Source organism: Rhinolophus sinicus, linkage group LG12 (assembly GCF_036562045.2).
Source record: "Rhinolophus sinicus isolate RSC01 linkage group LG12, ASM3656204v1, whole genome shotgun sequence".
Classification (NCBI taxonomy): Eukaryota; Metazoa; Chordata; class Mammalia; order Chiroptera; family Rhinolophidae; genus Rhinolophus; species Rhinolophus sinicus.
In genome coordinates this window covers 22,447,468-22,910,978 of record NC_133761.1, presented here as the reverse complement: position 1 = coordinate 22,910,978, position 463,511 = coordinate 22,447,468, and the positions used below count along the sequence as shown (strand labels likewise).

The 463,511-nt window shown below is 37.0% G+C and overlaps 3 protein-coding genes and 2 long non-coding RNA genes across 35 annotated transcripts; 3 read left to right on the top strand and 2 right to left on the bottom strand.

Moving 5' to 3' along the window:
• Positions 1 to 7,252: 7,252 nt before the first annotated feature.
• EBAG9 (estrogen receptor binding site associated antigen 9) lies at positions 7,253 to 26,967 on the top strand. Its single transcript, XM_019750645.2, has 7 exons — positions 7,253 to 7,479; positions 13,817 to 13,914; positions 17,228 to 17,306; positions 18,084 to 18,242; positions 19,374 to 19,481; positions 23,285 to 23,376; positions 26,430 to 26,967. Exons 2-7 carry the CDS (start codon positions 13,832 to 13,834, stop codon positions 26,548 to 26,550), a joined length of 642 nt encoding a protein of 213 aa, XP_019606204.1. The 5' UTR covers positions 7,253 to 7,479; positions 13,817 to 13,831; the 3' UTR covers positions 26,551 to 26,967.
• A 10,013-nt stretch (positions 26,968 to 36,980) lies between these two features.
• On the bottom strand, positions 36,981 to 145,214 carry SYBU (syntabulin). 30 transcript variants are annotated; one of them, XM_019750574.2, is made up of 8 exons: positions 145,081 to 145,214; positions 105,837 to 105,923; positions 103,824 to 104,028; positions 81,802 to 81,999; positions 48,903 to 49,005; positions 42,393 to 42,596; positions 40,775 to 40,924; positions 36,981 to 38,816 (listed from the first exon to the last, which is right to left on the bottom strand). In XM_019750574.2, exons 2-8 carry the CDS (start codon positions 105,858 to 105,860, stop codon positions 37,712 to 37,714), a joined length of 1,989 nt encoding a protein of 662 aa, XP_019606133.2. In that variant the 5' UTR covers positions 105,861 to 105,923; positions 145,081 to 145,214; the 3' UTR covers positions 36,981 to 37,711. The 30 variants fall into 30 exon arrangements, with proteins under 30 accessions (XP_019606133.2, XP_019606135.2, XP_074172833.1 ...); XM_019750576.2 differs by having other exon boundaries at positions 103,824 to 104,025; XM_074316732.1 differs by having other exon boundaries at positions 103,824 to 104,019.
• On the top strand, positions 49,268 to 54,915 carry LOC141567872 (uncharacterized). Its single transcript, XR_012490811.1, has 3 exons — positions 49,268 to 49,777; positions 50,251 to 50,438; positions 53,127 to 54,915. It is a non-coding gene; the product is annotated as an uncharacterized LOC141567872 (long non-coding RNA).
• LOC109457602 (uncharacterized) lies at positions 144,218 to 323,846 on the top strand. The gene is made up of 7 exons (XR_012490887.1): positions 144,218 to 144,360; positions 144,718 to 145,388; positions 146,101 to 146,203; positions 230,940 to 231,021; positions 305,304 to 305,394; positions 319,332 to 319,490; positions 319,651 to 323,846. It is a non-coding gene; the product is annotated as an uncharacterized LOC109457602 (long non-coding RNA).
• Positions 323,847 to 323,988: 142 nt separating this feature from the next.
• Positions 323,989 to 331,583, bottom strand: KCNV1 (potassium voltage-gated channel modifier subfamily V member 1). Of its 2 annotated transcripts, XM_074316750.1 has the most exons (5): positions 330,875 to 331,583; positions 329,227 to 330,465; positions 327,870 to 328,399; positions 325,849 to 325,896; positions 323,989 to 324,580 (listed from the first exon to the last, which is right to left on the bottom strand). In XM_074316750.1, the coding sequence occupies exons 2-5, from the start codon at positions 329,745 to 329,747 to the stop codon at positions 324,069 to 324,071; spliced, it is 1,611 nt and encodes a 536-aa protein (XP_074172851.1). In that variant the 5' UTR covers positions 329,748 to 330,465; positions 330,875 to 331,583; the 3' UTR covers positions 323,989 to 324,068. The 2 variants fall into 2 exon arrangements, with proteins under 2 accessions (XP_074172851.1, XP_019606147.2); XM_019750588.2 differs by lacking the exon at positions 325,849 to 325,896 and having other exon boundaries at positions 330,875 to 331,575.
• Between the last annotated feature and the right edge of the window lie 131,928 nt (positions 331,584 to 463,511).

Genomic DNA, 463,511 nt, shown 5'->3' with positions numbered 1-463,511 from the left:
TTTTAAGATGCCTGAATTGTTAGGAATCCATGGGCAATAGAGCTTAACATAGCCTTCATTCACAAGCTGGCTGCTTAAAAAAAAAAAAAAAAAAATCATGTTTCTCTGAATAATGCTTTCTTATAAATTCATGTCTAGATTTTTAAAAACACTTTTTAATATAAAGTGGTTATTGAACAGGTCATAAAAATACTTTGGGTGTTAGTACTGTTCTATCCAGGATCTGAAAAATTCGTAAAGTAAATATAATGTTTCCATTTTGGTCAATGTCAGGGACACAGAAAAAGGAAGTAATGTTTTCCTGTATTTCTGATAAGTAAAACGTTTGTATCTTGTACTACTGTCTCTACTCTTTTCAAAGTTCTATCACCTTCTCATCATTGCAATGACTTTCTTTTCCAAGAGATTAGAAAAATTGTATTAATCATCACAAATTGGATTACATATTACAAATTCTGATCAAAAGTAATATTAAAGTGTTTTTAGTAGTACTACAAACTATCATATGTACTTGAAGATAAAACCTAATAGTAAACTGGTAAGCATACACTAAAATTTACTGTTTAAAACAACACTGTTTAGAAAATTCACATCATGTTTTTCTGGGTATGAAGTGAAAGGGACATACAAATAGCTACATATCATTCTCATTTAACAAACACATTAAATATTCCCCAGGCTTTGAATGAGTCATCCATCAGAAGGCTACCAAATCTTATACTATTTTTAAAAAGTGATGCAGGAGACAGTATAATTGCTTTATAGAACAAAATACAGTGGTCCATCTACTTTTACCTCTTCTCTATTTTATCCCAGAGTGCTATCTAAACAACAACTACTACTTGCTACTACTACTACTAGTAGTAACAATAAAATAAGATACAGATTTACCACATGCTTACTAAGTGTCAGACACTATGCTGAGTGTTCTATGTGGATTCTTTTCTTACAATAACGCAATGAACTTATCCCTTTTTCCAAATGAGTAAACTTGAAACCTAGAGAGATTAAATAAAATGCTCTAGTTCACAGAGTTTCTAATGGTAAATCTGGGATTCAAACCCAATCTAACTCCAGAGCCCAAGCTCCATTTTATTGCCTCCCACTTTCCTCAAGCATGGAAAAATTGTTTCATCATGAAGAGAGCTTTTAGTAAAACATATGTATATCCACATTCCTATTCAAATGCTAGGTTTGTACTTTACCACCTCTATGCCCTCAGGCAAGTTCATAGTTTCTCTTATTCTCAGTTCCTTCACCTATAAAACGTGGGAAGTATCTACCATGCAGTGTGGTATTTGAGGACCGATGTAGCATATACCCAGCACCTTACACAGTGCCTAACAGGTAGGTGGCAGGCTCTCAGTAAATGGCGGCCACTCCCACTATTTTTATGACCATAAGTTTGCCCATGTTACATCAGTCACTGGTCCAATAAACCACCGAACTTCTTATTGCACCAGAACAACGCCTAGCGTATAACAAACACTATGTGAGTGTTAATTATTAGCATCTTCGGCTGGGCACAGAGCCACTTAGAAGAGAAGACTATTTCCCAGCTTCTCTTGCAGTGAGGAGTGACTAACTTCTATGCAGTGAGTTACGGGGGAAAAAACAAACAAAAAACAACAACCAAAAAACAGATACTCTTGAGGCATATTCTAGGAACTTTCTGTACAAGATGGCTATCATGCACCCCTTTGTCCTTTCTTCAGCCTTTCCTGTTTTTCTGCTGCATGGAGCAAGATGCCTCCTTGGACCAGGACAAAGGCCAGCACCTGTGGGGATGGTGCAGAGAGCTCGGCTGAAAGGAATTTGGGTCTCTGACAATGTCGTGTACTGTACCAGCCCTTGCTCTTCCAGGGTTTCAGTGTTACTTGGTGGGGATCCTAATTGATAATTCTCCCACTTTCATCAGATGTCTGAGCTGGCAAAATTATTCCTTCCTATAGCTGGAGGTGGGCAGGGACAATGCCAGGGTAAGAAAAGAGTTTAAAAGACCACATCCTTTGAAGTCATTACCTGTATCCTCCAAAACAGAAATGCTTAAACATTGACCTGAATCCATTATGTATTTGGTTTGGGAAATCGGTGTGAAACAGTTGGAATGTCACACTTCCATGCTCATCATTGGGCATTTTCAGCTTCCTCAGTCTGGTACCAGCTGGCAAGAAAAGTCCAGTCTCCAGTGACAGAAACATTAAGATGCATTCCCTAACTCACCTTCCCAGAAAGTAGTTGCAGACACACTGTATAAGACCAAAAAAGAAAGGGGCCTACCCTATAGGGGTTACAGTAGGTATTTACGGCAGTCAGACCAACTACAAACCTCTCGCCACCTTATGTGCAGGCCCTAATACATTATTCTAGTTACTATGATCAGACGATTCTAAAATTGGAAAGCTTCTTATGAGAACATGTTCTTCCATTAAATCTGTTTACCCATGACATGCTGGGTTATTAGAGAAGTTCCTTTAGGTTAGGGATGTGTGTTCTTTTGACTTCTTTAACATGCTTAGCACACACTGTGCCCATGGCAAGTGTTGAATAAATTGTCTAAATAAACAAATAGACAGCATGATGAAACTTTTCCTCTACTAGATTTCTGAGATAAAGAAATCCTTCCAAAATATTACAGAATTGCACCGTATCCTGATTTACTGACTTAACATTTCAAATAACAGTGTACTATGTAATTCATACCCAGTTATAGACCAACTAGTTATGGTTGCTATGGTAATGGGCTCAGTGCCTATAAACAGAAAAAATGATTCCTTTTGGGCAAGGTATTTATGAGTGTGTATGGCTACATAGCAAGAGTATTTTCCTTTGGTTGTTATATAGAGTAATTTATGTAGTTATGCAGATGATCCTTTATACATACAAGTTCTCCCTAGGAAGAGAGAAAATGACATATTTTTATGCTGAAAATTTCTAGTATAATTATAACATCGATTTAATTCTCACTTAGAAAGGATTTAATTTCAAATAAAAACACAGTAAGAAGTATATATTTCATGAGGAGGAGGTGAGTTAATTCTCACTGTATGAAATGTACAGTGTACACAAACACCTTTAATAAGAATTGCTGGTATCGCTGATATTTTAAAGGGCCAGAGGTGGTCAGAGGGGGGTCCAGGAGCAGCAGTTCGAAATGATGAGTTTAAAAACCAACAATGAAGACATGTATCCTCCCAAGTAAGTTTGAATTGACGGACAATGGCAAATCTCTATTTTAAACGGGACTGTTTCCATGAAGAAATCTGTGATTTAAAAATATTTATATTAATCATACAGCAAAGGACCAAGCTGATTTAGAGAGAGGGGGAAAAAATACAAAATACTAGTTAGGACATCGTTATGATAATCCCAGTGTGCTAAAATGATGGCCACACAGAAGAAAGAATGGATGAAACTTGACAACAGATACTGCTGAGAAAAATATCCCACGAGTAGTGAGAAAAAGCATGGAGAGGGAGGGATAGGGTTGTACGAGCTTTCCTTCTAACAGCTGCTTTTCCCCTTATGTCTTTAAAGCAAAGGGGGGGTCAAAAGAGGTGGTGGATGTACTCAGAGTTTAGCTTCAAAGCTTAGTGTTCCCTCCTCTTTTCCCTTTTATAATGTGTTACTAACAAATACGTCTATTTCTGATTGCTGATGAGAGAAAATTCACCTGTTTTCCATGGAAGCACTAGCCCCAGTTGTAGCTAAAAGAAGATTCTGGACTTGAAGGTGATAAACTTGTACAGCTGAAAGCTTTCAGTGATTCTACTGCTTTGTTTCCAAGATATTTCCACATGCATTATGCCACTTACTCTGTAAAACAAATCCCTAAGGCCAGAATTATTAACCAAATTTTGCAGATGAGAAAACTGAGACTCAGATTTGTTCAAGGTAAAAACCACAATGGCCGCCATGCTGTAGCTGAATGGATCAGGCTTCCATTGCTGGTTCAGTGTTGTTTTACTTTACTTTTAAGTTTTCAACACACATAACAAGATAGATCGTGTCATAAGCTGTTGTTTTATACTTGCTGTATGAATCTCAACACACTTATCCTTAGAAATAATAAATGGCCTTAGATTGCCAGACCTGCTCACATCATTTACTTAACTCATAACATAGCTGAAATATATTAGAGCTCTAATAACAATGTGGACATTAGCCAAAAAATATGACATTGCTGGACCTCAGGACTGGAACATAGAAGTGAAGAGTTTACTCCTTTTTTCATTTGAATTCATTTCTAGTAAAAGACACATTCCTCCATTCCTATCCAGGCCTCTTCCAAAGGGACTTGGTTAACTCTAAATTGTTCTAATCTTGGGTCTTCCTGTATTTAGCAATAAAATTTACTACTAATTAAAGACATGTTGTAGTAATAATGATGATGAAAAATATTTAAATGCTTTATGGAAAGTTAATTTTCTTTTAATAGAAAATAAATGAAAAAGTTGCTTCAGAATTTTTGGTATCTCCATTAAACAATTGACCCTAACTATTAAATGGTGATTATGAATATTAAAAAGAAATAACTTTCCAGAATATTAAAATACATTATATTGAAAGCAAGCAAAATTCTCTGGAATTAAAAAGACCAATAAAGCAAGCCACTAAAATTATCATCAGATAATCCTTTGTCCTTTGTTTTCAAATGTATCTGTTCAAAACTGTCACTCAATGAGCTGCAAGGCTTTGTTTTGCTTGATCAAGAACTATGACTTTATGCTCTGTATTCAACTGTGAACAGCTGCTCATTAATAAAAAGCCTTTAATGTCCTTTAATGTCAGAACAGCAGGTCTAAAATTGTGACTGAGATAAAAACCCTCCCTTAAGTGAAAAGCCAGGGAACTGGGTTGGGGGAGATCTGGAAGCACTAGGCTGTGTTTGCAAGGTCAGCCCTACCTCCAGGGAAGGGATGGGATGTCAGTTGACAGATAGTTAGTATTCAGACCCAGCTGGAGAACTCAGAACAAGGAGGCCTATACGGGCTTTGAACTGGGAAAGTGAGTGGTGGGTTGGCAGCTGATAGAATGAATAAATCGAGACTGAATAAATCAAGCTGGCAGTTGGGGATTGGGTGGAGGCAAGTCAGATTCCTTAAAGTGGGCAACATAGTCTTCACACAGAGCAGACAGAATCAACTATACTCCTTGAGGTAGAGGCGAACCAGAAAGAAATTTTTCATATATTAAGTTCTATCCCTTATGCTCCTCCCGCTTGACATTTGGTAGTCCCCCACCCTCACCCCACCAAGCCTTGGGCAGAGGATTGCAAATTGCAGAGGACAACCACCAAAGAGGTGGTCCCCAGGCAAGATCCCATATTATTGGCACCTATGATTCCCCCAATTAGGGGATTACTACTCAACAACTAGATAAAGATGATTTTAAAATACAGTGGTACTTCGGTTTTCGAACGTAATCCATTCCAGAAGTCCGTTGGAGTTCTGAAATGTTTGAAAACCGAGGTGTGGTTTCCCCATAGAAAGTAATGTAAAATGGATTACTCCGTTCCAGACCTTTAAAATCAACCCCTAAAACTACAAATTTAGCATGAATTTTACTATCTAATGATACCATAGATCCATAAAATCTACGGCATTCATAAACTGAAATGTTCGTCAATGGAGACGTTCAAAAACCAAGGTACCTCTGTATTCTTTTATGGGTATTTTAAAACTAAACTTTAAGTGTACAATCTTTAGCACGTGTTCTCTTTGTTTTGTTATTGTGTTGGGAAACAAGTTGTTTTTGGAAAAGTACATACCTTTTGTTTTATTTCACTTTGAGTTGGCACATTAAATAAAACTGAAGAATAAAAAAACTGTATCATAGAGGTATAATAAATAATTTGAAGCAAAGATACAAGTCTCTAAGGAAAAACATGTTTAATGTTAGGATGTAGGCTATTTTGTATTATTGGATTCATTTTGGAAATTCATTTTGAATATTTGGAATTTAGGCAGTAGAAGAGATTAAAGTTAGTGTGTTTAAGGGGCTGCAAACGGTTTAGTGGACTCAGGAAGGTGTAGTAACTGGGAATGCTACTGTAATATGAGGTAGTGTTAGTAGAAGAGGCGGTAACAGCTCTTATCTGTGAATGTTTGCTCTGTGCTAGGCTCTGCCCTGAGAGCTTAGCAAGCCTTAGCTATTCCGTGAAGCAGGAACTATTATGGCCATTTTACTGATAAGGAAACTGAAGTTTAGAGATAAAATAACTTATCCAAAGTTATACAGAACATTTCAGACCAAGAGTCATAAACATTCCCCTTTTTTCCCCTCTCTTGGGGATAAACAAGCTAAATTATGAACAGAAATGGTACAGACTGGAGCGGGATAAGGATGCGGGTTCTAGAAAGTTAAATGGGTAGGTGGGTGCTATTCAGGGTGACAGAACAAAGGTAGTTAAAAAAAAAAAGTACAAAAGGAAAAAGTCTGGTTGGGGAACATTTGGAAGATCTGCTTTTAGTCCATGACCATAAAAACTTTTGACTTCCCTCAACAGTTGCTTTGTCAACAGCGGAGCAGATAGTCTTCTGAGGGCTCCTAGCTCACAATACCAAAGGACCCTAGTCTTTTAATAGCACACAAGGATAAAAAAGAAAAAAAGAATCAGGCTTCAAAGAGAACCATAGAAAAAAAGAACACCTTAGTTTGGGAGACCGGCTAACTCAGGCTGCAGGCTAAGAACAAATGCAGGGACACGGTGAAGTGCCACTTTTTAACTTTCCGTTAAAGCCAATTCAATAAAAAATTAATTGGAGGAGATTAAGTCCTAAATTAAACTCTGTGTTTCTCACCCCTTAGGTGGCAGAATGATTGAGATCGGGCCTACCCACATTCAAATCATCCCGAGACGGCGGGGGCTCCCTCATTTTTTGCAATCTAAACACTGCTTTCCCTTGGTCCCAAGTGGTAGGGGGATTCTGTGGGTGGAGCGTTAAGTGGCATGGTTGGAGCGAAGGCGCTCTTTATAGAAAGCTGGGCCACACGGAACCAACCCACGTGCTCCCCGACCGAACAGTCCTTACTGCCAGCAACAGTCACAAAACACCCACCCGAGACCAAGTCTCCGCCGCAGCCGCGCCAGGCGCTGCTCGCCCCGCCCCCCAGCTCTCATTGGCTCTCAGCCCGTACGCCCGACCCGAAGTCTCTCGCCTATTGGGCCAGGCAGGACATGGGGCGGGGTGCGGAAGTGAGGGCCTGGAGACAACCGAGAGCCGCGTTCAAGTAGGCCGAAGGGGGAGGAGCGGGGGCAGGGTTTCCAGAAGAGGGGGAGGCCATGGCAGCTGCGCGGCGGCAACGGCGGCTGCGACGGAGCGCGCGCCCGGCTTTGAATGAGCGGGGCTGGGACTGAACGGGCCGAGCGCGAGCTCGAAGAAGCCACCGGCAGCGCGCGTGCGCGCGCCTCGTGTGCGCGCGTGGTCCGCAGCAGCTTGGAGCCTCAGTCCGGCTGGCGGGGAGGGGGAGGGGCAGGTGAGTGTGTGCGGCTCGCGCGCGCCCGCGATGGGCTTCCCTCCCCCACCCCTACCCTGATCCCAACCCCGGCCTTGGGGTGTCATCTACCCTCCTCTGGTCAGCCCTCGTCTTCGCCCTGCACTTCCCGCCCTCTCACCTTCCTTTCTGCCCCTCCAGATGATTTTCCCCCCATGGTCGACTGCCATTCTGGGATACTGTTTCCGGGTCAGGGTGACCTCGGGGGTGAGGGAGTGGTGATTGGGAGGGGGACCCCGGCGTGCTGCCCTCACCGTGGTGTGCTCACCCGTGGGAGATCGGCCCGCGGGCCGCTGGCCGGAAAAACCCTGAAACCCCATATGCGCCCTCCGCAGGGAAATTAGCCCGACCTTTCTGCCTTTCCTCTACGGACCTTGCTCCTTCCCAGACAGATTTTTCCAAAACCCAAATCCCAGCCCACGCAGCACACACTTCCAGTAATTTAGAGCGTTTCACAAAACGCCGTGCTCATAGCATCGGATTGGGTAACCTGAAAACCCTCTTGTTGTTTTTCTCATCTGTACAGTGGGTATGATCTTGTTTTTCATCAGCGAATTTCAGATGGGTAATCTTACGTTGTAAAGCATTTTAGCAATGAAACTCCTTCCTTTTGAGTCGTTCTGGAGACTACTCTGCCTTTGCGAGAGTCTTAGTGGTGTCACACATTTGAGGGCCTGACTTGGAGTTGCCAGAATGGTACAGTGTTCGACACAGAATCGCTATCACGTTCTACCGCTAGTCCCCCTTCTCTTACTACTGCCGAACTTTGGTTTTTGAAATTTGAGTGAGGGTACGTAAATTTTATTTTGGAATCTTGTAATAGTCCTTATTTTACTCCAGAGAGTTTTTCGAATTTTGGTATATAAAAAATTCGAAATGTAGAGAAATACAGAAATTGATGACTTTTTTACTCCAGTGTGTACTAGCACAGATTTTGGCTTGGCTTGTTTAACAAATTGTAATACAGTGGTTCTACTGAAAGGATCTCCCCAGAAGTTTACATGGAATTACTGGGAGGAAAGATAACATTTACTCTTTCAGTTTCTAATGTAGAATTCTTTTTTAAAATTGAAGGTGAATCTCTTTCGCTTGGCATAGCTGAGGTGTTATTCCTATTGATTTCCTAGAGATGTCATTTCTCCAAAAGCCCTGAAGATTGGTTGCTTCAAGGTTCTGAAACTTATTCTGCTGTATTTTAAGCTTTTGTGTTTTCCTAGTAATTTTTAAGGACATTTTAATTAGGTTATGTGAGCATTTCTCAGTTCTAGAAAGTAGAAGCAACCAAAGTACAAATTAGCCTAAGATACATGCTTATCAAGTTGATGATCTGAGGGCATTTTAAAAATCACAGAAGCAATGAGTATAAAATTAAAGGTTTTTCAAATGGGATGTGATGTGGGGAGAGACTGAGCTTAGGGGTCAATCTCTAAATCCTGGGTGAGTGAATCTGAGCTTCACTGTCAGCCTCATCTGTTAAAAGGGAATAGTGAAACTTACCTCCTTGGTTTGTTCTTAAGATTCCAATGAGTCCATAGAACATACATTGTGTTGAATTATGTCTTGAACATATTGAATGCTCAAGGGATGTTAATTTCCCTTCATTCAACAGATATTTGAATCACCTACTACTGTGTGCTTGGCATTAGCTAAGACCTAGAAATTCTAAACTGAGCAAGACTGATGGGAGCCCTGTCTCCATCATCCCTTGCCTGTCACTAGCTGGTGACAATTGAGCAGTGAACACGGTTTCTCTGTACTTGGTCAGTAGTGTTTCCTATCATCCATAGTAGAATCTGTTACATAGTAGGTGCTAAATAAACATACATACATACACATACATATACTGGGGGTACCAAAAAAATGTATACACATGACATATTCCTGTTTAACAGTATATATTATTACAATTTTATTAGTCTTTTTCTTTCTTAAAATGTGTATACTTTTTTTGGCACCCTCTGTATACACACACACACACATACACACACACATATGTATATATTCATTGAATTAAATTGGAACATTAAATAATAAATATGGGTCCGAAAGAATATTCCTGCCTGCAAATCAGTGTAATTGATAAAACCAAGTGTTGCTTGCTAGGTAACTTGACTGCATTTACCCCATTTCAGTGCCACTGGTTGAAAAATTAATCTTGGAAATTATAATGTCATCACTGAATTACTAAGAATATTATTAGTGAGGTATTCTTGGCTTTTGAAGTAAACAGACCTAGGTTTGAATCTAAGTCATTGGGTGTGGGAACATGGAAATGTGCTTACTCTCTGCTTCAATTCTTTGAAATGAGAACAATAATATTTGTCTCATAAGATGGTTTTATGTATTGAGTGAGATAATATTTAGATAATGCGTGGCACACAATAGCCGGGCAGTGAATATTGGTTCCTCTCATAAAAGCAAATTTTCCTTAAAGTGAGAAAATTCGTAATTGCTAGGGAGAGAATTCTATTCTGTTGTCAATAATAGTTCTACTTCTGTTTTTCTGATAGAACATTTTGTCTCCAGTTATCATTGAGTCATTCAAGTTAGAAAAAGTGATCATGGTTGCCAAGACTGTATATGAAATTTATTCTCCACTCTTCATTCATGTACAGCAGTCCCCCCTTATCCACAGGGGATACTTTTCAAGACCCATAATGGGATTCCTAAAACCATGCGATAGTACTGAACTCTATATATACAATGCTTTTTCCTGTATGTAAATACATATGGTAAAGTTTAATTTATAAATTAGACACAGTAGAAATTAATAATGACTAATAACAAAATAGAAGTTATAACAATATACTGTAATAAAAGTTAAGTGAATGTGGCAGTATTAAGTCAAATAAGGGCTTCTTGAACAAAAGCACTTCCATACCAGAACAGTCGATCTGATAACCAAGATGGCTACTAAATGACTAACAGGCAGTGGTATAGCATATACAGTGTGGATACGCTAGAAAAGAGGATGATTCATGTCCAGGGTGGGATGGAATGAGGGGCACAAAGATTTCATTATGCTACTCACAACGGTGTGCAATTCCAAACTTATGAGTTATTTTTCTCTGTAATTTTCCATTTAATATTGGTAATATCAGTTACTGTGGGTAACTGAAACTGGAAAGTAAAGCCATAGATAAGGGGAGACTACTGTATATCCTGAGACCCAGTCTTCTCTCCAGTCCTTAAATATTAATGGAAGTTGGCTTTTCAGAAAGAGTTACATATAATCAATACAAGATGATGGTATTAATGACTTCTTTTAAGATTCTATTTAGAATCTGAAAACTTTCCTAAGTGATATAATATTGCTTTAAAATGTCTTACTGGTAGCATAGGTTGTTTTAAATAGATTTTTGAGCTATACTGATGTATGATAAACTGCACATATTTAAAATGTACAATCTGCTCAGTTTTGATGAAGACGTACATACCTATGTACCATCACCATAAACAAAATAGCAAGTGTATCCATTAGTTCCAAAAATTCACTCATGCCTCTTGTAATCCCCACCTTTCCCTACCCCATTCCCAAGGCACCACTGACTACTATCTGTCAGTATAGATTTGTTTGTATTTTGTAGAGCTTTTAAAAATGTATGGACTCATACAGTATACTTTTTTGTCTAACTTCTTTCATTTGGCATAATTTGAAATACAGCCATGCTATTGCTTACTGTAGTAGTTCAAGTCCTTTTTATTGCTGAGTAGTAGTCTGCTGTCTGTTTATACCTGTTCATGTATATTTGGGTTGTTTCCAGTGTGGAGCTATTAAAAATAAAGCTGTTCAAGTATAACAAGTTTTGTATGGGTATATGTTTACATTTATCTAAGGTAAATTCCTAGGAGTAAAATGGCTGGGTCATACTGTACATGTTTGTTTAACTTAGTAAGAAACCACCGTTTTCCAAAATGGCTATACCATTTCACGTCCCCACTACCGGTGTTTGGAAGTTATAGTTGCTCTACATCCTCACTGGTACTTAGTATGGTCATTATCTTTAATTTGAACCATTCTAGTAGGTGTGTAATGGTTTTTAACTGTGGTTTTAATTTGCATTTCTCTGATTAATGATGTTGACCATCATTTTATGTATTTCTTTACCATTGTACAGAGGGTGCCAAAAAAATGTATACACATTTTAAGAAAGGGAAAAACTATTAAAATTATAATACTCAATATATACAGATAACAAAAGATGAATACAAGTCATGTGTATACATTTTTTTGGCACCCTCAGTATATCTTCTTTGGTGAAGTGTCTGTTCAGATCCTTTGCCCATTTTTAATTAGGTTATTTTCTTACTGAGTTTTGAGAGATTCTTACGTATTCTGGATACAAGTCATTTATCAGTTATATGCTTTGCAAAAATTTTCTCTAAATCTGTGGCTTGTCTTTTCTTTTAACTGTTTTTGAGTTGTAGAAGTTTTTAATTTTGATGAAGCTTAATTTATCAGTTTTTCTTTTACGGATTGTGCTTCTGGTATTTTTAGGTATTGTCATACCTAAAAAACTCTTTGCCTAACCCAGGTTCACAAAGATTTTGTCCTTTTTTTTTTTTCCTAGAAGTTTTATAGTTTTAGGTTTTTCATTTAGGTCTCTGATCCATTTTGAGTCTTTTTTGTAAGTGGTATGAGATACGGATTAAAGTTTTTCTTTTTTTGCATATGGATATCTAATTTTTCCAGCGCTATTTGTCAAAAAGACTGTCCTTTCTCCACTGAACTGCCTTCACATCTTTGTCAAGTTTCAACTGCCTGTATGTATGTAGGTCTATTTCTGTACTACCATTGATTTATTTGTCAATCTTACCTCCAGTACTATGCCATTTTGATCACCACAGCTTTATAACAAGTCTTGAACTGAGATAGTATTAGCCCTTCTATTTTGTTCTTTTTCAACGTTAGTTTGTCTGTTACAGGTCTTTTGAATTTCCATATAAATTTTAGAATTAGCTTGTCAAGTTTTAGAGGGAAAAAGCCTACTGAGATTTTGATTGAGATTGCATTGAATCTATCGTTCAATTTAGGGAGACTTGATATTGTAACAATATTGAGTTGTTGAGCCCTGAAAGATCTCTTTAAATTAATTCAGGTCTTTTAAATTTCAGCAGTGTTTTATAGTTTTCAGTATACAAGGCTTTCATCAGATCTGTCTCTAAGTATATCATTATTTTTTTGTGCTCTTATAAATGTTTCTTTAAATTTCAATTTATGATTGTTGCTAACATATAAAAATACAGTTGATTGTAGAGTACATTGAATTTTCAACGTAAACAAACAGTTTTACTTCCTTTCTGATCTGCATGCCTTTGATTTCCTTTTCTTGATTACACTGCCCAGAATCTCCACTAACTACAATATTGAATAGAAGGGTCAAAGCAGACATGCTTGTGTTGTTCATAATCTTAGGTGGGAAATGTCCTGTTTTTCACCATTAAGTCTTGTGTTACTATAGGTTTTTCATAGATGTTCTTGATCAGATTGAGAAAGTTCCCTACTATTCCTAGTTGGTTGTGAGTTTTATCAGGGATAGATTTGGGGTTTTGTCAAGTCCTTTTTCTGTCTCTACTAAGATGAGTATAGGGTTTTTCTTTTTTTTGACTTGTTAATATAGTGGATTACATTTGGTAAAGTCTTTAGGGTTTTCTATATGTAATATCATGTCGTCTGTAAATAACGTGAGTTTTACTTTTTCCTTTCTGATTTAGATGAGTTTTATTTCTTTTGTCTGATTACTATGGCTAGGGCTTTGAATACTACCGTGTTTCTCCAAAAATAAGACCTAGCTGGACCATCAGCTCTAATGCATCTTCTGGAGCAAAAATTAATATCAGACCTGGTATTATATTATACCCAGTATTATATTATATTATATTATATTATATTATATTATATTATATTATATTATACCTGGTCTTATATTAAAAAAAGACCGGGTCTTATATTAATTTTTGCTCCAAAAGATGCATTAGAACTGATGGTCCGGCTGTGTCTTATTTTCGGGGAAACACAATATGTTCATTCAGCCCTCAGTTGTCTTTGCAGGAGTAATTGTTGTCTATATACATGTATATTTGAGTGTGCTTATGGGAGAGGGTGAGTTCAGTGTCCTCCTACGCCCCTGCCATGTTGGACCTCCATGATTTACATTTTAATTTTAAGTTTACTGTTATATTTGTGATTTATAAAGAAAAGCAAAAAAAAAATGTCTGATTTTCACAGCTTATCGTAGGACTTTTCAACTTGACTTCAGAACAGGAGTATAGCTTGTGAAATCAACTTAATGTATTTATTTTTATGTTTTTTCCACAGGTGTTGATTCCCACCATGGCTATCACACAGTTTCGGTTATTTAAAGTTTGTACCTGTTTAGCAACAATATTCTCATTCCTAAAGAAATTAATATGCAGGTAAACAAATTTTATGTTCACACTGACATGTTTGTCTTCGTTTTAGTTTTGGATACCTTCATAACTATAAAACAGCAGGACAGACTATATTTAAACTAAATATCTTGATTGCACTATTCATTCGCTAGCCTCTAGTATTTTTTAAATATTTTTTTCTCTACTTCAGACCTAGAAAGTAGAGATTCAGTTCTATTTGTTCTTTCAAATTCTTACATCTTCCATTAAAATAACATTTTTGGTAATATAGAATTTCAGAAATAAACCAACTTTCATTATTATAATCATTAGAGAGTTTTTATGTGCATAATTGTTTCATTATCAGAATGTTTTAAGATGGTTAAGCGGAATTAGGCATAGATATTTCTTTATAGACTACAATACGAATGTTATTTTTATATTTTGAAAAAATTTAACAGAGAAACCCCAAACAAAATAATTTTTCATTTTTTTTATTTTTATTTTTTAATCTCTTAAATAATATTCCAGAATGCCAGGTAGCCCAGGGCAAATAGGTCATTCTACTTCAGTAAGTCACCTAGAGACTGAAATTCCTTCTTTTTTGTCACACTTCCATACCCGAGAGTTCTACTGTTCCTAAACTGTGGGAAGGCACTTCAGGGCTTTGTATTAAACTCACAGGAGTGCTATAGGATATTTTTAATTTTCCAGCAAAACGCAGTGAATGTGATAGTCAACGTCTTATAAATGCTGCTCGAGGTAGTTCACATTTGCATCAGATCCGGCAGTATTACTTTTGATGATGTTCTTGAATGTTTGAGATAAGTTTTAGTTTACTCCTGTTTTTGGGTGGCCTGTCTTTGCAAAGGCTAGGATTTTAGTTTGCAATTAAAAGCAAGTACTAAACTAAAATTAATATGGAACAGAAAATGAGGGTAGTGGTATCCAATCTGATTGGAGGGCTTGAGAAGCTGTACAGTCTCCAACAGCATGCATATTCCATTAGTAACTAATTGGGGTTACTTAAGAATGAAAAAAAACACATTTTTTCTTTAAATCTATATGTATTATTTTTTCACATGACTACTAACCAGTTAGGACATGCATAGTATGACATTGTTTGGGCCTAACTTCCTAATGGAACTGTTGAGTATTACTTTTGACCTAGGAGTTCTGTGAAAAAAGTACTGAAACATTACCTGTAGGGCGAAGTAAAAGAGGAATTTGAGGGCAGTCAGCTCTCTTTTTAGTGGACGTGATTTAGAAGTTGCCCAGAACAATTCTGGTCTCAGCTTACTGTCCGTAGCTTAGTCATATATGGCCATCTAGCTGCAAGGGAGGCTAGGAAATGTATTCTATGGCAAAATGGCCATTTTACAGCTACTAAAACTCACAGGATTAAATGGCATTTAATTTATTGATAGAAATAGAGTGGTCTGGAATTTAAAAAAGGCAGTCCAGGATATGGCAATGAGAATGAGTGGAGATTGCGGGGGAAGGAGAGGTCAAGAAAGAAATGGAAAATTTAGGTGATTGTTGAAATCATCCAATAAGACAGGATTTGGGAAATAGGAACAAAGTGAACTAAGTGCTCAAAATCATTCAGAGCATGAGGACAATGCCCAGAAATTCACTAGGTAAAACAGGATAAGAATGGATATTATTGCCAGAAGGCCAGAGGTTAAAAGTTGTTGTGAGCACACAATGTGATATATAGATGATGTATTATAAAAATATACGCTTGAAACCTATGTACTTTTACTAGCCATTGTAACTTAAAAATTTTTTAATGTTAATTACAGGTTTTTTTCTCTCTCTTTTTTTTAAACTGGGGAATAATGGGGAACACTGTGTTTCTCCAGGGCCCATCAGCTCCAAGTCGTCGTCCTCCAATCTAGTTATGGAGGGCGCAGCTCATCTCCACGTCCAGTCTCTGTTTTCAATCTTTAGTTGCAGGGGCACAGCCCACCATCCCATGCAGGAATTGAACCGGCAACCTTGTTGTTGAGAGCTCGTGCTCTAACCAGGTGAGCCATGTGGCCACCCCTCCGGAAGCTCAGCGGCAGCTCATTGTCTTCAATCTAGTTGTGGAGAGCTCAGCTCACTGGCCCATGTGGGAATAGAACCAGCAACCCTGTTGTTCAGAGCTCGCGCTCTAACCAACTGACCCATCCGGCTGCCCTGTTTTTCTCTTTGAATCTGTATTTTCTAAAACTTCTATTGAATATAGATTTCTTTTAGTATAAAAAATTGCATTTGACTTTAAAAATATTAAGGACGTTTGTGTTGTCACATGAATTTCTATTGTTAATTTAAATATATTTAGGGTTAATTGTACAAATTCAGTTATTAAGAAAATTGAACCTGTTTTTAGAATAAGCTTTTCTTAAATGTCAGAAGGAACACAGATCAAGTATTCTAAAATACCAGGATTATATTGTGAATTTAGTAGTTGACTATTACTTTTCTATCTGTTGTTTAAGCAAATAAAGTATGATTTCTAATCTTGTAATAAAAATAGCTGACTTTACCAATTAGCTCTAAGTAGATGCTTTATAGATTATTTGTAGTTAAGCAAGTGACTGATCATTTATAATAGCTACTCTTTTTTAATGTCTTGTTATATAGCATGCACTAATGTCTAGCTGTTTTACACATGTCACTTAATTAAATCCTTACAACAAACTTACAAAAGTAGGTTTGAGTACTCACTTTTTAGAGATAAGGATATTGAGGTTGAGAGGTTAGGTAATCCCAATTAGACTCATAATTAATAGAAATAACATTGAAAACGATGGTTTACGCAGGTTCCATAGCCCATGCTTTTAACAACAGAGTTATAATACCTATCTTGTTTAAAAGAACACTTTTCTTACTAATCCTTAAAACTTTTACCAGTTATTGTTTAGTTCAGTACAATGATTTTCAAACTTTTTATTAGTTTAATAGGTAATCTTACCAAGAAACCAAATATATAGAACAAACAAAAGCAAAGCCACCCTAACAGCATAGGTGTCCCAAACCTTCACCTACAGAACTCACAGTCCTCTAAGAAGCATTGTTTGAAACCATTTTGCATTTTTGTTTTTGACTTTATATTACTCCTGAGTTTCTCTGATTTTGAGTATGAAGCCAAAAAGCAGGTATATTGTCTGTTCCAAGATTCGAAAAACATTTAAAAGATAACCTGATACGTGCCTGTTCATTTCTTATCTAATGAGCAACTGTTAATTATTAAAATAAATAATTCTAAAGTTGATAAGGATCTTCTTTCATAAGCCTTAAGTTACTGTCCATAGTGCTTTTTTGCTTCTTTTGGTAGTTCTTAAAATAAACTATTTCATTTTTCTTTCAGATCTGGCAGAGGACGGAAGTTAAGTGGAGACCAAATAACTTTGCCAACCACAGTAGATTATTCGTCAGTTCCTAAACAGGTGATTTTTTAAAAAAAGTTTGAATACGTATTCTAGAACCATATTTTTCAAACAGGATTTCAGATCATTGACGTGTCACAAAATTAATTTGGTAGTCAAGGTCTGAACTTTTATTCTTACATAATTTTATTCTAAAATTTTTATTTGGTTCTCTATTTTATTTTCTGTTTTTTTGCTGAAGTTTTCTTTTTCCTTTTGGTTTCCAGAGTATTTGCTGCTGCTTGTTGGAACACTTTTATAATAATTATTTTAAAATCTTTGTCAGATAGTGCCAACATTTTTGTCACTTTGGGGTTGGCGTCTACTGATGGACTTTTTCCATTTGAGTTGAGATTTCTTGATTCTTTGTGAGCTAATAATTTCAGAGACATTTTGAAGATGTTTGAGACCCTCATCTTATTTAAATCCTATTAAGATTGTTGATATTCTTTATTTTATCAGGCAATCAACCTGGTTAGGCTTAGGTTGCAAGTTCCAAACCTGCTTCTGTGAGCTGTAGTTCTAAAGTCAGTTCAATTTTCAAAGCATTTATTTTGTTCTGTTTTTTTTTTTTTTTTTAATGGATAGAGCAGAATGTCTAAATCATAGTAAAAGTATTTTTTTAAACCTTTGATCCAGTTTTGTGATCCATTATGTGATATAAAATTGGTATTTTCCTATTGGTCAAAAAAGTTTGAAAACTAATGTTTTAGACAGCTCGTTTTTCTAATAAATGGTGAATGAGATGTTAATGAGGTTCTACCTTTATGACTGACAATATTGATCGATTAAATTTAGACAGATGTTGAAGAGTGGACTTCCTGGGATGAAGATGCACCAACAAGTGTAAAGATTGAAGGAGGGAATGGGAATGTGGCAGCACAACAAGATGCTTTGGAACAACTGGAACCTGACTATTTTAAGGACATGACACCAACTATAAGGAAAACTCAGAAAGTATGTTCGAGATTTGTGCTGTTAGAGATTAAACTATTAAAATGATTTTCCTATGGCTGTAGTTAAAATTAGTATAAAATTAGTATAATTAGTATTTATAAGAAAGCCTATTTCTAATGATTAGTTTGTTGTGTCTGTCATGTTAAAATTGAAGTTAATGTGTTCAAGTGACCTAGACATACATCTAGTAATTTGTACCCCTTTTAAAATTATATCTAAGCATTTATTGAAATTCTATATGTCAGAGTCTAGACTCCAGTGTCTGCTGTGGAGACTAAGCTGAATAAGATACAGTTTTAAACTTCACAGAGTTCACAGTTCAGTGATGTCTACAAACTGATAAGTGCATTCCATTGTTTGTAACCATTATAACTGATGCAAGTCTCATTATAAAATGAGGCCATTATTGTTCCACACTTCTCTAATAGGGTTTCTCAGCCTCTTCTACCTTTCACCCAGTTGCAGCTGTACATTTAGTTTTACATTAAGGCTAATAACATTTGCATTCTGTAATCATAATTGTTTTTGTTGAGTTGTCCAAAAGTCCCAATGCCGAAAAGCATTAAATTGTGTACTTTTTAAGGAGTTTAACTGAGTTTCTTAGTAGACGAATACCTTTTATTGTAGAAATATATTGCTGTTCTTAATAGGACTCAGTAAGTTATGATAGTACCTTAATAATTAATTAGAATGAAAATGCTTTTAAGCTACAAAAGTAACACTACCGGCTTGAAAGAGTTAATATATTGATAGATATCCACATGCTTGGGAGCTGGTTATACTTTTTGTTGGACATGGTACACGTTCTTATTTAATACTGTGACTAAAAGCGCCTAATTACATTTTGGGGGTCTAGGGAAAGTAGGGGGAAAGGAAGGAGGAAGAGGAAAATTTATTAGTTTTTTAAAAGTGAAATTCAGTTTGCTTGGTACAAAACTGATTTGTGTGACAATTGCTTGGGAATTTTGGTACTTTTTACGGCCCCCCAAAAAATTTATATTTGTAAATTTTAAAAGAATCGTAGAGCATATTTTAAATAATTATAAAATGCTTCAGTCAGTTAATTATTTTGTCTATTTTTATAGTGATGTGTAAAATATTTGTACAATTCTATTTCATTTACTCTTGCAGATCATTATTAAGAAGAGAGAACCATTAAATTTTGGCATCCCAGATGGTAGCACAGGTTTCTCTAGTAGATTAGCAGCTACACAAGATATGCCTTTTATTCATCAATCGGTAAGTATGTTAATGATATCTAGGCAAGGGCTTGATTTTTTTCTGTTTTCTTTAAAGAAGAAAAAAAATCAAAGTTGAACATAGTATTTGTATTTTTGTGACTTTGAAGTAGGTTTAATACATTGAGAGATTGTAAATTACATCAGACACTAACATCAGAGTCCCATTGTACACGTGAAAGAGACAAAATGTTATTTAAAAATATGACCACTAAAATTTAACCTTGGTTTCCTACTAGATATATTTACAATTTAAGTGTGATTTGACTTAAAATCGGTTTGACTTAAATGATACACCTTTAAAGATAAAAGTAGTGAGAAAAGTATGTAACTGGTTCTCCACCTTGGAAGTAATCAGAATCACCTTTGAACTTTTTAAAACACCAGTGTCCAGACTCCTCTCCAGACCTGTGCTTAAACATGCTTTGATTGATTAATTATTGATTAATTGATTACATGAGTCATCTATTGTTGTATAACCTCATAGTTGGTGGCTTAAAATAATAAACATTTTTTATCTCATACTGTTGCTGTGAATCAGAAATCCAGGGGTGAGTTAAACTGGGTGGTTCTGGCTCAGGGTTTCTAATGAGTTTCCAGACGAGTCATCAGGCTGTTGTCATCTGAAAGCTTGACTGGAATTGGAGGATTCATTTCAAAGGGGGCCACTCACCTTACTGGCAAATTAATGCCTGTTTGTGTGAAGCCTCATTTTGTTGCCACAGACTTCTCCATAGGGCTGTTTGAGCTTCCTTATAACAACAATAACTGCTGACTTTCCCAGAACTAGTGATTCCTGAGAAAAAGAACATGCCAGGAGGAAGTCACAATGCTTATTTATGACTTAATCTTATAAGTGACACACTGTCGCCTCCACATTATTTTATTCATTGTAAGCTAGTCATTAAATCCAGCCAATATGCAAGGGGAGAGGAAGTAAGCTCCAACTCTGCAAGGAAGGCAAAGAATTTGCAGACATAGTTTTAAACCACTACATCTGTCTATTTGTCTATTATATTTGTTTGTTTAAACTGCACAGGTGCTCCTGAGGCCCCCTCTCTAAGGCACCCATGTTTATACACGTTTTTAATTCATTGATCAAAAACTATTCCTACTAATGCCAGACTCTGCTTTGCTGGGTGCTAGTAATGTAGTGGAAAGGAAGCAGGGTCCTGGCCTCAGAAGAACACACTCTTGTGTGGGAGGCACAATATTAAACAAATGACCATACAGATGAATATTATAAAATTTGATAACTCCTTTGCGGTTACATGGTGTTCTGAAAGCATAACAACACTATAGATATTTCTCTAAAAGAGCATAGCATCAGAATGCATAATTTTTTATTTCTAAATTCTAAACATTTCATATATGTATGCTCCATATTGGTAGTCATTCAGACCTCCTCACTGAATTAGTACATGTATTTTGCCTAACTGTAATTATGTTATTATAGCACTAATATACCTAATTATGAAATTGTAAATATATAACCATTTACAGAGTTGGGAAGGGGTAAATAGGGTATGTGGAGAATGTCTCCACTGCTTTTTCCACATATTTTCCTCCCAAGCAGACAAAAGAAAGGGGCATTGCCTAGGAGAGAAGGGCAACCTACTGTATCTACTTTGTTCTCTCCAAAAATATCTTACCACCCATTCCACAAATTAGGTTCTTCTTTTAAATTGCACATACTATATTTTTTCCCCCTGGAATTTATAATTTTTATTGTTGTGATAATTCTCTGCACTAAGGATGTTAACTTTTTTCTGTCATCTTTTATTATTTTTGGTTTGTTGTTGGCATTTATAATTTGGTTTGGATGTTTTTGAAGGGCAGATGTATTTGTTTTTTATGTAGCAAATCTATCAATCTTATCCTTTACAACTTCCTCTTTTTTTTTTTGGCAAAGAATTTTGATTTTATTTTAATGACAATGGGAAGCTAGTTAATGGCCTTTAACATTTTTTTTACATTTTATTTTGAAATAATTTTAGCTTAACAGAAGAGTCGCAAAGATAGCACAGACAGTTCCTGTATACCCTTCATCCAGCTTCCTCTTCCATTAACATCTTATATTACCATGGTGTATTTGTCAAAACTAGGAAATAAATACTGGTGTCATATTATTAACTAAACTATAAACTGAATAAATGAGCCAAGTAACTAGAAATAGTCTCAGAGATGTAGAGGAAAAACTGATGTTTGCTAGATGGGAGAGTGGTAAGGATGAGGGAGAAGGGGAGGGGACTAGAAAGCACAAATTGGTATCTACAGTATTGCCACGCAGATATGAAAAATAGTTTGGGGAATATAATCAATAATGTAAAAATTTTGTAGAGTGTCAGATGGGCACATGTCTTATTAGGGAAACCACTTCATAGACAGTGTAGCTATTTGACCACTGCGCTGTATACCTGAAGCTGAAGGTGAATAATATTGTATGTCAACTATAATTTAACACATATATAGTCATGGGATACAACTTCCTCTTTTTTACTTAGAAGCCATCTCTACTAAAGGATCAGATATCATTCCTTTTTGTGGTCTTCAGTAGTTTCACCTTTTTATATCTAAATGTTTATACAGTGAAAGTCAAACACCTCAGTGGAAAAATGGTTAAATACGAAATAGATATAATCTGCTAACATGAAAAAAAGTTTGACCTTGTTAGCTCTCAAATTCAAAGTAAAATAACAAGATACCATTTTTAAATCTTAACAAATTAGCAAAGATCGAAAAGAAGGCTGTTACCAGTTTTGTCAAAGGTACAAGGAAACAAGACTTCCACCTATGGTCGGGAGGAAAGTTGGTACAATTTTTCAAGACAGTCACTTGTATTTTGTTTCAGTGGCTTTAAAAATCTTTCTTTTCTTTGACTTAGCAAGTCTACTTTTTAGAAATTATATTAAAGGGATAATTAGAAATACTTAAAAAAATTTTTTTTTAACAGCATGGTATCACATTTATGGTTAGGAGAGGAAAATTCAACACATTTCATTTTTAGGTATAAGTGTTCAAAAAATGTATAATAAATCTATTCCCAGATTGGTGCCAGTTATTTTATTCACACAATCATGCCCATGTCTAATTAAACATTCCAAAATGAGCATTTTCACTGGTTTGCGGAAGAAAAAAAGGAAACTTTTAGAGGTTTGGCCTGGGAAATAGTGGAAGGTAGTGGCCTGTCTGATGGTATCAGGTAGGTAGGACAAGCGAAAGAAGCACAATATAGAAGTGCTTTGATAAAGAGTGAAATTTGCCTGATTTATCATTTTTGCTTGGGACCCAGACAGTATGTGCCACTGAAAAATCTATAAATTATGCTGAAATGAAGATGACTGTGCTAGTGTGGAAACTTCAGTCCTTCCATTCATCTCCAGCAGAGAGTAGTCCAGTCAGGTATCTCTAATTCAGTCTTCTCTTTCCCCCAGCCCTGCCTGCTACTGAAAAGAGGGAGAAATAGAAAAAAGAAATGTTCTATTCTTGGCCATTCCAAACTAAAGTGGGAAAAAGGAAGAACAGTTGATATAAAAGGAGTGTTCTTTAAAACATAAAATAGGAAGAAAGCTAGATTGCCAAGGACTGTTGAGTACCTAAAGGCATGCCTCACGGGAAGCCTCTCAGTTCTAGGCACTCCAGGTGCCAAATCGTTTGGGCCTTCTATAAGACGTGGTGAGGAAGAGGAGACACACAGTGGGGCCAAGGGCTGAGTTACGTTTTAAAAAATGCTCTTCCTGACTACTGAGTGGTAGAGAAAGGATGGCTCTTTATTATTGTCACTTTTTTTTTTTTTAATTGTAGTCTGAATTAGGTGACTTAGATACCTGGCAGGAAAATACCAATGCATGGGAAGAAGAAGAAGATGCGGCCTGGCAAGCAGAAGAAGTCCTCAGGTATTTGAGTGATATTCATATTGCAACCTGAGTAGAAGAGCTAGATTTGTGGCGTTTAAGGTCAAGAAAGTTATTCTGCGAAATGTTATATTTCTCTTGATTCTCATTTGAACTTTAGATAATATAGATAACTATTTTTGTATTTCAGACTACATGTGCCCTTTAATATGATTAACACGTCACAGAAACCAGTAATGTAAAGCATTATAGAAACAAAAGAATGATAATTTTATTAAAGGCAAATGAGATCTTTTACATATGTATATTGCACTATATGCTCTATATGCTTTTCATTCTCTGTGAAATGTTCTTATGTCTTGAAGTGTCTTACTATGAATGTGAGCCACCCCTATGTATTCCTATAGGTCAGAAATTATATCTTTATTCTCGTTTTCCCATGGTCCAGCATAGTGCCCAGCCCTGCAAATTTGAATGAAAATAACTTATATAGCATTCTACATTTACATGTGTATCTCAGTTGATGCACTTGAAAGCCCTATGGAGTAGATAACGTAAGTTAGATACTACCCATTCTACAGAAAAGAAAGTATTGTCCCGGGGTTTTCAAGTTTGTTTTCCTTGGTTGTTATGGTCTTATTTCTTGGTTTTTTGAGCAATAAACTTAATTCTTGCTACTGCTGAATTAGGTCAAAGAGTAAAAAGAAAATTTACTTTAACCAAATTTGTGACACTATCATCATTAATTAAAACTCAGGTATTTAAATGTATCTAAATTACTTTTGCATTTTTACATGCTGCTTTTTTAAAGACAATACAAATAGCCTACTTTTGCATTTTTAAATATGAAATAGCAAAATACAGCTATACAAATTTTTTGTATTTTAAAAGATTGTTTTTATAATAGGGATAGAAAATGAATTACCATTTATCTGACTATCTTACCAAAACAACTGATTTCATTTTCGTATTTCCCTTTCCTCTCTGTCAATAAATTACGATACCTTGAAAAACCAGCAGAGGGTGCAGTTAAATAACTGGGAGTCATGGCTAACTTTCTATTTTGGTCTTGTCCTTCCTTTCTCTAGCACTTTTTTTTTTTTTTTCTTAAAATAGGATGGGGTCATATTTTAAAAGTCAGTAAAATTGTGAGATTTAAAATATTTAATTCCCATTTAATTATTATTCAGTATAAAGGAAATATTTTAAAAATTCTAAATGACAACATTTCTGTTGGATAAATCATCAAAAAGATAAGTCGTCTATTTTTTTTACTCTATATTTTGATAAATCAGGTATTGAAGTCTGAGTATTTTAGATCATTTTGGGGCTTCTAGTAATAATGATTGTGTCATTAACCACAAGGATAAAGAAAAGTGCTGTTCATTTTGAATCTATCAGCCTTAACGATAGCGGTTTAGAGTATATGAGTTCACAAGTATCTGAACATTCACCATGCAAAACCTTCTCTTTTCCATCATATCCTCTTATATGCTGAACAAAATAAGACCAACAACCCAAACTGAAGTGTTTTACAGGATACGACAGCTTGGGAGAGGGAGGCGAGCCTATTAGTAATAGACATGCTTCATGTCACAGATTGCAAAAGCAGAGCCAGAGACATGGAGTTTCCATACATTATTACTGCCCCAGAAGAACACTGAGAAATTAAAATGTGTATCCATACTCCATGTCCTCTCACTCAGCCTGCTTCCCGTCTTAATCCTACCACTTCTATGATCAGTATTGTTAAGGAAGATTTTGGTACGTTAGGAATTCCAGGCATGTATCTGGGCAGGGACAATACATTTTCTCTAAATAATCTCTAAGTTTCCTCTTGTGCCAGCAACATTAATTGTTGATGTTTATATTTCAGCTAGTAACCAGATCAAAGCCTAATTACCTTATTTGTTTGTAACCTACCCAGCCTTTTGTAATTCTTTTCCCATCCCCCTTTAGGCTGGCATTTTGACTTGACTAGAGCAGATGATCAGTTTTGCTTACAAGTCAGCAGAGCTAGTGAAAAGTAGATTTTTAAAAACTATACTTTTGAAATTTTAGTTAATTGGTGGTGATGGTCAAAATGTTGCCTAAAATAAGTCTCTACTTTCTGGAACTTTGGTCGTTCATGACTGCTTACATACTCCCATTTATAAGTATGGTTGAGATTTGTATATACATTTCTCTCACTGTAGTCAGTTGTCCCATATATAGGTAATCCACACTAGATTTTCCTGTATATAATCTAGTGGTGCCTATGCCATGCCTAGCTGTGATCTACAGCTTCCTTCCTCAACCTTGCATGCTTCGTAACTTACTTTCTCATGCCCTATACCTTCAGATCCAGGACCAACTTCTGTTTCTGTCCTTGGTCCTATTTCATCACCCTGCACCTACTCCCACTCCCCACACAAATCAATCGATAAAGACCAAGAGCTTTAGTGATTCTAGGGCAGTGGAGTTAGGGAGGGGCTAGGGAGCAGGTAAGTATTTCATAATGTGTATGTACTTAGTAAACACCCACCATTCTGCCCCTCATCAGGATTGCTGCTCAAAGGTCATTCCTTAGATTTCTAGCTTCTAGTTGGAAGGCATGTCTTAAATTTCCTGTTTTTGTTTTTTTTTTTGCAATTTGTTCTTCACATCCTTAGCTGACTATTTTTTAATTATTATAATAAAAGGAGATTTGATCCTCAATATCAGGCTTTTCTGAGAGAAATCAAAAGGAAGCTGTGGTCCAATGGAAGTAGTGTTTTAGTAGAAATAATCTGAAGAAGAGGGAGCAGGTAATGTGGCTTCTTATCCTTGTACTTCATCTTGACTTTGGACAAGTCACTTAACCTTTGTGCCTCATTTTACTTATTTGTAAAATAGAGATAATACCTCTTTTATCTTTGCAAGTCATGTTCTAAGGATTAAAAGAAATACTGTTTTTGAAAATCTTTGAAGTTTTCAAAGCAGTGAAAAGAGTGAAGACTTTTTATTTACCTTAGATGATGGTGAAAAAGCACTGCTGTTTCTTTCTGAAATGTATTTGATATTTTACTTGTGTGATATTTTCTAAAAGTAAAAATAACATGTACATTTCTTTTTAGGCAGCAGAAGATAGCTGACAGAGAAAAGAGAGCAGCAGAACAACAAAGAAAGAAAATGGAAAAGGAAGCTCAGCGACTAATGAAGAAGGAACAAAACAAAATTGGTGTGAAACTTTCATAACAAGTGTTCTTCAAATGTCATAGTGCCAGTAGGAGAAATACGAGCTCCACACCCAAGCAACATTTGTATGGATCTCAAGAGTATTTTCACAGAATGCAAACACACTGCTTGATTTTAATGCATTCTTCAGGCCTTTCAGGACACCAGGATTCTGTCAAAGTACCTTGAACTTTTAGGGATTGAGACTCAAAAGAACAAAAAAGACTTAGGAGACAATATTTTCTTCAACATGCTCCAACATAAGATAATTGTTTGCTGTAGAGAAATTATTACAAATGGACTATACCGGTACCTCTTCAAGCTATTGTTTCTAGCTAAATAAATGGATATAAATAATTTTATGGTGGGAAAGAACTCTGCTGTCTATAATGCTTTCTTTCAATGTTCATGATGATACAATAAATAATTTTGAATATTTGTTTGTTTCCATGATTACCTGACCTAAATCAGACAAACTTAAACTTGCAGGGCTTTAACTTCTTTATTTTTGTTGTCAGAAGCTGGTGTTGGCATACATTTCCTCTGACTTGAACTAGTATTATTTATGTTCAGTACAACATTAAGGAATTCGATCATTTGAGTTTTCAAGAAAATGACATCAAATGCAATAATTTTATTTATCATAAAGATTTTTGTACATCTGTTTTCTTTTAGATGGTGATGTAATGTTATAAATATTTGTAATTTATATTGCATGTATAAACATACTGAAAATCAGATAAAATGGCAAATTTGTTTTACATTATTACAACTTGTGAGTTTTAAAAACTAGTGTCAGTAATTTTTCCCTTTTTTTGTGGATTTTAAAACATTATGGTCTCTTTAAGTACCTTCATTCCTCCTCCCCAAAAGCCATTAATTTACAAATGCAGAATGCCTTCAGTTCTAATATTTTAAAGCTTTTAGATGATTTCTATATCAGTTTTAAATATCTGACATAATGCAGGTTACCTGTGTTGTGGGTTAAGATAACATTATCGATTTATTTAATTATAAACCAAGATAGGAATAATAATATTTTTACTTTTCGGTGTTGACTAGCTCCAAAATAGTTTTAAGGAAATAAAATACATACTGTGTTCATAGGGGAAAAAAATGTACATTTAATAGTTTAAAATCCCATTAATTTTTTCCTTGACAAAATACATCCAGCCTGGTTTTCTGTAGCTTTAGAATTTTTAAAGGTTTTTACTTTCTTAAAAGTTATTGCCCCAAATTAACATTTTGTGGATTTTAAAATGTCATGGATACTCTACAGGCCCAAAATTGCTCATATATTTGAATTAAAGGAGTATTTCATATTTAAAATGACAAACTATACAAGGAGAGCTCCCTAAATTTAGCCTAAGCTTTCAGACTCAATGTGATTGTGGAATCAGTTGAAATTTAACTTTAGTAGAAAGCTTTTTATAGCCCCAAACCACACTTTCAGTTATGTTTATTAGAGAGTTTTTGCCAATAAAGTCCCACTTAAATAGAATTAGACTCAAAATTTTAATAATATATAAATGTAATTCTCTTCCCTCATTTGTATTTATTCATTTTTAGTTATGGAAATGCTACATGATTTTCTAAATTTGGTTCATAAAGGATAACCTCCACCTTAGTACATACAATAAATTTTACTGTTTTTCCCTAACAGTTGACGAGTATTGAAGTCTGCTTTGGTCATCATTTTTATGTATGTGAGATTTTGTTTTTTGTTTGCTTTTTGTTTATTTGTTTATTAGACTGGTTAGAAATTATAGTTTGTATGATTAATTAGGAAGAGATTTTTCTCATGGAAAGAATAGATAACATTTCTGAATTTTTTTTTTAACCTCCGTGGTTTGTAAACTAAATTCCTGTATTAAATTGGGTATATTGTCCCAAAAGAAGTCATGGAGTTAAATACATATGGTAAACATTTCATGGGAGCAAACTGGCTCTTCAGCTTCTAAATTTATGGCTTCTGTTTTCTTCTTAATTTTAATAAAGAATTATCAGTTTTAAAAGCACATTAGAAGTAAAGAAGAAATACAGACAAGCATACATAGAATAAGTGAAGTCCTATTCATTATCTGAATTGTATTTCATGTACTGAGATAAGTAAGCAAAGACGTGTGAAAGGTACTTTGTGTTTTTATATATACATTTACGGTTTCCAGCTGTCCTCTTACTAAACTTTAGGGAGGATATCCTCTAGTTGCTTCTTGGCTCTTTTTGAGTAGCATGTTGAATTGAGTGGACATGTTAGAAATGACAGTTAAAATTCAACATCTGAATTCCTCAATTTTGACGTGAACTTGCCTCTGGCCAAGGCAGTGACTACTCCTGAGTGAAGATTGGTTGTTGAGAAGAAGATGGTAACTATGGAAACTGGCATCTCGGTGGAGCTTCCAACACCACAAACTAGCAGTAGAGTGTAAATCTAACCAGAGCCAATGTTACAAAAAGCCTAAATTTTGTCAATAATAACATATTTACTAAAGGGATGGTCTGGGCCTGATAGAGCTAACGTACACATTTTGTTTAATCCTATGTAGTTTAGCTTGTGTTTTACCATTTACATAGACTTAAAATTGGAGGTGCTGTCTCATAGCAAAGACTTCTTTTTTTCTTGATGTAATTTACTTCATTCACATTCCTTTAACACAACCAAGGCTATTCCAAGGTTACAGTAATAGCTAGTTACTGACTCGTTTTGTAGTCAAAAAATTTTTTTTTTTAACTTTGCTTCCTACCTTTTATCTTCAGTGCCCCTCATGGCCAGTCATAGCCACTGGGCACTCTCAGTAACCAGAATAAGTTTTGAGAGTAAGGTGTTTTATCACCAGAAGCCTCAATCTAGGGCTGGAAAGAGACATATTCTGGGAGCCCCCTCTTAACCTATCTCATACAACAGATTTCTACCCTTGCAGAGCTGTTGCTGACACTTCTAATCCTTGCAGAGAAACAGTCACTGAAGTCGGTGGCCGACCCAAGTCATCTCAGCCTTCTTTTTCAGGGAATTTTCCTGGCTATATATGCAGGTACTCTGCTTGTAGACTAATCTGATCATACCAATTTTGAGAGCTCAAGAGGTCTCAGAACTGCTGCAGAGATGGTGCGGTATTAAACTGAGTTTGCAAATCTTTTAGATGGAGATGGTTTTAAGGATTAACAGACTTTGTAAGTGTTCAGTATAGTGCCTGGCATTATTTGTAAGTGCTCAACAAATGGATGTTGTTATGAGGCCCTGTACACACTTCCTTATGTGATCTTGTACACACTTTTCCCGTGTCTCATTGTGTACTGATACTGGCAGGCCCTTTTCTGTGGAGAGTGGGAGAAGGTGACTGATCTTGCAATAGTAATTTTTACACACCTTTAAGTTGAACTGCAAGTTTAATAAGAGCATTAACATGTATTATGAGCTCATCACTGTCTATGTGTCTGTATCAATGACTCCTCACAATCCAGTGAGGTAGACATTATCCCCATTTCACTTAAAAGGAACCCAAAGCTTAGAAAGGTGATTATGTGTTAGATTAACGGAAAGGAAAATAACAAGCAGGTTATATTAGTGGTTAATCAGCATTCTAGGTGGACTATAGTTTCTAAGGCCCCTCTTTACTTGAAACTATGAGCTGCCAAAGAGTTAACCTTTAGAATTTCTTCTCTAGTTCTGGTTCGATGAAGACGATGTTACAAATTATAGTCGATAATACCCATTTGTGTTTCCTAAGAAATTAATGAATATGAAGGAAACTAGCTTGACTTTTATTTTCATGTAAATAACAACTGTAGTTGAGTGTCAATGTCATGTAATGATGTATTCCCAGTTTACTTGGGTCAGATTTAATCAAGACAAAATGAAATGTGGCTTATATTCATACATTTGCATAGGCCAATTTGCTCACTTGATTGGGTCATAGTTCTAATGAGGCCAAAGTCACAGGTTTCATGCTGCATGTGCAGCCGAGTACTGTACCCAGAGACCTTCCTGCCACAAACTGTACTTGACCTTGTCCAGTTAACTCGTGTCTTTAGGATCTGGTTTGAGAGTGATTGACACAGGAAAAATAACGATCTCCATGCATAGGAAATTCAAAGGACGTACACTGAGTTGGTGGTATGTCGAGAGAAATTGTTATGTTTTCTTAGTCTTAGGTCAATTTTGGCTCATTATAAGATACTAACTTCTTGGGAGGCTGGTTAGCTCAGTTGGTTAGAGCGCAGTGCTCTTAACAAGGTTGCCGGTTTGATCCCCACATGGTCCAGTGAGCTGCGCCGTCCACAACTAGATTGAAACAATTATTTGACTTGGAGCTGATGGGTCCTGGAAAAACACATTTAAATAAATAAAAGTTAAAAAAAAAAGATATACTAACTTCTTCCCATAGTTGGTTTCATTTATTAAAATATTCAAACCTTAATTGGAATGCTTAATTTACACAGCATTGCAATTTCCAAACCTGCTGACTATCCCTGAATAAAATGGGTGCTTACCTATTTTACGGAGAAAAATGACATCATCATTAGATATAGTGGCCCCTGGAATGAATTTTTTTTTTTAAATTTGACCCCATACTTTATTGTAGCAATAAGTAAAATAAGATGTGCGTAAGAATATGGATATATTTTATTTGCCTCATGTAAGTTTAAAGTACACAAGTGCTTTTCATTCCTTTTTGACGGTCTGCCATGTATTGGAGCCTCATTATTCCCTGTCACGATTAAAAGGATCCCTTGTGGAGTCAGGTAATACAAGGGTGATCATTTAAAAAAAAACTTTTTCCATATACTGCATTCAGTGAGAGATGTGAAAATTATTAAGCCTGCTTTTGTTTTTCATTTTCTCTATGCTACCAACAAGCCAGAAATAATGTGCTGGTTCAGAAGAATTAAAGGTCAGTTTAAAATGTCAGCACCTATTGTTTACTGTGGAAAGTGAGGCTGCCAAACCATTTCAAACACTGTGAGCTATTTGATTGCAAGGAAGGGAGGGAGGTTCTTATTGTACCATCAAATTAGAGAAATATTGCCGTTGTTAATAGTTTTCATATTTCAGTCCATAACAGCTCTAGTCTGGCAAACATTTAATTTTTCAACTTTATTCAAATAGCTTTGATCAGAAATGACACTTTCAGGGAAGAAGAGTGACGATACCCCTGAAGGCTGGTCAGATAAGACCACCATCGAGAAGAACGCTAGAGCCTCGGGAGCAGAAGCTGTGACCTCTGCTTTTCATCGCTTTCACTATGGGAGCCCGGACTGCAGGCTTTCCGTCATCATTTTACTTCACTATAACCCCAGATACTACATGGCCTCTGTACTTGAAGTGAGAGATCCTCTTCAAGGTCAAACCAATAGCACTGGCAAACACAGTTTTGTGATTTGTGTTAAAAGGTTAGAAAACATCTCCATTATCATTTCCCAGAGCACTGCCTATTCCAGTGAACTGAGAGTTACCACTCAGGAGATCTTACATGAACTGGCCGTTTTCAAAGAACCTGGTGTATGGCGAACTGGTTTTCAAGTTGTTCTCAGAGGAGATACTGGAACCACTACAGGGGATGCGAGGAAGACAAAAGGCAGGGCCTGCAGGCCTGGTGCCTCTGTTCCAAAAAAACTTCACTTTCATGTGTTTTGTGTATTGTTCTTGTTTGTTTGTTTGTTTCTAATGTAGAAAAAGTTTTTGAAAGAGATACACCTTTTACAAAACTTAGATGTTACTGTAATATTCCAGTCTTTTCACACAAACTCTTCTGCCTAGCGTTTGAATCTTTTCTGAATTTTAAAGTTCTGTGGAATTATCAAAATATAATTAATGGAATATAACCATTAGTTATCATAATCATTGTGACTGTGGGAGAATCAGTAGTCACAGCAGAGCATATCTTCCACTGGTTTAAAAATAATTACCTGATACAAATATGTTTTATTCTATTTGGACTTTGTAACTGTTTTTGTTCGGGACAATTGGGAGTTTGCCCACATTCTTTCAAGATTTGCTTGCTGTACACTACTATGTTTAATTACCCAGATTACTGCTTCCTTGTGCACATGTTGCCTGGTAAGACAGGGAATAAGTGAATTTTGTAAAAGTGCTCATAGAGCCAAAATGGGAGTCAGAAACTACCCCAAGACTTGTAAAATGAAAAAATCCTCAAGAGAAAAACGTATCAGGGGGCTGGCCCGGTGGCTCAGGTTGTTGCAGCCCCGAGCTCCTAATGCCCAGGTCACAGGTTTGATTACCACACTGGCCAGTGAGCTGCACCCTCGATAGCAAAGATTGTGAACAAGAGCTCTCCCTGGAGCTGGGCTGCCTTGAGCAGCCGGAGGTTGGTGTGAGCTCCCGCTGGCTGCTGTGCAAGGCTCACAATACCAGCATGGACCAGAGAGCTGTGTCCTACACAACTAGACTGAGGAACAACGGCTTGAACCGGAGGGGTGGGGGAAGGCGAAAGAAAGGGGGAAAAAAAGAAAAAAACATATCAGACCCAACCACTACTAAGGCAGGGCCTATGATAAATACAAATCACAGACTTCCTTTTTCTGTCACAAATGTCAGAAACGCTTGGCATCTGAGTGCATTGCATTTTTTTCCCCTCATTTCTGAACAGCTCAACTTGGAAAGGTCAGTGTATTCCTTTGGGAAAAATCTTTTCTTATAAATTGGAATGTTTGCACACACAACTGTAGGAAATGTTTAATATTTGCTTTGATGCGACAGCAGTTTCTTGAGTCGAGTAGAATTGTTCTTATTTTTCCATTTTCCTGCCTGTTTGTACATTATAGGCTCCCACATTACGGAAAGCAACTTTGAGATGCTTCTTTCTATGGGATCAGATCATCCTGTCCAAAACCAGCCAACGCCTTGGGCTTCCGAAAAGCAAGCTATGCTCCATCTCTTTTATGAGGCAAGACTCATTTGTGAGAGACTTTGTTCTGAATAAAAGCAGTAACTTTCCACAGACTGTACACTGAAACCCTGGAGAAGGGGGTGGGGGAAGTAAAACACAGTAACTGCTCCAGGATCTCCTCTTTTACCTCTGCACAAATTTGTTTCAGTGTGGAAAGGATATGTGGTGTCCAGTATCTCAAATGAGTTAACTTTGAATTATTCCGTTTAAAGGATACAGGTTGTTAAGACAACAAAGCAATTTGCTATTTGTTATCAGCTGCGTTCAATTTGATAATCAACATGAATATTTGTGGTTCCTGGAGAATTCTTTTTTACCAGAGCCCATCTTTCCATCCATCTTGATTTGATGAAGAACAGGGCTGAGATGGTGTGGTTATATTCGTTTCTGTAGCAATAAGTGGAGACCAAAAATATGTTTATGGTGGGTGCTGGACTAATTGGGGGGAGCACTTCATAAATTATATAAATGACTAAACCGCTACGCTGGACACCTGAAACTAATCTACTATTGAATGTCAATTCTTAAAGTAAAAATGTGTTAATTTAGCAACAAAAATAAACACAACGAGGGACAGTGAGGAAGATAGCATCTAGGTTGGTTTGGGCTGGACTACAGGAAGGGACCTGAGTCATCAAGGCTCATTATTTTGAGACACTTCCGGTTATTCACCTCCAGGAATAGTTCCCTTTCCATTTCAGCCAAATCCCTCTACTGCTGTGTGCTGTGTGACTGCCCATGTGTGTGCCACGTGTATTCCAGTAGAAGCAATGGCCTGTTAGAGACAAACCACTGCTCTCCACATGTACACCTCTTGCCGTACAGCCTAGCCCTTCTCATCTGCTCAAGGCTTCCCTTCTTCAGTTCATCTTCTCTCTCCTACATCTTCCATTTCCTTCTCTCCTTTGGCTCAACCACAAAGCATATAAGCTTGCTCTAGCTCCTCTCGATATTGAAAAATAAAACAAACCCCTGTCATTCGCTTCTCCTTGTAACTACCACCTGCCTCCCTGCTCCCCTTCAAGGTAAAACTTTTTAAAAAGATTAGCTGCACACGTCAGTTTCTACTTTCTCTCTCCTAGTCACTCTCCAAACCACTCCCATCTGGCTTCCATCCCCCTTTCTCCAAAGAAATGATCTTGACAGTCACTAAGACTTTGTTGTTAAAGCCACTGGACATGTATCTGTTCTCATGTTACTCAGCTTCTTGGTAGGGTTTCAACACAGTTGACTACTCCACTCTTGAGTCACTCCCTTCTTGGTTTCATAATGCTACGTTCACCTAGTTTTCCTCCTTTAGGCAGCCTCTTCTCAGGCTGTTTTATTCATTCTGCACCCTCTACCTCTATCTAAAGGTGGAAGTGCCCCAGGACTCAATCTTTGCCCTTCTTTTCTTCTTTACATTCACCCTGGATGATTTCGTCCATCTCATGGTTTTAAATAGCATGTAAATGCTGAAGAAGCTGAATTTTATAAAGAACTGTAGCCCTGACAACTCTTATGATTTTTCATATCCATGTATGCAATTACTCACTTGACATTTCCACACAGATACTCAATAGACATCGCAAATATATTTTCCCAAATTTCTTTCTCTTGACCTCCTTATATTCTCAGTAAATGGCACCACCACTGACACCTCCGTAGCTCAAGCTGAAAACCTGAAAATCACCCTTGATTTCTTTTTTCCTTAAACCCTACATCACCCCGCTCCCCACCTCTAATTTATCAGCAAATCACAGCAGTCCTGTCTTCAAGCTGTATCTTCAGTTATTCAACTTAATCTCTATATCCACTTTCACCTCCAGATTGTCCTAACTACTCATTGGACTATTTACTATAGAGCCCTAAATGGTCTCGCTTCTTCCACTGCTGCCTGTTTACAATGCATTCTGCATTATAGCAACCAGACTGATTGTCGTAGTGATGGTTTGGGGGTAGGGGCAGAAGGAAACCAGATTATATCATTGTCCTGTTAATAAGCCCATTAGTATTTCTCCTTGCACAGGCAATGAATTTAAACCAACTCCACCATGCTTTGCATGGCCCATATGGGCTAGCTTGCCCACTTCTCCAAACCTCCCTCCCCCCTCACTCCAAGGCTCTAGCCATGCTGGTCTCCTTGATGCACCTATAACATATTGAGCCCTTTTCTGCCTCCCAGCTTTTGCATTTGTTCTTTTTACAACATTTTATTCCCCATATTTTCATGTGACCAGCTCTTTTTCATCCACTAGCACTGCTATTTCTTCAGGGACGTATTCCTTACCTTCTCCTTGTCACTCTCAGTTAAAACACCTAAATTATTTCCTTGGAAGCACTTATCGCCATCTAAAATGGTCTTGGTCATTTGTTGGTATATTCTTTGTCTTTCACAGGCAGAATGGCTCCCCGAGGGCAGAAACCTTGTCTGTCTCCTTCACAATTGATGACTGACCCAGTAAAGTGCCTAGCATGTGAACAACCACCCACCCATGTGGGATAATTCCTTTAACAGCTATTGTTAGAAACCCTACTATGTGCCACATCGTGTTCTAAGTTCTTGACATAATCTGTGAACAAAGCAGAACAGATCCCTGCCCTCAGAGAGCTAATATTTTCGTGGGGAATGAGTAATAAGTAGGTAAAATATCCATATATTTAAAGGTGGTAAGTGATATGGAAGAAGAGTTTCTGGATGAGAACTTTGGATATTCTCCAGGTCTCTGCCCTTTGTGTGTGAAGTGGAAAAGGCATTTGCTTTGTAGACACTTGAAATCCTGGCTTCCAGAGATGAACTATGACATCCTGAGCAATTCACCTCTTTGAGTAAGATAGAATAATACCCACATCATAAGGTTGGACAGAAGAATAACTGAATATGGATAAAAAACTATCTCATCCCTTTCCAGTCACCCAACCTCACCCTATTATTCCAAAGAGAGGAGGGCATATAGTACTAGCATATTCTCCCTCTCTGCACCTTTAACATGCTTGAAAAAAAATTGACCCAATTTTCCTGAAAACACTCAACATATCCTTATTGTATAAATATATAGATAGATAAGTGCATGGGTAATTTAAAAGCTAACAAACAAAGCTATTTTTTATTCAGAAACAATGCTTTTTACAAGACAGAGTAGAAAATTCCTACCTTTAATAATTATTTTCCCTCTTCCTAATTTCTTTTTCTTTCTTTTTTTTTTTAAAAATAATATTCCTAAAACCAAACAGGTAACATTTTTACTTTTTTCTTTATTTTTTTTTATTGGGGAATATTGGGGAACAGTGTGTTTTTCCAGGACCCATCAGTTCCAAGTCAAGTTGTTGTCCTTCACTCTAGTTGTGGAAGGTGCAGCTCACTGGCCCATGTGGGAATCGAACTGGCAAACCTGTTGTTAAGAGCTTGCGCTCTAATGAACTGAGCCATCCGGCCACCCTGCCCTCTTTCTAATTTCTTAAGTTAATTCTATTTTTACAGACCACTATTGATGACTATAGAAGGATCTACTATCCCTGTAATCTTTCTTATCGTATATAGAAGTAAAACCACAGAGAAAATTATTTTATAGGAGGATAAAACATTTATTTAACTGGAAACACTAATCTTTATTTTCATCATGCTGAAGTGTGTGGTTACAAACAATTTCCAATAAAACACTATATATAATAAGCAAAAAATAAGTTAATACATTGTAAACTTACATACAGTTTCATCAATTAACAGGTTTAAGAACAAACAAGCCATTTTAAGACTTCGGAGCTACATTTAGTAAAAAACTGCAAACACTCAAACCTTATCAACCCCAAGTAAGACACTAAAGAACTAGTCAAGACTTCTCCGAACCAATTACACAAATACATGTTTATTTTTGGTTACAGTCCCCTGCTATGCACAAGACCATTGGAATGCTGGAACAATCACACATTTTAAAACGGCACAAAGCAAAGCAAGGAGATAACATGCCAGCCTTACAGAAGCTGTCTTGAAAGTGCAAACTTTGTATTTTCTCTTCCTGAACCACTAGGCTAAGAACGGGCACCTCAGACGATACGGCAGGGTCATGAGCATGCTTTCTATACCACACTGGTGGGACATTGATTTGAATCAGGTCTCCATGCCTTTGAAGATACCTCCAGTTCTCAACAGTGAACAGGCTTCAACTAACTATAGTGCAAATCAAATACGGAGGGCAACACGACAGAACAGACACCGTCCCAGGTCGACCTGCTGTTTCTCCACCTGGCACAACGCCACACGGGACTGAATGGCACACGGGAACAATCACTTCTACCTAGGTTTTGATATGAAAGGCGGTGCGGCGGAGAGAATGCAGGGCAACCACACAGCAGCCCCGGAGCAAGGCTGCGATGTTGTAGACGGGATCCGTCCCCCCTCTCTGAGTACTGAATGCCCACAGGACGGTGGGGACCATGGGGGCAGCCACGGCCAGGAGATCCACCAGGAAACTGCTGCTCCAGTACTGCTTCCCCACGGCCCCCTGGGCCAGCGGGATGATGCTGTCCCATCTTTCTTCTGTGGAGCTTGCAAAATCCAGCTCTCTCATGAGGCGGTTCGCATGAGCTTCCATGCCCACCACGGTGTGTGGGGTCTCCACGGGAGACAAAAGGATGGCTGAGTTTGGATTCCTTGGAGTTAAATCAACCAGGAATGCAGAGATGGACTCTGGGAAGCTTTCTGTTGAGTCCGCCGCAGACTCCTCCGGGGATGCTGAGCTCGAGGAACAGGCGTCTTGGAGTTTGAGCACGTACTGAATGAGCTCCGAGACTGCAGGGCTGTAGGGCACCACGTCAGTCTGCACGGCTTGCTCCACCACCACACTGCCCTCCTCCTGGCCCACCGTCACGGGGTCGGTCTCAAGGACCTTTGGCCCAGAGGTGGAATGAAGAAGCTCCAGGTCGCCAGCCTCTGTGGTGGTGGCTGTCACCATCTCATCAAACAAATCGGTGCCATCGACCATGCTTTCTCCTACCAGCAGCTCGCTGTCGGTCCCCTCCTCTGTGACCTGCTCTTCCAGAGACAGCCCCTCTGCCACCTTACCGAAAGGAGTATTTCGGGTGAAGCTTTTCTCTGGGGAATCACACGGAAAATCCAGACACAGTTCATCCCTCAGAGAGCCATTGTGCGCCATCTCCATGCTCTGAAGTAGTGACTCCAACTTCTTGTTTTGAATGTTTATGTCCACAAAGTATTTCTGAATGCCTTTATCCTTATCAGCCAAGCTGCTCCTCATAGTTTCGATCACCTGCTTGAGCTGTTTAATCTCCTTCCTGGCTTCCTTGAGGGCCAGCTGGGCCTCCACCCGGTGGCACTCTTCTTCAATCCAGTCTTCTCTCATGCGGGCCAGCTGCGACTTAAGCTCCACAATTTCCGTTTCCCTAGAGTGAGAAGATAAGCAAGGTAAGAAAAATGTCCACTTTGAACTAGGCAGCAAATGATTTTGACACACAGAAGGGAGAGCCCATTCTTTTCCACTTGAAATACAGAGGTTACATCAGTTTTGAACTGCCCCCCCATCATAAAATAGCGAAAATAATAGTGAGTAGAACCAGAATAAAATTCGCTATTATTGTTTTTATTCTTTTTTGAGTGCTCAGTATATATCAGACATTGCATTAAGTATTTTATAAGCATTATCTTCTATTCAATACTCAATATATGAAATGTTATTATTAGAACACAGCAGAGTCTCTTAGTCTGCTCTATAGCTTCCCCTTTTATGTCTACAGTTTGTGAAAGGAAAGTCCATTTTTGTTTTAATTACCTGTGTAAGACAGAAGGCAGACTAAGTTTTAGCATTGCAAAATTGCTCTGATGTCAGTCCCCTTCTCTTCCAGAGACAGCCCTTCTGCCACCTTGCCAAGAGGGGTACTCCGGGTGAAGCTTAATCATATTCCGATGATAATTAAATTTTTTTTTAAAAAATTATAGAATGCTACATGTTGCAAAGGCTTTGTGAAAAGTTTATTATTCCATCTCAGGTAAGATGATACTGAATCCATCTTACACTGAAGAAAACCTATCCTACTTCCTTAGATCCTTCACAGGACGCTATCTGAAGATCTCTGTTGAAACATCCTTCCTTACGTATAAGTTCTTCATAGTCAATGTAAATATATGTCCTCATATCTCAGTAGATTTGAAGACCAGGTAGTCAGGATCCTGATATATTATGAGATGTTGTTAGTGTTGCTGCTGTAAGTTTACGCTTGAATATTCTCCAGTTTCACTGCCTTCAAACCTCCCTCCCATGATGACTTGCACCATCCCATGGTTTCCTCAAATCATAAACCAAAGAGCTCCAGAAAGTAGGGTCTGACACACGGCATCATTACCCTGGGTTCATAGCTACCCTGTCAAGAGCTTTGCTCGGGCATCCTAAAGTGTTCAGGGGAAAACCATCAAGCAAAGAATGTGGCCTCCTCCAAGAGGTCAAAAGTCGTTTCTCTCCGAGGTAAGATCTCTTAAGCATGGACTTTTTTTTTTTTTTTTTTTAAACCTGTTTCTGTACAGTACATGACAATTTTCAGACACTGATTTAGACTGGTGGCTAGGATTGACCATTATCAATGGGCCTCAGTCTCACTATTTGTTTCTTAGTAGAGTACATATATCACCAGTAGTTACTCGGTGCTAGAGTAAATTCTTGTTTGAAAGTATTTTAACTGTTGTAAAAAGTAACTTACACAAACCTAACTGGCTTGCCATCTTTGAGTAGGGACTTGTAGCTAAACATGAAAAGAGGAAGCAAAATTGTGCCCAATAACGCAGTATTTAAATTTTGTGTCATAAGCCATGCTTGGAATGGCTGTTTTAATACCTTCTGAAATTTAAACATTGCAGCCAAATAAAAGACAAAGATTCCAAAAAAAAACAAAAAAAAAAACCTTAACACTTGGCCAAGAATAACTAACCTCTTCCTTCAGCACAGAAATAGCTTGCAGGAATCACAATGCACACAGCCATCCACTCTCTCACAGAGATAAACAGAGCTTAATACGGGCTCACTGTGTGTGACCCATTCTGCTGGAAGGATGGATTGTTCCTGCAAGTGTTCCTACCACTTATAAATAGTCAGGCACACACCCAACTCCTCCTGTCAAAGCTGTACACACCCAGAAAAAGCCGACGGTCCCCTCTAACCCTGAATTCCTGAAACAGCCAAATCATGCAAGATTATGAAATGGCTCTTTTGAGAGACTGATTTAAGAAATGTGATAAAAATGAAATGCTATCACATTTCTTCTTTCCTGTGTTTCTCTAGTGTGGGTTCCTATTTCATTTTATAGAAAAAGAAACTGTCCTAAACCACCGTGGGCAAGGCATGCGGATTCACCTCTCGTGGAGTCGGCGCTCAGATTCCTTCAGCTTGCTCTTCAGGTGTCTCACTGTTACCTCCTTCTGCTGCAGAGGAGTCAAATACTGCTCTGGATTTGGGGGTTTGATACCATGATTTTCACCACAGGACAAGTACCGTCCAGACCGCCTGAAATAACCCAAGTAACAAAGTGTTACTGTTTGCCCTATTTCCTTTCGTATAAAAAGAAAAGTTAAGGTACAGCCAACAGCTTGAGAAGGAATGGCAGCTGTATGTTGGGGTCTTTCTAAACCTCTGTAATGTGACCTCAGTGTGGAAGGGGACTGTATTACACTTGCCAATCTCAGGATGTTCATTACGTGGAAGTTTGGTGGTGGTGGTGGTGGTGGTGGTGGGGGATGTGTGTGGAGGGGGTGGGGACAGAGGAGAGAGAATTTTTTATGGCTTTAGAATGATCTCAAACAAAATAATACACAATTGTCCATGGGCCTGCCTGTCAGTTCAGAGTAACATGCTGTTATATTAAAGGACAATGAGTGAGGGCAGGCGGGAGGGAAGGAAGGGAGCGAGATGACCTAACTTTCCACACAATGTGCCCCTAAGATTCTGATTGTTATTAGCTGAATTCAAATTGTTCTGAAATCAGTCCCTGGCGTGAGTGTGCGGATTTGGTGGAAGGTTTCCTTCTTTTGACGGGAACAAGGCTACTCCACTCTCACCAGAGTGTGTTTTGTAAGAATGCCCAGTGTTCTACAAAACATCCCCAGCCAGAACCTTGGCCCCTCTCAGTCCTGGCCCGGAGCTGAGCATCCCTGCTGTAAGAGAGCTGACTAATGAGAACAGGACGCCCAGAGGAAGAAGACTGAAGGAGGAGGGCTGGCAGCTTCTTCCTTGACTCTGGACCTGGCCCAAGCCACTGCACTCGCCCTGCTCCCCGGTGCCTACACTCCATCCAAGGTGGCCCGAGTCCAGTTCCTAACCTGCCACCAGTCATGGCCCATTTGGATATGCAGTTCCTTCTTTTTGCCTCCCCACCACCACCGCCCCCCACCCAAGAACTAACTAATTCCTTGTTTGACCTTCAGAACTCATTTCAATTTCGCTTTCTCAGAGAGCCCTCCAGACTGAGCTGGACCCCTTCCCCACGTTTTACATATACATGTACTTGCAGAATAATCTTAACGTTTTTGTCATTAGATGGGTAATGTCTTTCTTCTCCTCGGGGCGGTAGGTACATGGACTGTCTCTGTTGTTCACTGCTCTGTTCCCAGCACTTCACACAGTACCTAGCACAACGGAGCTCAAGACACATTTCGTACTTGAATGAATGAACACAGGAGTGACTCTTCCCTGTTCTAATGGAAATGTGCAGGGCCCTCCTACTGCCACTGTGCCATTTTGTCTCCCTACCCAGTCACTACTTGGACCGCTGAACCTTCTTAGAGATTGTGGCTTACGTTCTTTCTGCAGCAACCCTAGAAGGATTAGCTGACTGTGAGAAAGGAAAGAGAAGTGTCTGACTGTAGAAAAAGGCAGCAGATCAAGAGCTATGTCATTTTTATTTGATTTTATTTTTTTTAAAGAAAACTGCCAAGTAGAACAAACTCAGAACCACGGATTGATGACCAGCACTCACCTCATGATCGGGCTGCAGTCGCTTCCTTTGTAGGAGCCGGAGTTGCTGCTACTCGGGGACGAAGGCGCATAATTGGGATGAGTGGTGACAGGGCTCAGCTGATTCCTGCACAGCATGGACAGAAGGTCCTTTTCCCGTGGGGATGGCGGGCTGTTGCCAGACATGTGCGATGAAGCTCCATTACTTCGCCCATGGGGACCTCGACTAGGGGAAAAGCATGAAAACATGTTAAAACCCTTGGGGCTGCCAGTGCCTACAGCGAATACTTTACTCCTTAAAGCCAGTTACTACTAAGGAAATTCAATTTACAGAGTTGAAAGGGGCAATATAATCGTCAGTGCAAAGTGTCCTTACAAGCAACCTTCCTCCCCCACCCGCCTGGATTTCCTTTTCTGTGTCATCGGCCCAGGCACCGTCTCCCTTTGCTGTTCTTTCAAGCTCTTTCTGACCACAAAGCTTGTTTTGGATTAAGCCAAACTGCCTGCTAGGAATACCAACCATGTAAAATATTGATTTGGTTTAGGTTCATTTGGAAGCTGTTTAGAAGATGTGGTTTTTTTTTTTTGTTTCAGTACACCTGTTTCAGCTTAGACATATTTGGATTGGGTTCAGGTTAGAGTAAGAAAATTAGGGTGGTTCATCTGGGGGATGGGAGAAAAGGGGGTGGCCCATAAAGAGGGAGGAGAAAATAGGACAGATAAACATAACCCACATAAACGTTAAATGTATCAAGTCTATTTTAACGGACTACGTTTTTCCTTTTCTTTCCATCCCCAATGACTTAGCACAACCCTCACTGTTTAACTGCTGAAATGTTGTTAATAGCCCCTTCTTCATTCCCTGGCCTCTTGTCTTGGCCCCTCCAGCAAGAAGGTGGACTCTGTGGCTGAGTCGCCTTTCTAAAATGGAATTTGAATATCACTGCCCTCCTCAAAGCCCTTCAATGGCTCCCCACTGCCTCCAGAATAAAGGCCAGACTCTTTAGTACGGCTCACAAGGTCCAGTCCCACCACCCTGTCCTACCCACCATCTGCTACGCCTCCCTCGTCCCTCGATCCCAGCGTTCCAAACGACTTACAGTTTCTTGACGATCCATGCTCTCCAGCATCTCTGTATTTTAGAACTTAACAATTTTCTCTGCCTACCATGTTCTCCTACTCCCTACCCTAAGCCTCTGGATACCTCCTAGTTTGAAACCAATGGGAACCTACTCCGAGCAGCCTTCTTGGGATTCTTCTTTCCCTAGGCTGGTGTGGCTGCTACTCCGTGGTGCTCCCTCATATTCTGGGCAAACTTCCACTGTGAAACTTCTCACACTGCATCACAACTGCGTACTTGCTTGTCTGTCCTGCTAAGGCATCCGAGGACGGGAGCACAGCCTGTTCTTTCACATCCCCACTGTTGTGTGGAACATGCTAGGTGCTCCGTAAATGGCTGCTAAGTGAAGAAACTGGGTTTGAGTCCCGGCACTACCACTTGCTAGGAACTTAGGCAAGTAAGCCACATGCTATGTGAGGGTATATAGTAGTAACCTATCCTGTCTTCCTCATAGAGTGGTGTGAAAATCAAAGAATGCACGAGAGTGCATTTCATAAGCTGTCAAGGGCAATTTAACTGGAGGGTATTATTAGAGAATAAACGTGTTTGGACTTCCCGGTTAATCTAGTTTCAGAGATGTAACGCCCACTAGTTTAAGGAAACATCTTGAAAATGTTGAAATTACTTAACTGGGATAACAGTTCTGTGTCAGGAATAGCTCTTGATGACTTTACAAGAAAACAATAGGGAACAATATACCTCTCATAGAGCAGTACGTACTGCTTTTTGACAATTCCCTCTTTGCAATTTTAACTGCAGCAGTATCCAACTATCACATCTCAGTGAGAACATGTGTAAATGTGAATGTGAGTGTGTGTGTGGGTATACTTGGCTCCAAAACTACAATTACTTATTTAAAATCAAATACAATTTCAACTAGCTATCAATCCAGTAAATCACACATAAATGAAACATGACTACATTCCAAAGTTAAAATTTCTTTCCTTTCTAAATCATCTGAATGGACTCTGCCTCCTTTTCATGAAAAGGGGACACTTTATATAGAACAGATGGGCTGATGGGTTTGTGACAAACCCACTTCAGCAGCTCAGTGGTGGGCAGGCCTTCAGGAGTAGCTGAAAAGACCAGGTACTCTGTTTTGAATTTGCTTCTCCAGGTTTCACTCCTAGTTCTGATACCAATCGGCTTCGTTCTTAACGTGGCAATGAGAAATCTGGAGGATTACCCATTACAAGGTAGGAGAGAAAGCATAGAACTATCACTAATTTTGACCTGGGGAATTACTCTGAATTAACCTTCACCAAGGACCTTCCTGACCCTGCCCCTGTTCCAGATGCCTACGAGCACCATTTCATTTATTTCTGACCATCATGCTTTAAAGCTGGTAGAGCTATTATCTCCCTTTTGTGTTATGGGAAGTACTCAGTGAAGCACTCAGTTAAGTAACTGAAACTCAGGGGGAAAAAAAGTTCCAAGAACATGCACCTGAACTGGGAATTAAACCAGGTATTTTAACGCTATAGAAATGTCTCCTATTTTACACAAATGTAACATATTGTTTTGGGCTTGCAAACAGGTATATTAGGTACTGGCTAGGTATGTAGTTATTACCTGAAGAATTCACCACTGACTACTTTAGTGTGGTACATGTACTAAGATACAAATTGAATTTGATGAGGATTTTTGTAAGAACTCATCTGCTATACAGAATAAAGCAAAAACTCTTATGCTATTAAACATTACTAAGGTACAATAGAGTCTTCACATATTTTCAGGAAATGAATTATTAGACTCTTTGTAAGAACTAAATTAAAAAAAAACACACAAAACTACATGCGCAAAAGTGTCAGTTCTGGTCCTTCCATTTAGTTTAGCTCAAATACTATCATAAATGGGTACAAAGTCATCGTGGATGATGATAAAACATTTTCAAAAGAGAAGCGGGGATTCCATGTTGGTCATGGCTGTGAACAGACAACCACAATGCTACTGTCCTCAGCCCACCCTGTATCCCTTGGTCTGGTGGACAAGAAGAACGCAGTCCACAAAGGGGAGACAGAACTCTGCTGACCCCACCCCCTTCCTGAAAAACCTGAATACAACCAACAGAAAGTGAGAGAAAGGGTGAAGTGAAGAAGGAAACCTCACAAGGGGCCCAGCCATGGATCTTTACTCCAGGTAACATTACTATCCTCCACCATCATCATCATCATCACACGATCATTGTTATGGGCCGAATCATGTCCCCCACATTCATAGGTCGGAGCCCTAACCCCTAGTACCTAAGAATGTGACCATATCAGGAAAAAGGGCTTTAAAAAATGTAATTAACTCTTACACTGCATTAACTGATTTCAAGTTTTTTCCCCCAAAATGTATCAGAAATCCACAAAAAACAAAAAGTTCATATTTTGACTATTGCATGCATTTAATAATAACAATTTGAGCTGCTTTGTATATAAATGACATTATTTTTATATATAAAACTTTCGAATATATTCATTTGGATATAAATGAACATCGCAGCAAAAGGGTTAAGTTCAAATGAGGCCGTCAGGGTGGGCCCTCATCCAATGCGACTAGTGTCCTTATAAGAAGAGGAAGTTAGTTTGGACACAGGCAGGCACACAGAAAAGACTTTGTGAAGAAACAGGGACAAGCCAAGGAGAGAGGCCTCAGAAGAAGCCAAGCCACCGACACCTTGATTGCATACTCACAGCCTCCAAAATTGTGAGAAAGTAAGTTTCTGTTGTTTAAGCCACCTAGTCTGTGGTATTTTGTTATGGCGGCCCGCGCAAGTTAATATGGTCCTCATCACCACAATCATCACCCACTAATACCACCATCAACAGTGGCAGCAGCTTCATGGCCATGAATATTTTTGCTACTACTAACTAAAACAACCATTTATTGACGCTTTTAGTAAGTTCTGGATGCTGTGTTAAATGTATGTATGTATTCAGCTCATTTAACTCACTGAAGTAGATGCCATTATTACCCCATTTTCCAGAACAGAAAAATGAGGCTTGGGGCTCTGGGTCGTGCATCTAATAAACAAATGAGGCTAAACTCAACGTCCAGGTCTGTCTGACTCCAATTTTTTTTTTTTCCTTCTCACGTCTGACTGCCTCTGATCAGATTAGGGTCTTAGTTTAAGAAAAGAAAATTCCTCAGAAATATCAGCAGAGTTGGCCTTCTCTAAGAAGGGATCATTGGTAAATCATTCAAGTTTTGTTTTTAAAATCCCATCAAAAATATTCTCATCAATTCCACCTGTCCCTCACTTCTCCCACCCCTTTACCAAATGTCCCTACCATTCTTCCTCCCAGGAACTAATTCTCCACACACAAAAAAATGCATTTATTATAGGAAGAAAGAGCCAGTTAAAAGGATCACAAGCTATTACAGAGTCAGGTATGGGTACCCGGCCCCCACCTACAGGAGGTGTCCTCTATGCCGGTCCTGCAGAACATGGAGATTATGTGAAATGCCTGAGATATTCCACAGAAATCTACTGATGCTGCTCTGTGCCTGGGTCAGATAATAAAGGTGAGGATAATGGGTAGAACATTCCCAATTTCGATTTCCATCTATTTAGCATATATCTGATTTGCACATAATTATACTTAGCTATTTTATGTTTAACACATCCATTTTTAATCACGGAGAGGAATCATGGGTTCCAGACTAGAATATTTTCTCAGAGTCACTCTGTTACTGACATTACCTTGGAATTTAACCACAAACACAAATTCCTTTGAAATGCTTAATAAAATTGGTTTCTTCTTTCAGGACCTTTGTTTTATTTTGCTTCTCTGTTTTTTCATGGGTATGTGCTAATTTCTTGAATGGGTTAGATAAATGATTTATTCTCAGAGCAAGCCCCATCTGATTTATACAGAGAATGTTTATATTCATGTCCTGTGATCTCAGAGGCACTTTATTTCCAAAATAGATGGTGTTTGGGAATAGAACAATTGTGTTTTTTGTGTGTGGACTTCACTCCTTTGTTACAGGTTTGTCTGCCTGCAGCTTTGTTTTTAACAAACTGTATGCTGTGGGTCTCAGGTCTCTTTGTAAACACCAGCCAGAGCTTCTGCTCACCCAAGAGAAATGGGAAATATTTGCTTGCTGACGCCTGGAAATGCAAGCTTTCAGAAACTAAACAGTTTTCCTACAGCAAGGGGCCTTACAAAATCACGTAGTCCAATCTCTTGTTTACACATTTGGACACTGTGGGCCAGGACAGTCAAGTGACTTGCCCACAGTCTAAAGACAAATCATCCCCAAGTGTCCATCGTTTGGTTCAGGTCCTTGCTCAGAGGTTACGTCATCTCAGAGGTCTCCAGAGCCAACCTCTGTACAGTATTCCACACAACCAATTACTCTCTCTATCTTTCTCTGCATGTTTTAAAAATCATCATTTATGTATTTATTGTCTTTCTTTCCCTACTAGAATAACTATAATTTTCATGGAGTTTTGTTTACTGTCATATATCCAGAATCTGTCTCATAGCAGATGTTCCATAAATCATTGCTGAATGACTAAATAAGGCCATTGATGGTAGCAGAGAATCCTGGAGCTTACAACCTGTCCCACCAGATGTGACCAGTGGCTCCCTTTTCTTCACAGTCCTGTCTCCCCCAATCCAAACAGCGTCTATGGTGAACCTTTGTTGACGCTTACTATGCTCCAAGCACTGCTCCCACAATTTACCTGTGGTAATCAATTTAATCCTAACAATAAAATCTACAAGGTGGGTATGAATATAGTCCTATTTTACAGATGAGGCAACTGAGGCATAGAGAAGTTAAGCATCTTGCTCAGGGTCACACAGCCTGTAGGTGGCAGAACTGGCATGTAAACCAAGGTAGCTGGGCTCAGAGCCCGCACACCCAGCTGTCAGCTCTCTTGCCTCTTGAAGTGGTGGCCACCCATGACTGAGAACTTCATACTTCCTTCACCCTGTCCCCAAGTGAATATTGGGTTGGCTAGGAGGTCACTATGCTTCTTTCACAAGGATTAAAAAAAGGAAGCTCAGCTCAAGGAAAGAAAGGGTGACGTCAGAGTCTTCACAGCTCAGAGACCATAGATTCATGAAGGGGAGGCAGGGTGGGAGGAGGGCGACTAGCTTGATAGCCAGGTGAGTACACAAGTGAGTGAGGGAAACAGAGAAGGGAAGGGAGGAGGAGCGGGTGCAGAGCCAAGGACTGGATGAGAGAGAGCTGTGGGTGGACAAACACAGGCCATGCCATGTGACCGCAGTAGGTAAGGCAGGGAAAAGTACCAACTTCCAATCACTGCCGAAAGCAAACAAACAAGCGCCACTCACTGAAAAATAATAAAATATGAATGGACAGTAACCCAGGTGGTTCTACAGAAAGATAAAGTGCAGGTAAGTCACCTGTGTGAAGCATCTTAGTAATTACAGAGCAGGAGACAGTGCCTACTTGCGTGAAAAAGAGGACCGCTTGCTTCCCGCAGCAGACATATGGACCTCAGGAGCGGAAATGCTGCCAGTGCTGCTGGAGGAGCTAAAATCAGCTTCACTACCTGAAAAACAACAGGGGAGAGAGAAGCGTGAAGGGAAGGAAACCTGAGAACACGCTGCCCAGTTCTCTGCCTTCCAAGGCCCCTGGCTCCCTGCGTTTGCACTCGAACTCAGCAAGTGGCAAGACTCCAGAGTTCCCGGGCTCTCAGCGTTTGTCTCAGAACAGACAAGAGAAGGCACAAGTACAAGGACATCATTTCATAAACACAGTAAGAGGCACAGGAAGGCTGGTTTCATAAAGAGGCCAGTCTTTCCGAAGACTATCAACAGTGACCCAAGTGGGGGCAGAAATGTGTGCCACCCTGTGACTCAGTCAAATGCTCCCTCAACAATAACATGCTGGCAAAAACTTTAAGCAAAACGAAAAGCATACTCGTCAGTCCAAAAGTAGTTTTGTTTTGTTTTCCCAAGAGAGTTTAGCTTTGGGCTTCTGTAGTCAGCTAGCCATACTTGAATTTGGCACGTTAGCGTCTGCAGATAATCAACCAGTTAGAAGCAGTCAGGAAGAAAGCCTGGGCTCCAGATAACTGCTTCAACCCCGACACTATCTGATTATTGACTTTCTCTGACTGCAGCTGTACTTTTTCTGTCAGAACAGAACCTTAATGAAAAGCAGGAACTGAACATTTCCAAACAGAACGAAAATGTTCACAGTGACAGTGGTGGAACTTCTGAGTTATACTGAAATTTGAAATTTTAGTTTTTTGGAGGGTGGAGGGATTGTTCATTAGTCTACAAAGATCACATTATATTTTGACTACAGACTAGAGTTTGGTAAGTAATTAGAAACATGCTGTGTGGTCAAATAATTAATATAAATTTACTTCTAACAAAAAAGCATGTAGTTCTGAAATAGTAATAGTAATGGAAATATTCCGTGGATTGCCTGGGAAAGTGAAAGGATGTGGAAGAGGCAAGAGAGAACAAGAGGGAAAAAGAAAGAGGATTAAACAAAAACCCCAAAATGAAAATCCACATTCTTTTGGAAAACAAATCTAGGTGTACAATTTTATTTGACCCTGTCTCTCAGCTTCTCCAACACAATTTCTGACTCTTCTGGTCTAGAACCCAGAGCCAGCTCACATTTCTAAGTTGAGGAAAATATGAATATTTTAAATCCCTCGAGTTTCTAACACGCATTGGACAATAATTATCACAATCAAAACTATTTATTGAGCACCTAGTAGGTTCCAAATCTATTGAGATGCTTTCCATTCTTTATACTTTTTGACAACTTTGTACGGCAGGTATTAATTTCACTATTGAGGAGACCAAAGCTGATGTGTCCAAGATGTGTGGATGACAGACGAATCCTGTCCAGGACCAAATCCCAGTATTACTTCTAAGAACTGTGCTGCGTCCTCAGGAAGACGGTGGGAAAAGCAGGACCAAAGCGAGGTTCTTGAATAAATATACACGACCACCTTCCTAACTGGTAAGATGAGCTCTACATGCAAGTGCACGATGTGGCCAGTCTGGCCCACTGGTGAACAGATCCCCTCACTGATGGGCTGTATTAGTTTTGCTAGAGGAGAAGGTAAGCAACAGCAAGGCAGAGAGAGAGAGAAATCACTTCCCCAGCTTCCAGGACCTCTCAGGAAGTTCAGCCTCTTCTAGGAAAGACATCAAGAATGACGTCCAAGCACAAATGACAGTAGTGAATTTCGGCTCCCAACAGAATTCTGGGAGGATTAGGGTAGCAATTTATCAGGATGGGGACGGGCTATTCCTTCTGGATTTCAGAGACTTTGTTTAGTGATATAATGAACTCTAGAAGCTCCTCGAATTTAATTAGTTGGCTCTGAGAAATGCACTGGCTAAAAAAAAAAAAAAAAGAAAAACAAAAGAAGAAACGAAATGCACTGGCTAAATTGTAGTATTTGACAGTCTCAGGGATTCATAATTGGTAGTAGTATCCAGGAACAGAGTAGTCCTGACAGCCTAATTCAACCAGCCTTGTCTGCTAGTAAATGATCAGGTTGGTTATCAAATGATAAAGATGGATGATTTTCAAAAATAGATACTGGGGTTGCTGTCATCAGGTTTAAGATACTATTTTCTAATGTAAAATTATTACTCTGAGACATCCCATGTTCATCTTTAAAAGATACACACAAAGCCATCAATTGTAATTTAGCGGCCTGCATAAAAATGGAAATTATGGAACAGAAACAGGTAATTGCTGAAAATCCACTGTTACCTCATGATGCCTTTGGTCTCTGGTAATTATGTACTCTGAACTGAAGGGACAACTTTGTTCTACACATTATTGCTTCTGGAACTAAATATGTTGACTTTTATGTATTTGCAGGGCCTGAGATCACGTTGTTCTGTACTTTTCTAACTTATCTTCTGCCCATATGAAAAAGATTAGAAGACTCATTCAGGGTACCCAGCAGCTGCATTCAGGACTATCTGAGTAAAATGACAGGGAAAAATGCATATGCTACTTCTCAGCTATTTCAGTTTATGATTTGAAAAAAAGAGAAACTATTTCCAGTTTGATTAATATAATGCAAAGACAACATATTCTTTTTAAGGCATACACAGAAAAGTCCATTTTACTTCATCAACTGACATACTCTCTCCATTTGCTATGCAAGATAACTAAGAGGTAGGCTGGAGACCTGAAAACTCTCCGTTTATCTATTGGCACCAAAGATACAAGGGAAGAGAGGCAGTCTTTATTCATTTCATTTAAACAGTGTATGCAACCAGGTTACTGTTGTGGGTGCTGTAGTTCAATATTCTTTTAGGTTACTGAAATCTTACAAATCTTCACATTAAAAATATAGGCCCCAAGTCAGGCAGCCTGAGTTCAAATCCCACCTCCACTGCTTACTAGATGGAGGACTTTAGGCACGTTACTTCAGCTTTCTGTGCCTTAGTTTCTTAATCTGTGAAATGGAGGTGATAATTATAGCACCTGCCTCATAGAGTTATTGTAAGCAATGAATATATACATATATGTATACACACACACAGAGTATATAAATAAACTTGATCAACATTGTAAACTCTCAATAAATGTTAGCTGTTGTTATTATTTTGAAGAGGTTAAAAGACAACTTTTATTATATAATACACTTCCTTTGTAGAAAACTTGAAAAATAGCAATGATACAGAGGGGAAAATGTAGTCTATAATTCCAACACCAAAAGTATAACAACAGGTAACCTTTTGATATACATCTATTCAGCATTCATACTTAATACAGTATCATGTAACCTAATTGTTCTTTTAATATGTGAATATCTTGAAAACATACCACATTTTGTTTTATTAAATCAATGAATATGTAGGTTATGTCTGATTTTCCAATTATTAGTAACAAACACTATGTGCCAAAAATTATCCTAAGTATCTTTTACATAGCAAGTCACTTATTTCTCATGATAGTACAGGGACATGTACTATGAGGTAGGGACAATTATCAGGCCCTTTTACAGATAAGGCAGAGGAGTTGAGTGACTCAACCAATAAGAAGTTGAGCCGGGGGCGGCCGGTTAGCTCTGTTAGTTAGAACACGGTGCTCTGAACAACAAGGTTGCTGGTTCGATCCCTACACGGGCCACTGTGAGCTGTGCCCTCCACAACTAGACTGAAACAACTACTTGACTTGGAGCTGATGGGTCCTGGAAAAACACACTTAAATAAATAAAAGTTAAAAAAAAAAAGTTGTGCCAAGATTGGAACCCATGTCGCCTGACCCCAGGGTCTACGTTCTTAAACATAGACTTAATGTTCAATGGATATCCTTGTGCATGCAAATTTATATCCTTGCCTGCTTATTTCTTTAGAATACATTCCTAAAATTAGAAATCTTAAGCCAAAGAATATGTTCAATTTAAAGACTTTTAATATATATTCCATAGGGATTTTTTTGGATGACATCAGCCTAAAGCAGTTTTGTGGTCAAGAGTGTTTGTCCCCATCTATCTGTGTGTAGACACCCAACTGGTAAATCTCTGAGGTCAGAGGGAAACAATAGTGTGGGAAACACTGACAAAGTACGGGAAACAATATTTGGCTGTTGAAGAGTTGTGCTTGCAAAGCTGGAGGGAATTTAAAATATATGCATAGCCAAGTCATCCTCAATATAGTCTTTGTTCCTTATCAATAGTGTCTTCAATCAGCTGCTGCGGTTGGTGGAGCAGGACTCCAGGACTGAACGTGGAAGATATCGTGATGACCTTACAGATATCTTGTGGTGCCAGTCGTGGTGATTGACCATCCTGCAGCAGAAGGCATTTTCCAACTATCAGAATTTCCATGCAGAAATCCTGGTGGTTTTCTGTTTGCTAGAATTGCTAGATTCTCTTGAGAGCTATTACTTTAACTCGTAATGTTAGGGGAACAAGCATTCTGCACACGGGATGGTGAGGCCAGGAATTAGAGAAAGAAGGAAACGTGGAAACAAAACAGAATATGTGCAAAAACTGATAACTAGACTTATTTTTTTAAAAATCACTGCCTGTGATCTGGTCTCTTAGGACGTTATTATTTTTTCCTGCTTTCAGGATACTGTGGAGGCCTCATATATCAGGGCGTCACAGGCCTCTCAGAACAGAGCAATCCTGATGTCCACAAAGCTGTATTAAGCCATTCTAAACCAGGGATCGAAGCAAGCCCAAACCCTCCTTTAACCTTAAGGTGTAATCACAGAGCTATTAAATTAATTCAGTTGGCCACCTATATCCCCATCTCGAATAGAGGCAGCAAATTAAAAAAGAAAAACAAAAACACACAACAAACCAACCAATCCCTCATCCCTTCATCTTCTCATCCCCCATCCCCACACACAGATACACAGATCTTTTATTTAAAGGTCTCTGGGGAGGAGAGATGAGCCATTTTCACTGAAGCCAAGCAGAGCTATTAGGGAGCAGCTGGGGCAGTGGACAGATGTAATTATAGAAGACACTATAAAAGCTACTCTAAAGTAGACTCAGTAGGATTGACTCTTTCTTAGCTGCAAAGCTTTGGGGGGCCTAGTTAGGGAGTCAAAAAAATGCTTCACAGACTAAAGAGGACTTTTGTTTCAGTTTTTGCAAACTATTCCGGAACCCACTATAGATGTTTATCTCAGAAAACGAACATTTCGTCAAAAGGGTCAATGAATTGAAAATATATAGAAAGGTTTTCTTGCATTTCAGAACAGAAGTTTTCCTCAAAAATTGCAAACATCATTTCGATTTAAATCGTAATTTCAGAAAAGATTTATCTTCACTCTAATTTATGCGCAATGGATGGTGCTGTGATAAACTTAACAGCACATGTGTACACATTTAAAAACAAAAAGGAAGTTCACATTTAAAGTATTTATTAGTGAATAGTTTTGTATTAATACATCTACATAAAAATAAAACTGTTTATGGGAAAATAGCAGCCAAAAAGAATACATTTAAAGAAATTATTTACAACATGTGATAGATAAAGGGTTAATGGCCATAATTTACCAAAAGCTTATACAAATTTGAAAAAGAAAACCTAACAGTAAAATGGGCAAAGGACATGAACAGGCAGATGACCAAAAAAATGAAGAAAAACAAACGACCAGTATACGTGAAAAGCCATCCAATTTCACTTACAACATTAAAAATGTAAATGAAAACAAGGAGATTGTCTTCATCAGATTAGCAAAAAATTAAAAGTCAAAGTTTGCTAATACTGGTTCTGTTAAGAGTGTGAGGAAACAGGCACTCTTATAAGAGTTAGCGAGAGTGAAACAATGCAACATGCATAAAAAGAAAACTGTACTGCTAGGAATTTATCTGAAAAGACAACCTAATTGTTTATCAACTAGGACTCTGTAATCATGAAAAGGAGTGACATGAACCTGTGTGTGCTGAGAAGATCTGGAAAACTGGTTGTTGGATGAGAAAATCAAGATGAAAAATAGTGGGTGTCTTTTGTGTAAAACCTTTAAATAAAATATAACCTGCTATTTGCATAGAACCCTTTTCTGGAGGAACTAAAAAAGATCTGTTAACAGTGGTTTCCCTTGGGAATGGGACTGTGGGGCTATAAAGAGATTCTTATTTTTATATTATCTTTCTGAGCCATTTAGCTTTTCTAATCATGTGCATATTACTCATTATAAAAAATATGAATAGGGGTACAATGCAATTATGGACAATTAGTTTTTCTTTAAAAAAATTCAAATTTTTTAACAGAAAATTATTTTATAATAAAAGTAATTACACATATAATGTAGTGGGCTTTGGAGTCAAGCTACATGGGTTCAAATCATGGCTCTTTGTGGATCCTTGAACAAGTTATTTACTCTCTCTCTGCCTTAGTTTCCTCATCTGTAAAATGGTGATGATGCTATTAATAGTAAGTATTGTTAAGGGATTGTGGGAACTAGATAAAACATGAAAAAAAATTAGAACAGTGCCTGGCACATAGCAAACACGCAGTATATGTTAGCTTTTATTATTTCTAGTTAGAACTACGTGGGGTGGGGTGGTGGTGGTGCAGTGGCTAAAGGGCCAGAAGAGGGATTTCAAACACCTTTCCCTTAAAAAGCCTCACAATAGGAAATGCCTTATTTCACTTATGTCATACATTTTTATAAACACCCTTTACAATAGGTAGCTTTTCCTTAGCCATTCTTCAGTGGAGAGCATTTTTCTATTTCTTACTGTGTGTGTGTGTGTGTGTGTGTGTGAGAGAGAGAGAGAGAGAGAGAGAGAGAGAACAAAACAGAGTATGTCTACAGATCTATGATCCCAAACAAACTCCACAAGGCCTCCTCCAAAAACCTCTAGAGTTGCTCCTGGGTTAGAACCCTGCCTTCAGAAAGCTCCAGGGAAATCACATAGGATCACAACAGCTCAATCTTCGCAGAGGTCAGTCCCCGGAGTCAGGTAGCTTTGAAGGTCTGAGAAAGGGAGGGAGCGAGCGTGGGAGAGGGGGCCCAGCAGGGTCAAGAACAACTCCACCTATTTCAGTCCTTTTGTCTTGAGTTGGCTCAGCTACCTGTCCTGGCAGAAATACAGGCAATCCACCTACCGACCAAGAAAGTAAATGAAAGAAATGATAAAGGGTATAAAGGGACTGGACTGCATGAAGTGAGGAAGTGAAAATTTCTAACCAGGGCAAAAGGTTTGTTAATTGCCCACAGGGACCCAGGATACATCTAGTTTCACTCTCCTTGCTTTGGGGAAGGAGAATGGTGCTGTTTGGCTTTGTGAATGATCACGCAACCTCCCTGGGCCTGTTCTCTTCATTAGTAATAAATAAATATGTGGCCCTGTCAATTTACCAGAGATGGCCAAGAGAACGCTGGAGAAGAGATAAATCAGTTCAACCAGAGGTCAAGCAGATGCCTCTAGCATTTTCCAGTGCCCCTGCCATGCACTACCCAGCATCACCAGACGGAGGCACCCACCTGCAAATTCATACACCAATAAGCTAAACCTAAAGAAGGCGCTGTAAAGTTTGGCTCCATCTCTCACTAGTTATGTGTTCTTGGCCAAATAAAATCTCTAAGCCTTTATTTATTGATGTGTGTGTGTGTGTGTGTGTGTGTGTGTGTGTATAATAAATTAACCTTTAAAATATATCTATAAAAGGTTAATTCATTTGACAAAAATTTACTATGCATCTGCCACGTGTCATGTGTCAGGCCCTGCTCTGGGTGGATTAATATTCCTGCCTCGTAGGGTTGTGAAATTGAAATGAATAAAAGTGAAACGCATGGGGAGTGTGTGACATGCTCATAAACATTAATCTCACAACTATTATTAAAAATGCAATGATTCCTAAACCTTACTATGTATAAGGATCACCTGGGAAGTTGAATAATAGTGCAGAATCTGGGCAACATGCATAGAAATTCCAGGTCTGAAGGTTTGGGGGAACCTAGGAATCTGCATTTTTAATAATTCCTCTAGATGGTTGTGCAGTACGTGATCGTGGGCCATGTTGTGAGGAAGAGAGCGCCAAAGATAAGAGCCTCTGGACTCTCTTTCCAGGTGCACTCAAATTACAAGGCTTTCCTTAGTGAGAAGTGGAAGGCGAGTGAGCAGAAGTCAAGGCAGATAGGCAACCAAAAAGGAGAGTTAATTCACAGGCAAAGTACACAGGAGAGAAGAGTTTAGTTTACCGAGTGACCTGTCTTCTTATAGCTTTCCAGAAACACTTTCCTGAGCTAAATGCATGTTTACAGGATTGGAGGGGAAACAGGGACATGGAGAAGGCACAGGTTGTTCAAAATTGGGCATTTCCAGCCAAACTCATGCACACAAATGTTGGTTTGCTTAGCAATTGAGCCATAGTTTGAAGTCCTCATAATCCTGTTTTAAAGAGGAAGCGTCAACCAATTTGGAGTTGGGGGTGTCAAACACCATTCGGCAGAAGGAAACACCTCACAATCCAGCATGTTCTCCATTTGGGTTATTCCATCAGCCCTAACCTGCTGCAAATGGCCGATGCATCCATGGCTGACTTACTGAATGCCACCAAAGGACCCATACAGGCAGGCATCGTCACCCACAGTGAATCAGCATTGGGCACGAGCCCTGCGGTAGGTTGGCTAGAGGGGCAGACCTCTCCCCCGCTGCCTTTCACTGAGCAGGTCTGGGAAGGGTTTCATCCAGGGGCCATGAACTTCATCCATATGGATTATCTTAGGGTCCTGGTAATAACAAGAGCAAAACCTCCTTGAAGAGTTGTACAGACTCAAACATGTTCCTTATCTTTGATTTCTTGCCAAATGTACTGAACTGAACTAAATTTCTGCCCCTTTGAAAAGCTAGCTGGAGAGCCTACTGTTTCTATTTAAGGAGACGTGTTTATCCAGTGTTTACCAAAATGAGGTGCCAGCCCTCCATGTCTGGCAGGAAAACCTAAATCAGGGAAAAGCAGCACTCGAGGTGCTGGTGGTGGGTGCAGAGCAGGGCTGTCTTTGTGGGGGGAGTTAACAGATCAGGAAGGAGGTGATGAAGGGGTGGGAGAGAGAGATGGAGACTGAGATGCCACCAACACTAAAAAGTGTTGGGCAGGGCTAGGCGAGGATTGTCTGCGACTTTAAGTCTAGAATATAAAGGAGAAGGACAGGATGGGTCTCTTTTGAAATCACCTCGTTTTCCACTCTTCTCAGTAAGGTGGTGCTGTGTGCAAGCAGTTAGAGACCATGAATGGAACAAAACACCCACTTGCTGGGAAAAAGATGACAACATTTACAACTTGCTGCAGAGACACGCAACAAGGATGCTAAAGCAACATTTTTTTCTGTTTTTAACCTTGCTTCAGTCCTTTAAGTAATTATATATATATATATATATATATATATATATATATATATATATATATTTTTTTTTTTTTTTAATTGACTCTAAGACCTAATAGCCTTCAGTGCCTCCCCTCATCCTCGTCACCACTGTCACCACCATGTGACAGCCTCCAGGGTACCCCATACATATATGCTCTCCACAGACAGGTTCCTTTCCACCCTGGGCAGCAGCACCAGGTGTGTCACGACCCACAATCTACACTGAAGTCGGGTCTCACACCTGGATCACCCCCTTGACTTTCTCAGCAGCACTGACCACCTTCACTCCATTTCACAGTCTTCCAGAGAATGATATCACTGGATCTCTCAGCACTCCTGACGTCCTTTCATCACCCATCACAAAAACTAGAATATTGACACTAGCTTACGTCTACCTCCCTCATCCTTTTCCCTGTTCACAAATCCCTCACTTTCATTTTTTACAAAGAATTGTCACATGTTTATGTATTCCTAACAAGTAGACTTATTTTGTTTTCTATAACAGGTTTATATATATATATATATATATATATATATATATATATATATATATAATCGTTTGAGATAATTTTCAAAATTATATTGCTGAAATTATCCATATAGTTGTAGTGCCCACATTTGACTGCTATATAATATTCCGTTTGTATGACTTATACCGTAATTTATTTATTCAGCCTCCGAATGATGAAAAAAATGAGTTATGTTACTCATCTAGCTAGATTTTCCATTCTGATAAACATCTATTTGTATTTCCAGAGACACAAGTCTCGCTAAGAAATAAATTAAAAGAGTAAATCCACTTTTATGTAACGTTTTCCCTAGGCAAAAAGAAATGCTCTGTGTATCATTTTTTCTTACACCCCTTCCTTCTCATTGTTCTGGAGAATCAAGAGTTAAAAGTAAAAACAGAATCTCTGCATTCCCCTTCCCCCATTTTAGCATCCAACATGCCTTAAGGTGACCCGTCCTATCCTACTATCCTACGTCCTATCCTACTATCCTATCCTACTATCCTACGGTTGTTCTGACCCTGAGTAGCCCTAAAAGATCAGGAATTACCTGATGTCCTGTTGAGTCTGGCTTAGGTCACTCCATGACCTTTCCCCTTAGCCTTGGCAATGAGACCAGCCCATGAATGTGAGAAACTGACCCAGAGTTACCTAATTATGCCTATAACCTCCCTGAGGGAAGAAACCCTGTCCTAAGGCGGGGAAGAAAAGGACAGGGGGTGCACCCTCGTGAGTATGTGCTACTGTGTTCCCTCCAAAATAAGACCTTACCAGAAAATAAACTCTAGCATGATTTTTCAGGATGACATCCCCTGAACATAAGCCCTAATGTGTATTTTGGAGCAAAAACTAATATAAGACCCAGTCTTCTTTTGGGGGAAACATGGTAGTGCTTAACGAAGCCCAGAATTTGGTAAAGTCCCTCGTTCTAAAGCTAACCTCTGTGCTTGAGTCATGAGTAAGGGAAATATCTGTTTTAAACTAGTCCCCACTATTTCAGAGAAGGGGAAGCAACTGTGTAATTGTCTATATTTGAAAGCCACTGCTCTGCTTCAGAAACGTGAAAGCCAAAGTAAAGATTTCTGTCTTCCGATTTGCATCTATGCATCTACCTTTTAGATCCAACGTTTGTTGCTTCAAAACGCCCCGTGAATTTAAAAAACTAGGTCTGTGGAGCCAATTAGGCAATTATAGGGTAGATTTTAAACCATCCTTTGCTCCTAAATTCACCAATCATCTTCTCATTCCTTATGGCAATGGTCCTCAAAGTATGGTCCCAAACAGCAGTACAAGGCTTCACCTGGGAACTCATTAGAAATGCAGCTTCTCAGACCCCACCCCAGACCTGTGGAGTCAGTCATTCAGGGGGCAGGGTTGGGGCTCAGTAATCTGGGTTTTAACAAACCTTTCGGGTACCTACAGTTTGAGAAGCACTGCTCTAAGACACCCTCTGACTGAGACTACCTCATGTGACATCTTCCCGGATGGCTGCCTCTGTGAAACAGGACAGCCGGCTTGACTGGGATTTAAAATATAGCTGCACACCAAAGTATACATTTTGGGAGTCGTTTTTACACATTTCACATTCAAAATGAGTCCATTTCTTAATTTACTTGGCATAATACTGAGTGTCACTAAACCATGCTTCATCTAACTGACAATACATATTTAACAGCTGTGGTTAAAAAGCAGATTCTAGCATTGGAGGGTTCCAAGTTCTGACATCTGATGTGTAATGGCGTCAGACGACAGTGTGACCTCAGGCAATTGCTTCATCTCTCTATGCCTCAGTTCACTCACTCTAAAAAGAGATCACATGGGATCACTGAGAATTAAATGACCTAATTGGGACTACTGTAAGTGCACAATAAATATTCATCATTTATAGGCCTACTTATCCATGTGTTTGGTATGTGTTGGTAAACACTAAATTTCTCTAAGAATTCTTGCATATGAGTACCACAATGTGTATTAATTTTTAAGTACTGTGACTTAAGAAGGTGAAGTGTTTATTGCATGATTAAATTCTAACACAAGTGATAAATTTATTATAGGTGAGCTGGCTTCCCTCAGCACTGGTCAGAAATGGTCTATGATATTCACACACTATTCAATGTGCTTTACGTATATTCTCATTTAATTCTCACATCAAGCTTATTAGACAAGTACAATTTTATTCCCATTTTACAGATGAGAGAACGGGTGCCTTGCTGAAGGTTACACAGTTCTCACAGTGATGCTGGGATTAGAAGGTGGGCATTTAGGCTTGAGAAATGCCACAATAACAAACACATCAACATATACCTTAAACACTAAGAACGCACACCTGCATGGAACTTCAAGAGTTGGGGAAAATTTGTTTCCCCCGTAAGTATTTGCTTGTTCATGCAAAGGGCTTGCTGAAGCCTTTAAAAACGTGTTTATAAAGCCTGCAGCGGGGGTTTTAACAAGATTATCACTGCTCTGCTCTGCACCACTCACCAGACGGTGCAGCACTGGTGAACACCAACTACACTAGCAAGGAGAGTGCTCTTTTTTATAGCACGTTCACCCTTGGGGCTGAGCCCATTCACCTATTTTCAACAGAGATCATAGGACTGACTCTTCATTCTTAAATGAAAAGTTAACATATTGTGAATACACTTGAAAGAAGTATTGCAATTTAAAAACATCTGACAGAAAGGAGATTTTCATGGTGCTGTCTGAGGACCACCTCCATCAGTGTCGCCTGTACTATTTGCTGATAATCCAGATTCCGGACTCATACCTCAGATCTGCTGACTGAAATTTCCTCAAGTCATTTCCATAATCCACATTTTTACAAAAATGTTCAGGTGATCTTTTAGGCACACTAACGTTTGAGAACTACTAAAAATCACTAATTTCAATATTCAATTGCAGCCACCTGCTCCAATCTATGTGTTTACCGTGTTTCCCCCAAAATAAGACCGGGTTTTATATTAGTTTTTGCTCCAAAAGACGCATTAGGGCTTATTCAGGGGGTGTCATCCTGAAAAATCATGTAGGGCTTATTTTCCAGTTAGGTCTTATTTTCGGGGAAACACAGTAGTAACTTCATGATCAGTCTGCTTCTTCCCATCCCGAATGCTCCACCCCAAGCCATCATCATTTCTCACCTGGAATTATGAAACAGTCATACACTGTGTCCCAGCTGCTCCTGTGGTCCCGAGTGCTCTATCTTCCTCCCTGCTCCGGAGCATAAATCTCATTAGGTGATTCCCCCGGTGAAACCCTTCCATGGCACCCCATGTCCTTAAGATAAAGCCTGAACTCCACAGCATGATTTAAAAGCCCTTCATCATCTCTTCTGCCTGCCACTCCTGCATCCCCAGCCAGTGGAACCATTTCCTGAAAGCAGCACAATACTCTCTAAGGACCCAATATTTACACATGCTCCTCCCTCTACCTGGATTATTTCCCTGTCCCTCTGGGCCTGGCTAACTACTACCTGTTCTTCAGGTCTCAGGTTAGCCTCCATCTTCAATTCCTTCAGGAAGGGATGAGGTGTCCCTCCTTGAAGCTCTCCCCTCACTGAGAATTTAACAAGCATGTATCACACTTCACTGTAATGTCTGTTTTCAATTTCCCAGCACGTTGTCAGCTCCTTGAGGGCTGGCTCATCATTGTATTCCAGGGTCTAACGCAGCATGTAGCACATAGTAGGTGCTATCACCTAGAAAGATTTCAAAGTATTAAAGTTTCCTCCACTCTTGGCATTCAGCAATGGCTCCTAGAAAGGCTTTCTATTGAGTTACCTTCCTTTTTCTCTCCCTTTAGGCTGGGTTGACAGCCTAGTGACGTTTATAATTAGGATAAATATTCCCTCTACTCTCACCTTCATTTCATAGGCCAAGTCTCTTAAAACTCAAGTTTTTAGCCCAAACCTTAGCATGCAAAAAGCATGCAGCCTGGGAAGACCTCTGTCTTGTTTTCCACTGTGTCCCCAAAGCCACGCACAGTGCCTGGCATATAGGAGACTCAGATTTACTGAGTGAGGAAAGAAAAGTACTGAAAGCAATTACAGATACATTTGTGGAAACAGCACCACTAATTTTTGAGATATCACAAAGGAAGGAGGTTGGAGATGGACAGAAAGCATACAGGTTATCAAAGCAGAGAAAAAAAATAAATTCTGGAGATTATAAAGTGTTAAGTTTGGTACTGATGTCCAGTAAAATTGTAGAAAATTTCCCTTAGTAAGGCAAATAGGAACAGCGAGAGTTCACTGAGAATCAGACAGGAAAAACAATTCTCACTTCCTTTTCTGATGGAGTTATGATTGTGGGCTGCCACATAAATTACACACGTGGGATTCAGCAGGAACTTAGTGAAAACACTTAGGAGAGTCTTACAAACATGGCTGGCATGTGCACTGGGTGACAACACAGTTCAGTACCCAAAGGAGGTCGACCAATGGATTGTTTGTCAACCTCCAGGGAAATCTCTAGGAATGTGTCACCTGGCTCAGTCCTTGTCCTTTTCCTACTTAACATACTTCATTAATGACAGGAATGAAAACACAGCAGGCATGGTGTTGACAGCAGACTACATATTACACAAGCCTGGAAGGGATAACTAATACAATGAATGACAGAGTCAGATACTAATGTTACTAGCCGCTGTGTACTAACAGTCAAAGCTGTCAAGAACTCTGCATCTGCTCTTTTTCCTTCAATCCTTCCTCTCAAAGACATACAGGTTATAGACGAGGAAACAGGCGCTGACTGGTAGTGAGATTTGCCTCCAGTCCCAGAGCTACTCAACAGCAGAGCTGGCTTTCCTCTTTACCCATTCTGCTTGGCATCTCATGAGCAGAATTCACAAAGATCTAAGAACTGGAAACCAAGATGGTCTTCAGATTATTCAGCTCAGTCTATTTCAAGTGTGTATCGAACCTTGCACATGCTAAGGCACTGAGTGCGGGGTGGGAGTCATCAAGAAGTACAGCTCTGGTGCTCACAGATCCTTTCAGGAGAAGAGCTTCACAGACAAACAACTAAGATATGAGGCAGGACATGATGAGTGCAATACAGAGAGAGGGCACGAAGGGCACACAGAGGAAGAAGTGCTCTCAGCTAGGGTGAGGGGAGAAGGGCAGGGATATACTGGGGAAAAGATGACACCTGAGATGGGCTTTGAGAACCAGGAAGAATATGAACAAGCGTTGGGGGTGAGGAATGAGCAGACCTTAGGTGAAAGGGAATGCCATCAACAGAAATATGGAGGAAAACACCACAGGGAATATTTAGGACATACTGAATCCCTTGTTTGTCTGGAATATAGTGACCAGATGAGAAAAGGCAGCCAGGAAGGTAAGTTGTACCCAGAGCTGAAGAACAAGAATGCTATGCTAACGTGACTACATGAAAGGTACTATGTCAAGGGCATTGACTCTGAAAGCAAGAAGGAGCCATGATGAGTTTTGAACAGGGTGGACATACGAACAGAGTAGTGCTTTATGGAGAGGCTGAGGCAGCAATATCTGGAGGAGGGATGGAGGCTGGAAGGCAAGGCAGGTCACTGTCATAGTTAGGAAATGGGCTGTATAGTAGCGGGGAGAACTCAGATCATGGAGTGCCTTTCCACATAGCTCTTAGGTTCACAAAATTAACTGCATAAGTTCAAAATCACTTAAAACCCCAGGTGAATGAAAAGACTTAAGAGTAAAAGCATAAAGTAATTTAAACATTAAGAAACACCTCATCTTGATTGCAGTGCTAAGGGCATAAAAGAACAACTGAAAGAAGGTAGCATGTATATTTTCTGTACAACCAAAAAGCAGAAAAACAAACAAAAGAGGAATTATGTCCACCAAATGAAAGGAAAAAATGTCTCTCATATTGCCTGAGGACTATGTGAAAACTTGAATAATCTAGTCACAATGGATTGAGGTACTCCAAGATCAATGCTAAATTTACCACTGTTGAATCAATCGTTAATGCAAATATTTATTTGCAAGCACAAACGTCAATAAAATAAAACAAATAAGCTGGGTAAATTCTGGCAATTTCTTGCATCTCTATAGAGTGTTAGAACAAAAGTAAATGGAGAAATGGAAAGCCTAGTGTGGTTTGTTTTAATTCAGACATATGTTCAAGGAACTAACTTAAGAATCGGGGAGGAAGGGGGATGAAGTCACATGAAAATGTTTCCAGGAGAAGGCCTGGCAACACAACAGAGAGAATTCTGGATCAGGGGGATGGGCTTGGAGGAAAACAGGTGCAAGGCAGGTGGAACAGCTTCTGCCCTCCTGCCCTGGGACACCTGTTCAAGGCCCTGGGAACCTAGCGCCTGTCCAGGGAGGGGACTTCACCTTGGACACTGCACTCCTACTGTGGCCTTCGGGAGCTGGGTACCCGGTGGGGACAGACAAGGCATTCTGCAAGCCAGCTGAGCTTCCAGCAGCAAGCTTTAGCACTTCACCTCACACCATTGTTTATCAATTGGAAACTATTTGAACTCCCAAGCTGCTGAACAAAATGTTTCTGAATGTCCCCCTGAACAAATTCTCTACTGATTCTGCTTGTGTGGTTTAGAGCATTTGAAAAGAATGAAGCATACCCACGATTAGATTATGTTAGATTATGCTCCACACACCAATTATGCTCTGCATTTCCATGGACTTGTTTAATGGAACCTTCCCCAGGATCTCAACTCAATGTGACATCTGGCACAGATCAGACATTCCCAGGCCAACCCTTTGCTTGCCCAGCGACTCTGCCCCACCCCACCCACAAGCTGACTTTTAAATTCAAGTGTACTCAATGTTCTCTATTCCCTCCACCCCTCAATGTTCTATGAAAAACCAAACTGGAATGGAACAGCAAAGCAGACCACGACAAAACTATTAAGGCCACTCTCTTTAGGATCACTGGAGAGGGGAACGCAGTCAAATGGAGACAATAAGTAGGAAGTAGTAGTTTGGAAATATCTCTACACAACTAAATAGTATGTGACTAATTCTGTAACCTATAGCGATAAGTACCCCGCAAAAGACAAAACTAACCAGGCTTAAAAAGAACAAACTCACTAAAGTTAAATTCCAATATCGCCTTGACATATAGACTCATAAACATACCTTCTAGGCTCTGGGGCATATCCATCCATTCATAAACACCTGGTGTGCACCTACTAAGTTCTAGGCAGTGTGCCAAGTATGGAAAACACAGAGGCAAAGAAAACATGGCTCTGTGTTTAAATTTTGCCATTGCGTTCCAACATATTTCTTAGGGACGCAGACCTCAGGTGATAAAACGATTTTTAAAGATCAAAGAAATGATAAGATACACATTTCAATACAGTGGTTACTTCTGGGGGGACACAGAGAATGAGATCTGGGAGAGCCCGCCGGCAGTTTTGGTGGTGGTGGTAATTCTCAAAGTGAAAAGCAGGGTCACAGTGCTTCATTATTATATCGCATGGTTTACATACATGACATACATTCTTTTTCTGCATCACGTTATATATAATATTTAAAAAGAAATGAAAGAGGCAGCAAAAATGAACTTAAAAGATAATAAAAGGATAAAGAAAGAGAGAGTGAGAACAAACACATGAGCCGTGTCCTATTGAGGCTCCCATTCTAGCTGAGAAGAATCATTTAAAAAAAAATCATTAAATACAACATGGTAACCATAACAATAGAATTTGAAACAAACAAACAAACAAACAAACTCCAATTACACAGTATTTAAGTTAACTGCAATGGCATGCAAAGTTCAGATCCTCAAGTGTCTTTGCATTTAAACCTGGTTTTACCCTTTAGAAGTGTCAATACAACACTATGTTCCCTGGGTGGCATCCTGGACCCCCAAAGTCTGGGTTCCATGGTCCTCCTCAATGGTGCACTCATGGGACCCTGTGCTTCCCCCAAGAACACATCACACAGGAGCCCCTCCCCCTGCTTTACTGTTGCACCCCAGTGTCTGGCTCACTGCCAGGTGCATAATAGATATTTGTTGAAAAAAATAAATGAGTAGTGTTACTAGGTCCAGTTTTGTTAAATGGTGCCTGAGACTGGAGAGACAACGCAGGGTGGAAATGCTAAGTTGGCAAATCCCATGCAAAACTCAAGAATGCTCTGGCTTTGCACAGACAAAACCCCTTCACTGTCCCTTGTAAGCTGGGCTTGGCAGGATACCAGACGACAGCACCGCCTGCAGACCCTAACCCACTGTTCTGTGTGCGCCAGCGCTTCTCAGCCTGTGGCTTAGATGCTTCACTTCTTCCACCAACTACTAGGGGAAAAGCATTAGGTATCAGGCAGTAACAGTATCAGGTTCAGGCACAGCCTCTCGACAACAGTCAAGCCCGCCAGTAGTCTCAGCAGAAATCAGATCTTCCTGGCAGAGGCTTGCAGGGCCTGCCTATCTCAGCCACGGGGGTCAGGACCAGAAGCCAAGGACTCGGGAAGATGCAGTTTCTCTGAACAATGTTGCCACCACACAAGACAAGGGGCACCCCTCCCTCTGAAACCACCATGAACTCCCTTCTGATGAGAAAGAACTCGGCAAACAGAAAGGTTAACCGAGACCTCAGAAGGATATGGCTCACAATTTGTGACAGCAGCAGCAAGGACCTAACGGACACTTGACACATTGTGCACCATCAGAGCATGTGCCTGTAGGACAGACAACAGTGGAACAGGAAGTGGGGCATTACTGTGGTCACAGACCCACATAGATAAAAGGTCACCATGGCAGTGGGGATGGTGCTAAGAATTTAATTTTTGCCTTGAAACAAGGCTTATTCTAGGTAGATTAGCTGAGGGACATTGCATCTGAAACAATGTTTAGCAAAATAGATTTAGCATTTATGGACATACATGGATTGCAAGTTCCCAGCCTCTAGATATCTCATTTTAAATCACATCTTACAAAGGTCCTCCCCTTTTCCCATTCAAGTGAGGTGGTATAGTCCCTGTTGCACATGCCATGTACTTTCCAAGGCAAACAGATGGAAGAGAATATGCCAGAAAGAAGAAACGGAAAATGAAAATGACATTGAAATAAAAATAAAGCTGCAAAATATAATCTGGGTCAACTCTTCATGCGTTTGAAAGTCAGCACCAGCAAGCTCTGCACATATGGCATTGGTTTTATATTTTTCTTGGCTCAGATGTCACACAGGATTAGTGCAAAAGGAAAAATCCCAGCATGGGGTCTATTTTTATACAGATTAATCAATCATTTCTCATCTCTTCCTCTCCCATCATTCCCCAGACTTTCAACTTCATGAAATTACTCTCTTTATAAAATATGTCATTCAAGGCACTCTGAACGGAAATCCTTTCAGGAAAGGAAGAAAGCTTAAAATTTGAACCTAGATTTTTAATTGTCACATTTTTAATTTGTTATAAATATTAACCGACTTAATGCTACGGCCTTGCCCCTTTTATCTTACATATCCATTGTGTTAGTGGCAGCAAAATTAATTGGCAAACATTTTATTACATACGTGTGGAGCGATTTAGCAAAATCATACAGCCACAGATTTGAAAACAGAAAACTATGTATCTCTCATATTTTGTTAGCTACATTTTCATATACATGGAATGCCATAATCTCCATTGGAATGCCAAGCACATAGTTAGGTTTGTAGTAAATATTTGATAGGAAATTTGATAGACTGAATGGAACCAAACCAAAGAATGGTTCAAGATGATAACTACAGCCTCCCTTGACTATTAATACAAGGCATTGTAAAAATGATGCTTATAGTAATCAAAATACAATAGCAGGTAATACTTATTGTATGCTATCTGCCATTGATGATGTCATTGAATTTTCAAGGCAACCTTGTCATAGGTACTATTATTCCACTATACAGATGAGAAAACAACATTGGAGAGGAGATTCAGATATTTTGAGGTTGGAAAAAATCCCATACTATGCTGCTTTTCAGAAATGGGCATGAAAATTAATCACAGACACATAGAAAAAGAGAAATGAGACCTTATTATTACTAATGAGGTAAAAAACTTTAGGGAAAGTGTCATCAACATTGTTTCCAGATCTCCAAAACCATCACCTCTACAGGTTCCTCATGCACTCTTGTTTATTGGCTGCTCCTCTCATGAATGAAAATTATATATTTAAAATATTAAGACAATGACCTAAAGCTTGATCCCAGTGACAAAGTCAGAACCAGAGTAATCACCATCACAGTCACATGCACAAAGGATGGTACCTTTTCACCATTTTGGGGCAATTAAAATTGAGCCATGACTAACAGTTGGAAAAGATGACGACGTCTCAACAATTGTCTTTCACCTGAATGGTCATGAGTACAGAAAATAAAATAAATTTACAATCTAGCCTAATACTCTGTACTCACTCTTTTATGTGATTAAAATGAATCTCTCTTATACCAATATAATACATGTTTCGCTTTTTGTTTAGAGCTCCACCTGTCTACTGTGGACAGTCTAAATTTTACACAATTTTAAAGTTACTGAACTAGAGTTGGGGTTACCGTATGTGTAGTATTTCTTTTGTTTCTACTAATTAATTTTAACACCACAGGCATTAATCATTTGCTCAGCAGATGAAAATCATTTTAAGATGACTCATGTGTTTTACAACATTGCAAACCCAACCCCTTAGGCTTTGGGAATGTACAGTAAAGAGGAAGTGTTAGATCAAATCAATTAATAAAAAGAAAACCTCCACATCCCAGCTCCATGGGCATGAAGAGTTTCAGACTTCTACTGGCTGCCACATGAGAAAAGTAAATTAAAACTGGTCAGAGCGACGTGCTGGGAATAATTTCCATGGTGAACCGGCAGACATAACCACATGAGCAGGCTCTCTCTTGATAATAAATACATCATGTCTCGGTCTACACAGAGGCCCATTGCAAACTCTGTGCAGTGCCAATTAGCACTAACCGTGGCTGTGCTCATGTATTCCCATAGCACAGTACTGGGGAAGGCCAGGCTTTGTATTTACAAATGCAGCATGCAATGCTCAGAGTTCAAAGAGCATTCTGAAATGTAAGCGTTCATGGTCATTCTTTTTCATTTTGCACAGGCTCACCTATGACAAGGGGTGTTTAAAACAATATATGTGTGTATTTTTAAAAGTGTCATTATAGACCTGTATTCAGAATACTTGAAAGGCAGAGTTGAAAATTCATTGTTAGACTGCATTTTCAGCCTACTACAGCTAACTCAATACACACACATACCCAAAGAGCATACATATCCTCTGCGATCCAATATAATAATTTACTTACTGTGACTAATACTACTTACTTAGGAGGTAAGCTCCGTAGACTTTCATGGCAAACACTGCCTCTGCAAACAGCCTCCCACCACAGGCTGGGGTATGTCTTGTGCAGAAATACAGTGTGTGCAGCTCATCTCTTGGTGGAGTACACTCTCAGAGTGGGGTATCCATGGAGACCGAGCCTCCTACATGTGCAGGGCAAGGAAGTTACTCTGCTGGGCACCATAGCAACAGGAGGCAGAGGGAAGGCCAGCCTATCAGAGACGAGCACAGGAGCTTCTCCCTGGCAACTGCAGCATTTCAAATGAAACCACTGCCCTCATGAATGGACACAAAGCATTTAAAGATATACCAAATTGTCAAATAGAATTAATGCCTACACAATAGTCAAGGCTAATCCTTTGACAGTGTTGGAGCAAAACACGTAAGAGTCTTTCTACAATGATTACATCCCAATGGACAAGGAAGAAATTACATCAAAACCCCACACACTCCTAAATTGATGGCAAGCATGTGATGCTTTGAGAAAAAGGCTTGGTGTTCTCCGTGAATTCTAGCTATTTAAATATGCAAGGCCCTTCACAGAGCTGCCCAGGAGAGAGGAACAGGATAGATCCGTTGTTCCGAAGGGAAAAAACGGACTCGAGGGCTCTCTGGGGTGACTGCCAGCATATTCCTTCCAAATAGGTGGGCTTACAGTTAAACACATTTATTAAGCTCCCACCAAAGCCCTCCGTTCTGTCAGAATAATTCTTACTAATGAGGCATCCGCAGTAAAATAGGACCAAAGCAAATGAGATGGTGAGTGAACATTCGAATGCTTTCAAGTTGTGCTATTTATAAACTTTCCTCATTTCTCATAACAGTAATGACAGTGATCATTTATTGAACACATACTGTATACCACTACAAACACAGCTTCCTGCCAATTGCTGACACTGATTTTTGCAAAAATACAGGATGTGCATGTTTACCTCTTACTGCTGGGCAGTATTTATGTGATGCATAGTCTGTCATATATCTATTTTATGATTAGCACAGCAACCTGAAACGGTTAAGTATTAATTATTCCTCCTTGTTAAACAGAAAACAAAATGTCCTTACATTACAAAAGAAATCCTTCTGCCCACTAAGTCCCCTTCCCTCCACTGCTCTGTTGGTGACCTGGTCCACCCTATTTAATGCCTAAATATAAGGTGCCACAATTATCTCCCAGAAAAGAAATCCCCTTATATTAGAATCTTCCCAAAGTTTCTTATTATAGAGCTCTCTCTTATAATTACTTTCTTTGAACAAAAAGTGCCATTTGAAAAAGACACATCAGTCTGAATTGACCTCAATCACTGCTAGCTTGGGCTGCCTTCAGAGGTCAATGGCTGGGACTGCTTAAAATCAAAGAGGCAAGAAATTGAAAAACAGAGTTTTAATTATTCCTGTGGTATGATGCCACCAGCCTTTTAGAGATCACTTTAAATAGCAATATAGTCAATAGTTAAGTTGTAGAGATCACAAACACCCATATCCCTCGCTAATTGAACTCAGGAACTGAGTAGCTTTGCAGTGAAGGATACTCATATACATGTACAGGAAAACAGAAAAGCCAGCTGTCCCCATGCTACCGTGGATGTTGTCACAACCTGCTAGTTATCCTCCAATGTCCACCTCCATTCTCCCCTCCTTCCATAATAACAGGTTCTCACTTGATTAAGACGTCCTGCAATATAATTGGAAATGACATGTGCCACTTCTGTGTCCTGACTTTAAAATGACTGGCTGAGTGTCCCCTGGTCTCTTTCCCCTTCCTTCTGCCTGGTAGATGACAGACAACCTGACATAGCTGCTTGTCAGCCTGAATCACCCAAATACCTATGTGCTATTTTGCAAGAGACAAACGTCTGCCTAGTTTTCATGTCTGTATTTTGGGTCTCTTTTTACAGAAACTTAATTCATACCCTCACAGTATTTGTCTGGAAAAAAACGTCCACTGAGAGCACCAGACAAGGATTCAAAACTGCTTTCTATCAAACAGGTTGGGTGGAAGTGAAGATGATTTGCTCTGGAAAAGACAGATGAGTTGAAAAATTACTCTAGGGATGAGAAAGACTGAATGAAATGTTTTATATTAACTATGAACAACAGAACTGATGTTTCTAAACTACTTATAGAATATAAATAAGTATGTTTAATTAAAATAACAAAAACCCATCAAATATTGACTATTTCATTCAGATATCTAGAGATTTACTTGAAATAGCAAATAAAACAAAACATTATATTCTGTCATATGCACTGTATCCATATATTTTTTCCTTTTTTTCACTATCCCCTTCCTAGGCGAAGCAATCTAAATTTAGTCTACCTGCTTCCAGTTTCATCTCTTTTTCTTTTTATTAAATTTATTCTAGTGACAATGGTTAGTAAAATTATATAGGTTTCAAGTGTACATTTCTATAACACATCACCTATATATCACATTGTGTGCTCACCACCCAGAGTCAGTTCTCCTTCCACCACCATATATTTGATCCCCTTTCCCCACTTCTACCGCCTACTGATAATCTGAGCTCCAGATAGCCAAAAGGATCCCAGATATATAAATTAAATTATGTCTCTCTTCCTAAACCCTCCGATGGCTTTCCATTACTCTAATAATACAGACCTCACCTGCTACAACTCTTCCCTTCCTAACTTACTGCCCTACACCCTCGCCCCAAACACAACCAACCCATAGTGTGAACAAGTACGGCTAAGTTCTCAGCTTAAAGGTCATCTCGCCAGACACGCCCCTGCCCCATCCCCAGTCACTGTCTACACAGCATTAGCTTGGGCTACTTGTCACTATCTGAACTTACCTTGTTTGTCTGCTTGTGTATCAGTCATTTCGCCGTGTTAAAGGCAGCGTCCATGAGAACACTTGTCTGTTGTTTCACTCCTCTACCCTTAATGCCTGGAACATCGATGCCAGCACAGAGTAAATGCTTAGTAAATATTTGTTGAATGAATGAAGGGAAACTAATCAATGTACAGCTGGGGTTCAAACCTAGGTTTAGTAGAAACCCTGCATGTGGTGAATGAGAGCTCCCTTCCTCTAGACTCTTACATAGCTATCGCCTTCCTTTCAATGAAACAAACATTCTAGACTGTGCATCTTGGAATGTAAATCCACTGAAGCCCGGTTCCTGCAGCGTTACCTCACTTAACCACAACCTGTATTCACACAGCTTCCTGCTTTCCCTTGGCTGCTTTCAGACACAGGCTTAGGAGGTGAAAGACTTTAACCCACTGAATGACCAAAATGAACAGACCGTGTTGTTCAACACGTAGCTTTTTGTCAATAAGCCTGCAGTACACCAAAATGCCACACAACAAATTATACGGACAAGGCACACAGAGAGGTCAGGGTATTTATCCCTCTGGCTCCTTTCTTCTTAGGGAAAGGGCCCAGTTTCTTCACATAACCTGGGAGTTCTCTCCGTCTGGATTCTGGGTAACTTGACCCTTCATGGTGTGGAAATGGATCCAAGCTGTTGCCAGCACCAAGTATTTCAGCACACCTTGTTGGGTCTCCTTAACTATGCCCATACCTTTCCATGCAGACAGTCTCTTCAATAAACATTCCTTCTCAATCAGGAAAAAAAAAATCACGTATCTGCTTTATTGACAGTTCTTGGTTTATAAGTCTGTGTGTAAAAGAAGTTTCCAGGCTTATTTGTCTTATGCTGGCAGTCAATAAACATGTCCAACAGTGGGTGTGTGGTCTGCTGGAGCATCTGCAATGTGTGAGAGACCTATAGTGCTTCGTTCTCAACTCATTAGAGAATATAGCAAGCATTTGGCAGGCTCCCAAACCAGTGGCTACAACACTGTACACGCACTAAATCCTAGTGGACCTGGGATTCAGATGGCAGTCACCTTTGGGGAGATGAGTATTATAATTCACTCATTCTAAGGGAAAAACCATTAGCAGACCATTTGACAGCATTACATTGACTGAGTGTATCATGTAAAGCACAGGCAGGAGAAAGGCATGAGAGTAAATATGTAACTCTGCCATCAAGATAAACACTTGTGTCCACTCATCGCAGTTAAACTTTATTTTCCTGGTCGGATCTCTGCTGGGGAGATGTGACAGATGATGCAATCATCTACCACAAAACATCCTCTGCTGTATCCGGGGTGAGCATTCTTTCTCTCAGGGTGAAAGAAAGTTTCAGAGATCCATTTCAGTATTAATGCAAAAGCTCTGGTTTATGTTGACACAGTCTAATGATCTCTGTTTGCGAAAGTATTCATGATATACAGGGCAGCACATAAAATATTGTGACAATTAGAGAAAGGACCAGTTCACGATGAAGTGGAAAACACTGATGAGCCTAATGTTCCTTTGATGTTCACATCCTCATGGCTTATTTCATTAATCTGCATCCAAACAGCCGTATGTGTTCAACTTTCTGTATTTCACTGAAGTTACCCTGAGGTTTATGGATTTTGTTATCAGCAACAGCCAGCATAATCTACATATGGACGGTATCAGCTAATTTATAAAAATTAGTAAAAAATGTTTAGATTCTACAAACATTGAAGAAAAATAATCCTTGTCTTATATCAACACATCTTTCTCAATTGTCATACTCCTGTACTGCAATTGAAATCAATCCTTTGAAGGCGCAAGACTACCCTGTTTAAAATCCATTTACAAGCTGTGTGACCTTGGATTAGTTACTTAACCTCTCTGTGCCTCAGTTACCCCATCTGTAAAACGGGGAAAAATATCCCTTTCTAGCACTGATGTTAGCATAAAATGAGTAAAGTCCTTGAATTTTTGCCTAGGACAGTCAGTGCTCAATAAATATTAGCTAAAATATTTTTAAATCCAATTTCAGAATGTTAACAAAGCCCACAACTACATCTAATATAACCTTCCAGATATTTTCATAAGGCTTTCAGTCTCTAAAATAGGTTACAGCCTTTATTTGAGGATGGGCCTTGCGGCTGCAACACCTTTGATTGTAACTATAAGCTATTAGAAAAATAACGCCTTGCCAAAAATGCAAAAAGTTTCCATATAACTAAAATCTTCTCTTTTGGCACTACAGTTTTAATTTTTTTCCACGCTATGAAAATATTTCTAAAATGCTTAAGACATTTTTCTGCTCTCATACACATCATTTTCTGCCAACTCCCCCATAACAATGACTCAATCTGTTTCTAGAACATTAATTACTGCACTAAATACTACAAAGCATTTAAATACATATGCTTTTGAATGCTCTTTTGTCTGCTCTTTCGTATTTTCCCATCTCTTTCCTCACTGTGAATCCATCAGCTGTCAATCTGTACTCTGGTGAGTGTCTTCCTACAGTAAACATTCCTGTTCTATAGAAACCAGGATAACATGACATGTTATTATAGAATTTTGTTACAAATAAACCTAAGTTCTGTGTGAGAGTTTTAAGGGTCTTCTTGTAAATATAGTGCATGGAGTTTGTGACATATCTATTTTAAGAGCTACAAATGACCATTATAAACATTTACTGAGGAATTACTTTGTGCCAGGTCCAACGTTAGGCCCTTTACATTCATTAGTCTATTAAATCTTCACCAGAACCCATTTTACAGATGCTAACCACAAACTTTCAAGACGAAAACAAGTAGCTGAAGAGGACACAGTTATAAAGTGGTGGTATAAAGATTTGAATCTAGTATGCTAGACTTGAGAGTCCAGTTGTTAGAAAGTGTCCCTGCCTCCATCCCACCCCCCACACACTTTTTTCCCCAGGATAGGACAAGTTAGGTAATCTGGGGAGAAGCTGTGTTAAATCTAATCTTTTAACTCTCCTCTAGGTAGCTCAAGTTATTATAAGAATGGCTTCCCCAGGTAAGTTGTGTAGCTCTCGTTTCAGAGAACTTTGAAGTGAAAGCGATGCTTGTGATAAGTACAGGAACATCTATAGGCGATGGGCTGTGTGCAGAGAACCTCTATCTATTAAAGAACCAGTGTTGATTAGTCACTAACCTAGTTGGTGCCTTCTGGGTTTTCTAGCAAATGCCTGTGAATGTGGGATTTTTTTATTTTTTTTAAGTAACCAATCCTCTGTTATTGTTGTGAGGTTATTATAGTTCACCTGGCCAGGTCTCCAATTTCAATCGCCTGGGTGGTATCTGATGACAGGGAATACTAACTTAGTTTGAATGCTGATGGAATGAGGTGACATCTTTCAAATGCAGATTTCAACATTTCAGTTTCTAAATGTGGATTTCTTTGAAATGATTCTGACCCCAGCCATTTGCTCTTAACCTGTCTTCTAATCTCAGGTGTTTGGTTTGTTTCACTTTCACATTTTCTAATTATTAAATTGTATAATTGTTTCCTCAGTTCTCCAACAAGCCTTGTGGAGAAAGGATTTAGTACTTGTATTTGTAAAACAATGACACTGGGTCTCTTTCTTCCTTGGTTTAAGATACAGTATTCCCCAAGTAGTAAATCAAGCATTAAAGGAGGTCCAGGAATGTCATTTGATGTACTAACAGTAATCCCACTAGGCCTTTCCTTGTTGGGAAAACAAAAAACAAAAAAACAAAAATGCAACCAACCTCATCAGGAAAACTGACTACAAAATAAATATAGGAGGAGCACCTGGGAGAAGGAAGGTTCCGAGCAGATCCCTCAACAAGTTCCTAGTTGGAATACCTTCATTGCTTTCCTTTTGATCTGTACTGTGGGCCAGATTTACCATACAGTGTTCTCCCTTAAAAGATAAGCTCCCGAAGAGCAGGGTGACATTGAGGTAATCTTTGCCACATCTTGCCAATGCTGCCTCCAATACTAAACACAATTCCTTGCACAAAGTGTACAGCTTATTTCTCAGTTAAGTATTTATTGGACTGCCACTTTGTGACTGGCCCCACATTAGGCTCTGGGGATTCAGTTTCAATGTTTGCTGAACTGACTTGTAGATAAAAGGAAAAGATGAAAACGTAAAGCCATTATCCAACAGGACTGTAGGGATGTTTTCTTTTTGCTCTTTGGTGGCAATTTTTAATTAATTGTGTATGGGCATTAAATGACAGAAGCCAACATGACAGAAGGCTCACTGCCTCTGAAAAGTTCCAGAAAGAATCCTGCCTGGAGAAAGGAAGGGCTTTCATGCTGCGCGTGCCACGGTGCCCTGTTGGAAAGGGCCAGGCTTTCCTAGCTCACCTTTCCAAGCCCTTCCTGGCAGCCTGTGACATATTTCCCTTCTCCTTCTGCATCAGATGCTCAGTCAACATTATTAGCACATGATCAAGGGGTATTTCAATAACTCCTTTCTGAGGTGAATAGGTTTCCAGAATCTAGAACAAAGGACCTAAAATTAAATGGGCTTAGATTATTTAATGTTCAAGGGCCCCCAAGCATCTGTCTAAGAGACACTAATTGCCTGCTATTTTAATACAGTAGTATTGGTTCTAATGAGTCAATTTATTTAAAAAAAAAAAAAAGTAGAGCGTGCGCTAGGAGCTGAAGATCAGTGTGGCCTGAGGAGAGATGGCCACTTGGGGCTATGGAGAAGGTGGAACATTTTAAACTGACAGCAGTGTCTTCTTGTGGTTTAACGGGTTATGTCTCTGCATTTCATAAATTTTGGAGCCATCCAAGGGACTCATTTCCAGGATTTCCTCTCTTCATATTTATGAGACTGACAGGTTTGTTCTGCTGAAAGGTCAGAGAGCTATAGGTCACGGTGCAGATTTTTCTAACTACAAAGAGCTTACTGCACAGAATTGAGTCCCATTCAAAAGCTCGAGCAACGTTTTCAATGATGACATTAGGAATTTTAGGCAACTAAGAAATAAACTTGAGGGATCCCTTGACCTTGGTTAAATGCAAACAAATAAAAAGATCTTGAGGTAAGGACCACTTAGGTGATATGTATGTCTATGGAACGGTTCAATCAGAATAAGTTGACAAAAGTGGTGTTTCAGGCTCTGCCTCTGGGCAAGGGTCATGAATCCAGGATTCATAATCCTGCTAAAGGAGACCCATGGAGTCTCAGAAACAGTACGCAATATTTTGTGCATAGGGGATTTTTGTGGGATATGGGTCCATGGCCTTCGTGATTCTCAAAGGATCCAAGAATCAAAACAGCATTGAGAACAACTGTTCTTTCTTCCTTCTTTCCTTCCTTCTTTCCTTTTTTCTTCGTGAAGAAAAAGCAGACAAAAAAGGAAAAAAGGGAAGGAGGAAGGAAGGAAAGAAGGAAGACCTAAGGGCTTAAACATTCTCAGCAAGACACGTGGCTGATCTTTAGCAAGTGCGTACCTTCTGTAGGATCAGGGATGGGCTAGGTGTGAATTCTGTGCATACACATAAAGTTTTAAGTCTTATGTTAACAAAATTATTCTCATTATGATTTGTGAAACAAGGAAGGACAATGATAATCTTAACTCCCTTTTAAACTTAGTTAGCTCTTTCGGTACCACACTTGTCTCTTGTTTCACTGTTTTCTTTTGTTGTCACCACTGTATAATGGTTTTGGAATGAGGCAGGGGGCTGGGTAACAAAAATGAAATAATTTCAGGTTGCATAAAATCCTACAATACCTTCACAATGAAATCCATTTTTCTTTGTAATCCATGAAACTGACTTTCTTTCCAGCTCCATTTTATGCTCTCAATCCCATAGTCTACCTTTGCTGTTGAGGTCGACAAGTGTTGACTGAGCCCCCGATATATACTGACCCTGTGTGCTAGGAGTACAGGGATCCTACTCTTAAACTTATATCTCATACTTTAGAGAAGCACATTCTATTGGTTATTACTCCTAGGTTAAAAGAAAATTGAGAACGTTTCTTTAAAGAAGATGTACAAATGGCCAATGAGCACATGAAAAGACTCATCATCACTAGTCATTAGGGAAATGTAAATCAAAAGCACAATGAAATACCACTTCAGACTCTCTAGAATGGCTACAATCAAAAAGATAAACAATAACAACTGTTAACAAGGATGAATGTGGAGAAATCAGAACCCTCATACATTGCTGGTGGGTATGTGAAATGGTAACATCCATTTTGGAAAACAGTTTGGCAGTTCCTCAAAGAGTTAAACATAGAGTTACCATACAACTCAGCAATTTCTTTCCTAGGTATGTACCCAAGAGAACTGAAAGCATGTTCACACAAAATCCCGCACATGAATGTTCACACACCATTATACATAATAGCCCCAAAGTAGAAACAACCCAAACACCCATCAACTGTGAATAGATAAACAAAATGTGGTATATCACCGAACCAAGGCAAGATGTTAAGAACAGGAGAAGCTGGAAGCAGCAGTGGTGAGAGGGTACATGGGAACTCCGTATTCACCACTCAGTTTTCCTGTAACCTAAAACTGCTCAAAAAAAAAAACCACACCAAAAAAGAAAAAACAGAAAAAGTCTACTTAAAAATGTGATATATCAATACAATGGGATATTACTGAGTGATAAAAAAGAATGAAGTACTAATACATGCTACGTTGATGAACCTTGAAATCATTACGCTAAGTGAAAGAAGCCAAACACAAAAGACTGCATATTGTATGATTCCATTTATATGAGGTGTCCAGAATAGGCAGAGCCATAGAGACAGAGACTAGGTTAGTGGCTGCAGGGGCTACATAAAAAGGGAGAGTGCAGTGAATGCTAAGGGGTATGGGGTTTCTTTTTGGGGGTGATAAAAAAGTTCTGGAATTAGACAGTGGTGACATTTGCAGAATCTTTTGAATACATTAAAAACCCCTGAATATACTAAAAACACTTTGAAAGTGTGCATGTTTTGGTATGTGAATTATATCTCAATTTTTTATAAAGGACAATTGACTTGGGGGAGGGAGGGAAGCAGTTCTTGTCCCTGGATACTAAAGGGAAGCAGAGCTTTGACACCCAAAAATACGCCTTTTGGGATAGTGATTATTTTAAGCTGGATTTTTTTTTAAGAAATGAAAGACTCAAGAAAAGACGCTTACCTCCCCTTCATCTGTCTAAAGGAATTCAGATAGAAAATCCTGCTTAAAGGAAGGGAGCTAACATCTTAATGTAAGAAACTAAATGTGATAGACTGGGAGGAACCTGCAAAGTGTGTTTGTTTGATTTCCCTCTGTGTTTCGTGGTTTCCAGGTGGCCCAGCAAGAATTTGTTAACCAAATGTTTGCTCTTTCTCATCTACTTGTGAATTGCCTACTTTCCCTTTGAAGTCCCAGACCCCTGCCTCTCTCTCCTTAGTCCAGAAGGGAATATAATACAAGCCTCAACTGCCCCCATTTGTACAGAGATCCTATATTCTTAGTGAACCCACATTTGTACACATGTGATAAATTTGGTCATTTTCTCCTGTTAATCTGTGTCATGTCAATTTGATTATTAGACTAGCCAGAAGAACTTAGAAGGGCAGAAGGGACATTATTTTTCCTCCTATGCAGTATACAAAGCAATGGTTTTATTTCTTGTCAATAATTACATGACGCTCTCTACCTCATTGTCTCTGTCTTAAGTATTGAAGGGACCCAGCATCCTTTTTACAATATCCTCCTTTCTTTTTCACATGCTGTCTTCCCCACTGTGTATCATTCCCTTTCTTTTACATATGATTCCAAAGCACAGGACTATTAACAAATTCATCATCACTAACATTTATCAGGCACCTAGGAAAGAAGGGATTTCTCTTTCCCACAGTTTAAGTTTTGCTCTGAGACTACATGACATTCTCTTTGGTTGACTAAAAGCAAAATGAAGAACAATCCATTAGGATATGCTGTGTACATCAATTATTCAGGAAGAACAAAAGTGGACAGAGATGGAACAGGACACAGGATCTTCCAATGGAAAAGGCATAGGACCAAGCCTTGGCTCCATCAAAATAAAGCTGTCTAAAGCTCCTTGACCAATAATGGCACCACCAAACAAAAATTAGAAGACAAATGTAAGGAATGAGGATACATGCAAGCCATTACTCTGTCTTTTTACTCATAAATATGTATAGTATAACTATGGATGTTAAAGAAAATCATGTAATATAGAGGTTGTCTCACAATGCCAATGCTCATGTCTTTTTATGTTAAGGTTATAACTTCAGTGTTAGTAAAACTCTCTTTACTCATTACTGTATATATTTCTGAGATACAAAATATTTATTTATATATTGGAAATTCTGAGAATTGACCTTCACTGATGCTCATGTTTATGGCATCTCATCCATTGCAATAATGATCTTCGTTTCATCTCATAGCTTTTAATATTTTATAATTATTAAAGATTTATATGTATATATACATACGATGTCATATTCATGTTTCAATCTTTAAAAACAAACAAAACAACTAGGTTAGCAAGTATGCCTAGTCCTATAGATTTGCATCAATATAACTTGCTCATTTCATAATTTGTGAGCACTTTAGATGGTACTAAGTAATTTCCTAATATAATTTATGCTAGAATTTGTGATAGAATTTAAATATCTGTTAGACAATCTAGTCTACATTTTTAAGCTTTGCTCCTTTTTCTATGTCTTTATAATGTGCACATGTCACTATACTTACTCAATTGTTAACAACCAGTACAGAAAATATTCTACTTTTTGCCCCATGTCCTTAAAAAAAAAAAAAAAGAAAGAAAGAAAAGATGTTTCTGGGAACTGGGTCCAATAGTGTTCCCTGTCTCGATATACAGCTGCTTCATTTCAAATGGGAAATGACTCCCATCATATTACTCTGATAAAAACATGAATATAATGCATTTACCTGGCTTTACAAAGCCTGCCTTTGGTTCCTTCTTATATCGAGCTGACTGGATGCTTCCCTCACCAACCATTCCAATCGTGCCTTTCTTTCTAGTAAAGTCTTCATCACTCCCAGGGCGAAAGCCAACAGGACTGTTTCCAGAATCTGAGGGCGTCTTCACAGGAGATACTGACTGGCTACTAGGACAGCCTGTGTCATCTGGAAGACAGGAATCAATAAGCGTTTAATGAGGAGGAGGAAATCAATGACGGCCAAGAGAAGCGTGCAGGAAGCTATACATACGTGTGCTCACACACATGTACTCTGCTTATGAAGCCCCAAGTTAACGTCTGTGAATGACTCTTATTTTCCATATCTGGTCGATCATTTTAACAAATAAAATATCATTTTAACAAAGAAAATATCAACAATCAGAAAACATATTTTAAGGCAACACCTTACAAGCTTTTTGGGTCACAAATATTTCTGTAACATTCATGTTGTCAAAACGTACAGGCTTGTTGTCTGTTTTAACACTTCAGATAGTCAACTTTTGGGTCATAGCTGTCCATAGATTTTTGATGGGGTTAGTAATAGGAAGTTCACCACAGCAACTCAGGATCATTAGTGGGAACATTTCAGAGTTGTTTGTGTTAGGGAAAAAAGTTACTTGAATATTATTGGCTATACCCAGTGTTTGGTCACTTGGCCCATGACTGGGTTAACAGAGTGATAGGTAAGAGATCTGACTTTAGGAGTTCAAGGAATCAGAAAGAAATGATCTTGTTTTATTATCATACACACCCAACCAAAAATATATCAAATCAGATATATTGCTGTCTGGAGTAAACTGGTAAAATGAAAATGATATTCAAATTAGAAACATTCCCTTAATTTTTAAGTTATAGATTATTACCATCATTAGTATAAATTAATGTGCGAGATATAAATTGAACCGTGTAGATGCTTATTAAGCAAATGGAAAAATGGAAAAGTCGCACCGTTACTCCTATAAGTGCTTTCCATATTTATTAAATATTTATGATAGTTGGTTAATCCATTTATACTTTGATGAATATTGTATGGGAATTGAATGCAAATCAGTACTAAATATTTCCTTGTTATACAAAAATATTTTGATGCCAGTAGCTAATTAGACAAGAAATGAATAGACATTTAGTCCAAAAAACTTTTAGAACTATTACATTTTTATGACTATTAAAGGAACTGAAATAATTTGCCATCTATGAAAGGCTATCTTCAAACTCCATAGCTTGACTAAAGATAGAAATAGAACTAGGCCTGAATAAAACATACTGATTGCCTGAATTAAGATGAGTAGAATCCATCTAAAAAAAGAATTGCTGTTGCTTCATTTTTGGCCTTTACTTCAATTTTTATTATGAAATATCCCAGTTCCTAGAACAAAGTGAATTTGGCAATGGTAGAATGATTTATTTCTCCTAATATTCTTTTTTGACATTTGGACATACCGTGTTTCCCCGAAAATAAGACATAGCCGAATTAATTTTTGCCCCAAAAGACGCATTAGAGCTGATTGTCCAGCTAGGTCTTATTTTCGGGGAAACGGTATTAATATACATAGGACTTCAAGAGTCCATTTCTGGAAATGAAAGGTGTTTAGTGCATTGTTCATGCCTGCTCTCTTTGCTGCTCTTTAAAATGTGCAGTATTCTTCCTGAACTCCTGAAGACACTGGCCCTGAATTACGGAGTGATGAGAACCCTTCATGGCCACTACTTCTATTGTCCCTGCCTTTCTGTTACATTTGCATGTCCCATGCTTCAACCCCAAAGAAATCCAAGCTCCTCTCTGAAGGGGCAAAGCTGCTAGTTACTCAGGCAGATTCCACCAAGTTGTCAAGGCTTAATAGGTCTGACACCGCCTCAGAAGAGCCTCTCTTTCTTGATTCCTATCCCAAAGCAGATAAACCCAAAGGAATAAGATCTAACCATTCAAAATTACCTATTGCCTTTAAAATTATTTCCTAATGAGTCAGTTCCATAAAGTGCTTCTTTTGAAAGAGAAGACCCAAATAAATAAAAATCCATGCTTCGGATTCTCTACCCTAAAACATAACGTTTCTCAAAGGGCCAACATTAAACAACATTAAAGCAATGTGTTCTGTTTGGTGCTTATATTATCATGTTGCTAGAGTTAAATAAGAAAAAATATGTACATACCATGCCTTCAGTACTAGTAATTTCAAGGATTAAAGTGCCAGGGTCTTATTAAAAATTGGGAACTGAAATTATTTAGAGTGGTACCAGTAGCAGTTTAGGAAAGGCAGTAGCAATTTTTCATCTGGAGTGTGTGCCTCACCTGTCATCAATATTTACAGCCAGTATCTCCAGGGGCAAGACTGAGAAGATGAATACCGAAATAAATTTTTAACTTTAGTTACCTCATACAGCATTTGAATCACTGCATAAACTCATGTTCACCCAGCATCTCTTAACTGTCTAGTATTGTGCTTCATATTGAGGGGGAAACAATACAAATATAAAGCATGGTCTTTCATTAGCTAAACAAATATGTATCAAGCCTTGGCACTGAAACGGCCCAGAAGCATTATACCCAGTACCCACACTGATGGAGCTCATAAATAAGCCAAAAGAAGTAGGATAAATATCACTTACAACACACAGTTCCTGTAAACTGCCAAGCCTATTAAGGCAAATCCATATCCAAGAAAATCTGTGAGTTATCAGAGGAGCCTGGGACATTTGCCTGTTTTGTCTATGGGGTCCAACACAAACAAAGGCATTGAGTTACGGAAAGGGCAGGGCCATCAATTTTCCTACTACAGAGAGCACACACTTCAAGTTATGCAAAGCAAGACTGAAGCAAAGGCAACAGAGTTTCATATACCAGAATCATCTGGTCACCTGTGGCACCTGAGGTATTTCCTCTGTGCAGCACTGAAGAAGAGGTTATTTTTCAACAAGTCTTGTTTATGGCCCTTTCTCCCCTCTCTCCCATCCCTCCTCTTCTTCTTCCTCCTCATTTTTAACTTCATGGTCACAGTTGGAAGCAGACTACCAGTCTAGATGAAGATAAATACTTCTTTCCAAAATTCTATGTAAAATATTCTTCGTTCACATTTACTCCAAGATTCTGAGAATAGTGAAGACAAGTTAATGTTCTTTGGTTGTTCCTGTCTAAACTACACTTGGATCAAGCACATATTAAAGAGATTTATTTCTTAAACCCTCTTCAGTTAAACCCTTTGAGTGTGCCTTCTGTTTCCTGCTGCTACCTTAACTCCCGAATTTGTCTTGTGGATCCACAGATTTATAAACACAATATTTATAATTATAGCTTTTATTAGTCATGTTAGTATAAGGAGATTATCAATGACTAAAGTTGCTAACATGACACCATGAGGAAACTTTCTGGGTAGGAAATGGTAGAAATTCTGAATGACATTCCCAAAAAGTTTGGGATGTTTTAAATTTCCAGAAGAATGCCTGAGAAAAGTAAGACCATTTCAGCCTGTTTTTGGCATAAGGGAAATTTTGTTCCATGGCTTTAGGGAGAGGGTGTACAAGACTGTCAGTCTATGGGAGAAAAAGGAGTTTTTCTTTCAAAACACATGCGCACACTCACACACACACCCCAGTTCTTACATAGGTGAGTTTTCACACTTCTTTCTCTATTATTTATCCTAAGTACAGCTTAATTAAACACACACACACACACACACACACACACACACACACACACACCCAACAGGACCATGTTCTATGTTTTACCCAGTGTGCGATCCATTTGAAAACACAGGATGATTTTTTTCTGGATAAACAATTTTAAATCCCACTTGCATAGGCCCAGGATCACCCCTGGTGAAACTGAGGTAAAAGTGACCCTCATTAAGGCCGAATCTAAATGATCATCCCCTACAGTGAAGGAAATTAATTTACATGTAGTAAATTATTTATAGTAAGGAATAGTTTCTTTTGTTGTTTTTCTTCTTTTTAATTTGTTTTGAATCTGTCAATTTGCAGGATTAAGGACAGTAGAAAGAATACTCACAGATCCAGGAACTTCTAGAAGTTGAGGCCTAACTAAAGTGCTATAAGAAATATACCTACTAACTGGTTTCCAAATTGTTATTAAAGAAAACAGATTTTAAGGTCTATAAAGACAGATAGGAAAAAGAGCATCTATTATAATTTTGTAGCCTCGAGGTTGTTCAAAAAATTAAATTTTTAAATCTATTTTTCCTCTTTCTTTACATTATAAGATCTTTGAAAATATGAGAGATAGTTAATAATTGTACAATTATTCCACTTACAGTTCTGAAAAGGTGTGTCTAAGTATCTTTTAAAATAATTTGAATCTTATTTTAAATGCACTAAAGGAACTTGCTAATAAAGGAAATCTGTTGGGGTTGTTAAAATCTTGACTTAATTTTTTATAAAAGTAATAATTCTCATTGTGGAAAATCTGGAGTGCAGGACAGTACAAAGCAGTAAAGAAAAAATAAAGGGATAGTATTTTCCTATAGTTGTATTATCCAGAAAAACCAATATAATAATTTGGTATATTTCTTATTGATCTTTTCTTAAATGCATATGGTAGACCTGCTTGCTGTTTGTTAAAATTTCAACCTATATTATAGACAGCTTCATACTCTTTTACTGAAAATTTCTCCCTGGCACTTGTTAGGCTAGAAAAGAAGGTAAAGACTACGTATCAGGAGCCAACTCAGAGGGACCCCCATTGGCCAAAGATGGAATAATACAAACATAAAAAAAAAAAAAAAAAAAAAAGCTACTGATGATAACCATTGGAAAGCTAAAAAATCTGTGAATTCATAGTCATCATACAAAAAAACAAAACTGAAGTGAGAACAAAAGACCCCTTTCACCCAAAAGAATCCTAACCCACTGGAAATCACTGGAAGTGACCCAGGGACCAATGCTTTATATTGAAATGTGACAAGTAAATGGAAAGAAGACTTAGCATATAGTCTGATTGTAAAAACTGTTCCTATACAAACTATAGTTCAATATAATTGAAATCACTCATTAGTATTGAAAGTTCTTTCTTACAGAAGCATTCTGGTTGATGAAAGTAGATGGAATAACAGAAAGTTACTATTCTGTAATTATTTCTAATGAAGTAACTGATTGCGGCACCAAATAAAATCAATGAAACCATTAGACAAAAGGCTGGTAGGGAGTTTACAGTGGGGGGATCAGGCCTTACCCACCAGTACTTCGTACTCACTAAGTACTCAGCGCCATCAACAGTAGGGCAACAGACAATAGGTACCTTCTGGTGGGATGCCATATGAAGCTCAGCACTCCTCATGAAGTATTCTTGCCACAAAAAATTACCCCTGAATCTATTCAATCCTTAAAGCTAACGTCCACCTCATAAAGTATATGGAGAACAGAGTAATGAGTTAAATTAGGAGTTGGCACATTACAGCCTGCAGGCCAAACTTGTTCTCTGCCTGCTTTTGTAAATAAAATGTTATTGGAACAAAGCCATGCCCAATCCTTTACATACCGTCTATTGTGGTTTTCAAGCTACAGTGACAGAGTTGAATAATTGTGACAGAGATCATCTGGCATCCCACCAGCAAAGGAGAAAATATTTACTATCTGGTCCTTCACAGAAAAACTGTGTTGGCCTCTGGGTTAAATGATACCATGAGGAAGCAAACACACACTTTTTAGACCATGGGGCTATTTCAATGTTCTCTGTCATACCAAGGAATTACGGTAATTGCATTAGCAATGAAAGCGACACTATGATTATGTAAGAAAATGTCCATTTTTCTTTAAAGAAATACATGCTGAGGTATGTAGGTAGACATAAAATGACATGATGTCTGAAGATTTGCTTTAAAATGCTTCTACAAAGTAAAAAAGAAAAGGAAAAAGATAATAGGATAATATCTTGCTATTGCTTAATCTGGATAAAGTGAATAAGCAGCATATTGGGGTTCATTGCAATATTCCCTCTGCTTTTGAGATGTTTTACAGAGTTTCAAAATATTTTATTTACTACCTCAAAAACATTAAGTTAAATGAGTAACTATTTAAAATAAATATAAACAGAGCATTTAAAAAAATAAACTCCTTCTTGTAGGATATTTTAGGTTGTTGCTAACTTTCTCACTATTATTAAATTGCTTTAATAACATTTTTACTGATAAGTTTTTGGTCAAATTTTTTATTATCTCATAGAATGTGTCTCTAAAAGTGGAATTACTAAGTCTTCCAAGAAGTTTAGGACAACTGACATTCCTATTACAATTGTATGGGAATATCCCACTTATTAAATTCTTGCCAGTATTGAATATTATTTGCTTGCAGTTTTGCCAATAATGAAAAATATATTTTGATGTTTTAGTTTGCATGTATTTAATTGTTAGTGAGGCTTACTGTCTGTCTTTCATTGGCCCTTTTAACTTATTCTATGCACTGCTCATGTCCTTTCACAATTTTTCTATTAAAGTGTTAAGGATTTCTTATTGAGCTATAAGAAATCCTTGTGCATGAAAGGCATTAATCCTCTGTCATATCTCGTCCAGTTTGTTGCTTGCTTTTAACTTTATAATGTCTTTGACTTTCAAATGTTTCCTATTTCTACTTGTCAAATATCACCATATTTTCCTTTGTGACTTCTTCTAAGGTTTAGAATGTCTCTTTTTACTCCAAGATCAACTAAATATTTACCTGTACTTTATTGTAGATTTTTATAGCTTCACTTTCCATTTAAATTAAGTCCTTTTGGAATTCATTTTAAAATGTAGCATGAGATTAGATGGTAACATTTTTTTTTAATTTTTAGGAAATTTATCCTTTCCATTTACTGTGCAATGTTTTTCCAATGAAATTTGAAAGCAATAAATATGTTTTGTTTGAATATAAGTATATATGTTATATATATTATATACAGATGGTGCAAAAAATGTATACACATTTTAAGATAACATCTTTAAGATAAGAGATGCTACCTTAAAATATGTATACATTTTTTGGGCATGCTCGGTATATATGAAGTGTGATCAAACAATATGGTGAACATTTAAATTAAAAAATAATTACTACAGTAAAGGACACATTGCCTTTATTCCCCTTCAAAATATTCCCCCTCCCTTCGAACATACTTATCCCATTGTTCTTGCCACTTTCTGAAGCAGTTCTGGAAGTCCTGTTTTGTGAGTGTCTTTAGTTGCGCTGTCATGGCTGCCTCGATGTCCTGAATCATTTTGACTTTGGGGAAGAGCCAGAAGTCACATGGTGCCAGGTCCATTGAATAAGGTGGATGAGGACACACTGTAATATTTTTATTTGATAGAAATTGCCATATACCAGAAGCGATGTGTGACACAGAGCATTGTCATGATGGAGGATGATTTACCACACACTTTAAAACACACCTTCTCTCAACCGTAGCTCACACCTGACTGACTGCACTGAACAGGTTGAAACTTGTCACACACTGTCACTAAGGTTCAACGCGCCACTTCCCATATTGAAGATCCCTGCTTTTCCTTTGGATGGCACTCAGAAGGAACATTCACCGTATTTTGTGATCACAACAGAAAGTCTCTGTGTTACACATCGCTTCTGGTACGGCAATTTCTGTCAAATAAAAACACGCTGTATGTCCTCATCCACCTTATTCAGCAAATCTGGCACTGTGTGACTTCTGCTTCTTCCCCAAAGTCAAAATGACCATGAAAGGAAAATGTTTTGAATTGATTCAGAACATGGAGGCAGCCACGACAGCGCAACTAAAGACACTCACGAAAGAGGACTTCCAGAACTGCTTCAGAAAGTGACAAGAATGATGGGATACGTGTGTTGGAAGCGAGGGGGAGTATTTTGAGGGGGATTAATGGCAATGTGTCTTTTACTGTAATAATTTTTTTTAATTTAAACATTTACCATATTTGGTGATCATACCTCCCATATCTATATATGTCTATATTTATATATCTATATCTATATTTGAATCTACATTTAAAATATTAGAATTGCCCAAAGTGTGTGTGTTTGTTATATAATTTCTTAATATTTAACTAAAGTGCCTAACAACCAGTACCATAGAACACATTTGGTGGCAATTATGATGACCAAGTCCCTAGTTTACTCCCCTTGCACCAATTAATTACATATAGAATAAAACACTAGGTTCAAAAGATTACAAATAAAACATTTCTTTAAAATCCAAGAAACATCTCTAAAACTTTTGGTTCATTTTTGAATTTAGATCTCAAAACTCATTGTTGAACTAAACAATTCCAGAAGACATACTCGTACGTAAAAATAACATCAAGTGGAAGAAAATGTGGTTCTGTGCCATAATGTCTTGAAACATTCAGTTATGGTTTGATGCTGTTCAATGTGCAGTTGCATAATTTGGAGGAAAAAATCATTGTATTTTAAGGAAACATTACTTAAACTATATGGAAATTTAGTTGATTCTCATGAATGACAGAAGCATTTGCAGACTGCTTATTCAGCCATTTGACAAATATTTATTGAGTATCTACTATGTGCCAGAGACTGCTATAGGTGTTACTATTTTCACTGTTTTAGATACTGACATTTTTGAAGATAGTCTGATCAAGACAGATAAAATGTCATAGCTTAAACTCATTGTCAGTCTGAACCCTGTGAAATACCACAGACCATTCAAATGCACTGAAAAGAGGCAAGGTAAGGAAAGTATTCAAATGCACTGAATGTAGGTAAGGTAAGAAAAGTAACATTTATTAAGTAGTTATCATGCGGCAAGAACACTGATTTTTATCATATATATTTAAGAATATCTTATTTTATCAGTGGGAAAACAGAGGCTCAGAGAGGTTAAGAATTTCAGTCCTACCTCTGCTAAGTAACTGACTCAAGATTCAAACTCAAGTTTGTCTGATTCTATAAAGTTCTTGTTTTTCTAACTACTACAAACTAGCTGTTTTCTCCATTTTTCTACGTATGTTTGTTCTGAGAGGAAACAACAGCAATTCTGGGAATTCTCAAATTAAAAACAGACAAAGGAAGCTGTTAAAAAGGAGCCATCCCATAATAAGCAGACCACAAAAATTTGAGGCAAGGAACTCTTTCTAGTTGTTTCCAGTTTTCCAATATTCTTGCTTTAACACAGTAACCATATAACGCTTGCCATTTATATAATTTTGCGTTCTAGGTTTTCAATAGCAACATTTGAACTTCTATTCCTTCATCTAATTTTAGCATCCTTTTGGAGTGAGAATTTACAAGTCTATAAGACTCTACACTAATTTTGCTTCCATATTATATAGTGGGATACTACCTAATCACCAGTGTCGAAGTGTGAGGATCCTATCGATCCCATCCACCCATCCATCCATCCATCCATCCATCCATCCATCCATCCATCCATCCATCCATCCATCCTTTCCACAAATAATTACTGATTTCCTATTGTGTTCTAGGTAGTCTTCTAGATATTAGGGATGTAATGATGATCAAGACTCTAAAATGCTTGTCCTCAAGAAGTTCACATTCTGGTGGGGAGAGAGACCATTAAAAAACAAGTGAAAAATAACATAGACAAGATATTTTGATTGTGATGTACAGTTAATGAAACAAACTGGGTGATATTACATAGACTAGCTAGGTGGGAGGTGGGAAGGTACTTCATCAGACAGGTTGTCATGGAAGGTACTGTAGAGGTAATTTGAACTAAGACCAAAAAATGAGAAGGCACCCATTATAGGAAAGACAAGGAGAAGAACTCCAGGCAGAGAGGTAAACAAGGAGTTTGGGACATTGAGGAAACGGAATGGAGGCCAGGAAGGCTAAAGTGGGGAGAAGGACCAATGATGAGGCTGAAAGGAGGTAGGAGCCTGAGCGTGTTCAGGATTGTGGGCCAAGAATCCTAAGTGCATCTTAAGTGCAATGGAAGCCATAGCATGTGTTAAGCAGGAGATGACAACAATTTGGTTTGTGGAGAACAGACTGTATTAGTGATAATATATCTAGCTCATATTTACTGGGTGCCCACTAACTACCAGGTGGGTTCTACACACTTACCACAAGTCTTAATTAACTCAATCCAATCTCTCCTTGAGATAGGCATTAATATCATTCTGCTTTGCAGAGGGCATGCAAAACTATCACTAGTGTTTAAGCCTCCTGCGAGGTCACAGTCAGTAGTAAGTGGTAGAACCACAGCAGGAATCCAAACAGGCGAACTCCAGAGGCTCCTTCTTAATCTCTATGTTGTGTGCCCTTTGGGACTGAAAATGCAGAAGCAAATAAACTCACGCGGAGGCTTCCATCATAGTAGAAATGAAAGATGACAGTGGTTTGACTAGGGTAGTAGTAGTGAAAGTTGGGAAAAGTAGATGGATTTGGCATATCTTTTAGAAAAATAATTGAAAGCATTACTTTATGATAATGAAAAATAGGAAGGGATCAAGAGTGTCTTCTAGATTCTTTGTTTAAATAGGGAACATGGTGGTCATTTCTGAGTTGGAGAAAAATGGGTTTAAGAGTAGGGAGAGGGTGAAATCAAGACTTCTGCTTTTGATATGTTAAATCTGCAGCACTAATTAACCACAACCCTGGAGATAGCAAGTAGGCAGTTGGATATGTGAGCCTGACGCTCAGGGGAGAAGTTAGGGAGCATTACCACCCTACAGGTGAAGGATTTAAAGAGGTAAGCCCTTGGGGAGAGCAGACAGAGAAAAGGGCTGAGGATTGAGACCTGGAACACAGTGACATTGTGGGGATAGGAAGGGGTGGAACCACAGGAGCCAAGGAGGAAAATCTTTCCCAAGCAAAGGGCTTGTTCAATTGTGTTGACTGCTGCTGAGAAGTCAAGCAAAATGAAGGCAAACGAGAGAATGTTAGATTTGCCAACGTGCTCACTCACGTGCTTGACAACGGCAAATTATGGAGACAGGCTTTTGGAGAAGTTTTGCTGTGAGGAGGAGCGGAGAAATAAGATGTCAGTTACAAGCTGCTGAGGGTCAAAGGGAGTTCTCTGAAAGATGCATATACCCGAGCATATGTGTATGTTGATGGAAATGAGTTTGTAAAAGTAATTCAAATGAAGCACCTCCACTGAGACATGCAACCGACATCTATAAAAATACAGTGGAGAGTGGAGTAATTATTTAATGAACGTCTCCCTGGTTTCTTGGAGACAAAATAATCATCTCGCATATAAACATTCTTGGGATTTCTGAGCTATTTTGGAGCCTCAAGTGCTCTCATAAATGTCATTCTGGTGCAGCCTTGGGCAGTAAAGGAGGAAGTGAAATGAGATGAAGTGAGGCAAGTCTCCACTTCTTTCTAGAACTCTTGCTCTCTCTAAAAACAAGGGCCTCTACTTGGTTTTTCCATCAAGCATCAGTCAAGTTGTTTGATTTGCGTTAGCCGCCAGAGAAGAAGGAATTTGGAGGGGAACATATCTTGGTTCAAATATGTAATGTAGTGTGAGTAAGGAATCTATATAGGAGTCTTGGTGAGGAAGTTGCTGATGCCAAAATTGGGAAACAGGGTGGCTCTATTATTGCCAGAAGACAGGTGAGCCCGGCAAGGGGCGGGTGTAAGCTTTTATTTTTCTTGCTCTTTTGAAGGGTTATGATCTTTCCAATATAAGCATGTCAGTAATACTTCTGACCGTCTCTCTCTTTAGCAATATGAGTTTATTCGCAGTTTCTAAGCCATGCCTTTTCAAAGACTCAATTTTTTTTTAAAGGTTCCTTGGTAGGGGAAGGTGGGAGGGGGAGATGAGGAGAGGGAGGGAGAAGAACTGGAAGGAAAGAAAAAAGAGAAACAGAGACAGACACCAAGAAGCTATCTCTTACTCTCCTGGAAACCTTATAACAAGGAAACTCCAAACCACTCTAAGGACACCTGAATTACAGTTGGCTCTCTTGTAGCAATGTAAATATTTCCCCTTCTCCCTTCTGTTTTGTCTCACACTGAGACTCTGAAGATAGCGATGGTCAAGATGGACTAAGGGATAAAAATGGAGCACATTAAGGAAAAAACAATGCTCACTATGCAGTTTGTGTAACTGCTATATTTGGGCTTTTCTATCTGGAAAAAAATATGAATTGTTTTAGATAATATACATGTATCGTGGTATTTACTTTGTTTTTTAGAAAGGAACAAAGAAAGAAAAGAGAGAGAAAAAGAAGCAATATGCTCATAAACTGTGTAATTCCGGTGACATTCATAAAATAAAATTCTGAATTTTGAAAGTTAGCCTCACAGGCGAAATGCCCACTCACAGAAGAATGGCTGAATAAATGATAGCCTTTTGTATAGTGGAACACATGCTGTCATTACAATTGACGAGGGGACTTCCGTCACTGGGAAGTAATAACAGGTACAAGTACTGCCTGAAATGCACATTCCTGGACAGGAGTCCTGGCAGTATCGCTCATTGCTCTAGTTCACCTCCTAGGGTTAGTCTCTTGCCCACACTAGGTGTTCAATAAATACTGGGGGAGCCACAAAAACGTGTACATTTTAAGAGCTGTTATCTATGTATTACTTTTCGAAGTTGAATTGGTTACGGTAGGTATGACATTCGCTCAAAAGATGGCGTTAATCAAAGGAATGTTAGCGTCATTCATTGTATTACAATTGTAATATAGTGTTTTCCTTTCTTACAATGTGTGTACATGTTTTTTTTGACACCCTCTGTATTTATTTAACAAATGAACAGAAAGGATCACAGATGAATGCAGCACAATCTCACTTTGGCAAAAAGCAAAACAAAATAAATCCTGTACATGTGATGACCTCCACTCTCACATATGTGTTTCCACATTTCTATTACTTTTAAATTAAAAAAAATATATAATAACAAGCATCAAAGAACATATAATCCTCAGAAACACCGCAGAATAAATAGAAGGGTAGGTTAGGGTCCACGTGTTCTCAAGATTTCTGAGGGTTAGGCAAGTGTCTAAAACGAATCCTATCTGCACCAGCACCCACCCCAAAGGACAGAAAATAAAGACTGAGCCAGCCAGGAAAGAGGAGGAACCCTAGGAAAATTCAACTGCGGGGAGAAGTTGAAGGATGTGTTTCTACAGATGGGGGTGAGTGCTGGACGAGCCCACCTGAGGAGTACAGGTATGCATTGGGAAGCTTGTTTTGGGTTCCCAAAAAGAGAGAGCAGTAGGCCCCAAATAACTGGCCTCCTTCTGGAGCCAGAGGAGTGTAACTCAGGCAGCAGAGCCCCTGGATATGACAATGGCTACGCAGCAGTGTGAGAAGCAGCTGGGTCCAGGAGTCTCTCTCTGTTCTGGCAGAGGAGCTGGATTGTGTCTCCAACGCAAGAGATGGCCAAGCCAGTTACTGGGCCCAGGAGCCAGCAAAACCACTTCACACCTGAAGCTCACTGAGTCTCCCTGGGGTCAGCGGGAGGAGATTGGTGTTTTCTCAGACTGAAAAGCACCTGGGGTGTAGGGTGGGGTTATGGTCAGTGTCAAGTTGGAGTCCTGGGAAAGTGGGTATGTGGCTTTGTACTAAATGCCTTCTTGACTCTGAAACTGGGCTGCTGATTTTTCTTATGGTTTGCGAGTGCCAACTCTCAAGTGGAGCAGTTTCTGACTTTCTTGGCAAGAGACGTCTCTTCCAGCTACCCACAACACTGGGGGGCATGGGTCTATTACAGAGATTATTTTTTATTGCCTGACAGGGGAGCTCCTCAGGACAGGAAGGTTTCCTTCATTTAACAAACCAATTAAAGTGAGTAATGGGTATGGTTCTAGTTGTTTTATTTCCCCAGTTATTAAGATAGTATTCTGCTCTCAATGGATTTTTTTCCCCCTTCTTCCACCTCTTCCCCCCCACCCCACTCCGGTTCAAGCCATGGTTTCTCAGTCTAGTTGTGTAGGATCGGGCACTCACAGCAGCTCAGGGCAGCTCTCCCCGGCTGCCGGCCACTCATGATGGATACCGGCCACTCATGGCAGCACACGGTAGCCCACGACAGCGCACAGTAGCCCACGGCAGCTCACAGTAGCCCAGGGCAGCTCACGCCAACCTCCGGCTGCTCACAGCAGCCCAGCTCCAGGGAGAGCCATTGTTCACAATCTTAGCTATAGAGGGCGCAGCTCACTGGCCCATGTGGGAATCGAACTGGCGACCTTGGCGTTAGAAGCACGGCGCTCCAACCACCTGAGCCACCGGGCTGACCCTCAATAGATTTTATTAAATGAATGAAAATATACCACTTGTCCTGTTCTCATAATTATGCCTTTTACCAAATTCCAACAAATACTTATTAAGCAACTCGGTGTCAGGTATGGTGCAGGGAACTATATCGTTCCTGCCTTTATGTAGCTTAGTCTACAGGGGAGTCAGGTAACTAAGAGAGAATAAAGAAATTTTCAAACGAGGTCTTGTGATATGATAGAGGAAGCATAAAGAGGGGCACCTAACCCAGGCTTTGAAATGCATCCTTCAGCTACCTACCCTCACCTATAAATACACTTACCTATACAGTTAACCCTTAACATGGGTTTGAACTGCATGGGTCCATTTACATGTGGACTTTTTTTCGACATACAGTTGGCCCTCCATTATCCCTGGGATTCCCATCCATGGATTCAACCAATCTTGGATCAAAAGCAGTATTTTGGATCTATGGTTGGGAATCCGCAGATGCAGAGGGTTTACTACATGCATTGTTCTGTGCCATTTTAAATAAGGAACTTGAGTATCGGTGGAGTTTGGTATCTGCGGGGGTCTTGGAAACAAGACCCTGCGGATACTGAGGGATGACTGTAGTTATGGTTTTGGGAAGTTACAAGTTATATGTAGATTTCCAGCTGCATGAAGGTTGGTATCTCTAACCCCTGTGTTGGTCAAGGGCCAACTGCATTCATTTCTTGCCTTTCTTTTCTTCCTTATATGTGTCTTTTTTGGTCTACCCTCAGTCTCATTACAAAGTTATCACTTCTCTACTATTTTCAATATCTCTCTCTCTTTCTCTCTCTCGTTTCCTTCTTTCTCTTCATTGTGTATTCCCTTCAACCTAAAAACCTTATCAAAATACCTGTCACTTGATAAACACCTTATCTTTACGATGAATGCAACACTTGTTTTTATTCTATTTTCTTTTTCTTATCCCACTGAGCCTTTTTCAAAAAGCTGTCTACGTTCTATTTATCACCAACCATTCACATCTCAGCCTTATGCAATTTGAATTCCATGCCCCCAATTTTCTGCGATTGTTTCTACCTAAGATCACTGATAACATAGTGGTGTCCTCCCTAAGTATCTTTTAGTGCACACCTTACTTAACCCTGCTGTGACCGCCAAACCTGTTGGCTATTTTTTCTTGAAAGTCTCCCTTTGGGATCATAGTCATTCCTGGCTCTCCCCTTTCCTCTTTGAGTGCTTGTTCTCAGGTGCCTTGGTTTCTTTATTCTGCCTGCCCTTGCTTTATCTCAGAGTTCTAGCCTTGGTCCTCTAATCATTTTCCTCCATGCACTCTCCTCAGATAGTATCATCAATTCCCTTGACTTCAGCTACCAATGTCTCTGACTTCTCTTCACTCTAGACCTTTACCTTTATCTCAAATGCAACAAAGCCCAATCTGAGCGCATCCACCTGACTCATTGTTCTTCTCCCCAGTCCTGCTACTCTGTCTGCACTCATCCAGTGGACACTTAGACACAATCCTTTCCTGCCCCTTCCACTTGCAATTAATGACTAAGGCCCATAGGCTCTCACCCCCCATCCTCACACGTATCATTTTATCGGCTTTCCCTTAGACAGCCACAGTGGTCTTCAAACCAGGTAGGCTCCTCACCATCATTGCCTGCCCCTCCCACCCACTTTCCATCACATAATCAGAAAGATATTTCTAAATTATAAATCTGCTCATAACTCTTCCCTGCTGAAAACCCTTCAATGGCTGGGCAAGATCCTTAGGAATTGCACAATGGTGACCCAGGAGCCCTATTCTGTTATTTATGCATGCTACGTGGCCCACAAAACAAAAAAAGCTAAGTTTTTAAAATTCTGAATACTGTTAGAAGGGGAACACCGTGTGCAGTTCTAAAATCCCATCTATTGTCATCTATCCAGGCAGCCTCACTCTTTACATCCCGGGTCTAGTTCCTTATGGATCCTCGATCTCCTGGATCAAGTTCTGACCGCAGCATACAAAGCCTTTCCTGATCTGACCCCGCCTGCCTTGCTAATCTCATTTCACGCTTTTAACTCAGGTTCCCTGATGCCAAAGCTCATGTTTATCTACGACACCACACTAATTAATGTTACTCCTTTGAATCTCTGGGCTTATGAAATGTGAGAAGTAAATGTGATGATAAATGGAGCAACACACTCAAATTACAAGGAAGGAGTGTGTGTGGAGTCGGTGTGGGTAAAAGGAACAGGGAAGCAATACAAGTGAGTAGAAACAGTCACGTAGGCATCACATTCTAAGATTTGCTGTCCATTTATTTTGGTGCCAGGGTTAAGGCTGTAAAATAATGGATTTTTCTAATCACTGTGGTTTATTCATCTTTGTAGCCTTAGCGTGATTCCTGATCCTTAGCAGGTATTTAATAAATGTTATTGGAGAATACATTTTTGTGGAAACTTGCAAAAAGCTGAATGTCCTGCTATTCCCAGGCCACAGTTTCTCGTTTTTCATTTCTTTCAGTGTACCGACTGGCTGTTCAGAGTACACTCCTGGTGTACCCAGCATACCTACTTTCAGTGTACCCCAACTCATCCTAATATGAAAGAAAGAAAATACAAAAGAATAAAGAGCATGAATAGAAATAGTAAATCCAGAGATAGAGAGGATTATATAGGAAAATAAAGGAAGGAAATGTTTTCTCCTCCCCTCTACTTTTCTACCATTTGAGCACAAGTTAAATCCATATATAGATATAACAAATATTACTGCTAAGACGAATGACATGGGAATTGTAAATAAAGAGTGAGAAGCTATAATTGCCAAGGAATGCAGAGGCATTTTCCTTGTCCCCTGCTGGGGATTTAAACAGCTTATCTGGCCATCATCTCTATCATCTCCATCCTTGCTCACCTTTTGATGCCACTTCAGGCACACCACTTGAGTTTCTCATACAAAGACCCCAAACACATACAGACCCCAAAGCAGTGAGGCTGACCTCAGTAGGCATAAGAGTCACCTGGAAAACCTGTAAAATACAGATTCGTAGGTTCACCCACTCAGAGATGATAGGTTACAGTGGGGCCAAGGCATCTCCATTTCAAACACGTTTTCCTGAGGATTCTAAAGTAGATAAACATTATACTCTGAAATTGAGAAATATTGTCATAAAGATGAGTATCTTAGAACATAAAAGATTTTCACTTTGAGTGCCATAATTTGCTTTCAGGCATAATCCAGTTCTATTGCGAAGTATTATTATTATTATTATTAAATGTTAAGAAAAGTTTGCTCCTGTCTTCCTAATTGTAGTTACCACATCTTCAAAGAAATAGTGCCTATGTACTTTTCATTTGTAACCTATTTCATTCGGTACTTATTTCTGCAGCTGAGGCAGCTAAGCACTTGAAATATAGATTATGCAACAGTGCCATCCTCATTAAAATGATAGTAAAGTCTTAGACTCTTTGTTTTTTTCCCCCTTCCCAGCAGGTTGGCAGTCATTCAATTACACTGTAATTCTGTATTGCAACTCACTTCTCTAAGCAGTTCATCTCAATTCTAATCATTATGTTCAAATGCTTACTCTAGCCACATGCCAAGTTTCCTCCATTGGACAAAAGCACAGCAGAAATATTTCTGTTTGGAAAGGACTGGCAGATTTTTTGAGGCATTGTCATGCCATGGCAGAATACTAGTCAGGTTGTAATTTGCTTTAATTTTCTTCCCACAAACAGCAACAACGATTACCTCTAGGTCTTGAAACTCAAAGGATTTCTTCATAGCTACTGTCAAAAAACCAAAATACTTTCTGTAAACACCCTGACTCAGGATTAGACGGCAAAGCATCTTGAATTCTGATCATTTAGTGTATTGATTTGGTATGTGTTAAAGTCACAAACTTGCCTATGTGTCTGTGTGTGCAGATTAGAAACATGGAAATAACTCAGAGAAATCATGGGTCTTCCATAAAACAACCAGTGTTCTCTATACGCATAATTTGTTCCACCTGCCATGTTTACAAGGCACCCCAAGGAGAACTAGCTTAAAACCCAGCAATCCATCTGCCTCCCAGTTCTAAGGGGCAATTATTGCCTCAACTAAGCAAAGAGGAAGGCACAGCAGGCTGCTAACCATGTCAGGTGACTGATGTATGTGACTGAGTTACTCAGGTCATCAGCTTTTCTCATAGTGGCTGGAGTCCTGGGACGATGACACAGACAGTTAACTACCAACAAAAAAAGGAAGAAAAACGGCCAGCGACCTAGATTCAGTGGGCCACATCCAGGACACAAATCATAAATATGGGTTTTATCACTTCTCATGGGCATGTTAAACCAAGAAATACGGCACAGGGGCTTTGGGGAAAAAAGAGGAAAAAAAGGAAACTTTATGCCAAAACGTTGATTTAAAAAACAGAAAAAATGATTAAAAATAAAAGACGGGACATGAAATCAGATGTTTTGTTACTATTAACTGTACTTCCTTATGTATTTCTTTTTTAAAGGAAACATTAGTTAATATTTACTAAAAATATACAATGTTTTATTTGCTATGTACACAAAATAGTGCCTGGCCTCCAATATATACAATATAAACTTAACTATGCCCAATTAAGGCCACAGTGAGTAAGACTGAATACAAACTGTAAGGAATAAGACTATTTTAACAGGAGAATGATGTTGGAGTACACTGCAAAAAACCAAAAACCAAAAAACACACGCATATCTTCAAAGAAATTCTGCTAATAAGAAGCTATTAAAAGAAGAGCTCTTTGGGGACACACCCAAATGAATTGCAAAAGGTCACACACAACTCCTTCCCTCTGAAATGAGATAGATACAACATACAAATTAGCATATAGAATATCATGTCATTAGATGTTCCTCATCAAGGCTCCCATGGGAAGGAAGAGGGGAAGGCAGTGGTATGCAGGAAGGAATAGAGAAAGCAGGTAAAAATGGACAGGTCACTTTGAAAACAGTTCCCAGTCTTTTAATTTCACAGATTGGTAAAATTCAAAGAAAAACATGAGGGTGGGTGTGAGGAACCCATCAACTATCATGATCTTTTTTGTTATAATACAAATGAAAGGAAAGCCATGCTCTCAAAGGATAATCCTTTATATTAATATTAAGTAAATTTAACTTCATGTAAACTCACGACATTATCCTTCTTTAAAAACCGAGTATCTTAGAACATATGCGCTTTACAATTAATGCCTTTGGTACAGATTTGGGGAAAGCGTCTCTGGTTTGCTGTTCTGAAAAATGTAATTTTCAAATTAAATTGCATTGTGTTTGAGTAACATCTTCCTCTACCATTTCACTACCAGATTGTAAGAATTCCCCTAACTCTGCATGTCTCCTTTCACATTAGTGAATGTGATGATTTATAAAGAAGACAAGCTAATGCAGAATGATCACTGTAAGGTTATAAAGCTATGGTGGTAACAGACAGCTCTAAATAAGTTTAGTTTCATTCTAGCAGAGGATGGAATCTGTAATGTTTGTATGTACTCTGGTCTCTGACTTAACTGCCATGATTAAGCAACCAACACATACTCTGGCCTTAGTGTCAACGTAGCTGGATTTAAACCAGCTATTTCCCCCTGCTGGTTGGACTGTTTTACATTCTCTACCTCACTGCCTGCAGCTTTAATGCTCCCCACAGTACCAAACCCATTTATTTCTCATCCACAGACTGACCTCCTATAGCATCATTAACACGCCCCCCAAAGGCCTTGCTCCTGTCAATTTTAGTCAGCGCAGCACTCAAAGCAGTCATGGGGTTTGTCAGGGTTCTGTAGGAAAAGAAAGCAAAGAAGGAAAAGGCACCAACCCAAAGCTTGGGGAATCACCAACACAGGAGGGTGAGGCCCAGGAATGGAGGGAATCCTAGTAAGAGATAGGATGTAAAGCTAAAGATGGAAAGGTAGGTTTTAGGCACTCATAATTAGTTGTTTCTGCCACTCAATTCTCAGCCAGTTAATGGCAGATGGATCAATATCTACTTTTCGATTTTCATGTATAGCATTATGGTCTCAGTGGGAGACAGGTCTCCTAGGAAGGAAGGATGATCCAGGAAATGGGTCTTGGAGAGAGTGATTCATGACCAAAATTAATAATTTTATTGGTTTGTCAAGTATATTTTCTAAAATATATTTGGAGTTTTTGTTTTGATTTGACTTTTTTTTTTTTTTGATAACACTATCCATCCTGAAGTCAGTTAGAGAGAAAATGATTATGTGGAGAGGAGATCAGGATAAATGTGGACTTGAGTTATATAAACAAGCCATGTCAGTTTGAAATGATATCCCCGGGGTTCAGCCATACTTGACCAGAGTGATTCCTGAGCTCCAAATGGAGTGAAAGTAAACAGCATTACACTCTGCAAATATGACTTCAGTTTCTGAGGATCTAAACTGCTCCAGTTTGTCAGTTTTCCTTTTGTTTTTTTCTTTATCAAGCAAGCCATCAGTGGGTTTCCATTTTAAACTAGACTCATATTATTCCAACAGCAATAAATAAGTTTTAAAATATAATATTTTGATAGAATATTTTTTCAGAACCACATAGATCATCTGAGGCTTTACAGAGAAAAAAATTTAAAAAGCAGAATATTTCTAGTATGTAACTTACGGATGGAATTCTTTTGCAAAAGTATGTAAATCCAAAGATGCATGTTAAAAATCCCTGAACAATGTAGTTACCACTACTAAATATAATGAAATATTGTATTCTGTTAAATGAGAGCATTAATCATAGCATCTTGATTCACATGTCCCTTCTCATACATGGGTTAATCTTCGAATTACGTTTTCCTAAATAAGTTAAAAAACTTATCCACTATGAAACATTCTTCATTAATCATAAGGCAGTCACTCCTTTAAACGTTACCCAAATTCCTCATACTTCTCAAAGGATTCAAGTCCTTCTCAGTCATGTGCTTCAATGTGTATAACAGGCTCTGCCAAGTGATATGGTGGTACCTTCAGGAGCTATGAAGAGATTTGTGCTTTTACCCAATATGCTCAGACCTTTAAGGAAACTTCCTACTCATGTGCCAAAACTGATATCCCTACTTCATCTTATTAAGAACCATCATTTATATAAATGATAAACGTCTAACTTTTGCTTTGTCTTGTGCACCTGAAACTAATTGAAAAAAAAAAAAAAGAACCATCATTTATTATGCACCTCTATAATAAGGCAGGCACTGATCTAGGAGTCCATTTAGGTACGTGCTCTCATTCAACCTCACAGTAACCATACAAGGTAGGTATGATCCTTCCATTTTATGGGTGTAACAACTGAGGCTTAAGGAGATTAAGCAACTTGCCCAAGGTCACACAGCTTGTAAATGGTGGAAAGACCAGGGAATCAGCTAAGGCCTGGAGGATTACAAAGTCTGTGCTCTTCTCCTTTCTCTAAACTACAAGGCCAGTCCTGGGATATAAACCTCCTTGATCTTGATGTTTTGGAGTTGCTTTACCTTTGGGGGATCCATAAATAGAAGTCCACAGGCTTATAAAGGTTGCTAGTAAAAAATGCAAGCTTATGCGTTTTCCAGATTTAACAAAGGAACACATTTTTTAAACAGTCCATGTATATAACAGGAATACATGTTTTCAAACAAGAAGTTAGATTTTACATTGTAAATTATAAACTAGAGTCACATAAAAACAGGTATGAAGTTCCACTGGGTTGAGTCATATGAAACTGCTATATTTGTAGGTCAGAACAACCCAAAAGGTGCAACTACAGACAATTCACCCCAATAATAGAAGTCTAGTTCTAGGCTCTACGGGGCCCGATATAGGCCCATTCACAGCACACCTGCAGTGTACACACTTCATGCCTGTATGTGGCCTCTCGTAGATACTGTACCTGAGCAGAAGCTGTTGCTGCTAATGGTCCTTGCTGAGCGCCCAGAGCTGCTGGGGTTGAACTCTCTGCTCTCTTCCTCCGAGAAGGGAGACTCTGAGGCTGGGGACACTTTGTGCTGTTGCTGGGGCAGATGGGGCCGAAGAATCAAACGGGGAATTCGGCTTCGGGAAATCTCCTTCTCATGATGCTGCCCTCTCTGCTCCTTCTCAAAATTGGACAGCAAAAGAGAAAACAAAAAAAGAAACTTGTTTCCCTCTCCGAACTTCTCTGCTCCTTCTGGGCTCAGTTTCTAAGAAATCACATGTCTGAACATTGAATCTTCACAGAGTAGTTCTTATCTCAGTGGCTGAAATGAGCTCCAACACTCTTCTATAGAGCTAACCCTTCTCATCTACTGAAGAGCACACACTGGAGCAAGGATGAAAATGGACAAACACACACACACACACACACACACACACACACACGAGCCCATACACTTCCACCGCTGGCAGAAAGGCCATCCCACTCTTCTATGCCATTCCTGACTCACCTTCCTGCTCTAGTTTTCTCATTCCCATTCAAGCTTTCGGCTCTCTCAAAAGCTTTTTATTACTCATAGCACACTACTTGATTTCCTCTAGACTTCCATTTTGCTGTCCCTGAATTAGCTGCAACAATTTGACTTCTGTTTTCCCATCTCCTCACAAAGTAGACCCCTGTACCTGGAACAATTCTTTCCCGATAGATCATGCAGCCTTATCTTTCAAATCCCTCCTCTTCCGGCCAGGATCTTAATTATTCATTAATATCCTGGTACACAAGGCTTGTTGCCAACAGAAAAGCAAACAAAAATCCAATACCCGGTAAGATGGCTCCACCTTTTACATCATGTTTAGCTTTTGTTTTCCTTACAGGACACCCACGAGAATAGATTTTTTTCCCTCTCTCCTTAAAACCACAGCATTAAATATAGAGGGCCGTGACTTGGTTTAAAAAAAAATGCATAAAAGTAATATTTTGGCAGTGTTTTTCCATTTTTAAAGTGCTTTCCCAACCATTATCTCATTTGATCCTTATAACCCAGGCCACCGAGAGGACACTAATTTGTGTCCCTATTTACAGATGAGGAAACTGAGGCTAAAAGAGGTGAAGATGCTTAGCCAACACAGCATGTCATCTAGACGTAGAACAGGCCTGAACTCCAGTGCTTTTCCAGGTTACCATCACCCTGCCTTATTAAAATGGTTTCCTAGGAGGATCTCTTTACAAAAAACCCCACTGCTCCCTCCAACCTCTGCAATTGAAAATGGGCTTTGGATTAGGTAACAAACACTATTTTGAAACATGACCTCCTGCTCCTTTCCATGCTGCTTACCAGGAAGGGTCGCTGCCAAAGTAAACATCTCTAGGAGGCCCACACAGTGCAGGAATTGAAGGGAAAGCCCAGCCGCGAAGAACTCCTGAGGTTGCTCAGGCATCCAGCCTATCCAGGGGCGAGAGCCGCACCCAGTGTCTGGATTTGTTCTGCACATCAGTCACCCAGCAGGTATCACACGTCTGCCACTGGGCTTGGCATACTGCATACCCTGAACCAATACTGTCTGGGTCGCTGACATGCTGGAGTCCTGATTTCTCAGTCACCAATACATGAAAACGTTTTCATTCACATCACACACACACACACACACACACACACACACACACACACACGACATCGATTGAGAGCTAGATCCCAAATTCCCAATATCAGGAGATGGGATTAGCCCTCCAAAGGCAATGTTTAAAATCCTTGTGTCAACCCCCCAAATCTTGTCCTACCCAAGCACCTACCCATCTCCCGGCTCTCATCACTTGAGCAAATGTCCCTCGCTTCCCATCCTCCCCACCACCTTCTTGTCCCCGTTTACCCCACTCTAAACGCCACCCCTCCAGCTCGCACCTGGCCCTTCTCGCCCCGCAGTGGTTACCTTCCCTCTCCCTCCAGCGCTCGCGCACACTGCCACCCGCGTCCACACTACGTGCCTTCCTTACCTTGCTCTCTCGTAGGGGTCCCATCGCGCTGCTGCCCTCCGGCTCCCCGCGCCGCCGCTGTCGCCGTCCAGGAGGCACCTGCTTGCACTGGGGCGAGAAGACTGCGGTGAGCTGGCGCGGGGTGCAGGAGGTGGCTGCTGCGGGTCCGACGAGCCGCCGCCACTGCCACGGTTCGCGCTCCGCTGCGAGGGCGCACCCGTCCGCCCCGCCCCGGCCGGACACGTGGTGCCGCCGCCTCCCGCTGCTGCCCCTGGGGCGCCGCCCCGTTCCCCCGGACCTCCCTCACCTGCCGGCCCCCGAACCACCAGTCCGTGCCTTCGTTCACCCCGCCCGCCCGATTTCGCCGCTGGCACTTCCCCCAGGTGCCAGGCGCCCCTCCCTCTCTGCCGATCCTGACCCAAAGGGGGCAGGCGAGGCTCCGAGCATCTGCAGCCGGGAGGTTCCCGACACCCTCTTTTTGGCACCTGGTATCCGGTTGGAAGGCGGTGCACGTCGGTTGGAAGAGCAGAGAAAATCTGCGACATCACTGAGAGCCAAAATGGAGAAAGGGAAAGTTTTTCCCTCACGGCCCCTCCCTGCCCTCTCGGTTTTAAGTCAGCGCACGGCTCCCCACAATTACCTCCCCCGAGAGAGACAGGGCGGGTCCCCCTCCACCCGGACCCCAGCCAAGCCAGTGCTGCAGGACTGACACAGCATCTGGGTTCCGGGATCTCAAAGGCTGCTATTCCCCTTGGGTGGTTTGCATCAGAAGGGCCTTGGGTTGGAAGCGCAGCGCCCCGGGCTAAGAACGAGGAGGCGGTTCCCGCGGGCTTGCGGAGCCAAGCTGTTTAGGGCGAGAGCAGCCTTTTCTCCAATTCTGCCCAACAGCCGCCAGAGAGAGAGCCCTAGGCACCCAGCTACAGGAAGGACGCTGCACTTGAATTTATGAAGCCGGGTTCGGGGCGCCACTTCACTCCTTTCAAGCTGAGTATCTTTGTGCCTAAAGTTCTCGACCTCTCTGAACTTGACCTCTCTGAAATTCATTTTCATTCTCGTAAAATTCAATAATAATAATAATAATAATAATAATAATAATATCTACCTCAAAGGGTAGCTGTGAGGATTAGATGAGGAAAACAAAAGAGCTGTACCCAGCAGAAGGAATAGAAATTTCCAAAGGGCAGTTAAGCCACCTTCAGGCTGAGGCTTCTTACATGACACGCAGAAAAAGTAATTGTGAGACAGACAAATTTGTTCAAAAAAGCTCCAAAACCTGTCCCACTGAGGACTTAGAGTAGGAACAATCAGCTGGATCATGGACCTTGATTTATTATTATGCTTGGTGTACTGAAATCTTACCTGGTGATGGAATTCAACATGTATAATAACTTAGATGCCATGTATTCAGAATTGGAGAGCATTCTAAGTAGCAATATGAGTGGGGAACAGTCTGATCCTCACACCCAAGTGTCCTGCATGATCCTTAAAAATCATATTTGAACCTCCAACAGCCCCATTTTTCTGCTCTCCAAATAGCATTTGTCTCAGTCTTCAATTCTCAAAGTCTACAAATGCACAGTATGAGTCTAGAGAGAGCCTGAAGTCAGGAGTAGTGGAATCAATTTGTCTTTTTCCTACATTTCCAAAGGAATTTTACTCCATACATCTTCATACCTTTTCAATCTACTGAGCTCTCTTAAGCAGTGGGGTTGGTGATCCTAGGATTTTTTATTTGGGAGGAAAGCATGATTAATTTATACTTTCTATATCCATAGCTGTCCTCAGATATGGATGTCAGGAAAATGATGGTCCAGGATGACTTCTATAATTTATTATTACATTGATGCAAACGTTAATTGAAGTTTTTGCAATTATTTTTAATGCTTTAAACCACAATTACTTTTGCACCAACCTCATATTTCCAAAATTATGAGCCCGGGAACATATACTGTGAGATGGGAATGAACTGTTAAGGTCAAAAGGTGCTTCTGAGTTCCCTACTGAGAACTGAGAATTGAGGCTTGGGGCCTGATGTCAGAAACATCCTTCACTGACCTATCCAATCAGGACCTCGGAGTCATTCTTGGCTTCTCCCTCCCGTGACCCCCACATAGCAGCCATCAACAAGTGATCTCCACACTACCCTAATAATAATGTCTTGAATCTGATTACTTCTGTCTACTGATCAACTGCATGATCTTCATTTAGAGTATCAACCACAAACATCCTGGATTATTGCAATAGTGATCTAACTCAAGTTGTCTTGCTTCCAATCTTGCCTCATTCCTTTCTCACCAGTTTTTCAAATTTTCCCCACAAGGCCTTTCTGAAAGGCCAAGTCATGTCATACTTCTTCATTAAAACCCACTAATGACTTCCTGGTTATCCTCTAAATAATATTCAAACTCCTTAATGTGGCACAAAGGCCTTTCATGATTTGTCCTTATTTACCACTCCGATCTCATTTCTTGCCACTCTTCTCTCTCTAACCTGCACCCCCTGCCTTCACTACCCACCGGTCCTCTGCAAATGGATACCTCTCAAACTAGAATTTTCAATTCTCTGGAGGTATGTTCTTTCTTCCTCTAGACTGTTGCACACGATGGTCCTTTTGTTTAGAACACTTCTTGCATCCCACCCACCCATCCTCCTCAACTCCTTAGGTTACATTAAGTTTCATTTTAGAGATAGCTTCTTCCAGGAAACCTCCCCAAGAAGGGTCAGGTGCTCCCTTTACATACTTCCAGGACACCTCGTATTTAATTTATCCCAGTAGAGCTGTTATGCTCTTGTATCAGAATTCCCTATTTATTTGTCTGTCTTCACCAGGGATTATCGGCAATGTCTGGTACAGGTCCTGTCACATGAATAGTCAAATGAATGAATACATGAATGAATGAATTCTATAACACCATAAGGGGCCCATCAGGATAAAGGAAACAGACACAACTTCTGCTCTGAAAATGACTCAGGAAAAGCTGCCTCATTATGTCTTTGTATTTGATGATGGGGTGTGTGCCTAAAAAATCCAACATGTGTTCAATGAAAGCTTTTACTGAAGAAGTGCAGGCAGTGAGAGGCTGTGCCGTAGCCCTGTTGTCACCATAGCAACGCTGCTGAAGGAAAGGCTGATGATTTAGTGTTCAAATGCTTCTTAGCTCTGTACTTTTGGAACCCAAGCCTGTTTTTTTCACTGTTCTAAAAGGCAAGTTTTACAAATGATAATATCTATGTTGCCTTTAATTTCATTCAAGTGTTTCTCATGTCATCAAGAGAAATGTCTTACAATGTTTGGATTATATCATCAAAGAGATATAATCTAATACAGTATATTATATTCATCTTCATCTGCTTTACAACATTCTCATGCGTCATTTTCAGTGTCTACTTACATACTCATTGTCTGGTTTTGTAGTTTTGTGGCTTTTCCTTTAGAAATGAAAGTAATGCTGGTTTTTAGAAGGTTTGAGTTGCTTCTGAAGGCTAGAACTCTTCAAGATTATAAATAAGATCCCTGCCCAGGCCTGGGGAGGAACAGGGGAGATAGGGTATTGCGGATTGGGAGAAAAGAAATGTGTCTATGCCCCCAAATCTGGTATAAATTATTTGATTCTTTATCTGAAATTGGTAATTAAATGATTCATACCTTTCATTTGCACACAACTTTATATTTTAAGATCTCTTTCACATATATAATCTTCTTTGAACCTCACAAAAATCCTGTGAGGTGCATGTGGCCAATTCCTGAAACCAGATAAATGATAAAGGGCAGGTTTTTATGTACCGGAGCCCCCCCACCACCACCCTGACTGCAAACTTCACAGAAAGACAATACAAATGCACTGCCAAAGAGAAAACATCTGTACCATACAACCGAGACAGCGTGGTCCCCACATCCACTCTTCCTCACAGCTCACCTGAGTATACTGGGGGCTTTCTGGGACTCAGTCAGGGCTGACAAAGCACCATCTCCTAATCCTATAAGCTGTGCGAGCAAGCGCTGCTGTCTCTCTCAGTGACCCGATGTTGTATGATCTGCACAGCAACAAGAAGCAGCTGACGTGCTTTACAACACGTCATGAAGAAAAGAAACTGCACTCTGGGGCATCCTGGGATTTCTTTTTTTCCTTTTTTTTTTTTTTTTGTGGTAGGGTGCAGACCTATGTTTTTCTTACCAGGGAAAGTGCTGTCCGTTTTCCCATAAAAACATGTGTGAGTGGTCAACCCTCCTCTTATTGTATGTGTTGTTACTATATGGTTAGAGGATCTTGATGTTGTAAAACTGTCGTGAGTAGAATTCTGCAACATCACTCCCCGACGAGGGGTAGAGAGGGGAGTGGGTACCGTGAGGCAAGGCTGACTTTAACATCCATTGGGTTCAGCGTGTGTCAATTATCTCTGCTCTGCAAATGAGTTTTCAGTCAGAGGCATCTCCCAGATGAAGAACAGGAGTTAATGGCAAGTCCAGGTGAGAAGGCAGAGGTTGGGCCTTTGAAGATTATTGGTAAGGATACAGTCTTCTGCTTGCCTGATGAGGAAGCAGGCATGAGGTAACCCTCCAAAAATGCTGTCTGCTGTTTATGGCCTTTTGTCCATTTGTGCGGATAGGAAAGATACTAGCCAAAGATATAGGTATGGTGATTGTATTGAACAAACTGAAGACACATGGTTGGATAAGCAGGTGTAGACTTATTGGGACAGATTATAATGATTGAAATTAAGACACCCTGGAAAGTATGAATGTAACAGTTTCCATCCAGATAGCAGAAACTGAATCTTGACATTTACCTAATGAAATGCTTCAAATGACTGGACAAGACAGGGAGATGTGTGGGTCTTACCGACTCACAAAAAGGGCCAAGAAAGTTATCTGTAAGGTAGGCATAAGAAGACCTAAACCAGAGGCTGAATTCTGAGCCTGAGAGAAAAGCACTTTCCTTTCCCAAGAGACCAGAAGTATGAATGAGATGGACAGGGCAGTTGAAAACTACCTGAACCCAGCAAGGGACAGCAAGGGACCTAGACAGATGAGAAATGAAGGCCAAGATTCTTCTCAGATGTGGCAGGGGCAGAGCAGGTAGCCAAGGTTAGAGGCTCTGAGGGATTCATTCAGCGTCCACGGTAGTCTAGGCTTAAACAAGGAATTCATAATCTGGGTTCCCAGAAAGCAGATCTGTGGCTAGATTTGAGTTACATTAAGGTAAAAGAAACTGTTCTCCATTATATCATTTATTTCCATGATTTAGTACTTGTTTTCCCTTCAACTTCTTGGTAAACATACTTTTCAATTAAAAACAAAACAAAACACCAAAACAATTCTGCCTTTATTTCTGCTAAAAGATGGGGAGGGAGAAAGAGGATTTTGAGATCCTCTACTCAAAGGGCAAGAGCAGTACATATTGGGAAATGAACACAGCGCCCCTAGAGGCCATATACTATAATGGCAGCTACTGGAGCCCAGGGGAAGCATCGCGCTCCTCTAGACGACCTGATGATGGGGTGAAGGGTGAGGGGGGCGTTACCTCTGCAGTCGTGGAGCTGAGAGCAGTTTTGATTGCTACTTTATTTCTACCTCATAGGCCATCCCTGTGATCCATTTTCCCTCGTCCCCTGAAGTCTTGTGACTTAGTGAGTAAATACAGCCCTTGTTATGTGGTTGTAGCTCCTCTCCAATTCACTGCAGAAAAATCTGTAGGAAAATAAATCCACAATTTGGGAATCTGGCCTATGTTGTTTCATCTGTTCATGCGTCCTCTCTAGCTATTTATAGAATGCCGATTAGTCAAATGGGAAAATAATATTAGGTTAGTGCAAAAGTAATTGTGGTTTTTGCAATATTTTTTACCTTTTAAGCTGCAATTACTTTTGCACCAACCTAATACTAAAAAAAGTTAATTTTAATATTTTATTTTTTAAAGTACTAAAACCACGTCATCAAGATTTTGGAAAGTAAAAGATTTTACTCATCATCTCATTGCCCTAACATCAATTATCCATAGTCTTTCTTTTAACATTTTTGTGTATTTGTTTTCAGGATTATCTACTGTGCAACTAAAACAGCACTATTAAAAACGAGAATAAAATTCTAAGGGACAAGGCAAGTGGGTCTTTTGACGCCATCACATCTGGCTGTTTCTGGATGGCTTTGGTAGGCTCCCATGCCTATTTTTTCCCCAGAAGTTACCACCTCTATTTATCCTCTGATTGGGCACTAGTCTGGGATATGAGCCTCTCTGTCCTCTTTCTACTGCTGACAAACTGCTGGGGCTGCTGCTGGAAGCTCAGAAGCTGAAGGACAGCTTCCCAGGTCCCTGGCCCTGGTGGCATCTGGACCAGCCAAAAGTTTCAGGAAGACCTGTCAGTGGTATGGTGGAGAATTAGCAAATTCAAGGCTGGAGAAACGATCTCAACTCAAAGGCTGGTAGAAAAACACCTGTGTCCCTTTCTATTGGAAGCCCAGCTACTGGCTTGCATAATATGATGCTGATTTAAGGGAGAGGAGTAATGTGAAATGAGTTTCCCAAAGTCTGCAAAGAGATCTGTGATGAAAAAAATGTAGTTTAATAAAGGACATGGATTCTCAAGTCCCATAGGCCTGGTGAGTCCTTCTTGCCGCTTTCTGACCGCAACCTTAGGCAAGTTGTTTAACTCCTCTAGGACCCAGCATGTGATATGTACTTGTTAGTTAAAGAAAGGAAGAAAGGAAAGGAGGAGGGAGAGATGGAGGGAATGAGGGAAGGGAGGAGGGAGGGAGGGAGGGAGGGAGGAAGAAAGGAAGCAGAGGGAGCGAAGAGGGAAGAAACATCAGTTTGCACCAGTTAATGTCTGTGGGCAAATTATCTTCTCTGATCCTCCTTTTCTCACCTACAAAATGGGCTTAATAATAGTAATTAGTTCATAATACTGACGTAAGGATTAGATAAGAATACACGCAAAACCTACCAATTACATCTGGCGCATGGTTAGAGCTTAATAGATACCCTTTCTCCCTCAGGACCAACCACCATTGCTGACTCCTGCTTGCTTATTTCACATTCTCCTCTTCCTAAAGATTTTCATTTTAACTTTTCTTAAAGGTAAACAAGTTTTTTCTCATATGACTTATGAGGTAGAAAGAAACTGAATTTATTATTAGAAAAGATATTGACAGGACTTTTCTTCCCAAAGGTAGATTAAAAAGGTAGAAGACATGATAAATGGCATGATACCTATCATTATTTTTTCATCAATTCTGAGCCAGGCACTGGGTCAGGCTCTGGTTCCAGAGTATTCAAAGATGAACAGTGTTTCCTCAAGTATCTCAGAATCTAATAAAGACATGGGAATGGTCGTCAGCCCTTATATTACTCATTGTGTTAGTACCATGACAGATGAATGTCCTGAGGGCTTGCCAGCATCTGAATTAAACTGGGGTCTGAGGCTTCCAGGGGTGGGTTTTGAGATGAATTTTGAAGGATAAATAGGTCATATTATAATTTTGGCTCCTTCATAATTCCTTCCTTTATCTCTCCTTTCTCCTCTTCTCCCTTTCTTCCCCTCCCCTCCCCTTCCTTTCCCTCCTCCCCCCAAATCTAAATCTTCTTTCCACTTCCAGAGATTTCAGCTGCTCTACATACCAGTCCACAATAGATACCGGTAGATGCAGAGAGATGATTCAGGTTTCCCTGGAAGCTTTATTATCTGACTGTAACCTTCTGGAAGAAAGACATTTTTTGCCTCAGAGTTGTGATTACCTAGCACAGCACCTAGTGCCTCATTCAATATTTTGTTAATTATTTAAAATATTTGTTAATTATTTTAAATTTCAAGAACACTATGTTGTACTGCCACCTGTTGGTTCATTAGTGAAATTTTCTTCTGACAGGGAAAGTCTCGGTTTGCAACCAAGTCAGTCTTCATAACAAACCGTAGTAGTAGTGCTTTTATTCAAACTTTCAACACTTTTAGAAAACGTTATAAGTTTAAGGCTACACATCACTGAATATCAATAAACAGAATCAATATTCATAGGTTATGGGATAATGAGAAGGTGCTTTGTGGTATGATGGCCAATGGTTCCAAATTACTTTTCTCTTTACCTGCTGAGCCGCTGTAGACAAACAAGGTAAATCACATGTGTGAGTCATATGGTAAGCCATATCCAGATAGTCCCTACCTTATCTATTCCCAGGTCTATTTTTCTGAATTAACAGACTTTGTGGGGGCCGTTTTAGGTATACAGAAAAAAATAAACAGGAAAGTACAGAGAGTTCCCATAATACATATATCCCTTCACCAAGATCTATTTTTTTTATCTTTGGACACAATCCATTCATTCCCTGTCTACCAGACTTATTAGATAATATTATACCCTGCTTCTCAAGAAGGTACAAATATGTACCTATCAAATGGATCTACAGCCCTACCCCATCCCAATCCTCCCTCACTGTCCCTGCCTGTTTGATTTGCTTCCAAGGTCTTCTAAGTGTCCATGATGGACTTAAAGCCAAGACTTCTGGATCTTTCTTGGATAGATCTTTTTCCTCTGACCTGAGGTTGAAAAATGGGGAAAGCCCACAACCCTGTGGGTGAAGGACACTGCTCGAACTTGTTCTCTAACTGCTGTGGGGCCTCAGTGCTGCCTGGTCATCAATTTATGCTCCTGAGTCAGTGTTCTTTCCTATTCGGCAGGGTCTATTTGAAACCTCCACCTTTCAAACCTACCAACCTACTATCTCTACCCTCATACTTTGTAGATGCCCTTATCTCCTGATTGGCAGACAAAATAGAAGCTATTAAGAGAAAGCTCTCAATCTCCAGCCCCTGAACCTATACACTCTCCTGCCTCCACCCCATGCTCTCCACCTTTGGTCCTTTCGAAGGGAAGTTGTCCCTCTCCCATACAAGGGTAAGTCCTTTACCTGGGCTTTGGATCCCATCCTTTCCTAGTTCTTAAGGGAAGTTATTCCATCAGTTAGTCCTTCTAACTCTCCATGTTGCTATATCCTTATCTGTACAATGGAATAATTGCAATACCTACCTCAGAGGGTTGTTGTGAGCGTCAGAGGAGTTAGCACACGTGAAGAACTTGGAAGAGTGCCTAGTATATATCAAGCACTGAGTGTTAGCTGTTATTATTAGCTATTATGTCTTTTTTGATCATTGTAATCTACTTTTCTATCAGACACTTCACATCATCGGCATTTAAACATGCTGAAACATTTCCCAACGAAACAAATGACTCTCTTAAATTCTCATAGTTTTCAAGTCCTACCCAGTTGCTTCTCCACCATTCGTCATCAAACTTCTGAAAAAGAGTCTATATTCACATGTTTCACACTCTCCCTGCCCTTTCACCCAACCACGCCACTCATGTACATATACCCACCATTCTACTAAACAGCTCTTGCCCAAAGTCACCAATTACCTCGATGTGGTTTAATGTAATGGCTAGTTATTATCCTAATCTTGACTTCTCAAGAGCCTTTGGCATAAACGCTCCCACAGTTTTGAAAACCGCTTTCCTTCTGTAACACAACTTTCCTGTTTCCCCCCCACCACTTCTCAGTATCCTTTCAGGCCATTCCTTGAATGTTGATGTCCCTCAATTTCTAGCCCCAACCCTCTTACATTTTCATCCTACCTTCCCTCCCTAACTAATATCTTTCTTTCCAATTGCTTCAATTACTATTTATAGGCAGATCTTCCATAAATTTTATAAATCCTCATCCCTATTCCATCATTATCCAACTGGATATCTTGACTTTTACATCCCACAGTGTCCACAAACTCACTATGTTCCAAATTGAATTCATCATACTTCTAAAAGCTGACCTTCTGTGTTCTTTAAGTGAATAAATGCTATGATCATGCAGACCCTGGAATCTGGGTGACATTCCTAACTCTTCTCTCCACCTCACCTTTACAACTAACTGGAACCTAAGTCCTATCTGTTCTCCCTCTTATTTATCTTTAAAATGTGCTCATTTCTATACCATCTCTTCCTGCCTGGATTTCTAACCTGGCCTATATATAGAGTTGCCCCCTTCAGTACATTTTAAAACAGTAGCCAGAATGATCTCTTTAAAATACAAATCTGATCATCCCCTACCCCACTCTGCATCCCCTGGTTCCAGCTGAAACCCTTCAATGCTCACCATTGCTTCAAGATGAAGTTCATACACTAACATATGGCTTACAAGACCCCTCATGATCCAATCCTGCATTCTCCTCCCTTTGACCTTCACAAATGTCGTTTCTCCTACACAGAACACCCTTTCCAATATCAAACCATCTCCCAGCACCACCATCCAGGCCCTCCAGAAGTAGCCACTGAAAAATGTGATTTATTCGAGTCATGGCATTTACTCTGGTCTTAAGTGTGCAATAGGAGAGAATGATTTCTGGCTTTGAAAATGCTTTCTGCTGGAACTCTATAGGTGTATAATATAATGAAAAGATAAAGCCATATTAAGGATATAATGAACATGGAAGCAGTGTTAGCTTTGGGGTTTGTAACATGAGTTGAAGAGCAATTCAAAAGAATTTTTTAGTGATCAAGTGAAATGACTTCCAAATTGGTATAACTTGAAAAGCTTCGGCCAGAGAAAACACATATATTTCATCCTACTTACTACAAAATATTAGTCTTAGTTTCATTATTTTAAAGGATTGACTTCTCTTGGGTGAGAATTCAAAGAATTCTCTTTGAAAAAGCATTCCCATGATTCCTTGTTATAGTTTTTCCTCCTGTTTTGTCCTATCACTTATTTGACTTTTAGTATTAAAATAGAAAACAATTATAGATGAGGATTTATTTTTTTAAAAAGACACTGGTAGTTATATTCTTAAATATTCATATGGTTACATTGTTTATTGTTATAATAAACTCAGGAAAATGCAACTTTTTCAAACGTATATATGGTTTAAGTAGATCTATTTTGAAACTTGGAAAGATTTGTAATGAATAGATATTTGGACAAAAGAACATTACAACCCACCCTACAAAATCTTTTTAAATACATGTGAGAGCAGCCGATTTCCTGATGCTTGAGATACTAAGTATAGAAGTGTGAGTTTGTTAAAACCAATGCGCTTATATGTCCCATAATAAACACCTGTACTTTCTGCATATAAATTATGTACTCAATTTTTTTCTGCCTGCAGCTGATGTCAGTAGTCCTCTCCACAGAGTTCTAAATTCAGAAACACCTCTTTAGAAAAGGACTGTGAAATCACATGGTTCTCTGCTTTTTCTGACTTATTTCGCTCAGCATTACTCTCTCAAGATCCATCCATGTTGTCACAAATGTTCCTATATCATCTTTTCTTACCGCCGAATAGTATTCCATTGTGTATATATACCACAACTTCTTTATCCATTCATCTATCGAAGGACATTTTGGTTGTTTCCATGTCTTGGCCACCGTAAACAAAGCTGCAATGAACATTGGAGCACACGTGTCTTTATCTCTGAATGTTTTCAGATTTTTTGGGTAGATACCCAGGAGAGGGATTGCTGAAATCTATGTAATTTTACTAACAATTGTCACCCCAATAAATTTAATAAAATAAAATTAAAAAAAAAAAAAAAAAAAAGGACTGTGAAGCACGGCCAATGGGGGATAAACATAGAATTAAGAATCTTGTATTTTTCATTTTTGGCTTTTAATTAGGTAATAGTGGATATCTGAAAAATATTGTTTTAAAATATGGAGTTTATTCATCACTAAACGCAGTGGAGCTAAAGCAGATAATAATTAGGCAGATAATGCTCACCTAAGAACTGCCTTACAGAGTTATACTTTTTTTTGTTGTTGTTGTTGAAGGAAGGCGCAGCTCACAGTGGTCTGTGTGGGGATCGAACCAGCAACCTTGGTGTTATTAGCACAACGCTCTAACCAACTGAGCTAACCGGCCACCCCCAGAGTTATACTTTTACTGCTGCAAATTTTATTCCATGCATTTCAGACTTTTTATAAATAAGTGATTTTATTTATTCAACAAATATTAATTGAGCTTTTCCTTGCTATGTAGCAAGAACTCTGGTAAAAATTGGGAGAAATTTCAGTAGTTTGCATTGGTAGTAGGAATAGTGTGATTTAAAAAAAATTTTACTCTGTGCCCTTCCTTGCACAGTTCCCTAAGCAGTATTTGGACTATTTTATGACTATGGAGCATAATGGCAGAATGATGGACTCCACACGAATATTAAGCCATGTTGCATCCTTCTGGGCAATTAAAAAAAAAAAAAAAAAAAAAAAAATATATATATATATAATTTTGACACTGATAGGATAATGACATGACTCACTTAATAATAACACTTTAATTCCTAGCTTTTAAGATAAATCAAGAATAAAACAGAAATAAACATTACAAAAGAATCATATTTATTAATATGGAATAAATGCTGTATTTTTTTTCTTTATAATCAAGAGATGTGGTCAAGTGAAAATCAAACGAGTCTTTTCCCCCTTGGATGAATCCCTTGAATTCCTTTTCCACAGAGCACTGCTGTTTCTATAAACATTAAAAACTAAACAGACACACAACAACCCCTTAATGGTAGGAAATATACTCCCTCCTTCATTTTATTTTGCCATAACAGCTCTATTATTACACTTTACAACAAACTGGTGTCACTTCTCCATAATTTATAAATATAGCCAGAGATCATGGTGATTTATGCAGGGGGTTCAAGCAAAAAATTCTGCTTATTTTTTATCAGAAGGAATATGGTTCTCCTTCAAAACAGGTTTTCTGGTGGTCTTTTGCCAAAAGGTAATTTATTTGTTCTGGTGAGCGTTAATAAGAAAAGGTTGACAGCAGGTCTGTCGTTGTGTATTCTTGGCTTTGGGCCTCCCTTAAAAATGTGCATTAGATATTCAAGCCCTTTCTTAGCATTCTATTCCTGTAACTTGATTTCATCCTTTCCTTTCCACTGTTGCCATTGAAATTGGAAATGACTGCAGAATGCAAATCATTTGATACATGTTTGGGAATTTGTCTTTGTAGTTCTTCAGCACCTCTGCCAAATTTCTTGCCTAGAGAGCTGTGTGAGGCTTTTCAACCCGAAACCTTTGTGCAATCCCATTCTCCAGCCAACTGGGGAGCATCCACATGATTTAATTGTAGCAGCCCTTCAAAGGGATTAACAAACATTTCAAGTTCTCTGGCTCCATATTCTTTTAAGGCTTATTTGTTGGCCATATATTTATATGCAATAATTTTAAACACCGGGAAGCATCATCTTTATGAAGACCCCCATAAAGTGATGCATGCAGTTTTGAATTGCATTAGTATAAATGAGGACTCTTGCCCTAAAATTTTGAATCAATGCTAGAGCCTGATCCTGCTGAAAGATGCTGCCTTTGGGTTTCTTTCTGCAATCACCAGTAAATCACTGAATGCATCATGCAAGGTCCCTTTCCTGATCCTCTTGAGGGTACAGTGGCACTTCTCAAGAAGTGATGTGACAGAGAGCCAATCTCACTATCCTTCTGGAAGACAATGCCTTTTGGAGAGTAGGTAGGTCTAATATCTCAGTGATGAATAGGAAGATGAAGGACACATTTCAGGCTTATTAATATCCTCAGATAGCTCTGCATTCTGATATGTAGGCCTGCACTTGTGATTTTCTCACTGACCATGCTTTTATACCAAGGGAATATATGAAGGAGGGCTATGTGTGTTCTGTTTTTATGCTAATAACCAGTGTGTTCCATCTGCTTTCTTTAGTGTTGTTAAACGGTCTTTCACAAACTTGGCTGTTTTTAATTCAGAAAGACAAAATTCACAAAAAAAAGAGGAGTGTTTGATATAAGTGATGAAGAGAAGTGTGGTAAAAATGTCAACAAAGCCAGTGTTTTAAATGTGTCGGTAGCTGTTAACTCTCTAAATGGTGACTAAAACAAGGTAGTGAAATTAAGGAGATTTCCTGTTTGAAGTAGCAACTTCTCTCTTCATTTGGAGATTAGAGCTAACAAGGTCACCCATTAAACCAGTATACTTGTTATTTACATCCACTTCAAGCTCCCAGACTGTTAAGAACTGTATTCTTCAACCTTCTGCATTCACCTGTCTGGCCTCTTTTAAACTCAATGATTTAACATCTGGCAAAACTGTCTTACCCATATATAACATACGCATCACTTTGTGTCATTTGCACTTGTGTTTCAGATCCATTAATATGGATGGAAAAGTACTGAGCTTGCTGAACAGGGATCATAGATCATGTCTGACGACTTTTCCAGTGATGTGGGTGAGCTCTGTACAAGGTCTGCAATAGAGTTTGCGAACTTGTTCCAATGATGTTGCTAATCTTTTTTTGATATCAGAGGGATTATTCATTATGAATTTGTACCAACTGTATCAACTTCCAAATTTACTATTTGGAAGTGCTGAAAAGGCTGCGTGAAAAGTTAGATGAAACCACCTGAACTTTTCACCAACACTTCATGGCTCTTGCATCACGACCATGCACCAGCTCACACGGCACTGTCTCTCAGGGCATTTTTAGCCAGTAAACAAATAACTGTATTGGAACACCCTACCTACTCACTGATCTGGGACCCAATGACTTCTTTCTTTACCCAAAGATAAAGGAAATATTGAAAGGAAGACATTTTGATGACATTCAGGACGTCAAGGGTAATACAACGACAGCTCTGATGGCCATTCCAAAAAAAGATTTCCAAAATTGCTTTGAAGAGTGGACCAGGCATTGGCATCAGTGCATAGCTTTCCAAGGGGAGTACTTTGAAGGTGACGTAGTGATAATTAGCAATGAGGGATGTAGCACTTGTTCTAGGATGAGTTTGCAAACTTAATTTTCCAACCTCGCATTTACTTTCAGAAAGGTGGTCCTGCCCCAAGTCTGCACCACGATGAACATCGAGTTGGGCAATGAGGGAAAATTAGCCCAGGGAATTTCCAGTTTGGCCATTGCTTAGGGAATAACAAACAACTCGGTATCAGCTGACTCTTGTTTTCCCCAGCTCCTACAAGACTTCTGTTCATGATTGCCAAACCGAAGTTCTCCAGTGTGACAGGGGAAGGGACTTTTCAAAGCTTATATATAGCTCTTTGTTGCATTTCCCTGCCTAAGTATTTATTTACATTGTTCTCTTTCAATGAAGAGCCCATGATGTCATTGATAAAAGTACTATATTCCACAGTGGCCCAATATGATTTTTTTCTTTTGTACACAGAGAACAACACATTTTAGCAACCACAGCTTTATCACCAGATTCGTAGGAGCCCTTCAGCTCTGCCTGTCATTTTCTTTCTTTCTTTTTTATTTTTTTAAAGTAGTGAAAAAGTTTATTAGAAGGAAAGCACACTTCAAAGAGGTAGAAGTGGGCCCAAGCAGAAAGCAGTGGCTCACGGCCTTTATTAGAAGAGAAAGTACACTCCTAAGGGTTTGGAGCGGTCCGAGCAAAGGCAAGGCTCAAGACAGGGGCCTGCCTGTCATTTTCTTAACTCTCCCCACACTAAGAGCCATTCTGTTCTTCCCTTTTACTCCTGTTTTTCACTTAATTTTTCTTCCTCTTGCAAAGCATATCGTTCTTTTGCAGTTAGTTCCTTGTATAGGTGCAATCTAGTGAACTGTCAGTATGAGAAGGGGAAAATATACATTTACTATTATTAGTTTTAGACATAGAGATTGGTGTTTTTATAAAAAAGTTTCTCAAGTCAGTTTTCAAAAAACTATATTGATAAGATCCTAAGTACATTCGTTATGTGGAAATAGGAATGATGCATGGAAAAAGGACAAAAAAAATAATTTTCCTTCTGTAACAGCCTGAATGTTTATGAATCAAGCAGCCAATTAGCCAACTAGCCAGACAGCTCTGATGAAATGACTCTAAAATATACTTAATTCTGAGTCATTTTCTGGCAGTAATTGTTTGGCTTTATTTTAGCAAGAAATATATGGAATGACATCTTTCCACATTGAGATCAAATTTAAAATAAAACTAGCACCATATTTTTTATTTACAAATCAAAAAGTAAAAGCCCTTTTTCTTATTAGGCAAGAAAGGAAATTGGTCCACAGTTATTTACAAATTATTTAGTTATTTTTCCCCTTTCTAGTTTTAATAAATGGCTTCCATCAACACTATGGTAGAAGTTACAAGTTATTTTAACATCTATTTCATTATTACATATATTGGAAAGATGAGTACATCACAAACTTTCTGGACTGTGTACTTAACTATATCAGTATTGTGTCTTATCTCAAATAATCCAGTTGGGGTTTCCAGCTGTTGTCTGGTGTCTTAATATTGACATTCACCCTTTTTCAACGCTAAGGTTTATTTTCTATGGCTCAAATGAGGATATATTTTCAAGTGCAATGTGATCAGCCTGTCTGTCTGTAAGACTATCTACCAAGCATAGGAAAACTTTTAATTCAAGGCTAAAGAAAACAATAAGTGACTAACAAGAAAAAAATGGGAAGTAAAAATAAGTTAAAAGCAATAGTCTAAATAAAAATAAGACACATTGATAATATTTTCTACTTGCTTAACAAAGATTAATAAATATTTTTGACATTACCATTTGACTCTAATCTCCAAATTATATCTCACTAAGCAAATGTTTGTTTATATTCTGAGCATATATTCTGACGCAGACAGTACTTTTACTTCTGACAAATAAAAGGGAGGTACTCATTCATTCCATAGTGAGTGGAGCTGGAAAAGACATGAATTTCTGGGTATTATCGAAGGAAATCCTGGAAATATACAGTGAACATAGATCTGTCCACATACAAATTTATAGTAGCATACTCTGGAAATACTATAAAATTCCCTATAACATATCCTAAGACCTATAAAATAAAACAAAAGGTTGAAGCTATAGGGTTTAAAAGGATAAGGGGAAACTAAAATGGTAAAAAAAAAAAGTAATGATGTTGCATGAGGAGAATAAAACTACAAGGACTCTAATCTGGAAAGGAAAAGGCTGAGTAAGCTTTGGACAGAGGTGTGTACACCATACGGTGTATAGATAGAGTGATCTCAGTCTTGTCTATTCAGCAAATGCTGGAATATGAGTATTGAGCAAGCACCTTCTGACCCTAGACAAAGTCACTGGTTTCCAAAATGCAGAGTTCTCTGGCTGGGGTGGAGGACAGCTACAGAAATTATTGGGTGTGGAAAGGAAATGCCAGAGTGGCAATTTGCAAATAAAACATTATGATACTTAACATATGGAATGAAACCAGTGCCATAATTTCACTCCTAAATCAGATGTCTGGCACCACCTCTGTGAATGCAATGAGAATGAGAGATCCATAATGCAGGCTTCGACAGTGGTGTCCTTTCGTGTATAGTAGATTGTTAACAGAGCGCAGTTTCCTTGTGCCTGGATAATATAGAATAGTTTTAACTCAACAAAACGAAGAAATGGCTTTAAAAAGTGCCCTCAAAAGAACTGCAGCTTGAAGTTCATGTTCACAGTGCAAAGAGGAGCAAACCAGAAAATGACAGAGCTGCCTCTGCTCCCAATATGAACACTTATTTAGCTACATTACTAAGTGAAAATAGTGGAGAGTAAGTTACATATACTAAGGGTGTATGCTCAAAAATTGTGTTATAATTGAAGTGTGTAATCAGAGAAGTTTGTAGAGCACTGGTCAGGGGTCACAGAACCTGAAACACCAATGTGCCGGCTTCTCAAATATGTACACTACCTCCAAGAAGTAGTAGTTGTAAAAAACTTGCTATTACAGAATTGTATATGTGAAACCTATGTAATTTTACTAACTATTGTCACCCCAATAACTTTTAATTAAAAAACTAGACAGTTATAGAATATTGCACCCAGCAACTGAAAACAGACAAACAAACAAAGATCTCATTTATAACAGCATCAAAAATATCAAATACCTAGGAATAAATCTGAGGAAAGATGTACAATAACACTACATAGAAAACGACAAAACATTACTGTGAGAAATTTTAAAAGATCTAAATACATGGAGCGAAAATGATGTTTATGACTTGGAAAACTCAATATTATTTAAATGTTAATTAGCCTCCAAATTTATTGATAGATTCCATTAATTCCAATAAAAGTATCAAAAAAAAAAGAAAACTTGCAATCTTTGACGTCTCTGCTATGTTCTCATCACTTGAGAACTTTTGATCTCTCTGTGATGCTTACTGTTAAATTTAGATCTCCAGCTTGTTCAAACTGAGATCTTTTATCTCGAAATCTCACCTGGACATGTCTACTTGGAAATACTATTGTCCCAAATCCAAACATTATTTCACATATAAATTATTACTGTGTTTCCCCGAAAATAAGACCTAGCCGGACAATCAGCTCTAATGCATCTTTTGGAGCAAAAATTAATATAAGACCCAGTCTTATTTTACTACACTATAAGACTGGGTCTTATCTCATCTAATCTCTTCTAATCTAATCTCTTCTAATCTAATCTAATCTAATCTAATCTAATCTCTAAACTAATCTAATCTAATATCGGGTCTCATATTAATTTTTGCTCCAAAAGACACATTAGAGCTGATTGTCCAGTTAGATCTTATTTTCAGGGAAACATGGTATTACTTATTCTTCCCAATTAGTTCCTCAACCCAAAATATTCAAGTCACCCTCATTTCTTTAGGACATGAGAGAGAACAGCATGGAAGCTAAGTGCATGGCATTTGGATCTAGGCTGCCTGGATTAAAATTTCTGTTCAGCTGTCATTTTGGACAACTTATATTTCCTCTATGAACTTGTTTCCTCATCTATAAAATGGGAAAATACTACTACTTACATCAATAAACACATCTTGAAACTAAGGAAATTCACAAAAAGCACACAAAACACTACTTGGCACACAGCAAATGCTCAAGAACATTAGCTATTATTATTATTATATTTGTCTGTGCTCAAAACCCTGGGCTCATTTTAACCATCTCACTCACATCTTTTAATTTCCTGTTTCCAGTCAGACACTGAGTTCTGTCTGTTCTCCTCTCAAAAGCTGCTCCTGGTCTAGTGCCATGGCCATTGCCCTAGAGAGACAGGCATCTTTCCAACCTAGGCTAAAGCTAACCATCTCGGGCACAGTGTTCCTCACACAGGCTCTCACCAACTCTAATCAATTTCCAGATTGGGCTCTATGAGTCGAATCTTACCATAGGAGTCATCTTGTGGGCCCTCTCCTCAAAAATCTCCATGGGCTCTCTGATATCTTCCGAACATAATGTAAACCATGCCTCTGGCTTTAATAGCCTTCAGAGTTGGGCTTTACTTTGCAAACATGCTCGGGTATTCCAGCCCACTTTCAATTCCTGTTTCTGAACTGGAGTATATGTTCCACAGAATTGGGCACTCACTCTCCATTTGTTTTCTAATTATCTGTTTGTTTTTTCTTCTCAACCAAGAAGGCAAAGGATGTATTTTACTTTCTCTTTATCTTCCCAAAGCACCTGTCCCCAGTATGTACTAATATATATGATTTGTTCATATAAGAATATTTAAATGAAACAGGGAATGAGGCAGAGATAGGGCTGACTTTCATAGGAACAGTAAAGGATAGAATGGGATAGGATAGTCTCTGGGTCAGACCTAACATGACATTTCCTAGGTATCATCTGTCATGTTTCATTCTTACAACAGGCTTAAATACAGATGCACCTTAACTTATGTCCCAATAAACCCACTGTAAGTTGAAAATAATATCTTAAGTTAAAAATGGATTTAATACATCTAACCTACTGAACATCACAACTTAGCCTGGCCTACCTTAAACGTGCTCAGAACACAACATCCAAATGATGCTGGTAACACAGTACATACACTCTGTAGAGTATTGGTCATTTTATCCTTCTAATCATGTGCCTGGCTGGGAGCTTTCACTTGCTGCCACTGCCCAGCATCACAAGAGAGTAATGTACAGCATATCATTTGCCTAAGAAAAGATAAAAATTCAAGGTACAGTTTCCATGGAATGTGTATCGCTTTTGTGCTATTGTACAGTAGAAAAATCGTTAAGTTGAACCATCTTAAGTTGAAACATTGTAAATTGGGCACCATCTGTATTCTAATTTTGATTAGTCAGTGCATGTGGGTATAATATATAGTAATGAATCAATTAGGTTTTTGAATTTGGTCACTGAGTGCATATTTTTGGGAAAAAAAAGTTAGAGTTAAGATATGACCAACCAATATTTGATGGATGTGCTTCAGAAAAAGAAACAGTATCATTTATCACAATTAAAATATTTCTGGTGACACTTTATTATTCATCCCTGTCCTTCTCCTTTGTACACTTTTTACTTTAAGTTCTTTTTTGCTCTCATTTTTTAGTTTTCTATTTGATCCTCATCTTATATTTTCCAGTGACTTTACTCCTTTTGCCCACAAAGAAACACCAGAGGTATTTATTGGCTTGGTTTAGTGTTGCTGATACTATTCCATGCTGAATAGGTTGCAGGTTGCCCTGTACTTCTATCACTAATTAGTTTAAATTTGAAAGTATTCTGTAGTCGTAAGAACTATAGGGCTTAGCTTGCTTTAAAGTTCAATTAGAGTTGCTATTATCATTAACAGGGCTAATACACATGTAGTTTGATCACTTAATATATTAAGCGAAATCCACAGGTAATTAGTAATTTTGCACAGTGCCAACCAAGATGATTTCTGGCTTAAAAAGTTACATACAGTATACGTTAGGAAATAAGAAATAAAAATGTGAATATTTAAGTAGAGGTATAAGATTTATAAATGGCTCAAATCAATAGAAAAAAAGCCATGAAAGAATATGTGTTGATTAATGGTATATGTATTATTTTTCAAAGAAAGTTGCTAGTAACTCAATCCTGTGAAATGTGAGGGGAAAAGAAATGTATTCCATTGTCAGAAAGGACTGGAAAATGCTGGATACCAAATGGCTATTTAGGCCAAGACATAGAAACAACCAAAGCGTACTTCGATAGATGATTGTATAAAGAAGATGTGGAACATCTATTTATACAATGGAATATTACTTGGCCATAAAAAAGATAAAATACTGCCATTTGTGACAACATGGATGGATCTTGAGATTATTCTGCTGAGCGAAATAAGTCAGACAGAAAAAGTCGAGAACCATATGATTTCACTCATTTGTGGGATATAAAACCGAAAGCAACAAACGAACAAGATAAACAAAGAAACAAAAACTCACAGACACAGACAACAGTTTAGTGGTTACCAGAGGGTAATGGGGGTGGTGGTGGTAGAAGAGGATAAACGGGGTCAAATATATGGTGATGGAAGGAGAACTGACTCTGGGTGGTGAGCATACAATGTGACATATAGATGATGTATTATAAAAATGTACACTTGAAACCTATATCACCTTAATAAATTAAATTAAAAAAATTTAAAGGCAATTTGCAAAAAAAAAAAGAAAAAAAAGTTCTCAATCCAGACTAAGCTATTCAGGGCCCTAAGAAATCTTGCATGGAAGAGACCAATTTGACTGCGTTTAACTCACAATTTCCCTAATGTAACTCTCACAGTTCCAGTGTTAGAAGAAACACACTTAGAGAAAGGCTGGTACAGAAGAAGTGCTAAGGAGTTAAAAAATGGGAGAGACCACTTGCTATTAGGGAAAACCATTATGAAAAAGGATTATGTTGAGTTAGATCTGGAAGACCTAGGTAGGTGGAGATAAGGCAGGGCAGACATCCCAGACAAAGGGAACATTGTGAGTGGAAAAACCCAGAGGAGAGAGCTTTAGGTTTGTTTCAGAAAAGCTTCGAAGAACCTGTTTGGAGGAAGCAGAAGGTTCCTGTAGGGCAGAAGGGGGAAATGGGGAAATGATAACATTATGTAAATGATGCTATGTAGTAAAATGATTAGGAAACCATGTCTCTTTATGTGTTTTCCTCATTATCGTAATTTCTTAAATGCTTATTTGATCATGAAAGTGATTATTTAATTAAAATTTGAATGGTCCAGGCCAGTGCTGTCCAATAAAAGTAACGAACTACAAATGTACTTTAAAAATTTTCTATCAGCAACATTAAAAAAAGTAAAAAGAAACAGATTGACTTAACAATACATTTTATTCAACCCAACGTAAGCAAAACAGTATCATATCAACATGTAATCAATATAAAAATTATCAATGAGATTTTTTTTTTTTTTTTGCTAAACTTTCAAAATCTGGTTTGTATTTTACGCTTAGAACACATCTAACACTACCCTATTGGACATAAATTAGTTGGATAAAACAGTCAATTTGGATAGTTTTTTAGTAATGTTAAATATGGTTGAAAGTTTTAAACTCTTTAAATGGCTAAGACATTTGCTTTATTGTTTTTTGAAATGTATATTTTATTTTTAGCTGGATTTTAAATAGGCAAATTAAGTACAATTATAGAGTAAAAGTGAAAAGCTCCATTTTCCCTCCAAATCAGCTAATTAATGTAAGTGAATTACCTTCTTGCTCTCTTTTGGCTCTCTTTTAACTATTAATAAGTTAAGAAAAGTCTGTGGCTTTGTGACAATTAAACACGAGGGCTTTACTACATATACCAGCTGATCTGTAACCATATACGTGCTCTATGAATTTCTCGGGTTTTTTAAATGTTAAATGATTCATCCTGCTGGTGCAGTTTCTTCACACTTCATCACATTTCTAAATAAGTGATCATGTAACTGAAGATTTCATGTCCTGAAGGCATTATACCAATGCTTTCAAATGCTTCTACTTAAAATACACAGCAATTTTATTCACACTTCCCATTTTTGAATCCACTAAGGGCCATATTGGGGGAGAACAAGCTAGAAAACTGCTCTTCTGTTTTCTACAAATTCTCTTGTCTGAGAGCTTGTAAATTCTTGTGAAGTTTCCAAAGCACATTTAATACCCATCAGAAACTGAGGGAACATGGCACATTCTTTAAGTGAAAGCTCTGGAAAATCTGCTGCTTTAAAAATGGAAGATGAATGCCAAGGCAACTGCTGTGCCTCTTTCTGAGTAGAGAGCTCTAATCTACATGACCCATGTGGGAACATAATAGGAATGGAAAATAGCCAACAACTTTCTCTGAAAGTTCATGGCTTTATTCCAGGGTTTCTGAACATCAGTACTATTAACATGTTGGGCCTGGAATCCTTGGCTGTCGGGGGCTGTCCTTTGCATTGTGTGACGTTTCACAGCATCTCTAGCCTTACTCACTAGATGCCAATAGCACCTCCACCCCCCAGCCCCACCCAGGTCTTAACAAATCAAAAATACCTCCAGACATTGCCAAATGTTCCCTGAGGAACAAAACTGTCCCACGTTGAGAACCATTGCTCTATTGAAAGTCTGAAAATTATACGTACGAATATAGTATGAGTTCTAGTTTCAGAGTACAAACCCATTAATATTCTTTCCATCTGCTTTTCCGAAGAGCTTGCAGCCTTTGGAAATGGATTAGGTTCATATCATAGCTTCTTGGGTGCCATATTCTAAATTTCAATGATCTTTTTTTGCTTGCCATCCAATTTAAATACCACGCCTCATTTTTACCTGGAATTGGTATACGATAATGATAATGTCAACTTTCATACACAATCACTACATGCAACAGAGAGCAAGAAGAGGTAGCAGCCTGAAATCCCTTAGATATATTTCACGGGTGTTCATTGAAATTGTTTTAACGATGACCTGTACTTCCTGATAACAAGAAGTGCACTAAAACTTCACTGTGATCGATCTGGTATCTTTCAACAATACCACAAAGAAGATGCAGTAATTCATGTTTTAAATAGTACCTAAACCCTTGTCGGCCACATCAAATACGATGTATGAGTACAACTCTTCTAAGCAAAATTTATATTTCTTTGTCTTCACCTTGAAAACAGTTTGGAAATAAGGCGTCTCATACGTAGGATAGCCTATTCCTTGTCATACATGAAATTTGGAGAATTTAAGACTAGTAAATGCATATTGCACGTGTTTAAGCTTATACGTATATTTTGAAGTGACAGAACAGGCAGACAGATGTTATTATGGGGACAAGAACGTGGTAATTTCAGAGGCAGCACCTCTACTACCATCTGGTGGTTTGTATAAAAAACGTTACCAGTTTTTTTAAAAAACACCTTAACCTTTACTCTAATCACTGATAATATTAATAGCTCCCACTGAGTGGCAAACACTACAGTAGGCTTAAAGAAAATTCTCTCATGTAACCCTTAACAGTTGCTTGAGATGGGTACATCTGATAATTAAGGAAACTGAAGCTCAAAGTGTTGAAGCAATTGATCTACTGGTAGAAATGGCATTCAAATTCACAATTTTTTATGTCAAAGCTCAAGTTCATTGTGAGTCTTAGTGTTTCCTGGACAATTCTTAATGAGAGCTGGCCTGACACCACGAGCCCTGTAATTTGAGGAGGTTAACGGATTTTTTGGCAAAACAGTGAAGACATGTCATATTCTTATTTAAATTAATCGGATTCAACTATTCAATTTGAGAGAAAGAAAGAGACAGGGAGATTTTTAATAGTGTAGGCACTTTCCAGCTTAGGCCTGGAATTAAGTAAAACGGGAGATGTGAATCTTCTCTTTCTTTAGTTCTCACATCTAACTGAACCATATGTGTTTCTAGTGTTTAAAGACACAAATATTTTTATACAAGGGTTCTAATTATCAACCAACACGTTCATCTCTGGTATTTAATTAACACAAAGTAACCTGTCCTGATGTTAGAAGAAAACTGGCTAAACATTGAATTTATGACCAATTTAAAGAATTTTCAAAAATTATTTGAACTTCGTTATTACTATTGTTTGCATGCTTTCTTTAAAACCTCAACCGAGCACACAATGGGATTCTATCACCTTTGTAACTGTGTATATGTGCTAGGAAAACAGGGTGTTAAGAGTTAATTTTAAGAGGGATGTCACTCCACAATTTCCAATAAGAAAAATGAAGCCAAAAAACCATATTCTTCATGGTATCTCTTAAAATAGCAAAAGAGTATCCTGTTCTTTCAGACCACTGATGGCAAAGATGAATATATATTTTAGAGGTTCTCAAGATGACTGCAATTCTGACTGAACCAGGCAACACTGAATGGTAAATGTATGATTTTCAAATTGGATACTCCTTGAAAAGAGTCCCAGTGAAAAAGATTATGCTGCTAACGCAAGCTCAATAATTTATCACTTGAAATCCACTGAATTTTTATTATGTGTATTTTGTGAAAAATAATAAACATGTGTATTCCATTCTATTAGATTTTAGGAACAAATGGACTGAAATTCATCTACGTGTCAAGTATCTATAAAAGAGAGCAAAAATAAGCCTGGAAATGCAGGCTTATTTTCCTGGTTTATTTAATTATTCTATGAAGCAACTGATCTATGAGACTGAAGATATTTATTGGCCCTAGCATACATACCTGTAGAATCTGATTGAGCAAATTACATTTATGCAATATTAGTATATAAAACATATTAATGTGCTGAATTTCAAGTGGAAAACATCTTATTGTCATTTCTGATTTAATATCATGTAAGGTTTTATTCAAACACCATATGTTTTCATATGTTTTAATTTCTGGAGTCTGAGTTTGCAATTCTACCAATGAAAAGCTTCTTTGGGTCGATTCTTTCCTCTTCCTACTTCTCTTCCCATCCAAGAAAATGCAAGGTGGCTAGCCAGGGGCCTATTATACATACCTATGATTTCATAGTTTCCAGATGAAGGATATTTATTTATTAGCTTAAATAAGTGCTCATGCCTGATTATAACTGTCTTTGTGTAAGGACCATCGACTAAGCCAGGATCCTAGCTCTATTTGTAAAATGTGCTTATGGGGTCTTCAATGTACTTATGTACTTCAATCCTTCAATAAATGATGAATGCTCATCATAGGTACATTTATTTTCAGTATAAATATAGAGGATTAGTGGACTTAGACCAAAGATTAGTGATAGTAACAGAATTATGAACAGAACTCTAATAAATAAATAAATAAACCTCCATGATGTACAAATTAGCTTCTGTTATTGGCTATTACCAACATATGTTTGCATCACTATACCAATAATCTAAACACTAAGAAGATAAAATTCTACTCTAAGGAAGTTTTTAAAAACAGACTTTTCATATTCACAGAAGAAAATTCCAGAAAATACAAGTTAAATATTACCCTATATGTCTTAGTTTTACAAATCATTTTCATGTATACTAGCTCATTTTATTTCAAAATTCCTCTTGACCCTTTCTATAACTATTTTTAATGAGCTTATTGTGTATTTATATTTTGGTTTGTGAGTACTACTGAATGAAGATATAAATGGTGGTTCACTTCTATTATCAGGGTTTCAATATAATATCTTTAAATTTTTAAAGAATATTTGCCTTATCTCTGCCAGGATATCAGTTTTTACCAAACAAGCCTGATTCCTCCCTTTTATCTCTTTCCCTCCCTCACTCCCTTTCTTCTATATAAGGTATCATTCTGGTTATAACATAAATATTTTCTTTGTATTTTTTTTCTAAAGAAAAGAGAGAGGATAGGAGGGAGGGAGGGAGAGAGGGAACGGGGGGGGGGGAAGAGAGAGAGAGAGAGAGAGAGAGAGAGAGAGATTTCTTCACTTTATGTAGGTATCAAAGGCGATCTTAATATAGAATTTCTCCTCCTTGTACTCTAAGTGATAAAAGAATCTACATGTTCTTTTTAAAGAACTGATTGACATAATACCTGTCAAGTTATAAATCTTTTAGATGAAGCTACCTGCTCTTTGCAATTTATAGGATAGTAAGTAGGTATGAAAATCCTGACTTCAAATGTGTAATATTGGTTTTTCTTCCTACAATAATTCTTTTTTGATAGAGTGAACTCAAATTTATGTGCAGAATACCATTCTTTATGATGAAGTCATATTAAGTTCAAGACAAATTTTATTTCAGAGTTCTCAGGTTTTCTCCTTATTATGGGTGTGGCATAGTGTTTTCTGAAAAAGAGAGGAAGGCTATGTGAGTGCATATTTCATAAGCTTCTTATTCATTATTCATACCATTAGAGATAGAAGAAATATATACACATGGAACATTCTCTCAGATGTGTCCTCTGAGAAGTACACTCAGCCTAAACCTCAAAGGGTCTCTTCAGTGGGGGCTGGAGGGAAGCTCAGTGAAGATGGCAGACAGCCTTCCGCAGATAGATTAGAATAGCAATGCTCCAGTGGGTACCAAGTTCCACTGGAATTTAATTCTTGGCCACATGAATTAAGCCAATAGCATTGTATCCTACATAATTTGAGTGACTATAGCATTTGAAAAATTTCAAACTAGTTTTGTTTTGTGTTTCAGAAATATTATTTTCTCAAATATGAAAATACAACAATCTCTAATTCAATTTTGTGAGGGCTCATGCCACTTATTTATTTACTTATATAAATTGGAGTCATGCTTTGTATAAGAATGAATGGCTGATTTAGGCCTATGAGTTAATTAATATGCATTGAAGATGCTGAGGGTAGTTAATGAATATTTAATTATAAAAACGAGGATAGCATGTTTCTCCCCTACTTGAATTAAAAAGGAGTTATTAGTGTAAACCTTTTTGACAAACTGTTTTATGAAGTCAAAATGAACTAATAAATTGGGTGCTAAAATGTACTATGTAATTTAAGAATATGAATGAAAACATTTTTCCTTAATTTCAGATTATATTTTTCCCTGAACCATCTATATAATTTCAGTAATGAATAAAATGTTAAAAAGAAAACACCTCTTCCCACACCTCACTTCTGCATGTCTGAGATAGATCCATAGTTGTTATCTCAGGAAAACATTTACTGACATTAATAAATTAAGTCCCCATGTAGTCAGCTATCATTAAGAGAAAGACTGTAGCAAACGCTGGTAATTTTAAGGTTGCTGAGCATTTAACAAGCTGTAGTTGAGCAACTTAGATTCTGGGGTCTCAATATCAATAGCAGTTTTTTAACTCCAATTTCACAATATAGCATGTTATTTTACACACAAAATATAAACGAGAATTCAACTGAAATAGAAAAAGCATAAGTAATTTCCATATTGACATTTATAGCTTGATGTCCAGAAGCTGTAAAATTATTAATAAATAATGACTCAAATATTTTCTTAATAAATTGAGCTGTGTACATGGCATTCAAGAGGGAATGGGATTTTTCATATAATTAAGAGGGTGTTAGCTTGGCATTTAGGGGATTGTTTTGGCAGCAATCAGTTGTTATCAACATTTAAATTGGCTAAGATCTCGGAGTCTACATTGTGGAAGAATCTCTCTCTCGCTCTCACTCTCTTGCTTTGCCTCCCTTTCTCCCTCCTTTTCTCCCTTAAGGAAGATAAAGAAAAAAAAAAAGAGCTAGAAATACGTATTTGGTTGGATAAGTGTTATACATATGAGATAGGATTTGAGTTGGAAAACTTTTAAAGAACTTGTGTCAATAAATGACAATGGCTGTTCACAAAACTAAAAGAATTTAAGACACTTTAAAAATAATATATGCAAACTCATCCCTGGTAACTCTTCAATTAAAAAATATGAGAGACCTCAAATAATTTAAAATGTTTTCTGTAGTACGCTTGCCATCATTACCAATATAAGAATGCATTTCAGTCATTTCCTTATTTTAACAACATTTAGGCAAATTAATAAACCTTGTATTTTCTGCACGATTCCTTAGTTACTTGGAATTCCTTTAATTATTTTGAAATGAATTACTAAGAAATACACATCATACTCCAAGCAAAGCTTTGATTTAATCCACTTAAAAAAAACAAGAGATGATTCCACATAATATATGAGACATGATAGTTTTTCCATACCCATTGCCTGAAGGTTAACCTGGAGTGTTTTAATGTTAAAATTAATAAGCTGAAGGAAGAGGAGAACTAACTTAGATTAAGCACCAGTTGTGTGTCAGACCCCAAGCTAAACATTTTAACATGCATTATCCCATTAACCCTTCAATACCCTCTAAGTAAAGTAATAAATGTAGCCATTTGTTTTCTAGGAGGAAAATGGCTTGGGTGTTTCCCAAACTGTAGGCTGAGATGAGCCTCAGGGACTGGAGAAAGGTAGTAAGTGTTGCTAAATAATTCAATCATTTCTTTTTGTATTTAGTTATAGATATATTGAAATACGGAAAAGTAAAATTAAACACCCTTTTAAATTTTACTTCTCCAACCTGACTCCAAATACATCAGCATTTAGATAAAGCATGTTCCTTTATATTCTTAAAGCTAAATACATTTGCACCCCTATGAATTTTATTTTATTCATTATGCCATGTGACTCAAGGGTGTTAGATCAACATTGATACCTCCCTATGTGCCTCAAAAGTAGATAAATCACTTTAGTATACAATATTGCTGCCTGGGGTGGAGACAGCAGTTGCAAAACATTCTTAAAAATTATGCAGGAAGATAATTCTTTCTGAGGCAGTGGTTCTCAACCTTGACTAAATCTTAAAATTACCTAGAAAACTGAAAAACATTGATTCCAATGTGCAGCTAAGGTTGGAAAACATGGTTCTTAGGTTCCATCCACAACAAGGGCACTATTCTTTTGGCACCCACATAATCTCAAATAAGATGAGCTTTGGGGTGCCAGGTGGGTGTGAGGAATTGGGGACAGCACAGGAATGACAGCTCTCTATGTAATTAGCACAGAGATAACTCGTATAGTCACAATAATCACCATCACTTTGGGATAGATTTCTGCACTTCTGCAGAAACTTACTGGAGAGAAAGCTGCCTTAGGGCAGCAGCAACAACCGTTTCCCCCCTTGCTGAGGTGGGAGTTTAATTGGCATCCACTTAATCCCAACAGGGATTGGAGCCTATAGGAAAACAGCTATATTTAAATCCTGTTTACCTGCAAGAGGCTTCATCAAGTTGTACACTAGACTCAAACTCATGGTAGCTATTTTTGAAAATCTACATACTAGAGAGGTCAGCAATAAAGAATACAGCACTTTTACTTAACAACAGACAAAACACTTTAATCCTAATTTGTGACAGCTCTCAAACAGGAGAGCACGTATATATAAATGCTTATAGGCTACGGAAGCATTCATTTTATACAACTGCAAAACAACTAACATCACACTTAAATTAATTTAATTAAAATGCTTCTTGATCAAAATAATTTTTTTTTGTTACATTCTAAAGCAAAGCCTGCAGTCTGGAATAAACTGTGGATAGAAACTCATTAAAACTCAATCCCTCACTCAACTGCTAGCTAGCTGGCAGGTACAGGAATGGCTACATGCCACTGTAGTTAGTTAGCAGTTCTCCGCTTGTCACCCAGATCAGAGATGCTCATAGTGAAGAACCCAGGAAATAGTTTTGTATGACTTGATAAAAGGAAAGTTACATTTTACCAAAATGAAAAATTAGGATTACTTTTTATAGTACGTGATTCGTATTTTTTTTTTTGCAGGAATCATAAATCAGGCAGAGCAAATTTTTTGCTCTTGAAATGTTCACTTGGAAACTTTAATTTTCTTCAGATCCCTTCCAGCTGCCCAAATTAGGCTCTCTGGAAAAATCAGCAACATTTTACAAAATGTGGTTTAGATAACCACATCTTCCTTAATACTTTTATGACAAATCTTTGACAAAAATATAACCCCAGCAGCAAAACAAATATTCCTCCCTCATCTCCACAAGCAAACTTACCTACTGGGAAGAAGAAATAATCAAAAATCATTGGCTCAGGGACAATATAAAGAGCTATATGAGGCTTCAGTTCTGGAGCCAAGCGTTCATTTAAATGAACCCAAGAGTCAGATAGCTGTGGCTATCCTCTAAAGCAGGGGTGTCCAAACTTTTTTCAACGTTTTTTACCAAGGGCTATATGCGGTAAAATACAGAAACAGCCGGCTCACTCACTCGAGGTGAAGTGCGTATTGCCTCAACTGGTTTATTTAAGTAAACTAAATATATTCTTGGAATTTGCTGCAGGCCAATTAACAATGGATTGCAGGCCGCAGTTGGCCCGCAGGCCGCAGTTTTGACACCCCTGCTCTAAAGGGAAACCGGAAGATTCTGCACTGGTGTGTAGTGCTTCCAGCCACCTCTCTTTGTTCTAAGTAGGATGCTAATGCTAAAACTGTAGTTTGTATTCCTGCTTGCTCAGGGAACACTGATGTGGTCTGACAAAGCTCCCAGCTTAAATATCCCGGTGGGGGAAAAAATAAGTCCCAGAAATGGAACCTCCCTTGTGTACTAGTAAAACAAGCCACAGGATGAATGTATAAATCTGAACAGATGGAAATTTGTGGTCACATTAGTGTTACCTCATCTCCTTTGAAAGATATATTAGAGACATTGAGAAAAGAAATTTTCCACTTCTTGTGAAAGTCCATTAAGGAAGTCATGTGTGTCTTTGAATTTTTTTCATCTCTTTTTTTCCTCCCTGGTGTGCAAAATTTTTATTGGCAGATAAAAGCAAGCATTGTAAAAATAGGAAGAAATTCCTTAAGGCAGTGAAATACTCGTAGATCAAGGCATAGCATAATGAAATGAAAAAACGCTATGAAAAAGTTAAGGCCATGAGAGAAAAAGAAAAAAAACTAAGAGTGTAATTTATCCATGTGTTAACAAGATATGCTTTAAAATAAAGAAAAGTTTAACTTCAAACCATTTTTTAATGCTGTTTTTCGTTGTACTGGAGGAATATAAAGCAAGTCAAAGAGAAAAAGTATTATTATGGGCCTAAGAAAATCCAAAATGAAGTGTGTTGAGAAATCAAATAGAAACTGACAACTGTTGAATATTATTGCTGTTGATATACCATAATGAGTAAAGGAAGTGTAGGAGCAAAATGATGAAAATTCCCAAACAGTAGTTCAAAAAATTAAAAACAAATATTTGCCAATTCAGCCTCCATGTTGCACATTATTCAAACATACAAACTTGAAATGTATGCAAATTTTCTTGCTATGCTGATTATAAAGTTGAACAATACATTCATTTCTAAGTCAATATTTGTATTCTTGTAAGTCATTAACTGAAAGAAATTATCAATCCTTCCCCTCCCCCATCGGACCCTGTAGTGGGGCCACAGAGGAAGAGCCAGTTTCAGCACCATGGACAAAGCACTTACTCTTGGGGACTACAAGAAATGTCCTTCTTAGATTAAAATGTAAGAAATAACTTTATAGTATCCATCTGCCATTTTAATATGTTTTAAGGACCAAGTGAATACTAAAAAATGTTCAGGTGGATAATAAAAAGTTTACACTTTCAAACCCCTTCTATCATATGGAAAAGCATAATGGCCCTTTTAAAAGACATGCTTCACTGTGATAAATGCATTCAAGTGTCATTAGGTTTAATGGCTCCTACTCAGACTCTTACACCATACCTTTTAAAGTTAATTTAATGTGTATTAATGGTATGAAATTGACGAAATTATGAATTGAGCTTCCCTGGGCACAAGTTAAACCAAGGAAGAAGGGAGAGGACAGGTTAATATTACCTTCCACCCCATTCTTCATTTGTACTACAAAATATGTCAGCCCTGCTCCTGGGAAAGAAATGCTCATGGTTAGTAAGTTGAACTTAAATTGATTTTTATGGTTTTAAACTCAGGTAACTGTCTTTGGTTGGGTCACCAAAGGTTAGAAGTTTTCTTCAGGGAATAAGAAAATGTGTGCACTTCTGAGATGAAATTGATATTTTTATTCCAGAGTTTCAGAGACATCAATAACTTGTCACTTCCTTACCTTTCATTCATCTTATAGATTCAACTTAGAGGGTCTTTCAGGATATTCTTAGTTTGTAATCCCTCCCTCACATCATCACCATGTGTTACACAAAACAGGGTGCTTAATTAATTTAAAATGAGCTAAATTTTATAATAAGTACTGTAACCATTAGTGTGAAAAATTGAAAAATCCAAAGTTCTGGTCCCAGGAACACTTGGAGAAAGAAAAGTATAAACTCTCTATTTGTTACCATTCATTTAATGTTGATGTAGGACTAAGAGAAAACAACTTTGTAGCTATTCTTTTGCTTCTCTATCAAGCAAAATGTTCTCCAAACTAAAAAGGTTAGCTAAGCCAGGGACAAATATGAACTTCTTTTAAGGCATTTAGTTCACTTGACAGACAAATTATGTCCAGGCTTTAAAATCTCACCTTTATAAATAGGATTATGATAACACTGTTAATGTCTCTGAAGAACCCTGGAGATAAGGAGAGATGCCAAGAGATCAGAAATCTAGTAACGAAGCATATATTCTGAGTTTCAAAAATCAGAGAGCAGAGTTTCTAAAACACTGGTAAGACTGAAATGAAATATTAGGCAATATTCTGGCAAAAATTGAATAAAAAGATGATTTCTGAGCACTTAGAAAAGCAAAAAGTGATACTTAGAGATCAGCCTGAGCTCTGAAGAATAACTTGGGAAAACCTAGGTTTTTTTGTTTTGTTTTGTTTTGTTAGTTTATTCAGATAGGTTGAACACTAGTAAATGTGAGAAACAGTTAGGACAAAGAAGTCACAATTCTAGAAGCTTACTTTCAGTCCAGGTGATTAACACACATGAGTTAAGTGGCCCAGGGCACTATCAAATGGAACAATAAAGGGCACTGTGAATGGAAGGGTTTGTGCTCAGCTACCACTACTCAACTCTAACGTTATAATTTATTTTCCCAGGCCAGTTGGAAATCTGGGATTTTTATGAGAATCTTCTTGATTAAAATGTTTTTTAACTGCAATGTTTTATTAATGAATGTTCCCCTGGTTTTTAAAAGAAAACAAATTAGGTCTGTAGACTGAGTCTGGCCTATAGGCTGCCAGCATGGGACACGTGGAGAAGCACATGGATCTTGGTGAGGCATCTGCCAAAGTTTCACATGTCATTATTGAGATTTTCTGGGTTGGGTAGCAATAGAGATGTTACAATTGGGTAAGTTCAAATTTGATCTCAATATAAGGATAACTGGATCTTTCCAATGATGAAATGGACTGCTCTTACACTAGAAATATTCACCTTAACCCCAATTTGGCAATTCACAAGATCAAATGGAAAAAAATCCTGGGCGGAATTTTGCATTTAATGTTAATATTTTTTCCTAAGTGTGAATATACTTATATGTATATATATACATGTCTTCTTTTATTCACTCATTTTTTTGAAAATATTTATTAAAAACCTACGATTGCCAAGCACAAAGTGCTAAAAATACAATAGGAACAAAAATCTCTGCTCTTATGGAGTTTAAATTCTCTATTTGCCTCAGTTTGGACATTAAATTATATGGGTACTCCCATCTGATGTGTCTCTTTGTGTATGGACTTCATTCTGGAATTTTTCTATGCATTCAGCACTGGACATGAAATTACATTGGGTGAAAAGCACACGACAGTGTGACCATTGGGTGTTGTTATCCATTCACTTAAGTTTTCTTTCTAAAATATTTATTATACACCTGCCATTCTGCTGGGGCAAAAAGCTAAACCAGATGGGATTTAGGGTCAAGAGGTATGACCTGGGATCTATGGGCACACTCTACATGCACCAACATACTGAATACTTTGGCGACTCAGCAAATGTCCTACATTTTCTTTGATTAGCCTTTCATAAACTTAAATAAATTAGCAAGGATGATGAAATCATCTGTCATTTGACAGTGGATGTTCCAACATCAGTATTACTTTCACTAAAGAAAAACACCTTGTCTTTGTTTTTAGATCCCTTCATGGTATGGCAGACTGTAATTCAAACTGAGGTAACAAACATAGTAAAACCTAGCAATAGACGATGAATGAGTCTATTCTAATCCAATTTCTTGCTTTTCTATCTGCATTGGTGATGGGATAAAAAAAATATTTTAAAAAATTACCATGTATTCAAAATAATCCCATCTGATTTTGTAAATCATTTAGGTTTTTAAACACAAAGGGTCAGAAATAACTGGAGGATTTAAGTTGTGATGGAGTTTATTTCTCCTATATCGATTCAGTCTTAGTTAAAGAATTAACATCCTTTCCTCTCAAATCTGGATTTTGCTGGTAGGTAAAGTCTAAGATATTTTTCAATTGTCCAAGAGGCATGCCAATGTTTCTTGAGAACCAAAGTTAAAAACGAAGCAACAGATCATGTTAATGCTTGAAAACAGATTAAATAGGAAAGAATCATGGCCCTGAAGAATGCCTTTGCAAACCACATGTTGTAAAAGGAAAACTTTTTTTCCCCTTTCTGATGAGTAAACATTTTCACTGAAGTCTGATGGTCATAAAAGTTCATTTTGGAATCAGCAGAAGCACAAGAATTCAAGTTCCTTGAAAGTATTTTAAGGAATGCTGTTATGGTCCTTCCATACTCATCTATCTATCTTTTCTCATACAGCTTTTTAAAAAAATTTCCTTTGAGAATGCAAGGCTTTTCTCATGAACGCATTTTTTTCAAAGGGATTTCTACACCAAACCAAACACCATACACAGTAGTCCTCCTTATCCGTGGTTTTGCTTTCCATGCTTTCAGTTATCCACGGTCAACCACGGTAGGAAAATACTAAATTTCCCTAACCATTGACATCATTTGCTCCTGACGTCCAACCATTGACATTATCATGGCTTGATCCAGAATCAGCTGAAGGAGAAGATCTACCTTCTTTCTGCCAGAAGGTCAGTAGTAGCCTAATACTACGTCACAATGCCTTCGTCACTCACCTCACTTCGTCTCATCACACAGGTATTTCATCATTTCACGTCATCATAAGAAAGGGGAATACAGTAAAATAAGGTATTTTGAAAGAGGGAGACAATATTCACATAACTTTTATTACAGTATATTGCTATAATTGCTCTATTTTATTAGTAGTTATTGTTCTTAATCTCTTACTGTGCCTAATTTATAAATTCAATTTTATCACAGGTATATACATATAGGAAAAAAACATCGTATATATATAGTTGGGTACTACCCCAAACTTCAGGCATCCACTGGGGATCTTGGATTATACCCCCATGGATAATAGGGGACTGTTGTAGTTTAAGCAAACTTGAGTTAACATACTGAGAAGAGAGACTGAAAAAGCCCACATACAGACAACCTGGTGATTAAACCTGGGAGACAACTTGAATAATCATTGCCATAAATTATAGAAATTAAAACCAAATACAGCTTCCAGCTTCTACAGAGCTAAGTTTACTGGCTGAAATGCTCTACTCTGATAAGGACTCAAGTAATTTTAGGAATATTTTATAACTTAAAAAGCTTAATGAAAATTATTTTTTTCTAGAAGGAATAATAGGTCATTTCTCAAATGGCTACTAGGATGAGGGGGAACCTAGTTCTCTCTCCTGTGACACCACTGATCAGGAGCTGCTCTGTGGGGCTGAACTTCCTCCCTCCACGGGGTCTGGGGCACCTCCCAAAGCCTTGCCATTGGACATCATTCCTGATGTGCTGGCTGTACTACTGGTACCTCATGGGATGCTTCTTGGTGGTTTATAGATGTGTCTTTTAAAGTTGTATATTTATTCTTACATATTTGAAGAAATGTAACTGGCATACGAAACCTGGTATGTCATGGATATTATTCCTTATATGAAGGCTAAATAGAAAATAGTGTGTCAATTTAAATAATAATATTAAGTAAAAGTAGCATAATTTGTTATTTGGATGGTAAAAATTGTGATGCGTATTAAAGTAACTGAAGTTCTGGAAATAGTGTCTTCTCCATTGGAGAAGGATGTTTATTTAGTCAGAAGTGTGCATACAAGAACCTTCCTTTTCTTTGCCAGGACCTGTATGGACCTCAGTCAACAGGACCACCGGAACTTTAGTTTTCTACCTCAAGGAATACATTTAGGTGTTTGGGGTTTCTGCCATGGCTGGCCAATCCCAAAGAGGAAACACCCTGGAGTTGGTGAGGGTAGCTCTAAAAATCCACAACAGACTTTTGAGATACTTAATAACTTAAGTTACACTCCTGATTTCTATCAAAGAGAGAAGTCTTTATGAATATCAGTTTCTTTCTACGGGAAGCCTGTCTCCTCTCGTCACTTCTGGCCAGTGATATCTACCCTTTTAATCACCTGAAGCACAGAAAACACCCTGCTAAGTAAAGGAGGAATGACTTTAGTATTTTCTTGCAGATTAAAAAAAAGAAAAAAAACCCCACAATAACTAGTGAAAGGAGATATTTCCTCTCTGTTTTCCAAAATTGTAATAACCTTCAATTAATATCTATTGCTAAAATGCTATTTAGTATCTCCAGGATATACTGATACCCTAGCACAAGAAGTACTATCTTAGATGTGCACACGGTCTTTTAAAATATCAAATAAGCATGCAGGAAGGTATTGGTTTTGTACCACACACTTAAAATAGTATAAATAGCAAAACAAGGTATTTTGTATACATTCAGATTAAGCAAAATAGTCAATGTTGGAGTTTGACGTATTAGTAAAGCAACTTTTTTAAAAAAGCTTCTTCTTTTAAAATAATGATAGATTCATAAAAAGTTGCAAAGGTAGTTCAGAGAAGCCCCATATAACTTCCCCCAGTTTCCCGCAATGATTATATCTATGTAACTATAGTATAATATCAAAACTAGGAAACTGACATTAGTGTAATGTGTCTACAGCTCTGTGACATTTTATCACATACGTAGATTTGTATAACCATCATCACAATTGAGCAATCAAGATACACAGCATTCCATCATCACCAAGATCTCCCTTATGTTACACATCCCTTCACCCCATGTCTAAGCCCTGCCAATCACTAGTGTGAAAAATTACTCCTTTATGCTTATCTTTTACATATTTTAACTAAAATACGAGAAAACCACAGGACTAGGTGTTAGGAAATGGCTGATGCTAAGTCTACTAAGGGCTAATTCATGCCTCTGGACAACTCACTCTCTGCCAGTCTCAGGAACTCATTCATAAAAATAAAGGTTTAAACTCAGTTTTTAGTGTATAAGAACTTATGATGACTTAGTCTCAATTATAATACCACTTTAAAAACTATTAAATGCAAACCAACTTATAAAATGATTTAAATATGTGAAGATCACCCAGGATTGAATCCTATTTTCAATGTATTCTGTGTTCAAAGTGTCATTTTCAAATAACTTAAGTAACCAAAAGCTAAAATTATAATAATATATTCGTGCCCTAAAATCTGAAGCGAGTGAATATCACATCTTACTTGCACCCATCTCTCAAGGGGACAGGTGCTACCATTCTCCCAAATGTACAGGTGGAGAAAACTAGGCACGGCGATTACCTAACTTCCTTTGCCCCCAAGGGCACCCTTTGGGAAAGAAGCAGCCAACATCCCTAAAATGTGTCTGACCAAGTATCTGAGCTTGCAATGGTGCAGCAGAAACTTTTTAAGTTTAAGATTCTGAACTGTGGGGTACACATTTGGCCCTTTTCTGAGAAGGAAGATGCAGACATTGGGGCTGTTCCTTAGTGAGGACCAGAGGACCTGCAAGGAACCGAGTAGCGAAGTTTCCGCTTTCCTTGCTGTCACTACTCTGCTTGAGGACACCGGAGAACAAAATAAAAACAGGAAAGCAGTTTCCCCTAAGTGACTTCTTCCACTTAAAGCTTTAAGAATCTCTTCCCACGCACCAAATTTAAGCTTACAGATTTAAGCTTCAAATTTAAGCTTCATTTCTACAATTAACTCTTATTTTCAATTCAAACCTGTTGAGGCCACCCAGCATCGAGATTACTGAGCTCATCAAATGAGTCCTTCAACACCACATTGATGAAAAATGGGTCCTCCCTCCTCAGCTCAAATAATCGTATGAAAATCCCGAAGGAAGCAAAATATTGAAAAGGGTCCTCTGCGGACTTTGGACCAGCCATGCCTTTGGGGAGATCTACCAAGGTTTTCTCTTTGGAGACCATCAATTTTTTACTGACCATTCTTTATCAAAAGGCACCATTTTGAAGCCCCACTCCCGAAGACAAGCAGTAAAGGGAGATCCAAAACCCAGGGCCCAGTCAACCGTACCCGTTGCCACAGGGAATCCAGCCCAACCATCTCAATAGCCAATCAACTAGGGACACGGTCCCCTAGGCTTCCTTGGTTGAAGGTCCTCATTTTCCAGGACCTCCTGCAACGTGACCCTGGAGCACACTGGATTACCCCTCTCCCGCACGGGAAGGGGCAGTCCCGGGGCCCGCAGGGTCCGTTTCCACCCTCATTGAACTGCAGTGAATCAGTCACCCTGCGGTGCCCGCGGGCAGTGACAGCAGCGCCTTCCCAGAAGGCTTACCCTGGTCTTCTCAGAGGGCTTACCCTTTCTCTCCCAGAAGGTCTCCATCGTACGGTCCAGGAGGAGGCACCTCCGCGTGCCCGGGGGACCGCGGCCCGGCTGGGCCAGGTGCGAGTGCGGACGCGACCCGACTCCACAGCTGGTGCGCGTTCAGGCTCGCGGAGCGGGGCCCGGCCCGCTCCGCTCGCGCCAACCCTGGCCGGACACGTGGTGCCTTCGCCGCCCGCGCGCTTGGGTCCGGGAGGCCCCTCGGCCTCTGCAGCCACCCAGCCGCGGCTCGGGCTGCAAACCAAGTGGGGAGAAAGGCGGGGGACCAAAGATGCCCGCGCGGGTAGGTGACGCGCAGAGACGCGGGCGCGGTAAGGGCTGCACGGGGTGGTCACCCGGGTCCTGCCCAGGAAAGACCTCCCTTCTGCGGACCTGGAGGATCGGTCTCTGTCCGCAGGGCCCCCACCGCCTGAGCCGCAGGCTCTGCTTCCCGAAGCCACTCGGGGCGGGGCGGGGCGGCGCACTGCAGAAGCCCCGGTTCCCGCCGTAGAGGAAACACCCAAAGGCGGGAGCGTCTGCGTCGCACGACCCACTTCTCGCGCATCCAGGATCCCGGGGCCGCTGCAGGCCTGAGGCCAGAGTCTGCCTGGCGGTGTTCATTCACTCCAGGTAATGACTACACTGTCCCCGCTCTGGAGATGTAAACTACTGAAAACCACAGCGTGGACCTCAGGTGCCCTTTAGGCCAGTTGCTGCGTTGGAAAATTCCTTTCGCTCCCACAGCCTGTCTTTGGGCAGCTAAGGCAACACCGGCCCCAAACTGGAAAGAACACAGCTATAGCCACACGTTTTTCCAACTTCATCCGTGGCTTTGGGTGCCTGGTCTAAATAAGGAGTCTCTATCCAAATTTCCTGATTCTGGTAATAAACATGGCCATTCACTTTCTATAATAGCCCTCAGGAGATAATAGGGATTGGGGTTTTAAAACTAAATGAAATACTCCTGACATCTTTAACAGCAAGTGCAATATAAATATAATTTGTATTAACTTTAGGTAAGGCTGAAGGAAACCTCAGGACTGGGAGGAAAACGGTTCTAACTTGTGAGTCCAAATACAAAACGAATTCATCAGCCCCACTACTGGCTTTTCTGGCAAGGTAGGTTTTTAAGAGATTGAGGGGAAAGTCCTTTCTTCCCTCAGAATTGCCAAAGCCCTTAGGTAGTCCCATTCAGAACATTCAGCTTAACTAAAGAGCTTCAGGATAAAACTGGTTGCATCCTGGCCTACCATAGCTAAGGGTCAAAGAGCTGCCATCACAGTCAGGCTAAAGGCTCTTCCAGGTGAGTTTCTTGTTATGTTATTTGCTTACTCTTTAATTAGTCTTCATTTTTACCCCTAAAGAGAACTTTCTGTACAGAGACTGCTTCTAGAGAATAGCATCCCTGTCCTGACACAGATGGTGACTCCCTTCTCCTTCGTTGGCTCCCCTTCTGACCTAGTCACCAGAGTTTAGCACACACAGTCAGCTTAAAGAAGCAGGCTTTATGTGTGGGGGAAGTCTGCGGTGCAAAGTTTATACAATTGAAAAGTACGGGTCTCACATTACCTAACTGGGCACATGTGAAATGCATGAAACATTGTATTCTGTTTCCCAGTTTATTTTCCTCTGGTCTTTCCTTCTACTTCACTCTCACCATAAGGCTCAGCCTCTAAGATTCCTTCTCTCTGGTGTTTTCTAAGTCTTGGAAACCCCTTCTTTCATTAAAAATGCAGATTCATAATATAATGGAACCTCATCACAACCAAAATTCATTTGCCAAATCTTGACATTTACTAGCTCTTAGTACATAATTTACCCTGCTGCGCTCCCCCTCCATTCAAGAGCCAACCAGTGAGTTTTAGCTTCCCTTGACCTTCAACAGAGATAAATCAATCCCTTTGGCTTTTGAAACTGTTGTCCGTACCAGCATTTCCTTCACCAGCTTGGCTCACGGTCTCTAGGGGCTGTGTCATAGCAATTTGGTTTTCTCTCTTCTCTCCATAATCCAGGCTTTCAGTCCCTCTGCATGACGTATTCCTGGATTATTTCCTTTGAATCCCTCCTAGTTTTTAATAAGATTGTCGTGAAGCTGAAAAAGAAAGTGCATGAAAAGTGCCATGGAAATGTAAGTCTATTGGGTTAATGATTATCAGTCTCCTGCCTTTGTAAGTTTTCGGCTTCCTTTAAAACAGAGATTCCCACTTTTTTGGAAGGAAATGTCATTAGATTTTTATCAGGAAGACTTCAGAGGACAGGGAGTGTGTGCGTGTGTGTGTGTGTGTGTGTGTGTGGGATGGGGTGGGATGGGGTTGGTAGAGGGATGGTAACCTGGGGAAGAGGGAAAGGTGATATGGTACTAATGTGGAGTTCCTGAGTGGGAAGTGTCAAGTGGACCAGAAGATGGGAAGAGGAGAGGGAAAATTCCTGTTAGGAATGGTTTTCATCCAAATGGGCACAGTACTGGCTGCTGTGAACAAAAGGAGTTGCTTGTCCACAGGAGCTTAGTTTCTTGTTACTCATTGTTAATATACATTGTGGGGACAGAGTCCCAGAGAGCAGTTTCCAGGCTCTCGGCCTCACGTGGAAAGGTGCTGGCTCAGTTATTAGATGGCCATCAGCTGTAATCAGATGGCCATCCGCTGTGGCTGGGTGGCCATCAGCGGTTAGCCAGTAGCCACTAATATAGCTATGCTAGGGGGTTGGTTGGTTGGTGGAGAAGTGGACTGCAGATTGTGGATCATGTGGATCCTACTTCCTGTGTCTTGCCCGGCCGCCAGTGAGACTGGGGTGCAGGAAGACCCCTTGTTGGGGTACTGGTGAATGTTTGCTTTTGTGTCTCGACCAGCTGCCATCAAGAGTATAGTGGTGTGACTCCCTTATCCAAGGCTTCGTTGCTGTTCCTTTTTGGCCTCACCATGTCCTGCGTTCTTGTGTGGGGAACGGGAGCTGAGACCCTACATGACAGACGTCCTCCACAATGTATTTTCTATAAGAGGGATGAAATTAAGAATACAATAAATATCTCTAGATGACTATCAAAGCACAAACCACTGAATTCAAACTTTCCTGGACATATTCCAAGAATACAGTGTACCTGTAGAAACTGTTGTAGAATACATTTGAGAAGGAAGGTTTAAGCCAGGAGACTTATAAAATCTTAGAGATTGAAAGGACTTTAAAAGATTATCTGATCCAGCCTTTGAGATGTCACATTAATCCCACTTCCTCAGTTCTTAGGCTCTCTGTTTCTTCTGTCTGGCAACCAACTCCTTCTCAAAACCTGTGTTTCCAAGCCAGGCCTCCTTCCTCATGGCTGCCCCTTACTTGTTTATTCCTAGAATCTAGATTTGAATTAGACTACTGAAAATTCTCTTTTGATTTCTCTAGACTTGAGAATGATGCTAAATAACCAGCTCACAAGTGGGATGGTTCCAGTGGTGCTCAAATCCACATAGTCCTATAAGAAACTCCAAGTTAAAGGAAAACAAATTCAGTTAAAGTGATTGCAATGAAATGCCAGTCATTCTCTCTGGGACTGAATTGTAATTGTTTTGTGCTGAGAGTATTGGAAGTGTAGTTCTTCAATGCTTTTATCAAAATATGTATAGTTAGTGCCTGTCTGTAATTAATTTTTTCATTCAGCCACATTTATTATATTTCAGACCTATGTTGTTTTTCCTTTTCCTCCTTCCATCTCCTTAGGGCTTGTTTGTTAAAGTGTGATTGATTAGATTGATATATTACTTCTCTAAATTACCAGGATGGGGAAGAGCTCACATTTGCTGAGTGTGTACTATATACCAGGCACCGATTTACATTGTTTAATTTAATTATTACATTTTTTTAAAAGAATTAGTTATTCTTAGTACATTTGACTGATGAAGAAAAAGCAGCCTATGATTTGTTTACAGTCACAAAGCTAACAAATGCTGGAGTCGGGATGTGAACCCAAATATTTCTGATTTTTCTTTATTCCTATTCACTGCAGGGTCTTTCTGGAAGCAATGCCTTTACTCAAAAGAATAAGTCAAATGTGAAAATATGAGATGCTACTGTAGGATGGACACAGAGTAAATTTGGACATCTTTTGTCTGGTCAACTCAAACATGCCAAAGGCTTTCTCTCTTTTTATAAAAAGTGCTGGGCTAGAGTCTAATCAAAACCCTTGGGAAGACTGGAAAACTGTGGTACAGTCTCTTAAACCACACATATGATAATGAATATTTATTGAAGAAGTATTTTGGTGAAGGATTATTTTTTATAATCCATGGGTCTATACCACAACTCTAGAAATATTTAAAGTATTAGTCAAGCCAACAATTTATTCATAGCAGATTGGTTTAGTGAAATGATATGCATGGTGAATTTGAGTAACTCATATACCCTCTCTAAGCCTGTAGTTCTTTTTCTGTAAAACAGAAGTAATAAGTATAATCCTCCAGGAGCTTGAGGTATCAAAGGAAATGATGGAAACAAAAGTGCGTTGAAAACTATAACTACATATGCATTATTGTATATGACAATAAGAAAAGAGCTAACTGGAAATCACAGTGAATTGAGTGGAAAAAGAATATTTTATAATTCGTGTAAGTTTTGATCAGTCATGTTTTTGTATAAATGGAACATTTATGGATTATTTAGTTCCCCCCATTTTACAAATGAAGAAACAAATACCCAGAGAAAGTAAATTGTCTTCATTCACATCACATCCATAGGAATACTGTTGAAAATTCTAAAATAAGAAAGTGGTACCATGGAAATAGGCAGAGTCAGTTAATGAATATTTATTGAATGGCAACTATATATCAGGTGTTGTTTAGATGCTGGGAATATAGTGCTGAACAAAACAGACAGTATTCCTGCTCTCCAAGATCTGATATTCTGTGTATGGATTCTGTACATATATGGATTGGTGTATATATGGATGTACCTATTACATGTGAGATAATGAGTATGACTGTGTGTGTGTGTGTGTGTGAGAGAGAGAGAGAGAGAGAGAGAGAGAGAGAGAGAGAGAGAGAGAGAAACAGAAACCAAGAGGATATTAAGGTCATATTTTTAGGCTAGGCCTTCACTATAAAATATTCTGAAAGGAGTTGAAACAAAAGGTCCGGGCACCAGACCCAGAGTTTCTATTTTATTGCTTGGGAGACCCCAGGTGTAGTCTTACCTCTTTATGAGCCTGAAAGATTTTTAGATAATTTAGATTTACAATGAACTGGGTGTGACAATTAAATGAGATCTTAATTTAGTTCCTTTGTGCTGGAAATATCAATAGTCTTTTAGAATGGTGTCTCAGCCATATTCTTTAGCATGTTACACGAGTATTTAATGTCCTAAATGAATTCATCCCCTTCAAAAAACTGATACACTTTTAGAGCATCTACTAATATGCCAGCCAGTGTTAGATGCTAGATATAAAAAGTCTCTGATCTCCCAAACCTTATGCTTCAATCGGAGATATAGGCAATTATAGTACAACGTGATAGGTATTTTTGATAATGGAAATGAAAAGCGCCATGGGAGCATGTAAGAGAAATATTTGATTAAATGTGGATGAAATGTTTGGTTAAGTGTTTCTTTTATGTCCTCCCATAACACTTCTAGTTTGCACTCTAAAAATACCTATCCCATTATGCTATAGCTGCCTGTATCCTTGACTGAAGTATAGACTCCTGTAGGACAAGGCTGATTCGCTGTTGCTTCTCTATTGGTTAAACCAGGGGTTGGCAAACTTTTCTGCAAAGGGACAGATAGTAAACACTTTAGGGTCTGCAGACCTTTTTTTTTTTTTGTCTCAACTACTCAGCTCACCATTTTAGTGCAAAAGCAGCCATAGACAATATGAAAATGAATGGGTGTGACTGTGTTCTTATAAAACTTTATTTACAAAAACAGGAGGAGTGTTGAAATTTGCTCACTATTGCTTGGTAGATGGTGAGGGCTCAAATGATTTTTATTCATAGTAATGGGATGTTAATTTTGTTGGATAGTGAATGGAAGCCTAGGGAAACGTAGTATTTGCATTCGTGGATCATACATTCTAGCAGAGATTAAAATAATATCAGCACAGTATGAAAAATCCTGCAATGGGCCATGTGCAGTTATTATGGAAGCCCAGAGAATAGGCATCCTTATGAAACTGGGGAAGAGGATTAGACAAGGTTTCCTGGAAGAGGTAGCTTCTGAATTCTGTTTTGAAGAAAAAAATAGAAGTAATATGCAGACGATGAGAGAGAGGAGAAAGAGCATTCCAGGCTAAGGGAATAACATCAGTACAAAGGCTTAGAGGAATGGAAGTCTATGACACATTTGGAGAGCTGTAGGTAGTTTGTTATGGGAATTTTAACTTTGGAAGATGGTGTTGCAGTTGAGTTCCTCCACCTGTGCTCTAACCTCCTTGTCTGTTTTACTTTGGAACCAGCTCCGTCCTTTTCTCTTTCTCTCTCTCTTATGGTTCTTCGACCATAGTGGATAAACATGCTCAAGTGTTTTCTGTAGTTAAAACTACTATTTCCATTGTACTATCACCACTACCACCACCATCGCTTACACTACCACCTCTACTGCCACCAGCAACTTCACCACCACCTTAGCTACCTCTGCTACCTCTCCCATATTCATCACCACCACCGTCATCACCTCCAAGACCACCACTGCTTGCTTCACCTCTACCATCTTCACCATCACCTCTGCTACCTCCTCCATTACCTCTGCCACCAGCACCACCATTGCCATATCCATAGTAAAACGTTCCTTTAAGCCTCCATCCTTCCAAATCAATCATGACATCTCCTTATTCCACAGACAACCTTCTTGAAAGAGTAGTATAGATGCACTTGCTTTTTCCTCCAACCTACTTTGTATTCTCATCACTTCATTGAAATGATTTGAAACAAAGTCACTATTTACTATGATCACCATATTGCCACATTCAGTGGACCCTTTGGCACTTAACATACTTGACTTCTTGGTAGAATTTGATTCTGTTTTTCATTTCCTCTTTAAATTAATTCTTTTTGGATTTTGTGGTACTAAAACCAATGGAGGCCTCCTAATTTTACTTCCTCCCCTTTTCAGTCTCCTCTAAGGTCCCACCATCATCCAGATATGCATTCAATGTACATGTTTTCCTTGGCTGTCCACTGATCTCACAATTTTTAGTCAGCTCTGTATGTAATCTCTCATGCTCAGTCCCTACACCCAGTGAGTAACAGCAAGGCAATTTGCTGTGACTAAGTAAAAAGCATTGGGCAGAGAGGTGAACATTTGGCATAGCTGTTGAGAGAAATGAGAAAGGCAGCTGACTAAGACATGCCGGTCAGGGCATGGAGCCCAGCTGAAGTTGCAGACCTTAAATTTGTGGTGTCTTGAAACCACTCAGCTGTAGATTTTTTCCAGCATTCTAAGAATACAAAAAATATATACATATATTATACAAAATATAATATAAAAATTATATTATTTTTTATAATATAAAAGTATATATTAAATGAAAAATATAAATTAAAAAATACATATATATATATAGTAACTATGTGGCTAGAAAAGGGGATAAAGTCCCTAAATAAATGTCCTTATAGTCTTCACTGGGACTGTTCCCTAAATTGACATCTTATTTTCAAATAGTTGAGAGGGTATATTTATCAAAAAACAGTGACCTCTAACCATTTATAGTTAAATCAACACATCCTTCTTATTTGATGTGATAAGTCTTTATTCTACCCATCCTTGATTTTAAAAGATACTTTAAAGTTTATATTAATTTTTAAAAATTAATATAGACTAAAGTTAGATTTGTCTAGAGCCCTTGATGTGATCTTTGAATACTCTTTTAAGATGATTTTTTAATACCAAATTCTGGAATAGACAAAATAAATTTGATATAAACATTTGGAGTTGTATCTGTTTCCCCCCAAAAAGGGATTCCCCTGTATTTTCAAGACCGGGTCTAAACCAGTTTAACTAGAATCCTTATTTGACCATGCTGGATAATTGCATGGCTGAATTCATATGTGTTATTTAGTTTTCTATTTCAGCTTGCAAAAATCTGTTGCAGATCTTTGTATATATTACTTAAAATTGTTTAAAGTCAGAGACAATTACATTCTGGATAAAATTCAAACATTTTAGCATAGCCTTTCATTAGAGGTCCACTCTCTATCTTTCCAGCTTCAACTTTCCATTTTTCCTAACCTCATATCATATGCTCCAACCAAGTTGAATTACTTCCAAATCCTCAAACCAGGTCCTCTCTCACCATCTTATTCTTGAGCATGTGCTGTTCACTCACTGTTGATTACACTCTCCCCTAATTCCTGTGAATTCTTCAAAACTTCACGTTGGAAATTCTTCCCTAACACCCTAATGTTAACTGTATCATAGGACTTAATGCATTGTATTGTAATGATTTCATCTTTATTGGTCCGGCTAGACAATAAGATCCTTGGAGACTCTGTTTTCATTCCAATATAACTAGTGTCTAGCACAGGGCTTGACAATTGAAGGCCTTCAATAAGTGTTATTTGGTTGAATGAATGAATGAATGAATGAAATTGCTCTTTATGTTCCATATTTCTTTTTAAATCACGTTATTCTGACATGTTTTCAGTTATGTCTCATAGTTTCTTGACTATAAAGTCATGGTTTCCTAATATTTAATGTTATTATTTCTCAGTGGTTTTGCTTCTTTGTAGTTGTCTAGCATTATTCACCAGTGATCTTATGCTATCCCTGCTTCCATAAGCTTCACCTCTCCCAATTTCATGCATTTGCTTGCTTCCACCTGTACGCCTAGATTCCTACTGTAGTTGGAAGCACATGGAAGCTTCCTGCCAGGGACTGAAGATTGCCTTGGAATCAAGCTCTCCGTTTTGCTGGTATCTGATATCTGTTCTGCTCATCTTTCTTGTAGATCACCTGGTTCCTAGTGACCTGCCTGGGCTTTTGACCATCTGCTGTGCCTTCCAGGCTTGGGAATCTTCAGTTCACCTATGCCTTCTTGTCTCTCATTCACCTGCTGTTTGCTCTGACCTTCCATGCAGGCACTGAATTTTCCTTTTCTTTTTAGTCTCTGACTGACGGCAACACCTTAACCACTGACTCATTTGTGTGTTTGAATTATGGACGAACCAATATGGGTACTGTTCCATCACCTCACCTAGATCCCTTACTCTGAATGTGTCTTAGTTTTCCTGGTTTTAGATGCATGCACTATTATTACCTTTAGCTACAGGCCTGGTTCTGTCATCTTATTTCTTTTGAACAACAGTGCTATTCGTGGTTCTGTAAGCTCCTAGAAACCAAGTGCCATGTCTTCTCAGCCTTTGATTTGCTTGCATCACCTAGCACAGTCCTTTGCACGAGATATACTAAATTTTGATGAATAAATGCATGAATCAATGAATTAGAGATAGAATTGAATGGGACAACATGTGTGAAAGTAGCTTGTAAATTATAAAATGCTGTCCAAGTAATAAGGGATTACCATTGTTTTTATTGTTAAGAGTAATTTCTTTTAATGTTTTTTGAAGTATGACTACATTTAGAAAGGTGCAATCAGAAGTGTGAATTTCCAAAAGGTGAACAAGCCCATGTAACGAGCCCCAGAATAAAAAAACAAAATATTGCCAACATTCCAGAAGCCCCTTTTCTGCACCCCCCCAGTCATGGTCTCCCCCAGATGTAACCAAGGTCCTCATTTCTGACACTATAGATGTGTTTTGCCTGTTTTTGAATTTCATAAAGTTCAATCATACTGAATGTATTCTTTTGTGTCTTACTTCTGCTCAGCATTTAGTTTGAGAGATTCACTTGTATTTTTAGATGTAGCAATAGTTTGTTCATTCTCGTTGCTGTACAATACCCCTTGTATGAATATATTTCAGTTTATTTATCCTCTCTACTACCGAGAGATTTTGGGTTGTTTTCAGTTTGGGGCTATTACAAATAGTTCAATAATATTCTTCTACATGTTGCATGGTGAAGATATGCACATATTTCTGATATATATATATATATATATATATATATATATATATATATATATATATATTTCCAGAGGTGAAAGTGCTCCAGGTTATAGATTTATTCAACTTTAGCTGATGCTACCAAATAATCTGCTGAGGAATTACATCAGCAGCATATGAGAGTTCCAGTTGCTCTTCATTAAAGACAAGATTTGTTGTCTGGTTTTTTTCATCGTAGCCATTCTGACGGGTATGTAGTAGTATTACAACACTGTGTTTAATTTGCATTCCTATGATGACTAAAGAAAATGTGGACATCTGGCTAGTCTCTTTTATGAAGGGTTTTTGCACAGGATTTTGCACATTGTTTCATGGGGCTTCTTTCTTTGTAAAAATTCTGTACGAGTTCCTCATATATATATATATACTGGATATGAGTTCTTTGTCAGATATTGGTATTGCAAATATCTTCTGTGAACAATTTTAACCCACAGTTCCTTCAGAGTGAAGCCACTCCAGAAGCACCAACTACCAGTGGTGTCAACCTGGTGTACAATAGAATCCCTGTGTAGATTTTACAAGATACCAGGGCTAGGGCCTCCTTCCTGAACAACTGAGACTGAATCTCCAAGGTTGGGGACTGGCTCTATGTTTTATCCATCACTGCATCCCCAGTGCCTAATAAGCAGTATTCTTCACGTGGAAACAGATATTTAAATTGTAATCTTTAGTTGAAGATTCATTCTTTCACCAAACTATCTACAATTTAACTCAAATACATTTTCTCATACGATTAAAATAAATTACGCACTTTAGAGGACTTGATAAATAAAAACAAACATTTATCTTTGCACGGTTCCTCTGTATTCATGATCTAATACACTTTCTAATAGAACGTTTGATAATATTCCCATGTAAAAATGAGAGTCATTTAAAATTACTTTTCATCTTATCCCTCATAAAATGATGATGTGATTTGAAACATTTTTTAAGGAGAATTATCTGATTTTTAAATTTTAGCAAAACAGGTTTATGGTTCACAATCAGTTGGGAATCTTGCTTTGGAGGGGCAGATGGGTAGACATGACAAGGCTGCAGGTTGTGGCTCATGATTACGAACGTGTACTGAGAGGTGGCCAACAACTCAGGAACCTTTCAGGAGGCATGAAGGTCCCATTATGAAGGGTAATCAATGTGTGGTTTGAACTTCCATTTGGATGGAAATTTCCACAGTGGCTCAGATGCATGACCTCTAACAGGGCCTTTTGGCTGTACAGTCTCTGTTTTTGCAATGTAAGACCCTGATACAGTGCAACCCGGCCTCCCCCTGGAGGTGAAATCCTCCCAACCGCATTCCTCTTCATATTCTTGCCCTGGATGCAGAGGCACACAGCAACGGGTTTCGGAAGTCACCTTTCAAAGGAGTTTTTTTCCAAAAAGATTCCTTCCTGACCTTGATTTAGCAGAGGTTCTTATTAAACTTCCGTCTTCCTGTTGGATTTATTCTTGCTCTGTATTTTTAGGAACCCCTCCCTCCCTCAGCTAGATTCAAGATGTTCTGTGAAATGGAAACGGAGTGGAGTGGAAAGCAAGATTGACAGTGAGACTCCTCAATCTGCCATTTACAAAAGATAATTTGTTCAGCATTAAATATAAAAAGCTCTGCCTGATGGTTGCATTATAACCAGTGGGGTGTCTTGTCAACCGACTTGCTGGGAAACAGGTTTCTAGAACTCACTTCTTTCAGTAATTATTGCCTTTAAGTGAGAGCATCCGAGCATGTTAAATGAGCCTTAGTTCATAATTGTCAGATAGTAGTAAAATGGATTCAGCTAAAAGGATTTTAGACATTTGGGCCAATTTGGCCCTCTGTTCTAGGAGTTGCATGTAGCATGGTATGACTCTGCCCGTTGAAATTGGGGAGAGGACGATAGAAATGCCTGGATGCCTGGCTTTCGTTATTTACACTTCCTGATTCTTCTGCCACCCTGAAGAGTGTGCAGCGCTCAGGACTGGCCTACCTCTAACAAACAAAAAGATTTGCAGGACGTTATTGACTCCAGGATGCACGAAATCTGGAGCTTGATGCTCAGGCTGAAAACCCACATCAAGAATATTTTCACTTAGCTTCTTGTTAGCTCGCATTTCCAAGTGTTGTCTGAGATTTGTTAGGAAGTTTCTAGTCTTCTGTTAGGAAGTGAGCGGTGCCTGAATTCCCAGGATATGTTCTGAGCTGTTGAGCATATCGTACCAGTCCTAGGCTTGTAGGAGTTTTGATGTGAAGAAACATGGCATGTCCAGTCTCTAATTCACCCGTGTAGAGTGTGTACCCACAACAGGGAAATCACACCAATTCTGGTAGTGACTCCATCAGGATGTCAAGGTTGGACCTAAATTTTCACACCTTAAAATTTAGGGAAGGTCAGCATGTTATATAGAATTAGGAACCATTTGACGAGCTCTTTTAATATTGCCTCCGGAACATGTGTGGGATGCCAGGGGAAACATAATTATTTTGATTAATAGCCAAGACACGTGATCTGACCTTGCCTCAGAGAACCAATGGATGGGACAGAACCCTCCCTGGTGTGAATATTCATTTAAAAATTCCCCTGCGTATAATCGTGTCTGAGAATCCTGGAGTCTATGATAAAATTTTATTCCACAGCCATGCTCATATCCAGTCATGGACTAGGCACATTAAAAAAAAAATCCTTTAAAAAGTACTTATTAGTTTATATAGGTAATATATGAATACATTCTTGTGGGAATATTTCAAGCGGTGAAGGAACTATATTCAGGATTAAAGAGTTAGTCTCCCCTCACTCCTGGCTTTAATGCACTCCAGCTGACCTCATCCTAAAAGTACTCACCACTCATAGCGGAATATATTTTTCTGATCTTTTTCTTGCATTTACATTCAAATATATGCATACATACAAATAGATAGTTTAGCAAATATGAAAGGAATCATAGAGTATGCATTTTGTGCTAAGTGCTTTTTCATTTAAAAATATAAATCAATTCTGTTTAAACCAGGAACCATCAGGATTTGGGAAGACGTTTGCAAATGCAGCATCGAGGTTTTCCAAAGGCCTCCCTCCCCTGTGGCCCGGACCGTACTATTTCATTTCATACCCCACGCCCATTGCCTTTCCCATTGTCTTACAGTCCACTTGCAACAAGAGGAAAAACATTCTATTCAGTGCAACAATTTAGAAAGCCTTGTTTGTGTCTTCAGGTGAAAGGATACACAAGAGTTTTGAACCACCAGGGTGAGAAAATGGAAACACTAACGGGTATTTCAATTAAGAGCTAAACATGCATGGATAGATGGGCTATTAAGGCAGCGAGGGACTATTTCTCATAGCCTCGGAGATAGAAATGGGATAATTGCTAAGAAAAATGGGTCCATCTGACCCATTATCCCTTATTTCTACCAGCTTCCCTAACCCTTCCTTTGTGACCCCTTGACAACCAAGCAGAAGGCAGAGTCCTTCCTTGCAATAGCTGAGCTTGATTGCTTACAATCTTCCACCCCCAGGGGTCCTCACTCCCCCCCCCCCATTAGGAGAAATTGCCCCCTGCTCATCCTGTCAAGACTCCCAGTTTGCACAGTGAATGGGGGAGAAATCTCATTTTGGAGACAAGCCATTTTGTGTGAACTCTATTAAGCAACAAAGCAGCCAGGCTTTCATGGGGGTCACATTTCCAGGATATAATCACCAACTTCTTGGGTACAATATAAGGCCCCTGCCGGAGTCCACTCTTTTCCATGTTCGTCAATGTGATTATTTCACGATAACAGCTTTCTCGAGGGAGTCAGAGATGCTTTCTGCACATTTTAATGAGGCTGTCATCCTGCCTCAATTTTTTTCTCTTCGTCTTTATTTTCTTTCATGTTATGAGCCGCATGTATTTGGAAGACCAAGAGGACACAGAGATTTTAAATGCCATCCAACATAGATGAAAATCCATTTTATTCTGTTGAAATATAGGAATATTGCATTTTCTTGATTTAACAGGGTTAAAAATATTCTAATTCTGTATTCTGAGGGGGAAAATTGTATAATTAGGCACAGAACTTCAGTATATTCCTAGATAAAGAACAATCTTATTTTTCGTGAAGAATTGAACATTAAATACAGCTGTAAGAAAGAACATTGTAACAAACATCCCTATGTAATAAAAGATTTCAGAATCCTATCTAATGACCCAGCAAATTCAAATGTCCATAATTCTGTTTTTACTAGAATTTGCTAAAAGAGACTATATATATAGAAACATTGGTTCTAACAGGTAACATTTTTGTTTTTAGGTGTTAATTTAACAGCAAATACTGAATTTGAGATTCATAAAATATGGTTTTTGTGTTTAAGAATAGGAGAAAAAATTGATACAGGTATTGTTGAAATATTTGATGTCATTTCTGTTATTCATGCCATTGCACAATTGCTAAATTTATACTTTATTTTCAATATTTAAAAATTTTTTCTCACATTCGAGTTGAATTTTTATAACTAAATTTGTCCTAGGATTTACTATAAAAGGACACTAGGATAGGCTTTGATTTTATAAATAAATTTACCTTGGGATTTACAATGTAAGGACTGTAGATTAGGGATATTGTAATGAATTTCAACTACTCATTGATGATTTTGTATTCTAATCTTTTTCAGATGGCTTTTGTTAATGAATGATGTCTGTGACTAATGCTCCCTGTAGCTTCACCTCTTTAAATTAATCTGGCTCTTTATCCTTTGTAAACATATGTATGATCTGCTTCAATCAGATTTTCTGAAAACAAAGGAAAGTGGGCCTCATCTTTTCCCAGGAGATTTACAAATGATATGCATTGAACTAATCCAATTGGACGAATGTGATTATTTGTGTGTGTGTGCGAAAGGGCATAGATTGCTCAATAACATTTGAGGAAAGGGACATGATGACTCTCCTCCCAGCTTCTTTGCATCTGAATCCAGGGGAGAAGGTGTCCATGATATAAGAATCCACGCAGCTGCCAACTCCAAGACTTTCCTTAGGAACAATTGGTGCTCTTTCTTCCTCTGGAAATGAGGATCCATTCTCTAAGTCAGACAAAGAGGATACATTGGCTCACCTTCACTCACAGCTCTTTTTCTAGCAGTGATGAGGGGCTTGTAGGGACAGGTTCCCACTTGGCCACCAGGGTGGTAGAACCAAGGCCTGGGTATCCAGGCCAGCTGGCTGAGGGAAGGACGTGCCCTCTGTCTGGGCCTGGGTGTGGGTCCATGAGGTGTCCCCTCACACAGCTCCTTGGTTTGTGTTTCAGCTTGTGGGCCTGCTGTGACAGAATACTATAGACTGGGTGGCTTATAACCAACAGAAATTCATTTCTCACAGTTGCGGGGGTTGGGAAGTCCAAGATCAAGGTGCCAGAATGGTTGCGTTCTAGTGAGAGTCCTCTTCCTGGTCACAGCAGACACTTTCTTGCTGTGTCCTCCAATGGCAGAAGAGGCTAGGGATCTGTATGGGGACTCTTATAAGAATGCTAGTGCCGTTCATGAATGCTCCACTCTCGTGACCTAATCACATGCCAGAGACCCCCCTGCCTAATACCATCACCTTTGGGGTTAGGATTCAACATACGAGTTTGGGGCAGACACAAACATTCAGGCCATAGCAGTGTGCTTCATCTACCTTCCCTTTACTGGCTGGTGTTCCCAAAGCTCCTTCCTCAGTTCCCCTCTCTTTTCAAGCTACATAAACTTCCTGGTAATTTCACCAAGGCCATGGTTTTCGACATCTCCTGATGATTCTAAACACTATTATCAGCCCAGACCCCTCTCCCAACATCCTGACGCAGGTATTCAATACTCGATTGGATATTTTCATTGGAATATACCATTGTTCCTCAAAACCATCAAGTCCCAAGATGAACTAATTATATTGATTTTCAGACATGCCTTCTTGTGTGTTTCTTATCTGAGGGAGTGATACCATCGAATTGACCAAAACGGAACCATAATGGGTCTTCCCTCTTGTCACCTTCCATATTACAGGTCAGTATGACTGTAATAAATTTGCAATATGACAAATAAATTTGTAATATGACCTATAAATTTTTATCTCTTAAATATATCTCAGAGTCCTCTCTGTTTTCTATGACCACTTCCAGTATATTAGACAAATTAGTGAATTTCCTTATTATTTTGTGGAGGAGGGAAGTGAGTGAGTTGGGAGATAAATGTTTTTCATAGATATAGTACACACTCTTTGTAGGCTGGGTTAGACACTGAACATATTAATACCTTCGTTTTCCTTCTTCCATAACTTTCATGAATATGATTTTAAAAGATGAAATTAGAATTTAAAGACAAGCCATTTACCTGTTGATGGTATGTTCTTTGCATCAATATATTGTCCCACTAACATTATATGAAGGTGTCCTTTAATGCGTACTCTTGTCAACTCTAAATAGTATCAGTTTTTAACAGTCCGACGGGCAACAGGCTGTACTTTATTCCTTTAATGTCAGATTTTGATAATCATCAATAACTTCTAGCATTTTCATACATTTTATTCCTTTTTTCTTTTTTATTATGTGACTTCCTATTCTCATGATTTTTTCATGACAATGTAATAAAATTAAAATAGATTTCCATTGAGTTGGAGGAGCTCTTTATTATTAAGCATACTTGTAAGAACCTTTTCTGGGAATGTGGTGTGTGTGTAGTTAACTTTTTCCTTTCACTCTGCCACTTGCCTTTTAATTATGTTTCTGTTACCCTCTGCCTTTCAAAAATAACTTACATGTAGTTTTTATGTAGTCTCCTGGTCTTTTCCTTTGTGTCTCCACAACACTGACTGACTAGTCTCTCTCCCATAGTCTCCTTGGCCTTCTTTCTGGACTCTTAAGTTCCCCAGAGTTATTTTCTCCCAGCACAAAGCAGCCCTGTTACTTTTTGCTTTAAAATCCTACAGTGGTTTCCCACTATCTACAGAGAAAGGCTCACATTGAGTTTGGCACAGCGAAGGTCTTTTGTGAGCTGGGACCGTGCTGCCTCTCTGACTCATAGTCTGTCACTCACCCCTACCAGCCACATTAACCCACCAGCACTCCCGTATGTGTGCAGCTCAAATCAGAGTCTATGTACACAGTCCCCTTTGTCTGGATTGCCTTTCCACTTTCCTTGTCCTCATAGGCAATTCCTACGTATCACTCCAGCTATTATTCCTTTCTTTATGCCATCATGCAGTGTACGAGGTTGGACAATTAAGTTCGCGAAATCATCCTAGAAAAAGTGCTACATACCTCATTGCTGAGTATCACTATGGTCACCTTCGAAGGACTCCCCTTGGGAAGCTATGCACTGATGCCAATACCTAGTCCATCCTTCAAAGCATTTTGGAACTCTTTTTCTGGAATGGCCATCAGAGCTGTCGTCGTGTTACCCTTGATGTCCTGAATGTCATCAAAATGTCTTCCTTTCAATATTTCCTTTATCTCAGAGTAAAGAAAGAAGTCACTGGGGGCCAGATCAGGTGAGTAGGGAGGGTGTTCCAATGTAGTTATTTGTTTACTGGCTAAAAACTCCCTCACAGACAGTGCCGTGTGAGCTAGTGTATTGTTGTGATGCAAGAACCATGAATTGTTGGTGAAAAGTTCAGGTCATTTTCGTCTAACTTTCTCACGCAGCCTTTTCAGCACTTCCAAATAGTAAACTTGGTTAACTGTCTACTTGGTGCAAATTTGTAATGAATAATCCCTCTGATATCAAAAAAGGTTAGCAACATCGTTGAAACCAGTTCTCAAACTTAATTGTCAGATCTCATATATTCCTCCTTTACACTGTTTTCCCAATTTTTGCTGTAACAATGTACCTATAGTCCTATTTACTTAGGTTTCTTTAATACATACCCATTCTTAATTTAAATAAAACTATTCAAAAAGGAAATTTTATATCTCTACTATAAACAGAGATGCAGTGTTACTTGGAATAGATATGACCATAAAATAGATAAGACTATAAAATAAAAACATTACTGCAAAAATCTAACTGTTCCCCTACATAAAAATCATCTTTACTACCTTTTGGAAAGTACCACTCAGTTGTATCATTTATCAAATTATCCAAAGGTAGACTTTTAAAGAGAGATTTTTCTGGAGAAGATTTACAGACCATCATACAATCATAAGAAAGGAGGTGGGGGGTGGGAGATGAAGGTAAGGGGGATCAAATATATGGTGATGGAAGGAGAACTGACTCTGGGTGGTGAACACCCAATGGGATTTATAGATGATGTATTACAGAATTGAACACCTGAAATCTATGTAATTTTACTAACAATTGTCACCCCAATAAATTTAAAAAAAAGATAAAAAAGATGAAAATTTATGAATGAGTTTAAACAGATCTTTAAATAATCACATATATTTCTATTTGTTGTCACAGTAAAAAGGTGTTAATCTTGCACAAATGAAGCAAGTCTTAATTGATTATACACTAACAGAATTCTAAACAGTGTGATGGAAAGCTTTAAAGTGTTTCTCAGCCCATTTTTTCCTATGGCTTTTGTCTTAATTCAGAAGGGAAAGTGTTAAACACAGATAAAAGGAAATGAGATCAGTAGGGCAATGAAAATGGGGTGTGATGCCTCAGGAGACAGATGTTGTTTCAGAAAACTCTGTCAGGCTAAATTTGTTTGATTATATGGTAGGATGAATATGAACTTAGAATAAAATGCAGTATTATATTTAGATTTTGGAATGGTCAAGGAATATTGCTAGACTAGACTTAATTACATGCGTCATTCGACTGTGGCACTCTATATTTACATATATCTCAAAGGGATCCATTATATCTTAAAAGTTTAAATATACAATTCCCATTACTTTTCATTCTCTCTCTTTCATCTCTTGGTGCTGATGTGTACATTTAATAGATAATGCAGTAGAAACAGTCTACATCCAAATGCTTTTATCATTTAATTTGTTAAGAATGAGTCAACATAGAAGTTGAATGGTTAATAACTGGAGAGGTAGAAACAAAGAAAATTATTATTTAAAACTTTTCAAGTTTGTTACCCTTCTCATCTCAAGATTACAAATTTCTACTAAATGCATAAAAGTGCTGCCAATCCTAGAAATTTCAGAAAGAATAATAAGCATTAACTAGTAGTATAAAAATAGAACTTTGTGACCAGTAATGAAAGGGTATTTATTTCCTACATTACTCTGAAATGTGTAATTTTAGTTGTTCCTTTTCAAATTACAACCAGATACAAAATCCTCTTTTTATTCAGAAAGGATGTTATTAAGTTTTCTTTAAAAAAAAAAAAAAAAAAGAGCAGCTGTGTGCAGGCAGGTCTCAAATATGGACCCAAAGATGAATGTAATAGCTTATTAATATGATTCTCTATATTTTAATAAGATGAAATAATACTGTTTAATTTTTTATCTTTCATGCTGACTTCATAACCATTAACCATTTGTGGTCTTAGGTTGTAAGAAAGGCATTTAGTTTTAGACAAAAATGAAACTGCATTTGAGTCTATGAGCTTTGGGGTTGATAATGGTTGTCTTTTTGTTCTTTTATCCCATCTGTGATTTCAGACTTTTTTTAGACCTTTAGCAGAAATTGGAGATCACATGCCAGTGAGATTCCCTTTAGTGAAAACCCTCTGACATTCCCAACAGCTGACAGTAGAGTTTTGTTGAGTTTTACGTGATACGTAGGGATTTTGTTGAGTCTCATGTGATAAACAGGAATTTGGTGAGTTTTATGTGACTGCTCTTGCAGAGGTCAATAGGGAAGCTTCAGGGTACCATCATTTCAGTCCCCCAAATTATACACAACAATGTGTTTGTTTCCCCCTAGAGAGGCCTTCCATAGCCTCCAGAAGATTCTTCAAGGGTCCATTCATTGAAAAAAACATTGAAAACTGCTCTGGTAATGCCTCATTTTGTTGTAATTTGTAGTCCTAGAGAAACTGCCTCCACATTATATAGACTTTAAATCTTTTTATGGTGAGATTGATAAGCTCTCTTTTTTATATTATGGTACCATACACACAGTATAATATTTACCTTTTTAACCATTTGTAAGTGCATAATTTAGTGGCATTAAATACATTCACAATGTTGTATAACTATTAATATCATCACTCTCTATACCCAAAACATTCATCTTCCCCAACAAAAACTCTGTACCCCATTAAATAATAAGTCCCTCTACTCTCTTCCCCCCTAGCTCCTGTTAACCTCTATTCTACTTTCTGTCTATGTATTTGCCTGTTCTAGATACCTCATAGATGTGATATCATACAAAATTTGTCTTTCTGTGTCTGGCTTATTTCACTAAGCGTAGTATTTTCAAGGCCCATCTATATTGTACCATATATCAAAATTTCATTCCTTTTATGGCTGAATAATAGTGTATTCTGTGTATATATCACATTTTGTAATCCATTCATCTGTTGATGAACACTTGGGTTGTTTCCACCTTTTGGCTACTGGGAATAATGCTGCTCTGAACATTATTCAAAACATCTGAGTCCCTGCTCTCAATTATTTTGGATTTATACCTAGGAGTGGAATTTCTGGGTAGATCTCTTTTTATTATATTAAAAATATAAAGTTAGTTTCTTCTTTTCACCATCACAAAGAGTTTTTGTCACAGAACTATTCAAAGTCAGTTGTTATTCCCTAGTCAGTTTGCTCTGTGTAACTCCTCTGATATGAATCCCCTTGGGTGGTCTCCATGACCACCTCATTTTCAAATGACAAGTATAGGTTGGTGCAAAAGTAATTGTGGTTTAAAAGGTTAAAAATAATTGCAAAAACCGCAGTTACTTTTGCACCAACCTAATACTTGTCTCATGGTCTTGCCTGTGAAACACTTGGAAACAAAATCCGTCAAAGAAGATAGTTTATTTTCTATTTATCCTGAGTATAGATCCCAGAGATCCTGTTCTTTTCCACACTCATGACACATACAGAATTTTTTACTTCATGAAAAAAATATCCTAGGCATTGTTTTTATGCAATTTTCAGAATTTATTTTGCAAATTACTTGAAAGGGCACCTGCCACTAATGAACAGGGATGAAAAGTAGGACGTGTCATTCCCCTTGTGGAAGTGATTATTCCAGACACGGCACTAATTTGCCAACCCTGAAAAAGTCAGTTCTGTTTATAAAGAACTTGACATCTCCACAGAATTGAGAATTTTAAGTAAATATCATGAGCTTGTGTGTGCTGTCCCTGGGGTGATTGCTTAATACAAGTTCCTCCAGAGCTCTTTACCCTCAGAAATCATACTACAACGATGGCATTATCAAAATGCTGGAGGATGGGAGACAAAAACAAATGCAGATGGATTTATAGTGGGAGCTCAGACTGAGGGGTTCATTTTCATAGAGATATTTTGTCATTTCTCTTAAACTCGTTCTTAAGTCCATCAGAGAGGCAGGAGAGAGTAGACTTACTGTACTCCTTCCAGACTCATAGTTAATTATCCTAAATTATGTGATAGGTGCTGCTAATCAATGGGGATGGAAACCAAGTCATCTCAGGGACCTGCAGTGCCCACGTGCTCTCTTTCACTCCCTGCTGTCAGATTTGCTCTGGATTAGCTCTGGTTCTGTAGGTTTGCCCCCTATTCTGGAGAACAATGGATACACACAATCGAAGGTTTTGAACGTGTTTGTACTCATGTGTCTGAATTCCATCAGCATCTCTGCCAAGTGTATTTCTCGTGTTGACTGGCAAAAATAACTCTCCCGATAAATCCACAAGAAGAACAGTTTATTCAGCAAAAAAGGAAAAAGAAACAAAAACCCACCACCACAGTGTGGGAATGCACACCTCCAACCCGGGGCTCCAACCGGCTCCCAGGTGAAGAAGGAAAATAATGGCCCGGTTCCAAGATGGCTATTCTATGTATTAGCATCCCTCCCGCTGACATTACCACAAAGTTCAACAGGAAGTCAGGGCGAGAGAGTCAGAGGAGGGGGCAGCTCCACCCACAGTCCTCCCAGGTCCATGGTTGAGCATCCCAAGATGTCAGTTCACTTTTGTCACTGGAGTCCAAATGAATTGTACAGAGACAGTGAGCAGTGTGTTCGGAGATAGTGAGTGATGGATCAGAGGCCCCCAGTTTGGGAGTCAGGGCAATTTGGATCTGACATTAGAGCTGTGAGTCTTTAGATAAATCACTTAAACATCCTCAGCCTCAGTGTGAAGATCTGTAATACGTTTTTAATAACACCTCACATGATATGAGAACTAAATAGACTAAGGTTTGTATACTTCTATCATTATTTCATGGCTGCTCTGTTCTCATCCCAATAGTAAGTGCTCTACATACATACATGTTATTTCTAGTTGGAACAATAAAAGGGTCAGCTAAGTGTTGCCTGTATCTTGAGTTATTCAGACACATTACTCCAAGTTTCTTAACAGCATCAAATCTCACCCCACCCCACCTTCAATTCTTCCTCGAAAATCCGATGTGGTAATCACTAAATGGAAGTTTGATAGTATTATTTCCCTACTCGAAATACATATCATCTTATCACCATAAGGACTATGTTTAGACTTGTTAGTATGGCATTCTAGCGAGATTTGACTTCTGCCAACTTTTAACCATTTTTCTGGCTCTTCCCATGTATTTGCACTCAGGTACAATTAAATGTATGAAGTTTCACACATGCCCTATTCTCTTTCACAACCCCTCCCCTTCTTTTCCAGGATAACACATTCTCTGGCCCATTGGCCAGACTCAAACCTCCCTTCCTTTGGAAGTCTTCCTTGATACCTTCACATAATGTCACTGTGAGTTTACTTGGCTGCAGTGGACACAGAGCTCTGGCTCCCAGGAATCAAGAGCTCTTTCAATTTCTGTATAAAAATTCTGAGCATCATTCCTGGATTTGAGTAGTTCTCACCTAATATTGACTGAATTGATGAATAAATGCATGTCAGTCCTTTGAAAGTCATTAGCATGTCTCCTCACGCCTCGTGCTGTGAACATTTTCCTCTCTACACTAGTGCAGACACAAAACTAGTTACCCTTAGGAATGTACTGAAGTGGACTCAGTTGCCCACAGGGCAAGTCCAAGTTTGGCTTAGGATTCAGGTGGTAAATTGAACACATGGGTTTACCTCGCCTTCTTATCAAACATCCACTGAAAGGACAGCAGAAACGTACAACGGGTAATTCAGTCTCATGAGTACAGAGAACGGGAGTAGGGGAATCAGCACACCAAAAATGTTAGCCAATGTCTGGGATGCTGAAAGTGGATAGGCTCCCATTGCTGGTGAAGCAGAAAGGAGGGGTTCATGACTCAGTGTATGCAGGATGAAACTGGAGTGGAAGCTGAACCCATTTTTTTCATGATACACCTGTCAGATTGAGCATTGGGAGGAAGAGCAGAATACAGGTGACTGACGTAGGCCACTAAGAGCTGATGCTCAGCCATGGGTTTATTCTACTCCCTTCCTCCCACTGCTGTTGTGTGCCATGTTGACATTTGCCCACAGATCAAAGCCAAATAGAACACTTCCTGGGAAGAACAAGGCCTGTCAGTTGGGGATTAGCATTCCTGATTAGGACCCTCTTTCTCTTGGCATTGGGGAGCAGTCTGCCTTCTTGCTCCTCCCCCGTGTACCCCAACTGAAGCCTGTACATCAATCTCACCTACATAGAGGCTCTTATCTGTCTGCTCTTTCATCCACAGTGTAGGCATGTGTATCCTACACAGTGGCAGGTCCATGTGTCAGCCAACCATCATTCACAACAATGAATAGGTAACCAAAACTCACTGCCTATTGAGGTCGTCCACCAAGGGGAAAAAAGAAACATTGATCTCTAAGGAAACAGATAATTTATAGTAGGAGAGACATATTTTAAAGAAATTTTCAGTTTGAGAGATAATCAGACCTATAAAATGAGAACAGACTATTATGAAAAGGAGTGGGGAACAAGCATAAGAGTTCATAGAAATATAATAAACATTTTTTTTTGAAGGACTGGAATAAACAGTCAAGGAGCTTCCCAGAATGTAGAACAAAAGGACAAAGACACTGAAAATTATAAGAGAAAAATTTAAAAATCATAGAGTGTCTATACAGAAGAGCCCACATCTGAATAATAATTCTCAAAAGGGAATACAGAAAATGACAAAGTAGAAATAATTCAAGAAACATACTCAAACAAATAAACACCAAATCAAAACAAAATTAAAATCAGCTTCCCAGTGCTGAAGTGAGATGAAAATACTCAGATTGAAGAAGATAATAACTGAGTTCTGGGCAGAATAATGTAAGTAGACCTTTCTTTAAACATGCCTCCCTGGTGTTTAGAACACAATGATTAAATTGAAGATCTTAAAAATCAGAGAGAAAACAGGTTATCTACCTAGGACCATGTAACAGGATGGCATAAAGGGAAACAGATGGAAGATGGAGGGGGAAAGACGGGAAAATGTATGGGGGGGATATGTTCTTAATTTTGTATCTAGCTCACCTATTTTTACAAGCCAGGTGACTGCGATAGATTTCTATCAAAAGATGATGAACACAGATGGTGTCTTCTCTCACGGAGCTTAAATTCATCATGTACAGGAGGTGGCCTACAGATACTGCCTAAAGTTAATGGGTCAAGAAAAAGAGATTTAAGCATATTATAAATAGCATAAACATAAACAAAAAAATACTGAAATGTGCTTCATGGAGGTTGGGAGGGGGGAGAGGAGGGAGCAAGCGCAGTGTTAGCTTTTACATCTGTCATAGTGAGGCATCCGTAAGTAATGATTGAGAAACGGAAATGCATGTGTATTATTTGGGGTCCAGGGTAGCCATCAGAAGGATGGCAATCAGAAATGGTAGTGGGGACCAGGACATGGGAGGTGAGTTTTGTTTTGTTTCGTTTTAATCTGTATCTATCTGAATAGTTTGACTATGTATGCATTACTCATTAAAAAAAAAAAAAAAAAAAAAAGGCTAAAAAGGAAAACAAATGCCTTTGCAGGGCCTGTAAATCCTTTGATTATCTTATCCTTAACTTTTTTTCAGTTTCATCTCCTGCTGTTCCCCTCAGTCATCCAGAAACATTTGCTGTTTGAATGCTGTTTTGTCCTTGTGTCTTTCCCAAACTATTTCTCTGCCTTAATGGTTTTCCCAGATTCTCCCCAATCTACTCCTTTCTTGAAGACACCATTCCCACATCTTCTTGTGAGGTCTTCTCTTACTCCGGGGGAGGTAGGAAATCCATGGCCCCTTGGAAATCCCTCTATTAGAATGCTTCAATCGTGCTGTATCACTGTTTCTGCGGCCATTATCCTTGTGGCTAGAAGCCTCGTGATGGTAGGAACCATCTCTTATTCACATTTGTATCTTAGTGCCTGGTCCTGGGCCTGCACTTGTGTAGGTCTGCACTAAATGTTGGGTGAAAGAATGAACGAGTGACCGTGATGTCGTTTTGTGCTTCATTGCTGTTCTGGCCTCTGCAGATTCTGCTACAGTTGGTTTATAGATTTTCCAGATAGTCCGAGGATATGTAGGGTTAGGCAGGGAGTGAGCAAATTACCCCATGGGAATTCTTTACTTTAAAATGTATTTAAATAATAATACTACCACCAACAATATAGTTTATTGATTATTATGTGATTGTCACTGCTATAAACTTTGTGTAGATAATCAAGACTTCTCACAGCCACTCCACAAGAAGCTGTTACGTTGCTCTTTGCTGTATTAGTTTCCTATGGTTGCTGTAACAACGTATCACAACTTGACAGCTTGAAACAGTAGAAATGTATTCTCTCAAAGTCCTGGAGGGCATAAGTCCACAGTGAGGATCACTGGGCTGCAATCAAGGTGTCAGGAGAGCTAACAGCGCTCTTCTGGAGACTCCAGGGTAGAATCCATGCTTTGCCTCTTCCCGTTTCTGGTGGCTGCTGGCATTCCTGGACTTGTGGTTACCTTACCCCAAGCTCTACCTTTGTGGTCACAGTGCGTCTTCCTCTTCTGTGTCAAATCTCCCTCTGCTTCCCTTGAATAAGGATATATGTGATTGCATTTCAGACCCACCTATAACTTCCCCATCTCAAAATCCTTAACTTAATCGTATCTGCAAAGACTGCCAGATAAAGAACAATCATAGGTCCAGGCATTGGGACATAGATATATTTGGGTGGGTGGGTGGGGGAGTGGTGGTGGCTATTTATCTGCCCACCATACCACACTTTACATATATGGAAATAAAGGGATAAATAAAATCACCTGCCCAAGGACACACAGGCCTTAAGCAGCAAAGGCTAGATTTGAACCTGTGGCTATTTGATCCTGGAGTCTGTCTGTCTGTCCCTTCTCTCCCTCTGTCCCTAAATAATAAGTAAGACATTTGTATTACTGTTTTATTTTTATTCTGCGTCAAGATTAAATGTGAAACCCTTAGGTTCAGGATTCACAGGGTAGGCCATACTGAGAGAAGTTATGGATGACACACACACACTCGAGTTTAGTGCTACACTTGGTTAATTTCCTTCATGGTTGATGCAGGCAGCGAGGCCCTGAGGAAAGAACACAGATGGGTACATGCTCCTCATGGGGAAGAGTCAGTGTCTCATTCCCTTGGCTGCTGTTGGCATCAACTGGTATGTCAGGACCCTATGCTAGTAAGATCTCCTTCTTCCCAGGAGGATGGAATTGCTTCCTAGTTTGCAAAATACCCCCCAATCCAGCATCCTCCTTTGGAGATGCAGGAAGGTGGGTGCTCAGGTACAGGGTGAGATGGTGACTGAGCTTTTATGCTAGAATTTCTACTAGGGGACTGAGCACTCCGGCAGCAAGGAGTATTAGGTCCACTGGCTTTTATGTAAACCCAAACAACTCTTTTACATTACTAGCTTTACAGAGATAAACATATGTCCCCCTTTTAAAAAATGTCTCTCAAAAATAAGTTTCATATAAACACAAGTATAATATTTCTCATGTTTAACAAAGTGGGGTTAAAATACTCTGCCAAAACAAGTTCACTTGAGGGGAGTGCTGAAGCTCCGAAAAATCCTTAAATCACACAAGTCCCATTTGTACACAAACAGAACAATGCAGACAGGGCATTCCTCCCTTAGCGGTCATTACTGAATGGTGAATAATTTGGGGTGCATCCTTCTACTCTTCTGTTTGTGCTTTTTATCAAACATGTCTAATATATTTATTTTCAGTAAATGAGATCATATTTTGATTACTTGCTTTTTAACATTAACAGCGAACCCTCGAGGTGTTTGCAGGTCAGAACCTACAAAAAGTTTTATAGCACCCCCAAATATGGATGTATAATACCATAATTTATTCACTCCCTACTGGACATTTAAATGTTGCTATTTTATTATTAAAACAATGCTGTAAGGGGCATGTAGCTTGAGTATTTGTGTCACTATAAATTTGGGAGTTTATTTTTTTAAATGGCATATTCAATCTAGAATAAATTAATGTGATATTCTTTACTTTTTCACTTGATGTAAGTATCTTAATACTTTGCTACCTAACTTCTAAACATTCATTTAAAAGAGCTGTAATGTATCCCAGCAGTTTTATATACTTTCTATCTAATTTATCTATCAATCATCTATCTACATCTGCAGTGCTAGACATTTAGATTTTTTCCACTTATAAAAGCTAATGTAGAAAATGTTACAAGGACCATTTTCTTGTATATTGCTTTTTATTTCTTTAGGGCACCTTCTTTATGGAAGCATTTCAATATGATGAACATTTTTATGATTCTTGCAAAAGGAACCATGCAATTTTGTGGAAAAGTTTTTACCAATTGCACTGCAGCTGTGTTTCCTTTTAATATATTCAAAAGAAAGAGGGGAGGAAGGAAGGAAAGAAGGAATGAATGAAGGAAGGAAGGGAGGCAAGGGAAGAAAAAGATAGGGAGGAGAAGGAAAGGGAAGGGAAAGGAGAAAGGAAAGGAGAAAGGGAGGAAGGAAAAAGGTGAGGTATCCAGGATTGGATTAACCCTGCCCTCTTGTGGTAAATCTTAAAATTGCAGGACATTTTTTTTTTTTTTTTTTGTCCTTTCTCTCAAGGTCTTATTTTGATGGCATAATGCTATTCTCATTGGCTTTTCAAATAGAATGTATGGACCTCAGTATTAGTTGCACAGATGCAAAGACTAGTAATGATTTGGGCTTGAAGTTCACAATATTAACAAAGAAATCACAACAAATGTATCCATATAGAAATAGGCAAATTCTTGTTCTCTTGACTAGGGAATTGTTGGTATTGACGGGGAGACATACTTCTGAAGGAAATAGTCTTTCAGTGATTATTTAAAGGAAGGAAGAAGAATGTGTGGTGGAAGACTGAGGGTTTTTGTTTTTGTTTTTGATCTAGAGGAAACAATGAAGATCCTCTAACCCAATTATTTTATTTCACTCCTGAGGATGGGGGAGATTAAGTGGCTTTCCCAAATAAAAAAGGCAGTAAATTGCACAAAGCCTGTGGCCAGCCCTAACTCTCACTACTGTACTCCGTGGCCTGTTCATTGGGGTTCTTCTTAGTGAGTTCTGAGCCTCAGATGAGAAATATGCAGTACAGACACAAGAAAGTGGAAGTATGAGGTGACGTAGCAGAGAGGCAGTGTGACTTAAATCCATGGCATAAATTAGTCTGCTTAAAAATCAGTGCAATGATGGAACTCAAAAGGTTCTTTAAAAAATCCAGTTCATTTGACTTGATTTATTGGTGGAATAAATGCATTTGAACTAATGCACAGGAAGTGCTTAGCACAGTGCTGGGACGTGGCCATGGTCTGAAACTGTTAACTAATAATCATTACATTATATGCTTGGCTCTGTCCTGTGGTTTACATATATTAACTCCTTCAGTGCTCCTACCAATCCTATGAAGTTGGGCCCATTTTTAATCCCATTTTGTAGATGAGGAACCTGAGGTCAAAAGAGGCTAAGTAACCTGCTGTGGTCACACAGTTGTAAGATGTAGATCCTGGATTTGACTGCAGGCAGCCTGGCTCTGTCATCTGAGTCCTTACCGTGTCCCTAAACCACCCTGAAGGGATCATCAGTGCCCAGGCTAAATGCCCGTTTTCTATCTATTACACAACACATAGTATCTTTTCTGTTATGTCCTCTCTCACACTAGGAAACAGGAGAATGTCTCCCAGATCTTTTAGACAAGTAACAATGTAGCTTATTGAGAGTCTATATGTTATCAAAACAAAGTAAATGTTGCAACAGATGAATAAATATTTATTTTCTACTTAGTCATAGTAGTGGAGAAAAAGATAGTCCAGTGATCTTTATCTTCTCAATAGCAGAAGAAGGACAATGTAGAGACTCCTTTTTCCTTCAAGAGTCAATATATTTTACTGTCTTTTTAGCAGAAGGGCTGAGTTTACCTTGATGAACAACGTAGATGGGGTCCCTGCCCTCAAGGTGCTTACGTTCTTAAGGAGGAAATGAGTATTTCCCAATTGATCACGAGGGCAAATATGACAATTGCTATTAAAAATGAGAAGGATATATGAGAGTACAACAGTATGATCCATGTTAATAATGAAAGTTGGACAAAGCTTTCTGAGGAAGTATTATTTTAGGAGGAAGAGCATTTCGGAGGCAATACTGTGTGCAAAGATTGTCATAGGAGGGAACGTGACCCCACTGAGAAGCTGACAGATGACTGTGGCTTGAGCACTAGAGAAGAGAAGGGTATAGAGTAAGAAGAAGTGTAAGTGGTGGACAGATCTTACAAAGCTCTCTCTCTGTCTCTCTCTCTCTGTCTCTCTGTCTCTGTCTCTCTGTCTCTCTCTCTCTCTCTCTCTCTCTCTCTCTCTCTCTCTCTCTCTTTGTGAGTGGCTTTGGTTTTTCTCCCAAGGCCTCTGGGGAATGATTGCAGGGCTTTAACCTGGTGTGGTGTGTGCGCGCGCGCGCGTGTGTGTGTGTGTGTGTGTGTGTGTGTGTTTCAACCTGGCTGTAGTCTGAAGAATAGCATAGAAAGCAGCATGGGTGAGAGTGTGGCTAAGAGGTAGCCTTCCAGTACCGGATGGAGAGATAATGTTTGGGGTCAAAGTAGAGACAAGGCAAGGAAGTAGATTTAATAGACACTTAGGCGGTAAACTGGACAAGACTTGGTAAAGGATCAGATATATTAGATGAAAGGAGATTGCCAAGGAAGACTTCAGGTCTTTTGGAATGCAGCCCAAGGGGTGGTTCATTGAAATAAGGAATATTGGAAGGGTTTAGAGGGTGGGGTGGCAGAGTTCCTTTTTGGAATTCAAGTAGTAAATCCAAGGAGGTAATTGCGTTTGTGAAACTGGAGCTTTTAGAGAGAGCAGGAGATAAAAACTTTAGAGTCATTGAAGTACAAATGTTCTCATACCGATGAGATTGCCTAGGGAGAGAATATATAGTAAGAAGAGGGTCTTGATGAATCTGAAAGAACCCTAACATTTAATGGCCAGATAAATGTTTGCAAAAGAAATGAAGAAGGAGTTGAAAGGTAGAGAAAACCTTAGGAGTGGTGTCACAGAGGCTGCAAAAGGAACGTTTTCAAAAAAAGGGAGTAATCAAATATGCTAAAAGGTAATGAAAGGTAATGCTGAAAATGTCCATTGGATTTAGCTCTGTGGAGATCTTAGATGATCTTAGCAAGAAAGTTTTAGTGGAGTAGGGGTGATGGAAGCCATATTAGATGGTGTTAAAGAGAGAAGGCAGGGAATGGAGATGGGAGACTGGAAAGGTTGCTGAATTAATCAAGGTTCTTCAGAGAAACAGAACCAATTGTTTGCTTGTTTGTTTATAAGAATTGGGTCATGCCACTGTGGAGGCTGAGATATCCGGAGATCTGCAGGGTGAGTCAGCAAGCTGGAGATCCAGGAGAGCCCATGGTATAATTCCAGTAAAAACGCTGGCAGAGCTGACCCAGGAAAAGCTGATATTTCAGTTAGAGTCCAAGGTAGGAAAAAGCTAATTTCCCGGTTCAAAGATAGACAGGAGGAATTCTCTCTTGCTTAGGGCAGGATCAGTCTTTTTGGTTCTATACTGGCCTTCAACTGATTGGATGTGGCCCACCCACATTAGGGAGGGCAATGTGCTTTATTGGATTTAAATGCTATTCTCATCCCAAAACAACAATAACAGACAAACCCAGAGTAATATTTGACCAAATATCTGGGCAGCCCATGACCCAATCATGTTGACACATAAACTTAACCATCACAATTGCTGCTATCAGGTCAAATAAGAGGAGACTGAAAAACATCCACCAGACTAGTTGACATGGTAGAAGGATGGCGACAGAAGTCATTCTGGAGATGACTGAAGAGTGAATGTGAGGTGCTGACCTACAGATGTTTCATTTGTGAAGTTTTGCTGTAAAGGAGAGGAAAGTGAGAATGTCAGAGTTAGACAGAAGTGAGCTTGAAAGATTCTCTTCTCTCTCTCTCTCTCTCTCTAGGTCTTAATGGCAGAGAATTAAAAAATAAAAATATTTTGAAGGGAAGGAACAACCAAAAATAAAAGGGATAATAAATATTATAAAGTTCTTGAAAAGGTAGGAGGGGATGAGATCCTTGCCTTTCCTTCATCTTCCTATCAAATCTCAATTCATAACCCTAAGTGGGAACATTTAGGTCTCTTACTCTACAAAACATTACTTTCATTATTTTCAGGATTTTCATCACCATCATCATTAGCATCATCAAGAGCATTTATAAATTTCCAAATGGCAGCTGATGCTCATTTTGTCCCTATCTGTTCTACTTCAAACACTGGCTGGAAAGAATGGTTCAGCCTGGTCTGCCTTAGACAACTTGCATACATGGCGTATCAGGTGTGCAGAGATTTTGGCTTATCTGGGAAAATTGCTGTTTTCATTTTACTGACTAAAGCTGATACCATGTTCAGGAATGATAAAGACAAAAATTCATTCTGAAGATGTTACCATTTAAAATATGAAGAATTGAACTACTAAGGGTTTATGAATCTTTGTGCTTAATACAAAAAGTATGTATCAATAGTAAAAAATTGCCTTCATTTTGTTTAGTCTCTTTGCTTTCAACATTTTTTGAAGTGTTTATGAAGCATTGTGCCTCGCCCTAGGAATAGAATGGTGAATAAAACTCTTTTTGCTTTCAAAGGATTTACAGTTTGGTGTGACTAAGATAAATATAGATAAGTAAAGACGTCACTTGCATGGAGTCACTTGCTATATGTAGAAAAGGCTCCTGTCTGTGACGGCTTCTCAAGATAGAGTTTGGAAGTTGAGACTGAAAAGGATTAGAATCCAGGTGAAGGAAGCAGGGAGAGGAAAGAGAATTTTTACAGAGGAAACGACCTAGGTGACAGGCTATGGGGGAAATGAAACTAGGTGCATTCAGGGTCACCTCAAGTTGTTTTTTATGCCTGTAGCATAGAGTGCAGTAGGGACATGGAAAGAGATGAGGTTGAAGCAAGCAGGGGATGATAGTTCCAGAAGGGTGAGGCGATAACAGCATCATGTTTCCCTGAAAATAAGACCTAACTGGACCATCAGCACTAATGAGGCTTTTGGAGCAAAAATTAATATAAGACCCGGTCCTATTTTACTATAATTTTTGCTCCAAAAGATGCCTTAGAGCTGATTGTCCGGCTAGGTCTTATTTTCGGGACAACATGGTAGCAAATGAGTCTTTAGTGTTAAACTGAGCCAGGCTTTATGCATAATAATGCATTTAATCCTTATAAAAGCTCTGAGACAGGGAATAGCATTGTCTCCACAAAGTAGATGAGGAAATACAGTGGGATGCCCCAGATCACTCGTAACTAGTTAGGCTAGTTTTTACTCTCATTAAACTGTGACAGTTTTAAAGACTATGTACACGCTTGAAGAAAAACTATAGACTAGAATAATTTAAATATGTCTGCTCTGTTCTTCCAAGGAAACTCTCACTTCCTCCACTGGAATAATTATCAACCTTTTATTGTTATTGCTTAAGTTACCCAAGTGTGTGCCTATCACATTTCAAGGATTCTGTTCCTCTTGTATATATGACCCACATTAGCTCTGGGGCCCCCCACCTCTCTGCTTTACCCACTGCCAGGCCGTGGGCAGCCTCATGCCAGCCCCTGCCTCCTGCTCCCTTCTTTTCCCAAGCGCTGCAGATCCAAGGAAGGCAGTATAATGCGCAGGACCGGCCGTGAAAGTTTAGGAGTAGAAGATCCCAATACCACAGAAGAGAAACCAACTTCAAACAGCCGATGAGAAAAGGGGTTCTGTGGAAAGTCAGCTCACAGGGTGATCTAATCCTAAATTCCTAACTGGACAGGTCATGGTGGGGAGTCACGGGCCTATAACATCTTTACTAAAAGGCTTATCTTTGCCTATTCCAGCCCTGTCCACTGTTCCTGCGCACCTAGTTCACACACCTTTGCAATGCCCTCCCATTCAGACCTCTCTTTCTGAGGCTGTGACCACCCTCAGGAGATCGTAGAACCTTAACTGGACTATAATCCAATCCCTGCCTTGCTTTCTCCCACCCTCAGTAATCTTCCCTAAAGTCCCTCCTTAATTTCAAATGTGTAAGAGAAACTGCAAAACTGCTATTCTCTGGAGCATTTGAGATCTTGCTCCCCAGCAATTGTCGTCAGTTTGGCTCAAATAAACTCATAAAAATTCTCTACAGGTTTGGACGTTTCTTAAGGTGTACAAAATGTGAAGTGGGCGTAGGAGTTCTCCACATGTAGCTGCCATTTCCTATTTCCACAGGGCATTCCTCCCAAGTGCCATCCGTCTCAGGTGCCTATCGCCCCCCTCAACAATGCACTGCTGTTTCTGTCACCCCCAATTCCTGTGGCATTTTTATTCAGAACGGTAGCAGTTTAGCTCCCTCCTCCAACTCAGTAAAGCTCTAGATCTATCTGTATAGACACAAAGAGGTATTAATGGGCCGACCTACTCAAAGGGACTTCAATATTAAGTTATTTTTCCTAGTTTTATTGAGATATAATTGACATATAATACTGTGTGCCTTTAGGATATAAAATGTAATGATTTGATGTATATATATATATATATACACACACACACACATATATATATAGCTAAAATGTTGCCACAATAAGATTAAATAAAACCTCCATCATCTCACATAATTTCCATTTTGTGTGCGTCTGTGTGTGTTTTGAGAATATTCAAGATCTAGTCTCTTACCAACTTCCAAGTCAGGTATATAATACCCTATTGTTAACTATATTAGGTTGGTGCAAACGTAATTGTGGTTTTTGCAATTATGTTCAACCTTTTAAACCGCAATTACTTTTGCACCAACCTCATAGCGTGCTAGATCCTAGAACTTTTTCATCTTATAACTGGAAGTTTGTCCCCTTTGACCAAAATCTCCCCATTCTCCCCACACCCAAACCCCTGACAACCACCATTCTAGTCTCTATTTCTACTAGTTTGGTTATTTTAGGTTCTATATATAACTAAGATCACACAGTATCTGTCTTTCTTTGTCTGACTTATTTCACTTAACATAATGTCCTCAAGTTCTATCCATGTTGTCACAAATGGCAGGATATTTCCTTCTTTTTAGGAGGTGAATAACATTCGTGTGTGTGTGTGTGTGTGTGTGTGTGTGTGTGTGTAATCACATTTTTTTATCCATTCACTGTAGATGGACTTAGGGTTTTCCCATATCTCAGCTTTTGTGAATACTCCTGCCCTGAGTGGCAATGCAGATGTCTCTTTGAGATTCTGTTTCATTTCCTTTGGATATATACCGAGGAGTGGACTTGCTGGCTCATAAGGTAGTTCCGTTTTTAATTTTTTTCGAGGAGCCTCCATACTGATTTCCATAGCGGCTGCACCAGTCTACATTCCCACCAGCAGTGCACAGGGTCCCCTTGTCTCCACAGCCTCGCCAACACTTGTTCTTTGTTGTCTTTGTGATCAGAGCCATTCTAACAGGTGTGACATGATATCTTATTGAGGTTTTGGTTTGCATTTTCCTGAGGATTATTGATGCTGAGCACCTTTTCAGGAATTTGTCTTCTTTGGAAAAATGCCTCTACAGGTCCTCTGCCCATTCTGTAATCAGATTTTTTAGTTATTTATTTTTGCTATCAAGTTAATTGCTGATAATTGCTAAAACTATTCAATCCCATCTGCTGCTCAAATCCAAAGCCCACCCCTAGAGCAATCATGCAGTTAGATGAGTCACCTCATGACAGGGAAACAACAGTGTTTCTAAATAGCACACAAAAGGCATGTGTCAGTCTCCTGGACTCACAGTTAATTCTTCAAGTCCGGTTTAAGGTACAGAACACTGAGGTAAATCAAGTCATCCTCATTTAGTAGATTGGCAGGTGGAGGGAAAAGAGGTTCAGTCTGTGTCATACAGAAAATGAACAACAAAGATAATATTAGGATTTTGCTCATTTTGTGGTAAATTATTTAATTCTGTTGCATACTCTTCGTAATTAATTTTCTGTGCCCTTAATTGCTTTTGGTCTAAGAACAAAGTTATCTATGAATAACAACTACAGAATGCAGCTGGTGAATAATAAAGCGAGAGGGTTCATTTTCCAGTTGTTTTCTTTAATTGCTTTTCAGCTTACACGAGACAAGGGATCAGGGACTTCCCATTAATTGTGATAGAGCATATTGAATAACGCAGGTCAGCGGTTGCATTACTCATGGAGAAACACTTTCACTGAATCCTCTCTAAAGTAGATGTTAAACAATGTCCCCAAGGATGTACCTCCAGATTTTAAACATGTGCATTCAATACTGCTATTTGGGGGGAATTTTAAATTTTTTCATTGTCATTCATGGTTAGCTACATAAATGATTTTCACTGATGGTTCAACCTGTGAGTATATCTCATCTACCCACAAGCCTGATACACTAAAATATGAATGTAGCAATGGAAAACTGGTGCAAGAAGTTTGGGACTGACGGAGGCTACTCTGAAGACTTTTTTTTTTAAATTGTTGGGGCTGAGGACATGGTTCACAGCCATTGCTTTCAAAGTCCTCAGGAATACCGCACCACTTGTTTTCTTTCTCCTTCAGCGTTTTTGGAACTGTTCCTGGGCTTCATTACATCTGCCAAGAGGCAGGCAGGAGGGCTGAAACTCTTCTGTAAAGGCTAGTTTTATTCCTGGTAAGAATATCTTACATTCCTTCCACAACTAGCATGTGAAAAATAACATTCTGACTTTGTGTTACAATAATGAGGGAAGGGATTAAATCTATTTCCACGAAGGTGAATAGAGACAGTTAAAAATGAGTTTTCTATTTTATGGCTTGGCCTCTTGTAGTTGAGAATTCTGCTATTTGAAGAGATTTCATATTTGAGAAGTAAAAGCCCTGTTTTCTCACTATTTCATAGGGGTTGCTGTCACTTAAAATGGACTTTTTTTATACCTTAGCTTCTCTTTCCAGGCCAAGATTTAGGTTGCAGATAGGGAATCAATAGTTTTAGAGGCATTTTGGTTATTTAGGTGTCATCTCTCTAGGCTTTGTATTATTCAGACAGATTATCCAGATTCTTGCTTTATTCTTCTTCCACTTTGTTTTATTTCATTTTTACCTCACAGACTAATATACTTGATTTAATGACTCCCCCCAAAGTAGGCAATTACTGCAGTAGAGTAGGATAACAATATATTAAAACTTTTGATCAGATCAGGTCTTTCCTCAAGTTCCCTCAGCCTTATCCCCTACATCTTTTAAAGAAATTTTTTTTTACCCAAGAGGTTCCTTTCTCTTCCTCGGTGTTTGAATATGTGTTCTGGCCAGCTGTCTGACTATGACCTTGGACAAGACACTCAGCGTTGTAAGGCAAATTTTCCTCATCTATAAAATGAGCACATGGTTTGCTATCTGCTAGGAGACTTTGAGGCTTAAGTGAGGCAGCATAGGTGGAGATTTCTGTTAACTGTGAAGATGCCTTTTGTAGATGCCTATGAAGGATTAATGAACTGTCTGTTCTACTCTCTAATGTATAACCTTCACTACCAATTTTGATGTCCCACAATCTACTATCTCAGCTAGATTTCCATGATGTCTTTGCTAATGAACAACCAAACATTTGTCCGTGGCTTGCCAGTTAGGCTGCCTTCCTCCTGACTTCCTGGAAAGGGGATCTCATGAATCTGTTGCTTCCTGAAGGCTATGAGGGTGAACAGAGTTTTGTGACCCCAAAATATGCCTTTTGGGGATATTATTTGAAGCTGTTATTTTTAAGAAATGAAAGACCGAAGAAGACTTTACCTCCCCCTTACCTGCTTAAAGGAAGGGAACAAACACCTTAGTGTAACAGAAACTAAATGTGACAGACAGGGAGGAACCTGCCAAGTCTCTTCCTTAGACTCCCCTCTGTGATCTGTGGTGTCCAGGTGGCCCAGCAAGAATTTGTCTATCAAATGTTTGCTCTTTCTCATCTACCTGTGAATTCCTTACTTTTCCTTTGAAGCCCCAGACCCTTGCCTCCCTCTCTTAGTTCAGAACTGGCATATAAGCCTTAACTCTCCGATTTATGCATACCGGGGTCCCATAATCTTATGGAACTCCCATATGTTCGTATGTGACAAATTTGGTTATTTTCTCCTGTTACTCTGTCTCATGGCACTTTGATTATTAGACCAGGCAGAAGTCCTTAGAAGGGTAGAAGGAGAATTATTTTTCCTTCCCTACAATGGAGAAAGCTTGTCTTTGGGGGGGAAAAAAAAAAAAGTTTTAAAGCAAGTTCTTCAAAAAGACAACTTTAAAAAAATTAAAAATTGAGACTATATCATGTATAATTGAGTTTCTCTTTACATCAAGCATGAAAAAGGCAGGGGATGTTTTTGATTATTGAATCAGTATTCGGAGACTATAGTTCTGTTACAAGGACCCCAATATTTGAGTCCAGTGTCTGTGCACACTGACCAAAGACACTCAGGAGCAGGATTCTGCAATACGGAAAGTAAGGTTTATTAGTGAATTGGCCAATCCGAAGTACAGGCAAGCTAATGCTCTGAAAGACCCAACTTCTGGACAGTGTGTGGGTTATAGCCGAAATCACAATGCCCTGTGGGTTAGGGGATTTACAGTTGTGCTGAGAGCTGATTGGTGGGAGATGACATAAGGGTAATAAATCATCTCTTCAGGTCTTGAGGACAGCTCTAAGGTATGCTGTGGCATCTCTCTGTCTGGTTTCATGGGAAAGTAGCCAGGGGGTCATTCTACTTTAGGGCTCAGGAGCTGAAATGCAACTTAGGTCAAGATATTATCTTTACCCTGATATGTAGGTCCTGATAGAGTGACAATTAGTCAGGTCCAGGCCTACTGTCTTCTGCTGCCTTGGGAATGCTGATTGTCCGGCAGAAAGGCTAGGTCTCTGAGGGATATATGTATATGTATATGTATATGTATATGTATATGTATATCTATAGCTATAGCTATAGCTATATCTATATCTATACCTATACTATATCTATACCTAAATCTATATATATGGAAAGAGAGAGAAATGGTTTTTTAAAGCTAGGGTTTAAAGCTAGTTTTAATCAAGGTCATAAGGACCCTTGGTTTTAGTTCTATTTTTTTTAGTTTATTTAACTCTCAGGTTTAATAGTATCTTGCAAGAAGCAGAGTTATATTGGGTCATTCAATATTTAGGAAAGGGAACTTGTTGAAATGCTAGATTCCATAATGTTAACGGGTTTTTTGGAACTTGCCCAATATGGGACATCGAACACTTGAATGGAAATCATGGAGCTTCTTAGAATTCATTCCATATGTGGAATTGAAATGCTGTGGAAATTAACAGATGCAGAACATTTAAAATCATGTCTAAACCAGAGAGAAAGGGATGGAACTCGTCACAGAGGTAAACAGTCCGGGTGACTGATTTATCACATTTTTATTTAAACAGTTCTGTTTTGGGATTTCAGATCCGACTTAAGCATTACTACATGATAACCACTAGATGGCAGGCGTGAACAACATAAAAAATTCAACATGGCTTCTAATAGGAGAAAACGTTTTTATGTAGCTCACCTTTCTCCCTATCACTTTTTATAAGCTCTTGTCTTCTCTCATTATTCCACTTTTCCTCTCTGTTCCTCACTGTGTTTGTATTTATAATTTTAAATAACTGATTCTCAAGAATCACATAAGTGATTTTAAAGACTCCGATCTGAAAACTGGTCAATCACACGTACTTTTTTTTTTTTAAAGATGTCTTTTTTTTTTTTTAATTTTTTATTGGGGAATGTTGGGGAACAGTGTGTTTCTCCAGGGCCCATCAGCTCTAAGTCGTTGTCCTTCAATCTAGTTGTGGAGGGCGCAGCTCAGCTCCAAGTCCAGTTGCCGTTTTGAGTCTTTAGTTGCAGGGGGTGAAGCCCACCATCCCATGTGGGAATCGAACTGCCAACCTTGTGGTTGAGAGCTGTCGCTCTAACCAACTGAGCCATCTGGCTGTCCCGCAATCACACATACTTTTAACTTGGAAAATAAAACACAAATTATATCCTCTAATTGAAGAAGTCTTTTATAATTGCTTTTGCTTGAGCTGGGGATAAAGCTTCAGAAGCTTTTGAGGCTCACAAAACCTCATATTTCTGTCCCATCCTTGTGTGTAGTTGAGCAGGACTGAACTGAAGAAAAGGAAGAAGAACAAGGACAGCCCTTTGGAGCTCTGTGTAAACCTATAAGCCTTATTTTTTCTCTGTGATCACTGTCAGAAGGGTGGTTTGATAATGATCAAGGTGCTGTGCTGAAGTTAGTACTAAGAAAATACGAAAAACAAAAATCAACCCAAACTCCAAAATACAACACAGCTCGCCCATAGGCAGCAGTTGAGAAATGAGCTACCGTTTTCCTAATCCAGTCATTGGAGGAGAATTCATCAGTTTGAATAACAGCCATGCAGTTGAGCCCCATGTTTGAGAAGTGTGATTTAGGCTCTCTTCTCTCTGGGACTCATTGTTCTCTGCTCAGTAAATCTTCCTTTCACTTTTAAATTTATTTTTCTAATCTCAAAGGCTTCTCTTTTTGAAGACTAGTGTTCTGGTTTCTTAAGCACAAAATTTAAATTTTGTCCCTCAGTCGCTCAGAGGCAGGCTTCAGGCTTCAGAGAGCTTCCTGGAGGTTAACAATGGCTCCTTGACCACCGTTGGTAAGCCAGGGGTTTTGCAAGGTCCAGAGGTTAAATTTTTTCAGACTCTGGGAATTAAGGAATTGAGGAAAAGCCAACTGTCCCCCTCTCTCTCTGTCTCTCTGTCTCTTTCACACACACACACACACACACACACACACACACACACACACACGAGAGAGAAGGAAACACACTTATTCTAGTTTAAAATTAAACTTGGCTCAAATAAATGAGATTATGAAAACTCCTTTTGTCATCATCATCATTCTGTAGATTCAGTTTTCCCCAGTAGTAGACGTTAAATAGTTCTGTTTTGGGTAATAAAGACACTGCAGGACTTGATAAGAGGTTAAGAGAGAGGAATGGACTACAAAGTGATGTAATTTCTGTGATCATTGGAACTCACTGAAAGGAGCTACATCAGTTCCAAGAAAACTCATAGAATTCGGGGTATAACTGTTCTATGTCTGAACTGCGAAGCAGCACATGTACAATTAATATGATAGTTTTATCCGTTACGGATATAATAATCTGTAACTTCCTGGAGAGTTTTGAAGGATGAGTAGGATTTGCAGATGTGGGGCCTGGGATGGCCAAATATAAAGTATGTCCTAAAGTAACACATGCTACAGAGAAAAATGACAGGGAAGGAGCAGAGGGTGTGCTGGGGTGGGATATAATTTTTAATAGGTTGGGTAGGGAATGCCTCACTGAGAAGTCCTCACAGGAGAAGGGGGTGTGAGCAAAAGAGATGAAGGAGTGAGCCATGTGAATATCTGGGGGAGAGAGAGGGTTTTCCAGGCTGAGGGGACTCCAGGTACAGAGGTCCTGAAGCAGGTGCATGCTTGGAATGTTCCACAAATAGTAAGGAGGCCAGTGTGGCTGGAGAGGAGACAGCACGAGGAAAGGAAAAGCAGATGAGGCTGGAGAGGTAGCATTGTGAGGTTGATGGTTGAGTGGGCAGGTCATGGAGGGCCTTATGGGCCATTTTAAAGTCTTTGGCTTAATTTTGAGTGAGATGGGAAATCACTGAGGAATTTGAACTGAGGAATGGCAAGACCTGACTTCTGTTTACAAAGGATTGGCTAGCTCCTGTTTTGTGAAATAGGCTGTGGGGAGCCAAGGGCAGAAGCAGAGAAATCATTTAGGAGAAATTTGCAACAATACAGGTGAGAGTTCATGGTGTCTTGAGCCAAAAGATCAGAAGTGTGAAGTGGCTAGAGTTTGGTATTCTGGATATATTTTGAAATAGCAGGAAGAATCACAAAAACAATGATCCCATGAGGTATTTTAGAGATGGTTACCCTTTGAACCCTTTGGTTTAGATATTTTACATTTTAGTGATGAAGAGCAAAGTTGTAGGTTTCAAATTCTCTTTCCTTTACCTGTATAACATGTCCCGGTTTGATCCCTCACTTTCACCCTCCATTTTGGTCCTTTCCTATATGAGTATATCCATTCCTCATCTTTCCATCCATCTATCCATGCATCCCTCTACCCTTTGAGAACCCATGGTGTGCTATGTGTAGGAACTAGTGCTGGTGACTGAGAGATGAATATATCTCATGACCCAGCCAATAAAAAGCTCATAGTCTAATAATGGGGACAAGCAGGTAAACAAGAAAAAGTGAAACATTTTGACAGGAACTGTGTTAGAGAGATTGAAAACATGATGGTGCACAAAGATGTTAACTACTATCTGCATCTCAGAAAAGTCTTCACAGTGAGGTTTTCCCGCCCCCTTAAATGTAAGCATTCACTAATATTCTGTCCTTCAGCCTTTGTTCTCTCTCTCCTTTTGAGGTCTTGTTCATTCCCACAACTTTATTTATTACCGCTATATGTATGTCTTTAAAAAATTCCAGATCTTCACCTTTAGCCCTGACTGTTCTTTGAATGCCTTCAATTAAGTTTCAAATGTTATCTTCCTGGAATATCTGCCCCCTCACCCTGATAGCCACTGTTCTGCTAGTGCACCAGTTATAAACATCAGTCTCATTTGACCCTTTTGTGTTTGACCCCACAAGCAACTACCAGATTATGTAAACTCTATCTCTTCAGTGTCTTTATTACCCATTTTCTCTTGCTCTATCCCTGTTGCCACCAATACATTGCTTCTTGGTTCCACTACTGTCATAGCCACACATGATGGCTATGGCTCTTCTCACCAGTCTACTCTATACTTTGCTACCAGAGTCGTCTATATAAAAGGTCACCTTTTAGTATATCACTCTACTTAACAGCTGCCCACTGCCTGTGTGAATATGAACTCTGGTAAAACATGGCACCCAATCAAACTTATTTTCCCCTGATATACCTCCCTCTGCTCCCACCAAACTTAGTGTCATTTGCTGTCTTGCATCTATGCCATTTGTTATGTTTTTCTGAACATATGGAATTCTATCTTTCCGCATCTCTGCCTTTTAAAAATCTTACCTGTACTTCAAAGCCCAGTTATCCTCTACAGTCTTCTTTTTTCTGTTTCTCTCAACAATATACATATACTTATATATATAATTACATAATATATGAATCCATCATACAGCTGTAATGTAAATTCAGCGAGCATGTAACTACTATGTGTTAAGGAGTATCCTAGGTTGGCGATACTGAATATAATATATAAGTTAAAGACATACTTGTTTTCTTCAAGAAGTTTATAATTCAGTGAGTTAGATGGTCAAGTAAACAGTCATACTATGGTACCGGTAAGTGTTATGATACTGGTGGGCACGTGCTATTAACTGACTAAGCCTCTGGCGCTATGGGAGCACATAGGAAGGACCCTTAACCCACCCTGGGTGGAGATTGGAAGAACCAGAGAAGGTTTCCCAGAGTCGAGGAAGAGTGGGCCCCTAGGGCTCTTTTCTTCTCTAGTTTTGGGAGCCCAGATTGGGTGAAATCAGATTTGGGTGATGCCAGCTTCTTATAGTTCTCCAGTGTCATGTTCTTGTAAAAGTTATTCCCTCTTGAATGAAGTCCCAGTCACATCGTAGAAATTTGCTGTGATGAAACTGGCAGCAATTCCCTTTTTCTTTGTGCTTCTGGGAATGTACATTTCCCACAAACGGCAATTGCTGCTGCTGATGGGTATGTGCATGTGTGAACTCTTATAGAACTGTCTATATCACTCGAATCTTTCAGATTTTATCTGCTGTATGGATTTACCTTATCACCTCTAGCATAAAGAGCACGCATGAGCTGGGCTCAACGTATTTAAAATTCCCATTTTTTAACGTATTGTGATGTTATGTGAGGTCCTGTTTGCGAAGAACTCAGCACAGTGCCTGGTCCCCAGTTGGCATGCATTGTGACATCACCCATTTGTCTCCTGGGTTTTCATTCCCCCAGTGTTGTAAGCTTCTTGAGGGCCTGACATCCCTCTTATCACTTAGCGCAGATTAAGGTGCTTAGTAGAGGCTCAATAACTATTTTTTAATCAGAAATTCTTTACCTTTTGTAAAATCAAATTGAAATACAAATTTATTGGTTCTCAAATTTGTTGTTCATAAGAATTATCAAAGAAAGTTTATCAAAAATTCAGATTTATGGGGGCTACTCTACAGATATTCTAATTCAGTAAGTCAGGGATGGAGCCCATAAATATTCATTTTTGATAAGCACTGTAGGTGATTCTGTTGTAGGTGGTCTGAAACTGAAAAAAAAACACCAAAAAAACACCTGAAGATATGAGATGATTTGCCTAAGCTTACCTAACACAGCCAGAAATCAAGCTTACCGTGTTTCCCTGAAAATAAGACCTAGTGGGACAATCAGCTCTAATGCGTCTTCTGGAGCAAAAATTAATATAAGACCCAGTCTTATTTTACTATAAGGCTTATAGTAAAATAAGACCGGATATAACATAACATAACATAACATAACATAACATAACATAACATAACATAACATAACATAACATAACATAACATAACATAACACCGGGTCTTATATAATATAAGACCGGGTCTTATATTAAGTTTTGCTCCAAAAGACACATTAGAGCTGATTGTCCGGCTAGGTCTTATTTTCGGGAGACACGGTAGCTGCACTGACATGTTTATTGCAATGGTATTCACAATAGCAGAGATATGGAAACAACTTAAGTGTCCATTAATGGATGAATGGATAAAGAATATGTTCATATATATAATGAATTATTATTCAGCCATGAGATGCTTAATAGCATTATTTATAAACTGACTGACCAGGATCAAGTTCAAATCTGTGATGTGCCATCTGTGTAAAGGAATTGGCTTCAAGTTGATTTAACAGGTATTTTTCAGATCTTATTTACTCCTTGGCTGCTGTTTAGCTAAGGATAAAAGAACTCAGACAGTTGAGAAGAGAAGAACTAAAAGAGAGAGGGGAAAGCATCAAATCCTGTAGACACATCTAATTGGCTAACTTCCAGAAATATCCTCATGCTTCCTCACGCTTTCATGAAGCATTAAGATCTTGTTTTCAGGGACTGAATGTCTTTCCAATGGGTGATACATCCTCTTGCCAGCATTAGGAAAAGGGAATAGAGTGAACCATCTTAGCTTACTACTGTCATGATTTCATTTTATTTGAACAGCAATCAACAGTGAAGAGGGCTCAGGCTTCTAAAAAGAAGGGGGAAAATGCTTCTTTATTACTCACCAGTGTTTGGGCTCTGTCAGCAACGTGGAGAACATTTGCCAACTAAAATGATTTAGCAGGTGGAAAGTTGTTTATAACTGCAGTTTCCATCCCTTTCTCCATGAAAGTAGGTGAATACTCAGACACCAGCAGTATCTCAGAGTGTATATCAGATTCTCTGGGTATTTCTTCTTGGCTTGTTTGTTGACATAAGATGGAGCCCAGTGTGGCCTTAGCTGGGTTTTTTGGGATGCTTCAAAATGTGTAAAAAGGGCATGGATGAATGCCAGGCACATAGTAGGTGCTCAGATAGCTCTAATGGAAGGCTACAGTATGTATTCTTCATTCACATCCCTTTAGGCTCTCTTCTCAACCAAAAGAGCAAAGGTGACATTTAAAACAAAAAAAAGATGTTTTGAAAATGAAGCAAAACTAATCACAGGGGATCTCAGTAGTTAAGAATGCAACTTTGTAAAATAAGTCATGTGAAATATTTGTGGAGTGTAAAAATATAATTAATACTTTCCCTCCCATCTTCTTAGTTCTTTTAGGTGGGCTAATAATCAAATTACCAGAGACAGATTAACAGGAGAAAATCAAAATTTTAATACATACATATGTGTTTCAAAATTGTATGCCCTTTCTGATTGTTAATGTTTACTTATGATTTTAATTCCTTAGACATATTTTTTTAGCCTGGACTACTTTTCAGTTTCATCTTTAAAGTTTAAAAAAAATTGCGCATTAATAAAAGAGAGAATATAAGATCATAAGACTAAAAATGACCTTCAGATGTTGTTTATCCCAATTTTATTTATCCCAAAGGATCATGTAATTGGGTATGTAGGTTATATAGCTCTTCAGCAGTGTGTAGAGTATTCTGACTTTCTAATTATAATTAAACTAAAGTCATGATTCCTGTTTCTAAAAAGCAAAACAAGGACATGTAATGATATCTACTTTATAGGGGCTCTTTCATGCCTTGATATGAAACTCCCATGGCCAGAATAGCTAATTATTTCTACAGATATTACATTACACATATGAATCTTAAATTAGATTTCAGCGTTTTCATTCCCCTCAAATTTTAGTAGACAGAAAGATTATCCAAGGGCACTTTAAAAAAGCAAATTGTAGTACTTTATCCATAGAGATTTTGATATTGCAGGTTTGGGGTGGGGCTCTGGAGTGTGCATTTTTCTTTGCTTTTTTCAGGGGATACTCACGCTGCCCTTTGAAAAACACTGTCGGAGCTTTCAAACCTACTTTTAAGGCCAATCTCAGTCAAATCTTCACTGTTTCAAAATGTCTGTTACTTCTCGTACTATTCACTCCTCTGTACAAACATAAACTTAATCAAGTTATAGTCTTGTTAAAAAATAAAGTGATTTATTTTTGTGGTTTTCATGTTGTTATATAATTCTTTGTGAATTTAGGAATAGCCTTAATGACTTTAATTTCTTGGTTTAAAATTTGCATATGAGTGAAGAAATTTCTCAGGGATAATTCCACATTTCAATGAAATGGTAAATAATCAGTGTTTTCTGATTATTTCTAAATAACAGTGTTATTTAGAAACGAAGGAAGAATCTACAGGGTTTCTTCAGGAAAGAAGAGTTTTTGGAATAATCTAGAATTTATGCTGAACCATTTTAGGTTGTTCAAAAATGTTGCTCATTGAAGCAAATCAGTAATGTGACTCTATTATTTTTTGGTCTTTCAAAGTGGCATCTATCCTTACTTAAATGAAGGTCAATGGGAAGTTGAAAAATGAAGAAAAATGTTGAAAGGAGCTCCTTTTTGCCAAAGAATTTATGGGGTGTTTGTAGTTGATATACTCCCTGCTATATTTTATAATTTGAGAGAATTATAAAACTGAACTCCCTCAAAGTTTTTAGAAGAAGTATCTACATGATTTATAGAATATTGTCGACTGGTGCTATTCAATAGGTCTTTATGCAATGACAAAACTATTCTATGGCTATACTGTCCAAAATGGTAGCCACTAACCACCCTTGTACTTGAAATCGCTAGTGCAATAGAGGCACTGAATTTTAAATTTTATTAAATTTTAACTATTTATATTTAAATAGGTACATTGGCTAGTGGCTACCATTGGACAGCACAATAGTATATTAGATCATATATTCAGAATTCATCTGTAGCCGTATACTTAGAAATGATATTATACCATACAAAATTCCAAGTCCTTAAAAACATAACTAGAATTGTGGGTATTAAATTAACCAGTCAAAGGGGAGATACTCAACCTTTAGGCCTTTATTTTCCCCAGTGAAATAAAGAGGAGTTTGGCCCAAAAAGGTTTCCCCAATTTCAATACTTTTTTCAATTTCTATCTAGATTGTGTCTAGGTACTTCGAGTGAAGAACAGAAAGAAATCAAAAATACATTTTTCTTGCCTTGGTACTGTTTTCTCTGCAGGTTTTTATCTTTGTGGGCTTTTTCACTTTCATAATTTCAGTTATCATCTCCATGGAGATACATCTCAGCTCTAAATCTCTGCGTATGACCTCTTACATATATTATTGTTTTACAATTACCATATCCAAAAAGAGATGATTTAAGGTCATCTCTTTTTGGATATTCTACTCTTCAACTCAGTGTAAACGTATATGTTATGTACTGAATTGGTTCCCTCCTTTCATTTATATGTTGAAATCCTAATGCCTTAGAATGTGACCATATTTGGGGATAGAGTCTTTCCAAAGGTAATTAAGTTAAGATGAAATTATTAGAGTTGTCTCTAATGCAATATGGCTGGTGTCCTCATAAGAAGAGGAAATTAGGACACAGACACACACCAAAGGAGGTCCATGTGAAGACACAGGGAGAAGATGGCCTTCTATAAACCAGAGAGGTCTCAGAAGGAACCAACACTGGCATCCTCGTCTTGGACTTCTAGCCTCTAAAACTGTGAGAAAATAAATGTCTATTGGTAAAGTCATCTAGTCTGTGGTACTTTGTTATGGCAACCCGAGCAAACTAATATAATATCTAATATTTTTCATCAGATTTGCACATTATCTCTACCTTCTCTACTTTATGTTTTCCTTAAAGGGTACAGGCATTTTACCCATTCCACATGAAGGAAATAAACAAATATTTGAATAACGTGTCACAGTTTTTAAAACTCTGACCATTGGCATTTCTATTACTTATTAATTCCCCCCTGTTTTTGACAAATCTTGTTTTTATTTGATTTGTTGTTGAGACTCCATCCTTTTAAATCTGTTTCCCTTTTATGTTTGTTCTAATTCTAAGTAACTTCTAAGACCTGGTTGAAGTGGTGTCTGAATTCAGGGTGGACAAGCAATGTTCTACACTTCCACTACGTTTCATGTAGGACTCCACATAGCCTCCTTTCCTGAGGACAGGGTCCCTGTTTTATTGATTAAAAAAAAAAAAAAAGTGTTTTTTTTCAGTTTCCCAGCACTATGGGAGCCCCTGGTATTTAGTAGGTATTCCAGAAACAGTTTTGGAAATAAACATGTAATAGTCTTGACTCCTTAGATCATAAATTCTTTGATAGTTCATCTTTCTCATGTTTCTTCAAATATTCAGTGTTCGTTGAGCATTTACGATGTGCAAGATACTGTAATTATCAACCTTTCACTTCACTTGGGCTGTATACAAAACTTCAGTCAAATTGCCTTTCCTTTTTGCTGGATTGTTTTGTTGTGTAACCATTCAAGCATAAGAAGCATTTGCGTGATTGTGGCATGTTATTTAATACAGATTTGAACTGATCTACTTGTGTAAAAAGTGGATAACTCTGATAGTTAGATTTGTATTGAAATAATGTACTGCTAAATGTATCTTAGCTCTTAAATACATCTATGTTTTTAAATGTATCTTTCCTCTGATTGTTCATTCTTGAAATAAGATAATGCAATAGTGGATTAAATTCAATGAAGTCCAAAATCAGTTTGAAAAATCAGAAATTATTATCACTTTCAGGCAGCCTGAGTTCAGTCTATTAAAGTTGTATTTTATTTTAATTGTGAATGACCATTTTGACCTTATCATGCATACATAAGGTCTCTGAGCTAAATGTTCTAAGAAATTTAATTGAAGAAATATTGAGGGATATATGCAGTTGTGGTCTCCTATTTCATAATGTAGTTCTTTTTTTTTTTCTTCTTTGACTTAAGTACATTTCTGAATAGAGGAGTTCAAAGTGAGAATGAAGGCCGGCTTGAGAAGTAATGATCCCTCAGTCTGCAGCTTCTGTCAATTGAAAAGCATATAGGAATTTCACCCGGAATTAAGATAAAATAGAAAATTGGAAACAATAAAAAAGAAGAGCTGAACTTCATCTGTCTGTTCAGTTCATATCGGACACATGGCCGTAGACCCCATGTGCTTAAAATTCTGTTGATTTGGTAAGTAATTTGTAAATCCTGAGGTGTATCTGTGCCTGACTATAGTCTCTGCATCCTCCCTCAACAGAAGTTACAGAATAGTACTGATGGATTCAGAGTTAGGATCGGGGTGGGAATGGGGAGCTAGTTGAATTTATTATCCATTTCTGTCTTTAGCATCACACTGAATCATTAAGACATAACAGACTTACGAGGACTTCTAGTTCAGTTCTCCTAAACAGATCAGAGAAAAGAGGCCCAAAGGAGTTAAGATGTGCCACAAAACCAGATGTTTTCTAATTCACTCTCATGTGTCATTTTTGCCATTTAGAAAATGATTAACACTGATTTGAACTGAGCTACTGTTATGTGAAAAGTCGATGACTGCGGTTTCTAAATATGTAGGTACATTTCTTGCAAGGTCATAGGAATTAGATATTAAAAATCATAGTAAAGAGGTTGATTGGGTTGGGCAATGAAAGGGTTAATGGAAACAAAAAAGTCAAATTTAATAAGGGAAATGTTAATCTCTGAAACTTTCTTTACTAAAAATTCAACTCTAGAATTGCAACGTATTGCAGATCTGGCATTATAGTGTGGTCATTAAGATCGTGGTGGAGGCTGCCAGACCTGAGTTCAAATTCTGACCAAATCTTTACCAGTTATTTAATCTGATCAAATTAATTAACCTCACCTATCTCAGCATCCTTGTCTTAAAAGGGGAAAAGTAACTCCCTTATGGGAATATATTCATGCACATGAAATAATACTTGGGACTGTGTGATTGACAGTTTTTGAGGTGTCCCCCAGTGGCCCTACTTACTGCTATTCATGCCTTTATGTAAACTCCTCCCCTTGCCTGTGGGCTGGGCCTTGTGACTCGTCTCTATTCAAAGAATATAGAAAAGGTGAAGGGATGTTATTTCCATGATTAGGTTACAAAATATTGTGACTTCCCTCTTGCTAGCAGACTTTCTCCCTTTCTGGTTTTGATGGAACAAGCAGCAAGTTGCAAGGTCCATGTGGCAAGAAAGTGAGGCCCTCAATGAGTTGAATTCTGCCAACAATTACTGAGTGGGTTTGGAAGTGGATCCTTCCCCAGTTGAGGCTTGATTACAGCCTTGTGAGAGGCCCTGAAGCTGAGGACCCATCTCAGCCATACCTGGACTCCTGACCCACAGAAACTATGAGATAATTAATGTGTGTTGTACTAAGCCACTAAATTTTGGGATAACTTGTTAAGCAGCAATAGATAGCTAATACAAACAGTGCCTAACACAAAGTAATGAGGCAAATGGTACAGGTAGGTGCTATTTAAAAAGAGTTTCAAAATACAGGGATGAAAAGGAGGGCATTGAGGCCCTTCCTGGGAGCCATGAAAAGACTATTATAAACAGAGGGAATGGGTGTAAGTATAGGTCCTGAGGTTAATCTCTGAGTAAATGGGTAAAAAAAGGAAGGATATCAGAATGGCTGGAGGGATGGTGGTCGTAGGTTTGGGGGCAAGGTAGTGTAATGTCTTATGAGCCATGGAAGGAATTAAGATTTAAAAAATATATATGATGGGAAGTGGAATAATCTGGTTAGTATTTTGTCTGCTGTGTGGAGAATTGAATGTACTCCTATGTGTGTTTTTGATGGTGGTGCAGGGATGTTAGCAGAGAGACTTGTTCCAGGCAAAAGAGAATGTGTCTTGGATTCCGGTGGTTAGCAGTGATGATGAGAAATGGTGAAGGATATATTTTGAAGGTTTCAGCAAAAATGTGCTAAAGGGCTGGTTGTAAATTGTTATAAAAAGAAAGGAGTCAAGGATGACTCCAAGGTTTTTCATCTGAGAAACCTGGTAAACACAGTGTCCATTTATCAAAATGGGGAAGGCATAATGGGAGTCACAGTTTTATGGGGAAGAGTAAAAGTTCAGCAGATTCCTAGTAGGCATCCAAGTAGAAAAACTGAGAAGGCAGATTAATAGGAGTCTGGAGTTCCGAGAGTTGGGATTGGAGACATAAATGTGGGTGCCATCGTAGAATGTATACATGGGTGTATATATTAATTGGATGTATACATAGGTGTATATAGAATGTATACATGGGCCTAGAGTGACCGTAGACAGAGAAGAAACCTGAAGCATGAACCCAGAGGCACTCCCACATGTGCAAGAGGAAGAGGATTCAGTGGGGACACTTGGAAAGAGCAGACACTCAGGTCATTGGAAAACCAAGAAGTATCTTTTTCCAGAGGCCAAGTTAAGACAGCTGTTCTATTGCTCTCAGTTTTTTAGATCAATAGTTCTCAAACTTGAGTGTACATCACAATTATCTATGGGGCGTTTTAAAACACAGGTTTTTAGGCTCCAGAGTTTCTGACTTAGTAGGTCTTGAGTTTGGCCCAAGAATTGGCATTTGGAACAAGCTCTCAGGCCATGCTCCCAGGGAGCACAATTTGAGAACCGCTGTTATTAATCAGAGGTTATCTAACTATGGCCCACAGAATATTTGGGAGCGTCTTGTACATTTTCTTCATTTTTATCTGTTCAATGATTTACTGATTTCTTAGAATGTTACAGGTATTGTTCTTGGCACTAGGAATACAAAAGAATTCAGTGAGTAGAGGACTCGCATATAAACATATTATTTACAGTGCAAAGTGGTACATACAATAGGAGGGGTGCAAACAAGGCAGAATGGCAATATGGTGGGGGATGAGGGGACAGTGGAGGTTTTGAATGGGGACTTTTGAGGAGCAGGTGATGTTTTAACTTAGTCATGAGTAAGGGTTCTTTAGGTGCTCGTAAGGGGGAAATGCACTCTGGGGATTAGTGTACACAGACATGAAGGGGTGAATAGACATGGTGTGTTCGTTAGATTCAGGACATTGCAAGAGTTACAGGGTTTGAAAGGGCGGCGGAAAGGGATGAGGCTGGACATAGGCAGATGCATATCATTTGTATTTGCACCATTGTTTAGCTTCTCAATATCCCATTAAATTTAGAGTTTGTAGATATGAATAGTGATACTTATTTGAAAACCAATGTGGATTAAACCACTAGGGCTGTCCCAGAGATTTTAATGACTCAAGCAATTAAAGTGGTTTCCTTCAGAAGTGATATAAAAAGCAACATAAACATATTATCTGATTTCAATTATATAAAATATCCAGAATAGGTAAATCCAGGGAGACAGAAAGCGATTAGTGGTTGCCAGGGGCTGGGTGGTGGTGGTGGTGAAATAGAGAGTAACTGCTTAATGGGTATGGGATCCCCTTTGGGGATTATAAAAGTATTTGGGAACTAGATAGAGGTATTGGTTGTACACTTTAAGAATATACTAATGTTACCCAATGTGCATTTTAAAATGGTTTAATTTTTATGTTACATGAATTTAATCTCAGTTAAAAGTATATTGGCACGATAACACATATATTAACTATAATATTCTAAAATAAACATTGCATGTGCTGTCAACAATGCAGATTGGGACAGTTCTAATTTTCACGTATATCCAGAGAGAAATGTCAGGCAATTTGATCTTACAATATAAAGGTTGTTTATCATTAATCTGGTTGAACACTAGAAAAGGACATTTTGATGAATAAAACAAAACAATTGACACACAAGATTCAGAAAGTTAGATAATTTAAATGAAGATAAATTTTCTCTTTTTTTGATGATAGTTACTGATTGGAAGGTCTGTATTGTTATCGGAAGGATTAATGTTATAAAGTGCGATTGCACTGTTGAAGGTACTGTTTTTCATGTGATTCATAACTGAAAAACATCAGTTCAATACTGCAAATGTATAAATGTCAGGTTATCTCAACATATAAATTACTTCTTGGAGGAAAGCATTCATCTTTTTCTTAAATATTTTTAAATTATGGGAAAACACACCATAAGTTTATTCTGTATTAACACAACTATTATTGTTTTGTGTATTTCCTTACAGATTTTTAAACGGTGTTCTATGAAAAAGAATAATTTTAGCTCTCAGAGGCAAAGAATTGAGTTTATCATACTCTGTCATAGCAGGGTATATCAGTGGTCTATACAAGGCTTTTCTTATTTCATTTTATTTTTCTCCTTCATTTTCATCTCCACTCTAATTTCACGCCCCCATTAGTTAGTCACTCTTCTTTAATCCATGTTCATTGAGATGTGTGCACATACATATTCTGGAAAGATATATAGTGCTGTTTTGTTTATATGTGCTTTGATTTTATATAAATGGTATCATATAGGACTCACACACACACACACACACACACACACACACACACACAGGGTGCCAAGAAAATGGATACACATTGTAAGAAAGGAAAAAACTGTATTAAAATTGTAATACTCAATATGTACCGATAACAAAAGATGAATACAAGTCATGTGTATATATTTTTTTGGCACCCCCGGTATATTCCATTTCCTATATCCATATATCTGTTGATAGACAGTTGGGTTGTTTCATATCTTGGCTGTTGTGAATAATACTTTAAGGAATATGAGAGTGCAGATGTGTCTTTGAGATAGTGATTTTATTTCTTTTGGATATACACCCAAAGTGGGATTGCTGGATTATATGGTAGTTCTATTTTTGAGAAACCTCCATACTATTTTCCATAATGGCTGTACCAATGTAGCAATTTACATTCCCACCAACAGTGCACATGGGTTCTCTTTTCTCCACATCCTTGCCAACTGTTGTTCTTTTTGTTAATAGTCATTCTAACAAGTGTGAGTTGGTATCTTGTGGTTTTAATTGGCATTTCCCTCATATATGAGTACCTATTGGCAATTTTTATGTTTTCTTTGGGAAAATGTCTATTCAGGGTCCTTTGCACATTAAATTTTTTTTTTCATGTTGAGTTCTATTAGTTTCTTATATATTTTGGATATTAGCTCCTCATCAGATCTATGGTTTGTAAATATTTTCTACCATTCTGTAGGCTGCCTTTTCATTTTGTTGATTGTTTATTTGCTGTTACACAAGATTTTTAGTTTGATGTAGTCCCACTTTTTCATTTTTGCTTTTGTTGCCTGTGCTTTTGGTATTGAATCCAAAAAAAGAATTGCTAAGATCAATGCAAAGGAGCTTATTCCTTATGTTTTTTTCTAGGAGTTTTATAGTATCAGATGTTACGTTTAAGTCTTTAATCCATTTTGAGTTGGTTTTCATGTACAGTGTAAAGTAAGATCCAATTTTATTATTTTGCATTTGGATATACAGTTTTCCCAACACAATTTATTGAAGAAACTATCCTTTCCCCATTTAAAATTCTTGGTGCTTTTGTCAAAAATTATTTGATTGTATATGCATTGGTTTATTTCTGGAATCTATTCTGTTCCATTGACTTAAATATATGTTTTTATGGCAGTACCATACTGGTTTGAATACTATAGCTTTGCAGTATAGTTTAAAGTCAGGAAGTGTGATGTGTCTGGTTTTATTCTTCTTGCTGAAGAGTGTTCTATTTGTTTGGGGTCTTTTGTGGTTCTATACAAATTTTAGGATTGCTTTTACTATTTCTATGAAAAATCTCCTTGGACTTATGGTATGGATATTGCATTGAAACTGTAGATCATTTTGGGTAGAATGGACATTTTAGCAATATTAAATATTTCTCATTCATGAACATGGAATATCTTTTCATTTATTTGTGTATCTTCTTCAGATTCATCAATGTTTTATAATTTTCAGTGTACAAATCTTTCACCTCCTTGGTTAAATTCATTTCTAAGTATTGTATTCATTTCTTGTTATTGTAAATGGGATTGTGTCCTAATTTTTTTCCAGGTACTTTGTTGTTAGTATGTAGAAAACAACTGATTTTTCTATGTTGGTTTTGTATCCTGAACTTTACTGAATTCATTTATTAATTTTAGCACGTTTTTGTTAGTCTTTAGGGTTTATTGTATAAGATCACATGTCATCTTCACAGTTTTATGTTCTGACATCCACCAATCTCTTTTTCATTTATGAGGCTTCTCTAAGGTCAAACACAGGGCCAGAAATAGCATCCCATGGTAGTTTGCCATCTTGCCTGGCCTCCTAGTGTTTTTACATAGTTTTTTTTTTTTTTTTTTAAACATAGCACACACACAGTTTTGTAATGTTTTGTTGCCTATTTAGCACCTGTCACTGCTATATTAAGATTCATAATTATGACACATAATGAATATAATGATTATAGGATACTGTGATACAGAACTCCAATAAACTATAATTTCATTATCCCCTACTGTGGGATATTTGGGATGCTTTCCATTGTCCCAGCTTTCATAGTAGCATTAAGTGTATTAAGTTTTTTTACCTACAAAAGTATTTTTAGATACTTTCCTTTTTTTTGTTGTTGTTTCCCAGTGTTCTGAAAGAGTTAAGACAGCTTTCAGAAGTGCTTTAAATTCTGGGAGAATCTGACTCTTTGTCTGATTCATTTCCTGAGTGGGTGGTATACTGCTCTAACCTTGTCACTGACAGGAAAGTTCAGATTTTATATTGTAAAGGGAGAAGCCTGTCCTTGTAGTTCACTTTGACTGAAGTGTTTGCCTCCAGACAATGATTGTATTATACATACTCTGCCATCAACACACAGGTACTTGCTAGTGTCAATTCTTCTTTGAATTGCAATTGCAATTTCTTTGTTCATCTGGGCTATTTTAAAATTATGGCAGTTCTTATTTAAAAGCACAGGTTGTGTTCCAGATTAATCCTGTTCAAATTTGGTAATGATGGTTATACCATTGAATGCAATCAAAATAATCAATTGAAGGAAAAGTACTTCTTTCTTAACTTATTTGTCCAAAATGAATGTTCAGATAACATGACTTTAGTTTTTCTATAAACCCATAGCATTTTCTATAAACCATAGCAACATCTGAAAATAGGTTAATGAATCATCATGGGTAGAAACTTGAGAATCTTTGCTTTAAAAAAAGGACATTAGCAGTCATTTAAGTAGACCTATCACACAAAAGCAAAACTCATTTACAATGTGCCTGATGGTCCGTTAGTTTTTGATTGAACCCCTTCCATGGCTGGAAGATTATTATCTAATCAAATAACCCATTTATTCTTGGACAGCTTTAGTGAAAAGTTCTCTGACTTTTTCTTGAATTGCAACCTGTCCTTTTAACAATGACTTCCCTTTGGAGCCATATAGGAAAAGGTGTATTTCTCCTTATCGAACTTTGAGTATTTGAAGACATTCAAATGGTTTCCTTAGTCTTCTCTTTTCTTTTCTTTAAGGTAAATATACTTAAGCCATATAGGATTTTTTTTTTTAATTTTAAGATGACATGTATTAATGATCTCAAACACTTTCCCGGATATTTTCTTGATTTGTCCGTGTTCTTAAAAGAAGGGTTATAGAGTGGAAAATAGTGGCTCACAGACACAGTGGGACCACTTTACATTGCTGTGATCTTCACTTGACATATTTTGCTTTACAAATATCTGAGAGATTTCTTCCAAATTGTATTATTATGTAGGATTTCCCTGTGATATACCTATAGGTACTTGTTATTTCCAACAGTCTTAGCCTAGAACATAGCTGCTGAGAGATGGTACCTTACTTACTAGAGTTAGGCGTAAAATGTGTAATTACTAAGCTCTTTTATGAGGACTATGTCATAAAGCCACAGTGCTTTCAATAGGGAATATAATTTATAGTAGTAGATAAAAACATTGTCATTTACACCTGCGAGCTAATCTTTAATTGCAACTTGAATTTCATAGACCATAATGGGAGAAAATAAAATCAAAACAGGAATTAATCTACACACTACAACTAAGAATAGGCAATGTTGTGTGCCTAGAAAAATGTGTTCTAATTATTTGTAAAGCATATCAGACTTAGACTAAAAGGGATCTTATATATCATACCCTCCCAATTGTACAGGTGACTGACCATTCCTAATTTATCTCAAGTACCTAGGAAATATTTGTGCGTTGAAAGATTATTTGAGAGGTGATTCTACTTTTTACTTTTCTTTATTTTTTGCTAGTTTCTGCTCTACACAGAAAATTGTTTTGATCATTTCCAACATCTTGATTGGATTTCTTCAATCTGTCTATTTAATGAAAACAAAATCAGTTAATGTTTAATGACATTTATTGTTCAAGTTAGCTATAGGGGTCATTCTAGCAATCCCCTAAAGATACAATAATAAAAATCTGTGGTATACTTAGTGGTTTGTCTTTTTTACATGATGAATTCTATATTAAGATTTTTTAAATTGTGACATTTACATACAAGAATAATATGTTGTTTGTATCTCCCATATAACCCAGCTGATGAACTAGACATTATTAGTGCCAGAAACACCTACAAGCTCCACTTTCCCCTGCTGTACACACCTCCTGATTCAGTCCTCTCCCAAGAACTGTCACGTCTAAAGCACAATCCTAGCTTTTGTGATAATCACTTACTTCCTTTTTTCTTTCTTTCTGGTTTTACTACCTGAGTACATATCTATGGGAAACACATTGCTTAGTTTTGCTTATTTTGGGCCTTAGTATAAATACCAGAATACTTTATATATTTTTCTTTGGCTTACTGCTTTTGTTAAACACTATATTTGTATAACACTTATATACATACGAGGTCAGACAATTACATTTGTGAACTCGTCCTAGAAAAAGTGCTACATACCATACATACCACATTGTTGAATACCACTATGGTCACCTTCCAAGTACTCCCCTAGGGAAGCTATGCACTGATGCCAGTGCCTAGTCCACCCTTCAAAACAATGTTGGAACTCTTTTTCTGGAGTGGCCATCAGAGCTGTCGTTGTATTACCCTTGATGTCATGAATGTCATCAAAATGTCTTGCTTTCAATATTTCCTTTATCTTTGGGTAAAGAAAGGAGTCATTGGGGGCCAGATCAGGTGAGTTGAGAGGGTGTTCCAATATAGTTACTTATTTATTGGTTAAAAACTCCCTCACAGACCGTGCTGTGTGAGCTGATGCATAGTCATGATGCAAGAGCCATGCATTGTTGGCAAAAAGTTCAGGTCATCTAACTTTTTCATGCAGCCTTTTCAGCACTTCCAAATAGTAAACTTGGTTAACTGTTTGTCCATTTGGTACAAATTCATAATGACTAATCCCTCTGATATCAGAAAAGGTTAACAACAGCATTGCAATAAGTTTGTGAACTTAAGTGTCAGACCTTGGTACATACTTGGATATGTAGTGTGTTTCATTTATTTTTGCTGCTGTATGGATATATTACAATTTATTTTATTCATCTTACTGTTGATACATAATTAGGTTATTTCTAGTTTTTGCTGTGTTTGTTTTTACCTGTTAAAGACAATGTTGCTAGGAATACTTTTTGTATGTTAAATGGTGCACAGGTATAAGAGAGTTCCCGTTTTTCATTTTATGTTTACCCTTTGTAGTTTCTTTGTAAGAATTTCGTTTCTATTATATTATGCAGTGTATTTCTCTTCTCCTTCCATCCTTAGTGTCTAAAGGGAAACTCTACTCAGAGGTCAGGAATTTTATAATTTTTGTATAAATATCATTTTAATATATTTATATTATAAGTATTTAAATATATTTATACTGTACATATTTTAAACTAGAGTCTCAGTTGAATTCTCCAAAAAAATCCACAACTTTGATTAAATTTAAATGTTACTATGGGAATTTTTTTATTCCTTTTGTATTGCAGTTAATGGAGAGTACATTAAATTTTATTTCATTTTTAGACATGTATCTTAAATAGTAAAATGGAGTGCTTTTACACATTGTCATCATTGAATTAAAAGTGATATGTAAGGAACTGACTTTTGAAGTGAACTTCATGCAATTATTATTTACTAAGCATCTGTTTGAACTAGATATTGTTAGCTACTAGAGACTAACTGGTGAACTGAATCCAGCCTTGCTCTCAGAGAAGACTGTGGTCTGGTTTGGGAGAAAGAATGATAGGTAATCACAAGAGATGTGCTCAGGTAGGAGAAACACAATCAAGGAAAATCCACAACCATTTGAGTTCCAGAAATCCAAAGGAGGCCAGCATAGTGTGAAGGGGAGCCATCTAATCTGAATTTGGGAGTTAGATTTAGCTTCCTGGAAGAAATGATGTTTAAATTGAGATCGGAAATATGAGCAGGAGATGCCTGCTTCATATAAGATGGCCTTATACACCCCTACTCTTTTGTTTAGTTATTATTATTGTTATTCTTTTTGGTCTCTATAGGTGAGGACAAATAGCAAGTTTTTGTCTTTTCTAAGAAGGCACACATAAGCATCATGGGAAAAGTGTCCAGCCCCATGGAGAGCAGTCAGGCAGAAGCCCCGAAGGCCAAACTCCTCTACCAGGACGTTTGCTTGGCAGCTCAGCATCTTGACCTTCTCTTCAAAAAGAAAATACCCACAAAGTGGAACTTGAGATTAGCATGCCAAGCAAAATAGGTCAGGCAGCAAAAGTTGAGACCAATATGATTTCACTGATATGTGGGATGTAAAACTGAAAGCAACAAAGGAGCAAGACAAATACACAAAGAAACGAAAACTCATAGACATAAACAATAGTTTAGTGGTAGATGAGGCTAAAAGGGAACAAATGTATGGTGATGGAAGGAGAACTGACTCTGGGTGGTGAACACACAATGTGATGTAGGTGACGTATTACAGAATTGTACACCTGAAACCTATGTAACTTTACTAACCATTGTTACCCCAATAAACTTTAATAAAATAATAAATAAATTAAAAAAAAAAGAGGTTTGCAAGCCTCATATCCTGGCCCTCAGGGATATGGTTCAACAAGTTTGCATTAAACTCATGTTTCTGCACCCAGTGTATTATGGAATGAAAGCAGAAGAACTGTTATGGGGAAAATGTACTCTGATGTTGCTACGCTGCTAACGAAGACCAACAGAAAACACATGGACATCTTCAAACACTGGGAAGGCCTGTTGTAGGCTCATCTGAAGGGCAGCCTCATGTTCTGTGAACGTTTTTTCAGGGTCACTATGAGCTGAGGTTACAGGACTACATTGATTGGCCTCACAGTGCAATCCACTTAATTGGTTGCAAGAAGGTAGGCCTCACATCAGAGGAAGAGGTGGCCTGGGCACGAATGGCCTGCCATCACTGCCTGCTGTTCCCGGGTGACTTGTTCTGCTATAGAACGAGTTTCTGGCCCTGGCCACCAAGGACATGACAGAGACATGTTATTACAGAGCCCTGTCAATGGCCAGACACATAGGAATGCCCTTCAAACAGTTGGGAGCTCTCACAGGGAGTAAGTACTATGGTGTCGAAGCCATGTACTTCCTCCAGCACTGCCTCCACTCAGAAGTGCTTTTTAAAGGGACGTCTTGAAACCTCAAATGACTCTTTCATCATGCAGGGTAAGTATATAGCCATCTGAAAAGGTCCCAGGGAAAGAAGCTGTCTCCTAGCCAGAGGCAGTGTTGAGATAACAAAGGCTGCTGTTTCGCTTTCTCTAACTTCAGAGCCTCTGGCAACCTCAGAGGAAATTCAGAGTGACCAGGTTGATGCCCTTCTAGTCGGTTCTGGAGGACTTTCATCTCTGCCTTTCCCATGGGCCATGCCCATCGTACCTGAGCCAGGCCTTCACAGAGGGAAAGCCCCCAAGAGGCTATTTTTTTCTCCCAGAACTCCTCATCTCCCACATGGTGGTTCTTTGCCTCATCCGTGTGCACAGCCTGAGGAAAACAGGCTCAAAACAGCACAGCCTGCAGCCACCTTCACCTTGACCCTTTTCTCTCATCTAATTCTACATGTGAATACACGAATCCAGGCTGAGCTCCAGAAAGGGAAGCTGACTCCAGAGGTGGCCATCACCAGTGATAATAAAAGACCAACAGAAGAGACTGAGAAGTGGCAAAAAGACTCTCCAGGCGCCTGTCCTGGGCCCCAGCACAGCAAATCTCAGAAAAGCCACAGGTCATCTTATGTTTCCAATGAGAGTTACGACTCAGAAGCCAGTTTTCATTCTTTCTGTGACTCAGATGATACAGACGAAGATGAAAACACATCTTTATGCTCACAGGTCCACTCAGAAACAAGTAGTGAAACTTCTTATTTCAGAGACAACCAAAGAAGAAGAGGGCAGCTCCCTGAATCCAGAGCAATGCCAGGAAGTGGGGTCAAACCCAGATGTAGAGTTGTCCATCCCAGAGATAAACTGAAGGCATGCAAACCTCCTAATAGGCTCCTTGAACTCTTGAAAATACCTATTTCCGCTAACCTGGTAGCCCCGTTGAGCCAAAAGCTCCAAGTAAAACATGGCTGGCACTTGGCTCCTGCCTTCAGTCACAGTATCCTGATGCTGCCAGCTGAGCCCTGCCTTCAGCAATGCACCCGGTACGGAGGGCGATATGAGCAGATTTCCTGAGATAAAGCTGCTCTCTCTCTCCTACTTGGGGCAGAATGCCTCCACCCACCAGCCTTGCAACAATCTCCAGATCATTAAACAGGAATTGCAGATCCTCTGCAGAGGGATTGCTGGCCACCATCAAGGTGATCCCGGGCTGGCTCTGCACCAACCACAGCCTCTCCACCTCATTTGGCAGAGTCCAGCTAGCCTGTGAGATCACCTGTCCATGCTGCTGAACCAGCTGTCCTCAGTGGGAGACCTTCAAAAACCTAGCCTGGCCCTGTCCCAGCATTTCCATGATTTGCTGCAGAACCATAAGGGCCCAAATACCCCTAGGTTCCTGCAACTCCCCATGTTGCCCTGGGCCAGCACTCTCTACTGCAAGCTTCCCAGAAGAGGGTGGGCTTGGAGCAGGACCCACCTCCACTTGGCCCCCACGACGAAGCTGCTGTGTGCACCTGATTCCTCAGAAGCTTTGGCCACTTTGCAAGCACACTCCCTGGATGGTTCCTGAGTTTCATCTCTAAATTGGGGGTCTTTGTGAGCACGGTGTTGAAAGGACCAGAAAACCTGTCTCAGCAGTTTCTAGAGAGAACTTCAAGGATCAGGTTTTCCAAAGACAGTTCAGCTCTGGCTTCAACGTGAAGTGGTGCAACTGGAGAAGGCCCTCAGAGGCCTCCAGATTCAGTCAGCTCTGACTTCTTACCTGTTGGCCGACCCTCGGGCCCTCTGTGAGCATCTTCCAGTCACCAGCTTGCTACCAGTATTAAGATTTTCCTCATCATTGTGGCTGACATATTCTATGTCCTGAGGTGGGAAGAGCATGGACCTTCAGCAGCCATCACCTTCCTAGAGGGTGAGCTGAAGAAAGGGAACCTGTTCATTCTGTGCCAGTCCTGTGTGTCTAAGAGGTTTATGAGACCCAAGATGACCAGGCCAGACTCTGATGCCTGAGACCTCTAGAACATTCTTGACTTCTGCAAAGGTCTGTTGGATGTGTCCAGGCCAGGGACACCCAGTTTCAGCAGCAAGTTCACTATTATCACAGGCATTTGTTTCGACAACCCTCATAATTTCTCATACGCCCTGCAGTTGGTGCTGGGGACCGCAGGTGAAGCGGGCGTGGAAATCCAGAACATCTGGCACTTCCACAGGGCGTGGATGGTGAGCAGTCAGCTGGCATGGTCACATCTCCTTTCTTCCTCCTGCAACACCTGTCGATCAAACTCAGTATGGTCACCTTTCTTTGTTAGCACCTAATGTTAAAGGTAAACATTGTGTTAAACGTATATTTATATCTACCTATAGGTTGAGGTTTAGTGTATCAGCTTCCAGAGCCCTTTATGTTTCCTTCTTTGTCATCTTGGTTGGACATTCATGTTTTCTATCTGGAAAAAACAAAATCTCAAGATGAAACTAATTCAGTGCTTGGAGTTCTTATGGTAAAGCAGCAAGTGAAGGAAGCCCTTCCAAGTCCAGGTCATGTCAATGGAACTGTAATTTGCTTAGCTCTGTTTTGTATCATAAAACTTTTACTTTTAATGCTGTTTCATTTTGATGGGACCATGCCTATTATCTAAGGTAGGCCTTTGCCATCTGTGAAAACTTCATAAATATAAAGCTCAAATTTGTGATTGGGGTAAAGGATTTTATTGCAATTCCTGGTTATGTCTTTACCTTATTTTATGCTTTGTTCAGGTTTCCATTGTTGGCTAGGACTGGGTGGGTAACCTGGACCACTATTGTATGATTTTATTTGCTCCCTCTAATGAAGCATGCTAACTGTTGTCCCAAGGATTGGCAGATTTGGTTCTTCTTTTCATCATTTGGCAATCGGTATTTCATGGGACACCATTTGTATTTTTTTTTCCTACATCTGCTCAAGTTTTCTAATGTTGGCTACCATGACATTGTCTTTTGATTTTTTTTTCTGGCTCCCACATGTCTTGGATTCTCTGGTCAATTTCCTACTTGGTGTGTACTCCAGGGATAGCTCTTTCCCTGATATTAGCAGACCTCCAATGTGCATCCCATAAATACTGAAAACAAGTAAAGATCCATAACTTCACTCAGATTGGCATTAACATGTTAAAAGTATTAACATCAGTCGCCTCCCCTCTACCCATCCCCAAAGTTCTCCCTTGGTAAACCATCACATTTCAAGGCCAAACTTAATACTCTTTCAGGTCCCAAGTTCTTGAGGCATTGGTGTCCTCTGTTCAAATACACTCCTCACCAACTCAGCCTCAAATCTTAGTTACTCCTCTCAGAAGCATAGAAATTCCATTCTGAGTTTCATCCTCACTCCTGGGTTCTAATTTCTCAGTTGTCCTAAGCTGAACCTTTGTATGTCAATTAAATTTCCTGTTGCTTCCCCTCTTCCATGCTTTTAAAGCATTTTGTTACATTTATTAGAAAAGTTTGACAAATTAAAGAAAAATAGGAAAAAAAGACAAATCCACAATTGTTTCTCCCTAACATTACCATTTTTGTTGTTTTGAGTTATTTATAACTTTTGCGCTTCTTCTCCATGCATGTTTTTCATAATTATAATAATATTCTATAAACATCTTTTCAGCCTGCTTTTCTTTAAATTACAAATAATTTTATATTATTGCATTATTGCATAAATTACAAATAATTTCATATTCATTGCCCCTTTAAGAGCTGCTTTCTATCATACTTTGTTTCAGCATTCATCTTTCTTTATAATATTTTCAGGATTAGATTTTTAATAATTATGTGATAAAGATCTTTGTATCTGTTAGGGTACATGACCAGGATACATGAGTATCAGCTCAGGATAGATGACCAGAAATTGATTAGCTAAGTTAAAACGTATAAGTGTATATGTTCATATATTTTACATTACATTACATATATATGCATATATATGTATATCTACCTATGTACATAAATATAACTTTTTACAGGACATTGACAAATGGCTTTCCAGGAAAGGAATTTATTTCCAAAAAGAGAATAAACATTTTATCTAATTTTATAGCCTATATATTTTCAGCAAGTATATTATCATTTTGTTACATATTTACTTTTTAAAGATGATTTTAAAAAGTGATCATCATATGGGTATACCATAATTTACTTAGCCATTGTCTTATTGTTAGACATTTGTTCTACATTTTTCCTTGTATAAATAATGTAAATAAGTTTTTGTACGTGTCTTTGATTATTAGAATAAATTCCTAGAAGTAGAATTATTGAGGCAAAGGATCAGAATACATTAAAGGCTCTTAATGATACTAAAAGTGATAGTAAAAATGATACTAAATAATAATCATGATGATTGTGCTAAATTGGTTTCTGAAAGTTTGTAAGAATTTGTACTCCCAAGAAGATGAGTGTGCATATTTCACTACATTCAATTCAGAGAATTTTTACTTCTTTTCTGGATAATTTGATAAGTGAAATTCTCATTGCATCATTGACAGTAGATTAAAATTAATGGCTTAGTGGCCCTGTTATAAATTTTAATTGTTTTGCTCATGTCCTTTTTCACTTTAAAATAGGGTCTTTTTTCCCCCTTATTTCTTATTGTTTTAATCTGAACCAACCCAAAGCATATGCGAGTGCAAATTTAATTGCACTCTAAATGCAATTGCCTAAATCAGATACCTCTCTGCCCCTGTGTCTTTGTGTTCCTTGTTGCAACTTACCAGATACAGTGTTATATTCATACGAAGGAACCAATAATACTGATGGCTTGAGAGGGGGCATAAATTAACTCAAACATGTAGTAGAGCAAAAAAGAATAAGAGAACAAGAATAAACTATATTTAAAAATGCAAGCAATTTTTTTTTTTCTGATAAGAGATGTTTGGTTGTTTTCACCTATGAAAATAAATGGGCATTCGTCACTACAGAAGATCCTCCTAGAAGCTTGGATGAGTGGTTCCAAATTGCATTTGGGAGCTTCTAGTCTAAATAGTATGAATGGAGTGAGAGCAAGGAAAGCTGGGACAGTGCTTACTAACTGCCAACACAGTAGACAACACAACGGGTTTTGGCTCTTTCAAGCCCAGGACCAGTCCCGTTCTTATTTGTACTGCTAAAATGCGTCATTTCAAAATGCCTCAGCAGCTATGGACCCTGATGCAGGGCATGCTCTCAGAAAGCAGCGGGGGTAGCAGCAGTTAAACCACCATAGTTCTGCTCATTTAAAAAAACACTTTTTTTTTTTTACATTGTCAATATAAGAATGTCCAAACCTGTAGAAAATTTTTGTAAGAGTTAATTTGAGCCAAACAAAGGATACACCTGGAAGCAAGGTATTAGTGGTTTGAGAAAAATGCTTCCCAGAATGACAGTCTGCAGTTTCTTTTGTACCTTTGGAACTGAGGAGAGAACTAAGGAAGAATTACATGAACATGGGAGGGAAGTGAGGCAGGAAATCTCTATGATTGGATCACTGGACAGTTAACAAGATTATGTGACCTCTTGAAGATGGTTATGCTTCTGAGGGGTCTGAAAAAGAGGCATATCAATGGCATGTTAAACAGATGCACAGAAACAATGGACAGGGCTTGCTTAAGACAAAGATGAGCCTTTTACTAAAGAAGTTATATGCCTGGAGTGTGACTATCTACCACGACCTTCCTAGTTAGGAATTTAAGACCAGATCAATCTGCGATGTTACTTTCAGTCAGATTTATTACAGAGCCCCTTTTTTTGCCCACCATATACAGGAATCATGCCCCTGAGAAAGCCTCCTGTTGTGATATTTCCTTGTTTCCCCTTCTAGGAGGTTTGTAGATTACATATTGTCTGTATCATCCCCAAAGTATTTGTCTTCTAAAAGTACAGTGTTTTGGCCTTGGCCAGTGGGATTGTGGACAAAATTTTGTACACTAGGAGACTTGCATTTCTCTTCTTATAGTTTTATTTTCTCTTCATTGTGTGTAGGAATGTATAGAGGAATGATATACAAAGCAACAGGTAAAATTTCAAACAGTATAGTGCCTAACTCTTAGTATGTGTATAGAAGTTTAACTGAGGAAAATAACTCTTAGAAGTTTCATGATCACCTGAGATTCTGATGAGGAGAGCACTGTCTGTTTAATGCATACAGTTCATACATACATTTCATTATCTAGGTGTGGCTGTTGCTTCAGTGGCTCTGGTGGGAAGTGGACTTTCTGGGAATAATTACTTTCTAATTTTCTTATTTCCTTATAATGTAGGAAACAATCCTGTTTTATTGTAGATGAGTCAGGTAAATTCAGTTAAGGTAAGTAGCTTTTCCAAAGACCTACAGCTTCTGAGTGACTTATCTGAGATTCATTCCAGAGGTATTTGGCTCCAAATCTGTCTCAAGTAGATCAGGTCTCACTTATAAGGACACAAAGCCATAGAGTGTCCAGTAACTAGGCAGGAAGAGGACATTTCAATGAAGGTCAGTGTGAACCTGGAGAGCAGCTTGTGGGACACAGAAACAACCCTCCCCCCGCCCCCATCTGACTGCCCTGGGGATATGCAAATTTTCACCTTCATCCAAAGGCTCTGAGGGGAGTAAAAGTCAGTGGAGGGGAGAAACAGCCCTGACAGGGAGTTTCAACTCTGACTTGAGAGGATTATTTGCCCAAGAAGAAACTGCTTTAAATGGGAAGACACGGAGTTATTTTACTAGGCAAGTTTTACATTTTGAGTGGAATAGGTTAGAAAGTAATTTATGTTCAATCACTAGAGCTAGGTGTTTCTTTTTTATATATGAGTTATAGTGTGTAAATTCCAACCTTACTATATATGTGTATTATGTGCTTTCTAGACAGCCAGAAACTTTATTTATTCTGGTTGAGTAATATATTTTGACTGTAATAATTTCTCTTATGGATATAAGACTCCTATTTCCATCTGCCTCTTCTACAAGTCTGCTGGAATTTTCCATATACAGTATCTGAAATTTAGCATGTCTAGAAGTAGTCATTATTTCTACCTGAACTAGCCTTTTCCCTTGTAGTCTTTATCTTGATAAGAAGCATTTAGCTAAATTTGAAACATTGGTTCCATTCTTTTTTTTAACTCTCCCTTTACCCAAACTTTTAATTATAAGTATGCACACACACACACACACACACACACACACACACACACACAGATATTCATTTCAAGGAACTGGCTTAGCAGTTGTGGGGCTGTCAAGTCTGAAATTTGTAGGGCAGGCTGGAAACTCTTGGTCAGGACTTGATGCTGCCATCTTGTGGCAGAAATTCTTCTTCCTCAGGAAAATTAGTTTTTCTCTTAAGGCCTTTGTGATCCACCGATTGGGTGAAGCCCACCTCATTTTTGAGATAATCTATTTTACTTTAGTTGATTAAAGTCAACTGATTGTAAATGCTTACTAACTCTACAAAATACCTCTACAGCAAAACTAGGCTAGAGTTCCGTTCCATAACTAGGTACGATAGTTTAACCAAATTGATAGGCTAAAGTAACCATTATACATATGCCATTTCTCAACAATTTTCTGAACATATCAGTACGCATTCATCAACAACTGACTGAGTTCTTGTTAGTTCCAGATATTATGTTTGCTGCTGTAAACACATGAAAAGTAAGACATATTTCCTGTCCTTGAAGAAATCATGGTTCTAGAAATAGAAACTGACAACTATTCAAATACATGATAATCATTGTAGTATGAGCAACGTGTGATGACACTGGAGAGGTGATAGGGACAATGTCACCTAGGGAGTTTACAAGTTATTTCTATTCAAAGTATCTCTAAACTTACTGTTTCAATCTATTGTCACTACTGTAATACAAGTCCGAGTAGGGAAATTATTATAGTCTCCTAACTGATGTTTTCACTGACATTTTTGGTCCTGTCCTACTTCTACCTCGCCACCAGAATTATTGTGCTCTTATGTACCTGATTATGTCTTTGTTGGTTAAAATGCAATGGCTCTTCATTGCATAAGGAGTTCAAATTCCTTAGCATGGTATAAAAAATTCAGGACAACCACTTCTTCCTCTCTGGCTTGGCTTGAGTTGTTAGTGTAATCACTCGTCTACCCTAACACTCAATTTTTGGATCTCTACCTTAAAAAATAATAACATTCAGAGTAAGACTTTTGTTCAAAACCCTGCCCCAAATGGAATGATCCTTCTTGTATTTGATTGACCGGAAATTGTGAGGAGCAGACAGACGTAGTGAATATTATTTCTCTTCTTTATGCAGAATCGTGTGCGCTGTCTCCATAAGGAAGTCTCCGTACTGATGACAAACACCTTGCACATACATTTGTTCCATGGGTCCGACCCTAATTTCGTTTTCTTTTCTGGGTCTATAACACCTGTTTTCCACCTGGGGTGTCTATTCATTGTGTGTGTTCTTTTTACTTCTGAGTCTCCCAGGCAAGTTTAATCAAGCAGCAAATGCTAAAATGGGTTTCCCCAAAGTTTAAACACACTAATGGTTCATAGCATCTGTCTAACTTGGTGGAGCAATTTTTTTTTCATTCTAGCTGAGCAGATTCCAAGGAGTCTTCTTATAGTTTTCAGTTTGATTTCTCTGTTGTGATTTGCCTTAGCTATTTCCATTTGTTATTCTTTAAAGGAGGAAGGGATGTCAATTCAATAGTGAAAACTGTGAGCAGCATTCTGTAGGAGATACAGAAAGTCACAGAAAAGTCAAAATGATGAGTTGAAAACTGGATGTCACAAACTTAAAGAGTAAGTTTAAGTAGGGATAGAATGAAAATATGTTTTAGCCAATTTTTTTTTTAATTGGGGAATATTAGGGAACAGTGTGTTTTTCCAGGATGTCAAGTTGTTGATTTTTAATCTGGTTGTAGGTGTCGCAGCTCAGCTCCAAGTCAAGTTTTTTTTTCTTTTCTTTTTTAAATCTAGTTGTGGAGGGAGTAGCTCACTGGCCCATGTGGGACTCGAACCGGTGACCTTGGTGTTATGAGCATCGCACTCTAACCACTGAGCCAACCAGCTACTCAGGTCCAAGTCAAGTCATTGTTTTCAATCTAGTTGTGGAGGGCACAGCTCACTGGTCCATGTGGGAATCGAACCGGCAACCTTGTTGTTAAGAGCTCGTGCTCTAACCAACTGAGCCATCCAGCTGCCCCGTTTTAGTCAGTTTTATAATCTAGAAATCAATGAAAGGATCTCTCGAACTATGAGGATAATAAATGTCAGATTTTTGAGAGAAAGATGCCTTTAGGAATTTTTTTTTACAATGTTCTATTCCAGCAGGAATTAGCGTCTGCCCATCTTGATGGACGGCCTCCAACCTTTCTCCAGGCTTCTCCTGTAGCAGGAACTGTGGGTCTGAGATGAGATCAGATTTTTAAGTTGCTACTAAGTGAACATCATTTAGCATTTCCATTCTTCTAAAAGAGCTCATCAAGTAATTGCCTTCTAATAGCAGGCAAGCAGGATGACAAGCAGAATGAGGCACGATGAAGCTAATGAAAATTTAAAGTAAGTCCCCATTTTCTTTGGCTTGGAAAAAGCTTATGAAAGCAACGACACCACAGAAAGTGACAGTCCTCTTGAAATCTTTGGACAAAGACATGCAGAAGGCAAGATAAATCTTCTAGTTCCCTAAACCATAGCCTTTTCTCAAATTCATGGTACTAGTTCCTGGAATACTTTTTGTTTTTCTTTGTGCTAAGTGGCCTAAACCTGACAGATCCAAAGGCAAAAAGTCAGACATAAAGAGCCCTATATCTGCTTAAAATTGATTTTGTTTATAAGTAGGCATCTAATCCAAAGGTGCCTATGAAATTTTCCCAAAATCTATCTGCTTTTAGGTACTATATTAGTCCTGCATATTTCTGAACCTGTCTCAAGAGATTTTCTTCAGCTCTAAAAAAATTACTCACATTTATTAAGGGATGAAAGACATTTTCCTAGTTTGGGTTTACCCCAAATCAGATGGTGAAGCAGGGAAATAACTGTCTATTTTATTTGGGAGGTGCTTCCATAAAGCACGTGAGAAGATGTGGGGAAATTGAAGAGAAATGAAAAAAGCCAATGAAATGAGAATGACTGAGTAGGTTACTGTTGTGAGCGCCTGGAAGGGCCGTCATCACATTTCAGTCTCTTCCTGAAAGTCAAGGGGACATTAACCCCTCTGCAGGGGCCTACGTCCCTGCGTGGTACTCGTGATGCCAGTGGGGAACAAAGTCCTGACACACAGGTTCAGGTAGAGTGAGCAACACAGCTGTATTTGGGAGCCAATGTCCCTCCAGAGGCCAATGCTCTGGTAAGCACAGAAGGTTTTACAGAACAGAATAGAATTTAATAACAAACCAAGCCCCAGAGTCAATTCAGGTGGAGAAGCTCCCTGGTCCGGGAGAGGTGACTGGGCCCACGACAGGTCTGAAGCGAGCTGGTCTTGCGAGGAAGAATTTCAGAGAGTCCCCAGAGTATTGCCACTTGCACCTCACAGAGGACTCTGTCCGATCGTCCAGATGAACGCCTGGGAGGATCGTTCTGGAGTGTCGCGCTCAGAGCCTCGCAGAGGGTCTTAGCCGAGTGCCCAGTCGGACCACTCATAGCATGGCTCTGGAGTTCTGTTTTTATCCTCTTTTCCTTGGATTTGTTTACTTCTTAAGTGATAACCAGAAGTTGTTTGCCAGGAGTTGTTTACCTCTTAGGTGATAACCAGAAGTTGTTTTGCTGAACGTGTTTATCATTCAGTTTTGTTATGCTCAGTTTCACACAAAAACATGTTTTTTACTTCATGTATATACTCTAAACATAAACATGTTTACTTTCATTTTACTCTTATCAGTCTCACACATGTGCAGCGATAGTCCTGTCCCTACTAGTAAACAACTTGTTTTGCAAACCACAATCCAACATATATAATATATTTTATATGCTCTGTACCATTACCAGTGTGGACAATTGGTGCTCACTTTCTCTGGGGATCTTTTGAGAAACTATGTTGAGTGTACTTCAGTATTATCTCACCAATGTAATAGGAAACTGGGTTATTTATCCATCAACTCTCATCCCTCATTGGTGCAATTACTTGGCATTTTTGGTATACTTAGCATCTGAAATGAATAAGCTCATATGACATTGGAGAAAGCCCCCATTACAGAAACACTAAGAATTGAGATGTGTGAGCTCCATCTAATCTCCTAATCATCTCCCAAAGGCCCACCTCCAAATTCCATCACATTTGGGATTGAGTTTCAGCATATGAATTTTTGGAGGCACACAACCATTCAACCGATAGCATTCTGCCCCTAGCCTCCCAAAATGTATGTTCTTCTTACATACAAAATACATTAATTTCATCCCAACAAGCCCAAAGTCTTAACTTGTTCCAGCATCAACTCTAAAATCTAATGTCCAAAGTCTCATTTTAAATAACATTTAAATCAGAGACTTGAAGTATGATTTATCCTGAGGAAACATTCCTTTCCAGCTATGAATCTGTGAAACCAAACAAGTTATGTGCTTCCAAAATATACTGATGGGATAGATAGAGGATGGACATTCCCATTCCAAAAGAGAGAAATCGGAAAGACATGTTAAATCAAAACCTAAGGACAACCAATCACAAAAGGCTGTTATAAAGCAAAAGTCAACTGAGCAAATTTGATATTTGGCTTTATTAAGTGATTTATGAATTGAGCAGCATCCCATCTAGCAAATAAAAAGGGCGCTCTGAGGGGTTATATTAATATGAAATGGAAGGTTTTTACAGGTAGAAGGGTGGGGCAAGGGAACTATTAACAAAAGAAAAGAAAATATTATTTTTAGGCCTTGACATTTTTTGGGGGGGGCAAGGGGAAGGGTACAGCAAGGGCTTGTCATGCAGATTGCCTCTTCTTCCTATGGAGTGAGGGAAAAGGACCACATGACAGAATATGTCATTGAGCAGAAAATTCCAGACTGGTTGATTAAGATTATGTTTCTGGGAGAGGTTGAAACTACAGTTGGATCAGATACTAAATCTAGGTTTCGTATTGTGGGCTTTATAGCCTGAGTGACATCATTTTGGGCCTGTGATTTTCTCTTTAACAAAACCAAGTAGGCTTGCCCAAAGAAGGCAACTGCTTAAGCTGTAGCCAATCAAATAATATCCTTGCTCTGCTTCTGAATCTTCTGTATAAACTTTTCCCTCTAGACCCTGTCGATGGAGTGAGTCTAACTACCTCTGGTTTGGTGCTGCCTGATTCAAAATGATTTTATTCAAAGGAACTCTTAAAAATTTTAATATGACTCAGTTTATCTTTTAACAGAAGAAAGGAGTGACAAGTCCCCAAGAAAGTTGAAAACTGAATGGGGCAAATTCCAGTAGACCATACGTTTCAAGAATAATCCTCTCGACTCAATGTTCTGCCTTCCAGACCTTCAGAGAATGACAATGGCAACCCCACAGCTTGGCAGGGGCCCAACCCATGTCATGGCTCTCTGCTGGGGCCATGGCTCTCCCAGGTTGGGCTCCCATGCCCATGGCTCTGCCAGGTAGTCTCATCCTTTGAAACCAAGGTGAAGGTGGCCATTCCACCAAGCCTGTGCACTCTGGGCCTTTGATGGGCGTGGAGTGCTGGTGATCTTTGAATAGCTCTCAGGGTCTTTCGTTTATTGTTTTGAATAGAGCCTGGTTTCTGTAGAGATGGCTGATCCATACCAATCTGATCAAAAGGTCAGTTTGTCACACTCTTAGTGTTCATACGTTTTACAATATGGATAGATAGTCTGAGAATTTCCCAAATCTTTAAATTCTGCTTCCTTTTTGATCAACAATTCCACCTTTAAGTAATTTTTTCCCTTCTCATATTTTATTATAAGCAGTCGGGAGGAGCCAAGTCACACCTTCAATACTTGGTTTAGAAATCTCTTCAGCTAAATATGCTACTGTGTTTCCCTGAAAATAAGACCTAGCCAGATAATCAGCTCTAATGCATCTTTTGGAGCAAAAATTAATATAAGACCTGGTCATATAATATAATATAATATAATATAATATAATATAATATAATATAATATAATATAATATAATATAATACCGGATTTTATATTAATTTTTGCTCCAAAAGACGCATTAGAGCTGATTATCTGGCTAGGTCTTATTTTTGGGGAAACATGGTATTGTGCAGCTTGCAAGTTTTCCCTTGTACAAAACACGAGAACATGAACACAGTTCAGCCAAGTTCTTTGCCATTTACATAGCAAGGATTACCTTTCCTCCAATTTCCAATAATATGTTCCTCATTTCCATCTGAAACCTCATTAGTATGGCCTTTATGATACATGTATTTCTATCAACATTCAGTTAAGGATGAGTTAGGTATTCTCTAAGATTAAGTCTTTCTCTAGAGCTCTCCTATTTTTTTCTGAGCTCTCACCAGAATCGCCCTTAATGTTTTGTCTATTTATGACAATGTAAAACTGTTCTAGCATGAACTTGAAAATTCTTCTAGCATCAACCCATTACCCAGTTCCAAAGCTGCTCCCACATTTTTAGATATTTGTTAAAGCAACACCTCATTTCCTGGTACTAATTTCTGTCTTAGTTTGTTCAGGCTGCTATAACAGAATGCCAAGTACTGAGTGGCTTGTAAACATTTCTCACAGTTCTGGAGACTGAGAAGGCCAAGGTCAAGGCACCAGCATGGTCATGTTCTGGTGAGGACACTTTTCCTGGTTCATAGTCAGCATCTTCTTACTGTGTTCTCACATGGGGAAAGAGGCTAGGGATCTCTGTTATAATAATGTTAATTCCATTAATGATGGTTCCACCCACATGAACTAATCACTTTCCAAAGGCCCCAACTCCTAATACCATCAGCTTTGAGATTTAAGATTTGAACTTTGGGGGTCACAAACATTCAGACCATAAAGTATGCTTCCTTCTACTGCCCTTCCTTTACTCCCTGATATTATCAAATCTTCTTCCTCAGTTCTTCTCTCTTTTCATGCCACAAGACTCCCTGGTAATTTCATCAAAGCCATGATTTTCATTATCTCCTGATTTCTCTGAGAAATATATCATTAGCCCCGATGTTCCTCTGAGATCCAGACTCAAATATTCTGCACTTTATTGGATATTTTTATTTTAATATATCATTGGTTCTCCAAAACCATCAAGTCCAAAGATGAATTATCTTTATTCTCAAAAATGCCTTCTTTTGTGTTTCTTATCTGAGGGAGTGATCTCATCCAATTGCCAAAAATGGAACCATAATGGATTCTTCCTTCTTGTCACCTCCCACATTCCCAGTCAATAAAGTCTATGAATTTCATCTCAGTGGACTTGGTATCCCCTCACTAGTACATTCCTTATTGCTTTAATAAAGGGAATGTCATTTAGGCTATGTTCCTCCCAGGGAAAATAGTTGGCTTGTGGTTCTCTGAGTCCATTCTGACTTGCTCACCATTCTGAGCCTTCTGACCTTTTCCCCATTACCTGGCTGAGGTAGTTCTGTGTGTCATCCTCAGTGACTGCAAGCCATCATCATATCCAAGCTCTAAGGCACCCCAATGCCAAAGGAGAATAATCTTACATCAATAAACTTTCACTTCTCCAATCCAATACCCTAACTATTCCAACCCATGCTCCCATTTCCTGCATTATCCAGGGTGCTACAGCTTTTTTGTTGAATAAGCCATTTCTTCACATAAGACTATACTTCCCTGCTTAGGCTATGCTCATTATTGGTGTAGCTCATACATTCTAAACAGAGTAAAGTGGATTTTGAGGTACAGAGAAAACTTAGATATTACAGTTATTTGTGACCCTTTAAGAGACTAGAAAACATAAACATATATAGAGTACATCTGTGGTACTAAAATTTCATTGGGGTGAGTTTGATTAGGAGAGAAAATGTCTAAGAAGGTCCTTAGGTAGGTGATAATGAAAAAAGATTGAGAAACATTGGTCTAGATGCTATAGCATGGTTTCTCAACCCAAATACTATTGACATTTTGGGCTGGATAATCTTTATTGTGGGGGGCTGTCCTGTGCATTATAAGATGTTTAACAGGATCTCTGGTCTCTAGTCATTAGATGCTCATGGCATTTTCCTCCTGCCTCTCCGACTGTAACAACCCAAAAGGTCTCCAAACATTGCGGGGGTTCTAAAACTTTAGCACACATCAGAATTGCGTGAAGGCCTCGTTCAAACACAGATATCTGGGTTCTACTCCCCAATGCACCCTGAGAATTTGCTTTTCTAAATAATTTAAGTATGGGTGATTTTTTAGTGCTTATCCTATAGGATTGTTGTAAGGACTAAATGAAATAAAACTGAGAACAGCAAGTATAAAAGCCTTGAAGTTGGTGTTTGCATATTTGGTCAGGGAACAGAAGGGAGGCCAGTGGCTGAAGCAGAGTGAAACAGGGGGGAAGTAGAAGCAGATGAATTAAGGGCAGCAGTGAGGTGCCAATAGTGTAGCATACTGACCACAGTGAGACTTTAAATTTAATTCAGATTAATCAAGAGCCACTGGAGTGTTTTGACCTGATGAGTAACATAATCTAACTTACATTAGAAGGTTTCCCCTGTTTGTCAGTGTGGAGTGTACACTGAATGGAAGCATAGTAGAAGCAAGAAGACTACGTAAGAGGTTATTGCAACTCAGGAAGAGATGTTGGGGTTTGGGTTTATTGTGGAATTGGGGAGAAGTAGTCACCTCACGAAAATATCGCCAAATAACAGTTGGCAGGATATGGTGATGAACTGCATATGAGGAGAAAGAGAAGCATCAAGGGTCAAGAATGACCCCAAGGATTTTGGCTTGAACTGGAATATAAAATTACCATTTACTGAATCAGAGAATAATGATGAAAGAGGAGGTTTTTTGGGAGAAGATCAGGAGTTTAGTTTTAGACCTATTAAGTTGGAGGTATCTCAAATAATGATGTTGAGTAGGTGATTGGATATATGAATCTAGAGTTTAGGAGAGGGTCTGGACTAGAAATCTAAATACCCAGTTATATCCCCACAGATGATATTTAAATATCCGAGGCTGGAAGAGATTGCTTAAGAATGAGCACAGATAAAAAATGATCAGATCTGGGGGCTGAACCCTGTTGTACCAAAACTTTTTAGTGTAATTGGGAGCTAAGGTTATTATTAATAAAATGGATTATGAAGAATTGTTTAGCAAAATGATTAAAAAATACTCTAGTCAAATGTTCCCTGGTAAGATAATTGGGGCCAAAGCCAAAGAAAGTTATTATCCTCCGGCTTTGGAATTCACAGGGCTGCAGGGTAGAATTAGTGAAAAATTGAATTTGCATGTATATCCATAAGCTATAATAACTACCTCGGAAAACCAGTTATAGGAATTAGAAAACATCTAAGTCTGTTATTATTTTATTTGAAGAGGAGTTGAAATTTGTTTTATGCTGTACAAAGAACTAATCTGATGTATATTTCATGAGCCATGGTTTAGAGGGAACATTTCGTATTGGAATATATGAAAGCTTCTAATCAAACATTTATGTCAGCAAGAGTTTTCTTTTGTGGAAGAAAGTTAATGTGATCAAAAAGTGAAAAGGGCATAATAATGCCCTGACTATACTAATCCATTTTGAACAAGATAGACAGCAGGGAGCAGCCCCAGTAATGGAGAAATCTAGATAACTGGATTGAAGTCAAGAGCCTGGGCCATAGACATAGCCTTTGACCATGGCTTTCACGATGGACTGTTACTTCCATTCTCATAGTGAACTCTGAGCCTATCTGTTACACCTGCTTTGTAACACAGCACTTGTGAGTGGTTGCCTTTAAATATCTTCAGACACTTGTATATTCGAAACAATGGAGAAAACAGTGAAGTTTAGTTTAAATAATGTAGGATCTAAGACGACCAATTTCTGAAGGGGAGATAGGTACTTTAAAATGTATCCATTCACTTGGTATAACATATTTATTGTCAGCCTCTGTCTTTTTCAGCTATTCCAAGCTGATAACACTGACAGCTTCTGGCTATGGACTCATGTTCTCCCTGGAATGTGAATTAATTTTCACAGGACCTGTGCATGACTTTAAAACCTTCATCAAGGTTCTCCTTTCTCTGTCCTCTTCCATCTTCCACATGGCCCACTGGAGATTGGAATAATCTAACATTCTCATGACTACTGGGCTCTTGATTTCAACTTCTTTATCGCTGTACCACGATCCCTTCTCTGCTCCACTATGCTCTTTTCTGCTTATAGACTTGGGATCTGGGGCACAAAGTGTGAACTCTAGGTGTCTAAGTAGCTCAGGAGACTAAACATCTTCACCTCTTTTCCTCTTCCCACTTTTTTGGTCCAGTCCCCATGTCTGAGTATGGACCTAGGGTCCCTTCTCATTCAGTCTAAGCCCCCCTCCTCTCTAGACCTTGATCTTAATGTGTATCATTTGATTAGCTGGACCGGTTCCCCTGAGATTGGATCAGCCTTCTGCTTGGGAGATCTTAGCTTATATTTATAGATTTCATGTAAATCAACCATTTCTTGCTTGACAATCAAGTGTCTGATCCTACCTTCTTGATTGAAGACCGGGGGTTAATCAGTTCTAGAACCTCTATCGTGAGAGCTGGGTCCTACAGTGCTGTGTCTTGACCGCATGGGCATCCTCTCTGGAACAATCTGGGAATCTGTTCCCCAGACTTCTCCTTCTTGTTTGGAGCTCAGCGTTGTCCTTAATCCACCTCCTTCCCTCTCTCTCCACCTCCCATCTGGCACATTGCAGGTTTTCAATCATCTAGATATTAATGAGTTTACTGCATATGCTTTATGGAGTTAATAAAGTATAAAAACACTAACATTTGTTTATTATAAAAATCTGATTTTAACTAACACCAAAGTTTTACTTCCAGACTTAAGTTGAACACATCGTGGCTCAGGTTTACTTTCACTGATGTTGTGTCAATTTCATGAGCCGTTCTGAAGTCAGACACTTCTTTGTTTTCTTTTCCTTTGTCCTTTATTTAATTTATCTTTAGTGAGAATATTCCCACCCAGAGAGATAAGATATATGTTTACTTATAGTTCCTTCTGTTTGTTTAATTGCAGTAACATTGGTTTATAACATTATATAAGCTTCAGGCGTACATTATAATTCGATATCTGTAGACATTATAGCACGCTTACCACCAAAAGTCTAGTCTCAGTGTTGATTTAAGAATTATGATAAATCTTACAAGTATCCTCCACAAGGATGGATCAATGCACCTTTCCCCGCACTTCCTTCCAATCAAAAGTGAGCAGTTTTTATCTCATTCCCCCCAACCCCCCTTTAGCTTAGGTTTAAAACTGATTTTTATTGGTAAATTTAATTTTATATAACCTTGGTTCTATTACTGGCTCTCTGATCTGATTACTTTTAAAAGAGAATTGAGGCTACTCTGAAGACAGCCTGTCTGAATCAAACCACATTTGACCATTACACGATATATTTTAAGAGTGATAACATAATTTCTTTATAGCCTACTCCCAAAGTTATGTACTTCAGAAATACAGATACTTTGATATTCCTGGAAGTGAGAAAGCTCTGAGAATAGTTTGCCTATACTCTGACTCCCAGAGCCTTTAACATAATAATGATGCTTGCATTTATGTATTAATTTATTCATTACAAAATACTTCCATATATGTGTTTGTGTTTTTTCTGGCAGTCTAGAAAAATAAAAGAGCATGAACTTTGTAGTTAGACTTAACTCCTGATTAGCACCCTACCATTCGTGGAACTTGGTCAAGTTTCTTAATACTCGTATACCTGAGCTCATTTTCTCAATTCAAAAACGGGGAAGGGGTGTTACGTATTTAGAGAAGTTGGGAGGATTTAATCATGTAATGTATATACTACTCTTGGAACATGGTTGGCTCTCAAGTACATCCTGGCTTGATAGTACTCTTGGAAGAGCAAGAGGATTGGAATATAATCAGCATAAATAACTTGCAAGGGCCTTTTATATGTGTAATGGATAAGTATTTCCTCTTCACACAGTAGTACAAGAAATGTTATTTTGGTTCAGTTTTCTAGGTCAAATAAAATCTATCCCTTACTCTCTAAGGAGGTAAGAAATTAAATCTCACTCATGTGTTTCAGTGTCTTTGGTGGATTCCAAGTTTGGAGGGGGAAAGGAAATACGTGTGTATGTACTGAAAGATGTGGAAGGTTAATGGCCTTTGCTGTTCTTATAGCTCCTTTATTCTGGAAATCTACCTTCCATTTTTCCCTCTACCACCTGCCAAGCACTGATGCTCTCTGCAAGCTCAGAGTGTGTTCCCTGAAGATCCTGTTCATCGACCATAGGCATGGTGCCTGAAGAATTTGCTGATCATTTCTTGGCCTCCATGGGTGTCCCATGAGGGATTGCTATCAGGAACAATACCTGCACTCATGGTATCTCCCCAAACCCCTAGACTCTACTGTGCCTGGGGAAACATCTCTTTCACTGGTCTCCTTTCCCAGCATGAGTTTTTATCTTTATTTACTCCAAGAGTCTACCTCAAATTGAACCTATGGGGGAATTATCGTTCATACACAGCAGATTTTACTTTCAATTCTCAAATTGTTTGAGGTAGTGGAGTTCAGAAGCTGAGTACCAAGTTTGCTTACTGTTGAGGGAAAGAAAAGAGAACAATAACACTCATTCTTCTGAGCATCCTGCTTTAGCAAGAATAGTATATACATTAATGCAACATAATTCATCTTGCAATTATTTAGTTGTCCCATAACTCCTATGATGTAAGTTTTTCAGTGACCACTAAAAAAAAAGAGAGGTCCTGGCCTCCTACTCCATTAGGATCTCTTCCTTCCTAGATTGCAATACTGCTTCACTGTTGAGAGAGAAGAGGTTTCTCAGTGATTGGTAGTTCTGATCAAAGTCCACTGAGAAGGTATTCACTCGTCCCTTGATCTCAAAACATCCAGCATAAACATGCCTGATATCTCCTTAGACCTTCTCAGGACTGATTCCTATTACGACTCACATCCCTCTTCTTATTAGTCACCATCAGAAATTCAACTGCCCATGTCATCCATCGCTAGGACTCTTATAACTATACTGCTCCAACATTCTTCTTCATCTGCCTCCATTGTCTAACTCAATTTTCCTGTCCTTGCAGGCTTCCCAAACCCTTTCACTTTTGCCTTCTGCCATTGGAAAAAAATCCCTTTATCCTCATCCTATTTTTGCCCATTCCTATTCCCTTCATCTTTTTCTAGTAGAAACCTGGCCTTCCCTTCATGCCACTTACTCTCATTCGATCCTTTTAAGTGGAGGATGTGTTTTCTTTTTAGCATTCTTACCTCAGGACCTAGAAATGGGATAAATGTATTTCTCTTTACTCCCTCTCCCCCTTTTTTCTATTGATTCCAATAAAATAAAGTCTAGAAAATGTCATCTAATTTTAAGATGCCACCTGCCCTTCATCATTCCAGTCCAGGGGTCATGGGAACAATGATACTACCATACAAGAAGTCCTTAGCACTTATTTCAATGACAGGAAAAGAAAAAATATTTGCACTTAGATTGTCATAGGAGCTGAGCCTAAATTTAGATCAAGAATGTGTATGTCAATACAATATTTGGCAACCAAAATGATTTTTGAGTACAAAATGAACCACTTCTATTTCCATGAGCCTTTCCATCCCCTTTGGAACCAGCTTCTTGAACACTTCGATAAAAAAATATTAAATTGTCATTAAATTTACTCTGTTAACTACAGAACTTTGTTTATAGATGAACAAAGCAAACAAAAAGAACAAAGGAACAAAGCAGAAGAAGATTGTAAACAAGGGAAACAAATGATATTCTATATGTCCCATATTAAATATAGGGCCATGGGGAGGTCTGGTATTGAAATGTATATTATCATGAGTAATTTCTATCTGTTGAGAATATAGTTTGCTAAATATTGTCTAAGCACAAATCAACATATCCTTTTAAAAAATTGACTTTACTCTCTGAAGAGCAAAAATAATAATTTATAAAATACAATTGCCGTAGTGGTTCTGTTCTCTCAGTTGAAAATTAGAACATTAAAAAAAATTTTTTTGGTTATCGTTTGGTGTTTTGGTTGACTACAAATAATTTTTTTTTTTCACCTTGTCTTGTTCTGAGGGCTCATCGTTTTGTGGATTGATTATTTTCAAGACAGTTCCCCAGTAGACACTGGTTAAGATCTCAGCTTGGGTGAAATGAACAAGAAGCACGTTTTGCCACCAGCTGGAAGCCTGCGGTAATCAGCAAAGTCAGGTTCCTGTCACCGGGCACACGTCACCCAGATAATGAAAGCCACTTTTGTACACTGTGCACCATTTCCAGAAAGCATTAGCTAAAATTGACTAATCTTTGCTTTGCACATATTCTCTCAACCTGATGTTATTTTCTTGGGGAAAGATAAGGTGGTAGGATCAAAATGTTAGACTCAAAATGAGACGTTTTTCATAGTCAAAATCCTTAGGTCATTGCCATATTCAGAATTAAAGCATTTAAAAAGCCCGTTTTCATTCTGAGCTGCTCAATTTTAGTAACTGTTGCATGTTTCTTATCCCTGAACCAGCTGCCTACAGGAAATACAGGAACTTAATTATTGACAGACCAAATATTTGCATCCTGTGGAAACTAGAATATTCCATAATTAGCAAATATTTGTCCTAAAGCCAGATTTTACACTTAGTTGTAAATTGTATTTGAAAATAACAGTATAACTTTTTCAAACTATAATTGGGATCTTTTATTTTTTGAGGTCTGACCATACATTATTAGCTCTTTTTCCTTTTTAAACTGGTTATTCATTGCTGTCTTTTGCCATTTCTTCTCTCATATGCTATAAAATAACAGATTACAAACTGGTCAGGCACTATGTATTATTTTTCTTTTCATATATTCGTAATTTCTGTGCTATGTATTTATAAAAGGCCTCCAATTAACGTTATTCTGTGCACGAGGATCTTGTTTGAGAGTGTTCATGATCAGATTTTATTTTCTCTGGCTTAATCTGCCATTCTCTGCAAAAGGTAAACTTGCGTAGCATCTCATTTGGTGTAAGCAAGTTGATTTGCTTTACAGGAGCAGATTTCTCTAGGGAACTACAAACTATCATATGCCAGTGCTTTGAGAAATGTAAAATGCCATGAAAACAAAAAAAAACATTATTGATATATTTTCTGATAGCGTGACTCGAATTTTAAGAAATACTTCTGAGAAGTTCTTCCAAGACATTAGTATCATGGAAACAACTCTGCTTGATTGAAACTTTTCGTTATGGTTCTGATATATCAAAGCAAGGCTGTTGAAGATGGTTCCTATACCTGAGAGTGATAGAGGCTGGAGCCTTCTGTGCTTTCCCAGTGGTCAGTCCATTTCATAGCAGTGTTGTGAATAGGAATGGGATTGGTGGAAAGTACATGAGATTAAGAAACAAGTCAGTCACCAATTTATGCTGTCTAATCCCTTCCCCTTCTTTCTCATCCCCACTCCCCTCCCTTCTAGCCACCCTCAGTTTTTCCCTGTATCTCTGAGACCATTTCTGGTTACTAGGCTCATTTATTCAGACCTTTAGATTCCACATATCAGTGAGATCATATGGTATTTGTCTTTCTCCAACTGACCTATTTAACTTAGTATAATGTCCTCTAGGTCCATCCATGTTGTTGCAAATGGTAAGATTCCATTCTTTATAGCCAAGGAATAATGCGTTGTATAAATGTACCACAGTTTCTTAATCCAGTCATTTACTGATGGGCATTTTGGTTGTTTCCAAGTTTTGGCTATTGTGAATAGTGCTGCACTAAACATAGGGGTGCATATATTTTTTTGAATTAGCATCTTGGATTTCTCTGGATAGATACTTAAGAGTGAAATTGCTGGGTCATAAGGTAGTTCCATTTCCAGTTTTTTGAGAAAACTCCGTACTGATTTCCATAGTGGCTGCACCAATCTACATAAATTGATAACTACAATATTGCTACAGGGATATGAAAGACAGTTTGGGGAGTGTAATCAGTAATGTTGTAAAGATTTTGTAAGGTGTCAGATGGGAAGGAACATGGATTATTAGGGAGACCACTCCATGGACGATGTAGATGCCTGACCACTGCACTGTACACCTGAAGCTGAAGCTGAATAATATTGTGTGTCAACTATAATTTAATATATATAGTCACGGGATATGGAGTACAGCATAGGGAACGGAGTCAATGGAATTCTAATAGATATACACGATGTCAGAGGGGCAATAGATTGGGGGAGAGGGGTTATCACTTTGTGAGGGGTGAAATGTCTAACTATTGCATTGTTTCGTACACCTGAAATGAATAAAAAATGAAAAAAAAAAAAGATAAAACAATAAAGCTTCTTAAAAAAAAAAAGAAACAAGTCAGAGGTCAGTCCCTGCTCTGTTACCTTTCTCTTACATAACTGGGTAAATCATTGAGCCTGTTTGAAATGCAGTTTCCATATCTGTAAAATGAGGATGAATATATTTGCTTCACCCAGCTTTTGGAATGAACAATAATCATGAATTTTAAAATGCTACACAAAGTTGGTTATTACTAAGATTTATTCATTGATGTATTGTTTCTGATCAGAGAGACATGCATCCAAACTGCACTGTTTTACAATTATTTTCACTAAGCTGCATTTGGTTTTATTCCATTAGAAAAATTTGAAGGATATTATAAGAAAATCAAAACTATTTTCTATTTGCTTTACTATAAAAAAGTTATTGAGGAAATTGTTTATATCTCACATAGTATCTTTTTTTATGAAGACCTAGAGATGTGACACACATTTCTCAAAATATCTGGGTTTCTTTTAAACAGTTTTCTATTTTTATTTTTTTTAAGTCATATAACTGTATTTTGCTCTTCACACCAGCTTCTAGGCAGCTCTGTGTTACATCCATGGCTTATTTCTAACAAAATATATACGACTTTATGATATGTATTTTAATTTCACCACTATCTTTAACTTATTTCTAACTATAGTTTCCTTTTCTTCATAATTTCCTCAGTCTTCCCTCTTAATGTGCTATATGTATTTTGAAAGGTGCATGAATTTTGGAATGAGGTGATATATAAATATAAAAAAAAAACAATTTCTTTTACAAGATAAGACATTTGAAATAGATAATAATAATTGGTAGCATATATTGAACAGTTACTATAGGCTATGCCCTATGATAAGCAATATGTAAATAATATCTAATTTATTCTTCACCATGGAAAAGGTGTTGTTTCTTATATTTTTACAAATGAAGAAACAGGCTTAGAGACTTTAATTGGCTTTTCTAGTGGTTCTCCACTGATAAATGGAGGGGGCTGAATTCCAACATAGATTTAGCTGACTCCAAAATTCATGCTGATTAGTCATGACACTCTACTGACTTTTAATGTTAATTATAAATATGTAACAAATGACAATTATTCTTGTAAAATTTCAGAGGTTTTTGATGTAGTAGAGCATTTAAGTTTTACCAAGAGTGTACACAATTTAAAAAATGTTAGGTTTTAAAAAATTCTATTATTCACATCTTCGCTTGAAAATTTGATAGAGCAAATATTTTGCTACATCTTGCCTTTACTGCCATGAATGATATGAAGGTCTGTCTCCATATGTGACTTTGTATAATGCCCAAGAGAAATTCATACCTCTTAATGGAGAAACATGTCCAACAATCCTTTTATAGAATGTAGCAAATACTTTCCAGCAATCTTCTGTTGTGCTTTGTTCCTTCAAGCTGTACTGTAAATGCCTTTGCTCTTTCTTTTCATGACGTTCAAATGTCATTACTTACTGCCATATCTTTCAGATTTGTTTTAAAGATTCTGTTTAGTCCCCTTTCCTTTTGGCATATGGTAACTGCCCTTAAACAGTCTGTTTCTTTCCAATTTCATAGACATGGTTGTAAAAAAGGTTGAGGAAATGTAGGCCATGAGGAAAGGTAGTTGATAAAAAATGGTTAACAGCCAGCTCTTGGCTGAAGTAGTGGGAACATGATATTTGATACAGAATAAGGAAAGCTTTATGGAGTTAATAACTTCTGAACTGGGTTCTCATTGAGGGGAGTAGGCATTGTGAGAGTGGGGTGCTTATCCTGGAAGACTTTTTTCTCTCCTGCAAAGCTCTATGAAACCCCACTACAGCCACAGAACAGGTTTTTCTCACAACAGAGAAAAACAGTGTCCAGAAAACCTGGAAAATGCAGTCCAGTTAGAGAAGTCATTTCCAGAAAAATTGGTAACTGAGGCAGTTGTTTTTAAGGGAATTAAAGGAGACAAGATCTCCATCACTTTAGTTTTTTTAAAAGATCTATGTAGTAAATAATAGGATTGCGAACAGCTGGAACTATAAACACATAATTCTTAAAAACTCTTACAGTTATGATTTTGAGCATTATACGCAGGAAGAATGAAATGCCTTTGCAACGGTGTTATCATTCCAGTGTAGACATGCGTGGGACAAGAATCAAGATAGAACACAAAAGAGGATCTTCCAAGGATGCCAAATCAGACCATGAAAAAAAGGTGATGAGAAGGGAAACCAGCAGGGTAATTTATAAACCCTTATTGAAGTACATTTGGAAGTGAATCTCACAATTATGTCTTTTATTTGTTATAATTTGTTTTTGGTCAGGGCCATTTTAGCCATTATGTAATATAGGAACAATTCCTATGGCTATAAACATTCAGAAGGTCTACAAATATATTTGCAATCTGAAAAATGACTTATTAGTTCAGGAATATGAGAAAAACCCTTCAAATAAAAAAGAATTAATACTTAATGAAATGTCAACAAAGCATTATATTACTCAGCTGCAACTTGACTCAATTATTATATCTTAGGATAGAGGTTAAATAACAAGGAAAAATATTTGTTCCAAAATAGACAAAATAATGAAAATACTTTCTAAAACTTTTAGAGTAAAACTATTCTTAATGTGTGATGTGAATGTTTACAAATATGCTTGATATGGTATGCAGGGAGATCTTTAAAATAACGAAGGTTAAAATGAGGAAGGTTGCATTAAAACCATTCAGACTAAATTTATGTACATGTATGTTTAAATTTTCTATTGCTATGTAATATATAATAAATTGCCACATGTTTAGCAGATTAAAGCAAGACCCATTTATTATTTCACAGTTTCCCTATGTTAGGACTCAGAGCATGGGATAGTTGGGTCCTTTGTTAAGGGTGTAACCAGGTTGAAATCAAGTTGTTGGTTGGGTCTGTGATCTTATCTGGAGAGTTAATTAATTCAGTTGGCTAAGTTGGAGTCATCATGGAAGTGACATCCATCATCTTTATCATATTATGTAATCTAGTTAAGAGAATGGCATCCCATTACCTTTGCTACATTCTGTTGGTAAGAAGCAAGTCACACATCCTGCCCACACACAAGGTGGAGGGATTATGCAAGTGCGGAGTGGACCTTTCACCCTAAAGTGACTTACCGGGGTCACCTTAGGATGTGTCTGCCACGATGTTTAAATTTAACTTTTTCTTTTTCAAGATTTTGTTCTCTAGTATGGGTTCAGTTATTGCCAATTATTTCTTTAGTTGTTTTTATAAAGTTCTGAAATAAACAACTCTCCTACCTATGTTAACGGTGGGTATTAGAGCAAGTTTGGCGCATATTAGGTGTAGAATTAATGAACTGCAGAGAAGATTCTTTTGAATAGAGGAGACAAAAGAGATACAAAACTGAGTTCAGAGAAAGATGTCTTCCTGTTGGATGTGTCTCTTGTTCCCCAAGCACTCATGCTCCATGTGTTCCAAGAAAATTCTTGGTAAACTTTAATTGGGAGTTTTGCCTGAAGTCATATAGCAGGTTCAAAGGGTTAAGCTAAGAGTCAAGAAGACTAAGAAAAAGGCATCAGTTGGACTGAAAGTGATATTACATATTGGTTTTAAGCTTATTCTGGTAAGCTTGGTCACCAGAAATATCTATCTTCCTTCTACTCATGTCTTCTCTATTCCTGTTTTTTTTTTTTTTTTAATTAATTAAATTTATTTCATTTATTTTATCTCCTCAAGTCCCTATCTCTTCCACTTTTTGTCTTTCTTACTCATAACCTTTCTAAAGTTTGGCATTCATTTTATCATTTTAACTCTTTCTCATACTTTGTGTCTTAATCTGTCAAGGCTGCTATAACAAAATACCATAAAGTGAGAGGCTTATAAACAACAAGCATTAATTTTACAAACTTCTAGTGTTTGGGAAGCCCAATATCAAGACATCAGTAGGTTCGATGTGTGGTGAAAGACTATTTTCTGGTTCATAGGTGGATGGGGCCATCTTCTCACTTTGTCCTCACATGGTGAAAGGGGTGAGGGATCTCCCTGGGGCTTCTTCAATGAGGGTATTAATCCCATTTATGGTTCCACCCTCATGACCTAATATCCTCCCAAAGGCCCCACTTCCAAACATCATATTGAGGATTAGGTCTCAACATATGAATTTTGAAATGATACAAATATTCCCTTCACAGCATTGTATTATCTCATCTTTTCAAGATTATTGCTTTCTTACATCAATAGTGAGTGAGAGTGAGTACATGTGTGCATATGTGTGTGTATGCATGCCTGTGTAAATGCATGCTTCCATGTCTGTGCATAAACTTGGTGTGTTACAAGTAGATGTCCTTATATTTGCATGGTTGAGCTTATATGTCTGCTTTCACTCTGAGATGGAGGAGTCGGGGTCACCTGACTCATGGTTGGAACAAGTCATTCTTGGTACCTACCTGCCTTTGAAAAGAGTCTTACAACTGGATCCGGGGCTTCATTGGAGAGGCCTTGCTTATAGTTAGGAATTCACATAATTCCTAACTATAGAACAGGATTCCTGAGGATGAAGTGAAATTTGGTGAGTCTCAGAAACAATGGGAAGGTGGTTTCCTTGGATGAGATTCTTGAAAGACACAGGTTTTGCGGGGCAGAACAGCATAACAAAACTTTAAATTGATGGTGAGAACAGCTAGATGGTAGGGTCTGTGGGTGATATTATTAGTTTGAACCTATCACTTTTGGACTCAAGCTATGAAGCAATCCTTTATGATAGTTAGTTCTATTTACTGGCACCATAAAACATTGAAATGACTATATATGTTCATGGCTTCCAGTTAAAATTCCTACTCTGAAGAAATAAGCTATGTATATTTAGAAAATAGCTGCTTCTCTGTAGGAGTGCTTTATACCACAACCATGTGAAGAAATTTAAAATTCAGTATATTTTGGTGTCAGAGCAAATAAAGCCACATTTTTAATGCGTGAAAATTTCTAGTCTTCTCCATTTTTATTTTCTACCAATTATTGCAGATGCTTGAGCAAGCCTCCTCAGCTGAAAATTGGTGGATAGAGAACTAGCCACATGGAGTGTTCATATGATTTTTTGCCATCTGTCTTTAAATATAACACTCTAACATGTGTTTCTAAGAAGCATAACAAAAAAATATCCACCTGAAATCATTAATCAAGCTTATGTCTACATTCTCCAAGCATGCAGATTATGGAAAGATCAAGAACTAACGAGGGAAGAAGCTGGTTTACATGAGGAAAAGATATGAATATTATAAAAGAAAAAGAAAAGTAAAAGAGAGTAGGTAATTAATTGAATAGCAGGAAGGAGATGGACAATTTCCAAGAACAATATATTCCTCCCACTCTAAAGCTGGAGAGCTTAATTTCCTCTTTCATAATTACTGGGAGAAACTTTTCAGAGCTAATAAATTGTATTAGTTCAGTTAAAAAAAATCATTATACTGGACTTACATAAATCTAATGATAGTTTTAACCCTTTATTATTATTTCATATTTCATAACCCTTTATTAAATTTCATATTCTTAGGTGCTATATAAATTAAATTATACTATATTTTAAATAAACCTTCACAAATAGATTAGAATTGCTCTACTTTTGTTGCTAAATTTGGAGTGAATTAGAAGAACTTTAGAATGCATTAAAATTGACATTATACATATAGAATCACCTTTTGCATATATTTAAAAATTGATTTAATCAAATTTGAGCTAAAGGAGACTCTATGAACTGATTTGAGAAAAGCAGTTCCATCCTGGACCATCAAAAAGTAAGCAGGATTCAAAATTAATTAAGCTCCACTCTTACTTGTAGGGAGATATCTAATTAGTAGTCTCTTCTTAGAGAGTGTAATATTGTGTCATCAAATTTCAGTTCCTTCTTAATATGTTTTGGATATAGACATTCAATTAAGGAAATCCATGTCCAAAATCTTCATTTAAGAGAGTAGATTTGTATCTCTCAAACTAAGTGTGATTTTGGAAACTCCCCAATCCCGTTTCAGTTTCTAAGGGAACATTACAATTAAGCAATTTACAGGCTAGATAACACTTTTTTTAAGGCAGAAAGTGCTTCCTCTATACCAATACTTTACTTTTTCAAGACTCATTAGAGGACATAAATGGTAAATCTGCATATTATTACCTAGACAGAAGTTGGTATAGAGAACAAAGGTATTATCTTATTTGAGTTGTCTTCATATTTTAGAACATTTTATCTGTGACTAGAGAATAAATGCAGAAGCTTAGCTTAGCTTAGACATTTTTATTATTATTATTATTATTAGTTTCAGGTGTACAAAACCATGTAATAGTTAGACATTTACACCCCTCACAAAGTGATAACCCCCTCTGCCAATCTACTACCCTTCTGACATCGTATATAGCTGTTACAATTCCATTGACTCTATTCCCTATGCTGTAGTCCACATCCTGTGTGTGTGTGTGTGTGTGTGTGTGTGTGTGTGTGTGTGTATAGTTACATTTAACAGTTCATGGACTGTGTAGATGTCTGACCACTGCGCTTGACTCAGACATTTACGATGGCATGAGAGGATATGTAAAACTAAGTGTAATAGCAATACTATCACTGTTGTTGAAAGGAGAAAACCACACACATAAAGCCATTAGAATTTGAAACTGAAGATAAATCGAGTTTATCGATTTATCTTGCAAGACTGTTAAGTTGGAAGACTGATGATCTATCAAGACTCGAAGTCAACTATTCAATGACTAGGTGTCACTGAGAGAAATACTTCTAGCCCGAGAAAATATACGGGGAAAGATATTTTATATAAAAACTCTATATAACACCAAAAAATAAGTCATAAATTGAGTCAGGAGCAAATGGAAAATTGTGATGAGTTTCTTCACTAAATTAAACTGACTTTAAAAAAAAAATGAATTAACTTCCTAATATTAAAGTAGCCTTCAAATTGATAAACTGGGAAACATTAGAATACTGGTTGGGAAAATATCTGAAATTATCCCAGATTAGACAGAACCAATTTAAATAAACTCTGTAAATCCTCTTATTGGGCCTTTTCAAAATTTAGACTATTACTATAGTTTTTATGTTTGCTATGAAAACAGCTAAGTCCAGTTTTCTGTTTCTTGGAGTGTTTTTAATTGATGCCACAAAGATGAGGGGTAGACTTCTTCCATTTATAAAAGTTATGAATGGGAATATGCTTTTCAATTTTTGATTCAATATGGAAGAAGGAGGGAGAAATAATTTTAAGTAAATGACAGTAATTATTATCTTGCTTAAATGAGACAGTATTATGAAGGAGAAATAATAATGATTTTTGGGGTGAGATTAAATTAGCTATGTGGATTTACAAGTTGAACTCTGTGCTTCTCAATTTCTTTATTGTAAAATAAGGATAATAACACTTAATTGGATAGGTTGGTGTGATGTGACTAGAGTTTGCAAAAATCATCATGTGAAAATGATATTGATTGTTTTTGTTATTGAGATATATGATTTTCTGGAGTTTATTGGAGAAAATTAAAGGTGATTCTTCTGGATACCTTGGAAATTATAGACAAAGAAAATCCACAATTGGGTCTTATTCTTTGTCTGAATAAAGATGAATGGTTAAAATTTACAGTGAGCAATGGAGTTTGGTACACTTTGTTTTATGGGCATCTTGTTATTTGGGCCATTCTGTCATGTGGTTCACATTATATTGCCCTGTCTGTTAATGTGGTGTAGCAGCAAGGGGCTATGTTGTAAGTGGCCACAGAATCTGGGTGTCGAATACGCATTCACCATGCAAACTGAGATGGAGTTGAGGCAGCAAAACACTATTTATTAAGTGAGGCAATACGTAAGATAGACAGAATAAAGCAAAGTAAGACAAAGAGCAACAGTGAGTTGTCACCACCCGAAGAGTGTTTCCAAGGCGCTGGGGAACCCAGACAGCGTCTTGGCTTCAGGTGTGTCCGGCGAGCATCCCCACAGGAGAGTTCCGACTAGGGCTCCCCGAGGAAACTAATTAAATAGGGTTTTTTTCCAATAGATTACCAGTCGGGAAAGAATGCTAGGCTATAACGATTACAATCAGCAAGCATGGGGACAATGAATCACAAGTTTCAGGATAATTATCTAGGGTAGAAGGCAGGGGGACATGATTCCAGCAGTTTAACAATGTACAGGAGGTACTATGGCCATAGGGCAACTTACATGATCCTATTCATGTGTTCCACTGGCGGGTCAGCTATTGTTCAACCCAGGGGGCTGGCGAGGCCTTCCCGAGTTTACTCCTGCTGACGTGGGAGTCAATGTCCGGGTGCCACCTGGACAGAGCGTTCCCCTGAGGCAACAAGTGGAAGGCACAAAGGCGCACCTAAGTCATATTATATTTACTTTACACGTGGTTGGGAAACTTAGCTAAGACTTTTTCTAGCAGGCAGGTAGAGTATGAGGTAAATCTCCACATTTATAGCATAACCTTGGGACAAATTTAATAGAATTATTCTATCATGGCACATATTGGAAGCTTCTGGTATAATGTAAAAAAGATACAAATATTGAAAGATGGTACTTCCCATTTTATTTGTCACAGTGGATACATAGAGGGATAGTAGCATAAGAAGGAAATCTAATATGCCATGCCATCAAATGAGAAGATCTAAGACGTTGGTGTGACTTTAGGGAAAAAAGATGAAGGAGGCTGTTTAGCCTGGTTCAATTTCCAGCAGTGGTTGTTTTTCTAGGTATGGCAAAGTAGTTCCCTTTGTGGTTCAGCTAGTACATTAGGGAACTAAATTAGAGTTTGGAATCAACCCCCACCTAATAAGTAAAGTATTTCTCTCCCTCATCTTGTTCTTTCTGCATACACGTCACTAGGGATATTTTATGGAGGGATGCCTGGTTAAAAATAGATTGTGGGTTTGAGATCTTAGGTTCCTTATGTCTCTGTCTACATATTTATATAGATACATTACTTATCCATAAAATAGGGTTTATAATGTCTATTTAACTTCTTTTCTTACCTTACCTAATTGAGTGAGACTTGTATGTTGAAGGGGTTTTGAAATAATTGATTATTCAATACAAGCCTAAAGTCACTAGCAAGAACTTTTGTGAAAATGCTATAAAGAATAAGATAGAAAGAAGCCCTCTTTCACCATTCCCTAGCCCTTTGTTTATTCCTTTTTGCTTTTCTTTTAAAATAAGAGGAATAGGAAATGAATTTATATTAAATATGTTTGTCTTTTTAAAGCTTGCTTTCCTTGTGGCTTCAGTGACAACAATTCAACTGAAGAGTTGCAAGACAATATGTGCAATGGATAAGAGCAGGGATTCTGGAGCCAGGCTGTTGAATTTGAGCCTTGCCTCTGCCATTTACTCTGACCCTTGACAAATCATATAGCATCTCTGCTCCACAGTTTCCTTTATACCAAATGGGGATGATTCCATAGAGTTCTTGTTGAGGATTAACTGAATTATTTCATGTGTAGCACTAAGAATAGTGCCTGACACTTTCTAAATTCTCAGAAATTATCAGCTATTTTTTCTTCTTTTTAATCTTATTACTAGAAAGGTAGCCGTTTCTTTTCCCAGGAAATTTAAGACAACCCCTAACTGATTTTTGTACTTGTAGGGAGAATGTGGAAGGATATTTGATAGTTGCTTAATATATGAGGTACCAGTGCCTTCTTCTCCAGAATTACTGCATTTTGACTCAATAAATTAAGATTTTTCTCCACATTTGTATTGCATCTGATGATGAGTTCAGCTTTGGTGGGAGGTTTAAAGGTTATGTTAGAATTTGTTCTATGTGACAAACTAAAATCAATTTAATCAAAGGAGCCTGTCATAGCAAGAGATTGCAACAGCTAGTGTGGTATTGGATGCGGAACATGAATAAGGAGTACATAATTCCATGATACTTTTTCTCCTCCTGGTGCCTAAGTATATTGTGTAATGACTATGAATTATTCTCTGTAACAAAGAATTGAGGTTATTAAACATTCTTCCCTTCAGCTGGAAAGTCACAGCTTTAGGTTCCTTATTGATATGGTGCCTGGCAGAAAGAATTAAAGCTTTAAAATTAAGCAAATCAGTTACACTTTTGACTGACAGATTGCACCTTGGGTGAGAAATTCTCCTGTACCTCTCCTTTTGTTTTCCCTACCTTCCCTCTTATGGCTTATGTGCCTCACAAATTATGCACATAATTTAAAGACAATAAATACTCAATAAATAAGAAATTTGTATTACTTTACTTTGCTTATAGAATTAAAACAATATTGTTATTCATTTATTTCACCAATAAATATTTATTGTGGTCATTCTTGTAACCATTAGAATATAGTGGTGAACAAGAACAAGGCTTCCTTACAAGGAAGTGAGATTGAAGACATACATATAAAGAATGATAATTTCAGAAAGCGATCAATTTTGTGAAAGAAGTTAAACAGGACAATGTGATAAAGAAAATAGGATGGGGCAAGAGAGAAACAGATAGGCTGGATATTGTCTTCAAAGAAAACTCCAATAATACCAAAAGATAGAACATGTACAGGCTATATTCTTTGACTACTGAAAGTTAATGATTACAACAAACTGCAAATTAAAATTAAGGAAAAAAAAATTTCTCTTAAGTCATGAAAATAACTGTAAGGATAAATAGGAAAATCAAAATTGTGATTACAGAATGCATAGAAAGTAATGAAAATAACAAGCCCACTTATAAGATGCTGCCAAAACTATATTCAGAGGTATATTCATGGCCTTTAAAACTTAACTACTTAAAAGGAAGGAGGAAAATTGCACAAGAAAAATGAAAAAGATACTAAGGTAATTGAATGGGAAAAAGGATGGTTTTGCAACAAAAGTAATGGATTAAAAAAAAAAATCCTCAATTCACATTTTGTTCTATACCTAAAAAAATAACTTGAAGTGGATCATAGGCCAAAAATTTAAAAACCTAAAGCCACAAAACTTCTGAAAAAAGTCGAATAGCTCCATAGACATATACATAAACAAAAATGTATCAAATTGTAAAACTAAAATACGTGCAGTTTATTCTATCTCAATTTTACCCCCAACAAAGCTGTAAGAAAACACTTTAGAGTAGAAAAACGGAAAAAGAAAGAAGATATTATACAAAAATATTCTAAAGTGTATTGTGTATAAAAGTATTATATTTTATATATATTTATTAGAATTAGAAAATTAATACCCAAGTGAAACCTGGCTTAAATTTTCTGAAATGGCCAAAAGTAGAAAAAATAGAAAACTGATCCTGAAAGGAAAATAAATAACTCAAAGAGGGCTGAAACTTCTTAATCTATACTTCAATGTAAACTAGATGAATCTTTATTAGACTAAGTTAATAATGTTAATTCCATTCCTCTTGGCTTTTTCTTCTAAGATTTTTATTAAAATATAGCTAACATAGAATATTACATTAATTTCAGGTGTACACAATAGTTATTCAACATTTATACACCTGAAGAAGTGATCACCGTAAGTCCAGCAACCATCTAACACCATACTGTACTGTCACAATATAATTGATTATATTTCACATGCTATACATTACATCCATGACTTACTTGTTTTATACCTGGAGATTTGAACATCTTATTCCCCTTCACATTTTCCCTCCTTTGAAAATTTTTTTCAATTACAGTTGACATTCAATATTATTTTGTATTAATTTCAGGTGTACAGCATCGTGGTTAGACATTTGTATAATTTAAGAAGTGATCCCTCATACTATTCTAGTACCTACCTAGCACTATACATAGTTATTATCATATCATTGACTACATTCCCTATGCTTAATTTTACATACCCATGACTATTTTGTAACTACCAGTTTGTACTTCTTAATGCCTTCACCTTTTTCACCCTGTTTTCCAACCCACTCCCATCTATCACCCCAATAAATCTAGTACCCATCTGACAGCATACATAGTTATTACAGTATTATTGACTATATTACTTAAATGCTATACCCTACACCCCCAAGACTACTTTGTAACAACAAATTTCTACTTCTTAGTCCTAGCCCCTTTTTCACCCATTCCCAACCCCATACCATTGGCAACTGTCAAAATGTTCTCTATATCTATGAGTTTATTTCTGTTTTGTTTGCTTGTTTATTTTGTTCTTTAGATTCCACATATAAGTGAAATCACACTGCATCTTATTTCATTGTCTGACATACTTCACTCAGCACAATACCTTTTAGGTCTATCCATGCCACCGTAGATGGCAAGAACCCATTCCCTTCCATGACCAAGCAATATTCCATTGTATATATGTACCACTATTCTTTATCCATTAGTTCATTTACAGACACCCAGGTTACCTCCACATCTTGGCTATTGTAAACAATGCTGCAATGAACATATGTATGCACACATCCCTTCAAAGTCGTGTTTTGGGTTTCTTTGTGTAAATACCAGGAATGTGATTACTGGATCCTTCTTTGTCAGTTGTTATAGCCTTTGTTTTAAAATTTATTTTGTGGTATAAGTATTGCCACCACAGCTTTGTGTGTGTGTCTGTGTTTCCATTTTCATGAAATATCATTTTTCCATCCCTTTACTTTCAGTCTGTGTGTATCTTTTGATCTGAAGTGTGTCTCTTGTAGGCAGCATAGGGTTTTGTTTTCTTATTCATTCAGACCCCCATCTTTTGATTGGAGCATTTAATCCATTTACATTTAAAGTAATTGTGATAGATATGTAGTTATTGCCATTTTATTATATATTACGTAATATATATTATATATCTATATAGATGTAGATAGATATATATTATCATATATATAATATCATATATATATATACATATACACACACACACACACATATATATATATATATATATATATATATATATATATATATATATATATATATATATCTTAAAGAAGTCCCTCTGAGATTTCTTGTAATATTGGTTTAGTGATGATGAATTCCTTTGGCTTTTTCTTGTCTGGGAATCTCTTTATCTGTCCTTAGATTCAAAATGATAACTTTGTTGGATAGAATAATCTTGGTTGTAGGTCCTTGCTCTTCATCACTTTGAATATTTCCTGACAGACCCTTCTGGCCTGAAAAGCTTCTGTTGAGAAATCAGCTGACAGTCTTATGGGAGCTCTCTTGTAAGTAACTAACTGCTTTTCTCTTGCTGCTCTGTAAGAGTCTCTCTTTGTCTTTAACCTCTGGCATTTTAATTATGATGTGTCGTGATTTGGGCCTCTTTAGGTTCATCTTGTTTGGGACTCTGTGCTTTCTGGACTTGTATGTCCATTTCCTTTGCCAGGCTAGGAAGGTTTTCAGTCATTATTTCTTCAAATAGGTTCTCAATCCCTTGCTTTCTCTCTTTTCCTTCTCGTACCCCTATGATGCAAATACTGGCAGGCTTGATATTGTCCCAGAGGCCCCTTAAACTGCCTTAATTTTTTGGAGTCTTTTCTTTTTGCTGTTCTGCTTAGGTGTTTTCTACTACCTTATTTTCTAAATCACTGATTTGATCCTCTGCTTCATCTAATCTACTGTCAATTCCCTTTAATGTATTCTTCATTTCAGTTATTGTATTCTTTATTTCTAACTGGTTCTTTTTTTATGTTTCTATCTCCCTTTTTATGTTTCTTATGTCTTTGCCGAAGTTCTCCCTAAGAACTTGAGCAGCCTTATAACAAGTATTTTGAACTTTGTGTCTGGTAGATTGCTTGTCTCCAGTTAGTTTAGTTGTTGTTGTTGTTGTTGTTGTTTTCCTGGAGCTTTGTTCCGTTCTTTTATTTGGGATATGTTTCTTTGTCTCCCCATTTTGGCTGCCTCCCTGTTTTGTTTCTATGTAGGGCTGCTGTGCCTCCTAGTCTTAGTAGAGTGGCCTTATGTAGTAGGTGTCCTGTGGAACCCAGTGGTGCAATCTCCCTGGTCACCAGAGTCGGATGCTCCAGGTGTGTCCCTTGTGTGGGTTCTGTGTACCTGCCTATTGTAGTTGATTACTGGTTGCTGTTTACATGTCAATGGGAGGGATTGACCTCATGCTAATTAGTTGTGAGGACTGACCTTTGGGCTGATTTGTTGCGAGGACAGGCCCTGACTATAGTGGAAGAGCTGTTGTGCAGGGGCTGACCCTACAGAGCAGTGTTCACTTTAGTGGGGCTGTGTTGCCTGACCAGTCTGTCCTTTGGGTGTGTCATCCTTGGAGATGGCCGGATAAATCTCCAGCCCAGTCTGAAGCTGGCCATTAGGTCTGCCAGTCGTGGGCCTCCTGGGAGGGGACCTGCTGCAGGTCAAGTTCAGCAGTAGTCTGTGCCCTGCCCAGGGCCACCTGGCATGAGCCACAAAGCAATCCATAGATGGCCACCATCTGCTCTGTGCTCAGAGATTACTTGAGAGCCCAAGCCATGAGCCAAAACTGGCTGTCACTAGTGCGGAGCTTAGGGATGCTCAGCCACAGGTACGGGACATGCAGAAGCCACATGCTGCTTGTTTGGATTGTGTAAACCTTTGCATAATTTAGGAAAGTCCACAGCTTGAGCCAAGGCAGGCTGTTTATATGAAAAAGCCACTGGAAGAAGCTTGGGTATGCCCCAAATTTGGGTGGGGCATGGTCTCAGGGAATCGCTATGGTGGGGCAGATGAAACATGGAAGCCAGTTGGATGGAGACTCAGATATAGCATTTGCCTGCATCTTCACACAGGGAGGGAGGGCTCAACAAAGAAACAATGGCTTCTGCCTGCTCCTCTGTCGGGGAGAAAGCTGCCCCGTCAGCTCTCGTCAGACAATTCAGTTCCTCCCTATATGTCCTTGGCACCTTTTGAGTTGCTGCCCCAGTGCTGGAACTCAGAGTGAGTGAGTCCCTCAGTGAGTAAGTCTGTGCTCAGAACCTTTAAGAGGACTGCCTGGGAGTGCAGCTACCCTCCGTCTCACTCAGCTATAATCTCTGCCTCTTTCCACAGCCAGAAGTTAGGAGACTTCTTTCCCTGGCACTGAAACCTTGGTCTGCAGAGGGGCTGGGACACCTCGCTTGTTGTGGGGGGAGCCCCCATAGTCAAGATATCCCTCCTGATTTTTAATCGTCACATGTGTGTGTGGGACTGGCCCATTACACCTCTCTGCCCCTCCTACTAGTCTTGCGGTGGCTTCTTCTGTATGTCTACAGTTGTATGGCTTTGGTTCAGCTAGACTACAGGTGATTCTCAATGATGGTTGTTCCGTGGTTTAGTTGTAATTGATGGAGTCCTGAGAGGAGGTAAGCACAGCATTTAGCTGCTCTGCCATCTTCACTGGAAATCCCATTCCTGTTTGCTCTTAATTGACTTAGGAATAATAATCAAATAACACAATAGTTAGTCATTAGACTTGGAAGAATATCTATTGAGAGGTTCTGGAAAAATTTTCCTCTCTTTTTACAAAGGGATGAAAGGAAGAGACATTCTCTTCTCTTGCCTTTGGGCTATGTTGTGTGAGGATGTAATGTTTGGAGCTGATACAGCCATCTCGCAACTATGAGCCATCTTGAAACTATGACTAGTTTCAAGGCCAAAGTCAATGTATTGAGAGTAACCAACCTGAGAGAATGAAAGAACCTGGGTCTTTAATGGTACTGATGAGCCTTGAAATAAACAATCTCGAAAGGAGCCTTCTTCCGTTTTCTTATTATGTGAACTAAATATTTAGTTACGCCATTTTGAATCAGCCAAAAGCATCCTGATTGATTAGAAATTACTATGCTGTCCCTGAACTAAACAGGGTATATATTCCCAACCTAGCCTTGACCTATATTTCTAGTTTGATTTCCTTCCCTATCCACACACTCATTCTCTTTAAGTAGCAGTCAACTGAATTTTTAACCAGCTACTGAAGTTAAATACTCTATACTCGAAAAATATTTCTGTCTTTCTTCACTTGGCAAAGTTCTTCTCATTGTTATTTATCAAACTCAGCCATCATCTTCTCTGTGCAGATTTCCCCAACTCCCTTAGGAAGAATCCTATTTTCCTCTCTCTTTTTGCTGCTACAGAACATTAGAATCTTTTCTAGTGCAGGAGTTTTCCTCTCATACTATATCTGTATTTGCATTTCTATTTACCTGAGCTCCTTCATGGCAGAGAAATTGTTTTATTTAGAATCATATTCTCCTCACTGTATTGGTATGATGTAAATACTAATCACGTATGGTATAAATGTGAAAAATGAGGTGCTGGATATAGGGTTGATTTCTTTTCAGTGTTATTAAGTTCTTATGCAATAGACTCTGCAGCCAGATTACAAATGACAGACAGCCATCTGAAGGCTGTGAAAGTTTCAGTTTTCCTGGGCTCCAATGAGAAGAAGAACGATTAGTGACAACTCAGACAGAAGAAACAATGACTAAGACTGACTGATTTTCGTTTATAATCATCATTTTCTGCTTATATATACAAGAGAGAAATAACAGTAGTCTTGTTTAGTGCAACTCTCCTGTGTACTGTCTCTTTGGAAAAATTCAAAAGCATTTTATTTTCTGAGTTGATTTCTTCTTCCAACACAGCCAGCACTTCTTTATGTGTCAAATATCCATGATAACACAGCCTGCACTTCTTTATGTGTCAAAACTGTTCACAGTTAATTTTAAAAGCAGATACTGCAGCTCTGCATTGAATATAGGTTATTAGGAAATGTGCCTGAGTATCATAATTTTATGAAACAAAACTAAACATTTCCTGCCATCTTTGCTGATCTCTTTTATGAGTGGAGATAGATCCAATTTGTTAAAGACGGTGGGAGGAAATAAAAATTCATAAGTTTTAAAACTACAGGAGAGAGAAAGCAGGGAGGTAACAGTTGGCTATTGTTTGATCATTAAATGCTCTTTCGATTTTTGTCATCTTGGGAAGAAACATCAGTTCAAGTCTGTGAATATCAGATTCAGTTTCCTTACATCTGAAATGAGGAGAATTATACAGATGACTTCTAAGACGTTTCAGGATCTGACCTTCTAAGACGGGAGATTCACGTTTCCTCTCTTTTAATCTTGCATTTGAGCCTTTTCATCTTGATCCTAATCAAATATTGTTAATAAAAATAAGAAAAATGAAAAATTATCTTTTGCTTCATTATTACAGTTAGTTTTAGTAAGTGGTATTAAGATCAAGTTTAAATCGAACAGAGTGTAGGTAGTGAAATATAAATCTGTAATGTTCATTCTCAACAGTTTTTCATCTTATGGCTCTAAGAAATTTCAGGATTGTACATAAGGTGTCAAAGTTATGTATAGTACAGTGACTCTGGGAATTCTGAATGATCAGTGTACTGCTAAAAAGTATTTCTGCTCTTGTGGACTTTTCTCATTAAAACAAATGCTTTCCCACGGTGATATATTTTACATTTGGAATAAACCGCACATTCAGAAGTTAGAGAATTACTAATGGGCTTCAGATGCCTTTTGTTACTGCAGTTAAAATGTTGTATTAAACAGTAAATCTTGTAAGAGAGTAATAGAGTGATGTTTGTGTTTGGAAGACAAATGATCTTGGTGTGAGTTCCTCTTCTGGCATTTTCTCCAGAGTTAATAGTTTTTCACTTTCCTAGATCACCTCAGAAAACTGAACACATGGGAAATGGAATTGAGTTCTAATTTTCACCCTTAACATTAATAACCTGGGATGAGATTTGCATTTTAGGGTAAGGATCAAAACTGTCTTAGCCATAAATTGTTTTCTCACAGTGTTCGTAGTGAGTAAAAGATTTTCATAGCATTTCAACTGCAAGTTAGAGAAGGTCAAGATGATTGCAGTATTATTAAAATTCAGCAATGATTAAAAACAATAAATGGCATTTTTTATTCAGTAGGTCAGGTAACTTACAAAAAGAGACCTCCTGAGGCAACATGGAAAAACCATTATCTAGGAGTTAAAAAGCCTGAGTTTGTCTATAGACCTGGCCGTTATTTCAATAACTAAGGAACTCTGGGAAGTCTGCATGCCTGCTTTTGGCACTGGCACCTCATCTGTGAAGTGAGCTGATGGAATTTCGACGTAGTTCAAGTCCAGTCTCTTCCAGTATTAATAACTCTCATTTTCCTTCTTGGGAACCATTTTGCATTTGACTCAGAGGGAATAAAGGTTGATAGCTTATTGTTGTTAAAAAATAATTTCAACATCAGGAAATTAAATTATCTTAAACGATTATTCCATGCCTACTGTGTCCAGCTACTGTTCTAGGTGTTGGGAATACATTCCTCTTCTTGCTTCCTATTCTTAGTTGGTACTGAGACAGTAAAGGGACTGCATTGGAAGTTTGTTTCAAGTCAACCTTTTTTTTTAGGGTAGGAAAGCAATGCAAAAATCAGGAAATTAGTGATGTAGGTATTAACTTCAGGAAAGATGGGGTAGACATATTTTATTTTGGGAGTGGCAAGGAGGCTAAACCAGAGGGGCATTAAAAATTTAGAAAAAGGAAATTCCTGTAGCTGCTTCACATTCCAAGTCCTGAATTCTTCCTGCTCTGATCATGTTACTATGTTGTGTCTCAGACCAGAGTTTCCCAAGGATCTAAAAGTCTCACTCCAAATAAAAAAAGAGAGACTGGCTCTCTCTCTCTCTCTCTGCCATGTGAAGACACAGCAAGAAGGCAACTGTCTGCCAGGCAGAGAGAGAGAACTACCAGGAATAGAATTGGCCTGCACCTTGATCTTAGACTTACCAGGCTCCACAATTGTGAGAAAATACATTTCTGTTGTGTAGACTGCACAATCTGTGGTATTTTTTGTTATGGCAGCACTAGCAGACAAATAGTCATTTTAAATCTCTTATCCTTTTTTTCTTTTGTTTTTCTTATTGGTTCTCTCTGTAATCTGTGGAATACTTGATTATTGATCAGCATTTCAAATATCTTCTCCAATTCCATGGCTTATCTTTTCACTCTCTTATGGTAATTTTGATGAACAAAAAGTAATAATTGAAATGTCATTTATATATCTTTCTGTTATGATTCGTTATTTTGGAGTCTGATTTAAGAAGTGTCGCTCTAAGGTCATTGTGATATTTTCCATGTTACAAACTATTGTGCTGTCCAATATGGCAGCCACTAGTTATGTCATTACTGATTGCTTGAAATGTGGCTCATCTGAATTGAGATGTACTATAAGTAGAAAATACACTTTTCAAAGACAGTATGAGAAATGACTATGACATCTCTCATTCATAATATTTTATATTGATTATAAATAGAAATAATATTTTGGATATATACACGTAACACTACACACACACACACACACACACACACACACACGATATGATGTGTTATGTGTATATAAGCCTACAGGTGAATTTATCTGCAATGATTTGCATTTCTTCCCACTCAGTTTTTTCTACAGTTTGATTTTTTTCTAAGACTATTACTTGTAAGTTTCTCATGTAATTTAAAATAAAGTATGGTCCATATGTAACGCTCATGGGATTATTCAAATAAAATTATGTGCTATGTTAGGTCAGTTTCCCCAGATGCAGCCTGTGATGGGCAAGTGATTTATTGAGGGAGACTTGGAGCATGAATTGCATCTCAGAGATTGTCCTGCTGTGAGGACAGCCAATTGTTGTTTGTGGGTTTTCCATAGGAGCGGGAGGTGGGACAGCAGTATGTCACTCTCTGGGTGATTCTGCTGTCATTGGTTGAGGACAAGTTCCCAGAGGAGGAAACGACTATAAACTATTAACAGAACACTTGCAGATGCTGTGGATGGGCAAAGGGCTCAGGTGGGCACCAACAGTGTTTTCTGCATGTGCAATAGCTCCAAGGGTCAAGCAAAAACGAAGATGTAGTTTCTCTTTATATTTCTGATAATTTGATCTTAAATAATGCCTACTTTGCAGTTATGAATAAGTAAGTGAGCATCTAAGTTTACAGAAGACTGTTCTATTTGAAAGAAGACACCTAACAAAATAAAAATCTTCAATAGCTGGTCTTCCCATGGCATGAGTTAATTTTATGTTTAGCAGAAAACAAGTACTAAACATACAACCTGTACTTAGTATCAAAAATATAACTTCTTCCCAAAGTAATATAATATGCTAATTATCCACCAGAGTCCTTTTATATTCAAATCCCCCAAAACCTGAGCTGTAATGGAGGTTGTCAATCTAGAAACAGAAGCCAATTAAAAAAGCATTAATAGGAAAAACAACAGCTGTTATAAATAGTGCTTCATAAGTCCATTTTAAACATGGGATAAGCTGCTCCTGAGATTGAAAGGAATTGGGAATATATGAAAATTTAGTAACACATCCATTAAAAATTCAAATACAAATTTCAGCTTGATTCAGTTGTGCAGCAGTATATCAGTTATCAGTGGTCATTACTGATCTGGGTTTGGGGGAGGACCACTATAAAGAAAGCCCTCATTCAATCTTGCAGACTTCTACCATTGTCATAAAATCAATGTAACAAATTACCTTTTTGTTTTAGAGGGTTTCTGTTTTCTTATAACATATCCCGAGTCTTAACATGTATAATAAATATCCACTTATGGTTAAACTGTGTTTAACTTCCATAGTTCAAAACATAATCATGATAAAATGTGCTCAGAGGCTAGAAAAATTATTGCCATAAAACCCAGATATTTTGTTCTTGTGAAGAGATGCAAGGTTATACTTTAAGGTCTAACGACCGAAGAGTCCCGTCTTAAAATGAGGAGTTGATTAAAGAGACTTGGTTACTATTTTTTAAACGAGGAATCATAAATTTTTTTTATAGATTGTTGTAGAGTAGAATTATAGATGTGGCAGTCATGAATATTTATCACTCGATCTCCAGCTGCAATTTGCATAATGCACTGATGGCTTCATGTACCGCCCCAACAGATCAACACTGCACTTGTGCTAAGGCCACACTTGTCATGCGCTGCCGTTAGCCAGTGACTGAGCATGGTGAAATGTACTGCAGCAAATCCATTCTTTCAAGATGCCAGACTGCTCCTATATGTTTGTGAATGCAGAACTCCCCATTGGCTTGGCTCCACTTTCTTGGAACTGTGCTGCTATCTGTCCTCTTTACTTCCCTACCTTCTTCCATAGGAGTCATGGTCTAAAGGCTCCTCTACCTTCTCCTGATTTCTGTCCCAATAAACCTCTTACATATGGAGTGGTCTCATATTGGTATGAGCTTCTCCAGTATGTTCTCCTCAGTGGACCTAATAAACTAACACAGGGGTTATAAGTGTGATCCAAGAAAACAGGTGGTAAGATGAGGATGTGGGACTAGCTCATTAAGCACTTAGTAGGCAAAGAAAATACCACCCTGAGCAGACCATCCCTGGCACAATTTGGTGTTCCAGTTGTTAAATAGTCTACCAGTGGTAACCTGGTAAAACATACCAGTGCAAGGAAATGCCTTTGCAGAGTTGTGATGATTCAGATATTTAAGATATGGGGGTGAGGACAATGTTTATGATGATGACAGCATTGGCTTGTTACTACTAAGTTGTACTGCCATCTGCAGAGGGATAATGAGAAACTGTGAGCTGTTAAAAGCTAAGTGTGACAACCAGGTGGCCTGTTTAGTAGCTTACGAAGAGTCATCTATCTTCTGAGCAGAAGAGCAGAGACAGCTGCACAACAAAATGAAGATTTGATCGTCAGAGAGCTCCAGAGACATTTTAATGCCCATCATCTACTATAGGTCAGTTATGCTAAGTTCAGCATTCTGAATTGGAAACCTGGAACCCTGAAACATAAGATGGGGCATTGGGTTGATATCCCTAAAGAGGTTGGCTCTTTAGATCTTCGGGTATCCTCAGAGGTTGAAAAATTAGTCCACTGTTTCCTAGAAGGCCTCATCCACGTAAGGTAACAGGTATCCCTCTCAGGAACTGTTCCTAGCTCCTTTCCAGGATATTTAAGGTTAAATTGGGATCCCAGCTGCTGAGACTGATAAGGGAGAGACTATACAGTGAAGGCATCATAAAACTTAGGTTATAAAGTACTGAACAGGTGTCAGGGGAATATGCCTGAGATTGGATTTCCAGGGTGGTTTATCAAAGAGCTGAAATGTCAGATAGAACAAGCAGGAATGCATTTATGTGGTAGTACTTTTTCTGGGCAAGGAATTTAAATGCCTGACAAGGACCACAGGAGATGAGACAAACTCACTGCTTGGGTAGCTCTTAGAAGCTTAGAAGACTTGAGGGTCAATGTTGAGCTCCTAATATGACATGATTATAAAAGAAGACCTACAGGTCATTTGGTGGCAATCAACTACATTAGGCCCCTCTGTCCTGGAATGGCCAGCAGTTTGCCTTTATAGGGATAAATATACAGAGGGTGCCAAAAGAATGTATACAGATCTTAAGAAAGGAAAAAACTGTATTAATATATACTGACAACAAAAGATGAATACAAGTCACATTTGACTTCTGCAATTACAAGAGGTGCTCAAAGTGGTTACCATCAGCATCCAGACCCTTCCGATTATGGTGTACTACTACTACTTGAGCAATGTTGACCAAAGTGTTAACATCTCTTAAAATGTGTATACATTTTTTTGGCACCCCGGTATCTATCATAAGTATGAATTTGCCTTTCTTGTCTGCAGAGCCTCAGCCAGCACTACTCCCTTGGGGTTATGGAATGACTCATAGGCATTGGATCCCACACAACATAGCGTCTGACCAGGGGACCCACTTCCTAGTGAAGCAGTGGAGGAATATGTCCATAGGATACACAGGTTGTATTGCATATTGCACCACGCTGAAGCAGCTGTCATCACAGAATGCTGGAGCACCCTTCCAAAGGCACAGTTTCAGAAGCAGCACTCAGAGAATATGCACCGCCTTTTGGGATACAATACATGCATCAAACTGATGCTGTGTCCCCAGTAAAAATACATGGGTCCTGGAACAAAGGAGTTGAAGCAAGAGTGGCTCTATATGTCACTATTTTGAATGGCCCACTGTGGGGGAAGGACTTTGTGCTTCCTGTTCCTGCAATTCCACACTCTACAATGTTGAAGGTCTTGGTCCCAAAAGGAGGCTTACTCTTACCAGGGGATACAGCGGGGGTCTCATTGAACCACAAGCTTCATCCGCTGTCAGGGCACTTTGCACTCAGTGCCCAGGGTTCAGAGGCAAGGAGTCACCCTCAGGGCAACGGTTACCGACTCTGACCACAGGGAGGATATAGGGTGCTTTTATACAATCAAACAGGAAAAAATTTATGTGGTGCTTGGACGGTCCTTGGGTGCCTCCTGGGACTCCCTTGGCTCATTGGAACCATGAATGGACACGTTGAGAAAAAGTGTGATCTGAGAAAAGTATGATTGCTGAGGTTTCACACCCCTCAGGAAGGAGATCTTGGGTCACACTCCCAGGCAAGCCACCCAAAGCTGCTGAGATAAAAGATGAAGGTACAGGGAATTTAGAATGGAAAGTGGAGGAGGGGGATGATGAGTGCCAGTTGTGACCTTGTGATGAACTACAGTGATGAAGTTCTAGTTCATTCCATGAATCTTCCTTTTTTAAGTTTCTCCTCTGGGAAAGGGACCCGTGGAACTGTGGGGGAGCTGTTCCTGAAACCTTCATAGGGAAATAGATCTGTAAGGTTCAGAGATGGACTGTGGTAGCTGTAGAAATATACTGCTGAGATCTCTGCTGCAGGAGGCCCAACTGACTGATGGCCCGTGCCGCTGTCCCTACCACTGTGTTTGTGGTGGGACCATGCTGGCTGCTCCAACTTAGTGACTGTGCATGGCAGGGGTTCTAGGGCAGGCTTATTCTAATGAGGTGTGGGATAACTGGTGTGGGTGACATATGACATATTTAAGTATTTTATATATGCGTATATATACACATACTTATACACATATATTCTAAGTATGAATTTGCCTTTCTTGCCTGCAGAGTCTTAGCCAGCTCTACTCCCTTGGGGTTATGGAATAACCAATGACATGTATATGTATATGAAAGAAACAGCTTTGTTTCTATTATTTCTTTAATAAGAGTGTTTAAATAGCAAGAAATATTAGTTTCTAGGTTTAGTGATTGTGGTCATCATTTCACAATATATACAAATATCAAATCATTATGTTATGCCATTATGTTACCATTATGTATTGAATCACCTGAAGCTATAATGATGTTATATGTCAATTATATCTCATGAAAAAGAAACCTCAGGAATGTCACAATTAAAAATAAGCAGAAGATATGAACATTTAGAGATACAAATATCCAATAAATATATGAAACATCTCCCATAATCAAAGGAATTTTAAAGGACTACAATCAAAAGAATAATAAAAACAATGAGATATCATTTCCTTACCTTTAAAATATTCAAAAATTGGTTGAGTTAACCCAATGTTTGAGAATGTTAGGATGAAAGTAAGCTCACATGCTATTTTGGGGAGATAATTGACATTTGTTAATTGTTGAAAGTTATGGGGAGGACAATTGCTACTATTTGTCCAAATTTTAAATGACATTTTCTTGACCCAGTAATCCTATGGCTAGTAAGTGTTCATAGCTGCATAAATACAAGGACATTGAAGTACACCATTATTTATAATAGTAAAAACTTTCTGGGGGCTAATACTACTGAGTGCTTACTTTGTGTCACTGCTCTAAGTGTTGCATGCAATGCAACACTTTACATGCAATAGCTTATTTAATTCCCACAACAATCTTATGAGGTAGGTAGTTTGTTATTCCATTTTACTGATGAGAAAACTAAGGCATAGAGAGGTTAAGTCACCACCGAAGTTCTGGTTAATAGTGGAGATGGAGTTGAAACCAGACAGTCTGACTCCAGTATCCATGCTGCTAACCACTGTCCATATCACTTCTCGGCAACGTGTAGCACAGATTCACAACTGCATGGCCACAATTTTGAAATTCGGCTCTGATAACTGAAAGCTCTGATAACTGAAAGCTCTGATTGCAGCACACTTGATGGAAAATTTGAACTAACTGAATTCAAATGGCAGCGAAACCTGGAACAAACTGACATGGAGCTATTTATAGTTACTTATTATTTATCTCAGTTAGTGACATATTAATTACTATTTCAGTGTAGAAATATTAATGTATTTGATTGCAGGGTGATGTTCTATGTCTTGCTGGAGGTGTTTAACACTGTCTGTGGAAGGATACTTAGGAGATAAAATCAATAGTGATGGAAAATCAAGAAGGGGTGAAGGAGAGGGAGGCTTTAAAGAGGGACTCATGGATTAATAAACCTATATGGATTGTGGGGTTTCAGAACAAATCCCCAATATCCCAAGATGTGCCTATGTGTTAGGTGGATTGTTTTGAGCTAAAGGCAAGTTTAGCTGTGGGCTCAAGAGAAACTTTTCTCCTCCCTTAACTGCCTAGAAGTTGAATGATGGGCCTTCCCCATAGTAAGAGATTATCAGAGATGACCTTTTTTGACCTACCTATATGGCAGGGCAAACTGCTAATTACTGAACATATGTTCTCCCTGCAATGACTGTCTGAAACCTCAAGGTACATTACCTCATCCTTAGCTCGGAATGTCTTATATACCCATCTTCCGTTTCTGTCTGAATCTCTCATGCATGTGGAGTCTCTGACTCTGTCATGTATGTGGAGTGCCCATATGTAGGTATATAATTAAATTTGGTTATTTTTTCTTGTGAATTTGTTTCATGTCTATTTGATTATTAGATCCGCTGAAGGAACCTTGAGGGTAGAGGAAAGTTTCTTCCTCCCCCACAGGATCATTGAACCATTCACCGAAATAGAGGACATTGCAATGAGATGGCCCTGTAGGAAGCATGAGGTCAGTTTGATGTGCTTTTAAGACATCAGCAGGCTATCAAGGAGGCAGCTTGGTGTGTTGATATGAATGTCAAGAAGAGTTCTCTACTGGAGTTTGAAATTTTAAAGTTTTAGAAGTAGGGTGTATGAAGTGCTGATGACGTATCAAATAAGGCAGAACTTGATTTAGCCATTTATAGATTATTGGTAACTTTCGTCTAAGCTGCTTCCATGGAATGCTACTGGTGGAATCTGGGCTGAGAAGTGAGTGGTAGGTGGAAATGGAAATAAAAAACAACAAAAAACACACATAAGACATACTTTCAAGAAATTTGGCCCTTAAGGGTGGAGAGAAAAAAAGTGGTAATTGGAGGAAGCTGTGAGGATACAGGCAAGATTGTTGAGACTCGAGCATGCTGAAGAGCACACGATGGAAAAGGCATATTAATGTGTAGGTTGTCTGAGAAAATGGAGGTGGCACAGGCTCCAGAATGCTAGTGGAGGGATGGGCCTTAGACAGGAGGGGGAGCAGGCGCTCACTTGTTTTAGGTGGGAAGGAGGATTGCCAGTGTAATTCTATGTACACAGCCTCAGTGTTTGGAATCAAGGAGATGAAGAGATTCCATCAGATGGTTTCAAATTAGTGCCTCATCTTACGGGGCCTGGGCATGGGACGCACATGTAAGTTTCATGGGAGGAGAAGAGATTTTTAATTGTGGCAGATCATTAAAAAGACCAGCAGAAGGCTGCCATGCAGTTTTGAGAGTGTATCTTCGGGCCAAACTGCACCATTTTTTCCAGCAAGTCTTTCTCCTTATAAGACTGTTAGAATACAGGGGTAGAAACATTCTCTGCAAAAAGGGCTATGCCCTTTCAGCGGACCCCTCCCTGTTTAAGGAAAAATTGGCTCCTGCCTACTCCCCCCAAAAAAGAGTATAGTTGCCATTTCTAAATAATTACTACAACCAAAGTACTAAAATGAAAAATGATAGCGTGAAGTTTAAGCTAAGTTTGAGCTCAGAGTCAAGTGGTCTTGACTCGGATCCCGGCTCTGCATTTCCTTACCTGGGTTTCCTTGGGCAAATTGTTTTACCGTCCTGTGCCTCAACTGTCTCATCTCTTAAAATGGGTTGATTAATGGACAACTTAGAATATTGCTTGCACGTAAGAAGTGCTCAAAAGATATGAGACCCTGCCCAAGCTCTAATGGATAGTTCGTGAAGGAGTCAGTAAACCAGGCAGTCAGGCTTCAGAGTCTGGGCTCTTAAATAGTGTTCAAGACTTCTCAGGAAGCTCACATGTTAGCTGCCATTTTTTCAAAATTTATAAATACCATCCAAAGAAATGTGACTTTTTGAAGTATGCGTTTATGTTTTCAGTTTGTCCACTAAAGGTCAATGAAGAATAAGTACTTCATAACATATGCTCTGTAAGACTTCTGGGTGATTTAGTGGATTGACATTTCTGTAATAATATGTGACATCTGGATTCCACTCAATGTAGTGGCAGAGAGAGAGAGAGAGAGAGAGAGAGAGAGAGAGAGAGAGAGAGAGAGAGAGAGGAGTTGGGGGTGGGGGTGGAGGAAAACAAGCTCTCTGTGGTGTCTGTCTTTCCTTATAAGAGCACTAATCCCATTCATGAGGGCTCCACTCTCTTGACCTAATTACCTCCCAAAGGCTTCACCTCCTCACACTATCATATTGGGGGTTAGGATTTCAACATGTGAATTTGGGGGAAGACAAACATTTAGTCCATGAAACTCCTGAATACTATTGTGAATTTCAAAATTTGTTAAATGAATCGCTTATTTAATGGGAAATAGAAAGTACCGAGAATAGTCTTGTATCAGGGTTACCTGCATTCTTTATTCCATGTGGCCTTCAGCATTAATGTTGATTGAGTGATTTCTTGGTTTCACTTAGATTTTTTTCTATATAGGTATTGTTGTAGCATTGTCTCTTCTTTTGCTTCATTACTTCCCCCAAAGAGTGCTTCCTGACATTTCTTCTCTGCCTCCAACTCACCCGCCCAACCAGTTCTCAGTATTTATGCATATTGTTAGTTAATTCTTGGACCTTTTAAACCTGATTTATGGAGATCTATGTTTCCCTACTAAGATAATTGCCTACTTTTCAAATGGTGACACTGAATGATAAAACCTTGGTTTCCCAGAATACTCAGGGAAGAGTCACTCTGTTCTGCTTATAAGAGTCTTCTATGGGCATCTAGTAAACACTCTGGGTATTCCATATTCTGTGTTTGAATCATTTTTGAACAAAATATTGCATTAGTTTTCTTTACTTGTAAAAGCATTCTTTCAGTTTGCCATAGAGACAATATCTGCTCTACCAATATTACAAAGATTATGATTATTTCTTGATAATTTGTTACATTAATACAATTTTCCAAGTGAATTATTTAAATTTCTTTTTTGAAAATGGTGATACATTCATCTTTTGAAAGAAATTCATTCTTTGACTTGGGATAAACACCATAAATTTTATTTTCCTCTCACTTTTATTTTATTCCATAATTCATAACCCAGGTTTATTTTATATATCCAAAAAAGTGTTTCTTTAGGATGTGATGCTCTATTTTGTTGTGTATCAGAAACAGTAATTTAAAATGTACCTTTGGTGCCTCAGGAGTAGTAGTATTATTCATTTAATATCAATGATTTGAAACTAATGAAAACGCATTCAATTTAAAACCATTTTTCTTTTAGACTTTGCTTCTTTGTGCTTGATTTCAATCATGTCTCCCCTGACTCACTCCCTTCTTCCCCCAAAAAAGACTAGGATTAGAACCATGGTTTGTTTTAAAAGCTGCTGAGGAACAGTGTTTCATCTTAACGTTTGGTGCCATGCCCAGTACGTGGCAAGACTGTACAGATCATGAAAATCAACATTATCATTAATGTCTCAACACCAATAATTTGAAGGAAGAACAACCCTTAATTAAAAATAAAAATGAATCAGCATGGAAAGTGTTGCTACTGCCAGCATTCTCATACATTAGAATATTTTCAACATAATATTTTTAAACTATGAGTTATGGAAAATTGTATTCAGAAGAAATGATAAAGAAACAAAAAAAGAGCATTTGTGAAGTTATTATAAGGTAAACATGGGTGGAGTTTGAGTATTTTGCCATTTCAAAGTTGCTATGGCCTTAATGAAAAGGATATACTTTTATTATCTATACTTACTATTATGGACAGAATTGAAATTGTTTTCTGGTGACTATCTTAATCACCATAAAAGTAATTTACCGAGTTTCCATTGCATTTAGTGCTCTTCTAAGTGTTATACTTAGAGAAGTATGTGGGTTTTAATTATTATAGAAAACATATTTATATATTCATTCCATGCTGGGAGATTATACCTTTTCTAATACAATGATAATAAATATCCATTGTTTAGAGTAGTGTAAAATACAGCACTACATACATAGGTTTGTACTTCAGAAAACTTTATCTCAAGAATGAAGAATGAATCTAAGTAGTTTTACTAACTCTCCTTTCTAATTTTCACAACTTTGTTTGATACCATTATTCACCTCCTCATTCTGGAAGCCTGACAGTTTCATGATTTTTATTACAATGACCTTCATATTTCTCTTTTTATGTCCTTTTATATGGTGGCTCTTCCTTTTATGCCTTAAATACAGCTCCTCCCAGGAATACCCTTTGGTTTTCTTTTCTTTCTTTATTTTTTTTGCACATTTATTCTCAGTGATTGTTATAGCGTGAATTCCATAGCTTTAAGCTGTACTCAACTACATAAAATGCATGTTATAGATTCTTGAATGTTTTAAAATAAAAAATTAGAAAGAATTTCTATGTCTCTGTGGTAGGGGATGGGGAAATAACGATGAGAAAGATACAGTTCCCGCTTATTATTATCTCAGAATCTAGAGAGAAAGATGGACATGGAAATAAACATTCTCTTATGATTTTGTTATAAGGACTAAATTAGGAATAAGTGCCGTAGTGGAACAGAAGAGTGAGTCAGTAATTCCACTTTATAGGAAAGGGACCTTGAATCAGAAGTGCACCAGCAGCCAGCTTCCTATCAAGGCAAGCATTTCCAACATCCTGCTGGCTACTTGTACCCAGGAGTTCCAAACAAATGCATATTTTACTTTATACCCACTTGCAGCTATGTCTTCCTGATGTCCCAATCTGAACCAAGAATCATGAAAGATACCAAATTTAAAAATTATAATGACTTGAAAAAGATCATAGTCTTGACATTTTTCTAACTCAGCACTTGCCCTTTTCACAATCAAGACAACCTCAGGGACTCAAAAACACATGACAAAGGAATTTGTTATTATGAACGTGTTTGTTATTGTGTGTGTGTGAGAGAGCATGCACACACAGTAGGTGGGGAAGAATTGGTGTTTCAAATGCAAATGTGGACAGATGGTGAGCTTGCCTGGACTTAAATAGGAAATCTGAGTATTAGAATGGGTTGTGAGCCAAATGAGAAAGAAAACTGAAGCAAAAGATCTGGGCTGTTAAATGCTCCAGGGGATTCTTGAAGAGTTTAAGAAATTTCTCCCTGTGGGCAAACTTCAAACTAGTTTCCCCTCCCCCAACTTTCTATTTTTCTGTTTTTGCCTTTTTATTCTCTCTCACTCACTCTTTTTTAGAAAGATTTTTATTAAAAGAAAGCTAGCATACAATATTATGTTTCAGGTGTACACATTTTCATGAAATACCTTTTTCCCATCCCTTTACTTTTAGTCTGTGTGTCTCTTTCAATCTGAAGTGAGTCTCTTGTCGGCAGTGTATATAAGTTTATTTTTTATTCATTCAGCCACTCTATCTTTTGATTGGAGCATTCAATCAATTTACATTCAAAGTAATTGTTGATAGATATTGCCATTTTGCTATTCATATTCTTGATTTTTTTTTTTCTTTTCATCTTAAAGAAGTCCCTCCAAGATTCCTTGCAATACTGTTTTGGTGGTGATGAGCTCCTCTAACTCTGAGCCTTGTCTGGGAAGCTCTTTATCTATCCTTTGATTATAAATGATAGCTTTGCTGGGTAGAGCAATTTTGATTGTAGGTCCTTGCTTTTCATACTTTGAATATTCTGTGCAAATCCCCCATGTCCTGCAGAATCTCTGCTGAAAAATCAGCTGACAGTCTTACAGGAGCTCCCTTGCAGGTAACTAACTGCTTTTCTTTTGCTGCTTTTAAGATTCTTTCTTGTCTTTAACCTTAGGCATTTTAATTATGATGTGTCTTGGTGTGGGCCTGTTTAGGTTCATATTGTTTGGGACTTCCTGTGCTTCATGAGCTTGTCTGACTACAACCCTCACTGGATTAGGGAAGCTTTCCATCATTATTTCTTCAAATAAATTTTCAATTCCTTGCTCTCTCTCATATTCTTTTGGTACCCCCACCATGTTGGTACACTTGATGTAGTTCCAGGGGTACCCCAAACTATCCTCATTTTTTCTCTTTGATTCTTTCCCCTTTTTGCTGTCCTGTTTGGGTGTTTTCTGCCGCCTTATCTTCTAAATTGCTGATACTATCCTCTGCTTCATCTAATCCACTGTCGAGTCCCTTGAATGCATTCTTCATTTCAGTTATTGTATTCTTTATTTCTGACTGATTCTTTTTTATGTTTCCTATCTCCATTTTTGTGTTTCCCATCTTTTTACTGAAGTTCTCCCTGAGTTTACTGGGCATCTTTATAAACAGTGTTTTGAATTCTGCATCTGGTAGACCGCCTGTCTCCATTTTGTTCAGTTCCTCTTCTGGAGCTTTGTTCTGTTCTATTACCTGGGACATGTTTCTTTGTCTTCCCATTTTGGCTGCCTCCCTGTGTTTGTTTCTGTGTATTAGGTAGGGCTGCTGTGCCTCTCAGTCTTAGTAGAGTGGTCTTACATAGTAGGTGTCCTGTGGGGCCCAGTGGCATAGTCTCCCTGGTCTACTGAGCCGAGTGCTCCAGGTGTGTCCCTTGTGGGGATAATGTGTGCCCTTCTGTTGTAGTTGAGCCCTGGTTGCTGTTTTACTGTCAGTAGGAGGGATTCGCCCTCAGGCTGATTGGTTGTGAAGATGAGTTGTGACTATAGTAGAGGAGCTGCTGTGCAGGGGCTGACTCTGTGGAGCAGGATTTGCTTTAACAGAGCTCTGGTGCCTGCCCAATCTGCCCTTTGGGTTTGTTGTCCCCAGAGGCAGCCAGGTGATGCTCTGGCTGGGTACAAAACTGGCCACTGGGATTGCCAGTCCCAAGGCCTCCTGGGAAGGGATCAGCTGAAGGCCAAGTTCAGCCAGTGCCTGTGCCCTGCCCAGGGCCACCTGGTATGAGCCACAAAGCAATCCACAGATGGCGGCCACCTGCACTGGGCTTGGATGTGCCTCAAGAGGCCAATCCACAAACTGAGGCCAGCTGTCACTGGTGCCGGGCTTAGAGCTCTTCATCCAGAGGTAAGGGACATGCTGAAGTCAGATGCTGCTTGTTTAGGTTCTGTAAAACTTTGAGAGATTTTAGGAAATTCTGCAGCATGAACCAAGGCAGGCCATTTATATGGAAATGCCACTAGAAGTGTCTTGGGTATGCCCCAAAGTTGAGTGGGGCCTGGTCTCAGGAATCAAGGCAAATGAATGTTGTTAGCAAGGTTGATGGAGACACAGATATGGTGGCTGCATGTGTCTGCACATGGGAGAGGGGAGGGCTCAACAAAGAAACAATGGCTTCCACCAGCTCCTCTGTCTGGGAGAAAGCTGATGTTCCAGCCCTCACCCTGAATCCAGGCCGTTCACTTCCTTCCTGTGTGTCACTGGCGCCCTTCAAGTTGCTGCACCAGCGCTGGAGCTCAGAGTGAGTGAGTCCATCAACAAGTAAGCTCGTGTGCAGGCCCTTTAGGAGGAGCTCCTGGCACTGTAGTTGCCCTAGTCTCACTCAGCCATAATCTTTGCTGGTTTTCACAGCCAGAAGTTATGTAGACTTCTCTCCCCAGTACTAAAACCCCTGGATGGGGAGCCTGGTGTGGGGTTGGGACCCCTTGCTCCTCCAGGGAAAGCTCCACAGCTGTGATATTCCTCTTGATTTTTAACCACCACACGTGGGTGTTGGACCATACGCGAAGTGGCTTCTTCTGTATGTCCTTAGTTGTAGAGCTTTGGTTCAGCTAGACTTCAGGTGATTCTCAGTGATGGTTGTTCTGTAGTTTAGTTATTATTTTGATATAGTCATGAGAGGATATAATAACATAATTTCCCTACTCTGCCATCTTGACCAATCTCTATTTTTTTCTTTGCTTTTTTATTCTTTAATTAATCTTACCACCCCTTAATTTTCATATTATTTTGGTTGTGTTATATAATGGTTTCCTTTTAAAAAAATATAATTTTGACAACTCCAGTAGTTTCTTTAAAAAAATTAATGATTATTATTCATTTTAATCAATATTTTTTAATTGATTTTATGTAACTTCTGAATGCATATTTCATATTCTGTTTTATGGGTGCTATTCCTTGATTTTCTTTGTGAGAATCTGAGAACAAAACTTCTTTTTCTCTATTCTTCCATTATTTTCACTTTACCTGGGTAAAATTCTTCTTCTCTATATAGGTTACCTGTGGACACACACACACACACACACACACACACACAATAGCACCATGAATTAGTGGGAAATGGATGTATTATAAAGAAACTGTCCAACTCTATGTAAAAAAAAAAAAGAAACTTCACTTCTACCAAGGGGCATCTCTATTTGGGTTAAATCCAATTGTGAAAGGTAAAGCAATAATAGTTAATAGAAAAAAAAATAGTACCCTACATTATAAAGAAAAACGTCTTCTATTTTCAAAACATAAACCACTAGGCAAAAAAATTGGTGAATTGAAATTACATCCAAATAAAAATATTTCTGTTAAAAAAGGAATACCATAGACAAAGTTAATAGATAGATAACACAATGGGAGAAGAGATTTGCAATGTTTAAACCTACCAGGGTTTTAAGATGTCTTAGTCTTTTAAAATATCCTGTTTTAAAAATGTTCTGTGTATTTTACCAAATCTTTTAAAACTTAATTTTCTTCTCTTACTACATGTATGTATTATTATTTTAAAAATGATTATTGTAGTTAGAGTGTATTAATGTATAATAATGGAGAAAATACACATCGTGTTAAGACGTAATTCAAGAATTATCTCTATCAGAACCTGTTTAATTGGTTTGAAATGCAGATTCCTAGTCCTATACCAGCCCTATTTAAACACATTCTGGGTTGGGTGATTCTTTTCCATGCTGTAGGAAGTGAGAATAGTTCTTTCTCCTAGTTACCTCTGTAGCTATCTATGTTGTGAGGAAGCAGGATTAGTTTCTTTCCCGCAATCTCCATAGGGATAATTCCTCTAAAGGTTGATTCTCAATTTGTTCTCCAGAAATTCCTACCACCCTTTGGCTACTGACACTTATTTACATGGTAATTTAATTGTAATTCTCTCTGTATAGGAGGTACAAATGGTTTAATGGAATTGTGTTTCCTTTGAATAAGTTGAATTGTTTAATTTTTATGTGAGTACCTGTATGTTTTTAAATGTATATTCTGAACAAATTGCCTCTTTTCTCACAAGATGACTTACCATAAGTGGTAAGGCTGGTGGAAAGATGAGCAAAAACGTGAATAAAGTCAGCAGGAAAAAATTAGGAATTTGGGGGAATAAAGATGGTCATTTTCCCACAATGAAGCTTCAGATCTTGGAGGTTCTGAGTTTCCACTTAAGACAGATACCTTGTATCTATGTTCAAATTTGAAGATTGAAAAAAGCCTTAGAATTCAAGAAAAGAGCAATTGGTGCATTGCCAAAATTTTGCTACCATCTTGGTAGCTACTTTAATGATCACAAATGATGGTGATCAATGTTCATTTTATGATTAGTGAAGATTAGAGGTAGTCAAACTTTTTTCTGTAAAGGGCCAGAAGATAAATATTTTAAATTTTGTGGGGCATATGCTCTCTGTCACAGCTAATCAACTCTACCTTTGTGGTGTAAAAGCAGCCTCAGACAGTACACTAACAATAAGCATGCTGTGTTCCAATAAAACTTTATTTACACAAACAGATTTAAGGTTTCTCTCACAAGCAGTAGTTTCCAGACCTCTGGGTTAGATATAAAGCACACTGGCTTATATTTGGTTGTGGTGGGTAACCAAGATTGGTTATTGTCCCTTAAGATCAAGAGTCAGCAGCTCGGCAAAGGGACTTATTTGGGTTGCAAAAAATTAAATGTCTTGGGATAGAAACTAATCGACACAAATAAAGTCATAGTTTATTGAATGGAAATGTGTTGACAGTGACAAATTAATGTCCTCCCAGCATTTAAAAAAGATAAACTAGTGGGTTTCCATTTCCATGGAGATTTTATGTAACACAATGGCCTTTTCACTATGCCCTTTTAAGTAATTACCATTAGCACTGAGGTTCTTAATTCGGTATAATCAAACATTGTAAAGGTCAGCTAGCATTACACAGTATCCATCACTAAAATTTACCTATATTTTCCCACATTTTATAATTGAGTTTTTTTGTCAGACTTTTCAATATTATTTGGAGATTTGGCTGTTCCTACCAAAATAAAATGAGATTATTAACAAGAAATAGTCAGCATTCATTCACATTAAAAATTCCATTTACTTCATTTTTCCTGTTACATTAAGCAGAAGAGGGATTCATTTATTTTCACTGTACCCTTGCTTGGTATGGGTGAATAGAAGGGACATCATTTATTGATTTCAGTCAGATTTAATGAGCAGCAGTTACCTGTTAGCTCGTGTCCTTTTGTTGCCTTTCTTCTTATCTTGCCCAGTGACCCAAACAACCATTAAAATGGACTTGCTTTGTACATTTATCATGCCCTTAACTGATTCAGCTGTGTTTAAAAGTCAGGCATTTTGAGCTTGCAACGCTTACTTGCACATGTCACACTCTCTTATATACGAGCATTTAATGTTATGTTTAAAACATGATCACTTTATCATTCTCTAGTTCCTTAACAAGTGAAGTAAAATTGGAAATTATATTCCTCATGTAATATATAGCACTGAACAGTAAACAAATTAAGAACTTAATAGGGAAAATACTTTAAAAATTGTTAAGAGCATAGACTTATTATAAAGTCCCAAATTTAAAAGAGTTTTCTAGAAGTCTCAGTTTGTCTCCCTAAAGTCTATGTTTAAGGCATCCCGGAAAAATAGGTACTATTTTTATGGAATTTCTTGGGAAGCAAGTGCTACAGTCTTTCTGGATTTTATCATGTCACTGTTCTTTGAGGAGTAGTATACATAGTGTGTCACAGTATACTGACAGTAAAGTGTGTGATATTTTTCCCACGGTCATTCTAGCACCTACAGGACATGTGATAACACAAGCTTACCTATCCCACTTCACAGTCCTTATAAAATTCTACCATTCACTTCACAATGCCTACTCCCTCTTTTAATTCTGTTTTTTCCCCTTCTCCATTTTCATTGCTGGCGTTTAATCATTCATTATCTATCTTGTTATCTCCTGGCTGGCTATTATGAGTCTTGACTTCCATAATTCTTCCTTCACACTGTTTTCAAAATGACTTTGTTACTTGCAAAAATAATTATGTAATTTTTCTGTTCAAAATTCTTTAAGGAGTCCCAATTGTTTACAGGAAGGAAATTTGGAATCCCAAGCACTCTACCTTAGTCCAGGCTCACTGGAAAACTGAGCCTATGACAAAGACCTTCATGTGCGTGGTTAATTTGGGAAGTGATTCCAGGGAGCCTGAAACTTCTCTGAGCAGATGTAATCTCTGTTGTTTGTTGGCAGAAGCCTAATTAATGAGTTCGTGTTTCTCCCATGTTCCCTTCTCCCTGCCGTGGTAACTGGCGACCTATCAAGTGATAGCCTGATAGAACAGAAACTTCACTGGCCACTGAGTTTGTGAAGTTGTTTGTTATTGCTGCGTATCTAGCTGATGAATATCCTTACTGACACAGGTGTCATAAAAGACACAAGCTTTATCTTTTTCCATTTTGCCATCTCTTTTTATCCTTGTGCTTGTCACCTCGTGTTCTCAAGATGGTTGCTGTAACTTCAGGGACCATTTCAACATTCAAAGCAGGAAAAAGCAGTAAAGAGGAGTGGTATCAGGTGCATCATTCCTTTATTTTGAGAATTCAAAAGATCTTCTGAGAAGCTTTTCAGATTTCCTCTTATGTCTTCATGGTCAAGAAGACTGGGTTAAATGGCCTCCGCTCGCTATGAGGGAAGTTGTGGAAGTGGGCACAGTGCCACCCAATAGAATTTGTGAAGAAGTGGAGAAGTAATGTTGAGCAGGCAGCTGACAGTGCATGCCACCAGGGCACAACCACCATGGGAAAGTTCCTTTTTCCAAATTTAGAAGAAAACATTCAATACCTTAGCTAGGTCAAACCCAGTGGGGCTAACTCAAAATCTCCATTTCAAGTCAATAATGAGCTACAGAAAACTGAATAATGAACTACAGAATTACTTTGGACTAATTCTCTGCACCATTCTGTATGCCAACCGCAGATTTTATGAGTTAAATCCCATTTCCCGGATTGTTATTATACCGTTATATGGGCTTTACTTTAAACAAACAAACAAAAAATGCTGGCTGTGGCAAGATGTATCGGTCTGTCACTTTTTCTCATATACAAGAGACTTCATTTTTGTAAGAGAATTAGATCATCTGCTCATGATAATCTTCCACAAAAAAATGTATTAAGGGGACTTAATATATTTCTTTGAAGACTTAAGTAATTATGACTTTATTATACAAGCCTTATTGATCTTTTGGAAACTTAAAAGTGACTGATGGTATGGATATGTTCCAATATTTTACTTGATATTAGGGTTGCTGAGATTTATACCCACATTACTATACTTTCACTTTCTTTCGTAGTTTTCATTTTTGGAAATCACACATACTGCCCTTGTCCTCCTTCTTCTTTTTAAAATAAATGTCTTTAAAATGGCATGCCCTTTTTTAGAGGAGCTCCATTTTTTATTTTGATTTCTTGATGTACATTATACAAAATCAGTGTTGCTTTTTATATTTTAAAATCCTCCGTTGATGGTATAATGTGTTCAGCATATGTATGGGGGTGGTGGCTGAGAAGATAGGCATTTCAGCAACAATTTTCCCTAAACTTGAGGGCTGTCCTTTGATTTGGTTTCAAAATCTAGTCCCTAGTCATTTTTGAAGTTCCTTGAACATCTTAAATAATACTGCAATGTCCTGAGCCTGCTAATGTTTGCAGCTCTTTTTTTTTTTCCCTTGGGGACTAACTGATAATGCAAATACTCTCCCCTGACTTGATATATGGAAGGTTGGGCAGCAACTGCTGTTTCCTTGCTGTGCTTGACATAAAGGTTAGGACATTGAAAGGCATGTTTATGGTTCATGCTGAAATGGCTTCACTTCAACAAGGTATCCGGGTGAGGCTTCTGGCATTCTTTCCAGCTTCTCCTTTGCTCTGCTGGCTTATCATAGAGGCTTGAAAGGCATTGGTCACTTAGACAATATGACCAGAGACTGGGTCTACCAGTATCCATGAAGCTCATGACTCTGGGACCGGAAATCAGCCTTGCAAATGTGTGAAACTCTTTGGACAGCCACGTGAGGTTTTTAAAAGAAATTTGATGTAAAACGTTTTTGTAGTGATTACATTACAATCGACATTAAAAGTAATAAGAGTGTCTTTTGAAACACTTAAAACTTAAAGACGCGTCAAGTTGCTTAATGCTATGAGCAACATGAAATTTAACCAATAAAATACTTTTAAAAAAGGGTTATAGGTGTGACACTAGCTCACTGGCTCATTTGCATATTGAGCAGTAAAAGATTAACCTTGCCCAAAAAACGGTTTAGTCCTTGACTGGTTTCTAAGAGATAACCTGTAAGCCTTTGGAGTATCCACCTGATAAAAGTGTCTTTGTTTACCAGAGAGTCTTGGGCCATACCAGATACTTGGCACTAGCAATGTGAGTTATGGTTGTGGCCTTAGGCCAGGCAGAATCAGCTTGAAGTTCTGGAGATTAAGGTCAGACACGTCAATGGGACAGGCTTCCAATACCAAGGACACCAAGGTTGGGTGAGTTTCCCTGCTCGGCAATACTACACATCATTGCTGGGAGAAATAAGTGCCATCTGCATGGCTGTGCTAGGAGAAGACAACTGGAAGCTTTACACCTGGTCTCTCCAGAACCCTGCTCTGTGTGCTTCTTTTTGCTAATTTGAATCTGTGTCTTCTTTCACTGTATTAAACTGCAATTGTATAACGGCTTACTGAGCTCTGTGTGTCCTCCTAGTGAGTCATTGGACCGTGTAGGTGATTTTCGGGACTTCCTGAATTACTCTCAGATTGGCATCCTTTGCGACAGGAAACTTGCTTTAGGTCTAAAAATATTTTCAAACAATTCCCACCTCTTCCTGTCCCAGCCTCGGTTTACAGGGAAGTCTCCTTCTATGTTCGGCTCAGAAATGCCACAGTTGGACAATTTAAATCACTGCTCCTGCCACCTCGAGGGGAGGTGGTGGCTGGTTTCCGATGCAAGTGCTTCTTTCATCCATTACTAGGAAATGCGACACTCACGCTTTCTATCTTTCATTGCTGCTTCTGTAATCGGTACTAGGCAGAATTAGGAAAAACATTTAAAATATTTCTATCCAGCTCCTCTCCTCCTTCCATCCTAACATCTTATTGTCTGAGCGTCTGTTTTCCTAAATTATTGAGCTGTATTCAAATTACTATTAACTAAAACCTGCTGGTATTAGCTAAAAATGGCTTAGGACTCTTCTTTATGGAGCATTTTCTTTACGATGTGGGATACATGACGTTGGGTTTCTGAAGGACAGACAATAGAGGAAGGATTTAGGGACAGATAATTTTTCAATGACTGTGTACAGTGGCCCCATTAGGTCACGGGGAAGTAAGAAAGGTGTCCTCTCTGGTACAACCCAATATTTCTCCTGAAAGGAGAGTGTTCAATTGAATTGGGAATAACCTCTCTTCATTTGTCCATTTCCAATCGTTCTCTTTCAGGCTATATTGATGTACATAGGGCTTTTGCCCTACCCAGAGGAGAGCCCTGAAGCACTTTATGCTATGTCCTTGAGTAGAAATTTTGGAGCCCCTGGGAATCTCACCAGAACCCCCTCCCTGAGCTTCTTGCACCATCTGCTATCAGTTAGGGTCTTTGCTTTGCCCTAGGTTTTTGCCTCTTTATCTAGGTCTTTGAAGTAGGTAATTTGATTCTCCCTTTAGTTATAGAGTCAACTTTTTTTCACCTTGGATTTTGTCTTGACTTCACGTACTTCTCTGTAGCTCTCATTACCTGTGTTGCATTACATCTTGTCCCCTCTGGGGTGAAAGACTTGTGTCTCTAGGTTTCATCCTTGCATTCCCAGCATGTGGCATAGTTCCTGAAATATAGTAGCTACTCAACAATCATTTGTTGAATTAATGAATGAATGAGAGCAATACCCACTTGATTTTCATGCTTAGAACTGTCTCTAGGAATGTCAGTTTAGATTAGAGACTTGGCATTTTCAGTTTCCTAGACTGAGCATTTTGCAAATTTAAAGGATATGATAAAATGGCATTTTTTTAGCTTGATAAATAAGAACATTAATTAAAGGGTTTGTTGTTGTTTTTCATTTGTTTTTGTTTTTGTTTTCCCCAAACAAGAAGATGGCATATAGTCAACAAATCCTATAAAATATTTATTTAAAAATATCAATACTTAACAGGAAGATTGGAGATTGAGCAATTGCTTGCTACATACAATATAATGTAAAAATTGGGCCACTAGAGGAGGGGAGAGGGAAACAGAGAACCTTCTTACAAGTTGTCATTCTTACGTTAAAGATGACATTCTATTTTGGTTGTGTCTCCGCTGAGAGTGTACCCACAGTTTTTAATACTAGTTCAGTCTCAGCTGTCAGGAACATTTGTGTTAATTCTTCCTGTTCAGCACACATTGGAAGTGCTGTGCTTGTTGTTTGCAGATACCAAAGTTGGCTTGCTAATAATGTGACTGAAAATGTCCATCAAATATAGCTGTAAAAATTCCCTTCTGTTTCCTGAAAACCTGGGGATGTTATAAGATTCATCGACTGGTATAACAAATCATATTAAAAATTAAATTTAACAGCATACCTATTTAGAGATCAGATGAGTATTTCTTTTTTTTACATTAGTAGATGCTGAAAATGAAGGGAGGATACCCCATGATTATCTTTTTAGGCCTCATGATTATTAGTTTCATGGAGGGGGAAATTTGTATGTCCTTCTGACAACATTAACTACATGTGGATGAAAGGTATAGTAAGAATTGACTTTTCTCCATGGTGGTTTGTTCATTTTGTATTGCTCCCACAACAAATTAGGACCAATTTAGCAGCAAATGGTATTCAAACAATACCCATTTGTGGCCTCACAGTTTTGCAGGTCAGAAGTCCAAGTGCAATGTGGCCCAGCTAGTTCTCCGATGTGGGTTCCCAAGGCCAAAGTCAAGGTATTGGCAAGGTATATTCTTTCCTGTGGGCTCTAGGTATGACTCAGCTTCCAAGCTCACTGTGATTGTTGGAAGTGTTTAGTTCCATGGTGGTATAGAACTGAGGTTCCGTTTCTTTTTCAGTTGTTGGCTGGGAGTTCTCAGCTTCTGGAGGCTACCAGCATTCTCTGGTTTGTAGCCCTCATTTCTTTATCTTTCCTGCAAGTGGTAGAGGGTCAAGTCCTTTTTATGCTTTGAATCTTCCTGAGCTCCCCTTCTGCTGCCTCTCTTCTCTTCTTTCCTCTTCTGCTGAATCTCTTTTGTGATTCAAGCAGGAGAAATTTCTCTTCTTTAAAGGGCTCAAGTGATAGTGTGGGGACCACTTGGATAATTCAAGATAATCTCCTTTTACAGTCCATAACCTGATAACACCTGCATAGTTCTTTCACAGCAGGTACTAGGTTAGTCTTGGAGGGAACATCTTTAGAATTGTACCTTATGCGAGGGTGGTAAGTAGAGCCCAGTGTGGACGGACAATGGATGCAGCTTCACTGCTGACCACATGTGGGATAGTGCATGAGTTAAATAACCCCAATAACCACTGTGAACTGAGATCAGGCTAGGAGGCACTATACACATGTGACCTACTCTTCAAAACAACCCTGAAAATGGGTGTGGTATTTTAGTGGTGAGAGATGCAGATCTAAAGATAACGACATTAGGAACCTTCCCCACAATTAGACAATTTTCAGGTTGTAGAGCCACCTTTTGAGCCCAGATCTGATTGGCTTCGTCTAATTGTCTTGTGGCTTAAAAGAAACAATGTATGCATTGCATCCAGCAGAGGGCTTGACCTATATTTTATAATAGCTGAGTGGTAATTAATGGGTTCTTTACTATTCTGATTTCTTTTATTCCCACCATTTGCCCCTATCCCTCCCAACCTTGCCCCATCATCCTCTTCTCACTACTGACTCACTACTGTCACTACTGTAAAGATATATGAAGTGCAATACTAACCCATAAAAAGGAAAAAAGGGAGGTAGGAAATGCCAAGTATTAAGAACCTACTATATGTCAAGTACGATGTTAGATAGTTTTCATTCTTCACTCATTTATGTGCATCACATTGGAGGATGTCTATAAGATAATGAAAATAGTATTTAAAGAAGATGGAATGGTGTGTGGCGGAGGAAATAATATTTATTCAATGCCCTTCAGGTACTGTGCAAGCATGTTAATAATTTTGTCATTTAATCTTCTGAATAATCCTGAAAATTAATTTTTATTATTTCCATTTTAGAAAACAGACACTGGAAGGGGAAGCTACTTGATCAAGGATACAGTTATAAGAAGGAAATTGATAACTCTGTTAAATTCTAACCACTTACAGAACTTAGACAAAGTTTCCCATCAAAGTAGACATCTTAGGACTATGAACTCAAGCTATCAATAACGCCATCATTAGATATTGTGTTAATGGTTTTAAAAAATACATTCATAACTGTATGAAATTAACTAACTTCTTAATTCAATAAACTTTTATTATTTAAGTGCCTACTATATGCCATGTCCTGTACTAGGGATGCAGTGATGAATGATGCATCTTCTGTCAGAAAGTTTATTCTCTATTTGGGGAGAGAAATCTAAGCAAGTAATTGGCAACAGATGTCTGCAAAATTCTGAGAGAAAAAAAAGAAGAGAACTGTGCCTAAAATTGGAAAAGACTTCACAGAATAAGATGGAATGTGAGCTGGACTGTAAAGATAATTGGGAATTTAAGAAGCCAAGTAGATGGATGGGAGGGGTCCTTTAGGCAACAGGAACAGCATGTACAGAGACATCAAGGCAAGAAAGTATGTTTTTCATAGTGTGTGTGTGTGTGTGTGTGTGTGTGTGTGTGTGTACTCACTGAAGTTAAAACATGGGAGATTTTTATTTTTCAATAAATATTCCCAACTCTGTGAAATATTTTCCCTATTGAGTAGCTGGTTTGTTAATATCTCAGATCCAATTCTTTAACTTTTGGATCACTTTTAGTTATTTAAAAGTCAGTCCCAATAATATCTTAACTCATACTTGATTCACAGATCCTCCTCTACCGCCTGTCCAGGGCAGTAAAGACTAGTGGCAGGTGTTGTGTCCCTTCCTCCTTTCTTCCTATTTGTTCCGACAGGTCACCCTCCCCAGGAAATGTTTAGGTTGTGGAGAACTCTATTTCTTGGTCTATTCCTTTAGTTATCTTCATCGTTTGGACACAAGAGTCATCTACAGCTAATTTTGTAAATAATTGGTTCAGTGAATATTCCTGGTTATATTCCTGGTTTGTTAATACCTCAGATCCATAATAAGGGGTATTATCCTTATTCCCCAGCTCAGACTCCATCTTATTCTGTGAAGTCTGTCTTTCTTCCGGCACAGTTGTCTTCTTTTTTCTCTCAGAATCTGTTGCCAATTACTTGCTTAGATTTCTCTCCCCAAATAAAGAATAAACTTTCTGACAGAAGATGCATCATTCATCACTGTATCCCTAGTATAGAACTTGGCATATAGTAGGCATTTAAATAATAAATATCTATTTAACTGAGTAATCAATTAATTGAATACAATTATGAATGTATTTTTTAAAACCGTTAGTACAGTATTTAACAATGGTGGTATCAATAGCTTGAGTCCATTGTCCTGAGATGCTTAACTTGACGGGAAACTTTGTTTTGGATTGGAGCTTAGAATTTAACAAAGTGGGTCAAATCCCTTATTGCTGCTGTTACCTTGGCAGTAAACACTTGTAACATATTGCTGTAAGAGGGAGAATAGTTCTCACGTATGTCTCATCAATTGACTTTGAAGGAATTTCTGAAGACTATTTTGAGCAATGGCAGCACCAGTACGATAAATGTGTGAATTTCTATGGTGAATTACTTTGAATAAAAACAGCAATTTAAATGTTTGCTAAAAATGAAGTTACATGAATATATTGTCATAAACTCTCTTCTGTTTCCCTCTTTCTGGGCGGACTGTGTGAATGTGTGACCTATGCAACAAGGAACTGCTCTCAGATGCCCTCCTTCCCCACTCCTTGATTTAACGCTCTGCTGTCTCTATCTTGAAATTCTTAATAATTTTATCTTTGAACTTATATTTTGTAGCTGAAGTTTGATGGCACAATGGAGCCTGGGCACCCACGCCCACACTCAGGCTCATGGCAGGCTGAGTTGTGGGCCTGGTTGCTGGACACAGGAATAGTTCTAGGTGGTGGGTGGGGACAAGCATGAGGCTCTAATGGGGAGGGGGTGGCTGGCCAGGACCCAGGCCCAGAATTGCAGCCGCAATGGCGCAGTAGTTGCAGAAGCAGCCACAGCTCCAGGAGGGAGGTGGGGCTCCACGAAGAGGCAGTGTCGACTTGGCCATCCATCCCCAGACCCCAGATCATATCCCAGTGGCAGCTACACTCGTATTAACTCTCTGGCATTAGCACCAGGACAGAAATTGCTGGTGCTCAGGCAGGAAACTCTGTCAATAAATTATTGCAAAATAAAAGTGTACGTTTGGACACTGCAATAAGTAATACTGTATATCAGAGTTATTAGAATACTTCAGAGTTTAGAATCTCTGGTTTTAAAAAGTGCTGCAGCATCAAAAAATAAATATTCACAAGCTTACAAATAGAAATTAAATGTAAAGATTGTGGCATTTGATTAAAAATAATATTTGTATATGAAGCTTCAAATAAACTCTTAAGGAGGAAGACAGCTTTACCATTATTTTTGTCATTGTTACTGAAGGTACATCAGTAGAATGCATAGAGTGTTGTGAATTCTACACAAGTCATGAAAGCATTTTTGTTTTCTTGCACACCCTCCACAAATTGCAAAAATCATGTCAGGAGACATGAAAATGGTGTTGTAAACATTTACTTTTAGAATTAAATTCAGAATTATGTGAAATTTAAGATTTAAATATTTTTCTAAAAGTATGCCACAAAAGACATCATCTCTAGATGTACCAAAACTTATATTTTAAATAATTTATTAGAAATTTAAACCAAATTGTCACAGCCTGTAAAATACTCTCAACAACTTCAGTAATAGTTGCATCAGCAGAAAGATTCTTTTCAAAACTAGAAGTTTTTTTTAAAATTTACAATCTTGCATTTTCTAAGAGTGACTGATGTCACTTTTGATTTCATTGATTGAAAACGAAATTACTAAGAACATAAATTATGATGACCAAATAAAATACATTTGCAGAAAAGAGAGTTAGAAAGCTCAAATTCACAAGCAGGATATCATATTAATAAATTATTTTTTGTTACATTGTATAGAATCATGACCCAAAGAATATGTAGTTTTTGCAATTTGTAAGTTTAGGTTATTACACATGTATCATTATTACTCCTATTACATTTTCCAAGTAATAAAATATTTTAAAGAGAAAAGATTCACGCTTTAGTACCTTTAATTGCACTCTTCCTGTGCTTTTATAACAAGGGGACTTACATTTTTTATTTTGTATTGGGCCTTGTAGATTATGTAGCTGGTCTTGCTTTCCTTTATCTAACTTTTAGATTCCCAACCACCCTCGCCCCCATATTTTGTGCAGCACTTTTTATCCCTTTATAGATTTTGATTTTTAAAGCCAGCTCGTAAGACATTCTTTATGATACACAATTGGTCTATAACTGCGGGCAGCTAGTAGACAGTCGTGATAGCTTCCGTATTGAACAGCTGAGCTTGTGATGATGATGTCAGACTTTTTATTTTTACTCAAGTATACTTTAAAGATATATGTTACATTTTTAAAAAGTCAGAAAGAATAAATATGCATCAGAGTATTAACAAAACATTTCTTGTCTTTCAATTTACCTTCTTATTCAAGGAACAAAACTCCTGACTTTTTGTTTGTTTGTTTCACTTTCTACTTGTAAACTTCTGAAACATTCTGTAACTATGCTGACGGATCAGTAAGAACGCCTATGACTGGCTTCAGCTCAGCCCAGGAAAATTCCTCAGATTGTCCTGTGTGCCTTTATTCATAAGTCTTTGCGTTCTTCTTTTTTGTTAGAAAAATTTAGCTATAGACATATGCTATTCCACATGAGGAGTGTGCTTCGATCTTAGTATACAACCTGTGAAGTTACTCTGAAATTTAAATTTCATATTATTACTTAAAAGATACTCTTGAATCAGACAACTGACTTCCAATACTAACTATACTAAATGTTAGCTATAGGACTTTGGACAAGCTACTCAATTCTCTACAATTGGAACTATGCCTATCTACTTCATAGGATTTCAAGACCAAAAGATCATTAGACTCTTCATAAGTATTCATTTTCTGCCCACCACTCTCACTGTAAAGGCTAAAGAATTTGGTGGCTTCCAGTTTGTTGGGTGTGTGGTAATTAGGTTAGGGCTAGAGTCATTTTTGTGTCCTCATGTTGGAAATTGTTTGTTTCAAGAAAGTAATTTAATTGTCCTTTGGTTAGTTTTATAACTTTAACCAAATATATGCCTTCATAATAAATACCTTTAGTAAGAAAATGGGGCCAAAGAATGAATCATTGGTTTTATATTACCACTTCTCTCATGAAAATAATGCTGGATTTACAATATAATTTCTTAGATGTTTTTGGGGTAATTTCAGCACTACTTTTTTTCTGTTCATTGGTATGTTTGTCTTGAAAACCACTTAGTTTTAATTATATGTCTTTATACCTTGTGATGCTAACATCATTTAATATCCTTTTTCAGATTTTCAGTAGCTATTCTTGTTTATTTACTGTGTATATATGAAATTTCATAATCATCTGGTTCCAAAAACATTTTGCTATTATTTTAGTTGGAATTTAGTTAAGTTTACAGATTATTTTAATGAAAAGTAACATCTTTATAATGTTGTGTTCTTATCTAATAAAAGGACATTCTTTTCTCATTTGATCAAGGCTTCTTTTATATTTTTCAGCAACTCTGAAGGTTTTTTGTATGGGTCTTGGATATTTTTGGTCAACTTTATTCTAGGAAGTTAATCTTTTGGGTAGCTGTTATAAATTGTGTCTTTGCTCCCATCACACCCTTTTATGGGGTGCCTTTTGAATTTATGGAAGTTCAGAAAAGGTCTTAAGTCCAGTACCTTATGATCTATGGAAAAGCAAGAATACTAAAGAATAATAATAGACGACCTTACAACAAAACAGCTGTCAAAAAACTATCCTCCGTCATATATCCAGAATTGTCATTTTTTTTTTATGACACTGGAAGGAATTCCCTAAAGAAAATTTACACTGTAACCCCTTGTACTAACCACATTTGTTCTGAAGCATGTTTCTCAGTTGACCCAAATGATGGGTCCTGGTCATGCTCTATCACTTGCTGTCAAACTAACATTGAACACGTGCTTTCTGGGGTTTATTTATTATTTATTTATTTATCACTCTGGAGTTGGAAAGTAATGAAATCACTGCATGACTAATTCATACTTAGGGCAGAATGTTTATTTTATGCTGCTCAAAGCAGATTCACCTCTTGCATATCATTCTGCCCTCATTCACGAAATGATTCTATTTCAATTAGATTATTAGATTAGTAAAAAGAGGCCTTAAAAATATCACATACCTAATCAAATCAAATACTTCAGTTTAGATTTTAGTCAAGTTTTATTTGATAGATTATTTTTTTGAGCCAACTTACTTTAAAAAAAAAAGAAAAATGTCAGCTATGTATGGTTTGCAAGCTGCTGAAAGGTCTAGATGAAGCCTTTGGGAAACATTACCAAGTCAAAACACAAGGAGCAACCAGCACAATATGGGGCATCTGTGCTCATTTTTTGCATTCATGCATATGCATGGAATGTGATTAGTTGCTTTTCAATATACATATAGACCCCTTGGTCTAAAATAGATATGGACATGGGCATACACAGAACAAATGGCCACTAAGGCCTGAGTTACACATGATGCTTTGGCCAAATACAAGGCTTCTGCCTAACATAGATGCAATGAACTGAATGTTTATGTCCTCCCCAAATTCATATTTAATGGGTTAAATCCATTCCCCAGCTTGATGGTATTAGGAGGTGGGGCCTATGGGAGGTGATTAGGTCATGAGGGTGAAGCCCTCATGAATGGGATTAGTGCCCTTATAAAAGGGACCCCAGAGAGACCCCTTGCCCCTTTCACCATATGAAGTTACAGCGAAAGAGGGCAGTGTAGGAAGTGGGTCTTCACGAGACACCAAACAGTCCAGGACCATGATCTTGGACTTTCCAGCTTCGAGAACTGTGAGAAATAAATATTTGCTATTTATAAGCCACCCAGTCTGTGGAATTTTGTTACAGCGGCCCAAAAAGACAAAGACAGCAGACTTATAAAATAAAAGCTTTGTCTATTTCTTTCTTTTTTCTTTCCATGAGAATTTATGGAGAGGATTAGGTAAAGAAAGGAAGATATTACAAAGAATATAATAATAACAATACAAGCATCACTTACTGAGCATTTGCCATGTTTCAGGGGAGTTTCATTATGCATCTTCTCTCGAGTTTTTACGAATTAGAATAAATTTGGGGGTAACAAAAATTGTTATACAGAAAATTAACTCAGAATAATGGCTATTAAAGTTTGTACAAAAATTAGACCCGAACTATAGCTACTTCTACATACAGTATGCTAAGCACCCTACAGGTTATTGTGGACTGGTGAAGGCATTCATGACAATAGCTTAGCTGAGGGACAGAGAGCTTGAGGATGCTTAGTCTGAGCTAAACTAACGCAGAGAAGCAAGATTCAATGCCAGAATTAGAACTGATAGTTTTTACTCTTGTTTTATTTTCATCGATAGATATTTTTTTCCAACTCTTAATCTACAGTCTGATTCTTTTGCCAAATTCATTCTTTCTATATATGTTAACAAAACTGTTAGCACTTAAAGTATGATACTGATTATTATTTGACTGACACACAATATTGATATCATTATCTTACAGGGAAATAAGAATTTGGACATTTTCATTGAAGTGTATAAAATACTTTTATAAAAGTAAGTTTTTCCCAATGTAGCACAGCTGCCTTTGTATCTGAAGAAATTATAAATGAGATTTTTATTTTTCTGTGCCTCAGTAAATATGAAAGCCATTATTACTTCCAGATGAAAGTGTTATTAGATACATAATTTGAGGATAAAAATACTAGCAGTATTCTTATTTCAAATATGAAATTTTAAAATTAACTTGGCATCGGTATGTCGGCTGTAATATTTGCTATAACAGCTTTATTGTTACTGGTTTGTGGAAAGATTCTAATCAAGTGTGTCTCTGAAAGACCATGGGCAATGATTGACAGCCATGTGAATAGTAATGGAACTGAAATTTTCAACAAGGTTTTGCAATATATTATTCTGTATAAAAACAAGATAAGGTTTCTTATTGAAAATTCTTGTAAGTATGAGACTAACATTTTGCCAGTTTGTTGGAGATACATTTCTTTCTGAAGGGCTGCCTGAGAATATGTCATCTGGTTGATTCAATGATGTTTGATTGGGGTCCATTTGAGTAGTAAAATTTTTAATTAGTTAGGTGGCTTTAAATAGTCCCCAAGTCTCAACCAAGTTAGATTAGGCAAAAGTTTGAAATTCACATTCAAAATAGAGATAATGTTTTCCCACTACTCTATGGAAGGGATGGCTACATGATTCTGCTTTTTCTTTTATCTACAGGACAAGTTGGTATTTTTTATTAATGTGAACATGCCATAGGAATTAAATGACATTTACATATAAAATCTCAGTAGCTAGTTGAACTGTAAAAAAATTAAAAATTTCTTTATGAGTTGTTTTTAACTACACTGGCAATTCACTAGACAAATATTTTTCTCCACTGAATTCACATTAAAAAGAAATCTTTTTAATAAAGCAAATAAGCTACATTCTGGGAATATAGCACTTTATGATGCTCATTAATTCTTATACAATTGAGCTTTCCTTTGGCATCACAGGGTTGAATATCTATTATGGATTGTAACTAAAAGTAAAAATATAAGTACTCTCATAGTTCGACAACACTTAAGCATTGCACTTCCTAAACATAGCTGTAGAGTATATTGGGGTGTGTGTGTGTGTGTGTGTGTGTGTGTGTGTGTGTGTGTGTGTGTGTGTTGGGAGGGTAGGGGTAAAGGAGAATGAGGGCATTAAGAGGGAATTTAGGACTAAAAATGAGCATGAGGAATGCTCAGAATCTCTACATGCAGTTAAGAAATGGAAGAAATGGTTAAGTGGAAGAAAGGGAGAAGGTGTAGTTAAGAGCAGAATCAATTACTTAAATAGGTCATTAGAAAATAGCTTCATTCAGAAGCAAACCACTACATGGTAAGAAACACCGCCAACAATAACAAACAACCACATTAATTTAGTCAGAATTTTATAGATTTGATCTGTTGAATATTTCACCAACATTTGCCCTCCTCTTTATCCTTTCTGCCTCTGGCCTGACCTGTTATGGGACTTCCAATTTTCTTGTCTGGAAGTCAGCTCCTTGCCTTAGTGAGCCAAATTCCACCCTCATAACAGAGTTGGACGTTTAAAACACAAACTTGATTCGTCTCATCTATCTCTCTAAAGCCTTCGGTGGCTCCCCGTGGCCCTGTGACAGGGACTGGGCCACTTACAGTCCTGAACTCTGAATTCTTTCCTATCCAACGTGTTATTAAACATCAGGTTCTGAGTGTCTTCTGTTGCAGGGGCACATGGTGGACATTCCTTTAACACTTTGGGTTCTTTATTGTCTTTGACCTTTTAATTTGCTGGTCACTTTATTTAAAGTGTTCTTCTCTCCCTTTACCACCTTTAGAAATTTTACCAGTCTTTTAAGACCTTGCTCATAATTCCCCATATTCTCTAGTCAGAGCCAGTTACTCCCTCCTCCATGTTTCCACTGTGTTCAGTTAGTACCTTTGTATTTCATTAATTATATTGCATTGCAATTATTTGTTTATGTGTCTCTTTGCCCTACAAGACAATGACTTAAATGCAGTCATCATCTTAGCCTTCCCTGACCTCTGCAGTGTCTACACCTTGTCTGTCAGATGCTTACGTTCACAGTGGTTACAAATGTCCAAAGAGATTTGCATAGATCCAGGTTTGTACAGGTGCCTCAGAAATTATGCTCAGGTGATCAAGACGAAACTTGTAGGACCAAAGGATATGGAGAGCTGAAAATTAGTTGATAAGCATCACTAGAGACATATAGGTTAAATGAAACCATACAAATTAATTTATGATAATTTCTTTTGGTGTTTCTAAAAAGTTACTTACACTGCCAAGTTTTCCCTTACTTTTTTCTGTGGGAATATTCTGCCTGCTAAAAATATTCCATAGTCAAAATGAATAAAATAGCAGTTTTTTTATATTCATATCTCAAAATAATTCCACAGATGGTCTTCAAACTTTCCAAGAAAATCAACTTTGGAAAGAAATCAAATATAAGATTTTTCAACCTAAAAATGTACCCCTCAACCCCAACAAAGTTATGGGCGTGAGGTAACTAGAGATGACCTGACTTTGAATATCACTTTTGGTGCTACTAATGTTGTCATTTACTGGAGAAAGATAGCATTAAATCCATGATTTTTAAAAATATACACTTGAGTTAATGCAATTAGTCACACATGTTCAAGATTTGAACTTTTATTTCATTATCAGCATTAAATGAGATTCCTCATGATCCATGATTATGGCAAGCAATTCTCTCAATTATAGAGGAAGCACTATTAGTCAAGTACTTAACTAGTTGTTCTTCATATTTTCCTCATTTTATCGTTAGACACCCATAAAGGGAGAACGCCAGATACTGGAGGGGGCTCACGTAATAGCTGTCCCCTTTTTCCTTACCTTTGTATATTATAGTGGTTAGAGAGTGAAATATTAGAATTACCAACCTCTCCTATAACTAGTTGTGCCCACTTGATACAATTCTGACCAATGACATATAGGTGGAAACCTCTGAGAGAGAATCTAGTCCCAAAACTTTTCAAGGTGCTTTTTACCCTTCACCCTTCCCATGTTTACCTAAAACCTGCCCTGATACCTAGAAGTGCAGCAGATACATGAAAACGTGAGGAACAAAGGAAGGTAAGGATAAACAAGAAGAATCACCTGGAACATTAGATAGGTTATTAGGAAATCGCATCATCCAGAAGCAAAGCAAACCACTTCTGTGGTAAACATAAAAACAATGAAACAAGTTAATGTAATCAGAATTCTCTGGATTTGATCTCTTGAATATTTTTGAGACCTTTGCCTTTTTCTCCTTCCCTGTTGGCCCTGACCTGACCTTTTACAGGCCTTCCCATTTCTCTTCTCAAAGTCAGCTTCCTCCTTGAACTGACTTCATGAAACTACAGCTTCACACTCAGATTGTCAACCTCTCTGTTGGACAAGGGCTTTCTGTTTCTTACATGAGTTTTTAGTCATGTAAGAAACAGAAAGCCCTTATTTAGTTAGCCTGCTGTGGTTGTGTTTCCTTACACAACTCAACACAAGCACAATTGATTCACATTGATTCTTCCTATTTTATAGATGATGAAAATGGAAGATCAGGGAGGTTTTGTAACTTGCCCAAAGTTGCACATGTTGGAAGTATTTTTAGCAAGATTCAAATTCTGTGCATCAGAATCTGGAGCTGATCTTTCTTTACATTATAGAATTTTATATATATATATATATATATGTATATATACATACATATATACATATATATATATACATATACATATATAATTCTATAATATGTGTGTGTGTATATATATATACACATACATATATATATATATATATATATATATATATATATATATATATATATATTAGGCTGAACCAGTTAGAATTGTCAGTGGCAATTTCATGTGAGTCCTCCTCATTGCTAAGTAATATAATAACTTATATACATACACACACACCCACTCACCAGAATTTTTAAATTGCATCTCCATGTTTCTTGGTCAGTTCATAAAATTTAGATTTGATTATTCAGTTGATGAATAAAGAAATACTATAATGATCAAATTACTATTTCCAAAGCCATTATTTTTTTATCACATAACTTTAATGTTAGAATACCTGGCACTGTGCCTAACACTGACAGGGGCTCCAAAAATATTCATTGAATAAAAAACATTTTGAAATCAGTAACCTTCTTTGCAGGTGACTATTTAAAAACACACACACATACATTTTGAAGGAGAAAAGTTATTGCCTATAACATAGTTGCTGGTCTGATGTTCAGTTATGTCATTCCTTAGAAACAAATTACTAGTTTTACCAGGGATATTTTTTCCAGCTTAATCTGATGCACTCTTATTCTTATTTTAAAACATTAGCTCAGATCATCAGCATTGTGAAGACTTCCTAACATCCACCTTAGTTTTACTCTGTACTTTGTACATACATCTGTCATCACATTAATTACAATCTCATGTTAATATCCCCTACTAATTTGTGAGCTATTAAAAGCAAGAGCCTTTTCTTTCTTCTTCATCTTTATATTCCAAGGACTTAGATGGCTCTTAATAAATATTTGATGAATGAAATTTATTACCATGATTCATATGTATTTAATGCCAACTGTATATTTTATAAAGACAAATTTATCTGAAAACATATGCTTTAAACTTTTCAAATGAGAGTTTATGACAATTTGGGGGGAAAATGAAAAAGGATTCATTTGAAAGAAAAAGAAAGTGAGTTAAAGTTGAATTTAGAAGGGATATTTGAACATTTGGGGACATATGAAATAATTCAAAAGAGGAAAAAATGGAGAAGTGGGTGGTAGCAGATGTTTTTGGCTAAAAAGGATATCCAGGCAAAGCACATCTGTGATTTCAATGACACTGCGTCACTTGTTATGTGAAAGTGATGAGATCTGTATAAGAGCCAGCAAGGTAGCAAGAATAAAGGGAAGAGCCTGGTGGTTGTGAATATGGTGAAGTTTTAATCTGTTTTAGAATGTTCTGCTTTGTTGCAATGATTTTTTTGGTATGAAGTCATCATTAATGGAATCAAGATACAGGTCTAAGATCCTGTAACTCTCTGTGTGATAGAAATGTTAGAGTTGTGCTCTTGGGTGAGGCAATCAGCTATAGGCCCTGGGCATCTCTCAAAATTCTTGCTGAATATTTTAGAACTTAGGGCTTATGCATCTTATAATGAACCATTTTTGTCCCTAGTAATACAAATAGCAAAATAGGTCAAGGTCACCAGCATGGCTTCTGTGTAACTAGTTACTCCTCCAGGAGTGGGGGTTGACTTGTTTGCTGATTGCATTACAATATCTGCCACTCTCTAAAAAGGTGTTGAGGCCCTGGCCTCTCTCTCCTGTGATACAACCCATGGTGTGTGGAGATAGCATCTGGCCCTTCACATTACCTTTTGGGAACTGGGGCAAGTGTGCTGAGGCTCATGCTGCTTGCTGAGCTGTGATTAATAAAGTCCTTTGTTTTTGCCCCGGGACTCCCCTCCATGTCTTCTGTCAGCATGGCACTTCTTGTCACATGACACCATGGCAGGCTAAATTGTTAGCTTGCAAGTGGAGTAAAACCTCAGATCCTTCCCAGTGACTGAAAGTTGATGTTTTTTTCATAAAAACTGTGCTTAGTGGATAAATAACATTTTACATCAAGGTTGAATGGTATCTAAGGAATCGAATCTAGTGATATAATTACTGGTCTACAAAAATGGAAGCTATCATAGAGAATATTGTGACATCTTCAGTTAAAGTGATTCATATTTTGATCAATTTGTAAATTTATTTATTTATTTTTTTGCCATATCGAATGAACATATTCTTATACCTATGTTAAACAGGTTTTTGAACCAGTAGGTCATTTAAAACACTGGATGTCAAGGTATGACTTGCTGAATGTAATAGAAAGACTGAATGGTTACTGGAGCATTCAGGAAATTTCCCTCATACATGCATAAAAATCAGTAAATAGTTTTATTCAAAAAGTAACAGTGTGTTGAAAGACGGACGACCAAGTGGGTACTGCAATAAAAGTAAGATGCTCTTATAGACACTGGGTAATACAGTTATACATATAAAGGAGATAGTAAATAGTTCTGTTCAAGTACGAACACTATTCAAGGGCAGTCAAGTGAATGATGAAATAAGAGTAAGATGTTTTTATGGTGCTGTGAGACGTGGTTCATTGTAATAGTCATTATATTGTAATCATTGCTGACTTGTGAGTTTTTCAGTCTCTTCAACTGTTGCATCAAATATTCTAGTATAAAAAAATGTGCATGAACAAATACAAATTTTTTGGGAATTGCTAACAAAAAACCAGAACTGGGAATGAGGGAGCAAGGGAAATGATTTAAGCTTGCTAGCATGTATGAAAAAAGCATGCCATAAAAAAGTGTTCATTAATTCAGAAACTTGCACGATTGTTGAGAAGAGAGATTCCAAAGCAGGCAGATCTACTTATAAACATTTAACAATCTAGAAGCAATAACTGCCCAGGGAGGTAGAATTTTAATTAAATGCCTAAAGGCAATGCAAAATGATGTGAGTTTAAAATTAAAAAGCAAGTAATTGGTTATAATTACAAATATAGTTATAGTAATTTAACTGAATTTCTGTAGTGATATAATTAAATGAATAGCATGTCCTTTGGTCTCTGGTTCATTTGTTCAATAATTGAGCTGCTCCAATATACCATCTACCGTTCCTGTCATTAAGTAGTTCATATTCTAGTGGGGAACAAAATATATAAATGACTGCCTTCAATGTGCCAGATTTAATTAACTACTCTAATAAACAGACAAAGATGTTTTGAGACTAATTTCTGTCTAAAGCAATCACGGAGGGCTTCATGGAAGAAGTAGCATTACTTCTTCTTAAGACTTGACAATTCAATAGAACTTGTATAGACAAAGGAATTGGAAAGGGCTTGATTCAAGGCAGGAAGGTGTGAAACTGCTAAGCATATTCAGGGAAGGCTGAGTGGTGTGGAATGTCAGTGGAATATTGGATTTTGTTTTATTAGTCCATCTTAAAATCTTTTCTATTCGTCCTTAAAAGATGAGTTAGGCCAAACATGAGACTTGCAGTAGAGACATTTTGGCTATTTTATTATGAATGGCTCCATCCAAGAGAATGGGAAGCTAATGCTCATAAGCCTGAACTCCCCGATGGCATGTAGGATACAGATTCTATAGAGCAAAATCATAAGACACTGTGCATTAGGGGTTTGGTGTCATGCTGGGAGTTGATCGGGGGGAGGTGAGGTGAGGGTGATAAATCATTTCTTCAGGTCTTGAGGACAGCTCTGAGGTCTACTCTGGCGTCCCTCTGTCTGGTTTCATGGGAAAGTAGCCAGGGGGTTGTTCCATCTTAGGGCTTAGGAGCTGCAATATAACTTGGTTCAAGAGGTTACCTTTAACTTAACAGATACCCCCGTATCTCATGACCCTTAGTCAAGTCATGGCTATTTCCTGGCTGCCATAGGGGGCACATGACTAGTAAGGGAAAGGACTAAGACTTATCGGGCATGCTGTGAAGAAGCTGAATAGGGTGCTGGGGCTACTTATTGAATCAAAATCATGCATTAATGCAGAGCTCTCAGTTTTAGTAATTACTTTTGTACTAATATCTTTATATAATATCCTATTCTCTTTCTTACCCTCCCTCTAGCCTAGGTTTCTCTCCCTTACTATTATCTAATGGTTACTTACTATGAGCAATGCTGAAATTATCTACGGTAGTAAACTCTTTCTTTCCTCTACTTTCTTGCCCCTTTCTATCTTATTTGAGGTAATATTCTTTTACTCCCAGGTAATAGTCTTTTAATACTCAAATTAATACCGAATTCTCAGCTAATATTTAAGCAATCAGTGGGTTTATTTTATTTTTTAATATATTCCTCATTCTTGCCCTGTCACTCATTTTTGGGTAGTTGTAACATATCTATATTTTCAAAGGATATAGACATTATATATTATAAATGCCTTTAGCAATCATCATTTAGTAAAATTCTAAAGGTAAGTATGTTTTTAACGTTCTTCACCAGTCTTTTTTATTGTCAGAAATTTCTCTTATAGATTCCTTAGGAACAGTTCATGGGAACATTATTTCCCAAGTTGTTTTACTTGCTAACACTCTGTTTGCAGCCTTTATATTTGAAGGTTAGTTTGACCAGATATAAAATCTTGGCTTTTATGTACGGTGGCCAAGATGTGGAAACAACCAAAATTTCCTTCATTAGATGAATGGATAAAGAAGTTGTGGTATATATACACAATGGGATACTATTTAGCGGTAAGAAAAGATGAAATAGGACCATTTGTGACAACATGAATGGATCTTGAGATTCTAATGCTAAGCAAAATGAGTCAGACAGAGAAAACACAGAACCATATGATTTCACTGACATGTTTTTTATAAACCAAAAACAACAAAAGAACAAGACAACAAATGAGAAACAAAAACTTATAGACACAGACAATAGTTTAGTGGTTACCAGAGGGTAAGGAGGGAGGGGGTGAAAAATGAGAGTAAAGGGGATCAAATATATGGTGATGGAAGGAAAACTGACTCTGGGTGGTGAACACACAATGGGATTTATAGATGATGTAATACAGAATTGTACACCTGAAATCTATGTAACTTTGCTAACAATTGTCACCCGAATAAACTTTAATTAAAAAAAATCTTGGCTTATATTTTCATTTCTTTAATACCGTAAATATGTTTGTATATTCTTTTTTAGCCTAAAAATTTGCTGTTGAAAAGTTTAATGATAAATTAAATTTTCTTTCTTTCCAAAATTCAACATTTTTCCTAGAACAGGAATTTTAAGTATACTGGTCTCAGGAATTTCTTACCATTTTAAAAATTATTGGGGTGGCCAGTTAGCTCACTTGGTGAGAGCACAGTGCTCTTAACAACAAGATTGCCGGTTTGATCTCCACATGTGCCACTGTGAGCTGCACCCTCCACAACTAGATTGAAACGACTACTTAACTTGGAGCTGATGGGTCCTGGAAAAACACACTTAAAATAAATAAAAAGTTTTAAAACAAATAATTGGTGAGAACTTCCCAAACTTGTACAAAGAACTAGATCCTCGAATCCACGAAGTAAATAGAACACCTAATTACCTCAATCTCAATAGGCCTTCTCCAAGACGCATTGTATTGAAGCTGTCAAAAATTAAGGACAAAGAAAAATTCCTCAAGGAAGCCAGGGAAAAGAAGATGGTAACCTAGAAAGGAAAGCCCATAGATTATAATCAGACTTTTCAGCAGAAACTCTACAAGCCAGGAGGGAGTGGTTCAAATATTCAAACTATTGAAAGAGAGAAATTACGAGCCAAGAATGATATATCCAGCAAAGATATCCTTTAGATACGAAGGAAGAATAAAGACATTTCCAGGCAGAAGCTGACGGAATTTTCTAACACATGACCTGCACTGCAAGAAATACTGAAGGAGGCTATTCGGCCTGAAACAAAAAAGGAAAAGAATACAAAACTATAAGTAGCATTACGAACAGACGAAAACAGGAAATAGCAACCCCTACACCAAATAGGACACTGTACACTTAACCATAACATACAGTGTAAAGAAGAAAAAAAAATTATTGAGGATCCCAATGACCTTTTATTTATGTGGATTATATTTAATGAATTTACCTTGTTAAAAATTGAAACTGAGAAATTTAAAAAGTTATTAATTCATTTAAAATAAAAATAATGTACTCATTATATTAACAAAAATAATGCATGTTAAATAAAAATCACATATTTTCCTAAATAAACAAAATAGTGAGAATAACTTGTCAGAAAAGAATGGGTAGTTGAAATCTAGTGTGGTAGGATTAGTAGATGGCACTGTGGCAGTCTTGGGCAGTTACAGGCTCCAGAAAAGTCTCTTTGTGCCAAAAGTCTTGATAGTTCCGTTTTCACAAAAGGGCATGAAGGGGAGCAGAATTGGCCACCCCAAAATATACCTCTTTGACATAAGGTTTATTTTGGCTGGTTGAGAAACTGCAGACATAGGAGAAGCAGTGAAAACCCAGTAGAAGTTACCCTTTTATAAGTGACATTTACGTTTATAAGGGAAATCTCCATTTGTAGCAATGTCTCCCTCTCTGTACCACAAAGAGGTGGATGCCTAAATCTCTAGAAATTTATCAATGGAGAAATCAGTGACTCAAATCTGCATAACAACCTTACCCTTGTTTTCTGTGATTCTTCCCCCTCCATAGCCTCCTGTAACTGGCTACCCCACCATCCAAAATCTTCTTTTGTCTTTTGTTGGAGATGGTATTTAAGGCGGTGGCTTGGGCCATTTTGGGAAGTTACTCAGCTTTCCTGGAAATCTCCCATGTATACAGGAGGTATGTATGTTATTAAACTTCGGTTTGCTTTTTTCCTGTTAATCTGTCTTTGTCACAGGGGAGCTCAGCCAAGAACCTAGAAGGTTAGAGAAAAATTATTTTTCCTCCCTACAGGCATAAAATAAAACCTCAGACTCATCAGGAAAGACAGAATTGGCACCCTTAATAAATATGAGTATGTCTGGAAAAGCTGAGCCATCTCTGGAGAAGAGGACCTCAAAAACTTCCATCCACCACCTTGGAGAGCATAAAACTTATTTATCCTGATACTGTGTATGGGGGAAGAAATGAAAGTTTTCTGTAAAAAAGAAAAACTCCAAGTCAGCACTGAGCAAGGGACTACATCAGAATTTATAATATATACAGGTGGTGAGGAAATCTCTAACCTGAAACATTAACATAAAACTGATTCTAGCTTGGTCTTCTCTGGGTTCCAAAGCAGTAGCAAACAGAGACCTCTCTAGAGGAACATTCTAGAAGTAAAGGCCACACAGGATTCTTATTAAGAAAAAAAAAAATCTCGCTTTCTTTCTCTCTCTCTCTCTCTCTGTCTCTCTCTCTGTCTCTCTCTCTCTCTCTCTCTCTCTCTCTCTCTCTATGCATACAAACATTGCAAAACGATACAATGATATAACTCAACTTCAAGAGTGAAAACTTGACTGGAAGGAGAAGGAGAAGACCATTGAAGTCATTACTGTTGCAGAAGTTGACAATGCAGAAAAAGTGGGTGATAAAAGAGTCATTTCAGGCAAAATATCAGGTTAAGAGGATTAGTTATGAATATCATTTTGGTGTTGTTATGGTGACTCCTGAACAAGAAGGCTTTGAAAAGTCTTCATGAAAGGTGACAGGATCAATGCTGTAGGATAACATCTCTTATAAACTAGAGTTCAGCTCACATGCCCATTTTTTATGTTGGTAAATATTAGACTTGTCCTAGTGCCAGCAATATCTAAGACATTGACACTCATCATGATTTTTCAAAATATCTAACTTTGATTTTTAACATGTTTCTAGTTATATTTGGACCATAGCATGAGACGTTTCTTCAAATGTCATTTTGTTAAAAAATGTATTCAGTTTTAGAAAATATAAAAATTTCCTATATAGACTTTAGCCAGAAAACATTGCATTGAGACATATGTATATTCCATAAATTTTTAATTTAGGTTTTCAAACCGTAATAGATATTACCAAGAAAATGTTGGCCAGGGAGGTTTCTGTGGAGGTACGTCTATATGTGTAAAATAATTAAATATATAAAAGGAATATAACTCATAAGGGAAGAATACAGTATCTAAAACAAAACAAAGCAAAACAGAATGAAATTAAAAAGACTATAAGAGAAGGAACAAATTAAAACTTGTAGAAGTAAAATATAAAGCATTGAAGTAAACACTTTAATGGATGGGTTAAATCAAATATTAGAACTAGAAGAGAGAACTAGTGAATGGAAAGTTACATCTTATGAACTTATCAAAATGCATGAGCTAAAGAGTTAATTAGATGAAAAATATTTGAAGAAAGGAACCCGAAGTTTCAAGGTAGGAATTCTAGAAAAGGAGAATTGAGAGAATCAAGAAGGCAATACTCAAATGTATTGGCTGACTATTTGGTGTACTGGCTGACAGTTTCTCGGAATTAATAAATGATGTGAACCACCTGATATGGAGAAAACAAAATGGAATAATGACATTGCTAAGAGAGTCACTTAAAATGGAGCTGGGAGGCCATTGAGGAAGTGAGGCCTATGCTAGTCTCTTGTCTCAGCTCTTGGGACTATTAAGTTGCTGCCCTGTAGCTAAACTCAGCTCAAGGCTAAAGTGTAAACATCCTGGACCAATGATTTCTAATTATAGGAACATGTATGGACGTTACTTCCTGCTCATCATGGTGACCAGACCATCGGCATTCATCACTTTGAAAGGAATGCGGAGTCCATTTCAATAACCGGCGTCCTCCATTTACATGTGGGCCTGCCCAATCTCAGCGGACCTAGCCAACATCTTCATTTACTCAGAGGACCTAAATGAAAACAGCTTTTGTGCTTTTGCCTTTATAAACCCCGCCTTTCTTTGTTCCTTTCAAAGCACAATTCAGGTTTCTGCCTGAATTTGTACCTTCTGGATTGCAACACCTCTTTTCCTCAGATAAATATCTTTCATTCTTTAGTACAGCTTAAACCTTTTTGGGAGGATGGGGGTTAACACGCCAGTTTTGAAAAGACCCACATCTCAATTCTGATTAACATTAAGTCCTCACGTAGATGTATCATTAACTCACTGCAAAACATCAAAAGGACACAGAAAAACCTTAAAATCTTTCAAAAATTAAGATAATTAATTTACAAAGAATAACCATTATACTATCATCAAACTTTAAAGAAGAGATCAGGTAATAATAAAGTATTATTTTCGAAAAGTTGAGAGAAAACAGCTATCAAATTAGAGTTCTTTACTAGCTAAACAAAAATTCAAGAGTGATGGTAAAATAGAGTTTTTATCCAAGACTGAAGAAATAGCTGCTTTATGAATAAGGGAACTAAACCTAGAAAATAAAGTGGTAAGGAGGGAATTTGGTAAACACTCAGGTAATTTAACATAATTTTCTATAAAAAACTATAAAACTGATTTTTGAATAATAAGAACAAAATATATTAAAGTGCTGTGAAAATTAAACAAGAGAATATATTAGGTTGGTGCAAATGTAATTGCGGTTCAAAAGGTTAGAAATAACTGCAAAAACCGCAATTACGTTTGCATCAACCTAATATAGGACACCAAATACTTAGCAGTAGGTGCTAAATAAATACTAGTGCACTTTACCCTTTCTTTGTGTTCCTATAACAATTTCTATTTACTTAATGATGATTATTTAATTCATTAACACTCTGCATTTGCTGTACTGAGTAGGTCTAACTACACCAGTTTTGGATGCTGTTTGTATAAATAACAAGTTATTTAGTAGTGTTTATATTAATATAATTATATGAAATAAATGGCTATCTGGTAGAATTTTTACTCTTGACAAATTGTTGTTTATGGTTATATGTATGCTACATTTATAGTTGCTGCAGCAGCAACTTCTTTCATTTCAATGTTTTTAGGTGTTTTTTTTTGTTGTTGTTGTTTTTTAAGTGTGTTTTTCCAGGACCCAAAAGCTCCAAGTCAAGTAGTTGTTTCAATCTAGTTGTGGAGGGCGCAGCTCAACAATGGCCCATGTGGGGAATCGAACTGGCAACCTTGTGGTTAAGAGCACCATGCTCTAACCAACTGAGCTAACTGGTCACCCCCAATATTTTTAGGTTTTAACAACAGAGGATCATCACTAATTCTTTCATCAATGTGATTTTCATGTTTTCACTGGGAACCGCTGAAAGATAGAGCTGTTTCTTTTAATGAGGAACTCAGACTACCCTAAGATAAGCCATGTTCTGTCACAATAAACTTATTGCCTATATTTTCTGCCCAAGTTGATAGTGTTGTATCATTATCACTTTCAATCTTAGACTTCTGAATAGTTCTTTAATGGTGCCAAGTTTCCTCATAACTATGTGTAGCCATCATTTTTGTGTGTATTATTTCATTTCCCTAGCCTCTAAGGGCAGCATTGGGTTTTGAATTCATTTAACTAAATTACAGCCTAAGACTCTGACTAGCAAAAGATTTCTAATATGACAAAACAAAAAAGAAATTATATATCCCGCTCAGAAAGAACCAATGTTTACTAACTCTTTTATATTTTCACTGAAATGTTGCACATAAAAATGAAACTGACTCCGGGAACCACAAAGGGCTAAGATCAGAATGTTTAAAAGTTTTTATGTTAAGTTGAATTTAAGCTTTATAGTTTTAGATGATTGGGTGAGGATATTGGTGTTGCACATTTCAACTTTAAAAAAATGAGACGGGTATTTGAGAGTAGCACTGATGACTCTACAAACCACATTTTTGCTTTGCTGCTGGCTGTCTGCCAGGTACCACCAATCAGAGCTGCTAGAGGGATATCGCAAAGCTCAAAGAGGAAGAAAGTGAGCTATAAGACAATGTAAAGTAGTAAGGCAGGTTGGCAAAATGAAAGGTACATGCCATAATTAAGGGCCTTCATTGTTTATTTTATTCTTTTGTTTGAGCACTGGCCACACTAAATATCTTTACAGGGCTTACCTGGCCCAACACCTCAAATCTGTGATCCTTGTTAAAGGAAAGAATTGTGTTACTAGGTCTCCTAAAGCCCTTTCTGGGAGACCTCTTTAAAAGAGCTGACAATGAGATGAGGACAAACCTCCTTATGGCTCAGAGAGGGAGAAGAGCAGTGTCCAGAGACAGGTCAGCTGTCCAGAGAAAATCCTCAGGGGCTTGGGCCACAGATCAACTGGGTCAACAGGGCAGAAGGACGGTAAAAACAGTTGGCACTAGAGCTATAGAGATAGCTCTCACAGCTCTAATTATAGATAAGAATTATCTCTTTCCATCTCCATCCCCCACAGAACATGAAGAGAAAAATTAGAATGACTCTGAGAAAATATTAGATTTCCTTCTAATCAACCACAAGCCTTGTGAAAGCACTGAAAATTCCGATATTGTAAATACGGCAGAGCAGAACTCATCACTGGGTGAGGATCCATAGTTTTAAGCACTTTTTGTTTAACATAAAATGAAAGCCATAATATTAATAAATGCATATATCCCACCATCCAGTTAATGGATATTTTTGAAAATGTTAAATTTTCTTATAAGGCTAATTGCTACTCTACTAAATATGGGAGAAAAATGTCTAGCAAATTTGTAGATGACATTACAAAGGGACATATGTACATAAACAGTAATTTTAGTATATGCATTTATTGCAATGTCTACTGAAAATTATTATTACGAGTACTGTTAGGAATAGTTGATGACATATGGATGATATAAAAGAGAGGGAAAGTAGTTAAAGTCAATAATCAACAGACTAATCATACATATGGAGAAAATATGCAAATCGCCATCAGGAAATCTTAATTAAGATCAGGGTTAATGAACCTGTTGGATGTGTGTCTGGTGATAACACATATATTTAAGATGTCTGAATAAAATTTTACACAAAAGGACCATATGTGATTTTATAAAATAAAAATTCTAAGTCTTAATTTTGTATCCCAAACTTAATTATCATTTTATTAACTTGAATTATGTGACAAGCTGTCAAAGCTACCCATTTAAATTAGATTGAATACAATAGATCTTTGAGATATCCGTCTATTAATTTATTTTAATGTATAATGCTAAAATGCGTTGATGCAGCTCTGGGAGAATCAATTAACCTATTAAACTTTTAAAACTTGTGTTAGGAAGGAGTTGTTGGAGAGTTGGGAGGGTAGAGTGAGAGATGGAGCATCTAGAAATAAAAGAGATAAGCACACACAGACACACACACAAAGATAGACATGGCAGAGAATAAATGCAATGCAGAAATACTTTGGTGATAAAAAATTGACAAATGTAATTTTAAATATTTTACATTTTTTGGAGATGGGAATGAACAAAGAAAATAAATATTTTGTGACATTTTGTTATCCTTTCAGTGACATTTCAATTTTAGAATATTTGTAAGATTTTTGAATAAATTCCATTTTAAACACTTATCCCTTAAGGTTAAATGTAGATGGTTATTATTTTGTGAAGTATTTTAGTGATGCATTCTAGCTTTAATATTCAGATTGGATTTAATTTTTTTCTCTTTAGCAACATAATCATCTCATCATACCAACCACTGGGAATTTTTTTTCTCTCCAGTTTTCATTTGCAAATTTCATTATAGCACGATATGGTTACCATCTGGTGTGTCTTATATAACATTACACTCAGGCTTTTCAGCTTTTAAATAATAATAATATTTCAAAGCAAGTGGAAATCCTTTCTCAGAATATGATTTCATGTAACACATTTATAAAACATAAAATGTAATTTAAGATTGTGCTTATTATACAGATTAGAAATATGCAGATGTCATATTCATACGAATTTTAAAACCACATTAGGTTTTTAATAGTTTATTATGCAACTTATCAAGTTCTTCAGGTTAGCTTTTTTGCTTAATATTGCATTATCATTTTAGTTATCTTAAAGCCTTGAAAGTCCTATAATCTTTTTAAAATAAATGGATTAAAAATTTGTCATTGCACAAGGATTCTTGAAGCATCTCTACTGAATAATTATTTTGTAAATTTGTGAAGTAGGTTTTCTGAATGAATAAGCATGTTAGTTTGCCCTCCCTCTCTTCTCTTTATCCCTTCCTTCCTTCCTTCCTTCCTTCCTTCCTTCCTTCCTTCCTTCCTTCCTTCCTTCCTCTCTCTCTCTCTCTCTCTCTCTCTCTCTCTCCATATATATATATATGGATTTTACTATATATATATATATAGTAAAATAGTCTTTGAATTTTACTATAATCTTGGTAATAAATTTTTGCTTTTAAAATTAAAGTTGTGGATATGTTTCAGTTATAAATATTGTTTATTGATCTGGCAGAAGGAATATACATATAAAGGAATTAATTTGTATTTAATTCATTCTTAAGGCAACTTGGGTCCAGTGGCAAACACAATGCTGGGCCCATGGTTGGTGTCAATAAATGTTTGTTCAACTGTAGTCAATCAGCATCGTTTGTTTTACAGGCTTACTTAGCATTGCTGCTCTACATATGTAGTAAATTTCCATCTTCAAAATGGTCTGAACATCTAGAAATGGTTTTATATAAATTTAGTCAGTTGTATTTTTGGTGTATGACTGACATGTTGACTTCTTCAACAATCATTTACTGTTTGACAGTCACTCAAAAACACAATCCCTGTACTTTAATAGTTAAATGTAGAAGATACATACATAAACAATTGAGTATATGTAGTAGCCAGACTCCAGAGATAATTTCCTAGACCATGTAGCATGGTCTCCCTATGAACTGTTCCTCCCAGTATTCATGCCCTTATAGTTCAACCTCCCTTTGAATTAGGAATGGCCTTTAATTCACTTGTAACCAGTAGAATATGGCAGAAGTGATGCTGTATAACCTACGAGGCTAGGTCAGAAGAAGCCTTGCGACTCTGCCTTAGTCTTTTGAACCCTTACTTGCTCTGAAGGAGCAGCTGTCAAGTAAGAAATGCAAACACTCTGAGATTACCATTTTGTGAGGATGTCCAAGCTAGCTACCTAGCGAGACTGTGTGGAGAGATAAAAGGCCAAAAAGACCCCAGTTGTTCTAGCAGTCCTAACTAGATACCATGTTTCCCCGAAAATAAGACCAGATCTTATTTTAAGGTTTGCTCCAAAAGATGCATTAGGGCTTATGTTCAGGTGATGTCATCCTGAAAAATCACCCTAGGGCTATTTTCCGGTTAGGTCTTATTTTCAGGGAAACACGGTATGTGACTCAAAAAGCCAAAAGATGACTTTTAACTTCAATCGTCGTCTGACTCAACCATGTAAAGCGGCCCATGAAAGAACTGCCCAGATGAGACACTAAGCTTTGGGGCTGTCTGTTAATGCAGCTACAGACGGTATAATAATGGGATCAGGATAGAATGGGAGTTCCTGTCTGAGGTGGGGCAGGGTGGTGATGGTGGAGAGAGAGTAGAAGGAAGTAAAGCATGGAGAATATAGACAGTTTGCAAAACCTAGTAGTAAGGCAATAAATGATGCTTCTTTTATGTAAGAAATATTTTTGATCAGCAAAGTTGTTTTCTAATCACCACGTCTCTGAAAGATAGGCCTAGAAACATTTTTAGGGAGCCTAAAAGTAGAAGTTCACTCATTCATTCATTTACTTGAGGAAGTTTTGCTAGAACCAATGCTCTGGGTTAGATGTGACCAATAGGTGAGGACACTGAGCCAGGAGTGCCATTTACTTTTCAATGAGAATGGTAGTAAACGGAAGGAGAAAAATGAGGTGGTAACTGAGGTAGAGGCAAAGTGGCGGAGAGATGTTTTTAAAGTGGAAGAAAACAGAACAGATTTGTAAGGAAGGAGAAAGGTGATTGTATAAAGGTAGTTAAAGGGTAAAGTATGGAAAATAAAGATCAGAGGCATAGATGGCATCCATTGTCCCAGTTGAACAGAGGGCGAACTAATTTGCTGAATTAAATGATTTTTGTGCTTCAATGGAGGACCAGCTGAGGTTGGAAATCATAAATTTGTGTTGCAGCCAATCACCATGGTAATATAAGTTTCTCCTACAATATAGTTCCCAAAGCAGAAGGAATGAAATTGGATGGCTGAGTCTAGGTTAAAAAAATAAATTTGAGATATATTTTCAACACTTATTTTAGCAAGTATTATTGAGTTTGAAAAACTCAATATGAAAATATTAAGTATTATGTATATTATGAAATAATATACACAATCTTGGGTTTGAATTCTGACTCTATAAATCCCTGGAAGACTTGGGAAAATCATCTAGCCACTTAACACGTTTGTTCACACATAAAATGGGAATATTTACCTACCAGATTTCGTATGAGGCTAAAATGAGAAAATTTAAGTAAAGCGGTTTATATTCTTAAATGTATGGTTTTACTGTATGATATTTACGCTGAGACACAAAAACACAAAAGTGGCGAAAACTGGTATCTTAGTGGGAATCAAGGCAGTGCTGCACTCTGTTCTGCACTTTTACGCACTTCTACAAAATAAAAAAAATTCCACTTAAGGGTGTTCTTGATGAAGCAGTAAAATGTATTAATTTTATTAAGTCTTTGAGTGACAAAATGGGAAGCGTGAATAAAGCAAATTTGCAGTATATTCAGGGACAGTGGTTGTCTTGAGGAAAAACACTTATGCAATTGTTGGAGCCGCGAACTAAATTAGCTGCTTTTTTCATCAAACACCATTTTTACTTGACAGAAAGACTGAGAGGTGAAGGTGGATATTCAGACTTAGGTTTTTTTGCAGATATGCTTTTGAAATGAACAAAATAGGACCATTATTTCATGAAATACAGCTGGTAGCATTTGATTAATGCCAATGATGAAAATTGTACTTTGGAATGAAAATTAAAATTTTTGATAACTGGCATCAGCTATACTTTCCTAATGAGATTAGTAATGATACTAATATATAAGGTTTTAAAAAAATGTAATAGGATGTGTCAACTTGTGGATTATCTGTAAAGTTTAATGAAACAATATTTTCTAAATAACTAACAATGTTACAAAATCATACATGAGTAAAAGAACCATTTGAAATGCAGGACATATCAATGGATTTAAAGTAACAGAGTATGAAAAGTTATTCATTTGGTGTCAGATTTTATATTGCTGCAAATGTTTTAAGAAACTACTTCTAATTAAATTCTGGTGTAGTTTCAAGGAAGAATATTCAAAATTATCTGAAAAGTCTACTAAAATGCTGCTCCTTTTTCTACCTATGTATGTATGTGATGGCAGATTTTCTGAATATACTTCAATCGAAACAATCAGTGAGAACAGACTGTATGAAAAAGCAGATATGAGGTCTTCTTTTAAACCAGACATTAAAGAGACTGGTAAAAATGTGAAATAATACGTCTCCACTTGCTATTTTTTCGTTTGTTTTGGAAAATAGTTAATTTTCATAAAAAAAGATGTTATTTATTTTAATAGGCAATGGATATAATACAGTTTTCTTAGTTTCAATTTCTCATTTGGTAAATTACCAATAGATATAACCTACAGAAACAAAAAACTCTTTGGGATACTCAATACTTTTTAAGATTGTAAAGGAATCCAGAGACCAAACAGTTTAAGTACTTTTACTCTAAGCCATTCTCTCAAATGCCAGTTTTTACAGGGGCCAATCAGAGAATGGGAAGGCTTAGCAGGCAGGTTGTCAGCCAGAGGTAGTAGAGACTGAGGCAAACCAGAAAGCTCAGATTGAGTATGAAGGAAGCAACCTCCACTCAGCTCCTGAGGGTTTCTGTCCTGTAGGAATGCAGATCCCCGGTGACCAGATCTGATGCTTTGTCTGAGGAAGTGGAAAATCCAGAATGTTATGAGAAATATCCCACTTTTTCAATGTCGGCAATGAATTCCACTACAAACATGAAAAATCAAATACCGTGCAGGTCAAATAAGACACCTGTGGAGGCAGTTTCGGTCTATGGGCCACTAATTTGCCAACACTTTCACAGGATCAGCATGGGCTGCGGTCCATTCACTAAGGTGACACTGCCGCTGAGACTGTTGGCAGTGAGCCTCCCTGAGTGACTGCATCCTCTACCTCATTGTCACAATCAAACCACAAGAGATTGCTTTAGAATTATATTATCTGTGGGGCCTGATATTTACTGCATTAGGATCAACGTAAAGGAGCATCATTTATTCACAAAGAGTCTGAATCGTTATCCCAACCATCACTAAGAATTCCACTGCATGGGCTGGTGTAATAGGCCTTCAACTCCACCTTGGCCAATGTCAATATGTCATTGTAAAACTTCTCTTGCTTTCTTTGCGGTATTCCGAACAATTCATACTTGGTGTAATAAATTACGTCTATAGATAATGACATAGGCTGTGACCCTACCAATTGTCTTATCTATATACTGAAGAATTAGTTGGGACCAGAACATAGATCTCAAAGCGAGAATAGAAAAAAAAAATCACGACAAATATCAATTATCCTTATAGCAAAAATTAGTAGGCCAATAGTGATTTCATATTATAAATCTTACCACAACCTAGATTTTGATATAAAATATCATTTTTCCTAGTCTATTTCCTGACTGAATTCTTATTTCTATAAGTCTACTATTTAAGCAAAGGCCATTGGTATAAATTATAACCTATTTTGTATAGGGCTATACAGTTTGCACTAGCAACTATTAAAAATGATTTCACATGCTCTTTCAAATGAATTTGATCTCAAGAGGTAATTCACCAAGCTGGTTGCTATGGTCTGACTGTTTGTGTCCTCCTGAAATTCGTCTGTTGAAATCCTAACCCCCAAAGATAATAATAATAGGAAGTGGGGCCTTTGGAAGGTGCTTAGGTCATGAGAACAGAACCCTCATGAATGGGATCAGTGTGAGAGCTCTCTAACTCTTTCTATCAGGTGAGCACACTGTGAAAAGGTACTGGAAGAGGACCCTCACATTACTATGTTGGAGACTTGATCTTGGACTTTCCAGCCTCCAGAACTATGAGAAATGAATTTCTGCTGTTTATATGCTACCCAGTCTGTGGTATTTTGTTATAGCAGCCCAAACACACTAACACACTGGCTAATAATAAAATACCAGGATAGGGCCAGCAGAAAGTACTATGCCTATCCATATAGTATATAAGACAAAATAATGGAAGGAGAGAAGATGATAAAGAGATCTTTCTTTTTTTGTTTTCCTATTTTCTCCATCATGTGCATTACAGGATGGTGTGGTAGGTATTTTCTGTGTGGAAAGTAACCCACATTCTTAGAAAACTGAAGCAGAATTAGACAGAACAGAGGATAAAGGGAGCATGGAACAGCTATTTAGGATTGGCTTGGCTTTGCTCTAGATTTTAATGGAAAATGCTAAAGGCTATTAACTGGGTTCTATAGTGTTTACGTCATTCAACTAAATCTACTGAGAGACAAGACATAATAGCACATAGAACAGAAACCTGAGGAGGAATGGGGTATTGTACAGTGCTGTAAAGGCATATCTCACAGTTGAATTAGTTGCTAACTTGTAAGAACTAAAAGATTTCACATAAAAATTCAAATTTCTGCTTCCCTTCAAAGAAAGAGACAGTCTAGCAACTCTTGGCAGTAAGTTCCTCATGAGAAGTAACTGGTGACAGTGAAGAGCTTCTGCCTCCTTTATTTTAGACACACGCTCTCTGGTTATCCACAGTCCTCCCTTGGCCCACGGCACTCAGCTGATTTATATGCCTGGTCTTTGTAAACATTTAAATGTGTAATTTCTGCTTGAAAATTCCAGCATCCAAACTTTTCATTACGAGAACAGCATTTTAGTATTAAAGTATTTCACAAACTTCCCATGGGACAATAGTTGCATTTTTAGTTATTTGGTTCACAGGAAATTCAAGGAGGACATACAGATTTCCAGACTATTTGTAATAACATTTTAGTGCTTCCGTGGTCCTCATTCATAGAATAAATATTTATTGGGCACTTACTATGTGCCAGGTGTTATTCTAAGAACTGGGGCAACATATGTGACAAAAACTGACAAAAAACCCTGCCCTTTGGCACCTCTAGTGTAGTGGTAGGACACAGATCGTTAGCAAGACAAATGAATAAAATATATTATCACAAATTACAATAAGTGCTAAGAAGAATAACGAAGCAAGGAATGGAGGTAATGAGTGCTGAGGTGTGTGTGGGGAGGAGGGGAAAGGGAGAGAGGACACTTTTAGACAGTGAAGCCAGAGAAGGCTTCATGGAGGAGAGGATCTTTGAGCGAGGGCCAGGAGAGTGTTTCAGACCTAGGACACACCATGTACAAAGGCCACGAGGTGGGAATAAGCCGGGTGCACTCAGGAAACATACAGGAGATCAAATGGTCTAGGGAAGGGTTAAAACGGAATTTTCAGGCCCCAGTGGGAAATAAACTAAGTAAGGAGATAAGTTTATCTTCAGGCCTCAGAAGTCATTTTATCAAAGACTTTTTAGTTTGGGAGAGGATGGAAATGTCAGAGTAAATAAAATAAAAAAGTGTTAGGAGTACAGAAGAGGGAGCAGTCACCTCTTTAATTACGAGGAGAGGGTAGCAAAGGAGATTGATATTTTGGAACCATTATTTGCATGTAAATTGCTTTTCTTCATGAAAATATGAGTCTTAATTTGTCATGTTGTAGAGAGATAAGGTTATAACATTCTCTCAAGCAAGTAGAAGAATGTGGCTAACATAATTATAATATTAATTTTCAGAGTTTTAGAAGATAAAGAAGCATTTTAGTTATTTTTCCATCTTTAATTCTGTTCTCAAAAGGAGTTTCCTTTTCCTTCCCAATTTCTCCCCTAAAGCTCTCAAAAACATAGAAATTTTGAGAGCTTTTTCATAGGAATTTTGAGAGCACTTTGTTATAAAACACCAAAAACAGACATTATGGAAATGTGTTTGTTAAGGGCATATTCAATAAAAAAGAAGTAAAATTATTTTTATATGTTTTTTTATATGACCAGGGCCTTTTCATTTTCAAAGGTATATTCAAATACCCCAGTCATATGTATTCATAGCTGAGTTACAGCAAGGGTCTCCCGCACCCAAAGCAAGCTGGTAGTAACAGCAATTTGTACCAATCCAAAGCAGAATGTCAGCATTCCTCTGGGAAAGTTAATTCAGCTATTTTGCCCTAGTTTTTTATAATGATGAAATTCTCATAGGTAATTTCCATAGATCACTGCATCAGTCTGTCAAATATAATGCTAACCATTGTATTAAAATATTTTTTCTTTTGTCTCTATGAAAAGCATTCGGAACATCAAATGAAGATGAATAATGGTGTAAAATATAGGCTATGAGGATAAAAAAACAAATGACAAAGGAATAACTGGAACTTAGCATACCTTGCAGGAATAAAGTATATTTTTTTAAAGTAGGGTTCTTCATTAAATCAGAGCACTAAGTTAATCAAACCTGTTACTGCTTAGATTGTTTATACTCGAGGACTGCTTTGAACATCGTAAGTGTATTAACTGGAAGTTGGTGCAATTACAGTCCTTTCAAGATCTAATCTGGAGGGTGGCTTATAAGAATGTGGAACATAGAAAAACTTGTCCCCAAAGCTACTAATCAAATGCATTCCTGATTAGTTGGGTTTAGTTTTTGATTGTTTAAAACTTCCCTGTTTTATTCTAGAATACAGTAACCTTCCTTTAAAATTTGGCTATTTGATACTAAATGATATAGATAGAAAAAAATAAGTAAAACACAGTAAGAACCATATATAATTGTTCAAAATACAACTTCACAATGGTAATTTTTTTAAAAAGTAAGGAAAATGACTGTGTAATAAGATAAAAATTATTTTTTTTGTAAAAGGAATGTAAATGTATGATCTATTATTGAATAGCATTTAGAACATCGATTTTAATAAAGCTATATGGAAAAACTTTGCTCTCCTTCTAAGAGTTATTTTTTTCCACTCAACATTTTGTTCAAGATAAATATGTGTGGAGATATCACAGAAATATATGAAGACAAGGCTCTTATTACCTCCATTCTAAAATGCACTTTCAGTAAGACTGCTTAAAGTATATTGTTAAATTTTTAAAATGTTAAAAAACATGATTCTCATGAAAATAAAAAAATGAACATGTACAAGGTTTCATTTAACTTATTTATTCAAAGGAGAATTTGAAGCATATTTACATAGTCTTCAAGAATGCTATCTATCTATCTATCTATCTATCTATCTATCTATCTATCTATCATCTATCTACCTATCTATCTACCTACCTACACATCTGGCTGGTTAATATTAGCCTATAGAGCAATAAAATATATTGCTTTTCTAGTGGGATGGGAATCAATTGCATATCCACCAGAAAAAAATGCATTTGAATTGCTACAGACGTGAATCATTTGCGTTACTACCAGTTTTCTGCAATTTAACTCTGTCTCTAGAGAGTTCCAGAATTGCCTTGTCAATAGAAAGACAATCAAAGGAGAACACTCGATGCAACCAGATAATTCCTGGAGGGACCACAAGACAAGCTTTCATAGAAGCATTTCATTGAAAACACACCCAGTAATCTCCTTTGCCCACCTCCTAGTTACGAACAGTTTTTTTCCCTCCTAACCACACCAATCAGACAATGGCATATGGTGTTTGTACACAATAAATTTTTATCATCTTTTCTAATGTGTTACCTGGGATCTTTCTGTGCTTTACGACTGATATAAAATAAATTGAAATTACCCAAGGTTTTTGTGAATTACTGTAAAGTGTTTTTTGTTTTGTTTTGTTTTGTTTTACCTATTCAGGGTTACCAATGGGTTTCAACTCTTGCTTCCACTGAATTCATTCAACGAGTGGATTGCCTCACATCCTTAGAGTTCTCATCCAAGGCACACTGTTCCTTAGATTAAACAAAGCATCTTACATGATTTCTGCAACTTCCTCCAATATTTCTGAATTAAAAATAACTTCAAATTGAACACCAACATTGCAGGTTATTAAAAGACATTTTGACATGTCACACTAATGTATCTTCGATGGCCACTTTATCCTACATAAATCTTAAAAACTGAGCATCCCTGTAGATACCTAGGAAACTTTCAGGTGATTTGGGACTAGAATTCCTAAATTGTATCTCTCTACATATCTTAGATCTTTGATTTGCTATTACAACCCTTGTCTCCAAGAAGTGAAATTCAACACCTCACTATAAGTTAACAATATGGTTCTATATAAAGTGACAATGGGATCTTAACAAAAGGACTCTCTTGGAAGGAAGATGAACGATTTGGTCTAGTCTAGACAATGGTACTTTTGGGATCCATACTTGATTGCATACTAAACTACAAAAACCATTCTTCCTTAACATGCAAATAAAAATATTATGGATTAATGTTAGAATAACTTTAGAATTAACTTTGTATTAATTACAGTAGGGTCTGTTAAATTTGTTTTAACAATGGTTGATGCATTTTGTGGGAACAATATGAGGGCTATCCAGGTTCATTGTCAAAATGTTGGACAGGGTTGGAGTCATCTGACAGCTTAAGGGGGTCTGGAGGACCCACATCCAAGACGATTTACTCATACGGCTGAAAAATTGATGGTGGCTATTGGCAAGAGGTCTCAGAGGCATTAACCTCTTCACAGGGTTGTTTGAGTCTCCTTACAATATAGTGGTTGGCATCCCCCAAAGTGGCTGACATAGGAGAGAGCAAGAGGAAGAATCAATGTCTTTCTGACTTACCCCTGAAAGTCACACACCATCAATTTCTGAATATCTTATTGGTTACCTAAGTCACTCTTATTCAACGTGGGTGGGTGTGTCAGCCTTATTCAAAAATGTGAATACCCAGGAGATGAGGACCATTGGTGGCCATCTAGAAAGCTGGCTCCACAGACACGCAGCCTAATCTGGCCTGAGAAAGAATGGTTTAAAAACTTAGTCTTGAGAGTGAGATTCAGGTCACAGAAGATGAAAAACATTAGGAAAAGTAACCAATTTTATGACTTCAGTTATTTTAATAAGCCTACTTGGATTGATTTTATTTATATCTCTATGTATTCTGGAATATCGTAATTGAAATGACCCAAAATCTTTGCTTAGAAACAGTCGACTGAATGCTGTACAGAGAAATGTTATGTTTTCTAAATCACAATGCCTAGCAACTATGAAGTTATCAATATCAAAATATTCAAGAGAACTGTCAACAACTTTTTTACTTGTTGACTTCCAGTTATAACAAATGTGAATTAATTCTGTGTTATTTATTCTTTCATTTTTTTTACAAAAAAGATGTGTTCCACCCCTTTCCCTTCATATTCTACCCACCATATTTTCTTCAGATTAATTTCCTTTTACGTTGTCAGAGCAGTGGAGGCTTTTTAATAATGGTTTTGAACTATTGTATTTTTTTTTAAAAATAAAGAAATTACCTTGTACCTACCTGAATTCGCACCATTATAAACATTATTTCCAATTTAACTGAAAATCTATGTCAAAATAAAAGTAATAAAGCTTTTAGAAAAAAAATGATCATGTTCTATTGTGAGTGACAGAAATTCAACTCAAGTGAATCTAAGCAATTGGTCTTTTATTGGCTAATGTAATTGGAAAATCTTATTATGAGCCTCGAATATCCTCTGCACTGTGTGTCTCGCCATCTCTGCTCTGCTAGCTCATGCTTGGTTTCATTTTATTCATAGGCTCTCTCTTCCAGATGGACAAGATGGCTTCCAACTATGCCAGTCTCATCTCCTCTGATGCTGGCAATTCCATGGGAGACGGTCTTTTCAGGTACCAACTGCTGGCTTGTTTTGTATATCCATAGTGAATACAGCACGAGGTCCATGAGAAGAGGTCCTTGATAGGCTCAGCCTAAACTATGTTCCCTCTGCTGAGATAGGACTTGTGATTGACTGCTCCACAAGGATGACCTAAAGGGAGAGGGTAGTAGGTTTTCTTTTTTTAGGATGCAATGATGACCAAGTTTAAAAGAGAACTAGCAAAAATGAATTTTAAGTCAAAACTTATAAATTACATATCATAATAATGTAACAAAATCATAACAATCACTGAAATGTTTCATGTACTTTTAAAAAATACTGCATATTTCTATTTCATCAATATAATGAAATATATTGTGTATTGAACGTCTAATATGTGCTCTGCTTTTTATATACATTATCCCTACTCTCCACAACAACTCTAAGTGGTCCTATCTTTATTCTTATGCTAAACGGAGGAAAAATTTCATCATGGCAAAATTGTGATTAGAATCCAGATTTATCTTGACTCTGAAGACTGTAATTTTTTCAATATAGCAAGTTGCATCTCAATAGAAGATTTGCTGGCTCAAATAAAGTGTTAATAACTATCATAATCAGCAAAGTTCACTACGTAGCTTCTTGTGGAATAAAATTGGACATATATTTGAAAAAAAAGCTTTATATATAATTTTTAATTCAAAGAGGACAATTTTCCCATATTAAAGTCAGAGTTGCCCATAAATGAGCACATAAACGAGCTATGACAAAGGGTAAAGGCAGAAATATTTGAAAAAGCATACATTTTGTTCCCTGTGACTAACACAATATTATTTACAGGTTTGGTTGCTGTGGTGATGGTCTCATATGTTCATCTTCATCCAGAAACCCAACAGAGGTTTGCTTGCAGTAGAAATAAATTCCAAATTAAACATTTCATTTGCAGATGTTTAATTTTCATGAATACAGAGAACATTCAATTATATATAATTTTATTACATCACTACTCCATCATTGTAGTAAATTAAAATATGTATTTAAATTTGTAGACTTCAAAGATTATGTTTCTAAGAAAGGATTCTATTTTCCCCCTAATATTCATTTGGCTTTGCATAGTCCTAAAATAAAATGGCTTTATTCCCTTAAGGCTGATAGATTTGTAAGCTTTCACAGATCTGAGAGCACAGTTGCAACCAGGAACTTCTCAGTTTGTATTTTTAGTACAGTCCAAATATAAAGAAATTTATTGGGAAGGTAAGATCTCAGAAAGGCAGCCAATATAGAAAAAAAAAATGAGCAAAACTTTAAGTTAAATAAATTATGGCTAAGATAAGTCTCCTCTCTGTACAAAATATTCAGTCATTTGGAGGAATAGTCTTTTTCTGCATGTCGAGTTTTCATCCTTGCAGGAACCTACTTCCTGTTCCCATTACACATGGATATTTGATGTAGAACCTTCTTGCTATTGAAACTTCTTGGTATTTAAAATTCCAAGGCTGCTGTCAGTTATGTAACTTCTCTTCCTTTGTCACTATCATAATTTCCTTGCTTTGATTTTAAGAGCTAGATCATTTAAATGTGCCATCTGTGTCCAACTGAATGAGTGATTGACGATCTTTGTTTCTTTTTGTTTCTGGATGTTCAGATTAATCTATACACCATATTCATTTATTTTGGCAGATGGTAAATCATTTTTCTTTGTTTTTCCCCCCATGTCAACTACTTATTTGCCATTACCCTAGTCAGAGATTAAAATTTTCATGTCCAAATTGTAATCAGTATCTGAAAATGTTGAATTGATCAGGTTATATAACAAATTAACACTTCATTATCCAGTAACAGATTATCTAGTAATGACTTCCAAATGTTATGATGGATGGTTTAATTAATGAAAGTGTGAAATACGTCTAAAAGTGTGTGAACATAAGGTGAATTACAATAGCAGTAGTCAACTTAATGTCATCATAAGTAATAATATCCACAAAATTGCAGCATTTGTGGTGATGATGTTTTTATAATACACATTAAAATAAATAATCATTAAAATTACAAAGTTGGCATATTCAACATAAATTTTCTGTGTAACATGATTGCATGTTGGGACACACTGGCTTAAAATATGATGCCCAGACTCCCAGATTCCAAGATATATTCGACTCTTTATATTCTCATCCATCCCAGCTAATTTCTGGTCTTATCTTTAGTTTTTTCCTATTATACAAATATTTTCCATGATTTTCTTTATTTTGTTTATTCTAAAAAGAGGCTCTTCCCTTCAACTTCTTCACTTAGAACACTCTCATACCATTTTCTACACGCTTTTCTTGCAGCAATTATTACATTACATTTTATATACTTGGTTGTTGATATGTGTTACTTCTCATAGACATTGTTTCTTAAAGAATATGAGGTCTGACAATTAAGTTTTCCAACTCATCCTAGAAAAAGTGCTACATATCTAATTTCTGAATATCACTAAGGTCACCTTCAAAGTACTCCGCTTGGGAAGGTATTCACTGATGTCAGTGCCTAGTCCACCTTTCAAAGCTATTTTGGAACTCTTTTGCTGGAATGGCCATCAGAGCTGTAGTCATATTACACTTGATGTCCTGAATGTCATGAAAATGTCTCCCTTTCAATATTTCCTTTATCTTTGGGTAGAGAAAGAAGTCATTGGGGGCCAGATCAGGTGAGTAGGGAGGGTGTTCCAATACAGTTATTTGTTTACTGGTTAAAAATTCCCTCACAGACAGTGCCATGTGAGCTCATGCATTGTCATGATGCAGTAGCCATGAATTGTTGGTGAAAAGTTCAGGTCATTTTCATCTTTTTCATGCAGAATTTTCAGCATTTCCAAATAGAAACTTGGTTTACTGTTTGTCCAGTTGTTACAAATTCATAACCTTTATGCTGAAAACTTACTGAGATGGAGAACTGATGTTATCACATCTAGAATCACTTCCCAAGCAGGTTGTGGGAAGGAATATAGCCACAGAGGCAGAAGCTCTCCTTAGACGGGGGAAGACGGGGGTTTATGCCCACCTCTATCAACCCCGTGAATTCTCCTGGTGGTCTCCACATGACTGTGCCTGTTTTAGGTCCTTCCTCTCTTGAGGAATCTTACCTATCATTGGCTAGCCAGCCATCCTTTGGGGCCAAACAAGGAGATGGCATAAAGGTGAAGCAATGTCCCTGAAAGGAATAGTCTCACAGACTCTTCTTTATTTTTAGGGGTAGGCATGAGGGGACAGATGGGCAGGCAGCTGCATGACAACAGATGAGGGTATGCAGGGTCAAATATATGGTTTGGAAGGAGAAATGACTATGGCTGGTGAACACACAGTGTGATATATAGATGATATATTACAGAAATGTACACTTGAAACCTACATAATTTTAATAATTATTGTTATCCCAATAAATTTTAATTAAAAGATAATTAACTGAATTATCATATGACCCAGCAATCCCTCTTCTGGAACCCTCTTCTGCTTTCAACCCCAAAAGATCTGAAAACATTTATCTGTAAAGATATATGTACCCCCTTTTTCATTGTAGCATATTCACGGTGTAAGACATGGGAACAACAGACGTGTCCTTTGACAGATGACTGCATAAAGAATATATGGTACATATATACAATGGAATATTACTCAGCCATAAAAATGATGGAATATTGTCATTTGCTACAACATGGATGGATCTTGAGATTATCATGCTAAGTGAAATAAGTCCAACAGAAAAAGTCAGAACCATATGACTTCACTATAAAACTGAAAGCAACGAAGGAATGAAACAAGCAAACAAGCGAAAACTCATAGACACAGACAACAGTTTAGTGGTTACCAGAGAGTGAGGGAGGGAGGAAGGGAGGTAGAAGAGGGTAAAGGGGGTCAAATATAAGGTAATGGAAGGACAACTGACTTTGGATGGTTAACACACAATGCAATATATGGATGATGTATTATAGAATTGTAACTTGAAACCTATATAATTTTATTAACCAATATCACTGCAATAAATTTAATAAAAAATAAAAATTTTAAGAGTAAAGACCATGTAAAACACCCCAGAGTTCAAGTTGTAGTTCTACCACTTATTCCATGGTAACTAACACAATGGCAGACACACAGGAGGTGCTAAAAAAAAAAAAAAAAGAAAGAAAGAAAGAAAGAAAGAAAGAAAGAAAGAAAGAAAGAAAGAAAAAGAAGACAGTTCACTTTGAACATTTATCTTCTTCTATTTAAGCTGTAGATGCAGTTGACTTTTCCAATCTTCCAAAGCCCCCAGTTCCTGGACTCTGTCAATATCTATAGTCAGTAGTCAGAAAGCTCCTCTTAGCAGAGCTGCTCTATATCTGCTTGCAAACTGGTTAATTCTTGTTTAGTTTCATTCCATCCCTCCAGTACCTTGCAAAAATAAGGAACAATAAGTAGCCAATATAAACAAATTCTCTGAAATTTTCTAACAACTTTTCCTAGATCTTAAGACTCAGGAAACACATTACCAGCTTTCCAAATTTCTATGGATGACCATTATACCGCATGTTTTGCGATAGCATGATAAAGTTCTTCATCTCTTCAGTGTACAGTAGCTGTTCCCTCATTGTCTGTTGTCCAGTTCTCACATGAGTGCTGCATATTTCAGGTGTTGTTATTGTTGTATTCCACTTCCAGGTACCGATTTCATTATTAGTTAGGCTGTAACTAGGTACAGAGGCTCAAATGAGAGAAAAGCTTGTTTCACCCTCATATCATGTGGAGGTAGGTCTAGCTGGGTGGATAGATGGCTCTGTACCACAAAATCATTAAAAGGCCCAGGTTCTTCCTGTGCTATTGCTTTGCCATCCCCTATTTTATTTAAAGTGCCTGTGGAATCCAAGGGATATAACAGTGGGCAATTGCAAATGCTAATGGTTCCCATTCTGGGTAATGACAGACAGAATCAAACACTAACTACACCTGCATATTGTAATTTATTATGTATATAACTAGGCCTGTTGTATTAATCACTTAGCAAATTTTGTGTTGATCATTCAGCTGGTTGACATATCTAGTTATTCTCAACTAGTCTTTGCTTTCTGTAGAAGGAATTAACTTCACATTTGACAGGTTAAATAACAATACTGTAGTTAAATAAGAATACTCCTGGGTACTAGGGTCTGTTCAGAATTTTTCTCTGCTTATAATCTCTGGGGTTCCCGTGGAGGATGATGGCATGTGTAAAGGGAAAAGCAAAGTCAGTGGGAAAACAGTGGAAAAGGAAAAAAAAATGGAAAAAAAAAGAACTGGAGAGGAAATCAGTAAAAATCTAGTACAGATGTTTGTTTGTTCACTTTTTGTGTTTTGTTTTTCTCTCCAAATGCCTCTCCATGGTATCCTCAATCTGTTAAGATTATTCAGGTAGAAAATTTTATTTAAATAAAAGATGCAAAGCAAAAGATTAGTAATGGCATAATGAAACTGCATTCTATTTGTGCGGCATTAAACGATTTCCACCTTGCCTAAGAAAATGAAACCTAAGCTTTGACAGAAAGGCATGGAAAAAAGCAGCTTAAAAGTGATAGGTCCTGAAAGATAATTGTTTTTCAGATATGCAAGTGCTTCCTATAGGAACCACATATTAATCCTTCAATTTTGCACTGCCAACAAGAAGACAAAACTTCTACCCTTTTTCTGAAGGAAAATAGATGAGAATCTTTATTGATCTGGATCAGAGAGATTACAATGGTGTTGCATAAGCAGCACAATAAGAATATCCTCTTAGATGCAAAGGCCACACTAAATTGATGTATGTTTAGCCATGTAACTATTTTGTGAGCTTCTTTGGAAGAGATGCATCTCTTTTAATAGAAGTAAAGAAATAGCTAGTGCCCTTTGTAATTAGGCTGATATAAAGAGAGACCAAGTAAGTCTGAGAGAGAAAACAATCCATCTAGAACCAAACTATTAATCAAATGATGTAGAATTTGATTAAAAATTTAAATGAGCATTTTATTTTTAATAATTAAAATGTAATTCAGAAGGAAATTTTAGATAACCCTCATCTTTCATTGAAGTTGTAACTTTCCCATCTCTGCGTTTCAAAAGGCTGCATCATTAAACATTACAGTCATATCTTGGTCACCTTCAGTACCAAGTGATTTATTTAGAGAAGTAATCTGAGACTATCAGTGAATCATGTATGTCCTTTGGGTGACTTGAATTTTTTTCTATGTAATAGAAATAACACACATTTTGATACAAAGGTTATTGTTCAAGACAGAAACAAATTAATGTATATTTCAAATCACTTCATTTTTAAAATGGAGATACTTTTTTAAGAGCAGTTTTTGATTTACAGAAATAATGAGAATATAGTACAGAGTGTTCCCATACACAGCTTCACAAAGGGTCTCTTATTATTAACATCTTGCATGAGTATGGAACATTGCTACAGGTAATGAACTGATATTGAGGCAGTATTGTTAATCAGAGTTCATAGTTTATTCACATGTCCTTAGCTTTTACCTACTATCCTTTTCTGTTCCAGGATACCACATTACATTTAGTTGTTATGACTCTTTAGGTTCTTCTTGGTTGTGAGAGTTTCTCACACTTTCCCTTGGTTTTGTTGTCCTTGACATTTTTGAAGGTTGATCAGGCATATTGCAGGATGCCCTTCTCTTGGAATTTGTCTGATATTGTTCTCCTGATTAGACTGGGGTTGTGGGTTTGAGGGAGGAAGATCGCAGTGGTGAAGCTCCATTTGCATCATATTATACCAAGGGTACACACTATCAACATGACTTATGACTGTTGATGTTGATCTCGATTACCTGGCAGCATTTGTCAAGCTTCTCCACTGTAAATCTTGTGTTGCCCCTTGTCTCTGTTGTGATCTTTCAAAGAAAGTGTATGCACAGCCAATACTTAGTGAGTGTGGAATTATACTCCCTGTTCTTTAAGATGGAGAGCCTACCTAAGTTATTAATTTAATCATTTATTTATATCAGTATGGACCCACGGATATTTATTTTATACTTTGGGTTATAATACAATACTACTCGATTTATTTTGTTGCTCAGCTTGTTCTAGCTTTGACCACTGGGGACTTAGAGTTGGTTCCTATGCCCTTTGACATAGCCCCACAACATGTGTTTGCTTTGCCTTCTTACTTTCTGGCACTATAAAATGTTCCAGGCTCATCCTGTGTATTTCCTGCCTCAGGCCTAGAATCAGCTATTTCTTCAAGGATCCCTGTTTTTTTTAAATTGGAGAATAGTATTAGAAACCAGAATGTGAACACTAAGTGTCCTCATTGCTACTGTGGTGTTATTTTTTTTAGCCTTGTCAGTGACAGAACAAAGAAATATATGTGCGCGTATGCCAACTCATTTATGTACACATATGTTAAATACTACTATATGTAACCATCTTTAACTATATTCAGCAAAACATGAGTTCATACTGATATGTCCAACTCTGATCTTTACCTGATTATTATTTTAACCTCCGTCCCTTACTTATCTTAATTTCCACTCCACCAATGAGGAAACTGGCTTCCACCAACTGACATCTATTTACTTAATTATTCTATTCCAATATAGATGTATAGCAGTATTAAAATTGTAAATGCATATACCACCTTGGGGAACAGCTTTATCCACTACAGTATAGCCCTTAAGTGCAGTTCCTTTTGCCTTTAGTCTTACAGAAGCCATTCATTTCCAAAGTCACTTAGGTCAGTATGACATATTGTTTATATATATGTGTGTGTGTATATATATATATATATATATATATATATATATATATATATATATATATATACACTCACACACATATAACATATTGGTTCTCTGGAGTACCCTGACCAATGATTTGATTATATCAGTGTTTTCAAATATTAAAGAAACTGCAGTAAGAAATACATTTTATACAGTGAGCAAGTAAACATCCCCCCAACATACATACACACACATACATGTAAGATAAAGTTTACTTTTTCTATAAACCAATTTTATGTTAAATATCATTTTATTAATATTTAATAACTCATGAGAAAGATCCTCAAGCCATCTCCCTGAAAATTAGAAAATATTTAACTAAATGTGATTGATAGTGTGTCTGGCTGTCCAGAACACACAAAGATACACCGATGTATACCATTTATGCCTGGTTGAGTTTTTTCCCTTCCATTCCACCATCTCAGTCAAGGAAAAAATTTCAAATTCTGGTTTCATTAAGTAAGCTTTGAATAGTAACAATTTCCTCTATCTGTGTAACAATACAAAATATTCTTTAATCTTAATCCAAAATCGCAATAAATGTAACATCTGACAATTATCTTTCAGTGTAAATGAAGAACCAAATTGTAACAATCTGTAATGATGAATGAGTTGTAATAATTTATTCCCTTTAGGCATGAAGTTTGACTCAGTTATTGATACAGGGATTTGAATAGCAAATAGACTTTCTAAAAGTTTTTCTACTTTCTTTAATAAAGTAATGATTAAAAACTTAAACAGAAATAAAATATAAATATATTTCTAATTTTATTTCATTCAAACTCTTTTTGTTATTAATTTCCTATTTGATGTAATGCAACATATTTTAGAAACATGTGGGAGATAAGGTGATGACTTTGAGTTTTGTTTGCAATAATAATAATAATAATAATAATAATAATAATAATAATAATAATACTTTTGGCAGCCTTCACATATGTTTGGCATGTTGACAGTTTTGCTAATTTTCTCCCCTAAAGTTTAGCTCATAAGGAATGCTTAAGAAGCCAGATAAATACTGCACCATTTTTATTACCAAAATACAACATAGAAAATGTCTGCCAACTGTGGTTACTTTACATTTAGAAAACCATAAAATTAACTTTTGAGTTCAGAATCTGTCAGGCACTGTGAGGTGTCTGAGATTTTGCCTTTCTTGTAAGCTAATGTGTTAGTCTGCCATGGTTTCAAAAGACAAGAGACTCCTGGGTCAGAGATAAAGGACTTTATCACTCATGGCAAACAAGGCAGCATGAGCTTCCTTTTTCTCTTGCTTCCCAAGACCCATAGGAGTGACATGGAGTTTGGTCAGTGCTGCACATTCAGTGGATATGTGTCACAGGTGAGAAACTCAAGTGTAGAAAAAACTAATTTTTTAAAAGGCTTCAAGGAAACCTATCCAACATGACTCAAAGGGAGATATTATCTTTATTATCCCGGGCATCACACAAATCTACATTTGTTTCAGGGGAGATACTATCTCTATTTTCCAACATTTCATGATATATAGACACCCTTGAAATGAAAATCTGGAACAAATTTACCAGTGCTTCTGTTTACAAAATATGGTGAAATGCAAGAGACACGTGGCAAAATGTGTCCCAACATAATCTCTCTTAGAATTTTCCTGGGACAACCAATATATTTCAGGATGATATAATAAATTTAATTAATTTTAGACAAAAATACCAGACATTGTGTTATCACTAAGAAATATAGTTTGGAATTTTCAGCTGTATATCATTTAAAACATCAGACATTCCATTTCCATACATACTTTCGGAATGATTCTTTGGAAAGTTGTGTGAGCCACTTTATTTTTTTCTTTTGTCCCAAATTATGAAGTAAGTAAAGTAAAAGTCTTCTTTTCTTAGCAGCTATAGAAAATTAGAAAATGGCATAGAAAAAATAATGTTTTTTCTTTGAAAATATTTTGGGGGACATAGCAACAAGTCAGTTTGCTACCGTGTTTCCCTGAAAATAAGACCTAACCAGAAAATGAGCCCTAGCATGATTTTTCAGGATGACATCCCCTGAACATAAGCCCTAATGCGTCTTTTGGAGCAAAAATTGATATAAGATCTGGCCTTATTTTCGGGGAAACATGGCATATTTCCAATTTTTTATTTTAATTTTTTAAATTACAGTTGACATTCAACATTATATTAGCTTCGGGTATACAGCAGAGTGGATAGACTTTTATATAACTTATAAAGTGATCCCCCTGGCCAGTCTAGTACCCATCTGACACTATACATAGTTTTTACAATATTATTGGCTATATTCTCCATACTAGATTTTATATCCCCATGATTATTTCATAACTACCAATTTGTACCAATTGTTTTTTCAGTTTTGAAGCTGTAAATCTTTCTTTTGCAGGAATATCATTCAAATTAACATGTTGGGATTTGTTATTTTTATTGAGGTTTGTACATTTTATAAAATTATATTCTAATTCTGTCATCAAGTGTTGTGTTTTTTTCCATATGTATTTCAAATAAAGTAGAAGTTCTCTGATTACAGAGATCCTTTGTTTCAAATATTGTCACTACTTACACTTTTTAGTATATGTGCTGCCGAAGCAAGCACACTACTTACACTTTAAGTTCCAGCAATAGGTCTTAAATATATCCTGTAATTTTTACATTATCATTTTCTAACATAATAAAGCAATTCATTTTATGGGTGATTTGTTTCAATTCAATTAAAATATTACTGTTATCATCAACTAAGAGACTGTTATAACACTGATAATCTTTCAAAAAAATACATAGAAAGTTAACTAAATCAATGGTTAGTAAATGGTTTTTATATTAAAAACCTCCTTGAAATACACAGTTTGGCCAATAGTAGGTTAAATATACTTGTCCTGGCTCACAACCCACTGTGAATTATGTTGATTAAAATTGAATTGTGAAATATTAATGCCCCAGTTATGACAGACAAAAATCAGGAAATAAGAAATTTGAGGTCTGACAATTATGTTCACGAACTTGTTACAATGATGTTGCTAACTTTGACATCAAAGGGATTAGTTATTATGAATTTGTACCAACTGGACAAGCAGTTAACCAAGTTTACAATTTGGAAGTGCTGAAATGGCTGCATGAAAAAGATGAAAACGACCTGAACTTTTCACAATTTATGGTTCTTGCGTCACTACAATGCACCAGCTCACACTGCACTGTCTATGAGGGAGTTTTTAGCCAGTAAACAAATAACTGTTGGAACACCCTCCCTACTCACCTGATCTGGCCCCCAATGACTTCTTTCTTTACTCAAAGATCAAGGAAATATTGAAAGGAAGACATTTTGATGACATTCAGGACATCAAGGGTAATATGACGATAGCTCTGATGGCCACTCCAGAAAAAGAGTTCCAGCGTTGCTTTTAAGGATGGACTAGACACTGGCATCAGTGCATAGCTTCCCAAGGGGAGTACTTCAAAGGTGGCCATAGTGATATTCAGCAATGAGGTATGTAGCACTTTTTGTACGATGAGTTCGCGAACTTAATTGTCAGACCTCGTAAGACCAAGATCCTTTTCTAGCTAAAGCGTGCTTCCACCACATCCCTTACATGTCCCTTTTCCAATGCTCTTACAATCTGCTTCAGTATTTCTTTGCGATGCGTGCCGTTCTTGCTTAGGACTTGTGAGGTGTACTTTAATATGTTACATGCTACGGTATACTATGCTATGCTGTCTTATCATTTTCCACTCCATCCCAATTCTATTCTGCCCTGACATTCCATTTTAGTCCATCCACTTCATTAAAAAAATAGTAGTCAAAGCTCAGTCAGTTTATTTCATTATCCTTTAATGGTTTTTGCTCTGCAGTGTGCTAAAATAATTTAAATTGTTTCCAAATATGAGAGTAAAAGCCACGTAATTACTTCTAATATAGACCTTGTTTTTATATTAAAATGATAACACAGAGGAATACTATACAGGTATCAAAAATGACTCCAGTGTTTGTTTCATAAAAAATGACTTTTATACCAATATGTGTGCTTTGCTTTATCACACATTTTTTGATCCACAAATCTACCAGTCTTTGAAATTTGAAAGAGGGTAGCAAAATGCTGTTATTATACTGCTCTTGCAAATTCTGATACGAATTGGACAAATTGTGCTACAATATATTTTTGTTTCTAGATCATAAATTATCCTGTTCATGTAAATGCCAGTTAACTAGCCCCTCTCTGTTCATATTTACAATATCCTTGAAAGGATGTTATATGAAATTAAATGAAAAAACTCTTGCTCTGTTCTCTGAAAAATATTTCTAGAAAATAGATGTCAGAGAAAGATGGTTTTGCTAATTGAATTATCAAATATATCTGCTAAAATTTCTCTGAAGATTTATTTATAAGGCAATATGATGAATTCCAAGTGGAGAGATAGACTATATTTGTCCATGCATTTAGAATTTTGGAATCAAACAAATTGGTTTCTGTGAGTGATTTCTTTAGCATATTTTATTAGTCTCTGTGAAAAATAGTATAGAATAATTAAACAAAAGGGAAAGAGTACTAAGAATTTGTCAAACGTCCATTGATTACACATTTCTTAAAATTATTATTACAAACTTAAATATTTTTATTTTTTATTTTTTTAGTTAAAATTTATTGGGGTGACAATGGTTAGTAAAATTACATAGGTTTGTAATTTTGTAATTCTGTAATACATCATCTATATATCACATTGTGTGTTCTATCTTTAAAGTTAAAAAAGAGATTTTAGTTTTCACTGTTACGCATAGAGATTTCTTCAGGGAGCAGTTATTTTCCTTTGTTTGAAATCTTAAGGATAATTAGCTCATGTGAGGAAATAAACTATGAGTAAAGGTTGAAGAATGGCTTTTATTTTTACATTTTCATTCATTTATCCTTCCTTCCCTTCCTTCCTTCCTTCCTTCCTTCCTTCTTTCCCTCCTTCCTTCCTTCCTTTCTTTCTCTTGTCCTGATGGCTTGTGATCAAGGTGGTACTATTGGATGTGAAGGGTTTTTGTTTGTTTGTTTTTTTAACTTTAGGAGCAAGTCCTGTTGAAAGGAGTTTCCTACAAAGTATAGTTACCATAGCAACTGTAACTTTCTTTTATTTTGACAAGTACCATTAAGTATTAGTTGAGGATAATAATTATAGACTAGTTTAAGATAAAACATTTGCTGTACAGCAAAGACTTGTGTAAAGACATGGTTTGGGGAAAATTGTCCTGGTTTAGAGAAATAGAAATTATTCTTTAAGGAAGATTTGATTTTCTTCCTTAAATAGATGATTGAAATTCTGTCTATATATCCCAGTGAGGTATTTAGGTGATTAGTGATGCGTGTCAAGAAAGATTTCCCTCTCATAATTTCAAAATCAATTTGTTATGCCAAATTTCTCCCCACATATACACTTTCTCTGTATGTGTGTGTGTATATTTGCATATGCATATGCTAAACTTGTAGAAACTGCTTTAGTTCAATTATTATTTCTTTGGAAAAAAATTGGTGGAACAATAGAATAATATAGACAATATACTCATTACCATTACCTTCTTTTACTTATTAAACCTCTTAGACTATGGGTTTCATATAATTGGAAGAACTGTCACTTGAGTTAAAACATGAAAAGGAAATCCAAAAATTAGATTCCCTGTTACTTCAGATTTAGGTGCATTGTGTTGTAGAAAGCTAAATGTATGTATCTACAGTGGTTTTACATAAGTTAATAGGTAATCATGAAAGCATTTTTTAGAGTCATTGGATTATTAACCATTACCTTTAAAATAGTATCATACTAAGTGTGATGTTACCAGTTCAGAAATGAATACAATTGTGGTTTAAATTGTTTTGAAATGCCCCTTAGCAATACCATTTTATTAATGCCATTTTTGTTGTTTAAGAATAGAAATAGCGTGGCAATGACAATTCTGTGCAGCATGACTAATGATGGTGCACTTCAGCAGGCGATAATCAAAACAGTGTTTTCTAGGATACAAAATTTTCTCTGAGGCTAACATGAGCAGACAGAATTATCTTTCTAACTCTTTTGGATGTCAGAGTATCATAAGGGAAATAATGTGCCGAGGTGAGGTGCTGTGGATGGTAGAGGAGGGAGAGCATGACTCTTAGCTGCTGTCCTGAGACCAACTACCGCAATGAGTGCTCTAGTTCATCCACCAACTCCTTTTTTTAACTTTTCCCTCAGAAAGAGGGGCCCATGAGACCCCAGGAGGGGCTACCTCTGAACATGTATGGAGAAGGAGACATGTGCAGTTCCAGGGCTTGACTGTGGTGGCCATGAAAATGCACTGCTCAGATTTCCAGAGAAGAGCATGGTTACCGACAGCCTGTTACCAGTCCCCAGGTATTAATGCTGTCCCATTTCTAAAAGAGGTGGAGCTCTGCCATGGGTGGCTTTTGCTCAGAACTCTCCATCAACCTGGCTGACATTTTCTTAGAACTGAGCTGCAATCAGAGACTTTCTTTTTTCTCACCTGATCTTCCTCTTTCCCTGTTCTTCACAGGTGTCAGATCTGCATCATGGCCTGAAAGTTCTTCCCACCTTCTCCACATATCTCCTCAGGTTTTTGCCTCCAGTAAATGCTTTGCACATAACTGATATCACAATAACTGCCTGTCTCGGCCCCTGCACCTCAGAAGACTGCAACTAACATAGAGTTTGAGAGAATATCGATAATGTGGTATTGGACGTGCTCATCATGCAATGTGTGTGAATATCTGTAAATATTGAATAGGCAGTTAGATATACAAGTCTGAAGATGCAGGACATGAGAAGAGAGGTCTGGTCTGAAGACTGAGAGGTCTAGTCTGAAGAGTAGACCAAGCATCACTGGTATTCAAACCATTAAACAGGATGACTTTACTGAAGGATCAATGTAAGTAGAGACAAGAAGAGCACTGAGGATTAAGCACCGATTGGCCACTTCAACCAGAAAATATGCATAAACAGTAGCATGCGAGGCAATCGGGAGAGTGTGATGGGCTAGAAGTCAAGTGAAGGAAGTATTTCAAGGAAGTCTGTAAGTAACCTTGTAAATGCCGCCAGTGGATCAAGGAATATGAAGTCTGAGAATTGATGATTAGGTTTAGCAATGATGGAGTAACTGCTGATCTGGAGAAGAACAGTTGTAGAGGAGATACAGGGGTGGGAGACGGATTTGAGTGGCTTTTCAAGAAAGAATTTTTAAAAACTGAGTATAAAAATTGAGAGTGAGTATAGAAAATGCTGTCAAGGAGTTTTGTCATAAAGGCGTTTAGGGAATTGGGTGTCACCGAGAGGATGAAGTAGATTCAAAGAGTTTTTTTTTATCTGTCTGCTTTTATTTTTAAGATGGGAAAAAATAAATCATGTTTTTATTCTGATAAGATTGATCCAGTAGGAAAAGTGATTGTAGTGTAAGGAGAGGGCAAAAACTTTCTGAAGCAATATTCTAGAGTTGGAGAGGAGAGGACAGTTCAACCCTTATAATAAGAGAAAAGGCAGAATGAATAGGCACAGATGGAGGTAGGTGGATAAATGTGGGTGCTGGACCTTGTAGAAAACCTCTTCTAGCTGATTCTATTTTCTGAGTAAACGTGGAATCACAGGAAGGTGTTAGAGGTTTATATTTATCTAAGGAGAGTGAATAGATTCAGTAATTGCAGTATGACTGCCTAGCAGCATTCAGAACCCATTTGGGGGGCAGGCATGAATGTAAAATGGGAGCAGTCAGCATGCGTTGGTTTTTTTGTGTAACCATGATCAGCTCTTCAGGTAGAGGAACAAGTAGGCACTGGATTGGACCGAATTAGGGTTTCAGTTTTGTCGATTGTAGAGCAGGAAGGAACAGTGGGGTACTGGCATTGAAGGGATAAATAAGGGAGTGATTTTAATATAAGGCAAATGAAAACATGAAAAGATTGTTACTAGGTTACCTCATTACCCCTGAAGACATACCATGGAAGCAATCGCCAGTGCAGTTGATGAGTAATGCTCTCCTTATGTGACATTTTTTTTATTCCGTACATCAGAATGGCTGGGAGAGAGGTTTGAGAGTTGTGGATGGGTGCTTTGCAAAAAAAATCAACAAGGGAAGCACTGTAACATATAATTTGTTAACTGATATCTTTTTGGACCTGAACTGAAGGTTTTATAAGACAGAAATATTAATGGCTAATATTTTGAAAGAGCAGGTTCATCATGTTAACAAAATGTATCAGTGGAAATATTTGTCAAAGCAGTAAGCTCACTGATGATACTGTTTTGCTTAGATAACTTGGGTCAGCATATATATTTTCTGCAAGAGCTAGGCAGAAGATTTTAATGACAGTAAGAATTCCACATTGAAACACAGCTCTGAGATTTCTCCCTCAGTTAACTTCTTTGTGCATCTAATACATTGTACTTAATACTAACTTGCATTAAATGATAAATGCAAAACTTCCTTGTATATATAGAAAAAAACAAGAAAAGCACCATCTTGAAAGCACCATTTCACCTCTGAAAATAAGCTGATATTTTTCTTAAGGCATATTAAATCTCTCCGTCCACAAGAAATTGGCTTGTCTGCTACGATGTGAATCTCTACACATAGGTTGTATGGGAATAATGGAATCTGTAATGTGACTTTTAGGAGTATCATTTTCAGGGTCCAGCAGATTGGAATTCATTCCTGACTCTGTCATCTATGTATGGGCTGTGTGAATGTGGGTAAGTTACTTCATCTTTTTATGCCTCAGTTTTGTAATCTGTATTCCCCCGTCACACCCTTGAATAGAATATTAAATATAAGAGAATAAGACTTGATCTGGTTTAACAAAAAATCTCTAGTGCCCAGCACACAGCTAGGTCCTGAACAAATACTTGTTGAATGAATAAATATATAAACTATATACTTAGAAGAGTACAAGAATAGTAATTATATAATAAAGTTATTTTGAGGATAAGTGACATAATACATGAGGCATACAAAGCACAGTCCTGGATCAGAGTAGCTTCTTACTGGGGAGAGTTCTAGAGAAGCCAGGGTAAGTTTGCCTTCTGTGTCTAACCTCTGTTTGCCCTTCAGACGCGGAATGAGGTTTAGCTAGACCTAGTGGACCTATGTCACGTCCTAGCATCATGAATTGTGTAACAGGGGAAATAGTTATTTTTTTACTATTTCATAATATTTGGGAGAAGTGGAAACAAGCCAAGTGGATAAAACTATTTTAGCATATAATCTAGAACTCATGCCATCAATAAAAATGTTTTCAGAGCTTAAGCATGCATACCAGAAAACTAGAGGTGGCATATATTTCATTGATTTTAAGATGCATATATAAAATTTTTACATATCCCAAATCTGGATGCACTTTACATTCAATGGCATCTTATAATTAATTGATTGGCTTCTCTTTTAATCACTCTCTCTCTTTTCCCTTCCTTCCTTCCTTCCTCTCTCTCTCTCTTCCCCCCTTTTACCTCTGTCTCCCTCTCTTTCTCTCTCTCTCTCTCTCTCTTTCTTTTGTGTAGTTCATAATATAACAAGGTGTCTTCAGTAGCATTGATAAAATATTGTATAGCCATTTATTATAGCAGTATTTCTCCATGTTTATTTCATATTACCACCCAATCCTTGCAAGAAACCTCTTAGGCATTTTTTTCTCATTTCATACCCCATGAAATTTTAGTACCGTATATATACTCTACATCTGTTTTTTGTATGTGTACATGTGTTTTATGAATAAAAAGAGTTATTTTTGCCCACTAAGAACCAATTTTCTTCCCCTTGGGAACACTATATTACACCCATTGAGAATGCAGGTATTAAAGTGATACTCTGTTTCATTCTTAGTTTTTAAAATCTGATTTACTAGAATATTGGGAAGCATAAACTAATTATTAGATTAAGAGCTTTTGGCTTTAATTATATAACCAAATGTCTAGGAGTTTTATTATCATGAATGATTGTCAAATGCTGTCAAAAATACGTGCGAGGTTTGAACATTTGTTATTTGCCCCAATAGTCAGAAAATTATCCATAACATTTTTTAACAAATAAAAGATCTTCAAGTTCATCCAGTGGTATCATTCAAATGTTCTCATTTTATGAAATAAGACTCTTTCATATATTTAGGATATTCAGTACTTCACCTTTGCATATTCATGATTTTAAAGACATCAATTGAACACTACATAGTAAAGAGATTTTTAAAGCCCATCTAATTTCCATGGAGTGCTATAAGGTATCTGCTTCATACTCCACATAGAGCCCTCAGTGGGGAGGATGAAGTGTGCAGTTCTCAGAGCCTGTTTGCAGCAGTTTTCTCCTGCAGTTTAAGCAGTTTGGGGATTCCCACCTCCAGTAGTAATGATGGGATACAGACCTCAGTCCATTTGTGACCAGTGGTTTGCACCAGAGGGAAGATAGGGACACCATCTGTGATCAACAACTCAGGATTTTCTCTTGTGTAAAGCTAACTGTTGTATTCAACAGCTTCAACTGATGGAGAAAGGGGTGGTTTATTTTACTTGGGGAAATATCTTTAAATAGCAAAGTTGTTCAGTGTGTTCTTAAATGTTCACTTGTCTTTTCTCAGGCTTTTGCAGTTTAACTTTTTTTTTTTTAATTAGTGGTACAAAAAGCTTTTAACATTAGCGATGCACAAAATTTTTAACTTTGTTGAATGTATTGCAATATTATTTTATATTTGGCTATTCAGACATGTATATATTGGCCTAGTTGTATTGGGTTGTGTTAAATGGCTATTTTTGAGATTCAAATGTATCAAAACAATGTGCAGTTATTTGGGATGATATTCTAGTAGACCAAGCAATGTATCAGCAAAAATTCACACAAGTAGTACTCCAAAGAGACTCCTTAGCAGTACACAACCATATCAAGACTTTATCGATCACGTTCGTTTTACACAAGCTTTTATAAACAAAGTGCACGTGAATTCAAAACCAGAAATCATCTCCTCCACTGCTCCTGGTACTTGCTCTTTCTCTGCCTTTTAGTCGCAGCATCTCCATGATGCTCCGGGCGTAGATATCTCTCAAGTTAACGCTGATGTATGAGTCAGTGGCTATATTCTTGGTGAGCTTCTTCAGCGCTTCACGCTGTCTAACAGCTGCTTCCTTGAGCTTTAAGGTGAAATAGCAAGCAGAGAAGCGGTCGTTGATGATAGCAATAGGCAAGGCCAGGACGAGGATTCCCGATAATATGCACATGAAGGCCACGATTTTGCCTGCGGTGGTGTCTGGTCGAATGTCCCCATAGCCCACCGTCGTCATGGATGTTGTGGCCCACCACCATGCACAAGGGACACTTGTGAAGGTTGTGTCAGGAATGCTTTGCTCAGCAAAATATTCCACAGTTGAGAATATAGAAATTCCCACAGACAGAAATAGGAGCAGTAGGCCGACTTCTTCATAACACTGGGTGATTGTCATCCCAAGTGAGCGTAACCCTAGAATAGAACAACTGCTGTCAGTCACTGGCACCCCTCCCCTCCTCCTCCCTCCTTTTCTCTTTCCCTGCTATCCACCCACAAACATGCATTTCACATCTAATATGTCTCCAGCTTTAGGCAATGTTCTGGGGATGCAGCGATGACTAATCAATCTTTGTCTTCAGGAAGCTTATAGTCTCGTGGATGAAGCCGGATTGAGAAGGATAGAAAGAAATATAGTTAGATTCATTCACTCACTTATGTATTTATTAAACACCTACTACTTATACAAAAAAAATGATGAAGGATGAAATTAAAAAGCAGGCAGGGGATATGTGATAGGAATTTGTACTTGAGACTATACAATAGGAGGTCTTTGCAGTGTTCCCTGGGAAGTGCTCACTTGGTCAGACCTGCATTTCAATGCATCACTTCAGTGCACTTTTCTAGTGCCAATTTTATGCTATCTCCTTACATTTGATGCATCTGTTTTTCTCACCCTCCCAATAAAGTTTAACACGATGAGGGTATCATTATCTGAATGCCAGAGGTAGTATTGAACGTATACCATGAGACTGAGGGGAGCAGCAGAAGCAAGTTAGGCATCAGTAACAAAATTGACATGAGAACCTCATATGTACATTCAGGGGACATTCTGAGGGGTCTATCAGGAGGGGTTCCTGAACTCCCATGACACCCATTGAAATTCTCGTCCTTAATGCCAAAGCTATAGAGGAATATCTTCCTTGAGTACCTAGAATCTCTGCCTTCTTGTAAGGAGGTAGACCTGAATACAGAATCTTCCTCCATGGATGGGAATGGAGGACTGGAGTCACTGGGAAACTCCTGGTGAGGCACTGGTGGGTTCCCCATTGCTGTTCTGAGGATACCCACTAGAGTCCATTCCAATATCTGAAGAGATGAAGTCCTAGGGAGAGTAAGATGTGTCCATAATGGGTCTGTGATTTGGTAAGGTATCTTCTCTAACACTAGAGGGATACTACTTAATGTGTGTCCACATTTTGAAGTCATATCAACCTGATGTCGCAACGATACTGTCTCTGAAATCCAAAGCAATACCACTTAGAATCATTTAAAAGTTTTTATTCACTCACAAGAGACTCCTGGAAATGCATTCAAATATTATTTGTACTCTCATTACGTTGAATTCTGTTCTTAAAATTTTGAGATGTTCTTGAATTATTTACCAGTGATTTTTACAGATCGATAAATATAAATTTTGAGGTTTAACTTCAAAAAGAAAATTTGGAATATCTTTAGAATACCTTTTAGGAAACTGACCTTGATGTGTCTGTCTGTAGTGAGTTGCATTTCTGAAATAAATTGACAGCATATGAGGAAAAGCATATTGTTTGGGGAGACTGTACATTTCAAGATGAGATCTTGTCAACAGTTTTGTAAAGAGACAAAGGTCTGAATTTCTGCCTGTTACATCTATTAACTCCGATCATCCTCAAAAACAATGAGATGATGTTGTAATTACTATTCCTCTATAGATGAGGTGTAGCATCTCTAGTACAAAGCTACAGAGCCAGGATTGAAACCTAAGCTGCTTGGATCACCATTGTCCCTGTGTTATTGTATAATACCTCTCAACTTATAGTTATTAGATGGGGAAATATGTCATCTGTTATGTTTTGCTAAGTGTAATGCTTGAGATAAAATTGTCAAATATTTGTGCATGTTCATAGCTTTCCAATAAATTAAGGCTTTATTAATACTGTGTACTGACTGCTTTAGAAAGGAAAAACCCTTTGAAGAGGTGACATTGTGGAAATTACTGTTATTTTCTTTTTCCTTTCTTTTGGGAAAAAAATGTAGTCTTCACTGGGTGTTTTTAAATTGAATGCTGTGAAGAGTTTATAAATACTAGAAGAAAGCATCCTATTATGAGTGTCAGAAAACAAAGAGTACTTGTAAAAGTTGTTGGAAACCCCATTATCAAATCCCTGGTATGTGAGACTAACAAGGCAAATATGTGGCCAAAATTATATTAGGATAAGTTCTAATTATCTAAGAGATGTGGGGGGGAAATCTGAGGACAATTTCTCCCTATATTTATAAGGAGAGACAGCTACCATTAACTTCTTTTAGGTGACCAAGTAGGCACATATCTAGGGAAATAAGGTAGGGATAGGACTCACTAGCCAAATTATTTTTATTCATATGTATTGCATTAATATGTATGATTTTAATATGGTACCCTACACCACTGTTTTTCCAAGTGTGGTCCCAGAACTACCTACATCACAATCACTCACTTCTGAGCTTGTTGAAATGTATGCTCCTGGATCCAACCCCAAATACTAAAATCTGCCTCTTTATGGATTGGGGCTCAGAATTTGCATTTTAACAAGATTTTCACGGGATTCCTCTTGTCATTAAAGTCTAACATAAGGTAACACATAGGTACTCCAGAATATGCAACAGCTGCAGGGCCGGCCACTGAAAATCACTGCCCTCGGAGAGGCAAGGGTCATCTTTAATGGATTTCCCCTGACGTTGACTCAAATTTTATGCACAGTTGTGCTGTGTGGAGATTTTTCTAAGGAGAGTGTTCATTAGATTATCAAGGCTTTATGATATACACGAAAAGCTAAGGGATTCTTGTTACCAATTCTCTCATGCATCCCCGACCAGGAACAAGAAAATTCTCAGATACTAAAGCATTTAATTAGTGTCTTCTGCTTTCTTCCAGAGAAAATATTTCCACTGTTTCTTCAAAAATGATGGGAAAGCCACTAGTGCTGGGTCGTCTCTCTTTCTACATAATAGCTAGAGAAGCCTCTGGAGGACTGATTTTCTCTTCTGCCAAGGAACATGTGTGGTAAGCACTTTCTTGGACACAGAAGAGAAACTGGCTCATGTCCCTATATATCATATATAATTGATGAATATCTTTTTTATGTGCTGTTTATGCATATTTTATCTGGAAACGTCTAGAGGCAGAGTGCCTTTATGCATATTTTATCTGAAACCTTCTAGAGGCAGAGTGACTTTAATTTTTGTACACATTCTGGGCCCGGGGTTAAACAAGTTGAGGTTAACAAATGGTCAAATTAATTCTCAAATGCCTAATGGAGACAAAGTGTGAGAAGCATGGTCTCCTCTATATCTGTAATAACAACTTTAATACACTTTTTGGAGTTCGTGGTTGGGTAAAATATGGGAGTTGGTAATTCTGAGTATCAATCCAGAGTTGTCCTTGGGTTGTGGTCAAAGCACTAATGTTTACAAGCAATGGCAAAGTCAAAGAAAATGAGATAGCAAAATGAGATCTGAATACCTGTGGAATGTCTGCCGAGCTTTAGCATGCGCAGAGCCCTGAGCAGCCTCAGAACCTGGACGATACGCCCCACGTTTTCCAGCTCTTGTGTAGACTCTCTCCCACTCAGGCTCTCTACCAGTAGAGTGATGTAGAAGGGCAAGATGGCAAGCAGGTCTATGATGTTCGGCACCTTCCTCAGGAAGCGGCACCTGTCCCGCACGCACAAGAAGCGCAGGACAAACTCCCCGGTGAACCAGCTAATGCATATGTACTCCAGGATTTCCAGCAGCTGCAAGTCCAGCCAGCTTAACTCAGCTGACATCAGGGCCATGTTGATGATGGACACCACCACGAAGATGATGGAGATGACCCCAAAGATTCGGGCAGCTGTGGAAGACCCCGGTTTCTCCAGGATGTCCCAGAGCTTCTGGCGGACCGTGGGACAAGGTCCTTGGGAGAAGTCCTGCTCACTCTCGTGTTGACTTTCCTGGTCTTCTGTGTCCTTCTTAAAGTCTAAAGTTTCACTCAGCTCCTTTCTTCTGAAGTATCTTTTAGGAAAGACAACTTGGTGATTAGTTTTTTTTTTAATAAATACAGAAGTAAACAGAGAATTAAACTTGGCAGTGAGGTCATGCTTTTTATTTCAGTCAAATGCAGAAAATGTCCATTCCCATTTTACTCTTGGTCACAGTGTTCTAAATTTCTCATTTAAGCTCATTATTTTTAAAATGACACTTCCGTGGTAGAAGTTTATACAAAAAGATTTATACATAACAAAGCTACTTTAGATTAATGTATTTTATTATCCATTTTCTTGTAGCAAGAAGTTTGTCATATAGAATTGTGTGTGTGTGTGTGTGTGTGTGTGTGTGATGGAAAGGTATTCATGAAGAATTGGTAGTAACAGAAAGATAATAGCACAGTCATTATCAAAGTCAAGGAATCAAGTTTCTCTCTTCTGTATTTAAAGCACTGTCCATCCAACTTTTTAATATGAGTGTCCTAGGTTTGATAAATGATAATGCTCCAACTCTGAAACCTTCATCCCTATACCTACCAGTCCATCTTTTGGAGCATAGCTTTTCTGACTCATTTATTCAATCACCGACTATTTATTGCAGGCCTGATCTCGCTTGCCTTATAAATGAACTGGCTGATGTACAGTCACTCAAAAAAGGATTACGTTCAAAACTTTCCAATCACAAGTTGGCTTTGACGCGTTCCACCCCCATCCCACCCCACCTTCCAAAAGTGGCCACAGGGATTCTTAGGCCCGGGTTCTGGAGACCTGTGCAAAGACCCAAATCTTTCCCTTTGTCGCCCTCTCTGCACTGAGACCGCCTCCCCGCCCAGCCACCGCGCGCCTCGCCTGTACCTGTCCCTGCAGCAGGAGTCGATGCTGAGCTCGTCGATGCCCCAGTACTGGATCTCCTGAAGGAAAGAGAGAGCGCACAGCTGTTCCATGACATGCAAGCGGCCGGTGCGGTAGTAATGCAGGACGTATCGGAATGCTTGCGAGCTGCGGTCGAAGAAGTATTCGTTGTCCACGGGATTGGCATCGTCGCAGAGCTCCAGGGGGCTGGGTGCGGCGGCCAGGGCTCCGGGGCGCCGGTACGAAGCCACTACCACCGCCAGCTTGCCAAGGCGCGTGTGCGGGAAGCAAGACAGCACCTGCTGCGAAAGCACGAAGCGGCTGCCGCCCACATTGACCGTGAAGCAGTCCCCGATCGCCAGGGGCTCCCCTTCGCCCTCGCTGCAGAAGACGCTGGAGTCCAGCGAGGTCAAAGAGCCGCTGTCCAGCGGCGAGTCCAGCAGCGCCCGGCCGCGGGGAAGCAGCTCCATCCCAGAGGCTGCTGCGTGGGGGCGCCAGAAAGTTGGGGGCGCACCAGAAGCCATACCGCGAGGTCGGTGGCACGGTCCCAGGTGGCGGCCGGGATTTCCCGGGCTCCCGAGGGGAGTGCCTCCCACCCGCGCACCACTATTCTCTCCACCCCTGTGCTCGCGCCTCCTCCCGCCGCGAGGGAGCTGCGAGTGAGCGGAAGCAGCGTCCAAGTGCGGGAGAGCGGAGGGTGGGATGACAAGGGGGGGTCGCGCGCAGGGAAACGCTCAGGTGCGGTCCAAGCCGAGGACTACACAGGGCACACTGCTGGTTGCCGTAGCCCAGCCCGGACCTACACACCCCTCTCCCAACTTTGTAATGGAGATCTCCAGCCTGGGAGGTGTAAGGATTGAAAGCCTGGCTACTTGGGAGATGGAGCGGGTGGGGAGGGGGTAGGGAGGTCTAGAGCGGAGGAGGAGGACTCCTGGCTGAATGCAAGCGAGAGGATGACAAACTCACTCCTGCACGTAGGAGGCCAAAACGGAAAGTTCAGAAAGCAGAGGAAGTGGTAACCGGGTCTGAGTCCCTTCCAACTTGAAGATATATATCCCTTTCTCTTCTTTTACTGCAGTGGCTTCATCGGCCTCCCCGGGACGGTTCGCTGGGGGTATGAGCACGTGGGGGAGGGTGCTCCGAGGGAAGGGACAGCGTCATTCGCTCCCATTCACTTTCATCCTATTCTGATTGTCGTTCACGCTCCATTTTCTTCTCTCTCCTCCGTTAGGATTTGACCTCCTGGTTGTAAAATAGGGATAATTAATGATGACTTTTACTTAAAGTCTCAGTGAATCACGGAGAACTAGGGGTGACCATTGCCAGCTCCCGCCGCGTGTCAAGGCACTTTGCGCCTTTCGGTTTAGCCATTTCTGTCCCTGCAAGTTTCCCGAGGAGCAGATATTCTGAGCGCGCTCACCGGCACACAGTGGAGCTGTCATTTCAGGAGAGGGGAAAGCAACAAAAAGACAAGGAATAGAACAGGCGTGGGCTGGGCCAGGAGTTTAAATAGTAATGACGCCTCAGTAAAGGAGAAACCGAGCACAGCGCCCAGGTGAGACGAGAAATGTACCCATGGGCCCCTGGGAGCGGCGCTTCGACCAACCTGTTGGATACCCGAGGGTGTGGGGTGGAGGGTAGGGTGACTCACCTGAGGCTTAGGTCACATCTGGACTCCGCTCAGTGGGCGCAGGTGGTTACGTAGCCTTTGTTTGATTCTCCTGGTCTACACGTGAGGTCTGACTTGACAGGTCCTGGAGGAAAACTGCTCGCAGCTGAGCTCTTCGCTGGCGCTAGTTCCCTCGCCTCGCCTCGTCTCCACCCTCCAACCCGCTCCGTCCCCTTGGCTACAGCCGAGAGTGGCCGCCCCCGCCTGCGCTCGCGGCGAGCCATTCCGGGTCTCCAGCACCAGCTGTGAGGAATGCAGGGAGCAGGGAGAGGTGAGATGGGAGGAGGAAGTGAGGTTTTGGGTAACTGAATATTATATTCATCCTGAAGACACTTTAAGAATTATTGTATTAGATTCCTGTTTCCCTGAATCCATGTGCTCCCAAATTCAGGGAACAAAAATAACAAAATTTTCAAGTTGCATAAGTCTGCTAAACTCAGGCAGTTATATTAACTGCTTTGTGTGGTGTGGTTCAATGTTTTCTCATTGCTTCCAGCAAGCATCTGGGAATTCTACGTTTTTCAGAAGTCTTTGCAAGAGAGAGTGACCTGCACTCATCTCTTTTTCCCCCTGGTAAGTTGTTTTAGAAAGTACATATAAAGAGATGAGCAGGTAGCTTGATACAGTCAATAGGGAGAACTTTTTCATAGATTCCCTTGAAATGTTCTGGCACTGCCAACTGGCCTGTGCGACCTCCAGTTGTCATTTACTTCATGGGCCTCAATGCCTTCCTTCGTAAAATTTCAGGTTTTAATTAAAAAAACCCAACATTTATTGGGTGCTTATTTTATGTCAGGAAGTTTTAGGCCATTCACTCATTCAGTACCTTATTTGATCCTAATAACAATACTATGAGTAATAGTAGACCCATTTTACAGAAAGGGAAACCGAGGCACAGAGAAATTAAGTGATTTACAGTGTGTCACAGTCTAAATTCAAACCCTGGACTAATTGTCAGAGGCTGCCCTCATAAACACAATGCTTGGAACATATCACTTTTGTGTGATTTTAAAATAAAGCAAAGTACGGTTGCTTTTATTTATGTATTTATTTATTATTGCAAGTTTCTAAAGAAGGGCAGGAGTTTAATAGTGTATTTTCCCTGATCTTTCAACAAATGTTTATCGAGTGTCCATTTTCTACAAGGCACTATTCTTGGTTCTTGGATCTAGGTGCTATATCCGTGAAGAAAATAGAGACAATCCCTGTCCTTGTGAATCTAACATTTTTCCTGTAAAAATATAAGAGCCACTACAGTGAAATTTGAAAAAAAAGTATAGTATTTATAGGTTATAAGTCTTTTGACTTATTTGGTTACCTCTTACCTCTATAAAGAATTGTTCCATACAGAACACATAGAAGAGTTAAAGTTATCCTGGTAAATAGTTCATCGTTATGTTTAGGGACTGTATTATTAAATTGTTTTAAGGTAGCAGAGCTGTCCCTTAAACAGAGAGAACAATTCCCCCAATATCTTAATTATAGATTACATGGGCATTAAAAAAGGCAAGAGTCCACAGTTCTGTTAAGCCTTATTCATACCTTAGTGTGAATAACTTTAATTAAATGATTAGCAATAAATTCTACCTGAGGTTTACACATTGTGCTGAAGAAGGAGGAAAACTTGCAGAGGAGAGTGACAGCTTTGGGTGAGAAGGGAGATCTCAGACAGGTAACCAGAGGTAAAGAAAGGTGACTGAGGCTTGCCGGTCTCCTGTACTGCCACTTCCGTTGTAATTAGTGGTGTCCTGTAGAAGTCATTATACTAATAACCACCCTTTAAGTATGAGGCCCAAGCTAAGCAATTGATCGCATCACAAGGATCCCATCAAGTAAGTATTGTTTGTCATCCTTAGTTACACATCTCAACTCAGAGGCTCACAGGCGCTAAGTAACTTTCCCAGTTACACAGTGAACAGGTGAAGGGGTATATGAAGCAATGAAACTCAAGTCTTTCTGACTCCACATTTCATTTCAATGGCTAGGAGCCTAAAATTTTCAGTTGGGCTTCACTTATGATTAAAACAATTTTTCCACTAATTATAATAATCCTAACTAGAGAAATGGTGACAACTTAGCTGTATATAAATACAAATGACCCATTTTATAATACGGAATCTCTTGGTTAATAAAAATCCCTACCTTCTAACCTGTCCAATTCCTTTAATCTACTGTCTCTCCTCATTCATTAATTGGCCAGATTTGAGTCAGAGAGCCTAATACAGAGGAGATGGTAAATCAGAGGGGAAATAAGTCCATTCAAAGGCTATCCTTCCTGGTCCCTGATCTTGACCTGAGATATACCCTGAAGTATGCCAAGAAGTGAAAGGAGACTGATGCTAAGTAGTTGGGAGTGGTGAGGTGTTGCTTTTGATTTCATTCCTACATAGCATGGGAGGAATGTGATTAACATGTAGGAGGTAGCACAGTACTGAAATGTGAAAACTCGACAATCTGATGGTTTTGGGTATATTTCCCTAGTCATCAAATATTATATTCAGGTGATTTTCCATGAACAATCTTGTTATGAAATGCTCTACTGGTATTTTGCTTTATCTAGCAAGTCTTCCAAATATCAAATTGACTAGTCTCTAGGTGCAACTAGTGTTTTTAATTCTTCCAATTTTTATGAATATTTCTAAATTCATTAATGAACAGCATGCATTCCTTTCTTCCACTGTCTTTTTTCTTTTCTTTTTTTTAAAATAAATTTCAGGTGTACAAAACAACATAGGGATTAGACATTTACCGCACAAAGTGATAACCCCAGCAAGTCTACTGCCCATCTGACACTATACGTAGCTATTACAATACCACTGACTATATTCCCTATGCTTTCGTATGTTACATCCCATGACTATATATTTTTAAAATTATAGTTGACATTTAATATGATTTTATATTAGTTTCAGGTGTATAGTGCAGTGGTTAGGCATCTATATAATTTATGAAGTGATCCCTCTAAGTCTAGTACCCATCTGACACTATACACAGTTTTTACAATATATTGACTATATGCCTCATACTGTACTTCATATCCCCATGATTATATTGTAATTACCAATTTGTGCTTCTTAATCTCTTTACCTTTATCACCCATCCTCCAACCCCCTCCCATCCAGCAACTGTCAGTTTACTCTCTGTATTTATAAGTCTATTTCAGTTTTGTTTGTTCATTTATTCTGTTCTTTAGATTCCACATATAAGTGAGATCATATGGTATTTGTTTTTCTCAGTTTGACTTAGTTCACTTATCATAATATCCTCTAGGTCCATCCATGTTGTTGCAAATAGTAAGATTTTATTCTTTTTTATAACAGAATAATACTCCATTGTGTATATGTACCAAAATATTTTTCTCCAGTTGTCTACTGGGGGACTTTTCGGTTGTTTCTATATATTGGCTATTGTGAATAGCACTTCAGTAAACATAGAGGTGCATATATCTTTTAGAATTAGTGTTTTGGATTTCTTTGGATAAATACCCAGGAGTGGAATTGCTGGGTCATAAGGTAGTTCTATTTTTAATTTTTTGAGGAGCTTCCGTATTGTTTTCCATAGTGGCTGCACCAATTCATAATCCCACCAGCAGTGCACAAACATTCCCTTTTCTCCACATCCTCATCAAGACTTGTTTGTTGATTTATTTATGATAGCCATTCTAACAGGTATGAGGTGATATCTCAATGTAGCTTTTATTTGTATTTCTCTGATGATTGGTGACATTGAGCATCTTTTCATATGCCTGCTGCCCATGTGTATGTCCCCTGGAGAAATGTCTATTCAGGTCCTTTTCACATTTTTCAGTTTGATTGTTTTTATTTGGTGTTGTCATATGAAATTTTATAAATTTTGTATATTAACCCCTTATCAGATGCAAATATCTTCTCCCATTTAGGAGGATATCTTTTCCTTCTGTTGATAGTTTCCTTTGCTTTGCAAAGCCTTTTTAGTTTGATGTAGTGCCATTTGTTTATTTTTTCTTTTGTTTTCCTTGACTGAGGAGATATGTCAGTAAAAATATTACTAAGAGTAATGTCTGAAAGTTTACTTCCTATATTTTCTTCTAGGAGTTTTATGGTTTGGGGTCTTACATTTAAGTCTTAATTCATTTTTAGTTTATTCTTGTATATGGTGTAAGAAGGTGGTCCAGTTTCTTTTATTTATTTATTTTTGGGGGCATGCGTCTGTCCAGTTTTCCCAGCACCATTTATTGATTAGACTTTCTTTACCCCAATGTATATTCTTGCTTCTGTTGTCATAGATTAAATAACCATATAGGCATGGATTTATTTCTGAACTCTCTATTGTTCTATTGATCTATGTGTCTGTTTTTATGTCAATACCATGCTGTTTTAATTACTATGGCCTTGTAGTATAATTTGATATCAGTTAGCATGGTACCTCTAGCTTTGTTCTTCTTTCTCAGTATTGCCATGGGTATTCAGGGTCTTCTATGATTCCACATAAATTTTAAGCTTATATTTTTCTAGTTCTGTGAAAAATGCCATTGGTATTTTGATAGCGATTGCATTGAATCTATACATTGCTTTGGGTAATATGCACATTTTAACTGTATTAATTCATCCTGTCCATGAACATGGTATATGTTTCCATTTATTTGTATCTTCTTTAATTTATCTCTTCAATAATTTATAATTTTCTGTGTACAGGTCTTTTACTTCCCTGGTTAAATTTATTCCCAGGTATTTGATTTTACCGATGCAATTGTAAATGGGATTTTTAAAAAAATTTCTCTTCCTGATAGTTCATTATTGGTGTGTGAAAATGCAACCTATTTCTGAATATTAATATTGTATCCTGCTGATAAATTCATTTATAAATTCAAAAAGTTTTTTGGTGGAATCTTTGGGGTTCTCTATATCTATTATCATGTCATCTGCAAATAATGAGAGTTTTCCTCCTTCCTTTCCAATTTAGATACCTTTTATTTGTTTTTCTTGTCTGATTTCTGTGGCTACGATTTCCTGTACTATGTTGAATAAAAGTGGTAAAAGTGGACATCCTTGTTTTGTTCATGATCTTAAGGAGAATATATTTAGCTTTTTCCCATTGTGTATAACATTAGCTGTGGGTTTATCATATATGATCTTTATTATATTGAGATATGTTCCTTTTATTCCTACTTTGCTGAGAGTTTTTATCATAAATGGATACTGGATTTTGTCAAACACTTTTTCTGCATCTATTGATGTGACTGTGTGATTTTTATTTTTCATTTTGTTTATGTGGTGTATCACATTAATTGATTTGCAGATATTGAAGCAACCTTGCATTCCTGGAGTGACTTCCATTTGATCATGGTGTATGGTTATTTCCGTGTATTGCTGAATTCAGTTTGTTAATGTTTTGTTGAGGACTTTTGCATCTATGTTCATTAGGGATATCAGCCTATAGTGTTTTTTTGTTGTTGTTGTTGTTTTTTGTTTTTGTTTTTGTTTTTTGTAATGTCTTTGCCTGGTTTTGAAATCATGGTAATGGTGGCCTCATAAAATGAAATTGGGAGCCTTCCCTCTTGTTGAATGTTTGGGAGAAGTTTGAGAAGATTGGGAGGTAATTCATTTTTGAATGTTTGGTAAAATTCATCTGTGAAGCCACCTGGTACAAGACTTTTGTTTTTTGGGATCTTGTAGATTACTGATTCAGTTTCATTGGTGTTAATTGTTCAGTTCAGATTTTCCGTTTCTTCTTGATTCAGCCTTGGAAGATTATATACTTCTAGCAATTTATCCATTTCTTTCATATGGTCCAATTTGTTGCCATATTGTTGCTCACAGTATTTTGTTACTTAGTTTTATTTATTTTTTAATATTTCTTTGGTGTCAATGCAGTCGTTTTTAAATTGGATTAAAACAAAATCACAGCATTCTTTAAATGTCTCTCTTTATGACAATTATGAAATAAAAGTTAAAAGTCATTTGAGTGCATTAGAAATTCCTATTAAAAATCTAGAGCATTTTATTTAGGTTTTTGAAAAAAATGAGAATATTTATATTAATAGTATATTCTGCTTTTCTGTGATTTACTTAAATATGTTATGATGTTTCTATGAAATTATTGTAATCTTTTATATGAACATTTAAAAATGATTATGCATACCGGGGTACATAATTATGAATCATTGAAATATTTTTAGGAAAATGTACATACCTTATTTACTTATATCTAAAAATACTACAACTTTACATTTATTAAAAACATTAAATAGGGGAAATATAGTAAGTGAATAATTTTGAATAAAGGGCTTTATAGAATTCAACTTGATTGAGCACTACCCTTTCATTTTCAGTCTTCTTGCTGTAGACTCATATGTTTATGCTCAAGTCCCTTTAATTTTTATCGTTCATTAACAATGGGGACCATATTTCATGTGAAGTGTGAATGCCTATCATTGACTCCATGTTTGATTCCATAGAGGCTGATGACTGGGTCAGCTAATTGTAATGATGTTTAAAAATGCCTTTAGGTATGAACAAAATGACTTTGTTCCCTTTCCCTTCATTGTGTTTGGATATGTTTAAAGGTAAAGGAAAACCTAAAAAATTCTATCTATTCATCTTTTATGTGCCTTCTAGGTGCTTGGAATAAATCCTCACAACTTTATAACAGCCCACTCTAATGCAGAATTTAGCTTAATGTAGGCTTGTTCTGGATTCTTTCCAAGGGGAGGCAATTATCTTTGGAAGTACCTAAAAACTCATTTTTATAGCCTAGTTTGCTAAAGAGATCATGGGATGGGTTGATGTTGCTGATGATGAGGATAAGAATATGATAATAATAGCTGCTACTTTTACCTATTCAACCTCTGCTCTGTCTTTTATTAGCTGTGTGACATTAACAAGTTCCTTTAGCCCTTAAGTTTCATTTTCCTTATCTATAAAATAGGGGTAACAACAGTACTTACCTTATGTTATTACTTTAAAATTAAATGAGATAATCTATGTAAATTTTTAGTGCAGTGTCATTATTCTTGTTGTCCTTTTATTATAATTACATTTCAGGGATGTTTTTCTGACACCTCGCTTACTGAGCACTCACTATGTGATAGGTACTGTGTTAGGAACTTATCTCATTTCATTTATAATTTACATTACTCTACTAGGAGACTATTATTATTATTATTATTATTATTATTTTTTTTTTTTATAGTTGAGAAAGCAGGACCACAGTGTTTAAATAACTTCTCAAATGTCATCTGATAGTTGATAAAGAATAGAACGTGTTTGACTCAAAGCCTTTGAAGGTCATTAGTATGAAAATAATGTGATGATGAGTGATCATCATTAGAAATGTTCTTCTCCACTTTAAAAATCCTTTTATAAAGAGAAAATTTCTATTCTATTCTGCAAATAATTGAGATCTCTATAACTCATAGGTCATGACCAGTACATTGCCTGTGATTTCGCATTTTAATAAATTAAATCTTTCTTCTAACCATGGTAAAGGAGATAGTTGATTGGATCGGTCATTAAATGATTCTCACTATGGCATTATGATTTGCAAAAGACATAGTCGAACTTTTCCTGAGTTACCAAGAAAATGTGTAGAATCAGGCTCTTATTGTTCACTAGATTAACTCCTACAATTACACTGAAATCCAACATTTATAAACAAGATTAGAAGCAGTGGAGCAAAAGCAGGGCAAGTGCTCTGCTCATCATGTTCTGTAAGCTGTTAAGTTAACCCAAGACTGAATTTGAAAATACCAATTAAATCTTTTTTACCCAGCTCTGTTGAATTTCCTTCTGTTGATAGAGAGGTTGAGTCATACGGAACCATGAAAAACGGCTTCACATCAAGTATATGTGATTTATTAATATGAGGAGTAAAATTGCACTTAGACTCATCTTTATTCTATTCAAGTGCTTTCTTTCGTTATCAAGGAATTCAGTAAACTTGAATTTCATCCTGTAACTGGAAGACAGGTAATCTTTGCACTCCACGTGTGTTAAAAGGGTTTTTATGTTGCATTTCCATGATCTTCCTGGAATCAACTCAAAATTGGAAAGTTTTTCAATTAGTAAATATTTATAGAAATGTAACTTGTAAGCTTTGGGTGGTAGATATATATATATATATATATATATATATATATATATATATATATATATATATATATATATATATACATATACATACATACACATATACATATATATACACAGACACATATACATTATGTCATACATATGAATATAGACATAACATACATGAAAAACTAACAATGTAGTAAAATTTACAATAAATTCTATGTCAATGGATCACGTTTTTATTACCTTATGCAAGAAAACTAGTAAGCAATCAGAAGCAATATAAGGAAAATATTATTTTGTTAACTGGATTGTGAACCTGTATAGAAGAACATTTGTCATTCTAATCTCAGTTTAAGCACATCGAACAACATTTATTTAAATAAATAGTTTATATATTAATCCACTGCACACAAATGGGATTAAACCCAATTCTTTTTCAGTTCAAAATCACTGCTTTTACCCTTAACTATATGTTCCACTTGTACTGTTTACACTGGTTTGAAAGAATGGAAAAACGGGTTTTCTGTTAGTACACATTAATTTGGTTGATTTGGAAAAAGAGCCTTGGATCAGTGCATGTATTCTAGAGTATATTTCCTCTATACAGTACAATTATATTGGTGGGAACTGAACATAAAAGTTTGTCATTTTTTTCAACATGAAAAACAGCAGTGAACCATATGGCTTCTCGTTTACAGCATTGCGTCTGATTGACAGCTCAGTTAGAGACCCAGACTCCCAATTCTCCCACAAACAGATTTCTTAGAAATCTAAACCAAATGGGAATCCAGAGGGAAGTAAAAGCATTTGTCCTGCTTTTTTGAAAAAAAAATTTTACTATAAGGTCAAACTTATTCATTTTAGTACCTGGGAATATTTTATTTTTATGACAGCAGCGGGAAATAGCTAGTTCAGCACCACTTATGATATTTTAAATGAAAATAAGTCTCAAATAATTTGTGGAAGGAGAGAAATAAAATAAATAGGGATTTTAAAATGAATTTAGGAAATCATTGACTTAGTAATAATTCAGAATTTTACAATGACTCTAGGCCATGTGTGTTTTACTTTTGATAGCAGAAGCTTATGAAAAATCAAAAGAATTACTGACTGTGTGAAAGTTTGGAGACTAGCAAGCAGTTTTATGGATAAATATGGGTTGATATGTATGTACAGAGTAGGTATGCTAATTTGAGTTTCTCAAAAAGTAAGCCAAAAATATACTAGAATTGTTTCCTCCTTTGATATTGCTCAATAAATAGGGAAATATCACAGATATTTTTCAACTAAATTTCAAAAAGACTATGCTCAGTCTTTTAGATTTTTGTCAGCCTCTATGCCTCACTCAGACGGGTAGGGTATGGCCCTGGCAGATCGGTTTCTCCTGTGTAGTTCAAGTGATAACCGTTGATTCATCACTGGCTAGTAGGAGGCTTTCTGGACTAATGATGTCGGTGTGATTGGCTAGAGGCCATTCTTGGGCCATTGCCTTCTGTTTCTCTAAGCTGTGCCTCATTTTTCTTTTTCCCTTTGCCAAGTTATAAATGGATATTCTGGCCTCTCTAGCCCTTCATCTCTGTCTCTTTGCAGTGCATGAAACCAATTCTGGTTTATCTGTCCTAGGTTTATCTGTCTATAACCTTCTACTGTTGCTTCCACATAATCACATCTATTTTAAGGTAGAAGAAGCTGGGTAAGGGGTCCCCCTTAGAAAGCTTGCGGCTTTTCACTAAAACAAATGATGTCATGTTCCTGGGCTCTCTCATACCTCCTGAAAGTTTCTCCAAGTCCTTCCCGAACCTACTGGGAATATAGGTTCCCAGTATTTATGTGGGATATAGAAATCCCAAAGCTGATCCATTTGACGTTCCTATCTATCCGTGTAGTACTTCCTCTTGAAAGAGAATTTTGGAAATGAGGTCACGGTGGTGGTGGAAGGAGGGGGTTTGCTTTTACCTGTCATAGTGGTTGGAGAATATTATTGACAATTACACCCTAGGAGCCAGACATGCTAACTATCCTTTTACATGTGGGCAGTAAAAAAAATTGCTATTCCAAATTGCTAGTAGTGCTCCCATGAGAAACACTGCTCTAGGGTACAGATTCCTCAGATTCTAGGGAAGGAGGCTTCACAGCCTCGCCATGGTCTGGAATAACAGATACAATACCATGCTAATTATCTAAATCTTCCCACACCCTGGGTGCTTTGGGCTGAATACAAAAAATGTCATGGACCCAAAATACAAAAAAATACTATTCTCATTTTATGAAATACGTATGTACACTAGACTTTTTAATTTGTGATCATTTTTATACTACCATTGCAAAGTGATGACACGTGAAACAGAACAACTAATATATAAATATAAATATAAATATACATTTTAAATTTTCATAATTCTGTTGACTATTGGTGTTCATTTACTTTCACCTTGATATTGATTTAGGAGAGTGGGGGTGAAGATGCGTTTGTGGTTCACATACCAATACCCATGTAGAGTGATAACCATGTAAAGTGGTTGGTTTTTAGCGTAATCTGGAATTGTAACAAACAGTTTTTTCATTGGTGATGCCGAGCTGGAAACTCTTAGCATACTTGTTCTCCAGCCCTTGTCCAGTAATCTGCTAGAGGCACTGTGTAGATAGTTGAATCACAAAAGTCTTTAAAAACCAACCAAAGAAGGCAATGATTATCTGGCAAAGTTTTTGTGTATTCACAGGAAGACAACAACCAAATTAAATGGGCAGCTGAAATGGTTAAAAGATGGACCATTAGATGGGATGGCATGATTTGATGACTACCAAACAGCTTTTGCATACTTCAACTAAGTATCCACCTATGGAACAGATGGGATAGTAGAAGCATTTTCCCTAAGACAGGTGGAAAGGAAAAAGCAAAGCGATGACCCCTGTCAATTGGGACACCCAATCTTTTTTCTTTCTTTTTTTTTTTTTTTTTTTTTTTTTGGTGGCAAAAGCTTCATATGTTTATGAGGATTGGAACATTTAGGATTAAGTGAGATCATATGTAAAATATTTTAAAAGTCATAAAAGCTTTACCATTATTTTTCTTTTCCAGGTATAAAACACAAAGGTGTCACTAATATTCACTGACTGCTATTCATATGTTTGACTGAAAAAAAAAATGAAGTAGTAAATTCTCAGTAGTCATTTTCCCCTGGAGTGTATTATAGACACAAAACAGTCATTTTCTTCATGATTCAGCCACTGTTACAGAGTCTATCTTCCTTTAAAATCGATTCTTAGACACAAAAAGAGCCAGTTGGTTTCTGATTACTGCACACCTGGCATGATCAACTGCTGTTTCGTCTAAGCATCCAGCCAATCTTATTTATTGCTTGAAACGGTGCTTAAGCACACCCTTAATAATATTTGTTCTCTTTTTCTTGCTTTACCTTTTGATGGCTCTGCTTTAGCTCACCATAGATCTTAGATGTCTGGGTATCCTTACCTTACCTATCCTTTCCATATTTTTAACCCAGTGGGGTTTGAAGTTACATCAGTGCTGCTTAGCTTCTCATTTTAGCAGTACACCATTTATTATTGATAAGTGTGTGAAGTGTGTTTGCAAGGACAGTTCTTCCTGCTTGCTTTTGATGGTCAAGGATATGAATGTAAGGATAGGAGCCATTTCTGTTAACATTTATCAAGTCTTCTAGAACCTTTCAGACTGTTAAGAGGTGTTTTATGGAAAAAATTTCTCTTTTATCAAATACATTGCATTTTTTAAAAATTAAAGAGCTCTGTTTTCTCTCGAAAACATTTTTCAAATCCATTCACTCCTCCACTTTTTCACTGTTATTCTAGTCTGAGCTTTCAACTCTTGGTATCCAATAAAATGCTTCTTTGTTCCACTCTTGATGTCTAACAAATTCCTATATCACGACATACAACAAATTTAAATCATATAATCTGGTTCCCTAATTAAAAGCCTTTATTTCCTTTTCATTGCACATAGCATGAAGTTTAAATTCCTGTCCATGACTTTCAAAGCTTCTGACCTCTCCAACCACTCACTTATAATCATGACAGTTTGACAGGCTGGACAGTTTGACAGGCTGGACAGTTTGATCGGCTGTTGCCTTTCTCCTACGTCTTATTTAACGTTAGTTACAAGGTAGGGGGAAGAAAAGAGGCTTTTTAATACCTAACCTCATTTCTCTCCAACATAGCTGTGTAATCCTCAGGAGGGTAGTGGTTTTGTCTGTATTGTTCACCACTGTATTCTCAGGGTTTAATACAGGTCCTGTCTTGTCACATAATTGGTGTTAATAAATACAGATTGTGTAGACAATGCCTTATCAGAAACTTTAATATGCTACTGCGCAATGTAGCCATTCTCAAAACTCTAGCTGGGAAATATTTGTGTGTGTATATATATATATATATATTTATTTTTTCAGTTTCCAGAGCCAGAGCTGAGGATATTACCTTTTTATAGATAGACTGGTTTTGAGACTTGTTTAATGTTCCCTCTTAGAATATTGTGAAGAGATGTCACATCTTCCTGGAAATGCTTCTCTTTTCTCCTGTTTTCGATAATCTCCAGGAACCTTTAAAACATTGGGTTATAACAGAGTGTATGCTCAAGTGCAATGTTCTTGAATACCCTTCAAATACTTTGAAATGTTGAGAAAATATTTATGGAGATTTGCCTGAAAAAGATCCAGTCCAATATTCTAGATACTCTACATTTTATTTGTTGATTTAGTCAGATCATTATCATGGAATTCATTGGGATCGTGCCAAATTTGTCTAATGCAGATTTTTTTTTTTAACTGAGTTACATTTTAGTGTATATTTGCTAGTCTATGTTGATGGACCTTAAAGCAGCTCATCTTTAGTTTTCTGTAAAGATGTTGAGGGTTATAGCCATTTCATTGTACAGTATGTTTTCTAGGAGTGTCTCCACGATAACATTCTCTTCTTTCTAAGGTAGACAAATAGCTGTTGTCAATTGAATTGTTCTGCTTATGGACATTGGAGCATGGACATTGGAGTATTATTCTTATTTTACAGATGAAGAAACTGAAGCACAGAGAGGATCAATAATTGTCCGAAGTTACACAACTAGAAAATGTTGTAACCCAATGTAAACACAGACTAACTTAAGTAGGTTGCCTCTCACAGAGATCTAGCTTATTTTCCCACACTTAATTTTTTCTTTTTTCTTAATTTTCATCTGCTTACACAATCATTGTGGGAAAATGTGAAGTATAATGCAATGGAAAATTTAGATACCAAGCTATATTTCTTTATGAGCATTATCTCATATCACAAAGCTCAAATAAATTTATAGGTAGGAAATCAAGTAGAAAGTACTAGATAGTGCATCTCTATTATAGTAAGCTGTTTATAAAATATTATTCTCTTCTAGATGCTTTATTCAACCCTGACTGTGTTGGAAATTAACTTCCATTTTTCTTGGATTACTTTTTCAAACTAAACATAGGCAAGCTAACTTGTGTTATGTTACTAAAGATTAACTGTGCCTTTTAGTATTATATTTCATAAATTATGATGAATGCTTAGTATTTCTATAGACTTTATCGAAGTAACAATGGCTAACAAGATATACAAGAAATATTACTGAGCTACTTATCTTTTCAATTTATATTCATGATAAGGGCTTGCGTACAACATTCAAGACTTCTTGTTACTCAGTTTGACAAGTCATAGATTTTAATTATATGCTTCATATATACAATTCAGCCTTAAACCATTTTGGATTATGAAAATATTGCATTAAATACGTAAATGAATATAGTTCAAATTACCCACATTACTGCTAGAAAGCTTCCCTAATTTATCAATAAGACATTTGCTATTTAAAAGTTTAGAATGTTTATATGCACAAAAATTCCACTAAAAATTCTCACTAGCTACAGTGTATTGAATATTCACCATTAATGATTAAAAATGCCTAATCAAACATCCGTTAATTATGTGCAACATTTGACTAGATTAACAATAATAAATTAATAAAAGGTATAATAAATTTCTCTTTATCCTAGTGCCTACTGCCATCTTGGTTTAAGCTACCACTATGTTTCTCATGGATTATTATAAAGGTCTCTTCATTGAACTCCCTGCCTAAAGTTTCACTCTTCGCCAGTTTCCAACATATGCTCCAGCTAACATTCAGGGTGGTTTTTCTAAATGATACATGAACTTATGTCATTCCCCTGCTTAAAACCTTTCAAGGGCTCAGGACACTTTCTCAATTCCTTATCAAGGCTCACAAAGTGGTTTAGGATCCAGAGATCTCTTTAGTCTCATATCACCCTTTTTCTGTTGCCATCCTAAAGTACCCTGACCTCTGAGAATGAGTCCTGTTCTCTCTTGCGTCTAGGCCTTCTTACTCTCTGTGTAGAACAACTTCCCTCTTCCATTTTCATCTGCCTGACTCTTAGATTTCAGCCTAAGCATTTCCTCTGCTGAGTGTAGATTAGATGCCACCCCCCTTTGTTGCCCTACAGCTTTCTGGGTTTATCCCACCAGAGCTGTTGCCTATTTACCCATCTCTCCTTTTCCATGGGAGACTGAAACCCACTTTGAAGAGAAGGGGTGGGTGTTTCTAGGTCACCATCTTGTTCTCCTCCCTTACTCTTAATAGGCTCACACTTAATAGGCCCACAATATTTTTTTTTCCAGTAAATGAATGGGTTTTTTAGATACACTGAGTATCATTTCTATGTTATCTTTAAGTATTTTATTTAAATTGATCAGGTTATTGGTATGACTCCCAATTGTCTGTCTTAACATGAGTTCAAATCCCAGTTCCCCTAATTGATAGTTGTGTGTCTTTGATCAAATTAAGAAAAGTCTTAGTGTCCTCATTTTAAAAACATAAAATAGTTAACATAGTACTTGGAGCACAGTAAGTGCTTCATCTCATGTCGGGTTTGTTTGTTTTTGGTAGCACTAATGTTAGTAACTGTGGCTTTGGGGTTCAAATCCTGGCTTGGCTTATTATTAGATAGAATAAGAAACCAAGCACTTTGAGAGTGAGTGTAAAATGGAAATAATAGGAGTGTCCACCTTAACGGGTTGCTGGGAGGTTTAAGAAAGGTAATGTAAATAAAACACTTAGCGTATTACCTGCACGCAGTGGAGACATAATAAATGTTAGATATTATTAACAAATCTACTTCACTCACTAGTTCATCAGTTCACTGAATTCAGATTTTTGTTTCATTCTTCTTTGAATTCCTAGCATTGGTACCTTGCATATAACAATGTATTTACATGTAAAATAAAAGTAACCTTGAAAAGAGTAAAATACTGAACTATTATTGTCCACTTACAACTTAGTGTGACTTAGTGCATCAGCCAGCTGAAATTGGGGTACCTAGAGGTAGATGCCAGTTGTGGGGGTGTCATTTTGGAATGTGACATTTTCGAATGAAGATAAGCTTATCTGATGACACTATCTTTAGAGAAAGAAATGCAGCAAGGTTAATTGGGAAAATGTCAAAAAAATTGAACCTATTCTCAAGTTTAGCTATGATTAGCCTTGGAGGTAGTTTCAGTGCTAACTCAAGGAAACACGAAAAAGGAATTTTGTATGTAGACCAGTTTTACATGGTATTATTGTTCGATAACAAGGAATTCCATAGAATAAGATAATTTGGTAAATAGGCCCAGTATGTTTTTTAGAGCTGAAGTTTATTTGAATAGACTAGACAATATGCCCAGGGGGGATATGCATTAATTAGTAAGCTATTAGTGTTAAATTGCTGCTAATTGGGTCTTGTAATTGAAAGGAGCTAGAAGATCACAAAATGGTGTTGACAGCACTTGGGACAGAAGGAAATTGGAAACAGGTCTATTATATCTCATCTTTCAATGATAAAAGACAAGGTTTGTTTCACTTGAGTAAATTAAGTGTTTTTTGAACTTCTTGTCTCCCTTTAAAATTATAATTACGTATGGTGTAAGAATATGTGAGTTTTCTTCAAAGTTCAGTTTTGACTATACCACAGATTGATATGTAAGAATACTAAATATTTTCAAAAATTGCTGTCAAAAGCTGAAGTTTTTGTCAGTTTAACATTACTCATATAAAAATACTTCTTAATACTAATTGTGAGTTTACAGAGGGGTAAGGAACAATAATTCAATATGAATTTACAATTTAACTATCACCCCTCTAGTTATAATTCTTGACATATAGTAAAACTGAAGGTGAGTGTCACTTCCAGAATGATAGTGTAAGAAGCTCTGTGGACTGTCCCCAAGGAAACGACCATAACTTGTGAAATTATTTTTAAAAATTAATGATTAAAGTTCTCTGGAAATTATCCTAAGGGCATTTTAAAAAATGGAGAAATGTTTATTCAATAAAATCTACTAAATCTCTGCAAGAAGAGTGAGCATCTGTGGCACTTGAGCCAAACCCCTCTTTCCCTCCCTGTCCCACCCCAGCTGGGTGTGATGGAGCCTCCATTCTGGGTGGGTGTGGCCAAGAAAAGCGGCCTCCTTCTGCTCCCAGCATCTAGTTGGAACTATGGCATCTCCTCAGTAAGGGCAGGCCACTACTATTTCTCATGATCCTCTGCTTCACGTTGCAGAGGTCAAATTACAGCTGATTGCAGCCATGAGTTCAAGAGCTCCCTTCTGCCATCTGGTCCCCATTCATAGAGGGCAGACACTACCCCAATTGCTACCGTACATTAGGCTGAAAACACTGGGACCTCAATCACCCTACTACAGCACTCTCATAAGGTGGAGGTTTCATGCTAGAGATGCAAGTCTAGACGAACAAAAGCTACCAGCCCTGCCCAGTGCCCTGAGAGAAGCTGGCTCAGAGAGGCAGTCCATAAGATAACTCCAAACCACCCTCAAAAGGACCTGACTTTATTTGAAACAGTGTTGGGAGAATTCAAGCCTAAGGGTGCCCTGAAAAACAGTGGAGATTTTGGTGGTAATTAAGGGAGGCTGGTAGCTCTGTGAGCACAGCAAGCTAAAACTTATGTAAACTACTTAACAAAGAGAATTAGGGAAAGAGAAATTGGAGCCCTCATACCTACTGGTAGGAATATAAAATGGTGAAGCTGCTTTGAAAAACAGCCTGGTGATTCTTCAAAAGGTTAAACATAGAGTTACCCTATGACTCAGCCCTTTCACTCTTAGTTATATATGAAGAGAAAGGAGACATGTGTTCAAACAAAAATTTTACATGAATATAGCATTCTTCATAATAGACAAAAAGTGGAAACAATACAAGTGTTCATCAACTGATGAATGGGGTTTCTTTTCAGGGTTATGGAAATATTCTAAAATTGATCGTGGTAATTGTTGCACAGCTCTGTGACTATACTAAAAAACCCCCTGAAGTATGTACTTTAAATGGGTGAATTGTTAATTATATGGAATATATATATGACTACATAAATTGCCCAAACTCATCAGATTATACATTAAGAGGGCTGAATTTTATTTTATGTAAACTATACTCCAATAAAGCTGGAGACACATTGACTTCAATGAAATCCTGTGGGAAAACAAATGGTTCAGGACTTGCCTTGGTATCTCTCTAGCATTTACTAGCTGTTGAAACAGCTGGTTTTCATGACAACAGCCTCTACAATATTTCCTCCTGTTTCTCTGAACATTCCTCATTAGTAATCTCCTCATGTGACTGACTACCATCATCCATTCCTTCAATATTGGATTTATTCAGGAATCACTCTTAGGTCATTTTCTTACTCTAGGCACTTTTCCTGGATAATCTCATCCTTCCCCCCCCCTGCCCCCCCATGTATTGAAGCTGATTATTTTCTGCAAATGAATTCACCCTGATAATAATGAACACTTACTGAGAATTTTTACATTCCATGTACTCTCCTCTGAGTTTTATGGCATTAACTCACTAAGTCCTCACAATAACCCAAAGGTACTTTTATCATTCGTCTCTTATTTATGAGTGAAAAGTCTAACACCTAGAATTTTCAAGCAACCCCCTAAAGTCAAACAGCAAAGTACTGATGAAAGCTAGATTTAAATTCAGACAGTTTTGTGCCAGTATTCAGGTATTTAACCACTACGTTGTTCCACCTCTTTTAATCTTTCCTGGAATTTCAATCTTATATTTTTACTGACTTCAAGTATCTTTGACATAGTTACTATCATTATTTCATTTAAACTCAGCTAAATTAGTCAACTGCAGAAAGGCAACACTGCTTTACTGTTTCCCAATTGTAGAATATATGGTTTTCCATTGAAAAAATTATTTTCCGAAGGACAGGTTTATTTCATTTCTGTGGCAACAGAATTTTTTTTTTTTCATTGAAAGGTAGAAATAAACTATGAAACCCACTTCTTGATCTGAAGTTATCCGTCTTCTTTCATTCATCTGTACAAATTCACTTACAGAAATGCAACAATCGTGGTTGTGGAAACGTCATTTAGACTGACCTCAATTTCAATCATGTTTTGCTCTTTCATCTAATAGAATAATTTAAAAAAACGTAATTTTTATGGCAACGAGGATTTTATGAACTGTTACTAATTATTTGAGTCAAAGTGCGTGATGTACTGAAATTTTCAGTGAAATACAACATGGACCCTCCTACTTAACACTTGTATAATGTAGTGCCATCTGTTGAGGTTTTGCAGAATGATGTAGTGGACACTTCGGGCCATAAGAAACGGGGGAGAAAGTCCTTGGTGCTGCCATTTCTTTGCTCTTAGAAGTACACCAATTATTGAACCTTTCTTAGCTAAGCATCGCGACTACTGACTGGGAACATTATCTTCTCTATTCTCTCAGTAGATTAAGAACAGACAGCATACTGGACATGAAAACTATAAAAAGCTGCTGCTAGTTTAGGTATTTGAACCATTCCTCTCTATTTCTTTTCTAACTAAGGGTGAAACAACTATTGTTTAACCAACAGGGACGATGGGAGGATTTTTGTATGTCATCAAAATGCAAACTATTCAGACAACTAATATTATTGAATTTTGACTCTGCAAAACCCTTTTGGACTCGAATGTTTGGCATATGTTCTCTCATTTATACTTTAGAAAAACTTTGTGAAAAAATATTAACTCTGTTTGAACTCTGAGAGAGGAAATGTAGTGTTAAGCACGTAGACTCTGGAAGCATACGTCCTGAGTTGAAATCCTGGATCTGCCACATCTAGCTATGTCACTTTATCCAGTTACTCATCTTTCTGTGCCTCAGATTCATCGTCTGTTAGTTTTTCATAGTTATAACTTACAAATTTTTAATCAGAATCAAATTAATTAATACATGAAAAGTGCATAGGACAGTGCCTGGCATGCAGTGCTCAGTAAAGTTGTATTATTAGTACTACTACTACTACTACTTATTAACTAATGAAAACACTGTGTCACAGAGGAGTAAAATGGTCTGTCACTTCATTAGTACTTGGTTAAAACATGTTTTAAACCCAAATTTACTGACTCCAAATCTGTATTATTTCCATAATCTTATAAGGTAATTCATCATTGTGATTTTATGGTGGTATTTCCTACATATAGCATAGTGGAGGGAGAATTTGAAAGGGATGAATTAGTCTCTAGCATTGCTCTTTTTATGACCCCACCCCAAATGTGCCAAAATGCTTATAAGTATGGAAATATTTTATGGGCTGAAATAGTTGGAAAATGCTGTTCATAAAGAGAAATGTCTACTGTGCTAAGAATAGGTGAAATGATAGGTGAAATGACTTAATGACTTTATGTAAGATTTAAATCATGTAATGTAAAGATGGAATCCTGTTGCCACGCAGTAGCCTACCCATCTGTCTCCTCGTACCTGCCCCTAAAGAAAGGAGAGTCTGTGAGACGGTTCCTTTCAGGGACTTTGCTTCACCTTTGTGCTTACACCTTATGTCTCCCTGTTTGGCTCCAAAATATGGCTTGTCAGCCAATGACGGGTAAGACTCCCCATGGAGGGAACAACCCAAGCCAGACACAGTCGCGCGTGGGGACCAACAGGACAACCCACGGGGTTGATAGAGGTGGGCACAGCCCCTCACCTTTCCCCGGCTAAGGAAAGCCTCTGCCTCTGTGGCTGCATTCCTTCCCACAACCTGCAGGGAAGAGATTCAATGATGGGCTCGCCATCTATTCATACGCATAAAGGTTTTATCCCTTGGGGAAGTATGTACATCCTGAGACTTAGGGTTCTGCTGCCTATAGGCAAGGGTGATTGGCTTGAATCAGTTTCCTATTATAATGTATGGGATTCACAGATCTTGAGATTGACAGGCTTTATTTCCTTTACTTCCTCACCTAACTAATAAAACTTAGGCATTGGCTGATTCAGGGCTCAGTCCTTGAGGCTGGAGTCCCTTGGCCTCGCTTGCCCTTCATTTTTGGCTGCTGTCTTTCTTAACCCTGCACCGCCCTCCTTGCTCCCCGCAACTTTTGTCCTGTTGGATGTGACAGAATCCAGTGATAGTTTATTGTTTGTGTTCTACATTCAGGACACATGCAGTGTTTCCCCCAAAATAAAACTTAGTTAGACAATCAGCTCTAATGCGTCTTTTGGAGCAAAAAATAATATAAGACCAGGTCTTATATAACATAATATAATATAAGACCGAGTCTTATATTAATTTTTGCTCCAAAAGATGCACTAGAGCTGATAGTCTGGCTAGGTGTTATTTTCAGGGAAACACTGTGTCTGCTGCATACTTTGGCTAAATTAAAAGCATCCGAGAAACCCAGAAGATTTGGTTACTGGGATTCCTGAGTCCTCAGTGATGATGAGTCATCCAATCCTGCATCTTATTACTTTCTCCTTAAACAATATATTTCATCTTCCACAAGAGGTCACATAGCCAGGGAAATTATTTTCCTTAGTACGTCAAAGGTCAAAGGCTTGACTAGAGGAGAGAATTAGGCCATAGACTGACTGTCTTTGAAGGTAGAAACTATCATTGCTGCCTGAATGTTAGGAGAATGTAAGGGCAGCAAGGAAACCTGAGGAGAGGAAACCTCAATTAATAAGATATTATTTTCTATAATAATATACATCATAGTCTTCTTAGAGGGATAGGGGTTTTGTGGGAAGAATAAGACAGTCAGAATTCTCAGTAAATTCAATACCAAGGGATGGAGATGTGACATCTAAAAGAATTACACCCTGAATATTTTCAGATTTGTTTCCAAACAATGTGGATAATGTATAATGTAAGCACAGATTTGATGAAAATATTTAATTTCTTGCCACCATTTCTATGAACAAGATCTATCTGTGGAGATAGTGCTCTATCTCTCTCTCTAGTTCCAGCTCTATAACTCTATTCAATTCTTTGACACTCATTCAACGAACAAGATCTTGGATCTGTATCTTCTCCAGTGTGACATCTCAAATGACATTCTCTGCAGGAAAATAGGTGAGCATTTAGTTGCTCAGAGTAAGCTTGAGTGATGGAGGGAAGAAGTCAGTCCTCATAGGGTGGGCTATGGGTATTGGAATAGATTGGATTTTGCAGATTTCAAGTGGCATCAGGATAACAGTTGTCTCTCATGGACCCACTGACGTTCTTCTGGTGAACGTGATAGAACATGGCATTTAGATGTTTGTATACTTGGGAGCTTTCAAACCAAATCAACATGGCCAGTTGCCAACTTGACTTTGGAGAATTTATCTTTATTAATGAAACTCTTATGAAGACCTGATGCTTTATATACAACTGGACAATAGCATCCTCAAATCTAATACTCATTCAAATATTTGACTTGCCAACCATGTAGGAAGGATTCTTTGAAGCATCATTGAATAATCATATGTTGGAAGTTGGTTCATACTGATCTTATTTCTCTAGTCATTGGTAATAATACACTCTCTGGGCTATAGGACACTGGCCCATAGTTAGGAGGTACTAAAACTGATATAAACAATAGGCCAATTTGAAGTGGTAACTGAGGGAGGGTGAGCAGTGTTGATGTAATGAGTAAGCCATAGTTATTTTATATTGCAGGTGCATATGTTTAAGACAATTTAGATCTTTGGCCAGCCCTGATTATTCAGATTTGCTATATCACATTAGATGTTTACCGAGGCATTTTAAGATTATTTTTGCTAGGTATTTCTGTTTGGCTCACAATTTTTGCTGTTTTTAATTACCTGGAGATCGCCATCATTAGTAGATCGTAATGATTCCTTCTAAACTTTGTTCTCTAGATAAACAACCACACACACACACACACACACACACACACACACACATTTTTCTTTTTATATAAATGAGCTCATATTTTACATATTTTCTGCTATTTGTTTTTCTCACTAATGTATTCTGGACAAATATCCATTTCAATGTGTGTGTGCGTGTGTGTGTGTGTGTGTGTAATATTCTATGATACATGCATAGTATTGCATTGCAGGCATATACATTTAAAAATGTTTTTTATTAAAGTATAGTTGGCATACAATATTGTATTAGTTTCAGGTGTACAACATAGTGATTTGACATTTATATACCTTATGATGTGATCACCACATTAAGTCTAGTGACCATCTGTCATTGTGCAAAGTTATCACACTATTATTGACTGGATTCCCCTTCACCTTTTCACCCATCCTCCCACCCTCTTTCCTGAGGCAACAATCACTTTCTTTTCTGTTTCTATGAGTCTGTTTTTGTTTTGTTTGTTAATTTTTTAAAAAATAAGGTTCCTTTTACTCTGTTAGAAAAACATATTTTGAGCCAACTTATGCAAATATATCACTATATTATAAGAAAACAATGCTGTCTCACGTAATCAACAAAAGAGAATGAAGATATGGTTTTAAGAGCCTGTTGGAACCAATGACTGGAGTAATATCACACACACAAACCATGCATCTTCTTTATAAATCCCGACCCCTCCCCCCATCCTGCAGAATGGCTCACTTTCACTATATCATTCACAGGGCAGAAAATATGTACAATAATAGATCTCAAATATGTATATTATAATTTCAGCTGCACAAACATTATGTTTTACTTTCCCTGATTCCCAGGGAAAGCTCCAGTTTGGGCCAAGTAGGTCCACTCCTGGTGCAATCAGCTTAGGTGAAGGAGGGTGCTAGAATTCTCCTGCTAGTTTCAGTAAATAAGAGTACAGAATGGTTCCTAGGAAATAAAAGGGCAGGCACACAACCCAGTGAGAGATAAATATAACATTTATTTATGTGATACACAATTTTTAGGCATTTAGGCTCAACAATTCAAAACTATATACAAAGTTTTATTATAAATATTATTATTATTATAAATATCTTTGTAAATATAACTTTGGGCATGTATGTAAATCAACACCTAGGATAAATTATGGAAATATAAATAATGAGTCAATGTAATGTATATATTTTCAATTTTATGGTGACAAAATTTTACCAATTTAGATTCTCATCAGTAGTGAATGAATGAATGAAGGTGTTTTTCTGCAAACTCACCAATATTGAGCATTATCAATTTGTTTTACGTCTTTACCTCTTTGACTGGTAAAGGTATCTTGGTAAAGATAAAATGCATCTTCTTTAATACAGTTTTACTAGCTATGAACCCTTAAGAAGTTTACATTTTGCAGTTACAATAGGGTCTCTCAATATAAAAAATATTTAAAGGCAGACCCTCCATCTATTCAGCTCTCCTGTTTTCAGATCCCTGTGGAGTCAGCCTACGCTTCCTAAGACTGCATTTGCAAGAGAAACTATAACTAATACCTCATTTGGAAGCTTACACACTAAGCACACGATCATTCTTTCCTCTTGCACCATTCCTCCCTGTCCCGCTTCACAAACTCCCTTTATTTGTTGAGTATCCATCTTTCCATTAAATTGTTCACTCCTTTTCAGACAGAAACTGTGTTTAATTCATCTTTATAACTTTCTTAAACTCAGTGTCTAGCACTATATATATATATATATATATATATATATGTATATATATATACACATATACATATATGTATATACATATATGTATATAGGTATATATATACATATGTGTATATATCTATATGTATATATATATATATATATATATATATAGCCTCCATTATACCCATCTCTATGGCAGGCTTTTCCTCTGGCCCATAATTTTCCTACACAAACAATCAGCAGTTCAACTAGATCATCACTAAACTTTTTTTTTTTAAACTTAACATTCTATAATCATACTTTGTTTTATAAATTACGTGTGAAAATTTTCTGTATATATTACAAAGTATCATTTAAATATGTTGTCTAATGGCAAATGTCCATCTAACAAATGTACAGAATTTAATTCAAATGTGGTATTACTTACAAAAATAAAATATTGTAGTGTTTTGTCACTTCTCTGCAGTGTGTTAGCCCCATCTAGTGAATGATTAATGAATTCTCAAAAGCCAGTAGCATGTGAGTACTTTTAAAGCTACTGCTGAATCATATATCATCTTGTTTCCAGTCTTTGAGCCTTTGCTCTGTCAGATCCAGTCAAGAGGTATTTATTGTAACTTCACTTTGGGAAATGTTCAAATGCCTTTGTAGGATAGATTCATTTTAAGAGTGGAGCAATATGAAGAGTTGGAATCTAGTTCTCAAATCCCACCCCCTGCTTTGGTTTTTACTTTTACCAAAGTTATAAATGCACATAGTTTAAATAGTCATGTAATTGTATAAGATTAGATACAGAAAACAGAAATCTGCAATTTCGCCCTTATTTTCTTTCCCTAAAGGCAAAGGAAGTTACACTTACCTAATTTTAGTTGATTATTTAAATATTTACCTCCATGCCTTAAATAACATGTTTATCACTACTCCTTGCCTTTTTTTTTTTTTCAGTTTTAGGCATCAGAGAAGAGTACTCAATTGTCTTTCCTTTCCAAGGACATATCTTATGTGCCAATACATAATATACACTGAGACATATAAACTTGGATAACTATCCTTTCCTGCTCACCTTTTTTCACAAGGAGTTGTCTTGTTTTAACATTTACTTGATTTTCTGTGTGTCACTAACTCAGCGTCAAATTCTTTGCCCATTAAAAATCAAGGCTGGAGACACAGCAGGTATTCTATTTATCTGTATTCCTGAAAATGCCTTTCCCAGTGCCTTATGACTTGCTCCAGCCTGGTTTGGTTTTTCCTCCTTGCCTTGGGATACAGCTGTCATCTTGGATCTGCTGTAATAGTTATCCTAAGAAACCCTCTTCCGTTTTCCCTCATGTTGAGTCTCCTGTTTTCTGTATCATATGTTTTCCTCTCTCTTGATTTACTCTGTCAGGAACACTGTAAGAGGTACCTTTTCATCATGGAGTCTCCCTGAGTGTGGTGGCTTTTGGGTTACAGAGGAGGCAGTCGTTTCTTTGGTGGCCTGCTTTGGCAGCACAGCACTCAGTGTTATCCCTGAAAGCCGAACTTAAAGTTTGGTTCTTTAGTCATTTAATACCCTGCAATATTGCTTAAAATTATGGCAGATTCTGTTTCCTGCCCTGACCCTGAATGAAAAACCTCATATGTGCTAGCGTGGTTAGACGTAGAATTCTAAATTTGAAATAATCTTTGTTTATATTTCCAGTGTTTCTATTAGGAAATATAAAGCCATTTTAGTCCCTGAGCCAATGTCTGTGCCATTTTTCTCCCTTATCTGGAAGCTAAAGGAAACTATTCTTATTCTCTAGAGTTCTGAAAATTGAAGATAATATACCTTAGACTGCCTATTTTCATCCAAGATGCTGTGCTCTTAGTAGGTCATTTCAGTATGGAAACTCGTGTCCTTATTAGCTGGAAAATGCCTAATTGCTTCAGTGACTATTTCCTATCCCTGGTTTCCTCTGTTATTTTGGAACTGCTATTTTTGGTTATTGGACTTTTTGGACTGGCCCTCTAACTTAGTTTTACCTTTTTTCTCTTATTTTTCATCTCTCTTTTTAAACTCTTTTTTAAATAGTAGATGTCCTAAATTTCATCTTTTAATTGACATATTAAGATTAAAATTTTTTTTGCTATTATATTTCAAGAACACTTCATTTTAATTATCAAATTATTCCATTTCGATAGCACCCTAATCTAATTTTATTATTATAATATTTTATTTTCTGTTTAATACATATCATTTCTGCACAGTCCCTGTTTCATTTAAACCTCTTTTCCCTACTTTTTGATTGGGTCTCCATCTTTTAGTAGAGGCTTTCCTTAAGTGTCTGATAATTTTTGGTGGCTACTTGTAAGTAACAGCAAGGGACCGAAATGCTGATTGGAAACTCTGAGGATATGATTGGGTTTGTCCAATATGAGTTTTACGTTAGACGGCTCTGGTAGGGCCACTTAGCCACACTGTGTACGAGTATGTTCCTCAAAGCAGAAGCTACTTATTTCCCTCTCAGAGGACAAAGGCTTAGATGTCAGCCTTTGGGGATACAGGAGAAAAATATGGCCAGAGTCCCAGTATCTTGTATGCATTCTGAAATAGGGGGATTCACAAACAGTGCCCAGCCCTGAAAGGTACCATTTTTTCCCCTAACATACAGGGATTCTCTCTTTTCCTGTTGCAAAAGGTAAAAATGTCGTTTTTACCACTGTGGGGAGGAGACTGGGAAATTTGTTTGTAAAGAAGATTTTTAATAACTTCCCCTTATGAGTCATTCCTTTTCTACCCAACTTCTAGAAGGACTGGAGGCTAACAATTCCAGAGCACTTTGGTCATTCTGCATAGTAAATTGAGTTGCTTGTTTGATTTTCTCATTGAAGTTTAAGATTTTATTTTCTCCGATGCATCTGTTTTTTTCTTTTCTTTGAGGGTTTATTTATTTAATTATTTATTATTTATTTATTAAAATATAGCTACCATACTATATTTTATTAATTTCGGGTGTACATCATAGTTATTCAACAGTACCTACCTGGCACTCTATGCAGCTATTACCACATTATTGACTATATTCCCTATGCTTTACTTTACATCCCCATGACTATTTTTCAACTACCAATTTGCACTTCTCAATCCCTTGCCCTTTTTTTCTCCTTTTCCCAGTCTCCCTCCCATCTGGCAACCATCAAAATGTTCTCTGAATCTATGAGTTTGTTTCTGTTTCATTTGTTTGTTTATTTTTTTCTTTAGATTCCACTTACAAGTGAAATCACATTGCATCTGCCCTTCTCTGTCTGAGTTACTATACTCAGCACTGGAAGGGATAGTTGTTGCAGATGACAAGATTTCATTCTCTTTTATGGCTGAGTAATATTCTATTGCATATATGTACTACCTCTTTCTTATCCATTCATCCATTCAGGGACAGCCAGGTTGCCTTCATATCTTGGCCATTGTAAATACGCTGCATTGAGCATATGGATGAGCACATTGCCTTGAAGTAGCCTTTTAGGTTTCTTCAGATAAGTAACCCACGGTAGGATTACTAGGTCTTTTTTTGTCTCTTCTAATACACTTTGTTTTAAAGTCATTTTGTCTGGTTTAAGTATTGCTACCCCAGGTTTTTGTTCGTTTGTTTGTTTCCATTTTCATGATATATATGTTTTCCATCCCTTTACCTTCAGTCTGTGTATTTCAATCTGAAGTGAGTCTCTTGTAGGCAGCACATGTAAGGGTCTTGTTTTGTTATCAATTCAGCCCCCTATCTTTCAATTGGAGCATTTAAAGTAATTGTTTTTAGGTATGTAGTTATTACCATTTTATTATTCATATTTTTGATTTATTATTATTATTATTATTATTTTTTGCATCTTGCTAATCTGGTTTGGTGGTGATGAACTCCTTCAGATTTTTCTTGTTTGGGAAGCTCTTTATCTGTTCTTTGATTCTAAATGATAGCTTTGGGTAGAATAATTGGTTGTAGGTCCTTGCTTTTCATAACTGAGTATTCCATGCCAATCCCTTCTGGCCTGCAAAGCTTCTGCTGAGAAATCAACTGATAGTCTTATGGGAGATCCTTTGTAGGTAAATAACTGCTTTTATCTTGCTGCCTTTAGGATTCTTTTTTGTCTTTAACCTTTGGCATTTTAATTATAATATGTGTTGGTTTTGACCTCTTTGGGTTCATCTTGTTTGGGACTCTCTGCACTTCCTAAGCTTGTATATTTATGTCTTTTGCCAGGTAGGGAAATTTTCAGTCATTATTTCTTCAAATAGGTTTCAATTCTTTGCTCTCTCTCTTCTCCTTCTTGTACCCCTATAATGCAAATGTTGGTATGCTTGATGTTGCCCCAAGTCCCCTTAAAGTGTCCTTATTTTTTTTGGATTCTTTTTTCTTTTTGTGATTCTGATTAGGTGTTTTCTCCTACCTTATATTCTAAATCACTGATTCAATCCTCTGCTTCGTCTAATCTACTATTGATTCCCTGTAATATATTTTCATTTCCATTATTGTATTCTTTATTTCTGATTGGTTCTTTTTCATATTTTTTATCTCCATTTTTATGTTTCCTATATCTTTGTTGAAGTTCTCCCTGAGTTCATTGGGCATCCTTATAACCACTGTTTGAAACTCTGTATCTGGTAGATTGCTCGTCTCCATTTTGTTTAGTTATTTTTTCCTAACGTTGTTCTGTTCTTTTATTTGGAACATGTTTCTTTGTCTCCCTATTTTGGCTGCTTCCCTGTGCTTGCTTCTATTCTGGCTGCCTCCCTGTGCTTGTTTCTATTAGGTAGAGCTGCTATGCCTCTGTCATGCAGGGTGTCATGAGGGGTCCCACTCACCACATACGAATGCAGGATATGGTGAGGCCTAAAAGGAACACCCATGGAGCCATAGATAGGGGAGTCATACCACTATAGTCTCGCTGGCGGCTGGGTTGGAGACACAGGAAGCAGGAGCCACACTATCCGCAACCTGCCGGCCACTTCTTTCTGCCAACCAACCTCACTTGCTAGCTGCAATCCGCTGTGCTAACTGCGATCTGCTCTTGCTAGTTCAGCTACCATCTTCTTGCTAGTCTCCATTTTCTGCTAGTGTAGCCACGGTAGTTATATTAGTGGCCAATAGCTCACTGGTTACAGCTGACTAGCCACAACTGATGGCCATCCAATCACATTTGATGGCCATTTACTACCTGATTGAGCACCTTTCCACGTGAGGGCAAGAGCCTGGAAACTGCACTCCTGGCTCTGTCCTCACACCTCCTAGCCTTCATAGACTGGCCTTATGTAGTAGGTGTGCTGTGTGGCTGAGTGGCACAGTCTCCCTGGTCACCTGAGCCATGCACTACAGGTGTGTCTCTTGTGTGGGTTGTATGTGCCCTCCTATTGTAGTTAAGCCATGGTTGCTGTTTGCATGTCAAAGGAAGGGATTGACTCTCAGGCTGATTGATTTTGAAGACTGACTATGACTACAGTGGAGGAGTTGTGGTAAAGGGACTGACTCCACAAAACAGGATCTGCCTCAGGAGAGCTCTGGTGCCTACCCAATCTGCCCCTTCGGTGTATTGTCCTTAGAGGCAACTGGGTGATGTTCTAACTCACTTCAAAGCTGGCTACTGGGCATGCCAGCCCCAGGGCCACCTGGAAGGAACCTGCAGCAGGTCAAGTTCAGCCGCAGACTGTCCCCCACTCAGGGCCACCCAGCATTAGGCACAAAGCAATCTGAAGATGACTGTACCTGTGCCATGCTTGGAAGTGCCTTGACAGGCCAAGCCAAAAACCAGGCCTGGATACTCAGCCAGAGTTACAGGACATGCTGAAGCCAGATGCTGCTTGTTTGGTTTTAGTGAACCCTTGAGAGACCCTAGGAAAGCCTGCAGCATGAGACAAGGCAGGGTGGTTTGTATGAAAAAGCCACTAGAAGAGGTTTGGATGTGCCCAAAAGTTGGGTGGGGGTGGAGTCTCAAATCACCAGGGCGTGGCGAATGAATGGAGACTCAGATATGGTGGCCACCTACATGTGCACGCTGGGAAAGGGGAAGCCTCCAAAAAAACAACGGCCTCCTCCAGCTCCTCCATCCAGGAGAAAGCTGCCTCTCCAGCTCCCGTCCTGGAGAACTCAGTTCTCCCCCTTTCAATTCCCCGTTATGTCCCCTGTGGGGACAGAGTCCCAGAGAGCAGTTTCCAGGCTCTTGGCCTCACGTGGAAAGGTTCTGGCTCAGGTCGTTGTTGACTGTCAGCTGTGGCCAGGTGGCCAATTAGCCACTGATATAACTGCCGTGGCTACATTGGTTGGTTGGTTGGTTGGCAGGCAGAAAAGCAGATGGAGGATTGTGGGTCATGTGGATCCTACGTCCTGTGTGTGTCTCGCCTGGCCACCAGTGAGACTGGGGTTCAGGAAGACCCCTTGTTGGGGTACTGGCAGATGTTTTCTCCCTGTATCTCCAACCCAGCCACCAGCGAGAATATAGTGGTATGACTTCCCTATGACTCCGTGGGTGTTCCTTTTTGGCTTCACCATGTCCTGCGTTCTTATGCGGGGAACAGGACTAGAGTCCCTGCATGACAGTCCCTGCTGCCTCTCCAGATGCTGCCCCAGTGCTGGAGCTCAGAGCCAGTGATTCCATTGGTGAGTAAGACCCTGCGCGGTTCCTTTAAGAGGAGAGGCTGGAACTCCAGCAGCTCTCTGTCTCACTTAGCCACAATCTTTTCTGGTTTTCACAAGAAATTATGGGGACTTCTCTCCCCAGACCTGGAAGTCTGGTTTGGGGAGGGGCTTGGACCCCTTGCTCCTCTGGGCAGGACCTCCACAGCTGAACTATCCCTCCTGATTTTAATGGTCACACGCAGGTGTGGGACCAGCCCATTCCCTGTCTCTGCCCCTCCTACCAGTCTCGAGCTGGCTTCTTCTGGATGTCCTTAGTTGTAAGGCTTTGGTTCAGCAAGATTTCAGGCAATTCTCAGTGATGGTTGTTTTGTAGTGTGGTTGTGATTTTGATGTGGTCGTGAGAGAAGGTAAGCACAGCATTTACCTACTCCATTATCTTTACCAGAACTCTGCATCTGCTTTTCATCTTTCAAAAATTTATTGCTATTTTGTCCCCTCTTTTGTTCTCTTCTACCTTGTGGATTTGTCTTAAAATGACTTCTTTTCTGTAGGGGTTCGGGAAAGAGGAAAAATATATCTGTGTTCTTAATACTGCATAACTGGTTTGATTTAAATTTATACTGATATGATTCTTGAGTACATGAGTGCAAATGAATATATATGTGTGTATGAATATGCATGCATATATATATATATGCATATGTTTAGGTGATTAATTTTGATCTTGATGTCAGTGAACCCGGAAAGGAGAAGATTTTGTGATGCTGAGTAGGAATAATGAAGTAAAAATTAGGGAACAAAAAGAAATTTATCTATTCTCTGTCTTAGCTACTCTCTTTTAGAAGCTTAAGCACTTTTGGAAGAAGTTTTTTGTTGTTGTTGTTTAATGTCCACAATGGTACCCTTTTGTAAATTAGTTCCTTAAAGTAATTAAGTACTGGACCTCTAAAGATTTACCAAAGGAGTAATTTGCTACATAATACTCAGGTGATTTTGAAAGTTAATGTGGCTTCTGAGAAATGTAGCTGGACAGCAAGGTGAATCTACTAGAAAGAAACTCTATTTTGGCAGAAAAAGTGGAGAAATTAAGATCATTATCCATTTAAGTCTGGTTGTAAAAGCATTTTTACGTTAAACAGATAAGGATCTTGTGAATCTAGGGCCAAAGTAGAATTAGGGAGGACAAATAACTTGTACCTAGTGGAGAAAAATTATACATTTATTCATTTATTCATCCATTCAAGTATTCAGCAAATATACACCAATTTGCAGTTATACACGGGGGCTATAACAGTGAACTATGCTCTCAAGAAGTTACTTTCTAGAAGGTCAGGACAAACAAGAAGCACAGACTTTTGTAGGAAGCGCAGAAGTGATGTCCATAATGGCCAGACAAGACCTCTCTGAGTTGGTGGCACTTTTCACTCAAAAATCTAAACAAGACATGGGAGAGATCCATGAAGATACATGGGGGTAGGGGATTCTGGTAAAAAGACACTTTGGGTTGTAAGCCAAGTGAAACTAGCTCCACCAAAACAAAACAAAACAAAACAAACAACCTATCCATATCATAACCAGGAACTCCAAAAATTAGGTGTGACACAGCGAAAGTTGACTGATATCATCAGACATCTCCTTCCCCCCACGTCCCCCCAAGCTTGCTCCTTGTCTCAGCTCTGTTCTATGTTCTTTTCCTTCTTGGGTGACCCGCTCCATACGGCAATAGGATGATCACTGGCAGATCAATGTGTACATGGTCCTTTCTAGGTACAGTGATCATAGAGAAAAGAGCACAAGATTGTCAGACCAAGATTTATGTCCATCCCCCCAAAGATTCTGGTTGGTCTTGTTTAGGTATTGTGCTATCACTGGCGTAGTCATGTTCCTCACACAGTAATGTACTCTGATTGCCTGCCTGGATAATACACACATTCCTGTAATGTAGAAAGTTGGGGGTCATCTGATTGACAGATAACATCTGTTAGAGTTGGTGGAGAAGAAATGTCTAAAAGTTTGCAAATTAAAAGATGCAAGGAAGTCTTTAAATTAGTCACACAGATAATCAGATTTAAGTGTGGAAACTTTGGAAGGGAACTATTGGTGGGATAGGTTAACTTTTTTCTTACACATCATTTGTAAAAATTGTCTTCTAGCAGAGTAATTAAAATCAGACTGAGTGTATTTTTTTTTAGGAAGTAATTTCAATCCAAGGGGCAATGCTAGGAAAGAATTAAACTCAGAAAAATAATATAATGGAGGACAGCAGAAACCTGGTCCTGGTTGTAATTTCAAGGGAAATGAGCAAAGAGGTGATTATGTGGCTTTTACCATGTGTAGCTCACCTTACTGGATTAGAATTTGTGGCATAAGCTCTAGAAAGAAATCAAAAGTGTACTTGGCTGGAGCATTGTCTCAATTGGGATAGACTAGATTATGCTATAGTAATAAACAACCCAATTATGATTAGTTGAAATGAGGAAGATTTCTTTCTTTTTCAAACTATCATGGGTCAGCAGGTAAGCTCTGCTCGTAGTGGTCGGTCAGAGATCCAGGCAAACAGAATAGACACTATCTTGAATTTTTCCAGTCACCCTGCAAAATAAAGATAGCTCTAGATGGTTTCACATACCCTGATTATATGCTCTGAACTCAGGATATGTTTCACTTTCTTACAACTCATTGGGCAGAACTAGTCCAGAAATGAACTCATCCTTTCTCAAAGGAACCAGAATGTGCAATGTTTCTACCTGGAAAAAGAAGACCTGGAAAGTTTTGGTGAACATTATGAATGACTAACACAAGTATTTATGGTCCTTATTCATGCTGGAGGATTATACAATAGAGGCATAGTTTCAATAGGAAGAAGAGTAAACCTTGATATCTAGTATAATCACTGGGCTAGAATGAAAATTTGTGGAAAACACTAAAGACATTATATTAAACAAGGTACATGAATATCAGTATTGATAGTTAAAAAAATTAAATTCTAAAGATATTTAGAAATTATTCAGACTGGATATTAAAAATGATCTATGCTATGATAAGTTGGTATATGGTACAATTTGGAGAAATTTTAACTATACAAACAATTTGTGCTAAATAGCTCCTGGATTCTGGACTGCATATATTTTCCAGATATCGAAAAATTGATATTAATAAAATATAATTCAGAATAAAATGTTCTTAAACTGAACAAATATTAATTAAATGGTAATCATTTTTTTTACATTCATTTGCTTATAAATTAAAATGGGTGAATTGAAACAACATCAGTTATAAGATCAAAGATTTCTGCAATTTTCCTTCTGTGGTATTTCCTATTTTCTAATAAGATTCTATTCTTATCACTTTAAACCACTATTGCCATTGACTTCTGTAGGGATTACAAACAAGTGAATGGCAGGCAATTTGCTCTAAGGTGTGTGGCTTTGTGGTAAAATGTGGGATAGAACATATCTCTGTGAACACCTTATATTTACTAAGCACAACAGATCCAGGGCACTCCTTGAGCCTATCCCTGCAAAATTCTACCCAGTTTACTATTCCAGGAGCTCACTGCAGACAGAATAAAGAAAGGGGAGTGGACAAAAGTAGATTGTCAGGAGGGTCCTGCATTACTAGGTCTAGGTGGTTGAAGAGCTCACATCATGTTTTTAGTGTCTGTATGACCATTTAAAATAATTCAGTATAAATAATGTGTTGTAGATGTATATAAGTTAACTACACTGTCTAGTTAAAAGGTAATTTATTAGTATTTGAAGAACCCTACACAAAAAATCAATCTGCTGGTGTTTATGACTTGGGATTTCTAGCACACAGCTGGTCTTTCTCAGTGTCCTTCATTGATATTCCTCTTCTTGGCCTTTAAACTTTTAGAATGTTCCAGGCTTTGTACTTAGGTCTCCTACTTTCTCTCTCTGAGGTGATCTCACTTAAACCCATGGTTTAAAAGTAGCACCCACATTGCTGCCCTATTGCTTCTACTGAACTTAAGGTGTACATCCAAATGATCTAAGTGTCTATGTATTAACTCTACCTGGCTATCAAATAAGTATTTAAAAGCTGACATATCTAAAACAGAAGTTTAATTTCTCTTCCCCTCAAAATAATAAAATCTTTCCTATCATTTAGCCCAGCCCCCCATATATTGAATCATCTTTTACTCTCTTTTCCTCATACTTTACATCAAATCTATCAATAAGTCTGTTATCTATTGGATTTTCCATTGAAATCAATGCTGAGACTTGTCATTTTATTACTGCAAACCTTGTTGAAGCCACTGTCATCCCCAACCTGACTTGCTGCAATACGTCTCCTTCTCCTGCAAAAGCTTCCAATTACACTTTTGTTGACTTTGAGTCTCTTCTTCCCCCTCACAATTGCCAGAATGATACTGTCACTCCTCCACTCCAAACTAACATATTTGCAATATATCATGAGTCCTGCCAAATACATATTTTGTGTAAATAAAAACCGCAAACACATACAAAATAGGATAATATACGTTGCAAGGAATGATGTACCCAATACATTATAGTGGATGACTTGGGTGAGGAAGGGGATGTGGGTATAGAGTGGGAATAAAAGAAAAAGTGAAACAGAAGTGGAGTCTTACATGACCCCACCCACCAGTAAAATGTTACATGATCTAAGAAATATATTAACTCAATCTTTTTTAATTTGAGATTCAAAAGAAAAAAAAAATCATTCTATCACTAAAAAAGATGGTATATATTTTTGGGTGAATAGTCTGTGACTTTTAATATTTTACTTGAAAATATTACGTCCAAGTGTTAGCTTCAATATTATTATTTTTAGTTCCAATCTAATTGTTGTCTTTCAAGCCAGATATCCGTTGGTGGAATAAATGAGTGGAGTGTATGTATTTGTAACTCTCTCTTCACTTTTAAAGTGTTTGGAACCTCAAATCTTAGATATATGTCAGATTTAGAAGTTCACCCCTTTCCCATTCTATTTTGTTTGAATACTAAAAATATTAAAAGTCAGCATGTACTTTCAATACATTATAGTATGATAGTAAAATATTACATTGAAAAATAATTACATTTAAAAGCTTGCTGCTTACAGCCTTTGAAGAAATTATAGGCACAGAATGAAACACTGGATATTATAATGTATAAATACTGTATCGGTTCATTCAAGTGACACAGAAAATAAATGGTATTAGAATGCCATGTGAGCAGCTAATATAATAAGCAAAATTCTTAAACTCTATAAAAATGTATAAAAATTTATAAAATGTATAAAAATTTTAGCCTATATATTTAGGGCAATAAAAATATATAAAAATTTTAGCCTAGATATTTAGGGCAGGAACATGTACCTTTAGGCATCTTTAAAATGGCTGAATTTTAGTCATCACAAAATGCTACCGAATCCATTTTGTTTCAAAGTAGGTGTGAGGTGGAATTATTGGTTTCAAGAAGAAATTAAATCCCTTTTCTATCAGCAATTTGGTACCTATTAAATAAATATTTTTGTGTTTGTAGGCACTCCTACGTCTCTTACCTTACTAGTGAAACTTTAATAAATGAAAGTTCATGAATTGAAGGAGATTGCATAGGCTGTTACATTTTTAAAAGGAAAGGTTGAATCATATACATTAAGGCTCCTAGCTTGCTAGATGTGGCTTAGCTTAAGATGAACTTGATCTGTGAGAATCTCATGCTTTGTTGTAGGATTGTGCATGAAAATGAAAAGAGAAAATAAATTCAGGATGGAAAACACCAGTTGTCATCTACTGAATACCTAGTACATATGTGATACCTCTGAGATTTAGTATTTTATGCACACTATCTTTAATTCTATCATCATTTAATATTTATATTTGTATCTTTTTTTTAGATAAGAAAAACCTGTGGCTTGGAGAGTTTTAGTGAGTTTTTCAATTTCAAAGAGTTAGAAAAAGTGAGGTGAAGGTCGAACTCAGGTCTGTTTGGTGCCCCAGTAAATCATTAAATCATCATTACTTGCATCTCTGGCCATTCTAATTTACCTTTGTTGGATACAGGTATTTTACTTTTGCATAAAAATAGCCATGCAATGAAAGTCAAGGTCTGAAACAAAGATTATATCAAGGATGCCAAACATTTTTAAAAAAATGAAAAAAAATAGTTTAGTATTTGAATATCCTATCAGTATTATATATAAATATCCACATATTTCCAAGTATCTTATATGGTAGCATATAGACAAACCATGAAAAATGAACTGATTTAACATTTTCAGCTATATTTTATTGTGTTTTATAAGATATATATTAAAAAAGAGTTTTGACTGAGATGTTAACTAAACTAATTATGAAATCATTTTGCAGTATATACACATATGAAATCATTATGTTGTACACCGTAAACTTATACAATGTATGTGACAATTATATCTCAATAAAACTGGAAAAAATAGTTTTGACTGACAAAACAAATGATTATTAATTTTATAATTTTACTACCTTACTGTATTATAAAAGCATGAGAGCCTCTCACTAGTTTTGCTTTTTCAGAGTAAGGGTAATATCTAATTTCTATTGTTTATTCAGTGATACAGCCTTATATAAAAATCCAATTATTGTGAGTCTCCAGAAGAGATATGATATGATGTATATGACAGTTATCTTCCAACTAAATTTCAAAGGAATTCTCTACTCTGCCAGATAATACTCTAAAATTAACCCAAGGCAAAGGAAAAGGGGGAAGATAATCAACAATAAAGATGCTGGCATGAGGAAGGAAGCCATGGCCCAGAGAAACAGGAAGGAGCTAACTAGGTACTCTGACCAGAGAAAAGCAAGATGAGCAGAACTCGCAGTGACCCAGATACGAAATAGGGCTTTTGGGAGGGACAACAAGGGAATAATCGAGAGTCTGGTGCTTGGGGCTGAAGGTGCACTGCTACATATAACACTGCAAAGAAAGGCCAGAGAATATAATTAAATTTATTACTCATTGTGAAATAAGTTGAAAGTATGATGCTATCTGTTGTCTGATAAAAAAACATATGATTGCTATGGTCTGTTAGAAGTTAGCAGTATGACCACTGACATTAGGTTTGTAACAGAGTAAAATTGTATTATGACTGATAGAATTAGTAGAGGAGACACACATAAACTGCTTTAAGTCTTACTTGTATGTATTCTGTGTGTGTGTTAGAATTCATTCTCATGATTCTTCGAAGATGGAAAAGAGCCGAGTGAAATTAAACTCGTATTTTAGAAGAATATTTCTGACGGTATTAAGTAGAACGGATTAATTTGGCGAGAGAGAGAGATGGGTTTTCAGGGGCTCCTCAGAGGTGAAACTCTTCTGGGAGTAAGACTATTTTGCATTAAAAGCACCAGTGCATTCTTGCTGGAAGGAGCCATATGCAACTCTGACTGCTTCTGAGTCAAGGTGAGAAATAGCTCCTTACACAGCCTTGGATGTATAGGGAATAAGATTTCCCCTTCAGTGCACCTCTCTGCAGCCCTAGGCGGTTCCTGGAACACATCTTCAACCCAAAATCTCTTCTATTATGGTCCACAGCAAAGACATAAATTCCTCCTTTTTCTGGACCTTGGTTGAGCAGTGGGTCACTCGCATTAAAACAGTTTCTGCTCTGAGGTTCCTGAGGTGAGAGCAGAAAAGTCCAATGTTTTAATTTTTCTATCATGTTCTGAATGACTCAGGGAAGAATCCTGTGCAGCATTCAATTAAGATTCAGACTGGTAGGTAAAAGCTCACGTGATACGTGACAGAAAATAGTGTCCTATAGTCACAACACTGGGCTGGGCATTGTAGGACCTGGTCCTGCTGTCGCTTGTGGTTTCAGTCTTGGATCATGAGCAATTGTATCTGGGCCTCTCTTTGCTCATTTGCCCAGTGCCAGGGCAGCTCAAGTGATTTTTTCACGTATGTTAACACTTAAATATATTACAGTAAAGTGAAGATCTTTATGACAATCACAATAGATGATATGGATGTTTTGCTGGCATAGATATTTCACTTTAGGAATTCTAAAAATAATATGAGGTTGTCTTTCTTATCATACTAAATAGTATATTTTAACAACCTTTTAAGAATCAGCCTCAAAAAGATGGCTCCTCTTCCTTGCAATTGCAATCAGGTAAAAATTCTGACAAGATGTACCATGGAAAAAGAAATACATACAGCAAAGAAAGAAATACAAAATTCCTTTGAGGACATGACATGAAATTCCAAGAAATCAAACACAAAATTAAAGGAGTAAATATGTTATTACATATTGTCTGTGGACTGCTTACATCAGGATCTCCTGGGGTTGTTGGAGGAAAAGTAGAAGTCAAATTCCTAGGCCCCGCTTTTGAGCCATCCAGCCAAGAAATCTGGAGTTGGGATGCAGGAAATGATCCTGATGGTCTCTAATGTTTGACTTCCAGTGCATTTGGCTTGGAGGGTAATTCACCGCAGTTCCATACATTTCTACATATGAATAGGGCACATTTATAAAATACAGTAAAACAATACATTTTATAAATAGGAAAAAAATCATTGACTATCTTCTGCAGGTGAATTGAAAAACTTCATATTGATTGTAGTGAGATGAAAATTTGGATTTTGCTAGGGCTCCCATTCATAAAAAAAAAAGAAATGAACATTTTTACCACCTATGAAGCATTTTAATTTGATCTTGAAAAAAGTAATGATTGTGGGTAAAACAAAATTAGAGTAAGATCTTGGCTCTATACCACTGATGCATTATGTATAATATATGTATTTCCTATGTAGCTTAATAAATATCTTTAGTAATAGACAAGATCAAGAGATTCTGCATCTGTTCTCTCTCTCACTGTCGTTTCTCTTACTGGGCAAAAACTCAGTCAGTAAGGGGTATCGTCATCTAATATTTTAAATCAAGATTTTCAGCCTCGAGGAATGAAACAAAAAAGATTTTTGAATTTATCTTTGGTCAGTGAGAGAACATACAAAACTAAAATAAATTAACTTGAATCATGTTTCATGCCCCCTCTATAATTTTATTAACAATTTTAAGAACTTGTTCAGTAAACTTTTAAATAACAGATTGAAATTTTAGTTATGTGTAGTGTAAGTTGTTATTCATATAAAATATCAATCATTGGTATTTATTATTCTTATCAGACATCCACCATCTGGAAGATTCCAGGATTAATTCATATTAAATCAATTCTTAGATAAAAAATGGCCATTGAAAAATTTAACAAAAGCTGATGTGATCGTGACTCAGGCTTTGGGCTAACAATGGCAACATTTCTGAAATGTTCTAATTAGATGTGTATCTGTATAAATCCCTTTAAAGTGGGTACATACAAATGTTATTTTTATTCTACTTGGAGATGCTAAGGGTTTTAATTGGAGTTCCAATTTTCTGCAGCCTTAGCCTATTTAGAATTGTAGCTTTGTGGTTAAAATGTGTCTCATTAATAATAGACTCTTTCAAGTTCATAGGAAAAAAACAACAACAACCCTGTTCTATTCTGTTTGAAAACATTAACAGATATTTTCTAATTTAAAGAAATTGACTTTTTGAGTCTAATTCAGTTAGATAAAATATAAGAATTTAAAAGCAGAATCCAATTATCTCTAAATTGTATACTTTGTGGAAGAACTATTAGATTGGAAAAATTTTGAGCATTTTCAGAAGACACATTTAAGTTTTTTGTTGACAATAAATTCAAAATAAAAATAATTTAAAAATGAAAACCTTGAGGCATTAATCATGTCTCCTTCATGATTCATGAACAAAGTGAGGTGTTATATACACACAAAACTCAGACTCTGTTCCTGATCAAGTCATTTATAATATCATTTAGTCTGTAAATTTTTCTCCTGTTTATTGCCAAATATAATTCCATTAACACAAAATTTTGTCACTAGGTGGCTCCGTTTAGCTTTTTACAAGCAAAAGCAGTCTTCTGTGAAAATCTCTCTGTGTTTGAAGCATTTCATTTTTCTTATTTCATCTCACATATTTTTTGTCTATGTATTACATACAGTCTGTGTAGCTTAGTTGCAAACCATTAGCTGGATGAAATTAGAGGCTATGTGCAATGTGCTGCCAACTCCTCTCTCTAGTCAACAAATAATGAAAGGTGACAGATGATAATTCTACAGGACTATGATTATTGGCTGGCTGCCATTGTTCAGTGCTTGGATCCTTAACAAAATTTATTTCCAATCTTATTTTCTCATTTCATGGCTACATTTGAACACCAAGTCATATTTCCTGTAGTGAGAGAAATCCCAAGAAAGCCATGGAAAGAGGGGTGAATTTCTTTTTAAGTTTCTGAGAAACTCCTGATTTGGAAGGAATGGTGTGATTTAGTGGGAAATGCCCTAGACTGGGAGCTGAAACATTTGAAATCTAGTTTGAGTTTTTTGCAGGTAGTTAATTCAACTATTCTCCCTGAATCTGTTTCCTCATCCATAAAGTGGAAGGGTTGGACTGGATGATACTTGTAATCTTTTCTAGTTTTTTAAAGATGTGTCATATGCCGAAAGGTATTTTTTTAGCAGAAGTGGCCTTGTAGGTAAATATTTACTTTCTTAGATTATAAACTACCAAGGAAGGAGAAATACCATAATTTCTCTAGCCTCAGTGCCCCAAACAGTGCCTGGCACATAGAAGAAACTCAGCATATACATGTACATTTAAATGGCTACACAAACTGCCTAGGAATACTGAATGATGAAGGTCACAGGGCAACGTTGGCTCCCCATAGTACCACCCCATCTTCTTCTCTCTTTGGTTGGTCTTCTCGTTTCTATCCTTAGAGTTACAAGTGCCCACTACGAAGGCAAGTAATCTTAGAATGCATTTGTTCTTTCTGGAAAGGAAGTGTGCGCTTCCAGGCTTTCTCTAGTAAATTGGTTTGTTATTCTGATGGAATAGTTGTCACTGTAGATGCTTTAGAAGACAAAGCCCATCTGTAGCAATAGATTTAAAAATCCTGGATCATGACAGTGATAAATTCTCTATGGAAGACACTGCTTAAGTGGGATGGCTCTGAAGCTCTTGGGCCAGGCATGAAAGAAAGAAAGGGTCTGTCAAACAAGGTCCTAAAGGAAAGTGGGGTGTTGAGGGATGGACTGGAAATTTGTAGAGAAGTGAAAGGATGCTTAATGAATTTTAATGTAATAGTCCAATAGGGCATAGATAAATACAAAATATTCATCATGTACAAAAAAAAAATTGTTAAAATGCCACTTTTGTGAGGATTTGTAAGAATCTTGAAAGCAGGCATTTACGGTGAAATTGAGTCAAATACCTAATTCTGAAATTATCTGAAGGGGACTTCTTGATAATAATAAAATGATTAAATAAGAATCTGAAACTCATAATGTAGAAAGAGAGCAATATACCAGTCACAATATAATTATCTTAAATATATATACAAAAAATTAAATGCTGTGAAATGCAGTCCTGTCATTTTTCAATTATGATCGTCTTTCTGTTATTAACTATCTGGAAGTGAAATATTTATGTGGCATTGCAACATTCCATTTCATCTTTTTTTCTGAGCTCCTCCACATTCTACTATGTTATAGAGAATTAGAATGGCTTTACCGGGCTTGATTTTTCTTAAGAAGAGAAGTTTTAACTGGCTTGATCCCCCATTGTACAGATACTTAGGAGTCTACAGATTTTACTGGAAAATACTATTGAAATACCCCTGCTGACTGCAGCAACTTGAAGCACATTCATTAAAGAACAATGCTCTCTGGAATGTAGGTCACAGTGAAAGTACAATAAAAGGTATTGTTAAGGTTATTGTTACATTTTTTAATGGGAAAATATTCCTGCTTTGACAGAATCCTGGGAATTTTGTTTCGATGCTCTCAGTATAAAGCATTTGGGAAATTTTAACCCTGTGTTAAGCAAGTTAAATGCCTCATGACATTTTTATGTGTGTTATGACTGAAGTGGTTTGCTATGGTTGGAGAGGATAAAACAGAAGAAAGCCCCCTCCTTAATGATGAGGAATACATGTTTTTGGTCTATGTATAAAACTGAGGTGTCAACCTGCAGCAAAATGGAAAGTATATGTGTTATATAATGTAAATGTAAAATATAAAGTATAAAATTATGACTGTGATATTATAAATATGTAAAATTTGAATATGCCACAAGGATAGGAAGTAGATGATGTGGAGAAATAAAATTTTGACTTTTGTTTCTTTGTAACTGAGTAATTTTCTACTTGGATTTCTGTTATTTCAATATAATCTTGATAACAATTATTTAAAGCCATAGTCTTATCTTTTTTTTATTAGTTTCAAGTATACAAAACAATGTAATAGTTAGACATTTATACCCCTCACAAAGTGATAACCCCGCTCCCAATCTACTACCCCTCTGACATCTCACATAGCTGTTACATTTCCACTGTCTCTTTTCCTTATGCTGTACTCCACTTCTTGTGACTACACACACACACACACACACACACACACACACACATTAAATTATAGTTGACGTTCATTATTATTCAGCTTCAGCTTCAGGTGTACAGCGCAGTGATTAGGCATCTACACCGTCCCTGAAGTGGTCTTGTCTTAAAGGCAGGAAGTTTTATTGAAGTGCAACATTTTACTGAGTTAAACGACGAACACCCTGTTACATCATAACTTTTAAGGGTACTCAAGTTTTCTCCCATTTCCATTTCTTCTCCAAACAGAAGATATTTTGATATGGCACAATGGAAACAATAAAGGGTAGAGCTTAATGTAAGATGAATGTGAGATGTTGATGGAACTGGGGAGGGATTAGTTCTCTCCTGACTCACCTTGCATTGCTCTGCTTTGGCCCACCATCGCATGTTGTGAGACAAAGGGTTTGAAATAATTTTCAAACTGGAGATAACCTAGACTTTGGAATTCATGCATGATCTGGATAAGTTCAGATGACAGACAACAAAAAGAAGCTGTGTATGCCAGCCTCTAGAGTAGGCAGTAGTGAAAGGCAGGGGTAACTGAGTCTCTGGGTTTTCTGTATGACTCAGTGTAGTTCATCCAGGCAGGGAGTTTTATGGGCATCTCTCTCTTTCTCCTATTCACACATCTAACCACTCAAACACAAAACGCCCACTTTGCTAACCCAGCCAGAGTGGCAGTAGTTATGGAGTTCTCTAATCAAGGATTTATGGGTTTGGGATCCTGGCATCTTTTACCATCCCCATCCTATGACTTGCATATGCGTGGCGATCTTTGTAATCCCTCTAACACATAATAGAACTCTCCTTAACAGTAATACTTATGACTGAAAATGAAGCTATCACATATATTTATTATAATTATATGACATATAACAAACATTGTACTCTAAAACTGTTAGATTATTTGGTTTATCTTAAGAGAATTATTAGAAAAACAGCATAATGCGGGAAAAAAGGCAGTAGACTGGGAGATAAGAAAGGCTGATTCCAATTCAATCATTGTTATGATCAGCATGACCACTTTCGCTTTAATAATTCAAGTTCTCTCATGGACTAGTTGATCTCTAGGTAGCGTGATCACGTAAGCTCTTTTGCCTGGGACAGTCCAGGTTTACACCTGTTATCCCAATGTAATTATTAATAGTACCCTTTTTACTCTCAAACGTGTCCTGGTTTGGATGATAAATTATATGGTTACTTTATCTCTAAAGGTTCTTTCAACTTGAGTATTCTTTGATGTTACCTAGAGAGGAGATGTGGAATCAAATGTCTAAGAGCAAGTCATTGAAATTCTAGTCCTTTATTTTGAGCAGTGGTGAGAGATGAAGGTGTTGGTAGTGACACATGGCCCAGATCCGAAGGTCTGATATTCAAAGGCTTAATTTTATCCTGAAGCATACAGGGAAGCATTTTAATCAGGGAAGAAACTGAGACATCACTTTGGCTGCATTTTAGAGAATGGATTATAAGAGACTATGGCTGGAGACAGTGATCTTGCTAAGCGATTATTACAATAATTCAGATAAGGAATGATGGAGATCTTAACCAAGATTATGACAGACAGGAAAGAAAAATACTAACTAAAGAGACAATCAAATGGTAGCATCTACAGTATATAGGATTTGGTGACTGAATGTGGAGAATATAAGAGAGTTTAGAGTGTATGATGACCTCCCCATGATCCCTTTCATTTCTTGAATGGTTAGATAGATAGTGATACTATTTACAGAGGGTGCGACCATAGGCTTAGAAGTTCTGTGTTGAAGATATGATGGGCTCATTGCTCGACTTGTGTAACTTAGTACATTTTTGGGACATACAAATGGAAATACCCAGTAGACTTTTAGATATAGGATAAGAACATTAGAATATTGGGTTCTGGTCTGGTGATGTAAATTTGAGAGTGATTAACACATTCAAAACCTTGGAAAGAATCAAGGGACTATAGAGTGAGACAAAATGGAACCAACAAAAGAACTGTGGGGCCCCTAACATTTCAGGAAAGAGCAAATAAAGAGAAATATTAAACAAAAAAAAATTAGCAAGTGCTGGTGAAGATATGGAGATAAGGGAACTCTTGGACACTGTTGCTGGGATTGCAAATTGGTGCAGCCACTATAAAAAAACCGGTATGGAGATTCCTCAAAAAATTAAAAATAGAGCCACCAAATGACTCTGCAATACCACTTTGGGTATTTATCTGAAGAAAACAATAACACTATTTGGAAAATGCACCCTTATGTTCATTGCAGCAATATTTACAATAGACAAGATATGGAAGTAACCTAGGTGTTCATCAATAGACAAATAGACAAAGAAACTATGATATATTAGAATGTTACTCAGCCATAAAAAAAAAGAAATCTTGTCATTTGTGACAACATGGATGGGCCTAGAGGGTATTATGCTAAGCGAAATAAGTCCAAGAGACAGACAAATACCAAATTATTTCACTTATATGTGAAATCTAAAAACAACAAAACAAATGAACAAGAAAAACAAAACAGAACCATAGATACAGAGAACAAGCTGATGGTTGCCAAAGGGGAGGCTGGTGGGGGTGGTCAGGTAAAAAGGGAAAAATAAATAAAATTAAAAAAATAATAATAAAATAAAAATCAATACAGTTCCTGTGCTACTAACCAGTCTTAGAGAGAACATGAAGGAGACAGAATATAAGAGAGAGAAACACTTAAGGAGACAGTGATAAAGAGCTACCACGGAAGTACAGAGAAAGCCATGAGAGTGATGTCTTATAACGCACAGAAGTAGTTAAAGATGCCTTTTTTCAGAGTACATGCACTATGCTTCAATTCAGTAGTACTCAGATTTTTTGGTCTTGGTATTCCTTCACACTCAAAAATTTTTGAGGAACCCAAAGAATTTGTGGATTATAGATATTGATATTTATGTATTATATTAGAAATCACATTGAGAAAGTTAACAGTGTTAATTAATTTATGTAACTATAACAGATTCATGTTATAATTTATGTGACTATAACAGTTAACAAAATACATGATTTTTGATAAAATGACTGTATTTTTAAAGTTTTTAGTAAGATATATGACATTGTTTTGTAAAAAACTCTTTAATGTGTAGTTTAATAAAAGGCAGCTTGATTCTCACCTCTGCTTTTGCATTTAAACTGTTGCAATATGTTGTGTGGGTTAAGTTATATGAAGAAAATCTGGCCACACATAGATATTTAGCTAGAAAGAGTGGCATATTTCATAGTCTTTTAAGACCATTGTGACTTTTTTTTTTTTTTTGACATTATACAACTAGTTGACTAGTGGTAGTTTCCTGAAGGTTAGTTATGATGTAGAATCTAAAACCTCATCAACGAACTTTTTGTACTGCATTGCATTAAAATCCTTTGATCTATCTTGAACTTTAAATAAACCTTTAAGTCATACATGCTTTTGCATCATCTCGTGTTAGTCATTTGGAAAATAATAGCTCACATATTAGTTGACATATTTCACTATATAATATTTTAGAATTACATTTATCAATATTATTGCTGTGATAGAAAATTATTTAAGTATTGGAAGCTGTCAAGCTCACGGTGGCAGATACAAGTTTTCCAATATTCTAATTTTCTCTTGAAAGCTCAAATGTTATCAATGGCAACACATTCTGTCAGTTGTTTTCGGGTCCAGGTCCAGTACATTTATTTTTAATAAAGTATCTTCCAAATATTGAACTATGAATAATCATGTTTTATGTGTTAGATCTTGCAAGTCAAAACTGTGTTCCACGAATAAAACAGCTAATTCAGAAGCTTATAATTCAATTGCACAAGTGCTTTCCTTCGGTATCCAGCTGAATTGCTTAATATACACTTTCCATTTTATCATAGAGAATATTAAAAACGCAGGTACTCAAGAGCTGAGATTTAATAAAAGTAGTATTGTTTTGCTGCTTCATCAAGGATTTTTATCAAAATCACTTTATTTTTCATTAACTGTGAGTGTGTTGTAGTGAAAAATTTTGGTACTATGTCGGGCCTTCTGCCTTGATTTGTGATAAGGTGCCAGCAGTTTAATCACCATTGATTTTTACACAATTAATGCAAATATCAACACAGCGAAAAGGGGGCAATAACGTTTTTGTGTTATTTTGAAAATAGTTTTGATTTTGCAGATGTCTAGAATGGGTCTTGAACCCCCAGCCCAGGGGCACACAACCACACACTGAGAACCATTGCTTTAACTAAACTTTAAGACAACTGCACCATCCAATGCTGCAGAGAAGTTAAAAAACAAAACAAAACAAAGTAAAACAAAACCCAAACAACCTAAAAACAACTACAAGGGCTCACTGGACATTGTAACAAGGAGTTCATGGACGATCTTATTTAGAAAAGTTCTAGGGATCATGTGTTCTAGGTTAGCATATCTTTGTTATGTACCTACCTGTGTGAAATGATGTAAAGGGAAAAATATAAGTTCACGAACTGTGCTGCAACAATGTTGCTAATCTTTTTTAATATCAGAGGGATTATTCATTATGAATTTGTACCAACTGGACAAACAATTAACCAAGTTTACTATTTGGAAGTGCTGAAATGGCTGCATGAAAAAGTTGACAAACAACTTTTTGCCAACAATTCATGGCTCTTGCATCACGACAATGCACCAGTTCACATGGTACTGTCTGTGAGGGAGTTTTCAGCCAATAAACAAAATAACTGTATTGGAACACCCTCCCTACTCATCTGGTCTGGTCCCCAATGACTTCTTTCTTTACCTGAAGATAAAGGAAATATTGAAAGGAAGACATTTTGATGACATTCAGGACATCAAGGGTAATACGACAACAGCTCTGATAGCCATTCCAGAGAAAGAGTTCCAAAATGGCTTTGAACAGTGGAGTAGGCACTGGTGTCAGTGCATAGCTTCCCAAGGGGAGTACTTGGAAGGTGACCGTAGTGATATTCAGTATGAAGCACTTTTTTTAGGATGAGTTCGCGAACTTAATTGTCAGGGCTTTGTATCCTCTCTTTTACTTCAATGAATGTATTTTTGTCCACCACTTAAATGTAAGAAGGCATTAATTATGGTTGTCATCAAATCTGGGAGAGCATATCGAATTTGTCTGACTAGGAACTAAATGTCTTTTCCTTCTTTGAATTATGGATCTAGCATGTAAAACAATTTGGCATGCCATTTATAACAACTCAGGGTAAAAAGCAAGTCCCGAGAAAGGGATTATCAGAAACCCCCCAGTCACTGGCTACAATGTACAGAAGTAGCATGAAATGGTTCAAAATGTAAAAACGTTATTTTAAACTGATTTAAATAAAAGGACATAAAGTTATTTGCCACACCTTAGGACAAATTGGCCTCTTAACAGAGGTAGTAAACCTATGAAGGGCCGACAGTATGTTAAGAAAGTGACATTTATTTAGCATTTTCTCTGGGCCTTTCTCTGAGTCCTAAATATTGTCTATCTCATCTTACATATGCCTTTCAAAGGTCTTTAAGCCAGGTACTATTAAGCCTTCTTTAAAGAACATTAACCCTATATAAAACCATTAATTTTATTTCAAACTCCAAAACTGAATTTTATCTAGGTTCAACATTTTGCAAATGTAGTGAGATTTTTATTTCCCTGATTATCTGAGTGAAATAAATTTTCTTATGAAGTATGATTCTACTTCACTCAAAATCATTAAACTTTGGGTTCTACATACAAGGTACTGTTCTATAATACTGGATTACACAGTTGCTGTTACAAAGAACTTTTGCAAATGTAATTGTAAGGAAACTGAGGCTGATAAATCAGGTTATATTTCCACCATCTCACAAGCTGACTGAGCAGCTCCAGAAGTTAAGGGATCTGCAATGTCATGAGATACTAAATAAGAGACATACTTTGCTGTCCTCAGGTCAACATTGCTAGTATTTACTCAGAAAGCAATAGTGAATCCCATATTATTCCACCTAATCAGCACTATATTTGGATTTGCATATTAGCAATTATCTTATTGGACAAAGGTAAGATATACAAGGTCTAACAATTAAGTTCGTGAACTGGTTGCAATGATGTTGCTAACCTTTTCTGATATTAGAGGGATTAGTCATTATGAATTTGTACCAACTGGACAAAAAATTAACCAAGTTTACTATTTGGAAGTGCTGAAAAAGCTGCATGAAAAAGTTAGATGAAAACCTGAACTTTTCACCAACAATTCATGGTTCTTGCATCACAACAATGCACCAGCTCACATGACACTGTCTGTGAGGGAATTTTCAGCCAGTAAACAAATAACTGTATTGGAACACTCTCCCTACTCACCTGATCTGGCCCCCAATGACTTCTTTCTTTACCTGAAGATAAAGGAAATATTGAAAGGAAGACATTTTGATGACTTTCAGGACATCAAGTTTGATATCATGACAACTCTGATGGCCATTCCAGAAAAAGAGTTCCAAAATTGCTTTGAAGGGTGAACTAAGCACTGGCATCAGTGCGTAGCTTCCCAACGAGAGTACTTTGAAGGTGACGTAGTGATATTCAACAAGGAGGTAGCACTTTTTCTAGGATGAGTTTGTGAACTTAATTGTCCTACCCGTATATTATATCTTACAGTTACCATTTGTCTGATTTACTTCTAATTCTTTTTGGCTTCAGATTGGATGTCATGTTTGTTTCACTATGGAATGTTTCCCATTAATGTTGAATAAATGTGCTTAGGGTTGCATAACATCAAAATTCAGTGATTCTTGGCAGCATTAATCCTCAGCTATTAGCATTTATCACATCTAAAAATAATCCCATTTATGTTTACCATATCCAACAACAAAATTGTCATCTAGCTATTTACAATAAACTTTTGCTTTCAGACTCACTCTCATTTGTTTCTTTCCCTCTGCATGATTCAGTGTTTCCTTGAAGTCTCCTATATATGTGTTCTAAAATCACTTTCCTACATGGAACACCATGGCATTGATTTCTTTTCTTTAAAAACAAAACAAAACAAAACAAAACAAAACAAAACAAAACAAAAAACCTATTTCCAACTTTTCCAATCAGGAACAACAATATTTTGATTTTGAAAATGTCTATATTTGCCTTGTACCCTTCCCATTCATTTACCTCTTAGCTAGTCTTCTTTCATGTTTTATGTCTCAACGAGCTCATGATCATCTTTACTCACTCTTCTGTAGCTAAGGTTTCCATGGCTAAATTGGCACAAATTGATGCTACAACATATGCCAGCAAATATGTAGCAGAGAATGTAGTTACAAAGAGAAAGTGACTGCCATTTCAGGCATTCGGGGTGTAGTGAACTGAAGTACAGAGACAGAAAAATGTGGCACAAGTAGAAACTGAAAATTCATTTAACACAATGAAGCATATGTGATCAAAATTAGTGTAATTATTCCAAAAGAGATTTTTAACCCAGTTTCCCCTGTCTTTCCTTATTTGCTTATGAAACATTTACAGACAATTTGCTATAAGGCATTTGGGTATTTAATAAAGCAGAACACATACATTTAAATAGCATGTTTTGATTATTTTATTCTCATATTGAAAAAGGAACACCCACATATACACACACTAGATAATTTTTTCCCAAAATATTTATCAGCTTTTCCTGGAGTCTACTCAGAAAGATCAAAAAATAAATGCTATGAATATATGATAGATGGAAAAAGTTAACTATATAGAAAAACAGCAGAAAATATTTGAGAATCAATGCAGTTTATAAACTGTATATGCTCTTGGGGTGAGTTTGCTCCATTAAGAAATATAACTATTCTGCATTCTTCAGGCCTGAATTAAAACCCTGTTGGGAGTATAAATCTGGGCTCCACAACATTCAAATATTGTGCCCTGTTATAACAATAAAAGGAATTGTAGGAAACACTTTTCAGAATAAAATATTGATTGATGTTGAAATAATTTTTGTGAAAGACAAGGATTAAGATAGCTGGTTTTCTATTTTGAATCTTTGTTGAAAAGTGGTGGGTAGAAATAAGAATTTAAAAGAGTATCAGTAGGTTTCTTTAATTTTTACATTTATGGCTGTAACAATAAGTACGTGAAACCACATGTGGTTGTGATTTCTTACAAAAGCAAATGAGACAAAAATTATTTTGCGTCAGGTTGTTCTTGAAAACTCCTATTTTCATAAACTGTCACATTAAGGGAATAATTCCTTAAAGTGAGAAGACTATTATTTATAAAGTGTTAAGATGCATAGCTAAATATCAATCAGTCACCACGAATTTTCCATTTTATCTAGACTTAGACATATGTTGACATTTTCTTTTACTGTATGTAATTCAACCCATGAGTCAAGATATTGATCAGAAAATGTTTTAGATGAATAATGTTGAATATTTTATTATAAGAAGACAATGTTTTCCATAACAATCCTAGGTGGATAAAGAAACTATATGTTTTAGTAACGTGAAAAATTTCACGAGTGATTATAGATTTGGGGCTAATTACTCCAGATAAGAACCATCAACACTGAATTTAGAACTTCTTCATTTCATGTCTAATATATCTGCACAATTTTAAATCAAAGGTAAAAAAGTTCTGTAATCATTGCTCAGATGACTTAGTACGGCAAACAGTGTAATCCACATACCAAACAGCATTTGCTGAGCACATATTATGTGCTATTCATATTATATTGTTGCTCCTCAGAATAACTCTGCATGGTAGGTATTATTATTTAAAATTTACATTTAAGAATATTGAGATCCAAAGTTTCACTTAACTTGTCCAAGTCAACACTAGTAGCACCAGACAAAGCTGAGATTCACGTCTAGTCTGTCTTCAAGTTCGCAGTCATGATTTTTCCCCCCAAACCGCATAGTGCCTTTGTACATGTGCCCTAATAATCTAAAATTATTAATATAATCTTAATATTAATATATTGATATTACTAATATAATTAAGTCTATTAAACTCTATGAACTTTATTCACAATTGATTAAAATAACTTGCCTTAGAATTTGATCAATCATAAAAGGCATTTTTGATATTGAATAAGAAAGTCAACAGGATTCTCATTTACTTAATTATTGCCCAGAAACAACAAAGAGCAACTAGATTGTAAATTTCTTAAGAATTAACAGAATGTCCTGTGTAATGAACATTAAATAACTCTTTGAAGTTTGTGTATGCATGTTCGTGTCTGGGCATGGATGGATAAAATTTCAAAGAACTTATATTTCTTTACTAGGAAGAAGATGAGCTTAGGTACAGGTCAAAATTACATTATGGCTCTGAAGGAGGAAATAATTATGCAATAAATATACTTGGAAATTTTGATTAACTATATCCATGAAGAATCACATTTGGTGGGATAATTAGATGATGGGCAGGAACTGTATATCCTAGAGAGGGCACAAACACCAAAGTATGTATAGGTTTCCACTTTCCAATTTATCTGGCTTTATTTTTCTTAATCATTGTATAACTTTCATCAGTGGTGAAGTAGAGGGCTATTGATTGAGGTAGTGTGGTCTACCAATGTGAAAAATGTCTATTGAATCACTTCTTTTAGAAAATGTAGAAAAGATGATCTCTGAAATGGAGAAATAAGCTCTTCTTAAAAGGCTAATTGGAATATAAGCTATAGAATTGCGGGTCAGACATGGGGAGATATTCTTTCTGTCCTTTTTGAAGCTCTGTTCTCCTGGGATGAAAAGGACAATGGACTGAAAAAGTGAATGAAAATTCTAATTTTTCTTTACTTCAAGGTTTATTTTACTCAGTTTTTGTCTTAGAAAGCTAGAGGGCATTCATTGTGCCTGCTGTTATGGGCCTCATTTACAACAAAGAAGTGGATCCTTACATCATAATGAAAAGAACCACAGGTTTTGTGGTATTTTATAAAGATGAGGTATTAGCATAAACATGAAAATACAAAAACTGATCAAGGCGATCATAACTAAATGACAAATAGAGAATGGAACTTCAATATGTAATGAGAATGGTTAAGGGCCTTTTAAAAATAATAACATGTTTTCATTAACAAATGTCTGTGAAAGGAAATACCACCCTCCTACCTTCTAATTTGAAAGGATGGTATCATTATTAACTTCTTCATTTATTTCCAACCCCAATATCAAATCAGTCACCAAGTTTTGCTAATTCTTACTACTTTATTCCTTTCAATTCTCACCATGTATTAAGGTGGAAAACAACATAAATTTACAGTAATGGAGGTGAGAAGTCTGAAACGGGTCTTATTGGGCTAAGCTAAGTGGGTTAGTAGGGCTGCATTCCATCTGGAAGCTCTAAAAGAGAGTCAGTTTTCTTTCAGGGCTCACCCCTCTCTCTTAAAGCCTGCAGATAGAATATTTATAAACTTCTCTCCTGATCTGGACACCTTGCCTCCTTCTTCGCCTTTTATAAGAACCCTGTATGCCCACCCAAATTATCCAGAATAGTCTTCCTATCACAAGATGCTTAATTTAATCATATCTGCAAGATTCTTTTTGCCATATAAGGTAACACATTCATAGGACATGGATATCATGGAGGAGATGGGGTATTTTACCCAGCATAATCCACCACCTGACCCCAGAGATTCACAATTTTACCGTATTCAAAATGCATTCATTCTATTCCAACAACCCTACAAGTCTCAATTCATTGTAGCATCAACTCAAAGTTCAACATCTTATCTAAATCTTATCAGATGAAAAATCTCAAACCTCATCATCTAAAATATCTGAACCAGGTAAGAGGTCTGTTTTTCACCTCAGTGTATTCATCGGCACTTTTTAACATTCATATTTCTAGTTAACACTCTGTTCAAGGCCATCTAGGCTTTCAAAATCATGCTCCTCAAAATTCTTCCAGCCTCTTTCCATTGCTCAATTGCAAAGGCACTTCCACAATTTTAGGTATTTGTTACAGCAGCAGCCCATTTCCAGGTACAAACATGTTGTATTAGTTTCCTATTGTTGTCTTAGCAAACTACCACTAATTTAGTGGATTAAAATAACACATCTTTACTATCGTACACTCATCACTATGATTTTACAGCAGAATTTTATTACTTGATTATTAGATTACTGAAGGAGTTCTCACCACTCTTGCCTCTGTATTTTTTAAACACCTCCACTGCCAACACCAACAAAAACGACAGTAGCAATAATAAAAACTGTTAATAACTATCGAGTGCACATACTGTGTCAGGCACTTTTCTAAGTGTTTTATAAAGATTATCTAATTGGTTCCATATAGTGACCTTATATAGTAGATAATATTCGTATACCACTTACAGTTAAAGGAATTGAGTCCAAGAGAGATAAGTAACTTGTCCAAATCATTGACTTGATAGGTAAACACCCAGTTCCCTGTAAAAAGAAATGTTTTATTAAATATAGATTTTAATGCTCTCAATTCAAATATTATTACTTCTTCCCTTTGAAATGAAATCCAAATTAAGCTATAGTATTGGTCAAATGTTGGTACACTCAACTCTAGTCATACATAGAGTTGCTATTCTCTAATGATCCTACTCTTTCACCTCTGTGTTTTTGTATTTCTTGCTTTGGAAGACATTCCTTTAGTTTTCTCTGTCCTTTATTCTCCATTTTGAACCCTATGTCCTCTGTGACATGTTCTAACAATTTGACTATTAAGTCCCCTAATGATTAATACCTGTACCTTTCACTTGGCCAATAACCATGTCTATTTTGTGATTTCTTTTTATATGTACCAGAGGTTTACTTCTCCTTTGTATTGCCATATAAATGTTACAAATCTGTTATTTTTGCAAATAGATTATACGTTTAATAAAGATTAAAAAAATGTCCTGCCTAATAAATATTAAATAACCATTTGGAATTGGTGTGTGTGTGTGTGTGTGTGTGTGTGTGTGTGTGTTATAGTACTAAGTACTTTGTATATTAATTTATTGTGGTTTGTTTTTTATAGATGTGATGTATTTGTTATAAAAATGTTGTAAATTGAAGTTGGCTGTTACCATTTCTAGCGTTATTTTTTCTATCGCAGAATTGCTCTGATTGTTTCTTTTATAATAGCACACAATTTTACAATTTAGTCAAGCTTATAGGATATCAACAGGAAAACAAAAGTATCTTTTGGTAATAGAAAAAGTCATTTAAATTAATCTTCCATAGAACATCACATGAAATTTCATTGGATGCCCTTTGGAGCAGTGATTCTCTAATCATGGCCATGACCTTTTACTAAATGTTTTCTGCATTTACCAATAGCTGACATAATCCTATCAATGTCTAAAGGTGATTTAAGAAAGAAAATAAATTGCATATGTAAAGCTTGTAAGCTGATAAATGTTAGTCTCCAAAGTAAGGGTTTGAACATTTGTTCTTTATCTCTGTATAAAAGAACCAGCATCTCAGAGTAAATTTCCTCAATTCAAATAAAAACATTTATTGGGTGCTTAATATATGCAAAACACTTATATGTGCTAGAAGACATAAATACATATAAGAGTTTTCAAAGAACTTTTGTGGGGGAAATAAATGTTTACATAACTATTTAAAACATATCCTAGTATTTTAAGCACTATGATCAGAAATAAATACAATCTTGTCATGGTTCCAGCAAGAAAACAGAAGGGAATAAAAATGGGCTTATTTAAAAAGGGTTTAGTAAAAGGTGATTTACAAAGTTGTTTGCAGGATGTAGAGAAAGGGCAAGGTAACAGCACCTTTGGCTTGAAGAGACAGAGGGAGGAAATGATCATTGGAACTCAGAGGAGTTTTTAATTTAATTTAACAGGAGATTTTTCTTTTAATATAAGTGAAACAGATAGACTACAGTGAAAGATCTGGGAAGCTAAATACTCCAACCTCTCCTCCTCCTCCCTCTCTTCTGCCATTATTCCATGTTGACTGATCCAAGGGGAATCCAGAGGCAAGAGAGCTATACATGTAGCTCTCAGGGGCACAGGCTCAGTAGAGAAGGAAGGAGAGTGGGCCTGGGGGAGCATAGGGATGATATTCAACACAAATTCTATAAAAGAGCAAATGAACAAATGATTAGTGACTGCTGGATAAAAGGAGAAAACTGCACTAAACAGACATTTACGTTTGACCTTGAGAATTGAACAGTATTTTAACTAGAAGAAAAGGAAGTTTCCAGAATTTCTTGTAAAGGGAACTATATAAGGAAAGACATTAGAGTGTATAATTTTGTGGAATATTTGGGGATTCTGAGTGTTATTACTATCAAATTTCAAATGTTTGTATAAGTAATAGGATGGAAATCTAGTAATACAAGATTTTGTTACTTTAGGAAAGATAACAGTCACATTAACAACTTCAGTTCTTATAATTTTAAGGATCTTTTCATTGATGTAAATACATCAGTTCATTTTTTTGGAAGAGAGAAAGTAAAGCAATGTTTAGGTCATTTTTATAGATTGATTTTATTCAACTCCTTTTTCTGAGATTAAAATATCATTTGAAACTGCCCGTTAAAGTTTTTCTCAACATCATAGCCTCTTTTCATCTCTTTTTCTGTTTCATCTAAATCTTTTCTTTTCTGGGGAATTCTGGACTTAGAGGAAACATACTTGGGAGGATTTCATGCAGGAAGGGATAAGACAAAACAGGATATTGGATGTGGGAAGGGAAAAGGAAGAAGATAAAGAGGAGAAGGGGAAAGATGAAGAAGAGAGAAGGAAAGGATAGAGATATAGGAAAAGAAGGAGGTGGTATTGCTTCAGAGTAAAAAGTTCGGGGACTCTGGAGTGAGATAAATTTTGGAATCAAAATGGGAATTGCCATTTATCAGCTGCTTAACTTTGAAGAATGGTAAACAAAATCCAACATACTATAAAAAGTAAATGTGATATCATATGTGATAGGTTTAAGACTATGAAAAGTACCCAATAACTGCTAATTTCCCCTCCCTTTTCTTTTTCTTCAAACCACCACATGAAATTATTAGTTAGGAATTTAGCCTTGACATTGCTACTGATCTGATGTGAAACACACTATAACATCCACGTCAACTGCAAAGCATATAGGACATTATATTTTATAATTTAATTCAGCCTTCTTTTTTGTTTTTAAATATAAGGATGTGGGAAATCAATCTAAAGCATGAGAATCAACAAAGAATCACTTAAAATAACAATCCCTAAGCTACCAGCAAGTAGTAATAGAGTTAATTATAAAAATTAAATTCAAGGAAGATAGAGGTTATTATTAAAAGGTACATGGCCCTTTCTGAATTAAAATAGCAAAAATAAGGTTATCATTCTCACCTCTTTATGGTACAGGGAAAAAAAGAAAAAAAAAACTTTTGAAAAAATGAATTTAACAGTAAAAAATGGCATTTTCTATAATAAAGCACTTGATAGACAGAATAAAGACTACTAGGGGATTATGTGAGCATAAACAGCCCACAAGGTCAGCAGAGATGACTTTAAAAAACTTATGATCCTGGAGTTAAAAAAACAGAAAGAAAGGAAAAAAAGAAAGAGTGATTGGTGTTTAATAGAACACTTTGTATTAAAAGTTGCCTTCTCAGTTTATAAACAACAATGAGCACCTCAGTGAGCAGAGCCCTCTGGTTCCTGGGGTGACGTTGTGAAGTTGCTTGGGACTGCCTTCTAAGGACACACGGGGGAAAGCATTATGGTCCTCCGTGCTCTCTTTTTCTTTTGAGCAGTCAGCTGAATTGCAAGTAGGGCACGTTCATTGTGCTGTCATGATCTAGCTTTTTTTGCAGTTCACCTGACTCACCAAAAATTGATTTTCCAAAGAAAAAGTATCATTATAAAATATAGTCACTACCTCTATTTTCCGACCTACCAATCGATTTGATTCGGTAAACATTTTATGATGCGTTCTTGTTCTTACAGGCAAACATATTTTTTTGTAGATGAAATGTCTCAAATGTGATGTTAATTCCACTTGGCTAGAACCTGCACAAAGTAGTATTATTTCTAAAGATCGTTCATTTTTGCTGCGGAGAATAAAAATATTTGAATATGTTTGTAGTAGTTGCGTCTTGCATCAATAATTTCATAAATATACTATCAAGATTGTTTAGTTTGTGTAATAGACTATTTTTACATGTATTCTAAATACTGTCTTCCCCTTTGAGAATTTATGGTCATGTATGAATTAAAAATATGGCTTATCTGGTTTTCTTATTATTCTTTTTAATCAATAAATGAATTTAAGATATCCATATCCTTTTGTATTTAAATAATCCCTGATCAATTGACTTAGACCTACAAATTAACAAAATTATATTCTTATGCTGAACATGTTTCCTCCCTTGGATAAAGTAAAAAAACACCAATTCTTCTATTTGTGGAGTCCATCTCCTTAAAAAGTCAGATATGATTTTAACCCTATTTCATTGCTTTGGAATTTTAACAACATACTTCACGTCGTGTTTTGTGCCATTTGTCAACTTATTTAGACATTTATAGCTCAAGAGAATGCACCGAATACAACTTGAGCTCTGAACTGCCTTTATTCTAATAGAAAAACAAAACAAAACAAAACATACTGTAGGAAAGGTCAGTATTGCTATTGCATGTGAAGTGTTGTTATTCTGGTCAAAGCCTTATTTTAGAAATCAAATGCTACTTCAGGCTTCATTGCTCACCAGATACTTCTTGAACAAAAGAGAACAATTACAAGCTGTTATTAAGGCATGTGAGTGTTGGCATCGATACAACTTTTTAAGATTAAGTGACAAAGGTCAAAGACTCTGGTGGCAAAAGAAGTAGTGGTATTGACTTCATGGTTAGCACTGTCATAGCTATGACTTGTATCAACTGTCAACTCTGATGGTCCTTGATGTTTCTTTCATAAAGACCCTCTGATATCAATGTAGCAGATAAGCCTTTAGACAATTAGAATATTAGGATGTGAGCTGTTCAGGACCTAGGAAGATGTGCTTGGAAGATGAAACACTTCAATTTCATAAGCTGCTACTCATAAACAGAAAGAAAACAGTACAGATCAAGTTTACATGAATAAACACCCATGTAAAGAGGAAATGGAGTAAAACATGAGGGTTGCTGTCTTCTCAGCAGTTTGCTATAAGGTTTCTGAAAACTTCAACTTTAAGGAAGCACTTTAAATTCTAGATAATTATTAAAATTATAATATTTAACTAGATAATTAGGTATGGGTTTTATCTTAAAAATTCAAAGTGGTTTGCTCCTGAAGAATGAAAACAATGTATGTATATATTTAAAGAGACCTAAATTGAAGTAGTCCACTTTATAAAATTCTCTACTTCAGTATTGTTCTTATTTCTGATATCTCTTCTTCTTTTATGAAATGTTCTTTAGGTTCTTTTTTTTTCTGTTCTTCTTCCTTAGCTGGTCCCTTGCAATTGGGGTTTCCAAAATTTGAACTAATGCAATAGCTTGTTTAAAGTAAGCTATTCATTCTGAAATAATTCAATATACTTGAGGGCATAATGACTAGTAAAATAAGCATAATATAACCATCACCTGTATCCAAAACTGTTTTCAGTATTTTAAGATTTGCTATATATTTATGTAATATATTTTATATATGCATATATAAATATTTTCTGACCGAATCATCTGATAGCACATTACAAAAATGGTGACAATTCATCTGTAAATATTTTGACAACTCTCAACATAAAATGACTCTCTTATATAACTTTAGAATTATGATATTTTAATAAAATTTAAAATAATTTCCTAAAATTACTTAACAAACATTTTATAGCAAATTTCTCCTATAGTCCTAAAAATGTATTTTATTTTGGGAGATGTCAGGACTAATCAAACATTATGCATTTTATTTAATTATTATTACTCTTAAATATCTCTTAATCTTCCTATTTTGCCCTATAAAAATACCTTTCGAAGAGACCAGATCATTTGTATCTTAGAATGTTCCATTTTCTCAATTTGTCTCATTTGTCGTCTGATGATGTCATTTAACTTATTCTTCTACCTGTTGTGTTTCAGTATTGCTGATCTGATTTAATCTCTTAATTGCATTGTTTGTCTCTAGTATTTCTACATTAAACTATCTTCCATAATGAAGATAAAATTTTGTTTAAGAAACATAGAAATGTTTCCCTCAAAACAGAGTAATATCCAAACTCTTTGGAACCATCTTTAAGGCCCTTCTGAGTCCGGCTTTTATACTCTTTCTACATGGTCAACCATCTTTTGCCATCTCTAGGTCCCTAGGGGAGGCTCACCCATGCCAACAAAAGTCATATAGTGTCAGACCAGGAAGTAGGATAGAAATAACGACCATTTTAAAATAAAACCTGTGTTGTTTATTTTTAAATAAGCAATTTCCATCACAGTTGGTTAGAGATAAAGTTTTTTCCAACAGCCTATATAAAATCTCCAATTCAGATTGGAGATTCTTGTATAAAAAAGATCAAATTCCAACTTTGGGATTTTTTTAGTCAAGCCCACCTTTTTAAGGGTTATCATAACAATAAAAAATAATCCTCCACTTATCATCTGCCTTCTGTTTGGTTTTACCCCATGTAAAATTTTGGCTTTTATTTAACTGTCATTTAATCAATAATATTTTTACCTTGCGTCAGACCCTGTGGTACAAGCATGAACAATCAAAGCAGTGAGAGATTATACTGATCAATAATACTGAAACACAACAAGTGGAAGAATAAGTTAAATGACCATCAGAAAACAAATCAGATGAATTCAGAATGTGGAACATTCTAAGATACAACTAATATAGTCTTTTCAAAAGTTTTTTTTTTTTTTTGGTGGCGCGGGAGACTCATGAAGTGTGAATTCTTTCTATCCTCACATCTAGTTACTCTCAAGACCCCTTACGTGAACTTCCTTTGAGTTTTTAACCTGAACTCTCATGTCTGAATTAACACTTACATCTATAGTAACTCCCATTACTAATTTATCATGGACTTCATATTCAGTAACCATATTCTCTATTCTAGCTGGCTGACTTCCTTCCTTCCTTCCTCCCTTCTCTCTCTTTCTCTCTTTCTTTTTTTTTTAAACAATGACATGCTCTTTGAAAACCTATATTAATTCGTAATGATTACCTTAGGCTTGCTAAATAAATGTTCAAAATCTAGATTCTTAATCTTTAGAGTTTCTCTGAAAACCTCAGTTTAAGTAATTTTCTTAGCCACTTTTACTCTAGCCTACCCAAATCCATCCCTCACCCTTTATTTCTCACCTCCATCTGAAAATAAATTGAAGGCATATTTTGGGGGTTAATTAATTTAAAAGTATTTTACTATCTAAGCCAGGGGTGTCCAAACTTTTTTCAGCGTTTTTTACCAAGGGCCATATGCGGTAAAATACACAAACAGCCGGGCCACTCACACGAGGTGAAGTACGTATTGTCTCACCTAGTTTATTTAAGTAAACTAAATATATTTTTGGAATTTGCTGCGGGCCAATTAACAATGGATTACGGACCGCAGTTGGCCCACCAGCCGCAGTTTTGACACCCCTGATCTAAGCAATTCATTCTAAATACAATTTATTTAACAGTCCTATAGTGTTTCAAGACTGGGAAGGATGGATAAATAATGACAGGACAGGATGAATTATAAAACTAAATGGCTTGTTGAAAGTCACTCATTGATGTGAAAAAAAAAACTGGGTAAGCTAGAGAAAAAGTATTAATAATATTTCATGTTTCGAGTAAAAAAGTCATAGTAATGTTTAAAACAGAAATATTTGTTTTAATCACACTAACATTATATCCTTTAGTATATAACTAAATAAAGTGAATATGTAAAAATAAAATAAACTTACAAGGTTAGGTGCCTTCATTTCTCTATTTTTATCTTTATTATAACCTAAAAGTAAGTGGCTAACTGACAGCAGAAGTATTGATTTTATGTCTTACAACTTTGCATTCAGGAAGAGTTTGGGGAAAAGAAATAGGTCATATATATATATATATATATATATATATATATATATATATACACACACACACATATATATGTATATATGAATTTATTTATATATATATATATATATATATATATATATATATAAACATGTTCATTCCTACTGATGAGGATGAATATATTTTTCTATGTGCATTGAATATGTTATACGATCTGTTTCATGTCAGAAAAAACAGATTTCTCATTTTCTTCTATCCTCCTACAGTTAAGCATGAAAATTCATACTAACATCAGAAAAAGTTTTAACAGTTTGAGGAATAGATTTATAATGTACACATGAAAATATTTTAAATTATACAACCAAGGAAAATGCTTGTAATTTGTATAATTGATATAATCAGGTTTTATACTTCAAAAATAGCAGCTATGAGTATTGGTGTATTAGACAATGATAATCCAAGACAGACAAATGTCAATACTTTTTATTCTCTTTCTTTTTTATCATTAATATATTTCCTAGTCAGTTAAATGAAGTTATTCAGCCACAGGTCATTTAATTTCACTAATTGATTTTTCTTAATGCATTTTTAAAAGTGTTTAGGCATTGAAATTGATTTGGTGAAGAGAATTACATTGCCATGAAATATCTTGGTAATCCATTTATGATTTGATGCTTAACTGATTAAAATAAATATAATTGCCCTTTTCTTTCTTTAATCTCAAACTTAGCTTGAGAAGGTGTCCCTTTTTCCATATGATGACAGTAATAGATAATGCTTGTCAACTGGTATTTACACAAATTTCAGAGTTTTATTAAATCGATCTGCTGATCTTTGTGTGTTTAAGAAAGGTTTGTATAGATTATTATTTTTTTCTAAATCTGCTAATTGAACGATGCACACATACAAATCTAGTGATAACCTATAACCTTCATTAGTTTACTTGTTTTTCATTATTGTTTGTCAACATTTTATAAGAATAAATTATTGTTCCGATATTCTAATTAAGATTGTGGAAAGAATGGTATCCAAGTGTCATCTATTCACTGAGCTATCTTTTTTTGAATTATTTCCATTTAACTTAGTTGTATGTATGAATGAATGTATATTCTTATGATTAAACTAGTATAAATCAGAAAAAAAATGTGTAATACTGCAAAATGAATTCTAGACTTAGGATTCACACAGAAATATTTTCTTCGTAGTAACATTTTTATACATTTAAGGCTCAGTATTATTATTATTTTATTTTATTTTTTAATAATTTTCTTTGTTTTTTTTTTTTTGTTTTTTTTAAGATTTTTATTGGGGAAGGGGAACAGATTTTTTTTTTTTTAAATTGGGAAATAGTGTGTACTTCCAGGACTTTTTTCCAAGTCAAGTTGTTGTCCTTTCAATCTTAGTTGTGGAGGGCGCAGCTCAGCTCCAGGTCCAGTTGCCATTGCTAGTTGCAGGGGGTGCAGCCCACCATCCCTTGCGGGAGTTGAACCGGCAACCTTGTGGTTGAGAGCCCATGCTCCAACCAACTGAGCCTCCGGGAGCTCAGCGGCAGCTCAGCTCAAGGTGCCGTGTTCAATTTTTAGTTGCAGGGGGTGCTGCCCACCATCCCTTGCGGGAGTGGAGGAATTGAGCTGGCAACCTTGTAGTTGAGAGGATGCACTCCAACCAACTGAGCCATTCGGGAGCTCAGCGGCAGCTCCCGCTGAGCTCACCTCAAGGTGCCATGTTCAATCTTAGTTGCAGGGGGCACTGCCCACCATCCCATACGGGACTCGAGGAATTGAACTGGCAACCTTGTAGTTGAGAGCCCACTGGCCCATGTGGGAATCGAACTGGCAGCCTTCGGAGTTAGGAGCATGGAGCTCTAACTGCCTGAGCCCGGGCCAGCCCGCTCAGTATTAGTTTGATCTAGTGTGATTTCTATTCAGTATTTGAATACTATGGCAATAAGGTACAGATAGTGAACTGTTAATATATGTAGAATTCCCAATGGGCTTATTTAACTAAAATTGTTTGTATTTTTTCAAATCAAATAATTGACATCCTTTCAGTCTCACACAGGAGAAACTGAGAATAACCACCAAATTATAGCGAGTATATTTCTTATCATTCAGTGTACTTGGAAAGCCAGGATGAAAAGTAGTTGAGCTGAGATACACTAGAATCAGAGTCCTGGCTGTCTTCTGTATATTGCGACGGTAATACTATTAATAGGCGCAACATCACTAAGCTTGTTCCAGTTTAAAGGCCTCGAGAAGCCATGTATTCCACCTGGAATGAGCATGATGATGATCGTGAAGATGACAGTGATGGTGGTGGTGGTGGTGGTGGTGATACCTAATGCTAAGATAGTGCTTGCTGTATTTAAGTACTAATCTGAGCCCTTTTTATAAATTAAGTCATTTAATAATCATAACTCTATGAGGTAGGTGTTATTATTACCTCTATTTTATAGAGGAGGAAATTACTTCCATTTTATAGAGGAGGAAATTGATGAACAATGACATTCAATAACTTGCTTACATCACAGCTAGTATATGCTAAAGCTGGTTTTGAACTACAAAAAGTTTAGATACAGTGTTTGTATTCTTTACCTTTACTCTGCTGTTTCTTATGACTGCAGATATTCACTTTGCTGACTTCTTACCATTCAGAGTTCAGCAATAATATCACTGACTTAGAGGGGTTCCCATATTAACCAGTCTGAAATGGTCTTGCTGCATCACCGTTCCCACTTCCATCACTGTTGATTGCATTACTTTATAATCTTTTTAAATCCTTTATAGTACTTATCATTATTTAAATCTATCTGTCATCTATCTATCTTCTGTCTACCTATTTATCTATCCACTCCCCCGCCCCAGATTATCAACTTCTTGAACATAGAAAAATTGTCTTGTTTAGCATCCTATTCCCAGTACCTATAACAATGACTGGCATATTATAGTTATCAAATAATTGTTCAAAATTTTATATAATTGAATACATAATTGTTATTGTTGTAGAATTTATTGGATTTTTGTGAGGGTTGCATCCCATGAAACTTTTCAGAACCATGGGAGTTAGAGTTATCCAAAACGAGGTTTGAACTTCAGTTTTCTCAGTTTCCAGATGCATGATCTTTTACTAATTATTGAAGTTCTTTCAGCTTACTTAAATCCTTAAAATATAAATAACAATAGTACCTTTATTATACAGTTGATTTGAGACTTACAAATAAATTCAATGGTATTTGTAAACTTATGCTATCTCTTACACAACCATCACTCAAATGTTTGCTTTGCATATTATACAGAGAATGATGTACTTGGAATGGAAAGAAGGTGGAGCATGGAAGAGTATCTAAGCAGGATCAGGTTAATAACAAGAGAAAGCTTGGTATCAAACTAAGTCAGAACCAGAATCGAAAGTTTACAGCATAATCACACTCTACTACTTGCTGGTTTCTGGAGGCTTAGTCAAGTATTCCCCCCCTCCCTTTTTTTTAACTCTTCTTGGGTTTAGCCCAATAAAGTGATACACAGTGGGATGAGAAAGATGATGATTGCAAATGGAGGATGTGAGATGGTGATCCTAATGGGGTTTCCTTATACTTCAGCCTGTTAGAAAACTTACCCCTCACCCAGTGTGCAGACGTTGCTTTGCAGTGGCAGGGACTGCCCTTGAAATTTATCATGTGGATGCGAAGAGACTGTGCCTTCCCTAGCCCAACATCAATGAAATAGGAGGGGAAAAAAAAGTCCTCTTCCTTTTCTTAAACTTAACAATCAGATAGATCATGTCCCTGTTTAGGAGAAAACCTGAGGTAGGAAAGAGAGAAGACAGTTTCTCCATTCTAGTATTTCCAAATGGTAGGTGAAAGTGGTTCCCTAACAATTATTAGTTATAGCCAATATTTTTGTTTTACTTAAGTGAACTACACGTAGTTCATTACAAAGTGTTTGGACTGGCTTTTTTCTCAATGAAGTTACTTGTCATCTTCACTAAATATTTAAGATAAAGGAATCTGATACGTTATTTTTAAGAGAGAAGTACCTAACCAAGATGAATGTCCGGTTAATATTTCAGGCAATGGGCTGATGGTTAAGCAATACCCCTTACAGAAATCTCTCTGGGCCAAGCCTGCTCGTGCTTCACATGTCACACATTAAGAAGACAAAATGGCTCTTGGAGTGGAACCAACACTAACTGTTGGATGAATTTTTATCCTCAGCATAAGGATAAGGAAATGGAACGACTTAAAAATTTTCTCCATGAGGTAAAAACAATTTCATCATTAATAGAAACCTTTCACTTTTCTAGACACCTCTGGAGACTTTTTAGAATTTCAATGTGCTAACACATAAGTGCATTCTGCTTAAAACATCTTCAACATTTTTATTGCCTTGTCATTAGAGTAAATGTGAATGGTGTGTGCAGTATTGTCAGAGGCCATTTACATGGAATGTTGAAGTAGTCCCTTGTCTCTCTGACTAATTAGACATGAGTTGTTAGCTCTTTTTTATTATTTTTGAAACTGCTCACATTCGTGTAGTAGATTTTGCATAATTTATCCAGTTCTACACATTTGAAAATTCTCTCTGTACCAGACTGTGTTGCTCACTGCCAATTTGTTACTGGTCAACTACCATCACATGCTGATTTATCTTACAGAATGATCCATTTGCTTGAATAATGAACCTTTCAATAAAAAAAAAATCTTTCCATGTTTTAATTATTAACATTTATATTAAAACACTATATTAAATTTTAACAGACAAAAATAAACATTATTAAAAATGTATACATTATTGATTTTATAAACTTGCCTCATTATTTTAAACGCAAATTTTTTATCAGGGACTCCTAGTTTTTGTCATCTTTTCTAAGGCATATTCCAAAGACTTAGACTATGCTTTTTATTTTTTTAAGTACAATTAAGTTTTATCAACATAAGATTGCAGTGATATAATTTGCATACAGGCAAATGAAACCGAGTTTTCATTTTGCACAATGCTGTGTCAAATGAACCCTTTGCTTACTGGAATCATCTCTTCACTTTGTACAGGTCCTAGGTAACTGAGCCATGCAAAACAAGGACACAGTTCTGATATACCTCAGTGTCAGTTAACGTTGTGGTTTGCAAAGACTAATTTTAATAGTGTAATCTTACTCTTTAATTCAGTATGTTGGGTGCAATCAAGTATTTCCTGTTACTAAGCAATATAGAGTACTTTTCTTTGATGAATTTTCAAATTGGCTAAAATATTAGATATGCACATCTAATCTTTATAGTGGATAATTCATATACTTTTCATTAAACTTATTTTCTGAAAGTGAAAAATATAATCAGTACTGGCATGGTGTTATTATCTCCTTATTATGGTCACCTTGGAGTTTGAAGTGTACTTGACAATGGGAATTTTTAGTTTTGTCTCCATAACATGTGTTTCTCCAAAATTTTTAAATTTATCTTGAAAACAAATGAACATTTATCGCTTCTGGCCTATTCATATGTATATATATATATATATATATATATATATATATATATATCCTAATTTCAGAAGGGTAAAAGAAAAAACAAGGGAAATTATAGTTTAAAATTAAAAGTAATTATTTAATTTCAAATAAAGACATTCTTGTAATTTTAAATATGTAACAACTATTTTAAATTTTATACATTGTGTTACACATACGTAATCTCCTAAGTGGTCTGTTGGTCCAATGATCTCATTGTGCTGACTGGGCAATTCCATGCTGACCGCTTAAAGATTACATTCCTGGGCAGCTGAAACTGCAGTTAGGTTACGTATTAAATCTTGGTTTGCTGATATGGGGCCTAGCACAGGTGACTGACTGCAGTTGGGACCTGTGGTCATTGTTTTTTTTTCTTTTTCTTTTTGAGTCCCACGCATTTCCCAAGTTTTTGCAATGGTCTTCATATTTTAGATTTTGATAAGTTCATAAATTCCTCTCTGGTCTTCAATTTGATATTGAACTCTACTGCCGTTGCCATGAGAAAAACACCTCAGCTAGCCTGCTGTTCAAGGAGGCTTGAGCAGACCTGAGCCCACACAGCAGCAAGAAGCCAAGCCCAGGCAGACCTGCATCTGGAAGCAAAGTCACCCATCTAAATTCAGTCTAGATTAGCCACCCTTCAGATGAAGCTCTTTGTTGTTTTGCACTAATACTCACTGGTACATTGTCAAAACAAGTATTTTTGGAAGTACTTTGTTTTTATAAGGATTACCTCCAATGTCTATTTCTTAAACACAGTATTTATACCATACTTATTTTTCCTTCACTGTCTCAAAATACAGTGTCCTGTAATTGATACTCAGTATGCTTAACCAAGAAAAATGTGCAGTGATATTACCAAAACTAAATAAAACAATGCCAAAATCTCAATAAACTAGAACAGCAACTATAGATAGACTTTATAGAATTTATACATTCCCACAGACATTTGAAAACTCTTACTGGAAACCATTCTAAATGATATATATCTCTATCATAATCCAAATTTAGTTATTTTATGTAACAATTCAACAACTAATATTGCTTGAGCTCATACTGGATGTTCAATAAATGAATTGAACTAAGTTGATTCTTTTGTTTGAACCAAATATTGAAAAAAAATTTTGTTTCTAGAAGAAAGATAACTATATAAATGGAAAACAGTACAATGACATTCTCAGCTATCAGATGAATCTAACCAAATGATGCTTTGTTCTTTAATTTATATCTGGAGACTTGCCAGAAGTCAATATAAGCTAATAATTATTTCATAAATATTTTTGAAAGGTTAAAGAAGTAAATTGCCTTGAGAAGAGTAATTAACAAAAGGCATCGTCTTTTAACTTGATCATTATTTATGGTCATTATAAAATTGTTATATAAGGATGCTGCTTTAAAGAGTCTCAACTATTTCTGTTATGATTCCATTGGCTCATCTACATGATTATTCAAAATAAATGAGTCTTATTCCCCATGAGTTTTTTGTTAATTATTCAAATAATTTTAATAAATGTTTCTGTTATATTAAGAATATTCACTACAGAAAATGTAATGAATAGTGAAAGGCAGAAAGATTAAGAACCCTACCAAATAGCCTCTGTTGAAATTTTTCTGCATTTCATTTGTCTTTGGTTTTATTTCAAGTATGGCACACAGAGCCTTTGCATATACTTTTGATTAAATTTTGCATTTTTGTTTCAAACAAAACATTTAGATTGTTATCACCATTTTAAGTATTTTTTATTTTTAATTACCAGAACAATAAAAATCATTGAAAAATGGAAAACTCAAATAAAAATTAAAATTTAAAAGTTGATTATAATTGTTTTACCCAAGATAGAGGTAAACACTCAATATTTAACATGTCTATATTTATCACTGTCTATTAATCTGCAGTTGGCAAAAATGAGATCTTACAATATAATACTGAAATTTGATTTTTTTCTAAATAATACATTCATGAATGTATTTCCATAGAGTGCATATAATTCTATAGCCCTGATATTAAAAGAGTGGTCCATGTACCAACAGCATGGGCATCACCTGGTTGTTAGAAGTCTAGTCTCTCAGGCACCTCCCCACTTCTACTCAGAATCCGCATTACAATAAGATTCTTAAGTGATTGCCTGCAAATTAAAAAACACGAAACCTTGCTATATTGCATCATTTTAAATTGCCACAAAGTATTCATTTTTGATCTATCAATTTATTTAACCACTTTCTGGTTGCTTTTCTTCATTGTTTGAAGTAAATCACATTTTCTTTGGTTATATAATTCCATTGAGTGACAATCACATAATTTTCCTTCTAATCCCCAGTTTATAGAGACTTATTTTCCTATTCTTGATTATCTAAGGCATATATTGGGGGTGTGTCTTCTCTCAGCACTATACTGCAAATTGTGCACACCCAGCCTAGTTACATTTTTATCCCCCTTTACCTCCTTCATTTTCATAGCACTAATTGTTACTTAATACAGTTGACCCTTGAACAATTTTGGGGTTAAGGGTACCAACCTCACAGAGTTGAAAATTCCTGTTTAACTTCTGACTGCCCCAAAACTTAAGTTGTTGCTCGGTATCCACAGGGAATTGCTTCCAGGACAACCCCCATCCCAAAAACTCTGGAGGCTCCAGTTCCCTATAACAATGGTGTAGATCAATGCATAGCGTTGGCCATTTGCATCCGTGTATTCCCAACTGTGCATTAAAAACAATTCAGGTATTTATTGAAAAAAATCCACATATATGTGGACACATGCAGTTGAAACCCGTGTTTTCAAGGGTCAACTATACATTCAGTTCCTATGTGATGTAAAGCATTTGACTTGCCTGTCTTCCCACAGTGAACTACTTTAAGGAAGTGGTTAGTTTCGTGCACTGCTTTATCCCCAGCACTTAGAAGAATTTCTTATTTATAGTAGGTATTTAATACTTTCTTGTTGTATGAATGGATGCTCTTATTTCATGCCAAGCATTGCTCTAAGTGCTTTACATAATTATCTCATTTAGTTCTCACCAAAAATTTGTTCAGTACTATTGTTATGTACATTTTACCTAAAGAGAAACCAAGTCACAGAGATGTTAAATATCTTGTTCAAATCTCACAGCTAATGAATGTTGGCTAAGGTAACCTCAACTCAGTATACTGCTAGGAGACACTGCAACACCTGGGGTAATATCTAATAGCTAAATTGAAGAACTGGATTTAAATGTTAAGTCTAACTCCAAAGACAGTCCGACTCAATACTCCTTTCTAGATGTTGCATTAGGATGTTCCTATCCATTTTCTCCTTTAATGATAATAAAATAACCGTAAAAATATCTAGTATTCTCTCTGATTTACAGTTAAGTCTAGGAAATGAATTGAAATTAAAAGTGGTTTTAAAAAAACACTTCAGTCCTCAATCAATTCGAAGAAAAGTATGAGCTGAAATCTCCCTTACATTTAACATGTGAGAAGAGAATAACATTGGTCTGTGTCTTCCCTCAGCTGTTTTCTCTTTTTTAAAAAAATTCAAGTGTATCTCTTGAAATGAAACTATTCTACGATAGACTGATTGAAGACGGTAGCTTTTTTATATAGCCTTTTCTTGGTCCATTTATTTTCTGAATGTTCAACAAAACTTTTACCAGCCTGTAGTTCAGTATGAATGTTATTTATAATAGTTACATATCCAGGTAGTGCCATTTAGGACCAGAAAATAGATTATTTTTTTCCTCAATTTTCTGTAGCATATGTAATACCAGTAAATAAAAATGATTAAAATATCAACACAAAAGAAAATATTACTGTATGATTTACTTAAATTGACAAAAATTAATGGAAATATTATTCTGGCTGCCACTCCACTCTTATTACAACTCATAATGGGTAGCAAGCTTAGAGAATTGAGTTATTCTATGCAATAATTCTAATACAATCCCTGGGGACATTTAAAACCAGGCTGGATGAAGTAGTACAAGGTACACTGAAAAGGATAATTTTGTACAGGCAGGGAGATTTATTTAGATGCAATGCATCTTTTTTTTTTTTTTTTTTTTGTCTATAATTGCTCCTAAATTTTAAAGGACAGTTGTGTAAATTATAGTGTGCCTGTTCTTTTCTCAAATTACATGATTTTTAGTTATCAGGCACTGTACATTTATGGGAATGAGAAAGAGGAGAATATGGGATACATGCCTTGAGAACAGACTACTTGTTTCCAAAACAGGTTCCTTAGCAATTCTTAGTTCTTGACTTTATATCCTTTGCTCTTTGCCCTCTTCCCCAATCCATTCAAATACAGCCTAAAGTGAAATGGACACCTTCAAACTCAGGAAGTAAGTTTCCACTTAAAAAGGGAATTTAGGTGAAAGGTACAGAGAAAGGCAGACACGCATAGTACCCTCTCTTCACAGTGGATACAGAGTTCTTGCTTTGCATGCTAGTCCAGAACCACAAATATGTCTGCCTGTTGAAACATGCAAAGCAATTTTAATAATCAATGGAAAAATTATGATTTTTCTGTGATCATTAAAGTTTTTTTGCTCATATTAAAAATTCTCTTGCAATGAGTTATAAATTTGTAGAGAAATAAAAAATAGTGAAACTAATATTTAGTACATGTATTTGGAAACATTAGAAGCATTGACAAAGTATTTGTTAAAATCATACAGAGTATTGAACAGTTTTGAATTAGCTTCAATATTTTATATTTTCTGCTTTTAATACTGTGAAATACCATGAATTTCTTTATTGCAAAGTTTCTTCTTTTTTTCTTCTTCTTTTTTTTGGCCAGTGTCATTTCCTCTGAGACATCTTTAATCTTTTTGTCACAACCATTTTCTTCATTTATGTTGATAAGTTTGCCTTTACTGAGTTTCTCTGGCTTCGTATCTGTCCTCTCTTGCATGGCAATAATGTCAACATTTCCAAAATTAACTCTAACTCCATTTACTTTTGATTCATATTTTAGTTCTGGTAAATTTTTGTTTCTTTGCTTCATTTTTGTGTCTGTTCACCAATTCCCTCTTTTGATTATTCATTTTTGCATAATGTCATGTAAGTATGCAAGTTTATCACTGAGAAACGAGGAGATAATGCAACTACATGCTTTGGGGTTTGTGCATGAAAGAACTGATGTGATTGGTCCGTAATTACGATGTGCATCTGTTACTTAGGTAGTGATTTATGTACCAGAGATCTTGCTGCAAATTTGTACTTTATGCAATTACAGTTAGCATACCATGGAGTATCCCACGGTAACTAAAATATACACCATGTCATTAGGAGAACTTTGTAATTCATATTTCGCTAAATAGTGATAACTGAAATTCATACATAGTGGAATTGTGCAAATCAAGGACTGACTAGTATATTGCTGCTATACTTAATATTACTGCTTTCATCATCATTTTTACTACTATCTTTTATTGAATACCTATTATGTACCAGGAATTGCTTGGCCCTTTCTGAAAATTATTCCATTTAATCCTCACATGAAATCTATATGATATTGTAATATCTATTTTGTGGATGAGAGAATTGTATAATTACTTAGGAGGTTTTTCTAAGACTCTTTAGTGAGTGGCACAGCCAGAACTAGGCCAATCTAATTTCAATGCTGATGGTGGCTTGGATTTTACTTTAACACCTTTTAATTTGCTCAACCATTGTTTCCTATAATAAACTTTCTTGAACCACTTATAATTTCAACTGGGGCTTATGAGGTAATTCTCCTGGGATAAGAAGTTTCACTTATTTGCCACCTGTCTTGTGAAGAAATATAGTAGTCCTCTTCATAACCTATATCATTTATTAAGGACCAGACATAATTATGTTTTGTTAAACTTGCTCTAGTACTGTTCATTTTGATCCTCCAAGCCATTGCTACAAGGAAAATGCCATGTATTTTATATCTCAAAACATCTCGGTTGAACTATTGTAAGAGAGTACTCAACAATTCTCTAGAATTTGAAGCCTACTGAAATTAAATTATTTGGATCTATGCTGTGTACTGCCAGTGTAGTACACAGAATAGCACAGAATGGGATGAACTCAGATGAGCTTTGATTTAATCAAGGTGCTAAATCACAATGGTATTTTTATCTTACACAAAGTTTTCTCAGGCAGGAATTTCAATAACACAATCCTCAGTTAAGTTATTCTAGCCAAGAAAATAGAGTATCAGAGTTAGAACAGTTCTATGTTCTTTCCCACCCTGTTTGTCTTGTTTGTGTTGGTTCAACATTTATAAACTATACATTTCTTTTTTTTTTTTTTTTAGAATTCCAAAAGGAACTTTATATTAGCTAGAGTTAAGTATTTTTGAAGCTCATGAGATTAATTTACATTTTTTGGTAAATTCGGTTTAAAATTTCAACTTTAATTTGAAACGATAAGAGAATACTAAATGTACAATGACGTGAGACTAGTGTGAAAATTTTCCTGACATCTAAGATTTAAAAATCTATCTCCCTTAAATGCCAGTTGCTTTTCTAGCAATGATTAAATATTTGTGTGATTTAACTTAACTTCCTGAGGCTGTGAAGCCCCTAGTACATAGTGGGGGCTGGGGGGGGTTTGGGGGAGACCGGGCTTCACAAGAACCCATCACCCAGGCAGTCCGAAAGCTCACTGACTGATGTGTTCAATGACAGTTCTAGAAGGGCTGGCTCTAAGTCTATGGAGATAGTAGTTGGATTTTGTTTCCCGGGTCATTGTTCTTGACGAGGTTATTTGGGAGGGAATGAACTGTATGAAATAAGATTCAACAAAAGAGAAAACTTAAGAATGCTTTTAAAATACTCAATGAAAAATCTCTTAGTTTCTTACAAGCAGTCTAATCAATGTCTATGAAGTGCTTACACCATGGGGTGGGAATATTTTCCCTAACATACTGTCATTTTTGTGTTTATAGTGTAATCCTTAACTTTTTGTTAACATCTATCTCCTGGTACTTGCTGTTACATTTAGTAGAACAAGGTAGTTGTCTTATGCCAAGCAGATAGCTATGTTCTTTGATAATATGTTCAGTCATTTCAGGGCTTCCTATATCTGGTTTTTTTTTATTGTAATCTATACGTGTTTTTATTTTTATTTTAAGCCACCTTATTTTGAAACACTATCATTACAAGGGATCAAGTGCTTGAGTAATTTCGTATTTTGAGTCCATAATAGGGTCTCTTAACCTGGGCATATATGTGTGGGGAGGTCTATATTGTTGCACTTCAGGGCCTCTGGGATGTCCTTGTCATGGCATACAATGTGTGTGCTTTTATGCATTTTTCCAGAAAGAGTCTTTCACCTGGTTTTCAGTAAGACTGAGAAAGACTGGCCTTAATTTCATTCTCACTTAATTTTATTCTTTTACTTTGAGCAGAGTCATTCCCCACCATTGACCCAGTTGCTGGTCTTCCATAATCAGCTCTGGTCACCACAGTATTGTTCCTTCAGGGGACACTTGCAGGCTCTGCCCTGAAATGCTGGCTCAATCTTGCCAGGATCTCAGTTTCCAGCTCCGCCTGCTCCTTTGGCAGATCTCTGTTTTCCTCATGGCCTGCTCTCATCTGGATCTAGACATCAATTTTGCTTTGCTCCTGGTAAAGAAGATAGAAACTTGGCTATGTCAGCCTTACATTTTTTTTATCGCTTGGCTACATTTACTATTTTTTCGAAAAATAAACAGGTATATTTTGTATTTATATTTCAAAGTTCTTGAGGTCTTTAAAAGAAGAAATATGAAAAGAAAGCAGATAGAAAATATCTTCAAGTTAGGGAAAGAATCCATATTTATGGTACAGTCAACAGAGGAAAACTTCTAGACATGATAGGTATACACAGGTTTCCCCCACGACCTTAAGTAGTGTTCCTACAAAATCTTTCATAAGCCAAAATGATGTAAAGTGAAGAAACAATTACCTTAAGACCCATCTTGCGAACGAATGCACAAAATAAATCGAGATAAAGCACAGACGCTCCTAGACACAGTTCTAAGCTCTGAGCGCTTGATGCTGTGATGCTGAGTGTGGTTCCTGGGGAAGAAGGAACTTGGTGGTGACAGGTGCCATTCTAGCTGCCCAGGCAGCGTGCTCTATTAATAGCTCACTGCAAAACAAATGCTGAACACTGTTTTTGCTTTTTGCCTTTTTTCATAAAAGTGAAAATCTTCTTTGGATTTCTTTCTTTTAGCGAAAACAGGTACTAATATAAGTCTTTTGTAAAACCACAGTGGTGTAAAGCGAAATTTTGAAAAGCAGGAGATACAAGGTCGGACATTTAAGTTCAGGAATTCATCCTAGAGAAAGTTCTACATATCTCACTGCTGAATATCACTATTGTCACCTTCAAAATACTCCCCTTCAGAAGCTATGCACCAACACCAATGCCTAGTCCACACTTCAAAACAATTTTGGAACTCTTTTTCTGGAATGGCCATCAGAGCTGATGTCCTGAATTTCATCCAAATGTCTTCCTTTAAATATTTACTTTATCTTCGAGTAAAGAAAGAAGTCATTGGGGCCCAGATCAGGTGAGAAAGGAGGGTGTTCCAATACAGTTATTTCTTTCCTGGTTAAAAACTCCCTCATAGACAGTGCCATGTGAGCTGGTGCATTGTTGTAATGCAAGTGCCATGAATTATTGGCAAAAAGTTCAGGTCATCTAACTTTTTCACGCAGCCTTTTCAGCACTTCCAAATAGTAAACTTGGTTAAATGTTTGTCCATTTGGTACAAATTCATAATGAATAATCTCGCTGATGTCAAAAAAGGCTAGCAACATGGTTGAAACAAGTTCACGGACTTAATTGTCAAATATCTTACTTGTATGTCCTGTGGTTCGAAGGGAAAGCTGTGAAGTCTATCCAGGCACCCAGCTGGAGGTGATGGGTTGATAGGCAGTCTTCTAGAATACTAACCTCTTCCCTAAAATAAACCAACGATATCGTAGATGCATGTTTCCTGCCTTTTCAGCATCCACTCTGCCTTTGTCTGATAACAAACCCTCATTTTTAGTGAGATAACCCTTCTTCCCTACTCACATCCTCATAGTTGGAGAAAGATTGACACTATACCTAATTTATGAGTCTATTCTTCTGGTAACAACATGAGAAAATTTAGGGGGAAAAAATAGCACATCCAGAACTTTTGTTTAACTGTTGGAAGAGATCACAAACTTTTTTTCTTGGAACTGCTGGTCTGGAACTGCTTATGCAAATCTTGTACCTTGAATCAACACACAGGGGAGAGGAATAGAAAAGGGTCTTGAAGGTCCTGATGCTGTCTTCTGAGCCACTGCATCAAATAGTGAGATTGCACCTGAAACTGGATTTACACACTGGTTATTTAGTTCAGTAGAGTGGACATTTCCCATCTTTCTTCATAAGCTAATTTAAGGTGAGTTAATCGTGTACATGGATGGAGTCCTAACTCTTGTATGAGCATTAAATTTAGGTGAAACAATGAGTTTGGAGATATTTGCATCCTGGAGCATCATTCTCCCTCTTCAGTGCTTGTATCCCTGTATCCAGTGCTCTCAGGTCACCTCCAGCTTTCCAGAGCCCCACAGAGAGCCCTGCCCTTTCTGGCAGTGCTGAAGCATCCAGGCCTTGAGCTTCTTTCCATAACTAAATTTATCTGTTAATCAGTACTTTTATCTCACAGCCTTACTTGCTGATTGGGTCATGTGACATATTAACATGGTACAGAGTTAATAGTGGGAAATATCTGTTTCTTATTCAAAAATTAGGTACCTTTTAAAAGGAGGCTCAATGTCTTAACCCAAACTATGAGAGATTTTTAGTGTTTGTGATAAATACACAGGGGGAAAAACAACCTTAGTGATTTAAAAAGTCTGTTGTTGGTTTTCATCACTCTACTTACATGAGTGTTAATGTGACTGAAATATCTTTGAAGACAATGTCTCTGTTTTATTTCATATACTCCATATCTGACATTTCTCAGGAATTAATAAACACCATTTAAATTCTCATTTTCAGATATTGGAGCGAATTACTGCTTTTTAAAAACATTACAGAACCTACCCAGGTTGATTTTGGGGACTTGATCCATGGTGTGGAGAGCCAGACTCAGGAAGTCCACAAGGGCAGTGCAACTACTACCGTGTTGCCCTGAAAATAAGACCTGGTCTTATATTAAGGTTTGCTCTAAAAGACGCGGTAGGGCTTATGTTCAGGGGATGGGGATGTCCTCCTGAAAAATCATGCTAGGGCTTATTTTGCAATTAGCTCTTATGTTGGGGAAACACACAAGTCTCTATTTCATTCTGTCCTTAGAGCTGGAATGGGTCTATGGTGGAAACCACGGCTTTCACATAGAGGAAAGGACCTGCTTGTCAGCGGAGAACAGACTTGGACAGTACTCCGCGTGTCTTGGCACCAATACTGCTCCTGGGAGAATGTGAGCGAACACCAGTGGGTTGCTCATTCTATGTTATTGCCACACGAATAAAACTGATTCTTTCTTCTGTTGATTAGCAGAGAAATCATGGTAGGAGTTAGTGAGGGAGTTCTTGAGAGAGACGCAATTTCTGATGAAATTCCTCTTCCTGAAACTAAAGCACCCTAGAGGTGACAAGAACTCTTAACTACATTTCTTCCTGTGGTGGTAGCTTTATTTTCAGAGCATTGAGATACTTTCTGCAATCACATTCCTTAAATATCTTGCATATTTGAAATCACAGGCGGCAAACTTTCAAAAACATTATTCCCATTTAGTTCCTCTCTGGGTAACCACCTCCTCATTTACAAGACTCAAACATTGTTTTTCAGGAAGTTTGGCCAAATTGAAGTGATTTCTGTTTGCTACATCATTGTTGTTGATTGGCTTCTTATATCAGCATAACTTCTCATTCCAGTGGAAACGATAGGCACTTACTAGAACCCTTGTTCAATCTCTCAGCTACCCCGCTGCAAAACTGCTGTGTTCCTTTGGATAACCAATCAGTGGGATTTTACTGTTATGTCCTAGCAGGGGAAACTACTTGATCTGTTCTGCCCTTTTCATTTCACCAGTTTATGGAATATTTCCAAGGATCAAATAAATTAATTTCTGTGGTTCGAACAAAAATTTTCAAAGCTACCTTGTTGAGAACTAATAGAAGGTATTTAAAAATGTAATTATCAAGTCCATCAAAATATACATAGCATTGTGTTAGACATTATTCAGAACAGATGAACAGTAGTTTTCTACAACTTTATAAAGTTAAAACCTTACTGGGAGATAGTTGTCTATTTCTAACATAAAGTGTTTGATTTGGTTTTTCTTCCACTATTGTGAACTATCTGGGCTTTTCAAAATGTTAATCCTTCATTGTATTCAGGTTATTTTAAAATTTAAATGTTCTTTTCATTCAGTTTTGTAGGGAAAAAAAGAAATTCCATTCCTTTCCATTATGAATTGTTGATTATATTATTATTTGTATTCATCAAATATCATATAGAATGATTTTAATTAATAAAAGTAAGGTTTAAATGCAGATTATTTTAATTATGTCTCATCATATTTTTGGTCCCCTACCCCAGTTGGTTTATTGAATCTTATTTAGAACAAAACATGGAATTAAAACTGAATGTTCTGTTCAAATTATAATGTTATGATTCTTTTTTTTTTTTTTTTTTTTAAGATTTTATTGGGGAAGGGGAACAGGACTTTATTGGGGAACAGTGTGCACTTCTAGGATTTTTCTCCAAGTCAAGTTGTTGTCCTTTCAATCTTAGTTGTGGAGGGTTCTGTTCAGCTACAAGTTGTTGTCCTTTCAATCATAGTTGTGGAGGGCGCAGCTCAACTCCAGGTCCAGTTGCCCGTTGCTAGTTGCAGGGGGCACAGCCCACAATCCCTTGCGGGAGTCGAAAGGGCAACCTTGTGGTTGAGAGGACACGCTCCAACCAACTGAGCCATCCGGGAGCTCAGCGGCAGCTCAGCTCAAAGTGCCATGTTCAATTTTAGTTGCAGGGGGCGCTGCCCACCATCCCTTGAGGGACTTGAGGAATTGAACTGGCAACCTTGTGGTTGAGAACCCACGCTCCAACCAACAACTGAGCCATCCGGGAGGCAGCTCAGCTCAAGGTGCTGTGTTCAATCTTAGTTGCAGGGGGCAGAGCCCACCATCCCTTGAGGGACTTGAGGAATTGAACTGGCAACCTTGTGGTTGAGAGCCCACTGGCCCATGTGGGAATTGAACCAGCAGCCTTCGGAGTTAGGAGCACGGAGCTCTAACCGCCTGAGCCACCGGGCCGGCCCATAATGCTATGATTTTTAATTAATTTGACCAATCAAACACATATAATGTTATCTTTTCTTCTTTTTTCTCTTTATTAAGGTATAATTGAAAAACATTGTATATACTTAAGGTGTACAACTTATGTTTTACATAAATACACATTGTGAAATAATCATCACAACAAGCTAATTAACATATCTACCATTACATCTGCAATATAAACACTGGCTTTATAAATGTTTGAGTTCAGGCTAGTTTTAGAAATATGAACATTGCTTCTAATGAAACTGAGTACCCCAAATTTTTCTTTGCTTTTATCATTAAAAAAATAAATAAAGTCATGGAATTAGAACAAGAAGAGACTTTAAAGTTATTTCTACTTTTTTTTTTTTTTCATCTTACAAATGGCAAAATTAAAACCCTGCAAGCAAGTAGTTCATGTTTCACTGTTAAGGGTGAATTATCTAACAATAGCAGAGCCAGTCACTGGATGATTTTATACCAAACTATTTCCTTTTGTGGTAGACGTTTAATTTTGCACATTTGGGTATATTCCTGCTTCTAATAAATAAAGTACTATTGTGTTTAGGATACTGCTAAAGAATTGAAAAGCCTACTTGGATGAGAATATAAAATCACAAGATTCTTATCTATTGAGCCCACAAGTATATGCGTGGTGTTGTCCTAACTTCCTTCCAAATATTCACTTGCAGCTACTCTGTGAAGCAGGTATTATTATACCTATTTTACAGATGAGAAAACTGAGCAAGTGTAAGTAACTTGCTCAAGGTCCTGTACATACTGAGGTTGATCTAGGATTCAAACCCAGGTAGTCTGACACTAGAGTTTACTCTATTAGCCAATGTGATAATGAAGTGATTTCATAACTTAGTTAAGATCTTTGTGAAATCTCAGTTAATTAAAACAAAACACTTTGGTTTCATTCCTGGACATTTTTTTTTTTTTTAAATATTAAAGTTTATTGGGGCAACAATGGTTAGTAAAGGTACATAGGTTTCAGGTGTACGATTCTGTGATACATCTTCTATATATCACATTGTGTGTTCACCCAGAGTCAGTTCTCCTTCCATCACCATATATTTGATCCCTTTTACCCTCATCTACCACCCCTCTCCTCCCTTATCTTCTGGTAACCACTAAACTATTGTCCATGTCTCTGAGTTTTTGTTTCTTTGTTTGTTTTGCTTGTTCCTTTGTTGTTTTTAGTGTTACATTCCACATATCAGTGAAATCATATGGTTCTTGACTATTTGGTCTGTGGTTGAGCCTTGGCACATTTAAAAAAATTATCTTGGTGAGTTTAATATACAACCAAGAGTATAAACCCCTGGGAGGGAACGATGCTTCCTATTTTAGTACTGAGCTCATGTTAATGTATTTGCTCTCTAATTTCCCTGTTTTGCATTCCCTATTCTTGAAGTTCAAAGTCCAATCTAAGAGTATATGTGAGTAGTTATGGAGACCATGAAAGAAGAGATTATAAATTCTAATGGGAGGTAATATTTAAAATTTCATTTATGCAATGACATTCTGCTAATAACATGTTAAAATACAAGTCACCATTATCCTGCAAGGCCCGTAAATTGACTGAAATGAAATAACTGATTCCAACTTGTGCCTGAAATTTTCTCTTCTCTGAAAGAATTAAAGTCATTGAAGACTACCTTAATTGGCTACACAACCAAATATCTCCTATACACTAGTTAACTTATTTTAATTTTTAACTGTTGTAGCTATTATAGAATCAAGGATCCTTAAACAATCGTTATTTCCTTGCCTGTCTACTGGTTGCCATGTTGAAACACCAAAATTAGTATTTGGAAATTATTTTAGTCTGAATTTACTATTCTTATTGTCATTTCATAAATATCTCATGGCAGATCAAGTGTAACTAATGATATAAGAAAAATGCATGTTTAAATGTAAACTCTGCAAATGAGAACAAGAAAATTTTAGATGTTGGAAAAATTTCATAAAACAATTAGTAAAATTTGCCACATTTTCCCATTTTTGAAATATAATACCATCAATTATTTTATAGCTCATTAATTCTGATTCTATAACAAAGATATATATTCACCTACTACTGATCCAAATAGAAAATACATATTCTTCATATTTTTAAAGTATTTTTCCAGAGAAAATAATAAAACCAAATGTTGAGATAAATGAGTCTGTGAATAATTCTATGTCTGTAGTGCCATAATAATATGGGGCTCAAACTTCTTGCCAAGTTTTGCTGCTGCTATTATAAATTAGAAGTGTGTGAAACCATTTTCTTCTTTAAATGCACAATTTCATTAACCAATGTAACCAAATTCAATAAATTTATAAAATTTTTAAAAAAAATATTTTCAAGCTATAACCATTTTAAAAATGGAATCACTTTCTTCATCACGGCTAATATTCACTTAATTTTAAGTAGCCAAAAAAATGAAACCATCTAAAGATATTTCAACCCTGTAAAAGAAACGGGTTTCTCTAAGAAACTTATTATCTTAGCTATCATAAAAAAAATAAATAAATAATTTTTTTAAAATGCCAAAGATTTTTCTATGAATGAAAAAAAAAAGATCTTTGGCAAGGGTGGGTGTTATTTGATGATTCTTGTCAGTTCATCTTATCAGATGAGAGGAGGAAAATAATATCATATAACTAAATCTGTAGCCAATAACTTAGAATTAAAGGAAATTTAGAAATAATTTGGCATCTTTTTACAGAAAAAAAAATTAAGTGCTTGCTCAGAATCCTATATGAATTTATGATAGATCTATATGACTGAAGCTCATGTCTGGTTATGTTCCCCTTTTCCCTCAATAGATAAGTTTTGATGTAGCTATGCTTTAAAATTTGTTGTGAGCAGTATGTTACTGCACATTATAAAAAGAAATACGTGTGTGTGTGTGTGTGTGTGTGTGTGTGTGTGTGTGTAGTGATATTACTGTATTGTCAATAAAACAATTTGTGTAAGTTATTTTACTAGGATGGTCACATATTCTATGTTTGCATTCAAGTTTTCTTACTTAGTAGTGCTCAATAGAGCTAAGAGCCAGTACACATCACAAACTAGTTAATCTGGCCCATAAAGTGAAGAAGCCAATATTTTTGGCATCATTAGCACCAGTAAGTTGACCAGGTTTAGAAATATCAGAAAAGATAAGCTCCAGTGGATTTAAATTCTTGCCTTTCCGATAGTTTTGTAGCTGTGACTCTTACAGATACAACTCAAGTGGGTGCAAAGTGACGGGGATGGGAAAAAGTTACTGAGGCTTTGCTACTTAACATGAGTACATCCATTAAGGACAAGTTAAAAAGGACAAGTTATTGAAATGTATAGCATCTATCAGAATTAAAGGGAAATATGCATAATGAAAGGTAGAATTTGTTTCTTATGGTACAAATTATATAGAAGCTTGGCACACAATTTTGCATAATTTAAAAGTTGATGAGAAAAATACCCATTAGGGCATCTTATCAATTCACCAGTTGGTGTGGGATTATTACTACCTAAGGCATGTTTTTTAATGTTTTAATAAGTTTACTTTTACATCATCCAAATGATTATTTTTCTAGTGCTTTCTGTATATGGTGGTTTTAAAACCACTCTGAAGATTACTTGTTTCCATTCTTGGCTTCTCTGTGTTTCAAGTCCTTTGACACTCGACAGCTATAACTAAAGTGAAGTTAGAGGTTTCTTAGAAGAGAGGACTCTTCAGCTCACCACTGTTATCTGTCCTTATTTAAAGTCCTATTATTTACCTGTTATGAGGCTGACAGGAGCAAAGAAATAGTGCTGTGACTTTTGACGCTGTGAGAGCCAGGTGTTGCTCCTCTTAATTTCAGTTTGTTATATTTTTGACCATCATATTTATAGAGTATAACTTGATCATAGTCTATGCCATATATATTTTGAATAATTTGCTCATATAGATGAAACACATGAAAAAGATGGTACACAGATACTCTAGAGCTGAAAATTCAATGTTGCACAAAACTCTGTGTTGGGAAATCAAAGTTTGTCACTGAGGTATCCATTAAAGTTTTTCATTAGATGAAATGAAAGCAACTGTAAGTAAATGTGAAGTATCTAAAAAACTGCCCTCATGGAACATCAAGTTGAAAACATATCAAAGAAAGGAGACAAATAAAAGAAACCTTTCAACATGGCTGTGTATTAATCAATGAAAATTAATTACACTAAATGGAACTCAATTTAAAAATGTCCTCTATCACCACCAACACAAAATTATGTTATTTTAGTATTTTACCAGTTGTTTAAAAATCTAGAATTTGATCATCATAAGTGTATTCTATTAACCTGGCCCTCCTTTATTCTCATATTTGATAGATATTAACCAAGTTTAATACAATAGATTTACCTCAACCAAATAAATAAATATGAACTCTTTTTAAAAATTACGCTACACAAAATTAATTTAAACAAGTTTGATGTTTCAATATGAAATTAATAACCCCATCATAGTCTGTGTCTGAAGATGGGAGGGACCTTAGGAAAATAGTACAATAACTCTACTACTTTTGTTGATGAGAAAATATGCTTATAGAGGTAAAAATGCCCTTTCTTCTACTCAATAGTTAAATACTAGAAAAATTGGAATTTTTACTCATTTTTTCTTATTTTAATGATATCTATACTTCATAATTCTACTTCTTCAGCATAAAAAGTGTTCTACAAATTAAAAGATCTAATTTTTTGTTTGTTTTAATTGTCTATTATTTTGTAAAATTTTTACTAAACCTTACAATCACATAGTTTAAAAAATATGTTCTGATGATATCTCTCTACATCCTTAACTCTTCAAATGAGTATGCCATAGTACCACTGGAAGTCACATGGAAAGGATTTCTATAGTTTCATGCATTTTCAAAAAACTTTTTGTAGAAACTCCAGAACTACCACTGGATGGAACTCAGATATTTAGCATTTTAGACACAACTAGTATTTGCTTAATTTGGTTCTCTATCTTTTTCCTCCATCAGCAAAAGCATCTGCCATTTTAAAAGTTCCCACTGTTTCGTATGAAAAATCATAAATTTCCTTTCCTTGAAAAACCACATTGAAATGTCTTTTATTAATTTTAGGGAATTACAGTATGTCATCACATCTATAACCAAGGAAATAAAGGTTAGCAATGCTTACTTGTTAATTCAGTAGTTATGCCCTCAATCCTTGCTTAAGGATGAACAAGGCCACTCCACTAACAAATAGAAAATAAAATATAGGTTGGTGTTAGGTCAGAAACCATGAAGGTTCTGAGACTTAACCCTACTTAGAAGATAAGAAGTTAGAAGCATGCACACATGTACATGTATATCGCAAGGCAAAGAGGCCAGAGAAAAATAAGACATTTCATTACTATTATTCATAGTAACTGTAAGTAAATGTGAAGTAATGTTTTGTAATGTTTCCCTGAGCTCCGATGTAGACATAGTTATTTCGTGAGAGACAGATGGTACCTGCACATGAAGTAAAGTACATTATAGGAGAGCCTAGAAATTAAAAATAAACAAAACATAATTCTGATCTTATTTGGATTTTCATGACCTACCCATCCTCCTCTCCAGAGAGAGAGAAAAACCTTATCTTTACTCTAGAATATAAGCAAAGCTACTCTGGAGAGGGAACAAAGAGGTATTTACCTTTACTAACTTGGACCATTTCTGGAGAAGGAGATGTCCCTAAGATTTATTATCCTGGAATGTTTCCTTATACACATATTCCTAAATTAGCAGTAAATGCCTTTGCTCAGAGAACCAGAACCACAGAAAGATAAAATATTAATGAAGATTTGTCTTTGTCCCCCTGCAATTGGTCTTGGGATTTTCAAAGTTCTACATCAGTGTGCCTTCCTCTTAGGTGATACCTTTGCTTTGGTTGGCATCTGTGTCAGAGGGTCCTGGAGGCTCACCTGCAGATTAAATCCAGCTCTGTGCTTGCTTCCCTTTCCAACTATGTGGTTCTGGAAACTCTTCTGAACAAATATATTTCCCCTCTTTCCAGGGTCACTTCATTTTGTGTTTGGCTTTTTTGGAGGAACACTGTTGGAAAAAAAAAAAAAAATTGTCTCCCGTTTTTGGTCAGCTAAAATTTCTTAATTTTAATTCTTTCTTTTTAAATTAAAAGTGAACCATTCTTTGGACCCAAAGTAAATGCATTTTTTAATCATTCATTTGTTTTATTATATTAGCAATAACTCAGTGCCAGATACTGTATAACCACTGGATATACCACGATAAATACATTACAGTTCCTGCCCTAAAGAGGTTATAGTCTAGTAAGGAAGTCAAACTTGGAAATTCATTGCAATGTATCATAAATATATGCTTGAAATCTTAGAGGTTGAGTCAAATGAGGTGGATTCAATTCTATCACATGGGTCAGAAATTCTTCAAAAAGGAAATTAACCTCAAAAGATGAAATGTGTTGGCTAACTGTAAAGGAGGTGGGAATTATGAAGAAAAGGGTATTCCAGGGAGAACAGTAATGGGATCAAAACATGGAGACAAAACTAGATGTGATATTTGGAGAAGCATGAATAACTCAGCATGTAGGAAAATGGGATGTGAGAATTCAGAGAAGAAATAGAGCTAAAGACAGAGGTATATGTCAGATTATGAGGGCCTTAAATGTCATATTAAGGCATTTCTATCTTATTCTTATGGACAGTAGTCTTAAAATTTATTTTTTTTCAGTAGGAAAAGTATTTCTTTAATGGGAATTGTCTCAGTTAAAAATTTAAAACTACTGCTATAGGTAATAATATACTTAAAGTGATGCATTTAAAAAAAGATTAGTCTAAGAATAGAAAATAGATTGAACAAGTGTAACTATGGAGAAAGAGATAAGTAGAATATTTCAGGCAAAACATGAAGAGGGCCTGGATTAAGATAATGTTTATGGAGACAGAAAATATGGATATAAATTATTAAGTATGACTATGTGGATATGACCAGACAGGTTTTGGCATTAAGGGACTATGTGATTGTTTATGCTATTACTGAGACAAGGCTGGCTCTGAATTGGTTTACTTAGAATGACAGTGGTACATCTGTAAGATAGGTATAATAACAGTATCGATCTCTCAGAATTGTGGTGACAGTTAGCTAACACATAGAAATACTACATGATTGATATTACTTTTATGAAGATGATGTTATACTCAAGTAGAAATCTATCACTGGTAAATGAATAACTGTGTGTGGAACTAGGAAGAGAGATTATGAGATTATGTCTGGCCGTAAAGAATTGAGAACAATCTGCATATGGTAAGCAGTTTTTCCTGATTCTTTCTAACTGGATCTTGTTGCTTATTATTTTGAGTTCTCGTAATAATTGCTTCTGTAAATCACTTATCTTAATTTTGGAATGAAAATCTTTGCTGGCAACGATTGCAACTGACTCATTTGTACTCTCCAGTGTGACCTGAATATATTACACATTTTAAAAGAGAGTTGAAAATATTTGGGGGTAGTGTATTGAGGGTGGAGAGTGATTTCTAATGGGTAGGACACAGTGTAAAGTAATAAGCTCAGAACAAGCACAAATCAGTCTAAATTCTTTCCCAACTTAGTCACTAACTGGCAGATAATGGCTATTGAAAGATCACTGCTTTCTTTACCTTTACTAGAGTCTAAATTTTCTCGTCTGCAAAATTGGGGGGTTGGTGGAGGGAGTAAAGCATATCATTTCTAAGGTTCCTTCCAGCTCAGTCTAAAAAAAAAATCATAGTGTGAGGATGGATTTTTTTTTTTTTTTTTGCAAGCTTCAGCATGTGAGGGTAACCTTTTAAGGGCGAATGGAATGATGGATGGGATGTCAGAATTGTAGAAGGGAATGAGCTGATTGCAACGTGCTCAAGCAAGGATGTGGTGAGCATTTTGGCAGCACTGACCTAAGATCAGACAGTAAAGTTGAAATTGATACAAGGGAAATTAAGTTTACAAGGTACAGAATGTTTCCAAAAATTAGGGCAGGAACAAGGCTTTCTTTCACTTTGGGGGACAATTCAGAGCTGGCAGAACAGGCCTATAGGCTTTTCTAATATCTTCTCAAACTCTTAAGAATGCAGAAGACTTTGAAACACCTTACGTTTGATAAGTGATGTTTTGTTGTTAAATTAGCAAGGTTATAGCAGGGAAAATTACACTCTTCAGTGTCTCTAATGCTATGATTTGAAAAATAAAGGAAGAACTAGGATATAGGCATGACTTGATTTCCTGAAAATGGAATGAAATAAGAAACATCAACCATATGTTTTTGGAAAACAAAAACAAAACACTTTGGTAAAAAAGCTTTCATTTGCACCTCTTCTGCTTCTTTTCCGTGGCAGATGCACATTGAAATAAAACACTTAGCTCTCTCTTGAAAAGCCTGATTAAAGAAAGTACTTATCTTTATATAAACTACTCTAATGTAAAGTCATGCTACATTTTTTGACCTTTATAGTGAAATCAGAATGATTTTTTTTGGTTTTAATTTAGACTCTCCTCTTTGGTTCGTTATGCACAAATTAAGCTCCTTCCCATTAATGGGTTTTCTTCCAATTCAAGATACAGATCAGAAAGAATTCCAGGCCCCGTAGCATCACAAGGCACTTGACTTCAGGAAACAGTTAAAAACAAACACATGGGGTTATTTTAATTTGGCATTTCCCTTGAGGAAATACCAACTATTTTGAAAAGTTCATCACATTTTGTTGCTTAGATGATAATGTAATAGCAGGAAAAGCATTCACAGAATACAGGAAGCAATGAGACAGATTCTCTGCCTCTCCTTCGGTTGGTTGGTCCAAGTGAGCAGGCTTTCCAGATATAGTGATTGCCCTTGAAATTCATTCACTTGGTACCCAAGCTAATCACGACACCAATCCTCATAATATTCAGCTTAGCTTAGGGTCAGTAATAGAGTTAAGGAAATGTTCCAGCTTGTATTTGGCAAGATCCCCATACTTTCCTCCTTAGGAATAATTTCTGTGGGCATAAAACTGAAAGCAACAAACAAATGAGAGAAACAAACAAAAAAAACCTCTTAGACACAGATAACAGTTTAGAGGTTAGGGGTTAAGGGGGGAGGGGAAGAGGTAGAAGAGGGTAAAGGGGGTCAAATAGGTATATGGTGACGGTAGGAGACTTGACTTTGGCTGGTGAATACACAATACAGTATATAGATGATATAGAATTGTACACTTGAAACTTATATAATTTTATTAATCAATGTTACCCATATAAATTTAATAAAAATAGAAAAAATAATTCAGTGTGAAGGAGGAGAAAGGGAGGCTATTTCCTTGTTATAACACCTTCCATTAGAGAAGATGTGCAGTTTTAGGTTGGAGACATAAATCTTTAACATAAAAAAGAAACCTGTCAAATGTGAGAAGCAGGACTATAGGAACATCTACCTTCTTTCAAAATTATGTGTTTTAGCATCATGCACTTGAAGAGTAGATTTGGTAAGAAAATTAAGCTTAAAGGGAAGCTCTAGTTAAACATTTATTTGTAATATGTGAGCAGTAAACTCATCTACAAGTTGAAATGTGGGACAGTCAAAACACAAGGAAAAGCTTTGGAGTTTAGAATAATAATGATAATTTCTTAGGAAAATCATTTACAGAAGTGACGGTCAAGTTTATTTAAATGTTTTTGCTTCTTATTATAGCAATAGCAAGAAATGAAAATTAAATCCAAGATATTTTTCTTTTAATTGGAAAGGATATGAAAGTTTTATAGAAAACATTATTGGCCAAACTGGTTTTTCTTTAAAAAGAATTCTCATACATTAATGTTACTTATTTAAATTGGTTCAATGTCTAAAAGAGAGTGTGATGATTATTATTAAAATTACCAGTGAATGTACACTTCGATCTAATTATTCCATTACTTTATATGTCCTGTAGATATATTCATATGTATGAAATATATCTTACTATGTACTTACTGCACTGAGAAAAGATTAGAAATAATCTATAATCTGATAACATGCATTGGTTAAAGAAATCTAGAAAGCAAACATATATATATATATTGGAGTGCCAAAAAATGTATACACATTTTAAGAGATGGTTAGCGTTGCTCAAGCAGTAGTTCGCCGTAATCAGAAGTGTCTGGATGCTGATGGTAATCACGCTGAGCACCTCTTATAATTGCAAAAGTCAAATGTTGTCAGTATATATTAAGTGTTAACATTTTAATAGTTTTTTCCTTTCTTAAAATTTGTATACATTTTTTGGCACCCTCTATGTATGTGTGTGTGTATATATATATATATATATATACACACATATATATATATATATATGTAGAGAGAGAGAGCGAGAGAGAGATCCAAAATATATTAACTGAATAAAGGCAATTGCTATATACACATCATATCAGTGTGTATAGTATGCTATCAGGTGGGTTAAATAAAAGGGATGTTTGTTATAAACATAGAAGATCTCTGAAAGGATATACAAGAAAGTGTAAACCCAGGTTCCATCTGATACCTGGAGGCCAAGCTTTGGAAAGGAAATCACCCTTTTGAATGGGACGCCTTGTGAATATTTCCATTTCAAAACAAATGAAAAATGAAATATAAGTAATACATAAATGAAATTAGTTATTGGCCATTAGAATATTTGCAACATACAGAAATAAATGAAAAGTGCCTTAACTGATAATATAAACAAATCTACTATATAGAGTATTTTTGATAATTCTCCTCTAAACATTTATATATTTTTTTACATAGTTAAACTTAAAATGTGTATTTAGACATAGTGCTTCTTTCAGTTAATGTACCAGAAGCATTTCCCTGTCTTATTTCAGTACTTCGCAAACATCTGTTTTAATGATTATAAATGCTATGCTATTCATATAGAATAATTTATTTCACTCTTTATCAATATTGTATAGTTAATTTGCTTGTAAGTTTTTCAGTACCATAATTAACATTTATGGAAACATTTTGTTTGCATTTTAGGTTACATATTATTAAAGTAGAATTATTTAGTCAAAGGGTGTGCATTTATTTAGGATACTTGTAGTTTATAAAAATGAAGTGCCTGACTCCCTGGCAAACTTTCCTAACACTGATTGGCACAGTGTGACATTTTATAGTTATTTTAAATTACCAATGAGTTTATTGATTTAAGTATTTGTTTATGTGTTCACTAGCTGTTTGCATTCCCCTGTGAGTGTGCTGTGTGTTTGTTTCCATGTAGTTTTTATTTTTTAGGTGATTTTAGTATTTTTCTTAGCAATTTACACCAGCTTATTATATATTGAAATTATTAATCTTTTATCTGATATTTGTTATAAATATTTTCATCTTATTTCCCTTGAAAGGTCTTCCATTGTTTTTAAGCTTATAAATTCATTCCTGAATTAAGATTACATTTATATTCACCTCGCTTTTCTTCTATATTTTATCAATTGATTTTCAAAACTATAATTTGTTGAGACTACAATGTGATTCTAAGTTTTTAAGACTGATTGATTGTTTTTCCAGAGATAGACATTTTCTATTATTCTTTTTTTGATGTTCATTTTTTGTTTTAATGACAGGAGCATTTTCATCTTTAAATGAAGCTATCTCCATTCAGTTCCTGGCAATCTTAGAAAATGTCCTTCTTCCCTGCAGTCAAGGAGTCACTGCTTCAATTTATTAGATTTTTTGCCTTGATTTTTGATAGAAATGTAAAGTAAAATGCTTTTCAATTCCTTCTATTTTTTTCTCTATTCTTGGCTCTTTGTTTCAAGGTCTATTACACAAGGGTCATAGATGAGATATCTAATTCACTGTTTCTCCTTTAGTCACTGTCAGCTACAACATATATATATATATATATATAGTAATAGGTGGGCATACTATATGGTAATGGTATGTCAGACTTTTGAAATTTCCTGGAGCTAGAGATATAAATAGAATTGAAAAGTCAATAAAAATCTGAGTCATATTTAAAATGTGTAAGGCAAATTTGCTATTTTATTTTTATTGATTTCAGTTCTCATGCGAAGGTTAATTAATCTTTTAATTTCAATTTAGATATTTTCCAATAAGAGGAACTCATCATTATAACCTGAATTTATGCCAAATTTTGTCATTTAAGGAATGTTTACATGAACTTAGGCAATCCATCAGGAAACTGGTTTTGGTACTTCCCTCTCCAGATGCGAAATTGGGACTAGCAATGTAGTCTTTGCCAAAAGGATTAAGTTAGTTAAATAGATGTTACTGTCTGTAGATAATGGGCCTACTGAGTGTAACTTTTTTTTAGGGCTGATAAGAAAAAATAACACTTTTTCAGAAGAAAATATTGAGACCTTGTTCAATTTTCTCATTTAATTTTGAGAAACTGAGTGTTTTATGCACGTACATGACAACCGTGCTACAGAACTACCTCAAGTTGGATTCTGGTCATTTGGCAAAAAAGAACAGAAGCAAATTTTCTCCTTTCCACATGAAACAGCTGGCAGTTCACAAGTTTGCTGAATGATTATCATCAGTGTGAACCACTTAAATCAGTGGTTTTAAAAATGCTCCTTCCTGAATTCTACCTGGACATATGATATCAGAATTTCTTTAGTTAATTCAAGGAAATTTTCATTTTTAATAAACACTAAAATTACTTATATACCTTGAAGTTTGAGAACTAATAATGCTATGTATCATACTCATTTGATTGATGCCCTGTCCTCCCTCTGGAATTAAAATCAGGTTGACTAGTAGAACAAGAAAAAATTTTCCCTCACTGATTAGTGAGATTTACGTATAGTTTTGGCTGCTTTGTGGTTGGAAATCCCAAAAGTTTTTGAATATATGCTCCAAATAATGGGACAAGTACGGATGACCCTTGAACCACATGGGTAGGAACTGTGTGGGTCTACTTATACATGGATTTTTTTTCAATAAATACTGTAAATGTATTTTCTCTTCCTTATGATTTTTTTTAACACCATTTTCTTTTATAATACATACAAATACATATATGTATTTTATATCATTTTCATATAATACATATAACATACAAAATATGTGTTAATGAACTGTTTATGTTATCAGTAGGGCATCTGGTCAACAGTAGGCTGTTAAGTTTCTGGGGGTTCAAATATTATTCATGGATTTTTGACTGCATATGAGTTGGGACTGCTAACGTCCATGTTGTTAAAGGGTTAACTTTATTTCTGTTCCCAGGCCCACTCCTCCAAGTCTAGCTGGGTTATTTTCTCTGTTTTTGTTTTGGTAGATTTTTTTTTCCACATCACCTGATCCCAGGGCATTGACAATGGTGGTTTCATTTTCCATGACTATAGTCAGCTTTCTCACATGAGTCCTATCAACCTAATGCTTTAAAAGCTGTGTATTGTGATGGTGTTGGAGAGATTATCCTCAGATCGGAATCAATTGGGAGTAGACATTTGGAGATCAAGAATGCTACCTAAATTATTGATAAAAGCTTAGAGTAGAAAATAAGTTTAGGCATGTAGCCAAATGGGCTTTTAAAATATTGAATCAGACTATATGAACTACTTACTCAGTAGCAGAGTGAAAAGCAGCAGCCCCCGCAGGGGGTTGGGGGGTGAGAGGGAGGTCTAACTGTATGATGGAGGAAAAGACCATGCATAGTTCTTACTGGGAGGATGGCTCCATAATAAAGAAAGAAAGTGAATGGAGCATGTCTAGAATATTTTTCTATCACTAACCAATCAATAAGACCTTTCTTCTCCCATGTGGATGGAAGAATAATTAGATAGGGATGAAAAGAGAAGCTAGGAGTATTACATTAGGTCAGTCCATCCATTTCAAAAAACGAGGAGCCCAGAAAAAGAATTTAACTGCTTACATATTGTCCTGGGTCCCCAGTCTTGTTGTCAAGCAGGTGCCCTTTGGGTAATGTGACCCGCTTTGCTATAAACACACTGTCCTTTCTAAAGTCATATTCTATTGTATTACTTGATCAAAATCCCCTAGGGTGCTCATGTGTAACTGTTTATTGAGTTTTTGTGTGTTCCTAGCCCCATTCTAAAACTTCTATAAACGTCTTTTCACTAGCTCATTTGATTTTTGTAATTTCATAAAGTTGGAGTTATACACAGGTAATATTACATTATAGATTTTACAGATGATGACACAGATAGAGTTGTTAAATAAGTTACCCAATGCCAGAATCCAGTCTGTTTTAGAATCACAGTTTGAACTCCAGAAGTCTGGCTCCAACATTTGAATTTTGCTCACTAACGTATATTATGTCTAGGACTGAACATTTTAATTACTGCATATTTGTACTTCACCTATGTTTGTGATTATCTGGCCCTTCCCCAGGACCACCACTTCTGCCTGCTATTGTTCTCACTAGCTCTGTTTCCTCTCCATAACCTTTTTACTCTTTGCCTACTTTATGACAGGGGTCCCATAGTTGCATATTATTAAACCATTAATGCAAACATAAATAAAAATAAATATTAGCAACAATAAAAACTAATGAAGAGAATAAAAAAAATTATAAAAGTACAAGACTCATATACTAAAAATTGCAAATAAAGATCTAAATAATGGAGAGATATTCCATATTCATATGTAGTAGAAGACTCAATATTGTAAGATGAAAACTCTTCTCAAAACTATCTACATGGCTGGCCTGGTGGCTCAGGTGGTTAGAGCTTCATGCTCCTAACTCCGAAGGCTGCCGGTTCGATTCCCACATGGGCCAGTGGGCTCTCAACCACAAGGTTGCCAGTTCAATTCCTCAAGTCCCACAAGGGATGGTGGGCTCTGCCCCTCTCAACTAAAATTGAACACAGCACCTTAAGCTGAGCTGTCTCCCGGATGGCTCAGTTGTTTGGAGTGGGTCTTCTCAAGCACAAGGTTGCCGGTTCGACTCCTGCAAGGGATGGTGGGCTGTGCCCCCTGCAACTAGCAATGGCAACTGGACCTGGAGCTGAGCTGCGCCCTCCATGACTAAGACTGAAAAGACAACAACTTGAAGCTGAATGGCACCCTCCACAACTAAGATTGAAAGGACAACAACTCGACTTGGAAAAAAGTCCTGGAAGTACACACTGTTCCCCAATAAAAGTCCTGTTCCCATTCCCCAATAAAATCTGTAAAAAACAAACAAACAAACAAACAAAAAAACTATAAATTGAACAAATCCCTATTGAAATCCAAGCAGATTTTTTTTTTCAGGCATTGACAAGCATATTCTAAATCCTATGTGGAAATGCAAACACCTAGAATAGTTAAAGCAACTTATAAAAAGAGGAATGAAGTTGAAAGACTTTCATTTTTCACTTTCAAAACATTATTAAAGTTAGAATGATTAAGACAGTGCGGTACTGGCATAAGTTAGATATATCTATATATCTATATATCTATATATATCTATATCTATATCTATATCTATATATATGTTTATATATATGTATATGTGTATATATACATATACATATACATATACATATACATACATATATATGTGTGTGTGTGTGTGTGTGTGTGTAGAATAGAATTGAGAGTACAGAAATAAATCCTTATAGTCAATTGTTTTTTAATAAACTTGCCAAAGAAATTCCGTGGGGATAGTTTAGCCTGTTCAACAAATATTGTACGAATTAATGGATATCTATATGAAAAAAGAGGAATTTATACCCTCAACTTACACCAGTTACAAAAATTAACTCAAAATTAGTCATAGACTTAGTATAGGTTCTAAAACAATAAAACACTTAGAAGAAATCATAGAAGAAAGTCTTTGAGGCTTTTGTTAGGCTCGGCCAGAGGAATGAGTCCTGGGAGACCAAGATTGGCCTATTACATTTATTTGGTGTGTTTGAGCTGCGGGAGGTCAGGCTAGAGCAGAGGGAAAAGATCATACCTCTCTGAGCAAAAGGGGTGTGGACTTTTATAGGAGGGAGTAAAGGAGGCTGTTCCCCTTTGAATGCTTCAGGGCGTTTTTCATTGACAAAGGGTTTCAGGGCATGACAAAGCCCTCCAGATCCACACCCTGGCCCCAGGTTGCCATCTGGATCCCCATACCCTCCTAGGCCAGCTGATCACAGGCCCCTAGGAGATTAAGTAAGACAAGATGGCTTTTAAGGTAAGGTTTCTGCTCCTGGCCTAAATATGGCATACCAGCTTTGGAATAAGCAAACATTATTACTATTTTTTTGATACTACACCAAAAGCCAGCTCATAAAAGAATAAGTGATAAATTAGATCCCATCAAAATTAAAATTTTTGCCCTTCAAAATACAACATTAAAAAATAAAATACAAGCACTAAACAAGGAGGAAATACTTGCTAATACATGTTTGATAAAGGACTTGTATGATATGAACAGACATTCCAACAAAGGTAATATATGAATGGCTAGTAACCAAATGTGAAATATGCAACATCATTAGTCATTAAGGAATTGCTAATTAAAACCACAAGAAATACCATTTAAAACCCAATAGAATGTCCATAGTTAATGACAAGCAATAAAACATGTTGGCAGAGATGTGGAGAAATGGGAATCATTATATTAGGTTGGTGCAAAAGTAATTGTGGTGTTTGCAATTGTTTCTAACTTTTTAAACTGCAATAACTTTTGCACCAACCTAATACAATGCTGGTGGGAATGTAAAATGATGCAGCCACTTTACAAAGTACTTACTCAATGGAAATGAAAACATATGTGCACACAAAGACTTGCACATAAATGTTCATAGCAACATTACTCATAATAGTAAAAAACTGGACTCAACCTAAATGACAATCCACTGCTGAATGAATAGGCAAAATATGGTCTCCATATAATGGAATACAATTCATCAATGAAAAGGAATGAAATCGTGACACATGCTATATCATGGGTGAACCTCAAAAACGTTATGCTAAGTGAAATAATCTAGACACGAGACCATATTTGTATGATTCTATTTATATGCGATGTTTCAAAAGGCAAATTTATAAGAATCAGAAAGTAGATTAGTGGTTTCCTGGGACTGGAAGTAGAATGAGGCTTCACTCTAAGTGGGCGTGAGGGATCTTCATAGGGCGAGGTGACAATATTCTAAAACTGACTCATGATGATGGTTGCACCATTTAGTAAAGTTATTAAACGCCATTGATTTGTAAATTTGAAATAGATGAATTTTATGGTGCATAAAATATACCTCAATAAAACTGTTAAAAAATGTGAAGAACTCCATCTTGAGCTGCATGAATTTGCTCTCTGGCTGGTGTCTAGGATAATTAGGCTCGACTTCCATACCTATTAGAATCCAGTTAGTTTGGTCAAGTTTTATAATATACAAATGATGCCCAACTTATGACAGTTCAATTTATGATTTTTTAATTTTACAATGGTGAAAGCGATTTACAGTCAGTAGAATCCATACTTTGAATTGTGAATGTTGATCTTCTCCCAGGGTAGCAACATGCAGTGAGACACTCTCTCGTGATACTGCACAGCAGCAGCAAGTGCAAGCTCCCTGTCAACCATGTGATCACGCGGGTGAACAACCAATAGTCTACAGTGTGCTATGTTGCCAGCGTTTTTTGGATATTGTGTTTTTGCATCCTATCATGTCTGCTAAATGCCCATCTGTGTCTCTTGCTTCTGGTAAGAAGAAGAAGAAGAGGAAGGCAGTTACTCTTGAAATGAAACTCTAGATAATTGCCAAACTGTGGTCTAATGTAAGTGTTCTGAACATGTATAAGGTAGGCAAGGCTAAGCTATGATGCTCGGTAGGTTATGTGTAATAAATGCATTTTCTTTTTTTTTTCTTGTTACTTTTTTTAAAATTAAAATTTATTGGGATGACAATTGTTAGTAAAATTACATGTGTTTCAAGTGTACAATTCTATAATACATCTATATGTATATCACATTGTGTGCTTACCACCCAGAGTCAATTCTCCTTCCATCACTATATATTTGATCTGTTTTACCCTCATCTACCACCCCCCTCCTCCCTTACCTTCTGGTAACCACTAAGCTATTGTCTGTGTCTATGAGTTTTTGTTCCTTTAAACAAATGCATTTTCGATTTACAATATTTTCAATTTACTATGGGGTTATCAGGATATGATCCCATCATAAGTCAAGGAGCATCTGTATAGTTATTCTGATTTGCTAAAGAGTAACCTAATACTATATAAGAGAGAAGATTGGTTGCTTCAGAATTCTGGTCAAATGGCTTCAACTTACTGATGAATGTTGTCAATTAAAGAAGGAAAAAACAAGACATTTCAGTTTTCTCTAGCGGCCTAGACTTAAATATGAATTTGTATAACATTATTTCAGTTAGCTGATTTCTATTCTGTCTTTCTTTAAAGTACTTGAGAATTTAAAATAAACTTTAGTTATTTATAAGACGAGTAGCTTTACAATACTATCTAAATTGATCCCTTAGGAGGGAACCCAAGGACCATAATACATTGTTCTCATTCACATAAAACTCAGCCTCAAGCTAATGAACAAAGTCATTCTTATTAAAAGGAGATTTGGGACAATTTGTCACTCCAGAAAATTTACTGAAAAAAAAAAAAAAGCATGTTTAAGATCAATTGAAAAATTCTGACAATCTTTAGGAACAATACAGCCTGCTATCTTTTGTTTTTAGTACAGTAAGTGAAAACAGTAACATTTCGGTTCTGCATAATGTTCTTTTAAAGCTATATAGTCTGTACCAGATATCAACTTGTTAATTACTTATGAAGGTTGAATAACAATGATGAATTTTCCAAGTGACTTTTCCTAAACCCAGGAAAACTGTGATTGCTTTATATATCATATTTTCAAACTAAGTTTCATAGAGAGAATCTCTGGAGAACAATACATTTCACTGGCTAGAAAACAAAAGTGATGGAAAGAAATCATCCAATTGCATATCAAATAAAAATAAAGCGAGGAAAAAATATTGTGTAACACACATTAAAATGCATTGGACATGTAAAACATTGTTGGAAAAATATCTTGAGAGAGATGTTAGCATTCTTTTCAAAACTCTTCTGTGTTTTTGATGCACACTTATGTGACTCAGTGGTAGCCATGCTTGAATAGCTGTCAAGCTGCCAATAATTACTGGGTTACTAGGATTTTAGCATGCTCTTGGGATTAGAAAGGGCCAGTAGGACACTCAGTTGCAGATAAGAGACTGCTGAGACACCAAAGCTAAGAAGGATGTGCCACAGAAGAGCTTTATAGCTATTGTGAAGTGTATAAAGAATCTTTCAACAATTCCTTATTATGAAAGATCTGCTTGACTTCCTCCCAAGCCCCTAGTGCCAGAATCCAACAGCCTGGAACCCTCTGAAAGCATCTGCCAGAAATTACATCAGATTCTACCCAGAGAATGCTGAAACATATGAACAGTGCATTTCAGTAACCAAGAGACAACATAGAGGAAGGACATAAATATAAATTTAGTAGCTATATGAAAGAAAATATCCCTGCATATCTTCTCAGCTGAGGAAGAAGAGAAGTGTAAGAGACTTTTATTGTTTCTTTATTTATAGCATTTGGTTATGAAACCTTGAATTTGATCAAAGTAGCCAATGTACAAATATAATTGAAAGGGAAGTCAATCCAGCAGAAAAGTAGTAGATTAATATAAGGCAACTTGGAGTAGGTGTATATTGGGGTGGGTTTTTAATTCCCAAAAGTGTGGAGAGGAGTAAGATGTGCAGTTTTCCACTATATACAGGATTGGTTAGATGCATTTCTCTTTTCTGGAAAACATTTTCTAGGTTTTGTTTTGATTTGTTTTGTTTTCACTACTTGAAAAAATATTATTGTGAGAAAACAATGTATTATTTTCTGTGCTGCACTGTTCCACTCCCTTGGAACCCTCACCCTAATTTCCCCATCCCGGAAGCTACCTGAGACCTTGCTACCTTCCAGTTTCATGACAAGTAAAGTGGATGATTCATCCTCTTTGTCTTCCTAAAAATCTTAGGTAGCACATTGTTTCAATGGGATGTTGATTTAATTGTTGAACATTTATGCGTTTGGTAAGCTCTTTCCCTAGGTATTGGTGTTCTCTTTGCTCAAGTAACATGATCTACACTCGAGTACACAAGTCAAATTCTTGTATGCCTCCCTGAGATTGTTTCTTTCCCTAGAGTCTTATTTATTCTCTCCAGGGAAATTGATCCCTTATTTCACTGCTCTTAGCACTATCAGCAGTGGCTCTGGCAGGTGTGTGGCAGGTGGTCATTCTAATGTCTGCTAGTTCCAATTGTCACCAGCTGCAGTAAGCAGGACCCAACTGCATCCACAGCTGGTATATACCAAATTCACCACAACGAATATTTATATTATTTATACATTTATATGTATATGTGTATTATCTGTATATAATCCAGATATATAATAATTAGCTTTGTGTCAATTTCAGTATAATAGAAGAGTTTCTTAGAAATTCTGCACTATGTTTTCTGTGACAGCTACATGTCTACCATTTTAGGAGAGACACACATTTTTATCTTTTCTGTAAGACATTGATCTAGGTGGCAGAGTCTAATTTTGTAGCAACTGGGCTTCCTCTCCCCAAAGAAGCCGCTCTGACTGACCTCTTTGCGGTATGTTCTGGATCAGTGTTCACAGGGAACACGTTTCCCAGCTGCCCTCCTTTTCTCACCAAAATGACATCAACTGTTAGATAAATGCGTCAGTGGAAATTATGGTGGTTTAGCAGAAACCTCAGGAAATTCCTCCCATGAATATAAAATAAGATTGGTGGAAGCCCAAACCTCTATTTCTTAATAGAAACAGGAATCATTTGTCAATAACTACTATTTGATGCTTTGTAAATTGTGGGCATTAAAAAGGGCAAACATTCTCAGAAGCTTTTTTCCTAACGATATGGCAGAAATCTTTGTGATGAAAGACAAGGGCTGACGAAACTGAGGAATTCAAGTTTCTAATTTAACACAAGCATGTTGGCTTATATGGAACAATTTTGCAAATAGCATACTTTTCAATTTGCCAACACTTATGTGATTAATTCTAGAAAGATTTATTCTTTTCAGAAGCTGGCTTTTCTACGATGACTCAAACAAGGGTAAAAATGAGCTAGAAGAACTTCAGTTGTAAATATGTGAAGAAGATAACTAGTATAGTAACATGTTCTCTTTGGAAAGAAAAAAAGGCATTCCTCAGAGAGATAATGGACATAATACACATAGAAGATAATCCTACTAATAACTACAGGAGTTGAAACACTGGCAGAAAAAAGACAGTAATTACGTTTGACTATGCAAGCAGTTCCTTTCTTTGATCACAGGAGAGCACTGTTCATCTATGAAACATTTTGTTTTAAGGAAGTAACTAGAGTCTTTGTGATGCAGAAGAAGTTAGATATGGCAAATTATATAGCCCTTATTATTGAGTAATAGATGTAAAAAAGAAACACATCTATTTCATAGAAAAAAATGGATATATCTGTACAGGATTTTATAAGCTGTCAGTGGGCTTGTCTGGAAATCAGTTATCAAAGATGCACGTATATTAATCTTTCTAGTGCAAAGATATGACTGAAAATCCTCAGTAATATGCAAGATGTATTCCTATGAGAAAGAGAAGTCATTGACATCATGTTTTGTCATTTAAATGTTTCATTTAGGAACTTATCTCAACTAAGCTCAAACCAGTAACACTTAACACAAATATTTAGTAAACACAAGTACCCCAAACAACCTATGAACAGTCCCTGTGGATGTGTATGTATGTTTCTCAGTCAAGTAACATCATGATATTACATTTCAAACTATTTTGTTTTCCTTTGTAGGAATCAGGAGGATTTAGCAAAAGATGTGATTATTGCTTATGAGGACTTTTCACAGAACTTTGGTCATTTCTTATACGATCCATGAACAAGGAATGTTATCTTGAGGATTATTTGCATCAATTATTTAAGAAAACTGTAGTATTTCTAATTCATTTAATTTGCAGATGGCAATGCAAGCAGGGGTTTACTGTTTATCATATCAAACATTTTAGATAGAAGTTAATTGGGAGAGTACAAACTGTTTTTATTTATCACTCTCTGAAGTTAAATCTAAATTTATCTTTCATGATTAGAAGCTTCCAGCCACATAATCAGGAGATGGCCGGGAGAGTAGCTTGAGGTTACAAATCCATTTTACCTTTTTCTCTCAACCTATGTTCCCCTCTCTCTCCTCACTTCTTTCTCCACCCTAGATTTCCAGCTTTCATGGCCACGAAATTGTTCTTTTTTTTTTCTTTTTAATGTACCTATATTTAAAATAGCCATTGATATTTATTGATACAGCAATTGAGGAGATGAGAGTCCAAACCTTTCCCTCTCTGTATCTATCCAGGAGTATGTGAGCGAGGAGTGTTCCTGAGAATTCTCTGGCATACACCATTGCTCATAAAGAAACATTATCTAAGCAGTTAGACAAGATTAAGCTCTCTGCTAATTTGGAATGATCACTGCTGAAGTCCCCTGTTTTCTGGTCTCCCTTGACCATTTAAACAAATACATAGTACCAGGCAGTGAGCTTTAAGTTCCTTCGAGATTAATTTTCCTTAAATATTTTATTAGCAGAATCCTACATATTTGTAAACCTGGAAGAGCCTAGAGTGTTAATTTAAAAAAATAATAATAATACAGATGTCTCATCCTGGGTAGATATAGCCTGAAAGCAGTTGATAAAGAACATCTGCTGAAAACATTTTATATAGCATAGAATAAATTAGGCTTCACCTTCATATAAAACCACCTGGAAGCAAAGTAGAAAATAAAAATCCTTAAGTAACTTAGACCACTTTTTATGGAAAAAGAAATATTATACTTTTTTATTTGGACATCACTGATCATTAATTTCTAGTTGTGCCTTCCACCAAATACCGTCGTCATACTGTGGATTTATTTTTATTTTCAAAGGGCAATGATCAGTACACTAATTTGTATATCCTCAAATTTTTGAAGATGCCTAAGATTTCAAATTTTTTAGCCGTAAAATGCAAATCTGAAGAATATTGAAAGCTATTTCGTGAAAAAGTAATGTGTTTTTGACGAAAAATTTCAGCATCATGGTATTAGACATAAAGGAAACTAAGAAATTTATTTAAGTAGGTGGATTGTTACTCAGATCTAAAAACATGCCTTTCTTGGTATGATGTAAGCAATATATATCCAGGTAAAATTAAAGTGACGGATCTTTTTTCATTTATTTTTCCACTTTCACTTTGTTATGATTTTTAAAACATGTGGGTTGAAATATTCTCCTATATGGGGTATTTAATCAGACAGGAGATGAGATATAGAGTCAAATCTGCTTTTTCTTCATGTGAGGAAAATTCTCATAAGACATTTTGTATTTAACTTTTGATTAAGACCTTTTAGAGAGTATTTTCTAAGATACCGACTTCCCTTTTTATCTTTTTCTTACATATGATATCTGATATCAGTAATTTTGGGTCTTGTTTTATTTTCTATTCTTAAATGCTCAATATGAGATGTACTTGAAGTGTCATACGAAGTGGCATTTTACATTTTCTGTCTAATTTGTAAGTGTTTTAAATCCTGAGAAATTAAAAGCTCACAAAATGGATTGAGGAACACAGACAGGGTTCCTAAATAGAGCCAAAAACAGTTTTTCTGTGTGACAAGCAGGGTTTTGAGTTGTTTAAAAAAACAAACAAAGAAAAGCAAACAAACAAACCCTCTGGATGATTTAAGTACAAAAATTTTTTATTAAGAGAATAGTGGTATAGGATCAATAGGAAGGATGGAGACCTAGATTGAGTACTATGCAGCGAGAAAATATATGCCCCAGAAATGGTATGGGGTAGTCACCCTGGGGCCATGATTGAGTATTAGTCAAGGAAGCTTGTGCCATCAACACCATTAGCTCCAGACCCGGATAATATCACTACCTTTAGGTATTCCACCACCCCTTTGTTTCACTCTCTTTTGCTTCAAAGTTTGGGTGATAGCACTTGATTGATGGGCTTAGGTCATGTGCTTACTAACTATGTGCATGGGAACTTCAGACGTGTGGGGGGCAGTGGGGCAGGGGTTGCAAACTTTGGAAGGGGACATGAATGACATAGAGACATGTACTCCCAAACACTTGCTTCTTTTCATAATCGCCATCTGTGATGGGATGTTGGTTGTTATGGTCGGATCAAGTTAGGGTAATTGCATAAAGTATTATCATATGAAATCTCTCCTTTGGGGACTAGCATTATAAAAATGCACTACCATGTTAAATTATTTTTGAAGAAAATAATTATTAATTAAATACATTACAACCTTCTGGATCCCTTAATGATAGTGAAATATAATACAATTATAATTCTAAGAATAAGGCAAACAAAAAAAATAAAAAGAAACACGGAAACAAAAAAGTGAAGAGTTTCTAGACTATAAATGGGGTTTATAGGTTATGGCAAAGGCTGACTACTATGACAAAGAATGTACACTTTAAAGATAAACATGTATCTTATGTTCCAAGTTTTGCTAAAGAGGACAACTTTTTTCTGTATTCAGTGAATTGACTCTGTTGAAGAAGTTTCTGTTTTTAAGATATCAATGGAGTTACTTTCCCTTTGAAGTTGTTCAGTGATATGCTTTAAGTATACTTTCAAAGCACTTTGTAATACTAGAGTCTTATTCTCTCTTCACAAGAAGTGTAGGTAGGAGGAAAAGCATAGGAGAGTTCTGGAATCTTCACAAAGTCTTGTCTACTTCCAAAGTAGAGTCTGAAGTTGCCAGGCCACTGGTCTCAGTGAAGGAGCTGGGTCTCTGCTGCTTTTCTCCCATTAGGAGGACATCTTCAAAGTCCCACTTGCTCTACTCTTTCCTTATCTTCCTTCTTTCCTTCCTCCCTTCTTCCAATTCTCTCTCTCTCTCCCTCCCTCCCTCCCTTCTTTCCATATATATTTATTTCTCTTATAAAGGCCAAATATGACTATGAGCCATTCCTGGCAACTGTATTATGTAGTGGAAAGGCTCATGGCACAGAGACCTGGCTTCAAATCATGTTTCTGAGCAACTTGAAACAAATTGCTTTATATTTTTTGTCTGTAACATGTGAGAAACATACACTCATTTTTGAAAGAATGTATGTAAACTGCCTGACAGGTAACAGCCACTCTGAAAACGGTGGCTATTGGTACTATTATTTTTCTTTCAGTGTTTAGAACTTTTAGATTATTTGTTGAAGTGTTTCAAAGTAATTATCACAGGTTACCATCTTGAACACAGGAATGAGTGTGCTTTTAGAACTCTTGTAATAGATCACCCATGAGCATCAGTCTTAAGGGCTTAACATGCTCATATAATCAGGAGACTGTGATGGCCTGGGCCGTCTCCTGTCCTTGGGGATTCTGTACTCATAGATGTAGCAGAGTGCATCTTGTGCTTAGGCCTCCAGAAGCAGCTCCTTTTGAAAATGATCAGACTTTTTTTGGGAGAGTATATGATGGTGTAACCTCATACTATTGCTGCAAGACGGAGCCTTTCATGACATTTCTTGTCTATTTAAACTACATCTAAGTAACATTTATCATGTCGTCCAGAATGCTTTTCCTAGATAGAAAAATCCCCATGAGTTAATGGAGGATCCTTTTGAAAATCTTTATAAATGGTTCCACATTAGTATTCCTGTGGACCTTGTCAGCTGCTGCTTGGTAACGCTGAAATACAGTGGGATATATTTTACTGATCATGTTATAGAGGTGACTGTCTAACTTCTGCTTCATTTGGGAGGGCTGGTAGCAGTCTGAACCATGCCATGAATCACTAGAGCAGTGACTGATAATAGAGCTTCTATTTTAGATTCCATTTTGCAGTAATGAATTTGACCTCTTGGATTCTCTCACAAAATACGTGCAGTTCAGCTGCGTCAAGAAAAATGCATTTTAGGGACTGTACTGCATGGTTAACATAGACCAACCACCCATTCATAGTACTGTTTTAAAGCCTTTCTTACAGGTTTTCATTGCAGATTACATTTTTAGAAAATGGAGAATAAGCGTATGACGCTCACTTCAAAGGACCTCTCAAAGCTTCCATTATCTACTTGCGATGTGCAGACATCATTTGGCCTTTCTCCAGCGTGTCTCGTTTAAATTGACATTCAAATGGTTTTGGACACCTTTAAATACAGAATTAGAAACTCTTAAAACACACCAGAACTATTTAGAAATAATATTTCTTGTAAGGATAAAATTAAAAGTCAGGGAAAAGAAAACGAATATAAATTTCAGTTAAGATTTACTTATCTTTCCCTGAAGTTGAGTCATGTAGAGGAAATATATGAAGCAGTAGGAAAATAACAGGTAACTAGTATCCAAATACTAGTGCCGCTGAGTCATATATATTGGTAAGGTCTTGCCATGTGCTAGACATTCTTAAAGCGTGTTCTAAACTGAAAAATATATAATGGAGTGGTCTATCTTTCATACCTTTGGAACTTGTATTTTCATTCACAACAGTGTTTTCTATTATAATGTCTCATTTATGAAGGTGTTTGAATTAAATTGCTATTCTAGACTAGGAGGATATGGACTATATTCCATTTATTTCTGGATTCACTTCTTGTAATGGACTTCATTTAGACTCATTTTCACCTGATGGTACATGTAAGGATGAGCTCACTCTTATGGATTCAGTGAATAAACATATGTCGATTTAATCACGAAAGAAAAGTACACCTGAAAAAAAGAAAGACATTTCTCTTTCTTATTGAACGGGGTCCAATGGTTTCTTGAATAACAGCCTACTACTCCCACAATAGATTCAACTTCTTATCATCCTGAGATCAAAACTGAATTCTTCTTTAATATGACTACTAGTTCATCTGTGGCTATTGTGACAGGAACACTTTTGCGTTCACTTCTTACAAGACATTAGACAATCCTTCCAGAGGCATCCAGTTTGTTTCTCTGACATCTTGGTATTATGTCTATGGAAAGAGATGTGCTGGCAGTGAATTTTCTCTGTGGAACAGTGCTAGTGCTGGATGACCTTCCACTAGAGTTACTCTGTGGTCAAAGCTTTGGAGAGCTCTTTTAAAGAATTGTAACATCACCTGGTGTGTGTGTGTGTGTGTGTGTGTGTGTGTATAGCACACAAATATACGTATATGACATATATACATTTATAGAATACACACACAACCATAAACATGTGTCATGCATGTATAAATGCTTGCACACAAATATATGCATATTTTTATACATAATGTATGTATGTATCTGCACACAGATATATGAGTGTACGTACATATACACACACTTATTGTATATCAGGTTGGTGCAAAAGTAACTGCAGTTTTTGCAATTATTTTTAATTACTTTTAAACCACAATTACTTTTGCACCAACCTAATATAATATATTTTCAGGTAGACACACAATTTTTAGGGGAATTCAGTGTTAGCAAGGGCTGCAGTGTGGAATTACCAACATGTGATGATTTCAACTAGGCTTAGGTAATATTTTACTCTTAATCAAATTATGTTCTCTAGAATAAGATAGTGTCTAACTGTACCATTCTGTATTTAAAGCAATTATTCTTCTAGATACATATTCTCCTTAAAAATCTATGATAATAATAGTATTAACTAAAATTTGTTGTACTTCTACTACATTCCAACCAGTATGCTAGGTGTGTCACATAAACTATATGAAATCCTCACAATCATTTCACTAAGTAGATAATGTTATTGACATTCTAAAGTTGTAGAAAACTGAGGTCTAGATAACTTGAATGACATGTACAGAATAACTCAGGTAGCAATTTGTGGATGCATGATTAAGACCCAGGTACGTCTGGTTGTAGAAACGATGTTCTTTTTACTACTCTAGAATTTGTCATTTATCATTACATTTTTAATGTTGTATTGTTTGGTCAGATCTCTTTTCTCTATGGGAGCTGGATGAGTGGAAAAAATAAATTTCTGAGATTAATTTAGTACAGCTGCTATATAATTCACATCATTAGAGCAAAAATAATTCCAGTAGCTATAACACATGCCTGTGGATGAATAAATTATTATGTTAAGGGTATTTATTGACTATCTGGCAAAGGAATAATACTGACTACTGAAGAGCTCTAAATGATCTTCCACTTGCTTCATTTTCTCCCTTATTTCAACTATCTGAGAATTGTGAGGGAACATCCTTGTTGATGTGAATAGAAGAGTTGCTATAGTAACATTTGAGCACATTATAAAGGCAGCATCCTAACTAACCTTTATCTTTATTGTCGTATTCCCTGCGACAGACAGATGAGGGTTGTGGGAAGTGAGGAGGGCAGCGCAGGGTTAAGAAAAGACAGTAGCCATGAATAGAGTGAAGTGGGGCCAAGGGAATGCAGCCTCAAGGACTGAGCAGCCTAATCAGGTCAACACATTAGCTTTTATTAGTTAGGTGGGGAGGTAAAGGAGATAAAGCTTGTCAATCTCCAGATCTGTGAATTTTATACATTATAATAGGAAACTGATTTAAGCCAATCACCCTTGCCTGCAGGCAGCTGAACCGTAAGTCTCAGGATGTCTGTACTTCCCCAAGGGACAAAACCTATATGCATATGAATAGATGGAAAGCACACCAGTGAATCTCTTCTCTTGCAGGTTTTGGGAAGGAATGCAGCCACAGAGGCAGAGGCTCTCCTTAGCCTGGAGAAGGTGGGGGGCTGTTCCCACCTCTATGAACCCCGTGGGTTCTCCTGTTGGTCCCACTGGACTGTGCCTGGTTTGAGTTGTTCCCCCCCACCCCATGGGGAATCTTACTCATGATTACCAGCCATATTTTTGGGGCCAAACAGGGAGACATAAGGTGCAAGCACAAAGGTGAAGCAAAGTCCCTGAAAGGATCCGTCTCACAGACTCTCTTTTCTTTCGGGGCAGGTACCAGGAGACAGACAGGTAGGCTGCTGCGTTATAAGTTATAAGAGTTATGTGTCATTCATGCCTTCAAGGTGTTTGACTACATTATGACGTGAGAAGAGTTTGACTTTGAAATTATAGGTTCTTACGAACAATTTCTATGTTTTGGGAAAACAAGAAATGATGACTTCATTTTTAGTTTAGGATTAGAAAGTGGGACTAACTATGACATTAATGCAATTTTATATGCCCTAAGAATTAGCATGTGAATAGAATTTTTCTTTTTCAATTTTCCCACTTGAATTTACTAAACATTGCCTTTTCCCACTCTTCAACAGTATCATACAAAAGTCAAGTGGAGAATTGAATTTTGAGCTTTATAATTCAAGCAAAACAAATGCATTTTCCCTCTTATCTACATATTTAAAAAAATCTGTCCTTCATTGCATTTTGATTGTGTATAGTAGATAGGCTATATAGTTAAATACAAAAAAATTAGTTGATCTTTTATAAATCCACCTCTTTCCAGAGAATTTCCCAGATTATATACTAATGAATGCTTGTTCATCAGGACTGTATCATCTAAACACACAAGCACATGTAAGACCTAATAGTGAGCAGTTGGCTTTTTGTCTCCCCAAAATGAGAGGACAATTTCTCCTGTCTCTGGGCCATGAGTTATCATCTGCCTTCTGCATAGAGTACCCTGATCATTCTACCTCACTTTTCAGCTTTATCCTTCAAATATCATCTTGAGTACAAACTTTTTAGGCAGCCGTACCATTCAACTGTATTTCTTCACCTATGTTACATTCATACATTACTTGCTATCTCTAATATTCATTTTGGACCTGTATGCTTTTAAGTCTTGGATATATCAGATTGTAGAGATACTAGACCAAAGACTCAAAATCAGTTGGGAGAGACTTGTCTGAGCTATACTAGAAGAATCATTTTCATTAGTGAGATCTCTACACTGTTGCTTCCATTCTAGTGCATGTGCAAGATTTAAACTCAGATTCCCTTTGTTAATGTAAATCAGGTTGAATAACCTTAAGTGCAAGTCTCTTGTTCTTGATTCCTTCTGAAGAAATCTCTGGTTGGGACTAGATCCTAACTCTGACTGTTTATTCTAATTTTCTGAGGGATCAGGCCACTTACCAATCTCATTTCCCAGTATTGGACACAGGACCCAGGAGAGATAAGCTGGCAAGAGCCACAACAGGCCATTTCATGGCATCACTGCTTGGATTAGGGACATGAAACCCTGGGCATTGTATTTGCCAAATAAAGGTAACTTACTGGCCCTAGGATGAGAATGGGAACCAGTCAGTATACCTAAATAGAATACAGACAGTAGATATCAAGCAGAAACCCATCCACAGGGGGTGCCTTAGTCAAGGGATTCAGCATAAGAAGGAAAAACACCACACTGGCAATACTTTGTATGGTCAATGGTCAACATAGGGCACACACTGATTTTCCTATCAGCTGAATAGAAGAGAGAATTGAAATAATATTTCAGGGATTCAGAGGGACACTTAGGCATCATGTTGCTGAATATTATATACCTATATGTGGAGATGATCATTTTTGATTACTCACTCTCTCTGATTATCAATGGTAAGAGAACCAGAAAGAACTAAGTCAAAGAAAGTGACTTTCTGGGGAACTGAGGACTCCAGAGCTAGTAGAAAAGAGGTAAGTATGACATAGATGTTACCTATTTGACTGATTAATACTAACTTTTTATTTATAGTGGAGTTTCGATGTCTATCTTTTTCATATTTGTATATACTTGGTTATACTTTACTTATGGTCACAATAATTTTTTTTTTTTGTATTATATTGTAAACTTTTATTATACAAATGACTTTAATTTATGCTAACCCCAGAGCTCTATGCATGGAAACATTTAGGATTATTTTGTGGGGATGATATAAGTATAATCAATTTTCAATTGTTCAGAAACCATTAGATATTTTTCCTTGTGCCTAACAGTTGGTTATTTCCCCAAACTTTTTAAAAGAGTATGTTCATGTAATTTATATAACATTTTTCATAATTATATTTTATGAGTTCCTAAAGATTCATAATTTTCAAAGTTGTCATTGATTGAAATAGTGCTGGCCTGATGATTATTTGATACCACTAAATTTTGGAAGTAAAATTCCCTAAAACTCTTCGATGATTCCTGTAAAATACTGTTTCTTTAAAATATTCGTTAAATAAATAAATAAATAAATAAATAAATAAAATATTATTTAACAAATAAATACACATATAATTATTCTTGTGATGGATACTGCCATTTCTTTGTTTTTTTTTTTAATCCAGCATAGTTACATTTTTAAAAAATATCACACATAAACATACACACTCATTTTTAATGGAATAATCTGGGGTTGGGTAGAATCATCTTTCTTAAAAAAAATAAATCTGAATCAAATTTAAAAACAGCACTTGGCAAATAATTATTAATAACAGTAACTGGAAATAAGGAGATATTTTATTTGGTGGCTCTTTTGAGAGTCACTACAGTGTTAGATAGCAAAGAACAATTACATGCATCTGGGAGTCAACAAACATATGGTATGATTAGGCAAGTTCCAAAGTTACTATTTATTTTGTTTTTCCTTTTTTTTCCCTTATTTCCTTTACTTGTTCCCTTCCTTCTTCCCTTTTCTTCCTTCCTTCCTCCCTTCCTCCCTTCCATTTTTCTTGAGTTTACTTTAATGGTAAACATTAGTTTATTTATTAATATTCTTGCATGTGAGAAAGTTTGGAAATAATGGTCCCAAAGGCACATTTTTTTTCTTCAAGGTTAGTGGAAAAAGAAATGACTCCCCCCCCCCCATGAATCAGAGATAAAGTATTTGCTGGAAACCATAAACTTGTCCTCCACTTTCCCCCAGTTAAATCAAATCTCATACAATTGTCAACCTCTATTCCTTCAATTACATGGAAATAAAGAATAAGGTTCGCTATTGCTTATTCATCTTACATAAATGAAACTTTGTAACTTTTGAACAACTCCTCATATCCCCTGCCCCAGCCTCTGGCAACCTATTGTATGCTTTGCTTCTATGAGTTTGACTATTTTAGATGTCTTATATAAGTAGAATCATGCAATATTTGTCCTGTAACTAGCTTATTTCACTTAGCATAATGTCCTCCAAGTTCATTAATGTTGTCCAAATGCAAGGATTTCCTTCTTTCTCATTTCTGAATAATATTCCACTGTATGTATATACCCCATTTCCTTTATTCATTTATTTGTCAATATACATTTGTGTTCCTTCTATATCTTGGCTATTGTTAATAATGCTACAATCAACATTGGAGTACAGATATTTCTTCAAGATCCTAATTTTAATTTTCTTGGATGCATACCCAGAAGTGGATGGCTGGGTTATATGGTAGTCCTATTTTTAATTTTGTAGGGAACCTCCATACTGTTTTCAATAGTTGCTGCATCATTTTACATTCTCACCAATCTTATATAAGGTTGCAATTTCTACACATCCTCACCAATAATTTTTACCTTTTTTTTTTTCCTTGGTAATAGCTATTTTAACTGGTCTGAGGTGGTATCTCATTCTGATTTTGATTTGCATTTTCTTGATGATTAATAATTTTGAGCACTTTTTTGAATAGCTGTTGGCGATTAGTATGTCTTCTTTGGAGAAATGTCTGTTCAAGCCGTTTACCCATTTTTCGTTGGATTATTTGTTTTGTTGTTGTTGAGTTGTAGGAGTTAGGTAAAAATGTGGTATTGTGCACTTCAAAATTTATTAGAAAGGTAGATCTCATGTTAAATGTTCTTACCACACAAAAAAGCAAAATAAAAAAAACATCTCAAAACAACAAGGGACACAAGAAAGTGTTGGAACATGTTGAATGAGTCTGTTTTCTTGATTGCAATGATGGTATAACAGGCATTTGTGTAAGCCCACATTTATCAAACTATACACATTAAATATGTGAGGTTATTTGTACATCAATTATAACTCAATAAAGCTGTTAAAAATGAATAAGGTTAATTAGTAAAGGACATTAAGATTAAATGAGCTTTGAAAATAAATCCAGTTAAACCTCATTAATTTGGAGTACACCAATTTGGAATGCTAGACAATTTTGTTAAAAAATGTGGTGTTCCTTAATTTTTTTTTTTTAAGGATAAATGATTAGTTCAGGATAATAATTGTGTGAATATGTTAAATATTCTTCCTTACAACTACATTTAAAACGTTTCATTCATAATTATTGCTTCTCTTCTTCATTCATAGCAATCCCCAATTAGTAACCACAATGATAACTAACAAACTTTACTGGATTGAATAATGTTCCCCCAAAACTTCTAACTGGAACCTCAGAATGTAACCATTTATGGAAATAGGCCCTTGTATATGTAATTAAGATGAGATTAAGTTAAGATAAAATGATATTAGAGAAGGGTGGACCCTTAATCTAATATGACTGATATCTTTATATGAAGAGGAAAAGAGCCACAGAGACACAGGGAGAATGCCATTCAATCATGGAGGTATTGACTGAAGCAATGACTCTACAAGGCAAGGAATACCAAAGCTTGCTAGCAATACCAGAAGCTAAGAGAAGGATGTGAAACAAATTCTTCTCTAGAGACTCATAGAAACAGAGAGTGGAACGGTCGTTGCAAGGGGCTGGGGATGGGGATGAGTGCAAACTTCCAGTTCCAAGATTTGAAAAAGTTCTGCAGATTTAATGTACAGTATCATGATTATAGTTAACAAGACTGTATTCTATACTTGAAAGTTGCTAAGAGAATAGATCTTACATGTTATTACCACAAAAGATAATGATGTCAGTTGATGGAGATGTTGGAATGTTACTGTGGTAATCATTTTACAATATCGAAGTGTATCAAAGCAACACACTGCACATCTTACAAATACTGAACGTTATATATCAATTACAGCTTAATGCAAGAATAAAAACAAACAAAGATGGACAAAATGGCGTCTCAGACCCTGATTAGTTCATTGTTGTTTATGGAAGACACATTTATCAATAAGTAAGGATAATAGCGTATGGTAAGGGCTAGCAAAGAGATAAGTACAGGCTTTTAAAAAGCCCAAAGAAGGAGATTCTTATTCATCCTTGCATGTGAGCAAAGGTTTGAAATGATATTTCAAATTAATCTTAAAGAATAATCAGTTGCTAGAAATAAAGGTGGACAGGAGAACAAGGAAGTAATTCAAATAGATGAAATAACATGCCCAGGGTCATAAGGACTCATTTTGGTGATTGAATAACATTTTATTATGACCACAGCCCACAGTAGAAGAATAGAATGATGGAATGAGATTAAAGCATTATCAGGGTACAGATCAGGGGAGGTCTTGTGTGACATACGAAAGAGTTAGAACTTTACCCCAAGAGTACTGGGGAGATGGTTAAGCATTTTAAGCATGTAACATCCTGCTCAGATTTGTCATTTAAATGAATTACCCTGGATGCAGGGTAGGTATTGGATTTGAAACAGGCTAGACAGAAAGCAGAAAAATTAGTTAAGAAACTGTTATAATAATTCATACTAGAGAAAACAGTAGCTTTAACTGAAATATTAGCAGCAGCGAGGATGAAGAGAGGTGGCTGTATTCACCTCATGTTGAGAAAACAGAATATTGAGAGTTTTATCATTGATTTAATTTGTGAAGGGTAGAGGTAGGTGAGAAAGGAGTCAGGCAAGCTCCTGGGTTCTGGTTTAAATATTAAGGATGTCATTAAGTTAAAGATTATATGAGGAAGAAGTTGTGACATGGTTCATTGTGATGACTTCTAACAGAAATATTATGCAGCTATTAAAAATAATGTTTATGAAAACTACATACTAATAAGATATTTATGTTACCAATTTAAAATAATTAGGATGTAAAATTTTACATGCACAGTGATTATGGCTAAGTAATATATGTAAATAAAAATAATACAGGGAAATAAAAAATACTAAAAGTGATTATATTAGAGCATATGGATTTTCATTTTTTGTGTCTATTTTATAATTGTTAAAATAATTAGATTATGTTGCTTTCATAATGAAAAATAGTCTAAGAATAAAGCATTTAAAAATAATTGATCAATCTAATATAGATCAAGGTAGTAATATAAATAACATTAAAATTAATAAGCCTAATTTTAAATGTCTATTACATGAAATATAATTCCTACCACTTTTATTGCATATTTTGATAAACTCAAGTTAATGACTTGTTGAGAATAGAGATGAAAAATCAGAGGCAAACCATGTCTTTAGGAAAGTTTTCCATTAATTATCTACACCAGCAACAACTGCCCAATGGCAATAACTAAAAAGATGGATGAAGATAATTAGGGCCCACTCATCTTTCATTGGTTAAAGAATTAAAGGACCTTTTCCTCCCATGGGCTGAAAATAAATGATCTATCAAAGAGTTCTTATAATGTTTATCATAAATATCCTGAAAAAATTCTTCTGGCTAAATTGGGATCAAGAAGTTAAAGTATTTTGGCTTACTTTTGTCTGCTCCTTCAAATTAAGACAAGTACCATTCCCTATGTATATACAACTGATCAAAATACTCTCCTTTATATTGTTACTTCAAATCCTATTAATCAGAAGCAACTTTTTTCTTTTCTTTTAAATGTCCACACATTTATTTTAAGATTTGCAGACCCTAAAGGTCTGTCACACTCATCTCTACTCTTGCAGTGCCGGCGTCAATCAATCCATAAATAAATGAACATGGCAGCACCCCAATAAACCTGGACACAAAATTAGATTTCATGTTTCATATTCCATAAGCTATTTTGATTTTTCCCCATTTAAAAAATGTGACCAGCACCTCAAAAATCATGCAAAAATGGTGGCAGGATGAACCAGTTTGCCAACCCCATTTCATGGAATTTGACAAAAAATTATTATACAATTCCAGGAGAGGTCTAGGTTTCTCTAAAATATAGGCCTAACTTGATATGTGCTAAAGAAGCTCAGACAATACTTTGCTTCCAACTGTATTCCTCTCTTTTTATTCTTTTGGTAATCTCTTCTAGAGTTAAGTACTCTATTTGCAGGGGATGAAATGTCTAAGGAATCCACTTCAAATATTGACTCTGCTGTCTTTCTCTTTACTTCAACTCAGAATTAAGACTTTTGATCCTTGTTTTTTACATTCCAGTCCCAGAAGTAGTTTTCACTGCAGAAGTTATCTGAACACAGCCTCATGCTTTATAGTAGTGGTCTGCAGCCAGGCTCTCTTTAGCTTCTCCAGGAACATTACACAGGATGGATTTAAATATGTACTAAACTAAGAGACAGTCTCTCAAATGCGTTTAAATGAATTTCATTTTTAGAGAACCTATGGGACATGGTTTTCTTAAGAACAGTGCTTCTGCTCCAAATAGATTAAGGTCAGAATAAATGAAGAGCTCAAGATAACATCAATCCCATTTCCCTAGTCCTGGTGTGTGGATGAAAAGCAGCAGCCAGTTAGGATAATAACAGATAATTTACCCAAATTGCCAAATTTGTTAACACTTTTTCCATTTCTGGACCATCCTTAAATAAAACCAGAAATGAGGGACACACCATACTTATGGTGGCCCAGCAGAGCAAACATGCTATATGGATTCATGTTTTCACCAAGAAAAACTGTTTTAGTTTTGTTTTTTTTATTAGCACGGATGTGCTTGATTCGTTCTGTAGCCCCTGATTTGTTCTGGTCTTGGTTCTTCAAGTTTCCCTTTGATTGATTTCATGCAATCTTTGATGTACTTCTTATAGGCTCCTTTTGTGAAGCTGGTTTCCTGCAAATGATGGTTCATGACAATACCAACACCAGTGACTACAGTGCTCTGGGTACCTTCGCTCTGGGTGCCTTCAGCAGAGGGATTTCCACCAATGAGAGAGTCATAAATGTTACCCTCTGTCCTACTGACCATCTTGCCCTCCATCTCCAGGCTTAGCCTGTTGGCAGTGTCCTGGATCTTGTAGATGTGGGAGAACATCTCATCATGGCTGATGAGGTCCCAGGAGAAGATCATGATGGTGACTGGAAGGAGACGAAGGCCTAGCTGGCTTAGCAGGAGCCAGGAGTTAGGAGTGAGCAGGAGACAGCCTGAGCGATGCTCAGTGGTGGGGGTAGTGGGGAGTGGGTGGAAAAGCCAAAAACATTTTCTTAAAGAGACTTAGTCTTTCACAAATCTACATTTTTGTAAATTCAGATTTTAACATATTCCTTTAAAGTAGACTACATGAAAATTACAATGCATTCAGAAGATGTATTACTCGGATGCTTTGTAAATGAATTAACAGCAGGATTTCTTTAAAAAAAAAACAAAAACAAAAAACAATTCGGACCAGACTTTGTTTTATCCTAAACATACATATTTCCTTGGGACTTCCTAGGAAAAGACCAAGTATAGGAAGGGATTTTACTTGAAGTTGACACACATTTTGCCTGATTCTGGATACACTTATGCTCCAGAAGTTTGAGAACTCCGGTTATAATAGGTAAAATGGTAATAGTAGATAACATTTAGAATTTTACCTCCACAAAAACTCTTGAGACGCTATTATCCTAATTTTAGAAACAGGGAAACAGAAGCCCAGAGAGGTTAAGTAAATCAATCCAGGTTACACAGCCAACAGAAACAGACAGAATTTGAAGCCAGTAAGTAGAGCTTTAGGATCTGCATTCTCAACAACTATATGATTCTTCTTTTGTAAAAATTATGTTTTCCTACTCAGGTTGACAAATTTTGCAGACTCATATGACAATGTGTGATGAATACAATTACTTTAATATATCAAACTGTTATGTTATCTTCAATATTGAATTATTTTGGGCAGAATGGTAAATGGTCAAAATTCACTATTTATGTTTATTTTTGGTACACATCATATACAAGGCCTTAAGAAATTATCAAACAACTTAGGGTAGTATTTTTGTTTGTTTGTTTTTCATCTAAAATACAGATAAGTGGGTCAAACAATTTAGATTGGTTTGAATTTCAAAGTAGTTTTCTTCTTCACATTGTATATACACACTCTTTACTACCTAAATTTATTCAAAGCTCTTATACATGAAATTGCACAATGCATAACACTCTCTTAGTGTGTCTTGCTTGACACCTTAAAGTTTATTTTTCAAAAATTTAGACATCTTATTCATCATGTATTTATACACAGAAAGTCTAATGACCCATTTTATGCATGGCATAATTTATCACTTTTCATATAGTATTTAGACCAGGATGCTATGTAGAGAATGATGACTGCATTGCCCTGAGGGTATCTGCCTTACTGTTGAAAGATACAATTCTGCTAAAATTCTCAGTCTCAATCAGTAGAAAAATATACAGGTTACACTTCATATAATAATTGTAAGTCATACTTTAATGTGCTTTAAAGTTAAACTTTAAAAATACAGATTCAAATAGTATTTTTAAGTATATGATGTGTTATTTTTAATTGTTCCTTTTATGAAGAATTCAGTAAGGTTCATAGCCATACTATGTGATACAAAAATAACAAATTGACAAAGATAATTTAATATGTTTTGATGATGTTGTTAGATAAGCCATTATTAAAAAACAATTTCACCTTTTGTAAAAACTACATTGAATTCAACTGAAAGATTTATATGTCTGTTGTGTTGAGATAGAACAAATCTTTCATGTAAGAGAATAGATGTCCACTAGTAAGATGCGAATTGAGAAGCACTGAGAAGGCCAAATGCTTAAAAATGATCTCTTCCACCCTGTGCCTCAGTTCCTCAGAAATCACGGCTCCAGATTAATTTGTTTTGGCCACATATTATTCTTCCTTGTCAGCTGTCATATGAAATAAACTCTTCAGAAAAGAGTAGTATTATGATTTACTAACACTTTAGAATGGATTCATTTATTAGACAATATTTCTCCTGAAAAAAAGCACTGAGATTATTAATACAGAAAAGTGGTGACTATTGCATAGTGGGAGAAAAATACATAGGAAAGCGCAATAAAGTAAAGAAGGTAAAGGAAGTATAATAAACTTGGAATCCATTAATGTTTTGCCTGGTAATGACCCTTGGGGAAGAATATTATGGGTGGAGAGGGAGAACTTGTTATCCGACACAGGGATCCACACTGGTGTACTTTTCATATAGAAAACACTCAGAATTATGTTTTTTAATGGTTCCTTGGATTAATTTCTTTATTTTCTTTCCCAGGGAGAGATTTTCCTAGTAATCAGCAGGATATGGAAGAAATAAAATAAGATTGAGTTTTAAAAGGTAAAATAATTAAAAGTGATAATTATTTAAAAACTCATGTTCAAATAATAATGTCGATATAGATTTAAGTACACTATACTTAATAAAAATTATTTTGCCCCTCTCTACTAAATGTCTGTGAGGGGAAAAAAAAATTCTTAGAGGATTCAAAGATAAATGTTCACTGCAAAGAGTTGAAAGACTTTTCCATGTCACATCATTAATGTCCTAGTGGCAACTTTATCACCTTTCTTTCCTTGGAATTCTTATCATGGATATGGCTGATATAGGGTTGCTCCTGATATCTATTCTTCTCTTAGGAACAGAATCTCCAGTTTTTGACTGGGCTCATGGCTATTCACAATAAAAATTAGATTCACCAGTCACTCTTGAAACAAAGAATGGCTGTGTGATTAAGCCATGTGCAAGAAGGTAGGAGCAGAAGCAGACATAACCCCTGTGCTTTCCCTATTCTCATTGACCGAATATTTACATGGTAGTTGTGAGTCATCTCAAACTATGAAAATGAGGACAAAATGCCATGGTGGAGCAAAGCAATGGGAGATATTGGATTCTTGGCACCATGGAATCACCATACTAGTGATGGACAACTTATACCCAGATAGACAAAATTCTATCTTTGAAGCCACTGTTCTTTTACGTCTCTGCTAGGGTAGTCAAATCTATATCATAATTTATTGCTTTTAAGCTAAAGACATTGTGCTTTTGGTAATGAGCTAACTTTATCTCATTCCTCAATCATCAATTATTCCTTTTCTAAAGTGTAAACAGGAACAATTGTATATGAATATATATAATTTACTATGGAAATGGTTTTAAGTTGTCCTTTAGCCAGGAGATCCAGAAAATGGAATTTACTTTTCTATTACGATCATTCAAATTAAGTGACAAATACATGGAAACAGATGGTCTAGATACTAAAATACAAATTACAACCTTTAAATACAGACATTTTATGGTCTTAATAAAAACGTTAGTGCTAATAACATAAATAAGAATATGACATCTTAAATTTTATGGCTGCTGTAATGGTAATGACTTATACCTGATTCTTACAAATAAAAATGTATTTTCTAAGCATCATAAAACTGCAAAATTTTTCAATTTATATATCTTCACTGTAAGATGTACTATTGACTCCTGGGCATAGCATACTTCCTTCATGATTCAATTCCTGCCTACTTGTCCAGTTTTTTCCTTAGGCATCCTCTTTGATGTTTTAAGTTTCAGAAATATTATACTATTTTGAGTTCCTTAAAGGTGAAATGTTCTCTCACGTTTTCATGTAGTGCTCTTCAGTTAACACCAACTCCAGTGGCATTCTCTCTGTGGTTCTCCCTGACTCCCATAGAAGGACTCAAGAAATTTTTTCTCCTGTGAAAAATAATATAAATAGAGCCACTTCAAAATGGTGTCAGAGCTGCCATTCCAGAGGAACTGCCTTTCACATCTTACTCCTCAAACCTTTGGAATATATAAACTGAGAAAAATAACCTTTGGACTGGGCCGAAAGCAGCATTGTATTCCAAACAACTGTTTGCAAAGCTAAGGAGAAAGTAGATATTATGACTCAGAAGCTGAAAAGTAAAGACCTTCTTTAGAATTAGCATCACTATGTTAGCTTATTTGTACCTATAGAAATTTCTTCCTTAGCCTATAAACACCCAGAGAAATCCCTTCCTTCTATTCATGCAGTAATTCTCCTTCCTTTTCTTATAAATACCTTTTGCCTTCACCTCCTAATAGCTACACCATTTTTTCCTGATAAAGTGTTTCCAAATAGCTATTTCTTTGGATCTCAAATGCTTGTTGCATCTTCCTTTCACCTTTTATTTTTAGGTTAATACGCTCTTTCCACTTCATCTTCTACTTACCTCCATTGTAACTCTGATTAGTTTGTGTTGTGATTGTCCATTTGTATACATCTGTCTCCAAAAAGTTTAAATTGTATGAAGATAAAGATTATACTTTTATCTACATTTTCAGTATTTTAATCTTATATCAAAAAAGATTAATTTTCATTAACTTTGGAAAGTTTATCCAACACTGCCTACATAATGCTTTTTTAATGCAGCAAATGGTATATGTTTTGTTAATAATGCCTTTGAGGTATTTTATATTATGTCTAATCACAGAGCATAAAGTGAAACAACAAATCTTTTATTTTATGAGTCTCTATTTTGTTAAATGAAAAAAAAATTAAGTTTTAACATAAAGCATTCATGCTGCTAGGTATCAATCTACAGCTTTATGTTTCTTGGACCATTGGCTATTTTTCATTTTTTCAGTATCTTGGTTAAGAAATTCTTTCTGTTACTTGGCATAATTTCATCATGCGACAATCCTAATGTATAAATTCTTTCAAACATATCTATCTCTATTTTATTTTCTTTAAGAAAATGATGGAACTTAAATAGCCAGCAGGCACATGGTAGCCCTTGATTTTTAGTAATTCACAGGTTTAATGCCATTTAATTTCTATTCAGTATAAAATGTTTTTTTCTCTTCCAATGTTACTTCATGAAAAAAGAATGAGGTTTTTAGACTCCATCTTCTTTAAAAACAGGGACTACTTTTGAAAACAAAAGAAGCTCAGTGATGAAAAGCAATCCTCTGTGGACATTTCATTGCATTACCTGCCCCAGAACCCTAACATTTAGTCTTTCTCTACTGTCTTTTGCTTTTGGATTTGCCCCCAGCTCTGAATCCTCTTTTTTTTCTCATGACTGCCAGTACCTATGACTCAATGGCTATGAAATAGTTATAAATAATGCTCATATGTTGTTTCCTATGTGCCAGCTCTAAATCTAACACTTTAGTTATGTTAGCTCATTTAATTCCAATGATTATATTAGGAATATGGAATTATTGTCCCATTTTACAAATGAGAAAACTGTGACATAGAAAAATTATGTCTTTTCTAAGGCACATAGTTAAATAAGTTTTGGAGCTGAAGTAAGATCATGGAAATCTCTACCCATCATCACTCTACTATCCTGCCTCTCTGAATGTGTGATGCATGTATGAGATGGGGCAAAAAAGATAACGTCTTGATATACTTCTACCAGTTTCATCGTTGAATTCTGATTGGTTACATATAAGCTTTGGAAAAATGAAATAATTTGTTGGAAATATATTGGAATAGCTAAGAGAATTGAGGAAACAGCTAAAAACTGAGTCTTAGGCCTCTTTTTAGACTATAATAGTGAGATTTCAGGGGCCTTTTTTTCTACTTTGAGAGTAGGTGATTTAGCTCCACTGACTACCAGGTCAATTTGCTTCTCCATTGAAGTTTAAATTCCCATGGAACCGTGGATCAACAAGTCTCTCTATGGACACTAGGGTAAAGGTGATGGCATCTTTGAATTATCAGGATGTTCTTGGAGAATAGGAAATCACTGTGACCTAGGCATCCACCTTACCTGTCTTGTAGTCTCCCAATATATATAATACACATTTTTGTGGTTTATGTAATGTGTTGGAATTTTAACTGAAATAAAATAGCTTAGCTAAACCATATACACATTAAGACAAACTGCTTCTCCATTTACTTACTGCTCCTTAATTTCACTTGCTTAGGTTTTTTAAATCTACTTCTAGTCACATATTTAAGATAAATTAGATCCACGTAATATTGACAAAAATCATTAGTTTTTATGGTTAACAATCAAATTAACTAAATTTCCAGTTTCCATATGAGATATACACTGTGTGACTTGTTTAAAATTACGAAGTAAATTAAATTAGGAAAACAAATTTATACTCTTTGCTTGATTTTCTCAATGCTGTTGTCTGTCACCAAGGTTGGAAAGTACACTCATTAGATATTAAGGACGGGAAATAGTCCCATTTACAAAAGCAAGTTCAAAGGTAAAGTACCTTCTACTACACAGCACTCAGGAATTGTATGTATTTGCTAATGATTGTAAAGAGATGTACAATAGATCATCTCCAGGGTTGAAGGTTTGCCCTCTTGCATTGATGGAAAGCAATAGAGGCATGATACTAATGTCACAAGTAATGGAAATCATTTCTAAATTTAGGGGAGGTCAAATGTGATTTGTAGTAAGTAAACTGCATTTGCTGAATCAAGCTTTTCAATCTAATTAGTTTAAAGGCTCTGGGTCTACCTTACGACCTTTGGAATAGTTATCCATTTGAAAAGTTTTTGCCCCCTAGACCTCTGTGAACTCTCTTCAGTATATGACAAATTTAATATTTAAAATCTTTCCAGACTCACTTATTTTTATTAAAGTTCTTGCCAAAAATATAGTACCCAGTTTCGGAAGACTACAGATAACGAGAGAAAATAACCTGAGTTTCAATGATATCAATATATTTTAAAATTTGTTATGTAATGAACAAAATAAAACAAGATCACAGATCAGGCAATAGTGAAGAGGCTCAAAAGCTTTGTTTCCAGGCTCCATGAGCTTTGGAATTTCTGTCCTGCCAAATCTATTTTACCAAACTTAGATGGCTAAGAACAAATGACATAGGTAAGCTATCAGAGATGCCATTCACCTTTTTTTTTCCTCTCAGAATATAACCTATTCAAATATTTTGAACCAATGCACATCAAGATTCATCCTAGAAGAACTATGAAGATTCATATTTTATGTTAGGCAGAATTATGTGAAACGTCATGTTTGGTTGAGGAGACTATTTCAGAACAACCTTTTGGAACTCTTGATGGAGATGTCTTGACAATGCTTGAAATTAAGTGATTTGTGGTGGAAAAACCCTCATATTTACCAGAACATCATTAGAAATGTTCACATGAATAAAGTATATTGTTATGTTTGCTTCAAATGGTGTTTGTATGTGTGTGTGTATATGTGCATGTGTGTTCCAAATGTGTAACGATCTTTGCTGCCAGAGACTGGAACCAAAAGAACAGCTATGTGAACATGGCACATTTGTGTATAATCAAGTGACTTAATAATATGTGTCTAATAATAAGTTTAGTATGCATGAAATATATGAAGCATTGCATATTTGATCTATTTTTTCTCTCTCTAATATTATTTCATCATCTATTAAACTGCAATTATTATTTAGCACCCACTCCATGCATCCTTTCCAAAATTTTTCTTTTTCCTATGTCTGCTATCTTTGTGAATGATTCTATCATCCATAAGGTAACCAAATTAGAATGTTTGATTTGACTAATTAACTTCTCAAAGACTTTGAAACAAAGTACAGCTAAAAGAGGGTCTTCACCTTCTGGCTATAATGGAGTAGTTTCTAATAGAATAATCCTCCTGAAAACAATATCTTCAAACAAAATATGAACAAAATATAAAATCAACAGATTAAAGTATTGTAGAACAACCAAGGCATCCAGAACTAAAGGGCTAAGATCTCAGAATAAAAGATAGAATTTTGAGGTCAGACTCATATTTGCCTCTATTTTTCCCCTGAGACATTTATCTATTTTTGATGCAGACGAAAGAAGCAAGAAGCCTTAAATTCTGAAACTTGCTGTAGTTTAACTGGGCAAAGCAGCCAGGATTCCAAGTGTCAATAACTCAGAGAGTGGAGAAGTGTGAACCAGAGACTTCTCTTGCAATTTCTCTTTAAGACCAACTTCTTAGCTACTCATGTGAGGACAAGACCCAGAAATCAAAGTGGGAAGCAGTTGTTGAGCCACTAAAGAATTAAGCAGAAATTTCAACAGTTGTGAGGTGTCGAAGAGACAGAGATTCTACGTTAACAAAGGAAATAAATGCTCCAGATTTTTAATTGAGGTTTCTGAAGAGCTCTGAAGTCACCCTGTATAGCTGTGCTAAGGCATTGCAAGCAAGGAAGGATATAGTCCCCTGCTTGCTAAAAATGTGGAGACATCTTAGTTCCTATCCTTTCTCAAGTCAATGATTTCTATTTCCATGAATTCTGTGGTCCTCTAATGACCTTTGAATTATGTTCTCCATCTTTTTAAAACTCAGCTATAATTTTGTTGTTATTATTTTTTGTGTGGAACCAGAAAAGCCACTGAAAAATAAAGTGATAACAGAGCATGCATGTTGGGCCAAAGACTATTAGGAAAATTGGCATAATTTTAATTCTTTATGTAACCCAAATGAAACATAAGATAATGAAAGTAGCATTTGTATTTTGGGATAAGAATTTGGCAGCTTTGGGGCCGGCCCAGTGGCTCAGGTGGTTGGACCTCTGTGCTCCTAACTCCAAAGGCTGCCGGTTCGATTCCCACATGGGCCAGTGGGCTCTCAATCACAAGGTTGCCAGTTCAACTCCTTGAGTCCCGCAAGGGATGGTGGGCAGCGCCCCCTGCAACTAGCAATGGCAACTGGAACTGGAGCTGGTGCACAGCTAAGACTGAAAGGGCAACAACTTGAAGCTGAACGGCACCCTCCACAACTAAGATTGAAAGGACAACAACTTGACTTGGAAAAAAGGCCTGGAAGTACACACTGTTCCCCAATAAAGTCCTCATCCCCTTCTCCAATAAAATATTTAAAAAACAAAAAAGAATTTGGCAGCTTTGATTTCTGTGGTGGGGAAAAAAAAGTACATTAGCACCTATAGTTAAATGTATTTGGAAGGTAAGAAGCTCTGATAACACATAGCTTTCACAGATAACGTTATGAAGGCCATGGAAAATTCAGGAGCTGTAGAGTAATGTAGCTTCCTTTGATGATTCTGAATGGACTAAAGGAAAGAAGTGATAAAATCAAATTCCTAAATTAATGCAGTGCACACAGATGGAAAATCAAGTACTTTTACTAATTGTGTTTAAAGAATTTCTGTTATCTTTGAGTCCTGGTACCAGGATACTGCAAAATCAAAGTAAATGTTAAGAGGAGGTGGATGAGTTCATTTTCAGTTTTACAGGGGGTAATTTCACTTTGTCAGGTGGGAGCACTTTTGGCAGCATGAGATGTAAATGTGGATGTTAGACAGCAAAATGGATAGACTGTAGTGAATGTTTTTAATTTCTGACTTAACATTTATATGTACTTTGTAATAACACTTCAGTTTCTGTTTGGGGAAATTACCCCACCCCCTCCATCCTTCTCCATCCCCCAATAATGTAAAGCTTTGGTGCTAAGGTATTCCTGTATTAAATATAGGAAGATAAAAAAGTCAGACCCACCCTCTATTACTTCACTATTGCCATAGAGACGCTTCATGAACTATGAGAGAGGAATCAGATACTCTCTCCTGGGACTTTGATGCAGGAGAGTTAGCATGTCCCTAGGTAGATGGAGAGGTCCCCCGTGGAATAAACAAAGACGGTCATATTATAAAACTTCAGTTTTTGAAATCATTTCTTCACTCCAGGACACAATGTAACAAGGCCTTGAGATTAATCATAAAATTCCTTTTGGCCTGACAAATGGAGCAGATCTGATAGATAAGAGTGGGTTATTTTGCTAATTCCTTTAGGATGGGCAAGCAGAACAAACCTGATAGACGAATTTCATTAGAAGGCACCAGTTCCCTTCTTCAAAGAATTCCCTTCTCCAAACCGCTCCCCTCGCCAAGCAGGCAAGGGAAGGTATAAAAGTAAGAGCTTTTGCCTCAGTCATGGGGCACCCCCCATTCAGGACGTCCTCCTGCTTGGGAACTGCAACCTCTTCTCCTGCCTCTAATAAACTATCCTGTTTTTAAAACTTTTTGCCTCTCCCTGGTCCGTGTTTCCATTCTTTGGCTTCACGAGACACGATCCCGGCCCACACTCAGAAACTGCCAGCAGATCCAACATCACCTACATCAACTTCAGGCCATATATGAGTGATGAATAGATGAAGAGACTTATTGGAGGTTTATACACTGGCAGTAGTAGTGACAGAGTGATGTCCTTAGCAGACCACTCTGAAAATGTAAAGATGATGTCTTCTGACTTCTCAGATCCCAGGCTGTTGTTGCTGGTTTCTTTCTATTTCCAATCTTGGTGGTCCTTCAGCTGCAGTTAAATCAGAGAGGATCCAAAAGTATTTTATTAAATTATTTTGGCTTAATTAGGCAAATGTGGATTTTATTGCTTTATGTCCAAGAACTCAATTGATACTTGTGTATTTCATGGAGTTGTATGAATAATCAAATGAAATAATACACATAAAATTCTTAGTGTAAGTCCTGGCATATAAAAAGTACTTATTAAATGTGTATTATTGATTTTTATAACCAATAGCATTAACAGACATGACAATCAGAATTTTCTTGTGTTCAGCAAAACACATATTTTCACATGATAGAAACTTAAATCATTATTTTTAACCCCAGTTAAAGGAATATGTACTTAGTTCAAGAAGTCTAATTTGATTTAGTCTCTCAGTGCTTTTTCCATTATCTAATAAATCCTTAAAAAATTGGCACTGGACCAGAAATATATGGGCCTAAAAGCTTGTAGGAATGTGAACAAATACAATTTATCTTTAACAATTTAACTGGCAGCTGCATGTCCTGATTGAACTATTCTCACTTAGTCAGCCACTCTGCTGAAATAACATTTATCTCCATCTTCCTAGTCTGAAATATGATGGATTAAGTACTTCCTCGTAAGCTATGTGGTCAATTGGAAACCCTTTAAAGATAAGTTTGGGTTCCTCTTTTGCTCACTGTTACATCTTCTCTTTAGATATGTCTCAGTATGCCAGAAACAAGGTTGAGAAGATTGATGTCTCCCACTTTCTCTGGGAGAAAGGGACTCTCTCAACATAATATCTAGTTTAGGATATTCTGAAAGCCAGTAGTTTAAAACTATTATGCCCTGTAGATTAAACATAATTTTATAATTTATTAATAGTATTTCCAATTAGTGTCTTATTTTCTATTAATGAGATTAAAATTTTCTGAAAGGTGGGAACCATCATTTACTATTAATATTAGATGAAAACTAATGATATTTTTCCATCTTCCAAAGAATTTATAGTTTTCCAACTAAAGCCAAAATTCCAGTATATTCTCTGAGTCAGTTAATTTTTTATCTTTCTGTTAAAGGAGAGGAATTAGAGTACTACAGAGTAAAATGTCAGTAGAAAGAAATGTAGGCTTAGTATATAAATCATAGTCTCTCATCTGAAACCTTTGGTATACGAAAATGAGACATTTATATAAACCAATCCTTACAAGTAATAAGTACAAAATACAGACACGTGCTAAGTGTTACTAAGGACAAAATAATCTGTTCTTCCTGGGAGAGGGTTTGGAGAAAAAACCTTTCCAGAGAGTTCAAGTCTCAGTTGCAACTTGAAAAGTAGTAAGCACATGCTTAGACAAGGACATTTCCAATTCTTTAAAGCAGCATATTAAATGGTATGAGGCCATAAAAGTGAATAGATTGCTTGGAAATGGAACTAGTCAAGTGTGACTAAAGTGGTCAGGGTTCAATTTTAGGGCAGAGTGTGATGGGGGATAAAGATGGTGAATCAAGTTGAGAGGACTCTTAAGGCATAAGAAAGAATTTAAGCTGTTTTACAAGTAGAGTTTTACAACCAAAAGTAGCACATTCTTATTATATTCTAGAATTGCACAATGAGGCATTCGGCTTCAAAGATATTGAGAATCTATTTGAGAGGATTAAAACAAGGAAACACACATTCCAATTTGTATCTTAGATGACTCTGGCAAGAAAATGGATAAGTGGGTTAGACAGTTCTGTATAATAAATATACAAAGCAAGTCACATACGTACTGTATTTTTCAAAGTAGAAATAAACAGTTGAAATTAATTTTAATATTTTATTTAACCCAATATATCCCACATGTCATGATTTTGATATGTAATCAATATAAACATTATTGATGTGATATTTTACATTCTCCTTCCCATATTATGTCTTCAAAATCTGTGTATTTTATACTTACAGCCATGAAATTTCAAGTCTCATTGTGGATAGTGGATATCATACTGGATAATGAAGGAAAAATGATTAAAGACTTGGAGATGAATTAAGAAACAATTTTTAATAAAATAGATGACTGATGAGGGTTAAAATTAGAGTGGGAACAGTAAGAATGGTGAGAGGTAAGTCAATTCAAGAGATATTTTTAAAAAATGGAATCAACAGAACATGGTAATAGATTGAATATTGTGGGTAAAGAAGTGGAAAAATCAAATAGCTGAGGTTTCACTTTGGTTGACTGCTATACTCATAGAGGATTGCATTTGGCAGGAAAGAGACTGAGTTTGCTTTGTTATGCTAACCTGGAGACAACTGAGATATCGACACATAATATATGAATCACAGGAGCTCAGATTTTGAAGTTATTGCCATAAAAGTTGAAGTTAATCCATATGAATAAAGGAAGTCATTCAATAAAATAGAGAAGGAGAACCAAAGATGGAACCCTCAGCACTTAAAGGAAGATGACATTTTATAGAAAGAAATGGAGGATCAACAGTTTTCACTGAAACAAGATGAAATGTAAAAAGAGGAAATAAAGTTTGGTAATTAGATCATCGGTTGTATTAAAAAATTCCTTCCACTCTTATGATTTCTATATCTGTATTTATATAGAAAGTACAACAACTCACGTTCCTTAGTGTCTAGGGTACTCAAAATGATAAGCTAGGTACTCCAAATACCTTACCACATTTAACCTTCCCCAAAACTCAGAGAGGGCATTACCAGTCACTTTAATGGCAATGCTCAGTGAGATCAAGTAACCTGCATAAGTCATACAACCATTAAATGGCAGAGCTGTGATGAAACCCAGTCCTTTCCTTAAAATCTTGTGTTTTTCCTACTATATCATGTTGCATTTCCCCAAACTCCTGCTGAGTTTCAGTGTCACAATTGTCTTATACTGCTATTAAAATCTTTTACGTATATCTTATCTGAAGAAATTCTGAGCAAGAGAAGCTGGGGGGAATAAGCTTGCTAGAGAATGGGACCCTTAATATTGAGCAGAGCACCAAAGGTTAAGGAAAATACATCTCTCTAGAATCGAGCATCAGGGTTACTTTTTCACTGCTCCTGCATTTGGAATGCAATATGCAAGGCTGCACTTTTAAGCTATCTTGAGGTCACCATGGTCTGCTAGTGCTATCCTCTTGAATAATGTATGTGTGGCCCAGAAAATGACCTTATCTGCTAGTTAGCATCTTTTATACTGAAAACTTTATAACATTCAAGTCAGACTGAAGAGTTTTTTGATAAATACTTGCTTTTCATTTTTATTTGTGAGTGGCATTTTTACTTCATGCATCATTATGTGCAATTTTAATAAGAGTAGAATTATTATCAACACAAATCTATGTATCTGACATGTTGTTTCAATTTTTTGAATTGCATCAAGTAATTTAGTCTTAAATTTTTCAAAATATGTGGGTAAATATTTAATGTGATGGTAGACTTTGTTGTCCCTGCCCAAGAAAGATCAGGGCTCCCTGACAGCTAAGGCCACATCTGGCACAGGCTTCTGATGTTGGGAAGTTAAACGTTTCAATCATATTATTAATTTAAAGTGGAGGTGGCTTTTAAAGAGAATATTGAGCAAGACAACCTGAACTATATTAACAATCCTAACCAAACTTCTATTGGAAACTGCATAATTATAGCGTATATAGTTTTATGTTGCTGAAGAAAAGAAACAGAACATGATATTCCACTGAAAACACGGAAAGATGCTGTAAATGACATTTCCAGATGCTGAAATCGAACTCTTGTTTTGTGTATATCTTTAAATTCCACTTCCTCCTTAAAGCTGTCCCTTATCTCTCTTGTTATTCCTGCTTGCTGGGATACCTTGAAATGTGTGTGTATGTGGAGTGTGTGTGTGTGTGTGTGTGTGTGCATGTGTATAGAGGTGGGAGAGATGACAACATGAAGCAAAAAGGTTATTTTTCATAAATAATAATAGCTAACAGTTATATAGTGCTGACTATTCTTGATACTTTCTAAAAACTTTAAAATATGAACTTACTTGATTCTCATAACAACCTTATGGCTTAGCTACTATTTTTATTTCCATTTTTTTTAGATAATAACCTGTGAGAGCAGCTATGTCAATTAATATGCCCTGGACCATACAACCTGAAGTGGTAGTATGCAAGTTAGCACCTGTGTTGGAGTGACACCCTGGCAGAAGGCACGTGACCATTTAAACTATGCAACTTCCCTGATACTAAGATGTACTGGCTAGGACGAGCCCTCTTGGTCTCATACAGACAAAACATCATTTTATCCGTATTCTCTTTCCAGACTTTCCATTTTCAACAACAAAATCCTCTAAATTTTATAAACTTTTGACCAGCCCTGGGAAAATATCTTTGCTTTCATTTCTGATAGGATAGTAAAATAAACAAACAACTTTGTATAAATAAAAATTAACTGGTAAATGAACCTGCCATACATATTTTCAGGCAATTTATTATTGATGTATTAGTTTTTAGAAAATTCTTTAATAAATGCCCATGGAAGGAATTTTGCATATGTAGTCTTAAAATGTATTGGCATCTTTGATATTTCAAAGTGATTTACCTGTTTTTTTTAAAAAGACATAATAATGAACATGAGAATTTTGGTATGTTTGTATTAAGAACATAAACTATTTGGTTAATATTTCTATAAGAGAGTTCCTTAAAGCAGTGGAAATGCTTATGAGTCAGTCATAGAATGTCTCATAGAATATAAAAAAATCTAGTTTAATATACTTTATAGGAAGCCAAGCTGTTTTACTTCAATAATAAACTATTTAGCTGGTAGATAGAATCAGGTAAAATGCTTTGGAATATTTTATTCTATCTGTGAAAATGAATTCTGTCATTTTAAAGATGTCAATGACAGCACTTTTATTATCTTTTCAGCAACTCACCGAATATTTTTTATTTAAAACCAATTTTTATTTGAACTTTTCATTTTCTTTTCTTTTCTCTTAGAATTCCCCCCCAAAATCGTATCAAACCCAGTCTATATCTTTCATGGCTTTGCAGTTTTCTAGAATATTTATATACATCTTTCATAGCTATAAAATTCACCCTTAACATCCTGTCCCTGTTTTCTGTTTAATGATGACAATGATACAATATAAATATATTAATTCGCGTTTGGTGGTTGAGACATGTCTAAATCACTCCTCCGTACCACCTGGTTTGCTAATTCGGCTTGTTCATTATATTTACATTTTGTTTTAATAACTTTCCTAGAAGCCACAATCTGAAGATCAGTTTTTCCCATTGAAAATAAGATGCAAATATAAATTTCAGAAACATTAGTTCTAGCTCAATTGTTGTGATTGTTTATTTTCATGAGATAAATTTTCCTTAATTCTCTTGTTAAGCTTTCCTGTACTTAATTTTTCATTGATCCTCAAGGGATCATCTCTCTCTCACACACACACAAACACAAACCCTTTTAAATACCAATTTCCTCCAATTTTCTAATAAAAATATTCATACTCCTTAATATAGAACATATTACCTGGATCCTAATTTTCTGTCTAGCCCCAGCTCTCATCATGTCCCTCTTATATTTGATTATTGAGTAGAATTACACTACATTTTCTCTGAACATGATTTGTCTCTTTGCCTCTTTACATGTATTGTTTTTACTTCCCGGAATACCTTGACTCATTATCTTGTCTTGTTAATTTCCTATTTATTCTTTCTAGTTCAGATCAATTGACAACTCTTCAGGAGACCCATTGCTAATTTCCAGAGATATAGTCGGCCACTTTGCTATGTTAACCACTATGCCTTGTATAAACTTCAAGTTTTAGAAATTAACACCTACTAAACAGTGAGTTATTTGCAGTAAGGCTCATACTTTATTCATCGTTAAGACTTTGGGGATTAACAGAGTGTCTGGTACACGTTTATCTCTGTAATAATTACATTTTCAACTTAATTGTGCTTAGTATGGGCCAGTAGACATACGATACTTTTCAGATGATCAATTCACTTAACATAGGATCCCTATAAAGTGGGAATTATTAT

Coding starts and splice junctions, on each gene's coding strand:
- EBAG9 (XM_019750645.2), top strand. CDS start 13,832: ATGGCTATCACACAGTTTCGGTTATTTAAAGTTTGTACCTGTTTAGCA. Junction 17,307..18,083: donor ATTCGTCAGTTCCTAAACAG/GTGATTTTTTAA, acceptor GATTAAATTTAG/ACAGATGTTGAAGAGTGGAC. Junction 18,243..19,373: donor CTATAAGGAAAACTCAGAAA/GTATGTTCGAGA, acceptor TTACTCTTGCAG/ATCATTATTAAGAAGAGAGA.
- KCNV1 (XM_074316750.1), bottom strand. CDS start 329,747: ATGGCTTCTGGTGCGCCCCCAACTTTCTGGCGCCCCCACGCAGCAGCC. Junction 325,897..327,869: donor GCTCGGCAGACATTCCACAG/GTATTCAGATCT, acceptor AATTTATTTCAG/AAATGCAACTCACTACAGAC. Junction 324,581..325,848: donor CAAGGTCAGTTTCCTAAAAG/GTATTCTAAAGA, acceptor GTTCTATTCTAG/GGTTACGCTCACTTGGGATG.
- SYBU (XM_074316729.1), bottom strand. CDS start 106,360: ATGTCGCAGATTTTCTCTGCTCTTCCAACCGACGTGCACCGCCTTCCA. Junction 105,924..106,300: donor GCCTTCCAACCGGATACCAG/GTGCCAAAAAGA, acceptor TTCTCGCCCCAG/TGCAAGCAGGTGCCTCCTGG. Junction 40,925..42,392: donor GACTGCAGCCCGATCATGAG/GTGAGTGCTGGT, acceptor GGGTTATTTCAG/GCGGTCTGGACGGTACTTGT.